Genomic DNA, 476,663 nt, shown 5'->3' on the forward strand with positions numbered 1-476,663 from the left:
GCCCCACGGTCCCGGCGCTCAATCCCCCCGATGCTGCGGGGAGAAGCTCTGGGGTTTCCTCAGAGCTCACTCCTAGGACATGGGGAGGCGGCAGCGGCATCCCAGGGATTTCAGCCGAAATCCCAGCCACGGCCGCTGGGATGTTGGGAATGTTCTCCACAATTCCCCCTTTATCTCACCCGGGCTCAGACCAGCCTTGCCAGTAGGTCAGTGCCACCTCTCCCCTCCGTCCCTTTGTCCCTCTGGAGACAGCAGCACTTTCCCAGCACTGCCAGCTGTTTTCCTAATTAGCTGATCCCACTAATGAGGCTGGAGAAGCTCGATCCAGGCCTGGTGTTGTGTGGTTTATTTGCAGCTTCAGAATGATCTTCCTGTCAAGGGCCCTCGCTCTGGGTTCACATCCCAACATCACGTCCTTATTCCTTTCAGGAGTTTGAGGGGATGGAAAGGAAAAGGACTGGAGTGGCCCTGGCTCAGGGATGGGACTGATGGAGCTTTAATTAATCTGCTCCTTGTTTATCCCTCCTGTGGCAGCACTGAGGATCTGGGGAGCCCTTCTGGCTCTGCCGTGCCCAGCTGAGACTGCTGGGCTCCTTCCTGCCCTGAGGGATGGGATGGGGTGGGATGAGAATGAGGATTGGAATGGGATGGGGATGAGGTGGGATAGGATGGGATGAGATGGGGATGGGGATGAGGAAGGGGGTGGGATTAGGATGAAAATGAGAATGGGAGGAGGATGAGTGTTGGGATGTGCTGGGATGGGGATAGAACAGAGTGAGATGGGATTGAGGATGAGCATAAAATGAGGATTGGGATGGGGATGACATAGGGATAGGGCTAGAGGTGGGATGAGGATGGGGACAGGGTTGGAAATGGGATGGGATGAAATGGGGATGAGGATGGGATAGGGATTCCTCAGAGAGTGGGGAGGGGGAGGGATGGGATGCGAATGGAGATAGGATCGGGATGGAATTGGAGATGGGATGGGGATGTCCCAAAGCCGTGGGAAAGCTGTCAGGGATGAGGAAACCATGTCTGGGGATGGTGCAAACCTGTGCTGGGTGCTCTCAAATCCCCCAGGACAACCCCAGGGACCTCCTGGCAGCCTGAGGGGGCTGGAGGGGGATTGGCACCACGGCGCCCTCCGGACACTGCCACCACTGCCCCGGGCACCGGGGGGGACGTGGGCGCCCCGGGGGTGTCGTTGTGACATTTTAAAGTCACTGGCACCGAGCCCTCGGAGGCGCTGGAAGCATCAATCTCCCGGGGCCGTGCTGTCAGGTGGGTATTTAGTGAAATGTTTCCTAAATGAACGCTTGATGGGAGAAGAGGGATGGCTGCAATGTTCCGAGCCACAAGGTGTTCGCGGCCGCCGGCTGCCAGCTCCCGGTGCCCGCTGGAAACCCGGGCAGGGCAGCGGGGAGAGACCCCGGGGAGGCGTCGGGAGCCTCCTCCCGCACCTGGGAGCAAATCCCCCCCGTAACGGGAAAACGCCGGGCACAGCTGCAGGGGAATGGGAAAAGCTCGGAAAGCTCTGCTGAATTTGGGATCCGGAAGGGGGGGAATCGCCCTGCCAGGGGAGGAGGCAAGAATTCTGCTTAGAGGGAATTTTTCTTTATGGAAAAACGGCAAGAATCGAGATGAGCCCGTTCTTAGCGCCGCTCCGAGGGGGAGCAGCCCAGGATGCTGAGGGCAGCCGTGACTCCGCTTGCTCCTGCCAGGAGATGGAGCAAGAAACAACTCGCAGAGATCTCAGGCAAAGACCCTCAAGCTCATTAACAGCATCAGCCACTCTTTTGGACAGCACGGCCTGCCCAGGGAGGCGTGCCGGAGCACTGGGAGGGATGTGGCGTTTTCAGAAGGAAACGTGGCTGTTCCTGGAGGGATTTTGGCTCTGGGACACCGGGCCTGGCTCTGCTGCCATCCCGCTGCTGGTGCAGAGCAACATCAGCTCCATCCCCCCAGGACGCTGTGACCTGTTGCAGTGGGATGCCCTGTGATGCCAGAATCCGGTGGTGGTACCCAGTGCCAGGATGGCCAGAAAGGGGCACAGGCACATCCCCGCAGGGCTGTGACCGTCCCCAGTGTCACAGAAGGTGATGGCAGTGGGACTCCAGCGTTCCCGCTCCAGATCTGACCCCAGGGCAGGGATGGCAGCTCCTGCTGCCCGCCAGGATCCTGTCACACCTCGCCCCAAACTCCACCCTCAGCTCCAGGGATTCACCCTCTGCTCGCCGGCAGCGGAGCAGCTCTGCACCCCTTGGATTCCACAACCCCCGTGTTTACCCTTCCCGGGCTGAGGGGCAGCTCTGCTCCCAGCCAGGGGTCCCGAATCTCCTGCAAAATAAATCCCTGAAGGGCCTGGCCAAACAGGCGGAGCTCGCCAGGAGCGGCCAGCCCTGTGAGCCTGGAGACACCAAGGTGGATGAGATGGATGGATGATGGATGGATGATGGATGATGGATGGATGATGGATGGATGGATGATAGATGGATGATGGATGATGGATGGATGGATGGTGGATGGATGGATGGATGATGGATGATGGATGATAGATGGATGATGGATGATGGATGGATGGATGGATGGTGGATGGATGGATGGATGATGGATGGATGATGGATGGATGGATGATGGATGGATGGATGGATGGATGATGGATGGATGGATGGTGGATGGATGGATGATGGATGATGGATGATGGATGGATGGATGGTGGATGGATGGATGGATGATGGATGATGGATGGATGGATGGATGGATGGATGGATGGATGGATGGATGATGGATGGATGATGGATGGATGGATGATGGATGGATGGATGGATGGATGATGGATGGATGGATGATGGATGATGGATGGATGGATGGATGATGGATGGATGGTGGATGGATGGATGGATGATGGATGGATTGATGGATGGATGATGGATGGATGATGGATGGATGGATGGATGATGGATGATGGATGGATGATGGATGGATGGATGGATGGATGGATTGATGGATGGATGATGGATGGATGATGGATGGATGGATGGATGGATGGATGGATGATGGATGGATGGATGATGGATGATGGATGGATGATGGATGGATGGATGATGGATGGATGGATGGATGATGGATGGATGGATGATGGATGGTGGATGGATGGATGGATGATGGATGATGGATGGATGATGGATGGATGGATGGATGGATGATGGATGGATGGATGGATTGATGGATGGATGATGGATGGATGATGGATGGATGATGGATGGATGGATGGATGGATGGATGGATGATGGATGGATGATGGATGGATTGATGGATGGATGATGGATGGATGGATGGATGGATTGATGGATGGATGGATGGATGGATGATGGATGGATGATGGATGGATGATGGATGGATGGATGGATGGATGATGGATGGATGGATGGATGGATTGATGGATGGATGGATGGATGGATGATGGATGGATGATGGATGATGGATGGATGGATGGATGATGGATGGATGGATGATGGATGGATGGATGGATGATGGATGGATGGATGGATGGATGGATGGATGGATGGATGGATGGGATGGGTGGGATGGATGGGGATGGATGGATGGATGGTGGGAACAGCACCAGGCTGGCAGCTGGCAGCTGAGGGCAATGAGGTCTCCATGTCCTCAGGAAAAGAGCAGGATCCAGCTGGCTGTGACCCCGGGACCAGCGTTTTACCTCCTCACCTGCCCAGAGCACCCCAGGGTGCCTGTGGGTAGGGCTGGGGTGTCCCATGGGCTGCTCCCCCAGTTCCCACCGGGATGTGGGTGGGCAGAGTGTGACCCTGCAGAGCCACCTGCAGCCCTGGGGTGCCCCAGCCCCCAGGTGGTGGCCCTGGTCATGGCCAGGTGCCCTGGTGCCACACTGTGCCCACCCCCCCCCCCATGCTCACACCCCCCAACACGTGCAGGAGCCCCCCAGCCCTGCCCGGGGCTTTGCCGGTGTCCCCCTGTCCCCACAGGGACCCCTCCCTTGTCCCCCAAGGCGCCCAGGGCCAGGCAGCACCCCGGGATGCAGGGGGACACTGGGGGGGACAGAGCAGCAGCCCCTGGGCTGCACAGCCAGGCCAGAGCCATTCCTGCCTCAGTTTCCCCATCCGTCCCCTCTGCCCATTCTAAGCTCTTTTCCTGAGGGAGTTGCTGGCCCAGCTGTGCATGTTTTGGGTGCCCCTGGTGCCCCTCCAGGGCTGCTGGCCCTGGGACTTGACACCCACAGGTCACCCTGTGTCCCCTCTGTCCCTTTCATCCCCAGCTCTCAACATTTTATTTTATTTTTGAGAAGATTTAATGGTTTGGAAGTGAAATAATGTGAGTTGAGGAGACTTTGGGAACCCAAAATGAAGAACTGCTGCCAAAGCACTCAGGTGCTGCCTGGGATTGGCCAAATCCCCAATTTCCCTCCTCAGGAAGGTATGGCTGGGGAAGGGGCTGGGACAGGTACATGGCAAAGGTTTTTGATGATTTCTTTTCCTCGAGGAAAGGCAGCTCACACCAACCCACAGCTGCAGCTGCTGTTGAGTTCAGTTGGCTAAAAATGGAAAAAAATCAGAGTGAAGCTTCCTTTGACAGGAGAGAAATGGTCTGGGATGTGCCAGAGAGGGCAGGCAGGGAGATGGCACTGGGCTGGGAGTATGAGAGGCAACACTGGGGTGTGCAAAACTCTGAGAGTGCAGGGCTGGGGGTGTGCAGGGCTGGGGGTGTGCAGGGCTGGGAGTGTGCAGGGCTGGGGGTGTGCAGGGCTGGGGGTGTGCAGGGCTGGGGGTGTGCAAGGCTGGGGGTGTGCAAGGCTGGGGGTGTGCAGGGCTTTGTGCAGAGCCCCTGGAGCAACAGGGACCCCCAAGCCAGAGGGGATCCATCCCATCCCATCCCATCCCATCCCATCCCATCCCATCCCATCCCATCCCATCCCATCCCATCCCATCCCATCCCATTCCCTCCGCTGTGTGTTCCCAGTTTATTCCAGGCCCTGCTGCCCTGCCCTGTGCAGGATAAAGCTCCTCTGGATTAATTCCAGGATGCAGGCGGTGCAGGTGACACACCAGTTGAATTCCTGTCACCGGAGGCCATGTGGGAAATCAGGTCACCCTCCACATCCCTCACCGGCTGCCTTCAGCCTCTCCAAAATTCCCGTGGGTATCCCACCGGCATCCCTCTGCCAAGAGAAACCCCATCCCACCCCCTCAGCCCTGCTTCAAACAACAAAACCGGGAAGAATTCCCGCAGCCCACCCGCAGGGATGAGCTCTGGCCAGGAGCTCCGTGCCTGTGCCGGGAATTTCTGCCGAGGTGAGGATGAGAAACATCCAAGGCCGATCCCGGCGGGACCGGGAACAGCCCCGGGGGTCGCGGCTCGCTGGGCTGGGCCGGTTTCATCCGCGATTAATTACAAAATTGAGGTCAATGCAGCACATCCTTTATTTATTCCAGGCAGGAGGGGATCAGGAGGCATCAGGGACAGCGAACACCGGGCTCAGCCCCTCCGGGCAGCCCAAACGCCGCTTTCCTCACGGAGGGATGGAAAGAGCCCCGGGGCAGCGGGGGCAGCGGGCTCCGGAGCCCTCCCGGTCCCGCGGGAGGGATCCCGGCACTGCAGCTGCGCTTCCCGTTAATCCCGGCACCGCCGACTGCGGCAGCCGGGCTCCGAGCAGCCTTTCCCATCGAAAAAAACAAGCAAAGAAGCCTCAGCTCCCCTCCTAGTGCTGTGAATTTTTATTAAAACAGGAGAAAACGGTTATTCCTTCGGAGTACAACAGTCCAGGGAACGGGAAAGCGGCTGTGCCAGGCCACAGCCATCCGAACTGCAGCCACGTGCGGGGAACCGATCCCAGGGTTTAAATAAACAGGGATGGGACGGGCTTTACTCCACTCTCGGCCCCGGGCTGAGCCTCCGGTGGGGCTGAGGGTCGGGTGAGGCTGTGGGAAGGAGGAACAGGGGGGTCCTGAGGGGATGTGAGGGATCCCCGGGGCAGCACCGGCTCTGCTGGAGGGTGAACGCGGCTGGAAGAGGATTCCACCCGAGAGGGGCACAGGCTTTGGGATGGACACGGGAAGGTCAAGGCATCCCTGTTCCCCCCGCGGGGGGGGCAGAGCAAAGGCACCCGCGAAGGGACGGGCAGGAGCAGGCAGCCCCGGGCCCAGCCCGGGACAGCGGCATTCCCGGGGGCTCCGAGCGGCTGGGATGCCCTGGGAGCCAGGGAAAGCCAGCCCGGAGCCCCTGGATCCCTCCAGCCCGAAGCTGCCCAGGTTGGTCACAGTTTGCAGGAACAGTACGGTTTCATTTGGTTGGCACTAGCTGTTCTCCCTCTCCCTGCTCCCGGCAGGGAGGAGGAGGAGGAGGAGGAGCCCTTCCTCTCACCTCCTCTCCCCAGGGAAGCAGCCCAGGATCCCCCCAGCCCCGGGTCCTCGTCCTCCCGCTCCCTGCTCCTCTCCCACCGCCGCGGGCGCTGGGAGAGCCAGCGCGCCGTTCCTGATTTACAGCACTCCACTGGAACATGCTCGGGATCCTAATGGAGCTCCCGGCCCCGCCGCCCGCAGGGGCTCCGGGAGCGGGGCGGGCGCTCCGGGGCCGGCCCGTGGGACTGCAGACCGGCACAGGGGGCTCCGGGCCGGCACAGCGAGCTCCAGAGCCACGGCAGAGGGGCGACAACCCCCCCGGGGACACTCCTCTGCTGGCTGCCAGGCTGGGAAGGCACGGCCACAGCCCCGACCCTGGCTCCAGGGAAAAGCCTGGAGGGCCGAGCCTGGAAGCAATGCTAGAAAAATAAGGAAAAAAAAGCTGGAAACCCCAGGAAAACCAAGTGTCAGGAGGAGGATGAACGGCTGCTAAGCTAGAGAACATCACACAGTCCGTGGGCAGCCGGCCCCGAGTCCGTGGGTGTGCAGAGGCTGGAGCAGCCGGCGGGGCCGGGCTGATCCCGCTGGAGCCCCGGCGCCGGGACCGGCTCCGGCTGGGCGAGCCGCGGGAAGCAGCAGCGGTGCGGAGCAGTTGTTTCCTAGAGCTCCTCGAAGAAGGCCACACGGGACTTGGTGCTCTGTAGGGTGAGCTGGAAGAGAGCAGAGAGGGATGAGGCACAGGGCACCTCCAGGAGGGAGCTCCTGCCTCTAGCCCTCCTAAAATACCGGGGGATGTCGAAGCCCAGCCAGGGGGTGCGGAAGCCGGGGGTCGTGCAGCCCCCACCACAGCAAGCACAGCCCGAGGCAAAGCAGGGGCAGAGACTTCATCAAGGTCACTGGCATGGCTGAGGCTTCCAGGATTGGAATACGTGGGAGACTGGATCCAGGGAGCCAGTCCTGGGGCCCCTGACAAGGAGGACATTAAGGGAAGCTGGAGGAGAAACACCTCAGTGAGCTGAGGGAGAACCCACAACTCTGAGAGCCACCGGACCCGTGTCCCCTGTGTCACCAAACGGGGCCCACCCTCGCCACGCACACATCCAGCCCCATCCCACCACGTGGGATCCATGCAGCTGCCCCAGGATCTCATCTCATCCCACCCCGCTCCATCCCTTCTGCCACAGGACAGAGCTGAGAGCCCTCACTCCCAGGACAGTCCCTGCAGGCTCTGCAGGGCTCAGAAACCCTTGGAAAGCTTTCCACAGCCATCCCCAAAGTAATACCCCACGGAGGAGCCCTGAGCCCACTTGCCAATGCCAAAGAAGATAAAAGAAATCCTCAGCGGCGGAGAAGAAATCCCAGGATTTACAGCCAGCCACCCAATGGAGTGCAGCAGCAGAAGTGGCACCTTCCAGCCAGCTGCTGGATCACCGGGAGTTTGCCAAAGCATGGACTAATTGCCAGGGCTTCCTTTCAGCTGGATTAAGCACGGTGCCTTCCTGGGAATGCTGGTTTTGCTGAAACAGGAACCCTGGGATCACCTTACAGTGAGTTAAGCCCCTGTACGGAGCCATCAGGTGCTTTCCCCCCTCCCTGCTTCTCCCCCATGGCTTTTCCTCAGTAATTCCATCTCAGCTCTAATGCCAGTCGGAAAAAAAAAAATCTGTATTGCAGAGGAAATTTCTACAGGGGCTCAATAATCTTTCTTGGCAGCAGCTTCCAGGCCAGGGCTGGCTCTCCTCTTCAGCATCCCCCTGGCTGCTGCAGTGTCCCCTCCAGAGCTGGCTGGAAGGTGGGTGAGGTGAGACAGGGATTCTGTGTGATACAGCCAGCATTTTTCCTCTCTAAGGCTGGAGAGGGAAAAAAATGGAGCAGAGAGTCCCAGGCTGCTGCCAGACCCACTGCTGGGGCCATCTGACAGGAAGCCCAATTCCTGGAAGTGTTCCAGTGCCTAAAGGAGTGCAAAACAGCTGGAGAAGGACTTGGGAGAAGGCCTGGAGCAACAGGGTAAGGGGGAATCCCATCCATCCCACTGCCAGAGGCAGGGTTAGGTGGGATATTGGGAGGAATTGTTCCCTGTGAGGGTGGGCAGGCCCTGCCACAGGGTGCCCAGAGCAGCTGTGGCTGCCCCTGGATCCCTGGCAGTGCCCAAGGCGAGGTTGGACACTGGGGCTTGGAGCAGCCTGGGATAGTGGAAGATATCCCTGTCCAAGGCAGGGGGTGGAATGAGATGAGCTTCAGGGACCCTCCCAACACAAACCATTCATGATTCCATTATCTTCCTGCCATCCAGCTCCTTCCCAAGGCTGTGCCTCCAAATCCATCCCTTCTGCAGCCTGGCTGGGGTGCCAGAGCCCCCCAGTCCTCCCAGCGAGGGGAGCTCCCTGCAGGATCACCCTGCCAAAGCTGCAGCTGCTGATGGAGCACAGGGAAGATGTTTCCCTCAGGCTGACCAAGGAATGACACTGTGTCAAGCCTGCCTCTCTGCCTGCAGCTACACACAGGTCTCCATAACCCCCCACGTGTTTTGGGGGTCCTGGGGTACCCCGAGGGTGGCCTGAGCTCAAAGCTGTGCCTGCCTCAGCCTGGAGATTTGGGAAGCAGGTGGAGGCAGAGCTCTGGAGAATCCAGCACAGGCACAGGGAGAAGGGAGAGCCCTGCTCCTTTGCTGGATGCTTTTATCCACAACATCCAAATGCTCCAAGAGAGGCTCAGTGGTACCCATTTTACCTATCCAGGGAATCTGAGGCACTGGAAGAGCAGCCATACAAGGAGTCAGAGCAAAGGTGGCACTTGAGGAGATGGCATCCCATGGAGAGGAGCGAGCACAGACTTCCCAAGAGAGCCGTGCCCTGCGGGTCACTGGCTCCCAGCAGTGGCCAGATTTTGCCACCTGGAAGGCAAACACCACAGGGATTCCTCCCTGGGAGGGTGGGCAGGCCCTGGCACAGGGTGCCCAGAGCAGCTGGGGCTGCCCCTGGATCCCTGGCAGTGCCCAAGGCCAGGCTGGGTGGGTCTTGGAGCAGCCTGGGACAGTGGGAGGTGTCCTTGCCCATGGCAGGGGTGGCACTGGACGGGTTTTAAGGTCCCTTCCAGAGACCAGGAGCAGGATTGCAGCTGCCCAGCAGCTCCAGGCAGCTGTCTCCTCATATCCGCCTGCAGCCAGGCTCCAGAACCACCCCAGAGGAAATCAGGGCAGCTCTTCACTGCACCCTGACTCTCCACTGCCAGGGGGGAAACTCTCCCCTGCCCTTTTTTCCTTCTGTTGGTGTTGTTTGCCTCCCTGTGGAGCGCAGGCAGGGCTATCCTGGCTCCCACTGGGAGCACCACAGGGACCAGTCCCGAGGGATGCATGGGGGAAGATGGGAAGAGCTGGGGGGAGCTCCTGACTCATCCCAGCGGGCGCCCTGGGGGCTGTGGAAGCCGGTGGGCACAGGGAGCTCCCTGCAGGGAAATCCCACTCCCTCAACTGGTTTTCCTTTCTTTTCTGCACTGGGATGTGAAAGCAAAGGGAAGAGCACCACCCTGTGCTGGCCTCTCCATCGTCTGTTGGGGGGAAAGCCTCCAACACCTCCAAAATCTCTCCGCAGTCTCCACATCCCCTTCTCCTGGTCAGGCGAGGAGAAATAAATATCCCTCCCCGTAGCGTAACGCTGTGCAGGGTGATTAAGAGGGAGTTACATCCTCGTCAGTGCGGAGAAAAGGAAAAAAAAAATTGATTTACAAGCAGTATTATGATAATCTCCTTCCTGCAGGAGGGAGGGTGGGCTCCCGATGCTCTACCAGAGCCATCAAGGAAAATTTAGAGGGAGAGAGAGGCAGCGCAATTAAGCGGCCTGAGCTCGAAATGAATCAGGATCTCAGGAAGGGAAGAGAGGGAAGAGTCCTGCTCCCTGCATTCCTGCAATGGGGCTCCTCTGAGCCTGCTGCTACCCAGGGCTGCCGGACTGATTTGATTTAGGAAACACAAACAAACCAGAGCAACCCAGCAGGCACAGGAGCAGGTAACCCAGTAACTGCAGGCACAGCAGTGCTGAGGCTGGGCAAACCCAGGCCAGGGAAACCCCCCAAGGACCCAGTGAGCCCCCAGAGTGGGGCCATCCCCATGCAACAGGGAGGGGAAGGGGCTGCAACTCACACCAATCTGCCTCCAGACCTCTCCCAGCAGGGAGAGGTTTAAGATGTCTCATTTTCTTGCTGTTTCCTTGTTTATCCTGCAGTATGGCCGGGCTGGAAAAGAGGGGGACCTGTGCCACCCTCACCCTGTGGGATGCCAAGATGCTTTCCTGCTGCTGGGAAGATCTACAGTCCTTGCTAATCACCAGCCAGTGCTCCACACACTAAATCCTCTTTATTCCCCACTTGCTGCCCTGGTGCTTTTCTCCATCCCTTCTCACTCCCCAGTCCCACTGGCCAGGTGGAACTCTCAATTCCCACTGTGTTACTTTTGAACCCAAAGCCTATTTTCCTGTGATTCTTCCCATTTCCCTCCCTGCTCCTCTCTCCCTCCCACGCTGTCTTTATTCTCTCCCGAGCACAACTGTCCCCCAGCCCCCGACGCTTTGATGAGCCCATTTGAAAGGAGAAGATGACGCTCCATGTGAAGGAAACGCTTTTCAAAGGCTGCCACAGAAATAGCTGATAGGCCTGACGTTTCCTACTTTCCTCTTGCTCCTTGTAAACAAGGAAAAGAGGCTGCCGTGTCCCAGTTTAACTGCCTGGGAGTTTCACTTCCCAGCTCCAAGGGGAACCGGGAAGAAAATGAACCTGGAAGGGATGTGGTCTGTCACACGTGGGGGTGTGTGGGCAAGATCCACGTGGGACGAGCCTCTGTCTCCTTCTGCACTAGGAAAATGTGCTCTCAGAGCTGCTCTGCCCACTGGGTGTCTCCTGGCTCCCACCTGCACCCCAGCCAGGTGCCAGGCTGAGTGAGAAGCTGGCAGCCTCACTCATCTTTTCCAACTTCACAGCTCCCAAGGAAATGGGAAATGCCAGTGCTGGGACTTCCTGGGAAGTCCCTTGCTGGTGGTGTGCCCGTTCTGCCTCCCATTCCAGCTGGGATTGGGTTATACAGCCCTGCAGGAGACTGAGGAGCACCTTGTCCCTGTCCCAAGATCCACAGGGAAGGATGGCAGCTCAGCCTGCTCTGTCCTACCCAGGCTCCCTCCTTTTGTCCTTCCCAGAGCATTCCTTGTGCTGGTCTCTTCTCTCTGGAAGGGGAACATCCTCCTCCTCCAAACAAACTACAGACAAACAGAGCAAACCAGACCCGTTCCAGGGAATCTGCAGCTCAAGAAGGGGAGAGATGAGGAAGGGAGTCCTCAGGAGGTGACTGTGACCCCACAGGAATTGTGAAGTCCTCAAGGGACACATTTCAGTGATTCCTAGCACAATGCTCTCCCAGTGCAGGTAGAAAATAGAGAAAGCATCTGCCCCAGCTTTAGCCTCCCAAAATCCTTCCACCTGTCCAGATGATGAAGGAGCCTCGTGACATTTGGGGGTGGCACATCCTGTCTGCATGATGAGACACTCAGGCAGCAGTGCCATCACCAGCCACCAGTGTCCTCACAAGGACAGACCACAGCCTATCCCAAAGGTGGCAGGAGGGAAGACAAGGCTGCAGATGTCCCTCTGGCTCTGCCCCATCTGTGCTTCCAGCTGGGAACTGTTCATTGGCTAAATCCAAAGGGGACCTTAAAACTCATCCTGTTCCACCCCCTGCTTCAGTCAGGGACACCTTCCACCATCCCAGGCTGCTCCAAGCCCCAGTATCCAACCTCGCCTTGGGCACTGCCAGGGATCCAGGGGCAGCCACAGCTGCTCTGGGCACCCTGTGCCAGGGCCTGCCCACCCTCACAGACAGGAATTCCTTCCCAATCTCCCATCCATCCCTTTGGCAGTGGGAAGCCATTCCCTGTGTCCTGTCCCTCCATCCCTTGTCCCAAGCACCTCTCCAGCTCTCTTTTAGGCACTGGGAGGGGCTCTAAGGTCTCCCTGGAGCCTTCTCTTCTCCAGCCTGAACACCCCCAGCTCAGATCTCAAGGCATCTCCACAATGAAAATTATCCAAGCCAAGGGCAACACTGCACTGTGTCCAGGATCAGAGCCAGGAAAGCAGCCAGCACGATCCCCATGGGCACCAAAAGTGATCCCCTGGGATTGAGCTCAAGGCACAGAGAAGCTGCTCTCAGCCACGTGAGAGCCTGGCAGGAGAGGCTAAGGCTGCCTGCGGAAGGACCAGAGGCTCAACGACAAAGCTGCTTGTCTGGGAACAGGCGTGGAGATTTGCTCCTTGCCTGGGTACTTCAAAGGGCTTAAATCCCAGTAAATAAGCATGACTGTGCAAGAAGAAAGCAACTGGAATCAAAGACCTGATTGTGTTTTAGCAGCCTGTCCTGGGAGCTTTCCTGCAGCGGAGGAGATGAGGAAGAAGTGGGTTTTTCACCCTCTACCACAGACTAAGTGACAAACCCTCCTGAATCAGAGCCAGCTGGAGCCACAGCACCAGCCCACGGCAGGGAGCTACGGAGAAGGGAGAGCAGCTTCCAGATGAGGTGTCTGTGCTGTGCCCACAGAGCTCATAAAAAGGGATTAGCATGTTAACCACGTAATTAAACATGAAAAACTTAGCAGGCGCCTTCAAAGGCAGGCACCAAACCCCAGAGGTCACACTGCAGCTCTCGCTGTGCAGCTGCTTTAATTATGGGGGCTCCTCCTGGGCACTGGAGCTCTCCCAGCTGCTGGAAGAGTCTTCCCACAAACAGCTAGGACTTCATTTCACCTCCTTGTGCTGAGGCCACAAGTGGATTTCACCACAAATTTACTTGCCATGGAGCTCTTCAAGCCAGGTGGGATGGGATAATGCGTTTCATCCACAGGCAGTCTGTCTGGAGATACCCAGCACCTCCCCCAAGGTGGCCCAGACCTGCAGGGTCACCTCTGTTAGCCTCTTCCCCATGGAACTGTTTAATGATGAGAGCAGCCTGTTTTGGGGAGCGCCTGCAGCTCCCCACAGCTGGCACAAACCCCAAACTCCAGGAATTTAGAGCCCCTGGAATGGCTGGTGCAGTGAAGAACAGCACAGCCTTGTGCTGAGCTCTCCTGGGCAAAACCTGCCTCTGTTCCTGAGCTGCAGAGGTTCTGTGGAATTGCTCTGCCTTTTCCAAAAGCATTTCCCATCTGCTCTGCCACCCGTGAGTGTGGCATCCCAGTACTTCCCTGAGTGCCACTGACTCCAAACTCCCAAAACCCTGTGGCTGTGCAAGAACTTCACCCCAGGGCAGAACAGGAAAGCTTCCCCAAACTCATCCTCCCGAAGGAGGGAGTGGATGTTCAGCACATACAGCCTGCGGATTGAGGGCAAATCCTTGGAGGAAAGCAGGCTCCAGGAATAAGAGATGTGGCATTAACAGAGCAGGACCCTTGGGCAGGAGGAGGTGAGGGACAGGCGGAGGCAGTGCAGGGAGAAGGACAACTCCTGTCCCCAGGTGTGCTGGTGACCTTCCCCTGCCACAAGAGCCACCTGCAGACACCAGCTGTCCTCAATCCTCTGCTTTACCTTCCTGGGATGCTTCTCAAACAGGCAGAGCATCCTCGTGCTGCTCAGCTCCGAGACGGAGCTGCGCATTTTTAGCCCGATTTGACAGTGTTGGCAGCAGAGATGAGGGGGTTTGGCTGTTTGTTCGGGGTATTTTTTCCTACATCCTGAATTTCCTTCTGCAACAAACAAGGGGGGAAGGTGCTGGTTTACTTCATTAAAGGAATCTTCAAAGGCTGCCCTGCACCTCCGATAAGATTCTCAACCACAGGTGCAAAAACAGGCGTGCTGAATTATTTAAGTGCCTCCACCTGAACTCACCCTCTGAGGTTGCCAACACAACTTCTGCCAAGAAAGCAGCTTCCCAGCGTGGAGGATCAGGTGTAGGAACAAATGCAGAGAGGCTGGGAGTGCTCCTGAGGGAGGGAGAGCCGGGCCGGACGGGTGACCGTGGGAGCGCAGGCAAGCTCATGCACGGGTTAGTGCCACAGCCAGATCCCAGCACCCCCACGCAGAGTACCTTGGAATAACCTACTTGGAATTCTCAAATGCAGATTGGTCTTCTGCCCTGGGCTTGAGGCTAAACCAGCAAAATAAAATGAACAACAAATGATAATAATAATCCCGGTGTGTGATACAAGGGCAGGTGATCTCTGGGATCTTAGGGCTTGCCTGGAGCAATCAGCAGCTTCCAGGTGAGGCAGAGGGATGGTGCCATTGAAGTATTGCTGGACTGATATCCCATTCCCAGTGCCCTGTGTTTCCTTGCCTTCACCACGGCGAAGACAAAAGCCCTGCTGACCTCCCTGAGCAGAGCAGGCTGTAATTTCCCTCTGATGTCTCCACTAATAGTCTATTATTTAGGAACCTTTGGTCCGTGCTGAGATGCAGCAGCCCCCACTCCCTCTGGAAGGGAGGGGACAGGACAAGATTCCATCTTCAAAGGGAGGCAAAGTGAAGGCACTGTGACAAGCCCTGACAGACATGGTAATGATGGCCCAGCCACCCTCTTTAAGGGAGACAAATGGGACCAACAGCTCTCTATGAACTCCTCTCTGTCAGAAGTGAAAACTTAGCAGTTTCTGTTTAAACCAAGGACTTGGAACACAAAGACAAATCCTTCCAAAACCTACTGGGAGCAGAAACGCCTCCAGATTCTACAGTGACAAAAGGGGTTGTGAAGATTTTTATTTTCTCTGCTCTAGTGTGACAGGAACCTGAATAGCTCCAGGCCAGCACAGGAAAACTAGCAAGTGAACCCCGCTAGATTTGTTTTCCTGCCCCAATTCAGTGATCACAAACTCCCAGCCATGAAAGTCAGCAAGAACTGTTATTTCCAGATCCTTTCAGACACAACTTCTGTCTGGGAGTAGTAAAGAGAGCAGAATTTGTTTTTCAAGCCTGCAGTTGTTACCACGGCCTGCATCCCGTGCCGTAGAGATTTCCAAATCCTTCCCGAGGACAGCTGCTAGCAGAAAGCCAGCCAGGAAAAAGCCTTTGCAGGGAAAAAAGCCTTTGCAGGTGAGTGGGGCTGACCACCACCTCCAAATCAATTGTGGATGTGCCCCCAGCCCCTCGCTACAGAGCCCAGAACTGAGGCAAAGGAAGAAGGTGGGATGCAGAAAAATAAAGAAGGGGTTTTGTTGTGAGCTTTCAGGTGACCCCCAGGTCAGCAGACCCAGGCAGCCTCAATTTTTGGCTGAAGTTCCTCATGTCAGCCCCATTGCAGGAGGTGGGTGGCTCTAGGGAGCAGAGGTCTCATCCCCCCTGCCAGCAAAGGCTTTGCTGTTAGTGACTGAAGCTGCACTACAGGTTTCTCTAGAGAGATTAAAAGAGAAGAAGAGCTTTTGGCTTTTTCCACTGAGAGCTCCTAAGCCAGGAGTATTTCTGCCCTCATTATTCACCAGACAAGCTCAGTGCTCGTAGGGAACAGCTGCAATAGGCAGGGAGGGCTTTTCCTGTTCACTGGGGATGCAGAGCCCTTCCAACAACATCCTTAGACAGATTTTAAGGTTCAGAAAGACCTTCAGCCCTGGAGACATCCCTCACCACAGCACTGGAGAGACCAGGCTGGGTCAGGACACCAGGACCACCAGAAGCTGGAATCCTCCAATCAAAGCTAAGCAGCTGGGGAAGAAAGCCTAGATTCAACAATTTTATTATCAAAAGCAGGGTGATTTTAGGGTTCTTTTTAAAGGGTTTCATCAGGGGAGATACAAACTGGGGCCTTCTGATACCTTTTTAATAGTGTTGTGCTTGCTGTTGCCCCGGCTGGAGTTCTCATTGTGCAAAATATCCAGAGCTGTCTCTCTCTCCTTGAGCTTCAGTGCTTCGATTTCTGTCTTCAGCTCGTTGAGCTGCTCCTGCAGGTGCTTGCTCCTCTCCATGTACTCCACCCTAACACACACAGAGAACAGCCCTGGGTTAGCACTGACCAGCTGCACGTGCTGATGTGACACCTGATAACAGAATTATAACAGAAACAGCTTTTCTTCGTTATTTTTAGTGTGTGGAACTGATAATATCAGTTTATAGCACACAGTGAGCTACTCAGAGCAATTATTTGTTCCTTATTAAAGGGGACCCAGACAGCCAACCCAGCAATAAAAGTGTAAGTTATATTATTATTATTATTATTACACAAAATTAAACCCAAGCTGGGTGGTATTTTAAGTCTCCCAATTTGCAAGTGAAGCTGACAGAGGTTTACACCACACAGTGGTTTAAGCAGCTACTCAGTAGAGCTCTACACCCCTGCACCCCTTCCCAAACCTGCTCCACAACCCAAATCCACAAATCTTTCCATGAGGAAGGACCCTGATGTACTGACTTGTCATGTTTTAGAAAGATTTAGCTTGTAAACTGTGTGGAAGCAAGTGCTGTCCCTAAAATATCAGGTATTTTGTACATACAGAGCATGCCTGGGAGAGAGAAAGTCTCCCAAAACAAAAAAAAAAAAAAAAAAAGGAAAGAAAGGGAAAAAAACAGCCATTCCTAGGACTTGTCCTGAACTGCCTTCCACAATGAAAAATCAACTAGAAAAATCACCCCATGAGCTTTGTACCTGTGATTAACCCCCTGAGACAGGTCAGAGGACCGGCAGGGTAATAGGAACCCTTTCCAGTGCCAACATTTGTAAAGAGGTTTATTCCAGCACCCCAGGAAAGAGAACAGCCCCAGAAAAGACAGGAAAAGCATCCTATTGCTTTCAGCATTTGGCAGAAGCAGCTCTCCCTGCTCAGGAGAGCAGGATGACCTAGATAGCAACCTGGGTACAGAACCAGGAATTATCCTGTTATTTTCAGCTTCTATCTTTTTCCTTCTGGCTCTGAGAAAAGTTTTTAGAAGTTCTTAATCTCCTGTCTCTAGGTCTGTGGTTTCATACACGGGAGAGGGCACAGAGCAGAGGCAAACCAAAGCAGCCTCTGGGATCCAAGGGTGTGTCATTACAGCCTCAGGAAGTCTTGGCCGATGACAGAGCCATTGTGGCTTTGATCGACGACCCAATCGATGAACAAAGCACATCGTTATCACAGAGATTAAAATCTGATCTGCTTTGATTTCTGCTCAATTGGTAATTTCGAAGGCTACACTTACACCCTCAGGAAAACACAAGATCAAAGCTCATAATCACATCCAAACTTGCTGGGGAACAGTTTTCATCCAGGAACGTGAAACAAATTCCAAGGCAAAGGGGTTAAAGCCCTAATGCAGGACCTTAACACACCCAGCTATCACCACATTCCCTGGACACCTGCAAAGCCTCAAGCTCAGGCCTCCAGCACTCAGCCTGCTCTTAACTCTTCCCACCACTGTGGGCAATTCCAGCCTGAGCAGGAGCCAGGATTCCCACATGGAGTGGAACTGCCTGGAGCAGGGCACCTCAGGTGAGCAGCTGGCTGGGACAGGCCTGTGACACCAGGGAAAGGCTCAGTTAGTACAAGCCCAAATTTTTCAGGTTGGAAAAGCCCTCTGAGGTTACCAAGTCCAACCATTCCCCAGCACTGCCAAGGCCCTACGTCTGCAAGTGCCACATCCACATGGCCTTTACATCCTTCCAGGGATGGGACTCCAGCACTGTCCTGGGCAGCTGTCCCAGGGCTGAACAGCTCTTTCCAAGAAGAAATGTTCCCAAAATCCACCCTGAGCCTGCCTTGGCCCAGCCTGAGGCCGTTCCCTCTCCTCCTGTCCCTGTTCCCTGGAGCAGAGCCCGACCCCCCGGCTGTCCCCTCCTGTCAGGAGCTGTGCAGAGCCACAAGGTCCCCCCTGAGCCTCCTTTTCTCCAGGCTGAGCCCCTTCCCAGCTCCCTCAGCCTCTCCCGGGGCTCCAGCCCCTTCCCAGCTCCGTTCCCTGCCCTGGACACGCTCCAGCCCCTCCAGGTCTCTCCTGGCAGGAGGCTCCCAGCGCTGCCCCAGCTCTGGAGGTGCCCCAGCAGTGCCAGCTCAGGGGACGGGCACTGCCCTGCTCCTGCTGCCACCCCAGGGCTGGCACAGCCCAGGTGCCCTTGACCTTCCTGGCCTTCCTGGCTCAAGTTCAGCACAAATCCCAGCCCAGCCCAGACTGGATGCATGCCACATACTTCTCCTTCTCGATTTCCATGGACAGCCTCTTCATGTCTGTATCCTTGAAGTCGAAGGAGAGGCTCTCACTGATGAGGTTGTAGCTTGGCAGGTCAGTGGGCAGTGCTGTGGTACTCGAGTTCATGGACTGCTGAAGAGAGAGCACAAGTTAATCACTCTGGGCCACACAAGTGTCACTACAGCCAATGTTCTGCAACACCAACGTAAAATCAGAGCAACACGTGAGCCCAGATCCTGAGCACAAGATCAGCCTGGACATCCCCTTGCACCATTCCCAATCTGCTCCTCAATTCAAAGCCATTGCTCCTCCAGGATTCTTTGGAGTCCTAAAAGAGGAGATAAAACACCACCTGCCTTCAAAATCTATTGACAAAACTTGGTAAAATCAAGGCTTTATCACTGCTGTGTCACTTTAAGCTGCCTCTTGGGAGTCATCTGTCTGATATTTAACATTCAATCAGGCTTATAAAGTTCAAGCTGCGAGCAGGGACAATACAAGATCCTGTGTGAAAGCAGAGTCCTGCACTCCACAGCTCCCCAAAGCCTGAGCAAAGATCAATGTGACCCCAAGGATGCCATTCCAGCAAGGTCCATGGAGATGCACCAACACATTTTTATCTCCTCAGTAATTTACAGCTCCAAAGGTTTAAAAACCACTTCTAGATTCAGCTGGAAATTGAGATAACACAGCAAATCACTCCTGGAACACCTGAGCAAGGATTTGGGACTTTCTTCTTCCTGCAAAATGCTTTGCTATTCCCCAGTGACACACAATGCCAGGCCCTCAGGTTTTATCTTTTCCTAAAAAATGACCCTTCTTCCTCTCAGTCAAAAATTCTGTCACACCTCTAACAAATGGGCTCATTAGGAGAAGAGAAAAATCCTGTTGGAGTCATGGCTCTGCTCCTGCAGCACGCTGGATGAGGTGGCAAGCAGGGCACATGTCAAGGGTGGCACAGCAGCATCAGCTGGGGCTGAGTCACAACTGCTGCCAGCCTGCTCAGCCCTCCTCTTGGGTATGGGAAGTCCAGCCCAGCATCCCAAAGATCCCCCACCTCCCTCCTGGATGCTCCTTCTTGCTTTAAGGGATTCCTGTAAGGAAAACAACGTGTCCAAACCTGCAATGGCACTGCTGAGTGCCTGCTCTAACAAATGAGAGTTTGAGCTTCCAATGGCTTTCTTTCCCTCATTTCTCTTATTTGGGATACTCCAAGCACTGTTTTCAGTTAGCTCCTCTTCAGCAAGGCCTGCAAGCACTGGGCTGACAGATTTACTCTGCACAATAACCTGCCTCTTCCCTCACCACCAGCCTGGAATTCACAAACAGCCAGGGCTCGTTCCCAGCTCGGACAAATCTGAGAGGAACAACATTTCATCGACCCAAAGCTGGAACACAAACACCTCATACAAGCATAAACAAGGAGGTGCCTCAAACTGCACTTGGCCTGGCTGGAGCCTTCCAGGTGAGTTAAGGCCCACATGACAAGGAAACCCAATTCCTTCCTCCCCCTCTGCTGCCAGCACAGAACAAAGCCACATTAATTCTGGAGCAGGCGCTGGAAGGGACAGCTCAGTACCTAAATTCCAGTCTCGAAGGAAAGGGGACAGGTCTGCCAAAGCACTTAACTGATTTAAATACTTGCATCCCATTGACATTCAAGTCCCTTCCCTGTAAGGCACACAGGCGTTCCCAAAGTCCTCCCCACGTGAGGTTCTCCTGTCCCTGCAGCACAGGGGAGCCAAGAGCATCCGAGCCAGCCTGCTGGCCTTCAAACAACCTTTAGCTTGTTTTTTTTTTTTTTTCAGTACAAGCTTTGTTGGGTTTTGTTTTTAAAAATTCCCAACAGCAGCAGTAACAGTTGAACAGGAATTTCAGTTGCTGCAGCCATTAAGGCCTGAGCCAATTCATCAGGGTTGCTACAGCCACTACTTCCTTCTCTTCCCTCAGCACTGCTCTGCTGGAGCAAGGAAAAAAATTGGAGAACTCAGAGAGCAGCAGGAGTGAGGAGTATGGAAAAAGCAGAGTGAGCAGGTTCAGGGCTCTCAAAGGCATGGGATTGATATCTGGAGCAAAGCATTTAACAGAATCATGGAATGGTTCGGGTGTGAAGGGACTTTAAAGCTCATCCTGTTCCACCCCCTGCCATGGGCAGGGATACTTCCACTGTCCCAGGCTGTTCCAAGTCCCATCCAACCTGACCTTGGGCACTGCCAGGGATCCAGGGGCAGCCACAGCTGCTCTGGGCACCCTGTGCCAGGGCCTGCCCACCCTCCCAGGGAACAATTCCCAATTCCCAATATCCCATCCAGCCCTGCCCTCTGGCACTGGGAAGCCATTCCCTGTGACCTGTCCCTCCATCCCTTGTCCCCAGTCCCTCTCCAGCTCTCCTGGAGCCCCTTTAGGCCCTGGAAGGGCTCTGAGCTCTCCCTGGAGCCTTCTCCTCTCCAGGGGAGCACCCCCAGCTCTCCCAGCCTGGCTCCAGAGCAGAGGGGCTCCAGCCCTTGGAGCAGCTCAGGTGCCTCATCTGGACTGGCTCCAGTAGCTCCAGGTCCCTCCTGTGCTGGACCCTCGGATTTGGAGGCAGCTCTGCAGGTGGGGTCTCACCTGAGCAGGGCAGAGGGACAGAATTCCTGTTGCAGATTCCCTGCCATTAGCAACAATCCTGGGCAGCTCTTTCAGCAGGTGCTGTTATTTCTAATCCAGGGCCATGGAATGATAAAAAGGACAGGGAGCTTTTTCCATATGTGTTCCCTGACCTGGAACAAACTGCAGAGCCCTGTTCCTGCTTACAGCAATTTCCTGCCGTTAAGAGGCAAGCATCACGCCAGCAGCGGCCATCCCTTGGATCCCTCTGGAATACAGAGCGACATAGAGCATCCAGAGTGAGCACAGAGCAGGTCAGGAGGGTTCCCCTGCAGGGAAAGCTCCTCCTGGTGCTGCCACTGCCTTTATTTTGCTGCTCAGGAATTTGGGCAAGCCCAAACCAGCCACTTGCAGCTCCCACAGGATCAGAGAGGAGGTGATTGCCTTTAGCTGGCACCTGAAGGGCACTGAGGGAGGCAAAGATTTGTGACCAAGTCCATAAGGAATGAGTTGTTCTCCAAGCCCTGATGGCCTGAATCTCAAATCCACATCTCACTTCTCATGCATCACCTACCAGTGACATCATAAAAGCAGCCTGGGCTTCAAGGACTAAAAAGACACTGAAACAAGCTTTAAAGAACCAGGATTGGAGACTGGAAAGTTGAAAAATATATATATTTAACTGTTTATTTTGCCTTTTCTGCAGCACAGAGTTAGGTCAGGGATTGGACTCCATCTCTGTAGGGTCCTTTCCAACCTAAATGATTCTACATCCATCCACTCCCCCCTTCCTCTTTTGCTCTTGTGAAGTCCTGCTGAGTTCCCAGTGTCAGGGGACACCACACCCCAAGTCTGGGACCATGGAAATGAACAAGCCCAATGTTAAACCCTCGTTCAGGAAGAGAAAAGTTGGAATCCTGCACCGTTCATCAGAGCTGAGGAACTCAAGTGTCCCAGAAACAGCTTTTAAAACCGGTCCCTCCAAGCGCTGGCAATCCAGGGAAGTGTAACGGAGGATGGAAGAGCCCAGCAAGGTGTTCTCACCTGGATATGGACATGCTGGGCACCAGCCTCCTCCTGACCTTGGAAATAACAGCCACAGAATCTGTGCAGCACATCCCTCATCCCGGGGCAGGGAGAGGGGCAAGAGGAGCAGCAGCTGCATGAGGGGACCCTGCCACTGAAATGGGGAAGAAAAAAGCATTTCCCTCCCCAGCAGGCACTGACAGCCGTGTCTGGAAGGCCAGGGCTCTTTAGGGAAGGCAAAGGACACAGCCCTATGTGTCTGGAAGTGGCAGCTCTGCCTCCAGGCAGATGCAGCTGGAGGGGTGGAGCTGAGCTCCATGCAATCCCACAACATTCCCCTAATGAGGCTCTAATTCCACAGGAACACAGAGCTGAACCACCCAGCTGCTCCCCTGCACAGAGATTTCAGCACAAGGGCTTTGAGCTGGGGCTCTGTTGGTTTCACTAAGGATGGACATGGCAGCACTAGGGAACATGGCGTGGAAGAGCTGCCCAAATTCCACACTGGCTGGTGTAGCCACGCAGCACAATTCCAATGAGGACAAGTATCTCCCTGTGCTCAAGTTAAAGCCAGAATTAAGGAGCTGGTGCATCCCAGAATTCTAGTGACTTGTACAAGAAGGAGCACTCCAAAGCTGGGCTTTATCCAGCACTCACTTGACTAAGTGTCCCAGAGCCGAGAGCACCTGATTATTTTCCATCACTGTTATTTTTAACAGCTTCCAAATACTCTTGCAGTGAACTCCAGGGAATCGGGATGAAAAGTTGCTTCATCTCAACCCCTCTCCAATCTGCTCCTATAAAGTTTCCAGACAAAGGGGGAAGGAGCCTGCAGGTACAAATTCAAACCTCAGTGCTGGCCTGTTTGTAACTCTCACGTCAAGCCCATTCCTGATGCTCTTCCCCTTCCCCCAGGCCAGGAAGGAACAGGTGTGAGCTGCAGGGCTGGAGGCACCTGATGGGCTTTGCAGGCACAATTAGGGAAGCAGAGGAACAGAACTGCCAGACAAGTCAGAGCCATGGTCATCTAGTCTGGCTTTTCAGTGCCCGGCACGAATCAGGACCAGATGCTTCAGAGGAAGGTGTGAAATCCTCTTAATGGACAATTATGGAATAATCTCCCTTCAAGTAAGTTTTTTTCCAGCACATGAAGGTCCACTTTATGCCCAAAGAATGAATTTACAGGTTCTGAACAGTGTTTATCCCACCTAACAAGGACATACTTAACCCTATTTTAAAGGTTATTGCTAAGCTGGTGCACTCCACACGTGCTGGCAAAGTGGCTCTGACATTGCTGCTAAATTGGTTTAAAATTTGCTGCTTTAATTTCACCAGCAGCTCCTTTGCTCTCGTAGCAAGAGGTGGGTGGAAAAAAAAAAAAAAGAGCATAGTGAAGTTCTGCTGGATGAGATGCAGGGATGAAAAGGGCAAGCACTGCTCAGGATTTCTGAGCAGCAAAGACACAGTTCAGCCCCCTCCATGGTTGGGATGGAGAAGGCTCCTCCAGGCTACACAGGAGTTCAGGGAACTGGGAATTACAACACAGATCTCTCTTACTGTGTAGGAAGACTTGCTAGTGATCTCCAAGAGCTTCTGCTTTGCTCTGCGCTCTGACTCGCGAGCCTCCTGCAGGTCCTGCTTGAGCTGATCAGCCTCCTTTGCCCTGCAAAGACCAACAGCAAACAGCAAATATCAGACTGGAGCCAGGGGGAACGAGAGGATGGAGAAGCAGGATCACAGTGTGGAATTGGCAAGAAGAGACAGAGAAGGGCTGAGCTCATCCAAGCAGAAGGGCTGACACCCAGCAGGCTCTCACACAGAGAGGAGTAATCAGCTGGAAAGAAACAAGGCTCATCTTTTACTTGCTCACTGCCAAATTCACTGGGGGACCTGGGCTTGGGTATCAGGAGGATGGAAACACCAGTTTTAACAAGGAGCAAAGTCTCTGGTCAAGGCTAATCTGGAACAGAACTCATGGCTGGAAAGGAGAACTGAACAACTGAGAGATAAGTATAGGAGTAAGGAGAGAATAGGGAAGGTAGAACTACCATCCAGAGGAAGAACAACCCCCAAGTGTTATTAATGTTGTTAAATACTTCGGGGAATGCAGAGGAGGGCTGCAGAAAGCACCCAAAAGCAGAGCTGGCTTTTGGAGAGGGAAACCATCTGGGCCAAAGGGCCATTTGCTGTTGGACACACGTGGGAAGCTGAGGGAGGATAACTCAGAGGGATAACTTGAAGGGGGTGGGAAGCAAAGCAAAAGCAGCTGCAAGGTTGTACCCTCTGACCTCCTCTCCGACTCCTCGGCCATTTTCAGTGCCAACATCTCTGCCTCCAGCACCTTCTGCTCCATCAGCCTCTTCTCCTCCTCAGTCCGGATGGCCGTGGCCTTGATGCGCTGCATCTCCTGCTCGGCCTCGGCCGCCTTCTGAGCCAGGAGCTTGGCCTCCTCCTCCGTGATCTGCGCCTTCTCCGCCAGCAAATCCGCCGTCTCCTCCGACCTCATCTGACAATTCCGGGACACGAAGCCATTAAGGACAGCCAATGTCTCCCCAAATGTGCCCACAGCCCCTGGAGCAGGGCCCCGAGCTGCTCGCTCCGACACGCTCCATAGAATCCCTCCCTCCCGTGAAGACCTGCAGCCGTCTGCCGCCAAGGCTGGGATGTGCCCAGGCTCTGTCCCAAATCATCCTCTCTGTGCTCCTCCCAAGCAGCCCTGCAGGATGAAATAGCTCCATCCAGCCTGCTGCTCACTGGCCACTGGCAGCAGTTTGGGAGCAGTCCTAGGGCAGTCATAGAGTGCTTCCAAAAATGCTTCTGCAGTGGAAAGAGTGAGGAGCAGCTGCAGTGCTCAGGAAATGGCCTCCCAGGGACCTACCAGAGCCTCGTTGGCCATGGTTGCCTCCTCCTTCAGCTGCATCAGCCTCCTCTCCAGCTCATCTCTGGTCCTCTCAGCCTCTTCTCTCATTTGCTTCTCTCGTGCCAAGCACTGTCGTTCCATCTGGGAAAAAGGGATTGGGGAAAGCAAGGAGAAAAACACACGTGAGGAAGGTTCTCCATGGGTGAGAAAGAGGCACAGGTGAGGTCAAAGCACTGCTGCCTCCTCTGTGCTTAGTGACAATGGGAACGTCCATGGACTGGGGTCTGATCAAAGAACAGAATCATGGGATCTCTTAAGGTTGGAAAAGACCTCCAAGATCATCAAGTCCAACTGTTCCCCCAGCACAGCCAAGGCCACCCCTAACCCATGTTCCCAAGTGCCACATCCACACATTCTTTTAACCCTTCCAGGTTGCCCTGGGCAGCCTCTTTGATGCTCCCTTGAAAAGTGCCAGTCCTGAGACAATTCCCATCCTCTGCTCAGGCTGTCACTCACAGCATGGCCACAGGAGCTGCCTGCAGGTGACAATGTCCCCAGACAGTGCCCTCCTAGTCTGAGTCACAAGGCAGACCAGGACAACTGGGTCTCAAGATCTCCAGCTTAACTCTCTGGAGTTTCTTACAGGAGGACTGGGCTTAAGGACAGTCTGAGGGCATCTCCCAAACACTGAAGCACATGGCAGGAGGCTGAAGGACAAGGATAGCTGCTCCTTTTGATCAGATATCCAACCCAGCATCCTGGTACCTTCACTTCCATTTGATCAGAGGGAGGTGACACAGAGTGCAACCATCTCTGACAATTCCTGAATAAAGCAAACCCTCTCCATTCACAGGGTGCAGCAGTACTTCTCCAGAAAGAGAACATCCAAGCCACCAGGACCTGCCAGCTCTCCCCAGAAGATGCTGGGAGCATTGTTGTGCCCAGGGACTGCCTCTTCACTAGCCAAGAGTCCAAGGGAGCCACTGGGCTAATTAACACACTGAGTTTAATCCCTCCAGTCCCACAGGGGATGGGGCATTATAAATATCCACGCTGCAGTCAGGACAGGAGACCTGCTGGGTTTAATAAGGGAAGGAAGTGAGACAAGCCACATTTCTCTACTCCTTGGACACCAGCTGTGCTCTGAAAGCGGGACGCCCACTGTTCCAACCGTTCTGCTTCCTTCCATTAAAGGTTCCCCTCATTAATTATCATTATGATCTGCATCCCGCTCAGGACTCCCATTAACAAGAATTCCTGATCTAAAAGGACAATTTGAAACCAGTTAACGACTGTGGATGCTGAGGGAGCAGGGCAGACAGCACAGTGGCTCACTCAGGACAGGGCAGCCAGCCCACACAGGAGCCTGACCTTTCCCATGGAGCCCAAGTGCTCTGGATTTGAGAGCTCAGGTAAAACCATAAGCTGCTGCTCCCTCCCAGAGCCCTCACCTCTTCCAGCAGCCCAAATAAGCACAAGATCTTGGGTGTGGTGTTATCCAAACACATCAAAACCTCACAGATCATAAAACTCAAAGATTTGTGGAATTGTCCAGGTTGGCAAAGCCCTCTACGCCCAAGCCCAACCATTATCCCAGCACCAATGTGCACTCCACAAAACCATATCCTTGAGTGCCACATCCACTTCTGAACTCTTCTGGGGATGGTGACTTCACCACTTCCCTAGGCAGCCCATTCCAATGCCTGACCACCCACCCCTGAGGCTGTCAGCACTTGGACACCACGCTGCTCCTTCCAAGGATCTTCTGCTCCACTGAGGTGAAGCAGTGGTGAAGGGTTGGTGGTTGGAGGCCTCAGAGTGCTTTTCCAACCTCAATGGTTCTATAGTGCCAACTCCTTACTAACCAGAGGAATCCCTGTGGGAAGTCCCTCTTCCCCAGTGGAGCTTGTAGAGACTCAAGCCCAGACCTCTCCTGCCACTCCACGAGCTACATGAAGGAAAACTGCCTCAGGAGGTGCCTGAAGGACAAGTCACATCCCACCTCCAGCCCAGCTGAGCACCTCTGCACCACACAAACACCAAGAGGTGCCTGAAGAACAAGCCATGTCCCAGTCCAGCTCCACACAAAGATTGAGAGAGGTGCCTGAAGAACAAGCCATGTCCCATTTCCAGGCCAGCTGAGCACCTCCATCCCACACAAGCACCTCTGTGGCCCTGCTCAAACCCAGTAACACCCAGACCCATGAGCACAAACCCCTGCTGGGTGCAGCAACTGCTCTGGCTTCTCCTACTCCTCTCTAGTGGCTTCCCTGCCAAAGGGCCATTTATATTCCGAGCACCAGTGCTCAGATTAGCTGTGTGGGTTTCAGTGAGTAGAAAAGGTCTACGAGCAGAAAACAATGATTCATACAATTCAATTTGCTGATCTCTGCTCGTGGGCTCCACGCTGCTGCCTGCGCCGTGCCGGCCGGGCTGACCCAGGCACGGAGAGAGGCCAGCATGGCATCAGCATTCCAGGCTGCACAGCCCGGAATGTCGGCGTGCATTCCATCACCCTGCAATTAGAAACGAGCCAAAGAGCTACAGCAGAGCACAGCTCCCCCTCACAGCCCCTGATCTATCAACTGTCCCAACACATGGCCTGCCATGCACTTGTAGACACCCAGGACAGCTTTTCCCTCCTATCCTCTCAGTTTTGTTCCCAAACTGGGGGCTGGACTCAGGCTGCCACCAACCTGCAGAGCCAAGCTGAGATGACTGGAGAACTGGGAGCAGGCTACTAAAAAATGTTCAGCTGGACCTTCCCTCAAAGCTGCTTTGAAGTCATTCCAGAGATTTGTCCTTCCCAAGCCCGTCTGCATTTCTGATTTTGGCTCACCTGCTTCCTGGCCTTTTCCTCCCTGGCCTGTGCTTTCATCTGCTGCACCTCCAGCGAGTCTGCCTTCCTCCTCCTCATGAAGAGGTCGTGGTTCCCAATGCACAGCTGAAGAATCTGTTGCAGCCAGGGGTGAAGAGCAGAGAGGAACAGCTGTACGCGTGATGGCAATGAGGTGGTTTGTATTCTTGACACACAAAACCACTAGAATTGCTTTGATTTGGTGCTTGTTAGTGCTTCCACCCACTGAGCTCCATCCCTGCGAGCTCTCACAGCTGTAGGAGGGGCAGGGAGCCAGGTCCCACACCAAACACCAGCTCCTGGGTATAGCAGCTCTTTGCAGACACCAATTTTCTGTGCCTCCAGCACAGCACGGGTGTTGTTTTACACCCACTCTAAAAAGGAAAGAGGCCAAATAATTAAATAAAAATTTCTACAGCTCTGCCTGGTTCCCTGGTTCTCACTCCTCCCTTTCTTTAGGCTCAAGATGAACTTGCACCTTCTCCCAAGTGTACATTTAAGGCACTGAGATTAAAAAATAAATTAAAAAAAAGGAAAAACACTTTCCATTTGGACAAACAGAAGGCTTATCAAAAACTTGCTTGGGCATCTCCAGATTCCTTTGCTGAAGGGATTTGAGCCACAGTGTGGTTCTTTCTCTGGTAAGGACCAGGGAGGTGGCAGTGCTAGAGGAGGGTTAGCACAAGGTGGGCACACAGAGGAGTGAAAAGATTTTTTTAGCAATAAAAGCAGGGTTCTAAATTTGGATTCTTTTCTAAAGAACTGATTTACATGCTCTTCTTCCATTTTATAAAATCACAAGAATCATGGAATGGTTGGAGTTGGAAGAGACCTTTAAAATTATCCACTGCCACCACCTGCCATAGGCAGAAACATCTTCTATTGTCCCATGCTGCTCCAAGCCCTGTCCAACATGGCCTGGAACACTTCCAGGGATGGGGCAGCCACAGCCCAAGTCACAAATGACTTCTCTGAAGATTTCAGCACTATGAACCTGAAGATGCAGAGAATGAGGTAGCCCCATTTCCTGTGGAATATGAAGCACAGCCAATAACCAGGACAGCAAAGGTACCTGTGTGACCTAACAAAGGATCCAAATCCAGACCATCAGCTAAAGCTGGTCTCCAACATGGACAGCTCAATGCAGCCCATCCGTGTCCAAGGAGAGTGTCCTCAGAGGGGCAAAAGCCAGGACTGTGCCTCCCAAAGCAGGGAAAGCTATGACACAGGGCAGAATGGGAAAGATCCACATGGGAAGAAAGAGGAACTGAGCAAAGCTGGGAGTTGTATTTACTAACTGCTTCCACTATTTAGGTCAGCTGAAAGCCAAGAGCTGCAAAAGGGAGCACAAAAACAGGGGAGGGGGAGAGGTTCTGTGGAGCAGCTTACCTTGAGTCTCCCCCTTCCCTCCTTCAGTGAGCAGTAACTGCTACACCCCATCACAGCCACACAGCAGCAGCTCCCTCTCAAAGGAAAACCCCCAAAAGCTCCTTGTCTCACACTCTCTGCAGAACCCACTGCTGCAGGCAGTAGAAAAAGACTGTTTGTGCACTTACCAGCTTATTCACACGCAGCTTTGATGAATTGAATTTAAAAACATCAATCTTTTTGTCCAATGGCTTAATCGTAAACTGAAAAGAAAAAAATAAAGAGGGAGAGAGTTATCAGAGGGTGGTGCATTTAATAAAAAAGGCAGCTATAAAATTCTTCCTGAAAGCTCTGGCTCAGAGCAGGTCAGCAGGGTCAGACACACGGCTCAGAGCCGTCCCCGTGGCTCTGAGCCAAGCAAGAGGACTTGCATCAAAAGCAGCCAAGGAGACAACTGTTCCTCCTGTCAGGAAAACATGGGGGCCACATGAGCTGGTGTCCTCTGCAGAGAACCCTGCAGGGCTGGGGGTTCAGCTTAGCACCTCCCCAGGCAAGGTGCTGCTCTCCTGGGAGCTGCAGGGAGCACAGAATCCACAGCAGGAACTCAGGATGCTTCCAAAGGGAGGAAGAACCAGCTCAGCTGCCTGATGGGAGCCACAGAATCATTAAGGTTGAAGATCCTAAAATTCAAGTGTCAACCCAACAGCATCATATTCACCCTCAAACCATGTCCCCAGGTGCCACATCCACGTGTGTTCTGAACACTTTACTTGGCAGTCTGGGACAGGGTTTGACAGCCCTTTAATGAAAAAATTTTCCCTAATATCCAACTTACACCTTTCCTGGTACAACTCAAAGCTGCTTCATCTCATCCTATCACTTGTTACCTGGGAGAAGAGCCTGACTCCCAGGTGGCTGCACTTTCCTGTCAGGGAGTTAAAAGGGCAGGAGAGCTGCATCAGGAACACAGCAAGGAGCTGCTGCCCTTCCCACCAACACCTCCACTCACAAGAGCTCCCCAGAAGTATTTTCCATGCATTTTCTTCTCCAGAACTCAGCCATGTCCTATGATTTCCCCACAATTCAAATTGTTATTCCCTGGCTGTAAGTTACATTTACAGTCCATGTGCCAACCAGCCAGCTCTACCCATGGCCTGGCTTCACCCTCTCCAAAGCTCTCCCACAGACGCTCTCTTGAGAGGCCAGTGGTGGCACAAATCCCTCAAGGGCTTTGGTAATGCAGCCCTTGGATGGAGAGAAGCCTCTACACTATCAGAAGGGTACTTGAAGAGATGGAGTGCTCTGCAAGATGGCATTTTTTAGGAGACATGCACATATTCCATCACTCCCCCACACGCTACAGAAATAACGGGCTGAGGAGCTGGAGCAGACAGAGTGTGTCCATTAGAGTGGGAGATCTGTCAATACACGGCCCTGCCTCAAAGGGCCCTGCCCTGGCACTGCCTCGCTCCGGCAGTTTAAGAGCCAGTCTTTTAAAACTCTCACAGAAGCAGACGTGCACGAACATCCCTGGATTCAGGCTCCAGCAGGGCCCCCAGCAGTCACTGGGAGCAGCAGCAGGAATGTGCTGGGAGAGGAGTTTCAGCTCCATGTGAACAGTCAATCTTTGTTAGGAGGGATAACCCCCAGTGTGGTGTCAGCAGAGCTGCTGTTCCCAGCTATTGGCCCTGTGTGCATCAGGTCAGGCCTGCTCTGATTTCACAGATGATCCGTCCTTCCCCTGGAGAGAGCTCTGCTACAGTCCTGTGGCAAGGCCTGTTTATGGAGGGGTCAATCCCTGGATTCTGGGGAGCTCCCACTGCGCTGTAACAGGCAGGGAAGTCACTCAGTGCTGGGCTTTTTGCAGAGTCGTGAAGCTCTTTAAGGAGTAAAGCAAGTGGAGACAATTCCAGCAAGGATTTACTGCTTATAAAACTTCACAAGACATGCAATAAACGCAGCTGATGAGAAACCTTTAGCTGCTCCCCTGATCAATATCATGTTTAGATTAGAAAACCATTTTTAATTAAGAAGTTAATTCTCTTCCTTACCATGAAGGCAGCTGGTTTCTTTGAGCTGCTCTCTCAGACTTAAAATGGAGCTGCTCAGTCCGCCCTCCTCAGCCAATTGCACTTCTGTTCTCAATTAGGTTTGAGGGCCAACAATCCAAAAGACCCATATTTAGACTCTGGATTTAATAAATAACTATCCAACAGCGCCCTTAAATTGCTCAACTTCCTAAAAAGATTCCAGCTGCTTATGCCAAGCCCAGCAGCCTGACACCCAAGATGATGTAATGAGATGGCAAGAGCTCTCCTCCCCAGGAATACATCTCCCTGTATTCCATAATACAGAATATATCCACAGTAATAAATACCGTAATATATGCAGTAAAGAAGAGATTTTAACTTCTGAACTCTGGTATTTGGGCTAAGAACATCAACAGCAATTTTGGGTTTTTGAAAAGATTATTACATAGAAGGTTTGAAACCAAAGAGGAGAACCAGCTCCCCAGTGACCCCTTGCACGCCCACTCCTGCAGAGTTTCAGGAAGGCTTGGATTAAGGTTTCAACTGGAGGAGTTGAGCTGCCCTTAGCTAAGCTGGTGAGAGCAAGCACAGCAGATAGAGAAGCCAAGAGAAATAATTTTAAATCCCAGTTGTGTTCTTACTGCTCTCAGGGAGGAGTTGGGACACATCCATACCTCTTTATCACTGTAGGAGATATTCCGGATCTCATTCCATGGGAAGGAGATTTTAGGGGTCAACCTGTTGTCTGGGTCATAAATGTGAAGACCCAAGGCATCAACTCCAAGGAGCAGCTCTGTGCCCTTTTTATTCTGCAGGAGGAAAGGAAAGAGCAGAAATCACTGGGAGGGTCAGATGTGAACCCACTGTTCCCCCTCAGCCAGCCCCAAGCAGTGACCCAGCACTGGGTACCAGGAGCTTCCCCTCAGCACAGATTGTGTCCCCAAATGCCACCTCCCAACTCTCTTGACTCTCCAGGACATGGAGATTACCCTGGCAGGAAAACAGGACCCCCAACCCACCCAACTCACCCTGATGGCAAAGTAGTTCACGCCGTACATTTCCAGGTCCTGGGCTATCTTCAGATACTCCATTTCAGCTTCATCTCTGTCAGGCAGGAACAGTGTTTGGGAGGATCAGAGAGGGACATGGCTGCTCCTGCTGATCCTAAGCACTCACCAGGCTTTAAAGCTTGGACTGTCTCTATCACACAGGTCAATCCTGTCTTTGCTGGCAGGATCAATAAAGTCCAAGAGCAAATCTCACTCTGCAGCTGCCAGCATCTGAGTGGCTGCTGAGATGCAGCACTCCAGGCCTGGCTTTGTTCACCTCCCAATCCCTTCAGCATAAATAGGAAATCCCTGGCTGGGATGCCACTGTTTCAGATCCATGGCTTTAGGTTTATTCCACAAAAGGAGCATTTTGCCACCTGAGGCAGCCATATAGTTTGAATACCTATTTATTCTCCCAGGTCCCTGATGCAGGTGAATCCTTACTTTGCATCACTCCTAAATTCTCTTGGAGGCCCCGACAGTGACTGGGGGACAGCAAGGCACAAGCAGAGCCATCAACAAAAGCTTTGAGCTCTTCCCGAGGCTGCTGCAGAGATGTGGTGAGATTAACCTGCTGGCAGAGCTCATCCAGCGCCCGCCCAAGCTTCCCAAAGCCTGGTGACTCTGCAGGGGAGGAGACTGGCCCTGACCCAGCCCAGCAGCACAAGCTCACCTCGCTCTGCCCCGGTGCTCTGCATACCAGGCTGTTATCCTTTCCTCCCACATCTCTGGAGTCATCTGGTACAGATTTATTACCTGGGATAGGTGGGAGACAGAGACCAGGTTACAGTGCTGCTCCTGGCTCAGCAAGAAAGCCAGAAACACCAAAACAGGTCCAACAGCATGTCCAGCCTCAGGACAGCTTGAACACCAACTCCCCCCACTGCTGAGCTCCTTACCCGCTTGGGAAGCAATTCCTCCTGTGCCAGGAAGCCTCTCTTGTGGACATTGGGATCGTAGTCACCGTACTGGGGAGAAGCACAGACACCATGCCCACCCCACGTTAACAACAAGGGCAAGTCAAACTCTTCACTCCCTCACACCCAGCCCTGAGTGACAGCAAACATGACCTGTTCACCCCTTCACCCCAGCAGCACAGAACCTGCTGTCCTCTAAGGTGAATAACCTGAGTTTCTTTGTCATTTCATTGCTAATAGAAACAAAGAGTTTCCTTCTACTCATGCAGCAGAGCTGGGAGTAGAACAAAACTTTCCACCATCACAGAATCATTAAAGTTGGAAAAGGTCTCCAAGATCAAGTCCAGCCTGTGACTGCACATCCCTAAAGTCCCCAAGAGCCACATCTGCTCAGTTTTTGAACATTTCCAGGGATGGTGACTCTACCACTTCCCACAGCTTCAGTTGATGACCTTCACCAGTTGATGTCCTCCATCGGTCCAGCTGAACTACATGATGGTTGTCCTATTCTATTCTATTCTATTCTATTCTATTCTATTCTATTCTATTCTCATTATCATGCCCTAATTAACATTTCCCCCAGTGCAGAGCAGGACTATACTGAGAGGTCCTTGCAGTTCCACAGGTAAAAGGACAAGGAAATAAGACATGGAGAAAGACCTGTCCCCAAAAACTGATGGATAGCAGTGATCCAGGTTAGGCAGATGGCAGTTCTCTGTCGCTGCTCATCACCCTAATGAATAAATATCAAAAAAATTAGAGGAGTTTGACAGATTCCTCTCAGGCAGGTGGTGGCTCTTCTGTCAGAGGGTCTGTTGCTCAACTGGGTCATGGAATCCAATTCAGCTTTGTTAAGCGCATCCACTAATTACTGGTATTTGTTTAGATTTACATCTCTTTGAGCAGCATATAAAGTGACTGAGAAAGAAAACTGCTTATTAACAGATTGAAGAGCCGCGTGTCCCTGCGGTGCATGTGAAAATGAATTTACCTCCTGCACGGCCTCAGAGGGCAGGAAAACGCTGAAAAACGGCTCCTCCAACAGCCCAGCAAATTCAGGGGGAGAAGAACAAAGCATGTGAGGCACGTACACAGAGTGCTGTGACTTCCACACTTCCTTCACCTGGCAACCAGGACTTCTGCAGTGATAGAGGTGACAGCGCCCGACTGCACGAGACACAGCACTGTTTGCTCAAGCCACTCATTTTGCAAATGGGGCAGCCCTTCCCTCCCTGTTTTTCTGAGCAACCTCCACTCAGAAAGTGCAAAATGGTGACAATTTTTAAACACAAGACCAAGAGGCATCCGCTGGTCATACAAGAAGTCAGGAGGTTTTTCCTCTCAGCCTCCTGTTTGTGCCAGGACCTTCACACCGTGCACCAAAACCAGAGCTCAGCATCAAAAGTCTACACACATCCCACCTCTGCACTTGGGAGACAACACGTGGGGATTAAAGACACAAATATTGATTTGGAGCCAATGCAGATGCAAAGGGAGCATGTAACAACAACCAACACTGACTCAGACTTCAATTAATAGAACAAAACCAGCCCGGATTTCATCCAAGAGCGGCAGCAACTCTCTGCCTTCCAAGGTCTTGGAGCTCCTCAGGATGCAGCATTTTGCAGGTACATGACCCCTGAGACACCCTTGAAAGGAAGCAGAACTAAAAACATGGCACTGGTGAAGGAAGCAACTCCAACAACTTTGGACAGGCAGCAAGTAAATCATTTTTAGGTGATGAAAATAATAGCAAATAGGATTAACACAATTATTTTCTGTTGTGATCTTCTGAGGAAGTCCAAGACTAAGTATGGATTATGCGACTTTTCATGTGCTTAAAAATACTGCCGTGTCCCAGAGGAATATTTGTACTGAGAGGGGAGTCTGGATGAGAACATTAATTATTCACAAGTCAAAAATCAACAAATGGCTTAAGTATTGCAGAATTTGTTGGCTCAAATGATTTTGCAAATGTACTTTCTAAAGGCCTTTTCAATTAAATCATTACTTTCAAACTGTCATGGAATTTCAGCTCTTGTTAATTGAACTGTATGATTAATATTCGTGATTGGACATGGAATTGCCTTTACCACATTCATACGCCTGGCTTAGATTGTTGGATAAACACAGGCAGGCTCAGCTACAAATTAACACCAAGTATTGCTTGTTTGGGGTAAAACAATAATAATTAAAGAGCTGTTTGCTGTGCTGCAAGAGCTGAAGTGCTGAAGAGAGCTGCAGCACAGCAGCAACCTGCATTTAAGGGGCAAAAAATAGAAGAACCTCCTGGATGTTCCCATTTTTTTTCAGTTGATCCCACGTCTTTCCCTGCTATTTAAAACCTGAGCCACCTCCAACCTCTGAAAGCCACGTGGGTGGTTTGAATAGGGCTGGAGGGGAAAGCACATAGTAATTCCCTAAATGAACACAATGAGAGAGAAATAAATAAGCTGTTATTTTTACGACCCCCATTTCCTTTCCTGTCTCAGGTTGGTGTGGAAGGATCAGCAGTACCTGGCTGTCAATAAGTGGCTGCTGGATGCACACACACTGCTGTGTCAGGCTATTATGCCCCTAATCATGCAAATCAGCACCTTGTTAGTGAAATTACTGCACTCTCTGCCTGCTTTCTTGTCCAGGAAGGACATCATTATCCTACTCAACTAGAAGGAGATGACCTGCAACATCCTTCTTCCCAGTTCCCTATCAAAGATGTGCTTTCAGCTTTCACCTGTGCTGGGAGTGAAAGCAGAAGGGGAATCCCAGGCTGGAGGGGCAGCAAGGAAAGGGACATCTGAAGAAAACCCTGTAGTGAAAAGCAGGAAAGTCACCCCTGCTCCTCCTTCTCCTGATCTCAGCATGGTCAGAACTGCTCTGACTCCATGTGAGCCCCTCCCAACGCCAGGACATTCAAGGTGCCAAGGGGACAAAGGGGAGGGCACAACCGACCTGCACCAAGTCACAGCCTGTACCCAAGGAGCTGTCCTGGCCATGAGGTAACAGAGCTCAATATTTACCCAACGTTTATTCATTTTGGCAGCCAGAAAAGTCATTCCCTACGTACCCTCGGATCAGGTCAATGGAAAGAAAGCCAAGGACGTGTTTACTCATGCACTCTAATAAGAGTGATGAATGTTTCACACAAACAGAAACATTTCTAAAAGCAACTTTTCTTTGTCCAGCTGATGAGTCTCTTGAACAAAACATGGTTTCATCAATAGCCTGATTATGAGAAGAAAAAACACCAATTTCTTGTAAATTCAAACCCCATCAAAGAACATGGCACCCAGGGCTCTACTCAGACTGTGGACTGAAGGCTTTTGAGAAAATTACATGGCCAAAGTTAAAAACCAACCTGGATCAGGCCCTCTCTTGTGGCAACAGGGCCAAACCCCCTCTCCTGCACTGCCAGTAATGATGGCCCCAACAGAGCTGCTCCTCCTAAACCTCTGCACAGCCGTGCTCCTCAAGGACAGCTGGACTTGCCAGAACCAGGGCACAGCCACCTGCCTGGGTCCTGTGAGCCAAACCCTCCCAAAATCCCACCCAGAGTCAGAACCAACAGGAGATGCAGAGACAACGTGGCTGGGCTGTGCTCAGACTGCAGCTGCTCCTCTCCCTCCCAAAACAGGATCTTTGCACACACAAACTGGAGCTGAGCTCCAGGAGCTGTTAACTGAGCAACAGCACACGCTGTGCATACACAGGGAGAAATTATGTCCCTGACTGCAAGAATGTCCCTGCCACTGAACCCTGGGTGCTCCCTCCACCCCAGGAGTCTCTGCCCTGGGCAAGCTGTCCGAGGCTGCACACCCCAAACTGGAAAACTGTGTCCTCTGGAATAAATCCTCAGCAAAACACACCCACTCTGGGCTAGAGTAGAATGCAGCAGAGAAACAAGGGGAACTCAATGAGCACTGACTTTTCCCTCTGTCTGGTGAGGCCAAACACCCAAGATCAAACGAGAAGCCAGGAAAAGCCCTTTCACGGTGCAATAAAAGGGATGTGGCAGTTCTAGCACTGAAATAAAGTCATTGTCAAGGTAAGTATTCTGGGGAGCAGTGGAGCTGGGAGTCCCACGGCTGGCTTGCCTCTGGCTACACTGGCAAAAGCAGGGAGGAGATCCAAAAAACCTCAGGCTTGGGGAATTCACCTGCTCCAGCAGTAAGCCACACTCAAGCAGGCTCTGCAGGTGAGCATTTGCTAAAGAGTCCTGGAAAGAGAAAGCAAAAACCCATCCAATGTCTGGAGGAAGCCAGGAACCAGCCACGTGGAGAAGGCAGCAGTGCTGGTGTAGCCCCCTCACTTCCCAAGCTTTCACAGCTTTCCCTGCTTTCCCTTTCCCTAGGAAGTGGCTCCAGCACAAAGCACCTGGATCAACATTAGCCCAGCAGGCCCTTGGAGCATCCCTTTGCTGCCTACCTTGGCTTGCACAGCATAAGAGGCCAGCAGGACAGAGGCTTCAGGAGGACAGAAGATCTTCTCATCCAAAATCTGCTTCTTCACCTGCACACAGAGCAGCACAGGACAGATAACACACGTTTAGTGGAGCACAGCAGAGCATGACTGTCACAGCAGATGGCTGCAGTTTGTTTTAACTTGAGCTGTCAACCACACAGAGTTAACAATTTTCCTAACACTAATCACAGTCCAGACCCAGGAAATCTCTGGCGGCTCGGAAGGGCTCAGGCTTTCACAGACCACCTTTCTCAGACAGGTTGGTGAGAAGAGCTAAATTTATATGTGGAAAATGACAGCACATTTATCCTGTTGCTAAAGGCAAGGGGTGGGGGGGGAAACCTTGCATGTAAACACAGCGATAAAACCTCTTCAGGCACGAGCTACGGATTGATAGGACATTCAGCCACACTGCTAAATAAAAGAGCAGCTTGCAGCCGAGTCTCTGAGCACTGCAAGCTTTGCTCTGGGACATTCAGGCCCCATTGTGAGTCAGTGCTCACCTGTGCTGGAGGCCAATTCCTCGGATCTCAGCACGGAGAGCTGCAGGTCACCTCTATGGCAGAGCTTTCAGCAGCAGGCAGAGCCCCGTGTGTGCTCCCAGGAGAGCCAACGTGCAGCTCCCCCAGGCCACAGCTTTACTTCCCTGCCTTCTGTGCATTCAAAAATTAAACCTGTCATGTTCGATATTTTTTGGGTTAGCACACTTAATTTTCCTGATTAAAGATAGGGGGGAAAAAAAATCTTAAAAGCCTACGATTTCCTAGGAGGCTTAAATGGATTGTTGGAGATGCAGGAACATCAATTTGAATTTACAACGTGCTTTGAGTCCTCAAAGTTGGGTACAACATAATCACAGCAGATATTCTGCTGCATCAAGATAAAAAACAGGAGAGTTTACAAGCTTAGATGTGCTCCTGTTTCCCAAATGCATTCAGGACCCCAGGTTCCTCTCAGTACAGAAATCCCAGCAGCAAAGTCATGGTCTGCATTTAGAAAACGCAGCTTGAATGGCTTTTCCTCTCTGATTTTCCTTCTCAAAGATGCCAACAGCATTTTTCCTCACCATGGATAAAGCTCCTGGCAAATGAGGCATTCAGAAATAACCCTACAGAGACACCAGTGCACGAGACAGAGCTTGGAAATTAACAGGAATACTTTGCATTTAGAACACTTTTGGCTCTGGAGAAAAAAGATGGACTTTGGAAGAATGAAGAGTGTCAAGAGGCTGGTGAGCTCACTTGGAAAGTGCAGGACACCCTGCAGGCTACAGAGGTATTCCCAAATCCAGGTTGTCCTGACTTTGGTGTAAAAAACCTAAGAATGAGTGAGTTTTAAAAAATTTTTGTAATTTATCTTCAAATTAACAACCAGAGAGCAGCTGAAACATCCCAGTGAATACCCTGGAGTCTGCCTAGGAGGGCTCTGTTCCCTGTAACTGTGCTTGACAGAACTCTTCTGAGGAAAAATGTGTCAGAAAATGGATTTTGTGGCAGAAAATTGATCATGTCTCTGAAAGAGAGCTCCTGTGATAGCAGCTCCTTGTAACCAGCCATGCAGCATTGCCACATCATCAGCTGAACTGATTTCTCAGGACACAAAGTTTTGTAGAATAATTTAAATAAAAAAACCCAACCAAGATGTGTTCACCACAGTTTCCAAATGCTTAACTGCAGGGCAGGAGTTCCTGGGGCAGGTGAGGTTTTCCCTTCTCTGTTTTTCCACCAGAGAGCTGAGCTGCTGGGATATTCTTCTGCTCTAGGTACCTGAAGGCTGTTTAGTGAGGAGGGGAATTTTGCTGTGCAGCCTAGGAAGAGGCTGGCTGCACTCTGCTCAAACTCCTCTGCTCCACACAACAATGCCCTCACGTCCAAAGGCAGCTGCCACCCCTCAGCACAGCTCATCCCACACCCTGCAGAGGGACACGAGCCCTTGGCTGACAGATCCACATCCCTGAGCCACCACCCATGGATATAATGGATCACCTCATCATGCTTGTCTGCCATTTCAGAGGTCTGCCAGTCTGGGCAAGCTGCTTCCTCCACAAAAAACATCCTTCACCTATTTTTGGAAGTTTTTGTTGCTAAAGACAAGTCCCTGTAGAAAGCTGTGAACATAAGGATGTGGAGAACACTCTGCTGACCAACTCTCTGACCCTGGGACCTTTTGCTCATCCTGGCTCCCTCTCCCTCAGGTTAATTAGCAGTGTATTAACTCCCACCTGCAGGAAGAACAGGTGCTGGGTGATTTCCTGGACCAATTCCTCCTCTGCATTCTCAGGATAAAATTTGGCCAGGAAGTGAAAAGTTTTGGGTTCCTCTGTGGGAACATCATGATCCAGGACCTGTGGGATACAAAAGCCATTTGGTTTCTTCAAGGCAAGACCCAGCTCCCTTCTGTTCAGATGAGAACATATTCTGTCAGACACTTTTAGACATCTAGAACAGACCTAAATAGTTCAAACACTGTAGTTAAAAAAAGAAAACAAATATTTCTGACACTCCTAATGATGCAAGGGAACAAAAAAAAGGCAGAAACAAACAGCATGAGAAATGAGACAGTGAAGGTTGATCCTGATCTGCCACGTGCTCGTTGCCTCTCCTGATACTTGTGGAGAGATGCTGGATCCTGCTGCGCCACCACCCGACTCTCTCCTTGTTTTCCTGCACCGAGTTTACTTCAGTGCTGTTTCTTACCACCTTGCTCTGGTACTGCCCAGTTAAATGAGTTAAATGTTGGCTTAAAACCTCAGCCTGAGAGGTGAGACACCCAGGCCTCCCTCGGTGTCCATGACTTCCCTCAGTATCCTGTGGATGTGAACAAGCCACATCTGAAACCTCCAAAACTCTCCCCTCAGAGATTTGGGAAGCATTTCGTCCCTTAGCCCCATCTCCTTTTCACTCTGGCTTTCCTCCTCCCAAGCTCCTGGTTTTTCTCAACAACAAAACAAGAGGCAACTCCAATTTTCTGCTGATGTTGAGGGGCACAAAAGAGAAGAGTTTTAGCTTTCATTTGCTTTGCAGTCACCCCAAAGTGCAGCATCCTAGAATGGCTGTGTTCCAAAATGTCTCCAGGGGATTCAGTGTGCACAGATGCTGAGATGGGGCATCTCTGCCAGCTTTTCCCAGTCTGACACCCCCAGATACCACAGAGGTGGGATTTAAGTGCATCTGTCCCAGTTCACCCACCACACAATCCTGGGCATTCAAAGAAAGACAAAAGGACATTCTCCTTTGTCATCCCACACAACCTCTCAAGGGAAATATCCCTGTCCATGGCAAGGGCTTGGAACAAAATAAGCTTCAGGGTCCCTTCCAACCCAAACCATTCTGGGATTTTGTGAACTTTGGTTCTAACCTTCTTGTCCATTTTGAGCCAAGCCACCGTGTCCTTGATCGTGTACTGCAGCCCAAAGAACCAGGTTTCCCGCAGTCCCAGTGTCCTGCACACCAGATCAAACAGGTCCTTCCCTTTCCACTTCACCTGCCAGAGAGCAAACAGGAAGCAGAGTTATAAAGATGGATTTCAGAAATTCACTCTGTTCAACCAAATGCACTGTTTTCACCTCTCAAGGTCAACTTGAAACCCCCTGCAAATGCATCTGGTACAGACATGAAAACACCCTAACAAGGCACACATTATCTCCTTCCATCTGATCTCATCTGCAGAACACCAGCTCCTCCCTCAGTAGGAAACTGAAATGTGATTTCCCCCTTTTCCAAAAAATGACATCGTAAAGCCCCCGTTTCTTACCCTGGGAAACTAAGGGTTCATTTAGGCTCTTGTTGAGCTCAGGTTTAGGCTCCTGACATGTTTAGGTTCCTGCCTGTTGCCAGAAGGGAATAAAAATCCCTTTGAACTGCCCCTTGGTGGCTTTAATGTGTCTCCCTACAGGCCCAGGAAGCCCTGCACAAGCACCAGGGGTTCAGAGAGAGGAGCCACAAAATCAGCAGTGACACAATCCCTGCACAGAGTGAGTGCATCCAGAGCCACCGACCCTGCACGGATAAAATGGAAAAAAGAGCTCCAAAATCCCCATAATTACCACTGAAGTCAGCGGTTCTCTGGGAGCACATTTTGATAGAGTTAAACTGCATTTTCTGCTGAAAATGTTGGTGACAGAAGCAGCCAAAGAGCAGAGAAAATTGGTTGCTCAAGGACCATGTCCTTGGAGCAATCCTGCAGCTGCATCCACTGAAGTTTGCTCGTAAAACCGAGAGGTGTTGGGAGGCAGAGAGGTGAAGAGGGACATAAACCACGTGAATCTAATATGCCAAAGCCACTTTGGTCTTCCATCTGCACGCTGAAAACAATTGCTGGACCGAGACATATGGCCATTACTCCAAAGCCCTTGGGCAAACAGATCCCGAGCACTCTCTTGTCACTACAACTCAATCCCGGTGCCACCTGGACACATCACTATTAACGGCGGGGCCGCTCCCGCTGTCACCCACTGCCGCCTTGTGGGCACAGCCAGGCCCAGCTCAGCCAAGCTCTGCCGTTCCGTGATGTCTCCCTCACTGCTCTCCCCCGGGAGCACAGACACTGCCAGTCCCAGAATAGGACAAAGCCACTGCCACCCTCCCAAAAACACCACCCCCGGCCTGCTCGCCGCGATTCGGATCGGGCGCTGTCAACACCTCGGGGTCAAAACGCCAGGAGCAGCAAGTTTGGCAGTGCTGTAATTATAACCCCCCTAAATTCACACATTTCACTATCCTCCAGCCCCCAGGATGGGCTCCAGCTTGACACAGACTGCAGAAGATCTTTCCCTGACTATGATTTTAAGTGGGAGGTTAATTCGAGGGCTCAGACAAAACAGAGTGAGGCCCATTAAAAGAGCTATTTGGTACCATTTTTGCAGGCACATAAAAGCAGGCTGCCAGCAGAAGACTATTTATTCACTAAACTGCTTTGTATAAAGCATTATGGGCTGTTTTTCCTTCTCTAAGACCGTATTTCAGTCTCAGCACAGCAGTGCCTGCACCAAACCTTCCCAGGACAGGCTCTTGCCTTGCTGCTGACAGCAGCACCAGGACACAGCTCCACATCCCATGGGATCAGTGCGTTAAACCTGGAATTTCCACTGGCTGTGCTTCCTTACCAAACCACCACATACACCCAAACTGTGCCCAAGAGCTGACAGGACCCAAAGGTTTCTTCTCAAAACACAAACCACCAGTCTGTTTTGAAGAGCAGCATTGCGGACTAAAGCAGGAGCTTTGTGCAGTTTAAACTTGGTGATGGGAATTTGGAATGGTTTGGGTGGGAAGGGACCTTAAAGATCACCCAGTGCCACCCCCTGCCATGGGCAGGGGCACCTTCCACTATCCCAGGCTGCCCCAAACCCTGTCCAGCCTTGTCTTGGACACTTCCAGGGATCCAGGGGCAGCCACACCTTCTCTGGGCAACCCTTGCCAGGGTCTCACAGCTGGATTTCTTCCTGACACCTAACCTAAATCTCTCCCCTTTTAGTTTAAAACCATTACCCATTCCCCTATCACTATGTGCCTGCATTAAAAACTCTCTCTCCTTTTTTTACAAGCTGCTCTTTAAGGGACTGTATTTTAAGGGAGGCTTCTGCTGCTGCTGCATTTCACACCAGCGCTTTGTCACCACGCGTTTCTGTGGTGGCAGGAATAGACATTCAACATTCTTGCACAATGCTCAAGACTCCAGCCATAACAGAGCACATATCCCCCCCAGCTGTGCTGAATTACCTTCATTAAATATATCAGTGCTCAGCAGCCACCTTTATTCCAACAGACATGATTTCCCTCCACACCTCGGTACTTAAAATAACGATCTGCATTCAAGTGGCATCTTTTGACAGCTGAACTCCAACTGCTTTACAGACATCCAGGACCTCAGCCCTCCTCACCCATACTTTACAGGCTTTGTATCATTAACTGCCACATTCTGTGGTTGTAAACTACTAAATAAAAAGCCCCTCCAAGGTATGAGGGGATGGACAGAGCTGCTGTCCAGAGAGCCTGGGGGACAGCCAGGAGAGGCTGGCCATTCCCATCCATACCGTGTCCGTCACGCCGTTCTCTGCTAGGCACTCAAGTGACACCTGAAGCACAAAGATGGTTTTACAAGCCATTCCGAGCTCCTGAAAACAAAACTAAGGAGCTCAGAGCAGAAAAAAACCTTCTCAGCCATATGCTGGGGTATTGTAAATGCAGGCGAACCCAATGGGAAGAAATGATGATGTCTGATTAAATTCAGAAGGTTGAATTAGTTTTTTATTATAACTATGCTAAAATACATTAATATACTATATAAAAGGAGGATACTAAAACTACATACTACTTTCTCTAACTCCAACACAGCTCGTGACCCTCTCTGAGAGCCCAGCCCCAGGTGGGTTGGATTGGCCATCAGGCTCAAACAATCCTCACCAGAATCCAACCAAGCACTCACCCCAGGTAAACAATTCTCCAAACACATTCCACGTAGGAAAACAATGAGCAGAAATAGAAATTGTTTTCTCTTTCATTTCTCTCTGTGCACCTCTATGAAAAATCCTGAGAGGGAGAGAAATGTGCTTGCCCCACTGGGGTGGCTGGCACGGTGCTGTAACGAAGCTCCATCTCCCAGCAAAGAGCTACATCACGATAACCTCAGTGTGACCCTCAGGACAGAGCGGGATGTGTCACTCCAGCATCCTCCCCGTGCGGCAGGCAGCACCTCTGGCATTTGCAGCTCCTTCCCCATTAGCAGGATCACAGCACGGGCGGCTGCAGGGATGCAGGAGTCGCCGAAGGGACACGGCAATGAGGCGCGTTATAAACAGGCTGTTACTCCACCGAGCTGTTTGTGCTCTTTACTAAGTACAGAGCGGTTACAATCTATCAGCAAAGCATTCGAAATTAACAGCACTAAACACTGAAAACTCTCCAGCCAGTGGCTACAACTGAGTATTTCCAGCCCAGATTATTGGCATCATCTTTTCCTCTGGCGGAGACGGCACATTTGGCATCTATTAACAGGGTTTGCATTATTTATTAACCTGCACCGGGAGTCATTTCCAACTCGCAGGCAACTGCGATTTATTTCAGAGCATAACCTCTCTGTCAAGTTTCACAACTGCTCCTCAGCTCCCCACTCGATAAAGCAGCTCCAAAAATGAGCAGAAGGGTTGTCTGGTCCTCTCGTCAGGGGTACAAGGAGGGAGGGCAAGCCAGGGAATGGAGCAGTGTCGGGAAATTTAGGTGGAGATCAGGAAAGGTTCTTCCCCCAGAGGTGCTGGCACTGCCCAGGCTGCCCATAGAATGGGCACAGCCCCGAGGCTGCCAGAGCTCCAGGAGCCTTTGGACACCAGGGATGGACAGGGTGGGGTTGGTGGGGGTCTGGGCAGGGACAGGAGTGGAACTGGATGATCCTGTGGGTCCCTCCCAGCTCAGGATATCCCACAATTATAAAAAATGGGCAGCAAGGGCCAAGGGGGTGCAATCGTTCTGCATGGACAGGGTTGAGTGAGGAGTGTCTACACAGAAAACATTACCAGGCTGATGCTTTTCTTCCAACAATGCCAAATGTGGTAAAGGGGAGGCAAGAGGGATGGGTTTAATTTAATATTCAGGTTCCTCATGCAAGAGGCTCTCCTAGGACAACAGGGAGGTGCCCAAACTCCAGGGATGCTCAGGGTACAGATGAAGATCTCACCTTCTCCTCATCACAAACACAAAGCCCTGGAGCTTCAGCTCTTCCTGAGATCAGGATGGGCAATAAGGGCACAAAAAAGTGAGCAGAGGACACCAAGGCTCAGCTGCTTCCCAGGGAAACCCAGAGCAGTGGTCCCTGCACACCCCACCACAGGACAAGGTTAAGGCATGACCTTGCAGAAATGACTCACATTTACGGAGTATTTTACTTCACCAATTTACCCGTAACTAACACAGAAAATGGCTTTTTGCTTTGCAGATAATTTTATTAGGTGTTAGCTCTATGCTGGTGATGCAAAGAGAGGCAAGAGCTGCTGTGACACAACAGCCAAAAGACTGCTGGGAAAAGGGGACCAAGCCCAGGAAAAAGTGCTGAGTGAAGTTATTCCTGTTAAGAATCAGATTTTAAGGAGAGAATGTGACACCACTGAAACAGGGATGGAGAGGGCAGAAAGGAGAGAACTGGGCCTGAGCAGAGCATCCTCCACTAACCACCTGGGAATGAGGAAATGGATGTAGGCTGTAGCTATTCCAAACCCCCATCCCATAGGAGATGTCCAAGCCACCCAGCCACAACAGTTTACAACTGAAATGGAGATGATTTTGAGACTGCAGACCAGACTTATTTCTCCTTCTGGACCTGAATTATAACCACGGTGCCACAGACAACCATTTATTTAGATTTAAAGCCCATTTGGAGCAAACAGGGAATCAAAAACGTAATATTCGTCAATTTTGTTTTAAATAAAGTGATGTCAAATATTTTCAATTGCCACTTACTGAGTCACAGGGCTGGGCTGTAAAAGTTATTTTTATTTACTAATGCTACACGACAACTCGATAATGAGCTTTTAATTAAAACCTATTTCTGTTAACCACCGAGGAGGCCAAAAACGCGTCCAGGCGTGAGGATGCAGATGGTGCAGCCAAGCACGTTCCGAGGTGTCTGCCCGAGACAGAGACGGAGCGGGAACGCCGGGAACAGGCGGCTGTGACCACACGGAGCCAGGGGACAACAGCTGGTGACAATGTGCCCTGTGCCCTGCTCGGGTGAGACCCCACCTGCAGAGCTGCCTCCAGATCCAGGGGTCCAGCACTGGAGCTGCTGAAGCCAGTCTAGAGGAGGCCACAGAGATGCTGCAAGGGCTGGAGCCCCTCTGCTCTGGAGCCAGGCTGGGAGAGCTGGGGGTGCTCACCTGGAGAGGAGAAGCTCCAGGGAGAGCTCAGAGCCCTTCCAGGGCCTAAAGGGGCTCCAGGAGAGCTGGAGAGGGACTGGGGACAAGGGATGGAGGGACAGGACACAGGGAATGGCTTCCCAGTGCCAGAGGGAGGGCTGGATGGGATACTGGGCAGGAGTTGTTCCCTGTAAACACAGATTGAAGCTGTGACTGCCCCTGGATCCCTGGCAGTGCCCAAGGCCGGGCTAGATGGGGCTTGGAGCACTCTGGGATACTGGAAGATGTCCCTGCCCATGGCAGAAGATGTAACAGGATGAGCTTTAAGGTTCCTTCCAACCCAAACCATCCCATGATTTCATGTCCTGTAAGTTGGGCTCACACAGATGAAGAGTTATGGGGTCAAGAAGCAGCTCAGTGCAGAGCAAGAAGCTCCAAGAGGACAAAAGGAGGGCTTGGATCCTGCAGGGAGCTCTGCCGAGGATGCCCAGAGCTGTAACATCAGCCAGAGCTGTCTCAGTGCTGCACTCACACATCTGCAGCAGAACATTCTCCCTGCCCGGGAAGGACAGCCCCGGGCCTCCCCTCCATGCAGGAGCTGATTGCTGAGGGCCCCGGGGGCGTTTCAGTGCTCTGATGAGCTCTGAACACACACTGCTCACCAGGCTGGGAGCGGCAGCCAGTGGCTCACCTCGGGGTGAAGCCAGGTTAAATGCCTCTCTTCCCATTTCCAGGGCTCTGTCATTCCCTCCCGGTGTTGTCTCCCAGCTTCAAGAAGATTATTCCCAGGGCTGCTTCCCTGTTCAAGTACCTTTAATTTCAAAAACCACCTACTTGAAAGACACTGCCTGTACAAAGGAAAAAAAGAAAAAAAAAAAGAGGTATTAAAGTGCATCAAAACTGGAGTCTACACACCAAAAGAGAAAGATTTACTGTCCCAAATGCCCTCCCTCCTTCCCCTCTGCATCAACACATCTCTGGATTAATTAACAGAGTCTGGGGATTGACAGCAATTTTGAACAGTCTTTGGAGAGAAGTAACAGGAGTTTCCAACTGGCTTGGGAGGCTGTGATGGGAGCAGGGGATCCTGAGAACTTTGCAGGTGCAGGGTGTGGCACCAAAGCCAAAGAGAATCCACGCCCACAAGTCACAAACACAACTTAAGGGAATGAACTGCACCAAGCAAGACACCTCCAAAACATCAACTCCCAAATGCCACTGGTGTGAATCAGAAATTCTGAGGTTTTGGGGCATAAACCCCTCCAAGACATGAATGAGGAAACAGCCCTTACGTGCTGTGTCTCAGATTCAAAGAGAGCAGCACAAGATCAGGACACACAGGCACGCGGAGGAACAAAACATTGACCTGAGAGCTGGTATCCCAACTATTTATTTGGGATGATGTTGTAGCTCAGGGGGATTATTTCTCTCAGCTTTTTAAAACAGCTGTTCCTGCACACAGAATGGTCTTTTCCTGTTAAGTTTGTGTCCACTCACAGAAGCTTTGCAGCATCAAGAGGTCACTGTGCCTACCAGCACCCTGCTGCCTGAATTTGGTAATGTATGGATCTTTATAAACCCCTTTGCAAGTATCCTGCAATGCAGAAGGAAGCCAAGAGCATTCCACTCCTTGATTTCCTCCTCCTGCCTTTTTATTTTGGTGCAGTGACTGGACACAGCTCAAAACTCAGCTTGGATTTACTGCACCAGCTCTTCCTCAAAAACTCACCCAGATTTCCACCACCAAATCCTCGGTTGTTCCTGTTCCAGAAGATGAGCTTTGCAGCTCAGCTACACAAGTCCCTGTGTCTGGTGACAAAGGGACAGCACTCGGCCACATATGGCCAAAATCAGGACTCTTCTACTTACAAGGGCTTTACATCCAACCTCATCAGCTGGCCCCGCACCGAGTGGGGCACTGGGCTAAAATAAAGATCCCTTCCAACCAGGATTATCCTCTGGACAGAGAGCAACAGCTTAAGCACTGAAGCAATAACTGGGTGCATGTTTACACCAGCAAATAGATCAGGACAAACCTGCCTGAACATCTTAAGCTGTTCCTCCAGGCTGTCTGTAAAGCTTCTCCAATTCATTTTTAAGACAGCAAAAGATAAAGGTTGGGAAGCAGCTGGGCAGCGAGCTGCACCTCGATGGAGTGACTATCCCTGCAGGATTCAAGCCCAAGAGCACAACACAGCAGAAAGGGACAAACAGACCCTTTGGAAAATGGGCTGTGGCTCTGTAATGGAGAGACACTAACGGGGCTGAGCACTGCAAGAGGAAGAAATTGGCAACGACACCCAGGAGACCACAAGAAAGATGGAGGGGTTCTCCCATCAGCCAGGGAACTTGGTTCTGAGAGGGAAAAAAATTGCACATTGCAAGGAGGGGAGACCAACCTGACATCAGCCACACCTCTGCCACCCACCAGAGACGTGGGATAAACAGTGCTTTGGACTCAAAAATACCGTGGGGTTTTATTAGTGAATAATTCATGGAATGGTTTGGGTTGGAAGGGACTGAAAGCCCATCTTGTTCCACCTCCCTGCCTTGGACAGGGATGTTTTCCATTATCCCAGGCTGCTCCAAGCCCTGTCCCAGCCTGGCCTTGGGCACTGCCAGGGATCCAGGGGCAGCCACAGCTGCTCTGGGCACCCAGGGCCTGCCCACCCTCCCAGGGAAGAGGCTTCCACATGGCTGTCCAAGGTTCTCAGGAAGGTGAGGCTTTAGCACAGGAATTCAAGAGCTGTGCAAATGTCTACCCTTCCTCCAGATGTTATCAATTAATTAGGTACAGCTCAAGCCTCCAAGATGGAAGTAGCCAAAGGAAGACAATTCAAGATTTCCCCAAACAAATCTGAAGTCTTTAAAGTGAAACCCCAACCGTGATTATTAATCCCCATCACTGTGTTAGAAAGATTAAGATTTCATTTCTAGGAATTATTTTAGATTTAGGCTCAATTTAGAGACGTCAACTGCAAAATAAACATGCAAAGCAGGTTTAATCCCTTAAAATGCACAGCTGGGGATTTCTAGGGAGCAGACTGAAAAATTAACACTGAGAAAGAAAGTGAGTCTCCAGCAGCTACAGCTGGGTCATGGAATATCCTGAGCTGGGAGGAATCCCAAAAGATTATGGAAGACCGACTGCAGACATCCAACAGATCAGCAGCTCTCTGTCCCTGTCAGCACGAGGTGCCACTCACAGGTCACAAAAACACATCTCAAGAGCCCCCAAACTGCAGGATTCCCACTGCACCTCCTTCCTCTCATCGTCCCAAGTGGTTGTGAGGCAGATTTCCCTCTCCTTCCTGGCCAAAGGCACCTCAAAGCACACAGACAGCTGTGTGAACAGAGCTGCTCACTCTTTTCTCTTGGCAAACCTTGGGACAGGGGCCAGACTCCTTCAGGGATGAGCAGCCTGACCCAAAAATCAACTCTGCCACCCCACTGACTCCCAGGAGGGCACAAACTCCACTCCTGGCTCCAGGTCCCACTGTGGGTGTAGAGCAAGCTGAGCCCTTCCCTGGGCCACCTTCCCACCCCAGGCACTCCAGGTGTGTCTGATCCCTGTGCCCCAGGGATGCTTCTGCAGAGTCAGCACAGTGAGGAGCTGTCCCCAGAGCAGGACAAGAACTGGGACAGAGATCCAGCCAGGGAGCTGGACAGCTCAGATGGAGCTTGGATAAAAGCCACACCTCAGAAAGCCACAGAGATGCTGCAAGGGCTGGAGCCCCTCTGCTCTGGAGCCAGGCTGGGAGAGCTGGGGGTGCTCACCTGGAGAGGAGAAGCTCCAGGGAGAGCTCAGAGCCCTTCCAGGGCCTAAAGGGGCTCCAGGAGAGTTGGAGAGGGACTGGGGACAAGGGATGGAGGGACAGGACACAGGGAATGGCTCCCACTGCCAGAGGGAGGGCTGGATGGGATATTGGAAATTGTTCCCTGTGAGGGTGGGCAGGCCCTGGCACAGAGTGCCCAGAGCAGCTGTGGCTGCCCCTGGGTCCCTGGAAGTTTCCAAGGTCAGGCTGGATGGGGCTGGGAGCAGCCTGGGACAGTGAGAGATGTCCCTGCCCATGGCAGGAGGTGGAACGGGATGAGCTTTAAGATCCCTTCCCACCCAAACCGTTCCACGATTCCATAAAAACTCACTCCTCACCTGCAAGGTGTGAAACAGCCCCATCACCCACCTGCATCCATCTATCCCCCCTCCTGCTCCAATATTCCCTGCTGAAGGACGAGCTCTGAATTCCCTCTGCATCCCCCCTGCACCAGCTCCACCACAAGGAGCCCCCAGCAGGGCCTGAGCTCCTTCCAGCTGCAGGAGTCCCTCTGCAGCAACAAGTTCTTTTGGCAGGAACCTCCCAGGAAAGTCAGCTGGAGATGCAGCAGTTCCACGGCCAAATCCCACGGGAATGCTGCACAAACCCCCCTGATCTCAGCGGGAAGTGACACCCGAAGTGACACCCGGCCACAGCACTAAAATTCACATTTATTTACTTTCCACCATCAGTTATTGCTGCAGCCTCGGGAAACCAGCGAAAACACAGCCAGGACACTCACACTCTGCTGGAAGTGGGAAGCTCACACGGCTGCCCAGAGCAAATCCTTCATCCCAAGGAAAAGCAGGAAGTCCTTCAGGGCTGAGAGCAGATTTCCAGAGCCAGGAAATCGGTGATGACAAACTCCCCTTGGCTGATGGGCGCTGGGATTCTCTCAGGGTTTGGGGCAGGATAATGAAATATAAACTATTAAATGCAGAGGTTGGAGAGGGGTTTCAGTGTTCGTGTGGCCAATCCCTCTGGATCAGCTGAAAAAGCAAAGTTTGGCAGCAACGCCCTGGGAGAACGCCTTACAAGTTCCAAGGGCCCCAAAAAGGGAAATTATCACAGAAAAGCCAGACCCAACCCCCCGGAGCATCCCTCAGCTTCATGGTGAGCTAAGAGCTCAGGAAAATGCCAAAATCCTGTCCTTGGGTGTTTGTGGAGCACCTGGGAGTTGGATTCCTGTGGATTTAAGCCTTGACACAGAGATTCCTCAAGCCCTGTGACAGCCACAGTGTAGTGGTGACTTGGGCTGGGATGGCAGGACAGCGCTGGATTAGAGCCCAAGGGAAGCTGGATTGTAATGAGAATAAAGCTGAATTATAAAACTGAATTATACCCAGAATTAAGCTGAATTATAGCCAAAGTATAGGATTAATTATAACCAGAGTAATGCCAAATTGCACCCAGGACGAGATCGAATTGTAATCGAAATGAAGCCAAATAATAACCCAAATAAAGCTAAATTGCACCTGGAGTGAAGATGAATAATTGCCAAAATAAAGCTGAATTATAACCAAAGCATAGATGGATAATAACCAGAATAATGCCAAATATACCCAGGCTAAAGCAAAATTATACACAGAAAAAAAGCCAATTTATGACCAAAACAATGCTGAGTTACACACATAATAAGGATTACTGACAACAACAACTAAGCCAAACTATGATCAGAATACAACTGAATTTTACAAGCAATAAACACTGAATCACAACCAAAACAAAGCCAACTTATGACCAAAGCAAAGCCAAATGGTACCGATTCATAACCAAAGTAAAGGTGAGTTATTAACCAAAGAAAAGCCGAATTGTAGGCAGATTGTTGTGCAATTATAACGCAAATGACACCAGGATAAGGCTGATTTATAAGCAGAACAAGGCCGAGGCGCTGCCGGCCCAGGGAACCGGCGGGGGGGGCCGGGAGGGACCGGAGGGGCCTCAGGGCTGGGGGGTGGGGGCCGGGCCCTCAGCGGGACCCCGCGCCCGCGCGGGCCGTCACCTCGCAGCTGAACTCCATCTCGGCGTCCATGGTGGCGATGCGCACGGTGAAGGTCTTGGGCTGCTTGCGCTTGAGGGAGCTGAAGCTCATGCGGGACGCGATGGCCCCGGCCATGGCGGCGCGGCACGGTCAGCGCGGCGGCGGCGCCATGGCGGCCCGGCCCCGCCCCCTCCGCCCCGCCATTGGCCGCGCAGCGCGGCGCGCCCGCCCCTCCGCCCCTCCCAGCCAATAGAAATGGGTGTGCTGAAGAGGCGGGAGGAGAAGCGGCTGTGATTGGGTAGTGGGGACGTCGCTCAAGAGAAAGGGCGGGGTGAGGCGGGGCCATGAAGAGCGGTGTGAGGGAGCGATGTGGCGGGGTGGTGTCGCCCCCTGGTGGTGGGCGGAGCGCTCTGCTGGCGGGGACGAGCGCCAGGACCCGGCACCGGGACACCGGGACGCGGGAGGGAGGGACACGGGGACACCGGGGCACCGGGACACCGGGACACGGGAGGGAGGGACACGGGGACACGGGGACACCGGGACACGGGGACACGGGGACACGGGGACACCGGGACACGGGGACACCGGGACACCGGGACACCGGGACACGGGAGGGAGGGACACGGGGACACGGGGACACCGGGACACGGGGACACGGGGACACGGGGACACCGGGACACGGGGACACCGGGACACCGGGACACCGGGACACGGGAGGGAGGGACACGGGGACACGGGGACACCGGGACACCGGGACACGGGGACACGGGAGGGAGGGACACGGGGACACCGGGACACCGGGACACCGGGACACCGGGACACGGGGACACGGGGACACGGGAGGGAGGGACACGGGGACACCGGGACACCGGGACACCGGGACACCGGGACACCGGGACACGGGGACACGGGGACACGGGAGGGAGGGACACCGGGACACCGGGACACCGGGACACGGGGACACCGGGACACCGGGACACGGGGATACCGGTACACGGGGACACCGGGACACCGGGACACCGGGACACGGGGACACCGGGGCACCGGGACACCGGGACACCGGGAGACGGAGAAACGGGAGGGAGGGACACAGGAGGGAGGGACACGGGGACACGGGGACACGGAGACATGGGAGTCGGGGAAACGGGGACACGGGGAAACGGGGACACCGGAACACTGGGACATGGAGACACGGGAGGGAGGGACACGGGGACACGGGAACATGGGAATCGGGGACACCGGGACACGGGAGGCAGGGACACGGGAGGGAGGGACACCGGACACAAAGACACGGGGATAGGGACACGGCGACCCCGGGACACGGGAGGCAGGGGGGATGTCAGGGGACCCTGGCGTGTCCGGAGCCCGTGGGGTGTCAGGGGTCCGCGGGGTGTCCGGGATCCAGGGATGTCCGGCGTGTCCGTGGGGTGGCCGGGACCCCTGGTCAGTGGGGTGTCCAGGGTCTGTGGGGCCCGGGGTCCCCGGGATGTCAGGGGTCCCCGAGGTGTCCGGGTGTCCGGGATTTGGGGGTGTCCGGGGGGTGTGCAGAGCCCGTGGGGCGTAAGGGTCCTTGGGGTGTCAGGGATCGCTGAGATCTGAGGGTTTTGGGGGTCCGTGAGGTCCTTGGGGTGCCCCCAGTGCCATGGGGTGTCCCCAGTGCCGTGGGTGTCCCCAGTAGCGTGGGTGTCCCCGCAGGACGGGGTTCCCTGGGTGACACGGGGTGCTGCCCCCTCGGTGGTTGCCGGGGCGAGGGGACCCGCGCGGTCCCGGGGGCAGCCGAGCGTGGGGGCAGAGACTGGGACCAGCGCCCGGGGCGGGCGGGGACACGGGGCAGGACCGGGACTGGGATTGGGACAGGGAAAGAGACCGGGATAGGGACCGGGACTGAGACTGGAGCCGGGACCGGGATCGGGACAGGGACAGGGACAGGGACAGGGACTGCGGCCGGGACTGGGACAGGGGCCAGGACTGGGACAGGGGCCGGGACCGGGATCGGGACAGGGACAGGGACTGGGACTGGGACTGGGACTGGGACCGGGACTGGGACTGGGACTGGGACTGGGACTGGGACTGGGACTGGGACTGGGACCGGGATTGGGAAAGGGACCGGGACTCAGACCGGGACCGGGGCTGGGACAGGAACAGGGACAGGGACAGGGACAAGGACAGGGACAGGGACAGGGACGGGGATAGGGACTGAGACAAGGACCGGGAGTGGGACAGGGACCCGGACTGGGACTGCGGCTGGGAACAGGGACCGGGACCGGGACAGGGACCGGGGCCAGCGCGGCGCAACGGGCCGGGACTGGCAGCACTAGCGGGACATCGGACGGGGCTGGGAGCAGGACCAGCTGCGGTAACGGAACCGGGACCGTCCCTGGGATGATGGGACGGTGAATGGGACCCGTCACCAGGGCAAGGGGACGGGACCGCCGCCCCGATCGGTGTGGGATAACGGGCTGGGAACTGGGACGGGCACGGGAGAACGGAACAGGAACCGGGATCCGCTCAGAGTTACCGGCACGGGGATAACGGCAGGGACTGCGATCAGTCCAGGGACACTGGGATGGGAACTGGGACCAGTTTAGGGTTACTTGGACAGAAACCGGCACCAGCACAGGGGGACGGGGCGGACCAAAATCCGGCAGGAGCAGGAGGGGGAAGGGAGCAGCGGGAGCCGAGAAGCCCCCCCGACACCCCTGGGGGGACTCAGGCGTCCGGGAGCAGCCCCCGCCCCCGCAGCGGGAAGAACGGGGCCTCTGTCCTCATGGGGACAATGGGGACATTGATGGGGACCCCCCCGCCCCCCGCTGCCCCCGCAGGACCCCCCATGGCAGAAAGCGACGACCCCGCCCGCCGGGACCCCGCTGGCCCCCGCACCCAGGTGGGCGAAGGGGATGGGGGCAGCGAGGGGGAAACTGGGGAACCACGGGGGGATGGGGGGGGTCGTAGAGGCTGGGGGGTTTTGGGGAACCCTGGGCACCCGAGGGAGCTCGAAGGGGGCATGTGGAGCATTGGGGTGTGCGGGGGAGCCCAAGACTCCATAGGGACTTACGGGGCACAAGGGGGGAGCTCTGGGCAGCTGGGGGGGCATTGTGGGGTGCAAAGATAAATAGGGGTAGGAGGGCTGGGGGGCTGTAGGGGTGCTGGGGGGCCCTTCCTTGGCCCCCCGCAATGGGTGACCCCCCTGCCCAGCCCTGCCGGCCCGTGCCGAGGGTCCACGCCTTTGGAAAGGGGGAGCAGGCGCTGCGGAGGGACCCCCGCACCCCCCCCGCCATGCAGGGCTGGCTGCACAAGCAGGTGAGGCAGGGGGCCAGGGGAGGGCTGGGGAGGGGGCTCAGGGGTCGTACGGGGGTTTCTGGGGGGTTTGTGGATTTTGGGAGGACCTGGGGCGGTGGGGAGGAGCTGGGGGGAGGGTCTGGAGTGTCAGGGGGTTATGGGGGTGGGTGTGGGGCTCGGGGGAAATCGGAGGGACTTGGGGGAGGTCGGTGGGGGGTGAGGGAGGGTTGTGGGGTCTGGGGGCTTTGGGGAGATCAGAGACACGTGGTGGGATGGGGCAGCGTGGGGCGGTCATGGGGTCGGAGGTGGAAGAAGGTGCTGGGGGGTTACGGGAGTGAGGAGCTTGGGGGGATCGGAAGGGATTGAGGGGTCTGGGGCAGCAGAGGGTCCCGGGGGGGGGGATGGGCTGCGGGGGCTCAGCCCCCATCCCCCCACCCCCGCTTCTCAGGACAGCTCGGGGCTGCGGCTCTGGAAGCGCCGCTGGTTTGTACTGGTGGATCTCTGCCTCTACTACTACCGGGGTGAGAGGGGCACGGGGGGCTGGAGACACCCGGGGGGCGTGGGGACCTGGTGTCCCTGGGAGGGGGGTCAGCGATCCCGGGGTGTCCCTGGGTCACTGGGGGGTCCCGGGGGGCTCAGGGGTCCTGGGGTGTTGGGCAGTCCTTGGAGAACCAGGAATCCTGGGGGAATGGGGGGTCCCTGGGGCAGTCAGGGATCCCAGTGGGATCAAGGATCCCTGGGGCATTTGGGGGTCTATGGAGGAATCAGGGAATTCTTGGGGATTTGGGGGGATCTCTGGAGCATTGGGAACTCCTGGAGATTGGGGTCTCTGGAGCATTGGGAATTCCTGGGGATTTGGGGTCTCTGGAGCATTGGGAACTCCTGGGAACGGGGGGGGGGGGGGGTCTCTGGAGCATTGGGAATTCCTGGGGATTGGGGGTCTCTGGATGGATCAGGGATTCCCCAGGATCGGGGCTCCCTGGGGGCTTGACGAGGTCCTTGTTGGGGTTCTGAGCTCTGGGGGGCCCGGGAGGTTTGGGGGCATCAGAGGAGGTCCCCGGCATCCCCCTGCTGGTCCTGGAGATCTCGGGGTGCAGACGGGGGCTCCGGTGCCCCCCATCGTGACCTTCCTCTGCCCCCCAGACAGCAGCGAGCAGCAAGTGCGGGGCGGCCTCCCCCTGCCCGGCTACGAGATCCGCGTCCTGCCCGCCGCCCCCCGCGCCCCCCGCGCCCCCCAGTTCCTCTTCACGGTCAGCCCTGGCCCCCTGGGTCCCCAAAATCCCTGCGGGGAGGGGACGGGGCTAGCGAGGATCCCCCTTGGCAGGCTGAACACGCCGGGATGCGCACGTACTGCCTGGGGGCGGAGACCCCCGAGGAGCTGCACGCCTGGGTCTGTGCCCTGCGCCGGGGGGCATCGCCCCTGCCCGGGTGAGGGGGGCACGGGGGGCACGGGGGGCTGCCCCGGTTTATGGGGGGGCACAGAGGGAGCCTGGGCTTCGAGGGTTTTGGGGGATCCCAGGCGGCAGGAGGAGGTGGGGGATTTTTGGGGGAGGGACAGAGAGGGTTTGGGGAATCTGGGGAGGGGGTCACAGAGGGTTTGGCGGGGTTTTGGGGGGCTGTTAACCCTTTAACTCCTGCTTTCTCCCCCCTTCCCAGCTCGGCCCGCTCCCTCTCCCAGCAGGAACTCCAGGAACCCCGGGGTGCGGATCCTCCCTCGCCCCCATTGCCCACGCAGTGCCCGGCTGAGGGGCTCGGGAGCCCACCCGTGCCCCCTCCTTGCTGCCCCCCAGTCCCTCCACGGCCCCACGGCGAGGTGAGATCTGGGGTGGGGGAGAATTCAAATGGGGGGAAATACGAGGGGAGCAAGTACCGGGGTGATCGTGGCGCAGATCTGCGTGGTGAGGGCGGTTATGGGGCAAAATGGGAGGGCGATGGGGCAGAGAGGGCGCCGGGTGGGGGCTCGGGGGCAGGGAGAAGCGGCAATGGGGCAGAGGGGTGGCACGGGCAGAGGGGGCTGTGGGGCAGGAGCGGCTCGGGGTCCGGCCGGAGCAGCGCTCCCTGTGCCCTCCCCCAGGCGCCCCAGGGCCAGCAGGAGCCCCCGGAGCGGGGCTATCCCCCCAGGGCCGGGGACACGGCGGGGACACCGCGGCGACACCCCGAGACCGCGCCCGCAGGTACGGCCCGGCCACGCCCCTTGGCCACGCCCCTTTGGCCACGCCCTATTGGCCACGCCCATGACAGTGTCCTATTGGTCACGCCCCTGGCCACGCCCCCTGGCCAGGAGGCCCCGCCCATTCTGGCCCCGCCTCCCCAGAGCGGAGCCCGAGGAAGCCCCGCCCCTCTGGAGCCGCGCCTCAGCCGCCGCCGGAGCGAGACATCGGGACCAATCAGCCACCGGCCTCTCCAACCGCCTCTTCTGATTGGCTGCCGAGGGGCCCCGCGGGCACCGCCTCCGCTCCGGCATCCAATGAGGCGTCGCGGCGGCGGGAGGGGGGTGCGGGTGGGCGTGGCCGGGCGCGCGAAGGTGTGGCCGGGCGGCCAATCAGAATCACGCTGCTGCAGGCCAGCTTCTGAGGGGGGCGGGGCCGGGGCGCGGGGGCGGGGCGCGGCGGGCGCGCGCGGCGCGCGGCCCCGCCGCGGTGCGGAAGATGGCGGCGGGAGCGCGCGGCGGGAGCGCGGCGCTGCGGCGGCTGCGGGGCGGGGGCGCGGGCGCGGCCCCGCGGGGCGCGCGGTGAGTGCGGACCCCCGGACCCCCGCCCTGACAGCCCCCGCGGCATCCCCCGACCCCTCGTCCTGCCCCGGACTCCGCGTCCAACCCCGCTCCCCGCAGCTGCCCCGGCGGGGACACCCCGCATCCTCCCCCCTGATCCCTGCGGCTCCCCCGGACCCCGCATTCCTCCCGCTCCCCGCATTCCCCCGGGTGGAGACCTCACCTCTGAGCCCTTGAGGCCCGGATCTTCCCCGCTCGTCGCATCACCCGCACCGCGCTCCCCCGAGCCCTCCCATTCCCTCCCGGACCCCGCATCCCGCCGGACCGGCACACCCGTATCCCCTCTGCTGAGACCCCTGAGCCCCACCTTGCCCCCGCACCCCGCTCCCCTGGCCTTCCTGATCCCCCCCTGCACCCCGCATCCCCCGGGCGCGGACCCCCGGAGCCCCCCGAGCGCTCCCCGCGGCGCTCCCGGAGCCGGCGGGCGGCCCCGGAGCGGCCCCGCGGTCGTTGCCTCGCTGGGGACAAAGGTCTGGCCGCCTCTCGGACCCGGGGCCGAGGGGCACCGTCCCCCCCCGCCACTGCCCTGGGGGCACCCGACCTTCGCCGGGGCACCGGAGCCAGCCCCGGGCTGATGGGGGACCCGCGGGACGGGCTGGGGGGCTGCTCCCACCGCCCCTCGTCCCACTGCCCGTGGAGGGGTCACAGCTCCGGAGTGGCCCCTGGGTAAAGGGGATCCTGTGGGGGATGTCCCCTTGCCCGTGGAGGGGTCACTGTCACTGCAGTGGGGCTGCCCCCCTTGTCCCGCACCCCCACACCGGTGTCCTTGCCAAAACCCCTCTGGATCCAGGGGGACAGACTGGAACTGGGGACAGAGCTGGGACGGGGCTCCCGGAGTGAACTGAGCAGAAGCCCACCAAGGCCGGGGCTCCGATGGAGGCAGCTGCCTGCAGGAGTGGCAGCGAGGCCTCTGGATCCCGTTTGCCGTCCAGCCGGTCACTCCCGGCCATCCCCGGTGATCCCCGGTGATCCCCGGTGTCCCCCTGCCCCGCTGTGCCACAGGGGCTACTCCAGGGACGTGGAGGGCAGCTGGTTCCGCTCGCTCTTTGTGCACAAGGTGGATCCCCGCAAGGACGCGCATTCCAACCTCCTCTCCAAGAAGGAGACCAGCAACCTCTACAAGATCCAGTGTGAGTGCTCCTGCCGGGAGCAAGGCAGGCACGGATGGGCTGCACCTCTCACCCATGGGAGCCCGTTCCCGGATCCTTCCCCCGTTCCCAGCCCCTCTCTCCTGTCCCTGCAGTTCACAATGTGAAGCCGGAATGCCTGGAAGCTTACAACCAGCTGACGTGAGCACACTGAGGGGGCTTCCCAGCATCCCAGCAGGGTGTTGGGGTGCTGTTCTGGGCTGGGAGGGGTGGGAGGGTTCGTGGAGCTCCTGGGTGGATCTGTGTCCCTGTTCTGTGCCTCAGTTTCCCTCCCTGTGAAATGGATGCATCCCCCAGCTTGCACCGGATCCTGTCTGGGAGGGCGAAGAGGGGCACTGGGAGGGTTTTGGGGTGCTGACCCCCACCCCAAGTGTGCCTCTCTGTGCCCCCACAGAGAGGAGGTGCTGCCCAAGCTCCATTCGGACCCCGACTACCCCTGTGACCTGGTGGGCAACTGGAACACGTGGTACGGCGAGCAGGACCAGGCAGGTGAGGCCAGGCAGCGGCTCCTGCTGCCACGGGCAGGGATTTCGGTGGGAGTTTTGGGGCGCTGCTCCCCGTCCCCACCCCAAAACCCCTGTTTGCAGTGCACCTGTGGCGCTTCTCGGGCGGGTACCCGGCGCTCATGGACTGCATGAACAAGCTGAGGCAGAACCAGGTACCGCCGGGGTGGGGGCCACAGCCCCGTGCCCGACAGCCCCGGTTGCCCCCACCCCGAAACCCCCGGCTGGGGCTGTCCCCAGGAGTACCTGGACTTCCGCAAGGAGAGGAGCCGGATGCTGCTGTCCCGCAGGAACCAGCTGCTCCTGGAATTCAGCTTCTGGAATGAGCCCCAGCCCCGCCAGGGACCAAACATCTACGAGCTCAGGACCTACAAGCTGAAGGTGGGGATCAGCCTGTGCCTCGTTGCAGGGGGGGGTCTTCAGGCTGGTGTACCCCACTTTTGGTGGGCTGCCCCCCGAATTCCCCCTTCCTGGATGAGGAGACTCCAAGCTGGGCACGCAGGGGGGCTCTGACTGGTTTTCCTCCCCTGTTCCCAGCCAGGGACCATGATCGAGTGGGGCAACAACTGGTAAGGCGCTGCTTCCCCAGTGTGGAGGGGTCCAGGGTGGGGGGAGAGGCTCCCTCTGGAGAAGGGGGGACCCCTGGGGCAGTCCCCCATGTGTCCCCTGCTCCGTGCAGGGCTCGGGCCATTAAGTACCGCCAGGAGAACCAGGAGGCAGTTGGGGGGTTCTTCTCCCAGATCGGGGAGCTCTACGTGGTGCACCACCTCTGGGGTAAGGGGGGGTCACCCCCGGGGGACCCCCGGCCCGGGGGCTGCGCTGGGGGGGCTCAGGGTGCCCCCCTGTGCTCTCCCCACAGCCTACAGGGATCTGCAGTCCCGGGAGGAGACCAGGAATGCAGCCTGGAGGAAGAGGGGCTGGGATGAGAACGTTTATTACACCGGTGAGTGGGACCCCAGCCGCTCTGGGGACCCCCTGCCCGTGCTGGGGACCCCCTAACCTCACCTGTGTCTCCTTTCCTCCCCCAGTCCCACTGATCCGGACCATGGAATCCCGGATAATGATTCCCCTGAAGATCTCCCCCCTGCAGTGATTTGGGGCCGTGCCGGGGGGGCTCCCTGCACCCCCAGGGCCCCCCTGCCCGTGCCCCGGCCCTGCAGGGGAAGGGCTGGGGGGCTCTGCTCCCTCTGGCTCCCAGCTCTCTCCCCCACCCCGTTTTGGGGTGCCCTGGAGGGCAGGGAGGGGAAGGTGGGAGCCCCCCGTGCTGTGGTGGGTGCCCAGGGTGGTGCTGCTGGGGGGGCTGTGCAGGTGGGGGGGGCTTAATTGCTCCTGATGAGCCCAGCGGGTGCCTTTGCTGCCAATTAAATATTTAATATGCTAAAGCCCAGGCCCCTCTCGGGGTGGGGAGGGTGGGACTGGGGGTGCTTGGTGTGACCCCCCAGGCTGGTGTCAGGGGGGCTGCCCTGCCCCATGACATGGGTGCTTCCTGTGCCAAAAGACCTCCACCCATGGGTGCTGGGATACACTGAGGGACCCCCCCAAAACCCCAGTGCCACCAGGGACCCCATCCCATGCACCCCACAAGGTCATGGATACTGCCAGCACCACCAGGGACCCCATGCAATGCACCCCACAAGCTCCTGGAGCCCCCAGCACCACTGGATCCCCCAAGCCAAGGCCCAGCCCAGCCCATGGACACCCCCAGGGCCATTGGGGACCTCATCCCAAGCCCCTGAAACCCCCCAGTGCTAAAGTGGATGCCATCCCATGACCCTCCAAGCCCATGGATCCCCCCAGTGCCACTGGGGACCTTTTCTCACATTATTCCGAACCCAGGGATCCCCCAGTGCCACTGGGGACCCCGTCCCCAGCCCCCGCAAGCCCATGGATCCTCCCACACCACCAATGACTCCTTCCTGTGCCCCTCCCAAGCCCCTGGGTGCCTCCTACCCCACTGGGGATCCCATCCCAAGCCCATGGGTACCCCCAGTGCCATCAGGGACCCCATCCCATGCCCCCCCAACCAAGGGGTGCCATCAGGGACCCCATCCCATGCCCCCCCAACCACGGGGTGCCATCAGGGACCCCATCCCATGCCCCCCCAACCACGGGGTGCCATCAGGGACCCCATCCCATGGCTCCCCAACCAAGGGGTGCCATCAGGGAACCCATCCCATGCCCCCCAAACCAAGGGGTGCCATCAGGGACCCCATCCCATGGCTCCCCAACCAAGGGGTGCCATCAGGGACCCCATCCCATGCCCCCCCAACCACGGGGTGCCATCAGGGACCCCATCCCATGGCTCCCCAACCACGGGGTGCCATCAGGGACCCCATCCCATGCCCCCCCCAACCAAGGGGTGCCATCAGGGACCCCATCCCATGGCTCCCCAACCAAGGGGTGCCATCAGGGACCCCATCCCATGCCCCCCAAACCAAGGGGTGCCATCAGGGACCCCATCCCATGCCCCCCCAACCAAGGGGTGCCATCAGGGACCCTATCCCAAACCCATGGACACCCATCAGTGCTTCTGGGACCCTATCCAGGCTCCCCTATTCCTGTGGGTGCCCTTCTGCACCAGGAACCCCCCCAGTCCCACCAGTGCCCCCGGTTTGTGCGTGTGTGGGGTCTCACATGGTGACCACGCCCCTTTGGACAGGCCACGCCCCCTGGTGTGCGCGGCGGGTCCTCCAGGCCGCTAGGGGGCGCTGCGGCAGCCGCCCCGCGCCGCGCGCTGTGGTCCCGTGACGTCACTTCCGGGCGGCGCGGAGCCGAGGCCGCGGTGAGAGCCGGGGGTGAGGCGGGAGCCCGGGCGGGGATGGAGGGAACGGCTCCGTTCCCTTGGGCTGGGGAGGCTCCGGAGGGGCGGGTCCGTGCCCCGGTGTGCTAGGGGCTTAGTGCAAGTGGAGGGTCCCGGTCTGGAGGGGCGAAGGCGCCGTGCTGGCGGAGCGCTGAGGCCTCGGGCTCAGAGAGAGAGTCCCGGCGTGAGGGCCCGGGGCGGCTCCGGAGGAGTGAGGGGTCCTGGGCCCGGTGCGCTGGGCTCTGGGGCTCTGCAGAGATGGAGGGTCCCGGCTCTGGGGGGCTCGGAGGAACGGACGCCCCGGGATGGATGTGCGGGGCTCTGCGGTGATCTGGAGGAGCGAAGGGTCCCGGCTCTGTGAGGGGTCTGGAGGCTCTGGGGAGGCAGAAGCCGCAATCCCGTGTGCTGCAGCCCGGGGGCTCGGGGAGGGGCTGAGCGCTCGGGCCGGGGTCCCCAGGGAGCTCAGTGGCACTGCGGGGGTCCGGGGGGGCTGTGGTGGAGCAGACCCCGGGCTCTCTGTGCTGCTCGGGGGCCTGTGGTGGGGCAGACCCCGGGCTCTCTGTGCTGCTCTGGGGGGCTGTGGTGGAGCACACCCCGGGCTGGCTGTGCTGCTCCGGGGGGCTGGGAAGGGCTGGGAGGTGCAGGATGGAGGGAGGCACAGGGGACGCTGCAGAGCCCAGGCAGGGCTGGCGGGGGGAGCCCGGGAGAGCCCCGGGCCAGGCAGGTTTGGCCCCCACAGACTGACCCTGTGCCCCCTCCCCAGCCCTGCCGGCAGCACCATGTCCTCCGAGTCCAGCAAGAAGAGGAAGCCCAAGGTGATCCGCACGGACGGGGTCCCAGCCGAGGGCAAGAGGGGCAAGGGCGACACGGACCAGGTACAGACCTGCCCCGGGACCTGCCCACACCCCTCTGTGCTGGCCTGGCTTTCCCTGCTGGAAAACAATGCCCAGAGAAGCTGTGGCAGCCTCATCCTGGCAGTGTCCAAGGCCAGGTTGGATGGGGCTTGGAGAAAAACTGGGGTAGTGGAAGGTGTCCCTGTCCACGGGACTGGATGGGCTTTAAAGTCCTCCCTTCCCACCCAAAGCATTCTGGAATTCTGTGAATTGTGAGATCCAGTTTCCCCCAGCTTCCAATGCCTCCTAAACTCCCGCTGTGAATTCCTAAACCTGCTTCCATCTCTTTCAGGAGACACAAACACTCCTCTGGAGAGTGAGCACAAAGCTGGAAGATCCCTCAGGGATTTGCATGGTGCCTTCAAACCCTCCCGTGAGCAGCAGGATAGTGTAGGATCAGCCAGAGTGGGGAGTGGGGTGGAGGAGGAGGAGGAGGAGGAATCACCTTTCTGGTTTGTCCTCTGTGTCATGTAGATCATGAAATATCCTGAGTTGGAAAGGATTCACAGGGATCCTCCAGTCCAACTCCTGGCCCTGCACAGACACCCCAACGGTGTCAATTCAAATCTATAATAATAAAAGACAGCCTGAACTTGCCAGGTGTTTTAGTGACTGGTGGGTTGGGGATTGTTGGAACTGAGTCTTTTCCCTGTGTAAAGCCATGGGACTCGTGGGTACAGCAGAAATGGCAGCTGGTCTCCCAGAGCCCTTTCCAGAGGGAGGGATGGGATGAGCCACGGGAGGTGTCCTTGCCTTGGCAGGATGTCAGGTACTACAGCGAGGAGAGCGAGGTGGATCTGCGTGACCCCATCAAGGACTACGAGCTCTACAGGGAGACCTGCCAGGAGCTCCAGAGGCTCATGGCAGAGATCCAGGAGCTGAAGAGCCGGGGCATCAAGGAAAATGTGAGGAGAGGCCTCCACGTGTGGTGTAACGTGTCTGTCATTTGGTGTTTCCCCATTAATCCCACAGGAAAGGCAGCAGGAGCTGTGATGTCTCCTGGGCAGAGTCAGGGAAATGGAGCAGCCTCCCTTTGCCAGGCTGCTGGGGCAAGAACTGAGCTCTGGAAATGGAGCAGCCTCCCTTGTCCAAGGCTGCTGGGGCAGGAAGTGAGCTCTGGAAATGGAAGTTTCCCTTGTCTTAGGCTCCTGGGCAGGAATATAGCTCTGGAATTACAATAACCTCCCTTGTGCCAGGCTCCTGGGGCAGGAATTGAGCTCTGGAAATGGAAGTTTCCCTTGTCTTGGGTTCCTGGGGCAGAGATTGAGCTCTGGAATAGCCTCCCTTGTGCCAGGCTCCTGGGACACGTCAGGTGCTTCAGGCTGGATCAGCTCTGTTCCTGCTGCTGAGGAAAAAGGCTGGAGTGATTCTCTAAGGAGCCTGGACCCCCTTCCTGTGATCTGGCAGCAGGAGGCTCCCTCAGAAGCCCCAGTGACATAAATGTGGCTCCCTAGCAAAGCGTGGAGCCCCTTTTGTGGCAGGAATTCCCTGCAGAGGTGGTGCCAGCCATTTCTCCTGCTTCCCACCCCGCAGGCCTCGGAGATCGACGAGCGGCGCGTGCAGAGCTGTGTGCACTTCATGACCCTGAAGAAGCTGAACCGCCTGGCCCACATCCGGCTGAAGAAGGGCAGGGACCAGACCCACGAGGTAGCCAGGAGGGGCTGGGAGGGAGGAATGCAGCTTGGGATTTAGGGGGGTCAGAGATGGGGCAGGTCCTGCCTGTTCTGCGTGCGTGGTGTGAGGGGTTGCACCTCGGCCAGGTCGTGGGGTTTGAGTTGGGGGTTTGTTTGCAGGCTCTGTCTTGGTTTAAAAGCCAGGTGTCTGCTAAGGAAGGCTTCCTTGAAATGGAAATTGTAAACTCCCTGTCTCTGGATTATTATAATTTTGCAATTAAGAGGTTCTCAGGTCAAGATATAGGAATAGGAATAACAGTTCTTTATTAGGAAAATTAAAAATACAAATATAATAGTACAAACAAACAAAAACAAACCACTGCCAGAGTCAGAGCAGCCCTGTCCCCTGTGGGTCAGGGAGGTGGCTCAGCCCCATCCCAGGGGGGCTCAGCCCTCCTGCAGTGCCAGCTGTGCTTCTGCTGGAGCAGGATCTGCACAAGGGGGGAGTTTTCCTCTGGAGCTCCAGGGCTGGGGGAGATGGGCCTGGGCTCCTCTGGGAATGCAGGGGGAAGGAAGCTGCTCCTCTGGGAATGCAGGGGGAAGGAAGCTGCTCCTCTGGGAATGCAGGGGGAAGGAAGCTGCTCCTCTGGGAATGCAGGGGGAAGAAAGCTGCTCCTCTGGGAATGCAGGGGGAAGGAAGCTGCTCCTCTGGGAATGCAGGGGGAAGAAAGCTGCTCCTCTGGGAATGCAGGGGGAAGGAAGCTGCTCCTCTGGGAATGCAGGGGGCAAAGGCTGCTGTGCTGTTCCCAGGTCAGATTGGATCCAGGTAGGAATGCTTGGCTCCTCCCCTGGGCAGAGCATCTCCCATGGATGATGGAATTTTCTCAGCCATGCAGGGACACTCAGTGGCCATGGACAGCAGAGATCTCCTGGAGGGAGGATTGGCTGTGGGAGAGATAAAGAAAAAACTGCCCCATGAACAGCAGAGAACTGCCCCAGCTCTGACAGATGGGGATAGAATCACACCCCCAGCCACATCTTGCAACCTGAGACAGGCTCAGATCTTGATAAACTCCTGCCGGGTGCAGGGCAGCTGTAATTAGATGAATAATGAAGGAGCAGTATCTGCTTTTGTCTCAAGTGCAGTAGGATGGCAGAAACTGTTTCAAGGGTCTGGTGTTGGCAGGTGTAGCAATGGGTGGATGATTGGCCTGGAAGCTCCATACCCGGAGTTCTCAGAGGAGGAACTCTGTACCCCAGCAAATGAGCCCTGTCCTGTGCCTTGGCTTTGAAACGTGCAGGAAGGAGCAGGATCAGTCTCCTGTCACAATCCTTTGCTCCTCCAGCCTTTAAAACGTCATTCTTCCCCTCCAAAATTGTTGCATACTCTAAAACCTGCTGTCCCAAGCTGCTGTAGTGGGGTTGTGGTGGCTCTCTCTTGGTGACTGATTTCCTGCTCCATCCCTGCCCTGGTTGTGTGTTTCAGGCAAAGCAGAAGGTCGATGCCTATCACCTGCAGCTCCAGAACCTGCTCTACGAGGTGATGCACCTGCAGAAAGAGATCACCAAGTGCCTGGAATTCAAGTAAGCAGCCAGGGAGCAGAGGGATCAGTGGTGTGTCTGGGGTGGGTGGGTGATTCCCACCCGTGGGAGCTCTTCCCACATTCCCCGAGTTCACTGTGGGAGCAGAACAGGTGCTCCATGTGTTTGTGATCATGGATTGGTTTGGATGGGCAGGGACATCAAAGCCCATCCAATGCCACCCCTGCTATGGCAAGGACACCTTCCACTGTCCCAGGCTGCTCCAAACCCCATCCAACTGGCCTGGGACATTCCAGGGATCCAGGGGCAGCCACAGCTGCTCTGGGCACCCTGTGCCAGGGCCTGCCCACCTCCCACGGACCAATTCCTTCCCAATCTCCCATCCATCCCTGCCCTCTGGCAGTGGGAAGCCATTCCCTGTGTCCTGTCCCTCCATCCCTTGTCCCCAGTCCCTCTCCAGCTCTCCTGGAGCCCCTTGAGGCACAGACAGTGGAGGTCAAAACAAGTTCAGCTCACTGATGGTGGTGGCTCGGTAGCAGGGCAGGAAGCACCAGTTGGACACTTCTGTGGGACACATTAAGCACTTCCCACTTTTCCCTGGTCTGATCCATGTGTCCTGGCAGATCCAAACACGAGGAGATCGAGCTGGTGAGCCTGGAGGAGTTCTACAAAGAGGCCCCCCCTGAAATCAGCCGCCCTGCCATCACCCTGACCGAGCCCCACCAGCAGACCCTGGCCCGCCTGGACTGGGAGCTGGAGCAGCGCAAGAGGTGGGTCAGTGGTGTTCCCATTCCATGTCCCTGCTCCAGGATCTGGGCAGACACCCAGAGCTGCTGGGAGAGCAGATGTAGGGATGGAGTTTTTCACACCCTCTTGGATCAGCGTGGAGCAGGCATTTATTGTGCAGCTGGGAGGTTCTCTCTGTGCAGAGCTGGGCTCGCTGGGATCCTTGTTCCATAGGTCAGGGAGCTCTCTGGCACTGCCTGAGGATCCAAGGAGCTAAGGGAGCCCATCCTGGCTGGAGCTGCTGCCATTCCATGCCATGGTGTGGAGCTGCCAACCCTCCCAGGCTGGGAGAGCCCCGTGTCCTGCTGCTGGTGTCACCACTGTCCCAGGGCTCAGCTGCTCCTGACTCCTGCCCCCTGGGAAAAACAAACATGACACAGCATTCCTGTGTGTGGATAACAGTCAGACAGTGTCCACCTTCTGGAAAGATCAGTTGGAATGTGCTGGTGGGTGCAGCCTGAGGGCAGCTCAGCAGAGCAGATGAGAGCAGCCTCCAACCCTTCATGTTTCCCTTTTCCCAGATCCTTTCCCTAAAACCTGGTTGCTTTTGCGTGGTGGAAGGCACAGCCAGGATCCTTGAGCTCGCTCTGCTCGTGGCACAGAGGAGCGTTCAGCCTGCAGATCTCTGATGATTGTGTGTAGAAATGATATAGCAAACCTCATGGAGACCCTCAGCTGCACGTTAAATTGCTGAGAAGCCTTGGAATTCCCAGTCCTCACTCTGTGGTGTCTAGGGAATACCCCTGCCCATCTCCCACCACTGCTGAGGTGGAATATGGCTTGTTCAGCTGCTCACAAGCAGATGCCAGTGGTGCTCTGGGCATTTTCTGGTGGTGTTGAGGTTGTTGACATCCATCCATAATTTATGTTGGTGTTTCCAGCTGTGCAACCCCATTGGATTGGCTTTGGATTCTTCTCCACCTTGTGTGAGGTGCCTCTGGAGTGGTTTGCAGGGATTTCAGTAGCTCTGCTTTGGGAAGGTGTGTGAACACTGCAGCTTGTGTAGGAGCCTGTTGGGATATGCAGTGACCCCCACAAATACAGTTTTGCTTGGAAAGAGAATCCAAGATCTGCAAGGTCAGGTCTGTTCCCCTTTGGAGAACCCTTGTCCTGGGGCAGGTCACTTCCACACCCAATTCCCTGCTCCTGCTGGGAAAGGGCTTGCAGTCAGCAGCAATAAGGAGATCTGGCGTGTTCTCCCTAAACACAAGTGTATCCAGGGCTTGGAGCATCGTGGTGGGCTTGCATTTTCCTGGGGTTTCTCTGTTAAACCTTGACTATGTGACATGAAGTGGCTCTGGGGATATGAAGTGACAAAGCCTCTTAGGGAGCTTGGAGAGGTTGTGGCTGCTGGCAGCAGAACGTGGTGTGGGAGCAGATCTCCTGAGGGAAGATCCAGTTGCTGCCCCTCTGCGGAGCACAGCACGAGGCCGAGCTTCCCCTTTTCCTTGTCTGTTTTCCATCTCCAATCAGTTCCTTCCTGCCTCCACTTGCCCTTGGCATTAGGAGCTCTGTGTTTGCCCCATGTCTGAGGTCTCCTGGTTCCTTACATCAGGGCAGGAATGCTGGGGCTCACCATCCAGGTGGACCCCAGCAGGTTTAGAGCTGTGCTGCGTGGCAGTGACAGAATTCCCACCCCTAGGCTGGCAGAGAAATACAAGGAGTGCCTGACCAGCAAGGAGAAGATCCTGAAGGAGATCGAGGTGAAGAAGGAATATCTGAGCAGCCTCCAGCCTCGACTCAACAGCATCATGCAGGTACCTGAGCCCTGCAGGAGGTCACACTGTGAGGGGCAGCTCCTGGGCTGGTTTGGGTTTGGAGATGTTTCATTCCCACTCAGGATGGGCAAGGAGCAGATCTGAGACCCCTCCAGAGTTTCCTTTCTTATTTATGCAGCAATTCCTGCAGAACTGCAGCTGCAGGAGCTGCTAAATGGGCCTTTCCCTGGAGAGCCCCAGCCTCCTGTGACTGCCTTGGGAGGGAAGAACAGGAGAAGGAACTGGGTTATTTCCAGATCCAAAACTTTCCCAGCAGAGACAGCTGCCAGCCCTTTCCTGGGCCTCTCCATGTTTAACCCTGCACCACCTCTGCTGGCTTCATCTCCTGCTCTCTCAGGGTGAGGAGGATGAGCTGTTCCCTTCCCAGTGATGAAGGCTGTCCCTTCATTCCCCAGGCCTCCCTGCCTGTGCAGGAGTACCTGTTCATGCCCTTCGACCAGGCTCACAAGCAGTACGAGACCGCCCGGCACCTCCCGCCGCCTCTCTACGTCCTCTTCGTCCAAGCCAGTGCCTACGGACAGGCCTGTGGTGAGCACTGAGGGCACGATGCCCCCATGGGCCAGATTTCACTCCTGCCTGCAGGAATCACCACTTTTTGGGGGTCTTTCCCTGCTGTCAGATTCTGCTGAGCGCAGAGCAGCAGGGCGGCCCCAAGGCACGGTGAGGCAGCAGCATTTGAAACCTTGTTTGCTCAGCTGCCTCGCTGGAAGAAGTGCTTGGGAAGCTCCCTTCCCACCCCTTCCCCCCTTCCCAAGGTCAGCAGGGATGTCCTTGCAGCCTGTGTGAGCTGGCTCAGTGCTGTCACAGCATCCCCAGAGCTGTCACTCCCTGCCTTGTGCCACCTGTGGTGGTGGGGACCCCAGACCTTGTAGAGGCCATTCCCACAGCTCACCTGGAAATCTTCATCCCCTCAGGAAGCTTTGAATTTTGAGGGGATTTCTGGAGCCTCCCTGAATTGGGAGGGAATTCCTGGAAGAGGTCAGGAATCCCACTGGCCTGTGCACACTCCTGGGTGGTGAGAGCTGTTCCTCTCAGTGCCAGAGAAGCATGGAAGGACACAGTGGTGCTTGGCCACACCAGGTCCCTGCTGCATCTGCAGCCATGGTGACACCACTCCTCAGTCCCTGTTTGTCCCAGCCAGACCCCATCCTCTCTTGGCTCTTAATAAAGATTTGTCCCTTATGTTTTCCAGGGAAAGTTCCTCAAAACGCAGCGTTTTCCTCATTCTCTTACCTCATCCTTCCCAGGAAATTCAGCCCAGTGGTGGCCTCCCAGAACCTTCCAGACAGCCTCTCTTCCCACTGGCCTTTTGCTGGAGCTTCCTTAACCAGGAGCTTTAGGGGCAGGGCTGCTCTGCCCACTGCCTTTGCAGCAGGAGTGACATTCCTAACTCAGTTTTCCTGTCTCCTCTGCAGATAAGAAGTTGGTGGTGGCCATTGAAGGGAGCGTGGAGGAAGCCAAGGCCCTTTATAAGCCACCTGAGGACTCGCAGGGTGAGCTTTGTTGTTGCACTGGGGATTTTTTCCTGTGTGTCTGCAGCTCCTGGGATCTTGCTTTTGTTGGGAGAGGGGTGTCAGTGGGAGCCAGGGCTTGGAAAAAGCCCTGGTGGTGCTGCTGGTGCTGGGAGAGCTGAGCCCTGGTGGTCCCTGCTGACACCCCTCTCTCTGCACAGATGATGAAAGCGATTCCGACGCAGAGGAGGAGCAAACGACGGTAAGGGACAGCACTGTCCCCCTCTGAGTCCTCCCCCAGCACTGCATCAAGGGAGGTTCTGGGAGAGCTGGGGCTGGGAACTGCCCCTGCACGCTGGGAGTGTGTGTGGAAGTGCACTGATGTCAGATCCTGACCTTTCTTAGGAGGAGGGAGCTGCCATTTCCAGTTGGTGTCCCAAATGCAGGAGCAGCCAGGGTACAGAGCTGCTCCTCTGGTGTCCCATCCCTGCAGCTCTCCGGCTGGAGCTGCTCCACTTTGTATAAATAGCCTGAGGGCAGGGAGCTGTGTCCATCCCTTGCCAAAAGCATTCTCTGCACCAGGGCTTCCTCAGCACTCCTGGCAGGAAGTGTTTCTCCTACAGATAATTCCAGCTGGATGCTGAGGAGAGGCTGGAGGTGCTGGCTGCTCCCAGCAGCAAAGCCTGAAGGGGCTCTGGGCCTCCACTGCCAGCCCCCAGCAGCAGAGCCAGGTGTATGGGGCTGTTCTGTGGGGAAGGGTAAAGGGAAGAGCCTCATGTGTCCAGAGAAGGGAAAGGAGCTGGGAAGGGGCTCAACCTGGAGAAAAGGAGGCTCAGGGGGGACCCTGAGGCTCTGCACAGCTCCTGACAGGATGGGACAGCCAGGGGGATCAGGCTGTGCTCCAGGGAGCAGGGGTAGGAGGAGAGGAAAGAAGAGTTTGTCAGAGGAGAATATTGGGGAAAATTCCTTCACAGAAAGGGCAGTTGAGCCCTGGCACAGCTGCCCAGGGCAGTGGGGGAGGCCCTGTCCCTGGAGGAATTGAATGGCTGTGTGGTTGTGGCACATGGGGACAGGGGTCAGTGGTGGCCTTGGCAGTGCTGCAGGGGTGGTTGGACTTGATGCTCTCAGAGGGTTTTCCAACCTAAAGGAGTCAGCAATTCTGGGTTCTGCCTCTTGTACTGGGAAAACTTTTGGGCCAGCAGGTCCTTGGCTTTGTCTGCCAAGAATGGAGACATTCCCTGGAGTTGAAGGAATGACAGGAACTGTCAGCTGGAGCTGAGTGAGGCTTTCCTGCTCCTCTCCCTTCCCAGGACAGCTGTGGCCATGGTGCTGGGGGATTGTGGAACTGGACTGGAGGGGAAGAGCTGTGTGCTGGGGAGGTCCATGGGTTGGGGGGGAGCAGGAGAAGGCTCTGACAGCTGTTTTGCCCCGCCAGAAGCGGCGCAGGCCCACCCTGGGCGTGCAGCTGGACGACAAACGCAAGGAGATGCTGAAGAGACACCCCTTGTCTGTCACCCTGGACCTGAAATGCAAAGGTGAGGAGCTCTGGGGTGGGACAGCAGCTCAGGGACTGACCCCAGCAGCACCCTGGGGACCTTGGCAGGAGCTGGAAGTGTGGAGGGGTTTCTCTGAGCTGGAGCAGGCACCAATGTCACCCCTTCTGTGTGGGCAGATGAGAACGTGCTTCACCTGACCTTCCACTACCTGATGAACCTCAACGTCATGACAGTGAAAGCCAAGGTGACCACTGCCATGGAGATGACCACAGCCATCAGTGCTGGGTAAGAAGAGCCCTGTGGGCAACAAGCCTGGAGATCATTGAGCATTGACTGCATGGGGTTTGGGAGCCCTGCAGAGCCTGGAGATCATTGGGCAGTGACTCCATGGGATTTTGGAGCCCTGCGGGGCCTGGAGATCACTGGGCAGTGACTCCATGGGATTTTGGAGCCCTGCAGGGCCTGGAGATCACTGGGCAGTGACTCCATGGGATTTTGGAGCCCTGCAGAGCCTGGAGATCACTGGGCAGTGACTCCATGGGATTTTGGAGCCCTGCAGAGCCTGGAGATCACTGGGCAGTGACTCCATGGGATTTTGGAGCCCTGCAGGGCCTGGAGATCACTGGGCAGTGACTCCATGGGATTTTGGAGCCCTGCAGGGCCTGGAGATCACTGGGCAGTGACTCCATGGGATTTTGGAGCCCTGCAGAGCCTGGAGATCACTGGGCAGTGACTCCATGGGATTTTGGAGCCCTGCAGGGCCTGGAGATCACTGGGCAGTGACTCCATGGGATTTTGGAGCCCTGCAGGGCCTGGAGATCACTGGGCAGTGACTCCATGGGGTTTGGGAGCCCTGCAGAGCCTGGAGATCATTGAGCAGTGACTCCACAAGATTTTGGAGCCCTGCACAGCCCAGAGCTCACTAAGCAGTGATTCCATGGGATCCAGGAACCCTACACAGCCCAGAGCTCATCAGGCAGGGATCCCTCTGCCCCTGTGGGTCCAGGAGCCCTGCACAGCCCAAGCACCTTCCTCCCCCTCTCCTCTGCCATGAGAAGCCACAGTCAGGAGTTTGGGAGCCTCTCAGCAGTGCCAGAGCTGTCAGGAACTGAGGGAAAGTCTCTCCTGCTGACATGCTCAGCCTCCCTCCCACCGGCAGAGCCTGGCAGCTCCCTTACCTGACTGTTCCTGAGGTCACCTTGTCCTGAGCTCCAGAGATGCAGCTGCCTTGCCTGTGCTCCCCAGAGCCTGCTGGAGCCTGATTGGTGTGAGGAAAAGCTGAAGTGGCAGCTTTGGGAGCCTGCCCAGGGAGCTCCCAGCAGCTGCCACTTCCCTGGTGGCTCTCCCTGGGACAGGAGGTGGAAAAGGGAGGAAAAAGGGAGGTGGGAGAAGCTGGCCTGGGCTTGCCTGGGAGCAAGTGCTGCCTTCCCAGCCTGTCCCATTTGCAGCCTCCTCATCCTGTTGGGGTTCTCTTCTTGCTGCAGACACCCCAAACCCTCTGTGACAGCAGCTGGAGATCCTGTCTGGGGCATTCCCTCCCTCCTGCTGCCCTTGGCTGTGTTACCCCAGACCAGGGAGGCTCTGCCCTGAACCACACCCCAATCCTACAGCCCACTGTGCCTGGTCGGTCCTGTGAGCAGTCAGACATGAGGAATTTTGTGGCACTAGAGGGAGCAGCTTCCTGGAAGAGCAGGAGCTGGTGCCCTGTGATTTCCATCCTGCTCCAGGCAGGGAGGAGACAGCTCTCCCTTTGGAGTAGAATTAGGGGAAAGTCATTCTGGTCTTGAACTCATGAAGCTCATAATCCCTTTCTCTGGGCTTGGGGCCTGTTCATGGAGGGATGAAGAGCCCAGGCTGCTGCTGACTGACCTCTCCTCTTTCTGCCAGGGACCTGCTCTCGCCAGACTCCCTCCTCAACTGCCTCTATCCAGGGGACCACGGGAGGAAAACGCCCAACCCGGCCAACCAGTTCCAGTTTGATAAAGTGGGGTGAGTGTCACCCAGGCCATTGCTTGCTCCAGCACAGCAAATCCTCCCTGGCTTGATGTGACCCTTCCTCATTGTCCCCACAGCATCGTGACCCTGAGTGACTACGTGACAGAGCTGGGACACCCCTACGTGTGGGTGCAGAAGCTGGGTGGCCTGCATTTCCCCAAGGATCAGCCTCAGGCATGGCACAAACCCCTCTCCTCTCCCCCACAACATTGGGCTGAGCTTTGGGGTCCCATCCTGTCCCCCTGCTGGCACCAGCTGCTCCCAAACCATGTCTGAGAGGCTTTGCTGGGCTGGATCCGTGTGTGGGGCCACGCTGACATATTTCATGTCACACACGTGATAGTCCAAGCCCTTTTGGTGACTAAATGATGGGTGCCTGTCCCTGTGGCTCCTGGCCTGACATCCCTCCTGCCCACAGCACACAGTGGCTGCTGACAATTCCCTGAGTGCCAGCCACATGGAGCTGACTGTCAAGCTGCTCCGGAGCCGCCTGCAGTCCCGCCTGGCCCTGCACAAGCAGTTTGCATCCCTCGGTGAGTGCTGGGCTCCCCGCCCTTCCCTGGGGACAGGGGTGCAGAGGCAGGGTCCTGCCAGGCTCCCCGCCCTTCCCTGGGGACAGGGGTGCAGTGGCAGGGTCCTGCCAGGCTCCCTGCCCTTCCCTGGGCACAGGGGTGCAGTGGCAGGGTCCTGCCAGGCTCCCTGCCCTTCCCTGGGGACAGGGGGGCAGTGGCAGGGTCCTCGTGCAGGGAAGCATCTCTTCCCTGCACAGCCAAGCTCCAAGTGGCTGTGGTCCTGAATCCCAGTTGTTCCAAGCTATTGCCCATCTTCAGCCAGTGCCTGAACTGGGAGGGAGAGTGGAACAGGAGAGGAGACATCAGCTGGTTGATGTCACATTTGATGGGTGGCAGTGCCACCCTCAGCATTCTCGGTTGTTCCCTCAGCCCTTGGGAGTTGTGGGAATGAAGGAGCTACCCCATTTTGGGTGGCAGAGGAAGGCTCTGACCCTTCCAGTGCCCAGCACGTCTTTGGGAATGGCCATCCCAGCACTGGGAAGTGATGTGGGACGTGATGGGAGGTGAGATGCACACCATGCATGTTTGGTGCCTGTCAAGCAGCCCAGGAATCCTGTGGGATTACAGGCCAGGGATCCAGCGGGATCAGAGGCCAAGGATTCTGTGGGATCACAGCCCAGGGATCCCACAGGATCACAGCCTGGGCCTCTGCTGGGCAGCTGATGGAGCTGCTGAAGGACAGCGTCGTGCCCAGGTCCCGCTTTGGGAGTGTCCCCACTGCAGGAGAGCAGCAGAGCAGTGTCCCAGCCCTGCCCTGCTCAGGGCCCTGTCCTTGCTTTCAGAGCACGGTGTTGTGCCGGTGTCCAGCGAGTGCCAGCAGCTCTTCCCCACCAAAATCGTCTCGCGCCTGGTGAAGTGGACTGCCATTCCCTATGAGGATTATGCTGTAAGTGCTGAGCACCAGGCTGAATCCCTCCCTTCCAGCTCCCTTCCAGCTCCCACGTGGCACTGGAGCCATCATTCCTCCTTCTCCTCTCAGGAGCTGCCCTACACTAAGGATGTGATAGAGGCTGGCTTGGCTGAGGACACTCACCTCTACTACATGGCCCTGATAGAGAGGGGAACAGGTAGGCACCTTTCCTTCCTTTGGGAATTCCAATCCTCATCCCAGGGCAGCTTCATGGGCAATCCAGCTGGCGGGAGGCCCTGTCAGTGACACCTTTTCCCTGCTCAGCCAAGCTGCAGGCGGCCGTGGTGCTGAACCCCGGGTATTCCACGCTGCCTCCCGTCTTCAGCCTGTGCCTGAACTGGAAGGGAGAGCGCAACAGCAGCAACGACGACAACATTCGGGTACTGTGGGGTGGGGCTGCATTTTGGAGGTGTCCCCAGCAGTTCTGTGGCTCTAACGAGGGAATGTTGGAGTGAGCTGGTGGCTGGACGCTCCTGGGAATGCAGAGTAAACATCCAAGCCTGTGCCAACCTCATCCCTGTTTTCCAGGCCATGGAGAGCGAGGTCAATGTCTACTACAAGGAGCTGTGGGGGCCCAAACCTGGCTACCAGCTGCTGACCAACCAGCTGCAGCGCCTGTGCATGGTGCTGGACGTGTACCTGGAGACAGAGCCCCATGATCCCAGCGTGGAGGGGCCCAAGGAATTCCCCCAGGAGAAGATGTGTCTGCGCCTGGTCAGGTGGGAGCTGGCTGGGGGCTGAGGTGCTGCCAGGGACTCTGGTGGCATTGCTGTTCCTGGGAGCCTGTCCTAGAGGGATTGGTCTGCACAGCTGGGCAGTAGCCCTGGAACTGGGTCTTTTCTGGGGGTGCCATGGGATGTTCCTGATCCCTGAGGTCACATCCTCTCCCTCTTCTCTTCTTCCAGGGGTCCCCTGCGCCTGAAACCCTTCAAGTTCAACTACCCCCAGGGGTTCTTCAGCCATCGCTGAGCAGCCCTGGGCCTCACTCTGGGATGGGACTCGTTCACTCTGTGGGAGGAGTGCTCCCATCCTGACCTTTCTGCTCCTTTTACAATATTTTGGGCTTTGTTTGAAGGTTTTGTAGTCAAAAGGATTAAACTGAGCTAAAGAAAAAAAATGCGTGGGTGGCCTTGTCTGTGCAGAGGGGCTGGGATGAGGGATCTGTGAGGGCTGCAGCAAGCCTTGTGTCCCAGCCCTGGGCTCTGACAGCCTTTCCAGGGATGTTCCCTGCCTCCTGACTTCCCTCCCCACCACAGGGACTGGGGAGCTGAGATGGCTAAAAACTGAGGTGGCTAAAAATAGCCCTTTTCCAGAGCCCGCACTGCAGCCCCAGCCTGTCCTTGCCGGCTGGCTGCCATCCCACTCAGCACAATCCCTGCATCCTGGGGGGCTTCTCCCCTCCCCGGCCTTGGAGGGAGCAGAGCAGGGTGCTGGGAGAGGCAGGAGGAGGGTTGGGACACCTGGCTTGTCCTGGTTGGCATCAGGGAGTTGGGATGTGCCCCCTCCCCTGCACCGCTCTGCATGGGGGTCCCAGACTGGTGGAGCTGGGGTTCCATCCCTCCTCCAAAGGTCACTGTCCCTCCTTCAGCCCAGCCTGTCTCCCCTGGGAGACACTTCTCCCCCAGGAGGTCTGAGAGCCCCTCTCCTGCTCCCCCCAGCCCCTGCCCTCGGTGCAGTGCTGCAGTGCCGGGCTGTGCCGCAGCCCCTGGGTTAAACCAGGCTCTCCCAGTCCCTTGGGAACCATGCTTAAAAAAAGAAGAAAGGGAAAAAACACACTGAAATCCTTTGGAAAGCATGGCAGGGCTGGCCCTGTTTCCATCCTCAGGACACAGGGCCCTCTCCGCCTGCTGTGGGGTGTGTTTCCCCTCTGGAAAACCCCGTGTCACCTACCCCAGCCCTGGGTGACAGATCCCAGCCCCACATTCCCAGCCTCTTTCCCTGTCTTCTCCCCAGGACAAACCAGCAGAGCCAGGGTGTCTCTGTAAGCACTTTTTATTTGGTTATTGCACAGAAAGCAAAGATCAGTGGGCTGAGGTTCCTGGTGCACCGTGTGTGTCTGTGAGCATTCCAGCAGCTCCAGCCTCTCCCACCTCTGCCCAGAGGGACTGTCACCCCCAGGGCAGGGCAGGACCCCGCCAGCCCCCCCAAGCAGCTACAGCTCTGCATTGCACTCATCCATCCATTGCACATACATTAAATAAATGCACTTAGAGGAGAAGGGTGGTGGGGTTCCCCTGGGGGTCCCCCCTCTTCTCCTGGGTTATAATTCAAGTGTTTAAATGTGGCGCTCGGCGAATATCACGTTCTGCGAGGGAAGCAATCGCCCACCCGAGGGGCTCTCACGGGCCTATTGCTAAGGGAAAGCCTGGCCTGGGTGGCCCTGGGGGTCCCTGGGGTCCCACCCTGGGCCCAGCCATCGGAGGGAGCGGAGCAGCTCCTGTGCCCGCAGGTGCCTTCGGCGCCCGGGACTCTTCCATCACTTCTTCCCCGGCTCCGGGGCTGTGCCCTCCTTGCCGGAGGGAGCCTCGGCTTTGGGGGGTTCCTTACTGGCTTTGGGCTCATCTTTGGGTTTTGCTTTAGCTTTGGCTTCCTCCACTTTCTTGGGTTCCTCTGCTTTCTCCTTCTTGGGTTCTTCCACCTTCTTAGGCTCCTCTGCCTTCTCCTTCTTGGGCTCCTCTGCCTTTTCTTTCTTGGGCTCTTCCGCCTTCTTGGGCTCCTCTGCCTTCTCCTTCTTGGGTTCTTCTACTTTCTTCTTGGGCTCCTCTACCTTCTCCTCAGCCTTTGGCTTTTCAGCCTCCTTGGTGGCCGCTTTGCTGACCTCCTGCTGAGGTTTTGCTGGAGCCTCCTCAGCTTTTCCCTCTTTGGCAGGTTTGGGGCTTGGCTTGGTCTCTTTGGCCTGTGGAGCTGGAGGTTCTGGCACAGCAGTTGCCTTCTCCTTGGGTTTCTCCTCTGCCTTGGCGGGGACGTCCTTTTTGGGAGCTTCCTCCTTCTTACCCTCCTCAGGCTTGGAGGGAGCCTTCACCTCCTTTGTGGGGGCCTTTGGAGCAGGGCTTGGCTCCTTGGCTGGGGCCACTTCCTTCTGTGGAGACTTGGCCTCCTCCTTCATGGGAGATTTGGCTTTCTCTGGGGACTTCACAGCCAGGGGCTTGGCCTCCTCCTTAGAGGGGCTTGGGGGCTTCTCTGGGGATTTGGCAGCTGGGGGTTTGGCTTCCTCCTTAGAGGGAGTTGCAGGTGGCTCTGGGGACTTCACAGCTGGGCTCTTGGCCTCCTCTTTAGAGGGGGCTGGGGGTTTCTCTGGGGACTTGACAGTCGGGGTCTTGGCCTCCTCCTTTGAGGGAGGTGTGGGTTTCTCTGGGGACTTCACTGTTGGGGTCTTGGCTTCATCCTTTGAGGGAGGTGTGGGTTTCTCTGGGGACTTCACTGTTGGGGTTTTGGCTTCATCCTTTGAGGGAGGTGTGGGTTTCTCTGGGGACTTCACTGTTGGGGTCTTGGCCTCATCCTTAGAGGGCGTTGGTGGCTTTTCAGGGGATTTGACAGCTGGAGTCTTGGCTTCTTCCTTTGAGGGGGTCGGGGGTTTCTCTGGGGACTTCACAGCTGGGCTCTTGGCCTCCTCCTTTGAGGGGGTTGCAGGTTTTTCTGGGGATTTCACAACTGGGGTCTTGGCCCCCTCCTTTGAGGGGGATGGGGGCTTTTCAGGGGACTTGACTGCTGGGGTTGTGGCCTCCTCCTTTGAGGGGGACTCAGGTTTCTCTGGGGACTTGGCCTCCTCCTTTGCAGGAGACTTGGCCTTTTCTTCACCCTCTTCTTCAGCTTTCTCCTCTTCTTCTTCCTCTGCCTCTTCGTCCTTCTCTTCAGCTTTTTCCTCTTCAGCCTCTTTCTCAGCCTCCTCCTCCTCTGTGACCTCCTCGGTCACCTGGATTTCCTCTGTCTGCTCCTCCACAATCACCGTCTCCTTCTCTGATTTTTCCACCACCTTGATCTTCTCCTCGCTCTTCACCTTGATGCTGGTGGTGATGCTGGGAGGCTTGGGGACCACCTCGGGGTAGGAGAGCATCCCAATGCCAGTCTCGAGCCGATACTCCTCCCCTTCCAGGAGCTTTCTGCCAGGGAGAGACCAGGGCAGGGCACTCAGTGATGGCTTCTCCTCTCCTCCCGTGACCAGGAGCTGCCAGCAATGTCCTGCAGCTCTGTCTCCCTCCTGCCCCATCCTGGATGATCCTCCTGCTCATGTGGCCTGGGATGAGCAGGTTTTCTTGCCCTTCCCTCCACACACCACTGCATCACCCAACTGGACATTGCCCACCATGGCTTTGGAGGATGGATGATTTGCTCACCAAGAAGAGCCCAGGTGTTAACAAGGGCCCTTGAGCAGACCTGGCTGAGACCCCCCCACACCTTCCCCTGCCCCCCCTGTACCTGTAGGCAGCAATTTCGATGTCCAGGGCCATTTTGACGTTGAGCAGATCCTGGTACTCGCGGAGCTGAGCTGCCATCTCCCACTTGGTGTTCCTCAGCTCGCTGTCAAGCTGCTGGATGGTTTCCTGTGGGCAGACAGAGCAATAATGGGGGGGAGGGGGACACACGGCACAGGAGCAGGGGGACACAAGAGCACCCCTAAACTGTCCCCTGGTCTTCAGCACCACGGTGTCCTCATGGATTTGCCTGCAGCCACCTCCTCCTGCAGACACACGGGGAAGGGGACACAGGCAGGGGTGGTTTCAGGGTGTCCAGTTGCCTTGGGGGACCTGGCAGGAGCCCTGCATGCCCTGAGCAAGGAGCTGCACTCCAGCTGAGCCCCTGGCCTGCTCCCAGCCCTGCCTCCAGCCGGGACAAGCAGTGGGAAGGCTTCTAGGGGTGAAGTTCAGTTCACTGAATGCTTCAGTTCCAGTGGGAGCTGAACTCCAGCTGGAGGCTGATGGGCACCACCCTGGGGACAGCACTTCATTCCAAGGTCACCAGGGCAGCCTTCACTTCCCAGATCTGGGGCACAGGATGTGGCCCAAACCCTGGACACACTTCCATGGCGTTTGTGACCATCCTCACAGGCAGCTCCGTGCCAGGCAGAGCCATGGGGCAGTTCCAGGGCTGTTGAGGGACACAACAGCCCAGACACCACCTCAGGCTCTGGGATCGTGATCCCTGAGGGCTGGGGCAGGCCTGACAACTCCTTCACATCCCTGAAGCCAAAATCCCAGCGCTGCCCCTCCCCAGCAGCTGGATGGTCCCTCCCCAGCCTGGGCCGCTGCCCACTGCGCCACGGCACCTGGTAGGACAGGACATCTGCATGGTGGCGCTCCTCCGAGTCCTGCCTCTGCCTCTCCAGCGACTCCTGGGTCCCTTTGAGGGCTTCCAGCTCGGTGGTCTTGGCCTGGAGCTGCCGGCGGTACTCGGAGATCTCCTCCTGGGCCAGGCGCATGGCGTCCGTGTTCACCTTGGCCACCTCCGAGAGCTTGTCCAGCCTCACTGCAATGGAAAAGGGAAGCTGCAGGGCGGGAGGGAAGGAGGCTGCAGCCTCCCCTCCCTGGGGAAACTCAAACCTGTCCGTGCCACACATCCCTGTCCTCTGCAGAGCCGCCCCAGCTCCCTGAGCGCTCTGCCTTCCCCACCCCTCGCTCCATCTCTGCCGGGAAGTGAAGGAGGACGGGCAAGACGAGCTCGGGCGTGTTTCCGCCATCCTGGACTTCAGCCAGGGCAGATCCTCGCTGCAGCCCCCGCCTCCCCTTCAGCTGTGCCACAGCCCCCTGCCCCACGGCGCTGCCCCCCATCCCAGACACGCCAACCCTGGCCCCGGGGCGGGGGGGTTTTACCGCAGCGCCCTGCGGACACCCGAGGGGACGGGGGTGGCACAGAATGAGGGGACAGGAATGGGGAGCAGCGATCCTGCGGCTCCCGGGGCAGCCCCCGCCCCGCGGGACGGGCGCCCCGGGGCGGCGCCGCCGCTGCCCGCGGTGCTGAACCGCCGCTGTCCGCGGTGCTGGACCGGCCCTGCGCTGCCGGGGGCTCAGCCTGGGGTGCCGACCCCACCCACGCCCCCCCCCAGTACCGGAGTGTCCCCCCGGCCCCCAAAAGAGCCACTCCCTGTCCTCCCCTCCCGCGGCAGGGATGCGGTACCGTCTCCCTCCCCCCAGCGCTGCAAACACCCCTGGCCTCGCCCCGGCTCAGAGGGACCAGCACAGCACCCTGCAGAGTCAGAGGGCCCGGCACCCCAAAAACTTGCGGGGGGCCGGGCCAGTGATCCTGGAACCCTCCTCGAAACTCACTGCGGGGCAGAGGGGAGTCGGGCAGCGCAGGCACTGGGGCTCTGGTGGCAGGGATGGGGTCACCCTGAAGGGTGCTGGGGGTACGGGAGGTCCCCGCACACTGCTGGGTTGGAGGACACTAACGCCCTCCCCGAGCACAGTATATGGGGCTGGGTATCCCAACACCCTCCAGGAGCACGGTAGAGGTGGGAGGGGTCCCTGCACCTCCCGGGGTCGGGCACCCTAACACGACACAGAGAGCGGGGTGGGGGGTCCCCGCATCCCTCGGGCCTCCCTCGCTCCCTGTGCTCCACCCCCATCCCGGAGCGCGGCAGCCCGGGCTGTCCCCGGGGAGGCTGTCCGGCGGCCGCAGCCCGGCACTCACCGCGGAACCACTCCTCGGCCTGCAGGGTGCTGCGGGCCGCCGTGCCCTCCAGCTGTGCGCGCAGGTCGCGGAGCGCGGCGGTGACGCCGGGGCGCAGCGAGGCGGGCGGCTCGGCGGGCAGCTCGGGGCGCGCCCCGCGCAGCAGCGCTCCCACCTCGGCGCGGTGCTGCCGCCGCAGCTGCTCCGCCTCCTCCCGCAGCGCCCGGGCTCGCTCCTCCAGCGGCGCCCGCGCCCGCTCCTCCTGCGCCGAGCGCTGCGCCAGCCCGCGGGCCGCCGCCTCCAGCTCCGAGCGCTGCCGAGCCTCGTCCTCCAGCCTCCCCCGCAGCGCCGCCACGTCCTCGGCCAGGCGCGCCCGCTCCAGCCGCAGCTGGCCCTTCTCGGCGCCCAGGCGCAGCACGGTGCCCCGCATGTCCCGCAGCTCCCGCGCGTACAGCTCGCCCATGGCCGAGCGCCCCGCCTGCTGCTGCCGCAGCGCCGCCGCCTCGGCCGCCAGCGCCCGGTTCTGCTGCTCCAGCGCCCGCACCCGCTCGATGTAGCCGGCGAAGCGGTCGTTCAGCACCTGCAGCAACTCCTTCTCGTTGCGCGCCCGCGGTTCGCCGTTCAGCGAGTCCAGGCTCTCGGTGGAGGACGCGGCCGCGCTGCCGCCGCCGCCCCCCGCGCCCCGCGCCCGTCCCACCGCCGGGGCCGGCCACGAGTAGAAGCCGCTGGAGGCGGCGGAGCGCGGGGCAGCGCGGCCCGGCTCCTTGCGGAGCCCCCCCGGGGGGCCCAGCAGCGTCTCCAGCATCAGGCTCATGGCGACCCCCGCCCTCGCTGCGGCACCGGCGCGGCCGCCCGCTTTTATAGCGCTCGGGGCGGCCGCTCCGCCCCGCCACCGGCAGCGGGGGTGGGCACCGGCACCGGCACCGGCACCGCCCCGCGCCGCCGCCGCAGCCCCGCGGTGCGGGGGGACCCGGCTGCCACGCCCAGGTGGGGAGCGGGAGCCGCAGCAGAAAGGAGCGGATTGTCCCCCGGCGGGAGAACGGGGACACCGGGCACAGCGGGATCCCGGGAGCAGGAAACACCACCGGGAAGGGAGCGGAGAGTGCCCCCGGGCAGACAGCGGGACCCCCGGGAATAGAGAGTGGGAGCCCTGGGAAGGGAGGAGGGAGCTGCTCAAGGGAGAACACATCCCCCGGGCAGGGAGCAGGAGCACTGGGAATAAAGAATGGGAGCCCCGGGAAAGGAGCAGGGACACCCCAGGACAGAGTGAAGACCTCGTGGGAAGAGGAGTGCCCTGAAGAGAGAAGGGACCCTCCGAGCAGAGAGCGGGATAAGAGGGTGGGACCTTCAGAAAGGGAGGTGGGACCCTGGAGGACAGGGCCAGGACCCCCTGGAGAGGGAGTGGGGACCTCCTGGTGTGACCGTGAACCCTCCGGGCAGAGAGAGGAACACCTGGGAATAGAGTGGGGTCCCCACGAATAGAGAACGGGACCCTGGGGAGGGAGCTGGGACCACCCAGTACAGAGCAGGAACCCACCCCGGTGTGAAGGGGAAAGGGGGGACCCCCGGGTGGCGCAGACAGCTCCTCCACGGGTGGGGCAGCGACCCTGGGGTGTGGCCGTCACTTGGTGTCCCCCCGGGGTCAGGCACTGGCTGGGGCTGGGGGAGGTGGGCTCCTGCTGGCTGGGGGGGCTGCCGGGAGGGTCCCCTGAGGGGACAGGGGACACCCTGCGGGATGCAGGGAGGGATGGGAGGCTCATGGCTGCCATCCCGGCCGGGATGGGGATGGGGAAGGGGATGGAGACAGGGATGGGGTGGGGGGGATGTGACCCCCAAAACCTGCCCTTGGGACCGGGCCATGCACGGGCCACCCAACCAATCAGCACTTGGGTATCATTCAACCAATCAGCACTCGGGTACCACCCAGCCAATCAGCACTTGGGTGCCATCCAGCCAATCAGCACTTGGGTACCATCCAGCCAATCAGCACTCGGGTATCATTCAACCAATCAGCACTCGGGTACCATCCAGCCAATCAGCACTCACAGACACCTCGTCCAGTCAGCCCATATGGGCCAGTGGCCAATCAGCAGTCACAGCCCACCCAGCCAATCAGCACACACAGACATCAAGATGTAGGCAGGTACTGACAGCTCAGCCAATCAGCAGCCAGGCCTAGAGAGCCAGCCAATCAACACATAAGTCCCTAGATCCTAGCCAATCAGCAACCAGGTCCATAGACATCACCCCAGCCAATCAGCAGGCAGGAGCACAGATCCCAGTGAATCAGCACACGGGTCCTTAGATCCCAGCCAATCAGCACACAGGAGCACAGATTCCCAGCCAATCAGCATGCAAGTCCATATATCCCAGCCAATCAGCATGCAGGAGCACAGATCCCAGCCAATCAGCACATGGGTCCATAGATCCCAGCCAATCAGCCTGCAGGAGCACAGATCCCAGTGAATCAGCACAGGGGTCCCTAGATCCCAGCCAATCAGCACACGGGTCCATAGATCCCAGCCAATCAGCCTGCAGGAGCACAGATCCCAGCCAATCAGCACACGGCTCCCTGGCTCCCGGAGCAGCCCTGCTGTCCCGGGTGGGAGCAGGTCCCACGCCGTCCCTCATCCCACGGAAGCCATGGAGGCAGGGCCGGGAGCAGCCAGGAGGAGCGGGCTCGGCCGGGCCGCTGGGGACACATCCCCGCGAGGCGCTGGGGACACGGGACAGCCGGCCCTGGGCGCCCCTGAGCCCGCCCTGCTCCCGCGGGCACCGCCGCTGGCCGGCCACGGGGACTGCCCCAGAGGGCCCTTCCTGCCCTGGGGACACCCGGCGGAGCAGGGGGACACAGCCTGTGGAGGGTGTCACCCTGTCCCCCACACCCCGTGTGACCCCGTTCCAAGCCCTGTATCCAAGCCCTTTTCCCCGTGTCCATCCCAACCCCTGTCCCCCGTATGTCTCTGCTCCATCCCATGTTCCCACCCCATGTCTCCATCCCGTCTCTAACCCTGTCCCTATCCTGTGTCCCCATCCATGTCCTCATCCCATGACCCCATCCTCTGTCCCAATTCCTGTCCCCATCCCATGTCCCTGTCCCATATCCTCATGCCATGTCCCTGTCCCTTATCCCCATCCCATGTCTCCATCCCCTATCCCCCGTTCCCATCCCATGTACCCGTCCCATGTCCTCATCCCATATCCCTATCCCTACCGCCTGTCCCTGTTCCCTGTCCCCCTCCCCTATTCCCTTTCCCCGTCCCTACTCCCTGTTCCCCTCCCCTGTCCCCATCCCTGTTCCTGTTCCCCGTCCCCATTCCCTGTTCCCGATTGCTGTCCCCATCCCTGTTCCCCATCCCTGTCCCTGTCCCCATCCCTGTCCCATTCCCTGTCCCCATCCCTGTTCCCCATCCCTGTCCCTGTCCCTGTCCCCATCCCTGTCCCATTCCCTTTTCCCATCCCTGTTCCGTTCCCTGTCCCCATTCCCTGATCCCGATCGCTGTCCCCATCCCGGTTCCCATTCCCTGTCCCCATCCCTGTCCCCATCCCTGTCCCATTCCCTGTCCCCATTCCCTGTCCCCATCCCTGTCCCCGTTCCCTGTTCCCATCCCTGTCCTCATCCCTGTCCCCATTCCCTGTCCCATCCCTGTCCCCATCCCGGTTCCATCCCGGTTCTCATTCCCGCCCCGCCCTCCCGCCGTGGCCCCGCCCCGCCCCGGAAGCGCTCTCCGCTCCTCAGTTCCGGCGGCGGCGGCGGCGGGTACGGAGCGGCCGGAGCAGGTACGGACCGCGCCGGGCCGGGCAGAGCGGGTACGGGCCGGGGCAGAGCAGCCCGGGCCGGGCCGGGGCAGAGCCGGGCCCCGCAGCCGCTCCTGCCCCGGGCTCCTCCCCGGAGCTCTGCCCGTGCGGCCCCGGGACGGGCTCCCCGCGGGGCTCGGGCCCCTCCCGACCCCCGACCTGAGCTGTGCCCCCCGGTGCCCCTCCGGGACCGGCGGTGTCCCGCTGTGACCCCGCTGTGAGCCCCGGCTCGGCCTCCGCCTCGCCCCGGGCTGTGTCCTCCTGCCCCGGGCCGTGTCTGCGTTCTGACCCCGCGTCCTGAACTCTGTCCGCAATGTCCCCTCCCCAGCCCGGGCTGTGTCCCCATGGTCCCCTCCCCAGTCTGGGCTGTGTCCCCATGGTCCCCTCCCCAGCCCGGGCTGTGTCCCCATGGTCCCCTCCCCAGTCTGGGCTGTGTCCCCATGGTCCCCTCCCCAGTCCGGGCTGTGTCCCCATGGTCCCCTCCCCAGTCTGGGCTGTGTCCCCTTGTTCCCCTCCTCACTCCGGGCTGTGTCCCCATGGTCCCCTCCCCAGTCCGGGCTGTGTCCCCTTGTTCCCCTCCCCAGTCTGGGCTGTGTCCCCATGGTCCCCTCCCCAGTCTGGGCTGTGTCCCCATGGTCCCCTCCCCAGTCTGGGCTGTGTCCCCTTGTTCCCCTCCTCACTCCGGGCTGTGTCCCCATGGTCCCCTCCCCAGTCTGGGCTGTGTCCCCATGGTCCCCTCCCCAGTCTGGGCTGTGTCCCCTTGATCCCCTCCCCACTCCAGGCTGTGTCCCCTTGGTCCCTGGTCCCCCCCCCAGTCTGGGCTGTGTCCCCTTGGTCCCTGGCCCGGCTGGGGCACACGGGGGTCCCCCGTGCCCGCTGCCTGCCCCGGGCTGTGTCCTGTGTCCCGCCTGTCCCCGCAGCAGCTCCGTGTCCCAGTGCTGCTCCCCCGGCCCGTCCTGCACGGACCACCCGTGTCCTGGCCACTTGCTGGGGACAGGACCCCTGGACGGGCTGGGGGACACGGGGTGAGCCCTTCACCCCCTCAGGATGTGGCACAACTGTGGGGAAAGGTCTTGGCTCTGCCTGGAATAAGCTGAGAACTGGGCGTGGAGCAGACGGGGAGGCAGCTGGGCTGATATCCTGTGCTTGCTGCCTCCTCCATGGAGATTCTGGGGGGAAAAGCCCCAAAGTGGATTAAAAGGAGCTGTGAGACAGCTCCAGCCTGAAGGAGCCGTGTTGGAGGTGTTGCTGTTGTTGTTGCAGGTGTTTTGTGTGGAGTTTTGGCACCTGTCAGGGGTCCCTTCCCCAGCAGCACTGGGGCTCAAGAGGGGTTTTGTGTCTTCTCTCTCCTGGGGTGACAGAAAATGGGCTAAGCCTTGGATGAGCAGTTGGACTGATGTGGTTTGTGGCTCCCACACCCATTTGTGGGGTCAGACTGCCAGGCTGAACAGGCTTTGGCACCCCAAGGGGCTTTCCAGAGGTGTTGGGCCTTGCTTGGATCAAACCAGGCTGGGAATTCCAAGGCAGGAGGTTCCCACCCTGCAGAACCTTCCTTTCCCAGGAGGAGAACATCCCCTCCGCCACGGGAACCTGATGCTGTGGCCAGGACAAAGTCCTTGGTGTCCCTGAGGATGCTCAGCTGGAGTCTGGGGAGCCCCTGTGGGTGCCATCCCTGTTCAAGGTGATTAAAAACGCCCCCAGCTCTCAGAGCACGGTGCTTTGGGCTCTGTGGCTGTGGGATCCTGGCAGTGTGTGCTGCAGGGGACACCTCAGCATTGTCCTTTTTGCTTTTTCCTTGAGTTTATTCCCCAATTATTAGTTGATGGGATGTATTGCTTGCTGGTGCCACTGCTTTGGATCTGCCAAGGATTTTTTGGGTTTGCTTTGGGCACCATGCTGATGGCATGGTGAGTTTGGCTCCTACCCCTGAGTTATCTGAGTTATCCCTTGCTTGGTGGGGATGGAGCCTTTTGGAATGCCCATGGGTTGGTCAGAAACAAGATTGGTGAGAGGATGGGGATGGTCCTGCTGGGATGCAGCAGAGTCACAGCCCTGAGCTGCTGCAAGGCCGAGCTGGAGCAAAGACTGGCTCCAGTTAGGCCAGAGAGGGGGAAAAGATCTCACTGGGAAGGTGTGTGGGGCTGCTGGGAGGGTTTGTGGTGGTCTGGCAGAGGTGGGATGAGCCCAGGGCTGGGAGCTGTGGGATGTGGGATGAGCACACAGGGATGGGAGCTGTGGGATGTGGGATGAGCCCAGGGCTGGGAGCTGTGGGATTTGCACAGGGGTGGGAGATGTGGGATTTGCAGAGGGATGGGAGCTGTGGGATTTGCAGAGGGATGGGAGCTGTGGGATTTGCACAGGGATGGGAGCTGTGGGATTTGGACATGGATAGGATGTTTCCCATCCTACAGGCACAGGAGGTGTAGCTGTAGGGTGGGAAGCACTGCTGTGAGTAAGGAGGGACAGAACTGGGGTGAGCAGGAGGCTCTGGAGCTGTTGGGTTGTGTATCCTCAGCCTCTGGCTCTCTTCTGGCACCCTGGGGTGTTTCTCTCCCTTGCTGGTGCTTGTGCCAGCTCCTGGGGTCTGTCCATGGGGCAGGGATGTGCTCAGAGTGTGTTGGTGTGCTTATTTTATTTTTATTTTTCATTCATGATCGCGATGGGACTGCTGGGGTACATTTAATGAGTTTTATTTGTAGTATTAGCTTTATTATGTGGTTGAGACAATAGGAAGATGGTAAAGCTTACATACAGCTAGTAGCAGCTGATGATTTCTTTGTTGCTGAATATTTAAAAAACTTCTGGCTAATAACATATTGCTAAAGTTTATAGATAATTATTCTAGCTAATTACTGAAAGTACACGTATACTTGTTTCACACAGTGTTTGCTTGTCTTCTTTCTATTGATAACACACAGTACATTATTATTAAGTCTAAAACCTTTTACTATCTTGCTAAGCATATTTTCTTGTAGTCTGAAGGTTTATCTTAGCCAAACTTAAGACTTAGGTTATTGTTTCATGCCCTTGCTTTCTGTACTATTATAACTTCTCTCCTTTCAGACTTTGTAACTACAACTTAGCTCTAAGTTTTTTGTTCTTTCTGTTTCTGGGGCCTGCTTTTACAGCTTTCTGGAAGCCTTCTTACCTTTACTAATTCCCCATCACCACCTCACCCCTGCCTGGCCTCTGCAGTGCCCTGGAGCTGCCTCACACCAGCAGGGAACACAATTCCCCACGGCTCCAGTTACCCATTCATTTGGTAGTCTTCCTTAATTTCCCTAATTATGCCACCTTGGCCCTCAGGTGCTTCACTGCCAGCTGAGGTGTTTGCTTGTGGGAGTTGCCTTTCCCCACCAACCTCCAGCTGCCCCTCTGCTTTCCAGCTGAGCCCTTTCCTAGGAGCTTGTCCTTGGAGTTCTGCTCCTTTCTGCTCTCCCTGGCTTTGGGTGCCAGCCTGTCCCCCCTGAGCAGCAGGAATGTGTGTGCAGGGATGAAACTTCCTTTTCCCCCCTTTTCCCTCCCTCTCCCCCCTTTTTCCCCCCTTTTCCCTTCCTCTTCCCCCCCCTTTTCCCCTGGACTGGGGACAAGGGATGGAGGGACAGGACACAGGGAATGGCTCCCACTGCCAGAAAGCAGGGATGGATGGGACATTGGGAATTAGGAATTGTTCCCTGGGAGAGAGGTGAGAGGTGGGATAGAATTCTCAGAGCAGCTGTGGCTGCCCCTGGATCCCTGGAAGTGTTCCAGGACAGGGTTTGGAGCAGCCTGGGATAGTGGGAGGTGTCCCTGCCCATGGCAGGGGGTGGGACTGGATGGGCTTTAAGGTCCCTTTCCACCCAAACCATTCCATGGTGAAAGTTTGGTCAGCAGCATCTTCAAGGATGGAGAAATTGTCCTAAAACAGGGTAGTAAAAGTAGCAGAAGAAGTGAGTTTTCCTGCACTCTCCAGAAGAGGAAATGAATGGCACCAGCAGTGGCTCATTTGGTGTTGGTGTCGTTCCCAGGACCCTCTGGCAGCACCCACCTCGGTGGGGAGCCCAGGGATGTGTTTGTTGTTGTATTTTGGGTTTAGGAGCCTCTTGTTTTCCCAAGGTAGTGGAATTTGGGAGTTGCTGGCTTGGCAATGGGAAAAATGGGGTGTCTGAGCTCTGCCATGTCCCTGACCCGGGGGCTTGAGAGGCTCAGTAGAGCAGCAGTGCTCTGGTGTGTGTGGAGCTGTGGATTTGAGTCCCCTGGAGTGAACAAAATCAGGGATAAAAGGCTTTGGGTTTGTGCCACTGCCAAAACCTGTCCACAGACCAGTCCTGAGGAGCCCAAACTGGTTATGGGGGGGGCTCTGGGTGCTCCTCTCCAGCAGCTTCCAAATCCTTATGGACACTTAAACCCTTGAATCCTGTTTGCCAGACCAGCTTAAAACAAGTTTGGTATGAAGATGGGGTAAAACGTGAGCTACCATGAGGTCAGGGGTGGTCAGTACCCTTGGCTTTGCTGCTTGCTTTTTGTGAGTGAGGAGCTGCTCCACTCAGCCTCTCACTGGGACATCAGTGTGGAAAGGAGCTGGGTGGGAATTGCTGGAGCTGAGGGAGCAAACACCTTCTCCCAGCTCTGCATCCTTAAAAGCAGAGCCAGGCAGCAGCGCTGGCCCCTGCCCAAGGGCTGAGCTGTGGGAATTCACCTGCGGCTGGCAGCCAGCCCTGCCTTGTCACCCTGGCACAGCCTGGGGGACACACAGGGGGCAGGGTGCTGAGCACTGGGGTTTGGCAGCTCTTTGGGTCCCCTCATCACCCTGCTCTGGGCCCTGGGGTGCTTCCTGCCCTGGGGAAGGTCGTGTTGGTGTGAGGAGCGAGGGCTGCGCCTTCATTCCCGAGCTGCAGGAGCTCCTTTCCTTCCTGGGGTTGCTGCAGGGCTTGAAGGAGGGAGGGAATGGATGGATGTCTCAGCCTCTGAAATCAGTGGGGTTTTTTCAGTGGGGTCGTGGATGGGAAGACCACAGGCTGTGCTTTCCCTGGCTCTGGGAGGGAGAGCAGGGAGCTGCAGGGAAGCGGCCGGCGTGATTCGTGTCTGCGAGCTGCCTGCACAAATTCCCTGCTCAGCTTCAGGTTTGCTTTCCAGGCACTTCTGCAGAGCAGGGCTGAGTGTGAGCCAGGTCCTGGAATCCGAGGGACTGCAGTGAATCCTCTTTCCTTCCTTCCATCCTTCCTCCCAGCCTGGCAGGACGGGCTCTGCAGTGAGGTGCAGAGAGCTGTGGCGCAGCCCCGAGCTCCCGCTGTTCCCTGGAGAGCCGTCGACTTAGTGGGATAAAAAAGGCTCTGAATCAATCCCAGGTAACTGAGGCATGGAGGAGTGTCCTGTCTCACGAGGGGCAGGGCTGTGGGAGTGTGGTGCCAGGCTTCTCCCTCTGGAATTGCACCAGGCTCGTGCTGCCAGCCCCCAGAGCAGCCCCAAACCCACGCAGACTCCTTCCCTCTCCTTCTCTGCCAAGCTGCGTGCTCTGCCCAGCATGCTCAACCCCAGATTTCATCCAGATTTTCTTTTTATCCCTGCTGGGGATCCCTCTCCAGCTTGGACAGGGAACAGAGGACACAGTTCCTCTCTGCTCCTGCTGCGTTTGGCTTTCAAGATGCTCATTTGCATTTTAAACCCATCCGCAAGCTCTTTTTTTAATCTCTTTTTTTTTTTTTTTTCACTTGGCTTTGCTTCCTGTATTCCTGCCCCTCTGAAACAGCAAGGCCACTACAGGCTTTCAAGGACAAGCCTCTGGTTCCCTCCCTGTTGAAAGAAAGATGGAAAAACCAGCCATAAAAGCCAAATCCCCACTGACCTTTCTGAAGGGCTGCATGTCTCCTTCCTCAGCCTGCCAAGCCCTAAATCTGCCCTAAACTGCCTGAATTACATAATGGAACCTCAAGTGCTGGGCTGAAACCTCACCCCCTTGGAATTTAAAGCAACGCAGCTGGAGCAGGGCTGGTTTGTGGAAGAGGCTCCCTTTGATCTGGCAGATCCGTGCCCCTGGGCCGTGCCGTCCCGTCGAGCTGAGCCTAAGCCCGTTCCCTCCCCAGCCCAGAGCTGCTCCCTGTGTAGGTGAGAGGGAGGCCTGGGTGTGGGTTTTCCCTAAGAAAGCGTTTTTTGGATGAGGAAAGGCCAATCCAGGGGGATCACTGAGCCCCTGCTGCCCGCCTCTGTGCGGGATGGGATGAGCAAAGTCAGGGCTGCAGCTCTGGAATCTTCAGTGATTCCTTTCCTCCTCCACATCCTCTGTGGAGAACCACCTGATTCCCCATCATCACAGAGCTGTGAGGTGTTCAGCCTCCCTGAGGGATTGGGCTTCTCCCTGTGACTCTTCCCATGGGATCCCAAACTCTTTCCCTCTCCTGGTGTTTTTCCTTTCTGGAACTCTCCTAACAATCCCTGCAAGGAGATTATCAGCCCTGAACCTCTGTGCTCTGCCTCTCCTCCAGGGCCGTGCTGCTGGCTGGAAACCACCATGACGGACTCCAAGTACTTCACCACCACCAAGAAAGGTAAGGGAAGGAGCAGGAATATCCCAGTTCATCCCAAAACCACCGGCTGGTTCTTACTCCTCTGTAAACCACGTGGGGAGGGTTGGGAAGCTCCCGTGGGAATGCCCTGAGTCCCTGTGGCTGACATCCCACCCTGCTCCTTGCTCTGGAGCAGCTGCTGTGGGGTCAGGACACCTTGTCCCCAGCCCCCTGAGCCCAGCCAGGGCTGGTGGCAGCTGGTGATCAGCTTTAGCAGCTCAGGAGCTCCCCTGGGCAGCGCTCGGGGCCTTAAGCACCCTCCAGAGCAAGGAATTAATGTGGAGAGAAGCCATGTGGCATCTTCCTCTTCAATCTGCCAGCCCAGAGGGGAGTAAGGAGCTCAGGGTGGCTTCAGGAGGGCACGGGATGGTGCCCTGGGCTGGGGGGTTGCTGCCACAGGCAGGGAGGGATTTGGGAGCCACCTGTCAGAATCTGAGCTATTGATGATCCTGAGGTTGTAGAAAGTCTCTGTCTGTCAGCCCCGCTGCCAAAGCAGAAGCCAGAATTGGTCTGTGCTGGTTTCCAGGTTGTTTATTCTGTTGATCTCTCACATGTTCTGCTGCCCTGCCCAGCTCTGTCCTGCAGGGCAGCGTGTGGGGCTCTGCCCTCAGTGGGATGTGACAAACATTAAATACCAGAAACTCCCTGGGCTGCATTTACAATAACGTGCCAATATCTGTCACCTACGTTGGACAGTGTGTCCCCAGCCTGAGCCAACAGAAAAATGCCAACACCACAGTGAGACATGGAGGGCATGAAGAAGGAGAAAAAGGACAAGGCACACCCAATTTCCTCCAGCTTGTCCCCTTTGCACCCCTCATCTAGAATCCTAAAATTTTACTTTTGCACCTGTGCCACACTTAATTATTACTGATATCAAACACTCAGAGCTGGTAATTGATCCTGTAAGATTGAAAACTCTTTTCCATGGGCAGAGATCACAGCCAGTGTCTCTGGGGGCTCTGTCCAGGGGGTTCCTGACCCCTGCCAGGGTCCCAGACCTGCCAGGGCAGCCAGAGGGAAGCTCTGGATTCCCACAGCCACCCTTCTTCAAACAGCCTTGAGGAGCAGTGCCCAAAATCCACCTGCCATCATCCCTGGGAAGGGTAGGGCCTCATGGGGCTGGGATAACCCCCCCACAGCCAGAAATGGCCTCTGGATGACCCCATCCAGTTCCCATGGGGGGGCTCCTGCAGCACTTCCCATCCCCGTGGCACTGGAGGAGCCACAAGGATTCAGCAGGAGGTGAATATTTTCCATTCCTCTGGATAAGAGCTGAGCCCCCAGAGCAGCCCCAGCCTCAGTGAGGTGTTTGGGAAGGTAAATCCCTCTTTTCAGGGGTGGCAAAGGAGCCATGTCACACAGCAGGTGGGAGCTGTGCTCACCCAGCAGAGGGGTGGGGGACCCTTTCCACTGATCCCTCAGCTGCCTCTTTTCCTGTTTTTCCAGGGGAGATATTTGAGCTGAAGGCTGAACTGAACAGTGACAAGAAGGAGAAGAAGAAGGAGGCTGTGAAGAAAGTGATTGCATCCATGACTGTGGGCAAGGATGTCAGGTGTGTGCTGGGGCTACAGCCTGGAGTGTCCTGAGTGGGAAGGGACCCACACGATCATCCACTCCCACTCCTGTCCCTGCCCAAACCCCCAACAATCCCACCCTGGGCATTCCAAACCCTCCTGGAGCCTGGCAGCCTCAGGGCCGTGCCCATTCCCTGGGCAGTGCCAGCACCCTCTGGAGAAGAACCTTTTCCTGAAATTTACCCTAAGTTTCTCCTTCATGCTGTTCTTCCACGTACCCAAGACAAACCCAGCTGGATTTTGGGTTCCCTTTCCCCCTGTTGCTTCCAAGGGGGTTTCCATGCTGCTTTTCCCCTCAGGATTCACCCAGGTGTGTCCTGGCTGCAGCTCTGCCTCCTGCAGTGCAGTTTGTGTCCACGTGGCCACCTGGCAGGTGGGGGCTCTCCTGGCTTTTGCTGTAATCTGCCTAAAAGAGGATTGGTCTGGCTGCCAGATCAGTTTGTTGGGATTATTCCCACTTCCTTTGTGTGTTACTAAAAACAAGCAGGACCCCCTCGGAGGCTTGGTGGCGGTGCCTGGATGCTGATAAACCCTTTGCAGCCTCTCCAGTCCAAAAGGTCAGGCAGCTGCTGCTGTTCCTGCTTCCTTTTTTCCATCTGGCTGAGCTGCACGTGGCTCCTGCCGTGCCTTTTCCTGCACGGACCTGCCCCAGCACAGGCAGCATCAGCAATTTGATTTTCATGGTGGATTTGAGAGTAAATGGAGGGAAAACACACTCAGGCTTGGGAGAACTGGGGCATCCCTGGCTCCCAGAGCAGCAGGGAGTGTCTGTCTTGGGACCACTGTGGAAATCACATGGAAATGGCAGGAGCTTCCAGTACTTGAAGGGGCTTAAAAAAAGAGGGAGCACAGCTCTTTACATAGACAAGTAGTGACAGGCTAAAGGAGAATGGCTTTAAGCTAAAAGGGGTTTAGATGGGATATTGGGAATTAGGAATTGTTCCCTGGGAGGGTGGGCAGGCCCTGGAATAGGGTGCCCAGAGCAGCTGTGGCTGCCCCTGGATCCCTGGCAGTGCCCAAGGCCAGGTTGGATGGGGCTGGGAGCAGCCTGGAGTAGTAGAGGGTGTCCCTGCCTATGGCAAGGGGTAGAACTTGATAACCTTAAAGATTCCATGACTCCCAACCCATTCCACGATCCTGTGGTTGTGTCAGCCCATTGTTTTGGTGTGTGCCTGTTTCAGGCTGCAGGGAAGCAGTTTGCTGAGTTCTTTGCTCCCCAGGAGGTGCCAGCAGAGCCTGGTTTAGCCAGGGGTGAGACCAGCCCAGGTGGGGAGCAGCTTTGCAAAACCCAGTTCCCTGGATTTAGGGGGGCTCTGGGTTTGATCCTGTCAGGGCTGGCCGGGTTTGAGGAGGTGGAGAAGCTCCCAGGAGCCTTAGGACATCTGTCAGGGTGGAATAACCCCTGTGTTAGCCCTGGGATCTTGATTGCCTCCCCTGAGGTGGTTTAATTGTCTGATTGGTCTGTCTTTGGATGAAGCAGCATCTCTGGTGCCCCACAGCTCCAGGGTGCTTGGGAAGGGGAAGCCCCAGCTCTGTGCAGGCAGATCCCACTGCATTCCCCTCCATCCCAGCAGAGTATCCTGGTGCTCCAGACTCACCCTGGGGAGTGGGGCTCTTCCTTTTGGCACCATCCTGTGATGACGCATAAAATCCTGCAATATCCTGAGTTGGAAGGGATCCACAAGAGTCATCCAGTCCAGCTTCTGGCCCTGCACAGGACACCCCAACAACCCCACCCTGTGCCTGAGAGGATTGTGCAGCACCTTCTCCCGGGGCAGTGGATGTGCCCTGGAGCAGGGATGCGGCAGAGCTATGTGGGAAAGCTCAATTTTGGACCATCAAGGGCTGGTTTTGATACAGATCCATTACAAAAATCCACTGGGGGTGGGCATTTCAGCCATGTCTGGTGCAGGGTGGGCGCAGGTCATGGAATCATGGAATCATGGAATGGTTTGGGTGGGAAAAGGTCCTGGGCAGGGACACCTCCCATTGTCCCAGGCTGCTCCAAACCCCACCCAGCCTGGTCTTGGACACTGCCAGGGATCCAGAGGCAGCACAGTTGCTCTGGGCACCCTGTGCCAGGGCCTGCCCACCCTCACAGGGAACAATTCCTAATTCCCAATATCCCATCCAGCCCTGCCCTCTGGCAGTGGGAGCCATTCCCTGTGTCCTGTCCCTCCATCCCTTGTCCCCAGTCCCTCTCCAGCTCTCCTGGAGCCCCTTTAGGCCCTGGAAGGGCTCTGAGCTCTCCCTGGAGCTTCTCCTCTCCAGGTGAGCACCTCTAGCCTTTCCTCCTAGGAGAGGGCTGGGTTCTCGTGCCTTTGGGAGCAGGTTCTCGTGCCTTTGGGAGCAGGTTCTCGTGCCTTTGGGAGCAGGTTCTTGTGCCTTTGGGAGCAGGTTCTCGTGCCTTTGGGAGCAGGTTCTCCTGCCTTTGGGAGCAGGCTATCCACGGGCAGGGGGTCCCTGGGCATCGTGGCCGTGCCCTGCCTTCACCGAGCTCTCCGTGTTCCAGTGCTCTCTTCCCGGACGTGGTGAACTGCATGCAGACAGACAACCTGGAGCTGAAGAAGCTGGTCTACCTCTACCTGATGAACTATGCCAAGAGCCAGCCAGACATGGCCATCATGGCTGTGAACACCTTCGTGAAGGTGAGGGGACAGGGCTCCGTGTCCCGGGGCCACAGGGGACACCACATGCCAGCTCACTGCGCCAAGCTGCACCTCAGGGAGTGTGGGCAGCTTTCCAAAGCCTCTCCCTTCTGGAGGAGGGGCTCTCCAAGCTCTAGAAAACTGATTGAATTTGTCCAGCAATGCAGAAACTCAGTTTTTGGCAGCTGTCCCGTGGCACTCGCTCTGTCAGGGGCGTGGGCAGCTCCCATGATCGAGAGCTGTCATGTGAACCTATGGGCTGAGAAATCCCTCGTGATCTGAAGAGTGTGTTAGGAACCAGGATATTGCCAAATCACTCAGTGGAAAGGCCTGGTGGGCTTTAGAGGGAGTTCAGGCTTTTCAGGGAGGATAAACCCCACGTAATAATCTCAATATGTGTTTCCAACATCAGGCTGGTTCAGGTACCTGGTGTAAGTGATGAGGACATGGGATTCCTGGATGGATTGAGGAGTTCTGGGCGTGATGATTGGTGGTGTTGGAACTCAGTGGGTGCAGGACAAGAGAGAAACATCTCTTGGGTGACTTGTTCTCAAGGGCAGAACATGAAAACCTCCAGATTTGAACCCAAATCCTCCTGGAGGACCTGAACCTCCTGGAACTACCTGAGGAGCCCAGGCTACCCAACCTCTCCCGTGCTCCCTGCAGGACTGTGAGGACCCGAACCCGCTGATCCGGGCTCTGGCTGTGAGGACCATGGGCTGCATCCGTGTGGACAAGATCACGGAGTACCTGTGCGAGCCCCTGCGCAAGTGCCTCAAGGACGAGGACCCCTACGTGCGCAAGACGGCCGCCGTCTGCGTGGCCAAGCTGCACGACATCAACGCCCAGCTGGTAGAGGACCAGGGCTTCCTGGACACCCTCAAGGATCTCATCTCAGACTCCAACCCCATGGTGATTGCTTTTTGCCTTCTTCACCTCCTCTTCATCCAAACGGCAGCCACCGCTCTCCCGTCGCGTTCGCGTCCAGCTCCTTTCCTCCCAGATTCTCTCCTTGGTGTTAGCAAACTGGTTTTGGGGAGTTTTTGCTTCTCAGGACTGCAGGTTGTGTTCCCTGCCCCATAACACTGTCTCCTGGACAGAGGGTTTCTCCCACCCCGTGGCTGTGTGTGATTCCTCTGTTCCCAGTGGGAAGGAGGCTGCTCCAGCTGGCTCAGGGCAGAGGGAAGCTGCTGCTTGGTTCTGATACCACAGAGCCAGTGGCTTTTGCCTCTGGTTTTCCTGGCAGCTGGGCTTTGGCTTCCTTCCCTTTCTCCAGGCATGGGGAATTTTAAAACCACCTTGCCCTAGGGTTTCTCTTCCCACAGCCTTTCCTGCTTTTCCAGTCTTACCCTGGGTGTAGTGTTGAGCCCAGGAGCTCTGTGGAAAGCTCTGGGGCTCCTTGGAGCTGCCTGGGGAAGGGAGCTGGGCAGGAAGCCAAGGCTGAGTCCGTGGAACACGTGGGAACCGTTGGAGACGCGACGTGGGCGGTGGGAGCGTGCCGGTGGGGATGGCTCATCCATCCCCCTCAGATGTGCTGTGGGGAGGGGGAAGCTGGAGCCCAGATGTAGGTGGGATGTGAGGGGTTAGCAGTGAGGAGGCAGCTCCTCCCCTCACACCACATTTGGTGTCACCAATCCGTGTCCTGTCCCCCCTGGCAGGTGGTGGCCAACGCGGTGGCGGCGCTGTCGGAAATAGCGGAGTCTCATCCCAGCAGCAACCTCCTGGACCTCAACCCCCAGTCCATCAACAAGCTGCTCACAGCCCTCAACGAGTGCACTGAGTGGGGCCAGATCTTCATCCTGGACTGCCTGGCAAACTACATGCCCAAGGATGACCGGGAAGCACAGAGGTGAGGGGACAGGCACGGCCTGGCACTGCCCCTTCTCCTCTGAGGAGTCTTCACCCTCCTGACCCTGCTGCAGGAGGGGGGACAGCGGGCATCTGCTGGACCTGTGCCTTGGGCATGGCCATCTGGAGCCTGCCCTGGTCTCATAGGGAGCCCTGGCACTGGGATTGAGCTCCTCGAGCTGCTTAAAATGTGGCTGCAGGTGGCAATGGGGAGCTCCGAAATGGGGTCACTGCCAGAGGGTTCTGCAGGGCCTGGGGAATAACCTTCACTGGGGCACTCAGGAGCCAGTTCAGCCTCTTTGGGAAGGTCCCAAGTGCTGCTCAGCTTTCCTGCAAGTCCTTCCTCCATGCTGGCAGGAGTTTTTCAGCAGGAGGAAGGGTTGGGATCATTTCCTTTCCCTCCTTGCAGCATCTGCGAGCGGGTGACGCCGCGGCTGTCCCACGCCAACTCTGCCGTGGTGCTGTCGGCTGTCAAGGTGCTGATGAAGTTCATGGAGATGCTGTCCAAGGACCTGGATTATTATGGCACTCTCCTGAAGAAGCTGGCCCCACCACTGGTCACTCTGCTGTCTGCAGAGCCCGAGCTGCAGTACGTGGCCCTCCGCAACATCAACCTCATCGTGCAGAAGAGGTGGGTGTGTCCAGGTGTCCCCTCCTAGCCACAGGTGCTTCAATCCCTCTGACTGCAGCAGTGTCACAGCACATCCTGTAGGGTGTTTTTTCTTCTCTGTTACTTAAAATCCAAGGAGAGTCATGGAATTATGGAATGGTTTGGTTGGGAGGGATCTTAGAGCTCATTTAGCGGATGCCTTCCACTAGATCAGGTTGCTCCAAGGCTTGTCCAGCCTGGCCTTGAGTCAGTCAGGGGAGGGAAAGAGCAGGGAGCTAAGCTGGGATATCCAGTTTAATGTATCCTTTAGTTTAATTTATTCTTTATTTGGGGCAGCAAAGGATGGCAAAGCCAAAAGCTGTGAGATTTTGGAGTAGTCACTCCGTGTCTAGGGAGGGATTTTTGTGCTGCCAGCTGCCTTCTCCACAGTTGTCCTCTTTGAACAAATGCTCAGAGTCCTTTTGTCTCTTTGCTGATCTAAAATCCTGGAGGTGGCTGAGGCCCCACACGTGTGCCTGGAGCAGGAGTGGCAGCTGGAGAGCCCCAGCCCAGTCAGATGATTTGTTCTCCTCCCAGTCAGCGCCGTGGTCGCCTCTTAAAAATAGCAGCAATTTCTGGGAGAAGTGGAAAGCAATTAGTGTCCCTGTGTGTCGGAATCTGTGGTATTGATGATCCTGAGGTTGTAGAAAGTCTCTGTCTGTCAGCCCCGCTGCCAAAGAAGCCATAATTGGTCTGTGCTGGTTTCCAGGTTGTTTATTCTGTTGATCTCTCACATGTTCTGCTGCCCTGCCCAGCTCTGTCCTGCAGGGCAGCGTGTGGGGCTCTGCCCTCAGTGGGATGTGACAAACATTCAATACCAGAAACTCCCTGGGCTGGATTTACAAGAACGTGCCAATATCTGTCACCTACGTTGGACAGTGTGTCCCCAGCCTGAGCCAACAGAAAAATGCCAACACCACAGTGAGACATGGAGGGCATGAAGAAGGAGAAAAAGGACAAGGCACACCCAATTTCCTCCAGCTTGTCCCCTTTGGACCCCTCATCTAGAATCCTAACATTTTACTTTTGCACCCATGCCACACTTAATTATTACTTATCTCAAACACTCAGAGCTGGTAATTCACCCTGTAAGATTGAAAACTCTTTTCCATGGGCAGAGATCACAGCCAGTGTCTCTGGGGGCTCTGTCCAGGGGGGTTCCTGACCCCTGCCAGGGTCCCAGACCTGCCAGGGCAGCCAGAGGGAAGCCCTGGATTCCCACACCTGGGAATGGGAATGTGGAAGGCAGCTTGGAGCTAGACCTGGCCTAGCTCTTTCTCAGCTTTGAGAGAGGGAGAGCTGGTGAGAAAGGTCCAGCCTAGCCCTGGGGTCTGAATTTGTGTCCCTGCTCCCACTAAAACATCCCTTCCAGCCTTGGCAGGACAAACGTCCCCTGCTGCCTCACATCTGGCCTGTGTGTGTAGCAAAGTTGTGCTCTGTCCCCTACGTGCCAGCAAAGGGGAGCCAAGGGACAGAATCCTGGGGGATAACCACGGTGACTTGGGTTCCTTGGCATTGAATAGCCCCCCAAAAGCTCGGGATTGGGGTGGAAGTGAGTGCCTGTCCCCCCTAACGCTGTCTCTCGCTGCCCCAGGCCTGAGATCCTGAAGCACGAGATGAAGGTGTTCTTTGTCAAGTACAACGACCCCATCTACGTCAAACTGGAGAAACTGGACATCATGATCCGCCTGGCCTCCCAGGCCAACATAGCCCAGGTCAGGAGCTGGGCTGGGGCACCCAGGGCTGCCAGCACCCTGGTGCCAGCCCCAGCTCTGCAGGGAGCGGCTGTCCCACCCTGCCTGCTGTGCTGGGTCACTGCCCCCCTCTCCTGGTGCCTGTGCCAGCTCTCACTGTGCTGTGCCCCTCTCCTGGTGCCTGTGCCCTCCTGCCAGGCCCTCACTGTGCTGTGCCACCCCTCAGGTGCTGGCAGAGCTGAAGGAATACGCCACGGAGGTGGATGTGGATTTTGTCAGGAAGGCGGTCAGAGCTATCGGCCGCTGTGCCATCAAGGTGGAGGTGAGGGCTGGGTCATGGCAGGGCCTTGTGGCACCTGTGGGTGGGCAGGGTGGCACTTTCCAGCACGTGGTGACCATCTCATCCCAGGAATTTGCAAGTTGGAGCCTTCCCAGGCATGGGGATGAGCCATGGTTGTTTCACAGGGATCAGTGGGGTGCCAGGAGGGTCTTCCATCCCCTTATCCTTTGCAACTGGAACTGCTCTGGGATCCCTGCCTAGAACAGGGCCAGGGATGCAGTGGTGATACCAGTGGCTTGTTGGGGACCAGAGTGGGACTAGGAAGGGAGCTGATCCCTTCCTGGGGGCTGGGAATGAGCTGATCCCTTCCTGGGGGCTGGGAATGAGCTGATCCCTTCCTGGGGGCTGGGAATGAGCTGATCCCTTCCTGGGGGCTGGGAATGAGCTGATCCCTTCCTGGGGGCTAGGAGAGGGAGCTGATCCCTTCATGGGGACTGGGAGGGAGCTGATCCCTTCCTGGCGGTTGGGAAGGTCCCAGTCATTTTGCAAGAGGCTGGCATGAGCCAATCCCTTCCCGAGGGGCTGGGGGGGAATCCATCCCTTTGTGAGGGGTTGCTCAGAGGCTTTGCTTCCCTGTGGGGCTAATTTTCCAAAGGGGATTATTAAAACCCTCCCTGGAAAGGTGGCTCTGCATGGTTAGAACACTTCCCATGGGGAGAGAGGAGCCCGTGGGAACGTGCAGAGAGGATGAGGAGGAGTCACGCCGGGATGTGAAGGGCAGACCACGCTCAGGGTCCCCCGTTCTGCTGTGGGCTGGGTTTGGGGGGTGTTTGGGATGTGGGGGGGGGTCTGTCCCTGTGTGACCGAGTCCCTCTGGCAGCAATCGGCCGAGCGCTGTGTCAGCACCCTGCTGGACCTCATCCAGACCAAGGTCAACTACGTGGTGCAGGAGGCCATCGTGGTCATCAAGGACATCTTCCGCAAGTACCCCAACAAGTGCGTGGGGATTCCTGGGATGTGGATTCCCTGGGATGCTCCCGGCCCTACACCAGCTCTTCCCTCCAGTCTGTGCTTGAGGAGCCACAAACCCTTGGTGGGATGAAGCCCCCGGAGCCTCCCCCCCCAGCACAGGTGGCTTTGGGAATCTTTTGTCCCCAGCCCCAGGATGGTGGCAGTCCCAGATCCAGGCACTGAAAGGCAGGGGAGCTGCCAGGGATGTGCAGGGCCCTTGTGTCAGCAAAAACTCTCCCTGGCTCTCAGTCCAGGTCCTGATGCTGGAACAAGGGCAGCAGGAGGAGAGGAGAGGGGAGGGAATGTTCCAGCTGAGCCAGGATGAATAGGCAACTCTGTAATCAGGAAGTCAGGGACTAATAGTGGTAATAAATACTAATGAGGTGAATTGGTAATGAGCAGAGCAGCTTGGTTCATTCAGGAGCAGGGAATGTGCTCTGGGATCGGTGTGGGCACTGCCCATGGGGCCAGGGGCCAGCCCCAGGCAGGGCACCCTCAGCCACAGCTCCGCTGTGCGCAGCAGGACGTGGTTGGAGTTTGGGGTCAGGACTCGGGTCTCCTGCTCTGGGTGAGCTTTCTCCTGCTCTCTGTCCTCCCTCGGGAAGGTACGAGAGCGTGATCGCCACGCTCTGCGAGAACCTGGACTCCCTGGACGAGCCCGAGGCCAGGGCTGCCATGATCTGGATCGTGGGGGAATACGCCGAGCGCATCGACAACGCCGACGAGCTGCTGGAGAGCTTCCTGGAGGGCTTCCATGATGAGAGCACCCAGGTGTGCCAGGGGGACTGCTGGCTCAGGGTGGCACTGTCACACAGCTCCTGCTCGGTGGAGCAGGGCGCAGTTTGCTCTGAAGGGATTGTTCGTGCAGTGCTTGGGGCAGGTTTGGCTGTAGGATGGGGCCCAGGCTTGGAGGAACCTGGCAGAGTGGAAAGTGCTCCAGGAGGAACAAGATGGGGTTTGAGGTCCCTTCCAGCCCAAACTGTTGCATGGTTCTGTGAAGTGCCACCATGGCCTTGTCCCAAGTGCCTTCCCTATTTCATGGCTGGCACCAGGCAGTGACCTGGTTATCCCACTGTGCCAGCAAAGATCCCTTTGGAGCTGGAAAACGAGCAGAGGGAGCAGTGCCTGCCCTGTTGCCCAGGGCAACTGAGGCCAGAGGGTGGAATTTTGGAGAGTTTCCAACTCTGGAAAACTCTGCAAAACACCCTGTAACCAAGTGACAGCGAACAGGGCAAAGTCTACAAATGCTAAGTAGCAAAGCCAGAGATCCAGACTCCCTGAGAGGCTGGGAGGGGAATTCCTGCTGCTTTTCCATGTGGAAGGCAGAGGATGCTCTGGCCTGTGCCCTGTGGGGCCACGTTACCTGCTCCCAAGATGCTGCCCCATAATGTTGGGGTCAGCCTGTGTCTGAGGGTGTGGAGAGGGGCTGGGAAGGGGCCAGGTGGGTGTCCTGACAGGTGACACTGCCACTGACGTGGTCACTATGCCTTTGGTCCCTTGAAAGGCAGGTTGGGGTTAGCTCCTGGGGCAAATCCGTGTGTTCCTGCAAAAACCCGGTGTGACCTGTCTGTCTGTCTGTCCCCCACAGGTCCAGCTGCAGCTGCTGACAGCCATCGTGAAGCTGTTCCTGAAGAAGCCCACGGAGACACAGGAGTTGGTGCAGCAGGTGCTGAGCTTGGCCACACAGGTGGGTCCCACCTGGGAGAGCTTCCCAGGGCTTCCCATCCCCTGGGAAGTGGGAATGGCTTGGTGGTGTGACAGCAGGCAGGTAACTGGGGCTTGGCTCAGAATGGTTTGGGCTGGGAGGAACCTTAAGGATCCTCTTGTTCCAGCCTGCAGGGACACCTTCCACTGTCCCAGGCTGCTCCAAGCCCTGTCCAGCCTGGCCTTGGGCACTGCCAGGGATCCAGGGGCAGCCACAGCTGCTCTGGGCACCTGTGCCAGGGCCTGCCACCCTCCCAGGGAACAATTCCCAATTCCCAATCTCCCATCCAGCCTTGCCTCTGGCAGGGGTTAGATGGGCAGGGTCTCCCTTCCCTACCCAGCCCCTCTCAAACACCAACAACCCACCCAAACTCAACACCAATTTTCCCATATCCATAACTTCCCTTAACCATTTCAACAGCACCCATAACTCTGCCTCTCAACCAGTCAATCACCACAAAATTCCACCAAAATTCCTCAAAGACTCATTAACACAGCTCAAAACCACAGGGAAGCCATTCCCTCTGTCCTGTCCCTCCATCCCTGGAGGGTGTGGGCACGCCCATGGCTCAGGAGGCACCCTGTGGCCTCTGGTCCCTGCGATCCCTCCAGGCGTGGCTTGGGTGGGGAAAGCAGCTCTGAGCAGCTCTGTAGTAGCTGCAGTAGCTCGAGTAGGTCTGTAGTAGCTGCAGTAGCTCTGAGCAGCTCCTCAGTAGCTGCAGTTGCTCTGAGCAGCTCCATAGTAGCTGCAGTAGCTCCGAGTAGATCTGTAGTAGCTGCAGTAGCTCTGAGCAGCTCCTCAGTAGCTGCAGTTGCTCCGAGCAACTCCGTAGTAGCTGCAGTCGCTCTGAGCAGCTCCGTTGCAGCTGCAGTTGCTCCGAGTAGCTCTGTAGTAGCTGCAGTTGTTCTGTGTAGCTCTGTAGTAGCTCTGTAGTAGCTGCAGTTGCTCTGTGTAGCTCTGAGCAGCTCTGTTGCAGCTGCAGTTGCTCCAAGCAGCTCCACAGCAGCTACAGTTGCTCTGAACAGCTCCATAGTAGCTACAGTTCCTCTGAGTAGATCTGTAGTAGCTGCAGTTGCTCCAAGCAGCTCTGTAGTAGCTGCAGTTGCTCTGAGCAGCTCTGTAGTAGCTGTGCTTGCTCCGAGCAGCTCTGTAGCAGCTGCAGTTGCTCCGAGCAGCTCTGTAGCAGCTGCAGTTGCTCCGAGCAGCTCTGTAGCAGCTGCAGTTGCTCCGAGCAGCTCTGTAGCAGCTGCAGTTGCTCTGAGCAGCTCTGTAGCAGCTGCAGTTGCTCCAAGCAGCTCTGTAGTAGCTGCGCTTGCTCTGAGCAGCTCTGTAGCAGCTGCAGCTTCCCGCTGGCTTCCCAAAGGACTCGGATAACCCGGACCTGCGGGACCGTGGGTACATCTACTGGCGCCTGCTGTCCACGGACCCCGTGGCCGCCAAGGAGGTGGTGCTGGCCGAGAAGCCGCTGATCTCGGAGGAGACGGATCTGATCGAGCCCACGCTGCTGGACGAGCTCATCTGCTACATCGGGACCCTGGCCTCGGTGTACCACAAACCCCCCAGCGCCTTCGTGGAGGGCAGCAGGGGCGTCGTGCACAAGAGTTTGCCCCCACGGACGGGCTCGTGAGTGTTCCCGTGGCCCCTCCCCGTGCTGGGATTTCCAGGGCTGTGGATGGAGGGGTTGGATGTGGGGCTGCTGTTGGATGTGTTGGGTTCAGAGCTGAGCCTCCCATCCCCAAAGGAGGTTCTGTAAGAGCAGGGCTGTGTGGCTTCAACCCTGGCCTTAAAAAGCTGAAGGAGTGATCTCCACTGGGGTTGTAGAGATTCCCAAGTGATTCCCAGCGATCTCTATGGGAATGTGTTGGGAGCCAGGATGGCACGGAGGGGGTCTTCCTTGCCATTGAAGTGTTGGCAGCCGGGATGGGATGGAGGGTTCATCTGGCCAATTCCTGTCTGCAGTGGGAGCTCCTGTCCCAGCTGGAGCTCCTCACCTTGTCCCATCATTCCCTTCAGGAGCGAGAGTGCCGAGAGCCCGGACACAGCCCCGTCGGGGGGGCCAGCAGCAGATCAGCCTTCTGTCATCCCCACGCAGGGGGACCTGCTGGGGGACCTGCTCAACCTGGACCTGGGCCCCCCAGTGAGCGGGCCACCCATGGCCACCTCCACCGTGCAGATGGGCGCCGTGGACCTCCTCGGGGACAGCCTGGTACGTCCCAGCTCCCGTGCTCCTTCCCTCACTCCAGGCTGTCCCATTGGCATCCTGCTGGGCTGGGTGCTGGCTCTGGTCTGGGCTGCCCTGGGCTAGGACAGACTTGTCAGCGTGGGGACATCTGGGCAGGTCCTTTCCTGCAGTGGGTGAGGACAGAGGGCACTGCGCCCTCATTTATCCTGCCATTAGCCACTCGAGGGGTTCCACCCACCACTTCCCAGTGCCTTTTCTCTCCGTTGGTGTGGGTGTTCCCACTCCATGTGCTGTGCTGCAGGACTGGCTGCTCCTGGGGACATCCCAAACTGGGATGTGGCCACTCGTGGCCTGTGGGATGTCCCCTGTCCGTGCCCTCCTGGGAATGCAGGCCAAGCAGTGCTTTGGCCCCGGGGTGAGGTGGGATGGAAACCTCTCCCTGTGTGGGAACACCTGCCCTGGGGGTGCTGGAGATGGGCCAGGCTCCCTGAAGGAATAGAGTTTGGAGTTCCCTCCATGACTCATGAAATCCAGCAGGTTTATGCCAAGGGGAGGCAGCATCGTTGCCTTTCCTGTTTTGTAACCCTGCAAGTGCTGCCCTGGCACCTTGTGGCTCCCGGGGATTGGTGATGGGCTGGCACTGAGGCTGGGAATGAGGTCTGGCCCTGTCCCCTGGCTCCAGGACAGGCATGGACAGCCAGACAGATGTGTCAGGACTAACCTCTGTCCTCTCCTCCCCTTCTCTTCTCTCTCCTTTTTTGTCTCTTCTCTGCTGGCTTCTCTCTGCATGTGGCTGGCTCTTCTCTCCACCTTGCCTGCTTCTGCTTGGAGATGGGGGACGAGTCGGAAGGGGTATGGATCACTCTCTGCCCAGCCCCGTGCCCACCCCTGGCTGCCCCTGCTGCCCCCAGCCCCAGTGACACCTCACATCCCTCTGGGGACAGCCATGGCCCCTCACAGCTCCTGGTCTGGGACCACTGGAGCATCCTGACTCCAGGCCCTTGCTGCCCCGCACTGCTGCTTCCAGGGAGTGTCAGAGGGGACATTCTGGGGACCCCTGTCCCCTGCCCTCAGCCCTGCCCCTGCTGATGCCCCTTTCTTCTCTTGCAGCTGCGCAGCGATGTGGGAGGCAGCCCTGCTGTGAGTGTGCCCTCACACCCAAACCCTCTCATTCTCTGCATCCTCCTCCTCTTCCTCCTCTTCCTCCTCTTCCTCCTCCTGTCGCCCTCCCCGTGGTGCCCCCTAACCCCTGCCTTGTCCCCACAGATGGGTGGCAGCGGTGGCAGCTTCACGCCAGCTCCCAGCACCACGGCGCCCACAAACGTGGGGGCCCCCCTTGGCAGCGGCCTGGGTGACCTCTTCGACCTCACCGGTGGGGTGGGGACCCTCTCGGGATCCTACGTGGCCCCCAAAACGGTGAGTGGGGCAGCCAGGCTCGGGGTTAAGGGGGGCACAGACCCCCGTGCCCACCCCCCACAGCAGAGCCCCCCTGGAGGGAGGTGGGGGAGCACCAGGGGCTCTGCTTTGGGTGACACCCCAAGGGTTCCTTGTCTCCTGGCCCAGGTGTGGCTCCCTGCCATGAAAGCCAAGGGGCTGGAGATCTCTGGCACCTTCAGCCGCCAGGTGGGCTCCATCTCCATGGACCTCGTGCTGACCAACAAAGCCCTGCAGGTCATGTCTGACTTTGCCATCCAGTTCAACCGCAACAGGTGAGCCCCACCTGGGGCCCGTGGGGACGCTGCCCAGAGCAGGTTTGTGTGGAAAAGGGTGTGAGGAAGGAGCTGCACGGCTGGGAACAGCCTCTGGTGATGACCCTTCTCTCTCTGATGGCTGTGGTGGTGATGAGCACCAAACCAAAGCCTCTAAGAAGTTGGCTGAAGAGGCTGTTCCTCAGGGTCTGACCACTGTCCTCTTGGTTGTCCTGGGGAACAGATGCTTCCTTTGCCCTCAGAGGCACTGAGGGAATGCTGCAGGAATGCTACACGTGGGTGGAGGAGGAAGGGGGGAGATTTGGGGTTACCCCAGGGTGGGCAGGGCAGGAACCAGCCCCGTCCTGAACACTGCAGGGGCAGCAAGGCGATTGCTGGGGTGCCCGTGGAGGAAGGCAGGGAGCTCCAGGCATGGATGGACAGTGCCTTGTGCCATCCCCTGCTGTCCCCACGCTGACCCCCTGCCCTCCCTGGTGTCCCCCAGCTTCGGCCTGGCCCCAGCAGCTCCTCTGCAGGTGCACGCACCTCTGGCTCCCAACCAGTCCGTGGAGATCTCCCTGCCCCTCAACACCGTGGGCTCCGTCATGAAGATGGAGCCCCTCAACAACCTCCAGGTGGGCAACACGGGGCTGTCCCCTCCTGGGGAGCTGGGGACGGGGCAGGGTCCCCTGGAGAAATCCAGAGGGAGGTGTGGCAGCAGGAGCCAGGTGCTTGCTGCAGTGACACCTGGCTCCAGGGGGATGAGGATGGGATGGGACATTTCGGGATGAGATGGGACATTTTGAGATGGGATGGGACATTTTGGGAACCTGCTGTGGATTGGAGGTGTTGAAATCCCCGTGTCCTTCCACCCCAGGTGGCAGTGAAGAACAACATTGACGTCTTCTACTTCAGCACCCTGTACCCCCTGCACATCCTGTTCGTGGAGGACGGCAAGATGGGTGAGTGGGGTGACCGTGGCTCCAGCGAGGTGTGCTCTGTCACCTGTCCCCAGGTGCCATCCCAGCCCCTGGAGCCTTCTTGATCGCATTGGGTGAGCTCCCAAAGCAGGTGGCTGCCCTGAGCCTGCTGGAGCAGGTGGCAGGGTGACATACCTTGGCTGCCGTGTCACCTGTGTTGTGTCACCTTTGGTGGTGGCCACTCTGGCAGCTCCCTCAGTGCTGGTGTCCTCCCTCCCTGCAGAGAGGCAGATGTTCCTGGCCACCTGGAAGGACATGCCCAACGAGAACGAGACCCAGTTCCAGATCAAAGACTGTTCCCTCAACGCAGGTGGGTCCCACCCCCTCGGAAGGACTGCCTGGGTCACGCTTCACTGAGCCTGTCCCCAGGTGCCACACGGCTGTTAAATCCCTGCAGGGTGGGGACTCCAGCACTGCCCTGGGCAGCTGTGCCATCCTTTCCATGAAGAAATCTCCCCTTAGTCCCTAATACCCAGTGAAAGCCTCTTCCATGACAAGGAGGGGAGGAGATGGGGCAGAAGCAGGTCCAAGGGGAGCAGGGGGTCAGCCCGGCCCCTCAGCCTCTCCCTCCCATCCCAGATGCCGTGAGCAGCAAACTCCAAGGCAGCAACATCTTCACCATTGCCAAGAGGAACGTGGAGGGGCAGGACATGCTCTACCAGTCCCTGAAGCTCACCAACGGCATCTGGGTGCTGGCAGAGCTCCGGATCCAGCCCAGCAACCCCAGCTTCACGGTACATCCCATCCCCTCCTGGGGCTGGGGGGCACGTCCCTGGCACCTCCCCAGCTGCTGGTGGTGCTGGTGCCAGCCCCGCTGTCCCTGTCTCGTGGGGAGGGTGGCACTGCTCCTGTGGGCACAGCTGAAGGACACGGCGGGGTCCCAGCCCAGCCAGCTCCGTGAAACGCTGTCCTCGGAGCATTCCCTGAGCAGGGATCAATCCATGAGCCATCCCCATGTCCCGCTGCCCCTGTCCCCCCTCCCCACCTCCCTGGCAGCCCTTGGGGAGGGAGGAGCTGTGTCACCCTGACTCCTCTCTCTGTGTCTCCACCGCCCGCCCTCACCGGCCTGCCCGCCCTTGCAGGATTTGGAGGTTAGAGATTGGTTTTTCCCTGGCTTTGGGCTCTCCCTGGCTGCTGCCTGGATATTCCTCCCCCCAGCCCCGATGTTTTTCCCTGCCCTGCCAGCCTCCTGGTGCCTCCTGCCTCTCCTTCCCAGCAGGGCTGGCACAAAGAGGGGGATATTTCAGAGGGTTGGGATGTCCCCATTGCCCTCCTGGTTTCACTGGGGATGAGGATAGCTGAAAATCCTTATCCCAGAGGATTCTCCATGAGCTTTCCCTGCTTGAGAAGCTCCTTGATTTTCGAATGTTACAAACACCTGAAGGGGCTCGTTCATCTTTGGAGAGGAGGATGTTTTTGGGGAACCCTTCACCCTGGAGTGCCAGGCACTGAATCCAATCCCAAAAGCTGGAGTGTTGCCCCTGCCTGTTCCCTGCCTGTGCTGCATGTGGCTGGCTCTGCCCTGGGAGGGCTTGCAGGAGTTTAATAACCTTTTTCCAGCTGAAACCAGGAGCTGGACTGCCCCGTGGGAGGGTGCTGCAGCATGCAGGGCTCTGCTTTGGGGCTGGTGGCTCTCCAGCGTGGGGTGGGATGCCATGACCCCGCTCTTCCCTCTCTCCCCACAGTTATCCCTGAAATGCCGAGCACCAGAGGTGTCCCAGTACATCTACCAAGCCTACGAGACCATCTTGAAGAACTGAGGTGCTGCTGCAGCCCCTCCTCCTCTTCCTCCTCCTCCTCCTCCCCTCCCTTTCCCGCCCGAGGGAGCAGGGCCGGATCCGTGTGCATGTCCCCTTTCCTTCCTGTCCCGGGGGGCTGGGGGGAGCAGAGGGGGCAGGGGGCTGTCCCCAGTCCCTGCAGCAATCCCTGCAGTCTGTGAGTGATGCTGTGTCCTCCTTCTCGCTGCTGCTGCTCCCTCCAGATCCCAGTTCCACCCTGTGGCTCCCCAAAACCCCAGCTCCTGGTTCTCATGGCGTGCTGTCTGGTGGTGGGTTCAGCATTCCAAACCCTGGGAATAGTGGCTGGGGGGGCCCAGAGTGCCGTGGGATTCGGTGGCTGTGGCTGCAGAGCCCCCTGGAGCCCTGGGATTTGGGGCTGGGGCAGGTGGGAGACAGCTTTGGCTCTCCCTGGTTTGGTGCCCTGCTTCAGCAGAGCTGTGGGGGAGCCCTTCACAGAGCATCTCCTTCCCACGGGAGCCCTTCCCAAAGCTCCCAGAAGGGCTCGAGGATCCCAAATTTGAGGCTGTCCTTAAGGTGCAGCTTAAAAAGGGCTTTTTCCAGCCCCTGCCAGGGGGCCAGGAGGGCTCTGAGCATCCCCTCTCCCCCAGCCCAGCCCCACGGCTCCCTCTGCTCCCCCCCAGCACCCTTGGGTGCTCCCCTGGGGGTCCCACTGCTCCTTTTCCCCCCAAATCAAGCCATGGGTCCCCCCCTCCCTCGAAGCAGGAAATCTCTAATATATGAAAGATAAATATATTGTAATGTTCACTGGTTGTTAGGGATTGTTGACTAAAGGTGACAGCAGACCATGGGGACGCTGCCGTGGTGGCCGTGGCCCGGTGACCCCGAGGGAAGCAGGAGCCTGGGAGCTTCCTGCCAGCACTGCAGGGCCAGATAAGCCCTCGCTGGGGCCAGTGGCCCCCTGGCCTCTGGCACGGCAAGGCCTGACACAGCAGATGGGCAGGGCTGGGCCTGGGACCAGGGACACGGGGCCAGTCACACCCTGGGGACAGGATGGGCCTGGAGAGCTCCTGGCTCTGCTCCTGGAGCCTCCCAGGGATCCACAACCAAGGTGGCCCTGCACCCTACGTGGTGTCCAGTCTGGGTGCCCTGAGCCCCTCCTGGGGTTGGGGACAAGCGTGGGGTCCTCAGGAGCTGCTGCTGGCCCCTGTGGGGTGGGTGATGAGCAGCACCACCCAGTCCTGCTCTGTGACAAGCCACAAATCGCTGGTGCTGCTCCGCGACACCCCAAGGGCCACCAGCACCACACTGCCAGAGCTGGTGTCCGGGGACCACAGTGGCCACCCTGCTTTGGAACCCCCAAAGTCACAGCAGGGTGGTCACCACCAGCAGGTCTGGACCTTCCTGGGGAGCCACCAGCTGCCATGTCCCCCTGGGCCAGCAGCCCTGAGGTGAAGGTCCCTGGCCACGGGGCACTTTGGGCTCCAGGACACCTCTGGAGGGGTCCCAGTGGCTATAAGGGGTACAGGACATTGGCACTCGGCCTCAGCTCAGCTCTTCACTGCTCCCACCCCTCCTGGGACCCCCAGAGCCTCCCTCCCTTGGGCCTGGGAGCCTGAATCCCCCTGCACAGATGACCAGACGTGGTGGGCTCAGCTCCGTTGGTCTTTACTGGCTGGAGAGGACATGCAGGGGTGGGGGCCACGGTGGCCTGGGCTGGGGGCACAGCCCTGTCCCACCCTGGGGACATCAACACGAGCTGTGAGCGGTGCTGGGGCCAGCTGGGGACCTTCTCCTGCCCTGAAATAGGGCTTGTGGTGACAAACTGCATGTCCCCGAGTCGTCTCAGGGGTGGAGAGGTGAATATGGCCAAGGCAGTGATGATGAGGCCATGAAGAAAAGAGGGGAAGATGATGAGGGAAAAGGATGTGAAAGCCAAGAGGAGGAGAGAAGACAAGAGAAGGAAGAGGCAGCCCAAAAGAAGAGAGGAGAGAGATGAGGAGGAGGATGACAAGAATAGCAAGAAAAGGAGGAGAAGACAAGATGAGAAGGTTACGATAAAGAAAACAAGTGGAGAAGACTGAGGATGAAGAGCCCAGGAGGAGAAGAACCGGGTGCTCTCCAGCCCCATTCCCAGCTCTGCTCTGGCCACCACTGCCCGGAGCACGCGCTGGCCCCTCCTGGGGAGCTGCTCCCAGGGCATGGGGACACCCCGGCACCCTTGGGCCTGGCTGGGGCTGGGGGCTCCTTGCGGGGCCCACCCCAATGCCAACAGTCACCAAGTGCAGAGGTCCTGGCCACCCCAGCTCTGTGCCCATCACCAGGCCGGGTGTCCCCACTCAGGTGCCACCTCCACCCTGCCCAGCAGCTCGGGGATGTCCCCAGGGGCTGCCAGGGCCATCGACCCCTCACGGCCACGCGTTCTCCTCCAGCCCCTGGCGCTCCCGCGGGGCCCAGGGGTTCTCCAGGAGGGAGGGGATGCTCTGCACGCCCCCCCAGGCCCTGGGGCTGCCGTTGGGGGCCCGCTGGGCGCCCGCCCCGTACCCCCGGGGCGTGGGGATCCGGGAGGGCGTCTTGTGGGGCTGCGTGTCCAGCCGGGGCTTGGCCCAGGCCCGCGGCGGGGCCGCGGGGACCCCCGGCCCGGGGCTCTCCTCCGTCTCCATCAGCTCGTCGTCCCCGGTGGCCCAGTCGGTGTCGGAGCCGGGGTTCCCCGCGGTCTCCCGGTTGTCCCAGGAGGCCGGGAAGCAGCAGCTCTCGTCGGAGGAGCTGGAGAAGGTGGAGCGGCGCCGCGCATCCGCCACGGTGGGGTCGGACGGCAGCGGGGGGCACCCGCCGTGGTTCCCGGTGTTGTTCCCGTTGTTGTTCCCGTCGCTGCCCCCGCCCCGCCGCCCGTCCTCGGCGGGCAGCCCGTGCTTGGCGAAGACGTTCAGGGAGGAAGAGGAGGATGAGGAGGAGCAATAGGCCGAGTCAGCGGCGGCGGGGGGCGCGCTCTCCGTGTCCCCCAGCTGCTCCAGCAGCCGCGTGTTGGCCAGGAATTCCTCCTCCAGCCGCTGGAACAGCCGCTGCTCCTGCCCGGGCTCCAGCCAGCGCGGCGCCCGCAGCCTCCGCGCCAGCTCCTCGGGGTCCCCGGGGCCGGGCCGGGGGTCGCGCCGCGCCCCGGGGCTCCCCGCGGGGGACTCGGGCCGTGCCCACGAGTGCTGCCCGTCGGGCCGGCGGCGGATGAGCAGCAGCGGCGCGGGGCCGCGCCCGGGGCTGCGGGGGGCGCGGGGCGAGCCCGGGGCCGGCGGCTCCGCGGGGTCCCGGCGGGCCGGGGGGCGGCGGGGGCCGCTCTGCGCCGAGGCGGCCGAGGAGTCGCTGTCACCGGAGCAGCGCCGGGAGCGAGCGGCAGCGCGGGGCCTGCGGGCGGTGCGGGAGAGAGGGAATGAGCACCCTGGATTTCACCCCCAGGGCACCCCCCAACTGCTCAGCCTCCATGAACCCCCCATTGATACCCCCAAATGCACAGACTCCATGAACCCCCCATTGATACCCCCAACTGCTCAGCCTCCATGAACCCCCCATTGATACCCCCAACTGCACAGCCTCCATGAACCCCCCATTGATACCCCCAACTGCTCAGCCTCCATGAACCCCCCATTGATACCCCCAACTGCACAGCATCCATGAACCCCCCCATTGATACCCCCAACTGCACAGCATCCATGAACCCCCCCATTGATACCCCCAACTGCACAGCATCCATGAACCCCCCCATTGATACCCCCAACTGCACAGCATCCATGAACCCCCCCATTGATACCCCCATTGCACCCCCACATTGATATCCCCAATTTCACCCCCACATTGATACCCTCAATTGCACAGACTCCATGAACCCCCCCATTGATATCCCCAATTGCACCCCCGCATTGATACCCCCATTGCACAGCCTCCATGAACCCCCCCATTGATACCCCCATTGCACCCCCACATTGATACCCCCATTGCACCCCCACATTGATATCCCAGATTTCACCCCCACATTGATACCCTCAATTGCACAGACTCCATGAACCCCCCTATTGATACCCCCAACTGCTCAGCCTCCATGAACCCCCCATTGATACACCCATTGCACCCCGCATTGATACCCCCAATTGCACCCCCCATTCATACCCCGAACTGCACAACCTCCATGAACCCCCCCACCATTGCACCCCTCATTGCACCCCCACATTGATACCCCCATTGCACCCCACATTGATACCCCCATTGCACCCCTCCTCGTGGAACCCCCCCGTGCCCCCCTCCTCACTGAACCCTGCCCATTCTCCCCCATGGCACCCCCCGTTCTTTCCATTGCACCCCATTTCCCTCCCCACTGCACCCGTTCATTCTTCCCCCTTTACCCCCATTCCACCTCACTGCACCCCACATTCCCCCCCTTAAACCCCATTTCCATCCTCACTGCACCCCCGCTGAACCCCACATTGCCACTACTGAACCCCATTTCCATCCTCACTGCACCCCCGCTGAACCCCACATTCCCACCACTGAACTCCATTTCTCTTCCCCTTGTGCCCCCATTAACCCCCCCACTGAACCCCCCTGAACCCCATTTCCCTCCCCACTGTCCCCCATTTCCCCCTCCATTAAACCCCCACTGAATCCTCCCATTCCACCCTCGTTCTCCCCCCTCAGCCCCCCCACTGCACCCCACAGTCCCTCCATTGAACCCCATTTCCCCCGTTGCACACCCACTGCCATGAGCTCCCCCATGGCACCCCACATTCTCCCACTGCCAATCCCATCCCACTTCACACCCCACTGGACCCCCGTTTCCCCTACTGCCCCTTCATTCCACCCCCCATTCCCCCTTGTTCCCCCATTGCACCCCAGTGAACCCCTCCTGCCCCCATTGCTCCCCTCTATTGAACCCCACAAAATCCCACACACCCCATTCCCCCTTGCAGCCCGGCCCCCCTTTCCTCCCCCTGCTGCCCCCCACTATTCCCTTCCATTGATCCCCCAATGCTTTCCCCATTTACCCCCTCCCACTGCCCCTCCAGTCCACCACCCATCACCTCCCAGTGCCCCATTTCTGTCCCCATAGCCCCACACCCAACCCTCATTGTCATCCTCCATTTCCCCTTCCCTAACTGCACCCCAATTCCTCCATTCTTTCCTACTGCACCCCCATTTCACCCCAAATTCGCCCCCACTGCCCCCTCAGTACCGCTCACTGTGCCCCATTTTCCCCCACTGCACCCCCAGTTCACCCTCTAGTACCTCCCACTGCCCCAGTGATTCCCCCATTTGCTCCTTTCACCCCCCCACTGCCCCCCGCGATCTCCCCAGTGTTCCCCATTGCACCCCCCAATGTAGCCCAGTCACCCCATTGCACCCCAGCACCTCCCAGTGCCCCCAGTGTCCCTCCCTGCACCCCCACGGCCCCCCAGGTTTCTCCCCATTGACGCCCCCGTTCTCCCCGTCCCCTCCGTGGGGCTGAGCCCTCGCCGTGGGGTCTCGGCGCAGTTTTGGGGTCCCCCCGGCCGCGGGGGGGGCCGTACCTGGGCGTCCCCGCTCCCCGCGGCTCCGCGGGGCTCCTGGCGGGGCTGCCGGAGCGGAGCGGGGCTCCCCCCCGGGGGGGCAAGCCCTCCTGCTTGGGGGGCTTCGGGGGGTCCCCCCGGGGCTGGGGGCCCCGCTCCGCCCCGGCCGGGGGGGGCCGGGGCCGCCGGGGGGTGCTGGGGCTGGAGGCGCGGGACGAGGAGGTGCCGGCAGCGGCTTTTTGGGGGGACACGCCCGGGGCGCGGGGCTGGGGCAGGCGGTGAGCTGCAGGGACAGGGGGACAGCGCTCAGCATCCCCTCCCTGCACCCCGGCTTCCCAGCCGGGCTGTTCCCGGAGGTGCTGAACACCTCGGGAATTTGGGGAAACACCCCCCCACACACACACCTTTTCCCCCCTTCCAGCCTGATCAGTGGCCTGAGGAGCCCAGCCCCAGGGAAGGGAACCCATGGGAAATCAGGGAATGAAAGCCATGGAAAACCAAGGAAGGGAACCCATGGGAAATCAGGGAACAAAACCCCACAGAAAATCAGGGAATGGAGCCCCACAGAACAGAGCCCTGTGGAGAACCACGGGATGGAACGCCACAGAGAACCAGGGGAAGGGGCCCCAGGGAGAACCCAGGAATGGAACCCGTGGAGAATCAGGGAATGGAACCCCACAGAAGATTAGGGAACAAAATCCCATAGACAACCAGGGACTGGAACCCTACAGAGATCCAGGGAATGGAACCTCACAGGAGATCAGGGAACAAAACCCCACAGAGAACCAGGGAAAGAGGCCCCAGGAGAATCTGGGAACAGAACCCTTGGAGAGGCAAGGAACAGAACCTCACAGAAAATCAGGGAACAAAACCCCACAGAGAACAGGGAAAGGGGCCCCAGGGAGAACCAGGGAAAGGGGCCCCAGGAGAATCTGGGAACAGAACCCTTGGAGAGGCAAGGAACAGAACCTCACAGGAGATCAGGGAACAAAACCCCACAGAGAACAGGGAAAGGGGCCCCAGGGAGAACCAGGAGAACCCTTGGACAGCCAGGGAACAGAACCTCACAGAAGATCAGGGTACAAAACCTCACAGAGAACCAGGGAAAGTAACCCCAGGGAAAATCCAGGGAAAGGGGCCTCAGGGAGAATCTGGGAACAGAACCCCACAGGAGATCAGAGAAAAAAACCCCACAGAGAACCAGGGAAAGGGGCCCCAGGGAGAATCCAGGAACCCAAGGAGAGCCAGAGAATGGAACCCCACAGAAGATTAGGGAACAAAACCCCACAGAGAACCAGGGAAAGAGGCCCCAAAGAGAACCAGGAAAAGGAGCCCCAGGAAAAATCTGGGAACAGAAGCCTTGGACAGCCAGGGAATGGAACCCCACAGAAGATCAGGGTACAAAACCCCATAGAGAACCAGGGAAAGTAACCCCAGGGAGAATCCAGGGCAAGGGGCCTCAGGGAAAATCTGGGAACAGAACCCTTGGAGAGGCAGGGAACAGAACCCCACAGAGAACAGGGAAAGGGGCCCCATGGAGAACCAGGGAACGGGGCCCCATGGAGAATCCGGGAACAGAAGCCCTGGAGGGCAGGGACTGGAGGGCCGCAGCTCTCCGGAGCAGCAGCGTGCCGCGGCGGGCGCTGGCTGCGGGTGGCACTCACAGAGGGCAGCGCAGCGACACGGGTCGTGCTTGTCCAGGTAATGCTCCAGCGTGTCCCAGCCGCCGCCCACGCGCACCATGACGTGGCTCCGCAGCACCTGCGGGCAGCGCCGTCACCCTGGTCCCCAAAAGCCACCAAAGCCACCCCAGGAGCCCCGGCGCGGGCAGGAGATGCGGCTCTGGACCGCACCCACCTTCTCTGGGAGCGGGGCGAGGGGGGTTTGGGGGTCCCCGTGTGACGGGGGGACAGGGGGGTGAGGGAGGCTCTTACCCGCACGAAGATGAGCGTGTTGGAGTCGCCCACTTTGTACTTCCCCTCCGACACCTTGACCATGGGGAACTGCGAGGGGCAGGAGCAGCAGCCCAGGATCTCCCGCACCTGCCGGCACAGAGGGCAGCTCTCAGTGGGGCGGGGACGCCCTGCTATGGGGTCGGTGGGGTCCAGAACTCGCCTATAGGGCCGGTGGGGCAAAGACCCCCATTACAGAGCTGCTGGGGCACAGACCCCCCCATTACAGGGCCAGCAGGGCACAGAACCCCCCTATAGAGTCAGTGGGGCACAGACCCCCTGTTATAGGATCAGTAGGTATAGACCCCCTGCTATCGGGCCAATGGGGCCCCCAGTTATAGGGCTGGTGGGCACAGAAACCCTGCTATAGGGTCAGTGGGGCACAAACCCCAGTTATAGGGCTGGTGGGCACAGAACCCCTGCTATAGGGTCAGTGGGACACAAACCCCTGTTATAGGGCTGGTGGGCACAGAACCCCTGCTATAGGGTCAGTGGGGCACAAAACCCCGTTATAGGGCTGGTGGGTCATGGACCCTCCGCTACAGGACCGGTGGGGCACCCCTGTAGGGTCAGTGTGGATCCCCATTACGGGGCCAGCCCCTCAGACTGGCACCCACGAGGGGCCCTGTGTGCCCCCCATGGGGAGCAGCTGGGTGGGCTCGGGTGCAGCGGGGCCGGGGTCTCCTCCCACGGCTGGGCACCCCCGGGAGAACGGGCACAACTCTCTTCATTTGGGGTCCCCCCGCTGCGGGACCCCCGGCTGTGGGCACAAAACATCCCCCACCCCACTACTGCTGAACCACGGGGGATCCCCCCCAAATCCCCACCACGGGGCAGGACCTACATCCATCCACAGAAATGGGGTAAATCCCGGGGGTTTTGGCCTCCCTCTAAACGTGAAGGTGTGGCACGGGGGGGAGCGGAGCGGGAGGATTTGGGGGGCCGGGCAGGGCACCCCAGAGCTGTGGGGTGGCCGGGCGGTGCCGCTGGCTGCCAGCTGCCGGCTCTATCCCGGCCTGACGTCAGGGATTAAACCGGGAGCCGCGGGGGGACGCGGGGACGCGGCCGCATCCTGCCCCGGCCCGGGGCTGCGGGGGGACACGGCGCCGCCTCGCCCCGAAATCTGGGGGTTCTTTAATAATTCCGTGATTTTGGGGGGGGGGTCTTCCTGCAGCCGTGCCCATCACAGCGCTGAGAGGAAGGAAGGATGTGGTCGCTCCGGTTCCCATCCGGGTGACACGGACAGCCCCCGCTGGGGAAACTGAGTCACAGAGTGGGGGGTGGGAGGGGGGTGCAGTGACGGGGGGGGGGGGTCGTGACCCTGCTGCCACCCTGGGGGGGCACCTGGGGATGGGGGGGCTGGGTCCTGCTCCGCCAGGCTCCTCCCCGCCGCTGGCGCTGCCCATAAAAGCCGATGGCGAGGAATTACGCAGCCCGGAAAAATGCGGCCGGGGCTGGCAGCGCCCGGCCAGGGGGGCTTGGGGGGCAACAGCCACGGGGGGGGCCCCTGAAGCGGCCCTGGGCGGAGGGGAGGGGTCAGGATGCTCTTTAATGAGGGACTTAATGAGGAATTGGGGTTTCAATTAAAAAAAGGCTTAGGGAGTCAGGGGAGGGCAGAGCCCCCCTGTCCCCGCCGTGTCCCCCCCGTCCCGGGTTAATCCGCTGCCTCACCCGCGGGACGGATCCCGCACCCGGCTTTAATCCGCCCTGAGCTCCCGGCCCGGGGGGGTCCCCGCACCCCCCTTCTGACACCCCAAATTGGGGTCCCCATGTCCGTCCCTGGGGACAGCAGCCCCGAGGAGGGCAGGGGGAGTCCTGGGGTGGGGACCCCTGTGGGTCACCCCCTCTCGGGGAGCAGCTGGCAGGGCACAGGTGACACCCGTGTCCCCGCTGTGCTTGTGGTCACAGCCACCCAAAGAACCCCCCCAGGGAGTCAGGAGGCTCCGCGGGAGCCTGGGTGGGTGGAGAGGAGCTCCCGTAGCCATGGAGAGCTGGGATGGGTGGGTGGAGCACATCCCACGGACCACGGGGCTGGGCAGAACGACCTCCCAGGGGTCGCAGAGACACGCGGGACCTGCCAGGGACCTCAGAGTGCCCTGCTGGGTGGCCAGGCTGGGGGGACACAGACAGAACCTCCCAGAGGCCACAGAGACAGGGAGGACTCCCGGGGGCCAAAGAGATGGGTGGGACCCTCCACGGCCCTCGGCGGGTGGGCAGAGACAGGTGGGTGCTCTCAGTGACCACAGAGTGACCACAGGGTGGACATCAGGCCCTCCCAGGAGACAGAGGGCACCCCGTGGGGTGGGCAGAGAGGACCTCCCATGAAGCACGGAGCTCCCCGTTGGGCGGACGGGCAGGGCCTCCCGCAGAGCACCGAGCGCCCGCGGGGCGGCCAGCGGGGCCCGGCGGTGGCCGGCGAGGCCCTCACCCAGGCACAGGGCTCCCAGGGGAGCGCGTGTCTCACCAGCTCGTCCAGGTTCTTGAGGTCGCCCAGGGTGATGGGCCGGGCCCGGCCGGGGTAGGCGCCCGCCTGGGGGTCCCGGCTCTCCCGGCGCGTGCCCAGCGCGCCGTCGGCCATTTGGTCCCTCATCTCCTCCTCGATCTCCTCCTCCATTTGGATCAGCATGGGCGCCAGCATCCCAAACTTGGAGCCCCTCCTGGCCACCTCCAGCAGGCAGAGGACAAAGTTCTTCTCGTTCTTTTTCAGCACCAAGTCGTTGGTCTCGAACATCAGCACGTCCTGGATGCCCAGGTCCTGCCGGCACCACTGGATGAAGTTGGAGACGTTATCCCGGGCGATGAAGGAGCCGGGCACCACGTTCTTGGCCTGGAAGACCACCTCGTTCTGGGGCACGCGCATGCGGGCGGCCGCCTCGGGGTGCCGCTCCTGGAAGTCCAGGGCGGTGCGGTTGACGTTGTTGGCGTGGCGGCAGAGGTGACAGCCCGTCTCCAGGCTCTCCAGGAAGGTGTCCACCTGGATGTCCAGGTCGTAGAGGGTGTTGAACCACTCGGCCAGGTCCTCCTTCATGGCCTCCAGGTACTCCTCGCTGGAGCGGAAGGGACGGATGCTCTTGGAGGCGGCCGACTGGATGTGGCTGGGGTCGGCCATGGCAAGCTGCCTGCAGGGGACAAGGGGGGCTGTAACGGGCAGGAAACCCCCCAAAGTCCCCCCCAAAGCCCCCCCAAACCACCCACCAACCTCGCTGACCTCTCTGTGCCTCAGTCTCCCTCGCACATTACCCATGGGCAGGAGTGCTGACCCACTGCCACCACCACCCCTCCGGGACCTGCCTGATCCCTGCCAGGACCTGCAGCACGCCCACTCCCCGTCTCTGCACCCCGCGTGTCCCCCCCACAGCCCATGTCCCCTCACCCCATGGCCTCCACCATGTGTGTCCCCATTCTCCACGTCCCCCACTCCGTGCCCCCTCACCCTGTGACCCCTCCGCCCCCCAGGTTAGGGTCCCTTGTCACCCACGCCCACCCTCGGTGGGGCTGTGGCAGAGAGGGGACATCCCTCCCCAACCCCGCCCTAAAAGCTGCCCAGTCATGGCGTTGTCCTCCCCCCGGTGTCCCCGCCCCGGGAGCAGGTGACACCCCGAGGGATGGCAGTGCCAGGGGCAGCGAGCCCCCCTCTACCCTGGTGGGGTTCAGCCCTGAGGGGCTGCACGGGGTGGGGGGACTGGGGTCCCCAGCACTCAGCCATGGGGTGGGGGCTGCACCTGGGGGAGACCCCCCGGCCATCCCTGACCTGGGGCGGGGGTGCAGGAGCCAGCGATGGCTCAGCAGAGGGGTCACCCACTTGGGGGGGCCCCGTCACTCCACTGCCACCCCCAGCCCAGCCCCCCACCCTGGGAGGGTGTCCCTGCTGCTGAGGGGTGCCCCCCACCCTCGGAGGGGGTCCCCTCACCTGGGGGGTGGCACTGCTACCCTGGGGATGGGGGGACTGTGCTGGGGGGTGGTCCCCATCCCTCGGGAGCGGGGGATGCTGTCGGGGGGTGTCCCTTTCCCCCGGGGAGGGGGTGTCCCTGTCGCGGGGTGCCCTTCCCTCGGGGGGTGCTGTCCCTGCCGGGGGGGTCCCTACCCTCGGAGGGGGTGTCGGTGCTCAGGGGTGTCGGTATCAGGGTCCCCCTGTGCCCTGGGGGCGGCTGTCCGTCCCTGGGGGTGTCTCGGGGTGGGGGGGTCCCTCTGGGCGGTGGGGTCCCTATTGCGGGGGGCTCCAGCGGGGCCGGCGGAGGGGATCCGCACCTGCGGGGACACGGGGGGGACCCGGGCCCGGCGCCTCCCGCCGCCCCGCCGCACTCACCGCCGCCGCTCCGCGCCGCGCTACGGCCGGGCCGGGCCCGCTCCCCGCTCCGCGCCGGGCCGCGGCTCCCAGCGCCGGGGGGGCCCCGCCGCGGCCCCCGCCGCCATCGGCCGCGGGCAGCGGCCCGGGGGGCCCGGGGGGCGCCCAGCGAGGCTCGGCCGCCGCCGCCCCGCGGAGCCGCCGCCGCCGCCGCGCCCCGGCCGGGAAGTTGGAGGCGGCCCAGAAAGGGCCGGGACGGGGGCGGCGGCGGCGGGCGGGGACGGGCGGGGGGGACACGGACACGGACACGGGCACGGGCACGGACACGGACACGGACACGGGGGGGACAGGGCATGGCCCGGAGCGCGGCACAGACGCGGCCGGGGTGACACACAGCCACACTCGGTGACTCCCCCCACCCCCATTGATCTGCCTCCTCCTGCCCCCACCCTCCCTTCCCCGGAACTCATACCCTGTGGGGAAACTGAGGCACGGCGGGATGCACCGGGCAGCTCCGTCCCTCCCCTCCATCCCATCCTACCCCGGCCCGGGCCCGGGGGTCGCGCCCCCCGGGCTCCCGGGGGTGCTCTCAAGAAAGGCCAGCAATGGTGCGGTTACAAACAGCGGGAATTTTATTTAAAAAAACAACCGTCACAACCGTTCACAGCGTTACAGGCGGGGAGGCGGGGCGGGGGCGCGTTAAACAACCGGTTTTATTCTGGGGGAGGGGGGGAAGAAAGAAGTCATCACGCTACCGTTGAACTTGGTTTTAATGTTTCTCCACAAACGGTGAAAAATACTAAAGTACAGACAAGGAGGACTCATAATGTTGTGGCCAACATTATAAATATGGAATTATAAATTTAAAACATTTTTTTTTCTGGTTTAAAAAATAAATCTGGTAGTAAATGCGGCTCTGGGGGGGCGGTGTTAGTAGGGCCGGTCTCGGCGATCCTGGCGGTGTTCGCCCCTGTGGGCCGGGGGAACAGGGATCAGTTGTGGGGTCCAGGAGCCCTTCCTGGGTTAACCCCCTCCCCAGACACCCTGCCACCCATCCACACTCCCCCATCCCACCCCCCACCCTTCACCCCCTCGCCCCTCCACCCATCTGTGCCACCCCAGCCGCCCCCCACCCTTGTCCCCAGCAGGGTCTCCCCCTCCCATCACTCCCAGCCCTGCCCTCCATCCATACTTGTCCATCTTTCCCGGCCCTCCGCGTCGTCCTCTGCCTCCTCCTCCCATCTGCTCCATCAGGGGTCCGGGGGGTCCCCCGGGGCCGCCTCCTCCTCCTCCTCTCCGGCCGCCTCCTCCGTAGCCGCCCCGGTCCATGCCCCGGCCGCCTCGGAATCCCCCTCGGTCTCCGCCGCGGCCGCCTCGGAACATCCCGCCGGGCCCCCCTCGGTCCATCAGGCCCCCGCCGCGCCCGCCTCGCATCCCGCCGGGGCCGCCTCGGCCGCGGTCACCGCCTGCGGGGCAGCGGAGAGCCGGGAGTGAGCCCAGGGCAGCAGCGCCGCTGCCGGGTCCCACCCACCATCCCAGAACACCCAGCAGGAGAAAGGCCGGAGCTGCTGGGGACCCGAAGGGATTCGGGGCTCCTTAAGGCTGAAGCATTGCCCTGGGGAGTTGGGGTGCGGCTGACAGCCCCCCAAACCCAGGAAGCACAGGAGAAATCCCGGTCTCCGTGTCATGGCTCACGGAGGGATGAAGGCCTGGCAGCTCCTGGAGCTGGCCCAGCCATTCCCCAAGGAGCCCGAGGCCAGGCCTGGGGTGTCCCGCTGGGAAGTGGGGCTGTGAACCCCCCAAACGTACCTGGAGGAGGGAAGGGGGGCGGGAGGAACCCCTCTGGTTTGGGCGCCTTGCACTGGTTGCACTCTGTTCTCCAGGCAAAGTTCTGGTTTCCACAGCCCCTGGGTACAAATTCCAGTTAGGCCAGAGTGGGACAGCATTCCAGCTGGGGTGACATTGGGAAGCACGAGCAGGAGAGCGCGTGACAGGGGACACAGGGGCAGGACAGGGGGCACAGCTGCAGTGGGGCGGGGGTCTGGCTGCCCGCAGGAGCTGTGGTTCCCCCCCAGCCCCCAGGGCTGACGCCCCTCCCTCTGTGCCAGGTGGAAGCTGATTCCTGGGAAGGCCCAGCGAGAGATTTTGGGAAAGGCCTGGCTGCCCTGGCCAGCTGCTGGGATGAGTGATGCCCCCTTGGCACAGCCCTTGGGGTGGGTACTCACGGGTTGGGGCACTGCCAGTCTCCGGCGCGGTGCTGGACGCTCCCTCCGGACGGGTTTCCCCGGGATCCCCGCGGTCCTCTCGAGGAGAAGCCACCCCTGTCTCCTCCACCTCGTCCCCCCATCCGGCCCATGGGGCCGCTGGGCCCGCTGGGGCCCCCTGGGCCGCCGGGTCCCCCCGGTCCTGCGGGAAGGAGCCCCGTTAGTGCTGGGAGCCACGGCAGCGTCGGCAAAGCAGCTCTGGGGGGGCTGCACGGTACCTCCACGGAGGGGTGGGGGCATTCCCCGCTGCTCCCGGGGCAGCATCCCGCCCCTCAGGCTGTTCATCGGGCCCTTCTTCCGCGCCAGGGTCACCTTCAGCTTGCTGCCCTGGAAATCCTTCCCTGGGAGGGACACAATGGCAGGGGCATCGGTGAGTCACGGCCCTGCTTCACACACCTGCACCCAAGATGCTTCCCACGCTTGGAATTTTTGGAATTCCACCCCAAAAAACGTCCCCCAGCACTCACCATCAAACCATTCCACGGCTGTCTTGGCAGTGGACGGGTCATCGTAGGACACGGTGGCATCGCCCTTGGGCTTGCCCGTTTCCTTGTCGATGTAGAGGTTTATCATGGGCTGCCCTGTCCTCTTGTTCATCTAAGGGACAGTGGAATGTCACCCCAGTTCTGTGTCCCCACAGCCCAGCAGGGATTTACTCGGTTCTGCTTTCCAGCAGGAGCTCATTCCAGGGACTCCAGGACAGAAGAAAGGGGCCCCAGGCCTACCATGGATGACAGCAACTGCCCAGACACCCCAAAAATGAAGGGACAGGCCCTAAAACAGCACTGCCAGGCCTCTCCCAGAGCCTGGACATGAGGGGCCAGAAAGGAGGAGAAAGAGGAGGAGGTGGGTGATCCTTTTCCCTCTGCCAGTGGGGGGTCACTGGTGTCCCCTCACCTTGACAACACCGCACTGTTTGAAGAAATCTGCCAGATCCTCCAGGGTCACATTATCATTGAGTCCCTGCACATAGACTGCAGTGCTGTCCGAGTCCTCCTCCGAGTCCATAGGGGGGCCTAGGAGACAATTCCCGGGGTCAGTGCAGGCAGAGGAAGGGCAGGGATATCCCAGGGCCGAGTTCTTTCCATCCCCTCATCCCTGCCGGCTGCAGCTTGGCTCTCTGGAGTGACAGGAAACCCCGGGCCCAAGGGAGGGGACTGTCCTCCCCTTCACCCCCGAGTGCCACGGCCACACAGAGCCCACACCCACCCACGTGGGAAGAGCCCCCAGGTTCTTTCAGGCCACATCCCACAGCAGAGATGAGGAAGACCTTCGTGCCCCCTGGGCTCCCACACAAGGACATCCACCCCCCTTTTCCGATGCTGGAAAGCTGACGCAGAACTTCCAGACACGCCTGTGTGACAGGAAGGGACAAGCCACAGATGAAGCTCTGGGGGTGCTGCGGGCTCCCTGGAAGAGCTCCAGAGCATCCCCCAACCCCCTAATTCCTGCAGAGAAGGGGGAGCATCTCCCAACCACGTGTGGTGGTTTTCCAGCTGTTTGGGAATGAAGAGTTGATGGGAACAGCCAGAAAGGCTGGAAGTGGCGGTGGGGTGACGCCGCGGTGGCCGCAGCCCTCGGAACGAGGACAGAAATGTCTGATCCACAACCTCGGGAGGGAGTTTGGTGGGAATTACCTAAATCCAGGTCGGGTCCTTCCTCCATGTGTCCTGCCAGGCGGGAGAGAAGCATAGGGGAGGGTGTTAGTGCGGGCCCTGCGGGCTGGAGAACCGACACACACAACACTAGCTACGACCTGCGCCGCACAAGCAGCAGCACTGCACCTTACTGGGCCATCAGGTGGCTCTTTTAGCACTTCTGCCAACCAAAAACCACTATTACACTGGTTTTAAGCATTTCTTTCCAACCAATAACCACTATTACACTGATTTTTTAGCAGCTTTCAAACCGTTAACCACTATTACACTGATTTTTTTTAGCAGGTTTCAAACTGTTAACCACTATTAACGCTGATTTTTTAAAAGGTTTTGCCGAGCCAATCAGTTTTTAAGTTCATTAATAAAAGTTACTTAGTATATCTATATATATTATAAAAAAAAAAAAAAGAAAAGGATTTATTACATCCAAACCATTTCTTTTCCCCAAAATTACAGGAGTGGTTGCTCAACTCTTCCACTGTGTCCGCATACCCCTGGGCATCGCCGGCAGTACCCATTACAGTCTGGTTGCATATTGTCATTTTTAAACCACTTAAACGAATAAAAAATTACACTTCGTGCTAAAAAAAAAAACTGACTGCAATTTTTTTTTTTTTTTTTTTTTTAACACTATCCATTGTAATGCTCAAAAACTTACCACCAGGCTTATTGAAGCCACCTCGCTCTCCAGCGCTGCTGGGGGGATAAACGAAGAAATGAAGGCCTTTCCCTTTACAAAGCCAGCACCGCTCTGAGCCTCTGCGGCTCACAGGGGAGAAGGGCACTGGCTAAACATCTCCAAACATCTCTCTGTCTCTCTCTCATCTCGGCACTAGGCCTTTCTTCAGGGCAGCTCGCTCAAATTTTCTTTACATATAAAGCAACCTTGGTGTGGCTTGAGGCACCGCTTTGCTGTCGGTGCCCTGGCGTTATTACTGGGTATCATCAGTGCAATACTTGGCTGAGAAATTGTTTGTAATCAAAGTGGGTTTTTTTTGTTGTTGTTGTTGTTGAAGAGCAATTTGGGGGTGTTTCAGTGGTCAACTCCCTCCCCTCGGTGTGTCCAGCAAGGTGCACCCTCAGCCTGCGGCAGCGCGGGCCCGCGGGTCCCTGACATTTAACAGTGTAAAAGGAGACAAACCACACGCGAGACCTACAACACAGTTCAGCTGACATCGCCCCTAAAACCCTCAAAATAAAGCCATACATTCAGGTCACTACTGAATTTAACAACTCTTTACAGAGTACAGCGGGGGCTCCAAGGCCTGGGGTGCAGCTTTGTGGACACACTCACTTCTGGGCAGGTGCCAATGCAAACAGGGCCACAGCTTTCACCAAAAGCTTTGGCTGAAGCATTCACAGCTAAAACTGCTTTGGAGCGTGGTGGGGAGGTAGGAAAATGCCACCTCGAGAAAGGATTTAGGCTGTTTCTTGCTCTTTTTTTGGGTGAGCCAGCAAGCTGTTTGGAAGGAGCCGAGCAGAGGAGGGAGAGCACCATGAATTTTTCTAGCAAGTATTGCACCTCTAATACTGGGAAAAAAAAAGTCAATACAGAATTTTGAGCTGTTGCATGCAGCTTTGCCTCCTCTCGTTAAAGTACACACCATTTACGTAATGTCTCTCTTTTTAAACATAAGATTTTTACACTTTTTTTTTTTCTTTAACGTTACACAATTCTAAAGTAGTAGTATACCCTCCTCTGGTTTTTATTACCAAACAACAAGTATGCAGTTACCAAAGTTACAGAAGGATTCCGTTTATACAATCAATACATTGGGTTAAAAATATTCTATGTATATTTTTCCTCTCCATATGGACACCGTGTCTAGTCCCACTTTTCATTATGCTGCCGGCTGAGTACTGAGTACGGGTACTTTTTAAGTATTGAGGTGTTTACAAGGCTCTCACTTTGTAACCTGTAGCATATAAATGCGACAAAGCATGTTAAAAAGTTTTCCATTTTCATAAAAATATCAAATCATCGAGGCAATGAAAAAGGGCACGTTAATAACATCGAGCTCCTTACCTGCTGGAGACACTGAAATCCATCACCACAGCATGCTAAGGTGGGCCGAGTTCCCCTACCTGCCCTGGGTGTCCCCTGAAGCCACCTGTTCTATGGACATCACAAACTCTACGTCCATAAGGCTGGGGCAGGGGGGGACCCTTTGTAAGGGTCTGGCCAGGTGGGAAATCGCTCGGGAGGCAAATTTGAGCTGGGATTAAGGTGTGAGATCAGAGACAGGTGACAAATCTTTGGCAATGAGAAGCTTGGAAGGGGCTAGAAATTTGAAGATGTGATGATAGACATTTCAGGTGTCTACATCTACTTTCATCGTTAAGAGATCAACACAGCACGGCTGAAATCTTTATGCAGATCCCTGGAACTCTGTTCCACCCGTGCCAATTCCAAGCTGGATGTGTTCCCACACAAACCAGCCCTCTCCATTGTTTCTTGGATTTCTCTGATAAAGATTTCATGCCACGTCAATGGGCTGCAACAGAGCTATGCAGACTGGGGCCGTCCACTGCCAAACTGGGGCTGTCACCGGGCTGTGCCAGGGGGAAAAGTGGCCTCTGGAGGGCAGCTGCCATCACAGCCCCCCTGCCAGCACCGGGGTGGGCACAGCGTGTCCTGTGCCACACCTGGGGACACTCTGCACAGCTCTGAGCAACGGGGTGAGGGGATGGAACACACACAAAGCTGTGAAGCCTCTCTCGGAGGAGCCTTTGGGAGTAGTTCTCCTCCCTCGCCTCTATCAGAATGACCTCCACGGATGGGGACACACCTGAAGGCACAGGTGGCACCAAGCCAGGCTGTGCCATCAGGTGAAATGGCCAAGCTGATTCAGAGCGCCTGAATGCTCCCAGGGGGAGCAGGCCTGGGAGCCAAAGCACTTCTTCCTCTCTGTCCTCGGGCTCCTTCTCCACGTGGCACTGGCAGGCTCCACGGGAGGAGGCTGACACAAGGCTCCTGCCCTGCCAAAATCCCCGCTCCTGAGGCCCAGGGAGCATCCCCTGGAGCTGGTGGGAGGTTTGTGTGTGTTCCACCCAGAGTTACTGTTAAACCCCACAGAGGATTCCACCTCTGAGCAACCGTGAAGGGAGCTGAAAGTGCCAGGGCCAGCATTACCCCCAGTTTCCCCCTCCCTGGGTGCCCAACCAGCTGCAGGACAAACCAACCATCCTGCTCCTATTTCCCTGAGGATAATGTTTCCATGGATGACAAGCAATGCTGCTACACAGACACGTCCTCCATGGAAACACAGCTGGGAACGTCAACCTTTCAGTCCCTTCTTTTGCGTTTCAAATCCTATGGGTAAACCAGAATTAGAGAAAAGGAGAAAAGCTTTGCTCTTACCCCATTCCACCGCGTCCTCCTCCCCGCCCACCTCTGCTCATGCCTCCACGCTCATATCCCCCTCGTCCCCTGCCCCGGCTATCGGGGCCGCTCAGATTCCGGCTCTCTCCGGGGCCGGAGAAGCCTCCGGATTCCTGCCCGTACATGTTCATGCTGCTGGGATGGTCCTGGCGGAACGAGCCTGGGGAAGGGTGCAAACAGGTCAGGAGAGGCAGCCCCTTCACCTGCCCTCAGCTCCAGCCACGTTGCAGCTGTTCAGTTTGGGAAAATCCCTCTGAGGGTGTTGATTCCAGATGTTTCTCCAGACAAGGTCACCCCTGACCCACATCCCCACGTGCCACATCCGCATGACTCTTAAATCCCTCCAGGGATGGGGACTGCACCACTGCCCAGGGCCTGACCAACAGGAAGAAATGTTCCCAAAATCCACCCTGAGCGTCCCCTGGCCCAGCCTGAGGCCGTTCCCTCTCCTCTTGTCCCTGTTCCCTGGAGCAGAGCCCGACCCCCCGGCTGTCCCCTCCTGTCAGGAGCTGTGAGAGCCACAAGGTCCCCCCTGAGCCTCCTTTTCTCCAGGCTGAGCCCCCTCAGCTCCTCCCCACAATCATTTTGTGCCTCTGTGCTCCCACCTTTCCCCTGAGGGGATCATCCCAACCTACCACTGCCTCCAGAAATGCCGTTTTTCATCAAGAGAGGCCAAACCCCAGCTCAAACACCCTCCCCCTTCAACCCAGCTCTGAGTTTAAGACCCAAACCAAGGCCAGGGCTCCTTCCCACTCACTCTGCTGGCCGTAGCTGCTGCTCTGCTGGCTGTACTGGCTGGGGGCCTGGCTGTAGGATCCGGTGGGAGGTGGGTAACTGGTGGGAGGTGGCTGCTGGCCATAGCTGCTTTGCTGGCCGTAACTGGTCTGCTGGCCATAGGAGCTCTGCTGCCCGTAGCTGCTCTGCTGGGAGTAAGTGCTCTGATCGTAACTGCTTGGCTGTGTGGAGGAATAGCTGGAAGATAAAAGTGTTGGGAAAGGTGGGATGATGAGGCAATTCCCTGGCAGCACACATGGAATGGCTCATGCTGGAAGGCAATGCAATTACAGGCTGTATTTAGTGCAGTAAATCACTTTAAAAGCTGAAGTCATCCTATGGAGGCCAGTCTCCAGGGCTGTGAAAGCAAAAACTACGTGGCCAATCCCAGTTTATTCACACCTCTAGGAAAAGGCACAAGTGCCAGGGCAAAACTCAGTGGTAATGGAGGTAACAGGCCCTGAATAAAAGAAGCTCCTCTCATGCAGCTGGGCCTTTGAGAATTTCAAAGTGTACATTTTAGAAGTCACATCAAAGACACCTGAAGGGAGAAGGGAGCTCCTGGGCCAAGCTGTATGTAGAAGGAGGCAGCAAAATGTCACTCTAGGAAAATTCTTAAAATTAAAAAAAAAAAAACGTAGAAAATGTCTTAAAACCCATTTGTCATCATGCAGACACTTCTACACTCAGCCACAGCCTCCCCATCCCCACCACAACAACTACAAGAAGCACAGCTCCTCCTCCCAGGCCACCAAGGGTCCTTTTCCATGAAATCCCCCCAAAAGGCCCCTGAGCTGAGCACTGCCAAGCGTTACCTGGTCGGAGGGTAGGAGGGTGGAGCAGAGACAGGCTGCATGGGGTAGCTGGCAGGCACCTGGGGGTAGCTGTAGTTGCTCTGCCCGTAGCCCAGGCTGGGCTGGCTGTAGCCTGTCGTGCTGGACTGAGGCTGGCTGGTCTCTGCTGGTTTGCTGCCATCCTGGGGTCTGGGGAGAAATATGGAACAACATTGGTGCCCAGCCCCACAGCTGGCAGCAGCAAAGGGCTCAGATCCCACAGGACTGGGGGTTGTGAGCTCTTTTTTGGGGTAGCATTAAAGCTGGCCTTGATTTGTGACAGCCACTCTGGCAGCAGCCAATAAATAGGTAATAAACACAATTTTAGCACTCACTGCCTGGGTATTTGCACACTCCAGGAAAGGGCCAGGCAGTGCTCTGAACAGAGAGCATGGAACACCACAGCTCCTGTTCATCCCAAAGCCACGGGGCTCAGACCTGGGCTGTGGGGCTGAGTGGAGGATGTGGAATGCCAGCAAGGCTGCTCCTGCAGAGCCCTGGGAAAGCAGGAGCTGAAGCAGGCAGCAGGGCAGGCACTGAAATGCCCCATTGTTTGGTTCAGAATCCAGCTCAGGCAGATATTGCCTCACACACGTTATCCCCCAATGATCCCACGGAACAGAAAGGATGCTGGGCTTGGACTGGGTGACCTTTAAAGGTCCCCTCCAACCCAAACCACTCACAATTGTGTGTTTAGAATTAACTCTCAAGGCCTGAAATTTGAGAACCCTTTGCATGTGATTCACACATCCCCTTCTGTTTGTCCCAAAGTTTAAAAGCCCTGTGAATGTGGTACTTGGGGAGCGGGTTAGTGGTGGCCTCCATGATCTCAGAGGGCTTTTCTAACTCCAAGAATTCTGAGTCTTTAACTTCTATTTGTTTTTCAGAGTGGAGCAAAAATAGTGAAGCTGCTTTTGCTGTAGAAGCTGGGAAAAATTATACACAATGTCAGGATTCATCCAGCAAATTTACATCTCTTTAAAGTGTAACCTGTCAGAGCTGTGCCAGGTTCTGCCTTCCCTTCCCACAGTGCTTGCTACAGACACCAGGTAAGGGAAAAAATCAGCGTTTACTCACTTCCAAACAAGTTTCCATTATGTATTCTAAATGTTTCATATCCTCTCAGCAAACAATTCAACTCAATAGATGACAGGCAGTGCCCAGAGGGGTGAGATTTAAAGAGGAAATGTTTTGCAGGCTGTGCATCCACCCAGCATCCTGCCTGACCCCGTGACTCGGGAGCAGACAGGGCTCAGCCCTGTCCTGCAGTGCCAGAGGCCAGAGCCTGATGTGGCTGCGGCGGCTCCCTGATCCCGCAGGAACGGGAACGGGACCGGGAATGGGACCGGGAGCGGTGCTGACACCGTGCCCTCCCACAGCCCTCCCACAGCCCTCCCACTGCTCCCTCCTCCTGCCACAGCCCCAGAGCAGGAGGATGGGGAGCAGTGAGAAGAGAAGGAGGAGGAGGAGGGGAATGAGGAGGAGAAGGAAGGAGTAACTAGAGATGAAGAAGAAGAAGGAGGAACAAGAGGAGGATGAGACGGAGGAAGAAGAGAAGAAGGAGGAGACAGAGGAAGAAGAGAAGGAGACAGAGGAAGAAGAGAAAGAGGAGGAGGAAGAGGAGTAATGAGAGATGGAGAAGTAAGAGAAAGAGGAGCAGAAATAGGAGGAACAAGAGGAGGAGGAAGAAGAAAAGGAGGAGGAAGAGAAGAATGAGGAGGGGGTGGAGAAGAAGGATGAGGAGAAAAAGGGGGGAAGAAGAAGAGAAGGAAAAGGAGGAGGAACAAGAGGAGGAGAAAAAGGACAAAGAAGAGAAGGAGAAGGAAGAAAAAAGGAGGAGGAGAAGAGAAGGCTGAGGAGGGGGTGGAGGAGAAGCATGAGGAAGAAGATAAAGAAAAGGAGGAGGAAGAATAGATGGAGGAGGAAAAAAAAGAGGAGATGGAGAAAGAGGAAGAGGAGGAAGATGAGGAAGGGGTGGAGAAGAAGGATGATGAGAAGGAGGGAGAAGAGAAGGAAAAGGAGGAGGAATAAAAGACGGAGGAGAAGGAAGAAGAGACAGAGGAGAAGATGGAAAAAAAGAAGGAAGAGGAAGATGATGAGGATGGTGACAACGAGGAGGATGAGGATGGTGACAATGAGGAGGAAGATGAAGACGGTGATGATAAAGAGGAGGAGGGAGAAGAATGATGATGAGAAGAAGGACGGAGAAGGAAAAAGGAGGAAGAAAAGACGGAGGAGAAGGAGGAAGAGACAGAGAAGGACAAGAAGGAGGAGGATGAGGATGGTGACAATGAGGAGGAGGAAGATGAGGAAGGGGTGGAGAAGGATGGGGTAGAAGAGAAGGAAAAGGAGGAAGAAAACACAGAGGAGCATGAAGAATAGACAGAGGAGAAGAAGGAGGAGAAGGAAGATGAGGATAGTGATGATGATGAGGATGGTAAGGAGGAGGAGGAGGAAGATGAGGAAGGGGTGAAGAAGGATGGAGAAGAGAAGGAAAAGGAGGATGAATAAAAGACAGAGAAGGAGGAAGAGCCAGAAGAGAAGCAGAAGAAGGACGAAGATGAGGATGGTGAGGAGGACGATGAGGAAGATGAGGAAGGAGTGGAGAAGAAGGAGGAAGAAGAGAAGGAAAAGGAGGATGAATAAAAGACAGAGAAGGAAGAAGAGCCAGAAGAGAAGCAGAAGGACGAAGATGAGGATGGTGAGGAGGAGGAAGATGAGGAAGGGGTGGAGAAGGAGGAAGAAGAGAAGGAAAAGGAGGATGAACAAAAGACAGAGAAGGAAGAAGAGCCAGAAGAGAAGCAGAAGGAGAAGGATGAAGGTGAGGAGGAGGAAGATGAGGAAGGGGCGGAGAAGAAGGAGGAAGGGAAGGCAAAGGAGGATGACCAGAGCACAGAGGAGGAGGAGGAGGGGCGGTACCTGGCGGGGGCGGCCGGCGCCGGCTGCTGCCCGTAGGCCGGGTAGGTGGGCTGGGTGCCGTAGGCGGCCGGGGCGGCGTACGAGCTCTGGCTGCTGGTGACCGTGGCCGTGTTGGTGTCGTAGGCGGCGCTGCCGTAGCCCTGCACGGGCTGGCTGTAGGCAGGGGGGGCAGTCGGGGCGCTGTAACCTGCAACACAGCACAGCTCAGCCCCACGGCTCTGCCGGACCGCGCAATTCCAGCCGGGCTTCAGGCTCATCTCTCCCCGTGCCCGGCCGTGGGACACCTTCCACCATCCCAAGCCCTGTCCAGCCTGGCCTCGGGCGCTTCCAGGGATCCAGGGGCAGCCACAGCTGCTCTGTGTCACCTCCCTCACCTCAGCTTCCCATCTAACCCTGCTTTCTGGCCACACAAAGCCACTTCTGTCCTTCCAGACTCCTGTCCCAGGTCCTTCTCCAGCATTCCCAAGTATCTCAGACTCTGATCCTTGTGGTGCTTCTGGGGCTGAACGCAGACACACTTTTACCACCACAAAACTACCTCAGACAACTCAAAAAATATCAATTACCCACCCTGCCCCGCTGCCTTACTCACAGAATCCCCCACCTTGGGAAGCCTCAGCCTTCAGCCCCTCAGCATCCCAAAATCCCACTCCCAGGAGCTTTCTGGAAGCCACCCCTGGACCAGCACCCAGGATTGTTTACAGCAACCAGAGCTCAGGCAGGGCAAGCTGAGACATGGAGCATCTCCTCAACAAAGGCAGGGTAACAAACCCCCTTGAGCTCCAAAGTAAAGAAATCCAACTGATTTGGCAAGTATAGTCCCATCCTTTTAGCTCTTCTGAAAAATAAAGGCACAAAACCTGGCCTGGGAAGTCTTTCAGAGGCATTTCTGAAGGCCTATTTTAAATCAGTAAAGCTGGAAACAAAAGAAAAGCACTTTCCATTTGCTTTCACATGAGAAAAAGGTCAAAAGAGACACATCAGGCAGCTCCTGATGTTTTTATGTACCTTCCCTTTTCTCAGAATTTCAGTTCAGTTTAGGGAAAAAGCTGTGAGCTCACAGAGTTCCTTTTCAACAGTTTTACAATATCCAAGATCCCCAAACAGCTCCTGTATAATTTAGTGGCATTTGCCTTGTCACAAAGGTGAACTGGCATTAGCACACCGGGTTTGTGCTCTTAACAACCTTTCTAACAAGTTTTCAAATTAAGAATATGAGACTTAGATGGAAAAACAGCAATAAAAATGCTGTTAAACATTAAAAAAGGCAAAAAGAGCAGCCAAATGCTCTCATGGCTGGGATCAGTGATGGCAACAGCTTCTCCATCACTTTTGATTTTTAATAAACACGGGAGGCTTGTGACACATTTCCTTTAGGCAAATTGGGCTGCAGCATTTTATTCCAAGTGCCTGATTTGCAAAGCAAACAGCACTTCCAGCAGCAGAACACGCTGTGCCCTCACAGAGCACCACGGTGTGCCACAGCCCCACTGCTGCCTCCACACCAGGGCAGCAGCAAAGAGGAACAGGAGGAGGGCAGGAAGTCTGCACAGCAAATTCACTACAGACACCCCCAAATTCCAGCTTTTCTGCTGGCCCTCAGGATCCTGGTGAAGACACAAGGCCAGCCTGGACCCTCTGCCAGAGTCCTACCCCTGGCCCCCAGCCCAACCCCATCCCAGGGCTGCCACGCTGGGAATGCAAACTGAACTCCCACTGGGAAATAACTTGTGGGAATCACCAGAAAATCAATTTTAATGGTTATTATTCCTGTCTGCTGCTCTCTGAAAAGTGTTGCTGAGAAGGGTGAAGGGGATGATGCCCAACGGGAGGATTTTTAAAGCCTCGGACAAATTTGAGCAGCCCAAACACTTAAATGTGAGGCTAGACAGCAATTGCACAGGGAGCACCAATCCCAGGAGTTAAATAAACCTTTATTTTAACTGCCAAAGCCTGACCACACACTAGAAAAGGCTAAGTACAGCCTGCAGCCCGTGTGCTGCAGCCACAGCCCTGCCCTGGGCTGCTCCCCTTGGATTTGGAGCCCCAGGGTGCTCCTCCCACAGCTGGGCTCCCTTTCCCAGTGCTCTTACTGGGAGCAAAAAGCTTTGCTGGCTCTGCACAGGCAGCAGGATAAAAGGGAGGAGAAAAAAAAAAAAAAAAGTTGAATTTTAAAGCTTCAGCTCTAGATGGAGCATTTCCCTCGTGGTAGAGTGTGCTCAGCAGGAAGGGTTTGTCCCAGAGGAAAGGCAGTGATTTCCCATCCCACTGGTCCAAATCACAAATCAAGCCCAATTTAGACACTCTGGGAACCCTCAAGGGCTGTTCTTTTGAGGGTGGCATCTCTATGAAATCCCTTTTCTCTCCTCCCCTCCCAGTTAGGAAAATAAAAGTTGACACAGCAGAAAAGCTGGTGAAAGAAAAAGGTAACAGAAGGAATAATAACCTGCTTAAAGTGCCTAAATTCCCCTCAAAGAAACCCCTTCCTGAACGTTAGGAATTCTTCAGGTGGTGGAGAAGCTTGCAGGATTTGACCCACAGAGAATATCAACTGGAAAAGTCTGGATTCACAGAGATTTCTTCCTTCCAGAAAGATTTATTTAGGAAGAGAGCTGCCTCCTGCTTGGCTTGTGTCTGTCCCAGCAGTGAGGGGCTGGAGAAGGGATGCAGAGCTGACTCTCTCTCCTGCCTGTTTTGGGATATTTTGGGGTTGTTATGGCAGCTGTGTGTTCATGAATTCCAAATCCTTTAGAAATTTCAATATCCATACCCCAAATTTCCCAGGTAAAGGGAAGCAGGGGCTGCCTGGCTTTAGAGAGCACTTCCCACTTCCAAGAGATCCACACCTGGACACCAAAATGCTCTTTATTTATTTACTCCTGTAATTGCTGCTAATACCCTGCACTGATTAATGAGCCACAGGTCTGAGGGTGCCCAGTGATCCCCAACCTGAGGATCCCAAATCCCATTTTTCTCTGGAACAAAGTGACTGGGTGGCTCCAAGACACCTTTTCCTACAGCCCCAGGGAGGGAAGGAGGGTGGTAACTCTTTCCTGGGGTATCCCAGAGGCAAGGCAAGGAAAAATCCATCCCTGCCATTCCCACCCATCCTGAGGCTGCATCCACACACATCTTGGATTTCCTTGACCTCAACAACACTTCACCTAAACACCAGGCTGTACAGGCAAAAAAAAACCCAAAAAAACCAACCAAAAAAAAAAAAAAAAAGCCTTGATGAACTGCAGTACAAAAAGGTGATTCACAGAAAAACAGGATTGGGATTCAACTGTAAGAACTGCACGTGTCTCAGGGCATGACAGTGTCTGGCCCAGGGGTTTATTGAGCATGAAAGGCAGGGAGGGGACAGAGAGAGAGGCTGCAGTCTCCTTTCCACAGCTCTGGCTCCTCAAGGAGAGGCAGGTGGAGGAAGGATAAATCCAGCCTGGCTCCATGCCCAGAGCTGCCACAGCCCAGCTCTGTGGGCTGATAGGATCTTTTGCTTGACCACTTTCTAAGTTGGTGGTTTTTTCATGGATGACAAGAAAATGAAGCTTTTTTTCTTTTTTTTGCCTACAAAAAAGTGCAGCTGTGCAGAAAAAAAAAAAAAAAAAGCCTTATATTATTATTATTATTCTCCCAGCAAATCTCCTCTTAAGGGAAAAGGAAAAACATAAACAGAGCAGTTTCCTGTGACTCCCGTGGGACTGGAGTCCACAGGAGTCACAGGGATGTAAATATTTCTAAGAAAGGAATTTTGGAAGTTCACAAATCATTTTTTGCTGCCAACTTTTCTCTAGGTAGTCTTAAGTGAAAAGAAAAAGTCCTGTAGATAACCCCCAGTGACACCAGCTAATAGATATGGATCTCATGAGCAGGAATTTTCCTGATCCATGTAAAGATGATAAATATTTTCATTTTGGTTAATATTTTCTCTCCAGCTCCTCCCTCTGAAGAATTCCTCAATGCCCTCTACAGACAGATATCCCAATGTCTGTCTGTCCTGGAATTCCCTTGTTTTTGGAAGTGTTTAATTCCAACTACAAAATGTTTATAATGTCTCTCCCAGGAATGTGCAGGACACGGCACCCAAGGAATCACTGGGAGGAAAATCTGCTTTCTAAAACTCCTGAATATTCAGTCCAAACATACATTAAATAAACATGAATAGACATGAATTAAACATTGCCTCAATAGTTTCAAACATTTAGACACTCGTCTGGAGGAAATTCCAGCTCCAAGAACACGCTGTGAGAGTTTATGGAGCATTAATGAGCAAGTATCTGCTGTGGAAATCCAAAACCACCACAGGGCATGCAAAGGTGGAGGGCAGGATGGTGTTTATCCTTTAGGAAATGGGGTTGGAGTCACCTAAAAGGTCTTAGTGGTCAGGATTTTGTCCATGAAGATGGCACTTGGGAGAGTTTGGAGACAGCAAAGAGCACTGCAGCCTTGCCAAGCCCTGCCTGTGTGAGCTCTGACACTCCAGGGTTTTGGCACTAAAACCAAGTGACACCTCAAGGGTTCCCACCAAAGAGGACCTCGAGTTCTGACAGGATGAGACAGAACTTTCCCTGCAAGAGTGAGCAGCACAGTCCAACCTGGACTGGCTCCTTCCACTGGGGGAAGCACCAGATGAGAAGGAGAAGGCACAGGATCAGAACAGGCACATGTCACTGCCAGAGACAGGGCTGGCAGGGAAGGGAAGGGCTGAGGAGCAGCCAGGGACACTGTTCCCTTTGCTCTGAGCACAGCACGTCCTGCTGGGTCCCACAGCACCCAAACCCTGCCCTGAAAACTCAACAGTGCATTTATTCCTGTTTATGCACGGCTGCCACAGCCCTGGCAGTGCCCAAGGCCAGGCTGGACAGGGCTTGGAGCAGCCTGGGACAGTGGAAAGTGTCCCTGCCCATGGCAGGGGGTGGCACTGGATGAGCTTTAAGGTCTCTCCCAGCCAAAACCATTCTATGAAGGATCTGGAGCTGCTGGAGCCAGTCCTGAGGAGGCCATGGAAGGCTGGAGCCAGGCTGGGAAAGCTGGGGGTGCTCACCTGGAGAGGAGAAGGCTCCAGGGAGAGCTCAGAGCCCTTGCAGGGCCTAAAGGGGCTCCAGGAGAGCTGGAGAGGGACTGGGGACAAGGGATGGAGGGACAGGAGACAGGAAATGGCTCCCACTGCCAGAGGGTAGGGCTGGATGGGATATTGGGCAGGAATTGTTCCCTGGGAGGGCAGTCACACAGGTTACTCACAGCTGCCGCATCCCTGGAAGCGCCCGAGTTTGCCCAGGGCTTGCAGCAACCTGTGGGAGCTGTCCCTGCCCATGGGACAGCTTAGGTGACATTAAGGCCTTTGCCAGGCCGAGCAGAGCTGGGCCCAGCCCAGCAGGTCTCACCTGTGGGGGGCTGCCCGTAGGAGGTGGCGTAGGCCGTCTGCCCGTACGTGGCCGTGGTCTGCGGCTGTGTGTAGCTGACGTCGCTGGGCTGCCCGTAGGTCCCGTAGCTCTGCTGCCCGTAGGTCTGCTCCAAAAGGACACAGATTCAATCCATGTGCACAAGTGACCCCCCCCAGGAATTGCAGTTGCTGAGCACTCTCAAAGCCAAGGCTGCTGTGAAAGTTTAGGTGCCGCGGGAAATTCCGGGTCAGCTCTGCAAGGAGGTGACGGAGTGGTTTTTCCCTGCCAAGGCTGAAGGAACAGGCTCTTGACATTGGCACCACACACCTCTGCTCTGTGGAAAGCAAACAGGAAAGCTCCCAGCTGCTCACAGCTACCAGCAGCACCCACAGGCACCATGCCAGCTTAACCTGGAATACGGGAATGGGAGCGCTCCCTGCACAAAGGAAAAGTCACTTCAGTGTAAAGCTGCTTTGGTGTTGGCTAAAGGAAACCTGTGGAAGGTTTCCATTAAATTATTTGGAGTATTTTTCATGCTCATCAGCCATGAATTTGAAAACTGGGTGCAGGCATGGAAGGATGGGATCCATGGGAACACCCAAAGTATCCCAGCGCTGCTGCTCCCATTCCGGTGCCGATGTGCTCAGTGAGGGATCAGCCCTCACCTCACCCATTCCCTGACTCTGTTTCCAAATCCAGCTTGAAAATCACTGAGGGAAGGAGAGGAGCAGCTGTGCCCAGCAGTGCCACCAGCTGCCCAAGCCATGCCCTACCTGCCCATGCTCCAGGCACCAGCAAGCTTGCAACAGCTCCTGGCTTAGCACCAAGCTCTGGATCCAGCTTGAGAAGTGACATGGAGACAACTTTACCCTCCAGACTCTGAAAGAATTCAGATTTCTCTCGACTTTTTGGGATATTCAGCCTTCCTGAACTCAGGGCACAGCTCTGAGCCAGGAGCAGGAAAGCCCTGAGCACATGAACACATCTCTGTCCCTGGAAGTTCCCTCCAAAAAGGGGCAGGGAACGCTGCAAACTTCCCATGGGCACGTGCCTACAGCTGAGATTAGCTGGTTAGGGCTTTAATTAGCTGGTTAGGGCTTTAATTAGCTGGTTAGGTGTTTAATTAGCTGGTTTTAGTTGCTGAGGCTTCCTGTTCCTACCCTTATCCTGCTCCCACCTTTCACCTCACCTACAACTGGGAGCAGCTCTTCCAGTTGTGGTCTCCAAAGACTTTTAATTTAAATAAGTCACCATCACCTTCCTTTCAGCCCACACTGAGCCTGTCTTCCTCCTCCTCTTGGGAAGGAAAATTAAGCCTACAGCACTTTTTGAGGACAAGAATTTACCTTTGGAAACATACTTGGAGTTTGCAGACAAATGTGGTTGTAGTAACTTGGATTCTAAAGGTTAAAAATAAGCATTAAGTTAATCTCTTAAAGACCATCATTATCTTGCAGTCCAGCCAACTGAGAGTATGAACACTTATAGCAATAAAACTCCAGGAAAAAGCAGATTCCCTCCTCCTCCTCCTCTGTCCAATTCTGCCATTTCCCAAAAGGCAATTCCCCCCTTTTTTCCCAGTTTTTTTCTCTCCTACACCTCTGATTACAACACCCACCAACGTGGTGGTGTCAAACATACACCAAGAATTTGGCTTTTCTGGCATCGGGATTGAATAAATTAACAAAAAAAGGGGGATTGTTGAGGTTATTTCCACTTTTAAAATGCACTTTGGGCTGGGGGAGAAGCTCCAAGACAACTTTTAACCACGGATTTTGACGCTGCCACTCAGAGTTTCCAGTTTTCCTGGAAAACAGGTGATTGAGCAGGAATTCCACCCCCTCCCCATGTTTTACCTGGGTGGTCTGTGCATATCCTTGGGCTGGCTGAGGTGCATAGGCGCTGTAGCTGTGGAATGAATGTAAAGACATTTATAATCTTGCCCCAAATCTGCATCACCAGACAAATTTTCACACAGCCCCAACGGTTTCTTGCTGAAATTCTACGAGAATACAAAGCTCCAGGAAAACCCTCAGGATCTTCCAAACATACCTGAGTTAAGCCCAAACCATAATTATGATTTACTTTTATGACATCTTTTTAAAACAGGGAGGATAAGCTACTTACCCCTGCTGAGCTGCAGCTTGGCTATAGGTACTGTAATCTAAAAGAAAAGGAGAAGAATAAAAACATTGATAAAAGCTTAATAAAATTAAAGAGACCAAGAGCACAGCAGCTGGAATTTCCTCCTGCAGCTCGCTATAAACCACTGGAATTCCAGTTTCCCAAGGGTGGAAGGTAAATGCACATTTTCAGTCCTCCTTTTGGAGGGGAACAAAACCTTCCTTCCCCTCATTGTTCCTGCTGCTCGCAGCAGCCACTTTGATCTCAAATGACCCCGGTTCAATTTAACTGCCACCTTGGATGGATCCCAGGGGGCTGGCAGGGGGGGATTTGGGTTGGAACAAAGGAAAAACAGGGATCTGAGCCTTCCAAACCCACCACCCTGCTCTGAAAGGGCTGGGCTGGAAGGTTTCACCACCTTCACTCCTTCCCTTTCAAGGACACAAATGGATGGCTGGAAAGCCACTTGTCCCCCTGGAAGGGCTGGAGCTGGGAAGATGGGAGTGATTCCCTCCACAGATCCTCAATCCAAGTCAGCAACTGACTGGGAGGAGAACCAAAATCCTGAAAACCCCAGCAGCAAAGCCTGTGCTGAAGTGATTTGCTGGCAGGGATGGAAAATGAATCCACATGGCAATTAGGAGGCTAAATTTGAAAGGACTGCAGCTCCCAGCTCCCTCAGAGGCAGCAACAGTTCCAGCTCCCAACCCAAGGTCCGGAGCACGGATGAATTCATCATTCTCAGCAGACCTGGCCAGAGACACCAGCTCTGCCAGGAGCACAGAAGGTGCTCAGGAGATCAGGAATGAGCCCAGAACCTCCTGGTGGAGGCCACAGCCAGAAGCTGCATCAGTGGAGCTGCTCCCAGCCATCCCTGTGCGGGAAGAGTTCCCACTGCTCCCATCACCATCACACCTTGGCCAGAAATCCAAGTTTCTCCCAAGAATCATGGAATATCCCCAAGTGGGAGAGACCCACACGGATCAAGCTCAACTCCTGCACTGGAGAACTTGAGGAAGCAAATTTTGCCTGGCTTTAATGCCATTATCCCACAATTCCCAAGGCATGGAGCCCCAGGAATCACTTGGAAAACACAGCTTCCATCCAGCACAACCTCCTGTTCCCCAGCCTGTGCATCCATCCCTACTAAACCCTTCCTGCCCAGCCTCCAGGGGTGCTCCCAGCTTCTCCTCCTGCTCCCTGGGCAGGAGCAGAGCCCCTGGATCCCTGCTGGAGGCAGGAACAGGGATCCCAGCAGGAATCCTTGGCAGTTGTCCATTCCTTTGACCTTGCCCAGAACACCTCACACGGGGAAAGAAGACACTTGGAGTTCTCCAAAGCTTTCCCTGCTCCCAGGACACAAGGCACAAGTTGTTAAACTCCCCTGGCAGCATTCCCACTTCCCTCTCAGGTTGGCACGTGGGATACTGGAACATTTTCCTTGTTCAGTTCAGGGTTCTGGGTTTGTTTGGTTTTTTTTTTCATTCACTTTACATGTGGTTCTGCTAAATCCTGAGTGTTAATTAATGCCTGGCCCCCCTCATCCAGCTTCCCTTTCCCTACCACTCCACTTTTTTCCCTGCTCACCCTCCAGCCACCAAAACCTCATTTAATTTGTTTTTAGCCCATTTTGGCCTCGAGCTCCACGCAGGGGTATCAATTAACCCCTCTCCCAACAGCCCTCCCCAGTCCCACCTAAACCCAACATTTTCCCCTCTGCAGGATTTAATTCCAGGTGTGGAATTTGCAGTTTGCCTGTGGTGATGCCTCTCTTTTAATTTGCTGGGATTTAGAGGAACATGGAACATTAATAAAAAATAATATTATGGTTCATTTAGTTAAACCCATCTCCTGGCTTTTATTTCCAGGGGGAAATTAATCTTCTTCCTTTTATTTCACAAGGCTCAGAAGCACACCAGAGGCTGAAAATAGCAGCTCCCAGGAGGAACAATTCCATGAATTAAGGGAAAACACAGCTGTGGTTTTAACCCCCATCCTGACAATTCCACTGGCAGATGTTCCTTTACTGACTTTTCTTTTTCAAGCTCCCCAAGGTGCTGTTGGTGATATTCCCTCACACTCCATGGCCTGGGAGATTTTCCTTGCTGGAAAAAAGGAAAATCCTCATTTCTTTTAAAGGGAGTCAAATCCTGCTGGGATTTAAAGTACTTTAAGGTGTACTGAGCTGGAGAATTTCAGTCTCCAACTATTTGTATCCAGCTGGAGCCCTCGTGGAAAAACGTTTCATTCAGAAAAATGTGGAGCCATGGAGATGGTGGAACATCTTATCTCCCTGTGGGGAAAAGTTGGCAGAGGAGAAGGCTCCAGGGAGAGCTCAGAGCCCTTCCAGGGCATAAAGGAGCTCCAGGAGAGCTGGAGAGGGACTGGGGACAAGGGATGGAGGGCCAGGACACAGGGAATGGCTCCCACTGCCAGAGGGGAGAGCTGGATGGGACTTTGGGCAGGAATTCCTGGCTGGGAGGTGCTGGAGCGGAGATCCCAGAGGATGCTCCGTGCCCGGCGGTGCCGCGGGCCGGGCTGGGAGCCCGCAGGGGCAGCGGGAGGTGTCGCTGCCCCCGGGATGGCTCCGGCTCCCTTCCCACCCGCGGCGCTCCGCCGTCCCGCAGCGCAGCCAGAGCCGCCCGGCAGGGCCGGAGCGAGCCCCGCTCGGGCTCGGCTGCTGCGAGCGCGGGGCCCCGGCGATCCGGCGGCACCGAGGGGCCGCAAGAGCCGCAGCGGACACTGAGGGGAAACACCCGCGGCCCCGGCGCGGCCCGGGCGGGCGGCCGCTGGGACACGGGCGGGACGGGCCCTGCACGGCCCGACCCCAGCGGCCCCCCGGGCGCGGCGCCGCGGGCCGGCGGCGCCGTCCCAGCGCCCCTCCGGCCGCTCCGCGGCGGGGGCGGCGGCGCTGCCGGGGGTCCCGTCCCGCCCCGCCGCCCGCCCCGGGCCCGGCCCGCCCCGGCCCCGCTCACCCGTCGACGCCATTTTCTCGCCTTCCTCCTCCGCGCTGCCCGCCCGGCCCCGCCCCGCGCCGCGCATGCGCCGCCCGGCCCCGCCGCGCGCACCACCCCGCGCCCGGGGGGCGCCGCCGGCAGATCGCGCCCCGGGGGCTCGGCCCGCCCCGCTCCGCCGCCCGCCCGCCGCTGCTGCCGTCCGCGGAGAACCGGGACGGCCCCGCGGGCAGCGGCCGCCGCTCCGGTTTGCGGCTCCGCCGCCTCGCTGCGCGCTTCCCCCCCCCGCCGGGCGGAGGGATGGTACGGCCCGCGGCCGTTAGGGACCGTCGCGCAAGAGGCGCTCGGGCCGCGAGGCGGAGCGGGGAGCGCGGCGGGGGCGTGACGTCACGGCCGGCGTAGTGATGTCATTGCGGCGTGGCGGGGCCGCCGTGACGTCACGCGCCGTGCCGCGGGGGGGGCCTGGCGGCGCCTCCTGGCCGTGAGGTCGGTCACTCGGTGTCACCGGCCGGCGGCTGGCGCCACGGGCTGTGTGCGACCTCACCAGGTGCCGAGAAGTGGCAGGGCGGGTGCTCGTTGGGGTGCCCGTGCTGTGGTTGGCATTGCACGCTGCCCACGTGGCGAGCGTGGCAGAGTGACGTCACCGCGTGTCATCGCTGCGTGACGTCATCATGTCCCATGAGGACATGAGGGGGTACCGCGTGTCCTGCGTGTACTGGGGGTGACCCGGGCTGTGGTGGCACAGCTGGGTGTCCCATGGGTGGTGGGATGCGGGTGGGTGTCCCGGGGCTGACGTTGCATGGATTGGTGTCACATCGCGGGTGGGTGTCCCATGGCACAGCCATGTGTCCCCTGGGTGTCCCTGAACTCTATTCCATCCCATGGATCCCATCCCATCCCATCCAATCCCATCCCATCCAATCCCATCCCAAGGATCCCATCCCGTCCCATCCCATGGATCCCATCCCACCCCATGGATCCCATTGATCCCATCCCCTAGATCCTATCCCATCCCATCCCAATCCATCCCATCCCATAGGTCTCACCCCATGGATCCCATAGATCATATCCCATCCCATCCCATTCCATCCCATTGATCCCATCCCATAGATCCTATCCCATCCCATGGATCCCATTCCATCCCATGGATCCCATCCCATCCCATCCCATCCCATCCCATCCCATCCCATTCCATCCCATGGGTCACATCTTATCCCAGGAATCCCATCCCATCCCATAGATCCCATCCCACAGATCCCATCCCATGGATCCCATCCCATCCCATCCCAAGGATCCCATCCCGTCCCATCCCATGGATCCCATCCCACCCCATGGATCCCATGGATCCCATCCCATAGATCCTATCCCATCCCATGGATCCCGTCCTATCCCATCCCATCCCATCCCGTCCCATCCCGTCCCATCCCATCCCATCCCATCCCATCCCATCCCATCCCATCCCATCCCATCCCATCCCATCCCATCCCATCCCATCCCATCCCATCCCATCCCATCCCATCCCATAGGTCCCACCTCATGGGTCCCATAGATCCTATCCCATGGATCCCATCCCCTAGATCCCATCCCATCCCACCCCACAGGTGCCCGGGTCACCCCGGCGCACCAAGCGACCCCACAGGACAGGGATTTGGGGACATTTAATGACCTGGCGGGTCCCCAAGCAGCGAAGCGCGCAGCACGGCGGGCTCCCCGCCCGGGGGGTGCCCACCGCCAGCCCCCCAATCCCCTCCCCTGGGCTGGGGTGCCCAGGGGGATGGGACGAGACAGAGCCCACCCCCCCGGAGCTGCGCCTTGCCCGGGGGACAGAAATGGCCTTGGGGACAGCCCTGGCCCTCCCGGGGGCTCAAGCAGCGGCGATGGGGGCAAAGCGTGGTGGGGGGACGGTGCCGTGCCACCAGTAGCACCAAGAGGGGGGACGGGGCTGAGCCCGTCCTGCTCCCCAGGGTGGCACGGCGGGGGTGGCCCAGGTGACGCCCCTGTCACGGCTCCGGGGGGGCGCGGCGGGCGGCGGTGACGATGCGGTAGGGGGGGTGGCCGCTGCCATGCTTGCCGTGGGGCACCCCGGGGATGGCTGTGCTGGGGACACCGCTGCCCGAGCCGGGCTCTGGCTCTGTGGGAGGAGAGGAAAAAAGGGGTGTCAGGGGTGGGGTGTCACCCCCCCAGCTCTGTAATCCCCCAAATCGGTGCCGGGGGCTGTGCTGTGGGTGTTGTGCCCCGCAGAAATGGGGGTCACTGCCCCACTGTGGCTCTGAGTGTCCCCAAGCCCTGGGGACACCCACCCGAGGACCCCCCAGCTGGCACCCCTGCCTGGCACCCCCGGTTGGAGCCCTGGGAAAGCACAGCTGGAATGGGGAGGGGGCAGGGGGGGTGAGGGTGGGGGGCACCCTGGCACGGGGGGGTTGGCACCGGGGGATCCCTTGGGACAACGGGAGCGCTGGGAGCCGCTTCGGTCCGAGGGGTCCCCGTGGGCTCCGGTGAGCCTGGGGGGTCCGTGCGCCTCCCTTGGCTTGAGGGGGTCTCCAGGGTCTCCCTTCTCCCAGGATTTCCTGGAGCCCTGGGGAGCTCCAGGGTTCCTCTTGGCTCAAGAGAGGCTCCGTGGTCTCCCATGGTTCCAGAGGGGCTCTGGAGCTTCCCTTGGCCTTGAGGGACCTCCATGGGTCCCCTTGATCCAAGAGGGGTCTCCATGGTCTCCTTTGGAGTGAGAGTCTCTCCATGGGCTCCCTGGAACCCTAAAGAGCTCCAGGGTTCCTCTTGGTCCAAGAGGGGTCTCCATGAGCTCCCTTGGGGTGAGAGGGTCTCTCCATGGTCTCCCTTAAACTGTGGCAGGCTCCAGTTTCCTTTGGCCCACAAGGATCTCCATGGTCACCTCTCAATCCAAGAGTATTTCCATGTTTGCCTCTCTCAATCCAAGAGGATCTCCATGGCTGCCCTTCTCAATCCAGGAGGATCTCCATGGTCACCTCTCAATCCAAACAGATCTCCAAGGTTGCATGGCTAAATCCAAGAGGATCTCCATGGTTGCCTCACTCAAGCCAAGAGGAATCTCCATGGTCACCTCTCAATCCAAGAGGATGTCCATGGTCACCTCTCAGTCCAGGAGGATCTCCATGATTGCATAGCTAAATCCAAGAGATCTCCATGGTCACCTCTCAATCCAAGAGGATCTCCATGGTTGCATGGCTAAATCCAAGTGATCTCCATGGTTGCCTCTCTCAATCCAAGAGATTTCCATGGTTGCCCTTCTCAATCCTGGAGGATCTCCATGATTGCATAGCTAAATCCAAGAGATCTCCATGGTCACCTCTCAATCCAAGAGATCTCCATGGTTGCCCTTCTCAATCCAAGAGATCTCCATGGTTGCCCCTCTTAATCCAAGAGATCTCCATGGTTGCATGGCTAAATCCAAGAGATCTCCATGGTTGCATGGCTAAATCCAAGAGATCTCCATGGTTGCCCTTCTCAATCCTGGAGGATCTCCATGGCTGCCCCTCTCAATCCTGGAGGATCTCCATGGCTGCCCCTCTCAATCCTGGAGGATCTCCATGGTTGCCCCTCTCAATCCTGGAGGATCTCCATGGTTTCATGGCTAAATCCAAGAGATCTCCATGGCTGCCCCTCTCAGTCCAAGCAGGTCTCCGAGCTCTCCCGTGGCCCTGGAGCTCTCGGTGCCCCGTTGTGGTGGCTCCAGCCCCCCGTGCTCCATGCCCGCTCCTGGGGTGCCGCGGCGCTCCGGGCTGATGCGGGGCGGGGCGGGGGTGGTTACCTGGCCAGATGATGGCTTCCAGCAAGGTGACCCTTCTAGCCAGGACCTCCAGCCGGGCCTGCTGCTGCAGGAGGGTTTGGAAGCTACTGGCCTGGGGGAGAGGGAGAGAGCAGAGCAGAGCAGAGCGCGTTGGCCCCGCGGCGGGCTGGGGACACGGGCTGGGGACACGGGCTGGGGACACGGCACGGCAGGGGTGGCACAGCATGGCGGGGGGCACGGCAGGGGTGCAGCCCCAGCGGGATGGGGGTGCTGGGGCATGAGGAGGGGGTGCCAGGTCTCCTAGGAGGGTCTTCCCACTCTCAGAAGGGTGCTGGGGGCTCCCCCATCCCCGCGGGTCCATGGCGACAAGGGGCGGGGCCCTTGTGCTGGCTTGATGTCCCTGGCAGTGCCCTGATGGGGACACTGATGTCCCTGACTTGGGGGTGCTCCCTCTGCCATCCCCCAGCACGCTGAGCCCCCCGACATTTGGGGGGACATATTCACAACCTGTCCAGGGGGACACTGATGTCCCCAGCTGGGGGTGCTCCCTCTGCCACCCCCAGCACACTGAGCTCTCCAAAACGTGGGGGGACATGTCCCCAACCTTCTCAGAGGGCCACCCACTTGTCCCCAACACTGAGACTGTCACAGGTGTCCTACCCGAGGGGGACAGTGCCTGGGGGGGCTCTGGGGTGCCCAGCTGGGGGTGAGGGTGACCCTGGTGGCCCTTCCTTTGAGTGCTGGCCATGATGCCACCATGCGGGTGATGACATCGTGCACGGCTGATGTCACGATGGCCGAGGGCCACCGTGATGTCACGGGGGTCTGGTGACCTCCCGGCAGGGATGGGATCACCCCCTGGAGGGGCTGGACCTGTCCCCGTCCCCCCATGGCACGAGGAGGGGCTGCCGAGGCTGCCCTCCCTGCAGCTCCGTGACATCGGTGAGCCAAGGGCCACCGTGAGGTCACGGGGACCCGGTGACCTGCTGGCCGGGCTGGGGGTCACCCCGGGGGTCCCCGTGCCCCTACTCACCGTAGAGCCCAATCATTGTTTCCAAGATTAAAACCCTCTCCGCTAAAATCTTCAGCGCCTCGCGGAGCTGGTGCAAACCCTCCCCCTGGGGAAGAGAGGCACGGGCTCAGCGGGGGCTGCACCCCAAATGGCCCCAGGCCACCCCCGGGGGACCCCCCGACTCACCACGACACCAGGGGAAGGAGAGGGGAACCCCCGGGGGGGTCTGAGCCCGCTCTGTGCCCCAGCACCCAGTTCAGGTGACATTGGCACTGGGTGACATTGGCCAGGGACCCCCGGAGCCACCCTTGGGGTGCTGGGGACACCCAGGACGTCACTGGGGACTCAGAGACAAGCTGTGGGGCAGTGGGAACAAGTGGGGACCCTGAGGACATCACTGGGGTCCCAATCGCGTGTCGGGGTCCTCCCGTGCCCACCCCCTGCGTGTCCCCGGTGCCACTCACCCAAGTGCCCCTCTCGCCCGGCTCGCCCCGGGGGCCCGGCTCGCCCTGAAACACAGAGAGGAGAGGGCCTGGCAGGGGGGGCACGGGGGGCTGCGCCCGCGGGGACCCCGACCCCCGCACGTACCTGCGCCCCGTCCTGCCCGCGGCTGCCCGGCTGGCCCTGGGGACCCTGCGGGGCACAGAGCCATCAGCTCCGGGGCACGGCCACACCGCCCCGAGGGGGACGCTGGCAGAGCCCGCGGCTGGGACCCCGCACCGGACCCCCCAACCCCCCCACTGCTGCTCACCAAACCCCCCAACCCCTCCGTGACCCCACACCAGACCCCCCAACCCCCCCACTGCTGCTCACCAAACCCCACAACCCCTCCATGATCCCACACCAAACCCCTCAACCCCTCCATGATCCCACACCAAACCCCCCAACCCCTCCATGATCCCACACCAAAATCCCCAACCCCTCCGTGACCCCACACCAAACCCCACAACCCCTCCGTGACCCCACACCAAACCCCCCAATCCCTCCATGACCCCGCACCAGACCCCCCAACTCTCCCATGACCCCACACCGGACCCTCCAACCCCCCCATTACCCCACAACCCCCCCAACCCACAACCCCCAAACCCACCCATGGTCTTGAACCCCCAAAATCTCCTCATGACCACTCACCAAATCCCCCCATCTCAGCCCCAAACCCAGTCCCAGCCCCCCACATCTCCCCCCAACCCCACCCCCCAGACACCCCCACGGCCCCCAGCCCCGATTGGGGGTGGCTTTGGACGGGGGGTGGCACAATCCTGGGGACACTGCCCACATCCACCCCCCGCGGGTGCCACCCCGCCTGTCCCCGCAGAGGGACCCTGGGGACAGCGGCGTGGGGCCACCCAGCAGGACTGGGGTGTCTGGAGCAGAGGTGGCCCCCAAACCACTCCCCGGACACGGCCACCACAGGGATGGCCCTGGGGACCCTGCGGGGGACACAGAGCAGGGCCAGCCCCCCAGCCGGTGTCACAGCGGGGCTGGGGACACTCACCCTGTCCCCCTTGTCGCCGCGGGGCCCGGCAGCTCCGGGCGCTCCTGCCCTGCCCTGTGCCGGGACAAGGTGGGGACATCAGCCCTGGGGGGACACGGGGGCTCAGTCCTGCCCGTGCCCCCCAGCCCAGCACTTACATCGGCTCCTGGGGGCCCGGGGGGACCGACGGGACCTGGGGGGCCGGGGGGACCTGCAAGGACAGGGGACACAGCTCAGCCCCGCACTGGGGCACCCGAAAGCGTCGGGGGGTGACAGAAGAGCGGGGGACACCCTCACCCATTGGCCCCACAGGTCCGGGGGGTCCCATGGGACCCACGATGCTCCTGGTGGCTTCGGTGAAGGTGTTGGAGAGGACCGGGTCCCCTGGGGGGAATGGAGGGGGTGTTTGGGGCAGGGCCCCCGTGTGCCCGCAGTCCCCTCCCCTGCCCCCCTCGGGTCTCGTCCCTGTCACCCCAATGATGGCAGGAGGTCCCCAGCTCTTCCCAGCACCCCGCACCTCATTGCTGGGACCCCAGTGTTGGCAGGGGGTGCCCTGCAGTGCCCGGTGCCCCCCACCTCATGCCTGGAATCCTGGTGGTGTCAGGGGTTCCCGGCTGTGCCCAGTGCCCCCCACTTCATCTCTGAACCCCAACGATGGCAGAGGGGACCCCAGTACCCCACATCTCATCCTGGGACCCCAATGATGGCAGGGGGGGACCCCAGTGCTGCCCAGTGCCCCCCACTTCATCTCTGAACCCCAATCATGGCCTGAGGGTCCCCAGTACCCCACATCTCATCCTGGGACCCAAATCATGGCCTTGGGGGTCCCCAGTGCTGCCCAGCACCCCACATCTCATCCTGGGACCCCAATGATGGCTGGGGGGGACCCCAGTGTCTCACACTTCATCTCTGAACCCCAACGATGGCCTGGGGGTCCCCAGCACCCCACAGCTCATCCTGGGACCCCAGGGACAAGCAGGAGCTCCCAACACCCCCCAGCCCAGGTGAGGCTCAGACCCCCCAGCCCAGTCCCGTCCTTGGGGTCACACCGGGAGGGGACCCCAGCCCACCCCCCCTTACGGGGCTCGGCCAGTCGGGGAATCGCTGGCCCCACAGGGGCAGGGGGGCCCGGGGGGCCGGGGGGCCCGGGGGACCCCTTCTCCCCGGGGAGCCCCCTGGCTCCATCCCGGCCGGGTGGTCCTGGGGGGCCGGGGGGACCTGCGGGGAGGAAGAGGAGGGTGAAGATTGGGGCCGTGCAGGGCTGGAGCCCTTCCGAGCCCCCAAACTGCTGCAGGGACCCCCCCCCCCAATCTGCCCACCAGGAAAGGGGGGGCTCGGCTGGGCCAGGCACCAGGCTGGGGTCCCCCCACACTGTCCCCCCCTTACCTGGTGGTCCCACTGGACCCTTCACTCCCGGAATTCCCGAGGGTCCCGGTCCTCCCGCGTCGCCCTTGGGGCCGGGGGGTCCCCTCCAGCCGGGTGTCCCTGCGGCACAGCAGCACCCTGAGGGGGGACCCCGGGGACAGCCCCTCGGGGGTGCCCCCCGCCCGCACCCCGTCCCCACCGCCTCCCCAGGGCTGGCCTGTCCCCGCGGGTGGCAGCTGGGTGGCTTTTCCCCCAAAGTGAGGGGTCCTGCCGCCCAAATATTGACACCCAGGTGCGTTCCCTGCCCTGCGGGTGCTGCCAGCTGTCACTGTCACCGTCACTGTCACTGTCACCCTGCCTTACCGTCATCCCCGGGGCTCCCGCGGGCGGCCGGGGACCCCCAGAGCTGCCCGGCCTCGGGCCCCCTGCCCGGGCTGCCGCCTTTGGGTGCTGCTGGCATGGGGAGCTCGGCCACCGCCAGCCGGGCCACCTGCCAAGGGCACAGAGGGGTGGGTGACAGCAGGGGACACAAGGTGACCCCCCCAGGGCTCGTGTGCCCCTCGGGGGGTGCAGGGGGAGGTGGCCGGACCCCAGACTGGGACTTGCCTGTGCCTCGAGGGTGGCGAGCCGGGCTGTCAGCTCCCCGACACGGCTGCAGTTCAGGCACCCTGCGGGGGGAAATTGGGGGGCACAGGCGCTGGGGTGGGGGGCAGCCGGCCCTCTGTGCCCACCGCAGCGGGTCTGGGGAGGGACCCACCTGAGAAGGCCGTGGGGTGCAGGGGGGGCGGCCGGGGGGCGGCGCTGGGGCGGCCGGGGTCCCGCAGGGTGAGGGGGGGGTGAGCCTCTGCCGAGGAAAGGGGGATCAGCGCGGGGGGACCCCCCCGTGGGGCACCGCCTCCGGTGGGAGACCCTCCTGCTGTACTTCCCTCCAGCACACTGCGGGCTGCAGGGCCCCGTCCTGCCTCTGGGTGAGTCTCAGACCCCAAATCCCACCCATAACCCTGAGTCAGGATCCCCCAAACCCACCCATGGTCTTGAGCCACACCCCCAAAACCCTCCATGACCACACGCCAGGTGTCCACAACCCACAACCCCAAACCCACCCAACAGTCCTTAAGCAGACCCCCCAAATCCCCTCATGATCACCCCCCCAATTTCAGCCCAAACCCAGCCCCCTCAGCCCTGAACCCCCCCCCCAAACACCCCCAGGGCCCCCAGCCCCATTCCGGGGGTGGCTTTGGAGGGGGCAGGGGGCACAATCCACATCCACCCTCCGCGGGTGGGGTCCTAGTCCCCTGTCCCCACCGAGAGATGCTGGGGACATCAGCCAGGGGCCACCCAGCGCGGCAGGACAGGGGTGTGTGGAGCAGAGGTGGCCCCCGAGCCCCCCCACGCTGTCACCCCCGCCCCCCCGGCACGGCCACCGCCGTGCTGCAGGGGACAGCCCTAAGTGGGGCCAGATGTGGGGCAGGCGGCCAAGCACGCCGGGAGGAGGAGGAGGAGGAGGAGGAGAAAGGGGAGGAGGAAGAACCCCCCGCCTCCCCCAGCTCTGCTCCCACCCAGCTGCCTCCGGACCCCCCCCACCGTGTCACCCGCTGCCCTGCAGACCCTCGGTGCCACCCCAGGGTGTCCCCACCCCTGGGTGCCACCCGCTGGGAGCCGCACTGGGACCTGCAGTGGGGTCCTGGGGGAGAGGGAGGAGGAGGATGTGGTGACAATGGGGACAAAGACCCCCCTGTCAGAGCTGGCAGCGCCCGTCCCCCCCCATGGCACAGCCTCGCCCCATTCATTCGCTGCCCACCCGCCCCCGGCCACTCGTGCCGGGGGGGCTGCAGCCCCTCGTGGGCACTGCCACGCTGAGGAGTGTCCGTCTGTCCATCCACCCACGCCCCATCCATCCGTTTGCTCAGTTCCCCCCAGGCACATCCCGTTGCCCACCCACTCTTGTCCCCCTGGTCGACCACCCACTGCCCCAGCCAGGGATCTCTCCCCATCCATCCATGCACAGGACACTCCCCCACCCACCCGGGAGCTCTGTCCAACCACCTGTCCACTCATCCCTCCATCCATGGGCACAGCCAGCCTTTCCTACACGGGGACATCCACACACGTGCCCACCCATGGGAGAATCCTGTCCATCCATCATCCATCATCCATCCATCATCCATCATCCATCCATCCATCCATCCATCCATCCATCCATCCATCCATCCATCATCCATCCATCCATCCATCCATCCATCCATCCATCCATCATCCATCCATCCATCCATCCATCCATCCATCCATCCATCCATCCATCCATCATCCATCCATCCATCCATCATCCATCCATCCATCCATCCATCCATCCATCCATCCATCCATCATCCATACATCATCCATCCATCCATCCATCCATCCATCCATCATCCATCCATCCATCATCCATCCATCCATCCATCCATCCATCCATCATCCATCCATCCATCCATCCATCCATCCATCCATCCATCATCCATCCATCCATCCATCAATCATCCATCCATCCATCCATCCATTCATCCCACCCACCCACAGGTCCTTCTCCTCACCCACCCCCACCCATGCCACTGCAGGCCGTGTCCCAGCACCCCTGGGTGCCCCATCCCCGCCCTGCCCAGCCCCATCCGCGCTGTTCCCACCTTCCTGGCAGTGGCTGCCGGCGTGCCCGGGGCAGCAGCGCCATTCCAGCGCCGTCACTGTCCTGTAGGCCACCCTGTAGAGGGGCCGCAGCACGGCGCGGTAGCTGCGGCACAGAGGGGTGGCACTCACACCCGTCCTGGGGACGTCCCCCTGTCCCTGCTCCCAGGGGACCCCCTCACCTGCCCCCGCTGCAGGCCAGGGGCCAGCGGCAGCCCTGGAAGACCCTCCGGAGGAACGTCCCGTTCTGGACGTGGCACGACACCGTCCGTGTCACCGTGTAGGGGCACCAGTTGCTGCAAGGGGAACCAGCGATGTCACCAGCCCTCGCGCAGGGACACCCTGGGCGTGCTGCCACCCTGCGAGACGCCTGTCCCCGCTTTTTGGGGTGCCCGTGGGGAGCCCTGCTGTGGCACGGGGGCCGCACATTCCTGCTGCATTCCCGGCAGCGCTGGCCCGGAGCTCCCCGCGCCCCCAGCCCACCCCACACAAAGGCTCCTTTCTCCTGCCCCACATGCCAGGCTCTGCCCACCCCCTCTCCGGCCACCCCAGCCTCAGTTTGCCCCTGCAGAGCGGGACACACCGGTGCCGTGACGCCGAGCGTCCCCGTCCCCGCGGTGGGAAGGACTCGCCGTACCCTCGGCAGCTCCAAACTCAGAGGCTGCACAATTTGGGTCAAAAAAATGAGCTTTTCGGGACCGCTGCAGTGCCGCAGGGAGGGAGGCGGTGGCAGCAGGGACAAGCGGGCGCCGCGGGGGGACAATTGTCTGGGAGGTGCCGGAGGCGGGGGGGACAGCGGGGTGGCACAGGGCTTTCCGGCCGGGCAGCGTCCCAGCCGGCGCCGTGCCAGGGCTGTGGAAGCGCAGAGCCCGCCGGAGCTGTGGCCACGCTGCCGCCCTGCCATGCCAAGGGGCGCCCGGGTGGCATCGTCCCCCTTGGAGGGGCACCCAGCTGCTGGCGGTGCCAGCTCCAGCTGTGGGAATGCCTGTTGGGATGGGATGGGGATGGGTCCCGGCTCGTTTCCCAAGGGGAATGCCCTCCCAGGAGCGGGGCAGGAGCTGGCAGGCTTTGGCATGTGAGCGCCCGCATGGCCCGGCGTGACCCCCGCCCACCCGGCACCGCACTGGCACCGAGGGGGTCCGGGCTCTGCTGCCAGGGCTTGTGCCCACCCGGGACAAAGCCCACACCAGGTTTGGCTCCGAATCCCGCTCCCATTCCCAAAATCAGCCGCTTGGCTTTGTGCCCCCGGCTTGGGCACGTGGGATGCCAGCGGTGCGTCAGGGAGGGACGGGGTGGGATGGGGTGGGATGGGGTGGGATGGGGTGGGGGCTCGTGGGTGCTGGGTGCTGGCCCGGGGGGACACGGCAGGGTTGTGCCAAGGCGCCGGGGGCTTCCTAGGCTTGGCCGGGAGGGGAAGGGGAAATGAGGCGGCTTCTGCCCGTCGCCTCACCGAGCCGAGCGGAACCGGGAGGTCCCGGCAATCCGGTGCCGCAGACACGGCCAGAGGCAAGGGTTTCCTGTAAACAACCCCCCCACCCCCGCCGCTGATGTGGGACAGGGACCACAGCCCCCCACAGCACCACAGAGCCCCGGGCTGGGCCACCTCCGAGGCACGGGCGGGACCCTGGGGCTGGCGGCATTCACATTTCACCAACTCCAGCACCCCCAGTATGCCCAGGGAACCCCACCGTGCCCAGCATTCCCAGTACTCCCAGCATGCCAAGGCAGCGCCACTATCCCAATATGCCCAGGCAAACCCAGTAGCTTCAGCATGTCCCTGTATGCCCAGGCAGCCCCAGGATCCCAAAATGCCCAGGCAGCCCCAGTAGCCCCAGCACCTCCCAGCACCCTGCTGAGCCTGGCAACTCTGATGCCCCAGTAAGTTCTGCTGGCCCCAGTAACCTCCCAGTAAGTCCAGCTGGCCCCAGTATCCCCCAGTGCCCCCAGTATCTCCCCCACCCCAGCATCACGGCCCACGCAGCCCCTCCCTGCCCCCCCGGTCCGTGGTGCCCCCACGCCTGGTACAGAGCCTCCCAGTGCCCACAGAACCCCGTGCCTGATGCCCCCGACACCCGATGCCCCCATGGCTGATACTTTGGACCCCTGGTAGCCACAGATCCCCGGAGCCTCCCAGGTGCCCTCATCCCGAAGCCCCCGGTGTCCCCCGTGCCCGGAGCTCCCTGACGCCCCTGGTGCCAAGCACTCGGTACCCAGTGCCCGCAGCTACCGGTGCCCGGTGCCCCCCGGTACCTACAGCCCATGGTGCCTCCCGGTACCCGGTACCCACAGCCCCCGGTGCCCCGCAGCAGGCGACGCTGCCCCGGTGCCCGCATCCCCGTGTTGGCGGTGCCGGTACCTGCGGGCGGCGGGCGGCAGCAGGGCCGGGCTCCAGGCGGCGGCGGGCAGCGGCAGCAGCAGGCAGAGGGACAGGCAGAGCCCCGGGGCTGCGGGCAGCGCTGCGGGCAGCGCCGGGCGGCGGCGGCACCCCCGGCCCCCGGCCATGCCGCTCGGCGGGGCTCGGCGCTGCCCGGCCACCGGCACCGGCACCGGCACCGAGCGGGCGGCGGGGGAGGGGAGGAGGAAGGAGGAGGGATGGAGGAGGAGAAGGAGGAGGAGGGATGGAGGAGGGACCCCCCGCCTGCCCCCCCGCCTGCTCCCCCGCCTTCCGCCCCGCCGGCACAGGGGTCCCGCCGGCGCAGGGGCGGGCTCGGGAACGGGGGCAGCTCGGGAGCGCGGGGGGCAAACCGGCCCCGGGGGGGACGGCGGGGGAGTCAGGGGGGCCGGGGGACAGCGGTCCCCGTGGGAGGGATTGGGGACACACGCGTGTGCAGGAGCCTGCGTGTGCATCCCTGTGCTTGCATCCCTGGGCGTGTGCGTGGATTTACACACGCGTGTGCGCACAAAATTCGCGTTTGTCCGTTGCTTAACACACTTTTACGCACACACACACAGAATCCACGCGTGTGCGTGTCCGTGGATTCACACACGCGTGTGTGCACCCAGGCGTGTTTGTACCCGTGTGTGTGTGCACGGCCCGGGCGTGTGCTCATCCACCACCCACCCTCCTGTCTGTCTGTCTGCCTCTTTGTCCGTCTGTCTGTCTCCTGCTGTTCTTCCAGCTGCCTCTGCCATGTGTGTGTGTGTGTGTGTGTGTGTGGTCCCCGTGTCAGGGCGTGCAAGGAGACCACATGTGTGTGCGTGTGTGCATGTGTGTGCATGTGTGTGCATGGGTGTGCGCGGGTGGTCCCTGCAGACTGTCTGTCTGTCTGTCTGTCTGGGGACACATCCCTGCAATGGCAGCACCCCGGGACCCCCCACCTTGTCCTCTGTGGGCTGTGGGTGGGGGGGCTCCCCAGCGCATCCCCCACCCTGCCCCCGTCACCCGCGGTGGGCACACAGGAGGACCCAGCGTGGGACCTCCCCCCAGGGACCCATGGGTGCCCCTGGGGTCCCCCCCAGCCCTGCAGGGTGTCCTTGAGGCGGGGCCCCACTGCTGTTTACCCTCGTGGGTGCCGCGGGAGCCGAAGGTCACCCACGCTCCTGCTCAGACTAAACACGGCTGCGGCAGCGCCCGGGGCCCTGCGTGGGGACAGGGGCTTTGCACGTGTGTGTCCCCACACCGATGTAGGGCCCAGCCTCAGCTGCACAGGGTCTTGTCCCCAAGGCCCTAAATGACACCCACCCGGCCCTGGGTTCACCCATCTGATGGCTTGAGCCTCTTCAGGGCTCCTTGTGGGGACTTCAGGTCCCTCTGCTGTGGCCCTGTCCCACCTCTGTGTTCCCATCACAGCTTCACGTCCCTTTATCAAGTCCCAGCTCTGTGCCCCTGCTCTGGCTCCATGTCCCCATGGCATGGCCCTGCCCTGGATTCGTCCCCGTGTCCCTGCCATGTCCCCACGGCATGAGCCAGCTCTGTCCCACACTATGTCCCCACCACAATCCAGATCACGGTCCTGTCTCCGTGTCCCCATCCCATCTCTGTGTCCCCATCCCATCTCCGTTTCCCCATCCCATCTCTGTGTCCCCATCTCCGTGACCCCATCCCATCTCTGGCCCTATCCCATCTCTGTGTCCCCATTCCATCTTTGTGTCCCCATCCCCATGTCCCCGTGTCCCTGCCCCGTGCCAGCCCAGCAGGACACCCGGGCACAGCTCACTGCCCCGGTGGCAGCGGGTGGCCCCTGCCCATGTGGGCTGGCAGGGAGCGAGGCCCCCACCATGGGGACAGGAAGGGGGACGGGTGGGCGTCCCCATGCCCAACCTCGCTCCACCAGGACCCCCCATGTGCCCAAGGCCACCGCGGCCATCGCTGCCTGGCCCCCAGCCCAACCCAACCCAACCCTGTCCCCAAATCTGTCCCTCCATGGGCACAGCCACAGTATCAACTCTGTCCCAGATCTGTCCCTTCCTAGGCACAGCCATGGTGACAACTCCCCCATTCCCAGATCTGTCCCCAAATCTGCCCCTCCATGGGCACAACCAGAGTGACAGCTCTCTTGTCCCCAGATCTGTCCCCAAATGTCTTTCCATGGGTACAACCTCAGTATCAACTCCCCTGTCCCCAAATCTGTCCTGCCACGGGCACAGCCCTGACAGCTCCCCTGCCTCCAGGTCTGTCCCTTCATGGTCTCAGCCAGAGTGACAGCTTCAGATCTGTCCTCAGATCTGTCCCTTGGCAGGAAGAGCCACAAGCCCTTGGGCTGAAGGTGACAGATACCGGGGTGTCTTTGTGGCTCAGGGCCTCCTGACACCTCACGTGCCTCAGTTTCCCCACAAGGCTGTGGGAAACACCTGTCCTAAGGGGGGGACAAAGTGTCACCTCGAGCAGTGTGACACACCTGGGGGACAACCCCCATGGGAACACCCAGTGGAGGCGCCTGGCCCCAGTGCAGATGCTGGGTGCCCAGTGTGTGTCCCTGGTCCCCCACGCGTGTCCCCGCCATGGCTGTCCCTGCTCCTGGTGTGTCCCCACTGTGGGTGCCCACACCCAGAACAGGTCCCCGGTGCAGATACCCGGTCCCCTACGTGTCCCAGGGGTGTCCCCACAGTGCCCAGCGTGTGTCCCCGGTGTGGGGGCCTGGCCCCGGTGTGGCTGCCCCATCCCCGTGCGGGTTCCCGGTACAGACACCGAAACCCCGGTGCGTGTCCCCAGTGCGGACATCAGTCCCGGTGCCTGTTCCCAGTGCAGACACCCGGTCCCGGTGTGTGTCCCCGCTGCCTGTCCCGGCTTCCCCAACCGTGACCCCAGTCCCAATGCGCGCCTCCGGTCCCGGTGCCCGCTCCCCCGTGCGTGTTCCCGATCCCGGTGCCGATGCCCGCTCCCCCGTGCGTGTTCCCGATCCCGGTGCCGATGCCCGCTCCCCCGTGCGTGCCCCCGCTCCCCGGCGCGCGTTCCCGGCGCGCGTTCCCGGCTCGGGTGCCCGCGGCCGTGCGCGCCGCCGGTGCCGGTGTCGGTGGCTGCCTGGCGCTGGCTGAGCGCTGCCGCCGCCCGGCCCCGCGCCCGCCGCCGCCGCCGCCGCTCCCGGAGCGGCCGCGGGTCCCGGTGCGGCCGCGGCCGCCGGAGGTAACGGGCGGGGGCCGCGGCTGGGGCGGCGGCGGCCATGGCGGGCGGGGGGGCGGCTCGGGGGGCGGCGGGACCGGGCACCGGCGGGCTGGGGGATGCCGTGCATCGCTGGGAACCGGGCACCGGGCTGGGGGGACGAGGCACCCGGGGGGCCGGGGCCGCCGTGCCGCGGGGGGGACCGTCCGCCGGAGGGATGGGGGCTGCCGTGCAGCGGCGGGGACCGTGCGCCGGGGGGGCACACAACAGGCGCCCGGCGGGGAGAGCCTGCCGCGCTCGGGGATACCGTGCGCCGGGGGGCCGTGCACCGGCGGCCTGGGGGCTGCCGTGCAGCGCGGGGGACCGGCGGCCGGCGGGGGACCCTGCAGCGGGGGGCTGCCGTGCGGCGGGGGGGCACCGCGCACGGGGGCCAGGCCTGGCCGTTCAACCCCCCCCCCTCTCCAGGAAGAGCAGGCAGGCCCCGGTTTGGGGGGGCTGTTGGCCCCGGGGGGGCTCAGGGCTGGGGTGGGGGTCCCCCCGCTCCGCGGCGCTCGGGGTCACGGCGGGCGCGGGGCGGGCGCACACGCGTGCGGGGTGCGCGGTGCGTGTGTGCACCGGCGAGCGGAGCGGGTGGCCGCGCGTGTGGCCGCGGGGGGGTTGTTGTGCTGCCCTGGCTCCCCGCGTCCGTCCGTGCGCCTCTGTCGGTGCCGCTGTCCGTCCGTGTCACCGGCCGCGCGTGTGCCAGCGCGTGTGCCCGTGTCCCTCCGTGTCGGTGTGTCTGTGTGCGCCCGGCCGTGGCTGTCCCTCTGTCTGCCGCCTGTTCGTGCAGCGATCCCCCCCTTGCGCGGGCCCCCCACCCGCCGCCGTGGGGCTGGGGGCTGCCGTGGGTGGGAGCGGGGGGAGCGGGGGGCCGGGATCACCCCCAGCCCGATGCCTGCAGTGCAGATCATAAATCAGCGGCGGCTGGAGCGGGATCCAGGGCCCGCGGGCTCCCCGGCACCCAAAGCCCCGGCGCGGGGAGCGATGAGGCTTCCCGGGCTCGTGAGACCCCCGGCAGCCCCCCAGGGCCGTCAGCAGGGTGGCCCGTCCCCCCCCGTCCCCTTTGTCCCCTCTGTCATGCCGGAGGCCGGCAGCCGGCCGGGGTTGGCAGGCAGCCCACGCTGCCAGGGCTGCGGGCACCGCGGCCTCGCTGCCCTCCGGCTCGGCGGGGCGACGGGGACGCTCCCCCAGGTGCCACCCGCCTGGCGGTACCCGCGGTGACCCGCGCTGTGGCCCTGTTTTGCAGGTGACATCCCCCTCACTGGCCACCGGTGACGTGCTGGGCGGCGGGGACAGCCGCGGAGCCAGCGAGGACGTGGGCTGAGCGGCAGGACACGAGGAGGAAGAGGAGGAGTGGGTGTCTGGGGGGACAGCACGGTGGCTTGTGCGTCCCCATCACCGCTCACGACACACCGCCATCCTCCCTCCGACGCAGTCTGCGAGGTCCTGGTGGCTTTTTGGAGCCTGAGCCCTGCCAGCAGCACCGCCGGGAGGAGGAAGAGCCGGGGAAGACGTGCCGGGTGATGGATGGCCCCAGCCCCGCGCGGCGGCCCCGGGGCAGCGGCACCGGGCGGCTCGGGGACCTCGGGCACCTGGCCGGCAGCACCGGCCCCCGCAGAGTCCCGCAGCGCCGGCTCCGCTGAGCTCCGGGGCCCGCAGCCGGAGGAGGATTTGGAGGGGCCCCGGGTGACCCCCGCGCCCCCGCGGCGGGGCTGAGCCGCCGTGCCCCGGGCATGGCACGGCAGGGCTCGGGGGCCATGCTGGCCTCGGGGGGCCTGGGGTTCCCCCCGCAAAACGTCGCCCGCGTGGTGGTGTGGGAGTGGCTGAACGAGCACGGGCGCTGGCGGCCCTACTCGGCCGCCGTGTGCCACCACATCGAGAACGTGCTGAAGGAGGACGCCCGTGGCAGCGTGGTGCTGGGACAGGTCGATGTCCAGCTGGCGCCCTACGTCATTGACCTCCAGTCCATGCATCAGTTCCGGCAGGACACGGGTAAGGGGTTGGCATCGAGCCAGGAGCATCCAGCCACCCGCCTGTCCTTCCATCTGTCCGTCCGTCCACGCAGCCATCCACCCACACAGCCTTCACTCCCCCTCTCTCTCCATCCATCCATCCATCCATGCATCCATCCATCCATGCATCCATGCATCCATCCATCCATCCATCATCCATCCATCCACCCATCTGTCCTTCCAACCACAGGTACATCCTTCCTCCCTCCCTCCCTCTGTCCTTTCATCCTGCCATATTTCCATCCATCCTTCCATCTTCCCCTCCTTCCTTCCATCCCTCCATCCTGCCACCCATCCCTTCATCCCTCCCCTGTCCCTGTGTCTGTCCTTTGATCCATTCATCAATCTGTCACTGCAGGTCTGTTTGTCTGTCATTCCATTCACCATCCATCCATCCATCCATCCATCCATCCATCCATCCATCATCCATCCATCCATCCATCCACCCATCCATCCATCCATCCACCCATCCATCCATCCATCCATCCATCCATCCATCCATCCATCCATCCCTTCATCCCTCCCCTGTCCTTGTGTGTATCTGTCTGTCCATTGTTCCATTCATCCATGTTGTTCCATTCATCAGACTGTCACTGTGGGTCTGTTTGTCTGTTGTTCCATCCATCCATCCATCCATCCATCCATCCATCCATCCATCCGTCCATCTTCCCCTTTCTCCTTATTCAGTCCATCTCAACTTTCCTTCCTTCCTTCCTTCCTTCCTTCCTTCCTTCCTTCCTTCCTTCCTTCCTTCCTTCCTTCCTTCCTTCCTTCCTTCCTTCCTTCCTTCCTTCTCTACTTGTCCATCCCTTCATTCCTGTATCCCTCCATCCCTCTGTCCATCCCTCCCTCCCTCTGTCCATCCATCTCCCCTCCCCTCACTCTCCAGGGCTCCATTCCCCCCATGGGCCCCTCCAGGCTCCTCCATCCCTTTCCTTCCCACCCACCTCGGAGCCCATCCCAGAGGGACGTGTCCCCACTCCCTCCATGCCCTGTCCCCTCCGTGGGTGCTGAGCTGTGTTCCATCATCCCACTGTCCCCTCATCGTCCCCTCCAAGCTGCTCCACGCCCAGGGAAGTGGGGAGGCCCCAGTTTGGGCACTGGGAGCAGTGCTGGGCGCTGGGATGGCTGCAGCTGTGCCGGGTGGTGCTGCAGCAGCGCATCCAGGCCACGCATCCTGTGGGAAATCAGGGCTGATCCCACCCTGGGACCAAGCCCAGCCCCATTAAATGTGTCCCCGTCACAGTGTGACCCATTAAACCAGCACGTGCCAGCTGTGCTGCGGGGGATGCGCCGTTCTGGGTGCGTTCCTGCCCATCCCCGCATCCCTGCCCAGGGCAGGATCCGGTCCAGGCCAGGCAGAGCGGGCAGGGGACGTGCCACACCTCAGGTGACACCCCCTGGACCTGCCTGGGGACACCCCACAGCAGGACCCCCATGGCTGTGGCACCTCCGTCTGGCCACTGATGCCAGCACCCCTAGTCCCCAGTGCTGCCAAATGACCCCGAGTGTGGATGCGGCTCCTGCCGTGGGCTGGGACTCAGATGGGGACCGGAGCAGGGACGTGCCACCTGCCTCTGCCATCCAGCCTGGCTCGGACTCCAGCCGGTCACGGACTTGGCAAAGGGCAGCTTGGCACCTGCAGCCCTGAGTCAGCGAGGACAGCGGCACGACCCGGAGGGTCCGCGCTGACTCAGAGCTGCGGGAGCCACCGGGACACCCTGGCTGTCCCCATGCCACCTCCTGCCAGCTTTGGCCATGACCCATCCTCTGACAGCAGCTGGCACCACGTGCCATGGCCACCGTGCTGGGTATTCCTTGGGGACCTGTGGGGCCACAAATGGATTTGGGGTGACAAAACGATTCTTGCCAGGATGTCCCTGGGTACCACAGTCCCTGTGCCAGCAGGACTTGGGGACAGGGATGCTGAGAGGGATCTCGTGTCCCCAGGGGTGTCACGGCAGGGGACGTAGCCACTGTCCTCAGCACTGTGGTCCCTGTGTGCCCCATCCCTGTGTCCATCTCTGTCCCTCATCTCTTCCCAGGGGTGAGGCCCGGGGTTTGGAGGCTCTCACATGGCTCGTGGTGCTCGGGGACAAGAGTGTCCCCTGAGCTGAGGGTGCTCCTGGTGCCTGCTGTGACATGGGGACCCAGGGAAGGCTGGCAGGAGGTTGGGGGGCTCGGGGGGCTTGGCCACGCAGTGCCTGGGGACACAGAAACGCAGTGACAAGCAAAACGAGGTGACCCCGTTCCGAGAGCGGGGACACACGGCCCCTCCCCGAGGCCCTGGGGACACCGGCTTGGCCCTGTGGCTCTGGCACGGCTGGCACAGGGGGCAGGGGCTGGGGACAGCCGGTGGCCCCTGGGGACTGGAAGCTGTGTGCGCCAAGGGCAATGGGCTGGCCCTTCATCCTCTGGGGGATGTGGGATGTGAGGAGCATTTAGTGGGATTTGGGATTTGGGGTGGGGATGTGAGATTTGGGATGGGGATATGGGATTTGGGGTGGGGATGTGGGATTTGGGGTGGGGATTTGGGATTTGGGATGGGGATGTGGGATTTGGGGTGGGGATGTGGGATTTGGGATGGGGATTTGGGATTTGGACAAGCATGAGCAGCGGGATGGGGGCCATGGGTGCAGGGCTGGGAATGAGGTGGGACACAGGACACGGACGTGAGGGAACAGGGATGGTGGTGGGCAGTGGGGTGGCAGGTTTGGGCAGTGGGGTGGCAGGGGTGGGCAGTGGGGTGGCAGGTTTGGGCAGTGGGGTGGCAGGTTTGGGCAGTGGGGTGGCAGGGGTGGGCAGGGGGGTTGGAGGGTTGGGCAGTGGGGTTGCAGGGGGTGGGCAGTGGGGTTGCAGGGGTGGGCAGTGGGGTTGCAGGGGTGGGCAGTGGGGGTGCAGGTTTGGGCAGTGGGGTTGCAGGGGGTGGGCAGTGGGGTTGCAGGGGTGGGCAGTGGGGGTGCAGGTTTGGGCAGTGGGGTTGCAGGGGGTGGGCAGTGGGGTTGCAGGGGTGGGCAGTGGGGGTGCAGGTTTGGGCAGTGGGGTTGCAGGGGTGGGCAGGGGGGTTGCAGGGGTGGGCAGTGGGGGTGCAGGTTTGGGCAGTGGGGTGGCAGGGTTGGGCAGGGGGGTTGCAGGGTTGGGCAGGGGGGTGGCAGGGGTGGGCAGGGGGGTGGCAGGGGGGTTGCAGGGTTGGGCAGGGGGGTGGCAGGGGTGGGCAGGGGGGTGGCAGGGGTGGGCAGTGGGGGTGGCAGGGGTGGGCAGGGGGGTGGCAGGGTTGGGCAGTGGGGGTGCAGGGTTGGGCAGGGGGGTGGCAGGGGTGGGCAGTGGGGCGTGGGCGGCCCGGAGCCAGCATTTTTTGGGGATTTGGGGTGCGGGCAGGGCGCTGCAGCCCCCCCGCTCCCCTCCCGCGGCCCCGGCGGAGCTGCCTCAGCACCCGGCGCAGCTGGGGCCTGGCTCTGCCGCCGGCTGCGGCCGATGATTAATGGCCGTTAATTAGCGCCGTTAATCGAGCTGGGCAAGCGGTGCCGGCCGGGGGATAGACAGGCCCTGAGCCGGGGGGGACGCCAGGAGAGGTTGCGATGCTTTCCCGGCGCGGAGCTCCGCGGGGGCTGCGGGGTCCGGCTCCAGCCCAAACCAGCGGCGAGGGACCGGGCTTTGGCCGGGGACAATCCCCGGCTGTGTCACCGCCAGAGCCAGCAGCTGTCAGGAAACCTCTCCTGACCGGGAAATGCTTCCCCTGCCCCGGCATGGCCACGGGGAGGGGAGGGTGGGGAAGGGCTTGGACCAGAGGAATGGAAAAAAGCTGGAGAAAGCACAAGGATTTGTTGGATTATGCCCTTTTCTGACCCAGAGATGGGGTAAATGAGAGGTGTTTTTAAAAACTTTTATTCTGTTTTCAGTCTCATGTGAAGGAAGGGTGGGAGAATTGTCTACGAATTTTGAATTCTCACCTTGGAGAATTCTCTACAAATCCATTTCCCACACTGGCCGAGCAGCATCGCCCTTCCCAGGACATGCAGGAGGATGACCCCGAGGGCTGGCAGTCCGAGCCACCGTCGCCACTGGCGGGTTGAGGGTTGGATTCATCCCTAGGGAAGCGCTTTTGGGGTGCAGAGGGGACTTTCATGAAGGGGCAGAGCGGCTGCTGCACCCCAAAGTGCCTCTGTACCCCAGTCCCTGCGGGATGCCGGGCTGGAAGCTGGACACGGGGATGGCTGAGGGTGTGGGTCCCCCCACTGGTGTCACCCCGTGTCTCTGTCTCCCCAGGGACCATGCGCCCCGTGCGGAGGAACTTCTACGACCCCTCCTCAGCTCCGGGGAAGGGAATCGTGTGGGAGTGGGAGAACGACAACAACTCCTGGACTCCCTACGACATGGACATCTGCATCACCATCCAGAACGCCTACGAGAAGCAGCACCCCTGGCTGGACCTCTCCTCCCTGGGCTTCTGCTACCTCATCTACTTCAGCAGCATGTCCCAAATGAACCGGCAGACGCAGCGCAAGCGGCGGCTGCGGCGCCGCATGGACCTGGCCTATCCCCTCACCATGGGCTCCATCCCCAAATCCCAGTCCTGGCCGGTGGGCGCCAGCACGGGCACCCCCTGCTCGTGCCCCCAGTGCCTGCTGGTCAACAGCACCCGCGCCGCCTCCAACGCCATCCTGGCGTCCCAGCGCCGCAAACTCTACCCGGGCGCCGTCCGCCAGAGCAGCACCTTCGCCGGGGGAGCGCTGTGGCCGCCGGGGACCGGGACGCCGGCGGCGGCGGCGGGGAGCGCGGCCAAGGGCGAAGGGCTGCGGGTGGCCGGAGCGGGGTTCGGCCCCGGGCAGGGCGTGCCCGGCGCGCCGCTGCCCGGCCTCAACAACCTCAACCGGCCCGGGACGCAGCGCGGGGCTGGACTGGGCGCCAGGGCCGCTGTCCCCCCCGGGTAAGCGGGGTGGGGACAAGCGGGGTGTCACCGAGGCGGGGGGGATGCAGGGGTGGGCGCACAGAGGGGTAAAAGGGGTGACGGGGGTGGCTCGTCCCCTGCTGTCACCTTGCAAGCAGCCCCGGCTCTTGTGGCACTGTGTCACCTCCAGCCCCGGGGTCCCCACCGCGGGTGGCGGGAGGGACACCTGGGTGGTCCTGGCGGTGCTTGGATCCCTGCAGAGGGGATGTGCTGATCCGTGCTGTGCCGTGCCATGCTGTGCCAGGCCGTGCCACGCTATCTGTGCCAGCTGGAGCACAGGGAGTGCCCGGGCCCACGGGAATGGTGTCCCCCAAGGCCGGCATGGGCTGTGTGACCCAGCTCCGGGCCTGATGCCACCGGCAGATCCCGGGGAGGGCACAGCTGAGGGGAGGAGACACAGCCCCGGTGTCCCTTCCGTGGTGGCGATGATTCACCGGGGGGGGTCCAGGTGGGCAAGCAGACTCCTGGCACTGTGTCCTGGTGGGTGTCCCTGTCCTGGCACCCACATCTCCACGGCCGTACCCCGTGGTGGGTTGGCCTGGTGTCCCCTCGGGGCTGTCAGCACCGGGCTGGGGAGACAGGTGGCTTCTCTGAGCCCCCAGCAGCTCCTGGCACATTTCCTTCCCCTGCTGACATCCTGCTTTCGCTTCTGTGTGCTGGGCCGAGCAGTTCTTGTCCCCGTCCCCATCGCTGTCCCTGTCCTGGCACATGCCTAAGGACAGGTAGGAGGTGGCTGGGCCCCCATCGCTGCCCCGGCCTTGGTGTGGGTAGAGGGGCTTTGGGAATGCAGGAAAACGTCCTCGCGTGGGGCTGAGCGCTGCCGAACTCATCACTGCGACGGCTGGGGCGGGACGGGATTTTGGGATCAGGGAGACCCCAGTGATGCCGCTGGTGGGAGCTGTTCCCAGGCTGCTGGCAGGGTGGCGGTCCCTGGGGAGCACACGAGTGGTGGCATGTCCCCGCGGGGATGTGGGACACGCGTGCCACTGTCGGGATGCCCTGACAAGGCCACCACCCTGGGTTGAGGAGGACGTGATGCCACCAGTGCCATTGAGTGCCCAGAGATGGACGGGTGGCTCTGGGTGACAGTCCCCTGGGATGGGACAGCAGCCCTCCAAGCTGGTGAGGGGACACCTTGCCCTGTGTCCCGTGGGGAGGACAGTGCCTGGGGACAGTGCCAGCAGCCCGCAGGGGACACTGCGGACACTGCCCTGTGTCCCGTGGGCAGGACAGTGCCTGGGGACAGTGCCAGCAGCCCGCAGGGGACACTGCCCTGTGTCCCGTGGGCAGGACAGTGCCTGGGGACAGTGCCAGCAGCCCGCAGGGGACACTGCCCTGTGTCCCGTGGGGATGCTGCTGCTCTGGGGCCATGCCATGCGGGGAGGGGACAGTGCCAGCCCTGCCAGCCCGGCTGAGCCCCTTCCTCTCCCATCTCCGTGCAGGGTCCCAGCGCTCCCGGTCAAGAACCTGAACGGCACCGGCCCCGTCCATCCCGCCCTCGCAGGTAAGCGGGCTCCGGCCAGCGCTGGGTGTCACCGCGGGGTGACACCGCGGGACGCTGCCAGGGGGTGGGAAGGACGGACGGACGGACGGACAGGCGCTCTCCCTGCGCAGGGATGACCGGGATCCTCATGTGCGCCGCCGGGCTGCCCGTGTGCCTGACCCGCGCCCCCAAACCCATCCTGCACCCCCCGCCCGTCAGCAAGAGCGACATCAAACCTGTCCCCGGCGTCAACGGCATCTGCAGGAAAACCAAAAAGAAGCAGCTCAAGAAGAGTAAGGAGCCACCAATGTCCCAGCGGGGTCAGCGACGGGGGGACACACGGAGGGGAAGTGAGAGACCCCCGGGGTTTGCGTGGGGTGATGCCCGTCGCTGCTCTGTGCCACGCGTGTCCCTTCCGTGCTGGCAGGGGGTGGCAGGGTGTCCCCGCCCGGTGACAGGGGGGTTGTGGCACCGCGGGCGGGCTCTGACCACATTCCCCGCAGGTAAGACCCCCGAGGACGTGGTGCGCCGCTACATCCAGAAGGTGAAGAACCCCCCGGATGAGGTGAGGGGCGGCTCGGGGGGCTCCGGGAGGCTCGGGAATACCCCCGGGGTGACTCCTCGTTCCCCCTGGGTGCTGATCCCGTTGCCGGCAGGATTGCACCATCTGCATGGAGCGGCTGGTCACCTCCTCCGGCTACGAGGGCGTGCTGAGCCCCAGGGGCATCAAGCCGGAGCTGGTGGGCAAGCTGGGCAAGTGCGGGCACATGTACCACCTGCTGTGCCTGCTCGCCATGTACAACAACGGCAACAAGGTCAGGGCACCCCGGGCTGCCCGCGGGGGGGTGCTGGGTGGGTGCGGGGGCTTCTGGCTGGGTGCTGGGGAGTTCTGGAATGTTCCAGGTAGGTGCTGGGTGGGTTGAGCGGGTGTTGGAGTGGGTATGGGCATTGGATGGGTGATGAGTGGGTGTTGGGTGGGTGCTGGGTGGGGTCCAGGGGTGGGTGTTGGAGAGGGCTGGGGGTTGTTGGGTGTTTGCTGGGGAGTGTTGGGTGGGTGCTGGGTGGGTACTGGGTGTTCGGTGGGTGTTGGGGGGTCCAGGTGGGCGCCACTCCTGAGGCCCCCGCGGTGCCCCCAGGACGGGAGCCTGCAGTGCCCCACCTGTAAGGCCATTTACGGGGAGAAGACGGGCACGCAGCCCCCCGGGAAGATGGAATTCCACCTCATCCCCCACTCCCTCCCGGGATACACCGACTCCAAAACCATCCGGATCGTCTACGACATCCCCACCGGCATCCAGGTGAGGGAGGACCCCTCTGCAGGCTGGTGAGCCCGCCCCGTGTCCCCCACTCACCCCCTGTCCCCACACCCACCCAGGGCCCGGAGCATCCCAATCCCGGGAAGAAATTCACGGCACGAGGCTTCCCACGGCACTGCTACCTGCCCGACAACGAGAAGGGCAGGAAGGTGAGACCCCGACGGGATGGGACGGGATGGGATGGGATGGGACGGGACGGGATGGGATGGGATGGGATGGGATGGGACGGGACGGGACGGGACGGGACGGGATGGGATGGGATGGGATGGGATGGGATGGGATGGGATGGGATGGGATGGGATGGGATGGGATGGGATGGGATGGGATGCGGAGGCTGCAGCTGCACTGGGATGGGGTGGGGGTACCACAAGGAAGGGTGGCATCCTGTGGGCACCGTACTGGGGCTGAATTCCAGCCGGGGGGGCTGAGGCTGTGCCGTGCCAGGGGTGCTGGGTGGCTGTGCCGATCCATGCCAGGCTGGGCGGGGCTGCCGGGTGGGCGAGCCATGGCCGTGCCTGCCGCAGGTGCTGAAGCTGCTGATCGTGGCCTGGGACCGGCGGCTCATCTTCACCATCGGCACCTCCAACACCACGGGCGAGTCGGACACGGTGGTGTGGAACGAGATCCACCACAAGACCGAGTTCGGCTCCAACCTGACGGGGCACGGCTACCCCGATCCCAACTACCTGGACAACGTCCTGGCCGAGCTGCTGGCCCAGGGCGTGTCCGAGGCCACCCTGAAGGACTGAGGGCTCTGAGGGCTCAGGGCTCCCCTCGCCCCCGTGGCCCGGCCCGTGCCACCGCCGCCTGCGCCGCTTCACCGCAGCCCCGCCCGGCGGGCTCGTCCCCCGTCCCGGGCCACCCGGTGCCACCCACCGCGTGTCCCCGTGTGCGTCTGTCTGTCGCCCCGTCCCGTCCCGGCTCGCCCCGCTCTCGTGGCGATAGCGTCGTGGTCTTTTTCTACCCGTGGCCTCTTTGCGCGTCTGTGCCACCCGTGCCACCCGTGCCGCCCGTGTCACCCGTGTCACCCGTGTCGCCCGCCGCTGCCCCAGGGAGCCGCGCACAGCCGGTGCCATGTACATCTCTGTGTTACAGAATACACCCCGCGCCGGGCTGCTGGCCCCGCGTCCCCTCTGTGGCCCCGCTGGCCGCCCTGCCCCTCCCGGGGTGGGCTGAGGGGGGCAGGCTGGGGGGTGCCGGGGGTCTCGGGGCGGGGAGGGGGCTCTGGGCTGGCTCTGGGGTCTCGTCGCGGTGGGTGAAGGCGTCGTGGGCGATGTCCAGGTCTCGCAGCACCTCCTGCAGCCTGTCCCCAGCGAGCCCCCCTGCGCCCCAGGGTGGGGTCAGTGCTCGGCACCCACCTGTGGCACCCACCCGCGCTCCCCACCCCGTGCCAGTCCCCCTCACCCACCCGCGGGCATTTTCCCCCCACAGCCCCGCATCCATCCCCATCACCCACCCGTGGTGTCCCTCCACTCCCCACACCCGTCCCCTACCGCTCCCGGTCCCCCGTCCCATCACATCCCACCCCGTGCCCCACGCCCGCCAGCCCCCCCATGTCCCCGTGTCCCCTGTCCGCGCGTGTCTGCTGTCCCCTCGTGGAGGGAGCCAGAGCAGTGCCCTGTGGTGCCCTCAGGGGTCTGCGGGCGCCCCCCGCGTGTGCCAGCCCCACCGCCGGGTCCCCATGCCCCCCGTGCCCCGCGGGGCTCCCCATACCTGCCTGGCCCGGGCAGGGGGGCCCGGCCACCGCGCTGCTCACGGGACCCCCGGCCAGCGCTGCCCTGCGGGACACGGACCCTCAGGACACCCCCCTGCCCCCCAGCACCCGAAGGACCCTGTGACCCCCAACTCCCACCGTCCTGGGGGACAGAGACCCTCAGGACACCCCCCTGCCCCCCAGCACCCAAAGGACCCCGGGACCCCCAGCTCCCACCGTCCTGGGGGACAGGGACCCTCAGGACACTCCTATTCTGCCCTCCAGCACCTAAATGCCCCCTGTGCCATCCTCTGGAGCCCTGGTCGCCCCCACCCTGCAGGAAGGGACCCACAGCAGGGTCCCACCATGCCTGTCAGCACCCAAAGGACCCCGGGACCCCCAACTCCCACTGCCCCTGGGGGCGAGCACCCTCCACATGCTGCCACCCTGCCCACCACCCCCTAAAGGACCCTCAGGCCCCCATATTCACCCTCAAGACCCCCAATCCCCGCCAGCCTGTGGGACAGGGACCCTGAGCAGCTTCCCACCCTGCCCACCAGCACCCACGAGTCCCCCGGGACCCCCGTGTGCCCCGGGCTCACCGCAGGTGCCCGTAGAGGCTCTGCGCTGCCACCGCGGGGTCCCCGGGCTCGCTCCACTCCCCCAGCGCCACCGCGCCGTGGGTACGGCTGCAGCCGGGCACTGCCAACGACAGCAGTGGGGACACGGCGACACCGACACCCCCCTGGCGGGCACCCCGGGCCCACGGGACCCCCAGTCCTACCGGCACGCGTGGGCTGCAGGCAGCAGGTCCAGCGGCCGGCGCGGAAGGCGCCGGGGTGGCAGGTGGGCAGCATGTCGCGGTTGGCGCTGGTGGCCCGGCGCAGCGCCCACAGCCACTGCCACAGCTCCGGGGCGCTCTGCGGGGACACCAGGGACAGGGACACCCCCCAGGGCACTGCCGGTGCCGGGGAGGAGGAGGAGGAGGAGGGAGGAGGAAGGGGTGGGCACCAGGGCTGGGGGGCAGGAGTGACAGTTTGGTGGCAAAGCTGCGCAGTAGGAAGTGAGGGGAGATAGGGCTGCAGGATACCCCAGTGACCCCAAAACTGCCAGGGTAGGACACCCCAACTTCCCCGGTACACCCAGTTAGCCCCTTGACCTCAGTACTCCCAGTGCTCCCAGTACAGAGGGTGCCTGGGTACAGCTGGATTTGGGACCGTTCCCATTGTCCCGTGGCTGGTGCTGGGGAGGGGGGGGGGGTCCCAGGGTGCTATAGTGGGGGGTTCCTGGGGTTTTTGGGGTGCTGGGGCAGGGTGGGGTCACCCACCTTGCACTGGAGGTAGGTGGTGTGGAGCTGCCCGGTGCTGTCCTGTGCCAGCACCTGCAGGACGTGGGGGTGCTGGAAGGTGCCCTTGTCCACCTGCTCCACTGCCCGGATCTGCTCCACCGGGATGGAGCCGAGCACCTGCAGACCCCCAAACACCTCCAGATCTGCACCCGTGTCCTTATCCATTACCCATACCCATGGAATACGTGGGGAACCCCAAACACCCCAAAACATCTGCACCCACATCCACATCCTCCACCTGTTCCCCTGGGATGGAGCAGGGTACCTGGATACCCGAAAACACCCCCAAATCTGTACCCGTGTCCATATCCATTACCCATATCCATGGAATACGTGGGGAACCCCAAACACCCCAAAACATCTGCACCCACATCCACATCCTCCACCTGTTCCCCTGGGATGGAGCAGGGTACCTGGATACCCCAAAGCACCCCCAAAATCTGTGCCCTATGTCCATATCCATTACCCATATCCATGGAATACCTGGGGAACCCCAAACACCCCAAAAGGCGTGCACCCACATCCCTATCCTCCACTCACTCCACTGGGATGGAGCAGGGTACCTGGGAACCCCAAAACTCCCCAAAATCTGTGCCCACACCTGTATCCCCCACCTGCTACACCACCCACGTGCAGGCACAGGGATGCAGCAGCACTCCTGGGGACCCCCAAACAGCCCAAAAAATGTGCCCACGTCCTTCCCCCCACCCCTGGGCACCCAGCACAGGGTGGGGGTCCATGGCAGCACCCACCTGCCCTTGGGGCACCTTGGCATGGGCCAGGGCCTGGGTGCTGAGCCTGAAGTGCCTCTTCTTGAAGGCGAAGCGGGGCAGCAGTGCCACCCTCCCCTCTGGGCAGGTGTGCAGGGGACCCTCCTTGATGGTGGCCGAGGGCTGGGAGTGTCCCAGTGGCACTGGCACCTCGTCCACTGCGGCCGTGGCAGGGAGGGAGCAGTGTCACCCCAAATGCCACCACCTCCCACAGCCCGAGGGTGCCCCTGGCCACACCAGGGTGATGCCACTGACCCGGCACCAGCGATGTCCCCTCCCTGCCCTGTGTCCCCGCTCACCCACGGTCACCAGGGCGTCCAGGAAGGCCCGGACACGGGTGACACTGGGCAGGAGGATGGCGTTCAGCGGGGCCATCCACGGCTCCTTGCCCTGCCCCAGCTGCAGCCCCAGGTTCCCGATGGTCTGCAGAGCCTGTCCCATGCAGGGGAGGGGACACGCTGCTGTCCCTTCTGGTGTGACCCCCCCCAGACCCCGAGGGCTCAGGGGTTGGGGTGGGAAACGTGGAGCAGCTGGAGGGGTGATGGGACCCAAATTCTGCCCCTGTGCTGTGCCCAGCTTGTGGTGGCACGGCCTGGGGACGGGCAGGACTGGCTTCAAGTGGCACAGGAAGGAGCCAGCTCATGGTGTGTGGCACAGGGGCAGGAATGGCTCTGTCCTGCTTGGGGTCCCTGTCATTCCCTGGGGTTTCTGTCCCTCCCCAGGGCGTCCTGCCTTTCTGGCCTCCCCATTCCTTGTGGGTTCCCATCACTCTGCAGGGTCCACATCCCTCACAGAATTCTCTGTCCTTTCTGGGGTTTCTCTGTGGAGTCCCAAACCCTCCCTGGGCTCCCCATCCCTCCCCACAATCCTTGTCTCTCCCAGTGGTCCCCATCCCTCTGCAGGCCCTTCACCCACCCCAAGGGTGCCCATTAATCCCCAAGGTCCCCATCCCTCTCCAAGCTGCCCACATCCCTCCCTGGTGTCTCCATCCCTTCCCAAGGGTCCCCATGTCTCCCTGGTGTCCCCATCCCTCTCCAAGGTCCCCACCCCTCCCCGGTGTCCCCATGCTGTCCCCCACCTTGGCGAGCAGCAGGAGCGTGCGGCCGGTGCAGGGCTCTGCGTGCTGCTCCCAGAGCCCGAAGAGCTTCGGGGTGAGGACAGCGGGAGCGAAGAAGCGAAGGAAGAGGAACCCACTGATGGAGAAGTACCGGACCTCCTGGATGGGGACAGGGGCAGGGATAGGGACAGGGGCAGCTCAGAGCTTGGGCTGGTGGTCCTGGAGCTGCGCAGACCCCCAGCCTCGCCGTGGGCCCCACCTCGTGCTGTGCCAAGGGGAATCGCTCCTCCACCCGCCTGCGGAGCTGCTTGAAGGCCACCCTCATGGGGAGGGGACACTGGTCCGCCGAGCCCACGATGGCATCGACGATGTCCCCCAGGTAGCCCTTCAGCAGCTCCAGGCTGCTCTCCCGCACCTGTGCCTGCGACAGGGATCCCTTGAAGGAGATCCTCCTGTGGGGACACCTCTGGGTCAGGGACACCGGGAACGGGGGCACTGAGCTGGCCAAAAGAGACCCATAGGCTCAGCAGCAATAGGGGACACAGGGACATGCCAGGTGTCCTGTGCCCCTCCCAGACATCCACCTGTGCCCACCTGCCCCAGCTCAGCTCCATCTTGCTGGGGTCCAGCTCCACATATTTCTTCTCCTCAAAGATGCGGTTCACCACCGGCTTCAGGACCTCGTGCAGGTAGGGCAGCCCCACCACCTGCAAGGGGTGGGAAGGCACTGTCCTTGTCCCCACACGCCCTGCTGGGACATGATGGTGTCCCTGCCCATGCTCACCTTCATGAACTGCTCCATGCATTTGGAGGCCAGCGAGTTGGAGCGGAAGAGGGTGTTGGGATCAGCTGGAAGAGCACAGAGGCTGTGGCAAGGTGGGCACAGGGTGACGTCCCAGCCGTCCCTGGTGTGCCCAACTCCAGGGACATGTGGCATCTTTCCTGCCTCTTCCTTGGTGTCCTCACTCTGGCTTGGGGTTTCTTGGGGTGGCCCTGGGCACTTACTGGTCCTGGCCAGCTCACGGGTGGTGAGGTAGTCCAGGAGGGGCACAGCCAGCCCTTGGCCCAAGAAGATCTTCACCAACTTGGTGGCCACGTCCTGCCGGCTCTCCCCTGAGGTCACCTCCTCCAGGACAGCCAGGGCTGTACCCTCAGGGGACTGTGGGGAGGGCAGGGTGGGCACAGTGGGGCCTCCGCACTGGGGTGGTCACCCCAAAGTTCCCCACAGCCCCAGCACCCACCTGGGCCGGGCAGAGGATGGGCTCGGTGAGGAGCTGGATGAGGGGCTGGTAGTGGTGCAGGGGCAGAACCGTGTCCTCCAGCAGCCTCACTGTCAGCCTCAGGGCACCCAGCTGTCCCCTGCAATGACACAGGGACTCATATGGCTCCTGTGTCCTCTACAGGGGTCACCTCGTGCTGCCCTGGTCACAACCACCTGTCCCCTCTGCCTGCACTCACCTGTGGTCCTCGGTGGTGCTGGGGAAGGGCAGGAGCTGGAACCAGCCCCTGGTGGGGCCTGGGCAGAGGGTGTCCAAGAAGAACTCGACCTGGGGGACAGGGGCAGGGTCTGGATGGGAGGGACACGTGCCAGTCCCCTGTGCTGCACCTCCCTTGGGGGACAGCCCGGGACCTGCAGGGTCTGCATGTGGCACTGCCCCCATCCTGGTGGGTCCTAACCTGAGGTCACCCAGACCCCACACAGGGCGGTGCAGAGGTGCCCCCAGGACCCTGCCCCATTCGGGTGTGCCCCGAGGTCCTCACCCGCCCCAGGAAGTCGTTCTTGCCCACGATGTCCCAGTCCCAAACCTCCACACTGAGCACAGCCTCTCCCAGCTCCCCTTCCGGCAGCTCGAACTCCAGCACCTCATCCCAGCGAGGGAACCGGGTTTTCTTCATCACCTGCAGGGCACCGGGACCGGTGGCCGAGGGGACGAGGTGCCCGAGGGTGCCCAAGTGTGCCCGAGGGTGTCTGAGCCTCCTGGGTCAGTCGGGGAGCGGGTGCCACACCCAGCACCCAGCAGTGACTCACGGCTGTCTCCAACGTGTGCCCGCAGCACGACACCCGGCCAAAGGGGTCCGAGGTGCCCGAGGGGTCCCGGGGGGCCAGGTCCCTGTGGGGACATGGATTGGGGTCAGCAGGGTTTGTCCCCACCATCGCGGTCCCTGCAGCCCCATGTCCCTGCTTTGTGCCAGCTCGCCTGGGCATATGGGGCAGCCGGCAGGGGCCGGGGGTTCTGGGGAGATCGTGTCCCCATTTCCAGGGGAGCCCTTCCTCCCCCAGTCCCTCGTGGGGATGCTGCCGTCCCTCCTGGCTGTCCCCATGGCCACCCTATCCCCATGGCCATCCCGTTGCCTTGGTAGCCGCTTTGGTTGCCATGGCAGCGGGATGCTGCCTCTGCTGCCTGCTCCATCTGTCAGCTCCCTGTGTGTGTCACCGCGTGTGTGTCACCGCGTGTGTGTCCCTGTGCACGCTCACACGCGTGCACACACGTACACACCCAAAATCCAGATGGGCAGCCTGGGCAGTGCCTCAGTTTCCCCAAATTTTGAAGCTAAAGGGCAAAACCACAGTGTGAAAGCAAACCATTCTGCTGGGGACAAGCCCTGGTGCTCCTGTGCCCCTGTCCCCAAGCAGGGATGGCAGCACATTTCCCACTGAGCCCCCACGGCGCCGTCACACGTGGGTTGGCACCACTGATGTCCCCAGCCTGGTGCACTGAGGATCCTTCCGAGTATGGAAAGGGCAGGACGAACCCCGTGCCACCACTGTCCCCATCCCCTCCTCTCCTCCCTCCCACCAAAAATAAGACCCCGTGCTGGTGGCAGCCCCCCGGATCTGCCAGCCCCCAACCTGGCCTCGATGAGGTGGCAGCGCAGCACCCGCGGGTGGCCCCGCTCGGGGACTCGCAGCTCCAGGTGGATCTCACCCTGCACCTCCTGGTCGGGGTTCACAGGTGCCAGGCTGAGCCAGCTGTCAATGCCTGCCGAGGGGGACAGCGTGGGCACCCCATGGTGCCAGGATGGGTCCCGCTGTCCCCCACCCTACTGTGCCCCCCCTCACCCCGCGGCTCGGCCGAGATCTGCTGGTGCCTGAGCGAGACCTTGCCAATGACATCGTCCTGCCTGTGAGGGAACAGACACAGCAGGACACTGCTGGGGACCTGCCACCCCTCGGGGGGGTCCCCAGTGCCCACCCTGCCCATGTTGTCCCCCTACCCAATGGTGTCTTCATCCAGCACGTAGATGGTGAGGTTGTTGAATCCACGGGGCAGAAGCAGTGTGATTTCCTCACCCCAAAAAGGGTTCAGGCTCTTCCACACCGTGGCTGTCCTGCCGGGATGGCAGAGGTGGCTGTCCCCCCGGGGAGGATCCCCCACTCCTGCGTGTCCCCTCCCCGTGTGGGACAGTGTCCCTGTACCTGGCCACCACCTCGTTGTCCACCTTGACCACGCAGTAGGGATCGCTGGAGCCGGACCTGGGCAGGGGATGGAGGTGCCCAGGGTCAGCCCCCACTTGGGAATCCCCCCATCCTGGGGGGCCTCAAACCCCAACAGAGGCACCAGCCCCGGGGGTGAGGCGATCTGCCCAGTGCCCAGCTGCAGCCTGGCCCTGCAGCTGATACCGGGACGGGGACATCCCCTTTTCCCCTTGAGCTGAGGGACCTGCTGTGGGTCACCCCGAGGCATCGCCACGTGTCCCTGTGCCAGCCACCCGCGGGTACCACTGTGTGCCCAGCAGCACAGCCCAGCCCGAGTCTCTGTGACAGCCCAGGGTGCCAGGGTGACACCGGTCTGGCCCTTTCCACTGGAAGAACAGGATGGAGGGATGAGGGACAGATCTAGGGACCATCCACCTGCTCCCTGCAAACCCCTTTCTGCTGGATTATGGCAGCTGGAGCAGCACTGAGCGGTGCCGGCCCTGGGGCGCTGCTGGAGGCCCAAATCTCCAGGAGGTGTTTTCACAAGGATTGGGACTCCGAGATGGATGAGGGAGATGACCCCAGTCTCTGTCCCTGCCACGGGACAGGAAGTGCGAGCAGCTCACCCCGACCCCCTCTGCAGCCCCATGACAGCCCCAAGCTGGGTTTGGGGGCGCTGGGAGCGGCACTGGGCACCCCATCATTGTCCAGATCGACGCTCTGCCCAGACCCCCGCAGTGGGACACCCCCCCGGGGGCGGAACCTGAGGCAGGGACACGGCACCGATCCCGGCTGCCCGGCCCTGGGAGCGGCCGGCGGTGCCAAGTTGGCACATCCGGAGGTGCCCGGGACTGCCAGCTCGGCTGAGACGTGTCCTTGGGGCAGGAGCGGGTGAGGGTCACCCTGCACCCCCCGCTTACCGCCCCACCCCACCAAAGGGGTGGGGGTGCAGGGGCTGTGCCCCCACAGTGTCACCCCCAAGCTTGGTGGGATCCTCTGTGCCCACCCTGATGGGGGGCACGAAAGGGATGCTAAAGGGGTTGGGGGGCTCATCCGCCCCTGGAGGATGCTAAAGGGAGCCTGGCAGTCCCTGCACCCCCCAGACCCCCACTTTGGGGGTAATGGGTGCAAGCAGAGATCCCCAAAACTGCATGGAGAGAACACCCATGGAGGGCAGAGCACCCAGCACCCCCTCCCTGCCACATCTCCCGGCGTGGGTCGGGGGAGATAGGGGGACCCTGAGTCCCCCGAGCCACTCACACGTCCTTGGCGGGCAGGTCCTTCCCCTCCAGCACCCTGCAGCGCAGCGAGGTAGTTTTGGCCATGCCGGCGAACTTCGAACTTCGGGGTGGGCAGCTGGGGGGCTGCGATGGGTGCCCGGGGGCGCCCTGAGCCGCCGCAAAGCGCCGGTGGGGCTGCCAGCACCGTCCTCCTCCTCCTCCTCCTCCTCCGCCGCCGCCGCCGCCGCTTCTCAGCGCGGCTTCTTCCTCTTTCCTCTTCTCGGTTGTTTTTGCTGCCGCTTCGCTCCCACCTGCGCCAGGCTGGCACAGGGAGGAGGGCGAGCGCGGCTTGAGGTGGCACCGTGCCCACCGCGGGGGTCCCATCGCGGGCCAGCGACCAGAGAGCAAAGCCATCCTCCGTCCTCCAGGAGGGAAACTGAGGCACGGCGGAATGGCAGAGCGGTGGCACCTGTGGTGAGGGGCTTCTGTCATGTCAGAGATGAGGGGCACAAGGAGTGCGTGGGTGGGGGGCTCGGTCTGGACCCCAAAGTGACGAAGTAGAGGGGGGAATGGGTGAACACGACTTGGGGATAAGGGGAGGAAGGAGGTGCATGGGACCCCCAAAGGGCCGCCGGGTGACCCCAGCCCTCAGAGGGACACGCTGAGCCCAGCCGGGGGACTCCAGCAGGTCTTGGGGTGTCTGTGGGTGCAGCACCCCAATCCTGCCGCTCCCTGCACCCTGAGCCGAGAGGCTGGAGGGCACTGGGGGGCGAGGGGGACATCCCTGCCCTGGTGAGGCAGAGCGGGGGTTTGGGGGGCTGCGGAATTCGGGGTGCTGGCCAGCTGCCTCCTGCCGTGACTCACGGCTGGCATTGCCAGGGTGGGCGTCACCCAGGGGGTGCTGGAGGGGCGCAAAGGAGGGGTGCTGCTTCTTGGGGGGCTGATGATGGGGTGCTGCTTCTTGGGGGTATGATGGGCACGGGGTGATCGGGGTGCTGCTGAAGGGGGGGCTCAGTGAGATCCCTGGGGGCTGTGAGGGGGATGAATATGGGGGTGCTGATATTTCAGGGGCTGCTGAATGGGGGGAGTCATCCAGAGAGTGCTGGGTCCTGGGGGTGTCACTACCGACACTGGAGGTTCCCTGTGTGGGTGCGAAAGGGGGAGGTGACACACCCCACACTTGTAGGGGTGTCACTATGAGGGTGCTGGGTCCCCGAGAGGGGGATTACTGCAGGGAGTGTCACCCTGTGGGTCCCGGGGGGCTGTCACTGCCAAGAGGTGTCCTGGGGGGGGATGGCACTGGTGGGGGTGTCACTCTGAAGGTGCTGGGTCCCCCAGAGGGGGATCACTGCGGAGAGTGTCACCCTGTGGGTCCGGGGGGCTGTCACTGCCAGGGGACAGTGTCACCCACTCTGTGTGGGTGCTGTGGGGGGGAATGGCACTGTCCCTGCCGGGAGCTGTCCCGGTGTGGGTGCCGGGTCTCTGAGGGTCTCGCTGCCGGAGCTGTCCCGGTGTGGGTCTCTGAGGCGTCCCTGCCGGGACATGTCCCGGTGTGTGTCTCTGAGGCTGTCCCTGCCGGAGCTGTCCCGGTGTGGGTGCCGGGTCTCTGAGGGTGTCCCTGCCGCAGCTGTCCCGGTGTGGGTGCCGGGTCTCTGAGGGTGTCCCTGCCGCAGCTGTCCCGGTGTGGGTCTCTGAGGGTGTCCCTGCCGGGACATGTCCCGGTGTGGGTCTCTGAGGGTCTCGCTGCCGGAGCTGTCCCGGTGTGGGTCTCTGAGGCGTCCCTGCCGGGACATGTCCCGGTGTGTGTCTCTGAGGCTGTCCCTGCCGGAGCTGTCCCGGTGTGGGTCTCTGAGGCTGTCCCTGCCGGGAGCTGTCCCGGTGTGGGTGCCGGGTCTCTGAGGCTGTCCCTGCCGGAGCTGTCCCGGTGTGTGTCTCTGAGGCTGTCCCTGCCGGGAGCTGTCCCGGTGTGGGTGCCGGGTCTCTGAGGCTGTCCCTGCCGGGACATGTCCCGGTGTGTGTCTCTGAGGCTGTCCCTGCCGGAGCTGTCCCGGTGTGTGTCTCTGAGGGTGTCCCTGCCGGAGCTGTCCCAGTGTGGGTGCCGGGTCTCTGAGGGTGTCCCTGGCGGAGCTGTCCCGGTGTGGGTCTCTGAGGGTGTCCCTGCCGGAGCTGTCCCGGTGTGGGTGCCGGGTCTCTGAGGGTGTCCCTGCCGGAGCTGTCCCGGTGTGTGTCTCTGAGGGGTCGCACCCCGTGCCCGGCGGGCGGGGCAGGCCCGGCTCCCGCCGCTCTCCTCAGCGGGGCCGTTCCGGGCCCCCTCCCGGCCCGTCCCGGTGGCGGGGCGGTGCCGGTGGCGGCGGGGCCGGAGGAGGCGGCTCCAGGTCCCCTCCCCGCGCCGCCGCTTCCGCCGCCGCCGCCGCCCTGGGCCGGGCGGGCCCGGCGGGGCCGAGCGGGCGGCGGGGCCGCCATGAAGCCGAGCGGAGGTGAGCGGGAGCCGGGCGGGGGCACGGGGGCTGCGCTGTGAGGGTGCCGGGGTTTGGGGGCTCTGGGGGTAACGGGGCCGTCCCGCCGCAGAGGAGCCGGTGCTGCTGGCGGAGCTGAAGCCGGGCCGGCCCCAGCGCTACGATTGGAAATCCAGCTGCGAGACCTGGAGCGTCGCCTTCTCCCCCGATGGAGCCTGGTTCGCCTGGTCCCAGGGACACTGCGTGGTCAAGCTGATCCCGTGGCCCCTGGGGGAGGCCGAGCTGTGAGTCATGGAGTGGGTTGGCTTAAAAGGGGCCCTAAAGCTCATCTAGTCCCACTCCCTGCCATGGGCAGGGACACCTCTCACTGTCCCAGGCTGCTCCCAGCCCTGTCCAGCCTGGCCTTGGGCACTGCCAGGGATCCAGGAGTAGCCACAGCTGCTCTGGGCACCCTGTGCCAGGGCCTGCCCACCCTCCCAGGGAACAATTCCTTCCCAATGTCCCATCCAGCCCTGCCCTCTGGCAGTGGGAGCCATTCCCTGTGTCCTGTCCCTCCATCCCTTGTCCCCAGTCCCTCTCCAGCTCTCCTGGAGCCCCTTTAGGCCCTGGAAGGGCTCTGAGCTCTCCCTGGAGCCTTCTCCTCTCCAGGTGAGCACCCCCAGCTCTCCCAGCCTGGATCCAGAGCAGAGGGGCTCCAGCCCTTGCAGCATCTCCTCCTCTGGTCCCATTCTATCAGCTCCACATCTTTCTGTCTGATGTTGGGGATGCCCCAGCGCTGGGGCTGCTCTGCAGGTGGGGTCTCACCTGAGCTGGGCAAAGGGGCAGAATTCCCTCTCCTTTCCTGCTCCCCATGTTGGGGGATCAGCCCAGAGTGTTTCAGCCCTCACCCACCAGCATCAAAGTCCTTCGAGTGATGCTGTCCATCCATTCATTCGCCAGTTTGGATTGATCCCAGGGGCTGCCCAGTGTGGGGTGAAGATGGGTGCATGGAGCTGGGGGTCTCAGGGTGAACACTCCACCCATCCCTGTCTCCCTCCAGTGGCTGCAAAACCTCGGAGCGCAAGAGCCGGGGCAGCAAAGCAGAGACTTGGAGCCATGGGGCAGCCAAGGAGAAGACTCTGGAGTGTGGGCAGATCGTGTGGGGCCTGGCCTTCAGTGCCTGGCCAGCAGCTGAGGATGGGGACACAGATCCTGCCTGTGCCGTGGGGCTTCCCTGCCTGGTCCTGGCCACTGGGCTCAATGATGGGCAGATCAAGGTGTGGGAAGTGCAGACAGGTAAGCAGCCCTCGCTGTTGTGGCTTCAGGCTGGCTGTCCCCTTGTTCCTGTTCCCCTGTGGAAGGAGATCCCATCTCCCTCCCTCCCCAATACCTGCGCAGTCCCAAGCAGGGCTGCATGAGGGCTCTGTCTCATTCTCCATGGATGGATGGCACTGAGCCTGACTCCTCTCTGCAGGGCACCTCCTCTTCAGCCTCCTGGGACACCAGGATGTCGTCAGGGACCTGAGCTTTGCTCCCAATGGAAGCCCCATCCTCGTGTCGGCCTCGCGGGACAAGACCTTGCGCGTGTGGGACCTGAGCAGGGATGGTAGGAATGTGCTGTGTCAGGAAAGGGGGAGGAATCCACCTCGGGAGGGAAGGTGGTGGGAGAGGACCTTTGGAGACAGTATTTGAGGCAGAAGGGGACAGTCCCTGTGACCGGGAGCAGAGTGTAATCTGGGAGACGCAGGAGGGCATTGCCTTGGGATTTACCCAGGGAGTTCCCAGCCCAATGTGAATTCCCTCTGTGGAAAGGAAGGGAGAGCAGAGACAAGGAGTCCTGTTTCCCTCTGGTGACGCATTTCTGCTGTCCCCAGGGCGGCAGGTCCAGGTGCTGTCGGGCCACGTGCAGTGGGTCTACTGCTGCTCCATCTCCCCAGACTGCAGCATGCTCTGCTCCGCCGCTGGCGAGAAGTCGGTGAGTCCTGCAGGATGGGAGCCATCCCTGTGCCTGCTGAATCCAGCCCTCTGTGTCCCCAGAAACCCCCCTGGCAGAAGAGCCAGGCCATCCTGCCCTGGCTCCTCAGGAACTGGAAGTTGGAAGCAGAGCCCATGTGGTTTAAACCTTGGGATGCTCCCAGCCTGATCTCCTGCCCAAATCCCGCAGGCACTGCTGTGGAGCATGAGATCCTACACCCTCATCCGCAGGCTGGAGGGCCACCAGAGCAGTGTGGTGTCCTGTGACTTCTCCCCGGACTCTGCGCTCCTTGTCACCGCTTCCTACGATGCCTGTGTCATCATGTGGGACCCCTACACCGGGGAGCAGCTCAGGACACTGCGGTACAGACCTGGGAGGGGACAGAGCAATGCCAGGGAGGTTTTTAGGGCTGGATGTGGCTCTCCCTGCTGAATGGGCACAGCCACCATCTCTACACGGGGTATGGACCATGGGGACACTGTGGACAGGACAGAGCAGTACCAGGAAGGTTTTTAGGGCTGGGTGTGGCTTTCCCTTCTCACTGGGCACAGCCATCACCGCTCCTCTGCTTCCAGAGGCAGGATGGGGGACTGGCTGGCCAAGTTTGGTGGCTCTGCCAGCCTCAGCTGGGGAAGGGGCCGGTGGCAGCTCAGAGCTGACACATCTTGTCCCCACCCACAGCCACGTCCCATTGCACTCCACGCTGGATTCCAGCGGTGAAATCCACACCAGCTCCCTGCGCTCCGTCTGCTTCTCCCCCGAGGGGCTCTACCTGGCCACGGTGGCAGATGACAGGTGAGTGAATCCCTGTGGAGACCCAGAGAGGGGCCCAGGAGGAGACTAGAATGAGCCAGGAGCTCAGGAGATGGGGAATAAATGTGCCAGGTCCCCACCAATTCCTGGAATAAGGGGAAAGGTCAGGCCCATGGGAACACCATGGCTTGGCTGTGATAAGGTCAGGGCCCTGTCACTCTGAGCTGAGGTCCATGTCCTCTTGGGTCTGTGACACCCTCGGCATGTCATTTGCTCAGCAGAGAACAGTCCTCCCTGGAACACTTCTATGGGAAGCAAATCCTTCTGGTTTCTGTGTCTTCAGGGGGTCCCAGAGGCTTCATTTTGGCATCAGGCACTGCACTGTATCCTCTCCCTTTCTCCACAGGCTCCTGAGGATCTGGGCCTTGGAGCTGCGGTCTCCAGTGGCCTTTGCCCCCATGACCAACGGTCTGTGCTGCATGTACTTCCCACACGGAGGATTCATTGCCACAGGGTGAGTAAACAGGAGAAGAGGGTGGGGAAACAGGGTTGCTCCTCCCTCCTGCAGCTCAGCAAATTCTGGGCTTCCCTGGGGATAATTTCCCTGAGCTGGGGAACGCATACTCCTGGCAAGACTGGGAATATTCTGGGACAGTTGGAATCCCTTGTGTCCCTCTGCCCTGTGCTCAGGGTTGTTTGGATCCCATTGCAGGACCAGGGATGGCCACGTCCAGTTCTGGACAGCCCCGAGGGTCCTCTCGTCACTCAAGCACTTGTGCCGCAAAGCCCTGCGCACCTTCCTCACAACCTACCAGGTGCTGGCGCTGCCCATTCCCAGGAAGCTGAAGGAATTCCTCACTTACCGGACTTTTTAAGGCAGCAGGGAGAGCAGAGGCAAGAGGTGAGCCCTGGGGCTTGGCCCGGGCCGGTGGCGCCGCAGGAACGCCGAGCTGTGAGCCAGGAGCATTGCTGCTCCCGTGGTTTTGGGGCTGTGGAGGGCTTTTTTGGTGTCATAATACAAAAACCCAGCAAAATCCCATGCAGAGACTGCGGTGGCCCTGCAGGGGACATGGGTGGGACACAGGTCCCCCTGTCCCCTGCTGCCTGCTGGGTTGGGTCAGGTACTTCTGCTTCTGAGTGCAATGGTGTGGGATGACGGTGGAACAGCTGCTGTGGGAGCAGAGCTGTTGTCACCTGCACAAATATGGGGCTAAACCCCCCAAAACACCCAGCTGGGAATGTCCCTCCATCCCGGTGGAGCGCGGACTCTGCCGCTCTCCCGGCGCGGGCAGGAATGGGGACAAGCCCGAGCAGGTCTCAATCAATAAAAATTGATTCCACATGATTTCCCTCCTGGCTTGCTCGGGTGACCTGGGAGTGCCTGGCACCGCCCTGGCTGCCAGGGAAGTGGTGTGGCAGAAATGGCTGGCCAGAAGTGTCCATCTGTGGGAAGAGGTGGCTTCACTCCACCCCCTGCTCCCATTCCTCTGTTGTTTTCTCTCCGTGCTGGAGTGTGGCACTCAATCAACCAAATTCCCAGACATGCTGAGCATGCAGCAGTGTTTTGTTTGTCCCCATCCTCCAGCTTAGCTGGTGGCTGGAGCAACAGCACATTCCCTGTGTGCTGGCAGGCTTTGTGGAGGTAATTCTCCTTCAAACAACTCCAGGATGTTGTTTATCCCTTGGGAACAGCTGAACACAGAAAGCTGGTGCACCCCTCACCCCCCACCTCCCTTCAGGAGGGAGAAGCAAAGACCAGTGCAACCTGCTGGGCTTTGGAGGCACCTGTATTTTCCCATTGGGAATAATGCTACCTTTTAACAACCTTTTTACCCTGACTGTGCACTCAAGGCTTCCAAAAAGGATCTGGGAAGCTGCAGGAAGCAGCTCCAGGCATGGTGCTGATGGTCCTTCCCAAATCCAGCAGCAGATCCAGGATCAGGCAGGATCAGGCTTCGGCCACCACCAGGTCCCTGGTGACCTGGAAGGCGGCGATGAGGGAGCTCAGCTGGATCTTCTCGCTGGTGCCAGCAGCCAGGCGGTACCTGGAGGGGGCCAAGGGCAGCTTTGGGGGTTTCCACCACTGTGGGTGCCCCCCAAAACCACAGGCTGTGTGCCAGCAGTGCCCAGACACCACCAGGAGCCACCCCAGGGTGCCCACACTGTGGGAGTGACACTTACTCGATGTCTGCCAGCTTGATCAGCAGCTGGATGCGGATGGAGGGGGGGAAGTCAACTGTGGAGAGAAAAAAAACACTCAGTGAGGGGCAGGAGGAAGTGTGGCCTCTCCAGGATCATCCGGAGCCAGACCCTTTCCCCACCTCTGTGCACGAAGAGATGGATCTCAGTGAGGATGTCCTGCAGGGCCAGGCCCTTCAGCGTCTTCAGCTCCATGATTTCTGGGATGAGAGCGAGTCAAGGCCCTGCTTCCAGGCGTTTCCCTGCCAGATCTGCTATGAAGAACATCCCTGAGGGGCCTCCCCAGTGAGCAGCACCCACCCCAGAGGCCACAGAGATCCCTGGGAAAGAGCAGGGTTTATCCCAGCTGGAAATAACCCCCAGGGTAGAGGATACTGCGGTAGGCAGTGGAAAAATCCTGGTTCAGCATCCAGTCGAGGATGTTGGTGATGTCAGACTTGAGGGGATGTCCCGTGCAGGTGTAAACGTTCTCCTCTGTCACCTTCCCAAAGGCCATGGAGGTGCTCTGAGGAAGAGGAGGGAACAGGAAGGATGAAGAGGCCGCTCCAGCTCAGCTGGCCAGGGGCTGATGGCCACACTCCCACCTGCAAGATGTTGAGGGCTCTGCGCATGTCCCCGCTCGAGAGGGTCACCAGAGCCTTCATCCCGTCCTCGGTCACATCCACCCTGGAAAACAACCCCCGGGGAAGTGGAACCGTGGGAATCCAGCCTGCTGCTCCTCCCTGGCAGGGAAGGGGGCAGAGGGGGCGTGGGGGGACCCCCCGCTCACCCCTCCTCCTGGATGACGTGCTGGAGCCGCGGCACCATCAGCTCCGGGGTCAGGGGGCCGAAGCGGAAGCGGGTGCAGCGGGATTGCAGGGCAGGAATGATCTTGGACAGGTAGTTGCAGATGAGGCAGAACCGGGTGTTTTCTGTGAACTTCTCGATCACTGCAAAAAGGACGGAGGGGAGGAGGGTCCTTGGCTGCTGCCTCGTCCTGATTCCCACCCTGTGCCGGGCTGGATGAGGCCGATGGCTGCCCACAGTGTGGGATCCATGCGGTGTGGGATTCCCAGTGCCTCTCACCTCTCCTCAGGGCGTTCTGAGCATCCTGGGTCATGGCATCGGCTTCATCCAGGATGACAAGCTTGAAGCCTTTCCTAGGAAAAGAGGGGTTTGGAGAAGGGGGAGCTGGGATGTTTGTTCCCAGCCTGACTCCTGGGAAGCCCTTCTTGCATCCTCACCCTGCCTGCTTGCTGGGCACCCACCCACCACGGGACCTCCCAAATCCCCTTCCCAATCCAAGTGCCAGGGCAGGAGGGCACCAAAGAGATGGGGAGCTTTGGGAAGCACAGACCCACCACGTACTTAAAGATGGTCCTGGTGCTGGCGAAGCTCAGGATGGGCCCTCGGACGATGTCGATGCCCCGGTCATCGGAGGCGTTGAGCTGGAAGGGAATGGTGTGGATCTGTATCCCTGCATCCCATCCCTCCATGCCATGCCATGCCATGCCATGCCATGCCATGCCATCCCATCCTATGCCATGCCATGCCATGCCATGCCATGCCATGCCATGCCATGCCATGCCATGCCATGCCATGCCATGCCATGCCATGCCATGCCATGCCATGCCATGCCATGCCATGCCATGCCATGCCATCCCATCCCACCCCACCCCACCCCATCCCATCCCATCCCATTCCCGCTCACCTCCAGCACCATGGAGCCGAACTCCCGCTCCCGGTAGAGCTGCCGGGCACAGGCCAGGATGGTCGATGTCTTCCCGGTACCGGGCGGCCCATAGAGGAGCAGATGGGGGAGCCGGTCCTCGCTGATGAAGCGTTGCACTGCGGGATAACAACGGGATAACAACGGGATAACGGGGCTGGGGGACAGCCGGGACCGGCGGGGAGGGTCACCGCGGGGAGAGAGCTTCATTACCGGTGCTGAGGATGTCCCGGTGAGACACCAGCTCGGACAGCGCCTGCGGACGGTACTTCTCCACCCTGCAGCGGGGATAGAAAGGAGCGGGAGTGAGCCGCGGGGCAGTCCCGCCGCGCTATCCCGGTGTCCCGGTGTCCCGGTGTCCCGGTGCCCCCGGTCCCGGCCGTACCACGGCAGGTTGGCGCTGCCCGCCGGCGCCATGTCGGGAAGTCTCGCGAGAGCGCCGCCGAGCGCGCGGGAGCGGCGGGAGCGGCGGGGCGGGGCCGGCCTGAGGGGACGGGCGGGTCCCGCCGGAGCGGGGAGGTCCCGGCTGCGAGTCCCGAGATTCCGGGCATCCAGCGCCATCCCTGCCCTGCTCCCCTCCCAGGCAGCGATCCCTCCCCAGTATCCATCCATTCCCCGTGTCTTAGTAGAGGATGGTTTAATTTTCTTCATTAAGAGGCCATTTCCTAGCGCCTGGCAGGGCCAGATGTCCCCGGGCACCGCTGGGAGAGCTCAGCTCCAGGGCTCCCACCCTCCCAGGGAACAATTCCCAATTCCAAATATCCTATCCAGCCTGCCATTCCCTGTGTCCTGTCCCTCCATCCCTTGTCCCCAGTCCCTCTCCAGCTCTCCTGGAGCCCCTTTAGGCCCTGGAAGGGCTCTGAGCTCTCCCTGGAGCTTCTCCTCTCCAGGTGAGCACCCCCAGCTCTCCCAGCCTGGCTCCAACCCTTGGATCAGCTCTGGTTCCTCCTCTGGTCTCACTCCAGCAGCTCCAGGTCGTCCCTGTGCCTGCCCAGGGCTGGGCACAGCATTCCCACTGGGATCTCACCTGAGTGGAGAGGGAGAATCCCCTCATCCTGCTGTCCCTGGGGCTGGAACGAGCTGACCTTTAAGGTCCCTTCCGACCCAACCTGCTCCATGATTCTGTGGTTGTGGGAAGAGCACAGTGAATGTTCAGAGCAGAGTGGTGCCTGTGATCCCGGGGAAATCACGGCAGCAGGAATTGCTGGATCGAGGTTTTGGGAAAGCACATTGCACCTGCCCTGGGAAAGCCGATGGGATGAGAGGGACACCTTTGGGTGAAGGGACACCCGAGGAGAGCAGATTTGGGATCCTCCCAGTGTGACGGGAGCAGCAAACTCTAGAGGTGGCTGCCAGCACAAAACAACTGTAATCTTCATCCCTGTCCCTGCTGTCTCCCAGTGCCTCTGGAAAACCCCTGGAGCCTCCTTTAGAGAAGCAGCTTAGAGAGCAGAATCAGCCCAGGCTGCTGGAGCGATGCTCCGGTGCTGATCCCAGAAAGGAAAGCAGGCAGGAGTGAGAGGCACTGCCTTGGAAAACGCAGGTGGAGTGAGGATGGGAAGCAATCCCTTGGGAAGTGGAGGTACAGGGCAGGCAAAAAAAATCCCTAGAAAAATGCTGTTGCTGACAAAGGAAGTGAAAACATCAAGAGCTCCAAGCTGAATCCTATAAAAACACAAAAATCTGCTGGAGGGCACCTTCTCTCCTGGTTGTTTTCCCTTTTTTCCCCCCTGCAGCCCCACAAAGGAAAGCAGGAGCTGGAAGCTGAGGTCAGCAGCCTCAGCTGTCCCTCTGGGCGCGTGATAGCCGTGACAGATGGCCCTTCCCTTCGGAGCCTCCAGGTCCTTCCCGGGCACCTGGGAACAGCCGGGAGCTGGGATTTTCCTGCACGTCCTGGATCCAGAGCTGCTGCTCTCCCCTGGAGCTGCCTTCGCCTGGGGCAGGCTCTTGTCCTCCTACATGGATTTTTCCAGGTGTTTCCCCACCAGTAATAAATCCGGGGCTCCAGAGCAGGGGAAATCTTTGGGGTGTTGTTTAGTGGGGTTGGGTGCATGTCCTCTGGTTTCCCTCTTGGGTGGGATGAAGGGACAGAGGTGGTGGGACAGGGATGATGGGACAGAGGTGGTGGTGACAGAGGTGATGGAGATGATGGGATAGGGAAGAGGAGACAGGCATGGTGGTGACAGTGTTGATGGGACAGGGATCATGGGACAGAGATGATGGAGACAGGGATATGGGACAGGGGGACAGTGACAGGAATGATGGTGATGGAGATGAGGAGACAGATGATGGGGCAGGTGTGATGGTGACAGGGGTGGTGACAGGGTTGATGGGAGAGGGATGATAGGACAGAGATGATGGTGACAGAGATGATGACAGAAGTGATGGGACAGAGACGATGGTGAGATGGATGATGGTGACAGGGATGATGATAGGACAGAGGTGCTGGTGACAGGGCTGAAGGGACAAGGATGATGGTGACAGGGATGATGGTGACAGGGCTGAAGAAGCAGAGGTGATGGGAACAAGGTTGAAGGGACAGGGATGATGGGACAGAGGTGATGGGAACAGGGATGATGGTGACAAGGCTGAAGGGACAGAGGGGATGGGAACAGGGATGATGGTGACAGGGATGAAGGGACAGAGGTGATGGGAACAGGAATGATGGTGACAGGGATGAAGGGACAGAGGGAATGGGAACAGGGTTGAAGGGACAGGGATGATGGTGACAGGGCTGAAGGGACAGGGGATGGGAACAGGGATGATGGTGACAGGGATGAAGGGACAGGGGATGGGAACAGGGATGATGGTGACAGGGCTGAAGGGACAGGGGATGGGAACAGGGATGATGGTGACAGGGATGAAGGGACAGAGGTGATGGGAACAGGGATGATGGTGACAGGGATGAAGGGACAGGGGATGGGAACAGGGATGATGGTGACAAGGCTGAAGGGACAGGGGATGGGACAGAGGTGATGGGCTGGGGCTGATGATAACAGAGATGCTCTTCCACAGAGGATTAAACAGGTGCTCCTTAAGAGCTGAAATCCAAGGGATCCCCCCACCCCATGTGCAGCTGAAGAAGTTCTTTGCCATATTAATAACAAAATCCAAAGGCTCCTGTGGAGGAGCTCACCCTGAGCTGGAGCAGTGAACCCTCATGGGGTGGTTTTGGGGGAATTAGATGGGAAAGCCCTGGTGTGGTGCAGTGGTGTTGGTTTCCCAGGCTGGAGTGGCCATGCCAGGGCATTCCCTCTCCCTTCCCAGCAGGATGTCATGCCTGGAAGAGCACCTTGGCACTGAGGACACATTAACCCAGTTTAGAGACTCTGAGTCACTCCAGACTCTTCCCTCATGGAGAAAACCAACAGAAGTCAATTAAAATATTACCAGATATTTTTATATGGACTGATTGTGCCATTCCCACTGCCTGGAATGTTCATCCACCTCTCAGACCATGGCCAGCTCCAAGCATGGGAGCTATCCCATGCGCTGCTGTAGGGTTTTTTGGGAAGCATGAAGTTTGGTGAACACCCAAAATTCCTTCAGCTCTGCTGCTGCAGGCTTTTGGGATGGGTGCTTTTATCCCAATGGAATCTCCCTGCTTGCAAATTATTTTATATTCCCTTCCCTTCCCTTCCCTTCCCTTCCCTTCCCTGGCAGTTCTTGATGTCATTTCCCACACCAGAGGTCCCTCTGAGCTCTCCTCACAGCCAGCCTTGGGGACAGGACAGAAAAGGGACATCCCAGCTCGGGGATGAGCCTGAAAATTAAAACTCCTGATTAAAAAAAAAAAAAAATCAGCAGATATCCAGCTTTTTTAGCCATATCCCAACTCGGAAGGAGTAGACCACTATGAGCATGGATCAAGCCATTGGGAATTTGGCTTGTTCTCCCCCAGAGCTGGGATGTCCCTTTTCTGTCCTGAATAATTCCTGAGTGTTGGCCAGGCTTGGCCCCCAATGCCAATGGGGCTTGACCCTCCAATGCCCTAGACCCCCTCAGTGCCCCCCAGTGTCCCAGACTTCCCATTTCCCCAGAGCCTCCATTTCCATTCTCCATCTCTGCCCCAGCCCCCACAATGCCCCATTTCCCCCATTACCTCAGATCCCCTGCATTCCCCAGCCCCCCATTATCCTCCCAATATCCCTGCCCTGCATTTCCAGCCCCACTCATTTCCCCAGGTCCCCCTGTAGCACCAGCCCCCCAATGTCCAAGCCCCCACTTCCTCATTGACTCCCCATTACCCTAAATCCCCATTTCCATCCCTGTTACCCCAGATCCCCATTCCCACCCCTCCATTACCCCAGATCCCCATTTCCACCCCCCCCATTACCCCAGATTCCCATTTCAAGGCCCCATTACCCCAGATCCCCATTTCCACCCCTCCATTACCCCAGATCCCCATTTCAAAGCCCCATTACCCCAGATCCCTATTTCCACTCCCCACTACCCCAGATCCCTATTTCCACCCCCCGTTACCCCAGACCCCCATTTAACCCCCCCTCATTCTCCCTGCCCCCTTCCCCCCCAGTTCAGCATCCCCCCTTCCCCCCTGGTGCTGCCCTCCTGTCCCATTCCCGGGGTTCAGAGGGAATGGGATGAGCATGGAAAGGGCTGGGGATGGGGGGAAGGGCAGGGGAGTGGGGACGGGGGGATGGATGGCGGGAGGGGGTCGGGAATTGGGGAATTCTTATGAGGGTGGGGAGGTGTGGGGATAGGGGGATGGGGACGGGGTGATGAGGATAGAGAGATGGGGGGTTTGGGGCATGGGGTGGGCACGGGGAGGGGCGGTGATGGGAATGGGGGGGTGGGGATGAGGAGATATGGGAATTGGGGTGGATAGGGATGGTGGGAAAGTGCTGGGGCTGGGGGTGACGAGGATGGGGGTGTTGGTAAGGTTGGGGGTGTTGAGGATGGGGGGTTGGTAAGGTTGGGGGTGTTGATGAGGATGGGGGTGTTGGTAAGGTTGGGGGTGTTGATGAGGATGGGGGGTTGGTAAGGTTGGGGGTGTTGATGAGGATGGGGGTGTTGGTAAGGTTGGGGGTGTTGATGAGGAGGTGGGTGTGGGTGAGGAGAGGATGTGGTGATGGGGCTGGGGGTGATGAGGATGGGGTGTTGATAAGGTTGGGGGGATGTTGATGGGGAGGGAGGGTGATGATGAGGATGGAGAGGTGTGGGGGTGATGGGGCTGGGGGTGATGAGGGTTAGGGATGTTGATGAGGTTGGGAGGGGTGTTGATGACGACAGGGTGTTGATGACGGGGTGTTGATAAGGTTGGGGGGTGTTGATGATGATAGGAGTGTTGATAAGGTTGGGGGGTGCTGGTGACGATGGGGTGTTGATAAGGTTGGGGGGTGTTGATAAGGTTGGAGGGTGTTGATGATGATGGGGTGTTGATAAGGTTGTGGGGTGCTGGTGACGATGGGATGTTGATAAGGTTGGGGGGTGCTGATGCCGATGGGATGTTGATAAGATTGGGGGGGTGCTGATGCCGATGGGATGTTGATAAGATTGGGGGGGTGCTGATGCCGATGGGATGTTGATAAGGTTGGGGGGTGCTGATGCCGATGGGATGTTGATGAGGTTGGGGGTGCTGAAGATGATGCGGGGGTGCTGATGAGGATGGCGCTGTGCGGTGCGGGGGCGCTGCGGGTGCCGCGGGGCTGCCGGGGCCGGGGCTGCCGGGCCGGGGGTGTGCGGGGGTTCCCGCGCGGAGCGGCGCGCAGCGAGCGCGGCCCCGCGGAGCCGGAGCGCGCCGCCCCCGCCCCCGCCCCGCCGCGCCCGGGGGGGGTAGCGGCGGCGGCGCCGCGCTGACGGCTCGGTGGGCACCGCGATGCTGCGGGCCGCGGCCGAGCGGGGCTGAGCGGCGGCGGGGGCCGGCGAGCGGAGCCCAGGGAAGGGGGGGCCGCGGCGGCGGCGGGCGGAGGGGAGGGCGGGCGGGCGGGCGGGGGGGGGGGGGGCGGCGAGCGATGGATGAGGACAACATGACGAGGAGCGAGGAGCAGGAGCTGAGTCTGCAGAAGGCGCTGCAGCAGTGCGAGCTGGTCCAGAACATGATCGACATCAGCATCTCCAACCTGGAGGGGCTCCGCACCAAGTGCGCCGCCTCCAACGACCTCACGCAGAAGGAGATCCGCACCCTGGAGGTACGGGCCCGCCGACCCCCCCCAACATCAACACCCCCCCATCGGTCTCCCCCCCACCCCCCCCGGGCCGCGGCGGGTTCCCCCGCGGCGCTGCGGTGCGCCCGAGTGAGGCTGCGCGCTCTGCAGGTGGCCCCGAGGTGGGTCCGGGACCACCGAACCCTCCTGCCGGGACCCACCGGGGGCGCCCGGCCCCGGCCGCAGCCTCCCGGTATCCTCCCGGTACCCCCCGGCATTCCCCGGCCCGGCGGCGTCCCTCCGCCGGGTTCCACCGGCCGGCAGGCGGCATCCCCCGGCCCACCTGGATCTCCCGGCCCACCTGGATCTCCCGGCCCACCTGGATCTCCCGGCCCACCTGCATCCCTTCCCCCTTCCTGCATCCCCCGGCCCGGCCGCATCCCTTCCTCCAGGCTCCTGCTCAGCCGGGCTGCGTCCCTTCCAGCGGGCTGCATCCCATCGGCCCACCTGCACCCCTGCTGCCTGCCTCCATCCGCCCAGCCTGCCTGCATCCCTTTCCCCGGGCTGCATCCCTTCGGCCCACCTGCATTCCTTGTGGCAGGCTGCATCCCACGGGCCTGGCTGCATCCCTTCCACCAGGCAGCATCCCCTCAGCCCGCCGGCATCCCTTCCACGGGGCTGCATCCCCTGGGCCTGGCTGAATCCCCTTCCCTGAGCTGCATCCCCTCAGCCCACCTGCATCCCTTGGGATCCAGCAGGCTCCAGCATCCCCCTGGCCCACCTGCATCCCTCCCTGCAGGCAGCAGCCCCCGGCCCGGCTGCCTTCCCCCCTCCCCACTCCTGCCTCCCAGAGGATGAGGCTCCCCTTGGAGCGTGCTGAGCCCCCGCTGGGGTGAATTTGTGGTTCAGCAGGAGGTCGGTGGGCTGGGACGGGCAGGGAACAGCCAGGGATTCCCAGGGCTGAGCGGGATCCCTGCAGCTGGCACGGAGCGAGGAGAAGCGAGGCCGTGACCCTGGGGAGACGCCAGCAGGGCTGTGCTGGTGCTGTGGGGGCGGCTGGCGCGGAGCTGGGGCTGTGGGTGGGGGGATTGCCGAGCCTGATCCCACTCAGGCCTTTCAGCTGCTCCTGCAGCCCCTCTGTTGGCTCTGGACCGTGACTGGAACACCCTGTCCTGCTGCTTTCGCTCCCCGAGTTCCTGAGTGCTGTGGGAAGAATTGGGGCATCACCATGTCACTGCTGTGCCACTCGTGGGGAGACCCAATTTTGGGGTGCAGCTCCCTGCTCTGCATCCCAACTTGTGCTCATTCCTGCTCCCATCCTGCTGTTACCTCCCCTTGATCCAAGCCCTGTCTCATCCCAACTCTGTGTGAGGGGCTGGGAGCGTTGGCCCTGGAGTAACCTTGGGAGAGGGATAACAGTGGTTTTGGGGTGTGCTGGAGACTTTTTGGGATGCAGGCAGGCTTCAAATCACCAGGAGAACCTTCCAGGAGGTGCAGAACTTCAGGAGCTCATCCCACATGGAGTGATTGGCCTCGTTGAGGTCAGCACTGAGCCTGTGTCCCATGGACATGGAGGGAGCAGGGGAGCGTGGTGGAGCCATCCTGGTGGGATGCTCCTTCCCAGCACCCCAGTGGCACTGGGGCAGCCCAGCTGGGGCTGGATGCAGGGTCAGGGCCATGTTATCCTACAAACACTCACAGGAATTGCCTCTCCAGCCCCGATGGATCACCCAGTGCCAGCCACAGGGAGCCCTGGCATTACTGTCCCTAAAAGACCTCCAAACCTGGAGCTTGGGATCTTCCAGCCAAGGACATCCCTGCTGACACTCTGGTTGTTTTTCACCTCAAACCCAGGGTGATTCCCACAGATTCCCGATGCCAGCCCTGGGCTGGCTCCTGGTGTTGTCCTGGGTTGCCACCAGCGTCAGCAGGAGCAGAGCTTGGCCCTGAGTCCCCAGGTCCCCGAGTCTCTGTGTCCCTGAGTCCCTGCTGCCACCACCACGTCCCAAGGACGTGACACAGACTCCGAGGCCTCGCTCTGTGCCTCTTCCCTTCCCATCTGGTGGCAGCAGAGCCGGGCCAGGCAGTGCCATGGCAAAGGGAGGGGTGGCCTGGGATGTGGCACTGGAGACAGTGCCCAGCCCTTGTGTCAGCACGGGCCTGGAATAAAATGGGATGATCTGTGTTTTTTTGGTTAATCTTCATAGGCTAAACATTGATTTTGCTGGATTAATAGAAGTTTTTCCCCTTCTTTTTTTTTTTTTTTTCTGTTTTGAGCCACCTTGAGGTAGGTGTGAGCTCCCATCCTCCTGCATCCTGCCATGCAGTGTTTTTGGGATGGGTACCACGGCTGCAGCCTGGTTCCAGGGGCAATCCTTGGAGCTGGGAGGCTTTTTGGGTCTTGCTTATGCCTTGGGATAGGTTCCAGCGGGAACCAAGGCAGCAGCTGGGATAAAACACCTGGAGTGGGAATCCAGACTGGTTTGCTTCCTATGGGGCGGCATCCAGAAGGAGCTGAGCGTTCATCCCTCAGCCCTGCCTGGGCTCTGGGGTTTTATCCCCGTCCAAGTGTGGCAATTGGGCTAAATTTGAGGTTGGGGTGTAAATATGGATAGGGGCTGCTGCATTTGGTGGAATTTGGGAACGGCAGAAGGAAAGTTTCCTCAGAGCTGGACAATATTCCCGACTGTCCCATAGCACTGTTCTGTCTGTGGGGTTAAAGCCCATCCCAATGTCAAAACATGGGTCACGGCTCCCAGGAACTGGTGGATGGCTCCAGGGATAACCCCAGGATGGACATTTCCTTCTCCCTGGGCTGCCAGGAACAGGGAAATCTCCCAGGATACTTTTGGCTGCTGTGTGGTGAGGCTGGGAAGAGGCTCTGAGGAAAGAGCTCCGGCCATTCCCAAACCTCCACAGGCTGTGGAGATGCTGTTCCAGCACTGGGATTTGCCCAGGGAAGCTGTGGCTGCCCCTGGATCCCTGGAAGTGCCCAAGGCCGGGTTGGATGGCGCTTGGAGCAGCCTGGGACAGTGAAAGCTGTCCCTGCCCATGAGGTGGAACTGGATGGGCTTTAAGCTCCTTCCAAAACCGTTCCATGATTTTGTGATTTTTGCTGCCTGAATGTGTGGGTTCTCTGGTGTCTCATACCACGGGTGAGCACTTCTCCCAGGGCTGGATCCTCCCAGGATGCTGGATGGAGACATTTTGGCTCCTGTATTCCCAGCAAAATCCCCCGGGACCCTTTAGCATCTCCTGAAATAAAGGATGAGCAGAGCCAGGGGCATCTCACAAGCCCAGCAGGACCTTGGGAGAGCCCTGAGAGAGAAAATAGAACCGTGGCAAGGAATTCCCCAGCCCCAGGCTGCTCCAGGTGCCTCTGGAATAACGAGCCCCTTGGAGGGAGCCGCTCTGGCTGTGGTTCTTGTCATGGAAAAGGATTTTTAGGGGTGCAGGAGAGATGGATGGGATGGGATGGGATGGGATGGGATGGGATGGGATGGGATGGGATGGGATGGGATGGGATGGGATGGGATGGGATGGGATGGGATGGGATGGGATGGGCATTCCCCACGGCTCACCGGGTGCCAGATGAATGAATGAACTTTCTCCTCCTGGATTTTCCACCGCCTGTCCCGGTCTCCAGGCAGGGCCGGTGCCGTGGCCAGCCCGGCTGACGTCAAGGATCCCATTCCAGGGGGGAGCAGCCGCCCTCTGGCTCCTTGGAGACCGGCTGGGAACCTGCCGGGGCGGGGGGAGCAGCCGCTCGCGGCCGTGCGGGGTTTGGGATGAGCCCAGGGAAATTCCCGCTCGGGGATTGGGAAATCCAGCTCCAGCCGGGGGTGATCCCGGCCCCTCGCCCTGCTGGGGTCACCCAGGGTCCTGTGGGGTGACTGGAGCGGGGACATCGCTCCTGTGCCCGCACCGCCCCCGGCGCAGCAGGGACGCTGCTTCCCGAGGAGCTGGGGGGTTCCAGGAGCCGCTGGATGCTCCAAAGGGAAGGAAATCCTGGCGCTTTCCCTCCTTCATCCCAGAGCATCGCTCCTGCCTTCCCCCGGGCAGAGCTGCGGCAGGGACAGGCGCGGGGAATTTGGGAAAACAACCCCAGCGCCACAGGGAAAGCTTTGGATCCCCTGCAGCAGCATCCCCAGCTGGAGCCGCCGCAAATTCCGCCTGCAGGAAGGACGGGGATCCGCGGGATTCCCACCGCTCTCCTTGTGCCCCCTGCCCGCTGCCACGTGGGAAACTGAGGCACGGGAGCAGGGGGAGGTTGGGCCGCAGCAGGAACGAAGCATTTCCCAAATTCGCTCCGTGCCGGGATGAGAGGGAGGCAGAGCAGGGAATTCCCTCCCCTTTCCATCCCCGGCGAACAGCGAGAGCCTCTGGATTTTACAGAGGGGTTTTGGTGCTTCTTTTTGCCTTGCTGGGGCAAATCCATGGACAAAAGCACCTGGGGGGATGCTCTTTTGGGTCAAAAATGACCCCTCTGTCACTCGAGGGCTCTGTAGGGGGGAGTGTCCCCCAGCTGGAAATTAAATTTCCTCCGTCTCTCCCACTCTTTCCCCATTCCCAGCTCACCTCTGCGGGATGGGGCTGGGGCTGCCCTGTCCCCAGCTCCGTTCCCTCCCCAGGACTCTGATTGTGGCGCTGGTGATGCTGTTGGTGGCTCAGAAATCACCTTTATTCCCTTCGGGATCCCACCCGGGGAGGCAGAATGGAGAACAGGCTGGGGGCAGCATGTGGATCTTTTAGGAATTTCTTTTCCTGGTGTTTTGCTGCAGTCGTGTCCATGCAAAGGCTTTTTTTTTTTTTTTTTTTTTTTTTGGAAGACAGTGATATAAATGGTTATAATTTCATTTATAACAACAGGATCTTGTTCAAAGTGCCTGGGGCTGCTTCAGCTCCAAGAGCCTGGAGCATATTTGGGATGTGACTTTCAGCTGATCCTTAGAACTTTGATTGTCTGTTTTGGGAATGTTTTTCCTTAAAAATCAGCCCTGGAAATGGGGCAAGGCTCTGCAGAGCTGAGGGCTCCCTGCAACCCCTCAGGTCCAGTTTTGCTGTTCCTGCCTCATTTTTTGGGGTTAATTTTCAGGAATTAATCTCTGGTAGCCAGGCTGAGGATGGAGAGAAGCTGCCAGGAGGATGACCACCCTGTCCCCAGCTCCTGGCACCCAAAATCAGGGGTGATTTCGGGGGTGATGCCAACCCCTGTGGGCATCACCAGTGGGTGCCACGAGGGACAGGACCGGGAGAGACGGGAAAACTCCCAAATCCCACAGCGGGGTTCTCCCCTCAGCTCTGTATCCCAAACCACCCCGTATTTACCTATTTTTGGGGTGTGCAGGAGCAGAGGCACAGCACCATCTAGTGCTGCGGGCGCCGGGGAATCACCCAGCTGGAAAAGCAGGAGCAGGAAATCCCAGCCCTGCTCCATATTCCCGGGAAAGGAGGGCAGCTTTATTTTGGGAGCTGCCGGGAACGGCTCTGGCCTCGGGGTGGGAGAGTTTGGGGGATCTGGGGCATGATCCGAGCAGGGGTGGGGCTACAAAGGAGGAGAGAGGGGGGGATGGCTCTGGAGAGAGGGAGATTTGGGTCGGTGAGGGGGGACTGAGGAGAAAATGCCACATTCCAGCCTTGGGATGTGATGCTGTGGCTGATCCCCTTGTAGGGTTTTTGCAGGGGGTAAAAGAGGGGAGTGTGGATTTCGAGGGATGCCCGCTCCCTGAATGAGACCCCAGCGCTGGGCTGGGGATGAAGGAGCTGATAAAGGAATTTTTTGGGAGGGAAATTCCCTCTTGGACACCAAACCTCGATGTTCTTGGCTGCAGGAGTGTTTTGGGGCAGAATTTTGAGCCTTGGGATGGGGCAGAGTGAGAGCTGAGCCCCAGCTGCCACTGGGTGATCCCATGAGGGTTTTCCCTTCTTTTCCAGAGCAAACTGGTGAAGTATTTCAGCCGGCAGCTGTCCTGCAAGAGGAAGGTGGCCCTGCAGGAGCGCAATGCCAAACTGGAGGGCTTCCCCCAGCTCCTGCACTGGTTCCGCATCGTCGACATCCGGAAGGAGGTGATGGAGGTAAGGGCTGGGCATTCCCACCTGGAAATCCTTTCCTTTCCTTTCCTTTCCTTTCCTTTCCTTTCCTTTCCTTTCCTTTCCTTTCCTTTCCTTTCCTTTCCTTTCCTTTCCTTTCCTTTCCTTTCCTTTCCTTTCCTTTCCTTTCCTTTCCTTTCCTTTCCTTTCCTTTCCTTTCCTTTCCTTTCCTTTCCTTCTTCTCCCCCTTTTTTCCCCCTTTTTTCCCCTTTCTTCCCCCTTCCCTTCCCTGTTCCCAGTCAAAGATGGGTTTTTCTGGTGCTCCCAGAGGTTGAGCTGGGTCTGGAAATACCAAAAACTGGAGATAAACCTTCAGTTCCTCTAGGTTTCCTTGGAGATTCAGTTGGAGAAGGATGGGTTTGGGTGGATGGGTTCTCCCGCTGTTCCCGAGGTGCAGAGGATGCTCCAGGGCGGTTTGTCCCTCATTCCTGAGCCCTTCCTCCCGCAGGAAATCGCCCCGGGGCAGCTCAGCCTGGAGGATCTGCTGGACATGACGGACGAGCAGGTGTGTGCCACCGTGGAGAAGTTCGGGGCCAACAGCGAGGAGTGTGCCCGGCTCAACGCGTCCCTGTCCTGCCTCCGCAGCGTCCACAAGGCCGGTGAGCGACCCCGGCCCCGCGGGCTGCTGGCCTGTGGCCTCAGTGTGGGCAGAGCTCCTGCAGCCCTGGGGCTGCCTGGCATTCATTCCTGCAGGGAACATGTGGGAGCTGTGCTGGGAAAAGGATTTGGGGGTGCTGGTGGGTGACAGCAAGCCCCCCTGCCCTGGGCTGAGCCCCCAGTGTGGGCAGCAGGAAAGGAGGGGGGGATTCTGCCCCTCTGCCCTGCTCAGGTGAGACCCCACCTGCAGAGCTGCCCCTGGCTGGGGGGTCCCCAACATCAGGAGAACCTGGAGCTGCTGGAGTGAGACCAGAGGAGGAGATGCTGCAAGGGCTGGAGCCCCTCTGCTCTGGAGCCAGGCTGGGAGAGCTGGGGGTGCTCACCTGGAGAGGAGAAGCTCCAGGGAGAGCTCAGAGCCCTTCCAGGGCCTAAAGGGGATCCAGGAGAGCTGGAGAGGGACTGGGGACAAGGGATGGAGGGACAGGACACAGGGAATGGCTCCCACTGCCAGAGGGCAGGGATGGATGGGATATTGGGCAGGAATTGTTCCCTGGGAGGATGGGCAGGCCCTGGCACAAGTGCCCAGAGCAGCTGTGGCTGCCCCTGGATCCCTGGCAGTGCCCAGGGCCAGGCTGGGTGAGGCTGGGAGCAGCCTGGGACAGTGAAAGGTGTCCCTGCCATGGCAGGGCTGGCACTGGATGAGGGTCCCTCCAAAACCAGCCCGTGCCATGACTCTTACAGGGTCCCCTGACCCCCGTGCCTGCAGCAGCTCGGTCAGGAGCCTCAGGGGAAAGCTCAGAGCAGCTCCAGCATCGCTCCCGGCCGGCTCAGAGCGGAGCCCCCATTCCCAAACCCCTTCCCAGGGAACGCCCCAGCCCCGGCCGCCCTTCCCGGCGCTGGATGCGCGGCTCCCGGGGCTGGCGGCTGCCCGGGCGGTGGCAGCAGAGCTCCGCTCTTCAGTCGCTGCCCGGAGCCGCTCCGGCGGCAGCGGCACCGGCGGCAGAGCGGGGCCGGGGCCGCCCCTGCCCGGGGAGGGACGGGGGGTGCGGCGCGGGCCGGGCAGAGCCCGGCTGTGCTGGCACCGAGCCTTGATGGGTCACAACTGAACCGTTTGGGTTGGAAAAGATCCTTTAGTAGCGAGTCCAGCCAAGGCCAGCACTGCCCCATGTCCCCAAGTGCCACATCCACACAGCTGTTAAATCCCTGCAGGGATGGGGATCCAGCACTGCCCTGGGCAGCTGTGCCACCCTGACCACCCTTTCTTTCCATGAAAGAAATGTTCCCAAAATCCACCCTGAGCGTCCCCTGGCCCAGCCTGAGGCCGTTCCCTCTCCTCCTGTCCCTGTTCCCTGGAGCAGAGCCCGACCCCCCGGCTGTCCCCTCCTGTCAGGAGCTGTGCAGAGCCACAAGGTCCCCCCTGAGCCTCCTTTTCTCCAGGCTGAGCCCCTTCCCAGCTCCCTCAGCCTCTCCTGGGGCTCCAGCCCCTTCCCAGCTCCATTCTCTTCCCCTGGACACGCTCCAGCCCCTCTGGCACAGCCCATCCCTATCCCCATGGTCCTGTGGTGCCAGCTCGGGACAGGCACTGCCAGCACAGGGGGTGACTGTGGGGCAGCAGCAAACCCTGGTGATTAGCGGACCCCAGACCCCCATGATTTGGGGACCCCTGACCCCTCTGCTTGGCTCCTGTCCCTTCTAGAGGGGCTCCTCCAAGACAGCTGCACCCCAGGGTTTGGGAGGCTGGGAATGAGCCCTGCTGGGTTTCCATCTGGGCTTTACAGGTGTGGAGCAGCCCTTGGGGACAGCAGGGGACAGTGCTGGCCATGTGACACGGAGGGGCAGCTCTGTGGGACCAGCAGGGCACGGAATGTCCCAGAGGGATCCCAGCTCCAGCCTGGGGAGATCCTGGCCACATCCAGCACTTCTGGATGCTCCCCAGGCCTCCTACATGGCACAGAGTGGCAGTGCCACCCCGTGCTGGGGACAGTGGCACTGGGGGGAGGTGGGGCTGTCTCAGCCCAGCCTGCCATTCCCTCGGGAGCTCCAGCTCCCTAAATCCAGCTCCTGCCTCCCTTCCCCTCGGCATTTCCATGAAGTCTCCCTGCTATTTGAGGAAGGGCAGTGGTGCCTCCCTGGGAAGGTTCTCAGCTGCTCTTTGTTTAAACACCTCTGACCTTTAAAGCCTCCTCCAAACAAATCCCACTCCAATCAAATCCCACTCCCTCCCTCTGTCCGCTCGGCCCAGGGAATTCCCTGCTTTGGACAATCCACCTTGGCCTTTGGCTCAGGAGATGCAGGAAGCTTCTCTGGTTCTTCCAGAGTTTTCCGGCTGGAGGAGATGGAAGGAGGAGGAGATGGAAGGAGGAGGAGATGGAGGAGATGTAAGGAGGAGGAAATGGGAATACCAGAGGTCTGTGGGATGCTGCTGCTCCATTTGCTCCCTAATGGGGCAGCTGATGGGGCTGCCAGCATTGCTGGTGCTCCATTGGATCCCAGCAGGAGAGAGCCAGCGGGCATGGAGTGTTTGTTTCCCTTTTAACTCCCTCCATCACCCCGCTGCTCCCGGCAGCAGCGGCGGCTCTGGTCCTCCAGCGCTGCCGGGATGCTGCTGTGGCCACTCCTGCTCTGCCAGAGCTGGATCAGGACCTTGGGAATGCCAGCTGCTGTGGGTCCGTGCCGTGCTGGAGATGCATTGTCCCATGGATGACACAGCCTTGGGGACAGGGAGGTGACAAGCAGAGCCCCAAGGGGTGCAGGGACTCCCAGGCAGTGGAGGAGACCAAATCTCCCTGAATTTCTCGAGGATTTGGGTGTGGGAAGCTCCACGTGCCATGTCAGATGGGTTCCCTGTTCCCTGCCTCTGGCTCCATCCCAGGAATTCTGCCCCTTTTCATCCCCTGGGAGAGCAGGAGCAGAGTCCCTGCCCCTCTCCTGCTGGCAGGGACTTGGGAGCAGTGGGATTTCTGGCCAGGGAAGGGCAGGGTGCTCCCTGGATGCCTTGGGCTGCAGGTGGGGAGTGGGAGCCAACCATCCCACCCAGGCAGCGTGTTCTGATGGGATGTGGGATTGGGATGGGCAGAGCAGCACTCCTGGGACCTTGGGAATGTCCCCATGGCTGTTGGGGACTGAGCAGTGATGGGGTTGTGGCTTTGGGGTGCACTAAGGGGGTGCTGTGCTGCTTTAATCCATCCATCCATGGATCCATCCATGGATCCATCCATCCCAATCCATCCATCCATCCATCATCCATCCATCCATCATCTATCCATCCATCCATCCCACCCATCCCCATCCATCCATCATCCATCCATGGATCCATCCATCCCAATCCATCCATCCATCCATCCATCCATCAATCCATCCCACCCATCCCCATCCATCCATCATCCATCCATGGATCCATCCATCCATCCCCATCCATCCATCCATCTTCCATCCATCTTCCATCCATCCATCCATCCATCCATCTTCCATCCATCTTCCATCCATCCATCTGCAGGATTCCAGGGATTTTGAGCTGCTGCCTGGCTCCATGGCCCTGTGACAGTGAGGCTGGCACAGTCCTGAGGAGCTGCCTGGGAATTTTTGGGATGGGGATAGCAAAGCATCCCGGGATGGCAGCGATGCTCTCTTTGGATGCCCTGTTGGGATTTTAGACCCACTGGGATATGACAGCCCCCCACAGGAGTCCCAGATGCACCAACTGCCTCAGAAATGCCTTTTAATCTCTATTTTAGCTGCATTTTATCTCCTTGCGAATCAATACATTGTCCTCATCCTAAAAATGTAATTAATGAACAAGTTACATCCTCCTTAAAAGCTGGAATTCCTTGGCAGGAGCCGCAGCGGCCGATTCCGAGACGCCAAGATTTGTATTCATAAAGCAGGAATGAGGTTCAGGATTAACCTTTCTCATCCATCTTTATTTATTGAGTCGTTAATTAGAAGCCTTTAATTTCCCAGGCCACCCCTGCCTGGCCAGGGAGCTGGAGGCTGTTTCATGGAGATGGATTTTACCAGGATGGGCTTGGACAAGGAGGCGCTTCCCACGCCGAGCATCCTGGGGGCAGCAGGGAAAACCCCGGAGCAGCCCAAAAATCAGAGTGTGGCAAATCCAGATTAACCCTCTGCTTGGTGGTGCTACCAAGGCGGGATTGGGCTTTCCTTGGATCTCTGGCAGTGGGGTTTTGTTTTCGGGTTTGATGTCGGAGCGGGATTAATTTGATATTGAATCCGAGCGGAGCTGCGGCTCGAGGGGTTGATGGGCTGTGACTGCCGAGGGACGCGTGCAGGTTTTCAAGTGTCCTAGCGGGAAAAACGAGCTGGGATGGAATATCGATGAGCCTGGGAAGGCTGAGGGTGGCCTGGGGACAGCGCAGGGTCAGGCAGGGTCGGGAGCAGTGAGGGAAAAGCAGGAAAAATCCCACTTTGGGGGGAATTTGGGAGCTGTGCTGGTGTGGTGGATAGGAGGGAAGAGCTGACCTTGATACCCCCGTGCTGCCAAGCTGGAGGATTTCAGAGTCCACTCCAGAAGCATGTGGCTGCTGGGACTGTGGGGGCTCCCAAAAAACCCTGGGCATTCCACAAACTCCAGTTTGGTCACCTGGGAGCAGCTCTTGGGAAGGGAAGGAGCGCTCGGAGCATCCCGAGGAGCAGCAGGGCTGCCTCGCCAGCTCCCATGGGAATTATTCCCAGCCTTCTCTTTTTGGGTAAGCAAAGCAAACCTTGCTCTTTGGTGTGAGGGACAGGTGGAATTTTTCCATCTCTGGACCCACGGCTGCATCCCAGCACTGCCTCCTCTTCCCAGGAGTTGCTTTTCCTGTCGGTTTTTCGTGGAGCGGGTTGGGAGAAGTTTCCCTGCTGAAATGGGGTGGAGGGCGGGATGTGAGGGAACCCGTGGCGCCAAATTCATCCAAAGGAGCGTCCAGAGGGACACAGGAGGTGACTGTGGGACTGGGGGGTGGCTGTGGCTGATAGCCAAAAAATAATTGTCAGTAAACAAATATGCTTCTAACATATAATATAGAACATAGAATATAGAATTTATAATGCATAACACAAATATATATAATATATAATGTATAATATAGAATATAGAATATAGAATATAGAATATAGAATATAGAATATAGAATATAGAATATAGGATATAGGATATAGGATATAGGATATAGGATATAGAATGTATACTGTATCATATATAATGTTATATATATTTATTATATATTATATATGTGTGTGTTCATACACATATATATAGAGTAATATATAATATATATTAATGAATATATATTATATTTTATATATATTATATTTTATATATATTATATATTATTGAATATATATTCTTAAAAATATATATTTATATACTATATATATATTAACATTTTATATATTAATATATATTGATATATATTAATACTATATTAAATAAATACTGTCTATTATACTATATAATAATAAAAATATAATAAATATAATATAATAAATATAATATAATAAATATAATATAATAAATATAATATAATATAATATAATATAATATAATATAATATAATATAATATAATATAATATAATATAATATAATATAATATATTAATATAATATATATAATATAATATATATTTTATATATAATTAAATATATATTATTAAATAAGATGCTTAATTAATTATATATTAGTAATATATTAAATAAATACTGTATATTATACTACATAATAATAACAACTATAAAACATATATCAACGCTATGATGAACCAATACATGATAGCGGATCATATTTCGGATGGAACCCCGGCGGGCAGTTTGGAGGAGCGATCGGGACACGGGGACAGGGCTCTTTCCCTGCCGCGGGCTCCCGGAGCACGGAGCAGCGGCGGGAGCGGCGGCCGCCGCCCCGAGCCCCGAGCCCCGCGAGCCCCGAGCCTGAGCCTGAGCCTGAGCCTGAGCCTGAGCCCCGAGCCTGAGCCTGAGCCCCGAGCCTGAGCCTGAGCCCCGAGCCTGAGCCTGAGCCCCGAGCCTGAGCCTGAGCCCCGAGCCTGAGCCTGAGCCCCGAGCCTGAGCCTGAGCCTGAGCCTGAGCCCCGAGCCTGAGCCTGAGCCTGAGCCTGAGCCTGAGCCCCGAGCCTGAGCCCCGAGCCTGAGCCTGAGCCTGAGCCTGAGCCTGAGCCCCGAGCCTGAGCCCCGAGCCTGAGCCTGAGCCTGAGCCTGAGCCCCGAGCCTGAGCCTGAGCCCTGAGCCTGAGCCCCGAGCCTGAGCCTGAGCCTGAGCCTGAGCCTGAGCCTGAGCCTGAGCCCCGAGCCTGAGCCCCGAGCCTGAGCCTGAGCCCCGAGCCTGAGCCCCGAGCCTGAGCCCCGAGCCTGAGCCTGAGCCTGAGCCTGAGCCTGAGCCCCGAGCCTGAGCCTGAGCCTGAGCCTGAGTCTGAGCCTGAGCCTGAGCCCCGAGCCTGAGCCTGAGCCCCGAGCCTGAGCCTGAGCCTGAGCCTGAGCCTGAGCCCTGATCCTGAGCCTGAGCCTGAGCCCCGAGCCCCGAGCCTGAGCCTGAGCCTGAGCCTGAGCCTGAGCCCCGAGCCTGAGCCTGAGCCCTGATCCTGAGCCTGAGCCTGAGCCTGAGCCCCGAGCCTGAGCCTGAGCCTGAGCCCTGAGCCCCGAGCCTGAGCCCCGAGCCTGAGCCCCGAGCCTGAGCCTGAGCCTGAGCCTGAGCCTGAGCCCCGAGCCTGAGCCTGAGCCTGAGCCTGAGCCTGAGCCTGAGCCTGAGCCTGAGCCCTGAGCCCCGAGCCCCGAGCCTGAGCCTGAGCCCCGAGCCTGAGCCTGAGCCTGAGCCTGAGCCTGAGCCTGAGCCCCGAGCCTGAGCCTGAGCCTGAGCCTGAGCCTGAGCCTGAGCCTGAGCCTGAGCCTGAGCCTGAGCCCCGAGCCTGAGCCTGAGCCCCGAGCCTGAGCCCCGATCCCGATCCCTATCCCGAGCCCCGATCCCGATCCCCGATCCCGATCCCGATCCCGAGCCCCGATCCCCGATCCCGATCCCGAGCCCCGATCCCGATCCCCGATCCCGAGCCCCGATCCCGATCCCCGATCCCGATCCCCGATCCCGAGCCCCGATCCCGATCCCGAGCCCCGATCCCGAGCCCCGATCCCGAGCCCCGATCCCGATCCCGAGCCCCGATCCCGAGCCCCGATCCCGATCCCGAGCCCGTTCCCGATCCCCGATCCCGATCCCCGATCCCGATCCCAATCCCGATCCCCGATCCCCGATCCCGATCCCGATCCCCGATCCCGATCCCCGATCCCGATCCCGATCCCCGATCCCCGATCCCGATCCCGAGCCCCGATCCCGAGCCCCGATCCCGATCCCGAGCCCGTTCCCGATCCCCGATCCCGATCCCCGATCCCGATCCCAATCCCGATCCCCGATCCCCGATCCCGATCCCGATCCCCGATCCCTATCCCGATCCCGATCCCAATCCCGATCCCCGATCCCGATCCCGAGCCCCGATCCCGAGCCCCGATCCCGATCCCGAGCCCGTTCCCGATCCCGATCCCGATCCCGATCCCGAGCCCCGATCCCCGATCCCGATCCCGAGCCCCGATCCCGATCCCGAGCCCCGATCCCGAGCCCCGATCCCGATCCCCGATCCCTATCCCGATCCCGTTCCCGATCCCGATCCCCGATCCCGATCCCGTTCCCGATCCCGATCCCGATCCCGATCCCGGGCCCCGGGGCCGCGGGAGTTTCGCTGGTCGCTCCTCGGCGCGTTCCCGGCCGGAGCCGCTCCCGCCTCGCTCCTGCCGCTCTCCCCTCCGCAATTTGCTGCTCCCGGTGCTCGTGCCCGGCCCGGGATTTGTTTTCATTCCCGGGAGCATCGGCGGGACGCGGGGGCGCCACCGCATCTTCATTAACGCCGCTAATTAGCGCCGGGCCGGCTCGGCCTTATGCAAATCAAGGAGAGAGAAGCGGCCAATGGGAAAAGCGTGATTTGCATAGCGCAGATTTTTTAAACTTTTTTTTTTACAAATATTCTTATTATTCTCAATTTTAGTTTCGTTTATTTTTATTTATTCATCGTGCTAACAAATTATTTTCTTTTTAAACATTAGTAGTTTTTATTTTATTTTTCTTATTCTAATTAATTTTAATTTATAACATTTTTACTTCTTAGGCTTCATTTATTTGTACTTCTTATTCATTCTAATTAATTTATTTTATTTTTAGAGTTTTTAATTATTTTTTTACTTTATTTTGATGTATTTTTAATTTCAGTTAAATAACTTTAATTTTAAACATTTAAATTTTAATCTAAATGATGTTTTATTCTAATGTATTACTTTTAATTTATAAAAATCTAAATTTTTTTACTTTAATTTTATATTCCTTCTCATTCTTTAATATTATTTTTTCTTTTTATTCCTTTTTGGTACATTTTAAAACATTTTACATCATCTAGGACTTGTTTACTGTTATTTTAAAAATATTCTATAATTATTTGGGAAATTTTTCCTGTTTATTTTTTAATATTTCACAATTATTTTGGCATTTTTAATCATTTATTTTGATGTTCTGCTCCGAGAAAATCATTCCAGCAAACTCCTCGTGCCCCATCTCCCACCCCTTCCCTCAAAGCTTTTTTTCAACCCAAACCTTTCATTTCCCAAGCTTCTCCTTTTGGAGCTTGAACTGGAACATTCCCATGAAAAGGCCGGAGCGAGGGGAGAGAATCCAGTTACCAACCCAGGCAGGGAGGGGGAAGTGAGGAGATTGGGAAAAGGAGATTGGGAAAAGGAGATTGGGGAAAGGAGGAGATTTGGGAAAGGAGGAGATTTAGGAAAGGAGGAGATTTGGGAAAGGAGGAGATTGGGAAGAGGAGATTTGGGAAAGGAGGAGATTTGGGAAAGGAGATTGGGAAGAGGAGATTTGGGAAAGGAGGAGATTGGGAAGAGGAGATTTGGAAAAGGAGGAGATTGGGAAAGGAGGAGATTTGGAAAAGGAGATTTGGGAAAGGAGATTTGGGAAAGGAGGAGATTTGGAAGAGGAGATTTGGGAAAGGAGATTTGGAAAAGGAGGAGATTTGGGAAAGGAGATTGGGAAGAGGAGATTTGGAAAAGGAGGAGATTTGGGTTTTCCTTGCTGGGGGCAATCACGGGCCTTGAGCTGGGCTCAAGAACCAAATTCCACCTGGCTCATCCCTGGGGTGCTCCGGAGGTGCTGCCCTGCTCCTGGTGCCGATGGATAATTAGCAGTGGAGAGGAGCCTCTGTTAATTACAGCCCCTCGTTATACAAATGGCACGGATGGTGGTGAGGTGGCATCAGCCTGGGTCAGGTGTCACCGTCCCAGGGGGGGTGTCCCATCCCAGTGCCACCATTTGGGGTGGCAGCGGGAGCTGGTGATGGTGTGGGACATGCGGGGACACCTCCAGGCCTGGCAAATTCCTCTCAGAGCGGTGAGGCTCCACAATTCCTTCCTGGCAGTGCCCAAGGCCAGGCTGGACAGGGCTGGGAGCAGCCTGGGACAGGGGAAGGTGTCCCTGCCATGGCAGGGGTGGCACTGGATGTTCCTGTAGGAATCTCTGTGGTCTTCAGGCCATCCATCCCTCTGCTCTGGAGCCAGGCTGGGAGAGCTGGGGGTGCTCACCTGGAGAGGAGAAGCTCCAGGGAGAGCTCAGAGCCCTTCCAGGGCCTAAAGGGGCTCCAGGAGAGCTGGAGAGGGACTGGGGACAAGGGATGGAGGGACAGGACACAGGGAATGGCTCCCACTGCCAGAGGGCAGGGATGGATGAGATATTGGGAATTGGGAATTGTTCCCTGGGAGGGTGGGCAGGCCCTGGCACAGGTGCCCAGAGCAGCTGTGGCTGCCCCTGGATCCCTGGCAGTGCCCAAGACCAGGCTGGATGGGGCTGGGAGCAGCCTGGGATGGTTTGAGGTGTCCCTGCCCATGGCAGGGATTGGGATGAGATGATCCTTAAGGTGCCTTCCCACACAAACCATTCCAAGATTCTGTAACACAGTGAAGCTTCTTGCTGGGATGCAGCGCCAGCATGGAATCAATCACGGAACAGTTGGGTTGGAAGGAACCTTTAGGATCATCTCATTCCACGGGCAAGGACACCTTCCACTCAACCAGGCCGCTCCCAGCCCCATCCAAGCCATCAGCACTCCCAGGGATGGGCCGAGCAGGGAATTCCCGTCCTCTGCCCCACCGCATGGCCGTGTCTCTGTGCCCTCTCCAGGCGGGAGCCTCTCCAAGCAGGACTGGACCATCCAGTGGCCGAGCGCGGAGCCGGGCAAGGAGAACAGCCCCGGCTGCCCCCCGGAGCCGGGACCCTGGGGCAGGACGCACCCGAGCCCCAAAGCCCAGCCCAAGTGTGGGCAGCACCACTGCCACGCCAGCACGTCCCACGGCCCCACGTACACCCACGTGGACCGCCTGACCGTGGAGGGCCACCCGGGGCTGTGCCCACCCCTGGAGTCCGGCCACCGCTCCCTGCCGCCGTCCCCGCGGCAGCGCCACGCCGCGCACACCCCCCCGCGCACCCCCAACATCGTCACCACCGTGACGCCGCCGGGGACCCCGCCCGTGCGCCGCAGGAACAAGCTGAAGCCCCCCGGGACCCCCCCGCCCTCCTCGCGGAAGCTGATCCACCTCATCCCGGGGTTCACGGCGCTGCACCGCAGCAAATCCCACGAGTTCCAGCTGGGGCACCGCGTGGATGAGGCGCACACCCCCAAGTAAGTGGTGGCACGGGTGCTGGAGAGTGCTGGGGGGGATAAACCTCATCGCAGCGCCTCGGAAAAAGCACATTCAGCCCTAAATGTCGGTGGTTTGGCTGGAAGTTTTGTGTGGAAATTCCTTTTTGCAGCTCCTTGCAGCGGGGATGTCGTGGGATGGTGTTCTGCTCCCCTGGGATCTCATTTTGGGGTGGATGAGGAGCTGGGATGGTGTCGGTTCTGCTCCCCTGGGATCTCATTTTGGGGTGGATGAGGAGCTGGGATGGTGTCGGTTCTGCTCCCCTGGGATCTCATTTTGGGGTGGATGAGGAGCTGGGATGGTGTCGGTTCTGCTCCCCTGGGATCTCATTTTGGGGTGAAGGAGGAGCTGGGATGGTGTCGGTTCTGCTCCCGCGGGATCTCATTTTGGGGTGAAGGAGGAGCTGGGATGGTGTCGGTTCTGCTCCCCTGGGATCTCATTTTGGGGTGGATGAGGAGCTGGGATGGTGTCGGTTCTGCTCCCCTGGGATCTCATTTTGGGGTGGATTTTGGGGAGCACCCAGGGGCTCCAGGATCGCTGCCTGGCAATGCCGGAATGTGGGATGGCAGGGCTGGATTTTCCAGGACTGCGTGGGGGAGTGAATGCACGGCGGAGAGAGGTGGGAAATGATCACATGGATATATGGATCTAGAAATCCTCGTGGAGAGGACAGGTTCTGTTCCGGAGAGCCCCGGGACCTTTCCCATCGCTGGCGCGCTCGGAGCGCGCTCTCCCGGCGCTGCCGCATCCCCGCGCTCCTGCTCTGCGGCTCCGCAGCCGGCAGAGGCTGCTGCTGGGCAGGGAAAGGATTCCCTGGCATCAGCACATCCCTCCCCATCCCTTTCCATCCCTTTCGGTGGCCCCGCTCGGAAAAACCTTTCTCCTGCCATAGCATGGGGTGGCAGAGGGGACTCGTGGCCACTTTGGGACATCGCCTCCTCTCCCTGAGGGTGTTTCGGGAAAGAGCTGGTCCAAAGCAGGATCCCAGGACAAACTGCTCTCTTCATCACAAAATTTGGGGATCTTGAGGATAAAAAGGCCGTGCCAGAATCCTGGGAAGAGTCTCCTGAGGGCTGTGGAGGGAACATGGATGCCTTGGCACAGCACAGACCCTCGGGCCTATCAGTGGTGTTTGGGCAGCTCCAGCTGGGACACGGGAAGGGTTAAATCCACTGAGGTGCTCCCAGCGCCTGACCTGGAGCTCCCCTTGTTGGGGCAGAGGGAGCCAGGGCGGGTTTGGGGGTGGCAGATGGTCTGGTGGCCTCAGCATCGCGGTGTCACTTGTCCCCCGGGCTGTGGCAGCCGTCACTGCGCGAGGTGAGGGTGATCACCCACCCTCCTTTTCCCCTGAGCTGGGAATTTTTGGCCTCCAAAGGCTTTTAGCTTTTGGGAACAAAGCCATTTCAGCTGGAAAATGCCTCCTGGAATGCCACCTCGTGCTCAGGCACTGGGGAAGTGTTTGCTTTGTTCGGTCCCCAGGGGCACGGCCGCGTCCCCAGGGAGCACCCCCGCGCTCCCGGGGAGCAGCCTCTCCCTTCTCCTGCTTTCTTCAGCATTCCAGCCCCCAATCCACGCTCTGCCCTCAGCTGGAGAAGGTTTGATCCGCGGGTTGGTCACTGGATATTCCCTGATGCTCCTGAGCTGGAATTGCCGGGCACCAGCGGGAAGGGAGCGCTGGAGATGCTGGGAAATCGGGACGCAGCCAGGCAGGGATCAAAGGAATCGAGGTTTGGGCAGGAAGGGACCTTAAAGCTCACGTCATTCCAAGGGCAGGGACACCTTCCAGCACTCGTGGTCACTCTGACATGGGGCTGGACACCATGAAATCTCCTGGTCACTGATCCCCCAGTGCGGGGATGGGGTGCCCGGAATTCCCTGCAAAGGGAAGGAGCAGGGAAGGACGTGGAGATGGAAATGTCACACGGGGTGACACAAACACACGGTGATGTCCCCTCTGCCTTCATCACTCTCCACCTTCCTGGCACATCCAGAGCAGCTGTGGCTGCCCCTGGATCCCTGGAATGTCCCAGGCCAGGTTGGATGGGGTTTGGAGCAGGGAAGGTGTCCCTGCCATGGCAGGGGTGGCACTGGATGAGTTTGAGGTCCCTTCCCACCCAAACCATTCCGTGATTCCTTTGCCTGACTGCAGCCAGTTCTCCCAGTGTCTCCAGTGCTCTCTTCCCAGTGGTGCTGGGCAATTCCACCTCCTGGTGAGGGAATTAAGCAAGGAAAGAGCCAATATTGACAGGGCCCCGTTGTGCTCCAGGGGCCGCTGCGCCGGGCTGGATCCGGATTCCTGCAAACCTCTTGGAGAAGCAGGGGGAACTTCATTTTCTCTAATGGCACTTAATGATTTTGCAGGAGACAACCACTAAATCCTGCCTGCTAATCCCATTAGTGGTTCGGGATTGTAATTAGTGCATTAAAGAGGCAGCTTCTTCTTTTTTCCCTCTTTTTTTTCAACGCAGCCCTGCTGGAGTGGGAGCTGTTTATTAGCCTGGATGAGGTGGAAAATGCCTGGCACAGATAAAAAGTGGATTAAAATTGAAATATTTTCAGCCTCTTCTCAGCTAATTGTTATTTTATGGCCATGGCCATGGAATTTGAGGATGGGGTTTTTTTCATGCCAAACTTTTACAGTGTCCCTGAAGTCTGAGTCCTCTGTGCTTCCTGCAGGAGGGAGCTCATCCCTGGTGGAGGATTTGGAACCTTCCCTGATCAATCCCTTCTGGGGTTTAATTGTGCTCCTGTGCCCTTGGGCTGCTTTGGATTGGGGCTTTCTGTTCCCTGTGTCCTGTTCCAGCATGGAAGGAGGGGCTGGACATGGAGAGATGAGAGTTTGAGGATACTCCTGGGGATCCCAAGTGCTGGGTGGGATCTCCTGGAGTGATTTGGGGAGGAGATTTACCTCCATCCTGCCTGGTGTCTGCGAGGACCCTTCTGAGACCCTCCCAGGAGAGAGGTTGGTGTCCCTCAGGCTGATTTATGGAATGCTTTGGGTGGGAAGAGACCTTAAGGACCATCTTGTCCCACCCCTGCCATGTCAGGGACACCTTCCACTGTCCCAGGCTGCTCCAAGCCCCAGTGTCCAGCCTGGCCCTGGGCACTGCCAGGGATCCAGGGGCACCCTGTGCCAGGGCCTGCCCACCCTCCCAGGGAACAATTCCTAATTCCCAATATCCCATCCATCCCTGCCACCGGACACATTCCCTGTGTCCTGTCACATTCCAAAGTCCCTTTATCCCTCCCCAGCTCGGGATGGGGTGAAAGGGGCTCTGGGGAGCCAGGGGTGACTTTGGCAGGAGGAGAAATCTCTCTCCCCATGAGCTGTGGGTTGGGATTGATGGAGTGGAGCCCTCGGGGTTCTCTGGGGCTGCTCCCCTCCCTGGATTTTTCCACCTTGTCACAGACAGAAAATAAACCACCACCATTTATTTGTGACAGCAGCAGCAGTGCCCGGGTCCCCTCCCGAGCAAGGCCACCGTGTACTGCTTGATTCCCGATGACAGCTCATAAACTCCTTTGAATGTTGTGTTTTGGATCTTATTCCCAGCATTTAATCCATCATTTCTGTGTGCCAGGACCTTCTGAGGCAGGGGTTAAGTCTGATTTTTTTTTTTTTTGGAGCTCCCAGCCTCCAATTTTCCTGCACGGAGTCTCCAGCTGTCGACTGTGACTCCGAGGTATGGAACATTACTCCTGAAAAGATCCCCTGACTTCCATAAATCCACAAGCCATAAACATCTCAGCAATGGTCCTGAAACGGAAACAAAACATTGAGAGTGGCTGATAAAATAATGCCCATTTAATACCTCATGAGTTCCACGGGCCATTGGAATCTCTCATGGACAGTTAATGATTATCCAGCAGCCAGGAGCCAGGAAAGAAACAAACTCGGAATGGGAGCTCTCAACATCCATTGCTGAGGAGCAGAAATCCATCTAGCTCGTTAGGGGCGTGTGTTAATCCTTGGAAGGGGTGTCTGAGGGATCTGCCCTGGGGTGGGTGGACTTCACCCTTAGACCCATCCTTTAGCCCATCTTTTGTCCTTTGATGTCTACCTAGACCCACCCATCATCCTTGGACCCATCCTTAGACCCGTCCTTCATCTTCAGACCTGCCCTTGAACCCATCCTCCATCCTTGGACCCCTCTTTAGACCTGACCTTTGGCCCATTCTTTATCCTTTGGCCCATCTTTTGTCCTTGGACCTCTATCTAAGCCCACCCATCATCCTTGGAACCATCCTTAGACCCGTCCTTCATTTTCAGACCTGCCCTTGAACCCATCCTTCCTCTCTGGACTCCATTAGACCTGGCCTTTGTCCTTTGGCCCATCCTGTATCCTTTGACCTGTACTTAGACCTTTTCTTTGCACTCAGACACATCCATCATCCTTGGAGCCATCCTTAGACCCCTCCTTCATCTTTAGACCTGGCCTTGGACTCCTCCTGGGATTAGACCCTTGAATCCTTTGGCCCGTACTTGGACTTTCCTTTTGTCCTTAGAACCATTCTTCATTTTTAGAGCCATCCTTAGACCCGTCCTTCAAGACCTGTCCTTGAGCCCACCTTTCATCCTGGGAGCCCTCGTTAGACCCACCCTTTTAACCATCTTTTCATCCTTTGGCCCACCCTCCTTTCTTTGATCCATCCTTCATCCTTAGGCCTGTACTTGGACTTTCCCTTTGTACTTAGAACCATTCTTCATTTTTAGACCCATCCTTAGACCTATCCTTCATCTTTAGATCCATTCTTGGACCCACCTTTCATCCTTCGACCCATCCTTTGTTCTTTGGCCCATCCTTAGATCCTTCTTCCATTCACCCATTTTTGGATCCCTCCTTCACCTTTAGGCCTTGGACCTGTCCTTCATCCCTGGAGCCCTCCTTAGACCCACCCGTTGATCCATCCTTCCTTCCTTGACCCACGCTTTGTCCTTTGACTCATCCTTAGACCCATCCTTCATCCTTGGATCCCTCATTAGACCCATCCTTCATCCTTGGATCCCTCATTAGACCCACCCTTCATCCTTGGATCCCTCATTAGACCCACCCTTCATCTTTTAGCCCGTCCTTCATCCTTGGACCCCTCCTTAGATCCACCCTTCATATTTTAGCCCGTCCTTCTTCTTCTGCCCCCTCCTTAGACCCCTTCTTCTTCATCTGAGCCCTCCTTAGACCCATCCTTCTTCCTCTATCTTTCCTTAGACCCATCCTTCATCCCTGGAGCCCTCATTAGACCCACTCTTCATCTTTTAGCCCGTCCTTCTTCCTCTGATCCTTCCTTAGACCCATCCTTCATCCCTGGACCCCTCATTAGACCCACTCTTCATCTTTTAACCCATCCTTCTTCCTCTGATCCTTCCTTAGACCCATCCTTCATCCTTGGACCCCTCATTAAACCTATTCTTCATCTTTTAACCCATCCTTCTTCCTCTGACCCCTCCTTAGACCCATCCTTCATCCTTGTATCCCTCATTAGATCCACTCTTCATCTTTTAACCTGTCCTTCTTCCTCTGAGTCCTCCTTAGACCCGTCCTTCTTCCTCTGACCCCTCCTTAGACCTGTCCTTTGTCTTTCAGGCCTGTCCTTAGACCCATCCTTCACCCTTGGACCCCCCTTGGGCCCATGCCCTGACCCACCCTTCACCCCTGACCCTTGCTGAGGGGAGCTGAGCCCAAACCCTCCTCTGCTTCCCACCTGTGGCTGCCTGGCCACATCCATGGACCCCTCGAGGAGCATCCTCTGGGAAGCAGCTGGAGGTGTGCACCTTGTCACCTAGCTCAGGTTTGGGCTAGGTAGGACGAGGCTCCTCCAGCTCAAGGCAGCTGGATTTTGGATAAATTTTCCATGAATTCTCCTTATCCTGTGTTGCTGCAGTGACATTCCGGCTGTGAGTGTTTTCCTGCTGGAAAAACCTGTTGGTTCAAAGCTTTCTGAATGTTCATTTCCTTCCCTTTTGCTCCGTTGGCACCGAGGTGGTTTTTTGGTGGGACTTTGCCAGACTGGGATGAGGATTTCCTGGCTGGGTGAAGTCAGACGTGGAGTTCAGATGTGAACTGCTGATAGGGCACATCCCCAGTTTATCCTTTTCCTTTTTCCTTGAATTATCTCCAGCTTTAACTTTTGTAGGGGGTGTTTTTCTCCGTCCCACATTACAAATTCCTGACAACGGGATATTTCCTGGGGCACTTGGCCAAGTCTATTGCCCAACTGGGGCCATCAAGGCAGAGAGGTGAAAAGCTGAATCCCAGACCTCCAAAAGCCTGGGAGCAGAGGGTACAGAGGTGAAAAGCTGAATCCCAGACCTCCAAAAACCTGGGAGCAGAGGGTACAGAGGTGAAAAACTGAATCCCAGACCTCCAAAAACATGAGAGAAGAGGGTACAGAAGTGAAAATTGAATCCCAGACCTCCAAAAACCTGGGAGCAGAGGTCTTCACCATCCCCACCCCACCGAGCAGCCTGAGCTTAGACTGTGCCTGAGATTTAATCATTTAAGCTGCTCCTAAATAGGCCCTGATGGGTCATTAATTCTGCTGCTCTGCAACCTTGATAATAATGATGTTTCCCCTTGTAGCAATTCTCATCCACCTGGTGGATCGATGATTTGATGTTCTGCATGGGCAGGATTCAGGAGAGCATCCAGGCAGCTCCTCTGCCATCCCAGCTTTGGAGAGGCAGGTGGGCTCCTGGCGTTGGGGATGAGCAGGAGATGGATGTTTGCAGAGCAGGTGGAGGCAGCAGGACGTTGCCAAGGTGTGGAAATAATTCCATATGGAGCATCTTCCCAAGGTGGGCACTGGCACCTGGCTTGTCCCAGCCCTGGGGTGGCAGCAGGAGCAGGGCAGTGCCCGTCCCCTGAGCTGGCACTGCTGGGGCACCTCCAGAGCTGGGGCAGCGCTGGGAGCCTCCTGCCAGGAGAGACCTGGAGGGGCTGGAGCGTGTCCAGGGCAGGGAACGGAGCTGGGAAGGGGCTGGAGCCCCAGGAGAGGCTGAGGGAGCTGGGAAGGGGCTGGAGCCCCAGGAGAGGCTGAGGGAGCTGGGAAGGGGCTGGAGCCCCAGGAGAGGCTGAGGGAGCTGGGAAGGGGCTCAGCCTGGAGAAAAGGAGGCTCAGGGGGGACCTTGTGGCTCTGCACAGCTCCTGACAGGAGGGGACAGCCGGGGGGTCGGGCTCTGCTCCAGGGAACAGGGACAGGAGGAGAGGGAACGGCCTCAGGCTGGGCCAGGGGAGGCTCAGGGTGGATTTTGGGAACATTTCTTCATGGAAAGGGTGGTCAGGTACTGCAACAGCTGCCCAGGGCAGTGGTGGATCCCCATCCCTGCAGGGATTTAACAGCTGTGTGGATGTGGCACCTGAGGACAGGGGTGGGCTCCATGATTTCAGAGGTCTTTTCAAACATAAAGGATTCCATGATCTCCACGCTGTTATTTATCCTGAAAACAGAGCCCAGCCTGGAACTTCAGCGAGGGGGAGAGCGTGGCAGCGCAGGAATTTGGAGATTTGGAGAGCGAAACGAGCAGCATCTCTCCCTGTGCCTCCAAACCATCCCCCTGATTAATGTGGCTGCCGCTGCCGGCGAGCCGGGGCTGTGGAGCTGTGCACAGCCCCTGGAACGTGTCCAGCTCCCTCAAAGGATGGTTTGCACACCACGAGGTGACAGTGATGAGTGGCCCCCGTACCAACCTGGCTCCGTGCTGGAATTATCCCACTGCTCCGGGCTGTGGCGCTCCTTAGGAGTGTCATTAATGTTAATTACGGCCCTGCTATTCCATCCAGAGCGCTGCAGCTTTGCCGTGCTCAGAGGAGAAACTTCTCACCGTGTCCTTTAATGAGGAGTTGAGGCTCCTTCCGAAGCCAGACGGGCGTGAGGATGAATTTAGATCAGGATTAACGTCCTGGGAAGGTGGCACCGCGTTCCTGGTGCTCGGTGTGAGGGCACGGAGAGGGCAGGGGCTGTGGGCAGGGCCCGGGGTGGTGGCAGGACAGGGACTGACCACTGATGGTCTTGGCAGAGCCCAAGCTCTTCCCAGCTCTGTCTTCCAGCTGGGAAGTCAGGGAGCAGCTCCCCTCTTCACTTCTTCGGGGTTCAAGAGGTTGGTGGGAGCTTCTCTTGCCACCCCAGCCCTGACCTGCTGTGGTGGCTCAAGCAGGGGCTGGGTTGGCCAAGTGCTCCAGGGGATCCCTTGGCAATAATGGGATGAAAACCAAAAGCAGGGAGTTCTCCCCAGTGTCCAGAGGAGCTCACAGAGCTGCTCCAGGGACTGGAGCCCCTCTTCTCTGGAGAGAGGGGAGGATCCAGGCTGGGAGAGCTGGGGGGGCTCACCTGGAGAGGAGAAGCTCCAGGGAGAGCTCAGAGCCCTTCCAGGGCCTAAAGGGGCTCCAGGAGAGCTGGAGAGGGACTGGGGACAAGGGATGGAGGGACAGGACACAGGGAATGGCTCCCAAGTGCCAGAGGGAGGGATGGATGGGAGATTGGGAATTGGGAATTGTTCCCTGGCACAGGGTGCCCAGAGCAGCTGTGGCTGCCCCTGGATCCCTGGCAGTGCCCAAGGCCAGGCTGGATGGAGTTTGGAGCAGCCTGGGACAGTGGGAGGTGATCCTGCCCATGGCAGGGTGGAATGGGATGAGCTTTAAGGTTCCTTCCATCCAAAACCATTCCAGGATTGTCCAGTCTGGGGCGGATCTGCCCCACCTGGCTGAGGTTGTGTGACCTGAGGATGGGGAAACCCCCTCAGGCTGCCCCAGGGGCTGGATCCCTGTGGAAGCTCCTCCATCCAAAGGAGACTCAGCCCCAGCAGCCCTGGCTGCCCCCAGCTCACCCTCACTGCCCTTGGGTGGCCCTCGAAGAAACGTAACGGTGGCAACCAAGAAAACAGAAGGGGCTTAATGAGAAACAGCTCCAGCTCCAGGATCCTGGCAATTACCTCTTCCAGCTCCTTCCTGCCCCTGTCTGCTCCCAGTGCTGTTCCTGCAGCCCCGAGCAGGAGGAGGGCAGGGGGGAAAACCTGTTTGGCTCAAATTCCCTTCAAAGAATTTCCCAGCTTTATAATTTGCAGCTGTAATAAAAAAAGTTCCACTTTGTGCTTGGAAAAGAGAATAATAGATCAGTCAGACTCGAGCCTGGAAATTCAGGCATCCAGGGAAGTGGGGACAGGCACTTGGATAAATATTTAACTGCCGAGGCTTTGATATGAAGGAGCTGCTTTTCCTCTGGCTGGGGGAGGGAGGGATTGTTGCCTCTTTATGGGAATGAGGAGGATAAGTGGAACATCTGGAGGATATTCTGTGTTTATTTCATTATCTCAGCCCCTGCTTGCTCAGGAGTGTGAACATTGTGTGGAGCTTGTTCAGGTTTGGGTGGAGAATGAAGGAATTTCAGCTTTTCAGGCGGGTTCCAAAAATCCACCGCCTTGAAAGCTGAAAATCCTTAAGAAGCTGGTGCCATCCTGAGTGCACCAGGGGGATTTGGGATGTGGGATGGCACTGGGCACGGAGCTGTGCGTTTATCCCGGCGCCAAAGGTGACCTGGTGCCTCCTTTCCTGGCTGAGATGCCTCCAGCTGGGCTGGTTTTGATCCCAACTCCCCAAGGTTGTTTGGGAATGCTCAGATTTCTTAGGCAGGGTGGGATTTTTAATGGTTTATTTGGGAATCCTTGGAGAAAAAGGTCAGATTTTGCCATTTGTGTGCCAATATGGGAGAAGTGGCAGAAGTTCTGGAGAGGGGCTTTGGTAAGGAGGGACAGGACACAGGGAATGGCTTCCCACTGCCAGGGGGCAGGGCTGGATGGGATATTGGGAATTGGGAATTGGTCCCTGAAAGCACAGATTGAAGCTGTGGCTGCCCCTGGATCCCTGGGACAGTAGGAAGTGTCCCTGCCCATGGCAATGTTTGGATAAAATGATCTTCAAGCTCCCTTACCACCAAATAATTATTGCATGAAGGAATGCCAGAGTGAACCTGAGTAATTTTTTTTTTGGTTTTTCTTTGGTCATTCCAAAAAATTCCAGAGTGAATCTGAGTATTTTCTTCCTTTTTTTTTTTTTTTGCCATTCCAGTGGATGCTGCTGGTGTAGGAGGCACGGGGGCAGCACTTCACCTGCTCCTTGCTCTGATTTAATCGGGAATATTGTGCAATTAAACCACTCCAAAAGCCATAAATCTTCGGGGCTGAATCCCTGGCCGGGGCCACGCGCTCCTGGCCAGGCAGCAGCGATCTTTAATCCTTTGCAGCTGAAATACCGAAGAGAGGATTTTTTTTTTTTTTTCCCCACTCTATTTCCCTTCCTTTAAGAGCAACGCTTGTGTGGAAATTGGTGTGTGCTGGTGAGGAGCAAAGTGGTGAATAAAACATCACCTGGCTCCAGCGGCTGCAGGGGCAGCTCCTGCCTTGTGGTTAAATTTTAAATTAAACCCGTTTTAATTCTTTTAAACGGCAGTAAGAATGGAAGCGACAACACATGCTTGCAGGGCAAGTTGCTACTTGATTTCCGGGTTTTTTAAGTGTTTGGGATGGAGGATAAGCTCTGCCAGAGCTGAGGAATGATTGGGGTGTCCCCTTTGGGATGTTTTTTGGGATGAGCCATATTCCAGGAACATCACAGCCCTATAATCATTGACTCGATTTCCAGGTTTTTGAAGAGTTGGGAATGGAGGATGAGCTCTGCCAGAGCTGAGAATGGTTGGGGTGTCCCCTTTGGGATGAGTTGTATTCCAGGAACATCACAGCCCTGTGAATATTGACTCGATTTCCAGGTTTTTGAAGAGTTGGGAATGGAGGATGAGCTCTGCCAGAGCTGAGGAATGATTGGGATGTTGCCTTTGGGATGTTTTTTGGGATGAGCCATATTCCAGGAACATCACAGCCCTATAATCATTGACTCGATTTCCAGGTTTTTTAAGTGGTTGGAATGGAGGATGAGCTCTGCCAGAGCTGAGGAATGGTTGGGATGTCCCCTTTGGGATGTTTTTTTGGGATCAGCCGTATTCCAGGAGCATGACCGCCCTGTGAACGTTGGATTTTTGCTCCCTGTAACACATGGATCCCACCGTGCCCATTCCAGCACATCCTGCTCTTCCAGCCACCAAACCAGCCCGGGACATCCCAGCGGGACAAAACCTCCCCGGGCTCCTTTCTGCGGAACCCTACAACGCTTTTCTGTGGAAATCCTGTAACATCCCGGCCCCCCGCGCTCCGCAGCCGCTGTCAATCCCTGCCCTCCCGCTGACGGGCCCTTTGTCCCGGTGTCTGCTCCTGTTTTTCAGTGCCTGTTGAAACCCGCGATTTTTTTCCCCCCAAAGCCGGTGATAAGCGTTTGACGGATCGCAGCGAGCAGGCGGGGATGAGCCATTCAGGCGGGATTGACACCTAAAGGGATTTGCATTAAACGCTTCAAACTCGCTCGGCTTTTTTTTCTTTTTTTCTTTTTTTTTTCTTTTCATTTCATTCCCCTTTTTTTTTTTTTTTTTTTTTTTAATCTGTCATTATATATTTAGCAAATTCCCGCATGAAATTACGGCCCCAACCGTTGGCATTCACCCATCTGAGAAGGAATTGCTCCCGGCACTGGTTTTCCCGAGCATCCCGAGGCAGGAATCAGCCCCGATGCTCCACGAGCTCTGCCTTGGGGGGTTGGTTTGGGCTCTCCTGGCCGAGGGATGCACGGGATAAAGGAGGAAAATGAGGAATTCTGGGTTGCAGAGGGTTAGCGCGTGTGAGAGGTGAAGGAGAGGGGGATGCTGGAGGTGCTCACGATGTGCCAAGGGCTGAGACGTGGGATTTTGGGAAAGATTTGGGAAGCCAATGTTGGAATCTGAGCTATTGATGAGCCCGAGATTGTAGAAAGTCTCTGTCTTTCTGCCCCGCTGCCAAAGCAGAAGCCATAATTGGTCTGTGCTGGTTCCAGGTTGTTTATTCTGTTGATCTCTCACATGTTCTGCTGCCCTGCCCAGCTCTGTCCTGCAGGGCAGCGTGTGGGGCTCTGCCCTCAGTGGGATGTGACAAACATTAAATACCAGAAACTCCCTGGGCTGCATTTACAAGAACGTGCCAATATCTGTCACCCACGTTGGACAGTGTGTCCCCAGCCTGAACCAACAGAAAAATGCCAACACCACAGTGAGACATGGAGGGCATGAAGAAGGAGAAAAAGGACAAGGCACACCCAATTTCCTCCAGCTTGTCCCCTTTGGACCCCTCATCTAGAATCCTAAAATTTTACTTTTGCACCCGTGCCACACTTAATTATTAATTATATCAAACACTCAGAGCTGGTAATTGATCCTGTAAGATTGAAAACTCTTTTGCATGGCCAGAGATCACAGCCAGTGTCTCTGGGGCTCTGTCCAGGGGGTTCCTGACCCCTGCCAGGGTCCCAGGGCAGCCAGAGGGAAGCTCTGGGTTCCCACAAGCCAAGGGATGCAGGGAACAGGGGCTGATCCCGATGTGCTGCTGGGTTCCTGCAGCAAGGGGTAGAATCCTGGGAATACCCAGCTTTGGAGCCTTCTGGAGCAGGGAAGAGGGTGGGACAACCCTGGAGAGAGGCAAAAGAAATAGTGGGGGATGTCCAGATTTCGGGATCTGCTCCGAATCTGGCAGGGAAGGCACCCTTGGCCCATGGGGGCATTTTCCTGCCGTCCCTGCAGGGTGCTCAGGGCATCTCCCAGGTTTTGAGAAGCTCCAAGCTTCAAGATGGAGCAGGTGTGGTTCTCTCTGCTCTCTCAAAATGCTTTGGGGCCAAAATAAAAACTATCAGCTCCACAATCCTGCCTCCCTTTCCTGAAGTAGGGTTGACTTGGGCCTTATCCCCATGGAAAATTGAAATTAGGCTGACGTTTTCCCTTGGATTTTTTGGTGTGTTTTTGATTTTTTTGGGGGGGAGGGTTAGTTTGTCATTTTTTGTGGGTTTTTGGTTTTTTGTGGGGTTTTGGTTTGTTTTTTGGTTTTAGTTTTTTTAATTTGTAAGTTCCCCTTTTTTACCTTGGCTGTCCTTGTGGAATTGGAAGCCTGGCACAGGGAAGAGTGCTCCCCCTGCCCAGCTGGGATGGGGAATTTAGGCTGGGAGCACCAGGATCCATTTCCAACATGTTTTTCCCCACTTTGGCTAAATGAGAGAAGGATGGAAATGCTTGACTTGGGCACTGCCAGGGATCCAGGGGCAGCCACAGCTGCTCTGGGCACCCTGTGCCAGGGCCTGCTCACTCTCACAGGGAGGAATTCCTTCCCAAAATCCCATCTAAATCACCCCTCTTTCAGTTTGAAATCATTTCCCTTTGTCCTGTCACTATCTCTGGAATCATGGTGTGGTTTGGGTTGGGAAGGACCTTGGACATCATCATAATCCAACCAGTGCAGGAGAATGGATGGATGGGGATGGATGGATGATGGATGGATGGATGATGGATGGATGGGGATGGGTGGGATGGATGGATGGACTGATGATGGTGGATGATGGATGGATGATGGATGGATGGGGATGGATGATGGATGGATGGATGGATGGATGGATGGATGGATGGATGGATGGATGGATGGATGATGGATGGATGATGGATGGATGATGGATGGATGATGGATGGATGATGGATGGATGGGGATGGGTGGGATGGATGGATGGACTGATGATGGTGGATGATGGATGGATGATGGATGGATGGATGATGGATGGATGGATGGATGATGGATGGATGATGGATGGATGATGGATGGATGGATGATGGATAGATGGATGATGGATGGATGGATGATGGATGGATGGATAGATGATGGATGGATGATGGATGGATGGATGATGGATGATGGATGGATGATGGATGGATGATGGATGGATGGATGATGGATAGATGGATGATGGATGGATGGATGATGGATGGATGGATAGATGATGGATGGATGGATGGATGGATGGATGATGGATGGATGATGGATGGATGATGGATGGATGGATGGATGATGGATGATGGATGGATGATGGATGGATGATGGATGGATGGATGGATGATGGATGATGGACAGATGACCGCTCATGGCAACAAGTCCTTTATGAGGTGCCCATGACCAGCCTCATCCTCCAGCCCTGCCCCAAGGATGGTTTTTGACCCATTTTTGCCAGAGATGCCCCAAACAGGGCTTGGTTTGCTCCATGTCCCTCAGGCTCTCCTTGTCCCCAAGCCAGGGGACAGGAAGTTTTCCATGGATGCTCCTGCTCCGTTCCAGGCTTTGTTTCCTGCCCCTCTTCCCTCAGGACAAGGATCAAGGCCATGGGAGGACAGGCAGCCAGCCCAGTCACCCAGTTGGCTCCTGCTGTTTATTATTCTTTAATATTTTTTCTTCTCCTGAAGAAACAGAGAGAGGAAAAAAAATATCTCTCTGTCCAAAATCACTCATCCTTCCTAATAATGAGAGCTGTCAGCAGCCCTGCTTGGCGAGGAAATGATGCTCGCAGTAAATATTTGGTCTGGAGCTGATTTATGGGTGGAAAAAAAACAAGATTAGTGCTTAATCACTGCCTTTCAGGAAGGGCTTTGGGCCAGGGCTGAGCTCAGGGGGAGCTGGGGCCATGCCAGGGGAGCAGCACTGGGATTTTTGGCAGAGACCCCATGGTTGGGTTGGGATTGAACAGCAGCAGGTGAGGGGATGGACTGGATTTGGGACCACCAGGCAGGATTAGATGGGATATTGGGAGGGAATTGTTCCCTGGGAGGGTGGGCAGGCCCTGGCACAGGTGCCCAGAGCAGCTGGGGCTGCCCCTGGTGCCCTGGAAAGGTTCCAGGCCAGGCTGGAGCAGCCTGGGACAGTGAAGGTGTCCCTGCTCTTGTCCTTTAATGTCCCTTCCCACCACCCATCCCATGGCTCCATGACCGTCAGTTGTGGGGCTGATCCCAAGAAGGTCCAAGCCCGGAGAGGCGCTCAGCTGGACCAGCCTGGAACCATCCACCCCATCCTGAGTCCAGCGCACCCAAAGAGGTCCTTGCAGCCACCCGAAACACAGCAGCAGCTTTCCTGTGTGAGGAAATAATTAACTTATTAGAGGATGGTTTAATTTTCTTCATTAAGAGGCCATTTCCTAGCGCCTGGCAGGGCCAGATGTCCCCGGGCACCGCTGGGAGAGGTGGGACATGCTCAGCTCCAGGGCCACCCTCCCAGGGAACAATTCCCAATTCCCAATATCCCATCCAGCCCGCCATTCCCTGTGTCCTGTCCCTCCATCCCTTGTCCCCAGTCCCTCTCCAGCTCTCCTGGAGCCCCTTTAGGCCCTGGAAGGGCTCTGAGCTCTCCCTGGAGCCTTCTCCTCTCCAGGGGAGCACCCCCAGCTCTCCCAGCCTGGCTCCAGAGCAGAGGGGCTCCAGCCCTGGGAGCATCCCTGGTTCTTCCTCTGGATTTGCTCCAACCGCTCCAGGTCCCTCGTGTGCTGGGCACAGAGTTGGATGCAGTGTTCCAGTTGGGATGCAGGATTATGGATGAACATTCCAGGGATCCTTGAGCTGTTGCACTGCCGGGATGTTCTCAAGGGATCTCTGTCCCCGGAGATCTTTTGATGCTGCAGATCTCCAGCGGGCTGAGCTGCCGTTCCCAGGGCTGTCTCTGCTCCTGACTCCGTGGCAGCCGCAGTGGGAGCAGCTCTGCAGAGCCAGGATCCTGCAGCCCAGCCCATCTGAGCTGCCAGGGCCACTCTGCATCCCAAATCCTTCCGGGCTGGTGCAGCTTTGGGATCATCTGAGCCAGCAGAACCACACTGGGCCTTGTCCCAGTGTGGAAAAATGGGACAGGAGGGAGAGGCGGGCGACTCCTCGCCCCTGCTCTGCAGAATTTAATTTCTGAGGAATTTCTCCCAGTGTTTTGGGTTGTCCACACCACGGCCCCGTGGCTTGCCAAGCTGATTCCTGGGAATCTCTTGGGGTCCCTCACATTCTCCACTGCAGCCCACCCTTGCTTGGGCCCTGTATTTGATGTAGTGACATTAAATGTGACCATTTAGGGGACGTGACAAGGTCAAATCCTGTGCCTGACGAGCTTTTGGGCTAAATTATTTTTTTCACCCGGGCTCTCAGGAGGAAAAGCTCTGGAATGTTCCTTAATGAAAATTGCCTTTGTTTGATGGCGGGGAGGGATTGGGAATTCTCATGGGGAAGTGGGACCAATTATCACATGAAAATGATGCAACAACATCCCCATCCCACGGGTGCCACCAGCTCGTCCCCAGCTCCTTTCCCTTCACTTTCCCTTCCTTTTTCCTCTTTTCCCTGCCAGAGTCAAGAAGAAGAACAAGCCCCTGAACCTCAAGATCCACAACAGCGTGGGGAGCTGTGAGAACATCCCGGCCCAGCGCTCCCCTCTCCTCTCCGAGCGCTCCCTGCGCTCCTTCTTCGTGGGGTACCCGCCCTTCCTGCCCTCCACCCCGCCCGTCCACACCGAAGCCACCTTCTCAGCAAGTAAGTGCCCGTGGCCCCCTGGGATCCCTGCTCCAAGGGCTGGGAATGCCAAGCAGAGGATGGGACTGGGCAGTTCTGGAGTCGGTGGTTCGGAGGATGTCGGTCGAGCACTGTGGAATGAGCCCAGCCCTTGTGGAGGTGCCTCATGTTGGTGTTTAGAGATCTGTGGGTGCTTCTGGGCAAAGATAGCCCCCAAAACTGGATTATTTCTGTTTTTTGGGAAAGCCGCGAGGTTTCTGTGCTGTCTGGGTTGGTGGCACTGCCTAGATGTCACCTAAAAGTGACTTTTGTGAGGGCTGCTTTGTAAACCTTTGGGTTTTCACTTCTCCTGCTTGCTGGATGTGGAGTTTTGGGAAGCCAGTCCTGGTGCAAACCCCATGGAGCTGATCCCAGCAGCCAGCCCTGATCCCACCTGACAGGGCTTTGTCCTCTCCCACGAGATGCTGCTGGTGGCACCCACTGGGTGGGTTTGGCTCCATGAGCTCACCCAGGTCTGGGAGGAACAGCCTGACCCTCATTTCCTGGTCCCAAACCAGCGCTGGGATTAATTCCACAGGGATTGAAGCTTTTCCAAGCCAGGCGTGGCTCTTGGCCCAAGAAGAGCTTCCCTGGAAACACATGGCAGCTGCTGGGAGTGATTCCCAGCCAAGTTCCCTTTGCCTTTTGTTCCTCAGCTAAAACTTCCTCCAACTCCACATCCAGGCTGGCTTTCTATCACTCTCCCTTTCCTGGATTTTTTTTCCCTTGTCTCCTTTCTGTTCCTGGCTTGTTTTGGGGTCTTCCACTCATTCCTCCTGCTCAAGAAGCAGGCTGGAGAAGGTTTTGCAGCCAAAGAAGAGTTTGCAGTTAATTGCCTTTCCCTTCCCTTCCCTTCCCTTCCCTTCCCTTCCCTTCCCTTCCCTTCCCTTCCCTTCCCTTCCCTTCCCGCTGCAGTTTGGGATCATGGAGGGCTCATCCAGCCCCTCCTGCTGTCCTGTTCCTCCTGTCCCTTTGCTTTGGGGACAGTGGCAGCTGGCAGGAGCTCTGCAGGCAGTCGAGGCTGTTCCCAGGGATATCCAACACCCAATTCCAGGTTTGCCCGGAATGAGGGCGATTTTTGCCTTGCTGTGTCCCACATGGAATTGTCTGTGCTCAACTCGCAGCCCGGACCAACAGAGCAGGAACCACGGACCAAACCCTGATCCCAGCCCCCCTGAGTATCTCCTGGGGTTCGTTTTGCCAGATTCCAATTCCAGCCGCCCCCTGAGTGTCTCCTGGGATTCCTTTTGCCAAACCCCGATCCCAGCCACCCCCCGAGTGTCTCCTGGGATTCGTTTTGCTCAGCCTCAGCGCTGGGTTACACGCTGTGCTGTGACATCCTGCTGGAACGTGGCACGGCGCAGCGATGCGATGGGCAGTGATGGGCTGGCAAGTGACGAACGCTGCTGGAGAGATGTCTCCTCTCATTTGCCTCCGACTTCCCTGGCTGCTGGGAATGTTTTCCAGGCCTGATGGGAGCTGGGTTTCCCCAGCTGGTTGATCCCTGCTGGGAGGTTTCGGCATCAGCGGAGCCGTTGGCTCCTTGCAGGATCAATACCCGTGTGGGAGTTACCCAAGCAGGGCAGATGTTTGTTTGTAGGAGCAGACTCATGGAATGATTTGGGCTGGAAGGGAGCTTGAAGCTCATCTGTTTCCATGGGCAGGGACACCCCCCACTAGAGCAGGTTGCTCCAGACCCTCCCTGCATCCCAAGGATTCCCTTATCCCATCCTTGTGGTGGCTCAACAGCCGAGCTCTCCACCTTATCCCATCCCGATGGGTTTTTCTAAAAATCCCTTTTCCTCCAGTGGGAGCAGCACGGCAGCACCCAGATGCTCTGTGGGATTGCTGTGGAATTACTGCCCTAAGCACAGAAAACCAAAATTTGTTGTTGTTGTCAGCTGGAGATGGGTGAGGCCCCGTCCCACCCTGGCTGTCTCTCCATGATTTCTCTTTCACAACCTTGCTGCTCCTGGCAGGAGCACGTTCCCATCTGAGTCATCCCTGGCCTGGGTCAGGAGCGGGTTTGGATGCTTCCCTCTGATTTTTAACATCCTTTTGTCCTGATGGGAATGGATTTTCACAGAGGGAGCTGCAGAAGGAGCCTCTTCCTCTGGCAGCACAAATCTGGCCGGGGGAAATCACAGGATCAGGGAATATCCCGAGCTGATCCCCAGGGATCACTGATCCATCCTCTGGCCCTGCCCAGACCCCCAACAACCCCACCCTGTCCATCCCTGGTGTCCAAAGGCTCCTGGAGCTCTGGCAGCCTCGGGGCTGTGCCCATTCCCTGGGCAGTGCCAGCACCTCTGGGGGAAGAACCTTTCCTGATCTCCACCCAACCTCCCAACAGCTCCAGCCGTTCCCTCCCGCTGTCACAGGGAGCAGAGACCCAGCTGCCCCTCAGAAGGAAGGTGTAGAACTGTTTTAATGTGGTCTCCAGGGATGTCCCCTCCCTGCCCAGCCCTGCGTGGCACCTCCAGCACATCCCCTGTGCTGCTGCCCTGGGGGACTCTCCTGAATCCCGATCCTGGGGATCCCAACCAGGGATGGCCAAGTGGCAATGGAGATGCCACCAGAGCTCCTTGAGCCCCCCCAGCTCCTGGAAGAGCCCCTGAAGGGCTGACCTCAGGTAGGTTTGGTGGACAAGGATCCAGGAAAATGTCCAGTGGGTTGGGATGGGAATCCTAGAGCCCTGAATCCAGCCTTTCCTCTGGAAAGCACCAGGCTGGACCCAAGGACGTGGCAGTGGTGCTGAAGGTGACGTGGGGAGGCACCCAGTGCCATCCAGACCATGCCCCCTCCCCCTGGTCACCCACTGCCAGCGCTGGGGTGGCTCTGGGGGGGACAACTCTCCCTAACGCTGTCCCAGCCCCAACCACCTCCAGCATGGGACTTCCCAAAGGGAACCTCCTGTCTTGGGGACCACCAGGGGTTCTCTCCTCCCTGACCCTGCTCTGCCATGGCAGGAGCAGTGCCCAGCTGTGCTGGCAGCACAGCTGGCAGCTCCCTGCAGCCACATCTGGCCACAGCTGGCAGCGAGGCTGCGGAGGGTTTCCCACCCCTCAGCAGTTGGAGGGCACAGTTTTGTCTGGATAAGCCTAGCTGAGGCTGCGGGGATGGGAACTGGGGGGGAAATCCCGATGTCAGCCTTTAAGCCAGCTGAATGTGACCTCTGAGCTGGGTAAATGGGATTGGCACGCTGGGAAGGGAACGGCTGGGTTCGAAGGGGACTCTTCCCTTCCTGGAAGGGAACAGCTCCTGCCTCGGATGATCCCCTCTGCTGCATCCATCCTGGATCATCCTTCCACCCACTGGGCCTGGCTGTGATCCACAGGGTTGGAAGGGACCTTAAAGGCCACCCCATTCCAACCCCCAGCATGGACAGGGACACTTCCCAAATTCCATGTGGAATATCTGCCACGTGCACTAATGGAGGGAGCAGGTGACTGCCCTTGTACCTGCATGGATTTCTCTCCTGGGGAGGGAAAGCTGCTGGAGCAGCTGCTCTGGGATCTCTCCCATCTTATTTCAGCCCTAAAAGCAGCACGAGCAAGGCCTGAGGTGTCTCCTGAAGGGATTTTGCTGCAGAGCATCTCCCTGGGGTGCTTGGCTCCCAGCTGGGACCACGTGGGAAGTAAACCCAGGGTGGTGGGGAGACACTGGGAACGTGTCCCTGGAACTGCCACAGGCTGAGACACCGGAACTCTGCCAGTGCAGCTGGCACAGAGCAGCTGTGGCTGCCCTGGATCCCTGGCAGTGCCCAGGGCCAGGCTGGATGGGGCTGGGAGCAGCCTGGAATGGTGGAAAATGTTCCATGGGGGGTCTGGATCATCTTTAAGATCCCTTCCAACACAAACCATTCCGTGGATATTATGATTTGTCTCTGGACTGGGATTTTTGCCTGCTGGTTGAGATATTCCTAATCCTGGATATCTTCTGCTGTTGAACTCTTTTGGGAAGAGGCTCCACCCTGGTGTCTCCTCTTAATCTCTCCGTGGGACTCACCCGCCTTGGAAGCATTTTGGTGACATCTGGGATGTTTGGGATAAGTGCAAAGCCTCCCGGCCGTTTCTTGGCTTTGCAGTGCCTCATCTGGGATTCTCCCCGAGCCCACTGCCGTCGATTCTCCCTGTCCCACTCATAATGGGAACGTGTTTGCTCTCGTAGTGCTGGATTATGGCTTTTTCTGACCGCTCTCTACAAATCCATTTCCTGCCCAGCAGGAGGAGGGTTTGTTTGTCAGGCTGTCTCCGTGGTGGATAACGTGCTCCCACCAGCTCCCCCCTCCAGACAGGGGCCGGGAGATGAGGAGGGGACAACTGTGACAAACACTCCCCGTGCCTGCGCTTCAGCACCGCTGCCACCCCTGGCAGGTGCCCCAGGTGTCCTCGCAGAGGCTTTGGTGCTCTCTGAGGGCATCACCAGATGGTGAGGAGGGTGCAGCCCCGAAATAATGGAACAGGGAAGCTCCGGGTGCTGTTCCCCACGCAGGACACGGCCCGGCGCCCCGGCTGGGAACCGGCCGGGATTCACGGGATGGCAGCGGGGGCAGCGGGGCCGTCACGGCACCTCCGGGTGCCACTCAGGCTGTCACGGCTGCCTGTCACCGCCGGGGAGCGGGCTGGCAGGGCTCCGCCGCCGTGTCGCCTGTCAGGGACGCGCCGGAGGTGGCTGTCACCGTTCTCCCGGTCGGTTTTCCCCTTCCCGGCTCTCCTGCTGGCACAGCTGATCCCATCAAGCGCGGCTGTTGATTTTGGGATGAGCTGTGCCGCGCGGAGCACGAGCCCTGACCTTTGCTGGAGCGGCGGGGGAAAACACGGAGGTGTCGGGAGGAGGGTGGCACTCCCTGGCACCGGGCAGTGCCACCACACCGGGAAGCGGCCTCGGGCTTTCGGGAGCCCCTCGGGATGGGGTGGCTGGCCGGGGGAAGTCTCCATGGGGCTGCTCGGTGGGTGCCACCCTGCGAAATTCCACTTGTGCCCAAGGAAATGCCAGCTCGGAGCGGGAGAGGGCGGAGGGGGAATTAGGAGAGGGGAATTACGGCCGGGAGAGTTCGGATCTCCGGGGCTGGCAGGAGGCTGCTGGTGATAAAGGTTTTGAATAATGACTGGCACTGGCACGGGGGCAGCTCCGGGGCGCTGGAGCGGGCACAGGCAGGGAACAGGGAGAGAGAGAGGATGGGAGAGAGAGGCAGGATGAGGGAGAGAGGCAGGATGGGGGGAGAGAAGGAGGATGGGGGAGAGAAGGAGGATGGGGGGAGAGAAGGAGGATGGGGGGAGAGAAGGAGGATGGGGGAGAGAAGGAGGATGGGGGAGAGAAGGAGGATGGGGGAGAGAAGGAGGATGGGGGGAGAGAAGGAGGATGGGGGGAGAGAAGGAGGATGGGGGAGAGAAGGAGGATGGGGGAAGAGAAGGAGGATGGGGGGAGAGAAGGAGGATTGGGGGAGAGAAGGAGGATGGGGGAGAAGCAGCCGCTGCCACGCTTCAAAGCGTGCGAGGACCAGCGGATCCCGCGGCCACTTCTCCATCACGGGCTCCCCACGACAAAGCCCGACCCTCGCACCCTGAAACAAGACGTGCTCGTGGGGTTTTCCCCCCTCGTAATTAGCGCTAATTATGGCAGTGTGGGGGGTTTCAATGAGAATATTCCTCCCGTGCTGGGGGGAGGCTGCTGCATCTCCCCCTGGGCATCCCCCCGAGTTAACACCGCGAGGAATCCGGGTGAAGGGGAGAATTCCCAATTAAGTGCAGAGCCCCCCAAGCCCTCGGGGCTGATCCCCGGTGTCTTTCCCTGCCCTCCTGCCCCGCTCCGCCGCTTTTCCCTCCTGCCAACAGCGGCTCTATTGTTAAACGCCGCGATCCTACGTGGCTGGCTGCCGCTAATGAAGGTAATTAGCTGTGAGTCACGTCGGGCTCATTTACGTTACGAGGTCAAAATCCCCGCTACACTTCAATACATTTTTGCAGCGAGCACATTTAGAAAGTAATTAAAAGGCTCAGCAGCCACCGTTGCCTCCATCCCCTCTCCCCCTCGCCGGGCTGGCAGGATTTAATTGAGGCCAGCCGAAAGTTGGTGGGAATAAATTGTGGCTGATAACGTGGAGGTTGTAATTTAATTCCGGGAGAAGAGCTGCTCTGGCCCGGGTGTTTGGCTCTTCAGGGAGCGGCGTTGGAGGGGGGATGATGACAACTCAGTTTTGTAACAGGATTTAGTGAGGGGGGAATGACGCTCGGCGAGGCGCGAGGCTGGGCATGGAGGGGTCACTGGGGTTTGTGGAACAAATTCCCACCCCTGGGAGGTTGTGGATGTGGAGGGACACTGGTCCAGCAGCCCAGGGTGTCACAAAGACTGGTGAGAAAATATCAAAAGTATTGGCAGTGTCGTGCTGGGGACATGAGATCCCCTTCTTGGCTTTGAAGAGAGCTTAAAAGAATTAGGGAGAGTGACTTTTTACACGGGTGGATAAAGCCAGGACACAGGGAATGGCTTCCCAGTGCCAGAGGGCAGGGATGGATGGGAGATTGGGCAGGAATTGTTCCCTGGGAGGGTGGGCAGGCCCTGGCACAGGGTGTCCCTGGATCCCTGGCAGTGTCCAAGGCCAGGCTGGACAGGGCTGGGAGCAGCCTGGGACAGTGGGAGGTGTCCCTGCCCGTGGGAATGAGGCGATTTTAATGTCCCTTCCCAAACCACTCCATGACTGTGTGATCCTGACATCTCAATTGCTGCCTCTGCCTGAGGAGCGACCAGAAGAAGAGAAGGATCCAGAGCTGCTGCTGGCCGGAGGTGCTGGAGCAGGATCAGCTGGGGCTGCTCCCAGGATTTCTAAGCCGGGGAGAGGGATGTAAATGTAACCTTCAGCCGGCGAGTGCAATTAGAGCCCCGTGCCTGCCGCTATATTAAAAGGGGATATTAAAGCAAACAGCGGCTCTCCCCGCTCCCTGGGCTAATATCCAGCGCCTGTTTAGCCAGGGATTTGCTGGCGCTCTGAGCAAACAGCCGGGAGCCACCGCTGGTGCCCGGGAAACCTCTCAAATCCCGGAGTGCAAACCCAGCCTTTGGATGCCGGCATGGATCCGCTCCCGGAGCTGAGCATCCTGCGGGGCAGGACCTTTCCCGTGGCCGGGAGGAGGAGGAGCAGCTTTTCCACCCTTGCCGAGGCTGAAGGAGGATGTGGAATCCAAGCATGGCCATGCTCCTGATCACCTTCCTGCTCCAGCGGTGCCTGCGGACTTCCCTCTTTCTCCTTATCCCCCTCCCCGCTTTTCCCTTGGAAGGAGAGCGCCGGGACTGCTTTAAACCCGTGATGTCTTATTAAAAACTGGCGATGAGGCTGTTCCAGCTTTATTTTCCCGTTCTTGTTTGGCCATCGTGATGTGATTCCAAAAGTTTTGCAATCCCACCCTGCGTGCACATGGATGCACCCTCTCCTCTCCCCTGCCTGGTCCAAACTGGGTGATGGGATCTGGGACTGGAGACCCCGATTCCCACAGATCCACAAATCCCAGAGCTCTCCTGCTTTCCAGTCAGGGAGCTCAAAGAGGCATTCCAGGGGCAAATAGCAGGAAAATCCCATTTTTTTGTGTGCATCCTTTGCTCCCCTTCCCAAAACCCGTGACCCCAGCGCTGGGTGTTGTCACCAGAGCTGCTTTTCCCGGTGTCTCCCTGCAGATACGCTGTCAGTGCCTCGCTGGTCCCCGCAGATCCCTCGGCGGGATTTAGGAAACTCCATAAAACACAGGTAGGGACCCTGCTGCCGTGCCGGGATGAGGGATGGGCATCTCCCTTCCCATCTCTGCTCCAGGACACGGAGACTGGAGACATTCCCTCTCTTTCCGTGCTGGGCTGGGCCGTCCTCCAAGCGCATTTCAATTCCATTTCAGTTCAGATCTGGTTTAGATAAGGCTCGAGTCGCTATCGATAAATCTGTGTATTATCTGTGACCTTGCCAGCCTTCAGCAAATTCCCCATCTCTGGATTATCTTCCATATCTCCCTGAAGAGGGAAAAGCACTGGGAAGAGTGCTGCTGTTTGATGGGGCTGCAAACATTGGTCCCCAGGGCAGGAGGGGTTTTGGGGGGGTTCCTGGGGTGGGAATCACGGGGAGCTGGGATTGGATTCCCTTTGGAGCAAGCTTCCAGAACGAAAGAAAGGCTCGGGGTTGTGTTTTGGCATCCCTAGAAAAATTCCTCAACACCTGCAGCGGAGTTCGAGGGCAGCAGAGAGAGGATAAAGCAGGATTTGGGAGATAAGCGAGGCTTCAGCTCTCCCTCTCTGTGTCTCTCTCCGCAGGTTTTCCACCAAGTACTGGATGTCTCAGACCTGCACCGTCTGCGGGAAGGGAATGTTGTTCGGCTTAAAATGCAAAAACTGCAAGTATGGCACCATGCCGGAGCTGCTTGTGTCACTCCTTGAAACCGGGAGGGGAAAATCGGGGTTTGGCTGGGGAGCCGAGCAGGGATTCGGGCACGGAGACACCAACCAGGCTCTGGCCAGCTCATCCCAACAGGAAGCCCTGATGAGCTGTGGAGTTGGGTGAATAACAGCCCGAAGCAGGGCTGGGATGGGCTCGGGCTCCTCGGGGAGGATGTGCCCGCCAGAGCTCGGCTCTGCTCGCTGCAGAGCTCTGAGTCAGATCCTGGCAGTCCCCCTTCCCCACGCCTGCCTTTCCATCCCCGCCTTATGGAGATTCCCCCTGGAATTATCTGCAGGACCTGACAGAATTATCTGGGAGGGGGATGGATGTGCTGGACCAGGCAGGGACAGCATCAGGTGGGTTTTGCCCACGGTTTTGGGCTGCAGCCTCTATTTCTGCCGAGTTTTGGGCACCTCTGCGTCCTGGCAGGGTCCCCGAGGAGCCAAATCAGCTCATCCACGGTGCAAAGGAGAGGGGATAAAACGGGATAGGAACGGGAAAACGGCGAGGGAGAGGCTGGAGCTGCCTCAGCTGCTCCAAATCCGCCGCAGCCCAGCCTCGGAGAGCCCCGGGCGGCCGCTGGACCGGGATCGCCTCGCCTGGGGCCGGGAGCGGGGAATGAGCGATTGTCTGCGGGTAACGGAGCGGTGCCGACCGCTGCTGCCGCTGATTAAGCGCTGATGAGTTGGTAAATTGGGATTTAAACCTGCCGAGAAGCGCTCGGTCGCTCCACAGCTGGTGGGGCTTTTCTGGAAGGGATGTGATCAAATACAGGGAATTTTGAAGGGGTGATTCCCGTTGTACCCATGCCCAAGGAACCGGAGGTTTTTCCTGCGAGCTCTCCGTGCTGGAGGAGGGGTCCGTGGCCCTGTGCCTCTGGCTGTGCAAATCCCGCTCCCTGTAATCCTACAGAAAAGAACAAATCCTTTTCCTGGCAGTCAAAAGTAGCGAATGAACGCAAGGCATTTAGGTTTTTTCCAGCCTTGCCCCGGCGCTGCTTTCCCCAGAAAGCAGAGGGGAGCCAACAGGTAAAACAAACAACCGGACCCCAAACCCCCCAAGCCTCAAATACCGAATTAATTCCTGCCTTTCCCTCTAGGAACAGCTTTGTAATAAAAGCTAACACGGGCAGCTCCTGAATTTTCATTACCCAGCTCATTGACTTGGAGCTGCCGTTCTTTTTTTTTTTTTTTCCCCCATCATTTACCCTTGTTTTGATAAATCCTTTTCTCCTTTTTCCCTTTTCCCCCATGGCTTTCTGCCGGCGTGGCAGAGCGTGAGCTGGGGATGAGTTTCCATCCTTAATTAAGGAGGAAGAGAAGGATCTGGGAGTCTGCCTATGCCTATATGCATGAGCCGGGGGTGAAGCCCTCCAGACTCCTGCCCTGGCTCCGGGAAAAAAAAAAACGGGAAAAGCTCTGCAGAATGTCCAGAGGTTGTAAATCCTCTCTGTATTTTGGCTAAATGTCCTTCAAAAAGACAGGAGAGGAGGGCACAATGACAGGGGCACATCGGGGACCGGGGCAGCCACTTCTTCCCCCTCTGCTGCTCCTGAATTTAATTAAGCATCCAGCAGCTGGATGGTGGGAACGGGGATTTCATGGAATCATGGGATGGTTTGGGTTGGAAGCGCCTTTAAAGCTCATCCTGTCCCACCTTGCAGTAAACCCTTCCCCTCAGTGCAGGACTCTGCTCCTTTTATTGCAGCCAGCTCGGGCAGAAGTGACAATTTGGGGCGTCCTCAAGCCTGGCTGGTCCAGAAAGGGGCAGCGGGGCAGAGCCGCCAGGTTTGGGAATTTCTGTGCTGCTCCATTGGGATGGAGGCGTTCCCAAGGGTGTGCAGCGTTTGCAGGGTGTGCATCCCTCGCTGTTCCTTACCCCCGAGCCCGGAGGGTTCCCTGCCGACCAGTCACCGTCCCACGGGGAAAAGGAGGAAAAAGCCCTGAGCTCCATCACTGGACGGGAAGGGACCTCAAAGCCCATCCCATTCCACCGCAGCCGTGGGCAGGGACGCCTTGCACCGTCCCAGAGTGCTCCAAGCCCCGTCCAACCTGGCTTTGGGCACTTCCAGGGATCCAGGAGCGGCTTCAACCTCCCTGCCAGGGACCAATTCCTTCCCAACATCCCACCCATCCCCGCCCTCTGGCAGCTCCCCCTTATCCTGCCCCGCCATCCATCGATGTTCCCTCCTCACTCCCTTCTCTGTGTCCCCTGCCAGGCTCAAGTGCCACAACAAATGCACCAAAGAGGCCCCTCCGTGTCACCTGCTGATCATCCACCGCGGAGGTGAGCCCCCCTGCTCCCCGCTCCGTGCCTCCGGGGGTGTTGCCAGCGGGTAAAACCTTTCGAAAGCCCCCCGGGCGATTCGGGAGCCGGACCCAGGCGGGGTCCCCGGCGGGACGGAGGCTCCCGAACCGCTTGGGCGCTCCGGGGAAATGTTACCCACCGTTTTTTCCGCTTGTAGGGAGACGAGCCGGTCGGGGCGAGGCAGATTTGCATTGCAAACCACTTCCACCCACCCTCCCCCTGCCTCCTTTTCTTTTCAGATTCCCCACCGCACGGGGTAAGTCCAACCAGGTTTTCGCCTTTTGCTTCTGTCGAGAGCTCAGGGCGGATGTGGGACCCCGAACCTCCCGGTGCATGCGGGGTCCCCGCGCCGGGGACGCGGCCGTGGCCCTGCGGATGCTCGTGGTGCTTTCGGAGCTGCCTTATCCCGCTCTCCTGCGGGAGAGCCCGGCCTAAAATCCACCCAGAGACAGGCAGAACCTCGCAGCAGGACGGCGGGGCCGCGCTTCCCACCTCTTTTCTTCCAGATTTTGGCTCCCTTGCTGGCTAGAGGACCGCGACTGCCTGAGGGAGACGCTTCCAATCGCTCTTGCCTTGAATTTTGAGCTCTTAAAGCTGTTCCTTTGTGTTAAATATCCACACACACACACACACCAAACCCGCTTTTTGGTTTAATCTCGGGGAAAAGGATTGTGCTGGTGGCACCTCAGAGGGGGCGATTTTACAGCCTCCACCCCACCCCGCGCCCTCGCTTGCAGCAAATTTGGGTGGAAGCGGTCGAAGCCCCCCGCGCCAGGCTCGGAGCTGCCGCAAGCCCTGCCCGGCAGGCAGGGAAGGCAGTCGGGCTCCCGGGATGGGCAGGAGCTGGGATTTAGGGCTGCGATGTTGCAAGAGCCGCAGCTGCCCGCTGTGCGTTGCAGGAGCAGCATGGCTTTGGGGTGGCCTCAGCATCACTGAAATACCTCCCCACCCCCTAAAAAAAAAATCCAAACCCAGCTCTTCATTCCCTTATCTTGGAGTCGAACTTTTCCTGAGCCCCCAGCCTTCAGGCTGGCTTTTCCCCCCAAAAAGTCTGCCTGCTGAGAGGGTTCCTAGCCGGCTCCTTCCCTTCACCCCAAAAAGCTCCGGCAAGGAACAGGATGGTGCTGGCTGAGCCGCGGTTCACGGAGGGGCTGTGGCAGCTGCCGAGCCCCCCAGATCGCTGCTCACACCCCGGGGGGGTTGGCTGTGGCCGGGGCGCAGGAGGATCCCGAAGCTCAGCTGCCATCCCAGGCTGGAAGAGCCGCGGGAATCGCTCTGGAGAGCGGTTCCAAGCACGGGGTGACCCCCAGCGCTCCTGCTGAGCTTTGATGTCCTTCCCTCTCTCTTCCCCTCCTCTCCATCCCCTTTTCCCTCTCTCCCTTCTCAATCCAGCAAGGTTAGTCCGGACAGAGTCGGTGCCCTGCGACATCAACAACCCCCTGAGGAAGCCCCCCCGCTATTCGGACCTGCACGTCAGCCAAACGCTCCCCAAAACCAACAAACTCAACAAGGTGAGCCCCGAGCCCCCCGTGTCCACACCCTGCCACAGGGACAGGACCCCCTGCGCCCGAATATCCCCAGCTTTGCAGAGAATTGTGGAATTCTTCAGGCCGGAAAGGATGGTTTAGGAAAATTTGGGCTGATTGTTCCCCCTGCACTGCCAGGGTCACCACTGTCCCCTCTCCCCAAATACCACATCCACATCGCTGCTGAATGACTCCACACCTGCCCTGGGCAGCTGTGCCAGTGCCTGACCACCCTTTCCATGCAGAAATGTTCCCAAAATCCACCCTGAGCCTGCCCTGGCCCAGCCTGAGGCTGTTCCCTCTCCTCCTGTCCCTGTTCCCTGGAGCAGAGCCCGACCCCCCGGCTGTCCCCTCCTGTCAGGAGCTGTGAGAGCCACAAGGTCCCCCCTGAGCCTCCTTTTCTCCAGGCTGAGCCCCTTCCCAGCTCCCTCAGCCTCTCCTGGGGCTCCAGCCCCTTCCCAGCTCCCTCAGCCTCTCCTGGGGCTCCAGCCCCTTCCCAGCTCCGTTCTCTTCCCTGGACATGTATCCAGTGAAGTTATTTCTTTTAAAAATAAAATGGGATCAGCACTTCCAGAACATCCCTGGTCCTGCTATCCCAGTCCTGCTCCATCGTGGCCTCTGAGTCTCCAGGTCCAAGCTGAATTTGGGGTGGTTTGAGGACTCTGCTCACAGTGGAGACTTCAATAAACAACAAATTTATTGTTGCAAATAAAACCAGCCTGGAATTGGATTGTCCCTGGCGAAGCTGCTCAAGCCAGACCTGACAGAGCACCTGGCTCACTCCTGCTCTGCCGTGATACAATAAACCCATCACAGGGCTGCTTCTGATGAATTTAAAGCCTGTTGGCCTCCAGTGGAAAATTCCTTGGAGGGGTTGGCAGGCTGGAAGGGCTCACAAAGAGGGATATCACTGACCTGATGGGGAATGGATCAACAAAACCCCGAATTCCCAAAGCCTGGCTGAGCTCCTCCAGCCCTCAGTGTCTTCTAGCTCTGGGAAAAGTCTGTGTATCAAGACACTCCTGGAGATGCTGATTTTAAACATAAATTTTTAAAGGAATTTCTTGGTGAAGGGATCTGCTCTGGTTTTATTGTTTTGGGGTGGTGCTTTTGTCCTGAGTACTCCCATTGAGGTTGAAATTTCCCCTATAAATATTCTTATTTCAGCAGGGCCCCATTCTTACTTTGGTATCTCAAAAAGCATTTCTTTAAAGATATCCTGAATAAAATCATGGAATGGCCTGGGTTGGAAGAGACCTTAAATTTCTCTAATTCCAGCTGCCCATGAAATATTATTGTTTTGACTTTCACTGGTTGCTTAAAAAAGAATTTACCTGACCAAGATGATTGAGCACGGAATGATGACCAATATGGGTTTCCTGGAAAGCTTGACTCATTTAAGAATGAATTAATTAGGACAAAGTTACCTGCTGGGGAAGGCTCGTGCAGATTTTTTAACCTTGTAGGAAAATTCTGTGCGGATGGGAATGCTCAGCACTGCTCAGACTCCATTCAGTGGCTCCAAGCTGGGCAAATTCTGGCCTCGATTTTCCTTTTGGGATCCAAGATATCCAAGCAGATTTTCCTGCCTGTTGGCTCTCGGTGGTCCCTTCCCACCCATCCCACTGTGCACCCAAAATCGACGGCCTTGACTGGGAAGAGTCAAGGAATGCTGAGGAATGTCTTGGGTTGCATTGGCTGCTCCTTCCAGATCCCTCTGCTCCCTGCAAGGCCCTGGGGTTTGGCTCCACGGAGCTCAGCAGGAGCTTCCAGGACCTTGTTGTCCCCAAGGACCAAGCCCCAAGGTGGTGGCCCCAGCTCTGGCTTTGGTGGTCGTGGCTGTGCAGAGCCAGGAGATTTGTGGGACCCTCAGCTGGGGGTGAGGGTGGGAAAGGAGCCAATTTATGGTGGGAAATGGCCTCGGGGAGTACAAACACTTTTGGAAAAAGCTCTGTGTGCTTTCCAGGACCTCTGGAAGAAACGGGTGGGATGATGTAGCTGTCACTTGTCACCCAGCGAGGGTCCTTGGCACCTCAGGGTGGCACCGACCAGCGCTGCTCTCACCGGCTCCTCTCTTTTCCCAGGACCACATTCCGGTGCCCTACCAGCCAGATTCCAGCAGCAACCCCTCGTCCACCACGTCGTCCACGCCATCCTCGCCGGCCCCGCCGCTGCCCCCCAGCGCCACGCCCCCGTCCCCCCTGCACCCGTCCCCGCAGTGCCCGCGCCAGCAGAAGCAGTTCAACCTGCCAGGTACCGCCGCCCCCTCCCCGTGTCCCCACCTGTGCTGAGGGCCACTCGTGTCCTTGGGGTGTCCTGGGGATCTGGGACAGTTCCACCTAAATCCCTTCCTGTGTTTGCACCGGGGCGGGGAGAAGGTGGAAGTAGAAATGAGGAGAAAAGATGAGTTTAGGATATTTAGGTTGGGAGTCTCTGGTCAAACCTCCTGCTTGAAGAAGGGTCAGAGCCCAAGGGTTGATCCAGTCTTGGAATCCTCCAAGGTTGGAGCCAGCCCAACTTCTGCTGCTCTTGAGGCTACAAAACCTTTCCAGGCATGGATTTTCCATTTTTCCATGGATTTTCCATTTTTCCATGGATTTCCAGGCATTTCTCCTCAGTAGCTAGGGGCTGACCCCTCAATGAGGGCAAACTGGGGTAACCCTGACATGTTTTTGGGGTGGTGGGTCCCCAGCAGGTCGGCAGTATGTGTGGGGTGACAGATGATTCTGGGAATGTCTGATGTGGCTTGTCCATGGAATCTGGACCTCGGATCCATCTGCTCCAGGAGCTCCATCTCTTCAGGGATGGTGGGAGAGGCAGGGAGGTCACGGTGGCTGCAGGACGCAGAAGTTATGGAAGACGGCCCAAAAAGCTCCTCCTGGGCTGAGGATGTATCAAAGGTGTCCCAGCATGTCCGGGATGTTTGGGGTGTCCTGCTGCCCCAGGAAAGCTCCTTCCAGGAGGGAATGGTTCAGCATCACTGGAACTGTGTCCATCTGCTCCCAAAAAAGAGGTGGGAGGGGAGAGGAGATCTCTGGGATGCTCTCCTGGCTGTCCTGGTGGCCCTGCTTGGTCCATGACCTCCTTGCTGGACCAGCTGGAAGGTTGAGGTCCTGCACCCCCAAAATCCCAGGATTAATGAACTGGTGTGGTCAGAAGGAGGGTCAGGATGGCTTCTCCAGAGGAACCAGGAAGAATCTTCATGCTCCATGGTGGTGCCTCCATCTTGAGCAGTCTTCAATGAAAGAGGAAGAGGAGGAGAGAGATGAGGAAGAAACTGCCTGGCAGAATCCATCATGCAACAACAAACACTTCCAGAAGCTGGGAAACCCCTGCCAATCAACCACCCATCATGTCCTTGGGGTGCCTGGGATTCCGGCAGGACCCTGGAATGGCACGAGGAGGCTCTGAGCACTCCCAGGAATGGTGTGCCCCATCCAGAGGGTCAGGATTTCACCAGGAACAACCTCCAAGGTCTGGCAGGACATGGTGTGAGTTCCGTGCTGGCGCGACCCAGCCCAAGGAGTTCTTCCAGAGCCGAAGTGTCCCGGTGTCTCAGCATCCCAGTCCGCCTGCTGGGCTGGCCTGGGGGGATCCAGCCTTTGGTAACCCCATCGTGGGTCACTTCTGGAGCAGGCACCTCCCTGTGGGGTTTTATGGGACATTATTTCATGGATTTCACCCCCTCTGGGGACTTGGAACACATTCCCAGCTGGCAGAGATAGAGCAGGGCAGGATCAGACCCTGGCTTCTCTGGGGGTGTTTGCTCCCTGTTTTATTCCTGTCAGGGGCAAAAGGAGATCTAAAGCTGAGCTTACCCTGCTTTCATCTTCCCAGCTGGGAAATTTTCCGTGGTTTATTCCATCAAGATGATCATCTCGGGGATTAGGATTTGAACTTGGAAATGGTGACACGGTGACCTTCTCCTGCTGGAATTACCTTCCAGGCTCCTTTGATGTTGGTTCAGGCCCTGCTGCAGGGCTGAGGTTGGACTTTGGGGTCTCTGAGCGGGAGGGGAGAAGCTGAGCCATGGCCCTTGGGGTCTTGGAGATAAGAAGGTGACTTCTGAGCTGGTGCCAAGCTCTGGTGGCCTCAGCAGCTCCGAATTCTTCACACCCATGAGCGCCTGCCCATGGAATTGGAATCTCCCTGGGCTGGAGATGGGAGCTGGTGGATGTTCCCAACACCCAGAGCCTCTCCCAGCTCTGGCTTTGGACAGTGGCTCCCAGGACTCTTTCCAGGAAGGACACAGCTCCAAAGCAAGGGAAGAAAGGGTGGAATGTGGCCCAAATGGGCAGCAGTTCCAAACCCATCACTTGGCTTCTCCATTATGCCAAGATGTTCCCAAATTCCACTGGAGAGCCACTGCTGGCAAACTGGTGTCCAAACCCCACCAGTGACTTCATGCATGACATTGATGCTCTCCAAATGGTGCAGAAGAGAAGATGTGGGGGGGGAGAAAATCAATTATAATCCAGCAAAGGTCTTAATTTTTTGACCTGGGTGTCCCATGTGCCATTTTGGAATATGGAATATTCCTGATGGGGATATGGAAGTGGGAGAGGTTGGGTCACACAGGAGGGGCTCACACAACTGGGGTTGAGGTTTCTTGGAGAAGAACTGGGCACAGGATGGAGCTTTTCCAGCTCCACAGGTCAGTGTTGAGCCCTTGTTCCTCTTTTCCAGCCTCCCATTACTACAAGTACAAGCAGCAGTTCATTTTCCCAGGTAAGGATCTCTGGAAGTTTTTCCTTGGAATCTGGGGTTTCTCCTGGTGGGGATGGGTTTGTGGCCAGCTCTCCAAACCCTGGATTTGTGCTGGGGTGGGATTTCTCCTTAAAGCCTATTGAAGCTGCCGGGTTGGGTGGCCCTAAGCGACCCCCAGCCCTACTCAGGGTGTCACTAGCTTGGACCTTTTTTGGGGGGTGAAGGGTTGGGGTTTAATTCCCCTGGGTGCCCCCAGAGGTCTCTGACTCCTCTCTCTTGTTCCCAGACGTGCTGCCTGAGACGCCGACCCGAGCCCCACAGGTCGTCCTGCACCCCGTCACCTCCAACCCCATGTGAGTGACCCTCCCTTCCTCTGCACCCCAAATCCTCCAGGCCCCCACGGGTGCTCCCCTGGCCTTGGGGGCTCAGGTGGTCCTGGTGAGACCCCGGGGCTCTGGAAGGTTGAGAAGGAGGGCAGGGGGTTCATGTATAACACACAGCTCTTCAATGCTAGGGAAAAAAAAAGAGGATTTCAATCCAAAAAAGCCAAAGCCCAAGGGATTAATTAAATTATAATTAAATTAAATGCAGAGAACCATCATACCTTTACCACTTCCGATATTTTCAAGCCCAATAAACTTTAGGCTGAAAGCTGGGAAAAGCAGCCACTAATCACTATTAGAACCATCCCTCACCGGCAGGTTGAGCCCAAATCCATCATTCCTTGATGTCCTGGAGCCTGTGCTGCTCCAGCAGCAACATTCCCCTGAGTGTCCCTCCTGGTCCTTTCCCCAAAGGCCGTTTTTGAAGGATTTCACAAACCATGAGTTTAAGGGATCAGGTCTGGCCCCAGTTTGGGGCTGGCTCATCCACACTCTCCAAATTCCACTGAGGATCCAGTGGAGCAAGGGATGGAACCACTGTCCCTTGGGAATTCATGGAAAAATAGTGAAGCCAAAGCCTTTTTTCCACCCCTCTGCCTAAATGAGGGTGTCAAGACACCTTCTGGGGGGAACAGCTTCCAATATCCAAAATCTGTGATTCTCTCTGGCTCCCCTCACACTGAAAACATCCCATGGGAGCCATCCTGGGCTTGGCTGGGTTAAACACCTCTGGATCCTCGGGAGACAGGAATTTGTGCCTGGGATGACAATGAGGACACGGCTGCTCCTGCAAACCACCCATCCATGGAGATGTTGTGCAGCCACTTGGGCTTCCCAAGCTGCCCAGAATACCAGGATTGACTCCTTTTGGGTAGAATTCTGGGATTTATAGTCTTTAGTGGCCGTGAAATGGGGATAGGACTTGCAGGATCACCGTGTCTGAGTGGCCTGGGGAGCAAAACTCCCCTGGAAAGGGATTTTGTTATTTATGTGATTAATAATAGTAATTCATAATACTACATTTATATGATGTTTGAAACCAGCTGTTCCAGCTGATCCCTTATTCAGAATTTCCCTAATTCCCCCTTAATTGTCAGGAGCAGCGAGACCCGATCATGGACCTTGGGGTGGGAGGTGCTGAGTGAAGAGGGAAGGAAAAAAAACGGGAAAACCAGTCAGATTTGGGTACTTTACTGCAGGGAGAGGGTCTCCGAACCCTCCACTTCTCCAAAATGATTGAAAAACTCCTTTTCTTTCCTTCTGCACTTCTGCTTTGGCTGGTGTTGGTTGCGAAGGAATCCTAGCAATCCCTAAAAAGGCCTCGAGTGTGGTCAGAGTCACTGGGGGGGTAAATCTGTCCCTTCTCCTGGCTTAGTGCCACCTCCTCCTCTCCAGTCCCTTTATCCCCGAGGCAGGAAGAGGGAATGCTCCCCAGATCCCAGTGTTTTTCCACGGTGTTAATTCCATAATTCTTTTAACAGCCTGGAAGGAAACCCATTGCTTCAAATTGAAGTGGAGCCCACCTCGGAGGTGAGATGGCTCCTGTGCTTAATGGGCCTTGGTTTTAAGGATATCTTGGGGCACATTTCCTAGGAAATGGAGACGTTTCCCATCTGTGTGGTGGAATTGCTGATAATTGAATTAAAGTCCAGGCATCCGTGTCCCCACCCCATGGAGAGGGACCCTCCTGGGCTTCGAGTTTGGAATTCAATGAGGTTTTTTAGGAGGCATTAACGATGTGGTGGGAGGGAAGAGGATGGAGCTTTTATAGGGTGCTGTAAATCCTGTCGGAAGCCTAAATGTACCATCAAGAGGTCTGGGAATAACGGGAAGCAACAGAGCACAGCTCAGCCAGGGGAGGATGAAACTGTTTTAAGACAAATTAGTTAAATCTCTGATGGGTTACAATCCTAAATTTATCCCCAGGGTGGGGTTAAATGGCTCCACGGGGAAGTGGTGGAGTCCCCAGCTCTGGAGGGGTTTAAAGCCCTGTGCATGTGGCACTCGGGGACATGGGCTTGTGGTGGCCTTAGCAGTGCTGGGGAAGGGTTGGAGTCTGTCTGTCTATCAGATGGCTTTTCCAACCTAAAGGATGCCATATTTCTATGAAAATCTGGGATTCTGCCAACTTTGTGTAGAATGGGGATGCCCTGTTGGAACCTACGTGGTTCCTCTGGGTCTGAGCGAGCAGGAGTTGGATCAGTGGGGCTTTCCCCACCGTTTTCTCCCTGTTTTATTGTTCCCCTTTGCCCACTGCAGAACGAGGAAGGCGCCGAGGAGGTGCAGGAGTCCGAGGACGACTTCGAGGAGATGAACCTCTCGCTGCTCTCGGCGCGCAACTTCCCGCGCAAGGCCAGCCAGACCAGCATCTTCCTGCAGGAGTGGGACATCCCCTTCGAGCAGCTGGAGATCGGCGAGCTCATCGGGAAGGGCCGCTTTGGGCAGGTGTTCCACGGGCGCTGGCACGGCGAGGTGGCCATCCGCCTCATCGACATCGAGCGCGACAACGAGGACCAGCTCAAGGCCTTCAAGAGGGAGGTCATGGCCTACCGGCAGACCCGGCACGAGAACGTGGTGCTCTTCATGGGGGCCTGCATGAGCCCTCCCCACCTCGCCATCATCACCAGGTTGGAATTGGGTTTTTTCTGTCCAAAAATTTGTTTTCTCTGTCCGAAAAGCGCGTTTTTTCCCTGTATTTTTTGCCTTCAGTCCAACGGTGCCGTTGGGTTGAGTTTCCTCCCCTAAGGAAGGGAGCTCTCCGTGTGCTGCGTCCATGTTCTCCACGTGCTGGGGTTTGTGGTGTGGAGGACACAGCAAATCCACAAGTCTGTCCAGGCAGGTCGTTCTTCTGTAGGAGGGGAGCTCTGAACAGGAATGGTTTGTTTTATCCAGGGGCAGGAAGCATCATGGAATCATGGAATTGCTTGGCTTGGGTTGGGAGAGACCTTAAAGCCAATCCAGGGCTTTAACATCTTCCACTATCCCAGGTTATTCCATCCTGGCCTTGGGCACTGCCAGGGATCCAGGGGCAGCCACAGCTGCTCTGGGCACCTGTGCCAGGGCCTGCCCACCCTCCCAGGGAACAATTCCCAATTCCCAATATCCCATCCATCCCTGCCCTCTGGCAGTGGAAGCCATTCCCTGTGTCCTGTCCCTCCATCCCTTGTCCCCAGTCCCTCTCCAGCTCTCCTGGAGCCCCTTTAGGCCCTGGAAGACTGTGAGGCTCCTTGCAACTTCCAGGGGAGCAAGCTGGGATTTGGTGGCTTCCAGATCACCTCCACAGCTTTCTTGGTTTCAAGGCATTCCCAAATACCTGCCCTCACTCACATCCCCACTGGGAATGCAGCACAGAGTTTGTTGGTGTGATCCATGATTTGTTGGGCAAAAAATCCCACCTGGCCTGGAGGCAAAGAGGCTGCAACTGCTCCCAGAGCAGCTGTTGTCATAGGAAATACATTTATTCCAGGGAATTCCATTATTTCCTTCACCTTCAGACCATGTTTTCAGTCATGGGACTGAACATGGTCCTGCTTTTCATCCCACCCAGGTTATTTTCTCCCAGAGAAATTTCTCCAAGGTGAAGTTGAATTTTCCTCCTGGCAGCATTTCAAAAAGCAATGGAACAGCACCAACAGCTTCCAACAGCCATTCAGTGATGAAATATTGCATCATCTTTTCCTAATGTCCCTAATTTTCCCTTGAAAGTGGCACCTCCCAGTCCCTGATCCCAGATGGGGTGGCTCTGCAGGTTCTCTGCTCCCTCTTTGTCCAAAACAAAAGGATTTCACCCCAAATTTGTGTCACCTCCTCCCTGCTCTGGTGGGTTCATGGATGGTTTCTGCCTTGGGAGTTTCATCCTCTGGGGTCAGGGTGACTCCAAAGTGGGGCTGGCTCTCCCCAGCTGGCGACTGGAACAAAAAGATGCCTTTTATTCAGGACCAAAAATGAGCCATCTGGGGAAAATTCCGCAGCATTTCCATCTATTGGGTAGCTCCAGGCCAAAAGCTTTTGGGAAAGTGTGCAAACACATGTCTTGATGGATGAGTCAGAGCCCCCATCCATGTGTCACACCGTGTTCCCAAAGGAAAAGGCGGCGTCTCCATCCTGCTCCGCCGTCCCTTTGCAGCCCCCATTTGCTCAGCTTTTCAGGGCAATTCAATAGCAAAACCTGGGAAATGTATTCCTTGATTTAAATATATTTTTTTTTATTTTTATAATTTGAGCCATGGCATGTTTTCTCTTCCATTTTCCATTCCAATGGGTCTTTCTGTAAAAGCAGAAAGGTGCCGTTTTTGACAGTTGGACAAAATCAGTCTGTGTGCTGCTGCAGCCTCATGAATTAATGTGAGGAACGTGGAGCTCTGCTCATCCTGTTCCTCTTCCAGCTGCACTTGGTCTTGTGTTTTAAGGTCAAAATGTAAATGTATTAAATTGCCCAAGATATAACCCAAGCTCACAGCGTATCCAGGCATCATTTGTTCGTTCCTACAACCCACTTTTATCTGCATCCTTTGAAAGGTGAATCAATATCGGCTTTAAACCAAAGGACAGTAGGGTTAGATGGGATTTGGGGAAGGAATTGCACCCTGGGAGGGTGCCCAGAGCAGCTGTGGCTGCCCCTGGATCCCTGGCAGTGCCCAAGGGCCAGGCTGGACAGGGCTGGGGGCAGCCTGGGACGGTGGAAGGTGTCCCTTCCACCTGGAATGGGATGAGCTTTAAGGGCCCTCCCAACCCAAACCACTCCATGATTCCATGAGAATTTTACAGTTGCAACTGGGAACCTGTTGGATTTCTCCTGCTGGGATTTCTGGGGTGCAGGAAAATCAATGGGCTCAGCTCAGTCTCAGAGGATTTTTGGGAGTACATATCCCATAGCCTGGAGGTAACTTCCAAACACAATTTTCCTGCTTTGAAGCTTCCTGTTGGGCTCTGTTCTGCTGTTCTGTGACAGCACAGGATCAGGATTTTGGGATAGTTTGGGTTGGAAGGGAACTCAAAGCTCATCCCATCCCACCCCCTGCCATGGGCAGAGACATTTTTCACTATCCCAGGGTGCTCCAAGCCCTGTCCAACATTCCTTGGACACTTCCAGGGATCCAGGGGCAGCCACAGCCTCTCCGGGCCCCCTGTGCCAGGGCCTGCCCGCCCTCAGTGTGGAAACTTTTCCTTGTATCTCTAATCCCTGCATCCAAAGACGCTTCCTTGGTTTTGTGCTGGCACTCCTTGTCTGCTCTGTCCTTGGCTGAACATTTTTGGGAAGTCTGGTGTGGGGAAAAGCCTTCTCACCCTGTGGAGGTTTCCCTCCCATCCACATTTCAGGATTTTCCTAAGGGATATGACAGCCCTGAGGGCTGCTGCTTGGGTGTTGTAGGGAATGAGGCAGGGACGAGGACATGTGGGAATGTCCGGGATGCTGGGAATGGTACAGGATATTGGGAAAGTCCAGGAGGTGCCATTGGGGGAGCATCACTCTTCCAGCAGGACTTTCCCAAAGGGACCTGACTCTTCCTTGTGTGTTTATAGGAATAAATTTAAACCAGGCTTTTTGCTTGGAGTGGGGGAAAATCATTCCCAGCTGCCTGAGGAGGGGATTATGGCTATAAACCCAGGATATCAGGATTCCCTCACCCTCCCTGTGCCCATTCCCAGGGCAGGACTTCTTGTGTGTGTGGAAAAGGCCACTTTTCTCCCGGCAGCCCACAAGTGGCCACTCGAGGCCGTTTTTCCCACAAAATCCTTGTGGTTGTTGCAGAAATCTCCATTTCCCTGCACGTCTGGGAGCAGCTGCGTGTCCCTGGGAAGGGGCTTCACCACACCGTGCCACCGGCGCTGCCGGAAGGGGGTTATTTATAGCCGGGTTTATTTTTGCTTTTCCCCATCCCGACGTTTTCCTTCCTGATTGCCTGTGATATTCAGGGATCGTCTCATTAGCAGAAAGAAATTTCCCCATCCAAACAGCACGGCCCACAGGGGGAAAAAACAGAAGGGGAAACTGAGGCAGCAGCTGGCTGAGGGTGGGATAGTTGGGGTTAAAAATCTGAGATTTTCCCTTCATTAATAATTTTTATGGATAAATGGGACCAGCACTGTTTAATACGTTCATCAATGATAAAAACAGTGGAATTGAGACTGGAAAAGAGAAAGCTCCAGGGAGAGCTCAGAGCCCTTCAAGGGCCTGAAGGGGCTCCAGGAGAGCTGGAGAGGGACTGGGGACAAGGGATGGAGGGACAGGACACAGGGAATGGCTCCCAGTGCCAGAGGGCAGGGATGGATGGGACATTGGGAGGGTGAGGGTGGGGAGGGGCTGGGATGGAACTCCCAGAGCAGCTGTGGACACCGCCAGGGATGGAGTGTCCAAAGGCCAGGCTGGATGGGGCTTGGAGCAGCCTGGGACAGTGGGAGGTGTCCCTGCCCATGGCAGAGGTGGCACTGGATGAGCTTTAAGGTCCCTCCAACCCAAACCGTTCCAGAATTCCGGAGCTGTCTCTCAACGTGACAGAAAAGCAGAAATCCAGCATTTTTCAACAGTGGGAGGTGGCGAGTGCAAGGAACGCTTCCATCAGAGCTGCTAATGGGTTTTCTCTTGGGTAATGAGCACTGGGGACAATTAACATCCATCTTAATTAGTCTGGAGCAGGAGCGGGTGCGAGCCTTGGTGCTTTGAGCGCTGCTTAATGGATGGCGGGAAAGGGCGGCGAAGTCCTCGGCTGGCCGGGAATGAAAGGGCTGGAAAAACTCCCTGTTTGTTGGAATAACGAGTTGGTTTTGCTGCTGGGGAGCACAACAAAGCCAGGCCTGGGTAAACCCAGCTCGTTGGGGCTCCTGGTCCAGGCAGAGGTAAAGCCAAGGGGCTTTCCAAGGATAATGTCCTTTCCCAATCCTGATAAAATGGCTCCAGCCACCCATGAAAGCAGAAACTCCCACATTTTAGGATTCTGGGTGCTCCTGCTGAGTTAAAAAAGGGCATTTGGATGCTTATTGGTGCTTCCCAAGGCTCCAGGTGCTCTTTGAGTCTGTAATGGAAGCAGGGGAGCAGCACACTGCATGCAGCTCCTGGTGGTTGGGAATGTTGTTTAGGACAGTCTGGGAGAAGATTTGAGCTGGAGTTTGCCTGGGTTTTGAGCTCACGCTGGTTTGTGAGGGGGATTTGGTGCAGCCTTTCCAAGATTCCCTGTGGTTTTTGTTAAAAGCTCCAACGTGGCTCTCGGAGCTTGTGCAGGAGTCTGGGATTTGCTCCCTGGGATGCTCCGGGCTGGGTTTTGGCCAGGGTGACTTCAACTTTCCAGGGTGCCACTGGTGATGCCACCAGGGCTGTGTGGCTGTGATTTATGTCCCTGCTGCGAAGACCAAGGAGAACACTGAGGAACATTAGGAATTAACCTGACCTTGTCAGAACTGTGCAAAGAGAATTAATTTGTCCAAAGTGCCTTTGGAGCAGAGGAACTCGGAAAGTTTCTGCTGGAGAGGGAACCTCTCCTAAACCCTTCCCTGGAGCTGCTGGTGGCGGGGGAGGATGGAGATAAACCCAGTCCCTGTCCTTACATGAGATGTTGAAGATGAAATGAAAGTTTGCTCTTTTTTCTCTGTGGAAAACAGGTTTTAATGACAGGAACACATTCCTTGGCACTAATTAATAGGGAAGGCATGAGGGCAAGGGATGGGGAGAATATCCACGGCACTTCAGCTGTTTATTCATGGATAACTTCAGTGCCTGGACCAAATACTGGGGTTTACTTTGATTTTATAATAGATTTCCGTGCTGGATTTTGCCAATATTGAATGTTTGGCTCTGCTGCTGGGAGGAACAAGCCCTTCACAAGGGATGCTCTCCCACCCCTGGATCTTGTTCCCGCTGGGCACAGAAGAGCTCTGGACAGAGCTCGGCTTTCGCCTCTCCCCGTGCCAGATCTCCTGACATTTACAGGCACAGCCCAGCTGGGAAGGATTTGGGGCTTGTAAATCTTAATGCTCAGGAAGCTGGGGATATTTAACCTGATTTGAAGGATGGGAGGAAAGGGGAAGGGTGGAAGCCATGGCACTTAAATGGAGCAGATTGGGGGGTCTGGTTTTTCCCTGGGGATGCTCTGTGGTTCTTGCAACTAGTGCCCTGTTCCCTCCAGGGCATCCAAATTGTCCTTTGAGCTTTAACGAGGCACAAATTGAAGGAACAACAAGGTCAGGCGGGATGGAGCCCTGGGCAGCCTGAGTGGCATCACTGCCCACGGCAAGGGTTGGAATTGAGAGGATCTTTAAAGTCTCTTCCTACCCAAACCATTGCAGGATTCTATGAAATTGGATTTTCCTCCTCCATGGACTTAAAATGAATCCTCCCAGCCTTCCTTCCTGTGCTGGCAATTGAAGGAGAAGCTCTAATTCCTGTTCAGTTGGGGAAACTGAGGCACAGAGATGCCACCTTGTTTTCCTCCATGCCAGGCTGGAGCCATGCACTGACAGGACACAGGGAATGACTTCCCACGGACAGAGGGGCAGGGTTAGATGGGATTTTGGGAAGAGATTCTTTCCTGTGAGGCTTTGGTAGAGGCTGCCCCATCCCTGGGAAGGTTCCAGGCCAGGTTGGATGGGGCTGGGAGCAGCCTGGGATAGTGGAAGGTGTTCCTGCCTGTGGCAGGGGGTGGGATGAGATCATCTTTAAGGTCCCTTCCCACTCAAACCATTCCGTGCTTCTCTGGTCCTGGAGCATTTCCAAAGTGCCTTTCAGGTCCTGCCCTTCTCTCCCGCTCCTGGGTGTATTTTGGGAGGGGAAGCCGTGGATTCCTGCCTCCCCTAACCCCATCCACGTTCACACACCCGCTTTGGGAGCCAGACCCTTCTCCTCTGCCTCTGTTGTTTTCCCATTTCCGACTTTTCTGCCGCATTCCCTTCCCTGGCAGTTAATGGAGCTCGTAGATCATATAATAAATAGGGATCGACTTCATGCCAGGCGCTGGATCAGAATGGATTGACCCGTGGGAATACACTCCTCCCAATCGATGCCAGGCCATCAGGCCGGATAAATCTTGATAACAGCTGACAACAGCAAAGTCAATATGTGAATTAATATATACATTAAACCTGGATATATCTTCCACCGGCAGGCAGCAGCCTGGGGACGGGCCTGGAATATCCCGAGCCAAGAGGATGGCTGGGAATGGGGAGAAGCAGCAGCTTGATCCTCCGTGTTTGATGTGGAAACATCAGTGCTGGCTGAGCTTTTCTTACCCACTGGAGCATCAAATCCCCGCCGGTGGCTGCTCCAACGTGGAGGATGCTCCGGGGGGAAAGTTTTCCTTTGTGTTTTAAGGGTGTTTCCAAATGCCAGGGAAGTATTTCTGGTTTGGTCCTGATTTCTCCAGGAAAGTGCTTAACACAGCGGGATTCACTGTGCTGGAGAGGAAGGGATTTAAGGAAATGCCTTTGATTAAGCGCCCCGCTGAGAGATGCTCCCAAAAAGTCCTTCCGCTCGTGTCAGCTCTTCCCATCCCTGTTGAGTGACATCCCAGCATCGTTCCTCATTTTTTCTGAGCGTCCTCAGTGCCTGGGATCCTCTTTGGGACAGAGCAAGGCCGCCTCTGGGGTATCCATGTGCTGGCTCCTTGCCTAGCCAAAGAAACAGATCATTCCTGTGACAGCAGCATTAACTTTTTATTAATAATAATAATTTTTACTTTTCCAAAGTGGAGCCAGGTTCCAGGGAAGCAGCCGTCTCAATCAAAACTTTCTTTCCTTTCTCCAAAAGGGTTTTTCAAATAATTTCTTTTCTTTCCTGAAGTTCAAAAGAGCCAGAGGAGCAGGGTGCAGAGAATACATCGGAGACAAGGAGGTCGAGGCGCTTCCACTCATCCCTCCCAACCCTCCCTCTCGGAGCCGATTCCGAGCGTGTCCTTTCCAAAGGCAGCAAGTGGCACCTGGAGCGTGGTGTTTTTTCGGATGACTTGTTTGCAAGCCTGGCTTTAGCTAAGCCCCAGGGGCTGCTTTGCATTCACCTGGCTCCGAGCTCTTCTCCCCGCAGCTGGAGAAGAGCTCGTCTCCTCTATTTCCTCCAAATAAAAATGCATGGAGTTGGCTTTTTCCAAAGAACTTGTTTTTTTCCGAGGCGACGATGGAGTTGGAGCTACTTTTCGGGGAGGCAGATCCCCCTCCTCCCCCTCCTGTTCCTCCTCCTCCTGCAGCCCTTGTGGTTTGGCTGTAGTTATCTCGCGTGCCAGCTGCCGGCAGGAAGATTTTGCTGCCTAAGTAATATCCATCCAAAGCCGGTGCTTCCATCGGCTGGAGGTAGCGGGATGAGGGGAGCGTTGGCTCTCCAGGGCTTTTCTCTTTCCTCCTGCTGGTTTGGCTCTGCAGAGGCTCCTCCATGAGGAGCAGGAGGGTCTCTCCCACCTCTGGGCTGGGGACGTGGGCTCTGCTTGAAATGGCAGGAATTGAATTCCCTGGTTTCCCGTTGGGGCTGCTTTGGGTTCGGTTGGAATGGGGTTGGATGGGATGAGGATTCCCAGCCTGGGACCTGCTGGATGCTGGTGCTCAGGTCACGCCTTTTCTGGCACCGAGTTTTGGCTGCTGCTTCCAGAGAAGCACTGAATTGTTTAGATTGGAAAAGATCCCTAAGATCATCAATTCCAACCATTCCCTCAGCGCTGCCAAGGCCACCACTGATCCGCATCCCCAAGTGCCACAAGAGCTGTTAAATCCTCCAGGGATGGGGACTGCAGGGATGTCCCAGGGCTTGGCAACCCTTTTAGTGAAGAAATTTTCCCTCATATCCTAATTTTTCCTCTCTGATCATGGTTGTGGAGTCTGGTTGTAAAGGACTGAGGAATTTCAGGCTGGATGCTGCCACAGCTCACTCTGGCATTGGCAGGGAATCAAGGGGGCGAAATTCCTTATCCATTTAGAGGAAAACAAAACCTCGGGATAAAAATGATCCCAAAGCTCTCCCTTTGCTGCTCTTACAGTGCTGTTCAATTTGCCTTTGTGTGAAGCACCTCAGGAGCTGTTGAGTTCCAAAAGCACTGTTGCCAGATGCTGGGAAAAGAGGAAAAACAAGCCAATATATGGGAGCAGCTGGAAAACTTCCTAAATACATCAGGAATGTGCTGGAATGTGCAGGGCTCCTTCTTTCCTTCTTTCCCTCTCTGGTCCTGCTCAAATGAAATCAAATAAGTCCTGGCTCAGTGGTTCCTGTTGCTGTTTCTTTCTTAACATTCCCCAAAGGGTCCTTTTTCCATGAAAACCTCGAAGTGGGTAAACTGCTGGGGAATGTGGGAGCATCCAAGCATTCTTTGCCGTGTCTTTCTTGCAGCACAGATGTAACCTGGGAGCAGAGGTATTTTTACACGAAAGCATTTTTTATTAATTCCCCACCTCGCTCTCTCCTCCAGTGTCTCCCCTGGGTCTGTAGTGCTGGCTGTCTCCATGGTATCCAAGCTGCTTCCCTATAAATCCATATCCCAGCAAGGAATGGACTTCCCGGGCTCTGGTGTTTATCACCTCTTTAATTGAATGGCGTTTGTGCGGATGGGAAGAGGGAAGGGAAGCACAAAGTTCCTGGAGTGATGGAATGTGCCCCACAACTGCCAGGCCGTCGGCTCGGCACGATCCCTGCTCCGAGCACGAGCCAGGATGGAGTCTCCATCAGGGCAGAGGTGTTGGCCATCAGTGTAGTGTTATGGCCACCAACACAGAGGTGGTGGCCCTCAATGTAGAGGTGATGACCATCAGTGTAGAGGTGGTGGCCATCAATGTGGAGGTGATGACCACTGATGTCGAGCTGATGGCCATGAATGTAGAGGTGATGGTCACCAGGATAGAGGTGTTGGCCACCAATGTAGAGGTGATGGCCACCAGTGTAGAGACAATGACTGTAAGTCATTGATGGTGGCTATCAATGTAAAGGTGATGCCCATCAGTGTAGAGGTGATTGCCAACTGTATAGAGGTGGTGGCCATCAATGTAAAAGTGATGGCCATCAGCGTAGAGTTGATGCCCATCAGTGTAGAGGTGATGGTCACCAGGATAGAGTGGTGGCCACCAATGTAGAGGTATTGGCCACCAGTGTAGAGACAATGACCATCAGTACTGAGGTGGTGGCCATCAATGTAAAGGTGATGCCCATCAGTGTAGAGAGGACTGCCACCTGTATAGAGGTGGTGGCCATCAAGGTAGAGGTGATGACCACTGATGTAGAGCTGATAGCCATGAATGTAGAGGTGATGGCCACCAATGTAGAGGTGTTGACCACCAGTGTAGAGACAACGACCATCAGTACAGAGGTGGTAGCTATCAATGTAAAGGTGATGACCATCAGTGTAGAGGTGTTGGCCATCAGTGTGGAGGTGATGGCCACCAGTGTAGAGACAATGACTGTAAGTATAGAGGTGGTGGCCATCAATGCAGAGGTGATGACCACTGATGTAGAGGTGATGGCCACCAATGTAGAGGTGGTGGCCACCATTGTAGAGGTGATGGCCACCAGTGTAGAGACAATGACTGTAAGTATAGAGGTGGTGGCCACCAATGTAGAGGTGATGGCCATGAATGTAGAGGTGATGGTCACCAGGATAGAAGTGGTGGCCACCAGTGTAGAGATGTTTGCCACCAGTGTAGAGACAACGACCATCAGTACAGAGGTGGTGGCCATCAATGTAAAGGTGATGACCATCAGTGTAGAGGTGTTGGCCATCAGTGTGGAGGTGATGGCCACCAGTGTAGAGACAATGACTGTAAGTATAGAGGTGGTGGCCATCAATGCAGAGGTGATGACCACTGATGTAGAGGTGATGGCCACCAATGTAGAGGTGGTGGCCACCATTGTAGAGGTGATGGCCACCAGTGTAGAGACAATGACTGTAAGTATAGAGGTGGTGGCCACCAATGTAGAGGTGATGGCCATGAATGTAGAGGTGATGGTCACCAGGATAGAAGTGGTGGCCACCAGTGTAGAGATGTTTGCCACCAGTGTAGAGACAACGACCATCAGTACAGAGGTGGTGGCCATCAATGTAAAGGTGATGCCCATCAGTGTAGAGGTGATTGCCACCTGTATAGAGGTGGTGGCCATCAAGGTAGAGGTGTTGGCTACCAGTGTAGGAGTAATGGCCGTCAATGTAGAGACAATGACCACCAAGGTGGATGTGTTGGCCACCAGTGCAGAGCTGATGACCATCAATATTGCAGAGAGGGGTAAAAAACCCCAAGGGATGGAAGACGGATGAGATGTTTTCCCATGGAACAGCAAAAACACCCAGAGGCAGTGCTCCAGCTCTTCCTCCCTCATCCCAAATTGTTCCTCTGCGAGCTGCCTTGGCTTTGCTCCCGCTGCTGATGTCTCCAGCCTACGTTGGGAATGCAGAGTGTTTATAAAGCAATTTGGGATTTGGCTTGCTTGGCTGAACACTTCAAAAACTCATTTTGAATTGAGAGCGGCATCTGCAGCAGGATGGGGCTGAGCCTGTCCTGATGCTGGGAAAGGCACTGGGATGTGGATGTGCCATGGGATGAGGTGCACTCCTGAGGACTCCCAGAAGGATCTCTGCATCTCTGTCCCAGCCACCCCCCAGCTCTGGATGGCGTTTGGTCACCTTGTGGCACTGGGGCACGTGTCATCAACTCGCTCTGCCGCCAGCTGGGATGGAGAAGTTTGGGAGAAGACAAGAATTCCGTATGAATTTTCACTTCAGCGCTGAATAACCCAGGATCCATCTGAAGATGCAAATTATCTGCCTTGTTTTTGGTGTCGAGCGGAGGCATTTTGTGGCCTTGTCATCCACAGCCGTGTCCCTCAAAGCCAGGCTCAGCGGGGACCTCTCCAAGTGGAAAGGCAGAAGACTCTGAGCGTGCCCCGGGCGCTGCTCTTTGTCCTGCCCGAATGGGGAGCGATTGAGGAACGAGGAGAAGCGGAATTGTGGAGCTGTGCCATGAAAAGGTTCTGCAGGTGGTGGCTGAATGGGCTCAGGTGCTGCATAAAAGGTATCAACCGGGCTTTATCTCCGTGTTGGCAGCTCCTTACCCAGCAAGAAAAGTCGGATGTGCCGGTGCGGCGGGCGCTCGGTGAATTCATTCGGAGCCGTTATTCATCGAGGGGAGGGGAGAAGCACCTGGGCTGCTTCGGTGGCTCTGCCAGGGTCTGAGGAGCAGAGGTGACAGGGACATGTCCTGGTGCCACCAGCCCAGGTCTGACTGTTCTCCTGCAGTGGCTCCATCCGCTGGGAAGGATTTGGGAATGCTGTAAATGAAGTGGAAAGATGGGGATCTCACCAGCGAAGGGATGCAAGCGCCGCTCTCGGGGTTATCTCAGCAGTTCAGAGAGGCAGAAATGTGAGGGTTTTCCTCTAAACAACCTTTTCCCAGGAAAACATCTGATCTTAACTCACTGTAGGGCTGGAATCCAGCCCCACTCCAGCGCCAATCCACCCGTTGCATTTCCAGTGTCAATGTGTGACCAATTCAGATCACAGGCAACTGGCTGTAGGAAGGTTTTCTCTGGGAGAGAATGTGTTTTCCAGGGGTTGGGAAGGGCTGGGGGAACTCCTGTGTGTGCAGGCAGGTCATGGAGGTGGCAAAAGGCTGTTGTGGGGCAGAGCTTACAGCTCGGTGGGTTTATGTAGCAAATTAGTGTGGAAAAACACAGGTGGTGGAAGGACAATTCATGTCCCTCGTTGTTCTGCACACTTTGATTCATTCCGGTTACAGAAACCCAGGGATTTTATCACTGATTTCCAAGTGCTCGGATCCTCATCTCCAGCAAATTCTTATTTGACTGCAGTCCAAGTGTTGCAGGAGATGGGAAGATGGTTCAGAGGGAGCGCAGCTGCCTCGGGGCTAAATCCAGCTGGGATGCTCAGGGAGGTGCTGGGACACCTGAGCGAGTAGAACCATCCCTGAGGAGGCACTCGGGGATGTGTGCCCAGGCCCCCACTGCAGCTCACTCGGTGCAGCAGGACAATTCCTAACGCTCCCAGTGAGGAAATATTTGGAAGGGTACTTTGTTGTCTTTCCAAAGCCCGTGTGATGTGGGGATTGATCCCATTCCTGTGTCACTGCTTGTCCTGAAAATTCGGCTCTCTGCCCGTGGAGTGCTGTGGAGCTTCTGCCTTAGGAGCAGGAGGATCCTTTGTGTCCGTGAGCTTCTGGAGTTTGGGGTTTTTCTGGGTTTCATGGACTCATGGAATGGTTTGGATGGGAAGGGACCTTAGAGCCCATCCCATTCCATTCCATCCCACTGCCATGGGCAGGGACACTTTTGTTATCCCAGGTTGCTCCAAGCCCCATCCAAGTGTCCCTGCCCATGGCAGAGGCCTGGAATTATCTGGTCCTTGAAGTCCATTCCCACCCAAACCACTCTGTGATTCTCTTCTATGATTCTGTGATCATTTTCACCCAAAAAGGACAAAACCTCTCCCAGGGGATGAATCCAAACCAGAACATGCTGGAATTCCCAGGGCAGGAGGAACTGGGCGTGGGGAAAGCAGTGGAGCTGAGCTGGGGGAGAGCAGCAGAAGGAAACCCCAGAACTTTTAATTTGTTAACCAGAACAGAATCAAATCAACACATGCAGTCACCAAACCTCTTTACCAAGCTGTGTGTTGGGGTGTTTTATTTTCCAGGCACAGGTATCCAGTCTCATCTTTCCAAAGTTGCCTGGAATGAGCGTGGGCGGATAGTGAAAAGCAAAAAAAAAAAAGCTCTTTTTTGTGGGCGGGAGTCGAGGCAGCAGCCACCCACGTCCTCCATTATGATATTCAAATGTCAATATATTTTTAATTGGTTTATATCCATCCCCCCCTGCTCCATCCAGCTGCCTTTGGTAATTAAGGCTCTGTAAATAGATTTTACTGTAATTGGTACGAGAAGGAAAATTGGAGGACATTGTACAGTGCTTGGGGTTGGGTTGGGGGATTTTTTCCCCTCCCTGTTTTATCTCTGTTGGCTCATTTTACATCTGTGAGCTTTGTATCCCGAGGGAGGAGGGAGCCACAGCCAGTTCTGCACAAAAACTCGGAGGCAGGAGGACCAGGTGGTTTGCTCCGGGCTGGGACAGAGGGAAAAGCCAGGGGCCAGGCCAGGCTGTCCCTTGTGGTGCCACCAGGACACTCCAGGAGCACTGAGAGCTCCTTCCCAGTGCCAAACTGGGAAGAGTCCCCAGTTCCCTGCGGAATCTTCACCCCGCCTCGAGCCAGGAGGCCAAAATCTGGCCAAAATCCTGTGATTGTTTACAGTTCCCTGCTTTATAAACTGGGGCCGTTTCTCCAGGAGGGTTTGTAACTTCTCTTTCCCTTTTCCTGTCCTTCCAGCCTGTGTAAAGGACGGACTCTCTACTCCGTGGTGAGGGACGCCAAAATCGTCCTGGATGTCAACAAGACGAGGCAGATAGCACAAGAAATTGTGAAGGTATGGTCTGGTGGGGTCTGGATCCAGCAAAAAACCCAGCCAAGAGTCCAGTCCAGTCGTTCTGGGGAGCAGGAGAGGAGCAGCCAAGGATTCTGAGCAGGATAGCTCTGCTTGGCTTTAAAATCCGAGGATTCTGGGCAGGACAGACCTCCTTGGTTTTAAAATCCAGGTGTCTGAATTGGGGTGGCACCAAAGCTTCCATGGGGTCCCCGTGCTTGGGGCTCATCCCGGCCGCTGCTCCTCTTCCCTGCTGGAATTTCAGGTGTTTAAATCCAGCATTGCTGCTGTGGGGGAGTTCCTGGTGGGATATTCCTCTCCTCTTGGAAAAAAAAAAAAAGTAATAATCATGGAATACAAGAATGGTTTGTGTTGGAAGGGAGCTTAAAACTGATTCCATTCCTCCCCTTACCATGGGTAGGGACATCATCCACTATCCCAGGCTGCTCCAAGCCCTGTCCAGCCTGGCCTTGGGCACTTCCAGCATTCCCAGTATTCCCATAAAACATTCCCAGGGCCGAGGCTCCTGGAGAAATCCGTGCCATGGTGCCACAAGGCCAAGCTCACATACATTTTCCGGAGCTAAAAGCATTTCTCCTGTCCCAGGGATGACTCTGAGTGCATCTTCCACACTTCAGACGTGTCCCTATAAACAATCCCCAGCAGGATTGTTGGGTGGAGTGGCTGGGAATTCGGGTCCTGAGCCCTCACAGCTTCCCATGGGATGTCAGCAGCAGCACTGAGGTGTTGAGCTGTCTGCCAGACTGGGATTGTGCTGTGATTCCAAACATATTTATCACCAGAAATGTTTGGCACATGCCCTGCCGTGGGAGCTGTGGTGGTGCCCCCGTGCCCTGCTCAAGGTCAGCCAACACTTCCACCCTGGAGCCCAAACTGGAGCTGATCCCACATTTAACTGAGGGAAAACAACAGAAAATCAGGTTTTCTGGCAGACCTTAGCCCCTCCTTAAATACTGAAACCCAGGTTAAAAGCAGAATATGTTCAGCAATACTTCCTGGGCGGTGCCTTTTCCCTGGATGGTCCTTATTAAATTGCCTATTTTGTGTTTATTTAGACCCAGTTTTAACTTTAAAATTTAAATTCCTTCAGTCCCCCTGGACTCTCCACAGCCTGAACCTTTGGCTACCTTGGAGCCCTGGCCTGAGCTGGGGGTGCCTGAGGCAGCCCAGAGCCTCTTCCATCCTAATTCCCACTTCTGATCCACGTTTTCCACCTTTTAGACACGGATTTTTCCCGCTGAGCAAACACTTGAAGCATCACTGTCTAGCCTTGTATTTTTCCCCCTTTTTGTGCTCAGGGCTTTTTCCTTCCAGATGTTCCCAGCGGGAATAACAGCTCCGTTCAGCCCCTTTCCCTGCGTGGGTTCCTTGCTCCGTGTGGGTTTCGAGGATGAGGCTGAGATCCTCGTTTTCTGCAGCTGGAGCCTGTTAGGAACAGGTTGGAAACTTCCAAGTCTGTGGTGTTGAGAGGCAGAGGGACTTTGTAGCCGCTGCAAATCCCTGGAGGAATTAGCAGAGCTCCAAAGGCTCTCCCTGAGCACCAAAGGGAATTCCTGGATTGTGGAATTGTGGAATTCCTGCCACAATTGGCACAGTTCCCAACCGCGTGGCCCGTTCCTGCTGAGGAGCAGCTTCCCAGCCTCCCCATCTTTGCCCACCAATCTCCAGCAGATGTTCTGGGGCATTGGGAAGTGGTGGGTGTCGGGAAGGGAGATCCCAACACCTTGGCTGGGGTGGGCTTGGAGCTGCATTGTCCGGAGGCTTTGGATTTGCTGCGCAGTCACAGCAGCTGTTGGGTTTTATCCTTTGAGTGCTGGAATGTGACGGGAGAGCTGCTCAGCTCCTTGGATTAGTGGGTGCAAGATCCTGGGGAGGGGGAGGAGGATTGATCCCGGCAGCGGTGCCGGCAGAGGGAGCCGGCCTTTCACACAGCCGAGCAAATGAAGGCATTCCTGGGCCCCGAGTGTTTCCTCAGGGATCGTCCCAGGGGCTGAGGTGGCAGGGCTGGAATTTGCAGTGGGATCCGCACGGAGCCAGGTGAGGGGTTGGGGTTTGCCCGGAGAAATTCCTTCAGCAAAGGCCGGGCTGTGTTTGATGATTCCAGGGAGATGAGCTCTCCGCTGGATGTGGGAGCAGGTGGGAGCCAGGTCCTGATGTTGCTCTGGGGTCCCGTCACCCTCGAACAATGGGAAGGGGCTGCAGAGCATTCCTGTGGCACTGGGGCTCATCCATGGATGCTCGGGGCCCTGCAGTGCACCTGGGCAGGGAAACATTGGGATGCTGCTCCTTGCTCCACCCCGGCACTTTCTGGAGGTGACAGTGACATTTGAAAGCCGATTTCTAAACCTCATCATTATTTCATGTGCTGGGAACTGGAGACCCCTAGTTAATCCCAGTGCCTGGAATGGTCCTGGCATCCAGCCCCAAGTCCTTTTCTTCCTTCAGCATCCCTGGGCAGAAGCTCTGTAGGATTTTTCTCCCCACGGGGAGCAGTGAAACTCCCGTATCTTGCTGGGTTGGGGTGTTTTTCTGTTTGTTTTCCCACTTTTTCCAGATGGTGGAATTTGGATTGAGCTTCTGGCTCCACATCAGCCGCCAGCTTAAAAATAAATTCTTCTCGCACAGCCTGCGTGGTTAATGATGATAGATGAAAAGATGAGACTCGGGATGGATGGATGGATCCCCATGGAATTCCAGTTAATAAATCCCCCTTTTCCAGTGCCAGACAACCAATATTCCCTCTTAAGCAACAGTTTGCTGGCCTGTTGGGCATTGATCCTTCAGCAGCATCCTGCAGATCAAGTTTTCCCCGAGTCTGCTTAGGAAAGTGAAAAGTGGGACAGCATGAAAATCCCTGCTGAAGTTGGGATAAATGTGTTTTATCCCCCTCCCCATTCCCAGAATTATCCCGCGGAGCTGAACATCCGCCACGCGGAGCTGCCGGCAGTCTGCTTGATTTGCCGAGGCTAAACAGGAGAGTTTGGATTTCCCACCCATGGCCTTTTTGTGCCTCATTAGCAGTAATTTTAATTAACCGCCGAGCAGTTTTTCCTGGGGGGAAGGAATGAAGGCAGGACTCCTGCGAGGAGCCCGTTTCCAGGCGGATGGGGCCGTCGGAAGCGCCGATGGCTCCGCCAGGGCTGTGGGGAGCAGTGACTTATTACCCTCCTCTGCCAGCCCCCAAAAAAACGGAGGCGAAAACATCATCACCATCCATTTCCCAGCGGAGGATTCCGGAGGAGCGGCCGCCGGGTGGGCTTGCCGCTCATTTTTCCTGTGGAATCGATTAATCAGGAAGATGAGTGGGCGCCGTGGCAGCTGGGACACCCACTCCACAATCCCATCTCCCTCCAGGAGCCCATCCCCTCCAGACACTTCCCCGTCCCACAGGGCCCTTTGGGGAGGTGGTCCAGCTTGGATGTGCCCTGCTGGCTCGTGGATCCCATGGGAACGGCGCCGCTCCGGCGTTATCCCGCCCGTTTGTGCCACCTGTGTGACCTCGGGGTGTTTTCCTCTCTCTGTTCCATCCCAGGGAATGGGATATCTGCATGCCAAGGGCATCCTCCACAAGGACCTCAAGTCCAAGAATGTCTTCTACGACAACGGGAAGGTGGTGATCACCGACTTCGGGCTCTTCAGCATCTCCGGGGTTCTCCAAGCGGGCAGGTAGGAGGACATGGACGCACTGGAGCTCCTCCCCGTGCCCTAAAGCTGGGAATGTGGGGAAAGATCCCAAAAAAACCCTCTCCAAGTGATTCTTTGTGTCCCCAGCCTCAGCAGGCAGGAGTTTAAGGGGCCTTTGAGTGCCGTGGGGCTGCTCTGTTCAAAGGGAGTTGGGTTTGATCCGCAGGAAGGAACACGATGCCGCGTGTGAGCCTCCGGAGTTTTGGTTCAGAGAGGCAGATTGTGCCCCTTGCACCAACCTCTTCCCATGGGATGCATCATTTCCATGGCCAAACCACCCTGCAGCCAGCCAGGAGATGCTCCTGTGGCAGCAGGGCTGGCTCGTTCCTTGGCTTTTCCCTTTCCATCGTTATAATTCCCTGGCATCTGCTTCATCTCCTGCCTGGATTGAGCGATGCCATCCCTGTGCTGTCCCCGCTCCTGTGACATTTTGGGAGTCACACACATCTGGCCGTGGTGTCTGTGCTGGGCATGGAGCAAGACATGGAAAACGAGAGCCAAGCTTGGGACTTTCACAGCATTGTGACATTTTGGGGTTTCGGAGGGTTTAAATCGGAAGGTTTTGGTAAATGTTCCTTATTAAATTTCTTTTCCCGGTAGTTTGGGAGGTTTTCCAGTTGTAGGAATGGCAGGGAAAAGAGTTCCAGCAGCTGTGGAAAGGAGGAAAAGCAAATCTGGGGTGGAAAAAAGAAGTGGGGAAGGAAGAGCAGATATTATATTTTCCATGTTTTTTCAAGTGGGGAATAAGAAGATTGCTGACTTTTCCCACCTTCCCCCCTAAATCCTTCATGTTGGATTTCCCTCTAAGCCCTTTGTGCAGGGAGCAGCACAGCCCAAGCCTGGGCAGTTTTCTCCTGGTCCTTCCATCTCCATGGCAGAGATGCTCAGGAGATAACAAGCACTTTGGAAATGATGGATTTTTCCCCCAATTTCCCAGTGATGATTTCAAAGGATTAGAGGAAACGGCAGCGGCCGCCTCTCTCCATCCCACACCATGCACTCCCAGATTTTCCACTCTGCCTGGATGAATATCAATGGATTTCAGCACAAACTTGGCCAAAAACTTTGCAAAGCCAGGAAATCAGGATCTCCCGCTGTGGCAAATCGGGATTTGCCTCTGGTTTGGCTGCTGGGTGGGGGGTTTGGGATTCAGGGCCTGCCAGGAGGAAGGCACAGCTCCTTCCAGCTGGGAATGAGGATTTGGGCAAAACAACCCACGTTTGGTCAGGAATCTTCGCTGTGAAGGTCAGGGATGCTCCAGAGATGGAATCAGAAATGGGGGGATGGGGTTTCTGATGAGGTGGTCGATATGTGGCCACCTCTGCCCAAGATTGGGATGTCCCTTGTGGGGTCAGAACCCAGGAGATGTCTCAGGAGAGGAAGGACGGCCAGGAAAGCAAGGCTGGATGGAAATGAGCAGGGTTTTGCTGGAAAAAATGGAGAAAATGAGAAAATGTGTGCCCTGGGCTGCTGGTAGCAGATGTTTTCTGCTGGAGGGGAGCTGAGAGGAGAGAAGGGATCCTCAGCCACCATGAATTTTGGAACAGGAAGTGTCTGTAGGTCTGGTCTCCCCTTTTCAGGGTGGGTTTTTGCTGGTTTTGGTGTCTCTCAGATGAAGACTGGAGATAAATCTCAGTTTTGGGTCTTTAGAGGCTTGGAAAAACATCTGTTGAGAAGGAAGCAAATTTTTAGAGGTCAGGTGATGGTGACATTTCTTCAGCTGGTTTTGCTGGGCTTAAAACACTTCCTGAAGAGATTTGGTGACCTGGGGGCCTCATCCTGCTGAAATCAGATTTATTCCTCCTTTATTTAAATGTTCTTGGGCTCCGCGGGGCTGCTCTGGAATTAGGAGGAGCACGAGGTGGGTCTTGAGGAGTCTGAGGAGCTCTTTTGCCCTGGGGGTAGCTTGGAAGATGCTCGGCTGGGTGTGGTTGTGAAGTCCGGTGAACTCTGGTCATAAACCCTCAAACTGCTGTAATTGAGCCACTTCTGGGACCCCATTAAAGCCCAGCCCTCACTGCAGGGAGCTCATAACCCACAGAAGCTTGGCCAGGGATGAGCTGTGCCAATCCAGTCCCTGGAGCACCCCGAGGCTGCCTGTGGAATGTCCCAGAGCAGAAAAAAAAGCAGAAATAAAAGCCCCAGGAGCAAACCCAGCCTTGCTGAGGATGCTGGAGCAGATCCAAGTGAAGGAGAGGCAGGCACAGGGAAGGATGAGCCAGCCCGAGCCTTTTTAATTGCCCAGGTGCTTAATGCTGGTTTGTAATTAAGAGCTGGAGGGTGGAGGGGGTGCTGGGCAGCTGAAAGCCTCCCCTCTGTGCCCGAGAGCTTTTCCTGCCATCCGGAGGGTCCGAGCGGCGCCGGAGCCGCTGATTGCCGTGCTGTGGGTGGAGAGGAGCCACGGCCACCCCAGAGGGGACAAGGAGCCTTCATCAGCGATGCCCCGCAGTGGCAGTGTCCCTCCCGAGGGAGGGGCTCCCTCTGGTCACGGCTGTCACTGGGGATGGGGAGGGCTTTGCAGGCGGGAGGATCCGGGTTGTGCCAATTTGGGATTGTGAGCCAGCTCCGAGGTGAAACCCCATCCCTGGAGAGTGTCCCGTGGGATTGTAGCCCCGGGCTGGCATTCAGGAGGACAGATGACCCCACAGCCATCCCTTAGCCCTGTTCATCCCCATATCCGGGAGGGTTCTGAGCCCAAACAAGGAGAAATTCCTGGCAGGAGCCAGCGGGCTCTTCCCTCTCCAGCCCAGCGCGAGGTGGGACAGTTTTGTTCCCTCCTGCTGCTGGACCTGGGCTCAGACACGATGGAGGTGGCACCACTGCTGATGATCCAGGGATTTTGGAGCCAGCAGTGTATCCCAGGGGCCTGCTGGAGGACGTAAGGGATGGAGAAGTCACCAGTGTCATCCTCAGCTGTTGGCCAAAGGATTCCAATGTGTTTATCCCGAGCAGGGGGAGCCCGGGGAGGTGGAGGAAGGACAGAGGAGGTGAAATGAGGGGTTGTTACAAAGCCAGGCTGCTCCCATGGGAAGTGCCACTGGAGGCTTGGAGGAGGGGCTGTTTTGGGGCCAAACACCTGAAAACATCAATTCCCAGGCTGTGTCTTCAGGATGGGTTTGCTTGGAACAGGCACTTTGTGGTTCCCTGTCCAGTTTCCTGCTCCAATTCATCCCCACTTTACCCCTGGATTCTTTAAGGGGTTTTGGTGCAAAGGGCACAGCAGGAGCCCCAGCAGATCCTAAATCCCCATCACCAGCCTGGAAGAGCCAAAGTTCTCCTAAAGCACCATCCTGTACCTCAATTTTGTCCTGCTGCCTGGCAGGGATGTTTCTCAGAGCAGGGTTAAAACCTGACTTTGCAAGGATGATGTGGGGAAAACCAGGCTTAAAAACCTCGGGAAGAGGGTGGGAAGCTGGGAATGTGGTGGTGCTGTGCCCTGGTGTGCCCACAGCTCCAGCTCTGTGTCCTGGCAGGAACCACCATCCAATTTTGTCCTGCTGCTTGGCAGGGATAGCTGTGCCATCATTACCAGGACAGGGTTAAAACCTGTCTTTGCAAGAATGACTTAGTGAAAACCAGGCTTAGAAACCTTGGGAGGAGGGTGGGAAGCTGGGGGCTGCTCACTGGGGCTGTGGTGGTGCTGTGCCCCAGTGTACCCACAGCTCCAGCTCCGTGTCCCAGCAGGAACCACCATCCCATGCCCCAATTTTGTCCTGCTGCCTGGGCACAGGGACAGCTGTGCCAGCATTTCCAGAGGAGGGTTAAAACCTGACTTTGCAAGGATGCTGTGGGGAAAAACAGGTTTCAATCCCTGGGAGGAGGGTGGGCAGCTGGGGCTGTGGTGGTGCTGTGGCCCGGGGTACCCATGTCCCAGCAGGAACCTGGCTCCATGTCCCAGCAGGAACCACCATCCCATGTCCCACTTTTGTCCTGCTGCCTGGGCAAGGACAACGACGCCAACATTTCCATGGCAGGGTTAAAACCTGACTTTGCAAGGGGGCAAAAGCAGGTTTCAGTCCCTGGGAGGAGGGTGGGCAGCTGGGGCTGCGCTGCTGCCCTGGCCCGGGGCAGCCACGGCTCCGTGTCCTGGCAGGAGGGAGAACAAGCTGCGCATCCAGAACGGATGGCTGTGCCACCTGGCCCCCGAGATCATCCGGCAGCTCTCTCCCGACACCGAGGAGGACAAGCTGCCCTTCTCCAAGCACTCGGATGTCTTTGCACTGGGGTGAGTCCCGGGGCAGGGGTCTGGGGTGGCTGGGTCAGGTGGGAGCTGCTCTGGGCACAGGAGGGGATGAGGAGGCTCTTGGCTTGTCCCAAATCCAAGGGGACGCTGCTGGAATTCCCATGCTGGGCTGGGAGAACATTCCCGCTTCGAGAAATTTGGAGTGAAAGCATCCTTAAATCACCAAATCCCCCTGGCTCTGGGTAATGGGATCCAGAGTATCCTGAGGATGCCAGCTGGGGTGGAAACAGAGCTCTGGAAGCCCCTGGAGACCCCAGTTCTCCCAAAATTACCAACTGCTCCTCTTTTGGACCAGAGTGGTGCTGGGCGTTGGGATCCAGAGTGTCCCACTGGGAATGCCAGCCTGGCATCGTCTCTGCCTGCACCCTCCTGGGGCAGGTACCAATGAGGAGGTGCTTGGATGATGGAGATGTCAAAGGTTGGAGCCATGAGCCCCTGGACACCCCAGTTCTCTCTAAATTACCAAATCTTCCTGTTTTGGCCACAGATCCGGGTGGCTCCAGGGAATGGGATCCAGAATATCCTGGGGATGTCAGCCTGGCTTCATCTCTCCCCTGCATCCTCCTGGGGTGGGGACTGTGAAGAAAGTGCTTGGATGGTGGATGGGGATGCCAAAGGTTGGGGGCACAGCTTTGAAGCCCCTGGACATCCCAATTCACCCTCCAGCCTCTGCAGGGGGCTGATGGTGGTGCCAGCCCTACGAGCAGTTGCCAAAAGCCAAGAAAATGAGAATTCCTAAGTTTTCCTCAGCAAACCAGTTCATTTCTCCTGCCCTTTTTCTGCCCACAAACCTCCCTGAGGGCACGAGCCCAATTCCACCCTGCTAAACCTTTCCCAAAACCTTTCCTCTTTACCCAGAGGATTAATTTTCTCATGGATACCTCGAAGGCTGCGGGATTAGGGAGCGTGGGCCCGTTATCCGAGGCAATATTCCCATCAAACCCACAGTAATTACAGCTGGAAGGGTCTGGCTCTTTTTTATTTTTGCCCTCCCTGAGGTACAACTTCAGCACAGAAATAAAGAGGTAATTAAAGGATCGTATCCAACTAAGTGAGAGTGGGTGGGGAGACGTAATTTTCCCTTTTTTTCCTCAATTGTGAGCTCTGCCCTTATGGAAAGCGTGAGTTTCCTGAAAAGATGAAAAGGTTTCTCCACGTTTTCCCTCTTTCTTGTTTCTGCTGCTCTCCATCAAGGCCTGGAGGCTCAGGGATGATCCAGAGAGGTCACTTCCCTCCAGGGATTTGGGGATCAGGGACAGCAAGAGGAAAAGATCTTTTAAAGATGACAAAAACTCCCAGTGAGAAACTGGAATTAACACCCTGGATGTGTTAAATCCAATCTGAGGATGCTTGGATGCTCCTCCTGAGGATTTTGTCCTGTGCCCAAGCCCCCCATTCCTCTGCACCCAAATAACTCTCCCATTATTCAATTTTTTTTTTTTTTTTTGAGATTTCCAGTCGAACTGTGCAAAATCAGAAGAATTCCAATTCCTGAAATCAGGGAGCTTCCCTAACCCTTCTCTAACCCAGGGAGGAATCTTTTCTTTTTTCAGACAGATTTTGTCCACCCTGGTGTGATTTAACCCTGGGTTTTGATACTTTTAGTGATCACGAGGGCATCCCTGGGAGGATAAATCAGATCCAGGGAATCTGCCTTGGACAGTGGGGCTGCACTGTGGGAATCCAGGCCCATCCAGGCTCCGGGTGCCAGAAAATGATGATGCAAAACTTCCAGGCAGTAGCGGGGGCGGAAAACCACAGGGGTGCCCACCGGTGATGCCCTTGTTTTGGGATATTCCCTTGGATTTGGGATTCCTCACGGAAAAGAGGGCTTGGCTTAGCGATGAGAGCGGGAGCAGATGGCCGGGGCTTCACGTGGCCATCCTGGTGAGGCCACCTGGGACGGGTCATGGCATGGCTTGGATGGAATTTTGGAGCTTGGAGAGCTTTTTGGAGGAGAAAAAGGGAAAAGCTGGAGTGAAAGGGAATTCTTGGGCTCATCCCTTCCTGGGATTCTGCTGGAGTGGCAGCTGCAGCCCCGCCATCGTCTCTTCAGCTGCTCCATGGGCAGTGCTGTTGCACCCCGGTGGGACAATCCCACTTGATGTCACAGCATGGCTCTGCCTGGGCCTCCATCAGCCTCTGTCCTCCTTCCCACGGGCTGGGATCTCTGGAATCAGAGCTCGCTCCAGGGAAATGGGAGAGGTGACACCTCTGTATCGAGGGCTGAGCACCTCTGGTGTCACCTGGGATGAAGCATCTCCCAGACAAGGTGGTTCTGGAGCAGGGAAGGACTTTGGATGTGGGTGCAGTGGCCGGACACCTCCCCATCCTGAATCCCTAATTCCCAGTGTCTCCCACCAGCACCATCTGGTACGAGCTGCACGCCCGGGAATGGCCCTTCAAGACACAGCCAGCGGAGGCGATAATCTGGCAGGTGGGAAGGGGCATGAAGCCCAACCTCAGCCAGATCGGGATGGGCAAGGAGATCTCGGTAGGTGCTGCGGGGCCCTGTGTGGGTGTGCATGGATTGGGACATGGCTGGTGGGGCCCTTGGGAAAACCCTCTGGATCTGCCCGTCTCATCCAGCCAGGCCTGGGCCTGCTGCTGAGCTCAGCCTGAGCGTTCCCTTTGCTCCAGCCCTTCCCAAGGATGTGGGATGGAGATGGGTGCTCGTGGGATGGACACCCTCCCTTCATCCCAGCCTTTCGTGAGGATGTGGGGATGCAAGTGGGATTCTCGTGGGTTGGGCACGTTCCCTCCATACCAGCCTTTCCCAAGAATCCAGTGATGGAGATGGCTCCTCATGGGATGGACACATCCCTTCCATCCCAGCCTTTCCCAAGAATCCAGTGATGGAGATGGCTCCTCATGGGATGGACACATCCCTTCCATCCCAGCCTTTCCCAAGAATCCAGTGATGGAGATGGCTCCTCATAGGATGGACACATTCCCTCATCTCATCCCTTCATAAGGATCCAGTGATGGAGATGGCTCCTCGTGGATGGACACATCCCTTCCATCCCAGCCTTTACTGAGAATTCAGTGATGGAAAAGGCTCCTCATGGGATGGATACATGCCCTCCATCCAAATCCTTCCCAAGGATGTGGTGATGGAGATGGCTCCTTGTGGGATGGATACATGCCCTCCATCCCAGCCTCTCCCAAAAATCCAGTGATGGAGATGTCTCCTCATGGGCTGGGCACATCCCTTCCATCCCAATCCTTAACAGGAATCAAATCATGGAGTCAGAGCCTCATGGGATGGACATAACTCCTCCATCTCAGTTCTTCACGAGAATTCAGTGATGGAAATGGCTCCTCATGGGATGGACACATCCCTTCCATCCCCATCCTTAACAGGAATCCAATGATGGAGATGGCTCCTCATAGGATGGACACATTCCCTCCATCCCAGCCCTTCCCGAGGATGTTGTACTTGTGATCCTCGTGGTCCTTGTGGTCCTCATGGTCCTTGTGGTCCTCGTGGCGTGGCCGTCGGGGGCGAGGGCTGTGGTGGGAGCGGGACTGGCTCAATTCCCGCTGGGAAAGGGCCTGGCTGGGTTCCCTCACGCGCTCTCCCCGTGGCTCCAGGACATCCTCCTGTTCTGCTGGGCCTACGAGCAGGAGGAGAGACCCACCTTCACCAAGCTCATGGACATGCTGGAGAAACTGCCAAAGCGCAACCGCCGCCTTTCCCACCCCGGCCACTTCTGGAAGTCGGCAGAGTAAGTGCCCACCCCTGCCCGTCCTCCCGCGTTCCCGGATTTCACGGATGGGGGAATGCCCTGCCCAGGGATCCTTCCCAGCCCCTCAGCCGTCACAGCTTCCAGCCTGATCCCTTCTCCTCCCATGGCCAAATCCTGCTCTGCCCCGTTGCTTTGGCTTAGTCACGTCCCTGTGCTCCGGGGAACGGCGTCGGTGGGTCCCCAGTTGGGATTTTGGAATCTGCCCTATTGGGAGCAGCAGGCAAAGCGTGGAGCAATCACTTAGAAACTCATTTTCCTCCCTGGAATTTGTCATGTTGTGACAAATAGAACCAAAATCTCGCCCGTGCGGGGGTGGCATTCACGGGGGGGATTTTTCCTGCTCCCAGCGTGCATCCCCGGAGGCTGGAGATGGGAATGGATGGAGGGAAGGAGATGTCAGCTCGGGGAGAGGAGTGAGGACATTTTGGGCGCTTCAGGAATCGCTCTTGGTCCTTACAGCGGGTGGGAGATGCCGATTTCTCCTGCTGCTGCTAACAAACTGCCTCTCTTCCTTATCCGGGCGGCCCCAAGAGCGCCTGGAATGTCCCCGGTGCCACTCCCTGTCCCCGGGGGGCTGCCGGGAACCCGCAAATGCCGCGGCCAGGGGTCCCCCAAAGCTCCGGGAGCGGGAGATGTTAATCAGGAGCGGAGTTAATTCCCGAGCCGCGCTCCAAGCAGGCACCAGGGCGGCTCCGGCAGCCGGGCAGGAGCTGCTGGAGGATGCCGGGCCCCAGGGCAGAATTGCTCCGCTGGGTTTGGGAATGGTTTTTCCAGTCGCTGAGCCACGCTCTGCCTGCCCTGGGCTGGGGTTGCCCCGCAGCTCCCTGTTAATTACCCGATCTTTGGCTAATCAGGATGTTCCAGCTCAGCTTTCCACGGGAGCTGATTCCCTCACGGGGACTCGGCTCTGGCTGTTGTTCCTGTTAGGTCCTGGAAGGTTCCCGTTAGGTCCTGCTGGGTCTAGGAATCCCGGCTGTGTACAGGGATGAGCTGGCTGTGGTACCCCGGCTCTGGATCCAAGGCATCGGGGCACAAAAGCCCGCGGGATCCTGGATGCAGGGATGGGAGCGGTACCCAAGGAGCCCTTTCCCCTCTGGATGATGCTCCAGGAGCCGGGCAGGGATGGCAGAGAGGTGCAGGAGCTCAGGGCTTCCCCCGGTGCCGCAGCTTTTGGGAGCATCTCAGTGGCAAAGCCGTTCCAGGAGGCTTTTTTCCCCCAAAAAAATCTTCCCTGCAACCCCCCCGTTCCCACGGGAGGAGGCGCCGGGTGCTGACTCTGCTCCTTGTGTCCCCTCCAGGCTGTGACGGGAGGAGTTACGGGACGGTGCCTTCCTCCCCCAGCGGGTCTCCTCTTCCTCCCCGCTCTGCGCTACGGAGGAGCAGCGGGGCGGACAGCGGGACCGAGACTCTCCCCCCGCGGCGTTTCATCATCCCGGGCGCCCTCCCGGCGCGGGGGCAGGAGCCGGAGCAGCCCCGGCAGCGGGACGGGGCCAGCGGGCGGCTCTCCGCGCACGGGCGGTGGCTCCGGGGACAGAAGCCCCGAGCAGCGGTGACCCACAGGACAATGACTTCAGTTCATCCCCGGGGCTCCTCTGATCCCCATCCGGCCGCTCACGACGACGCTCGGCCGGGGAGGGCTTGTTCTCGGTTCTCCGTGGGTTTATTTAATTCCCTTTATTTCTTTCTTTGCGGTTTCGTCGTGGAAAAAAAAAAAGGGGGGAGAATGTCGCTGATTCGTGAGTTTATCCCCGGATCCTGCGGGGCCAGGGAGTGCCACTGCCATTAGCTGTCCCCCGCGGGGAAATGCGTCTGTCCCGCTGCCCCCGCAGCCCCTTGGTGGGCAGCGCTGACCTTTCACAAGTGGCTTCTCTCCCTCCCGGCCGCGGCCACTTTGGTGTCCCCCCGCGGGTCTCCGTGCCAGCGGGGCGCATCTCCGCATTCCCGTTAATTCATCCGCGGCTCCCGGGGTGTGTCTCACCAGCCAGCCCTGCTCCCTCGCTCCCCATCACTGCCCTGCTCCTGCCTCTGCTCCTCGCTCCCAAAAGCCGGGCTTTGGGGCTGCTCTGGGGCTGGGCACAGCAGGGCAGCAGGGATTGGGGTCCATCCTCTCTCCTGTGGCCTTCCCGGGCTCATTCCTGCGGCTGGGAATGCAGGCAGGCTCTGGTTGTACAGAGCAGCTCCCAGCCCCACTCTGGCACATCTCAGCCATGCCCAGCACCATTTCCCCCCACCTGCTCACCTCCCATCAGCCAAATCCCAGAGTTTCCCCAAAAATTCTCTCTGGGAGCTGCAGTTGCCATCTGAATTCCACGTGCTGGTATTTCCCTCTCCCCCCCAGCTCGGATAGGCCCTCCAGCCCCTCGGATGAGCTGTCAGATGAGAGCAAATTGCATTCCCAGGCTCTCATGGAGCATAATTGCTTGACAGGAACCATCCCAGATAATTCAATTGTAGTCTCAGTTCGCTTTAATTTGGAGCCGTGACGAGGCTTTGCAAACCCAAGCAGCCCTGCTTTGTCTGGCTGCTGCTCCAGCTCCTCCTCGCTGGTGTTGGGAGTGCTTTAGCATAAGTAAATGAAGATTAGAAACTTAATTGCAGCTGGGCTGAGATGGGATTTTAATTGTGGGGGTATTAAAACCCCCACGTGTGCATGTGTGAAAATTCCAAGGTGGGCAGGAGCAGGGAGGGGCGGATCCAGCCGACAGAAGGATCTGGGGGAGTCTCCTGCTGGTGTTTTTGGGATGGGAGGCAGTGCATGGAGCTGGGATGGGGCAGGATGGCTTTTGGGGCTGAGCCCTGGTTTGGGTTAACTGCTCCCTGCCCCGGCAGCACAATGGGGGTCCCTGGGGCTGCTCCCCCCCGCCCTCCCTCCGCACTAAACACAAACCTTGCACTAAAACCTCTCTGAGCTCTCACCAATGCCTTCAAAATGCTCACCAGATCCTTGCCCAGAGGTTTTGGGTGCTGGGGGGGGCACGGGGAGGTGTCACCAATCCCCAGCCCCCCTCCAGAGGCAGCGGTGTCCTGCTGGCTGTGGGGTGTGGGCTCTGAGCAGGTGGCAATTCCCAGGGCAGCAGCAGGCAGGGAAAGGTGTTGGAAGGAGGAGGAAGGTGACACCAGGGCTGGAGGTCATCTCCAGGGTGGCACAGGGCTGTGGATGTTGTGTGGATCTGTGGCGGAAGGGACGAGATCTGTCTTGGGGCCATCGTGGGTTTGCTCCCTGTGTCCCAGGTGGTGTCACCTTGATGTGTCCCCCGTGGGGTCTCCGAGCTGCTGCAGGCTCCTGGTGGGTTTCATGGGCCAGGAGTGGAGGGAACACTGAGCTGAGGGGTGCTGGGTGTCGGGCGGGCTCCCCCGTGGTGTCAGGGCCTCACTGGGCTGCAGCCTCTGCACAGAACCATGGAATGGGTTGGGTGGGAAGTGGGAAAGGACCTCAAAGCTCATCCCACCCCACCCCTGCCATGGCAGGGACACCTCCCACTGTCCCAGGCTGCTCCAAGCCCCACCCAGCCTGGCCTGGGACATTCCAGGGATCCAGGGGCAGCCACAGCTTCCCTGGGAATTCCATCCTCCACCCTCCCGAGGAACAATTCCTTCCTAATTTCCCATTTAACTCCGCCCTCTTTCACTTCAGAGCCATTCTCCTTGTCCTGTCTCGTTCCACACCTTTCTCCACTGGATTTTGGGCGTCTGGAAGAAACTAAATATTCCTACAGCCAACCTCTCCCTGCCCTCCACCCTCTTCCTCCCCTCTCCCCTCGCTGTGGTACAGCCACAGGCACAGCACAATGGCATCGATGGCAAACGAGCTGTCCTGAATTTATCCCAAATGAGCTCCGAGGAGCAGCTCCTTCCCTTCCATTCCAGTTGTCCAGGCTGCCACCCTATTTCCATCATTCCTTCTTATTTTTAAACTCTTAGTTATTTAAACAAAACCCCACCCACCAAACCAACAAATCTTATTTTTGTTGTCGTTGCTGTCTGGGGTTTTTTTGACTCTGCCTTTGTGAAGGATTTTTTTTTTTCCTCCTTTGGCCCGGTTTATAAATATCCAGCGCTTCAGCAGGGAGGGACTGCAGGAGCAGCTCCACACCAGCCTCTAGGAGAGCTCCGAAGGAGGGAGAGGGTCCATCCGGAGCTCGGTTTAGCTGCAGCCAGCAGAGATCCGAGCCTATTTCCAGCCAAGCCGGGCTTAGCCCGGCGCTGCCTTTGGGATGCAGGAGCCGCCCCGGCCCCAGGGCAGCTCTCACCCCGCAGTGATGCTCTCCTGGCCCAGCCCTGCTGCTCATTCCCCATCACCCTCCCCTCTCTTCCCGAGGTTTTCCAGCATTTCGGTGCTGATCGGGGTCACCAGGGCCGGGGCTGGGTCGTGTGGACTCTCCCAGTGTGGCCCCAAAGCTCCGTGTCCTCTTTTGGCTGCTGAAGTTTATTCCCTGCTCTGGTTTCTTCTTCTCTTTCCCTTTCCCCAGAGATTCCCAAACCCTCGCTGAGCCCTGGCCGGGCAGTTTCTGGGAATGCCGAGCTCAGGGTTCGGCCCCATGGCTTTTACCCAGTCCTTGAGCGCGGCGGGAGCTGCGGTGGCGCAGATCTGGGATGGACAGGAGGCAGAAATGAATGTCTTGGAGGTGGAGGAGCTGCTCAGCCTTTCCTAGAGCCTGGAATTACGGAAGGGTTTGGCTTGGAAGGGACCTCAAACCCACGGGCGGGACAATCCACAATCCCAGGCTGCTCCAGCCCCGGTGCCCAGCCTGCCCTGGGCACTGCCAGGGACCCAGGGGCAGCCACGGCTGCTCTGGGCACCCTGTGCCTGCCCTCAGCAGGAAAAATTCCCTCCCAACGCCCGTGCCAATTTAGGATTCCATGGAAGAGCTGGTGCCTGGAACTCGGCCTCTTTGGCTGTGTGAGGAGAAGGGCTCTGTGCTGAGCCCCTCTCTGCCCCCCAAGTGCCCTGGGTCACGCCTTCCTCCTTTCTTTGCCCTTTATTTATTTTAAATTATTTGAATTTCATGGAATTTCTATGAATTTGTTTTAATTTATTTGACTTTCTGTGAATTTATTTGAATTTATCTATTTTTGTTGCCAACATTGCGGGGGAAGCTTGGTCAGCTGCGAGCGCTGCCTTTAATTTCAGGTCCCTGTAAATTCCCGTGTTCCGTTGCCTTGTACATAAGGTATATATGGATATATATACATATCTCTATATGTATGTATATAGATATATACAGACCTCAATCCTGTACAGTTTCCAACTGAACTCGCTGGCCTGCTTCGTTTTCTCCATGGTAGTTCTGCAGAATGAGCTGATTTTCAGTTCCTTTTTCCTCCCTCCACCCCCTTTTTTCTTTTTATAAATATATATATAAATATATATATATATATTTTGTTGTCGTCGTTGCAAAAAAAAAAACAAAAACAAAAACAAAAAAAAAACCAACAACACCTCCAGAAAAAAAGAAGCTGGTGAGAAATAAAAATATGAATCACCCCCACAAACCACAGACAAAAAAAAAAAAAAAAAAAAAAAATTTCTGAGAAAGGCACGATGGATTCTCCCCGCTGTAAATTTGTACAGGAACATTTCTAACGTTTTCTACACTTGAAGAAAGTAATTTCTAATTTCCGCTGTCTGGCTGGGTGCGAATCTCTGGGACCTGCAGACCTGGATAGCCATTTGTTCCCGTGGTTTCTTGTGCAGTGTTTGGTGAGGTGACAGTGTATGAATTATTTATGCCAATAAAAAGAAAGAAAAAAAAAAACAAAAAACAAAAAAAAAATCACATTTGAAAAAACCTTGCCCTGCCCCGTGCTGCTCCGCGTCCTGTCCTCGCCGTATCCCGGGATTTTTACCCGTGCTGGGGTCGGGATGAGCCCACCAGAGATTTGGGAGCGGCTGTGCTGGTCCAGCGCTGCCAAATCGCTTTTTCCCCTCCCTGCTCAGCGCTTTGGGGATGATGATTCCCAACCAACGCTTGGATGATAATTCCCAAGCAACACTTGGATGGGAGCAGCGAACTGGGCTGGGCAGATCGCGGAGATAAATCCCGGGCGGCTGCGCCCGCCGAGGGGCCGGAGGGAGGCCGGGGGAGCCCCGCAGGCTCCGGCAGCTGCTGCCGCCTTTGCTGCCCCTCCCGGGCCCTTCTCCCGGGATGCCAGCATCCATCTGGGCGCAGCCCCTCGGGAAAAGCGGCCTTGGCTGCTCCGGGAGACGCAGGAGAAAAATCCCGGGAAGTTCACACGGTTTCCCCCCTTCTCCTTCCCTCCTCGCCGCTGCCCGAGCACTTGAAAGGTAAAATAATGATGGCTCGCCATTAATAAACCATGAAGGCTCCACACTTCTCCTGCCGAGGGCTTTTCATCTTTCAGAGCCTGCAGGAGCTGGAACCAATTAAAGCGGGCTCGGGCCGGGCGGGGGGCGGGCACGGAGCGTCCCGGGGATTTGCCTGGGAAGGGGCTGCTCCGGTGGATCCTCCCAGCAGGAGAAATGGGATGTGGGGCCGAAGAGGCTCCGCTGGGTGCCCGCTCTGCAGCGTGTGGCACGTCCTGGATGGGCAGTGAGCAGGGCTTGGTAAGGGCCCAGGGCTGCCAGCGGTCTGAGAGGAACTGGTGAGCGCTGGTGTGCAACTGGGCAGCACTGGTGTGTAACTGGTTAACACTGGTGTGTAACTGGTTAGCACTGGTGTGTAACTGGTTGACACTGGTGTGCGACTGGGCAGTGCTGGTGTGCAACTGGGCAGTGCTGCTGTGTAACTGGTTAACACTGGTGTGTAACTGGTTAGCACTGGTGTGTGACTGGGCAGTGCTGGTGTGTAACTGGTTAGCCCTGCTGTGTAACTGGTTAACACTGGTGTGTAACTGGTTATCACTGATGTGTAACTGGTTGACACTAGTGTGCGACTGGGCAGTGCTGGTGTGTAACTGGTTGGCACTGGTGTGTAACTGGGCAGCGCTGGTGTGTAACTGGTTGGCACTGGTGTGTAACTGGGCAGCGCTGGTGTGTAACTGGTTGGCACTGGTGTGTGACTGGTCAGCACTGGTGTGTGAATGGTTGGCCCAGGTGTGTAATTGGTTAGCCCTGGTGTGTAACTGGTTAGCCCTGCTGTGTGACCAGTTAGCACTGGTGTGTGACTGGTTAGCACTGGTCTGTAACTGGTTAGCCCTGCTGTGTGACCGGTTAGCCCCGGTGACTCCAGCTCGGGGACAGAGCTGTGGCGGCACCGCAGAGCGCAGTGCAGGAGGCTGAGCTCGCTCCTGGCTCGTGGGTAATGAGATGCCAGCCCCAGGAGGGTGAGAAATGTCCAAAATATCCCCGAAGCAGCTTGAGCAGCGGCCTTGGAGGGCGGCTGGGGTGCCTTTGGACACTCCCCGTGGGATATGTGTGTGTGTGTGTGTGTGCAGGGAGGGTATCCGTGTGTGTGTGTGTGTGTGTGTGTGTGTGTGTGTGTGTGTGTGTGCAGGGAGGGTATCCGTGTGTGTGTGTGTGTGTGTGTGTGTGTGTGTGTGTGTGTGTGTGCAGGGAGGGTATCCATGTGTGTGTGTGTGTGTGTGTGTGCAGGGAGAGGATCTGTGTGTGTGTGTGTGTGTGTGTGTGTGTGTGTGTGTGTGTGCAGGGAGAGGATCTGTGTGTGTGTGTGTATGTGTGTGTGTGTGTGCAGGGAGAGGATCTCTGTGTGTGTGTGTGTGTGTGTGTGTGCAGGGAGAGGATCTCTGTGTGTGTGTGTGTGTGTGCAGGGAGAGGATCTGTGTGTGTGTGTGTGTGTGTGTGTGTGTGCAGGGAGAGGATCTGTGTGTGTGTGTGTGTGTGTGTGTGTGTGTGTGCAGGGAGAGGATCTCTGTGTGTGTGTGTGTGTGTGTGCAGGGAGAGGATCTGTGTGTGTGTGTGTGTGTGTGTGTGCAGGGAGAGGATCTGTGTGTGTGTGTGTATGTGTGTGTGTGTGTGCAGGGAGAGGATCTCTGTGTGTGTGTGTGTGTGTGTGTGCAGGGAGAGGATCTCTGTGTGTGTGTGTGTGTGTGTGTGTGCAGGGAGGGTATCCGTGTGTGTGTGTGTGTGTGTGTGTGTGTGTGTGTGTGTGCAGGGAGAGGATCTGTGTGTGTGTGTGTGTGTGTGTGTGTGTGTGTGTGTGCGCAGGGCGCTCACCCGTGGCTCTCAGCTCCCCGGCGCTGCGGATGGATCACGGGCCGTTCCCGTTTCCCGGCTCGGTGCCGGGGGTGCCGGGGAGCTCCGCCCCAGGCCGGCCGCTCCAGCTCTGCTCCCGCTGCCGCTGGCTGAGCCCGCGGCCTCGCTCCTGCTGGATGCTCATGGTGCTGCGGGCACAGTCACGGTGCTCCAGCATCAAACAGGACTTGCTTTGGGGTACTGCAATTCTGGGGTCGGTTGTGATGCTGCAGATACCAAACCACCTCTGTTTCCACCAGGAAGGATCTAAACCTGTCCCCGTGATGTCCCAGTGCTGCTTGGGTCACCCACCCTCCCTCCGGACACACCGGGCTTGGTACAGACGTGAATCTGCCTTGATTCGTGTCATTCTGCCCCCAAATTAAGGCGTTTATTGAGCCGCACTTAACACCTCCGATACCCCGAGGTGTTGGGAAGGATGGATAAATATAATTATTCATAAATAATACAGCCAGGATGAGAACAGTCCTCCCTGCTAGCCGGACAATGCCCTTGCCTACGGATGGGTCCTGGGGTCAAGTGGACTGTTCCATCTCAACCCCCAAAATGTACTGTTCATCCCACACCTGTAACCCTCCCCTGAAACATCAGGTGTCTGTGACCCCATTGGCCCAAGTCTTGTTCCAGCCCACCTTGAAGCCCCCTGAGAAGGGGCTCTGAGGGGCCAGACGTCCTCTTGGAACTTCCCCTCTCTTGGAACTTCCACCCTCTCCTGGAGCATCCTCTTGTCTCTCCCCTCCCCGATCCCCTCAAGCCTCACCACGTGCTGCGTCTGGCGGCTCCAAGCAAGACCTTTCTCCATCCCTAATACACCTGATATCCCAAGAGCAGCCTGCAGAGATCTCTCATCTCCATTCACCCAAACCATCCTGGAGCCCAGCGCTCCCACCCCGAGGCGTGCCCGGCAGTCCTGGCCGGGGGCACAAGGCTCTGCCCCCGCGGCACCCGGCGCTGTCCCCCCCGGGGCAGCTCTGGGCTCCCCTTTGCGCCCCCAGCAGCAGCAGAAAAAGCTCCGGGGAGCCGAGAACCGGCGGGGCCAGCAGCCGGGGCCGGGCGGGCTCGGGGGGACGATCCGCAGTGAAGGCACAGCTCGTGTTGTGAACAAAACAGCCTGGCTGGGACACTCCGGCTTGAGCGAAGTACTGACGCTGAAAGGTTAATTAGCTAATTGCTCCTGGGAGTCACCTACACCCCCACCCACACTAGGACCGGGATGCAAAATGGACCGGTGGAATCGTGGGAGGGGGTTTTGGGGATGAAAACACCCCTAAATGAAAAATATGGGCACAGTGGAGTGGGCTGGATTGATGCTGGTTGGGGAAAAGGGAACCACATCCCTGGTCTGTGTCTGACCTGTCACCATAACCTGCAGGGGACCAGACTGGACTGGGCTGTGGGAAGCAGGAACAAAGGAACAGACACTCTTCCTGGTGTTCCCAGGAGGGAAGGAGAGAGATAGCTGCTGCTGGACTTCAGATTCAGACTGCACACCTCTGCACCTCCGGCTACCAGTGTGCCACGGAGACTCCAGGGACAGACTCTGCACGGAGACCCCAGGGACAGGCCCTGCACAGACCCCGGGGACAGGCCCTGCACAGACCCCAGGGACAGGCCCTGCACAGACCCCAGGGACAGGCCCCGCACAGACCCCAGGGACAGACCCCGCACAGACCCCAGGGACAGACTCTGTACAGACCCCAGGGACAGACCCCAGGGACAGACCCCAGGGACAGGCCCTGCACAGACCCCAGGGACAGACCCCGCACAGACCCCAGGGACAGACCCCGCACAGACCCCAGGGACAGACCCCCAGGGACAGACCCTGCACAGACCCTAGGGACAGACCCCGCACAGACCCCAGGGACAGACCCCAGGGACAGATTCTGCACAGACTCCAGGGACAGACCCTGCACAGACCCCAGGGACAGACCCCAGGGACAGACCCCAGGGACAGACCCCAGGGACAGACTCTGTACAGACCCCAGGGACAGACCCCAGGGACAGACCCCAGGGACAGACTCTGCACAGACCCCAGGGACAGACCCTGCACAGACCCCAGGGACAGACCCCAGGGACAGACCCCAGGGACAGACTCTGCACAGACCCCAGGGACAGACCCCAGGGACAGACCCCAGGGACAGACCCTGCACAGACCCCAGGGACAGACCCCAGGGACAGGCCCTGCACAGACCCCAGGGACAGACCCCGCACGGACACTCCAGGGACACTCTGCCACCTTCTTCCCCTTCGCCTACCGGGAAAAAGCCACAGCAGCAGGGGTGAGCTCCGCGTCGAGCCCCTGCCCAGCTGATCTTTTTAACAAAGAGCTGAACATTAATAAAGGCATAAGCCCTGTTCATTACAGCTCGGAGCGGGCTGGGGCTGACCCCGCATCCCCGGCCCATCCCGCCCGTGCCGGTGCTCCCCGGGCCGGGCTCCAGCGCGGGGCTGTGGCGGAGCCCCACAATGGGGCATTGTCCCGGCTCTGATTTATGTCTCCTCCCCAGGCTCGCCTGGCCTTTCTCAGGAGCCGCAAGGAGCACAGGGCCGGTGCTTTCGGGAGGAGCTGGGCTGGGCTGAGCCCCCCGCAGCCACCCCAGCGCGGCCCGGGGGGGTCCTGCCTGGCTAAACTCCACTTCTTCATTAGGGCTTGATGAGCTCATTAAGGGCTGCCCCGAGAGAGAGAGAGCTCCGGGCAGGGCTGATCGGCCACTTGTGCGGTGGCCACCCGGCCTTTAACAGGATCGTGGCTCTGATCCCGCTTTGCGGAGAGCCCCGGGATTGATTCCAGCCGGGGAGCGCCCCGGGGGAAGGGGCTGCCCTGCTCCGAGCCCCGCTACCCCATTGCTCAGCAGATTCTCTTTCCTCACCTCTATTTTTACGCTGCCCTGGGGACAGAAACCCGACCCCAGTGAGTGCCGGCGCTGCGTGAGCTCCTGCCGGGCTCCCAGCGCAGGAGCCGTTCCTCTGGGAAGGAGAAGAAATTCCCAATCCTCAGTTTTTTGCCCTAAACTCGACACCTGCAGCCTCCTCCAGAGAGACGAGCCGTGCCTGGGCAGCAGCAGGTAGAAAAACTCGCTGAAGGTTTTCCTGTGCCCCCGTTTTTTATTTATTCCTGGTTTTTTTTGGGATAGGGTGGCTTTCTGAGCCTGGATGAGGGGTGGGAGGGGGTCAGGGACCCTGGGTGTGCTGTGAGGTCCATGTGGGGTGAGGAAGGGTCGGTGATGCTGAAGGAAAACAATCCCACACTGGAGGTTTGTGCCGGGGCACCTGGAGGGGAGGATGTGTCCCAGAGGGGAATTGTCCCACCAGGGTGTGGGTGACCTGTCCCAGCACCTCGGGGTGCCAGACATCCCCAGGAGGTTCTGGAGAGCGTGAGGAAATCCCTGTGTCCCCATCCTAGGGCCAGCCACGGGGTAGGGGTGCTCTGTGGTACCTTGGCTCCATGGCCCCGCTTCCAGCTGGTGGAGAGACACATTCCAGCCTCCTGGAAGGTGCCAGGCACGGGGGATGAGCCTTCAGCAGAACTTCCATCCTCCTAAGCCACCAGCTCCTGCAGGGACAGCTCAGCTCCAGCCTCCTCCAGCCCCACGGCCGTGGGCCACAGCCGGGGAATTCCCACTGCCAGAACCAGGGAATTCTGACAGCCAGAACCAGGGAATTCCCACTGCCAGAACAAAAAAGTTCCCACAGCCAGCACCAGGGAATTCACCCATCCGAAATCAAGAAATTCCCACTGCCAGAACCATGGAATTCCCACTGCAAACCCCAGGAATTCCCACTGCCAAATCCAGGGAATTCACACTGCCAGAACCAAAGAGTTCCCACATCCAGAACCAAGGAATTCCCACTGCCTGAACCAAGGAACTCCCACTGCCAGAACAAAGGAATTCCCACTGCAAAACCCAGTAATTCCCACTCCCAGAGCCAGGGAATTTACACAGCTAGAACCAGGGAATTCTCACTCCCAGAAGAAAGGAGTTCCCAAAGCCAGAACTGGAGAATTCACACAATCAGAACCAGGGAATTCCCACCCCCAGAACCAGGGAATTCCCACCCCCAGAACCAGGGAATTCACACAATCAGAACCAGGGAATTCCCGGTGCCAGAACCTTTCCCTTCCCCGTGCAGAGCCTCCCTGCAGCCCTGGGGAGAGCCAGGCTGTGCAGGCTGCCCGTGCAGAGCCGTTCCCACCCGGCAGAGCCGTGCTTCAGCTGCTCCCAAAGCCTGGATGTGCTGCTGGAAATGCAGAGTGAGCTGGGAAGCAGCCCAGGGTTTGGGGTTTGGGGGCTCAGGGGCTGATCCCCTCGTGGGAGGGATCATTCCAGCAGCAAATCCCCCATGGAAGGGGTGAGCAAGGAGCCATCCCCATGCAGGGAGCTGGAGCAGGGTGATTCCATGCGGGATTGAAGCCTGGGATCACTGGGATTCTGCAGGGAGGGACTGGAACACATTTTGTCCATTTTATTCTTCTACGCCGATGCTGCCAAATTCCCCCCAGCCGTGCTGCAGGGCTGGGAGCTCCCAGCAGGATTCCTGAAGGAAAATCTCACTCCAGGAATACCTGTTTTTTTTTTTCCAGAGGATTTTCCAGAGGTTGGTTTGCTGGCTGCAGTGGCACTTGTGGCCCTGCTGTCCCTCTGTGCCTGGTGACACCAACAGCCTCTGGTGGCTCTGGCTGCTGTCCAGGGGCTGCAGACGGGGACAGCCACCCCCGAGCTCCTGGACATTGGGATTGATGTCCCTGGATTGGGTTTCGGATATTTTTGGTCCTGCAAATCCCATGGGTGATGATGCTCAGCACGATGGGCCCTTTCTCCGCATGGCCAAGCTCTTTTTTTGGGATTTAACTTCCCTTAACTCTTATTCCCAGCTGCTTGCTCCATTCATGCCCAATTCCAGCATCATGCATGGGGATGGCTCCTTGCTCACCCCTTCCATGGGGGATTTGCTGCTGGAATGATCCCTCCCACGAGGGGATCAGCCCCTGAGCCCCCAAACCCCAAACCCTGGGCTGCTTCCCAGCTCACTCTGCATTTCCAGCAGCACATCCAGGCTTTGGGAGCAGCTGAAGCACGGCTCTGCTGGGTGGGAACGGCTCTGCACGGGCAGCCTGCACAGCCTGGCTCTCCCCAGGGCTGCAGGGAGGCTCTGCACGGGGAAGGGGGAGGTTCTGGCACCGGGAATTCCCTGGTTCTGATTGTGTGAATTCCCTGGTTCTGGGGGTGGGAATTCCCTGGTTCTGGGGGTGGGAATTCCCTGGTTCTGGCTGTGGGAATTCCCTGGTTCTGATTGTGGGAATTCCCTGGTTCTGATTGTGGGCATTCCCTGGTTCTGATTGTGTGAATTCTCCAGTTCTGGCTTTGGGAACTCCTTGGTTCTGGCTGTGTGAATTCCCTGGTTCTGGGAGTGAGAATTCCCTGGTTCTAGCTGTGTGAATTCCCTGGTTCTGATTGTGTGAATTCCTTGGTTCTGGCTGCCAGAATTCTTTGATTCTGGGAGTGAGAATTCCCTGGTTCTGGCTGTGGGAATTCTCTTGTTCTGGTTGTGTAAATTCCCTGGTTCTGGCAGTGGGAATTGCTGGGTTCTGGGTGTGGGAATTCCCTGGTTCTGGCTGTCAGAATTCCTTGACTCTTGAAGTGAGAATTCCCTGGTTCTGGCAGCGGGAACTCCTTGGTTCTGGGAGTGAGAATTCCCTGTTTCTAGCTGTGTGAATTCCCTGGTTCTGGGAGTGAGAATTCCCTGGTTCTAGCTGTGTGAATTCCCTGGTTCTGGCTGTGGGAATATCCTGGTTCTGGCAGTGGGAATTCCCTGGTTCTGGCTGTGGGAACTCCCTGGTTCTGGCTGTGGGAACTCCCTGGTTCTGGCAGTGAGAACCCCCTGGTTCTGGCTGTGTGATTTTCCTGCCTCTGGCAGTGAGAATTCCTCGCTCCACGGCTGGGCAGACCCCACCAGTGCCTTTCCCCAGGTCCTGCCCCCGGGCTTGGCTCCGCGCAGAGCTGCCCGAGGCGCCGGGAGGAAAATGGATTGATTGTCTCATTATGCCTGCTCAGCCCCACTCCTTAAATACACCTGGCCCTGAGAGCTGCTCCCACACCTCCCACGGAGCGCCCTGGCACTGGTTTTCCTGGGAAACAACACCGTGGCCATCTCTGGGCACAGCGGTGAGCGGGAGCTGGGCTCGGCTGGGGGATACTCCGGGCTGGATCCGTGTGCAGGGTTTGGGATGCTGCTGGATGGGATGATGTGCCCTGGGGTGCCTGTTGTGGGGGGAATTTGGGGGATGAGTGGCTGGGAAGGATGTGCTGTTCTCCTAAAGGGAGATGGGAATTGTTGTGCATCTACCACCCTTGTCATGGGGATAAGGTGGGAAAGGCAAAGGGGCTGCCTTCAAATATTTGGGAAGCTGCAAAAACAGCAATTTCCCTGGTGGGAGCTGCCTGTTCCTGCCTGGCTGCAGTTCCAGGGCATCCACCCATCCATCCATCCATCCATCCATCCATCCATCCATCCATCCATCCATCCATCATCCACCCATCCATCCATCCATCCATCCATCCATGGCTTCCTCCAGTGCTGCTGGAGATGTCCAAGCCCCCTATAAATTCAATTCTAACAAGAGAACACTGGCCTGTCCGTCAGTCACAGCCTCTTTTCCTGCTGCTCCCTCCTTATTTCCATCCATCTGGTTGGTGTTTGGGGGTGGCTCCTGGGATTTGGAAGCCACAGCTGGGGGCTCAGAACCACTGCCCCGATGCCTCTGCTGGGATGTGGCTGCTCCAAAATCCTTCCCATGGAGATCTGTTGGTTAAATGGCTCTGGGACAGAGCTGCAGGGGTAGATTATGGTTTGGGGAATAGGAAATGCTGCATTAAATGGCTCCCAGATGGATAAAAGTGGATTTTAGAGTGACGGTGTGCAGGGTTCCTCCTCTCAGGAGCTATGTCCGAGTCACCTCGGGATGGGAAGGATCATGTGAAGCGTGACTTTCTCTGGAGGTGTTGACAACAGCGATGTGACATCAAAAACTATTTTTATTTTATTTTTATTTGGCTCCTCCGAGTTAAACTGAGGCTTTGAGGCAAGAGAGCTGCGTCCGTGTTGGTGCGATAGGCGGGTCAAGCCCATTTCTCCCTGCTCAGGGCTCTCAGTGGGGTTAAAATCTCTTCAATTTAAAGAAGTAAATTGTTTCAGGGGATGTTCAGGGGCTTTGAAGCAGAACCTGATGTTGGATCGAGGTGCAGCTTGTCCTGCTGGATGGGACCATTGGAGGGGACAGGGACAACGGGTCCCTGGAGATGATTTAATCTCCAAGGACTCCTTTAATTAATGCAGCAGCCTTTGGCTGCCTCCTAATTGTCCGGGCACGCCTGACTTTGCAGCACGCAGGGGCTGAGGTCGTGGTGAGGAGCCTGGATGTGCCTTTCTGCTCTCCCTCCCTTTGGAGCTGGGAAAAATCAATGGAAAACCCTTCCAAAGGCCCGGAGAGCTCCGTTATCTCCGATCAACCTCAAACAAACCCCACTGCACGTCAAGGGCAGCAGCTCCTTGCCTGCTCCTCTGCCAGCGGGTTAAAAATTCAACCTTTCCTTAGAGATGGATAAAATTCCTTTGGTTTCGGGCAGAAAGAGCCGTGCTGTGGGGTGGAAACGCCCTTTCCCTGCTCTGCACCTTTGGCAGGAGCGTTTTGGGGAAGGGAAGGTCCTGATCCCCGGTGCCCGTGGCAGTGAGAGTTGTTGGGCTTTTCCCGCTTTTCCCGGAGCTTCTCCCATCCTCGCCCTCCTTCCCGGCCCCACCAGGCGAGGCACAGCCCCCCTAAACACCCGAAAATCAGCTCACAGCCGTGCTTAGGCAGGCGTGGAGCAGCTTCCAGGCGGGAGAGATTAAAAGTTACTGAATAACCCAGCTCCTCCGGCGGCTGCGGGGCTGTGCCCGGTGCCAGGTGCCCAGTGCCCGGCGGGCATTCCCATCACCCCAAAACCTCCGGCTGCGATTTCCCCCATCCCAACCCCGGCGAGCCACAGGGGATGTCCTGGCCGGAGCGATGAGCACGGTGGGTCCCGGGCGTGACCGGCGAGGGGACGAGGGCCCTGCCGGCCCCGCCGAGGGGCAGTGGCACGGGGGAAAGGCGGCGGGCACCGCGCAGCCGGCTGGGCACGGCTCACGCAGCCCTCCCGCGGCTCCAGCGCCGGCTGAGCCCTTTTCCTGCCGCTGCCCAGCGCCTCCTCCCCCGGCTCCGGCCAGCCCCTGCCTCCGGACGAGCCATGGCCTCGGTGTGTGCCTTTTGTTTGCTCTTCCTTTCGGGGCCCGGCCGCGGCGGGGCCGGGCGGGGCGCGCTGCCCGCGGCCCCTCCGCGCTCCCTCCGCACTCAAGTAAGGCCGGGGGCGCTCCGGGGAGCTCGGGCGGCTCTGGCGGCCCGGAGGGTGGGAACGCTGAAGGGGGAGTTGTGGTTTTTCCGGGATGTTGTGCTTTGTTCGGGGTGGGAGCGGGATGGGGCTGCTCCGATTCCTGCCGGGAATCTCCGGCCGTCCGCCGGCTCCGCTCGCTCCCCGCCTCGGACACACCTTTGGCCTCGGTGGGGTGGGCTGGGGGTGCCGCCAGCGGGTCGGCAGCTCCCTCCGTGCTGGGGACTCTGCGGGACGCTTTTAGGGTGGTGACAACCTTCAAAACCAATCCCAGGTGCACCTTCCTGCACCTGGGCACCTTCAGCTTCTCCTCCGTGCTGGGGCCGGCAGGGCCGTGCTCTGCCTTGGGTACAGCACGGCAGATTTGGGGCACCTGCGGGGATGTGGGGAGCGGGGAGGGAGAAGGAAAAGCACCCGAAGGGAAGGGAAAGGAACGTCTCCTGCGGGGAGGCGTGCGCTCCTTCCTCCAGCGCCGAGCTCATCCTGCGAACTGCGTCGGCACCGCAGCTGCTCCGGCTTCCTGGGAAGTCCTATTGATGCCAAAGCAACCCTGGAGAGGGAGGGAATGACTAAAGTTATCCGCGGCCGTGTGCTGCTGCAGATGCGGGGTCCTTCCCCCCCTTCTCCCTGTTTTTTTGGGGAGGGGTTCCGAGCCTGTGATCAAAAGCTGGAGCTGGCGTCCATCTGCTTCTGACAACCTGAGCGCTCGCTGGCAGCTTCTGCATTCAGAGCCTTGAATTCCTCAATAATTAGAGGAATTTTTTCGGAAAAAAGTCTCCATCTGGGCTTTTTCATGACGGGAATGAAAAGCCAAGGTGGGTGTGGGAGGGGGGCAGGTGGATTTACAGCCTTAGCAACCCAAATCTTGAAATATTACATCAGCACCGAAGAGGTGTAATTAAGTAGGAAACAAATGAGCCCAGCTAATCTGTTTTGCTTGTTTGAGCTTAGCGGAGTGCAGAAAACAAACAGAGGCTGAATGATGAATGAGATTTCTTTCTTTATTTATTTATTTTGAAGGGTTTTTCTTTCCCCAGCCCCCAGGGGGGTTGGGATGTGGGTCAGGAAACGCGGCCGCTGTCCCCCGCGGCTCCGAGGTCACCCGGCCGCGGCAGCCGGGGCCGTGCCCGCCGCCCGCCCGTGCCCCGCTTTTATTGCCCGTCTGCCAAGCCGGCTCCCGGGGCGCCTCCCCGGAGGATGGGGATGATCTCCGAGCTGCTCTTCCCCGCGCCTCCGGTGGCATCGCGGGTCGCCGCGAATGCCCTTTGAGGTGGCACTGCCACCCCAGCCCTCCCGCAGCTCCTGGGGACACGCGGGCACCGCCCGGCGCTGGCCTTCCTGCAGGAATTGCTGCTCTTGGGGCACCCTTGGGTGCCAGAAGCGAGGGAAAGCTTCAGGGGTACCCCACCGCCTCCCTGTGCCCCGCAAAGGACAGGGGGCCACGGCCCTGGCGGTGAAGCTCCCGCAGCTCTTCCAGCAGCCCAGAGGGCTCCAGCAGCTTGGAGGTGGCACTGCCGTGGCACTGTGTCCCCTCCCGGCGTGTGGCGGCTGCTGTGGCACCCCCGAGCTCCCTGTCCCGAGGCATCGCGGGGCTGGGGCAGCTCTGGGGCTGCCTGGGATTTGGGATTGTTTGGGATGGTTTGGGATTGTTCTCCGGGCACTGCCGGGCTCCGGCAGCGACACGAGGTGCCAGGAGCAGATGGCAGCCATCGGCCGGGCTGGCTCCCGGAGCCCTGCGGCTCCTGGCACCGTGCTGGGCAGCGGCTCCTCGTAACCCCCTCGCTGCCACGCTGCTCTCTGGGGAAAAACCGCGCTGGCTTTGGGGTCTCTCGGTTGAGTATTTTGCGTTTGAGCCCCGTGCCCAACCCGCCGAGGAGTTCCTGGTGGCTGTTCCTGGGGTGATGGAGGGGAAGTTTGTGGGTCTGAAGCGCTGCCCGTCAGTCAGTGGTGACGGCGACCCTGTTCCCCACCCCCTCCTGCCAAACCTCGCAGAAATGGATTTAAAACCAGAAGAAAGGGGGAGCCTGGGGAGCCTGAGGTCCTTCCTGACGCCAGACTGCCCCAAAATCACGCGGCAGGGGAGATGCTCCCAAAATGGGAGAACCCCAAAACTTTGCATGGCAGAGGAGATGCTCCCAAAATGGGAGAACCCCAACATTTTGCACAGCAGAGATGCTCCCAAAATGTGGCAGCCCCAAAACCCTACATGGCAGAGGAGATGCTCCCAAAATGGGAGAACCCCAAAACTTTGCATGGCAGAGGAGATGCTCCCAAAATAGGGCAGCCCCAAAACCCTGCAAGGCAGAGGAGATGGTCCCCCCCAAAACCCTGCACGGCAGAGGAGATGCTCCCAAAATGGGAGAACCCCAAAATCTTGCACGGCAGAGGAGATGCTTCCAAAATGGGAGAATCCCAAAATCTTGCACGGCAGAGGAGATGCTTCCAAAATGGGAGAACCCCAAAACTTTGCATGGCAGAGGAGATGCTCCCAAAATAGGGCAGCCCCAAAACCCTGCAAGGCAGAGGAGATGGTCCCCCCCAAAACCCTGCACGGCAGAGGAGATGCTCCCAAAATGGGAGAACCCCAAAATCTTGCACGGCAGAGGAGATGCTTCCAAAATGGGAGAACCCCAAAATCTTGCACGGCAGAGGAGATGCTCCCAGCGTGCCCGTCGTGCTCTGCATTCCCCCCAAAACCCTCCTGGCCCTTCCTGGGCTCCCGCTCGCTTGTTCCTGCCCCTCGAAGCCCCCTCGGCGGGGCCGTGCCCCCCAGGAGCCCCCCACACCTCCGCCTCTCCCCTTGCCCCCTGCCCTCCCTCCCTCCCTCCCGGCTCCTCCCGCCCCCGGAGCGGCCGGGAAATTGGGAAGCGGCCAAAACGAGACAAGTTTTCCCCTTCCCTCCTGGGTGACAATTCCAAGCCCGCGGGAGCTCGGTGGCCACCAGCCAGCTCCCAAATCCACATCCCCGAGGGGAGCAGCAGCCCCAGCCTCCCGCCAGAACCGGCACAGGCACTCGTCTTGTTGTTATTATTATTATAATTATGATTATCTTTCTTTTAAATTCTGTTTCTCCTCGGCGAGGGGAAGGTCGGAGCGATTTGTTCGCAGGCGTTGCAGTGCCCGCCTGGTTTCAGCAGCGCTGCCTCTCCTCTCTCCGAGCAATCAGAGCCGCTCTGGAAGAGAAAATTGAGCAGTTCGGTAGCGGGCGGGGTCCTCCTCACCGAGCGAGGCTGTTCATCCTCCTCGTTTGGGTTTCAGACGAATAAATTTGCCAGACAACAATGATATTACCCTCGTCTCAAAGACTTTATCAATTTGCAGTTGTCTCTCCGCTGATAGTTTTTTATTGAGCTGTCTGAGATGATTTCCAAAGAGAGGACTGCAATTTCAACTATTAAGTAATTTGGGAGAGCAATTAGTGTGAATCTGGAAACTCCCTGTGTTGCTCGTGAATAAATCAACCTCTCTGCGAGAGCCGTGCTGGAAGAGCCTGGGCTGATGTATGGGAAGGGGGGTTTGGCCGGGGAAACAACAAGGACAGTGTTCCTGGCATGGAAAACTTCCATACTTCGGTGCTGCTGTGGTTCAGAGGGTGTTGGGGCTCCTGGGAGCTGGGATTTCCTTTGGGGGCCCCTGGGAGCTGGGATTTCCTCCTGGGAGCTGGGATTTCCTTTGGGGGCCCCTGGGAGATGGGATTTCCTCCTGGGAGCTGGGATTTCCTTTGGGGGCCCCTGGGAGATGGGATTTCTTTTGGGGGTATCCAGGGAGCTGGGATTTCCTTTGGGGGTATCCAGGGAGCTGGGATTTCCTTTGGGGGTGTCCCCTCCTTGCACCCCCATCCCCTAAAGGATTCTCTGCTAAAAGAGGTCCTGGTTTTGTTTCTGCTTTGGCTCTCCTGGGGGACATGGAGGAGGGGTGGAAGGGATGGGGACAAGGAAATGAGGAAGGGCAGAGGAGATCCCAAATCCTCCCTTGCCTCAGGATTCCACGGGACTGGATCCAGCTCATAACTCCCAGTTTTAAACTGGGACGGGGTTGGTCTGGCTGAGATACAAGGAAGGTGTTTTTTAGGATGAGGGTGGTGAGGCGTGGCTGCTCCATCCCTGGGATGCCCAAGGCCAGGCTGGACAGGGCTTGGAGCAGCCTGGGATGGTGGAAAGTGTCCCTGCCCATGGCTGGGCAGGAATGGGATGAGCTCTAAAGTCCTTCCCAACCCAAACCATTCCATGATTCCATTCTCTGATAGCACAGGACTGTCAAAGGCCTTGCCAAAGTGAGGTCTCACAGCCTGAACTGCTGTTCCTGATCCGCAGAGCCCATCCCCTCTGCTGGGATGAGATCAGGGCCACCGGCCACGATTTACACCTGCTAAATCCCCGCTGGCAGCTCCCAGCGACTGGCACACCCAGCACAGCTGGGATCCTTCCAGCAGGATCTGCTCCATCCCTCCTCAGAGCAGCCTGGGCTCCCCTGCATCATCCCTGCTGGATTCTGGCTGCTGACATTTCCCTTCTCCCTGGGCTCGGGAGCTCCCCAGCATCACCCAGGCACAGGAGCAGCTCCTCAGAGCCAGAGGGTGAAGGCCAGGAGCCATCCCAGCCCTGCTCTGCACTCCGGGCTCATCCCAGGGAAGTTATTTCTGGCTGCAGGAGCACGAGCCCGGGGAGCCTCCCCCCTGCTCCTGTTTGGAGCTTTTCCCCGGTGCCTGCCGCTTCTCCCTCCGAACCTCTCCGTAATCCACTAAGGGACCTCACATCTCCTTTCTTTCTCCTTTTTTTTCTATTCCTAAAACAATTAGCTTGGCTCAAACCCTCTGCAATCCATCAATTAATACAAGCTGCAGCAGTAAATGAAAGGGAAACAGGAACAACTATGCTGGGATTAGGTCACTGAAACTATAAACTTTGGAACAAATCAGATTTCCTTGGGAAGGCAAATGGACAGCAGTGATATGTCAAGCCCTGAGATGAGACAGGCTCGGAGCAACTTTCCAGAGTCTCCTGACTCGGCTGCTGGATGCCAGAACTTCTTCCCCAGGGGAAGTTTTGGGTTGCCAGACCCCGTTGCTGCTGCTGGAAGCTTGGATGGCCAAACAAACAAACAGGGAGAGAGGGAAAGGGGAAAAGGCTGGCGGGGAAGCTGCAGGGACACTTTGGGTGTCAGGACCCGCTCTCCCCTGTGCGTTGCTGTGCCCTGCTAAAAGGATTTGTTCATTCCCAGTTCTCCCAGTGACATTCCTGCCCGGAGCAGGGCTGGGAGCGGTGCTCGGGGCAGGCAGGGCACTCACAGCTCTGTGCCAGCTCAGGGAAAAGGGGATAAACCCCTCCCAAAGGCAGGGTGAGGGGTACAGCAGGGATTCCTGTCCTGAGGGATGAGATCCTCGTCCTGGAGCTGCGCAGGCCTCGGGCTGCCCCTTCCCTGCCCATCCTCGCTGCTGGACAGGGCTCAGCTCCCCTCCCCACAGAGGATCAGCTGTGCTGGAGGGGCTGGAGCAGCTTTGCCCTCCTGGCAGGACAATGCCACCCCGTGCCCCCAGTGGCTCCAGAAACGCCTTTTGCCCTCTGCTCCTGCCTTCGGGAGATGCAAACTGAATTCCGGGATGTCTGCGAGCGAAACTTTCCCGGCTCTCTGCAGCCTCCCTCCCTCCTCTCTTGCCACAATTTCCCCCCCAGGGATGGAGATGCCAAAGCCCGAGATCCGTCCCGGGGAGGTCCCTGGCACCCCGCGCTGGGCACCGACCCTCCCGCAGCCGCATTTAACATTTAACCCCTGCCAAAAGCCTCCTTAGGGCTGCAGGGCTCTGCTGGGGCTGCCGGGCTCGTCGCTGACAAAACCCACCCAGCCCGGCCTTTTCTGTGCTGCGGTGATGCCGCGGCCGCCCCCGGCTCCTCCCGCATCAAGGGCGGCACAAGCGCCGAGCTCGGGGCTCCGCAGCTCCGGGGCCGGGCAAAGCGGGGAAAAACGGGCAAGAAATTCACATTTCAGCAGAAGTTCGGACGGCGCAGCAGCTCCAGGGGGAAAGGGAGCTGCTGCTCGCTGGGTGGGATGGGGTCGGCGCGCCCGAATTTCCACAAGCACAGCCTGAAGGATTCCTGAGCGGGGACAGCGTGGGGACACCGGGCCGGGCTCTGAATCCCTGCAGGGAGGGGAATGCCGCGGCAGCTTGGAGCTGATAAAGCTCAGGGCAGCTCTCACCCGAGGGGTGAATTCCGTTCTGATTGTAATTAACACCTCCCTCCACCCCGGAGTTACCCACCCCAAAAGTATGACCGCCCTTGATTTATAGTATATAGTTATTTATTATATACATATTATTAGATTTATTATTACATATTATTATACATATTTATTACGTATTATTAGATTATTATACATATTATTAGATTTATATTATTAGATTTATATTATATATTTTTAAATTTTTCATATTTTTTATTTTTTATCTTTTTATAATTTTCTGGTTTTATATCTGTATATATTTATTCTTATATTTATATTCTTATATTTATATTCTTATATTATTATACTAAAACATCATGCGTAATTATTTAATTATTTATTCTTTATTGAATTAATTATTAATTATGAATATTTATTTAATAATAATGATAATGATAATGATAATGATGTTAATATTTGTTGCTGCGAGATCATACTCTGTGTGTGTCAAAGCAGGTTTGGGGGACCAGATCTTGCTCAGATCATTTTTTTGCAGTCAGCCGCAATCCTTGAACGCAGTGGGAGTTTTTAATTAACGTGTGCATTAATTATTTCCTAAGCTGACAGCGTGGGCTCCTCCAGGGCCCGGTGGGGAGTGCTTTTGGCTAAAAGGGTGGGGATGTGGGGAGGGTCCCTGTGAGCCACTCCCAGGGACAGAGACCCCGCAGCTCCTGGCTCTCCTGGGGCACTGACAGACAAAGGCCTTGGGGAAAAAATTCCCCTTTTCCCACCAGAGTTGGTGCAGTGAGCAGAGGAGCGAGGATGAGGAGAGTTGTGATGGAGTAAGGCAGTGACAGGAGCCCAGTCCTGGCAAACTTGGTGCAAAAATTTCCTGTTTTGATAGGAATACTCCAATTCCTTTTGATGAAACCTCTCCCTGCTCTGAGGGGAGGCGACGCAGGCAAATCCTGCTCCTGTTTGGGGTGGGAATGCAGAGCTGCCCTGGGACCCTGGCAGGGGTCAGGAACCCCCTGGACAGAGCCCCCAGAGACACTGGCTGTGATCTCTGGCCATGGAAAAGAGTTTTCAATCTCACAGGATGAATTACAAACTCTGAGTGTTTGATATAATTAATAATTAAGTGTGGCACGGGTGCAAAAGTAAAATTTTAGGATTCTAGATGAGGGGTCCAAAGGGGACAAGATGGAGGAAATTGGGTGTGCCTTGTCCTTTTTCTCCTTCTTCATGCCCTCCATGTGTCACTGTGGTGTTGGCATTTTTCTGTTGGTTCAGGCTGGGGACACACTGTCCAACGTAGGTGACAGATATTGGCACGTTCTTGTAAATGCAGCCCAGGGAGTTTCTGGTATTTAATGTTTGTCACATCCCACTGAGGGCAGAGCCCCACACGCTGCCCTGCAGGACAGAGCTGGGCAGGGCAGCAGAACATGTGAGAGATCAACAGAATAAACAACCTGGAAACCAGCACAGACCAATTGTGGCTTCTGCTTTGGCAGCGGGGCTGACAGACAGAGACTTTCTACAATCTTGGAATCATCAATTCCTCAGATTCTGACACTTTGGAGCCTTCTCAGAGAACACTGGGGGGATGCTGCTGCTGGAGAAACAATTGCCGTGTTCCTGCTGCTGCCTCCTGCCAGGGCTGAGCTGGCTGTGCCCGTCCCTGTCCCCTCAGCCCGCTGGGGACAGCGCCCGTGTCCCCTGCAGGGGTGACCCAGAGTGGGGAGAGCCACGGGGATCTCCTGGGCTTGGCCCAGCCCCGTCCAGCCTGGCCTTGGGCACTGCCAGGGATCCAGGGGCAGCCACAGCTGCTCTGGGCACCTGTGCCAGGGCCTGCCCACCCTCCCAGGGAACAATTCCCAATTCCCAATATCCCATCCAGCCAGGCTGAGAACTGTGGGGAGAGAGGAGAGAAGGTGCAGAGAGCAGGGGAACCCAGAGCAAGGAAACCCAGAGCAAGGAAACCCAGAGCAGGAAACCCAGAGCAGAGCTGGTTTTGGGAGCTCTACACCCAATTTATTGCTCTTTAACCCCCTTTTCCAGGTCCCAAATGAGGACAGGGGTGGGAAGAGCAGAGACATTGCAGCCTGGGCTGGGATGTTCTGCTGGCCTCACAAAATCTGCCTTTTTCCTTCGACTTCTCCTCTGGTTTATATTTTCCCACCTTCATAATAAGAGCAGATCACGGGAATTGTGTTGGTGTTTGCAAACAAAAACCCTGCAGACTCCCAGGCTGATGCCAGGAGAAGCTCCAGCAGCTTCCAGGAGCACCTGGACACTGCTCTGGGAGCAGCAGCAGGGGAAGCCCAGCAGGACTTGGGTGATCCAGGGCATCCCTGGTGCTTCCAACATTAATGTCATTAATATTCCCAAATTAATATCCCCAAATGCATCCAAAGAGATTTCTGAACAAGAGCTGGTCCCCCAAATCTGCCTCGGCACACACAGAGTATGATCCAGCAATGACAAATATCATCATCATCATCATCATTAAATAAATATACATAATGTAAATATAAATCTCCAGTTCCAGCCACTGGGGAGAAGGGACAGCTTGGGAGAGGCCAAGACAGCAAAGAAAAGTGGGACTTGCAAGTGGAGAAGCTGGGATAAGTCTGGGATAAATCTGGGATAACTGTGGGATCAGTTTGGGATAACTGTGGGATAAATCTGGGGTAAATCTGGGATAACTGTGGGATAAATCTGGAATTACTGTGGGATGAATGTGAGATAACTCTGGTGTAACTCTGGGAAAAGTCTGGAATAACTCTGGGGTGACTGTGGGATAACTGTGGGATAATCTGGGATAATTTTGGGATAAATCTGGGATAACTGTGGGATAACTCTGGGATAATTCTGAGATAAATCTGGAATTACTTTGGGATAAATCTGGGATAATCTGGGATAATTTTGGGATAAATCTGGGATAACTTTGGGATAAATCTGGGATAACTCTGGGGTGACTCTGGGATAATCTGGGGTAACTCTGGGATAACTTTGGGATAATTGTGGGATAACTCTGGAATAACTCTGGGATAAATTTGGAATAATCTGTGATAACTTTGGGATAAACCTGGGATAAATCTGGAATTAATCTGGGATAATCTGGGATAATTTTGGGATAACTGTTGGATAACTCTGGGATAAATGTGGGATAATTTTGGGCTAAATCTGGGATAAATAACTCTGGGATAACCTGTTCAAACCTCTGCTGGCAGCACCCACCTTCACACCAACAAACTCTCCTTCAGCTGCCCTCAATCCTCCCCTCCCTGCATCCACCTGAGTCATGGTTTTCCATGGCTCTTTGGGGTTTTCTGGGGTTTTTTGGGGCGTTTTGGGGTTTTTTGGGCAGGGAGATGCCTGCAGGGAGAGCGGGAGGTTCAGACACTGGCTAATCCTGTTAGGAAGGCAGTGCTTATTGCAGGGCTTCCAGTGGGACCTGCTAAATGAACCATAATTCTGTAATGAGATTTCCTTTTCCCGGCCAGACTAAATGTTCTTGGCCACTGGGAATAAGAGGTCGGGGAGAGGAGGAAAAATAAAGAGAGAGAAAGAAAAAGAGGAGGGGGGAGGCTGCTTCAGGCTCCTCTCTCGGGGCTGCACGGAAGGTTTGGAGAGCTCTGGTTCTTGTGGCTCATCCCTCCACCCTGGGAGCAAGAAAAGCACCTCTGGGGGGATGTTATTGCTCCAAAATCTGGAGAAGGCAGGAGAGATTTCTTCAGGGAGAGGGAGGATGCTGGAGAGGGAAGGGGGATGAGCAGTGAGGGGAGAACAGGCTCTGGAGAGGGGGGATTTCCTGGTGGGAGAGGGGGATTACTCCAGGAGGTGTCCCAGGGGATTTATTCTCACTCGTAGCTGCAGCAGGGAGCAGCCAGCACCTCCTGATGTGTGACCATCATCCTGGGCTGGGCCACCTCTGACCCTGTCCTGGGACACTTTTTGGGACACTTTGTGGCACTGGGGTGAAGCCAGGGCAGAGGAGAATGGGCAAAGGGTGGGGTTTGGGTGAAAACCCCTGGCAGGGACTGGGATCAGCTCAGAGATCACCCAGCCCTAAAATCCCATCCCATGGGCAGGGACACCTCAAACCATCCCAGGCTGCTCCAAACCCCACCCAGCCTGGGATCCAGGGGCAGCCACAGCTGCTCTGGGCACCTGTGCCAGGGCCTCAGACCCTCACAGGAACAATTCCCAATTCCCAATATCCCATCCAGCCCTGCTTTCTGGCAGTGGGAGCCATTCCCTGTCTCCTGTCCCTCCATCCCTTGTCCCCAGTCCCTCTCCAGCTCTCCTGGAGCCCCTTTAGGCCCTGGAAGGGCTCTGAGCTCTCCCTGGAGCTTCTCCTCTCCAGGGGAGCACCCCCAGTGTTGGGAAGGATGGATAAATATAATTATTCACAATAGTACAGCCAGGATGAAAACAATCCTCCCTACTGGCTGGACAATACCCTTACCTACAGATAAGTCCAAAAGTCAAATGGACTGTTCCATCTCAACCCCCAAAATGTACTGTTCATCCCACACCTGTAACCCTCCCCTGAAACATCAGGTGTCTGTGACCCCATTGGCCCAAGTCTTGTTCCAGCCCACCTTGAAGCCCCCTGAGAAGGGGCTCTGAGGGGCTGGATGCTCTCTTGGATCTTCCACCCTCTCCTGGAGCGTCCTCTCCCCTCCCCGACCCCCTCAGGCCTTGCCACACTCCAAGCAGGACCTTTCTCCATCCCTAATACACCTGATATCCCAAGAGCATCCTGCAGAGATCTCTGTCTCCATCCATCCAAACCATCCTGGAGCCCCGAATTCCCTGCCCCAGCTCTCCCAGCCCGGCTCCAGCCCTCTGGGCTCCTCCTCTGGGCTCTGCCCAGCAGCTCCGGGTGCCTCTGCTCCGGCCCCGGGGCTGGGAAACGTCTCCGGGCAATCCCAGTGCCAGTGCCAGCCGTGCCCGCTCAGCCCCGGCCTCTCCCAGTGCCAGTGCCAGCCGTGCCCGCTCAGCCCCGGCCTCTCCCTCCCTCCCTCCCGTTCCTCTCTCCCCACGTCCCCAAATTTCTCTCTTGTCACCCCATCGTGAGCAGCCTCGGGGAGCAGGGTGGGTTTGGGGATGCTCCGGGCGGGAGGAAATCCAGATTTTGTCTCGGCGCTTTCCTTGCTCGGTCCCGGTCGTGTTCAGGGTTTGTTGTTTTCCTCCTGGCATTTTTCACTCTGATTTTCTCTGATTCTCTCTGATTTACCCTGATTTTCTCTGATTTTCTCTGTTTTTCTCTGATTTACCCTGATTTTCTCTGATTTTCTCTGATTCTCTCTGATTTTCTCTGATTTTCTCTGATGTTCTGTCTGTGGCTAACGAAGCTCTTGGTTTGCCAGGCCCAGCCTGGGCTCCTCTGCCTGGCTGCTCCAGGGGGGTCAGAGTTTGCCAGAAATTCCCCGGGATGAGGAGGGGAAAAGAGCATTGCTAAAAATAGCAGAAAATAAAGTAAAATTTAAAAAAAATGAAAATAACATCACATTTTAAAAATGAAATGAAGGTTTTAAAATGGAAGAAAATGAAATGGAATAAAATAAAATGTAAAAAATAAAATAAGTTTTTAAAAAATTAAAATAAAATAAAATATAATAATATTTTTTTAAAAATATATAAAATAAAATAAAATAAAATAAAATAAAATAAAATAAAATAAAATAAAATAAAATAAAATAAAATAAAATAAAATAAAATAAAATAAAATAAAATATTTTTAAAAGAAAAAAGAAAATAAAGATTTAAAAAATAATAAAAAACAAATGAAAATTAAAAAAAATTAATAGAAATTATTTAAAAATAAAATTAAATTAATTAATATTTTAAATATAATATACCATAATATAATTAATAGAATATGCTATTATATATAATATAATATAATATAATATAATATAATTAATATAATACTATTTTCCTGGCGCGGGTTTCCCAGGATTGCGCCTCCTCCCAGCACTGGACAGGACCCAGGGCGAGTGGTGGGACCAGGGAGATCCGGGGGTGCCCGTGTGGGATCAGACCCAAAATGAGAACATAAAATTTGGTAATTTCAAAGCAGAAAAAGCCCCAGTTTCATTCAAAAATCCAGTATCTATAGAATTCCAAAGGTGACGTGGATTGGAGGATGGAATTATCACCTCTCCAACCACACTGCTCCAAAAACCCATCAATAATTTCTCTCTACTCCCAGAGAAATGTGCAAACTATTCTATTTATACACGAAACTGTGTGGGAGCTTTGCCTCTCAAATACGAAAACATTCTCAGAGGGCGCAAGAAGTTTTGTGAGAAGTTGAAAACTTTCAGAAGAACTCTAAAAGAAAATGTAACACTTTTAAAAATCAGGGCAACGGGCTCACGGAGTGGTTTGGGATGGGAGGGACCGCAATTCACCTCCTCCCTCCCTGGGTGAGAAACGCCGCTCGATTAAACAACTGAAAATGTTTAGGAAATCCTTATCAAAAACACAACACAAGGCTGAGTGGAGAAAACATCACAGCACCGGGAGCAGAGGATTTCCCCACCATGTGCTCACCCACACAACGGAGGCTTTTCACCCTTTAGCCCCCCAGGTTCTGCCCATGGATCCTTCTCTGCCCAGGGGTGGGGATCTTCCCAAACCCTGACTGGGGCTCAGATGTGGCCGTGACAATCCCGTCCTCCCAAATGTCCCCAGCCCAGGCCACCCCTGAAAGCAACATAAAACATCAATACAAATCTATATTCACAGAAACATCATATAAATCGATAAAACTTCTCCTAACATCTATTCAGGATATTTGCCTTTTAATTGTGAGGGCCAGCCATGGCATTGCTCCTCTGTCACTCCTGATTTCTCCAATCCCTGCCCGGTCTGGCCTTGGACACCTCCAGGGATTGGGAATCTCTGATTAAAATGATCCTTAAAATGATCATGAGAGCAATTTGGATTTGGATGGGATTTGGATTTGGATGGGATTTGGATTTGGATGGGAGGCTGGTTCGGCTTGGCGGCTGGAGGAAGTGTGACTTTTGAAGGGAGGGGGTTCACATTGTTCTGTAGAATTTAAAAAGAACTGCAAGGGAAGGCAGACAGGTCCCTCCCCGCCCTGTAACACGATGAAACACCAATTCATTTATCCGTGCCTGCAGGAAAACACCTTTTAATCCCCCCAAAAGCAGCTGGGATTTCTGGGCAGCAATTCCAGCCCTTGGTGGAGTTGCCATCACCCTCTGGATGTATCCAGAGGGGGAAATGCTCCACATTTTAAACACAGTATATATTATATAGATATTATATATTCTGTATTTATTATATATTCGATTATTATATGTATTATATAATTATAATTATAATATAATATAATGTAACATAACGTAACATAACGTAACATAACATAACATAACATAACATAACATAACATAACATAACATAACATAACATAACATAATATAACAAAATATAATATAATATAATATAATATAATATAATATAATATAATATAACATAACATAACATAACATAACATAACATAACATAATATAATATAACATAACATAACATAACATAACATAATATAACATAACATAACATAACATAACATAACATAACATAACATAACATAATATAATATAACATAACATAACATAACATAACATAACATAACATAACATAATATAACAACATAACATAACATAACATAACATAACATAACATAAACACTATATAGTCTATATAATACAGTGTTTATTACATTATAATTCTATTTATGATATTTATTTTTACTGAGTTTTTCTTTAGATTGCTATTGTTTAGGGCCCGGCCTGTCCGGGGCTGCTCCTGGCCTTTGGGGCTCAGCTCTGCTGGCCGGGCTGGTGTTTGCTGGCCCAGAGCAAAGTGCTTTGGGGGCTGAGAAGTTTCAAAGCCTTCAAATCCCAGCAGTGCCAATCTCCAGGAATAAATCCAGATTCTGGGCACAGCGTCTGCCATCTTCTCCTTGGCTGGTGGCAAGGCGGAGCAGAAGCTTTTTGCGGGATTTGGGGGGAAAAGGGGGGAAAATCTGACATCTCCATCTCTTGAGTTCTTGTTTGTCCCTCTGTTTTTGGGAGTCGGGCTGGGAGAGATCCGTGGCGGCTGGTTGGAATCAGCCAAAGGGGGCTGATTTAGAGGTGAGCATCACTCAAGGGTTGTTTATTATTATTATTATTATTATTATTATTATTATTATTATTACTGATGTTGTTGTTATTGCTATTATTACTATTATTATTACTGTTATTATTTTTTCGCTGGGCTGTGATTACTTTGGGAGCTGGGATTTGCCTTGCCCATGGTCACCTCCTCCTTGCTCTTTGCTGGGGGAGGCTGGGACACGGAATCATGGAATGCTCTGGGTGGGAAAGGACCTCAAAGCTCATCCCACGGCCACACCTCCCACCGCCCCGGGCTGCTCCAAGCCCGTCCCGCCTGCTTTTGGACGTTCCAGGGATCCAGGGGCAGCCGGAGCTGCTCTGGGAATTCCAGCCCAACCCCTCCCCGCGCTCCCAGGGAACAATTCTTCCCAAACCCCCATCTAACCCTACTCGCTGCTCTCTCCTGCTTGGGGATGCCCAAATTCCGTTTTTTGGGGGGCAGCAGGGCATTGCAGCCTCCCCCCTGCGGGCCAGCACCGAGGGACTTTGCTGCTTCGTGCTGGATTATTTTTATCATATTATTTTCTCCTCTTTGCTGCTCTTTAGAAATGAAGGGCTCGGCAGCAGCTGTTCCTGCGCTGTCGGGCTGGCTTTGTGCTGCTTTTTGCAGTGAATGCTGGGCAGATTTGGCTTATCAGGCTCGTCAGGCTGCTGCTCCTCCCCGGCCCTATTTACCCAGAGCCCCGGCTGGCGCTGGGCCCTTTCCTGTGTTTGTCACCACCCACCCCAAGGTGCTCCAGCGATAACTTTTCACTCCGGATTAGGGATTTGGGGCTTTTCAAAAGAGTCTTTAACCCACAGCCCTCAGAAATGTGTCACTTCATTGAAAAAAAAAAAAAATAAATAAACCAACCAATTTAAACCTGGGAATTTACTGCTTAAGGTCGACACGAGAGCGATTGTTTCTGCTTTGTAATTACACCAGGAATTGTTCTAAAGGTTCAAAGGTGCCGTCCGGGGGCCTGATCCCACTGGGAAGGAACGGGCTGGGAATAAGGGCTCAGATGGCACAAAACCCTGGGAGCTGGCTGGTTTTAGCTGCCTTTAATGATCTCCATTCCGCTGATTCCAGCGGAGTCGTGGCGCTCTGCTGCTGCTGCGGAGCATCTGCCCCCGGAGCTCCAGCTGCTGGGGATGGCTCAGCTCAGCCACTTGTGCTTCAAACCAGGGTTTGCATCTGAATAACCCAGGAGTGACTCGAGCCCCTTTCAGGCTGCCGAGAGAGGTTTCAAAGCAGGCTTTTTAAAATCTAAATTACACCCCGGGTTTACAAGGAGTCCTTGAACTTTGGGGTGTTTGTCAGCCCTTCAACGCGTCCTTAGAATGATAATGAGAGCAATTCGGATTTTGATGGGAGGGTGGTAGGGCTTGGGGGCTGGAGGAAGTGTGACTTTTGAAGGGAGGGGGTTCATATTTTGATGTAGAATTTAAAAAGAAATGCAAGGGAAGACAGACAGGTCCTTCCCCGCCCTGTAACAGCGATGAAACATGAATTCATCCCCCTGGAATTTCTTGTTTGTGTGCTCCCATAATCTCATTTCTTTGGTGTCTGTATGAAGCTCGAGATAGTTGAATGCCAGGAGCCAAATTCTCTCGGACTAATATCTTTTTATTAGATTTGCTGCGTGCGTGTGTGCCCACGTGTGAGAGAGAGCGATCACCCTTCATCACCCACCCCGTGCCTCGCAGCAGGTGAGGAGCTCCCAGGGAATCTTTCCAGCAGCGTTTTCCAGCTCTGACCCCCAGGGCGGGGACGTTTGGGACATAAACGTGGCTTTTGGTGTGTTTTACAGGTGTCTTGTTGGACACTGAAGTTTGTCCTGGGATATTTCACATTGCCACAGCTCTGCCCGGTCGCTGAGGGGTGGGGGGAGGTGGGGGACACAGAGTTTTCCCCTAAAATGCCACGGGGAGGGAGGAGCTGGGAGCTGACCCAGGGATGTTTTAAAAGCGACCTGGCCTGGCCGCGAACTCCCAGGTTTTAAGGATTTGATCAAGCCCCAGTTTTGCTCTGGCCTCGATGGGCCCCGACCTTTTCCCCGTGCAGAGGGGACGACGGCAGAGATTCCCCCGGGGGTGGGTTCGGAAGGGGCCAGCGGGACACAGCAACGCTGCCCCAGCCAGAGCTCCGGGACTCCCCAGGCAGTGCCGGGGGTCGGGAGAAGGGAAGAGCGAAGAGCGAAAGCTCACTGCCACCTCTAGGCAAAGCCCAGCATCGGCGCTGGCTCCAAACTGGAGCACGGGCGGACAATCCTGGGATTTGTCCCAAATGGCCGCAGTGGCGGTGCCAGACCCCGCTATCGGCTGGCGCGCGTGTGTGCGCTGTGTGCGCCCTTCCTAAAGCTTTAGCAGGAATTTGTTCAGCCCTTCCTGCAGCCCCACGGGCTGGAATCCCCCGCCCGCCTCGGCAGCCGCGTGGAAGGAGCAGCCCGGTAACTCCCGAGCCGCGGAGCTTGTGCGTGAGATCCGCGCGTTCCTGAGGATCTCGGCGAGAGCCGAGCGCCCTGAGCGGCGCATTCCCGGCGGATCCCGGGCAGCTGCGGGCTCCGGCTCCGGGATGCGGCTCCAGCGCCTCGGCACGCTGCCCAGAGAGAGGTGGGTGAGGAGAAGGGCAGCAGCAGAGGGGAAGCAGCGGGATCGGCGGGGTGGGAAGGAAATTCGGGCATTAAGTGCCGGGCTTGTGCTCGGTTTCTATCCCTAACCTCTGGCAGCGTATGGCCGGGAGCGAGCGGCGCTGAGCCGCTGCCGGAGGAGAGGGGGAACCGGGCAGCAGCGCTGCGAGGGGCGGGGAGGCGGCTCTTCCTCTCCCGAGCAGTTTTGGGGGATAACTTCCCAGGCAGCGCCGCCTGAATTGGCTCCCAGCTCTGGGAAAGGGGAAAGCAACTTCCATGGACGAGGCTGGCCGGGCAGGGCTGGGGATGGGGGGCTCCTCCAGGGCTGGGGGCTGCTCTCTGGGGCTGCCCAGGGCGGGCGAGGCGGGGTGACAGGGACACGTTCCCTGGGGAGGAATGCTGTCCCCAGACGCTTCTTGCTGGAGGGAGGAAGGCGCAGCCTTTGCTGTCACAGCGGGAGCTGTGCGGGGAAGGGGTCAGTGGTGCGGCTGGGCTGGGGAGGGTCTCGCTCCACCTTCTCCATTCGCCGCCCAACCTCTGCCTCCTCAGTTGTTTATGAGCCTCCAAGCCTTCCCTGCCCTTCCCGGCTGACTCACGGCTTCCAGCTGGAGGGAAAGGCTACCTGGGGCTCCTCCCTGGCGCAGGGGGAGCACAGGACATGTGCAGGCCGCCGGCTCCCTGCCCACAGGGACACTTTGCTCCCGGCCCACGCGGATCTCGGGGCAGCAGCAAAGCTCCGGGTGATCCCAAAACGAGCGTGGTGCCACCCAGATTCCCGTGGGGAGGGAAGTGCTGCCGGGCCCCGGGAGAATGCGGCCCAGGGATGAGCGGAACTCTGTTCCCGGGATCCTGGGCCGGTTCTCGGGCCGGGATCCCGGCGCGGGTGGAGGGTGGCAGGGCTGGACTTCCAAAGGCGCGTCCCGGAGCGGCACAGGGAGCTCTGCTCCCCTGGATCAGGGCTGTGCTTCCTCTGGTGGATCTGCCTCGCTGGCAGGAGGAGCAGGAGGGGCTGGTGGCCGTGTGTTGGGGTGGCTTTGGCAGTGCAGAGTCCCCTCAAACAGGTGACATCACAGCCACCAGCCCTGCGTGAGCCTGCGTCTGCCTGCACCCCTGGCCAAGGAAAGCTGCTCCAGCCCACAGAGCCCTGCAGCTCTAAGGCTCCAAGCTGTGAGTCCTGCAAGGAGAAGGGTTTGGACTTTTCCCGGCCCGGGCTGAGCTGCCCATCGCCAGCCCGTGCCCGGGTCACGCAGTCCTTTGTCACCGGTGTGTGCCCGCGGCTCCCCGCGCGGGGCAGCGCGCCCTGGCCGGTGGATGGGAGCAGATGTCCTTGCTCTGAGATGAGTCCTCCTGGCTCTAAACAGGCAGAATCACGTTTCCCTTAGCCCCAGACAGTGTTACAGCCTGATCTCTGCCAGGAGGGGCGGAACGGGGGAGGCAGCCCCGATTCCGCTGCTGCATTTGCCCGTCCTCTCCGCCTCTCCACCTCTGCACGGCTCCCGGTGTGGCGGGCAGGAGCGGGGCTGCTCCGCTCCCCTTCGCTGCGGGAAGTTCTGTAATTGAGCCGCCTGCTGCGCCGCGCGTTGTTTGCCTGCCTCCGGTGAGGCACCGGCGCTGCCGGGCACCCGCGGGCTGGGCGCCTTCCCCGGGCTCGGGACACCTCTCCCTGCTCCGCTGGGAGCTGCCTCCTGGCCTTGCAGCAGGCTGGGAGCAGGTGAAGCTCCCAGCCCTGCCCGAGAGCCCGCTGGGTTTATATAATATTATATATCTCTAATTGTGTGTTTGTTGTTGCCATGGGAATGAGCACAATCGCAAAGGCTGGAGACGGATGTCAAGCCTGGGTCCGCTCCGGGCCGCGCTGGGGGCAGATGAAGAGTCAGGAGGGGAAATGGGGTGAGGAGAGCCTTTGTTCCCTGGCCCGGGGGCAGCCCGGGGGCGGCTCCGGCAGATGAGGCGCGGGGCTGTCCCGCCTGGATCCCGGCTGGGAGCACCGGGAGCTCTCGGAGGAGCGGCGGTGTTTGCCCCGGGCACCGAGCGGGCACGGGCGGCTTCCGCTGGCAGCGGGAGAGAGGGATTTTCTGCAGCACAACCCGCCTGGGAACAGGAATGCGGGGGCTGCAGCAGGGCTGGGCAGGCACCCGGGGAGCACTCAGCCCCTCCGATGCCCCCCGGGGCAGGCAGAGCCCCCCACTCGCCCGGGGCAGGCTGAGTCAGGCCCGCGGGGGATGAAGCGGAGCTTCCAGGCAACAAGTGGGGGCCGGGGGGTGTCTCTGAGCTCTTTAATTGGTGGGGGAGTTGGGGGGGGTGGGCGATGCTCCCCGGCAAGGGGAGGGAGGGGGGAGAAAAGCCACGCTGGAAATGAGGTTATATAAAAGATGTATGATTTGGAGAGCGGAGTGTCTCCTAATGAGGGCTGCACCGGCTCGCTCCACACCCATAAAAACCCTGGTTGGACGTCAAAGCGGATTCGTTTCGGTGATGCTGGGATAAAGGGGCGCAGCCAGGACTGGCTCCCCCCTGCCAGCCCAGCCGAGCCCAGCGCCGCGCCGGGCTCCGTCCCCGCCGAGCCGCCGGGAGGGATGCGGGGCCGGCCGCGGGGCCGGGGCCGGGCACGGCTCCTCTCCGCCGCACGGTAGGTGCCCCCCAGCCCCGCACCGGGCGCCGCTTCTCCGGGAAACTTTGCCGGGGCTGCGGGACCGTGCGCCCCGTCAGAAGCGCCGCCGGCTCCGGGCACCGGGGCCGCGCCGTGCCCGTGGCCGGGGGAAGGGGAGGCGGCGGCGGGACCCCAGCGCTGCCCGTGCGGGCAGCCGGGCTCTGCGGAGCGGGACACGCGTGGGACGTGCCCGGGGAAAGCCGCTTTGCTGCTGCGGGTGGTCCCGCCGAGACGCGGCTCCCGCTGGCCCCCCAGCCCCGGGACACGCTGCGGGGTGTCCCCCCCGTCCCTCCGCACCCCGCAAAGTTCCTGCAGCGCCTCCGAGCCCGGCGGCTGCGGGAAGGAGCCTCCTCCCCCGCAGCCCAGGCTGGGATGGGGCAGCGGGGGAGGCCCGGGCCGGGGCAGGGCAGGCGGGCCGGGCGGAGGGCAGCGAGCCCGGCACAGGCGGCGAACGGAGCCGGGCGGGCGGGGGCCGGGCGCCATCGGTGCGGGGAGCGGACCGGCCGAAGCGGGGTTAGCGGGGGCGTTTTTGGGGAGAGCAGGGGGGCAGTTTCCGCAGAATGTCAGCCTGCCGAGGAAGGGCAGTTTTCCCTGGGCATGCCGTCTCCCGGGAGAAGGCGGTTTCGGGAGGCGGGGGCATTGTCCCGGGTGCAGCGCCGCTGTCCCGGGGGGATGAGCTGAGGCGATCCCGCCTCGCCGGAGCTGTCCCGGGTGCTGAACTCGGCGGAGCGCCGGGGCTCCCGAGCCTCCGCACCCCGACGGGGAGGGCTCGGGATTGCGGGAGATGCCAGCGAGCCCCGTGCTGGGGTGGGGAGTGGCCCACGCCAGGTCCTGCCCTCGCTGTTTGCCCTGTCCCTGGGATGTCCCGGCTGTCCCCAGGGTGTCCTCGCTGTCCCCGGAGCTCTGGGGTGGATCTCCCATCCAGCCCGGGGTGGAGAGGACACTCCCCAGTGCGGCTCCAGCCCTCGGGATGTCCTGTTGGGGGCTGGCTCCTGTCCTTTAGGGAGAACGGGGGTTCAGCCCGGATCGTTCCCCTTTCCTCTGCCCACCGAGGACCTCGCAGGTCCCTGTGGATGAGCCGGGAATGCAGGCGGGGACTGTTGCCGCAGGGATCGGAGGGGATGAGCCCTGCTTGCCCTGCTGCTGCCTCGGCTGGGCTGGCAGCCGAAAGCTTTTGGTTCTTAGTGGCAAAGCAGAGGGGAAAAGAGCTCTTGGTGCGGGCACATCTGGAACATCTGGTGCCGGGCTGCCCCGTCCAGCCGCGGCTCCCTGCCCCGCTCGCTGAGCGCCCGCAGCCCAGGTGCGGACATTTTCTCCCGACGCTCCCAAGTTCTGACTGTCGGGAGGAAATTCTGGCAGGAGACTTGCCAGCGATCTGCCGAGTCCTCGAGGAGCGCATCCGCCTCTCGCTGAGATGGAGGGGAAGTGTCTCCTTCCTTCTTTCTTTCCTTCCGTCCTTCCCGGGGGAGCGGGGGCTGTCTGGCACGGGGGACAGGGCAGATCGCAGGGGCAGCTGCAGCAGCAGGGGGTTTGGCTGCTTCAAACACCAGCTCCTCTTCCTCACCCACATTCCCAAGTGCCAGCGGCTCTGGCAGACGGGAATCTACAGGGAGGATCACAGAGAAGCTGCAGGGAGGCTTTGGGAGCAGGGAGGGAATCACTCTCCCTGGAATTTCTACCTGCACCTTTTGCTGCCTCTCGTTTTCTGCTCAAGGTCTCAGTGGGGAAGCCTTATTTAAAGAATTTAGGTTTGCATCAGCAATTTCCTCCTCCCTCTCTTTTCTCCCAGCTTGTATTTCCCAGAATATTTCCTTAAGGACGCCACAAACTCAGGCACAGACGCTGCAGTTTGAAATGTTTGCAAACAAACTCCGGGTGCGGAGTCTCTTCCCCCGCAGCCGTGGGGTTGGAGGGGGCATTTCCCTGCTCAGGTACCCGCCCTGGGAGAAGCATCACACCCCCTCTGGAGCCCGGGAAAGGGACAATTCCTCGTGCCCTTTTGGGTTCTGCTTATTCCCCCTGCCAGCGCCACAACTGTGAGCGAGAGGCCATCTTAGGCGGAGGGGTTTGGGCTGAATCCTCCTTGGAATCCTCGCTTGGAATGAACGCTGCGTGCCTGCTCCCGGGGAGGGCTTGGTCCTCCCTCGCCCTCGGGGGCCGTTTTGGCCCTGTCAGATTTTTTTTCCCCCCTTCCCTGCTTTGCTTGTGTATTTTGTCTTTTCCATTTCAGTGGTGTGTCTGTACAAAGGCTTAGGAAAACTGCCAGATTCCCTAAATCAGTGCCTGAAAACAACTATTTTTAGTAACTGATAAGTCACATGAGCTCAGCTCGCATAGATTAGCATTTACCTTTCCCGAGGAACGAGGATATTGTTTGATACTTGTTGATACCATCAATTTTCCCCTAAAGAAACCCAACCCCGATAACGAGGGGCCGGGCTGGAGAGGCGGCTCCGAGCGGAGCTCTGATGCCTTTGTTCTACTCCCACTGCTCCGATCCTATCTGTGCGTTAAATCGAATCTATAGATGCAATCTGATCCTTCCAAAAATAAATGTATTGTGTCCCGAAGAGGCCTGTGAGCCGCGGTCTGGCTGAGGCTGGATAAATCATGCTCGTTGCAAATGAGCCCTGATGGGCTGGGTGTGATAAGGGACCCGGCGTTGTCACCGTCCCTGCGGGATCTGGCTCGGGATGTGGCTGTGGGAAGCCCAGATGTCACCAGGAGGGTGGCACCAGGATGGCTCTGCGTGTGCAGCGTGGAAAGCCGGAGGTTCTGCGTGTGTCCCTACAAAAACGAGGGCAATGATGCCAAGGAAACGCTTTCCATGGCTTCTCCTCTCTGTGACAATCCCGAAATGCTTAACGAGATTTGGCAATGCCCTTCTAGGGCAGGCTCGTCTTAATCCCATTTTCCAGAGTTTCAGGCTTACGTTTCCAGACGTGCCGGAACGTGCGGCTCTTCCTCGCTCCCAGGGGAGGGGAGCTCGGTGCTCTCCCAGCAGGGATTATCCTTCATCCCCACCAGGCAGCAAAATGGAGCATCCCTGCCACATCTGGGATATGAGGGCTCCGAGCTGGCCCTGGGGTCTGTGAGGAGCAGGGGCTTGGGGATCCAAAATCCTCTCCTCTGGCAGAGGAAAAGCTGGTTTAGGACGGGGGCTGGGGCTGCTTCAGCTTCCAGAGGGAAGGGCAAAACCCCTGGGATCTTTGGGGTCCATTTCCATTCCTCTCCCACACGCACTCCTGAGATTTTGCCACATCCATGTTCAGGGATGCTGGAGGGGTGAGGATGATGAGGCTGGTGCTGCTTCCAAGGAACAGCCTCTGTCCCACTGGCAGCACCTCCAGCAAATCCGGGAGGCAGAAAAATCCCACATCATCTCCCACCTGAGTCCTGCTGGAATTAGAGTCAGAGCCCTTGTAGGACAAGGAACACGTCCCCGGAGGGCCCTGGAGAACTTTGCCACCGTTGTTGGTACTATGGCAACAAGTGCTAATGCAAAGCATGGACAGAAACTCGGGGGAACAAATTATCCTCAATTTTCCTCTGGCACGTCCCTGAGGATGCCAGGGCGAGCAGGGCCTGAGCTCTGCCTCGGCTCCACATGTCGGATTCATCCGTGGGGAAGGGAGGAATCCTAATCCTGTTGGAGAGGGGTGCTGGCAGCGCTCAGGAGATCCCAGAGCTGTGTCAGGGGCACAATTTCACTGGGGGCTCATGTCACGAGGAGCCAGATCTCTTGACCATTTGAAACAGGGACACGAGTCCCTCCTTAGAAAACCAGAGCAAAGAGGATTTATTGGAAAATTTAATGCCAGGAAGGAGGATTTTGGGGTGTCAGCAGCAAAGGAGGGGACGTGAGGGGCTGAAAAGGACCAGGAGTTTGTTCCTGGATGGACTCGGAGCTGGGAGCTCCAAGCCTGACGTTATTGATGCTGGCTGGCAGCTCCCGAGCTATTACAGCTCCAGCCAACCTGCTGCGATTTTTAAATTTTCTTTTTCTTTTGTTTTTCCTAAATGGAGCCCCAATTCCCCTCTCATGCTGCGATTGGACCGCCAGACCATCCATCAAGTGGCATTTTCTCATTTATTTCCTCCCTACCTATTTTGTCTTCCAGGACAAAGTGGCGGAGTGTTAACACCGCTCCAATTTGTCACACTGGAGTCACTGGTGTAATTCCAAGCCTCTCAGAAAATTGATGGTGGCAGAATTGAGGTTTTACAGATGGGCCAAGCCCTAATAAGAGCATCAGTTTGAGATGGGGCGAGCGGCAGAATTGACGCTTTTATCTAAATTCTGTTGGAGCCACACACCGCAGGCGCCGGGGAAATATTGGAGGAAACAGCAAAAGAGGAATGGCAGGCGTGGTGCAGAAATCTGCTCAGTTCTGAACTCCAAATTACAACAAAACCCTGCTTCTGGCAGCTACGGAAAAAGGGGGATTTTGTCAACACAGTTGTCTTGGCAACATTAAAATGCATTTCGTGCGTTCTGCTCGGGTTGTGTCGGGTGGGGTGAACGGGAGGGGGGTGAGGGGCTCCAGTAAATTGCAGGAAAGTTTTGGGGTGGCTCTGCCTCCTCCAGCATTGTTGTTCCACAATCAGGAGTGTGCAGGACACCGGTCTGAGCGGGATGGGATAGGATCAGATCAGGAAAAAAAATGGAATATTTGTGTTGGAAGGGAACTGCAATGATATTTTAACTGCCTGGACATTCCAGGGGCTGTTGTGCCAGCAGGACCCGGCTTTCCTTGGCTGCTTCATTCCCTGGGGAGGGGATGGACACCAAACCAAGTGCCAGGAGCTGGATAAATGTGCAGATCAGGGCTCTGGGGCAGATTTAGCCCAACACGAGCAAACAGTTGTGGTTTGTTTTCCAGGAAACAACCCCTGATTAGAGGCAGACGAGCCCTCTTGGGGCCTGGCCATGGATTTATTTCTATCAGAAGCAAGGATTTATCTGATTAACTGCCCTTCCTGCAGGAACAGGAATGTTCTGGGTGCCACGGGGAGGTGAGGGGGTCTCCAGGGGGGAGCCTGTGGCTTTCCATCCCTTTGGCAGTGCCCTTGCAGAGCTTGCTGGTGCCAGCTCAGGCCAGCGGGCACTGACTGGCACCAGGGCACTGTACAGATGGCAAAGTGCCTCATTCCAGTCACTCCTGGTGGAAATCAGGTTTATTGGGGGCAAAGGCAAGGTGGAATAATGATTGCCAACCGGAATGGCTGGGAATTGAGCCGGGAATGGGGAGGAAGAAGCGGAGCCGTCGTTTGGGTTTGGAGGGAAAAGGTCTCGCCCTTCCTGGGGGGATTTTGGGAAGGCTGAGGGGAGGTGGGTGCTTAGAGCTGGAGGTGATGCCTGGAACAGAGGCTAGACAGATCAAAAAGAATAAAGTAGGTATTTATTAAAGGCCTTCAGAGGATGCACCTTGGGCAGTGCAAAAGTCTCACAGAGGCTACACCCAAGATGGATGATGGCTACAAGTTTCTCAGACTGATTTCAGTTTGGTCTATTTGCATATCAGAGGTTAATTGTGCAATTATAGCTTCAGGTTATGAAGTCACGTTCCCCTAGTTTCCTCCACCCCAATTCATTTTATTTATACTTTTTGGACCTGAGGCTGTGTTGATGACCTTGGTTCTCAGGCCTGGAGGAATTGTTCTGTCTGCCCAAAATGTGAAGAGAGCTAACTAACACTCTTTACCCAGTTCAGAGTTATACACTAACTCTGTGCATTGCAGGATCTGAAAGATGTAAATGCTAAAACTTAAGGCATCAGAGGAACATTTTAAAGGCCGTGCACAAGGACACCCTGGGCAGGGATGGAGCGTGGAACTGCTGGCAGCAGCGAGCTGCCTGCCAGGGAATCACTTGAACATTCCCTTTTCAGAGGCACGGCCACTCCAGTTTCCAGGAACTGTGCATATGTTGCATCCCAGCGCTCCTCACCCCATCCGCTGATGCTCCGTGGGTTGTAAAAATTAAATGGGCATAAATCCATCAGCACCAGGGCTCCTCCTTGAGTGCTATAAATCCCAGGAAAGCTAATTAAAGAGGACAATGGTGCCCATTTCAAGCTGGCACAGGGATGCAGAGCATCCCTGTGCCAGCTTGAAATGGGCACCATTGTCCTTGGGAAAACAGGGCTCCAAATGGATTTGTGAGGCCGAGGGGCTGGTGTTGAGCACGGCTCCTGCCTGGCACCTGAGGAGATTGTGTTAAAGCTCCCAAGATTGATTTCTCCTCTGCTTTGCCTTGGAAATCAAATCATCCCATGAAGGTTTGTGCCGGAGTTTGTTCTTGGAATGTTATCTGGCAGCTCAGGGAGCTTCTGGTGGCGTTGGTTTGTTGAGGCTTCGCTGCTCTTCCCTGAAAGCCTCCGAATTTGGGGGGTTCCCAGGGGTTGCTGTTGGGATCAGGGTTAAGGCTTGCCCCTCTGCAGGGTTTGTTGCTCTCCTGTAGTTTGGGTTGGGTTTATGCTTTGGGGAAGGGCAGGGAAACTGAGGCAGGAGTGAGGTGGAACCATCTGTGGAGGTTTATTCCAGCAGGGTTTATTCCTGACAGGGAGCTGAGCCTGGATTTGCTGCTGGATTTTTCATCTCCTGGTTGTCTTTTGGGGTGAAATAAGTATCCCTACCCTGGTGAAACCCCTTCCTCCTCTCACTGGTTTAAGGAGTTAGACCTGACACCTCCAGTAGCTTTTAAATGTCTGACCTGGCTCTGGGGTCCATAAATCAGAGTCCTCGTGGTGCTGGGAGGGGGACATGGAAATCTGTGGGCTCCCAGAGCTCAGCACAGCTCAGCCACCCACAGGGTTGAGCTGCTTGGGCTCCATCTGGAGCGTGTCCCCCCTGGAATCAGACCTGGGACACCCCCAAGGTGGGACAGGACAGCCCTGACCCTCCTGGGGGAGTTTTCCAAGCCCTCCCGGTGTCTCCTGCCTCCCTGAACTTCTCCCTCTCCCTCCTGTCTCCACTCTGAGTTTGTGCAAGGCTTTCTAGCTGGAAAATAATCGGACTCAATGATCTTTAGGATTATTTTCCAACTTAAATGATGCCATGATTCTGTGAAAATCCTTATCCAACTATTCCCTAGAGGAGCAGGAAGCTGAGGGGCTTAGGGCCTATCTGTCTTCCCTCTCCGTGCCTGTCATTCTCCTTTCTGGCTCTTTTCTGACCTTCCTGACTCTGAGGAGCAGCAGAAAAAAAGGAGAAATCTCTGGATGGGTGTTGAGGTATCACTTAAAATCTATTTGTTTTTTCTCTCATCCTTTTTGTAAGGAACGCTGAGGTGTCGGTGGGTTTGGGGGCAGGGAACAAGGAGCACCTAGAAATGCCAGCGTTCCATGGGGTTGCAGGATGAGGCTGAACGCACGCACAAATTACAAGCTTTGCCATGGAAATTGCTGGAAATTATCCCGGTGGGAGAAGAGTGAGGGATTAAACATCGGGGTTCCTCAGCTCTTTCCAGTGAGCTCAGCAAGTCCCACTTCAGGTCGAGCGGGGCTGAAGGACATCCACGGTCCCCTCCAGCTGTGCAACATCTGCCTGTGCCAGCGGCTGGGAGCGGCTGGCAGGGACCGGGAGCTGTGCCAGGAGGTGCCCGCGGTGGCTTTGCCCGCCGAGACGGGCACGATGCACACAGAGCCTGCCCGGAGGAGCCCCGAGAGAGCAGCAGGGCTGGCTCCTCGCAGGGCGCTGCCGTCCCCGGCTCCCGGGGTGTTGGAATCTGAGCTATTGATGATCCTGAGGTTGTAGAAAGTCTCTGTCTGTCAGCCCCGCTGCCAAAGCAGAAGCCATCATTGGTCTGTGCTGGTTTCCAGGTTGTTTATTCTGTTTATCTCTAACATGTTCTGCTGCCCTGCCCAGCTCTGTCCTGCAGGGCAGCGTGTGGGGCTCTGCCCTCAGTGGGATGTGACAAACATTCAATACCAGAAACTCCCTGGGCTGCATTTACAAGAACGTGCCAATATCTGTCACCTACGTTGGACAGTGTGTCCCCAGCCTGAACCAACAGAAAAATGCCAACACCACAGTGAGACATGGAGGGCATGAAGAAGGAGAAAAAGGACAAACACCCAATTTCCTCCAGCTTGTCCCCTTTGGACCCCTCATCTAGAATCCTAAAATTTTACTTTTGCACCCGTGCCACACTTAATTATTACTGATATCAAACACTCAGAGCTGGTAATTGATCCTGTAAGATTGAAAACTCTTTTCCATGGCCAGAGATCACAGACAGTGTCTCTGGGGGCTCTGTCCAGGGGGTTCCTGACCCCTGCCAGGGTCCCAGACCTGCCAGGGCAGCCAGAGGGAAGCTCTGGATTCCCACACCAGGGCACTCCAGCTGCTTCTGAAGCCACCTGTGTCCCCACGAGGCTCGCTGGGATGGGTTTGGTGTCACTCAGCGCTGGACTCGGGGTGACGGTCACCTTGAGTGGAGTCAGGAAAATCAGAGCCCGGCAGGGAGAAGGAAGCGGCTCCTGCGGTTCCCAAAGAGTCCGGGAAAGCGGGGTCGGGATGGAGGGGTGGGAGGGATGGAAAGGGGCAGGACCTGTCGGGTAGAAGCGAATTCCTGCCTCCCTCCCCGAAACTGGAACCTTCCCTGTCTGCTCTGCTGCCCGAGCCCCGGGAGGTGGCACAGCCCATGCCGGGGTCCTGATCCAGTGTCATTTGCAGGAAGTAACCTGGCAATTAGGGCATTAATTAGCCCTTGAGGATGTGACCCAGTGGTATTTAACCCTTTGCAAGCTGCTGCTGCTGCTCTGCAGGGCCGAGTCACGGCAGAGGAAGGGCCACAGGGGTTAAACCCATCGGTTTGGGTTATGGATCTCTAATTATTTTATCCCTAATTCGCTGCTAGAAAGCCCAGCCTGGGGTCAGCAGCGTTCCTCACATGGGGATTAACGTGCCCAAGCGGTGCTGGTGTCCCTGCCCTGCTCCTCGGATCCCTCTTTGTCCCATCCGGGGGCTGGAGGGAGCTCCCGGCAGAGGGGGGCTGGAGGTGCCAATGCTGCCCTAAATATGGGGAGAGAGAAGATTGTTTGCCTTGCCATGGCAGTGCCTCCAGCAGAACAAGTGCCCTCTGTTCTCTGCCTAAAACTCCGATTTTAAACAAGAAAAGAAGATGCTGGCTCGATGCGAAGTGTCAGGGCACGGTCCTGGAGAGAAACGTTCTCCAGAACATCTGAGAAACGCGAGGGGAGCGCGGGGAGGCTTTGGGAGCAGAAGTGACAGAAGCCAAGCGTGCCTTGTAAGGACAAGGGTCCCATCAGGAGCCGATGGGCTGTGACTCCCCGAACCCTGCGAGGGCTTTTCCAGGCACGGGGCTGCCCCGAGGGCGGGATGAGCTCCGCGGTGCCCTCCTGGCGATGCTTTCCCCCTGCTGAAGCAGCTGCTGCGGGAGCAGGGTGGCAGGGCTGGGCTCGGGGGAGGGCGAGCATCGCCTCCTTCTCCCCGTGCCAGGCTGGAAATACGGGCAGAGGAGGAGCTGAGCGGTGATCCCTGCAGCCAGCCTCAAAAGCAGTTGCTTCTAAGGCTTCCAAAACATTTTGGAAGTGTTTTCCTAACTCGGGGGAAGGGGAGCTCAGCGGCCTCTTCTGTTCCCTCGTCGTGCTGGTGGCTGCAGCTCCTGAGCCACCTCGCAGTGACAGCACCTCCGGAACGGGTTTCCTCTCGGGCAGGGCTGCCCGTCCCCTGCCTGGTTCTCCCCCAGCAGGTTGTGGGATGCTCTGGAGAGGGGATCCTGAGGCGGCAGGAGCCACGGCCGAGCCCCGCGGGGTGTGCGAGGCTTGCAGGGTGGGCAGAGCGGGCAGCGCCCCAGCCGGGCTGCCCTGCCCAACTCTGCCCTGCTCAAATCTGCCCTGCCCAACTCTGCTCTGCCCAAATCTGCCCTGCCCAACTCTGCCTTTCCCAGATCTGCCCTGCCCAGCTCTGCCCTGCCCAGTTCTGCTCTGCCCAAATCTGCCCTGCCCAATTCTGCCCTGCCCAGCGCTGCCCTGCCCAATTCTGCCCTTCCCAGCGCTTCCCTGCCCAATTCTGCCCTGCCCAATTCTGCCCTGCCCAATTCTGCCCTGCCCAGCTCTGCCCTGCCCAATTCTGCCCTGCCCAGCTCTGCCCTGCCCAATTCTGCCCTTCCCAGCGCTTCCCTGCCCAATTCTGCCCTGCCCAATTCTGCTCTGCCCAGCTCTGCCCTTCCCAGCTCTGCCCTGCCCAGCGCTGCCCTGCCAGGGCTCCCCGCTCCCCCCGCAGCCCCCGCCGAGCAGATGGTGCCGATTTTCGCAGGGGGAGCTGGAGGGAACAAAGCCCGGAGCGCTGCGAGGCTGCAGCCTGGCTCCCAAACGCAGCCCGGGGCGGGGGGTGACATCTGTGGGGACGGGGTGCCTGCGGCGTGCCCAGCACCGTGCTCAGCAGGCACTTGCGCCTGCCCTGCCTCACTCATCTCCCTCCTTTGTTGGTTTTCCCTCTTTTCCAGATAAAGCAGCCCCCGCACGGTCGGCGGGGATGCCGGTGAAGCCAGCGGGCTGCCTGCCCCTCTGTGCCCGGCGCGGCACCAGCGGCTGACCGCGAGCTGCAATGTTTCCCACCGCCGGCGATGCCCAGCCCTGCTCCTAGCCTGGCTTCCCGGGGCTGACATTCCCGGTTTTCTGCTGTTCGGAGGGCAGTGCCACCGAGCATGCAGCAGGGAGCCCCTCGGCAGCCCAAGGCCAGGGGAGCTCTCCAGTGAGTCCAGCTCCTCAAAGGCAGAGTTGCCTCTTCCCAGCCCGGCTTCGGGAGGCGCCTCGGACAGCGAATTCCCCTGCGCCCAGCGGGTGTTGAGGTCCTGGAGAGCGGGCTGGAGGAGGGGGCTGCCATGGAAGAGAATGTGTTCAGCGTGCAGCAGATCCAGCCCAACGTCATCTCGGTGAGGCTCTTCAAGCGCAAGGTGGGCGGCCTCGGCTTCCTGGTGAAGGAGCGCGTCAGCAAACCGCCCGTCATCATCTCGGACCTGATCCGGGGCGGGGCTGCCGAGCAGAGTGGCCTCATCCAGGCCGGGGACATCATTTTAGCCGTCAATGGCAGGCCCCTGGTGGACATGAGCTATGAGACGGCGCTGGAGATCCTGAGGAGCATCGCCTCCGAGACCTACGTGGTGCTCATCCTGCGCGGCCCCGAGGGCTTCACCACTCACCTGGAGACCACTTTCACGGGCGACGGGACGCCCAAAACCGTCCGTGTCACCAGACCCCTGTGCCCGGCCCCGAAGGCGGTTGACTTGTCCAACCCAAGCGTTCCCAGCAAAGAGCAGCCACCGCCAGCAGCCATGGGATCGCTGTGGAGCAGGGAACCGGGGAAGGAGGTGGAGCCCATGGTCCACGTTAACGGCGTTGTTCCCGGCAACAAAGGGCCGGATGCCGGCAAGGACAAGGACAAGGACAAGGACAAGGACAAGGACAAGGACAAGGACGGGACTGGTGGTCACTCCTGCCTCAATGGTGGCATGGAAGACAATGAGCTGCTCAAAGAAATCGAGCCCGTCCTGGACCTGCTGAAGAGCAGCAGTAAGGACAGCGGTGGAGATGCGCCCTCCAAGGTAGAGACACGCGATATAGAAGTCCAGGTGGACTGGTAGGTCGCTAAATACATTTTTTACCTTTGGTGGAACGTGCTGGTTTTGGCTCCCCGAGGTGTCGGTGAGCGCCTCTCCACAGCAGGGTGGAGATGGAGAGGAAGGGATGAAAAAAAAGGGGGAAGTGATGGGAAGATGAGAAATTGGGAGAAGATTGTGGAAGAAGGATGTAAGCATGGGAAATCAGGGAGATCGGGAATAACGTCTCATGGAAAGCTGAGCTGTGTGATGTGGTGGATCACGGGCTGGGCTGGGCTAAATCTCTGCTGGTGTTCTCAGTTCCATTTGTTTAAAGTTGAAGCAAAATCCCGTGCCTCATTTTCCCCACCTGCCAAAAAACGCCCGTGGTATTCTTGTCCTTGTGGTCCTGTTTTAGACTCTCTGGTTGAAATCCACTTTAGTAGGAGAGGAGGCAGGAAGGTTGGACCAACAGGACACGGTGCTTCCCAGGAGAAATGAGCTTCCAAACCTTTTGGGAGAGGGGAGGAGAGCCCCAGCCCAGCTCCATCTGAAGTGGAGCGGGAGCAGCCTGGTGGGAAAGGGGGAGATGTTTTCTATCGACAGCTCGGGATGGCCAATCCTTGTGGAAGTGCCAGGATGGATCTGCCCCTGCTCCTAGCGAGCCAGATCACGATTTCAGGACTTGTGTGCATGGCTGGGGATGTGAACAATGATTGTCCCACGTCCTGTTGAGGAGGGGGAGGTGGGACAGCTCCCGGTTTTCCTCAGCGTTTCCCCGAGCTGCAGCGCACCGCTCTGGAGCCGGGGCAGCTCCCCGGGGCCCTCCCTGATTCCAGAGCTGCCGTTTGTAGCTGGGTTTTTTCATCCCATCTCCCTCTCCTCCTGGCCGTTCATTAACACTGTTAGGTTGCCTTTCCCTGTTGCTTTTCCCCAGGTCCCCGAACACTTTTTAGCAGTGTCAAGTGCTGCAGCGGGTCGTGGCTGCCCTCGCTTATCGACTGGCTGGAACAGCCCCGAGGGTTTGCTGGAGCTGCACCTCTGTGGCTCGGCCACGGAAAGAGCTGTAATTCCAAGTTCTCTGTAATTTCAGGTTCTCTTGCTGTAGACACTTCTCAGGAAGAGGAAAACATTGTGTTAATGTTTCTTTATCAGAAACAAGAGAGGAAAGCCACAGCGGGGTCCCCTCCATGGGCTTCCAGCCAAGGCTGAGCTCCCGCTCACTCGCTCCCCAATCCCACCCACACCCTCTGTGTTTTCCACCTTCCTTGTTTTATTTTCAGTTGTTTTCATGTCGTTCTTGCTCTCCCAATTTATTCCTGTTTCCTGTGGAGGACACGGTACTCAAAGCTTGTTAGGCTGCTCACACTGAGTCAGAGGGAAAAAATATCTGCTGGGCTCGGTGCTGGTGTCTGGGTGTCCTTCCTGCCACCCCCTCCCCGGCACAGCCCCTCTCCAGGTCTTCTTCACCTGGGAATTGCTGGGATTTGGAAAATTCAGACATTTGCTGTGAAATGGGAAGTGATTTAACCCCCCGAGCTCAGGACGCTCTCCAAAAGCCTCTCTGGGCTGTGCATGATTTAATCCCATCCTGGGAGAGCCTGGTTTAAGAACTGAGACATTGAAAGGGTCAGGACTGGTTACAAAATGTGCAGGGGGGCTTCAAAATCCCCTCTGGTTTAGCTCAGGGACCTGGGGGTCACTGTACAGCAAAGCCCCCAGAGGACACAATCCCAAACACTGGGATTGAACCTGGGCAGCCTCACCCTTCCAACCATGTCCCCCATCCCACCGGCTGCAGGATCTCCAAGGAAATTTTGCTCCAGCCATGGGGAAGGAGGAAAAACGTGATTCTACTCTGAGGAGCTCTTTTATTCAGAGATTAAACAGAAATGCTTTGATTTCACTTTGATTTCACTTAAACTAAAGGATCTTGAAGTAGCAAAGCAGAGACTTCACCAAAATCTCAGTTTTTTGTTTTCAATAGCCAAACTAAAAAAAAAAAAAAAAATATATATATATATATATATATATATATATATATAGTAATCTCTATACCTTGGGGATGAAAATCCACTTTTTGGTCAAATTCTCTTGCTTGATGAAAAGCTGCAGCCTGGCCCTTGTGGAAGGATTCATTGTGAGGGAGAAGACCCATGCTGGAGCAGAGTTGAAAGATTCAGTGCAGGGAGAAGCTGCCAGGAGCTGCTGTGCAGGGCAAAGGGCATTTCCATGGGATTGGGCTGGGGATGATTCATCTCCTCGGCTCAGCTCACAGAGCCGGGGCATCCTGAAGGTCTCCTGCACTCCAAGTTTTCTTGGGTGGCAGCAGAAGTGCAGGAAGGTCAGGGAATAATGGGGAGTGGATAGCTGGGCAGAGTGTTGGTTGATGCCAAGGAAATGCCAAAAAAGCCCCAGTATGTCGGAATCTGAGCTATTGATGATCCCGAGGTTGGAGAAAGTCTCTGTCTGTCAGCCCCGCTGCCAAAGCAGAAGCCATCATTGGTCTGTGCTGGTTTCCAGGTTGTTTATTCTGTTGATCTCTCACATGTTCTGCTGCCCTGCCCAGCTCTGTCCTGCAGGGCAGCGTGTGGGGCTCTGCCCTCAGTGGGATGTGACAAACATTAAATACCAGAAACTCCCTGGGCTGGATTTACAAGAACGTGCCAATATCTGTCACCTACATTGGACAGTGTGTCCCCAGCCTGAACCAACAGAAAAATGCCAACACCACAGTGAGACATGGAGGGCATGAAGAAGGAGAAAAAGGACAAGGCACACCCAATTTCCTCCATCTTGTCCCCTTTGGACCCCTCATCTAGAATCCTAAAATTTTACTTTTGCACCCGTGCCACACTTAATTATTGCTTATATCAAACACTCAGAGTTTGTAATTCATCCTGTAAGATTGAAAACTCTTTTCCATGGGCAGAGATCACAGCCAGTGTCTCTGGGGGCTCTGTCCAGGGGGGTTCCTGACCCCTGCCAGGGTCCCAGATCTGCCAGGGCAGCCAGAGGGAAGCTCTGGGTTCCCACACCAATGAGCCTTATCAGATGGATGCAGCTCATCCCTGACTTCTCCAGGCAGGAACAGCGCAGGAATTGAGCTCTACTCACACCCAGGAGGGTGCAAAACCTGGCTCAAGGTTGAGCTGGACACCTCCAGCCTGGCCTGTTTGGCTGTGATCCAGCTGGAGATGATGGATTTGGGATTTGGGATGGATGCTGTCCTGTCCCCTCTTTCCTGGTGCTGACCTTCCCAGCCCGGGGCGCTTTGTCGGAGCCGATCCCACTCATGGAGCTGTTCCCAGGGCAAAGGGATTGGCACAAGGCTGAGCTTGCCCACAGGGAGCCAAAAACCTCTTGCTCAAGATGGGCTTTGGCAAAAACAATTCAAACTACACCTGGTGCTTTGGGCTTCCAGCTCCTCTCTCCAGAGTTACTTCCAAGGAAAGCTGGAAGGGAGCCACAAGAAAAATGGAGAGGGACTTCTAACAGGAGCATGGAGGGACAGGATAAGGAAATGGATTCAAAATGGGCAGGGTTAGGTGGGATATTGGGAATTGGGAATTGTTCCCTGGGAGGGTGGGCAGGCCCTGGCACAGGGTGCCCAGAGCAGCTGTGGCTGCCCCTGGATCCCTGGAAATATCCAAGGCCAGGCTGGGTGGGTTTTGGAGCAGCCTGGGACAGTGGAAGATGTCCCTGCCCGTGGCAGGGGGTGGCACTGGATGTCCTTTAAGATCTTTTCCAATCCATCCTCTGGTTGATTGATTGGTTGATTGATTGACCCTAAATTTGCTTTGGGGACACAATCAGTTCCTCCCCATCCCCTGGGTCTGCATTCCCCAGGGGAATTCTCCTTGCTGGCTTCTCCTCCCACCGTGTGCCCTCGGGGTGGTCCATGACCAGGCTCAGGCCATCTGCAGTCAGAAAAGGGAGCAAGATGTGGGGCTCAAGGTATGATGAGAGCTGGCATTTCTGCCACGAGGCTCACCGTGGGCTAGGAAGCAAAAATAGAGTTTGATTCACTCCCTGCCGGCGAGCCCAGGTCTGTTTTTCCCTCAGAGCTCTGGGGAGATTGTCAGGTCCCATCTTCTCTCCTTCTTCCCCCCCTCCCCACTGAGTTGCCAGGGTTTATTTTCCTTCCCAGGTCTCTTCCCTGACATGAGCAGCATGATGGAAACATGGCATTTTCAGTCCAAGCAGCAGCCCCGAGAGAGAGAGAGAGGTGTGCTGAGAGCAGAATTCAGTTCAGGAAACATTTCAAGGTTTCAGGCTCCAGCTTGCCTTGGAACAAACCCCATCATTTTACAGTTCCTGAAGAGAAAATTCTCTTCCTCCCACTGTCCTCAGGATTGCCAAAATCTCTTTGTGTTGCTCAAAACATTTCATTTGCCTTTCTGATCTGTCTTCATTCTTCTGCACTTGGATGCAAAACTTTAAAACCTCAGAAAGGAGACGGTTCCCTGGAATTTCCACGTTTGGGCCATTCTAGAAATGGATGCAGGGAGCTCTGGCAGGGAATATCCTTCCCCTGCTCCCCTGGCCGAGCCTTCTTCCTCATCACTCTACTCCATCACTGCTCCAGAGAGGCATTTTGTGCCTGGAAACCACATATTCCACCCAAATATATCCCATATTCCCCCCAGATATAGCCCATATTGCCCCCAAATATATCACATATTCCCTCCAAATATATCCCATATTCCCACCCAAATATATTCCATATTGTCCCCAAATATATCCCATATTGCCCCAAATATACCCCACATTGTCCCTAAATATATCCCATATTGTCCCCAAATATATACCATATTCCCATCAAATATATCCCACATTCCCCAAAATATATTCCATATTCCTCCCAAATATATCCCATATTGTCCCCAAATATATCCCACATTCCCCCAAATATATCCTATATTTCCCCCAAATATAACCCATATTCTTCCCAAACATACCCCATACTCCTCCCAAATATACCCTTTATTCCACCCTATTACAGACTGTATTCCCCCAAACATATCCCATATTCTGCCCAAACATATCCCATATTCTGCCCAAATATATCCCATATTCTACCCAAATATATCCCATACTCCTCCCAAATATACCCCATATTCCAGCCATTTAAATCCTGTATTCCCCCAAATATATCCCATATTCCACCCAAATTTATCCAGTATTGCTCCCAAATATATCTTGTATTCCACCCAAATATATCCCATATTGCCCTAAATACACCTCATATTCCACCCAATTAAGTCTTGCATTCCCCCAAATGTATCCCATATTTCCCCCAAATGTATCCTGTATGTCCCCAAATATATCCCATATTGCCCCAAATATATCCCTTATTTCCCCCAAATGTATTCCATATTGCCCCAAATGTATCCCATATTTCCCCCAAATGTATCCCGTATTTCCCCCAAATGTATCCCTTATTTCCCCCAAATGTATCCCATATTTCTCCCAAATATATCCCATATTCTTCGTAAATATATCCCATACTCCTCCTGAAATACCCCATATTCTGCCCAATTAAATCCTACATTCCCCCAAATGTATCCCATATTCCCCTAAATATATCCCATATTGTCCCCAAATATATGCTGTATTTCCCCCAAATATATCCCCTATTCCACCCAATATATTCTACATTCCAGCCAAATATACCCCATATTTCCCCCAAATGTATCTCATATTTCCCTCACATATATCCCATATTTCCTCCAATAATCCCGTATTTCCCCCAAATATATCCCACATTCCCCCAAATGTATCTCATATTTCCCCCAAATATATCCCATATTTCCCCCAATATATCCCATATTTCCCCCAAATGTATCTCATATTTCCCTCACATATATCCCATATTTCCCCCAAATGTATCCTGTATTTCCCCCAAATGTATCCCATATTTCCCCCAATATATCCCGTATTTCCCTCACATATATCCCATATTTCCCCCAATATATCCCGTATTTCCCTCACATATATCCCATATTTCCCCCAATGTATCCCGTATTTCCCCCAAATGTATCCCATATTTCCCCCAATGTATCCCGTATTTCCCCCAATGTATCCCACATGGCCCCAAGTCCATCCCCTATGGCAGCCCGCCCGAGCTCCATTATCCCTGTGCAGGGATCCCTGCTTGGCTCACGCTGCAGCTCCCACCGTCCCTGCTGCCTCTCCAGGGAGCGCATCCCAGATCCTTCCTCCAAATTCCCACCTCCTTCCTGAGCTCTGCTCCATCCCCTGTGCCCTGCAAATCCCTTCTCCTGCCCCATCCCTCTCCCTCTGCTCTCGTCCAGACCTTGCCGAACCACCCAGCCTGCGACCAACTGCCCCAGGGAAAAAAATTAAATTAATTAAATTAGGGAATTTTGATTCCTGAGGATGCCCTGCCGCTCTGCAATGTGGCTTTCCATGGGGCAAAAGAAAGGTGAGGCAAGAGCTGCTTATCCCAGCCCCAAGCACTGGAAGGAGGAGCACTGCAAGTGCAGCCATTCCCGAGGAAAAATCAGGGAATGAGGTAAAAAGAAGGAATTTCTCTCCTGAGGCGTGAGCTTCCCACGCAGCCCCAGGCTCAGGTTTTTCAGGAGAAGGAAGGAGCTGGTCCCTGGTCACAGCACAGGGTGATGTTATGAGTGTCACCAGAGCTGTCACCCGAGGTGTGGGCACTGCCATCCTCGTCATCCATCCAGACTGGGGTGGCAGCAGCCAGGGCTGCCTCTGCTCCCTGCCTGGGAAGTCGGAGAGATCCTTCTGCCAAGGAAATTCAAAGGAGACGAGTGACAAACTGATAAACTTCCCCTTCACTCTTTTCCCCCCCCCCTTTAATTTCTTTTTGGAAAAGCTTTGGAGAAATTTCTGAAAGGGCTGTCTCAGCAACTTCCCTTCTGCTTCATCACTCAGAGCACTGCAACATCATCAAATTAGTCAAAAGAAAACAGTGGTGCCTCTCATTTCTCCAAACAGCCAGATGCTCTTTCCAAGGGGAGGCAGCATCCCAGGCTCTGCCCAGCACCAGTGGGGGAGGGCAGGATTCCTCTTTCCTTTTTAAGGTATCAAATTTGGCTTTCAGAACAGAAAAAACCCCCAGACAGGGTTTTGGATCTCTCCGGATCCAAGAGATCTGGCCAAAGGTGTGTGACGGATCTGGGAGTGGTCAGAGAGGGATGCCTGGATCCTGGATCTGGCTTTTGGGAGAGTTCATCCAACCAATGGCCTCCACCTTCAGCATTGCTTCCAGTTCCTCAAAAACATCGAAGTGGGGATTAAAAACATCTCATGGAATGGTTTGGGTTTGAAGGGACCTTAAAGCTCATCCTGTTCCACCCCTGCCATGTGCAGGGACACCTTCCACTGTCCCAGGCTGCTCCAAGCCCCAGTGTCCAACGTGGCCTGGAGTTCTCCCAAAAGAGAAGCCAGCTCCTCTCATCCCTGGGGATGTCCAGCCTGGCTCCCTCGAGGGATCTGTGTCCCCCCAGTGCCCACCAGAATGACTTTTGATTTGATTTTGATTTTGATAAAATCCTTTTGGGAGCATTACCCAGGGGCTGGGCTCGGGCACAGAGCTGTCCCCTCATCCTCCTCGAGCTGTGACATCCTCACAGGTCACCCTGTGCCTCTGGGGGCTGCAGCAGCCTCAGCTAGGGAGCAAAATAACTCATCCCAAAAATCCTCTTCCTGTCCCAGCTCGCAAACAAGGCGAGGGCAGGAAATATTTGTGAAATGAAGCAATTGATGCTTTTTATTTTTATTCCCCCATCTGTGCTCGGACTGGGGTGAGGCTCTGGCTGCTCTGAATGGGCTTTTCTCTCCCTGCCTCTCTCCAAAAAGACAGAGCCGGATCCAGGCTCAGGGCAGCCAGGCACAGCACCAGGAACACCCCCAGGTCACTCTGGTGGCTTTGTCACGGCCACGCTTGGCTGTGCTTTCAGCAGGGTCAGCCCCTCAGTGCCGTGCTCAGGCAGCCGTAAATCCATCGGGAAGAGAAGCACGAATCCCGCTCCTGCAGGCATGCAAGGGAGGTGGAGCATCCAGGTAATTCCCACCTGTCTGTGGGAGTCCAGAGCTTCCCTCTGGCTGCCCTGGGAGCCTGGCAGGGGTCAGAACCCCCCTGGACAGAGCCCCCAGAGACACTGGCTGTGATCTCTGGCCATGGAAAAGAGTTTTCAATCTCACAGGATGAATTACCAGCTCTGAGTGTTTGATATCAGTAATAATTAAGTGTGGCACGGGTGCAAAAGTAAAATTTTAGGATTCTAGATGAGGGGTCCAAAGGGGACAAGCTGGAGGAAATTGGGTGTGCCTTGTCCTTTTTCTCCTTCTCCATGCCCTCCATGTCTCACTGTGGTGTTGGCATTTTTCTGTTGGTTCAGGCTGGGGACACACTGTCCAACGTAGGTGACAGATCTTGGCACGTTCTTGTAAATCCAGCCCAGGGAGTTTCTGGTATTTAATGTTTGTCACATCCCACTGAGGGCAGAGCCCCACACGCTGCCCTGCAGGACAGAGCTGGGCAGGGCAGCAGAACATGTGAGAGATCAACAGAATAAACAACCTGGAAACCAGCACAGACCAATTATGGCTCCTGCTTTGGCAGGGGGCTGACAGACAGAGACTTTCTACAATCTCAGGATCATCAATAGCTCAGATTCCGACACCTCTCCCTCAGCATGGGGCACCTCGCTGTCAGGTGCTGCTCAAGGCCAAGGAATGGGAGCAATCCCTGCACCAGGAGGACCTGGAAATCCCAAACCACCCAAATTAATCTCCAGTTTCATTGGACATCTGGGTTTTCTCCAGCTGCCAACATTTATGGCTTTGCTGATGAGATCCCACAGTGAGATCCCACAGTGAGATCCCACAATGAGATCCCACACGGATCCCACAGTGAGACCACAGAATTAGATCCCACAGTGAGATCCCACAATGAGATCCCACACGGATCCTACAGTGAGATCACAGAATTAGATCCCACAGTGAGATCCCACAGTGAAATCCCACACGGATCCCACAGTGAGATCCCACAATGAGATCCCACACTGAGGTCCCACATTCCGCGGGCTCCAGCTGCTGCTGCCGATGGGTGGATCCCTCTCCAGGCTCCTCTCCTGCTGGCACGGGCCCTGCAGACCCTTCTCAGGTACCTTTTGGTGGTGCCTGTGGCATCTCTGGCTGATCCCAAACTTCTCCTGGAGAGGCCCCATGGTTTTCCAGTGGGTTCCTTCTGTGAAGTCCCAAGTTCGGAGATCCAAGGGATCCCTTCCTTATGGATTCAGTGCTTCTGCCTGGATTTTGGGCCCGATGTGAGGAGCAGCTGGGGCTTGTCTGCTGGTGGAGGTGACTTCAGGAGCTCGGTGCCCCTGTGCGGACCTGGCTTGGTGTCCCTGTTGGATTAGCCCTTTCCTGACCAGAAATGGGGCAACCGAGAGGTGTTTTAAAGTCTTTCATTCCGTTTTCAGTCTCATGAGAAGGGTGAGGCAATACAGATGTTATAATTCACACCATCACAATCAGAAGCTGATTATTTCCTAATTACAAAACACTGTAAGTGTTTCTGGGCCTATCAGCTTTAGCCACACCATCTGTAGATGCCTTAATGCCAATCATCATAAGTCTTAATACAATGTATTTTCACAGTTCCATTTCTCCAAAGTATCCAGTCTTGTTTGCAAGGCCAGCTTTGAAGCTTGTTTCTAGCTCCATTTCTCTCTCAACAATATCTGTCCTATTCCATGGCATTTCTAAGTCAGCATTTCTTATCTCAAGATTTGCACACAGTGTGGGCCTCCTGTCAGGCTTGGAGAATTGTCCACAAATCCATTTCTAACACATCTCCTGGCAGGATGGATCAGGGCAGGAGGGCAGGGATGTGCAGGCCTGGGAATGAGCTCTGCAGAGATTGAGCAGCTGGGCCTGGCTCTGAGGGGACAGCCAGGCTGGCTGTGTGTCCATCCTGCTGGTTCCCTGCCTGCTGGAGTCACTGGGAGGGAGGCAGAGCCCTCTGGGATGGCACAGAGGGGTTGTGTGGCTCGTGGCTGTCCCTGTCCCCAGGATCCCTGTGGATCCCTGTGGATTTTGGGATCCGTGTGGATCCCCACCCCCTGCAGCAGAGTTTGGGATCTGTTGCCTTTGGCTGAGGGTGGGGTTTCTTACAAGCTGTGTTTTATCTGATTGAAACCCTTTCACTTTTATCTGATTGAAGCCCTTTCACATCCTCCCAGGAGCCAGGTCACCAGGGAACAGCTTTCGTGGCCTGGAGGGGCACAAAAATCCCAGGAAAAAAGGGCCCCTAGGCACCTGTGCCTCCTCACTTGCACCAAGGTGGCTCCTTTCCAATGTTTGGAAGGTGGCCAAAGCCCAGGGAAATATTTTGGCAGCTGAGCATGGTTCTGTAAAAGCAGAAAAATGACAGGAAAAGCACAGGGAGATGCTCTTTAAATGAAGTCTTTTCCTCAAGCTAAAGGAGTTCAAGGACTGTGAAACGGAATTTATTTGTATTTATTTGTCTTGCTGAAATTGAGTCAGGAGCATCCTGTTGCTTTGATTGATGCCTTGGGTGCAAGTGCCCTACTTTGGTCAGTGCCCAAACCCTGCCCCCGTTAACGAGAATTCTCATTATTGATTCAGTGGCACCTGGAAGGCTTTTAAGGACCGACAGCAGGAGCAAAACCATTCCAGAGGGCATTTCCTGGTGCCTGTGCCCATCCTGAGCCGTGCCCCTGCTCAGCCCAACCCTGGAGCCCCTTCCCTGGTGGCCGTGGTGGTGCTGGTGACACAGGTGCCACCCCGGCCTGCCTGAATGTCCCCTCTCTAAACCCCTTCTGTTCTCTCCTTGGTCAGGGCTCACCTGGCAGAGGTTTTGCATCAGCTCTGGTGGCATTTCAGAGCCTCTCCCACATCCCAAAATGTGCGTGGTGCAGTGAGCTACCCGAGCTACACCTGAGTTACACCTGAGCTACACCTGAGCTACCCCTGAGTTACACCTGAGTTACACCTGAGCTACACCTGAGCTACACCTGAGCTACACCTGAGTTACACCTGAGTTACCCATGAGTTACACCTGAGCTACACTTGAGCTACACCTGAGTTACACCTGAGTTACACCTGAGCTACCCCTGAGTTACACCTGAGTTACACCTGAGTTACACCTGAGCTACACCTGAGTTACACCTGAGTTACCCCTGAGTTACACCTGAGGTACCCCTGAGTTACACTTGAGCTACACCTGAGTTACAGCTGAGTTACCCCTGAGTTGCACCTGAGTTACACCTGAGCTACCCCTGAGTTACACTTGAGCTACACCTGAGTTACCCCTGAGTTACACCTGAGTTACACGTGTTACCCCTGAGCTACACTTGAGCTACCCCTGAGCTACCCCTGAGTTACACCTGAGCCACCCCTGAGTTACACCTGAGTTACCCCTGAGCTACCCCTGAGTTACCTCTGAGCTACCCCTGATCTACACCTGAGCTACCCCTGAGTTACACCTGAGTTACCCCTGAGTACACCTGAGTTACACTTGAGCTACACCTGAGTTACACCTGAGTTACACTTGAGCTACACCTGAGTTACACCTGAGCTGCACCTGAGCTACCCCTGAGCTACCCCTGAGCTACTCCTGAGTTACACCTGAGCCACCCCTGAGCCACCCCCGCGCCACCCCGCGTTGCTCCGGTGCCACCCTGGTGGCCGCCAGCGCGGGGCTGTCCCCGTGCCTGGCCGTCCCCCGTGCCCAGCAGCTCCAGGGCCGGTCCCTCGGTCTGCGGGGCTGGAATCTCTTCCACTGCCCGTGGCTGGGAAGGTCAGGGAGAGCAGGGAGACTCCTGGGAGCCTCCTGCTTGCTCTGCCTTATTTTTCCTCTTCCCTGCCCACCACCACCGAGCTGCTCTGCCAACTCCTCCTGCCAGGAGCTTCTGCAGCCTCCTTTCCCCTCTCCATGCTTGTTTTCCCGGGGTTCCCGCTGGGCTGTTGGGGTGCAGAGGCTCTGCTGTGGGACGGGGCATTCCTGCGGCGCTGAGGTGGAGCTCCCACGGTGCTCGAGCTGTTCTCACCTCGGTGATTCACCGCCCTGGCCCAGGCTCTGCCTTTCCTCCCTTCCCACGGGCCCCCGGCCAGGTTTTGGCTCCTGTGGGAAGCAGCTGGAGCAGGAGCTGTGCCCGTGGTGCCAGCGGCCCAAGAGGTTTTTAACGCTTCAGTTTCAGGGAAGGGGACAACGATCCCCAGAAAGCTTTGCCGGCTCGGATGGAGAACAATCGTGTCCTGGGGGACCTGTGGGGGAAGAGCAACGTCCCCGGGGTCCTGAACAACCCCTACTCCGAAGCAGAGCAGGTAAGAGGCCATGGCTGGGGCTGCTTTGGGTGGGAAAACCGAAATTCCCAAGGTTTGTGGGAATGTGACCCATCCCGGAGGGCTCTCACGGCACAGAGAACCTGCAGGGACAACGTGTGGCCCCAAAAGCTGGAGGTGATGGATCCCAGAGGCTGTTTGGGCCAGGAGCTGCAGCGGCTGTGGTTCAGGCAGGGAATGGAGGTCACTGGAGAATGATGCTCCTCATCCTAGGGCTGACGTGGGATGGGAGCCCAGCCAGGGAGCAGGACGCCGAGGCCTCCCTGGGGAACGTGATCCCTTTGGGTGGCACAAGGCCAAGCTGCATCATTAAAGTCATTTGGATTCATCTGATGGTAATTCAATAGAGCACTTCAGATAATGCCTTCCACGGTGCCTTTTCATCTCCTCACACTCCACGGCCGTAAATTCTCAGGCTTCCTTGCCAAGAGGAGATTAACTCCACGTTTGTAGCAGAGCCAGAGACGTCAGGCAGACCCTGCCACGCCACCAGGATCACCTCGGGGAAAACACGACGTGCGTGAGCTCTGCTCTGCTTGGGCAAAAGGATCTCCCTGATGGGATTGTCCAGGGCAGGACCTGGGGACCAGACTCCATGGAAGGGGAGATCACCTCCCTGCCATGGCAGGGACACCTCTCACTGTCCCAGGCTGCTCCCAGCCCCGTCCAGCCTGGCCTTGGGCACTGCCAGGGATCCAGGGGCAGCCACAGCTGCTCTGGGTACCCTGTGCCAGGGCCTGCCCACCCTCACAGGGAACAATTTGCAATTCCCAATATCCCATCCAGCCCTGCCCTCTGGCAGTGGGAGCCATTGCCTGTGTCCTGTCCCTCCATCCCTTGTCCCCAGTCCCTCTCCAGCTCTCCTGGAGCCCCTTCAGGCCCTGGAAGGTCTCTGAGCTCTCCCTGGAGCCTTCTCCTCTCCAGGTGAGCACCCCCAGCTCTCCCAGCCTGGCTCCAGAGCAGAGGGATGGGTGGTCTGAAGACCACAGAGATTCCTACAGGAACATCCAGTGCCACCCCTGCCATGGCAGGGACACCTTCCCCTGTCCCAGGCTGCTCCCAGCCCTGTCCAGCCTGGCCTTGGGCACTGCCAGGGATCCAGGGGCAGCCACAGCTCCAGAGCAGAGGGGCTCCAGCCCTTGCAGCATCTCTGGTTCCTCCTCTGGACTCTCTCCAGCAGCTCTGGGTGCCTCCTGAGCTGGGACCCAGAACTGGATGCATTTCTCCTGGCAATCCTGCATGCAAAGATGCTCCCATGCACTTTTGCAGCCTGGCATCATCAGACACCCACAAGAGACACACGAGACCCTCTGAGCTGGTGCTGGTGGCCACACAGGGCACTGGGGTAGCCCTGGCCACGCTGCAGAGCTGTAGCCAGCCTGGCTGGGTGCATTTCCACCCTCCCTCACCTCAGAACCGTGGCCCGGCAGCACAGCCACCCTTGGGTTGAGTGTCACCCCACGCCAGTGGCAGCAGCCCTGAGCTGCAGCAGCCACTGGGGGCTGGCCCTGGGCAGCCCCACGTCCCAGCCCGTGGAATCCTGAGCCCGGGGACAGCTCAGTGCTGCTCCTCTTGCCCCAGCTCTGCAGAGACTCCGTCTCCCTGCCTCCTTTGCTAAGCCCGTGCGTGTCCGTGTCTGTTACTATAAGCACTTTATAACCTTCTGTGTGCAGAGCTTAATTTCTCTCTGTGCTGGGGCTGCCAAAACCGCCTGTTTTAAGCTGCTATTAAACTCTTTATTATTTTTTTTTTCCACTGGATGCACAGCTTTCTTTTTATCCTTCTTATCCCCGAATCCTTACGCCTGCTTTTCTGGAAGCAGTCTGGCTTTTCCCCCAGCCATTCCCCGGGGCTGTGTGCAGTCAAGGCAGCTGAACTTCTTTCAAGCAGCAATAAATACTATTAACACAGGGGAAAGTCAAGCCAAGTGGGAACTTTCCTTGGTTTTTTTTGAAGCAGGATTGGGTGGATTCACTTGGCCAGGTGGCGAATGCTCACTGAGGCTCGTAATAAGGTGCTGAAAGCCCCGCTGGGCATCGATCCCCATCCCTCTGTTATTTTTTACAAAACCACACGGCGTTTTTTGCTGGTTTCCCAGGAGCCCGATCCCCTTGGCCCCAACCCTGAGGATGCCAGGTCCGGCTTCTCTCCGCAGGGACCGATCTGCGAGCAGCCCGAGGGCAAGCGGAAGCTCTGTGCCCGCCTGGCTCTCAGGGGAAGCGACTCCGAGCAGCTTTGCGAGGGCGATTGGCAGCTGTGCCAAGGCAGGGGACACGCTCTGAGCCGAGCGTGGACGGAAATGTCAGCACGGAGATAAATCCACCGCCCGTCTGATGCTGCTGCTGCTGCGCTCGCCCCGGTGCGACCCAGCCGGGCGCTGCCACCGCGGGGTGAGCACCTGCAGAGGCCAGGCCGGGAGGTGTCCGCTGTCACCGTGTCCCCAAGGAGTCCCCAGGGCTGGCAGGGCTCTTCCTGAGGGAGCAGACAGCTCGGGAGCCGCGAGTTGCCGGCACGCTCTGGTACGAGCTGTTTGCATGCCGCGGCTGCCGCAGTTGTCTTGTCCCTCTCCTGAGTCACCGATGTCCCAGCTGCTTAATTAAAACACGAAAAGATCTCACGCAGCCTCCCCGGCTGAGCGGCGGGGGAATATTTGGCTCTGGTTTCAGCACACACACACTCACACACAGACAGGAACTCACACATGGCTCTCTCCTAAGCTGTCCTGGCTTCTCTCTCTCTCCACAGCTGCTCCGGGATGTGGCTGTCAGAGTTGACACCTCTGCTCCAGCCTGGCTGCTGTCCCGGGGTTCAGCATCCCTCTGCTCCCTGGGCCTCTCCCAGCAAGGCACTGGGACTTCTTTTAATGGGGTTTTTAATGGGATTCATGGGGTCCCGTTGATCCCTGGAAGTGTCCAAGAAATGACACTCGGTGCTCTCCTCTAGGTGACAGCTTGGTGCTCACTCTAAGGTTGGGATCCACCACCTCGGAGACCTTCCCTGATCTTAATGACTCTGTGACTCCAGGGTTCCAGTTTGCCCAGTCAATGGGAAGGGAGCAGCTTTGAGGGGGTTTGAGGCAGAACTTCTGCAGGCAGAAAAGCACCAACCCTCAGTGAAGTTCTGCCCCTCTGTCATCCCATGGTGGCAGGAGCTGCACGTCTGAAGGCTCAGATTTGGCCACATTTTTGAGTCTTGCATCCCCCCACTCGCTCTGAGGATGAGGACGTTGCTTCATCTGCATTCCCAGCACGTTTTAGGGCCATACCTGCTCCAGCAAGGAGTATTTTAGCAGCACACCTTGTCAGGAGATCAAAACTCCCATTAAAAAGTGCTGGGTACAATCAACACTCCCTGCCTGGTGCTCCCGGCTTCTGTCTGGCAGGTGGAGCTGCAGGTGAGGATTGGTTTTGGTTGCATTTCTGAGCTGGTTTCAGCACATTTTGCCCATCTCAGGGAGCTGCTCTGAGCAATCAGGCGCAGAGGGAAGGTGGCAGATTGTCCCCTTTGGACCTCAGGGTGGGTCAGGGAGCACAGGAAGCTGCTGGTGGCTAAAGAATAATTCCATTCTCTTTGAAGAGTAAAACAAGCAGGGGGAAAAAAATTACCAGGAGCTGCCACTGCCATGATTCAGGCTGGACTCTTCAAAATTGAAAAAAATTAGCTTTAAAAATAGTGTTTTTCTGGGACTACATCGAGGAGCTTCTCATTTACTGCTGGGTTTGAGCTGTGCATGAGGTTTTTCATTTGGTTTCTGCAACATGCAAAGGGGAGGCTGAGATGTGGCGTGTGGACATTTGGCTTCAAGGGGCAGACTTTGACACACTCCTTGGGAAAATCATGGGATTTGTGGCATGAGGAATGTCAGAGATCCACAGCAGCACAGCCTGAGGGGGTGCAGGCTGCAGCTTTTGGAAGCTGCAAGGGCTAAAGGAGGTCCTGCTGAGGATTCAGGCTGTAAATCTCTGCTTTCCCCTCCAGCCTCTGTCCCTTGCTCCCAGAATATGTTTTCAGAGTGTGGCATTACACCACGAGCCTCAGGCTGCTTGAAATCCCTGGTTTCCAGGAAAAAAAAAAAGAAAAAAAAAGAAAAAAAAAAGAAAAAAAAGTCCGGACATTATGGTAGAAACGAGAACTGAGCAAAAAGTGCAAAGGTGTCTGCTCAGCCCAGGCCTCGGCCTTGGAGTCAGCCAGGATGAATCTCTCCAAGATTTGGGAAAGCAGAGCAATCCTCTGGTGAAGTGGGAACCAGTCAGAGCTGGAGCCTGGCTGCTCTGCCATCCCTGTGCCTCCTGCTGCTTTCCCTCCTGAGCCAGGAGCTTCTCCCAGCCTGTGCTGCTTCTTTGCTTCTTTAGATTTGTGCTGCTGCTGTAAGGGTGACAGGAGCCCAGGATCCCCAGAAAGCAGGTGACACTCTGCTGAAGGCAGTGTCAGCTTCAGGAAAACCAGATTAATTCAAAAGGAACACCAGCCCCAGGATTCCTGTGGGAAGGGACAGAGCCAGTCCAGCCCAGAGCTGCTGTGCAGAGCCTTGAAGTGGTGCCAAACACCAGCATCTTTGGCCAGGACGCTCTCAGATGTCCCCTGGATTGCTGCAGCAGCAGCGCCGTGGTTCCAGTGCTGGAATTACATCCCTGATTCCTAGGAGACAGCTCTGCTGCCCAGAGCCACTGCAGACAGACTGCCCTGTCCCCATGGGCAGACTCCGATGGCTCTTGAAGCTCTAAGTGCTTGGGGTAAGGGCCACAGCAGAAAATTGCAGTTTTGTCTGTGAAAACATGCAAAAAGGAGCACCTGTAGCCAGTTCTGCTCCTCTGTGCTGACACAGATCTCAGGCAGAGCTGGATGAGCCCATCCCAAGGCAGTGCCAGGGAGCTGAGCTGGAGAAATCCAACTACACTCATGATTCAGCATCCCCCCAACTTGAGTAATTGATCCATCCCCATTCCTACAAGCTTTCCAGCATTGGTATCAGAGGAGCTGTGCCTTGGGCTTGCTCAGATTGGTGCTCAGCTCTTTGTTCTTCCAGGCAGAGCTTGGCACCTGCAGAACCTGAGCAGGTGATGCTCCTTGGCAAGAAACATCCCACAGATTTTGGAGGAGAGTCTTCCTCTAAGAATCCTGAACACAACATTCTCCAAGTCACTTCCACCTCTGGTTTTAGCTCATTTTCCACAAGTTTTGCTGTCCCATAACCAGACACGACTTCTTTATTCACCTGCGAGTCAGCTGCTCCACTGTAGGATCCCAAATAAAGCCAAATATTGGGATAACCCACCTTGTCTGGCTGTGTCCCCGCTGGAATTTATACACAGCCATCCAGCCACAGACGATGCTGTGTTGTTGGGACCTTTTCCTGCATTTTGCTGATGAGTTCTGACTTTGTGCTGGGTGTTCCCTCTTTTCCAGCCGCCTCCATCCGGGCGCCAGTCCCCAACCAAGAACGGGAGCCCTTCCAAATGTCCCCGCTTTGTGAAAATCAAGAACTGGGAGACGGGCTCCGTGCTCCACGACACCCTGCACCTCAAGACCGCCATGGTGAGTAGAGCTGGCCAAAATTCCCTGAGCACCGTTGAGTGGATGGCACAGCTTCCAAGGTGGATTTACCCAGGAATGCAGAAGTGGGGGAATTCAGTCTTGTCTCCATGTCTTGGTTTGAAAAGACAGATGTCTGCTGAGGAAGGCAGGAGCCTCTCTTGAAATAGAAAATGTAAATCCCCTCCCTCTGAATTATTATAATTTTGAAATTAGGGGCTGTCAGAAGAAGATATGGGAGCAGAAATAACCATTCTTTATTAGGGGAAAAAAATTGAAAATTAAAAAAAAGAAAATGCAGTAATACAAAACAACCCTGCCAGAGTCAGACCATGCCCTGTCCCCCTGTGTGTCAGGGAGGTGGCTCAGCCCCATCCCAGGGGGGCTCAGCCCTCCTGCAGTGCCAGCTGTGCTTCTGCTGGAGCAGGATCCTGCACAAGGGGGGAGTTTTCCTCTGGAGCTCCAGGGCTGGGGGAGATGGGCCTGGGCTCCTCTGGGAATGCAGTGGGGAGAAAGCTGCTCCTCTGGGAATGCAGTGGGGTAGAAAGCTGCTCCCCTGGGAATGCAGTGGGGTAGAAAGCTGCTCCTCTGGGAATGCAGAGGGAAGAAAGCTGCTCCTCTGGGAATGCAGAGGGGATGGAAGCTGCTCCTCTGGGAATGCAGGGGGAAGGAAGCTGCTCCTCTGGGAATGCAGAGGGAAGAAAGCTGCTCCTCTGGGAATGCAGGGGGAAGGAAGCTGCTCCTCTGGGAATGCAGGGGGCAAAGGCTGCTGTGCTGTTCCCAGGTCAGATTGGATCCAGGTAGGAATGCTTGGCTCCTCCCCTGGGCACAGCGTCTCCCATGGATGATGGAATTTTCTCAGCCGTGCAGGGACACTCAGTGGCCATGGACAGCAGAGATCTCCTGGAGGGAGGATTGGCTGTGGGAGAGATAAAGAAAAAACTGCCCAAAAAAAGCAGAGAACTGCCCCAGCTCTGACAGATGGGGATAGAACACAGACCCCCAGCCACATCTTGCAACCTGAGGCACTCCAGTAGGGTTTGAATTTCGAATCTGGTGCAATAATCAGAGAGATGCAAATGCATCTGGGATAAATAAGGAAAAGCATTTGACTTCATGCCAAGCTGGGGTGTGAATCCCATCTCTGCATTGCCTGGATCAGGAGGGAGAAGTGGTGGCTGCACAAGGCCTGGCTGCCACCACCCGGTGTCCCCAGCCAGCTGGGATGTCCCTGTTTGTCAGACACCACCTTGCTCTGTGTGGGTGGTCACAGACTGCCCCAGCCCAGCTCTGGTGAGCAGCAGTACCATGGTGGCTCCAGAGCATTCCTGTCCCTCCTGTCCCCTCAGAGCGTTCCTGCTCCCTTCTGTCCCCTCAGAACATTCCTGTCCCTCCTGTCCCCTCAGACCATTCCTGTCCCCTCAGAGCGTTCCTGTCCCTCCTGTCCCCTCAGAGCGTTCCTGTCCCTCCTGTCCCCTCAGACCATCCTACTCCCTCCTGTCCCCTCAGACCATCCTACTCCCTCCTGTCCCCTCAGAGCATTCCTATCCCTCCTGTCCCCTCAGAACATTCCTGTTCCCTCCTGTCCCCTCAGACCATTCCTGTCCCCTCAGAACATTCCTGTCCCCTCAGAGAATTCCTGTCCCTCCTGTCCCCTCAGAGCATTCCTGCTCCCTCCTGTCCCCTCAGACCATTCCTGTCCCCTCAGAGAATTCCTGTCCCTCCTGTCCCCTCAGACCATTCCTGTCCTTCCTGTCCCTTCAGACCATTCCTGTCCCCTCAGAGCGTTCCTGTCCCTCCTGTCCTCTCAGAACATTCCTGTCCCCTCAGACCATTCCTGTCCCTCCTGTCCTCTCAGAACATTCCTGTCCCCTCAGAGCGTTCCTGTCCCCTCAGACCATTCCTGTCCCTCCTGTCCTCTCAGAACATTCCTGTCCCCTCAGACCATTCCTGTACCTCCTGTCCTCTCAGAACATTCCTGTCCCCTCAGACCATTCCTGTCCCTCCTGTCCCCTCAGAACATTCCTGTCCCCTCAGAGCGTTCCTGTCCCCTCAGACCATTCCTGTCCCTCCTGTCCCCTCAGACCATTCCTGTCCCCTCAGACCATTCCTGTCCCTCCTGTCCCCTCAGGCCACGGCGTGCACCGAGCAGATCTGCATGGGCTCCGTGATGACCCCCAGCCCCCACATCCGCAAGTCAGAGGACACCAGGAGCAAGGAGGAGGTGCTGCTCCTGGCCAAGGACTTCATTGACCAGTACTACTCCTCCATAAAGAGGTGAGCACTCCTCAGCCACAGCCCGGGGCTGCTGCTGGCGCCGAGATGTCCCCGGTGTCCCCCAGAGCTGCCCCAGTGCCGGGCCCAGCGCAGGAGGGACCCCGAGCTGCTGGAGCCAGGCCAGAGGAGGCACCAGGATGATCAGAGGGATGGAGCAGCTCTGCTGGGAGGAAAGGCTGAGGGAGTTGGGATTGTTCAGCCCGGGAAAGAGAAGCTTTGGGGTGACCTCATTGCGGCTTTCCAGTGCCTGAAGGAGGCAAAAAGAAACATGGAGAGAGACTTGAGGCAAGGGATGGAGGGACAGGGCACAGGGAATGGCTTCCACTGCCAGAGGCAGGGATGGATGGGATATTGGGAATTGGGAATTGTTCCCTGGGAGGGTGGGCAGGCCCTGGCACAGAGTGCCCAGAGCAGCTGTGGCTGCCCCTGGATCCCTGGCAGTGCCCAAGGCCAGGCTGGGACTGGGAGCAGCCTGGGATGGTGGAAAGTGTCCCTGGCTGTGGCTGGGGTTGGAATGGGATGGGATTTAAGGTCCCTTCCAACCCAACCATTCCATGATTTCATTATCTGCTCTCCCATGCATGTGAGTCACAGCACGGGGAAGCCTTGGTGCTCCTTCAGCAGATGCTTTTGGGTGGAGTTTCATTTGTGGTGTTTGTCATGTCTCTGCACAAGCCACTGTCCGTCCCCCTGTCCTTGCCCACCTCTTATCCCAAAGCTGGGACAAGCACCCACAAAATCCCTGTGGGTGTGTGCAGGAACGAGGTATTCCCAGTGGAGAGCAGCAGCATCCCCTGCCCCCCGCCTGACCCTGCACCTCCTGTGCTCCCAACCTCCCCAGATCCGGCTCCAAGGCCCACATGGAGAGGCTGGAGGAGGTGACCAAGGAGATTGAGGCCACCGACACCTACCAGCTGCGGGACACGGAGCTGATCTACGGAGCCAAGCACGCCTGGCGCAACGCGGCACGCTGCGTGGGCAGGATCCAGTGGTCCAAGCTGCAGGTCAGCACCAACCCCACCAGAAACACCCAGGAGATTCCTGCCAGAGGCTGTGCTGGAGTTTTGGAGAGGCAAATCCTGCTCTCCACCACCTGGGAGGCACAGCACAGGTCCAGGGGCAGCCGTTCAGCAGCACACACAGCTCCCCTCAGCAGCTTTGGGATGTTGGCAGGAGCTGGAAAAGTGTCTGTGGGATGGGAGATGAGGTGGCTGTGTCTGAAATGGAAGCTGGTGCTCCAGGGGACATTTTCCAATATCAGATCCTGCTCCAACATCTTTCCTGCTGTTTCCAACCTGTTGCTCCACCTGGAGCGAGGCAGCAGGACACATTTGTCCTCAGTACTGAGATCCAGCAGGGGAGGATTTGGCTCAGCGCCCCTTTGGCAAGGGAAACACAGAGCAGGATTGGAAATCAGTGATCCCTAGGGAATCCCTTGGTACAGAGCTGTCCTCTCCTTCTGTAACCTGGAACAAATCCAGCGCTGCTGAGAGCTCCTGTGGCTGCTTCACACAGGGAGTGGGCACAGTCGCTTCTGTTGCTCCCCCTTCCTGATTTCCTGATGCTTTTGTGGCTGCCCGGATCCCTGCAAGTGTCCAAGGCTACTTCCAGGGTGGATGGGGCTTGGAGCAGCCTGGGGCAGTAGAAGGTGTCCCTGCCATGGGCACGGGGTGGATGAGATGCTCTTTAAAAGTCCCAACCCAAACCATTCCATGATTCCATGATTCCCTGTCCCTCAGCCCTGACTGACACCTGTCCTGCTCCAGCTTGGAGTGCTGATCTACAAGAGAAGCAGAGCAGACTCCATAATTGCTGGGGGATGAGGCAGGAACAGCAGCAGGTTGGCAGTATGGGAACGAGGAGGTTTTTGCCTGAGCAGCAGATGAGTCACCTCTCCAAAGCAAAAGGGGCAGCTGGATTAGACTTCCACATGTTCCAAAGACAGGGAACACATAATTATGGAGCTTTAGATCCCTGAGAAGCCACAATGGTGCCTGGAGTTCTCCATGTGCTGTGTTTCCTCTGCCTGGCTCTGCCCTAGGAGCTGGAACATCCCCACAACTGCCGGAGCAATCTCTAATTTGGGGTGGCTCTGTGTGGTGGAAAAGTCTCTCCTCCACCCATGCTTCCAAAGAAAAGCTCAGCAGCCTCTTGTTGTTTGGTCTCAAGGCAGTTTATTGCAATTTATCTAAAAGATTTTCTTCTGGGGCTGCTGTGGTTTGCTCACAGCTCAGGCAGAGGCACACACACACCCTGACATCCTCTCTGACCCCGACTGCTTCTTCTCTCCCCGCCCAGGGCTGCTGCTGTCTTTTATATGGTACATTACATGTGACATGGTTACAGTTTTTCCCCAATGCCTATTACCTATATTAAATGGTGCTTTTCTATCTTTTATATGGTACATGTTACATGGTTACAGTTTTCCCCAATGCCTATTACCTATATTAAATGGTGCTTTTCTATCTTTGATATGGTACATTACGTGTTACATGTTTACAGTTTTCCCCAATGCCTATTACCTATATTAAATGGTGCTTTTCTACTCTAAACCAATCTGTGAGTGCCAACATCACCAAGAACATGGAGGTGAGGAAGGAGAAAGAGGGAGGACAGGGCAGGCCCAAATCCCCCCATCTTGAAACTTCTGACCCCCATGTACAAAACCAAAACCCCCCTGTACAGCACTCAAAAATTCTTACCTTTACTTTGTGACTACTTCTACTCTAATATCTAAACTTTTGTGACTTCTTGTTCTTCCTGCAAGGTTGGTAAATTGTTCCATGGCTCAAACCCAAAATCACAGCTGTTTGCAGCTGCCTGCCAGGGTCTCAAATGCTTCTGACCTGGGCCCAGAACCTCCAGAAATGTCTGAGGGACATTTTGAGTTCCGACACACAACTGCTTCCCCGTTCCAGGTGTTCGATGCCCGGGACTGCACCACAGCCCATGGGATGTTCAATTACATCTGCAACCACATCAAGTATGCCACCAACAAGGGGAACCTCAGGTGAGCCACCAGGGAGTCACCAGGCTTTGAACCCGAGGGCCTCTGGACGAGTGGAGATCCAGCTCTGGGACCTGCTGGGGTTGGGTCTGGGCACTGCACAGCCAGCAGCCATCCTGGGAAGGGTTAGAGGGACACGACCTGGGCTGGAGGAGCCCTGCTGGTCCAAGTCTCTCTCCTCTTGCGCCTGTTGGACCTCAGAGGGAATATTTCCCCATTATTTCCCCTTTCCTACATTCTGCATCCAGCACAGAGCTCAGCCTGCCCTCCAGGTCTGTCTGACCCCCCCCTGCTAGCAGCCAGCATCAGGGAACACCCCAAATTCCAGAGCCGCCAGCGTCACAACTCACACTCCTCACTCAGGGCACACCCAGAGCTGGTGGCAGCACCTTTTCCTCCAGGATCTCACCCCTCCCACAACTCCTGGCGCTGATCACCAGCGCTGCCTTTCCCTTCCAGGTCTGCCATCACCATCTTCCCGCAGCGCACGGACAGCAAGCACGACTTCCGCATCTGGAACGCGCAGCTGATCCGCTACGCCGGCTACAAACAGCCCGACGGCTCCGTGCTGGGGGACCCCGCCAACGTGGAGCTGACCGAGGTACAGCTGTGCCACTCTGCCCTTTCCTCACCCTTCTCCACCCTCGCCATGGCCTGCGCCCAAAACCTCTCCCAGGTCTTCCCTCCAGTGAAGTTGGTAGAGCTGGCAGGGCAGTTGTGTCCATGTCTCAGGGCTTTCCCTTGTACCCAGATGGATTTTCTCAGGAAGTTTCCTTTTCCTTGAAGCCTCCTCCAGGGCTTACACCCCTCCGTAATCTCCGTGTCCCCAAAAATGAGAGATGGGGCAACCGAGAGGTGTTTTAAAAACTTTAATTCCATTTTCAGTCTCATGAGAAGGGTGAGGCAATACAGATGTTGTAATTCACACCATCACAATCAGAAGCTGATTATTTCCTAATTACAAAACCCTGTAAGTGTTTCTTGGTCTATCAGCTTTAGCCACACCATGTTGTAGATGCCCTAAAGCCAATCATCTAAAATTACTTCTCGTGAGTCCCACTGCAATACATTTTCATAGTTCAGTTTCTCCAAAGTATCCAGTCTTGTTTGCAAGGCCAGCTTTGAAGCTTGTTTCTAGCTCCATTTCTCTCCCAGCAATGCCTGCCCTATTCCGTGGCATTTCTAAGTCAGCATTTCTTGTCTCAAGGTTTGAACACAGATGAACACTGTGTGGGTCTTCTGTCAGGCTTGGAGAATTCCCTACAAATCCATTTCCCACATTAAACCTGCCCTTCCCACACCTGCTGGGATCACACAGGAATTCTAGGCACCCTCAGAGGGAGAAGAGGCTGGGTCAAGCAGGTTGGGATTGTCCCGTGCAGCTCCAGCTGGGGAGGCTGGGTTTGTGTCACCCTCAGGTTTTTTCCCCAGGAGTAAAGGCTGGGTTTTGTCACTTCCCTGCTTTTCTCACCTGTTTTCTCCTTCACCATTGCAGGCACAAGCCATGATCCTACTGGGGATCAATTCCAGGCTCATCTGCATCCCAAATTCCCCTGACTTGTCCATGGGTGGGACAGGCCACCCCCTGTTGTAGCTCCCTTTGCTCAACCACAAGGACAGAACTCCTGCCAGGAGCAGTGCCCAGGAGCACACAATCCCCTGCCCACACTGTCTGGAGAGCAGGTGACCTACTGGGACACCAACCCTGCCTTTCTTTTCTCTGCAGATCTGCATCCAGCAAGGCTGGAAGGCTCCGTACGGGCGCTTCGATATCCTGCCCCTGCTCCTCCAAGCCAACGGCAACGACCCCGAGCTCTTCGAAATCCCACCAGAGCTCGTGCTGGAAGTGCCCATCCGACACCCCAAGTGAGTCAGGGGCAGCCCCAAAACTGCTCGAGGGGATCAGCAGGACTCAGCTCCTCCGGTTCCACCCTTGCCATGGCCTGGGGGAGCTGCACCCAAAACCTCTCCCAGGTTTTCCCTCCAGTGAAGTTGGCAAAGCTGGCAGGGCAGTGTCCATGTCTCAGGGCTTTCCCTTGTATCCAGATGGATTTTCTTAGGAAGTTTCCTTTTCCTTGAAGCCTCCCAGGGCTTACACCCCTCCATAATCACCTTGTCCCCATGAACAGCCCCAAAGGGAGCTACTGATGGAAATGTTCTGCTCAAGTCCTTCGCCCTGCTGGCAAAGTGACCTCCCCCATCCCCCTGCCTGCACTGGGAAGGGAACTCCTGGCTGGTTGCCTAATCCTGACCTTTTTCCTCGGCAGGTTTGAGTGGTTTAAGGACCTGGGCCTGAAGTGGTACGGGCTGCCAGCCGTTTCCAACATGCTCCTGGAGATCGGGGGCTTGGAGTTCTCCGCCTGCCCCTTCAGCGGCTGGTACATGGGCACGGAGATCGGCGTCCGCGACTACTGCGACAGCTCCCGCTACAACATCCTGGAGGTGACTCCTGCTGCTCCCGGCGGGTCTGGGGCTCCTGGGGACAGGCAGGACACCGGGGGAGCACAGGATGTCCCTTCTGGGGCCAGTTCTGGGCCCTCACTTTGGGAAGGATGTCGAGATGGTTGAGTGCATCCAGAGGAGGCAATGAGGCTGGAGAGGGGCTGGGAACACAAACCCTGTGAGGAACCACTGAGGGAGCTGGGGGTGCTCAGCCTGGAGAAAAGGAGACTCAGAGGGGACCTCATCACTCTGCACAGCTCCTGAAAGGTGGCTGTGCTCAGGTGGGGCTGGGCTCTGTCTCCAGGCAGCACTGACAAAACCAGAGGACAGTCTCAAGCTGCACCAAGGGAAATTTAAGTTAGATATCAGGAAAAAGCTTTTCACTGAAAGAGTGATAAAGTACTGGAATTCTCTGCCCAGGGAGGTGGTGCAGTCACCATCCTTGGATGTGTTTAACAAAGCCTGAATGTGGCACTGGGTACCAGGGTTGAGTTGAGGTGTTGGGGCTGGGTTGGACTCGATGATCTTGAAGGTCTCTTCCAACCTGGTCATTCTGTGAATTCTGTGAGTTCTCATGGAGCCACATGGCTGAGGTTGGCGAGGTCTCTGTGTCCTGTGGGCCCAGCAGGGGTCTGACACAGCCAGTGTGGAGTTCCCCACAGGCTTCCCAAAGAATCTTAGGGATCAGCAGGCACCTGTGCTCAGCTGAGGCCAAGTGCTGAAACATGAAAAGGTGCAGAGACACTTGGTGGCTCCTCAGGGATGTGTGTGCCCTTGGGGACCCTCCAGCTGGTCCCATGGCTCATGGAATACCCACAGTAGGAGAGACAAAGCCAAGCCATGGGAAGGTGCCTGTGCAGAGGGTCTGGATCCATCAAAACCTCCCAGGGAAGGTTGTGTTATTTACAGGGGCTCTGTCCCTCCCCAGTCTCCTGAAAACTGGAGGGGTGGGAGCAGTGTGAGTGTCCAGCTGCTCCTGGTGGCCTCCTCAGCAGCATTTGGCCACCTGCCTCTGCTCAGGGAGGAGGAAAGGCCGTGCTCCTGCCAAGGAGAGGAAAAGGCAGGATTTCTTCCCAGAGGAAGGCACCACATCAGCCCTTCCCTGCCCTGTGGGTGCCTTGTGCCAGCCTGGGCCTCTCCTCTGGGTTCCTCTCCCCAAGCAGAGCTCTCCAATCCTTGTTTTTTGGCCGTTAAATCCTTCCCCTCCTGCCACGTGTTGTTACAGCAAGTGGCCAAGAAAATGAACCTGGATATGAGGAAAACGTCCTCGCTGTGGAAGGACCAAGCCCTGGTGGAGATCAACATCGCTGTGCTCTACAGCTTCCAGGTACCTCAGGGCCCTGCTTTGTCTGGGCCAGCCTGGAGGGACGCAGGGACTGGGTGGGACAAGTGTGGAGACATCCACCCAAGCACGACAGCTGAAATTGGGCGGTGCCTCCTGAATTTGGGCTGCTGCAGTGAGATTTAATAATCTCCCCACTCTGGATGTTGTAAAACAACACTGCCAGCACTTGAGTCCTGCTGGTCCAGAAGGAATATCCCAACAGGGGGAAAATCCAGCCCTTCTGACCTATCCATGAGGCAGGAACTGGCGCAGGTTCTCCCCCAGGCTGCACCTAAAGGTTGAGTAACAAAACCAATCCTTGGCCACCCCGCTTCAAAGGGTGAGAGTCCTTCCCAGAGCTGGGTTGGAAGAGCTTCCCAAGGGTCTGATGCTCCATCCCATCCATCCCATCTTTGCTTGGCCAGGACAGGGGAGCAGGGCTCCCATAGCACATCTGTTCTCAAAGCACTGAGGCAGCTTTAGAGCCTCCTTGGGAAGACCAGGCTCAGCAGCCACCTGGGATCATCCCCAAAGACCATGGGAGTAAGGAATATCTGGGACAAGCAGCTCCAAATGTAAAATGTTATCTTTTTCCCTCTGGGATGTGTTGACAGCTGCTGGCTCTGCCCTCTTGTCCCCTGACAGAGTGACAAGGTGACCATCGTGGACCACCACTCGGCCACCGAGTCCTTCATCAAGCACATGGAGAACGAGTACCGGTGCCGGGGGGGCTGTCCCGCCGACTGGGTCTGGATTGTCCCGCCCATGTCGGGCAGCATCACCCCCGTCTTCCACCAGGAGATGCTCAACTACCGCCTGACGCCCTCCTTTGAGTACCAGGTGCTGTCCCCACCCTGCCCTCAGCACTGCCTGTGGCCCAGGGCGGGCTGGGAGTGGGAGCTCAGGAGGTGCAGGAAGGAGAGGGACACCATCCAGCTCCTTCACAGTGGATATTTCACCCTAACATCGTGTAATGATGGGGTTTTGCCCCTCTGTGGGAATGTGGGACACCTGAGCTCCCAATTCTTAAGCACACTTTGGAAGTGCCTAATGGGTGTGTGGGGAAATGGCCTGGAAGACTCCTGCATCCCATATCCCATATCCCATTCCAGCCTGCAGGTTTCAGAGGATGGCTCCTGTATCCCATATCCCATATCCCATATCCCAAATCCCATATCCCATACCCCATATCCCATGTCCCATACCCCATATCCCATACCCCATATCCCATATCCCTCTCCCATATCCCATATCCCATCTCCCATATCCTATATCCCATTCCAGCCTGCAGGTTTAAGAGGATGGCTTCTGTATCCCATATCCCATACCCCATATCCCATATCCCATATCCCATATCCCATATCCCATATCCCATACCCCATATCCCTTATCCCAAATCCCATATCCCATACCCCATATCCTATGTCCCATACCCCATATCCCATACCCCATATCCCATATCCCATACCCCATATCCCTTATCCCAAATCCCATATCCCATACCCCATATCCTATGTCCCATACCCCATATCCCATACCCCATATCCCATATCCCATATCCCATATCCCATATCCCATATCCCATATCCCATATCCCATACCCCATATCCCATATCCCATACCCCATATCCCATAGCCCATATCCCATTCCAGGCTGCAGGTTTGAGAGGATGCCTCCTGCATCCAGGGGATCCACCAGTGGGACAGGGTCTCCTTCCCAGCAGGCCCAGCAGGGGCTCAGGCGCTGCAGCTGGGGTGTTTAACGCTCCAGACCATGAAGAAAAGCCCCTAAGCAAGCACTGCCTCGTTATCCAGGCAGCCCTGCTCCGGTGCTCTCCACACAATGTGACCTTTAGTCAAGAGCCCTTAAGGAATAATCACCGAGCAGGAGCAGTCTGTTCACTCCTGTAAGCAGCCCACCAGGCACCCCGATGCTTGCTGGCTCTGATTGCAGCCTGCAAGGGCACGGAATGAGCTTCTGTGTGCTTGCTCCTGCCTTCAGCTGCCTCCCCTTCCCAAAGGGCCTCTTAGGGGAAAAAAACCTGTGGCCAGAGCAGGGGAAAGGATCTGTTTCTATCACCTCTCCCCTTCTGGCGTTGTCTTCTTTTTTGGCTGTGGCCTATTAACGCTCCTCTCGAGAGGCGACAGAGCAATTGGCCAGATGCTGTTACAAGCCAGGAGGGTTTATTAGATTGCAATTTTCCTGGGCATGTTCCATTGCCCAAAAAAAAACCCACAAGGCTCCAAGGATCAGGGACATAGAGAGGAGAGGGAGAGCTGTGCAGTAGCAGCTATTCCTCCCCTTCCTGATGGGAAGAATTTCACTCTCAGTCTCAGTGGATGCTGCATTTCTCCAAGCTCTGAGCACTCCCCACCCTCTGATCCTGCTTTTCCCTCTCCTAGCCGGACCCCTGGAACACCCACGTCTGGAAAGGGGTCAATGGGACACCCACCAAGAAGAGGGCCATTGGCTTTAAGAAGCTGGCAAAGTGAGTACCGGCGTGCTCTGGAAAGGCCTGGAATGTTTGGGGCTGCTCCTGGATTTGAGCCCCCTGTGGGTGTGTGCATCATCCTACAGTTGATGCACTGAGCCTGGCTTTGGGCTGCTGAAGGCTTTACCTGCCATGAGGGACATCTGGGGGCACAGGCAGTCCTTTGAGCACCCCCTCAGACCCCCAAAAGGGGTGCGAGCAAGTTGAACACCAGATCTTGGATATTGTTTGTTCTCCTGGGCTCTTCATTCTCTGGTTAAAAGGTCTTGATGCTCAGGGGTGGCTTTCCCACTTTTGGAGGGTGTTTTGACAGCTTTTCCTTTCCTTGGGGCAGGAAGATCTCCCTCTCTCTTCAGGGCTGTGCTGGCACTAACAAAATCAAACTCCTGTCCATATTCCTCCTTTTCCCACTGACTTTTTCCCTACTTGAGGAGAACCCGCCCTCGGTGTGTGCCTAACCCTCCAAACACCTGCTTTGGAAGGAAGGGGGGAGATGGGAAGGAGGAACCTCCCTGCAAGGCAGCAGATGGATCAGGGCTGAGCTGAGATTTGCACTTCATGCTCAGTTGACCCCTGGCAAGGGGCCACCCCAGTGCCTCTTCCCTGCCAAGGCTCCTCAGCAGCAGGGATGCAGGAATGAAGCTCAGTTTGGACCCTTTGGCTGATTCTGGCCCGAATTCCTCCCCTGGGGGCCATTGGCAGACAGGAGCTGCTGGTTCTGTGGCAGCAGAGCCCTGGGCTGAGGCAGGAGAGGGCTGGGTGTGCCCTGGTGACGGTGGCCAGGCTGCCAGGTGGCCCTGGCTCGTCACAGCATCTCCCCACGCTTCAGTTTCCCTGAATCCCTGCTCTCAATTTGTTCCCACTCTTCAGCTGTCACCTCCTGCGAGCTGCTCTCCCTGGTGCATCCATAAACAGGAGTAGCAGCTGAGGAATGTGCTCCTGCAGCTGACACTGGGGCTGGGGGAAGAGCAGGAGGATTCATGGAGTTTGGAGGAAAAATGCTTTTATTGCTCCCCTCTGCCCCATTGAGGGATGGTTTTATAAAAATGTGAGCGTGGCAGGTCATTTAAAACAAAATCTCCATTGTTCTTGGTGTAGGGAAAGGAATTGTTCTTGTAATTCACCATTAATCCTGTCTGGATCTGAGCTTATCAGCTGTAGAAAAGGCAGCGTGAGCCCAGAGCCTTCAGCATGATTTGGTGCCTGCTCAGACTCAAAAATCTGGCCAAATCTGAGCCTTCAGACCTGCAGTCCCTGCCCTGAGGCCAGTGCAGGTCCTGGGGACAGGGGACACTGCCAGCAGGGGATGACAAAGGGGCAGAGCTTCGCTGAGGGTGGGGATGCAGCAGCAAACAGAAATGTTCCTGAGGCTGACCTTGCCACGGAGAGGAGCTGCCAGGGGCAGGCAGGATAAACCAGCCTGGAGGAGTTTCTACCTCCTCTTCCCTCTTTTTGTCCTCCCTAAATGATTCCCCAAAACCAGAGTATTTCTGGGCAGGAGGGGCAGGGGGAACTGGACTTCTCCTGCCCAGCCTCTGTTCCCACAGCTCATCTGAAGGGGATGCAGGGGCCCTGCTGGACTCAAAAACCTGGGGCGAGGGCTGTCAAAGTGAATCAGCCAGCCCCTCCTCTTGCAGAGGCCACAGAGATGCTTTGTGCTCCCTCAGCCTCCCAAAAATTGCCTTTCCCTGTTGCAACAGCAGCCCAAATCCAGACCTGATGGCGTTCTGCCTTTCTGGTGGCCCCATTTAAAGGCTTGGTGGTCCCCTTAGAAAATAAGGTGTTTGGCATGTGGGAAAGCCAGCGTTGATGTGATTATGAATGTCCCTAAAATGACAAACCCCAACCCCTGCCCCCATCACGGTGCTCCCACTGATGCCTCAGACAAGGAATCAGCATTCCTGTGCTGCATCACCCACACCAGGACTGGAGAGAGCCTGGTGGCCCCTGGCCCCTCTGTGTGCCCTGAGCCAGCAGGGAGAACTGCAGGAAAAGCACCCAGGCACTGCTGCAGGCACAGAAAGAGCCAGCTGGGCACAAGGCTGGGTTAAATGTGCCACCCCCCAGCCTGCTCCTGCCAGGGGAGGTCTCGGTGCCACCAGAGTGCAAATCACAGGCACTGGGACAGCTCGGTGTGACCTCGGTGTCGCCAGGCTCTGTGTGGAGCAGGCTGGCCAGGGCAGCTCCTGCAGAGCCTCCTGCATGGAGGAGCTGCTGTTCCTCCTGTAGCTCCAGCTCTGATTGGTTCCAGGTCTCCCTCTCCTCTCCTCTCCTCTCCTCTCCTCTCCTCTCCTCTCCTCTCCTCTCCTCTCCTCTCCTCTCCTCTCCTCTCCTCTCCTCTCCTCTCCTCTCCTCTCCTCTCCTCTCCTCTCCTCTCCTCTCCTCTCCTCTCCTCTCCTCTCCTCTCCTCTCCTCTCCTCTCCTCTCCTCTCCTCTCCTCTCCTCTCCTCTCCTCTCCTCTCCTCTCCTCTCCTCTCCTCTCCTCTCCTCTCCTCTCCTCTCCTCTCCTCTCCTCTCCTCCCTTCCCTTCCCTTCCCTTCCCTTCCCTTCCCTTCCCTTCCCTTCCCTTCCCTTCCCTTCCCTTCCCTTCCCTTCCCTTCCCTTCCCTTCCCTTCCCTTCCCTTCCCTTCCCTTCCCTTCCCTTCCCTTCCCTTCCCTTCCCTTCCCTTCCCTTCCCTTCCCTTCCCTTCCCTTCCCTTCCCTTCCCTTCCCTTCCCTTCCCTTCCCTTCCCTTCCCTTCCCTTCCCTTCCCTTCCCTTCCCTTCCCTTCCCTTCCCTTCCCTTCCCTTCCCTTCCCTTCCCTTCCCTTCCCTTCCCTTCCCTTCCCTTCCCTTCCCTTCCCTTCCCTTCCCTTCCCTTCCCTTCCCTTCCCTTCCCTTCCCTTCCCTTCCCTTCCCTTCCCTTCCCTTCCCTTCCCTTCCCTTCCCTTCCCTTCCCTTCCCTTCCCTTCCCTTCCCTTCCCTTCCCTTCCCTTCCCTTCCCTTCCCTTCCCTTCCCTTCCCTTCCCTTCCCTTCCCTTCCCTTCCCTTCCCTTCCCTTCCCTTCCCTTCCCTTCCCTTCCCTTCCCTTCCCTTCCCTTCCCTTCCCTTCCCTTCCCTTCCCTTCCCTTCCCTTCCCTTCCCTTCCCTTCCCTTCCCTTCCCTTTCCCCTTTCCCCTTTCCCCTTTCCCCTTTCCCCTTTCCCCTTTCCCCTTTCCCCTTTCCCCTTTCCCCTTTCCCCTTTCTCCTTTCTCCTTTCTCCTTTCTCCTTTCTCCTTTCTCCTTTCTCCTTTCTCCTTTCTCCTTTCTCCATTTCTCCTTTCTCCTTTCTCCTTTCTCCTTTTTCCATTTCCCCTTTTCCTTTTTCCCTGCCCGTGATTCTTCTCCTGCTTCTGTGCCCCTGCAGAAATACCACCCCCATGCCTGGTTTAGCATTGTCCTCCTTCACCCCATTCAGGTTATTTTGGCTCTGTTCAAGCTCCCCCATCTCCTCTTCCTCTCTGACAAGTCGAGCTCTTCCAAGGCTTCCTTGATTGCCATGTGACAACCAAAATATTGATGCTACAGCTTTGCAAGGCTGCTCATTTAATAAGGAATAAAAAGGTCTGGGCTAGAGGCACAGGTAAGGAGCAGGCTCTGACTGGGATTTATTCCTGCTTCCCAGGGCTGTGAAGTTCTCGGCCAAGCTGATGGGCCAAGCCATGGCCAAGAGGGTCAAGGCCACCATCCTGTACGCCACAGAAACGGGCAAGTCCCAGGTCTATGCAAAAACCCTGTGTGAGATCTTCAAACACGCCTTTGATGCCAAGGTATTGCACCAGCTCCCAGCTCCTGACACGTGAGGGGTGTGAAGTCATGGGTGCTCCAAGGAGACACGTGGGAAACAGCTGCCCAGGGTGTGTCCCTGTGGGTCTGGGCTGGAGAAAAATCCCTGATTTCCTGCAGTGACTGCAGCTGTGGCCCCTCGGGTGGCAGCTCCAGGGCTGCCCGTGTCCCTCCAGGCTCCTGGTCTGGTCAGAATCTGAGCTATTGATGATCCTGAGGTTGTAGAAAGTCTCTGTCTGTCAGCCCCGCTGCCAAAGCAGAAGCCATAATTGGTCTGTGCTGTTTCCAGGCTGTTTATTCTGTTGATCTCTCACATGTTCTGCTGCCCTGCCCAGCTCTGTCCTGCAGGGCAGCGTGTGGGGCTCTGCCCTCAGTGGGATGTGACAAACATTAAATACCAGAAACTCCCTGGGCTGCATTTACAAGAACGTGCCAATATCTGTCACCTACGTTGGACAGTGTGTCCCCAGCCTGAACCAACAGAAAAATGCCAACACCACAGTGAGACATGGAGGGCATGAAGAAGGAGAAAAAGGACAAGACACACCCAATTTCCTCCATCTTGTCCCCTTTGGACCCCTCATCTAGAATCCTAACATTTTACTTTTGCACCCATGCCACACTTAATTATTACTTCTATCAAACACTCAGAGCTTGTAATTCATGCTGTAAGATTGAAAACTCTTTTCCATGGACAGAGATCACAGCCAGTGTCTCTGGGGGCTCTGTCCAGGGGGGTTCCTGACCCCTGCCAGGGTCCCAGACCTGCCAGGGCAGCCAGAGGGAAGCCCTGGATTCCCACAGGTCCCACCTTCCCCGTGCAGAGATGCCAGCAGGGATGTGCTGTCCCCATCCCCAGGCAGCCCAGGAGGCTCCCAGCTCTCTGTGACCTCTCTGTGCCCCCAGGTGATGTCCATGGACGAGTACGACGTGGTGCACCTGGAGCACGAGACCATGGTCCTGGTGGTCACCAGCACCTTCGGCAACGGGGACCCACCTGAGAATGGAGAGGTAGGACAGCAGGGGACAGCAGGGGACAGCAGGGGACAGCAGGGGACAGCAGGGCACAGGGCCAGGAACATCCTTGTTTGGCTCAGACCAAGCTGGAAGGGCCCAAACCAGGTCCAGGTGCTGTAGGAGGCTCCAGCCTGCTCTGGAGCAGGGCTGTCTCCTGATTCCCTGCCATGACACAGCCACTGACCCTGTTCTGTTTGTCCTGTGTGACCACCAGCAGTGTCACACACAGGGTGACAGTCCCCTGGACAGCTGGAACAGCGAGCAGGGAGCAGAGCCACGGCCCAGGCTGTGCTCAGGGCTTGGTTTCCTACAAAACCTAACAAAGCTGATGGCCGTTTTTGCTCTTTTCCTGTAGAAATTTGGCTGTGCATTAATGGAGATGAAGAATCCCAACTCCAACCTGGAGGAGAGGAAGTAAGAGCACTCCATCCCCTTTCCTCCCACACCAACCCTTTCCCCTCCCAGTGCAAACGCCAGCATGCAGGACAGGTTCCCTGCCTTCATCCTCTCACAGGGGAGTGGGAAATCCTCGGGCAGATCTCACCTTTGCAAATATCCAGAAATGGGACCTGCCTGGAGACCCAGGGAATGGAGACACTGGAGGTCCCAGGAAGGACAAGAGCACAGATTCAGGGGTGCCTGTGGATCCCAGCTTGTAATTCCCTGGGGTGACATTTAAAGCTTCTCTCTTCATCTTGAAGAGGCAGGAATCTGTGGAAAAAAAAAAAAAAAATAGTAGGCATTTCCCCAAAATCATCGATTCTGAGAGCCAGGGCCTGTCCAGGAGGCACCAAAATAGAAAGAGTTGGAGGTAGAAGGGAGTTCCCAGCCTTGCAGATGTAGGTGGGGGAGGGCTGCAGAACCAGATTTAGCTCCATGCATGGTGTGAAAAGATTTCTAGGGAAAATAAGAGCTGTGATAAGCCTGTGATGTTTGTAACCGGTACCTTGGAGACAGAATGTGGATTGTAGAAAATCCCCCTTCAGGGGAGGATGAGCTTTGTGCAGATCCCCGGGAGGGAAAGGAAGGGAAGGCGATGACAATGATAATTTGGGGTCTCCTCTTATTTTAGCTGCAAAGAATAAAATATTTCCCTGAACTGGGTCACTGCTGTGCCGTGGAATGTCTCCTGAGCTAACAATTGGCACAGGGCTGCTCCTCAATTCAGGAGGGACCAGCCCTGCAGGCGATCCAGGACAATTCCAGTGCCCTGACTCGGGCGGTGTCACCAGGGCGGTGACAAACACGGCAGGGACCAGCCTGTGGCTCTCCAGAGTGGCCCTGCTGCAGCCCCCCGTGCTGGCCCAGCTGATGGATCCCTGCAGGGCTGCCCAGCTGAAAACCCACCGGGTTCCTCGTGGCCTCGTGCCTCAGTGGGGACAGTGCCAGAGCAGGACGTGCAGGCTGCCCCGGAGGGGTGGGCATGGAGAAAAGGGGAGTTCCACACGTGGTTCTCACCCCAAAGATCTCCTTGGGCACAGATGTGAGGAGGTTAAGAGCCCCTGAGCTCAGTGTTTGCTGTCCCAGACACCTCCAAGTGTGATTTAAGGGCTGGTAGGAGTTTCTAAGAGCCAGGCAGGGACAAGCTGCACCGTCCCAGCTGCTCCAAGCCCCATCCAGCCTGGCCTTGGACACTTCCAGGGATGCAGGCATCCACAGCTTCTCTTTCTGGGATTGCCCCAACCAATATCCAGGACTTGCTAACATCAAGAGCACAAAAACCTTTTGCAATGAGAAAAGGAGACCTGGAGGAGGCTGTGAGGGGAGAGGGACAGTGTCAGCCTGGTGAAAGAGAGCTGGAGAGAGCAGCTCCTGCCCATGCACCCCATGGAGTCCCAGCTCCCCCAGGGAATGCTGAGACCCCTCAGGGCAGGGTGGCCTCTCAGTGTGACAATGTCACAGGATCCCGTCAGGGAGACTGTGCTGGGCTTGATATTTGACTCCTCATTCCTATTCCCAGTTCCCAGTTCCCATCCCCATTCGTAGGTTTCCATTCTCAGTTTCCCATTCCCTGTTCTCATTCCCAGTTTCCAGATGCCATCCCCACCCCATTCCCAGTTTTCCAATCCAAATTTTCCATTCCCAGTTTTCCAATCCCAGTTTCCCATTCCCAGTTTCCCATTCCCAGATTCCCATTCCCATTCTCATTCCCAGATCCCATCCCCATTCCCCAGATCCCATCCCCATTCCCCAGTTCCCATCCCCATTCCCAATATTCCATTCCCATTTTCCCATTCCCAGTTCCCATTCCCATTCTCATTCCCAGATCCCATCCCCATTCCCCAGTTCCCATCCCCATTCCCAGTATTCCATTCCCAGTTTCCTATTCCCAGTTCCCATTCCCATTCTCATCCCCATTCCCAGTATTCCATTCCCAGTTTCCCATTCCCAGTTCCCATTCCCATTCTCATCCCCATTTCCAGTATTCCATTCCCAGTTTCCCATTCCCAGTTTCCCATTCCCAGATCCTGTTCCCATTCCCAGTTCCCAACGCCATTCCCAGTTTTCCATTCCAACTTTCCCTTACAGCAAGGGTTTCCCAAGGGTTTTCCAAAGCATTCCTAAGCCATTCCTATTCCAAGCCTGCTGTTCCAATGCAGCCCATCCACTCCACACCACAAGGACCTTCTCACTCCAGCTGCTGGCCCAGCCTTGGCCCAGCTCCCACCTGGGCAGTTTGGTCTTTGTGTCCATCCAGTCCAGAGGGTTTTGCTGCCCCGAACAGAGTTGGGATTGCAGAAAATCCCCCACACTGCAGGATGAGCTTGGAGCATCTCGGAGCCTGGGGAGGGAGGCCAGCTAACCCGGGATAACCCGGAGGGGGACACGGCCAGGGCCAGCAGCGTGGCCTGGAGCAGGCAGGAAGACGTGGAGGTGTGGGGAGAGGGGAGGCTGAGGAGCAGAGGTGGCCCTGGGGCTCCGTGACCCGGCTGTCACCGGGCTCGGGGCCGCGCTGTGCAGGAGCTGTGCCGTGACTCACGCACGCAGCACTGCTCGCTGCTCTGCCTGCAAATTTAGAAACTCTTGTGCAGAGCAATTTTGGGAGATGGCTCAATTCAGAAATACTTCTGCTGTTGTCAGATTATTTTTTTTTTTCTCTGCTCCCCTTCCCCCTCTTCATCCCTTCTTCTCTCACTCAGTTTTGGTTGGTTGGTTTTTTTTCATTTCCCACTTCCTATGAATGAAACATCCCTCAGAATGTCTCTTCAGACACACCCCGACCTTGTGTGCTGCTGGGCAAGGACAGGTAAAGCCAAAGGTCCTGGCAGCTCTGCATCACTGGGGACAACGTGGCAGCCAGCAGCTGGGCCAGCACAGGGGGAGGTGACAAGGACCGGGATGCAGAGGGGTTGCTCTGGCTTTACCCCCGGAGGGAGCACATTCCTCTGCTCTTCCCACAGAGCCTGCTCGTGGAACTGTGAGCCCTGAGCTCTGCTTTGGCGTCCCCCACGACTGGGACCCCTGTGAGCCCGAAGCCAGGCGAGAGGCACGCAGGTGACCCCAGTGTGACCCTGGATGCTGTCGCTGTTCACAGGAGCTACAAGGTCCGGTTCAACAGCGTCTCCTCCTACTCGGATGCCAGGAAATCCTCCAGTGATGGCCCTGACTCCAGGGACAACTTCGAGAGCACGGGGCCCCTGGCAAACGTCAGGTAAAGGGGACAGGGCAGGAGCTGGTGCTGCACAGAGCCCGCAGCTCCCACCTCACCCCGAGGAGTTTTGGGGATGTGCAGACCCCTCCAGGCTGCTGTGGGTGGTGGTGGGACAGGAGGGGCCAGCTGTGCTCTGGCAAACTCCAGAGCTCCTTGCTCCTGTAATGTTTCCATGAGACCTGGCCCTGAACTGAGAAAATTCAGATCAATAGTTGCGATTTTTAAAACTTAATAGCTGTATCTGGATGAAGCTTTTCAACTTGGCCTATCATTTGCTGACTTGCTACCCAGACATGTGGTCTCTAGTGCAGCACAAACTGCAAATTTTCACCAAAGCCACACATCAAGTGAATTCTCAGAATAAATTGTTCATATAGTAAGTGAAAACAGCTGCATTGTGGTGAGTCACTGGGGTTGGAAACTGCTCATCACCTCGTGTGTGTGAGAGAGGCGTGAGCCCCACGATTTAGGGAGCACATTAGTAAACTCTGGTATCTTCTGGTGGGATGACCTTCCCACTCAGGGTCCCTCCCAGCTGAGCAGCCACAGCTGAGCCATCCTTGCACAGGTTCTCCGTGTTCGGGCTGGGCTCCCGGGCTTACCCCCACTTCTGCGCCTTCGCCCGCGCCGTGGACACGCTCCTGGAGGAGCTGGGCGGAGAGAGGATCCTCCGCATGGGAGAAGGGGATGAGCTCTGTGGCCAGGAGGAATCCTTCAGGACCTGGGCCAAGAAGGTCTTCAAGGTAACCTGGGCCTGCAGGGAGGAGAAGGACAGAGGCTGGAGCTGGATCCCAACCCAGCTCCCAGCACATTCCAGCACCACTCTAGCCCTCAATAATGAGGGTGGAGCTGATGCTCTGGTTTGTGCTGACCACCCAAAGGTTGAATTCCTGCATCATCCCAAATATCTGGGAAGGAGAGCACCACTTGATGTGGTGGCCACTGGGACAGTCCCACCCTGCTGGGGGCTCCGTGTCCATGTGGGTTGGGATGAGGGGGTGGCTGGGCTCGGGGGGTGCCTGAGGGCCTGGTGCGTGCTGCAGGCAGCGTGTGACGTGTTCTGCGTGGGGGATGATGTCAACATCGAGAAAGCCAACAACTCCCTGATCAGCAACGACCGCAGCTGGAAGAGGAGCAAGTTCCGCCTGACCTACGTGGCTGAGGCCCCGGAGCTCACACAAGGTACAGCCCTGGAGGCTCTGGCTGCGGGGCACATGGACAAGACACGGGGGCAAAGGGGCCAGACCCTGTTTTTTTGTCTCTGTTCAATTCCCAGCATTTCAGCCCTGCCTTTCCCCCCCATTCCCTGCCCAAGGAACAGCCCCAGGCCCCTCTGGCAGGTCCCTGTCTGTGTCTGTAACAGAGATGTTTGGACATGAGCTGCTCTCCCTCCTCCTGACCCCGTTTTCTGAAGCGAGGAGCTGGAGCCTTGGGATCTTTCCAGGCTTATTTTGTGCAATGCTGCTCCGTGGAGCGTTGTGGAGCAAAGGCAGGTCCGGCCCACGGACACCTGGCCCCTCAGCACGGCTCCTGCAGCTCCTGCAGCACCGGCTCAGCCCTTCCCAAATCCTCTCCTGCCAGCCAGGTGGCACCTGCAGCGAGAGGAGCTGTGGGCAACGTGAGGGCACCGCCCTGAGTGTCGTAGGGGTGGCTTTGGAGTCCTCTCTGTCACTAAAAAAACGTGCTTGGGTTACCCCTGGGGTTTCTGATCCCTTGGGCTCGCAGGAGAGAGGTCAAACCCCTGTGGTCAGCTCTGGTCTGAAGGGCTGAACCCACAGTGGTCCTACAGAAGCCTTGGCCATGCTCTGCTGAATCCCTTCCCTGACTCTTTTCCTCCTCAGGACTGTACAGCATCCACAAAAAGCGCGTCTATGCAGCCCGGCTCCTCACACGCCAGAACCTGCAGAGCCCCAAGTCCAGGTAGGAGATGCAGCCATCCTGGGAGCTGAAAGCACACCTGGGGCACCCAAAACAGTGCTACAAACAGCCCCTGAGCCCTGGATGTCCATGGAAGCCACCTTTGTGCAGGCCATGAGTCAGTCTGGAAGGCAGTGGAGGGTGCTCCTGGCCTCCACGCATGGTGAAATTCCTGCTGGTCCCTCCCTCAGCCCATGGGATGGGGAGCTGGCTAGAGGGGCATCAAAGGAAGGATAAAATTGCTGAGCAAGAGGTTAAATTGGTTTTTTCCCTTTTAAAAAAAGTCCCTGAGGGTGAGTCAGGGCGTGCTGCAGTGTCCCTTCTCCCTGCTGTGACCTTGGTGACACGGCCACCACAGCTTGGACGTGCCACCACCCCTGCCCAGCTCACCAGCAGCTCTGAGGCCAGGGCACAGCCACTCCCTGAAGGATCTCTGGGGGTTTCCCAAGGATCACCCCAAAGTCAGCGATTCTGGGCAAGGATCCCCCAAACCACTTTTCCCTGCTTTTCCTCCTTCCCCCTTGGCAGCCGCCTGACGATTTTCCTGCGCCTGCACACCAACGGGCACCAGGAGCTGCAGTACCAGCCCGGGGACCACCTGGGCGTCTTCCCAGGCAACCACGAGGACTTGGTCAATGCCCTCATAGACAGGCTTGAGGATGCCCCTCCGACCAACCAGGTGGTGAAGGTGGAGCTGCTGGAGGAGAGGAGCACAGCTCTAGGTAACCAGGGAGTACAGGTGGCCTCTCTCCTCCTTTCCCTGCAGCTCCTCAGGGTGGTGGGTGGCCCCAGGAAAATTATTTTCATCTCCCTGCTGGGTGTGCCTGGGTTGGGAGCACCTCCTTCATCCCTGCTCTGCCCAGAGCCATTGCTTGTCTGCACTTGGGATGTGGAGCAAGGGTAGGGCCCTGGGGAAGGTTTTCCATGGAAAAACTAAAGGTGTTTATATTCCCTTAGAAAGGGCAATATCCAGGACTGGGAAGAAGAATTAAGGGATGTGGAGGGGCCATCCCAACACCGTATTTCAGGGATAAGTCTGATTCCCTGCTGCCATGCATGGTGTAACTGGAGATGGAAAACCCTAATCCAGTGTCTCAGAGGGGGATGAAAACCAGGATTTGCCCACCTTGGCCCTGCTGCTCAGCTGATCCCAGGCTTGTGCTGGATTCCCCTGGCAGGTGTCATCAGCAACTGGACAGACGAGAACCGTGTCCCACCCTGCACCATCTTCCAGGCCTTCAAGTACTACCTGGACATCACCACGCCTCCCACCCCGCTGCTGCTGCAGCAGTTCGCTCTGCTGGCCACCAGTGACAAGGAGAAGAAACGTCTGCAGGTCCTCAGCAAGGTAGAGAACCAAAGCCCCACGTTCTGCAAGGGCCTGGGGGCAATCACAGCCCAGCCAGGGCATTTCCATCCCACACAGTTTTTAGGCTGAGTCTCCACCCCTGAGCAGGGCTCAGAGTGCCTTCACTGTGTGAAAAACGCCAATCACTTCGTTTTTAAAATTTTTAAAGTTTGATAATAATAAAATGGTTATAAAAATTATCATACAATTAGAGTAATAAAGCTTAGAGTTAGGACAATTACAAGACAATAAAAGGCAAAGAATTACGGACATCCGGATGCTCTTGGACACTAAGTCACAAAAAGCATGACTTGTGAACAAAGGAATCACCCTTAAACCAATACACTTGTTGCATATTCATACACCTTCATGGTTATGCATACATTATATTCTAAATAAGAAACTCTGTCTGTTGTATGTCAACTGTTTCCTTTAATCCCCTGGCGTCTTCGAGTCTGAGCAAGGCCTGAAGAAATTAGCTTCTTCTGATAAGAAGCCATAAATTCCTCTCCTTTGGAAGATTTAGGTGTTCCTCGAAGCGAGTATCTCATCCTAAAAAAAAAAGAAAAAAAACCTTCCTCCCCACATACAGAGTGTCTTTATATATAATATTTTTTTTAACTACCAAAGTCTTCATTTTAACTACAAAAGCACAACTAATCAATATAGTAACTATCCGCGTAGAGCCATATAATACGCATTTTTCACAACTGCCAGCCACTCCAGCTTTGCCATGGACCTCCTGGGATATCACCTGAGGCACCTGGAAAAGGCAGATCCTGCAGCTCTCTCCTCCCTCCCTCTTTGCCAGGGCTTGCAGGAGTATGAAGAGTGGAAGTGGTCCAAGAACCCCACAATCGTGGAGGTGCTGGAGGAGTTCCCCTCGGTGCAGATGCCCTCCACGCTGCTGCTGACGCAGCTGCCCCTCCTGCAGCCCCGCTACTACTCCATCAGCTCGTCGCCGGAGATGTACCCAGGGGAGGTGCACCTCACCGTGGCCGTGGTGTCCTACCGCACCCGAGGTACCGCCGGGGCTCCGGGGAAGGCACGGGGCCAGCCCCCCAAACCTCTGCCGGGGGATGTGCCCTTAAAGCCTGCTGCAGGAGCAGGTGTCGCAGCACGCGTCCCCGGCCGGGGAATAATTAGCATTGGCTCCATCGTTCCAGAAGGCTCATCAATCTCTTTGTTTCACTGTACTTATTGAGAAACCCATCGCCCTTACAGACAGCACAGTTCCATTTTTCATAATTGGTCCTTGAATCCAAACACCAACACCATTGGTCAATCAAGAAATCACCCTTTGGTCAACAAATCGCCAAAAACACATTCCACATGTTCACAGCAGCAGATCCACCAACCGAGGATAAGAATTGTTTCTCATTCTTTTCTCAGTTCTTCTCACAGCCTTCCCCAGGACAATGCCTGGGAAGGTTCTGCCTGTTGCTCTCTGTGGCCAGAGAGCTGCTGCCACAAGTAGATTCCCCCAGACCGCTGCTGTCCCAAGGCATGGAGAGTGGCAGTGACACAGAGATGACACTTCTGGGGCAGTGTCTGGGTTTAAAAGCCAGGTGTCTGCTAAGGAAGGCAGGAACATCCCCTGAAATGGAAAATGTAAATCCCCTCCCTCTGAATTATTATAAATTTGAAATTAAGAGGCTCTCAGGCAAAGATATGGGAATAGGAGTAACAATTTTATTGGGGAAAAAAATAAAAGTAAAACAAAATTGCAGTAATACAAAGCAACCACTGCCAGAGTCAGAGCAGCCCTGTCCCCCTGTGGGTCAGGGAGGTGGCTCAGCCCCATCCCAGGGGGGCTCAGCCCTCCTGCAGTGCCAGCTGTGCTTCTGCTGGAGCAGGATCTGCACAAGGGGGGAGTTTTCCTCTGGAGCTCCAGGGCTGGGGGAGATGGGCCTGGGCTCCTCTGGGAATGCAGGGGGAAGGAAGCTGCTCCTCTGGGAATGCAGGGGGAAGGAAGCTGCTCCTCTGGGAATGCAGGGGGGAGAAAGCTGCTCCTCTGGGAATGCAGGGGGGAGAAAGCTGCTCCTCTGGGAATGCAGGGGGAAGGAAGCTGCTCCTCTGGGAATGCAGGGGGCAAAGGCTGCTGTGCTGTTCCCAGGTCAGATTGGATCCAGGTAGGAATGCTTGGCTCCTCCCCTGGGCACAGCATCTCCCATGGATGATGGAATTTTCTCAGCCATGCAGGGACACTCAGTGGCCATGGACAGCAGAGATCTCCTGGAGGGAGGATTGGCTGTGGGAGAGATAAAGAAAACTGCCCAATGAACAGAATGCCCCAGCACTAACAGATAGGGATAAAATACACTCCCCCAGCTAAATCTTTCATCCTGAGACAGGCAGGTACATAACCCAAGCCTCATGTAGGATTCTGTTAGCCCACCCCAAAATCCCCAGCAGCCAAACTCGTGTAGCAGTGCAAGCCTGGGTGTGTCCAGGCATGGTCATGGCGTGGATGGACACAGCCCTGGAGCTCTGCAGGACACAGGAGGACAGTGGAGCTGCCATGGAGGGTTTGTGTTTGGGAGCATCACGATGCTGCTCCTGCCAAAATGGTCCAAAGGAGAGTTGGGTGCTCTCTAAGGATTGTGGAGATCCAGCTATGCCAGGTCAGGGTCCTGGGTAACTCCACAGAGGGATCCAAGTGCCAAACTCTGCCAGCTTCGTGGAGGATGGATGCTGAGGTATGAAATGTTGGAATGTTTCAGGGAGGTGTTCATGCAGGATGTAGCAGGGAGGGTTTTAGGACAGAAAACAGAGTCGTTGGGTGATGTGCCACATACAGACCTCCATCCATCCCTCCCTTGAAATATCTACCCCCTGCAGCCCCCTGAAGTTACCAGGCTAGCCCAGATCTGCGAGGCCTTGGGGGGAAGTATTTCAGGGGCAAGGCAAAAGATTCCAAAAGAGGTTCCAACCCCCTGTGCAGTCCAAGATGTTCATTCCAGGGGAGGAAGAGGGAAAGAGAGTGAACGAGGAAGGGACAGAGCCTTATCTAGGCTCAGTACTGGATGGGCTACTTGGCTCCCAGCCAGGTGGGTCAAGAAAGGAAGGAAGGGCTCAACTAACATGGTCACAGCTGCAGGGGTCTCTGGGGAGGGAAAACCCATTCCCCAGAGCAATACAACACTCCCTCCCTTCCCAGATGGAGAGGGACCGATCCACCACGGCGTGTGCTCCTCGTGGCTCAGTCGGATCCAGACGGATGAAGTGGTGCCCTGCTTTGTACGAGGGTGAGTGACCCACCCGAGGCCAGGCCTGAGCAAGAGGGGTGAGACCCCTCACAGGGTGAGCTCTCTGCCCTCGACTGTTGTCACGGTGGGAGAAAACAGGGCTGGGTTTGCAATTAAATGGTTCCCTTTTGAGAGAAATTCTGCACAAAAATGTCACATTGTGGGACTTCACCTCATCTCCCAGCCCTCCCTCCCCGGGAGGTGTCTCAGCTGGGCAGAGGGAGCACCCTGCTGGTGTCTAACTGGATCTTGGATGTGTGCAGTGCCCCCGGGTTCCACCTGCCCCAGGACCCCCAGGTGCCCTGCATCCTCATCGGCCCCGGCACCGGCATCGCCCCTTTCCGCAGCTTCTGGCAGCAGCGGCTCTTCGACATCCAGCACAAAGGTGGGGCCGTCCTTCCTCCTCACAGATTTTGGGTGGGGCCATCCTCTTCCTCACCTCACACAGATTTTGTGTGGGGCTGTCCTTCCTCCTCACAGATTTTGGGTGGGGCCGTCCTCTTCTTCACCTCAGGCAGATTTTGGGCAGGGCCATCCTTCTTCCCCTCACAGATTTTGGGTGGGACCGTCCTCTTCCACACCTCACACAGATTTTGGGAGGGGCCATCCTTCTTCCCCTCACAGATTTTGGGTGGGACCGTCCTCTTCCACACCTCACACAGATTTTGGGAGGGGCCATCCTCTTCCACACCTCACACAAATTTTGGGCAAGGCTGTCCAGCTCTTCACCTCAAACAGAATTTGGGTGGGGCTGTCCTTCCTCATCTCACAGATTTTGAGTGGGGCAATCACTTCCTCACCTCACACAGCTTTTGTGTGGGGCTGTCCTTCCTCAGCTCCCAGATTTTGGGTGGGGCCATCCTCTTCCTCACCTCGCACAGATTTTTGGGCAAGGCTGTTCTGTTCTTCACCTCAAACAGATTTTGTGTGGTGCCATCCTCTTCCTCACCTCACACAGTTTTTGGGTGGGGCCGTCCTTCCTCCCCTCACAGATTTTGGGTGGGGTCATCCTCTTCCTCACCTCACACAGATTTTGGGTGGAGATGTCCTGTTCCTCACCTCAAACAGATTTTGAGTGGGGTCATCCTCTTCCTCACCTCACACAGATTTTGGGTGGAGATGTTCTGTTCCTCACCTCAAACAGATTTTGGGTGGGGTCATCCTTCCTCACCTCACACAAATTTTGGGCAAGACCGTCCTGTTCTTCACCTCAAACAGATTTTGTGTGGTGCCATCCTCTTCCTCACCTCAAACAGTTTTTGGGTGGCGCCATCCTCTTCACTTCAAACAGATTTTGGGTGGGGCTGTCCTTCCTCACCTCACACAGATTTTTGGGTGGGGCCATCCTCTTCCTCACCTCACAGTTTTTGGGAACCCTGAGCTGGGGTGTCGGGAGGAAAGTCCCACCCTGCCGGGCATGTCCCAGCAGATCTGCTGGCAGTCTGGAGGGAGGTGGCTGGTGGGAATTGGAGGCGGCTTATGGGAATTGGTGGCAGCTCGTGGGAATTGGTGGCCCCGGGCTGAGTGCTGTCCCCGTGCTGTCCCCAGGGCTGAAGCCGTGTCCCATGGTGCTGGTGTTTGGCTGCCGGCAGTCCCGGATCGACCACATCTACAAGGAGGAGACGCTCTTTGCCAAAGCCCAGGGTGTCTTCAGAGAGCTGTACACGGCCTATTCCCGGGAACCCGACAAACCAAAGGTGGGCACGGCCCCGGGAACGCCGCGTGCCCGCGGGGAGCTGGCAGGGTGGGGACACGCTGCTTCCCTGGCCAGTGGTGGGTGACTGTCCCTGGGGCACAGCGTGTGCAGGACTGTCCCTTCCCTGTGGGCACCATTCCCAGGACTGTCCCTTCCCTGTGGGTGTGTCCCCATCCCAGTGCCAGCCAGAACGTGTGCCCAGGCTGCTCCTGCAGCCATCCGGGTGGGAGAGAAAAAAAAGTGGGAAAAAAGGGAAAAGTGGAAAAAAAGGGGCGGGGGGAAGGGAAGGGAAGGGAAGGGAAGGGAAGGGAAGGGAAGGGAAGGGAAGGGAAGGGAAGGGAAGGGAAGGGAAGGGAAGGGAAGGGAAGGGAAGGGAAGGGAAGGGAAGGGAAGGGAAGGGAAGGGAAGGGAAGGGAAGGGAAGGGAAGGGAAGGGAAGGGAAGGGAAGGGAAGGGAAGGGAAGGGAAGGGAAGGGAAGGGAAGGGAAGGGAAGGGAAGGGAAGGGAAGGGAAGGGAAGGGAAGGGAAGGGAAGGGAAGGGAAGGGAAGGGAAGGGAAGGGAAGGGAAGGGGGAAAGAAAAAGGAGTCACCCAGTGGGGTGTTCCAGAGCCAGTGCAAATAAATACCTGCTCCAAATTCCCACTCTGACTGAACAGGCCTGGCAATGGAAGCGGTGGTGCAGGTGTGCCCATGCAAGAGCAGAAGGATGCTTTGCTGCTGTGCCCACCTCTTCTTTGTCACTGTGGGCGCTGCAAGGCACAGCTGTGTCCCCCAAAGAGGGACCACCCCTCAGTGCTGCCCCCAGGGCAGGACAAACCCGAGCTAACCCCAGCTCCCCCCTCGTCCCTCAGAAATACGTGCAGGACGTGTTGCAGGAGCAGCTGGCCCAGACCGTGTTCAGAGCGCTGAAGGAGCAGGGAGGCCACATCTACGTCTGCGGAGATGTCACCATGGCCGGGGATGTCCTCAAGGCCGTGCAGCTCATCGTGAGGCAGCAGGGCCAGCTGTCGGCCGAGGAGGCAGGAGCCTTCCTCAGCAAGCTGCGGGTGAGTCGTGTCTGCAGCGTGCCACCGCCACCGGTGCGTGCCACCACGGCCACCCCTGCCACGGGCACTGCACCTGCTGCCTGCCCCTGCCCACCCAGGGAGGGTCGGGAGGGGGACATTCCAGAGGTTTCTGTGTGCAGGGAGGTCACCTGGCTCTTCTGGGGAGCACCACTGCCAGAGCTTTTGGGCAGGGCTTGTTCGCCATCCATCAAAAAATGGATTTATCAGGGCGTTCTGTGGGTCCCCGCTGCAAATCTCCCTGTTTGTGCACCCCGTGCCAGACACAGATGATGCAGCTGAGCTCATCATGAGCTCAGTTTGGGACACAGATCCACGGGTGGATGCTGGAACAGCTCTGCTTCTCCCCAGGGGGATAACTCAGCCTGATTCCCCTGGGATTTCCCTTTCTGAACCATGTCCCCACCTCCATCCAAGCCCCATCCAAGGGAGCCCAGAGCCCCTGGCTGTTCACAGAGTGCCCTTGGGCTGCTGTGCCCCTGCCAGCCAGGAATTTCCAGCAGCTGTGGGGGTCTAATGCCCAGAACAGCCCTGCTGTGCCCAGGGTGTGACCTTGGGAAGGTCACTGCACCCCTCTGTCCCCTCGTGACAATCCCCAAACCCTCTCCTGCCCATTTGCTGCCTCCCCACCACGCAGGATTTTGCTGGGGCCGGCCCCGAGCGTTCACAATTCCCATTTTTCCCCCTGCCACCCTCCCTCCCAGGATGACAGCCGGTACCACGAGGATATTTTTGGAGTCACCCTGCGCACGTACGAGGTGACAAACCGCCTTAGATCCGAGTCCATCGCGTTCATCGAGGAGAGCAAAAAAGACACGGATGAGTGAGTTGACACGTTTGTTTTAACCCCTGCAGTCACCTCGTGGGCTGGGGGATGGGGAAGGGTGGGAAAGGATGGGAAAGGAAGCTTTGGCTTTTGTGCACACCTTAGAGCAGAGGCTGAGGAAGGCGCTGATTTTCGCTCTGGAAGCCTGGCAGTGCCTCTGGAATAGCTGTCACCTCTCTAGGATAAATCCCCCCAGCTTCCCAATTTATTGCGCTGATGTGACATTGTCAGACCTGACAGTCCCATCCAAAGGAAAATGGTCCTGCCTGCTTCCAGGCTGGCAAAACCCACAGGCAGGGGGACTCTCCCTAGCTGCAGGGGAGCCTGGCTGGCTCCAGGTTCTCAGCTCTCCATGTCCCTTCAGGAAAAATCCAGAGATTTTTCTCCCTGCTGTTGCAAAAACAACCAGAAGTTAAAAAAAAAAAAAAAAAAATCTTGACATTTGCCGTGTTTGTTTCTGCTCTACCAAGTCCTGCCATTTGCTCATCTTGGTCATGGTGGGATTTTCCCTGGCTGAGCAGAAGGATTATTTAGGATAAAGGCTGGGCAGCTGCATGGATCGTGCTCCTTGTGCTGGCCCTTGGTTGCTTGGGGTTTCACCCCTTCCCTGTGTGGTGCCTGCCGTGGGTTTTCCCCTCATCCCTGAGGTTCGGCAGGAATTTTTCTCCAAGGAATCACATACTCTGGGGTCTCCACTCTACCAGAGTGCCTCAATTTCCCACCTGTGGATAAAGGTGACCTCCGTGCCCACCCCACCCAGCTCTGTAAACTCCTGCCCACAGCACGGAAGGCGCAGGTCGGGATGCTCCCGGTGCTCCTCGCTGCTCCCTCTAAGGCCAGCCTTTCTCCCCTTTCCCTTGCAGGGTTTTCTGCTCCTAACTGGACCCTTCGCCCCCAGGGGATGCCAAACCAGTCCCAGCACCTGCTGCCCCCTCCAGCTGGAGGGCACTGGGTTTTGTATTTCACGGACACGGTGGCTCCTTTCCCAGGGGAATACCCCTGGAAAGCGCTCTGTCTCTCGTCCTGTTGTTGTGTCCTGATGATGATGATGATGATGATGATGATGACTTTTATTTCCTTTCCTTCCTCCTTCTCTTGCTCTTGTCCTGTGGCCATTTCTTTTCACCTCCTTCCCCTTCCCTGGATCTCCCCACTGGAGTTCGATGGCTTTATAACCTGCAGTGGCTCTTTTCAGAATTCCACACTTCCCCTCCTTCCCATGAGGGCATTTTGCAGCTGCATGAAATCACCACCTTTGTGATCATTTTTGGGAGTTTCTGGGGGTGAGCAGAGGTGGCAGGGGCTGGGCAATGGCGAGGTCTTGTTGCTTGTCCAGAGCTGGGGGCTGTTCCTGCCAGGCTCCCTCTTTCCCCAGCTGAATCCTTGTGTTTTCATGGCTTCTCTCTGGATTTGGACAAACCTGGGCATATGCCTGAGGCTGGGGGCAGATGATGTGCAATTCCCTTGAATTTTATTCATCCCCAAGCAGCCTGGGTACAGCTGTGTGGTTTTTGATCTGATTTATGTGTCACGAATCCTCCTAAGCGGGCCCTGCTTTGTCTCTCTTCTCCTGCTCTCTTTTCCTGCTCCCTGTGAGCCTTTCCTTTCACTCAGTCCCAACTTCTGCTGGCATGGAAGTTCTCCCACAAGCTCTGAACACACAGGCTGATGTGCAGACCAAGGAAAAGCTCCTGGCAGTGACTTCTCCAGGAGATTTTCCTGGGAATATTTCATTTGCAGCTATGCTGAGGGCCTGGCTGCACCCAGAGCTTTGCACACCCTGATCCCTCTCCCAGGTGAGCCTGGAAAGCCACGAGGATGGGACAGAAGCAGCTGCCAGAGGGAACAAAGGCAGCACTTGGAGGGGGATGGGGGCTCCAGGTCTTTGGCAAGGATGTGCCAACAGAGGAATCATGAAATCCCAGAGCCAGCAGCCCTCAGCACATCTCGTGGGCACTTCTGGGACAGCAGACCCCAGCCCTTTCCACATCTGAGAGAGCAGAAAGTGCCACCGTGGGGCCATCTGCTGCCAAGAGAGACGTGTGTGGCATTTTGGGGGTGAGCCAGGTCCCTCGGTGCCACCTGCCAGTGGCATGAGCTGTCTCAGCCAGGACACCTCCTGTGAGAAGGGAGGTGAGATCAGCTGCAAAGGTGCTGGGCTCTGACACGCTCACACCTCAGCCCTGCTGCAAGAACCTGGCCCCAAAAGCAATTTGTTAACACAGCCACAGAAAGGTCGGAGGAAACAGAAAGCTCTAACAGAGACAAGCTGTCTGCAAGGGAAAGCAAGCCTGACCTTGTGTGTCCTTCCTCCTGCTGCACCCTGAAGAGTCACAGAACGTTCTGAATTGGAAGGGACCCACAAGGATCAAGCCCAGCTCCTCAGTGGATGGCCCACCCAGGGATTGAACCTCGGGGTTCTTAGCACCAGGCTCTGCCCAGCTGAGCCCATCCCAGCTTGTCCTCCCTCGCTGCCACCGCAAGGACAGCAGGACACGGCTGCAGCTCCTGCTGGAGGCAGGGATGCAGGGTTGGCATCTTGAGGTGGCAGCTGCTGCTCCTCCCCTCCTGCCCCGCTGTGCCCAGCTGTGCCCAGCTGTGCACGGGTATCCTGGGTGGAGCCGAGCACCAGAGCTGCTGATGGCACAGGGATTGCCCAGGAGCTTTCACAGGGCTGACATCACCTGCCCTGAGCTAAAGGCAGCACAGAAAGAGCTGCAGGAGCTCTGCTGCTCTCCCAGCCCGTGGAACAAGCCCCACTGTCTCAGGCTGTCATTCCCACCCTCAGCCAGGATCTCCTGCCGCGTCTCCGTGGGCTGTGACACCTTCTGCAGCTTCGACTCCCTGAATCCCTGAAGCATCTCCAGCCCAAAATCCAGGAGCAAAAGGGCTCCAAGCACCGGGAGACTTTGAGATCCAGGTCAGCAGGTGCCGGCTGAGCATCCAATATGGGATAAAACGAATAAATGCTGCCACGGTGTGGCCGGAGCTGAGCCGGCAGGGCCGGGACACGCGGCCAGCGGTGCGGCACTGCCTCGGCACCTGGGCACCTGCGGGGGAAAGCTGGAGAGCACGGGGGAAAGGACAGCCCACCCCAGTGCCAGGGATGGGAGAGCTGGGTCCCTTGGCTTGGGATGGGTGAGTCTGGGAGAGGTCCTGGCTGGGAGAAAACTCCCCGGCTCCAGAGCTGGGAACACGCAGCAAGCTTGGCCTTGACCCCCTTCCTGGGGCTGCAGAAACTAAATGAAAATCAGGAAGAAAATCAGAAAGAAAATCAAACTCATCCTCTTGAGAAATTCTAGCTCTGGCTTTGTGCTCTGGTCCTCCTTTAGAAGAAGGGAAGATGCAACCTGACAGGAGGAGGAGGAGGTAATGCCCCAAAAAAACATCTCTTTGTCCTCTTCCCAGCTCCTGCCGTGGTGCTGGCAATGTTTCCCTCCTGCCTGCCCTGCTGTGCCATCTCCCACCTGCAGCCCGTGCCTGAGCTGGATTATCTTGCTTCCCCTGCATCCCAAAGCTCATCATCACCTCCGTCTCCCCTCCCAGGGGAGCCAGCAGGGCAGCACAGCCCTGCTCCCCTGGGTGTGCAGAGGGGCTGGGCCAGGCAGGCAGGGCTCACCAAACACCGCCTGGCCGAGCCCTGCCAGCCCTCGGAGGGGCAATGCTGGTTTAAGGCTCCTTGCCTGCACCTGGAGCAGAAATCCCCTCCCTGCCATGAAGTCCGTGAGGTTAGAGACCCCCAGGGCTCCGAGCTGCCTCTGCTCACAAGCTGCACCACTGGGAATTTTGATTCACTGTTTGCTGTTGAGTCAGTCTCAGACGTCTGAACTGCTCCCCTTCATCCCCTCCACCCGCAGGGGCTTCGCACTCCCCTCGAGCTCCATTTTCTCCCATAGCAACAGGGGAAAGAAACTTGTGGATGTGCTTTATTATTCCTGAGATGTGGCTCTCCCAGCCTGGCCTCTGCTCGTCTCGCCGTGGCCTTTCTGACCTGCAGGTGTAGCCACAAAATCTCTGCTGTGAACACAGAGGGAGGTGGCTCTGCCCCAGCCCGCTGCCCTGAACTGCTCCAGGGGTCACACACGGGGGTTGTGCCTCTGGGGCACTCGGGTGACAAATCTGTCCCCTCTGGGTGCCTGCTGCCCCCCACTCCTGTGCTGGACCTGATGGACCCAGCCTGGCCAGCATCATCTCAGTTGCTCTCCTGAGGATCTCCACCACCACCACCACCCCAGTTTGGAGCAGCTCTGCTCCTTTTCACTCTGCAGGTGTTAAAGAGACCCTTCTCTGAACAGGTTTGATTTTCAAGATGCTACAAAGTGGGGCTTCTTACAAAGATTTCACTTCCTAGGTCTTTCAAGTGTCTGCAGAGAGTAATTATATGGATTTGAAAAGCCAGGGAAAAGGTTCTGTGTTTTCCCACCCTGCTGTGTCCACCAGCAGGGAAAAACCATTCAGTGCACGGGTATCCAGTGCTGTGCTGTTGGTGATTTCTGAGGCTTCATCTCCTGGGAAGGGCTGCCTGGGAGTTTGTTGTTCTTCTGTTTATGAGAGACAACAGCAAAACAATGAGACAATGGCAAAACAGTGAGACATCTGCCACCAGGAGTGGCCTCACAGAGCTGTCACCTCCACATCGTGGCCTGAGCTCGTTGCTCAAGAGGAGCTGAGCCAAACTGGCCAGAGAACGGGGTCTGGCTCTGGGCTGTGCACGCTCCCTGTCCCCCCTGTGCCTGTGTGTCCCCAGGGGGAGCAGGGACTGTGTCCTCACCCTGAGCACGGGGACCCGGGGGCTCTGAGGTGTCTGCACAGCCAGCAGTCCTGCCGCTGGGCCAGGAGCCTCACCCTGCAGGGGGGACATGGCATCGGGCAGGACAATGCCCCCGTGGCTGCTCCATCCCTGTCAGAGTGTGGTTCCTGTCCCCCCAGGCTGGCTGTGCCCTGGGGACCCTCCTGGCAGCCCTCCTGCCCAGCTGGACGTGCAGGGGCAGCCTGGGCACGGCTCAGTGCCTTGTGCTGGGGAGGGAGCTCCTGCCTTGGGCTCCTTTTCCCCCCGGGATAACTGGGAGCAACCCCAGCCCCATCTCCCCTAGCTGGGTCCCCCGGGGGGGTGGAGATGGGGAGAGGTCCCAGCGTGGGTGCAGACTGGGGCTCTGAACTCTGCCACGTGCTGGAGACCCCGTTCTGCTCAAACCTGGTGGGGAGAGGTTGTGTTTGTGCTCAAAGCCTCATGGATCTGCACCAAGCCCAAGCCAAAGGTGCTGCCTCCTGGCTTCTGACCACTGAAGCCATTCCATTGCCCCCTGAGGGTTTCCCACCATTTTTGGAAGGATGATTTTATGCTCAAAACTCGATTCTGTTCCTGCTTTCACCAGGGACTCGTTCTCAGCTTCAGAACTGCTCTGATAACTCTGCAATTGCATTGAGAGTCCCTTCGCAGAACAGATGGAGACACATTTTCAGGACCATTCAACTTTGCTGTAACTCCCTGTTTTTTATGACAATTCCTTCTGCTGTAACAGGGAGAGCAAAATTTGGCCAGTGCTCTTGAAAAACCTGTAATCCTGAGCTTGGATACAATTAGCCTGGAATCCGAGTCCTCCCAGATCCAAAATGCCTTCCACACCTGCTGGCTTCAGTGGCACTGGGGATTTTGGCAGCTTGCACAGCAGCAGCAGCAGTTTCAGAGTATTTTTGCGTGTGTCAATCTGCGCTTGCACATGCCTGCGATGCATGGCTCCAGCAATCCCTGGGAAATCTCCCCTTTCCCAGGAAAATCCCAGCTCCAGCTTCTTCCATGTGGCCGTGTGTGCTCAGCAGGGAGTCAGGGGAGAGGGAGAAAGCTGCTGCTTTAAAGCACTTGGTTCCAGAGGTGAAACAGAATTTAGGAGAGGTCAAAATCAGCTTGGTGTAGCCCAGGGAAAACGTGTGGCATATCCAAGCACTGCCATGCAGATCCACCTTTTTTTTCCTGCTAGGAAAATGCAGCAGACTGGCAATTCCTGGCCTCCACCCCTACAGATGTTTGGCTGTGGTGGAACTTTGAGCCCTGGAATCACAGGAATAAAACCCTGAGAGGTTGTGAGCTCAGAGCTGAGCAGTGGCAGCACCTCACTGCCAGGGATGCTGCTCTCCCTCACTCATCCACGTCCTGCCTGGCCAGATTTTGGGGAAGGAGGAGGGAGGAAGAGCCTCAAAGTGAGCAAAGCAAACCTGTGAGGCTGGCCCTGAGAATTCCTGGTTTACCAGGAGCCTATAGGCTGAAGCTTTGCAGCTATTCCTCATTCCTGAGGAGAGCAATTGGGCAAGACTCCTGTATCCAAAGCTTTCAGAGCTGTTCTGGAGCTGTGGAAAAGCAGGAGCTGGGATGCAGGGCAGCTCTCTGCAGGGCTGGTGCAGAAATCTGGGAGGGAAAAACACCAGGCAAAGTATTTTCCTTCCAGGGGCATCCTTAATACCTGGAAAATTGAAGGCTAAATACTGGAAAAGTTGGTTTAAGAGAGGAACTAATTCAAGGCTTCTTTTTGCTGCTTTGTTTTCATGTGTTGGTTTTGGGGTGGGGAAAGCAAACAGAGAGCAAACAGCCAGTGTATCAAATTTGGATCAAATCAAACTTTTTGTTCCTACAATAACTGCTGGCGGAGATTTTTTTAAATTTGTCAAGGGCAACAAAACAGCCTTAATTCGCTGAGACACTAATGCTCCTTGCTTCTGAGCCTGCTTTTTTGTTCTCCTCTCCTTGTGATCGTGGCATGGAATCCTATCTTAAGAAAAGCCACTTCCCAATAGCCTAGAGCAAGTTCAGGAATAGGAGATGGGGTTGGAGAATCTCCCTAGGAGTGAGATTCAGTGTAAAATCCCTGCTTTGCTAAAACCCTACAATACAGGCAAATCTCCACAATTCCCAAGGTTGAATTCCCATGCTCTGCTGCCTCGAAATGCCTTTGAAAACCCCAGGCTGTGTGTGCTTTGTGAGCACTCTGCAGCTTTTCCAGAGTGCACACACAGTTCCCCAGGCAGGGCACGAGCAGAGCAGGATGACTTTCAGCAGGGACTCATCGCTCTGTAGATTGCACAGAGTTAAAAGCACCACTTCTACCAGCTGCCCGGGGAATTTGCTATTCAGTGCCAATTAATTTTTGTAATAGGAGCAGGGATTTATCCCCTCGGCTCCCCCAGGCACCTTTAGTCTTAGACTCAAAGGTTGGGTTGGAGTTTTTCATTTTCCAGTGGCCTTTTCCTGAAGAGCAGCAGTGCCATGATGAGGACGGGGATTGGGCTGGGGAAGGTGGCAGCTTTGGGGCAGGGAACTCCCAAATTTTCCATTGTGAACCCTTCAGATGTGGGTAAATCCTGCTGGGCCGCGTGGGGCTCCATGCCCTGGCTGCTCCCTGCTCCCCTCACACCCTCACATCACTGTGCCTTCATCCGCCCGAGGAAACGATGCCAAGATTGGAGCCTGGCACTCCCACTTTGCATCCCATGCCATCCCACAGGTGTGTGTGGAGCAGGGGGAGCTCCTTTTGTAGCTGTTTTCTGTGTGATCCCAGGGTAGCTTTGTGCTGAGGCCACAGGGGTGGGGTGAGCCCGAGCTGTGTGTGATCCTACCAGTGCTTTAAGCAGCCAGAAACGTGGTTCTTCCCCTACCTCCGAGCTCTCAATGCTGCTAAAAATCTCTGCCATTCGTCCCCCGTGCTCCAGCCCCTCTCTCAGACTGGCTCTGGCTCTGTTTGCAAGATACCCACGTTGTTCTGAAGCATGCACCTCTCTCTGTATAGTCCCAAACTTCTGATTTTATGGAATACTTATGCCTGTTTGCATTACGGTCCAAATAAAAAAGCGAACGAAAAGCTGGCAGTTCTTCTCTCCACTCTGGGTTTTTAACACCACGAGGCTGCTCGAGGTCTCTGCTGCTGCCTTGGCCTGGCTCTGCTCTGCCACCTGGAATGCCAGGGGGCCATAAATAGCAGTGACAATCAGCAGCACCCGTTCACCTGCCAGACACGACGCTGCCTCGCCAGGCGCCTGAGTCACAGCACTCCCCGGTGAAAAACACCTTCCCTCTCCTGTGAACATGCAAAAAGTTTAATGCAGGACAATAGGAGACGAGGACCATAAACATTTAAAAAGTTTAATGCAGGACAATAGGAGACAAGGACCATAGAGCAAAGACCTTTTTTAGGGCTGGGTGCATCCTGAAACTCAGCCAAGAGCACCCCTGCAAGTTTGGAAACACCCTTTATTTACCATTTCTAGTGCATCAATGCCTGTTGCATATTCACAGACCCTTATGCACAGTAAACTTTTCCCCAAACCAGTTTACATGTTCCAAGAAGTGTTTAGCCTGGCTCCTCCTCAGTTCCACTTTTTTAGAGCATGTGGATTCCTTGGTTGTGCTTTTGGTCCTTTTTTCCCCTCCAATTTTCGGGTCTTGGTGCACACTGCCTTCAGTCAGTGAGTGCTGATAATTGGAATATCAATAGCAGTGTCCTCACCCTGTGTTCAGTGGATTTTATCCCATCCCAGCAGCAATTTAACACAAGCACACTGATATCAGCTATTTCACTAAGCTTAATTAAACAACAGAAATCAAAACTGCATCTTTATAACAAAGTTACTTTAACACCACACATATAAAATCCATTTAAATATTTGCAAAAAGCCAATATTGTAATACGTATCTATGGATCCCATCATTTATCCCGTGTCCTCAGGGGAAATGTCACAGGGCTGGCTGTGTGCAAACCAGGGTGAGTTTTGGAGCCTTGGGAACACAGCAAAAGCAGTGCAGGCAGCAGCTGAGAGGCCTGGGAATGAGAAAGAAATGAGGAAGAAATGAGGAAGAAATGAGGAAGGAAGAAATGAGGAAGGAAGAAATGAGAAAGAAAGAAATGAGAAAGAAAGAAATGAGGAAGCCGCCAGGGCAATGAGGCAGAAATATGGACATGGTTTTTCCCATGGAAAAATGATTTTCCCATGGAAGGGAAAAGGGGGGCTCATCAAAAAAGAGATTTTTTACATGTCCCACTGCCAGAGAGCAGGGTTAGGTGGGACAGGGGGAAGGAAATGTTCCCTGGGAGGGCGGGCAGGCCCTGGCACAGGATATTGATACACATTGATCCACTTTAGGTATTTCTGCCTATTGATGAGGTCCCCTCTGTGCACCCCATTTTCGGTACAGATACATTAGAACCTAATTTTGGAGAATTTTGGACTTTCCGTGCTGACGGGCACTGGCCCTAAAGAGAAAACCATACCTGACCTGAGGCCGTGGAGAAGGCTTCCAAAATGGAATGATAAAATGAAGATGATGGGTGTGTAGTCTGACTAGAAGTGTGTAATACCACATAGTAGAAAACTTAGTTTGGGGTTTTGGAATATAGCCATATACATACATTATATAAATATATTAAAAATTATATATATATATATCTAAAACAAGATAGAGGTTTTAAGGTGGAAGCTAATCCTTCTTTACTTTCTTCTCCACAAATTTCAGTAGTATTGTGTAATTAGGCAAAAAAGTCCACATTACAGAACACAGGTAATTAGTTATTCAGTTAAAAATAAAAATAATTTAAGTGTCATATCTTAATTAGGCAGTTTATCCTTAAAAGACCTTACACACCTTGCTAAGTGTCCTTCTGGTACCTCCTTTGAGATATTTTTACACACTGACATGTCCCCTTTGGACACCCCCTTTTCCATATTGATACCCATTGATGAGGCCCCTTTTGAAATCTTCTTTCTGATATTGATACCCATTGACAGAGCCCCCCTGTGCACCCCATTTTTGATACTGATGCACATCGATGGGGTCCCTTTTTGGCCCCCGTTTCTGATATTGATCACATTGATCCAGTCCCTTTTTGGCCCCCCCTTTCCAATACTGATCACATTGGTCACTTTTTGGCACCCCTTTCCAATATTGATCCACATCGATATATCAGCCCTTTCTGGCCACTGTTCCTGATATTGATCACACCCATGTGGTCCCTTTTTGGCACTCCATTTCCAATATTGATCACACTGATCCCTTTTCTGGCCCCCATTTCCAATACTGATCACATTGATCCCTTTTTGACACTCTGTTTCCAGTATTGATCACACCAATGTGGTCCTTTTTTGACACTCCATTTCCAGTATTGATCACACTGAGGCAGTCCCCTTTTAGCCCCAATTTCCAATACTGATCACACTGATCCCTTTTTGGTCCCCATTTCCAATACCAATCACACTGATGTGATCCCTTTTTGGAACTCAGTTTCCAATATTGATCACATTGATCCTTTTTTGGTCCCCGCTTCCAATATTGATCACATTTATCCCTTTTTGGCACCCATTTCCAATATTGATCACATTGATCCTTTTTTGACACTCTGTTTCCAAGATTGATCACATTGATCCCTTTTTGGCTCCCATTTCCAATACTGATCACACCAACATGGTTCCTTTTTGACACTCCACTTCCAGTATTGATCACATTGATTCCTTTTTGACACTCCGTTTCCAATACTGATCACGCTGATCCCTCTCAGGCCGCCGTTCCCAGGACCGGCAGCCCCCGCGCCCTTTCGGTTCCGTTCCTGTCCCTTTCCCTCTCCTGCCGCTCCCTGTCCCTTTCCCTTTCCCTGTCCCTTTCCCTTTCCCTGTCCCCTTCCCTTTCCCTTTCCCTGTCCCCATTTCCCTTTCCCTCTCCCTTTCCCTTTCCATTTCCCTTTCCCTCTCCCGCTCCCTCTGCCTTTCCCTGTCCCTTTCCCTTTCCCCATTCCCATTTCCCCATTCCTCTTTCCCTCTCCCAGCTCTCCCTTTCCTCATTCCCATTTCCCTGTCCCGGCTCTCCCTTTCCCCATTCCCATTTCCCATTCCCATTTCCCCATTCCCATTGCCCTTTCCCTCTCCCGGGTCTCCCTGTCCCTTTCCCCATTCCCATTTCCCCATTCCCCTTTCCCTCTCCCGGCTCTCCCTTTCCCCATTCCCATTTCCCCATTCCCATTTCCCTGTCCCGGCTCTCCCTTTCCCCATTCCCATTTCCCCATTCCCATTTCCCATTCCCCATTCCCATTCCCATTCCCATTCCCATTTCCCATTCCCCGTTCCCATTTCCCATTTCCCGTTCCCATTCCCATTCCCATTCCCATTCCCATTCCCATTTCCCATTCCCATTCCCATTCCCCATTCCCATTCCCCATTCCCATTCCCATTCCCATTCCCATTCCCATTCCCCATTCCCATTCCCATTCCCATTCCCATTCCCATTCCCATTCCCATTTCCCTCTCCCGCCGCTGCCGGGCCCCTCCCCGGAAGCGCCGGCGGCCCCGCAGCGCAGGTAAACAGCCAAGATGGCGGCGGAGGCCGCGGGCGCGCCGGGGCCCGGCAGCGGCGGCGGGACGGGCCTGACGGACCTGCCGGGCGAGCTGCTGGAGCTCATCCTGTGCTGCGACGTGCTGGGCGCCGCCGACATCGGCCGCGTGTCCTGCACCTGCCGCCGGCTGCGCGAGGCGTGCCAGCCCCGCGGCAAGGTGTGGCGGGAGCGCTTCCGCCTCAGGTGGGCAGCGCGGCCGGCGGGGATCGGGCACCGCGGGGCCGGGCGCGGTCGGGAGCGGGGCGGCGGCCCGGGCCGGGCGAGCGCCGCCGGCACCACCCGGCCCCGGCCCGAGCGGGGCACCGAGCGCTGTGCCGGGGAGCGCGGCTTCAGAGGCGTCACCCGTGCCACGGGCAGAGACACCGCCGCTGTGCCGGGCTGCCCGGGGTTATCCAGCCCGGCCTGGCACACCGGCACGGAACGCGGCTTCAGAGGTTTCACCCCGTGCCGGGGCACCGCCGCTGTGCCGGGTCTGTCCAGCCTGGCCTGCAACGCTGGCGGCTTCTCCGGGCGGGTGTCCCGCACCCCCCGAGTTCTCCCGCAGGTCTTGTAGGAGATTTCTGCTTGCCGCCCTTCCAAAGCCCCGGGGAGGGACCAGGCTGAGCCTGCTGCTCGCAGGGGCTCCCCCTTGGCCGCAGATCAGTTCTGTGGCCCTTTCCATGCCGGGGCCCGTGGATTCCCTGCGTTCCCAGGGCCAGCCCGGGCTCTGGCAGTGGAACCATACACGGGGGTTGTGCATTGGGCCTCCTTGACCCCTCCAGAACTTCCAAAACAACAGGCAAGACCCATCTCAGGAGTGATGCTGGGCAGCACAGAGGTGTTCATGCGTGAGGGTTTGGGGAGAGCTGTTCTCACAGATTCCCAGACCCCTGGGGTGGGGTTTTGCTGCTGTTCTGTTTCCCCCAGGCTGCTGTGCACGTTTTGCCTGGGGGTGATGCTGGTCTCAGCAGTCCTGGGGGCAGCTCCCCTCATCCCCGGGGCTGTCCAGCCTCATCTCTTACCTGCCTTTGTCTGTGTTGGCACAGGAAAAGCAGCAGAATTGCTTTCTCTAGCTGCCAGTTGGCTCCTGAAATTCAGCTCAGCCCATGTGTGGGGATTGTTCCCTTTTCACAGGGGTAAAAAAACTGCTGAGGAGTTACAGCTTCCCCACTCCAGCAAGCCATGGCTCTGGGACTGACTTTCAGCAGTTCAGTGGCTGCAATTCCTGCAAGTTCCAGCCTGGTTGGGATCCAGCAGCTGGAATGGGTGATTGACACACATTGCTCTCCTCCTCGGTAATGGAATTTTTGGCAGGAGGCTTCACCCTGGCCTTGCCATCCTGGCTGGATTCCATTGTGAGCAATGGCACTTTCATCTTTCCAAAATTCCCACCGTCCTTCCAGCCCATGAAATTCTCCTTTCTCATCCCAAAATAAAGGACTGTGATAGTTATTGTGAGGTGGCTGCAGTTCAGCAGTAGCTGAAAGGCCAGGAATTCATCAGGAGAGAGGTTGTTATGTAATGTGAGGTTATTTGATTTTATTTTGTGGAGACAAGTGCAGGGGAGTTTTATTATTAACCAGCAGTGAAATATCTTCCAGGTGTGGTTTGCACAGCAGTAATAATCATTATACAGGAGGAGTGATTTCAGTATTTGGTAAATTAAATATATATATATATATATCCTGGAAAGAACCTAAGGAAGGTGGTTTGTATAAATCAGTAAAAATGAACAGCATGTCAAAACGTGGAATAAATCCCCCCATAAATGAAAAGAAACCCCTTTCTCTCAGCTTCATTTCCAAAATATTTCCATCTGTACTGATTCTTGTTCAGGTTTCTCACACAAGTGATCCTGGTATCTTCACAGCAGCAGGAATTGCAGTGCTGGCACATATTTTATGGCACAAAGTGTGTTGTGGCACCACACACCCACTTGATTCAAAAAGGTGCTGCTAACAGCCCCCAAAGCATGCCCTAAAGTTGGATTTTCAGATGAATTTGAAATTCTGGGTAAGCTGTGAAGTGTGTGGAGTGTGAGTCTCAGTGAAGGAGGGTTTTTTACAAGAAAACTGTGAGGCGGTTTATTTTTTTCCTTCAGACAATTATTTCTTGTCTCTTGTCAAACTGCAGAAGCATTTAGCTGTCACAATTTGACTTCAGATTGTATTTTCTTCCCATAGATGTTGCCACCAGCAAGGGCAGTGGAGGGAGCTGTGTTTTTAATGAGCTCCCTGAGGTGGTAGGAAAACACAGGACAGAGAATTCCCCTTCTGTTCAGTGCCAGCTTGGCTTCCTTCTTTGTGGCAAACTCTTTTAATTATAAAACTGAAGCATTTAGGATGTTTAGGTATTGAAATCCTGGAGTGGGAGCCTCTGAAGGTTTCAGGAGAGCTTGCTTTTAAATAATCATTAATGCACAGCTGCAGTCGGGGAGCTGTGCTTTGATGTCTGAGGTAATTCAATACAGTTGAAAGCTGGGCAGTGTTTGGGCACTGTCTCAGCCCCTCAGGTCGTTCTGGAGGTTCTCAGGGAGGTGAAATATTAATGATGCTGTTGGTTTGTGTGTGTGTGCAGGTGGCCATCCCTGCTGAAGTACTACAGCCACAGTGACGGTGTCAGCTGGCTGGAGGAGTACAAGGCACGGCACAACGCGGGGCTGGAGGCACAGAGGATCGTGGCTTCCTTCTCCAAAAGGTTCTTCTCAGAACATGTAAGTCCTCCCCTCTTTGTGTGTGTGTGTGCAGCAGCCCAGCCACTTGTCTAATAGAATCCTTAATAAAGTCATTAATTGAATCATTAAGGTTGGAAAAGACCTCCATGATCAGAACTGAACCGTGTCCCTAAGCACCACATCTTCACATTTTCTGAGCCCTTCGAAGGACCTCTGAAAAGCCAGAGCTGACATTCCTGAATTCCCTCAGGAAAACAAATCTTGCCACTGTGCAAGGAGGCTCTGAGAGCAGCTCAGTCCAAGTGGCTGTAGGGCTGCTTGTCTGAGCTTTATCTGCTGGACAGTAACCAGAGCTCAGTCAGGCTGAGATTTCTCACAGCATCCTGGGATGAAATCTCGAGTACACAAAGAACATCATTATTATTCTTTCAGAAATGTTGTGGCTTGCAAATGATGCAGCCACGAGAGCCCATGTTCTACCCTTGGTCTGCTGCCAGAAGGGTTTAGGCTGAGCCCAGCACTGCTCCTTGCAGCAACCCCACAGCAGCTGCTGCCAGGAGATTTTTCTTCAAAGGGTCCAGAAAATTGAACTTCTTTGAAGGACAGCAATTGCACCACTTCCCTAAGCAGCTTGTTCCAATGCTTGGCAACCCTTTCAGTTGATCAATTTTTCCTGATATCCAACCTAAACCTCCCCTGGAGCAGCTTGAGGCTGTTTCCTCTACACTGCCTGAGCATTCACATCACCAGGGTGTTTTCTTCTTTAAAAATCCTTAAATCCTTCAAAAGTTGTTTATTTCTTGGAGGAGTTTTGCCTTTTAAAAATGAGTTTATTTAGTCTTTATTCTTATTCTTATTAGGAAAAGGTTCTTTTTCCCCCAGAGGGTGCTGGGCACTGCCCAGGCTCCCCAGGGAATGGGCACAGCCAGAGGCTGCCAGAGCTCCAGGAGCATTTGGACAGTGCTGCCAGGGATGTGGTGGGATTTTGGGATGTCTGTGCAGGGACACAAGTTGGACTGGATGATCCTTCTGGTAGCTTGGGATATTCCATTAATCCATAATAATTCAAAGATTCACCTTCCTTGATTGTGATTTATTATTTTTATTAGTTTCTCTTGCCCCTCTCTCCACATCTCAACTGTGAACTCAGAGATTTTGTATTTCCTGGCTTTGTGTGAAAATGCTGAAACACAGCCAGAAAAGGAGAGAGTTCCAAATCCAGAGGTGTGTGGAGTGCAGCACACCCTGTGATTGCATTCAGCCCTAAAATCTCTTTGCTTTTTGCTGGGAGTTCAGCCCTGGCTCTGGGAATTCTGAAGGCCACAGGGTTTGTTGACACAAAGCACAGCTGCTGCTTCTCGCTGCAGACTTTGTGCAAGGACAAGTTCTGAGAGCTGTCACAAGCCCTTTGAGTTCAGGAGCAAAGCACAACAGGGCCACTCAGTTGCAAAGTGTGTTTTTGAAGTTCTCCAGCCAGCCATGACCCTGAAAAGCTTCTGTGTTCAGTGGGGAAAAGGTGAAAATGTGGTGTCTCACACTAATGTGCACATGAGACAGGAGTTACTTGGCTGTTTGCTTGGTAGCTGTGGATTTTGGCAAGCTGTACAGCTGGGTCAGCCTGGAATTCTGTGAAATGAGTATAAATACTGCCTGTGACTTTGGCTGAATTCAAAATCCCACACAGGAGCCACTAAACAGCCTCCCTTTTATGGCTCCTGTGCAGAAGGAAGGCAGCAGGGCCAGGTGGGGCTTTGGTGTCTCCTGGCTGCTCTGTTCTGCAGCAGCCAGACATTTACCCATGGAGAATTGTCAGAGCATTAACTGGGGGAAGCAGCTCCTGGATTCCTCCTGTTTTGATCACATATGCAAGTTCCATGGAGAGACCATTAAGCAATACCCAAAGGCCTCATGATGAGAACCATCTCCTGAGGGGCCAGAAACTGCAGCTTGATTCCCTGCTCAGACCTGAGAGGAGAAGGCTTTCAACCCATATATGAGCCCATATCCTATAGTGCAAAGCTTGAAAGCCAATTTTTTTTACAGTTCAGCCGAAGTTTAGAAAGTGATTTTGAATTCTGGAAGAAAATAGCTGTTCTGAATATAGATGCAGAAGTGGTTGTTGCAAAAGATAAAGGCTCCTGCTTCTTCATTCCTTCACCCAGGATGAATCTCCTGCACAGGGGGGGTGTATGGAGGGGTTCACTCAACCACAAGCAGAAGTTGATTCCACCTTAAAACCATGTGCAGCTTGCGCCCACCCTGCATAAATGTGATTCTGCTGGTCCTGAGCTCAGCATCTCAGCCCTAAATGCTGTAGAATTGAGCTGATACTGCTATAGGATATTCCTAGGGTTCTCAATAGTATAATAAATCCATGAGTACAGACTGTCAGTATTTGGGGAGCAGGGCATTTTTAAGATCTTTAATAAATCGGGAAAAAAAAAAAAAAAAAAGGACCGATTTGTTTTTGAGACTTTTTCTGAAGTTATGGGAGAATCTGTTGTGCTGTGCATAATTCCTTTCTGCTTTGGCAGGTCCCCTGTGATGGATTCAGTGACATCGAGACTCTGGGGTGCCCCAGCCATTTCTTTGAGGATGAGCTGATGTGTATCCTCAACATGGAAGGAAGGTAAGAGAGGGCTGAGAAATGGCAGGGATTTCCCTCTTCCACCAGTTCAAGGAGAAAAATACCCTGGTTAGTGCCTGACCTCAGCTTCTGCCCTTGGTCACTCATCAAACAGCACCCCCAGGCTTGCTAAGGCCTAATTTCACAACATATTGAGTATTTCCAGAGGAAACCATGGAAACCTTGTCCCACAAGAAGAAGATCCTTGGGTTTTGTGTTGCTTTTTGTTGTTTATTTCCTTGCCAGCTCATGGCATCTCTTGGGACGTATCCCATGCACCCTCAGCTCTGCCTAAGCAGTTCCCATCCTCTTGTTCCTTTTTGAATTAAGCCTGGGTCACCTTGCTAAGCTGATTTGCAGGATTAGACCAGAGGGAAGCAGGAATCCTTCAGGAATACCACCATGAATCCCTGAACCCTGAAATTCCTTTTTTTTTTTTTTTTTTTTTTCTTTTCTGAGCTGGAGTAGGTTGGTCCAATTTTTGTCCCCAGAGAAGCAGCTGAGTTGAATTCAGCCATTGCAAAATTTGCAGTTGTGTAAATTATTCAGACAGGTGGTAAATAAAACTCCTGGGTTTTATCTGCCTGGGTTATCTCATCACCTTGATTAACACTGGGCAAGAAGAGTAAGTTTATTTGAAGGTTTTATTTGGTTTATTTGAAGGGTTTTTTGCTGGTACCACCTACCCAGGCTGGGTTTGGTGTGATATAAAGCTGTGATAAATGTCCTTAATGGGGCCTAATAGCCTTGATTACAGGGACTGTTAATAGAGCTTGAAAAAACCCAACTGGAATGGCAATCATCTCATTTTTGCCTTTTCCCATCCATTTTATTGCCTTTTCTCTTTGAGCTGGGCCTGAGCATCTCTCATTTGACAACTGGTTAAAAAGCTTTTGAGGCTTTGCACTGGCCAAATGCCTCCCCATAAAGCAGAATTGATGCTAATTACACCCTGATTAAGCTATAGTCGGTGCCATTCAGGAGCATTAGACTAAATCATCTCCCTGGAAGATATCCCAATAAAGCAGTTGTCCCTATTGAGGGTCCTAGTTTATTGGAAGAAGATAAAATATTGTGAGATTTGATTGCCCTGCTGTCCAGGGGGATGGAGAGTCTTTAAAAAGTGATGGGGCTTTGCTGTAAAAAGTTTTGGAATTGTGTTGTCTGCAGAGCAACTGTTGATCTCCTCCTGCCTTTTCAGAGCTACAGAGTTGGTTTTCCTCTGGGGAATTTTGTTTTTCTTCTGAATGCTATTGGACTTACATTCGTGTCCCTCATCAATCTATTTTTAATGCTGAGAGGATGCTTTAGGAGTGGCTCTGGAGAGATGCAGTCAGACAGAGGGTAATGTTTTATGAATAAAGTATAGGATTTTAATCAGATATTCCTGAGCTCCTTTAATTAGGATCTGTGTTGTTTCCCATGATAATGTATCTTCCCAAAATTATGTATCGGTGATGGGATGAAAATTGGAGATGACAGGAGCAATGTTTTGCAAGTTATGTGTCTTTTTATGATAAATTCCTCTCAACATTCCCCTTTTGGGTTGACTTTCAGTGACAGTTCTTGTTGAGAAAAACAATAACCCAAACTGTAAACCTGTATTAAAACTTAAACCAACTGTTCACCCTTCAAATACCTATTTAGGGAAATATTTCCTCTTGCGTTTAACTGTGCAGGAAAGGACTCACCTGGAAGTACTATGCAAAGAAAATTCTCTATTTCCTACGGCAGCAGAACATCCTGAAGAACCTGAAGGAGTATCTGCAGCGCCCCACGGAGCGGCAGTCCTTTCTGGAGGGTGAGTCCTTGGCACAGACCCAGCCACAGCACCTAATGCCAGCTCTCCATCATGCTTTGGCTTGCAAGGAGCCTGCCTTGCTTAGATTCCAGCAAGCCTTGGCTAATGACTCAGAGTCCAGGTTGGATTTTGGATGTGTCTGGAATCCTTCCCGTCCCGCAGCAGCGTTGCATCAAAATGTCAGGACAGCATCGGGTGCTGTCAGTGCTGTGTGCTTGAAGAATCACCCCTGGGCAGCTGGGCTGAAGGCAGAAAATGCTAAAACATCAGAATCTTGAACAAGGTGCTGAGAAAATGAGCTGTAGCTCGACATCCTCATTACTGACATTGCTGCAGTGGCCCCTGAGCTGATTTCTAGTCAGCTCCCTGCTTTCCCCTTTCCCAGGAGCTCCTCTGATAGAGGCAGGGAGCAAACACAGGGAATTGTAGCCTGAGCCCTGGGAGTGTCTCCAGAACTGAGTGTTAAACTTTGGTGGGAAACAAATCCAAGTCCAGTCACACAGTGAGAGGGCACTTACACCTGCTGAGAAAGAGAAAGCTCTTTCTTCTGCTTCTTCTGCTCTTTGTGTCCTCAGTCTGGTGGATTATTCTCCTTCTGTCTTCTGAATGGCTCAGAAGCTGCCAGGGGCTGTAGAAGAGTCCCTTCCCCTTGGTACACACTCAAAAATGTCCCTGAAAGAGGACAAAAGAGGCTGTAACACCAAAGCTGGTTCTTGTTAATGCAGTAGGTTTTGAAGAAGGGACTCTTAGGGCAAGAAGGAGAAGCAAAAAGTGTAATTTTCTAGAAAAAAAAATTAATTATGAGACTTAGTCATGTGGGTCACAAATATGTGTGATTTGTCTGCCATGAGTGTGCCAGCAGGAAGTGTTTTGGGAATTTCCACCTGGTCAGAGCAGGGAGCAGTTTGGGAGGACAAAAAGGAGACACGGGGCCCTGCTGAACTCCTTGATTTACAGACCAGTCATTGACATGCTGACAGAGCCATGTAGGAGGCTGGAAGAGGTAAAATCCTTACAGTTGATTCCAAAGATTGAACAAGAGGAGGCTTTGGAAAGAGCAGATGTGCCAAGGAGAAGGTTCTGTGAAAAGGAAATATTTTCCTGCAGAGGCTTGGGCAGGAGGAACATGAAAGCTTGTTCTGTTCTGTGTTGTGTTAGGAAGATGGAGAGCAGCTGTGGAAGAGAAAGATGAATGTAGCAGATAAGGAAATGATGAACAAGGATGATATGGAGGATGTGACAGGAAGAAATCAGAACTGAGGCAGTGTGAGTGAAGCTGGGATCGTTTCAGGCTCTGAATAAAAATCTCTGTACACTGGGGAGGCGCCAGGGGCTGCGGTGTGAACACAGAGCTGGTCAAGCCTGACCCAGCAGCGTTGCTGCTCAAGGTACAGATACCTTTCAGCGTGGTGGAGAGGGCAAACCTGAGTTCAGCTGGTCATTTCTCATGTCAGCTCATTCCCTGCATTTTGTGTGACAAATCCAGCAGGTGACTGCAGGTTTCAGACACAGAGCTCTGCTGTTCTGCTGCAACCGCTCGCTGCATGCCTGGAATGTAGAGCAGGCAAAACCAAGCAAAGAAAAAACTGAAGTCCTGTTTCTTATGTAGTTTGTTTTTTCCAGGTGCTGTTTTGATTGATCAGTACTGTAACCCCCTGTCAGACATCTGCCTGAAGAGTGTCCAGGCTCAGGTGGACGATATCACGGACAAAGTGCGCAAAGTGCTGCGGACCAAGAACCCCAGGCACCCCAGCTTGGCTTCCAAGGCAGGTACTGTACAGAAATGTGCCTTCCTGCAGAGCTTTCCTGCACCTCTGCACAGATGAAACGGCTGTGGAGTTGTGGCAGCTTAAAGAGCTGTTGTTTGTATCCCCTGGCAAACAAAATTGTGACATTTACTGAGGCCATCATTCACGAAACAGCTGTTCAATAGCCCAGGGTTCAGTCCATCTGATGCTAAAAGAACTGGGAGGGGAATTATATTTTTTCCTATTTGTTTCTGGAATCTTATTAGTCCTGTTATCTATAGCTGAGCTGTGGGACTGGGGAGCAGCCTCTTTCCTGCCAATCTCAGAAAATCATCAGTAAAGAGCTGCATGTTTATAATTTCCAAAGGTCAGGCAGCATCTTGTTTATTTGTTTTATAAACACTGAGTAATTTCTGGCTTTCAAGGAGAGACTGAGCCTGCCCATGCAAAGATTTCATTGCATAAAGGTTGAGTGCTCTTGTTTTTTCAGTCTTTATTTCACTGCATGTGTTTCCAGGAGAGGTTCTCGTTCCAGAAGTGGAACTTCAGAGGCAGGTGCTTGATGCCATGAACTGTGTCTTGTATGAGCAGCTGAAATACAAAGGAAATGAGCTGGATTACTACAATTCACTGAATTCCTACATTCACCAGGTATGTGTGTGTGTCAGGCAAAAGCTGGGAGGCTGCAAGCCTCGAGACACTTTGTCTGAATGTAGCCAGACAAATAATTCTCTGTGAAGAGCAGCTCTTAAATAAATATGTTATCCTTCAGTGCATTTTCTGTCAAGTTGTATTTTCAGTTGTGAAGTCAACCCTTGAAATTCATGTTTTTCTTAAATCCCACCTGTGTTTTTGTCACATTTTTGTCCCCCAGGTTTTGATCCGCAGGACAGGGATTCCCATCAGTTTGTCTGTGCTTTATTTAACAATTGCCAGGCAGCTGGGAGTCAAACTGGAGCCTGTCAACTTTCCCAGCCATTTCCTACTGCGATGGTGTCAAGGAAAAGAAGGGTGAGTGACCTGCTGAACTCTGAAATTGTGCCCACAGTGACAAAAGCCAGAAGATATTTACAGCTCCAGACCTATGTGAGAGTGTTTAATTGGGTTCCATATGCCTGTACAGGGGGAAAGATCAGATCTTTAGGAAAGATTTCCTAGAACTCAGCTGCTGCTGCTGAATGGTAACAGATTTCCTGCTCTAGACCGAGAGGAGAATGTTTAATTATTTTCCCTCTGGAATTATAACTTATACAGAGGGGAAAAATCAGATTTTTAGGAAAGTTTTCCTAGAACTCAGTTCTGCTGCTGTTGAATAATAACAGATTTCCTGAAATAATAATACCCATGAGGTGATGTGAGAATTATGGGAAAGAGAGGAGGTACCAGGTAGTGTCTGTTTAGGAGGGAGCTGAGAAATGAAGGACACGGGTTGGAAGTGCTGAGGGAAGAACAGAAACAACAAACCACGAGACCCTGATCACAGTTTGGGCTCTTTGTTGCCTCTTCAGAAGCACAGATATTTTTGACTACACCTACATTGATGCCTTTGGGAAGGGGAAGCAGCTGACAGTGAAGGAGTGCGAGTACCTGATCGGGCACCACGTCACAGAGGAGTTCTATGGGGTGGTGACCTCCAAGGAGGTCCTGCAGCGCATGGTGGGCAACCTCCTGAACCTTGGCAAGAGGTGAGTTGAGGAGCCATACCCTGGGAAAAAGGACCAGGGGTACATGATCTGCATGTCCAATATTGCTGCTTCCAAAAGGTGTCGCTCAGCTCATGAGATCCTGAACATTCTGTGTGTCACAAGGCATTGTAATCGCCTGCATCTGAGTGGAAACAAAAATATTTAGTGAAACTAGTTCCTCTCAAGAAAATAGAAAAGATATTTTATTTTCTATTTGAAAAGCTGTCACTTGTCCACCTTGAGATCAGAGCCTTTTCCTGTCATGTGGTAGGCACAACCTCTGTGTTCAAATTAGCATTTTCAGAGATCCTGTTGGTTGTAGAATATTGAGTTTTGTTTCCAAGTCCTCCTGATAATCCCTTTCCCAAGCAGCCATAGACAGACTCACAGGAGTGGAAGGACTGTTGTAGGTGTCAGGGGAGCAAAAGGAAGTGGCTTGGAGAGTGAATTCCCTGTGTGGGATGGTCTGACCAAGGAGAAGAGCTGTGGGTGGGGGGGCAGAGTTCAGTGATGAGGTGTGGAGTGCTTCTCCTTGTAGCAGCCTGATGTGCTGAGTGACAATCCGTGCTGGAGTCACTGTTGTGAGCGTGCTGTACCTGCAGCATCATTTTGGGGACTCCCTCTGTCCCTGGGAGCTCTGGGGACAGGGTTGCAGAGCCTCACAGGTGAGAGTTTCCTTTCTGCTGGCAGAGAGAGCACTGACCAGTCCTACCAGCTGCTGAGAGACTCCTTGGACCTGTACCTGGCCATGTATCCAGACAATGTGCAGCACCTCATGCTCCAGGCCAGGTTATACTTCCACCTGGGAATCTGGCCAGAAAAGGTACCTGGGCACTCAGGGGAATGCTGTGGGGAAGGCTGAGCACTATTAACACTGGCTTATTGATTTTCGGGCTATGTCAGCCTGCATTACAGTCTGACACGAGTTGTTTCTGTAATAAATGCAGTTGGAGGAGTTCTTACATTGCAGGGAATCAATTTGAAGCGAGGAGAGTGGATGATTCTTGGCTGCCTGTCCTAGGGGAGAATTGGGAGCAGCTTTGAGTCATAATTTATGATTTACAGCTTGTCTTGTAACCAACACCATGGATTGTTGAGTTATAAGAGCATCCTGTTTGTGCCTAAATTGTGGTAGAACTCCTGCTGGGCTCTTGCAAAAGGAGCAATTACTTTATCAGAAAACTTTAGGAAGTTATCTTTTATAAATAAAACCAAAGCTGTGCTTCCAACCTTGGCCACACAGTCTGTGGCTCCTGTGAAAAGGCAGCTTGATATTGCTGTCCTTGGAATTCCTTTTCCTTCAGGGTAGCAACACCAGTCCTGTTATGTTGGGAGTGTGGGAAAGAAGGTGCTGAGATTTACAGGTTGTCTGGATCATCCAAGGCTTTCACTTTTTCTCAGGAGAAGGCACAGGGAAAAGCCTGTAAGTCAGAAAAGTCTGATTTTTTTCGTAGTGTGCCACTGCAGCACAGAGGTTTTCCTGCTCAAAATGCCCTGTGCTGGTTCAGTGGAGCTTGTGCCAGTTCACAGTTGTGAGTTTGGGAAGGGGACAGGAATATTGGCTGGATAGAAGCTGAGCAGAAGCAAAGCTCTTCCCACCAAATCAACTGGAACAGGACTGCTGGAGAAGCTGCCTTATTCCCTTTGAAGAACAAACTGTGCTAAGCTTGCCCTTCCTTTCTTACGGCAGCAAATTTTAGGTCAGCTTAGAAAAACCAGCGCCAAAAAATTGTGTATGGGAGGGACTCACTGAGCTGAAATAGCAATTGGACATAAATATGGAACACTGAAAGATCTTTCTGCCCCCTCCTGGCACTCAGGGATATATTTGGAGAACACCAGACTTGGATTTGCAGCCCCCCAGAACACAGAACCCAACCCCAGGGCTGAGTTTTACTGGGCTCTCTGCACCAGATGCAATGGAAATGAGCAAATTTGGATTTTCCAGGGTTGCATCCAGTCGTTCCAGGCTGTCAGGCAGGATTGCAGCTAACCAGAGAGAATGCTGTGTCTGTCAGGACACAATGTACCAGCTTTGACAGGAGCTGCCAGATTTATGGATGGGTAGGAAATCTAAAAAGTCCTGCAGAGCTACACTTAATGTTGTCCTAAATATTTGTAAATAACAGTAAATAAAACTCCTGAGATTCTCTGGCAGCTATGGTTCATTCCTTAAGGATTTTTCAGGATTTTCACATCCTTCTTTATTCTTAACAGAATTAAAGTGGCCAAGAAACCTGAGCTGTGTTTCTTCTCATGAATTACTCACCTGCCCTTTAGTTAAATTGATGATTTTCCTCGATTTTTGGCTGCTGTTCATACTGAACAGCCTGAGATTTCCATTCCTCTTCTGCTGCTGCTCTGAACTTAATGACCTATGATCAAGGAGACAATCCTTTGCCAGGTGCCAAAGTGTGGCAGATTTTGGGACTTGAGATATTTGATGTTGAGACAGATACCTGTCTTTTCCCAGCATGTTTACATAATAGGTTGGGGGTTTTTTCCTTGCTTTTACAAAAAATTGAAATTTGCTTTTCCTGCCTGTAACAAACCCAGCAGCAGGTGCTCTGATGTTGTGCCAGAGGGTGGAATTGTGGATCTGCAGAGCTTGCTGCTCTGTGTTCTTTAGTCATCCTGAGACAAGCAGCTTTTCTGTCTTGTTCCTTGGGAAAGCATCATGGAGGTTATTTCCACTTCCTCCTCTGCTGCCCTATTTTTGCTCCTCACAGACATGCTGAGAAGCTCTTTTAAGTTAAAATATTAGTTCTCAAGAGCAGCAGAAGTCACCTGGAATCACTTCCCAGCAGCATTTTGGAACACTGGGAACTGCATTCTCCTGACCAGGAACCTGGAGAGATGGTCTGTGGGCACTAAACAGGACACGATGAACTCGTGGGGCTGAGTTTTAAGGAGCTGCTGAGCTCTCCAGTGCCTTCCTTGGAAGCTGGGAGCATTACAAAGAGAAGAGGAATAAGAACAGGCTGTGTGCAGGCTGAACATGGAGCTGTGGCAGAGAACAGTGTGGAAGATGTTGTGGCAGATCTCAGGGCACTTACCTGCAGCTGACTCCAGCAATATATCTGTGTGTGTTTATGTCTTGGACAGGTGTCTGCTAAGGAAGGCAGGAATGGAAAATGCAAACCCCCTCCCTCTGAATTATTATAATTTTGAAATTAAAAGGCTCTCAGGCAAAGGTATGGGAGCAGGAATAACAGTTCTTTACTAGGAAAATTAAAAATACAAATGCAATAGTACAAACGAAAAGAAAAAATCCTTGCCAGAGTCAGAACAGACAGCAGCCCCATCCCAGGGGGGCTCAGCCCTCCTGCAGTGCCAGCTGTGCTTCTGCTGGAGCAGGATCCTGCACAAGGGGGGAGTTTTCCTCTGGAGCTCCAGGGCTGGGGGAGATGGGCCTGGGCTCCTCTGGGAATGCAGGGGGAAGAAAGCTGCTCCTCTGGGAATGCAGGGGGAAGAAAGCTGCTCCTCTGGGAATGCAGGGGGAAGAAAGCTGCTCCTCTGGGAATGCAGGGGGAAGAAAGCTGCTCCTCTGGGAATGCAGGGGGAAGGAAGCTGCTCCTCTGGGAATGCAGGGGGAAGGAAGCTGCTCCTCTGGGAATGCAGGGGGAAGAAAGCTGCTCCTCTGGGAATGCAGGGGGGAGAAAGCTGCTCCTCTGGGAATGCAGGGGGAAGGAAGCTGCTCCTCTGGGAATGCAGGGGGAAGGAAGCTGCTCCTCTGGGAATGCAGGGGGAAGAAAGCTGCTCCTCTGGGAATGCAGGGGGAAGGAAGCTGCTCCTCTGGGAATGCAGGGGGCAAAGGCTGCTGTGCTGTTCCCAGGTCAGATTGGATCCAGGTAGGAATGCTTGGCTCCTCCCCTGGGCACAGCATCTCCCATGGATGATGGAATTTTCTCAGCCATGCAGGGAAACTCAGTGGCCATGGACAGCAGAGATCTCCTGGAGGGAGGATTGGCTGTGGGAGAGATAAAGAAAAAACTGCCCCATGAACAGCAGAGAACTGCCCCAGCTCTGACAGATGAGGATAGAATACACACCCCTAGCTACACCTTTCAACCTAAGACAGTTTGTAAGTTGTGCTGCTTGGGGACGTGTCTTGAACCTGTTTTTGCTGTGGTTTGGAAGGTCCTGGACATCCTGCAGCACATCCAGGCCCTGGACCCCTCCCAGCACGGGGCTGTGGGGTACCTGGTGCAGCACACCCTGGAGCACATTGAGCGGCGCAAGGAGGAGCTGGGCCCCGAGGTCAAGCACCGCTCGGATGAGAAGCACAAGGAGGTTTGCTTCTCCATTGGGCTCATCATGAAACACAAGAGGTGAGCTTGGAGCCTTCCCCACGGTCAGCTCTGTGGCAGCAGAGCAGAAGGGTTTGAGCTGACAGCAGTGAGACGTGGTTTTGTGCCAAGGAGGAGCAGGAAATGCCAGGCACGTGCGTCTGTCCCGTGCAGGAAAGTGGGGGCAGCTCACAGTGCCTGGAGAGAGCAAATGTTTGCACTGCAGAGAGCCTGACTTGTCTGAGTCATCCTCTGTCACACAGGTACAGAGCTCTCCAGGAAACAGCAGCAACCACTTAATGAGGGAATGTGCAACAGAGTCAACTTTAAAATCGATTCTGATATTCCCAGGACAGTTTGTGGATGGTTCCCTGTGCTCTCATTCCTGTTCCTGCCTGCACTGCTCTGCCAGAGAGCCAGGCCAGCGCTGTGTTGCTTTGGCCACTCCTCTGACTCCCCAAGACATCCAGAGCATATCTGAGGGGTATCAGCAGTGACAGTTACAACACCTCACAATTAAAGCCCATAAATACTCTGTAAATACTGATGGCTTTGTTCTCTGTGCTGGGCTTGCCACGTCTGTGTGATGAGCACAGGAGTAGGTGCACAGCCCAGCAGGGTGGTTGATCCTTCTTCATTTCTTCCTTCCCCTTCTGGCTGCTGACTTTCAGGCTCTTTGTTATTCCCTTTTCTTACTCAAATTTGGTGTTACTTTGCCTTCAGCTGTTTATTCCTGTCTATCCAGTCATTCATAGTCACTTCCCTCCACTTCAAAATACAAACACAAAGTCTTTCTGATTGTTTTTTTCCCCTCTCGCTCCTCTCCTCCTTGTGCCAGCTCTCAGGAGGTTCCTATCCTGTTTGTGCTCCGTTAATCTTGAGGAAAAAGAGCAGGCTCTGGAGTTTCCTCAGCCTTTGTGTGCAATTTCTTGAAGCAGGTATGGCTACAACTGTGTGATTTATGGCTGGGATCCTGCCTGCATGATGGGCCACGAGTGGATCCGGAACATGAACGTGCACAGCCTCCCCCACGGCCCCCACCAGCCCTTCTACAACGTCCTGGTGGAGGATGGCTCCTGCAGATATGCTGCCCAAGGTGAGCAGGGGCTCCTTGTGCACTCTGCCCACGTCAGGACAAAGGGGTGCTTCAGTGATTAATTAAGTGTGATTAACAAGGGTTAAGGTGGAGGTAGAAAGGAAATGATCTGAAGTCGTGGCCTGCTCTGTTTGCTCTCCATGAAATCAGCACTGCAGGGATGGACAGGAAGGCCCACTCTGGTGTGATCTCCTCTTTGACAGGAGCTGCCAGATTTATGGATGGGTAGGAAATCTAAAAGGTTCACACCATGAGAGTGTCCAGAAGTGTTTTGGACACTCTCATGGGTGTGAACCTCGACTGCTGCTTTGAAAGAAATAATTCAGCTTCTGCTGAAGGTTAGTCAGCAGCTCCTGACAGCTGTGCCTTGGACAGGACCTGGAAATGGGATTTAGTGAGGGGTTGCTAATCAGGACATGGTTCTGGCCACTGTCATTTGCCAGGATCCCAGGGGACACAGGTAACCTGGCTGTTAGTGCCACCTTTAACCAGAACAGAAATGATTGGCTCTTCACAAGTGTAGGGAGGTGTAGAAATCTCTATGTCACGTGCTTTATGCAACAAACCATAAGAGGAAACTCTTGTCTGATGGTCAGAGTGTGTGGTAAGAACTGTTGAACTGAGGTTCCGAAGAAAACTACAGAAGAGAAGCACAACTGTGACTCTGTACATTGTAAAAATATTCATTTGCCTCATGTTTGTGTTCCCCCTGTGACAGGGAGGAACATCCAGGCAGGGCAGCTGCACAGCCAGAGTGTGTTTGGCTAAGGGAAGACGTGGAAGCTGCTGGAGGGAAAATGCTGACCAAAATGCCCTTTCCCTGGGTGCTCCCTCATGTTCTGGTCCCCTGAGTGTGACAAGAAGTGTGACAAGAGGTGGTTTTACAGGCAGGGACACTCCTTCTGTAGATTTAAAGTGCAGGTGGTTCCCATTGTCCTGAGATTGGCTTTTTTGTATTCAGAAGCCCAAAAAGATGAAGTGGCAAATCCTGATGGCTCAGAACAGGCAGGGCTTGGCCTCAGAGAGTCTTAAAACCAGAAATTCTCATGTGTCATGGGTTGATATTAAAATATGCCTCTTGGTAATTACCTAATCAGGTAATTGTCCCCAGTGCTGCTGGGGCTGAGTCATCACTTATCTCGTGTTTAATGATGTTTAAACAAACAGAACCCTGTCTGATCCCACAGTTGTTGCAGGGTAGGCTGACACTGTTATCACTGCATCTCTGTGGCCTCCAAGAGTTCTGATGCTGCTGGGGAAAAGTGAAGGGTTTGTTCTTGCAGCTATTGATATCCCTTCTAAAACATCCTCAGATCATTTGGGAAGGATTATTTCATATCCTCCTGACCTGACTCTGGGGAGGGAGGGAGAGATTTTACTGAAAGAATCCTAAACAAATCCTCATGTGGAGTTTAATTTAACCTGCTCAGAAATAACCCCAAGCTTATTATAGATAAATGTACCTCAGTTTGAGGCCTTCCTGTGAATCTGTGGGTTGAGTGCAGCTAATTCCAGAACTCCTGTGTCATTCAGGGAGTTTAGTACCTGTCCACTCTTGTCTGTGTTTGGTTTGCTTTGTGACAGCACAAGAGAGAGATCTGTGGCTCAAAACTGCTCGTCAGCACCTTTGGGAGGCTCCCACCTTGTGCTGAACTCGCCTGTGTCAGCCTGTTCCCCTGCCAGCTGCTGTTCCACCCCTGCAGCTCTCCAAACCTGCAGCTCCCCATCCCTGCAGCTCCATCCCTGCAGCTCCAAACCTGCAGCTCCCCATCCCTGCAGCTCCCCATCCCTGCAGCTCCATCCCTGCAGCTCCCCATCCCTGCAGCTCCATCCCTGCAGCTCCCCATCCCTGCAGCTCCATCCCTGCAGCTCCATCCCTGCAGCTCCATCCCTGCAGCTCCCCAGCACAGCTCCCAGCTCAGCCATGCTGCTGCAGAGCACTCAGCAGTGCACATTGTTTTCCGCAGTGGTGCAGTATCTGAAAAGGTCCTTTGCAAGCCTCTAGGACTGCAGCAGGCTGCTGAGGCATGGAAAGCTCTGGTGCTGCTGGCTGCACACCCTGGCATGCAGCAGCTTCAAAGAGCCTGCATGGATTAATAGGAATTCTCTGTTCCCACTAATGAACTGGATTTCAGAGACAGATTATTCCTGAATGACATTCTCTGCACCCCAGCGTGTTCCTGCCCTGCCCAAAGTCAGCCTTTGATCCTGATGCAGCTTTTTTTCCTAGCTAATACTACCTGTTTTATCTGGCACAGTGCTGGAAAAAAATGACATCATTTGGGGAGTGCTGCAGGGCTCCAGCCTGTGGGATTTGCTCCCAGTCCCTGCTCTGCACCAGCACTGCAGAGCAGCCCTTGACTGGGGTCACCTTTGGGGTTCAGTGTTCAGGGGTCACCTTTGGGGTTCAGAGCTGTTTAACTTGCGCCTAATCAGGTTATGTAGAGGCAAGGAGCTGCTGTGGGAAAGAATCAGCATGTCCTACCTAGGGACTTTCACTGCACTTGGGGAAGTTTGGATTTAGGGAAGTTTGTTTTGCTGGAGGCACATGGTGAGCTTTGGCGTGGAGGAAGCATAGGCTGAGGGAGGAAGCTCTTGGCTCTTCTGCCAGGACAGCCTTGTGCAGATGGGCTCACCTTGAGGGGCATCTCTCCTAAAACAGATCCTCCAAGGGCTGTGAGGGATTAGAGGAGCAGAGCTCACTGCAGCAGCTTCTCCCACGCTTACAACCCAGTCCTGTGAGCAGCAGAGTGGGAGCAGCATCCTGCTGCAGTGATCCTCCAGGCAACCCCAGGCATAAAGCAGTTGCCGTGTCCGTGGTCGGTGGGCTCATCAGGAGGTGAGGCTCTGTGAGCTGTCACACTGCCCATTTTCCTGCATTAGGGCATTTTTTTCCTTTCAGGCACCAGATTTGGTGTTTCTAGAAACACAGACAAGGCCTGAGAGAGGCCCAGGGTTGGCTGCCTTGCAGCAGGCTGCTCTGTGGTGGTAACTGCTGCCTCCCTTCCCTGACAGAGAACCTGGAGTACAACTCTGAGCCCCGGGAGATCCCTCACCCCGACATCGGCCGCTATTTCTCCGAGTTCACCGGCGTTCACTACCTGGCAAACACCGAGCTGGAAATTCGCTACCCGGAGGATCTGGAGCTCACCCGAGCCACGGTGCAGAAAATTTACAGCTCAGGCAAGGAGTGAGTGCCAAAGGCAGCCTGGGGACAGAAGCAGCTGGAGTGTAGCTTTACCCTCTTTGCAGAACTTGCGTGGGAAGCAAGTTTGGTGACAATCCTTTGGCTTAATGCATTGAAAACTGCACTGAACTTGGAAACTGGTGCTACAGCATCTTCCCGTTGTCTGCCTGCCCATCCTGGCCCAAAGGCACAGGGACACTTTGGTACTTGAGGCCCAGCAGGAGGATCTTGCAGGGACAGCTGTGCCAGGAGCGTTGTCCTTGGGAAGGATCTGCACGTTCTGTCCTGCTGTGGTGGCATTAGAAGGTCAACACAGCGAGATCATGCTGTGGAATATGGAGGAATCCTCTCTTCCAGGGAAGGAAGCTGTTTGTCCTGGCAGTATTTCTGTTTGGCTGTGTCTGTCTGGTTTGGTTTGAGTGTGTATCCTGTGCAGGCAATAGTTTTTAAAGTTTCTCACGTTTCACTGTTGTCTTCTCCGGTCTGAATTTTTGGGTCAGGTATTGCTTCACCCCTGTAGTCTGATTGTTTCTAGAGCTACTGTTCCAATCATGAATATCCTTCTGAGCCTGGCAATATCCTTATGGGCCTGGGAAAAAGCTCCAGCCACAAAACCAGCAGCAGTGAGGCTCGTGGGGAGGCGAGCGGTGCTGACCCGGGGGCCAGGTGGCCACCTCACCGACACAGAGACTCCGAAAGCAGAGGAGGAGCTCCTGGCCCTTTTCCATGCCTGCTGAACACACCAGCCCATGTCCTGACCTTGTTCTTCAGTGTGTCCATCGTGTGTGTCCAAGGTGGGATCGATGGCACAGCCATGAGTGTCCCCAGGAGGAGCTGGAGCCTCCCGGGGATGTTTGGTGGGACCTTGAGTGACTTGGATGGACGCGGAGCTGCCGCTCGCTGCCATCTCCAATTATTTTTATCCAATAGGTATTTATGCAATACAGCGGAATGATGACTGGAACCTGGCCATCCCTGGAGTCAGCCAAACCGTTGTGGAAGCAAGATGTTAATTCCTGCAGCTTGAGGCCTTCTTCCTTCTTGCCAAAAGAAAACGGATTCTAGGGGGGTGCAGGGAGGAGCTTTAGCAGCTCGAGGCACACGACTTTTAACCTTGGCTTAAAGGCCCAGACAGAACCACTGCAGAAGAGGTTTTCCTCTGGGCTCGGGGGCTGTGGGGTGCAGAGTGACACGGTGTTTGTGCATATCTTTGTGGTTTCTGAAGCAATGTGTGTAGAGTAGCTGCAGCTCGTGTCTCCTGTCACTGTCCACTTGCAACACAGTAATTCTTCCTCCGAGCTGACAACTAGGGCCCTGTAGAGGTAGGTGGATGCTCTCTAGTCTCTTATGCACTACAGGTATCTCCACGTGGAATCACAGCCCTCCTCTCCAGCAATGCCTCTCCTGCATGTCACCTCCTGCAACCCTGAGCACTGGTTTGCTGTGGAAATAAATGCTGAGAGCCCAGCACTTTGGTGGTGGTGGTCTGCAGGGATCTGGGGCTCCAGGAGGAGCAGCCTGTGGGGAGAGAGTGAGGAATGCTGAGGGGGCTCTGCTCCAAGCACTCTGTCTTTAAAGAATCCCAGACTGGTTTGGGCTGGACAGGGCCTTAAAGCTCCTCTTGTTCCATGGGCAGGGACACCTTCACTGTCCCAGGTTGTCCTGACAGGAACTTGGAGGAAGGAGAAGTTTCCATTATGAAGCAGGGTAGGGAATCCTATGGCAGAAAATCTGAAATTCCATCTCTTGTTCTTGAGGGTTGGAGCAGACCCCCGCCCTCCAACCCATTGTGAAAGCAGATCCCAAAAGATTCCTGGCAGGGATGCAAGGCTGGGAATGGGGCTGGTGAGTCCCGGGGTGGCTGAGAAGGGGCAGAGCAGGGCCTGAGCTCCCCATTCCCAGCTGTCAGCAGGATTCCTGGGATTTTGTGCTCCCTTCTGCTGCCACCTGGGCCTCTCCAGTGCACCCAGGGCATTGCAGAGCTCGCAGGAGCCCTCAGCATGAGGAGCTGCCCGAGCTGCAGCCGTGCCAAAAAAGAGCCACAGAAAGCAGCCAGGGTTTCCCTGAGGATGGCCAGTGCTTGCCAGCCCACCTGGAAAGCTGCTGGGTGTCCAGGGGTCCCGGAGCAGCCAGCAGGGCCCTTTTGGGGTCACTCTGTGCTCACACCCTGAGAGGAGCCTGGCCCAGGAGCTGTTGCTCACCACAGGCTGGTGTGGCCTGGGGTGCAGCAGGGTTGGGTACTCAGGGCAGCCCTGAAAGCAAATTCCCATCCCTCTGGCAGGAGTTTTTGGAGGAGCTGTGACCTGCTCTGGGTGCTGCCCACACCCACACCTGGGCTGTGGGTGTTGGGGTCACCCAGAGCACCGACACAGCCTTGAAGGTGCCAGATTTTGAAAGATTGGGCTGTTTCAGTGTGTTTTCCACTCAACCTCAGCCCAGGGGCCAAGTCAGATTTTGGGATTTGACACAAACCCAAAGGGAATGGTGAGCTCCCTTGGTCTCCCATTTGGGACAGGTGTCCACACTGCCTCCAGTGCTGCTTGCCCTGGGTGGAGGCTTTTGGTCCTGGGGAGGAGAAACTCCCCTGTGAGCACCTGCAGCTGTGAGCCCAGCATCCAGGGTGGCCAGGGAGAGCTGGAAACCCCCCAGGACACATCCAGGGTGGCCAGGGAGAGCTGAAAACCCCCAGGACACATCCAGGGTGGCCAGGGAGAGCTGGAAAACCCCCAGGACACATCCAGGGTTGCCAGGGAGAGCTGGAAACCCCTCAGGACACATCCAGGGTGGCCAGGGAGAGCTGGAAAACCCCCAGGATAGCTCTGTGTCCATGCTGGAGCAGCCTCTTGGAATGCACCTGGGTTCCCACAGGCTGCACATCCACGGCCCAGCACTGTGGGAACACCTCTGTGGGATGGTGGGGTGACATTTGGGGTTTGCCTGTGCCCCTCCCCTCCTGGCAGCACAGGCACAGTCACCTTCTCCCCAGCAGTGGATTCCAAAAGCTCCGTGTGTGTGTGTGTGTGTGGCTGATGTCTGGATCCGTGGTGTCCGTGTTGAAGGTGCTGCTGGTGCTGTCCATGGGGGTTTGTCCTGTCCTGTGTGTGGAGCTCTCCCAGGAAGGCTTGTGTGGCTTTCTGGAGGAGCTGGAGTTGCCTCCCCTCTCTCCCCCCAGGTGCAAAGCCAGGCCAGGTCTGTGCTGTGCCACAGTCCTGGGGAGCAGGGGGTGAATTCCCTGCAGTCATTTCCTGCTCTCCCTTCCCTTTGCCTGCCACCAGCCTCCTGTCCTGGGGACAGAAGAGCCCCGGTGCTGGCACCTTCAAATCCAGAGGGGGAAGGAGAAAATCCAGAATGGGGGAAGAGGAGGCTGGGAAGGGGCAGGAAGGCAGGAGTACTCACTGGCTGGATGGTGAGGAAAAGCCAGGGCTGGTTCCAGCCTTTGCCACTGGGTGCTGGCACTCAGGGGTATTCCAGGCAGTGCCATTCCCGGGCAGTGCCATTCCCGGGCAGTGCCATTCCCGGGCAGCAGTGCCATACCCGGGCAGTGCCATTCCCTGGCAGTGCCATACCCGGGCAGTGCCATTCCCGGGCAGTGCCATTCCCGGGCAGTGCCATTCCCTGGCAGTGCCATTCCCGGGCAGCAGTGCTGTGCCAGCAGCATCCCTGGGAGGTCTCTCCAGCCTTGGAGGCCGAGGTCTGGGTGTGCTGCTGCTCCAGGCCAGGCTGAGGAGCTGCTGGTGCCCTCCTGGCTCCTCTTGGGAAGCGCTTCCAAGGCCTGTGGATCCCTCCTGACACAGCCGAGGGCAGGCAGGGAGGCTCTGACAAGCCGTGGGAGTTTGTCTCCAATCTTTGCAGGAAAACCAAACCCCGGGAGCATCCAGAGCGGCCGGGCAGAGCTGTGGGAGCAGGGGGATGAGGAGAAAAGGGCTGCTCTGGCCTGGAGAAGGATCCCTGGGATCTCTGGTCCTTTCCAGGCCACCTCCACCTGCACACGAGCTGGCTCCAGGTGCTGTCCTGACCCTCGTGGGCATCTCCTGGGGTATCCCAGCTCTGAGGGCCCTGCCTGTCCCTGCTGCCTCTTCCCCATGGGGGACACGGGGACTGGCAGCAGGGACACAGTGCTGCATTTATGTCCCACCTCCTTCCCTCCTCCTCTCTGGAAGTGCCTGGGCTGGGCAAAATTCCACACTGGATGGAAAACTGCTGGCCCAGGAATGGAGGGTGAGGAGCCCTGAGCCCCAGGGCCCCTGACACTGACAGCTGAGGTTGCAAGATGGGGACATCTCTCCTTTCTCCCATTTTATTTACAAACAGGTATTTTCCTGGACAGCTGGAGGCTGGGAATGATTTCATTCCTTTCCTGTTTATATTTGGCTTTAAACAAATAAACAACACTGACGTGCTACCTACCGCCGCGGTGTGCTGTGCTGCTTGAGCTGCTCCCAGACCTCTGCCTGCACTCCTGGAAGGGCTCTGCTCTTCCCCGTGCCCCTGGGACGTGGCTGACCTGTCCCTGCCAGTGCCACTGTGGCACAGGGGCGACGCTGACAGAGCCCCCCGCCTGCCAAAGCTGCCTCCTGGGGAATCCCCCCTCATGGGGTCCCTCTGGGCTTTGTCCCTGCCCACCCAGGGGCACAGCCCGGGCAGTGCCAAGGCCGGGGCAGCCGGGGGGTGCGGGCGGGTATCCATGGGGAGAGCCGGGCCCCATCCCCGCGCCGGGAACCGGGGGCAGCGCCGGAGCCGGGAGCGGGGGCACAGCCGGGGGCTCCCGGTGCCCGCAGCGCTGCCGGGGCTGTTCCCTCCCGGGGGCTCCCGGTGCCCGCAGCGCTGCCGGGGCTGTTCCCTCCCGGGGGCTCCCGGTGCCCGCAGCGCTGCCGGGGCTGTTCCCTCCCGGGGGCTCCCGGTGCCCGCAGCGCTGCCGGGGCCGCCCCGCTCCCCGGGGGTGCCAGCCCCGCGGGCCCCGCGCTGCCTCGGGGCGGGGGCGCGCAGGGCCCCGGGGCCGCCGCGCCGCCGCCGCCTCCCCGCCGCGCCCGCCCTTAAAAGCGGCGGCGGCTCCGGCGCAGCGCCCGCGGCGGCGCTCCCGGCACGGCCCGGGATGGGCTCCGCGCACTCCGTGCCCGCCGAGATGCGGGAGCTGGCGGACAGGACGGGCTGTGAGTACCGGGGACCCGCCCCAGCTCATCCCCCCCGCGCCCGGAGCCCCCGGCCCCGCCGGACGGACGGCGGGACCCGCAGCGGACGCATCGCCCGGGGGTGCGGGACGTGTCACCCGGGGAGCGGCGCAGGAGGTGCCGCCCGGGGAGGGAGGGGGCGGACAGGAGATGTCACCGGGGTGGCCGGGGGCTGCAGGAGGTGCAGGGGGTGCGGGACGTGCCGTGAGAGCCGCGGGGAGGCTGCGGGGAATGTCCCTCGGGAGGGTGCGGAGGTGTCGCCTGGGCGCGGAGAGCGGGATGTGACACCTGGGGGATGCAGCGGGGGGAGGGTGCAGGACTGTCACCAGAGGGTGCCACCATGTCACCCTGGGCGTGCAGCCGTGTCCCCGCTGCCACCGTGCCACCAGCCCGGGCGTCGAGCGGCCACACGTGCGAGCCCCAGCCCGGCTCTGCCACCCGCGCCACCGCGCACGGAGGGCATTGTCCCCGCACGGCCGCTCTGCCCCGGAGCCACCGCGCCGTGACAGCGCCGGGGCGCGGGCTGGGATGGAGCCACCGGCAGGGGAAGGGACAGGGACAGGGACCCGGGGCTCCCCGCAGGGCCCGCGCCGTGGGACGGGGTGGCCGTGGCCGTCCTGGCAAGTGTCACCGCTCCAGGACCGGCAGCTGCGGGCACGGGATCGGGGAGCTCCTGGAGCCGGAATCCTCCCGCTGCGGCCGCGCTGAGCCGCTGCCCTGGAGGGAGGGCAGAGGGGCGGCTCTGCCCATGGCCACAGGGTCTGGTGACTGTCCTCAGTGCTGCTGCTGCTCCTGGGGTCACATCTCACTTCATCTCTCCTCTCCTCTCCTCTCCTCTCCTCTCCTCTCCTCTCCTCTCCTCTCCTCTCCTCTCCTCTCCTCTCCTCTCCTCTCCTCTCCTCTCCTCTCCTCTCCTCCCCTCCCCTCAGGCTCTTGGGGAGCCCGCGGGGTGCCAGCCTGGCAGCCCAGGGTGGGAGGAGGATTTTGGGGAACCCCCTGGCCCGGGGACCCTGCAGCGGCACCTCCGGCACGGGGACACCTGCCCGTGGGAGGTTCCTCCCCGGTGCCCCGCGGATCAGCCCCAGGGCAGGGCTCGCGAGGGCAGCACCCAAAAATCTCCCCGGAGCCAGAGCAGGGAGGGCAGGGGGAGCCGCGGCCGGGGTGCTCCCCCCGTGCTGTGGCTGCTGCCGGGGTCCCGGGGAATTCGGGGATGTGCAGCCTTGCTGCAGCACCCTGGGAGGAGCCGGGACAGGGCAGAGCCGCCTGCAGGTGCCCGTGGCTCCTTCCTTTGCCTTCTGCCCCATGGAGGGACCCGAGGGGCTGCTCGGGCCGCTTCCCCTCCCTCTCCTCTCCGGAGAGGGCTGCTGTGACCATTCCCCGCAGCCAGGCCGGTCCCGCAGCGGGGGCTGAGCCCCCCCAGTGCCCCTTTCCCTTTGCTCAAGCAGCACAAACCACACAAGGCTGGGAACAGCAAGCAGCTGCCTTTGGTTTAAATCCCATTTTTCCCCCGTTAGAGGAGGCTGCTGTGCTTGGACACGGGCCTGCAGCATCAAGATGCTTCTCAGGGACACGAGCAGCCTCTGCTGCCCTTGAGCCAGCCCTTCTTCCAGCAAAGCTTTTGCCTTTTCTGCAGATTTTCCCCTTTTTTTTCCCCAGAAAGCAGCCAAGCACTGCCACCTTTACAGGACAGAGCAATGCTGGGAGAGCTGCAACCCCCAGGATGGGGAAAGAGGGAGGAAAAGCCTCCTCCAGCCTTTCAGGGCAGCCCAACCGCGAGCATCTGACCCAGCTCTTTGTCCCCTTGGTGCCTGGGACATTTTTCTGAGAGATCAAAGCTTTTTGGTGTGCACCCAGGCCCCAGCCGCTTGGGCTTGGTGGCCCAGCTGTTCCCATGGTGACAGAGATGTCGTCAGGGCAGAGAGCAAAAGGTCACTCCTGCATGGCCAAAATTGGAAAGCAAAGCCCAGGGAAAGTTGCCATGGGGCAGCAGCAGAGCAGCAGCCAGGAGGGATGGGGGGAGACAGCATCCAGGGGATGGATCAGGGGCTCTGGGCATCCTCACCTGGGAGCCAGCGGGGCCGGGGGGGGAGGTAAAGGGGGTTTGAGGGGATCCTCAGAGGGGCTGGGGACACCCATCCTCGGGGGGCTGGGGACACCCATCCTCGGGGGGCTGGGGACACCCATCCTCGGGGGGCTGATCCACCCTGCCCAGCTGGGTTTTCCAGGCTGGTAACAGAGAGCTGAGCAGGCCCAGCCCCGCTGATCAATAGAGCTGCTATTTCCAGGCTGTGAAGCAGTGGGAAAGCAAAGGATGTTATTTTACCATCATAAAAAGGAGAGAGGGAGGCAGCTCAGCCCAGCCCTGACCCTGCTGTCTTGCTGTAATTAACCCTTTGCAACCCCTCAGCCGTGCTTTAACGTGGTTTTAGGTCTCTCTATGGTGCCAGGGGTGGCTGATTTCCAGCTGCTGGGGCAGCCCTGCCCCGTGCCCAGCCCCAGCCGGGGCTGCAGGAGCCTGTGGGCCCAGCCAGAGCCCCCAGCTCACAGACACAGCTCCAAAGCCCTTCCCTGCCTCCTGGCAATGGCCCCTGTCAATATTTGCTCGGGGGGTTAGAGCTGGGTTACAGCCCCTGCACAGCAGCCGGGGAAGATAAACTCCTGTGCTGGAGCTCAGGGCACTGGGGAGGTGCTGGGGAGCTCAGGCTGGAGCCCAGCACCCGTGGGGCTCAGAGGGAGCTGCTGGTGCCCCCTGGCAGCCCCGTGCCCTGGGATGGGGTTGGTGCATCCCTGGGGCAGTGCCCACCCCGATGGTTCGTGGCTCACCCTGAGCAGTGGCAGCAATTTCAAAGCCAGGCGTTGGTTTCGGGGGGCTGCTGTGCCCCCTCGGTGTCCTTTCCTCCTCCCTGGCAAGGGGAAGGTGGCTGCTGGCAGGATTTCTGATCCCAGAGTTATTTCCTGCAGCTGCCATGGCTGTGGATGTGGAGGAACCTCCTGGCTCCAGGCAGAGCCGGGGCAGGGCGAGAGGAGCTGCCTGGGCACAGCTCTGCCCACGGTGCCAACCACCCCAAAAATGCCAAGCCTGTTCCAGTGGGCTGGCAGCAGGGATCCTGAGCTGGGGGTGGGATCCCACTGTGCCATTCTGTGCCAGGCAGAGCGGGACAGGGAATAAACCAGCCCTTGGCACGTCCCTGCAGCCAGCACAGGGCACAGGGAGTGGGGGTGGCACAGGAGTGCCCAGGACCCTGCCCCAGGGCTCGGGGTGTGGGGACAGGCACAGAGGGGTGTCCCAAGGGTCCCTGGGGCTCAGCCCCTGTCACCTCTGTCCTCTCCCTGGCAGTCACCTCTGAGCAGATCGAGCACCTGCACCGGCGCTTCAAGCAGCTGAGCCAGGACCAGCTGACGATCCGGTACGGGAATCCCAGCCCCGGGCAAAATCCAGCCCCAAATCAATCCCAGCCCCGGGCAAAATCCAGCCCCACATCAATCCCAGCCCGGGAAAAATCCAGCCCCACATCAATCCCAGCCCCGGGAAAAATCCAGCCCCAAATCAATCCCAGCCCCGGGAAAAAACCAGCCCCAAATCAATCCCAGCCCCGGGCAAAATCCAGCCCCACATCAATCCCAGCCCCACATTAATCCCAGCCTCAAATCAATCCCAGCCCCGGGCAAAATCCAGCCCCACTTCAATCCCAGCCCTGGGAAAAAACCAGCCCCAAATCAATCCCAGCCCCGGGAAAAAAACAGCCCCAAATCAATCCCAGCCCCGGGAAAAAAACAGCCCCAAATCAATCCCAGCCCCGGGCAAAATCCAGCCCCACATCAATCCCAGCCCCGGGAAAAATCCAGCCCCAAATCAATCCCAGCCCCGGGCAAAATCCAGCCCCACATCAATCCCAGCCCCGGGCAAAATCCAGCCCCAAATCAATCCCAGCCCCGGGCAAAATCCAGCCCCACATCAATCCCAGCCCCGGGAAAAACCAGCCCCACTTCAATCCCAGCCCCGGGAAAAATCCAGCCCCACTTCAATCCCAGCCCCGAGCAAAATCCAGCCCCACATCAATCCCAGCCCCGGGAAAAAACCAGCCCCAAATCAATCCCAGCCCCGGGCAAAATCCAGCCCCACTTCAATCCCAGCCCCACATTAATCCCAGCCTCAAATCAATCCCAGCCCCGGGCAAAATCCAGCCCCAAATCAATCCCAGCCCCGGGAAAAATCCAGCCCCACTTCAATCCCAGCCCTGGGAAAAAACCAGCCCCACTTCAATCCCAGCCCCGGGAAAAAAACAGCCCCAAATCAATCCCAGCCCCGGGAAAAAAACAGCCCCAAATCAATCCCAGCCCGGGAAAAAAACAGCCCCACATCAATCCCAGCCCCACATCAATCCCAGCCCCACTTCATTCCCAGCCCCATTATAATTCCAGCCCCATTCTAATTCCAGCCCCACATCAATCCCAGCCCCATGGCAATCCCAGCCCCACTGCCAGGGCCACCTCCACGTGTCCCCTTCCCCGGGCTGCCAGTCCAGGCTGGGATTCTGAGTGTCCTTCCAGCCACCCCTGAGCCACCCCTGAGCCAGCTCCTGCAGCGTGGCCTTGCAAATATTCCCAGGAAAAACACACAGTGACACAGTGGCCTGGGAGCAGGGGCACTCCTGACAAACATTTCATCACTCCCCAGCTTTAAAATCAGTTTTGGGGAGGGAAAGGGGGTTGCAGTTGCTCCTGTCCCTCTCCTCGGTGGCTGCCCAGGGAACTGGGAGAGCTCCGAGCTCCCGCTGCTCTCTGCTCCCCGGGGTTATTTCTTGCCTCATTTGCTTTATAAATCCCAGAGAGCAAATGCCCAGCAGGGGCTCAGCACAGAGCTGAGGGGAGGGTGGACAGCAGGATCTCCTTGCTGTGCCTTAGTGAGCCCTGCTTGAGGCCTTTTTCCTGGGAAAACTCCAAAATCTGGAGCCATGCAAATGGCCCTGGGGTCATCCCAAGAGCTTCCCCAAGACCCATTCTAGTGGGATAAAATCCCTGAGCACAGACTTGCTCTCAGTCTGAACAGAAGATAAAAGGGTTTTTATCCAAAACTCCTTTATTTTTCTGTGATTTCTTTGGAAGGAAGGGTTGGGTCTCTCGGGGGCTGTCAGAGCTTCTCCCTCCTCCCACCCCCTCCCGCTCTGGGCTCTCTGTGTCCTCTTTGCAGCAAGGAGAACTTTGACAGCATTCCCGACCTGGAGTTCAACCCCATCAGGGGGAAAATCGTCCACGCCTTTTTTGACAAGCGGTGAGAACCCCCCAGCAGCCCGGGAGGGAGGATTTATCCTCCGGAAATGGGATGGGGCTGGGCAGGGACCTTCCCCCTAAGGGCCGGGGTGGAAAATGAGACATTTAAGCGGAATTTTGGGGACAAAGCAGAGCTTTGCTGGGGTGTGGTGATGCCGTGGGGGCTCCCCATCACTGAGGGCTCCGGCACCCCCAGGAACCTGCGGCAGGAGTCGGACGGGCTGGCGGACGAGATCAACTTCGAGGATTTCCTGACCATCATGTCCTACTTCAGACCCATCGAGATGAACATGGACGAGGAGCAGCTCGAGCGCTTCCGCAAGGAGAAGCTGAAATGTGAGGCTCTCCCCGGCCTTTGGGGCTGGTGGGAAGGGGCTGCCCTGACCCTGTCCCCCCGTCCCTCGCAGTCCTGTTCCACATGTACGACTCGGACCATGATGGGAAGATCACGCTGCAGGAGTACAGAAATGTGAGGTGGGCTCCCTCCTGCCCCGCGCCGCGCCCAGGCCTGGCCTGACCCTGTGCCTTGCAGGTGGTGGAGGAGCTGCTCTCAGGGAACCCCCACCTGGAGAAGGAGTCGGCTCGATCCATCGCCGACGGGGCCATGATGGAGGCAGCCAGCATCTGTGTGGGACAAATGGTGGGAGCCCAGCTGGGAGCGCTGCCCTGCTCTGCAGGGGCTGTGGTGCCACCAAAAATGGGGCTGGGAGGTGTCTCTGCTTCCCAGGGCGTCTCCCTGTGCCACAGCTGCTTTGGCTGGAGGGGTTTGTGCAGGCAGCAGCTTCCAGGGTGATGTTTTCTCATGAGCAGGGCATCACAAACAGCATCCCCTAAATCCCCATCCTTCCTGCTTATGGAAAGGGCTGCTCCTCTCAGCCGCGGGGGTTTGGGAACCAATCTGGGGCTGGCCATGGGGCTCAGGGCAGGAACCCGTGGGAGATGTGTCCCTCAGCCCTGGCCGCCCCTCGCCATCACCCTGGGGCAGCCGCGATGTTTCCTCTCCCCGCGGCAGGGCCCGGACCAGGTGTACGAGGGCATCACCTTCGAGGATTTCCTTAAGGTCGGTGGCAGCTCCGCGGTGGCCGCGGCGGGCTCGGCGGGGCCCGGGGGTGGCCCCGGCCCCGCTCAGCCCCGGCCCCTGGCAGATGTGGCAGGGCATCGACATCGAGACCAAGATGCACGTCCGCTTCCTCAACGTGGACACCATCGCCCACTGCTACTGAGGAGGGGCGGCAGCAGGAGGAGGAGGAGGAGGAGGAGGAGGAAGATGACCCAGCAGCAGCTCCATGACCGCTGACCCAGCTCCATGTCCTGTGACCCAGCTCCACGGTTCGTGTGCCTGTTCCACGCTGGGGCTGCCCTCTAGAAACATCAGAGGCTTTTATCTGTAATAAAAAGATATTTCTCTTTTTAGTCCTGGCTGAGAAACGCTCCGTCCATCCGTCACTCCGTGGTGGAGTGTTCCCCTGAGCCGAATCCCTGCACAAATCCCGGCTGCCCCATCAATCTGGATGTTTAGCCTCTGTGGGGAAGGAGCTGGCCAGCTTGGGCTGATCCCGGGCCGTGGGGAGGGGCGGGGATGGGGATGCCGAGCTGAAGGCAGCACCCTCGGCACCTGCAGGGGCTCCGCGTCCCACTCTGCGTCCTGCAGGGAAGGTGGTGGCAGCCGCACAAGGAATATTCCCAGTTTAATCCCAAACCATCCCCCCCGGCCGGAGGCAGGCAGGAGGAGCCCCGAGCAGCAGCAGGGACGCGGGGACGTGGGTTCCTGGCAGCCAGGCGCCTTCTGCCCCCACATGTTCCCGCTAGAACGAGCGCCGCGCACGGCGGGTGCTCCGGCTCAGTGACTGCCGGGCTCCAGGCGGGTTTCTGTCTCTAAGGCAGCCTGAGCTGGGGGGGAGGCAGGCAGGGAAAAAAGGGCAATGGCTATTTTTAGGAAAGCAAGGGGAAGATTTATTTGTTTTATCAAAAAGCAGCTTCCCCCGGTGACAGGGGCAGGCGCTGGGAGCGGCAGAGCCCGCGGGTGAGGCAGCGATGGGTGCGGAGCCAGCCGGCAGCAACACCTCCTCCTTCTTGCCCGCATTACCGGGGGTCTCTGCTCTGCACCCCAACACCCAGGGCGCATTTAGGGCTTCTGGCCCCTCCCAAGTGCCCCTGTCCCTTCGGAGCATCTCCCGGAGCCGCGGGGATGGGCAAGGGCAGCGCCGCCCCCCAGGCGCTCCTGGCCCGCGGGGACCCGCCCGGGGATGGAGCCGGTCCCGTTCCCCCCGGGAATGTCCCACGGAGCCGCGGGACAGCGCTGCCAGCGCCGCTGGGACTGGATTTGGGCTGGGCTGAGTGCGAGGGAACGATGGGGATGGAGCTCCGGCGCTCCCGGAGGAGCCATTCGGGCCCTGCCGGGCTCCTGGCGCTGCCCCCCAGCCTGGGCTGGGACTGGGGGCTCCGGGATTCCCCCGGCTCTCCTCGGGCCCCTCTGGGCACCCCCATGGCCCCGGCAACCCCTCCTCCTCCTCCTCCTCCTCCTGAACTTCTCCTCCTCCTCCTCCTCCTCCTGAACTTCTCCTCCTCCTCCTCCTCTTCCTCCTGAACTTCTCCTCCTCCTCCTCCTCCTGAACTTCTCCTCCTCCTCCTCCTCCTCCTGAACTTCTCCTCCTCCTCCTCCTCCTCCTCCTGAACTTCTCCTCCTCCTCCTCCTCCTGAACTTCTTCTCCTTCTCCTCCTCCTCCTCCTGAACTTCTTCTCCTTCTCCTCCTCCTCCTCCTCCTGAACTTCTCCTCCTCCTCCTCCTCCTCCTGAACTTCTCCTCCTCCTCCTCCTCCTCCTGAACTTCTCCTCCTCCTCCTCCTCCTCCTCCTCCTCCTCCTCCTCCTCCCCCGCCCTGTGCCGGACCCCCAGCGCTCCCTCCCCACCCCATGCACACGAGGAACGACATCCAGCTCCCCCCCAAATCCCCAGGTTCCCGCAGCCAAGCCAAGCTCCTTTCCCCGTTTTCCCACTAAAATTTCCATCCGGACGCTGCGGGGCCGCCCCGCTCCCTAATGCAGCTGCCGGCTCCGCGCTCCCATCACGGTCCTGGCTGCCTGCGAGGTCCTCTGCTGCTCCCAGCCGGGGCTGCAGGGGTTAACACGGATCAGGGTCCCGCTCCCCCTCCACACCCCGATTTCCTCGGAGGAATCACCCGGGAGGATCCGCACCGGCAAGGGCCGGGAAGGGAAAGCCAGGAGGAGTGAAGAGGATGGATGAGAGGATAATTATTATCCCTGGAGTTAATTAGCTGCCCCCGATATTCTAAGCGGCAAGGAAAGTGAGGAAGGTTGGGAAACAGAGGCAGGGACCAACACAAGTGGCTGCAGCGTTTTCCCTTTGCTTGTGTTGGGAATTCCCTATGGGAAATGTGAGTGCAGAGCAGGAGGAGGCTGGACAGGGCAGGAGAGAGGGAGGGAGCCGGGAGTGGAGCCTGATGCCAGCCCAGCAGAGGGACGGAGCTGGAGAGCCCCGGGGATGGGCAGGAGCATCACGCTGCACACAGCAAAGCCCAGAGAAACGAGGATAATCGTCCTGAAAATCACAGGGAAATCTGGCAGAGCCCCGGCAAAGCTGGCAAGGGCAGAGCTCCTGCCACAGCAAAATCCTGCAAAGCCCAGAGCTCTCCTAAAGGAAAATGGTTCTGCTGTGGGGCCAGGATGCGGCTCAGAGCCCGTGGCAGATCCCAGCCGTGGTCGGCAGAGGGTAATTGGAAATGGAAGCTGCCTTACAACACGCTGGAAATCTGCAGGGAGGCTGACAAAGGCTGGGCAGCACCAGAGGGAGCAGCAGCCCTGGGACTGGGGAGAGAGGGGGGCTGAGTGAGCCCAGGGCTGCAGGGCAGGGACCCTGGGCAGGGGTTGGCACAGGGGTTGGCACAGACTGCCCCATCTGCCCCATCCATCAGCCACACTGCACTTGGGGGTGGCAGCAGACACCGAACAAGGGGACACCTGGCCAGGAAGGGAAGGGAAGGGAGAGCAGGAGGCAGCACAGACCCCACAGCCATGCAGCCAGGGCAGCCACCTGCAGCTGATATTTTTAAGCTAAATTTCGGGGAGTTCCTCGTTCCTTTGAGTGGCTGAGGCAGGGGTGACAGAGGGAACCCCCTCCTGCAGCTCTCCCAGTAAGAGGAATTTGGTCCAGAGGCTGGAGGTCCACGCTTCTGGATGAAAATCTGCCAGATAAATCCTGTCCTGGAACAGGCCCTTTCCCCAGGTTTCTGCTGCTCAATCCAGCAGAACCTCCAGCCCTGCTGCCCACCTTCCCCTCTGGCAGCAGGGGGACACCAGCTCCAGGCACCTGGAGCTCCAGGAGCATCCACAGAAGGTGGGAATGAGCAGGCAAATGTCACTGGAGGAGAAGAGGGGACAGAGAGGACATGAACAGGTTCCTGCAGCACTTCAGAGCAGCTGTGGTCACCCCCCAGTGACAGAGCTGGGCAGGGCAGGAGAGCAGAGCTGGGTGGGAAAGGCCATGGGGGGAAGAAAGGGGGTTCAGAGACCCCCAGAGCACCTCACAAAAAGCACCTCCTGCTCCTCCTCCCACCACTCCTCAGATCAGGAGAGGGATGGCAGCCCCTGAAACCCCGGGGTGGCTCTTCCCCCACTGACTGAGACACCAGCAGAGGCACAGAGCACTCCTGGGCCCGTGCTGGGGGCTGGAGCCAGGAGCAGAGCGGGGCAGGGCGGATTTTCCAGCTGCCCTGCCCGGCAGGATGGAGTGCCAGGCTCCCCTGGAGCTGCTCCCTGTGGCACAGCCACAGCTCCCCTGCGATGCCACATTCCCTGTGCAGCAGGGATCCCCCTCACCAGGACACACACTTCGCTTCTTTTTAGCTAAGAATTGTGCCAGGCACATCCTTCTCTCTCTCAGGATTTTTTCATAGAGGAGCACAGAGGAAAGAAAGAGAAAACAATTTCTATTTCTGCTCCTTGTTTTTCCCATGTGGAATGAGTTTGGAGAATTGTTTACCTGGGGTGAGTGCTTGGTTGGATTCTGGTGAGGATTGTTTGAGCCTGGTGGCCAATCCAACCCACCTGGGGCTGGGCTCTCAGAGAGGGGCACAAGTTGTGAGTTAGATATGGTAGGTAGAAAAAGTAGGTTTGTGGTTTTAGTATCTTCCTTTAAATAGACTATTAATGTATTATAGCATAGTTACAATGATTTATTAAAAAATATGGATATTGGTCTGGTACCAATATCCAACTGTGAGGGACAAAAACTCTCTAACAGTTTAAAGTTAAAAGTGTGTGTTTATTGTGTGTGGGATAGCTCCCAAATCCACACCGCAGCTTCCAGGTGATTACAGAGTCTTTTATCCATACAAGTATTGAATACCCAAAATACAAATCCATATTCATCATTTTGGTACATCCCATTCCTCACTTTGTATGTTAATCACTTCAAAAGCCACTCAGCATGAAGTTTGTTCCTTGAAATGGGTCGGTGGTCCCTTTCATGGGGAGGGGCCCCAAAATGAGGAAGTCAATGAAGTGTTCCTCGTTCTGACCTTTCTACTTTTCAATGCAAATATGACAAATGAACTCTTGGTAGAAATCCCATTCCTTGTCTTCAGTTGGTTTCAGAACAGAGGAGCCCCACAATTGTCTTATGTTCCTAAAAGCTATTTGTCAGTTTGTGTATTCTTCATTATAAACCCAGCTAACTGAACATTGTGCTGACAAGCAATCAATTATTACTTAACTACTAACTTCATCAAGGCCTATTCATTTATTATTATTATTTCAATTAACTCTAGTAAGGCTTATTTCTAACTAAAATCTTAGCTCCTCTAAAATCTCGAAATTCCTTAAAGTTTACATTTCAATAATAAAGAAATCATTCAGCCTCCTGCACTGGAGTCGGACATCATCATTTCTTCCCACTGGGCTCAGCTGCATTTCCCCTCCCTGCCCCGAGCTTCCACCAGCGGGCTGGGCTGGCAGCTCCAAGGTGGTTTCTGCCCCCAGCCCAGCTGGGGTGGTGACTGTTTGCCCTGGGAATGAAGGCAGAGGCTCCACTTCAGTGACCCCTTGGTGCCTCAGGGTTGAGCTTTTATATTTTCACATTCTATTCTGCTTTAGTGGTGGGTCTGGGCTTCACATTAGGGGATGGTGAGCTCTCTTCACAGAGCAGGGAGACAAAACAATTCCTTCTCCAGCTGGGCACCAAGGACAGGTTATCCAGATCTCAGCCCAAGAGCACAAACAGCGTGGGCTGGAGAGAGAAAAACAGGGATGGGACTGCCTGGGCTGAAGCTGAATTGGACAATGAACTCCAAGGTGCAAATGGAGCAGAACTTCCACAAGTGAGAGACCCCACGGCCAGTCATGCATTTTGTCACCATTTGGGTGCAGCCCTGGCTGGGCTCTTGTGCTGCCCAAGGTGGATTGGGCAGCCCATTGAGATCCTTTTAATAAATCCCAGATTTACTCTTGAGCTGTCTAATCTCTGTTCTAGGCCAGCCCTCCCAAGGCACCACGCTGACCCCAAAGCTCAGCAGCTCGCTGGTGTTTGCTCTCCCCAGCACCAAGGAGCACCAGGGGGGCACGACCATCCCTCCCCAAAAAGCCCCCACGGGACTCCTCCAACAGCCCCAGTGCCCTCACCTCCACTGCGAGCCAAACACAGCCCCCCCCTCTGCTGGGGTGCAACCTCCCCCAATTAACTGCATTAATTAACAGGGAAAAGCCCCAGAGGAGCACCCCCGGGGCAGCTGTGACTGTGAGCCCCACACAGGGGACAGAGGGGACCCAGGGACACTGGAGCTGCTCAGGAGCAGCCTGGCACAGGCAGGGCAGGAGCAGAGGGAGCACTCCGGGAAAAGGGCACGGCACAAACTTATCTGCTCCTTGCAGCAGGGAGATGGAGGAGGAACAAAGCTGCTCCCAGATAATGAGGCGAGATAAGGGGAAGGGACAACAATGAGATGGGAGCTCTCCCTGCTCAGCACATCGCAGAAGGCACAGGGCTGGAGCAACCCCCAAAGTCATTCATGCTATAGAAACCATTATTTATTTGTCAAGTTTCAGCTGAACTCTTATCCAAACTGTGCATCCATGACACTTCTTGCTCTTCCAGGAATGGAGGGAGGGAGCTGGCTTCACGGAAGGGAGAGGAATAAAAAAAAATTAAAAAAAAAAAAAAAAAAAAAAAGAAGACCAAAGCTTCATGACAGATTAAATTTATTGGTCAGACAGAATGGCTTTGCCCCTTGCAATTTTTGTATATTTATCACATGGAAAAAGGTAACTTAAAAACCTAAACTGTGACATTTTGGCCCAGGGTCCTGGGAAACCACCCCAAGCCAAAGGAGGAACAGCAGTGAAACCCTGCTCTCTGCAGGGCTGTCCCAGTGCCAGCCCAGCCCCTCTCCTGCAGGTCTGGGCACATTCCTCCACCTCTCCCTTCCCACTGATTCCATTAACCCAGGAAAAAAGGTGTACGTTAAAACTTAACCTCAATTTAAACAGAACTGACACAGCTTTGGTTTGCACCAGTAAGTTTACAAGGGCAAATCACAATAAAATCATTTCAAATCAGTAAAAAGCTCCATGCAGGACTGGAGCTCTTGTTCCCCAAACTGGTTTTACCTGTCTGCCAGTGCTACCTGGGCTTAGGGTAAAGCCTCACTCCTTGTTTCCTCCTGAGCACCTCCTGCCCCTCACCTGCTGCTCCCCCAAGAGCTTTGGGGCTCAACACCCAGGGAGGGCACTCTGGCCACTTCATCCCTCCTATTCCATGATCAGTTCCCAGCTTGGAAGCAAGGACAGCACTGAAAACCCTCCAGGTGCTGTGGAAGGACATGATCCAGCCAAGAACGCACCTGACAACCTGAGCCAGCCCTTTGTCTCAGTGAACAGGGGTCAGCTCACCCTAAAAGGCTCAGGAACAAAATTCCACAGACAGATGTACACGTACAATTAGAAAACATTTGATTCAGGGTTTTAAAGAATTAAAAAAATAATTTATTCTAAAATAATTTTGATGTGTGTGCACCCTGCTGAGTTCCCAAGCATCCAGCCTGGCCTGGGGAACCTTTCCCTCCTTCTCTCCATCCCAATCCCTCTCCCAGCCATCTTCTGTGCATGGTCCTGCTGTCCTGTTCCCAGGCACATTCCAATGCACTCCAAGGAAAACAAGAACCAGCAGCTCAATACCAGGACAGACATTTCAAACATGTGGCTCAGCACATGCTTTTTCCAAGTCCTTGGTGATTTTTTTTCCTTCTTGGGGTAGGCAAGAACTCCTCAGAGAGCTCCCACCCCTTCAGTATCCCACTCTGGCTTCCTGACTAGGATGGGACGTGCAGCATCTTTCCCACAAGCAGCAGGAATATTTTTGTTCACCCTGCAGTGCTCCCTTTCCCTCCTCAGCCTCTCCACTCCCCCAGGCCGGACCTCTGGACGTGTGCAGCGTGACAATTGCAGCAGGGTGCTGCAGGGCGGTCCTGCCCTCCTTGGGTTCACATCCCCAGGGCTTTGTGCAGCCCACACCGGCTCTTGGGTGCTCGTCCCACAAGGATTTCCCCTTGCCCTGGTGGCCCAGAGGCCGAGGAGTGCCCTAGATGCTGTCGTAGGGCACTGCCAGGCCGATGTTGTAGTTGTAACCCGAAACCTCATCGTAGGAGGAGCGGCAGATGGGCAGGACGCTGTCCACGGCCAGCTGGTCCACGGAGAAGTCGTAGGAATAAATCACCCCTCGGTACCTGTGTGCAAAACAACCATTTCACCTCAGTGGGAAAGCAGGCAGAGGCAGGGATCACAATAAAAATGATCTGAATTGAAAGAGGCGATGCTGCAGGAGCTGGATGAAAAGCCCCATCCCCTCTGCGGGAGGCTGAGCACTTTGCACAGGGAAAGCTCCCTCCTGCCTCCTCCCAGGGCTGGTGAATCATTCCCTCCAGCCCGCAGAGACGTGACTGTCATCTGCTGAGACATCTCCAGGCTCTCCAGCACGGGGGAAGATAAATACATTGGTATTTGATAGTTCAATTAGCACTAACAGCCATTTGAGATGCAAATACCAAAACCTGCAGCTTAAATGCCAGTAGTTTTCCTTTAGGAGGAGACAGCATTACTAATATTTCGAGCATGGAGAAGGCTGCATTCCCTGCCTGGCTTCAGTGGACTTTATGTTCCCCTGCTGAGAAAAAAAAAAAGCTTTTCTTTTTGTGCTCAAGCAAATCAAGAGCCAATTCATGGCTTGTTTTATAAACCTTACCCTTAAACTCTTTTTAATTTTATTTTTTTGCTGCTATACCCTCTCTGTAAGTGCTGTGGGTGATGACTCAGGTGCTCGGGGTGCTATCTGAGAACAAAGCAGGTTGCTGAGGGCTGGCTTCTCACTTTCGGTGCAAGCTGGGGTCATCCTCGGTGATGCTGGAGCCCCGGGGGTTCTTCTCCTCGGGGATGTTGGCAGTGATCAGGCTGTGGGAATTGAACCACACGTGGCGCACCGGATGTCTGGAAAACAACCCAGAGCACGGGGTGAGCGGCCACCTGCGCTGGACTCCCAAAATCCGAGTGCTGGGAAAGGAATGGCTTTGGAATAAACGCGGAGCGATTGCAGTCAGCGCCCTCCCCGCGGCCAGAGGCTGGGAACCGGCACTCCCGGCTCCTCCAGCCCGGAGCACATCCCACATCTTCTATCCCCATCTAGCGGGCTCTTCCCAGAACACACGAGAGGCCGAGACTGCGGCTGGCAAGCTGCAGAGAGCGGCCGGGAGGGATGGATGCGGGCTGGGCTGGTGCCCTAAGGACTGCGGCAGACCCGGGGAGGGCAGGATGCTTCCCAAGGAAAGGGGAAGGACACCCCACACACCCCGCACCGAGCTGGTTTCAATGCACGATAAGGCACAAGCTGAGCCGTGGAGTGGGGAGGGACCCACAGGGATCACTGATCCATCCCCTGGCCCTGCCCAGACCCCCACCAACCCCACCCTGTCCATCCCTGGTGTCCAAAAGCTCCTGGAGCTCTGGCAGCCTCGGGGCCGTGCCCATTCCCTGGGCAGTGCCAGCACCTCTGGGGGAAGAACGTTTCCTGATCTCCATCCTCCTGGCCCAGCTCCAGCCGTTCCCTGGGTGCTGTCCCTGTCCCAGGGCAGAGCTGGGAGCTGCCCTCGGGAGGAGCTGCAGCCCCTGAGGAATCTCCCCTCAGCCTCCTCTGCTCCAGCTGAACACTCCCAGTGTTCTCAGCTGCTCCTCCAGACCCTTCCCCATCCTCGTGCCCCTCCTTTGGAAACTCAAGTCGGGTCTTCACTCCTTTCCCTCCCACTGAGCCCAAAGCCAGCACCAGCACTCTGTGTTCAAGCAGGAGCCACTTCTCAGCTGAGGATGGCTCATCTCCACACCCCAAATGTGTCTCCTGTCACCTCCCTCAGCTCCTGCTCCTGCGTTCCATCCCTGGCAGGGGGCCAAAGGCAGGGATAACAGCACACACCTTATCTGGGAAAGCCTTTTGATTGAAGTGATCCCTCCTGATTACTCTATAGATTAAACACTGTTTTCTCCCTGTTTAATCTAATGGTTTCACTTGGAGTACATCCCCGAGCTCAGCCCTGCCCTGCCTGCCCTCCTCCTGGAGCAGCACTAATGAACATGCCAAGGAGACAATCAATGGAATATTGTCCTTAATGCATCAGCCACATCACAACAGGCTTTATCATTCCCAGGGTCAACACACAAAGTGATACCTGCTATTAATCAATGACAACTCCAGCCTGAACTTCCCTGGCTGTAAATACCTCATCTAGCTCCTCTTCGGGGAAGATGCATTAAAAATAATAAAAAAAATGAAATCAGGATTTATCTGTTCATTTTATGGGTATCACTCAGACTTACAAGGGGCTAAACCCTCGAGTCTTTATCCAGACAAAGCCTGGGAATTGTGTTTTTATCAGGAAATCTTCACTTAGCTGTACAAAGTGCCAGCTCCAGGATGCTGATCTCTGCTTGTACTTTCAGTACCATGCTCCTTGTGCTCAGTACAAACTGATATTTCAGTATTTAAATGAGTTTAAATGCTTTGATCCTCACCATTACGGGAACATGTGGATGAGGTGAACAGAAGCACAGGGATTGTGATGGATACACTGGATGGAGACAGCCAGAACCAGTTCCTCTCAAAACAGCCAGTCCAGAATGTCAAACCCAAGGTTCCACAACTAAATAGAGGTTGGGGATGGGGCAGGGAGAAGTCACTGACTGAAATTCATGGAAAATCCAGGGGGAACAACTTCCCTGCTCCCCAACACCAATTGGAACACTCAGCTAATGAGTAAAAAGGCCATGACAGTGATGCCTCAGGGTTGAGCTTTCATATTTTTACATTTTGTGCTGCTTTAGTGCGTGGGTCTGGGCTTCACATTAGGGGATGGTGAGCTCTCTGCACAGAGCAGGGAGACAAAACAATTCCTGCTCCAGCTGGGGACCAAGGACAAATGATCCAAATCTCAGGCCCAAGAGCACAAACAACATGGGCAGAAGAGAGAAAAACAAGAAGGATGGGACTTCATGGGCTGGAGCTGGAATTGGACATTTAACTCCAATATGCAAATGGAGCAGGATGGCTCAAAGTGAGAGACCCTGTGACCAGGGGTTTTGTTTTGTGACCATTTTAGTTCATCTTGGTTGCAGCCCTGGCTGGGCTCTTGTGCTGCCCAAGGTGGATTCATTGAGGAGATCCTTTTAATAAATCCCTGCCTTATTATTGAGCTCTGTCTAATCTCTGTTCTAGATCAGCCTTCGCATTGGGCACCAACACCTGAAGGACCCCATCAGAAACACACAGAGCTCCAGGTGAGGTGACAAATTGTCCCCAAACCACACAGAACTCCCCCAAAACTCTCTCATTACCCCTCCTCCTCCCAGCCCCGAGAGCCCCGGGTTCCCCCAGCCCGGTTACCTGGCGTGCATCTCCCAGAGCTTGGTGGCCATGCGCCGGTCCCAGACGCACAGCAGGCCCTCCTCGCCCCCGCTGACCATCTTCCACTCGTCCATCTGCACGGCACACACGCCCAGCTGGTGCCCCTGCACGGAGCACACGGCCTGGCCCTGCCGCAGGTCGAACACCCTCACCCTGGGGACACAGGAGCAGGGAAGCACAGACACAGAATTCACCCACACCGGCTGCACGGCCGGCACCGAGAGGCACCCAGCTGGGGACAGGCACCATGGTGGCCCTCAGGGCTTGTGCTGGGCCAGCTCTGTTCAGTGTTTTTACTGATGATATGGATGAGGGGATTGAGTCTTTCCTTAGCAAACTTAATAAATGAAATAAATAAACGTCATTAGTAAATTCGCAGATAACACTAAACTGGGAGGGTGTGTCTTGTCTGTTGGAAGGTAGGAGAGCTCTGCAGGGAGATGGCTCTGCTCTGGAATGGTTGGATGGATGGGCAGAGTCCAATAAGATGAAGTTTAACAAATCCAAGTGCCCAGTCCTGCATTTTGGCCACAATAACCCCCTGCAATGCTACAGGCTGGGGACAGTATGGCTGGACAGTGCCCAGGCAGAAAGGGCCCTGGGGGCACTGGTCAACAGCCGGCTGAACATGAGCCAGCAGTGTGCCCTGGTGGCCAAAAGGCCAATGGCTCCTGGCCTGGATCAGGAATGGTGGGGCCAGCAGGAGCAGGGAGGTCATTCTCCCCCTGTACTCAGCACTGGTGAGGGCACACCTCGAGTGCTGTGTCCAGTTCTGGCCCCTCAGTTTGGGATGGACCTTGAGGGTCCAGAGGAGGCACCGAGGCTGGAGAGGGGCTGGGAACACAAACCCTGTGAGGAACCACTGAGGGAGCTGGGGGTGCTCAGCCTGGAGAAAAGGAGACTCAGAGGGGACCTCATCACTCTGCACAGCTCCTGGAAGGTGGCTGTGCTCAGGTGGGGCTGGGCTCTGTCTCCAGGCAGCACTGACAGAACCAGAGGACACAGTCTGAAGCTGCACCAAGGGAAATATAGGTTGGATTTAGGAAAAAGTTTTTCACTGAAAGAGTGATAAAGTGCTGGAATGGCTGCCCAGGGAGGTGGTGGAGTCACCATCCCTGGATGTGTTTAAAACAAGCCTGAATGTGGCACTGGGTGCCAGGGTTGAGTTGAGGTGGTGGGGTGGGTTGGACTTGATGATCTTGAAGGTCTCTTCCAACCTGGTGATTCTGTGAATTCTGTGGATATTTATTACAGCGCTGGACACATGGGGGGTAACCTCCCAAAGCCATGTGCAAAAAGTCACAAACTCCTGCTCTCTATTTACCCAAAAAGGTTTTACATATTCAGATGGTTTCTATGATGCTTTTTACATAAACATTAGCTCTTGCCTGTCACCACTGATTCAGAGATGAGGGCAGTCAGATGACAGCAGATGGCAAAGTGGCAAAAAGTCTCATTTATTTCACCCTCTCTTCTTTTATAACTTAGTTTGCTACAAGTGGACCTGACTGGTCATTTAAACAATTTCACATGACTGGCTAATTAACAAGACACCATTTGTAAACAATCTTATGAGGAAAACAGAAAAACAGATTATTAGAAAAACACCACCTGCAGGTTGTTTTTAATATTTGGCTATCATTTTTTATCTCCAGCTTCCTAAAGCTTCTCAAGCCAATTCTGGGAAAACTTACCTAGCTTCTCTCTCTCTGACCAGGCTGTCACATCCACACTTGCCCTGTATTGTAATTATCTGAATGTCCATTATGACTGTGCAATTGTCTCCTTTAATTGGGTCAGTGGGCTTCTGAAGAGGAAGTAAGAACCTCTTCCTCATGCTCAACTCTTCACCTGTGTCAAGCTGGCAGGGCTCCTTGGCCTGCTGGTCACAGTCCAAACCTCCTCTCATTCTTAGAACCCAGTGGTATTTATGGTTTCTACACTCTTACAATACTCCATACATCATCTGTCATTCCCAACCTTGTTTCAGTTATTCAATTAATTTCCTTGTTAAGTGCTATATGATCTTTGCTAACTACATTTCTAACTACATTTCTAACTTAACCTCTTAATCCATTTAAGCTCTTAATTTGAATATATCTATTTTTCACTATCTTAGTTGCATTCCCAGCTCAAAACCCCCTGACTCACAAAGACAGCTCTGGACATGCTGCCTGTGGGTTCTTGTGGAAGGGGCTGACAGCTGGTGTGTGAGCCAGAGTCAGCTGCAGAAGAGGGTGCTAAGAGTCCCTTAAAGGAATTCTATCCAAGGTCGTGGACATGGAAACTGAACAGAAGAAAAGAAAAACCAGGGGGCTGCAGTTGGCTGAAGCAGCAATGGAGATCACTCTGTGCCAGTGAGCACTGTGTGGATCTGCTGGGGCCAATGAATAAATGTAAACTTCCTGAGAAGGTGTAACAGACAGCAAGCTGTTAACCTAACCAGAGAGAAGCCTTCTGAAATGCATGGTGCTCTTCTGGGGGCTGTGATGTCTCAACAGTGACAGGTTCTGACAGCACAAGGATTTGGGGTTATGGAAACACATCTGGGACAGCAGCAGTGCCACTGCTGTTCCACAGCTGGAAAACCAGCGAGGCACATCCTCCTCACCACTGAATTTTCACCCTGACTTCTGCCATCAAAGATCTTCTTCAGGCAGATTTCTCCCACCACACAGGACCTTTCTGAGTCTTTGCAGGTTCTAGGACCTAAAGAGGGCTCTGGGGCCCAGCACAGGAGGGACCTGGAGCTGCTGGAGAGAGCCCAGAGGAAGAACCAGAGATGCTGCAAGGGCTGGAGCCCCTCTGCTCTGGAGTCAGGCTGGGAGAGCTGGGGGTGCTCACCTGGAGAGGAGAAGGCTCCAGGGAGAGCTCAGAGCCCTTCCAGGGCCTAAAGGGGCTCCAGGAGAGCTGGAGAGGGACTGGGGACAAGGGATGGAGGGACAGGACACAGGGAATGGCTCCCACTGCCAGAGGGCAGGGATGGATGGGAGATTGAGATGGAATTGGGAATTGTTCCCTGGCACAGGGTGCCCAGAGCAGCTGTGGCTGCCCCTGGATCCCTGGCAGTGCCCAAGGTCAGGCTGGACAGGGCTTGGAGCAGCCTGGGACAGTGGGAGGTGTCCCTGCCATGGCAGGGGTGGGACTGGATGGGCTTTAAGGTCCCTTCCAACCCAAACCCATGTGTGATTCTATGAGTTATGACAGAAAATAAAAGTGAAATTTGGAGAAAGCTCCTCCCTCTGTGCCTGAGGCATGACACACCTATTTTGGACACACTGCTCACCCATCCACTATGGACCAGGTGTAATATCATTATCAGCATCAAGGAAAGGATTATTATTGCAAATATTTCAGAGGGGATTTTATGTGTGACAATTCAAAAGACAAGACAGGGAATTACAGGTTCATACTCTTGACTTAATCACCAATATTCAAAGCAAGCACGCAGCAACCAGGATCTGCTTTGCTTCAAAACTGCAACTGACTGTGGCCAGTTTTTAGGTGCATCTGATTTTTGGATATTATTGACCACCCAGACAAAGCATTTTGAAGAGGAATAAATTGAAGACAGCCAGAAGCAGAACTACAGACAAAGACCTTAGGATTCCAAGCACTGCCACAAAGCCACAATATCAGCTAGAGCTAATAGTGTTGGGTTTTAAACCCAGCTCATATCACAAAGGAGTGTGGGGTTTGATCCTTATTTATCAAGATTAAGAGATAAAGCAAAGTACATAAATGAACAAAAAATGCAGCAAGTGAGAACAGAAGGAAAGGAGAAATACTGATCTCAAGCTTGAGAAGAAGCCAGACCAAGTTCCTCCAGCTGATGGCTATCAGGAACAAACCCATCAGGTACACATTAATTCCAGAAAAGGCCAAAACACACTTGTTCCAACACATTAACTGTACTTCATTCCATACCCCTGCTACGATCCTAATGGTGCTGCAAGTCCTTCCTCTCCTTTTCTCCAGCGGAGATTGCATCATATGATTTTACAAATAACACATTTCAGGGACTCGGAGACAAGGCAGCAGCGCAGGCCAGAGCTCCAGCAGAGCAGCAAGGAGGAGAACACACTGGAGAACGCTCCGTGTGCAACAGCCTGCCCCACAGCGTGAGGGGGCAAGGGTTTCTCACTCCCCAGCTCCAGCAGAGAGGAGCTCTGGCTCCAGCCTGGGAGAGGATGGGGTGTTGGAAGGGCTCACTCCCATTCTCCTGTGTGTGCACTCCCAGCAACCAGAGCTGCTCCTGTTTGGAAAGCACAGCTGGAAGCCGAGATGCGAGCCCTGCTCATCCCACGAGGAAGCACCCAGCTTTCAGGCAGGTGTCCGTGCTGGCACACCCCTGGGAGAACCAGAGGCACACTTGGCTGCTCAGATGTGCCTTAAGGAAGAAAAGGAACAATGTTTTGTGTGATGCTGTAAGACAGAGCTGGCCCAGCACGTCCTGCCTGGACAGCTGGGCTCAGTGGGAGCACTTCGGACTCGTCCCAGCTCCAGGGAGGTGTTCTGGAGGCCAGGCTTGGCCCCTCCTGCCAGACTGCCTTGGGAGCTGCCTGGCCTTCAGGAGAGCATGGAACACGTTTGGATCCACACCTTTCTGGGTTTGCCATATGTTTCCTTTCCCAACGCTCCTCTCCACCCCAGCTCCCACCAAGGAAAAGCAGGATCAGCACACGCTCCCTGCTAGGAGAGGAGGCCTCTTGCCAGAGCAAAGCACAGCTCAGGAATCAAATCAATCAGCAGTGCTTCAGCAGGAATTTCAGATGGAAAGACAGATTTTACAGGTCCTACCAAAACCATTTTGTGAGTATTACTTTTCAAAATCGTGTTTTTTGAGTAAAAGAAGGGCAGATCCGGGTGAAATTGGGAAATGGCTGTATTTAATTCAAGCAGTAACTGCTCCCTCTGGCCAGCAGCAGCCTGAGCTCCCATGGCAAGGTCTCTGTTTCATAAACTCACTCCAAAATGTGCCATGGAGATTCCAGTCTTGCTCCAGCTGTGGATGCCCAGCACCTTCCTGCAGTATCACAGGAGATGTGACCTCTGAGGTGCTCTGCTCCTGCCTCCTGGATGCCAAACTTATCTTGCCAGCTATTCATCCTTAACTCCTTGCTGTTCTAGTGACATCCAACCCCCTGAACTCAGCCAGTGCTAAAGCTGAAAACCCCTACAGCTTTCTGGAGGGGAAGGGCACAGACACCCACTCTGCTATAAAGGGGAGGGATATCAACTCCAGCTCCTCTCCTGTCATCGTGCAGGAGATCAAAACTGGAGGTAACTTTACTGAGGTGCTTTGGAAAATCAATTATCTGCTTTTAGAGGGAAAAAACCTCCCAGGGATTCAATTCCACTTGTCAAACTTCAGCTATTTCCTTTATCCTCCTTGCTGAGAAAGTGTGAGGCTTGCTCACACTCCCTATTCTCTGGGAAGGAAAAAAAAAAAAACTGTTTGACAAAATAATCATTTTTGCAAGCTGCTGCACTGGCGGGACAGAGGTCTGGGATTTGGCAGAGGGAAGTGCCCGCCTTCCAATCTGATCCCAGCACCAGAGCAGAGCACCACCTGCAGCCTGGTGCCCAGTGTGGAAAGGAGGAGGGAAGGAAGCAGGAGCCATTAGAGACTGGCTCCTGGCCATCCCACATCTCCTTTGGTGCACTGGATCAGACCCCACAGCCGACTCGCCAAAAAAAGGAAATCTAAAAATTGGACTCAAAGGGTCTTTTTAAGCACTTTAATCCTTTTGCACTGCCTGTTCCCAGTGCGGCCATTCCTGGCAGCAGACACTGAGCTGGGAAAATCCTACTCCCCAAGCCAAGGAGTTAAAGAGAAAGCTGCTAATCAGCTAAATAGAAGCTGGAATCTGTTCATATGAAAGTCTCTTTTTTTCTCTGTCACCTGAGGGACATCACAGTGTTCCGAAATACACTTTTGACATCGTTTGGCAGCCGGGCCCATCTCATCCTCCATGATTCATCCCTTAGGTTATTTTTTTAATATCAGAAAGTGAGCTTTTAAATGCCAAACTCATTTTGCGGGTGGCGGTGGGGAAGTGGAAGAGGTTCCAAGTGGTCTCGCTGGGCTGTGCACCAACTGCCTCCACCAAATGGCTCAGAAAGCTCCTCTTCCCATGGAGCTTCCCAGACAAAGCACACTGACAGCCACATCCAACTATTACCTAATAGTTTGTTCCTCAACTTGGTGGAAACACAAGAGGAGAAAGCAATTCCAGCAGGGCCAGATGTAAGACAGTGAACTGGAGATGGGAGATTGGAGATGAGGATCACCTACCTTCTGTCCTTGTTGCCTGCCACCAGCATGTTGGGGGGGCTGCTGTGGAGGTTGACACAGGAGAAGTCTCCTATGGAGTTGCCCACCTTGGCCACACACTGGTTTGTTTCCAGGTTGTAAAGGAGGATCTGGCAGAGAGAGAATAAAACACCACATAAATTCAGCAGGAGCATCACAACAACGTTTTGCTGCCCCACAAAGCAGAGCTGTGACCACCGGAGGTGTTCTGCAGGACTTGTTTCTTGATGTGTAAAACAGAACCAAGAGACACATGTACCCCTGTGAAGAAAGGCAATGACACCTGCAGAAATGAGGAATTCAGGTTTCCCAGTGGGATCCTGCAACAAGCAGGGATGCACCCCCAGAATGGCCAGGCACAGCTCTCAGGCAAACCACACAGGTGAAATCTTTGGGGTTTCAAGAAAAGCAAAGGGTTTCCTCATAAATTTTAGTGTTTGAGAGAGCAGTAAAAGCAAACAGCAGCAGCCCTGAGGAGGCTTGGACAGATGGACAGTGAGAGGCAGATCCAGTCAAGTGCAGCAGGAACTGCAGGGCAGAGCTGAGCCCAGCCCTGCTGAGAGCCTGGGTGCCCTCACACACACACACACACAGAAATGTCACATCTGAAGTGGCAGCTCAGATGGGAAAGGCAGAAAAACAACCCTGATTTCAGGCAGCATCTGAAATGATTCAACCAGAGCCTGGATGAGAAGCATGAGTTGTTCCTTGCCTGTTCCCACTCTTCCCCTCAATCAGTTTAATCACGTTTGCTGTCCTTCCTGTGGGGCAGATCAGATCTGCCTGGGCCTTTCAATTTAGGAGAACAAGTATTTTTAGAAACAGAAAAATGCACTGGTCAAAGCCCAGTGGAGCTCAGTGCTGCACCTGGCCTTATATAACTTCATAAACATGATTAAATTTCATGGTGATGCTTGTTTAAATGAAAAGAAACCTTGTGACATGAGAAGAGTTAATGGTATTTAACACATCAGAAAAACCCCACAGCTTCCATGGCAACATCAGCATGGCCATGTCAATGTCACATCAATATTCTTTACTTCTAATTTGCTGATTATAGCCACATGCAGCTCAATAAATATTGCACTATCTGGATGTATTATTTCAACATTTGCCAGAACAGCAGCACTGATGCTGCCTGGCCTTTTATTTCCTATCTGTCCCATTTCAGAGATCTGAAAGGTGAATTAAGAGAGCAGAAGAGGATCATTTTGTGATGGAGGCCTTTGGGCAACCAAAGTGAAGCTTTAAAGACCTCGAGGAACAGGGCAAAGAGAGACAGAATTCTCCCAGGCCAATTCAGACATAGTTCAGTTCCCTATTAGGATTGACACATCCAATTTCCCTAGGTGTTCCTAAGATCTATAATCTCTCAATTAATTCTTTGTGAAGCTGCCTTAAAAAACATGACATTCTTCATCCTTAAGACCCAAAAAAACAAAGCAAGGATGACCTTTGTTGGAAAACCTAGGACATGAAAGTTAAACTTAAATAAAAATTAATTTAAACTTCCATTCCAAGGAAAAAGCTGCTACAAACTTCATGGAAATGCTAGTGTTTGAGGTAAAAACCAGTTTACAGCCTGTTCTCACTTCAGCCCAGCTCCCAACAGCTCAGTAACCAAACCCACAGATAATGATGTTCTGGCAAAGGCACCTCGAAGGGCTCTCAGTGCAAAGGAAATTAATATCTGTGCCTGGCAAGCCAAACTTCTCCTTGGAAAGTTTGGAACAAAAGACAAAGACAATAAACTGCTGAATTCAGCTTAAGAAAGAACGGACAGGGTCAGGAACAATGCATTCCAGCTCCCAGTTGGGCCCTTCCCAGCTGGATGTTAAAACTCCAGAGGGGAGAGGGCCAAAAGCTGCTTTCTTAAAAGTCCCCTGGGGCTGATACTTGCAGTGAACATCCATAAACTATTAATTTATCTAAATGACCAGAGCTCCCATCTCTGCTATAAACGTAGGATACATACTTGAACATCCAGCCATGGCCATGAAAGGCTGGAATGAAATGGAGCACTGGAAGAATCCCATGTAATGTTTTCCATGTTACATTTGCTCTGCCTGCAGCCCTGTGGCAAAGCTCACAGGTAACAGCAGCTGGAAAAAAAAATTATTTCTCCTCACATAACTTGTAGGTGGCCAGCAATTTAAGTGTTTGCAGCTAAGAATCTGTAAAACAAATAAGGGCTCTCACCCACAAAAATGGAAGAAAAGCTTATATCACATTCTCCTACCCCCTTCAATTCCTTCTCATACCCATCTCTATTCTTTTAAAGATTGTTTATTTTAACCAGCAGTAACAAAATTTATGGTTAAAATAAAATTTCTTTTTAATTTTATCATGTGTAAATGTCTTTCTAACCAATTAGTCCCATCATTGGAAGAGTCTCTGTGATTTTCAGTATCCAGGTTTTGCCTATCTTGAAATTCAACCTGTCTGGAGCAGTTCCATGACCTGCAAATGAATTTCAAACCCTTATCCTGACCAATTGATAAGTAAAGAAGCTAAAAGCACTCAGAATGCTTAAGTCTGAATAATAATTTCCTGGAGACAGGGATTTAAAAGCACACTGATGACAATTCTGAAGTTGCTGGAACACCTCTGATGAGCTCTCCTGTAATATCCCAAGGCAAGAAGGATTTTCCTTACAAAGGCCAAGGAGAGGGAATGGAAATACCTGGTCAACAGGGACTTGAAATAAGGGTCTGTGTGTGAAAGGGCAGATAAAGCATAAGATCTCTGGGAGGTTTATAATCCTATAATGCACACTGCAAAGGGATTACCCTTTTAAAGGTATTTATAATCCTATAATGGACACCCAAGCCCAGTGACCTAATAGGTACCGAACTGAGGGAAGTGAACCAGGAGCATTTGGGTGTGAAATGAAGAACCCTGGGATAACACACTAATGAGCAGCCCTGGCCCCTCCGGGACCTCAGGGAAGAAAAGCATTAAAAACCCCGTGCAGGCAGCACCGGGATCCAACGCCCCAAATAAAAAGTGTCACCTATTAACATTGGCCAAATGAAAAGTCCAAGTTGTTGGCCAAGAGCCAGGCAATCTCCCTGAATGCTTAATAATTCAACAAGCCAGGAATAGCCAGAGCACCTCCAGCATTCTGTTTAGTTAAAGACCACAGAGATTAGCAAACACATTATCCATCTCCGAGGCGATCCTTTCCCTGTTACAAGTCCCTTAACGACCTTTACCATCCCTCCCTCTCTCTCTCTCTCTTTTAATAAGGCTGAGCAAATGGGACTTCATTTCAACTGCCACAGACTGGGGGTATTAATTATTCATGCCCATAGTCTCCCCTTTGTTAAGGCAGTGCATTAGACTAATTCCCCTCTTTACTGGGTGACTTGGGCACGGCTCAGCCTGGGGCCGCTCCTCCGGGAGGGACGCGCACACCAGCCCAGGCACAGGAAAAAAGGCAAAGTTACTGTTCTGCACAGAACTGCAGAGTGGTGGGGACAGGGAACTCTCTTTAAATGCTGTCCAAGAACTGGTGAAAGATGCCTGAAATGAATTCCCAAAGAATTAAAAGGCTCTGGAGCCAGAAGAACTGAGCTGTGAGCTTTGTTACATCTCACTGCTAAGTGAGGTCAAGCGTGGTCGATGCGCTCTGCTTGAGACACTTCCAAGAAAAACCAAGGAACTGAAGGAAATGCTGCTGATGGAACTCTTCCATGCGTGGCCAAAACCCCAGCAGGTGTTTTGGGATGCTGTGTTGTTGGAGATGTCTTTTTTGGACAGAACATTAGAACAACAAATCCCTGAGCACTTGTTATCAAAGAGCCTGTGGTACTTTCAACAAGAGCTGGGGTGTCCATCCCACTGTCCTGGATGGCAGCCAGCACACGCCTGCTCTGGGAAGAGCTGCCTTCCCTCTCCCTTTCCCTTTCCTTCTCCCTTTCCCTTTCCCTTCCCAGCCCATTCCTGCCTCCTGTCCACAGGAACAGAGTGGGGCAGCTGGAGACCGAGCTGTGTCTCAGAACTGGCTGAATCCCTCTGTGTGTTGGTTCTTATTATTCTTATTCTCTGAATTTGGGTCTTATTTAGATGTAGTATTGGAGGGAGGATCATAAATATCAGCAAAAAGCACGTTGTAAAACCACATTCAAACCCTACATCCTTCTCACTGAACAGCACACAGGATCCATTACAGAAGCACTTTTTCAGAAAGAACCATCCAGGATTGAGGTTTCTGTCATTTCAAGTAAAACAGAACCACCCTGAGTTGCTCAGAGTGGCAGAGGATCAAGCAGCAAGCCCGAGAACAGAATTTACATTTATTTTCAGATTATGTTTCTCCCCTTTGCTTCTGTTCAGCCCTCTGCCAATTGGAAAAAACATTGCCTGAATACACACAAATATTGCCAATGAAAAAGGGGCTGTGAAATTCCAAGTCCACCATAAATAAAAAAGGATCTGGTTTCTGCTCAGGTCAAACCCATCCAATCCAGAGGGTACCTACAAAAGCAGGAATATGCATTTGTGGGGAACTCATCAAATTAAACACAACATATGGTACACACTGCTGCAAGTTTGGATTTTATTTCTAAAGTGATGTGGAAAACAAGAATATTTTTAAAGTTTACAAGCCCCAGGGGCACAGTTTCCCAGTGAAAATGTATTGGATTGCCTACTGTAAATATGGCACATAACACTGCAACAACAACAAAAACAATCTGACTGTTAACAAATGCAAGGTCAGCACGCTGATACTTGTGCACACAGATAAGTGTTCTGGCTCCATAAATTTCAAGATGAGCTAAGATTTAAAAGGAGTAGCTGAAGGAGATAGACAGACAATCAGAGAGAAAGAAAAAAGAGTAAATCAAACACAAAGCAGCCAGTTAAAAAATAAATAAATAAAAAAGCAGTTAATATCCATGAATAATGGATGTTTGATTTAAAAGCAGTTTACTCCAATATGATGTAATTTTTGACAATCAGCCAGAGAGACTATTTTTCAAGTTCTTGCCAGATATAAGTCATTGTGGGGAGCTGGAAACTCGAGTGCTTCTCTGAGCATGTGGAAAATTGACTTTCATGCCATCCTAAAGGTGACTTTTCCTGGCAGACGCATGCGCTGGGCAATGCCTGAAAACCCAAAAGCAGCACAGCTCCCAGCAAATCCAGCTTGAAAAGCAGCTCCCTGCTCCTCCCCATCCAACACCTGCTGCACAAGCCACACACAGAGCTAAAGACAAGCGGAGTTTGCTTTTCTCTTTGAAGTTTCTCTGTGCCTGGAGTTGCAGAGTGAGGCTTCAGGCTGGTGGCAAGGAGGGGAGCCAAGCGCTGCGCTGGCGCTGCCAACGCACCTGCAGCCCTGGGCACTGCCAGCCCCCGGGGCTCTGCCAGCCTGGGATGGGCTGGGATGTGGGCAGACGCCTGCTAGGACTGCAGTGGGGTCACCAGGCTCTTTTGACTCGTGGCTGGAGCTTGGGCTAAGAGCTCCAGGGCCCGTGGGGAGGATGCTGTGTTTACCCACCGAACCACCCACACACTCAAAAAACCCCTCTGGCCCAGGGACAGGTGCTCCCTAACCTGAGGGAAACCTTCTCCCATGGAGAAGGAGGCAAGGTGAACCTTAAAAGCTGAATTAAATCTCTTGGTTTCATCACCAGGCACATCCTAGCAGCTGTATTTTCCAAACCTGAGGCACCCACCTCAGCCATCGTGCCAATTTTGAGGCACTCGCACTACAGCACAAACAGGGGGAGGAAAGCAGAATGTCCTTAAAGTCAGCCAAATAGAAGGGATGGATTTATTTATTACTTATTTAGTCTTTTATTTATTTCAACTTGCAAAATTATTCCTGGTCACTTAAGAGTGTTTGATCAAGAAATCATGCAAAATTTAGACAAGGAAAAGTTCTGGACTCTCTGCTGATCTCTTTTTCTTGTAATAATTCAGTTCCTCAGAGAGCTCTGCCTCTCTGATGTGGTACCAAAGAACTTATAAAGAAAAAGGTATTTAAAACACCTTTCAACACCTCCAAAGATCTGCTAACACCCTGCAGTCCTGCAGCTCCTCAAAGAGAGACATTTGGGCAAGTTCCATCTCTTCAGACACACCAGCAAGCCCTGCCCTTCTACTGGTATGAAAACAAGGGTTCATAAAGATGAATTTGTTGAAATTTGGGCTCTTTACGAGGGTCATGGAGGCCAACAGAAGTGAAAAACCCCACATTTTTTAAACAAAAAAAACTAAGATTAAAAAAATGGAAGTCTTTGGAACTCCATGAGAACTGGAGACATTTAATACCAGAAAAGACAATGCAGCTTCTCAGACAGAAGGATTTTAGTTAAAGTGAGGTGTAAATAAGGTGTAAAAGCTCACATAAAGGAGCCATGAATTAAATATATAATCAAAAAATGACTGTAAAGTATGAAACTCAATTTCAAGGAGTATTTACTGTTGTCCAGAGCAGCTGTGGCTTCCCCTGGATCCCTGGCAGTGTCCAAAGCCAGGCTGGATGGGGCTTGGAGCAGCCTGGGACAATGGAAGGTGTCCCTGCCCATGGCAGGGGGTGGCACTAGATGGGCTTTAAGATCCCCTTCCAGTCCAAACCCATCAGGGATTCTATGACTTAAAATTTGTTTTCACTCACTATCACTGGTTAATTCCACTGGATACACTCGCATTTTCGAGCAGCTGAAGAATTCCATGGAAAAATTAAATCCAGGAGCAAACCCAGGCAGTGTTTCAATGGCTGCTGAGAGGAGCCAGGTGAGGTTGAACACCTTTCCTCAAGCACAAGCCAATCAGCAGCTCCAAAGAGCTGCAAAAGCAACAGCTTGAAAAAGCAGCACCCGAGAGAGCTGATCTCAGCACATGCAGCCTGTGCCTCGGAGCTGGAAGCTGTAAAATCATCCCTTCCCTCCCCTCTTCCCCATCCACCACCCCTGGAATCAGGCTCACATTTGTGCACAAAGCAACCAAAGCCACACCTGAACTGTGCCTGACAATATCTGTAATCAAAAATCCTCATGCATGCTGTATGAAGCTTCTTTGGTAGAAAAACCCACAAATCCTGCTTTGTTCATTTGTCTTATATCCCCAAGAACTGCTGAACGTGTTAAAAATTTTGAACAGAATTTGAAATACAGGAGAAAGTTGTGTTTTAGGATTTTTCCCCTCATCTCAGGAGAACAAACACCTCTAAATTTCACAGAAATAATCCACAAAGCTCACCTGAGCTACAGTAGGAGACCAGACTTACCTGACAGCAGATTCAAGGATGGTTATAAAGGCACCAGCTATGAGAAAAGCTCCAGATTGCATCAGAAACCAGATGAACTCAAGCCTAACATTTATCCTGCTGCCTCCTTATGAGGTTTAGATCCCAACATGAAGAGGACCAAAGCCAGTCTGTGGATTTAATCTCCCCCATGGTGTATAAACCCAAAATTCCCACAGGTGAATGCCCAGCCTTGGTGGTGCTGCAGCAGCTCTGTGACCAAGGAGCTCCCAGCTGCCTGACACAGGGAATGTGTCACTGGCCTGACATCATCCCTCAAGGAATGTCCCCTAGATGCCCTGGGAATACGGATTTCCCCCATGGGTCATTATCTAGGCTAGGTAATTAGCCCTAGACAAGCCTAGATGAAAACACAGATCTCAGAATTTGGACTTGAAGAGATTTCACATTGAGTTAACAGAGCTGAAACAACAAAATCTTTCATAGCTTAACTTCAAAAAAGAGTTCCAGGAGCACTAAAGCAGAAGAACTTTCAAGAAACAGCATCATATTTAGGTTGTCTGGTGCTACTAAAGTGCAAGCTGAACTTCTCAGGGATGAAGCATTTCTGTTCTCCCCTCCCTCCTGCATGGGTATCTCTCATCTGACAGGAGCCAAGTCTAGGCCATGGATTTGATGTTTTCCTCCTCTCCAACATAAAAGTTCCCACAAAATGTATGCCTCAGATCTCAGCTCTGCTGTCAAATGTGGCTAAAATTAGAAAATTATTAAAAAAAAAAAAAAAAGAGAGAGAGAGAGGGAGGAAAAAGATGGTTTCCTTAAGCGTTTTCATCAGGAAGCAGGTTACTAGGCAGGGATTGCCAGAAGGAAAATAACAACCTGGAGGAAAACAAAGAAAACCCCAAACTGGGGAGGAACACAGGCAGCAGCCAAGGGGGCTGGGATCCTCCAGGATCCCATCTCCAGGCTGGGGAGCTCTCCCAAAGCCACACTGTCACCGTGTGCCCAGCGTAATCAGCCGCTGCAAAGTCCCTTCACGTCTGCGTGGGGCCGCTCATTACCATAATAGACATCAGTAATTAATTTCCGGCGTGATGTCAGCTGCAGCAGCAGTGCCAAGGCAGTGTCCTTGTCACGCCCCCCGGCCGTCTGGGCCCATTCCCTGATTAGGATGCACCAGGCTTAATACAATGTGCCAGCAGGAGCCAGGGAGCTCAGGACTAAATTAGGAGAGATGTCCGGCTTTGCTGAGCGGCATTCAGGGCCTAGGGAGGTTTCTCTGACGGAACTCAAAATGTCCCTCAGACATTTTTGTAGGTTCTGGGCCCAGGTCAGAAGCATTTGAGACCCTGGCAGGCAGCTGCAAACAGCTGTGATTTTGGGTTTGCACCATGGAATGATTTACCAACCTTGCAGGAAGAACAAGAAGTCACAGAAGTTTAGATATTATAGTAGAAGTAGTCACAAAGTAGAGGGAAGAATTTTTGAGTGCTGTACAGGGGGGTTTTGGTTTTGTACATGGGGGTCAGAGGTTTTTAGGAGGGATTTTGGCCAGTCCTGTCCTCCCTCTTTCTTCTTCCTTACCTCCATGTTCTTGGTGATGCTGGCACTCACAGGTTGGTTTAGAGTAGAAAGGCACCATTTAATATAGGTAATAGGCATTGGGGACAAACTGTAACCATGTAACACATAATGTACCATATAAAAGATAGAAAATCACCATTTAATGTAGGTAATAGGCATTGGGGAAGAACTGCAAACATGTAATACATAATGTCCCATATGAAAGACAGCAGCAGCCCTGGGCAGGGAGAGAAGAAGCAGTCGGGGTCAGAGAGGATGTCAGGGTGTGTGTGTGCCTCTGCCTGAGCTGTGAGCAAACCACAGCAGCCCCAGAAGAAAATCTTTTAGATAAATTGCAATAAACTGCCTTGAGAGCAACAACAGAGACTGCTGAGCCTTTCTTTGGAAGCATGGGTGGAGGAGAGACTTTTCCACCACACGGAGCCACCCCTGACCTAGGGGTGAGCTCTGGCACTTCTCTGTTCTTTATGAGGCACAAAAGTGATCACTAGGGTAATGCCCCCAAATGAGGCAATTTTACACCCTGACCTCCCACCTCTGGAGGGAAAAGAGCTGGATTAGGACAGCAAAGGAATGAATAAAGACAGTGCAGCTCGCAGCATCTCAGCCCTCGAGGTATTTGTGGTGAACGGGGGTTTTAAGGGGAATGAGATGCAGCTGGACATGTTTATCCCTTACAGAGGAAATCCCAAATAAAGCTTTCCCATTCCAGTCACTTGCCAAGGGAAATCCTGCATTTTTACACTCCAGATCACAGTGGTCTGCAGTGTGTGCTCCACTCCTGCTCCCTTCTCCAGCTGCCTGAAGCCCCCTCCTTCCCTCACTGCTGACAGCTCAGTGTAACACAAAAATGGAATGAAATCAGGGTGTGGAAAAGGGAGGCACGGTGCAGGAAAGAGACAGGAACTCTTCCCAAGACATCTGGAAACACCAAAATCTCTTCACAGTTTGGCCAAATACTCAAGATCACAGCACAAAAAGCACCCTCCTCCTAAAGGTGCTCGTTTCCCTGACACAGCATCCCTCACCAGGGAGGCTCAGGGATGGTTTGGGAGTTTGGGCTCTTTACTGGGGTTTTTAGGTGGGCTTTTTGAGAAGAGTTCCCCCTGATGCCATTGATGCAGCATAGACAGAGCTGGGCCTTGCTGAGAAGCAGAGGTTGCAAAGTGAACCCAGCTGGCTGAATGTCAGATTATGCTTTTTTCTGACCTAGAGATGGGGCTACTGAAAGGTGTTTTAAAAATTTCTATTCCATTTTTCATCTCATGTGGAGGGTGAGACAATACAGGTATTATAATTTACACTATCACAATTAGAAACTAATTATTTCTTAATTACAATATAGAATAAGTGGTTTTTTACTTATTTTTACCACACTATGCTGTAAATGTCTTAAAACTAATAATCTAAAATTACTCTTCATAAGTCTTACTACAATATATTTTTCATAATTATATTTCTCTAAAGTATTTAGTCTTATTTATCAAACCATCCTTTGAAACTTGTTTCTAGTTCTATTTCTCTCTCAACAATATCTATCTTATTCCATAGCTTTTCTAAGTCAATATATTTCCTATCTCAAAGTTTACATACAGATACATCCTATGTAAAGCTTGTGTCAAGCTTTAAAAATTCTCTACAAATTCATTTCCCGCAGCTGAACAATAATCCCTCACTTCAGCCCACAGAAGAACACAAACCAGCATCAGATTATTGCATTGAATTGTCTTTTCTCTGCTCTCAAAAAGCTGGAAAGCAGAGAAAGAAGTCCTCAGCATGATCTCTTTTTCCCTTAATTACAAAGGTATAAAAATCTTCTCAGAAAATAATTACAATACCTGGTTGGGCTCATTCAATAACCAGCCAAAGGTTTTGATGCCAAAGGCTGCCTCGTGAGCAGCCACATCGAGGCAGGTGACAGGCTGACCATAGACAGAGTGGAGAATTCTGCCAGGATCTTCTGCTTTCAGGAGATAGACAATGTCCTCTGCAGCTGCCACTGCCACTGGGCTCCCCGTGACATCTGGAACCAGATTAAGGAAGTTGACCTAAAAAGAGCAGACTTTTTATTTTATTTTTTTATTTTACTTTATTCTAATACAGTCAAAAATTCTTTTGCATCACTAATGCCACATGCTGAACTGAACAAACTACTCATGTGTGTCCTGAATCATCTCCATTATGGATTAATTCCACACAAAGACCAAGCATCAAGCTTATTTCTGAACTGTAAGACTGACTTAGCTTTTGGGGATTCACCAGGAGTGGTTTAAATCACTTCACACCCTTTAACTGCACAGCTTCCTCCTACAGGAGAGAGACTTCAGGACTCAATTATTCCTACACACTTCCTTCCCCTTTCAAATAAATGCTGATACTCTGAGACAAAACAAAACTTCAGAAAATGAGTTTTAATTACAACTCTCAAAACTTCAGTGACAGAAGGTGCAACCTAAAGAAGCTGCATGAGTAGTTACAGCTTCACAAGTGACACTATTAGGCTGCCTGCAATATCCTGCCTCAGAATTAATCAGACAGTGTGGATCTGGAATGAGACCTGGAGTTTCAGCTCCAATTCTATGCGAGAAAACTGATTTACAAAATGAGCCAGCTTAGTTTACTGTTGACAAAAAAAAAAAAAAAATTAAACCCAGCCAACCTCCTGCACCATATGGACTTGTGTTCATTTTCACTCCTAGCTTAAGCCAGCAGTTCACCCTTGCTCTTCAGGGATGGAAGACTCACCCCTTAGCCTGCTCCAAAGTCAGAGCCTCGAGCTGGTAACGCCTTGATCTAGTTCAAGCTTTTATAAGAATCATCCTAATCCTACCAACAATAATTAGTGGATCAGGAGTGTGGATATTCTCCATTCAGAGAGAAAAAAAGAAAGATTTTTGCTGTGCTAAGCCTGGGAAAAAGTTCAAGAGGAACGTAAACAATCTATTCTCTTGCTTTCTGTTCATACTGTTTATAGATATGATCTACCACACTGACCTAAGTCCAGTGTACCAATCAGGTGAACTGGTTTTATTAAGACCACTGGAATTAATGTTCATGATGTTCTCTATAAAAGAGAGAAGTGCTTTTGAATAAATGTCAGTTTGCCTTCTGAAATCGTGCGAGCCATTTTGCCCGTCCCTGGCTCAACAGCATCATAGGAGCTCCTTGAAGGAAGCAGAGCAGCCTGGAGACTCACCAGTTTCTGGATTTCAAAGGTTCCTGGGGTTTGCCAGAATCCTCTGTCGTCGGGGCTCTCCAGCCTGACCTGGAAGCCGGAGGCCGTGGCCACCGCGGCGCCGCCCGGGGCCAGCGCCAGCGCCTGGATGTGCTGGTTGTGCTGGAAGTGATGGATGGGCTCCTGCCCCAGCAGCAGGCTCCAAACACTGACAGTGCCTGCACAGGGGAAAGAAATGGGCACTGGGGTTAGCTCAGCCTCTGACACAGCCTTCAGCCAGTGGTTAAACAACTGCAAAGCCAGCTGGTGGAACAAAGGAATATGCAGAGAAGAGATGGGGGCAGGACACCTGAACATCAGGGTGCTGTGGTTCCTCTGGCCATGGGTTCACAGAATTTATGTGCTCTGGCCTGAAGCTGAAGGAGGGGATGTATAGATGGGATAGTGGGAAGGGATTCCTCCCTCAGAGGATGAGGACAGGGTGCCCAGAGCCGCTGTGGCTGCCCCTGGATTCCTGGAAGTGTCCAAGCACAGACTGGACAGGGCTTGGAGCAACCTGGGATAGTAGAAGGTGTCCCTGGCCATGGCACAGGGGGATGGGATGAGCTTTAAGGTCCCTTCCAACCCAAATCCATCTGTGATTGTGTGATACCAGGCTCTATGGCTCTGTACCTAATTCCTAATTTCTCACTGTCCAATAACATTAGCAGCTACCTTGAGGAAGACTCTTTAACTTCTCTCACATTTCCATGTTTGAAGATCAGATGTAAATAGACACCTGAAATTTTGTTCTTTTATAGAGAGGCCCTCAATGACCCCAGACCAGTGAGGAAGAACCCACACTCCAATTCTAAGTCACTTTGCTGCACAATTCACAGAATCACAGAATATCCTGAGCAGGAAAGGACCCAGAGGATCATCCAGCCCAGCCCCTGTCCCTGCCAAGACCCCCACCAACCCCACCCTGTCCATCCCTGGTGTCCAAAGTCTCTTGGGGCTCTGGCAGCCTCGGGGCTGTGCCCATTCCCTGGGAACGTGGGCAGTGCCAGCACCTCTGGGGGAAGAACCTTTCCATGATCTCCACCTAAACCTCCTGACACAGCTCCATTCCCTGGTCCTGTCCCTGGTCACCACAGAGAAAAGCTAAACAATGCAAATCTTAAAGAATAAAGAAGTGTAAGTCAAAAGAAAACATATTTGTAATTCCATTTTTGCCAGCCTGGCTCCCCAGTTCTCTATTTAAAAGCATCATAATCTGAGTAAGAGCAACCTGAGGCAATCAGGAGGGAACAGAAGGGAATTGGAGCCTTCTGGGCCACCTTTGCACTGAACTGAGAAGCAATCTTCAGCGTGACAGGCAGGGCTGGAGAAGCCTCCCTTGCAGAGGGGCACGTTAATGATGAAATGATTAATGGCAGCTCTTCCTTCAGAAGGAGACATAAAAGCCCTGACAGACAGCTGTGGATGGGCACCACTGCCAGTTTGCAAACACTCCTCCCCAGTCCCAGAGGAGGTGAAGCAAGAGTGTGGTAATGAAACTGCACATAGTGAAATGGTAGCTAAATGAGTTTAAATTGATTTATGGTAGCTTTTGTAAAGATTATTTGGTATCTGGTAAGTGCTACCGATGTGAAATAATGCAGATAATCCTTAAGATCCCTGTCTAATGGCACTCCCACTGAATATTTATATTCCTCACCATGGGAATGAGTACCATAATGGGGACCATTTTTGTTTTATTAGGGATGAATATTTAAATTAATCTGCTATTTGCCTAAACAATTAGCCGCCTCTGTTTGTTTACACAAAGCCAAAACTGCAATTAGGCTTCCATCAGAAAGATAAGTCCCGACTAAAACTGTCCCGACGGAGTCGTAAGGGCTCAGAGCAGAACTTCCCAAAATTACTTCTTAGCATAATGGTAATTATGTTAATTGCTTGAAAGGTAAATAACTGCTGAACTGGGTTTGCAAAACAGACTGGTTGCACAGAGCTTCAAACCAGTTAACAAATCCAAGAGGGCAGCACAGGCTGCAGCCCCTGCAGGGCTGAGCTGAGGCTCCTCTTCCCCAAAGCAAAGCAATGGGGAGGTCTCACCTCCAGGAGAGATGATTCAGCCAGGCAAAAAACAAAAAAAAACCATCAGTGATAAAGTGGCATCAGATACAGAGAGTCAGAACTGGACTTCTGTGTCAGACCGTGGATTTGGCTGCCAGGCTCCTCCAAGCAGGAGGATTTTCAGTTTTTGTTCAGCAGAAAATGTATCCCAATTAAAGACCATGTTCATGAAGGGGAAAAGGGAGGCTGATTTGTTTTCAGGAAAGACTTTTGTTACATATCCCTGTGATGAACAATCCACTGGGTTTAACAGTGTCTAAATGGATGAAAGTTCTCAAAAATTTAAAAAAAAAATATTCTGACCACAGGAGCAAACTGAGAAACCCAGAGCTCAGGGTTCTGCTCTCTAATTTTGGGCAACAAGCCACTTATTATTATTATTATTGTTATTATTATTACATCTCAAACATGACAAAATCTGTCCAAAATTAAAGATTTTAACCGGGCAAACACAGACTGTACAAACACAGATATGGGCAATACATTCCTGGTAATCTAAAAAAGGAGTAACTTGTAAGGTCACAAATTCACATGTGATGAAGGAGCACAAAGTAAAGAGTAACAAGGAGAGTTCAGAGAATATCCTGAGTGTAAAGGAACCCACAAGAATCAGGACAGAAGGAAAATAGAAAAAGCAAACACTCCACTGGATTTATAAATGGGTAAAGCTGCTATGAGGGCTAAAAGTGCTGCTCAGAACATTTCACTGCAGAAACAACAAAAGGTATTTATGGGTGTGCAAGTCCTTGCAGCAGTCAATCACATTTGGGTAAGAGCAAAAAATCCCACACCATTCCAGTTCAGGTTATTAGTGTGGCACTAAAAAAAAAAAAAATCAGGCTAAGATTTAGCAGTGCAGATGAGATCACTGCTCTCCACAGTCTGTCTTCCTGCCTCCAGCACTGCCCAGCACCTCATTTCCACAGCAATTCCTCTGCTGAGGTGAAGTTAAGGTTGCAGCTATATGTTATCTTTTTTATTTTTTCAATACAGAATTCTTACTAAGTGTTAGAAGGTCATGAAATGAAAATTATAAGCAGTGGTTTCACAGCACGCTAAAATCTGCACCATAATTGTGATTGTTCCAACTGAACTCTAACAATAATTCCTCACTATTATTTAGAAATATGAGCAAGTGATCATGGCTCATGAAAAGAAGTGCAAAAGCTGCTGCTGGTGCTGTAACGCTGACATTCAATGTGACAATCACTGCACCAGCCTCATATCTCCCTTTGCCCCAGATCTGACAAAAAATTCAACTCCCAACCCAATATCTTTCTGAACTGTGGCCTGATGAAAGGTCCATTTATTGCCATTTATTCCAGACTGGAAAGTACTTGGATAGACCTTGAGCACGAGGCTGTTGTGCCTCAGAGAGTGCAGTGCTGATCCTGACTGAACTCCAGATTTTGGGAGCATCACCAGCCCTGCACAGCTCCTGCTGTGTCAAAGGTGGGAGGCTGGAGGCTCCTCTCTCTCCATCAGCAGTGCTGGCAGCACAAAAAACATCCTGCTAAAGCAGCTGTTACATCTGTTTTCACACAGGTTTTTCTCTGCTATTACAAGCAACGTGTTTGCTACAAAATTAAACAAACCCAAGTATCTTTTTTTCCTTTAAAATCCCCTAATCCTCCAACAGGGCAAGGCAGCAGAACCAGAGAGCAAACAGTGCTAAATCTCATTTGTAAATACTGCCCTGGCTGTGTCTGGCAGTGTCACACAGCCTGTCTGAGCCCCTCCTGAGCTGGGCACAGCACAGGGCACTGCCCACCTGAGCTGCCTGCTGGGGGAGATCGGGATGGGAGGGATGGATGTGGGTGTGAAAGATGCCAGCTCGGATCCTAAAGACCCTTTGCATCAGCTCTTCTACATTAAAACCAGCATCTACTGTCAGCTGGTGGTTGCTGCCAGCTTTGGAAGAAATGTAAAGCAATCTACATGTGCATTATCTGCAAAAAAAAAAAAAAAAAAAAAAAAAAAAAAAAATTAACACCCCAGAATTTTGTCTGTGCTGGAGCAGGGAATCCAAATGTGCTCATGGTTTACGTGCTCATTCCCTTCAGCTTCCAAACACCACAGCCTGGGAAGGCCAGAAGGTGCTGAATTCACATTATCTCCAAGATGCTTGTCCTGTTTCAGAGTTGTGGTCTTGCCATCTTGATTTAAACAAAATAAAGCTCTATTTCACCTTTTGAAAACATAACTCAGGTTTCTTACAGGTGCTTTTGTTTTCACTCCAAAGTGAGAACATTCATTTATTTCCTTACAATTTTTAGCTATGTCGTATCTCTGTGAAGCACAAGCAGTGGGTGGAAATGAGCACCAGCCTGAAGTATCAAAACTTGTTGCTGTGAATTTTGAGTTTTTCCCAAAAACATTTCTAGTTGAAGGAGCTAATTTAACCTTAGTAGATACTTGAAGTTCATTAACCAATATTTTACATTTAATCTTCACTTCCAGCAGGTCTTGACGGTACAAAAAGTGAGATCAGACCTCAGTGACAAGAGCCTTTCCCTCACACTACCATTAGCACACCAGTTCCCACCAAATGTTCCCACATTTTACCTCCACCACCCTTCTTCCAGGGATTTCCACACAACACCGTCCCTGGACAGTTCCTCAGAGAAGGCACAGACCCTGTTTCACTCCCAGTGTGGGGAATGGGATGACTGGGATGGGAAATCACTCTCCACTCACCCAAACCTGGAGATCTGCACCCACAGCCACCAATGGGAATAAACATCCCAACCCCTGCTCCTGCAGTTTTCTTCTGACAATTCTTCCTTCACTCCAGCCAGCCTGGAATGTTGCTGCTGCTCTCTTAGAGCATGTCCTGGCACTCAGGGAAAGGCACCAAACCCATCCACTCTGCAAAGAGGCTACAGAAGGGACAACACCCCCAGGCAGCTTTAGGGGCATCAGAAAGGACAGGAGCACAGAATTCCAAAAAGCAGCACTGCCAAAATTCCCCTCCTGGAATCTGCAGCACCTCTGATCCCTGCAGCAAGCACACTCCTCTGCATCCTCTGCAGCTTGGGAAGGGCCACCAGCTCCTCACAGTGGGCCTGAGGGGGTACAAGCAGGGCAGCAGGGCTGTGTTCCTCACCATGCCTGCAGCAGGGCGGCCGTGGCATTTTAAGGACAGCAGGACAAAGTTGTGTTCTCCTGTTGCTGCACATTGTTTTCCAGTCAAACCATGCAACTCCAGAGCGCAGGGGGGAGAGGGATGGCTGAAGTAGACTGCTGTTTCCCAAAAGCTGTGGCTCCCAGCCAAAGGCAGGCAAGCATGGAGCAGATGGAGTCCTGGCAAGGCCTCTCCTGTCCCTGCATTAGCAGCATCTGCTCATTACCCAGAACCCTCGCCTGCTTTATCTAATGCTCCAGGAAAAGCATTTTGATTTGATTCATTTCAGTTCGGTAACGTGCAACACAATTAGTGGTAAAATCAAACTGGAGCACTGCCAGTGCTGACAATAGGAAACAAGGCAGAAGAAATATGAGGCCAGTGGGTTGGAATTCAAAAATCACAACTGTGGCTCGAGTTGCCAAGTCCCGCTGCCCCAGGTGTACATCCAGTGCCCCCACTGAGCGCTGGCACGGGCACAGGGAACTTCATTTGCTCCCCATCCATTCCTCCCTCCTCTCCCTGTCGCTGCAGCCCGAGGCTGGCACCATCAGGAACCTCCACCAGGAGCCACAATCCCATTTTCCTGCAGGGCCACCGTGGAGTAACAACCCACTTGGGCCAGGGCATCCCGGGAGGACAAACCTGTGTGCTGGCCGTGCCTGGGGAAGGAGCTGAGGAGCAGAGCAGGGCAGGCTGAGCCTGCCAGCCCTTCCCTGGCACGGGGAGCCAAGGCCAGCGCCGCGGGAGCCCTGCGGGACCGGGAGCAGCCGATGGTATCGGGGCGAGCCAGGGATTCGCCAGGGAAGTCTAGACTGCCTGACAGCACCACCTCCAACACGAGCAGATGGTTTCTCTGGGTTAGTCAAACTTACAAACAAAGAGGAAAGAGAGCTGGAAAAGTACAACAAAGAACAATCAAACACATTATCTTCAAAGCCGTCCGCTCCCTCCCCAAAATTTAAAATAACTCTCTCCACCAAACTGTAAATATGTGCTTTCAGCTTGCAGTTAGTAAACACTGCTAAAATGGGTCTTTTTATTTCCCTATTCCCATAGAAACTAATCTATTCTGACCAAGGCTTCTCAAATCAGAGTAACTGCCATATCACAGAGCCTATTAAAATCTCTATCCAAAAGAATAAAAGACGCCGAGCTTTATGCAAACTAGTTCAGTCACAGCACTGACAGCAAGGGATATGACAAGCAAAAAACCCAGACAAATTATTAGATTAGTCAGTGGGAAACTAGAAAACAAACAAAAGACTCTCTGCATTGTTTGGAGCACTGGAAAAAAAACAGCACTTAAACCTGTGTTATAATTTCCTATGACTCCAGCAAATAATATTAAAAACACTAGATTTGCTGTTGTCAGAAAATGTTGCCTATTAACAATTTTTACCCACAGAAAACCATCCTGGCATGATCCAAGCTAGAAAAAACAGCTAAGGATGCTGAGAATCTTAAAACACATAGAGCATTTAATTTACTTCTAAATTAAAAGTATGGATTAGGGATTTTGTTTGGATTATCCACCTTCTGTTTTGTTTTCACCTGTAGACACGCCAGGATCAAAGACAGTATGTGTACAAAGCTCTCTGAACTTACAAACATTCTTTATTTATACCCAAGGAGACAATTTAAGTATCAAATTTTACATTTTAAAGAAAGATGGGAATTGAGTTCTGCCCGAGCCCCTCAGTTTAGGATCCCAGTTGGCCGGTACTGTCCAAACCTGACTTTTTTAATTGCTGTTCCCACATCCAGAAGATGTTGGTCTCTGGCTCTTGTTGTCCATTATAGAAACCCTCCAAGGATATTTAAAACAATGCACACAACCAGGATTTTATGAGGGTTTCACTAAATATTAAGTGAAAGCTTTCATTTCTTTAAATCCAAGTATATAATAACAACCCAGCACTGCAAACCAACACTTGAGTGCATCCACACACCACGCCAAGAGCAAGAGGGATGGGGATTAATCAGACATCCAAGTTTACCACCATCCCCATAACAAAGCTCCACAGCACCCCAAGGGAGTTTTGGCCAGAGGAGAAGGCTGGTGGAAGAATATTTAATATTTTTATAGCAAAACAAGTTATTTGCTTAAGATAGCTTGGCTGGACTACAGCCTGGCACTCAAGCTTTGTGCAGCAGCTCCAGTAGGAATTAAAGCTCAGTTTTAATGGGTGCTATGTTCCAATGCCTCCTAATGCATTTAGGGTTATTGGCCAACTTTCTCACATAAAAGCAAGTGTGTGCGTGTGTGTGGATACACAGGATTACAGACACACAAAAAGCTGAGCACAGCTGCTTCATTTTTGTAAAGCCTTTTTTTTTTTTTTTTTTTTTTTTTGCTGTTGTTTTAATAGGGAGGAGAGTTGTGCTTGCTCACCGTCCTCGTGGGCAGCCACGGCCAGGGAGCTGTTTATCCTCACAAAGGAGACGTGTGGCGGGGCTCCAGCCCCTCCAGGGCCTGGCACTGCTGCCAGCACGGGGGCTGCGTAGTCCCAGGTGCGGGTGTCCCACAGCCTCACCTCCCCTGAGCTGTACCTGCAAAACAAGGGCAGCGGTCACCCCCGGGGGAGATGAATCGTAGAGAATTTCTACAGCTTGACAGAAAGCTTAGATAGCATAGATATGTGTGCAAGCTATGCATATAGTCACAGTTGTAAAGAATTTGAAGGATTGTGTTGTAGAAATTTATCTGACCGTTCAGAGTGCATCCACAAACAACTTCAAAAACTACATCATTTGACAAATCAAAGCTGATGATAGATCATAGTTAGATGGCTTGTTTAAAACATAAAGTTTTGCACCTTAACTAAAAAACTTTACAAAATAAGTTTATATGAATTGATTGTTATAGTGACAATACCTTGTGTAAGTGACAGTACCTTGTACACTTCACTGTGTACAGCAAAAAATAAACAAAGCTACAAAAGAAGTTTTTTCCATTCAAGAGGGGGAAATGATGGAAATTAATTTGTAGAGAATTCTCAAAGCCTGACAGAAGGCCCACACTGTGTGCATCTCTATGCAAACCTTGAGATAAGAAATGCTGACTTAGAAATCCCACGGAATAGGACAGATATTGTTGGGAAAGAAATGGAGCTAGAAACAAGCTTCAAAGATGGTCTTGCAAGTAAGACTGGATACTTTGGAGAAACAGAACTATGAAAGATGCATTGTTGTAGGACCCACAAAAAGTAACTTTAGATTATTACCTTTAAGTCATTTACAGATGGTGTGGCTAAAGCTGATAGGCCAGGAAACACTTACAGTGCTTTGTAATTAGGAAATAGTCAGCTTCTGATTGTGATGGTGTGAATTATAACATCTGTATTGTCTCACCCTTCTCATGGGACTGAAAATGGAAATAAAGTTTCTAAAATACTTCTCAGTTGCCCTGTCTCTGGTCAGAAAAGGGCTTAATTCAACAACCCCACTGCACCTGCAAGGAGGTGGCTGCAGCAGAAGGGAGGCAGGAACAAGGATGGGTTCAAACAGCTCCCAGACTGATCCTCCCCCAGTCCTCTGTGCACAAAGCCATCAGCTTTGCCTGTTTTAGTCCCATTTATTGAATGTGGCACCGAAGTCTAACAAGGCAGGCAGGTAAATTGAAACTGGACCTGCAAGGAATGGTTTGGCCAGCAGGACCAGGGCAGTGATTCTTGCCCTGTGCTCAGCACTGGTGAGGCTGCACCACCTTGAGTGCCGGGCCCCTCAGTTTGGGAAGGACATTTAGGGGCTGGGGTGTGTCCAGAGAAGGGCCAACGAGGCTGGTGAGGGGTTTGGAACACAAGTCCTGTGAGCTCCTGAGGGAGCTGGGGTTGTTTAGCCTGGAAAAAAGAAGGGTCAGGAGTGACCTTCTCACTCTTTAGAATTCCCTGTCAGGAAGATGCAGCCAGGGAGGGGAGGCCTCTTCTCCCAGGCAAGAACTGACAGAATGAGAGACACAAGTTGAGCCAGGGGAAATTTAGGTTGAATATCAGAAAAGAATTCTTCACTGAAAAAGAGACTGGGCAATGGAATTGTCTGCCCAGGGAGGTGGTGTATCATTGTCATAGCTTTTAAAGAAGGAATGGGACCACAGATGGGAAGAACCATTTATTGCTCAAATAAACATCAGTTTCATAGATTTTAGAGGAGCAAGCAGTTGGCCATAGCTCAAAGTAGTCACATGTTCCTTGATATAAAAGAATATAAAGCTTTCTAACCCAATGAACAGATGCCACAAGGTTTAATTTGCTTTTCTAACCTATCACCTTTACTTCACTCTGCTGCACTGTGGGTACTTTTGTCCAATGGCTTCTTCTCACTTGCACACAAATGCTTCTATTTTAACTTCTAAACTCTCAGCTTACTCTATACAACCACAGCCCTACACTAGAAACCCTTCACCATCTTCCCAGTGCAGTTTCTCACTAACTTAAGGCATATTCTTACAACTATAGAAACATAAGGGCTTTTTTTTCTGCTAAATGTGTCTTGTATTTTTACATCAATCCAAGCTTCTTTTAAGGCTGCAGATCAAACCTTTCAGTGTCTGTGGAAGTTTCTGGTTTTCCAGTTCCCACAGTAGTGGAGTCACTGTCCCTGGAGGTGGCACTCAGTGCCATGGTTCAGTTGATGAGGAACTGCTGGGTCACAGGCTGGACTCGATGCTCTCAAAGGTCTTTTCCAAGCCAGCTCATTCTGTGATTCTGTGACACACAACTCAGCCACCACTATCAGTATTCACTTTGCAACTAACACACAAGGAGAGCCAGGCTCAAGAGGAAAAAGGAAATCAGGAACAAGCCTAAATTACATCGTGGCAAAACTTCAAACTGGTTCTTTTCAATCTTTCAAGATTTCTGGTTGTGTTAAACCAGAGCATTTTTCTATGACCATACAAGCACCAACCCAACCTACTGCTCTTTATAGGAAGAGATTTCTTTTTATAGAAGAAATTTCTTAATGTCTCATCAACAGATCAATTTACTTACATCTCTGAAGACTAATTAATTAATAGATTCAACTAATTGCTGTCTTTAGAATTAAGGCAATGGTTCCTTTTTTTGCAGCAGGCTCACTAAAATATCACAACAACTGTAATTTAACATCAGCTTGTCAATGAGGAAATAAAGAAACAGAACTAAACTTTTCAGATAATATTGAATATATCTGAATGAAAGAAAGTTGTTACACAGCAAACAATGGATAAACTGCTCTGGGCCATCTATAACCACACAAAAGACCATTAAAGTAAAAAAAATCAGAGAAAAAGCAGAGAAGCTTCTACAACTGGTCAAAGATCACAGTTCTGTAATTATTTAAGGCCAGTTTTGACAAAACTGTGATAATTAACATTGTCAGATGTCTTCCTTTGACATAGCTGACACTTAGATTCTTTTGGAAAATCAAAGGTGCTTCCTGCTCTGTCACCTTTGTTGTTACATCCTGATTTTTAGGGGAAAAGTATAATGGAAGAGTGATTCTTACCAGCCTCAGAGATCTGGTGGTTAGGAATCTGGCTGTGCTTATGAGGAAAAAAATTAATTACAAGAAAAAGAAGGAAAGGAAGGTTTAGGAGACGTGGGAGTTGCACTCAGGTTTCCCAGTTCTCTGGGCAGTGCCATGCCATAGGAACAGATCCCTCCCAACATCTCCTGGTGAAAAGGCTCCAATTTACAGAAGGAATTAAAGTGCCCAGGGGGGTGGTGAAATCTGTCAGGCAGAGAGAGATGCACATTAATTCCCTGCACTGATCAGGAAGAGAGGGAAGCCTGTCCTTGTCACCTGCCTCCTCTGCTGTGCCTTACAGGGGAGCACCCAGGGAAAGGAGAGAACAGGGTGGGACACTTCTCCCTTTCCTCCCTCTGCAAATGTGGCCCAAACTCCTCTGAATCCTGCTCTCATTTCCAATTTACAGCAGCACAATCTAAAAAGAACAGACCAAGAAAGATGCTTCCCCAAAGCAAAATGTTTCACTTCAGATTGGACGTGGAGCGCGGATCAGATCACAACAAATCTCTTCAGTTTGCAAAACTGGAAAGGGCTCATTTTGCTTCAAAATCTGGATAGAAATCGCAACAGGACAGGTGATTGCACAGATCTGCTGCACTCCCCTTCAAACAAGAGGCACACCATGTTTTGGAAGCATTTAAATTTTGAACTGATTTTTGTTTCCTTATGTTAGGGTTGGTTGGGGTCGTGTTTTCGAGCTTCTCCTGACTGCCAAGAGCAGCAGATTCTTCCCAAGGGAAACCAAAATTCTCTTGTCACTGAAAAGTGAGTTTCATAAAACACTGGTAGACTGGACAGAACTCAGTGACAGAATATTTGTTTTCATCTCTGAATAAACAAGGAAGAACAGCATCTCCTCCTAGTGTAGGTCTCACACAGTCCAGGCTAGAGATGTAAAAACAAAGACTGAGAGAAGGAGAAAATGGCAGGAGAAGAGGACAGGCCCATGGCTGAATAATTCTCAGAGCACACTGCACCTGGTTTCCCTACACAGCCTGGAACACAAGGGATCCAGCAAAAATAACAATGCACTAACTGCAATCCTGGAATTAAAAATCCAACATCATAGGACCACATGAAATCCTTAAATTAATTTTATCTCAGAATTCAATCAAGTCAAAATGTAGTTTGACCCATTCTTTGTTCACCTGAACCTGAAGCTCAAACTGGAGCAGCACCACCAAACACTTCTGGCCATTGGTTTGAAACCAATTTGATGATGAACTCAATTCTGATGTGTTTTTGCTGGAACGTGTTTGGCAGGGTCTGCACCAGCCCACCCTGCAGTCTCCTTCTCCTCACTCCTCCCTGGTGGATCAGTCCATGCTGGAGACTCCCACTCCTGTGCCATGAAGCCACGCTGCTTTCCCAGCCCTTGCCAGGACCTGCAGGACTCCAGAGTTGTGCCCAGTTGGCTCTGGCACTGCCCAACAAGCCCTGAGAGCATCCTGTGCTCCTCCAGTGACAGAGACCAGGGAGACTCCACGTGCCAGGAGAACCCTGCAAGAGCCCACCAAAGCTCCCCTGTGGCTGCTCAAAAATTCCAGCAGTGCCAGCACAGGAGGAGTTCCTCAGGAAGGTTCCTAAGGCTTCCTGTGTCCCTCCTCCCCCATTTCTCACCATTCCCATCCTTCCCAGGGCAGTCCCACACAGCAGAGCAGAAGGATGGGGAGAGATGTTCCACAGGACTGTGGTGGGATCATGAGTGGAGCTCCAGGTCTGGGCAGGGAACCAGCCTGGGGAAATGGGAGATATAAACCAGCTCCTCCACTGCCATTTCCAGTGTGCACTGGGCCTGCACCAGGACTGAGCTGGAAGGATTTCAAACACAGATGAATCCAATTCAGAAGGAAAAAAAAACATAATGCTGTCATAAAGAGCACCACACTTTCAATTTGTAACCACAACAAAAGGCTTTTAAACTATTAAAGCACTGCCTTGCTGTAAAAAAAATAAAAAGGCTGCTTTATTGCAGATAATTGGCAAATCTGCCCTATCAACAGAGCTGGCTGGAGAGAGGAACACGCTGCACTATTTCTAGATAATTTCAAGATTTTTATTCATTTCCAACCACAACTTTTACATTTTGCCCTGAAAATTTAATTTGAATCACTCAATGAAATAGCCCCAGATGCAAGTCCTGTCCAAGAACAAGCCCAGCACTCCAAACCCACTCAGTTACTGATTTTTCTACCAAGATGGCACTGAAATGCCCACTTAGCTTTCTGCTGGAGTGAAAAAACACCCAAGCCAACTCAAAACTCCCTTCCTGTTGAATACAGCAATGATCACATCCAGTTTGCTCTGACACCAAGAGCATTCAGCTGCTGCTGCCTTCCCCTGATGGGTGCCATGAGCTGATTGCTGCAGTGGCAGGTAAATCCTCCAACACCTGACACCACTTGCACTGAGCAGACCCAACAACCCAACCCCAAACCCTGAAATAACCCACATTAGAGACCACACCTGCTTCATTTCATTTAGAAAGGCTGTCCAAAGTCTCGCTCTCCTGAGCACAACAGAGAGAAACAAGAAGCCTGTTGCTCACAAGGTCAATTTTCCCCTCTCCTGATACCCATTCCCTGATTCCTTCCATCCACACCACACCTGGCTCCCAGCTCTCTCTACTCACAGACACATTTTTCCTTCTCTGATGTTCAACAGAGCCTCTCCATCCGAGTAACTCAGCTTCTTTGATGGACTCACATTCCACTTTGCCCTTGTTCTTTGGAGTATTTCAGTATAGTCACATGAGAAGCAGCAGCAGAGAAGAGACACGCTGTATTTTTCTAAATATACTTCTGGCCAGATATGGATCTAGCTGTAAAAATTAGCCTGAACATTCAGTTTAGGTTTTACAGAGATGCAGCAAAACCTTGCTGAAATGGAGCAACAATAGGTGCAATGCATATGGCATAGAAAACCTGGGAAAAATTAAATTCAGATCCAATAAAAATACCTAATCACTAATCAAAAGCATTGTGACTACTTTTTAGTGGCAGTAATCAGACGGACATTTTGCCTGTGCCCTCCCACGTGAGTGCAAGCAGGAGCTGGGGTTAAAAGCTGCTGCTGCCCCACGATGAATGTCTGGGAAGCAGGTGGTGGAGTGCAGAGCACATGTGGGAGGAAGCAGAGCTGGAGGCTGGGCACAGCTCTAATGAAGTGGTGCTGAAGAGGCAGACGATTTCATAAGGAGAAAAACATCAGGAAACTGGTCAAAACACAGAATCTCATCTGAAAAAGCTCCACTGTGCTGGATAGCAATAGCCAGAACAAATCTGGGGAAGAGGAGGGGGAGGCTGATCCCTCTCCAGAGCCCCAGATGTCTTTATGGTTGCCTAATGACAATTATACTCAACCAATTAAGACACTGCTATCACAGTTGCATTGTTAGTAAGGCTTTGGCCCTGAGTGTTGATGGCTGTCTAATTAGTGTTTGTGCAAAGTACAACTGCAACTAATATATAAACTGACAAATACACAAAAGAAAAACTGTTAACAGGAACATTTTCCAAACAGTCGAGACTCCGCTCACTCAGTCCATGGCAGCAGCAAAGACAAACTGCTTTCCTTCATGGCTGGGGTGCTGCTGGCACTGCAGAATTTCACTTCAAATCACAGGGGCAACAAGCCCCTTGCTGGGTTTCTGTTCAGACAGGATGCTGGTGCCACTCACTTTTGGTGCTGCCTCGAGCACACCCCTCCAGGGCAAGGCTCACTGCACCAAACTGGGCTAGTCACCAAAGACTCCTGATAAAACCCACCAGAAACCAGCTTACATTTTCCATATTTTCTCTAAAGAGTCTGTAGCAAGGAAAAGGAAGGAGAAAGAACCCCTTTTGTTTCACAGTCAGGTCTGATTTCCAGAAGGCAAAGTCTGTTCAGTTTCCAGATACCTGCGGTGATCAACAAACCAAAAAAAAAAAAACCAACAACTTTGTTTCAGGCAGTCAGTGACCATCTGTTAATACTCAAAAGATCTTATTATGAAGTCCTTACAATGTCAGTGCATTTTATTGAAGTCAGTAGGAATTTTGCTGCAGTAACAGTCTCTGTTTAAACGGATGCCTGTTGATAAGCAAGTAAAATAATGAGTATTTTGCATTGTCTTGCTCCAACAAGCATCTCAGAGCTTTCATCCTTGTTCCACCAAAAGCAACTCTCTAGTCCTTCATGTGTTTAATTAAGGTATCAGCTAGTGCTCCCCCTCAGCAGGCTCAAGATTAGGCCCAATTAAAGATGCAAACCCAAATCCAAACACCTTCAAATTGGTTTAAATGGTTCCTGAGCTCCATCTTCTCTCCAAGGCTCAAGTCAGACAGTGGCAACTCAATGTCCAATTTCAAAACACCTCTTCATCAGAACCATGGTACATTGGGAGGTACCTCAATCACAGTGGAAAACACTGGAATTCAAGGGATTCTAGCACTCCCCTGAAGTGAGGGATGAGTGAGGGACAGCTCAGAAACATCTACCACAGGGTGAGGTGCCTCAAAGACTGGAAGAGGTAAAAGTTCTCAGTTCTCCCTGCATTCTCATTCCCAGGTATTTGGATACATTGATTTTGCCAACTTTAACCAACAGGTAGCTTGGCTGAGGGATTCCTTATGGAAAGGACTCATGAAAAACTAATAGTAGCTAAAAGAGCTACTTCATATGGCAGAAAGGAATATAAATAGAACACAACAGCCAAAAATAAAACAAAAAATGGAACTGGGAAGAGAAAATTTTAAATTGCATAGCAGAAAGCTAGACCATAAAACACAAGGAAAAACAGATGGGGGTAAACAAAAATCAGAGTCTGAAACAATCCTAATGCTGGTAGAAGAATGTGGAGTAGAAAATTAATCTCCCTGAATTCATCCAAATGTACTTTTGGGTTGCTTAATATATAAATGCAGCCATGAAAAATGTGACTAATGTGTCCCAAAATGGATCTGGAAGCACTTTTAGATTTAGCATATAGGAAATCCATTCTGAGCATCCTCATGATCAGTTCCCAGACTCTTCTGCTGGGAACCCAACTTTCCAATTTACCAACCCACGCCCATCTGTGGGCCCCTCACAAATATGGAGCTACAGCGAGCTTCTTCCTTCATTTTTAGGGCTTTATTTAGGAAATTATCCCTCAAGAAACTGGGTTAAGCTGCTGGAGTGTGTAGTTCTGCAGCTTAGCACTGTTGTCTGTAACCAAATTAACATTTCACCATCCTCACTGTTTCTGCCTCACCTTCTATATTAAGTGCATGCAAATGTCATACCAAGGGAACAGAAACAAGCCAAAGGGTTGTACTGTAAGGAAAACATTTTAATGAACATTTATAAAAGAAGCAATTAGAAAAAGCCAAACTGTTTCTAGCAATTTGATTTTTAAGGCAAAAAATCTCCCATCCCATAGCTCAAGGTTCCAGTGGCTTGCATCAGCCCAGGCCCATTAATTAAAGCAGCTGCTCTACCAAGGAAACAAATTACTGTGGGTTCAGGAGAAAAAAAAAAGAAAAATATCTTTTCCATAAGAATTCAGGAGGCATTATGATGCAATTTGGGAAGGCTCTGCTCCATCAACCCTATTAGGTCACAAAGGACAAAGAACAGATAAACAGTGGCTCCAGTTGCAGACAGAGGTGAGAAAACCCCATTGGAGGATGCTGGAAATTGATCTGTTTGCTCTGGAAAGAACACAAACTGCAACACGCTGCAAGCAGCAGAGAGGAGGAGCATCACCTGAGCTCCAGGCACTGATGACAGCCCAGAGAGTAAAAGTGAAATCTTCAAGAATTTTAGTAGAAAGTAGGATGTGTTTGTCTGGCCTTAGCAAAAAAACAGGATTTACAAGCTCAAAATTACTGCCTGTGCCTGAGTACACCAAAGGCATCACTGAGCACATCCCTGCAGCAGCAAAACCCAGATGTAAACCAAGAGCTCCAGGCAGGCTGGAAAAGCAGCTTCCACAGAGTCAGATCAGGCTCCATAAGCAGCTGAAGTGAAAAAATACCAACTACTCAGAACTCCCTTCCTGTTGAATATAACAATGATCACATCCAGTTTGCTCTGACACCAAGAGCATTCAGCTGCTGCTGCCTTCCCCTGATGGGTGCCATGAGCTGATTGCTGCAGTGGCAGGTAAATCCTCCAACACCTGACACCACTTGCACTGAGCAGACCCAACAACCCAAGCCCACTCCTGGTTTCACCTGAAAGGCTTTTTTCAGGAGCTGACAGAAAAGCCAGCCTGGCTGTCACTAACACAACCTTACCTAAGCCCCGTGCTCATCTGTCACCCGAGCCCTCTGAACTCATGATGTCATTCCCCTGTTCAGCCTCCTCAGGGTGAAAAGAGGAGCCCTGACACTGCTCCTTAACAATGATGAGAGTGAGTGAAGAGAGCACAAAAGGTCTGGGAAAGGTTGAAGAAAAAAGCAATTATTTTCACCTTCTGCTTTGTTTGACACCTTGGCTTGCAGTCTCTGGGAGGGGAGGGAGAAACTATGAAAGTTGTGGCATCATAGAAGTGAAATTTAGGCAATTAAACAAGGCAGGGGTTTGTTCAGGCTGTTAGAAGTCTTCAGTTTGTTAACTTTGATTCATTTTCATTACTAATTAATATTTTGGTTTCCTCAGGTCTGAACACTGAATTAAGATGCTAGAGCTAATAATAAATACCTTGAGAATAACCCACAAGCCCTATAGCAAAAATCCAAATTAGATGAGAGTTGACATGAAGTTTTAAAAAGTGCAGGAACGCATTTTCAAGCCTTTCGGGCTAGTTATCATTATGAAACTAAAGAGAGTGGCAAGCCCAGCTTCTAAAAAGTCATTTGCAGGTCACCTTTGAGCAGGAGCAAAGTGGAGTGAGAGGTGATGGATTAGAACAAAGGAACTCACCATAAAGGAGCAGCTACTTGTGTGTAGATGCTGCTCAAAGTGAGTTAAACTGAAAGGCCCAAACTGTTTGTGATTGCTCCCAGAATGAAGACAACTGCATAAAATCATTTCAGCATTTAGGATGTCAGCATGAGAAATAAATGTCCAGATTCCCCTAACAAACCACACAGGACATTTAGGAAGTTCTTCCTTAGCTTCTCATTGCCTTTCTCAAGCATCACTTGGGGAAACAGCACCTGTGCCAGGTGTGCTCCACCCTGAAAAGGGAGGAAATGTGAATCTGTTGGTTTATCAAGGCAATCAGCAGATGAATCTCACCAGTCCTAACTCTTCAAATCCTAAGGAAAGCTGGCAGTACTTACAGGGGAAGGAGGAAAACATCTGAAATTAAAATTTCAAGAGAAGCCAGGGCTGATTTCCCAGTCTGTAAGAGGTGCAGGGACTCCTCAGAGCATCTGCTAGATCAGTTTGTGGCCAAGCTCTTCACTACCAGGCCACCATTCAGTCATGGAAAACTGAAGAAAAAAAGAAAGGAAAAGATGATATTTATAGTTCTGGGTCTTGGGAAGGGTAGTCTGACTCTGGACCTCTTTTATTTACTTCTTTTCAGAGCCACCACCAGCTGCAGTGAAGCCACAGTGCTTTTTCTACAAGCACTAAAAAATTAACACCTCCCCCTCAAAGCCCACCTGGTGTGGTTTTAAGGGTGAGCTGTGAGGTGAGATGGGCACCAGCAGCACAAGGCAAGCTCACCCCAGGGCTCAAGAACAGCCACGGGTGACTAATTCAGAGCCAGTCAGGAGCAACAGTCTCAGGACATGCCATGGGCACATCACACCACGGGATCCTTTGGAATGACAAGGTCAAATAAGGACCAGATGCATGTTCTGAGATCACTCTGTCCAGGAGGACCCAACCTCCGACTATACTGCCAAAAAAAATGGAAAAAAAGCAGCAATTTTACTGTCTGAACATGCATTTGCTTAAAAAAAACCCATATAAATCTAGATTTTAGTAAGAGAAAGTGAAGCAATCCAGGCATTCTGCACAGTAAATGACAGCATTATGCACAGGGAGCCTCATCACCAGCAGGAATTTCTAAAAGCCAAGCAAGCAGCTATATAATTACTTTAAGTAAGCTCTGACTTAGGGCTGAAACTCCATTTGAATCGAGGATGAGGGGGAGAACATCATCCCTTTAGAGAAGATCCTCCGAGACGTGTAACTGTAGAAAGGCTGGCGAATACAGCATTGATTGGGAGTGAGGTAACCACAAACACCACGGGCTCAAATGAAAAGGGATTCAGGGGCTGACCCAGAAAACAAGCCTCGTAACCACCGGGATGAAATTTTAATGACAAACACAAGAAGCTCTGCGTGCAGGCCAGATTGAATTATCTGATGTCAGGCAGCACAAAGGGGAGCTGCTCGCAGCCACCTCCGCTCCCAGCTCAGGTTGCACTCAATCAGTCCTTGATATTCTGCCATCTCCTGGCTTCAGCCTGGCCAGCAGCTTGGGGACAAGTGGAGAGTGCATGGAATAGGAGCATTTCTCTGTGTAGTGTGCCTTTGCTTCCTTCACAGAACTAATAAAGAGCTGCTCCTGAACCAGCTCAAACTGTGCCTCTATAAATCACAGCTGCAGGTTTAAGTCACTCTGCCCACAACCTGTATAAATTCCCTTTCAGAAAGATTAAAAAGCTCTACAGCAACTAAAATAAAAATGATTCCACTTTGCAGCAGTTTGAAGCAGGACAGTGAAGATGACAAGATTCTGTCTAACACAGCACAGGTTCAAATCAATCTGTGATTCCAGGCTTGCTCCAAGATTCCCAAACACACCAACCCCAGCATTCCTGCTCTCTTCCAATCAGAACTCCTCTCAGCCCAACTAGAACTTAATCTGGCTGCTGCCAGAAAAAAGAATTAAATATGTTTCTATAAATACATCAGCAACAAAAGGATTACTAAGGAGAATCTCCATCTCCATTGGATCAGGGAGAAACAGTGACAAAAGATGGAGAAAAGGCTGAGGGAATTAAGGCCTCATCCTCAGGGTACCCAGGCTGGAAAATAGGGACAGGGAGCAGAACGAAGCCCCCATTTCCCATGACCCAAGGGGAAATGGCTGGCATCCTGCTGCAGCACTTGGGGTGCACCCCAAGGTGCTGAGGGAGCGGGGCAGAGCTCACCCCAACACTTCCCACCCTTTCCCAGCAGGGAGGTCATGGACCCTCCTTTGCCAGGGGACTGAGCTCAGCAATCGTGATGCCAATCCAGGAGCTGGGCTGGAAGGAGGACCAGGGAAATGCTGTCCTGTCAGCCTGACCTCAGTGCCAGGCAAAGTTCTGGAACAGAACATCAGCAGGGCCAAGTGCTGGCTCCTACCCTGGGCCACCACCACCCCAGGGAATGCTGAAGGCCTGGGCAGGAGCAGCTGGATAAGGTGGACAAGGCCCTGGGGGTGCTGGTGACAGCAGCTGGTCACCAGCCCAGGTGTGCCCAGGTGTGCAAGAAGGCCAAGGGCAAAGCACTGGGCATTCCTGGGGCACCTCCAATCCTCTGTCCAGTTCTGGCCCCTCAGGACAAAAGGGACCTGGAGGGGCTGGAGCGTGTCCAGGGAAGGGGCTGGAGCACCAGGAGTAGCTGAGAGAATTATGATCAAAAAACCTGCTAAAAACTGAGCAGCCCTGAGCAGCAGCCTCAGGGACAAAAGAAAGGTGATGGCCCAAACCACTGGATAGAAAATCCTTGGGAAATGCTCCACAATTCTGGATTAGCTGCACCAGGCCTTGCAAACTCACACACTCGGACACACAGGTCCCTCTGTAATCACTGATTATTCCCATGCAAAGCTGAGCACACAAGTGTTTGTGAAACAGGAGAGAGAATCATTAAATGTAACAGATAATTGATATTTATACTGAGAGGAGAATTGACTTTGTAAACCTCAGCTATTAAATTACTTCTTCAGTACTGAAAGAACACAAGAGTTTGGTATTGATCACCAGATTCATTACACTTTCACGACAAATTTGAAAGCACAATGCCATTAAGTTCAATTTTATAAGCTGGGAGAGACAGGGGAGGGTTATGGTTGGATTTAAAAAATATAAACACAGCAAACAATAAACTCCAACAAATTCCTCAATATCCTAAATTCTTACCAAATGCACATAAAGTATTTCTCTGCACAATTTGCTGATGCCCTCTGAAGTTTTAGTTATAGCTTGAAGTCTCCCTTGTTTGTTCCATTTACCAATTTAAGAGACGAAGCAGAGTGAAGGACAAGCCGTAAACAGCAAAGGACAACATAATTTTTCTGTTCTAATATTCTAAACTCTTCATCTACTAACCAGGTAAATTCAAACAGCTGAATTCTAACTTCCTCATGTTGTTTTATCAAACACATACTCACAGCTTCATAAAGAGATAATTCATTTTTCAGAGAAATTACTGGAAAGTCATGCAAGTGAACATTATTTCTTCTAAAGGGTACACACATACAGATTTTCCTCGGTGGCCTCTTACCTGCTCATCTATTTTCAGGAACCTGAATTATTTAATTGTATCACACCCCTGATGTAAATTCACCAAGAGAATCAGGAGATATTGGAGGAACTGGAGAACCAACATGAAAAGAGCGTGTGCAACTGTCAGAACTCAACTTCTCCAATACACCAAGTCAAAATATGGAATATTTAAGCATAATATGCAGGATTTACAACCTTTGTTTATTAATACTTCAGAAATGTAATTTAATCTGCATAACTCCTATCTACTGCACGTTTGGATATAAATGAAGTGGAGAAAATGAAGGAAAAGAAGAGCTGGAGGTTTTGGCAGCTGCATGGAGACAACTGGGTTTGCTATCTGATAGTTCAGAGTCCTGCTCTCAGCTGCCCAAGAGCACTCAAAAGCATTTCCACAAATTAGAATTTTCCAGGCATCTTTCTTATAACCAGTCTATGAATTTTGAAGTATTTTAGAAGCATTTTCTCAGTCCCACACCATTAACATGAAGTGTTACCATAAAACATTGAACTCTGGTATGTCAAGGACAACGTCCCAGCTCCCCAGGATAACATAATTTTTATTTATTTATGTCATTTCTGGAGGGTTACTAATTACTGAACCTGTGAAATTCAAACAGAACACAGTAAAGCCTCACACTTACTGGCAGAATCACTGTAACCTCTTCTAAAAATTTGTGGGACTCTTAAACTTTTATTTAAGAGTATAAACCACATGAACAGGTAACATTGAACCAAGGTACAGAAAAGTTCTATAATAGGAAAAGAGAAGTTTGAGTTTATCTATTCTAAGTGGGTTATTTTCATTTCAGGTTGTCTCTTAAGTAAGAATGCAGAAAAGTAACAGTACTTCTAAAGTTATTTTTGTACTGTGACAAAGAGATTTTTATGAAAAAACACAAAAAAGGGGGATTTTTTTCAGTAGATGTGTAAAATGTTTAATACATTCTGGGTGCTTCCAGAGCAAAACAATAGATAGAGTTCATCAGAAAGCACCTGAGGTTTTATAGGAGCTACTTATACATGAGATAACCTTCGAATAGTTCCATAAAAATTTGACCTGCTGAGGTAAAGTGTAGATAAACATCCTTATCAGTCACTTAAGGACAACCTGTCTCAGGAACTGCAGGTGAATCCATTCTTACGCTTCAAACAGGTGCTGCTTTTGAATTTATTAAAAGAAGCACCTGAGATTTCAGATGGTGAAGGTGGACTGGTAAAGATGGAGTGGGCACTGCACAGCCTGGAAGAGGTGGAGGGAGTATTACACAGCCTGGTAAGGATGGAGCAAGCTTTACACACTCTGTTAAAGGTGAAGTGGGGATTACACACTCTGGTGAAGATAAAATGAGCATTACACACTCTATAGAAGCGTGGCATTACTCTACAGGAGTGGGCATTACACAGCCTGGTAGAGTGGGCACTACACACACTATAAACGATGGACTGGGCATTACACACTCTGGTAAACATTACACACTCTATAAACAGTGAAGTGGGAATTATTACACACTCTGGTAAGGACAGAGTAGCACTATGCACTGTTGCAGGTGCAATGGATGTTACATGTTCTGTAATACATGGAGTGGGCATTACACACTCCACAGAGGGTGGAGTGGGCATTACACAGCCTGGTAAAGGTAGAGTGGGCGTTACACACTCTATGGAAGGTGCAGAGGGTATTACACACTGTATGAGAGGTGCAAAGGGCCTTGCAGACCCGCTGCAGCTGCAGAGGGCATTGCACACTCAGTGGGAGGTGCAGAGGGCATTACACACTCTATGAAGATGCAGAGGGCATTACACACTCAGTGGGAGGTGCAGGGGGCATTACACACTCTATGAAGATGCAGAGGGTATTACACACTCGGTGGAAGGTGCAGAGGGCATTACACACTCAGTGGGAGGTGCAGAGGGCATTACACACTCAGTGGGAGATGCACACACTCTATGAAGATGCAGAGGGCATTACACACTCAGTGGGAGGGGCAGGGGGCATTACACACTCTATGAAGATGCAGAGGGTATTACACACTCGGTGGAAGGTGCAGAGGGCATTACACACTCAGTGGGAGGGGCAGGGGGCCCTGCAGACCCGCTGCAGCTGCAGAGGGCAGTGCCAGCCGTGCTCACCCGGCCATGACCACGCCGTCGCAGCAGTGCACGTCGCACAGGACCCGGCCGGGCTCGTAGTGCAGCTGGCTCACGGCACCCACGCGGTTCTGCAGAGAGACACAGCCTTGGTCTTCCCATCCCTCCAGCCACCCAGATCTGCTGCTGCCAGACTCCCAGCTTTGCTACTGCTGCTGAGAGAAGACACATCTATCCCAACTCCCACCACAGCAGCTTTCAGCTGGGAAAGAGGAGCTGCAGAAGACACCACCAACTCTCCTCTCCCACTTGCTCAAACCATGTTCCCGTTTTTCCCCATTTCTCTAAGGAAATTCCCTGTCACCTTCCAGTTGGTTTTCAGCATGTGCTCTCTGGCTCTGCAGTTTTTGAGGGCAAGCTTCCAGCAGGAATGGTCAGAGATGCTCATGTCCAACAGGTATCCCTCCTCCTGGCACAGCCGGTACCACAGCACTTCGTCTTCTGCAAGGATTTTCCACGTCCTGCTGACCTAGGAATCAATGTTTATATATGGATCTCTCATAAATGGATAAGGAAAAAATAGATTTAATATAAAATACTAAAGAGTAGCTGAAATACAAAGATATAAATTAATACAGGTCTGTACTAAGATGAAAGTCTTACTTAAATATATTTGTTCAATATTTATATACCTGAGTGTATAAAAACCCCAGATTTTTAAGAAAAGGCTTGTTTTCTGTGGTTTCTTCAGGAAAAAACTGAGTTTATACTCTACTAAAATTCCACATAACATGAACAGCAGTTTAGTGGCCACACTGTCAACCTGAAATATCAGTAACTGGAAAATTTTGACAGGAAAAGCAGCAAGAAAACAATTAAGAGAGAATTGTGAGCTTAGAGCAAAAATATGAATATATTTTCATATTTGTAGCTAAGAAACCCTCTCAGATCACAGCACCATATCTATGAAGTCCCACTGACAATGCCTGATTAGGGGTATGACATTAGTGATTTATAACCTATTGTATTACAGTATGCATAAATAGGAATGAATTATTAAGTTTTTCAAGCAGCCTCAAGTTGCTGCCCATTCCAGGGAGAACAGCTTCATCACAATCAATTGTGGGCTCAGAATTAAAGATTGAAGAGGTAAGAGCCAACTTAAGTAGCTTTTTTTCCCCTCAGTAATTCTTAATTTAAAAAAACAGACATAACCAATGAAAGCCACGACTGGTGAAAGCAGCAATCAATTGTGCTCTGGTTCTAAAAAGATTAAACGAACCTTCTGAGACTGACATCATTTTTAGTAAGTTACAATTAAGCATCTAATGTTCATTTCAGTCCCCAGATTATGCCAAGAATCCAAGCCTACCATGGACACAAACTCTCCCAGGACTATCTCTTTATATTTATTTGCCATTTTTTTCCATAGTCACACACACAAAAAATGTTTAATATGATGAAAGAAGGGGTGATCTGAGTAACCTGCAAGTGTTTGTAAGGTTTGAGACCTACAAAGAAAAGCAGTGCTCAAATAGGAATATCCTAATGCAGCAAACTGAACATTCTGAATCACACAGAGACCTCAGTGTAAACTGGCAGAGGGAGACAAACCCCTTCCATCCTCTGACATAGGAAACAACCTGCACAGGGCAGGAATAATGCCCTGAAATGACAGAACCAGCACTGAGGCTTCTCCAGCAACACACAGCACCCTGGAATCAAAGTGCTCAGTGCTCCTGTCCCTAGAGGGACACACTCAGCAACTTCAAAAGCACCAAAGAGGGGCAATCCCAAATCCAAACCATTGGAAATTTGCTCTCAATTTGATTTGAGAGTAGGATAAATATCTGTGTTATTGCTCCAAGAATACAAAAAAAAAACCCCAAGCAGCTTTCTGCTGACACACCAAAAGAGCAGCTGTGGTGCAGGAGTGGAGCTCCCCAGGCAGAACCTCTGCCCCCTCCCCAAACAGCAGCACATTTTCCTGACAGGGACAGGCTAAGCACACACACAGGGAAGCACAGCCAAACCAGGCCAGCTTTTGCCTTGCTTTCCAAAAGAAAAATCAAAAATAAACACACACCTTTCACTCTGCCAAAACAGACAATATTGCACAGACCTTTCAAGTTTCGAGGTCTTAAAGGCATTTTACAAAGACAGTAAAACAAAAGAAAGGGGGAGGGGGGGGAGCTACATAAAATTTCAACTGCCTTTTTAACTTTCAGGGGGAATAAAGATCCTATCCTATCCCGATTTTTTTTCAATCAAATTACAGCGAACCCTGCTGCTTTACAAGCCTGAATTTCCAAAGGGTCCCTAACCCAGCCTTTTCTTACAGCCCCAAACTCGCATGCCAATCCCTTGTAAAACCCCACTGAGCGAGGCTCAGCTGCACGAAATCACTAATAAAGAGTCTCAAGCATTTCACTTTACAGCACCACTGTGAGCTGCAGCATTAAAACCAGCCATTGGCTTCAAGTCAGCTTTATTAGATCTGCTTGACTTGGAGTTTCAGGTGAGGCCCCAAAAGCCAGGGCATTGTGGCTTTATTTACCTGCACCCAAATACTGAGTGCTGGAGAGGAGCTGAGATGTGCAAAGCTCTTGTTAAAACGGTTTCCAAATCTAAACAGAAACTCCAGCAAGGATCAATGACAACATCTAACAGACTTGTTTATAGATTTGGAGTGCTGAATTTAATTTTGTCTTCAGTGTTCCTATTATCTTTTTACAATTTTTCTCAGCAAAGAAAGTTTGGGTTCCCCTGAGCTCCACAGAGGGACAGTTTTATACTTTATAGTTCAGCAAGTAATAATGTTCTGGAGGACTTCAAAGGCTTTTGCTGACATAGGCTTTGCTATTTGGTTTTGCCTCTGGGGGATATTTTTCCCCCTAAAAAACCCCACCTCTTCCATCAATCCAAAATTTCTTCTAATCCCATCTAAATCAACTGGCTCAAATCCTAATGAAGGTTTATTCATCCCTCTGCATCTGATAATGGGTTTTATTTCACTAGGTTTATTTTCTTCCCCAGACACACAAAGGCAGAGTCAAGGCTCATTTGCTGGGACCAGGGGCCTCAATTAGAACTAGCTGGACTTTGAGCTTGGTACAAAAAAGAGTGCCAAGTGTTTAATCCAAAGCCATTCTGATGGAAGCTGCTCATCTTTTCTGTTCACAGCCCTGAGCACAAAATGGTTTGGCCTGGAAAGGACCTTAAAGACCACCCAGTGCCACCCCTGCCACGGGCAGGAACACCTTCCATTGTCCCAGGCTGCTCCAAGCCCCCACCAACCTGGCCTAGAACACTTCCAGGGATCCAGGGGCAGTCACAACTTCAATCTGTGCTTACAGGGAGCAATTCCTCCCCAATAACCCATCCAGCCCGCCATTCCCTGTGTCCTGTCCCTCCATCCCTTGTCCCCAGTCCCTCTCCAGCTCTCCTGGAGCCCCTTTAGGCCCTGGAAGGGCTCTGAGCTCTCCCTGGAGCTTCTCCTCTCCAGGTGAGCACCCCCAGCTCTCCCAGCCTGACTCCAGAGCAGAGGGGTTCCAGCCCTTGCAGCATCTCCTCCTCTGGTCTCACTCCAGCAGCTCCAGGTTCTCCTGATGTTGGGGATCCCCCAGCCAGGGGCAGCTCTGCAGGTGGGGTCTCACCTGAGCAGGGCAGAGGGACAGAATCTCCCCCTCCTTTCCTGCTGCCCCTGCTGGGGGCTCAGCCCAGGGCAGAGATATCCTTATCCATCCATTTCTCTGCAGTCTTGGGGAATCACAAAGAGGATGGATGATGGCTTTTACCCATAAACAACCTTGATGCAAAACCATGCTCAAAAAACCACATTCCATTTTCTTTTTATAAATGTATAAACATTAAAGCCTCGACAGTTTAACAATCCCAGAAGCCCTGGAGGCAAGCAGCTGAAATTCTTGATTTATGCATGACAATTCATTTCTAAATTCCTAGAAACACTCTCCCTTGCCCTAGATACATATACAATTCCTGTGTTGGTAAACACTTCTAAACCTTTTCCAAGACAAAAACCTAACAGGTCAAGGGAATTTCCCACTGATCTGCTCAGAAACAAAACTGCCAAAATTCATTGCTGCTGAATTCAATCATCCCCTCATCACCAAGCTGAGCCATAAAGGCCAGGTGCCCAAGCCATGGGTAAAATTATTGTATCTACAGTATTAGCCCCAAATCACACAAGGACATTTCACTTTGTCACATCTGTGGTGTCCCAAGGCGCTGATTTTCCTTTCCCTCTACATCCTGACCAGGAGGAAGGAGTGATTGCTCCCAAACCTGCTCACAGTCACAGGAGAGTCATTCATGGTACAGATATTTCTGCCAGTGGTCAGAACACAATCAGAAAGTACTCACAGGGCAAAATTCTGCATTACCCAGGCCTGTTCTGTGCTACGTAAAGCCCTGGATATTTTTCTCTTTGAATTCCAAGTGTGGGATATCAACAGGGACTGGTCTGGTGGATGCTACTGAATGTCACCCCCCTACTGCAGACCCAGCAGAGCTCAGGCACTGAGGACACTTATTTACAGACTTTTCTATTTTCAGTGCCACACAGACAGGTTGTGGTTTACAGTACTAGCTCCAAAAATCAAAGAAAAGCTGTGGGGGAGCGAGGGAGAGGGAAATATCAAGGTGAAATTAAAGTTCTCCAGACAGTCTGTGGTGTGATTAAATCTCAGAGAGGCTCTGCAGTCAGGCTCCTTTCCTGTTAGCTGGTTACCAATTTGGCATGAAGAACTAAGCAGACAGGTTTTCTCCAAAGGCACTCACATGGATCATGATGCCAATTCCACCAACTGGCCCAATCTCACTGAAATCCCAAGGCACCTTAGTAAAATAAAACCTTTCTAGGATAACACCATAAAGCAGCAGGGTTTTCCATGGAACAGAAGAGGGCTCCCCCCCTTCAAAAACAAAACCACCAAGAGAAAAATGAAAATGCTATTTATTTTTATGGCTCTGCTTTTTATTTGAACACTTAAAAAGAAGCCAGCTCTGCACTGCAAATTCATCTGATTGGGAAAGCCCTGTGAAACACTGGGCACTTGCTCAGCTACCTGTCAGCTGCCACAAAGGAACAGTGACTTGGGAAGAGGAGAATGAGAAATGTGGAAAATTGTCTGTGTTAAAACACATCTCAAGAGAACGGGTTCAAGCTAAAAAGCGAAGTGAAGGGGAGAGAAATCCAGTGCAACCCTAAGCACAGGGAAAAGGAGCAGCCTAACAGCAGCCAATCTTTTTACTATGCCATGAGGTAAAGTGATCATGCCTAAGGAGGGAGTGATCATGAAAAGAGAGTGAAAGAATAACCTTAAACTAATCCACTTCAAAAATGCAACCCTGCCCTGTTCTATATCACGGGCTGTGGCCTTTACTGATGGCATATCTCTACCCAAGGGACAGAAACTTGAGCATATCTGAAAGCTTCCCTGTCCAGGACAGCACCAAAAAACAATCCTAGAGAATTTTCCCTTCTGCAAGAGCAGCCCTGCACGAGGAATTAATTTTCTTTAAATAGTCCCTGTTCCTAAAAGGCATTAGCAAGTCAAAAATTTAAGCAACAACCACTTGTAGCCATTTAACACTACAACACACATTGAACATTAAAAGCCCAATTTCCTTTCAAAGCTGGGCCATTTGCAGATTGTTTTAGTTTAGTTTACCATCCTCAACAGACCCTGTCTGTCACTTCTCAGTTTTCACACATTAACGTTTTTCTCTTCCACTCAAACCATGCCCTAAACTGTCTGTAACACAAAGAATGGTTTTGGTTGGATTTTTGTGAGGTTGCAAGATGTGCTCTGAATGTAAGACTTAATGACCACCAGCCTGGAACCCTAAACAGTGGCCACAGGAGAAACTGGAATTGTATCTACAATTGTATCTACTTGATTTCACAGGGTAATCAGCACTTGTCAATTAAGTTTGCTTTGAAGACTCATTCAGAGAAGAGGTTCACCATTCAGTGGGTGAAGAAAGGAAATAAAGAAGCCCAACAGTGTTGGCTGAGTAAGTGAGTAGAATGAGGTGAGAGTGTTTCAGTAAAGTTCTGGAAGAGACAGGCAGTTTATAACTACATGTAAATTAAGGACCATGCCCGAGTACAGACTGCTGAGAGCATTATCTGAAAATACCAGAAAAGAAAAATATAAATCCCTTGCAGAGCGAGGGGGAAGAAATTAGGGTCATTTAAGAATTTAGCCTCACATGGAAATACTACAGACAAAAAGTTACTACTGCAATGTCTGTGATTCAATCCCATGCTGGAAATGAAGAGAAGCAGCTCTTGCCATGCCCTTACCACTGCCAAGTGCTGAGTCCTAAATACTGCAAGACACTGACCTGAATCAAAAATGTTTCAGAACACTCACTCAAATCAAAATATCTTTGCACTATTTATTTTCAGTTTTAAAGCTTCGCTGGTGCCCAAGCCACAGATGTTTTATTTAACTCTGCTCAAGTGCAGCTGTAAATCCAGCTCATGTACCATTTCATTTTCAGTATCCAGCTTTGGAACTGTCTCCTGTGAGAGAAAGCACAACCAGCTGAGTTCCTTGGGCTACCACCCCACTTGCCTACATGGAGATGCCTGATTTTTCACCATTTCTGCCAGTTTTAAGAGCAGCAAACTGCCAGCAGCACTCACCTGAGCACACCTTCCCAGCTCAGCCTTGCCCAGGTACTGGAATATCTTCAGCGCCAGCTCGTAAGGCAGCTGCACGTCGAAAAAAGGAACCTCATTGATTTCATTCTGGAAAGGAAAAAGGAGAAAAGAATTGGTGAGGCTGGTTTAACACACAGTTTGACAGCAGGAGAAGTTACCATGTATGGAGAAGGAATGGTGTGTCCTCAGGGCCATCACAGCTCCATGAAAACATCTGTTTTTCTGCCCCTCCCTTTTTTCATGGCCCTTTAAGGGGCAGAGAAAGGCAAGACACAAGTTCTAGTAAAAGTTTGGCTGAAGTGCCAAAAACGCCCAATAAATGATCACTTTGAAGACATATGCCCATTATTAATTTCACCTGCAAGATTTCAATCCCATATGATGGGAAAATGAACAAATATTTTAAATAAAACTGAATGGAGATGATGTTGGTTTCTTTCATTACTAATATAAAAATGTTTTTTTTAATATGAACTGTTCCTCCTTTAACTAATTGAACAACTCAAACAAAAATATGAAGCTAAATCCATCCATTTAAGCTAACAGCTAAATGCAATACACAGATTTTTTTCCCAGATGTATTTTGTTTGGATTAATTACATAACTATTACATCTTCTTTCTGCAGTTATCACAAGATTCATCTTCGCTCTTACCCTGTCTGGATATTCAAAATGTTTATGTTCTCTAATAGAGAAAAAGCTAAATCAGCTGATTCTGACCATTTCTATGTTACCAGTTTTGCTCTCCAGTATTTCCTCTGGTTTCTGTTCCCCCTCCAGGTGTTCCTGATCATTGTCCATCAATCCTCACATACAAAATCAGCTGCTCAGTTAAAACCCATCTCCACTGTTTGCCTTCAGAAGCTCGGTATCATCTCTTGTCTCTTCCCTAACCCTGGTACCTTTGTTTCTTTGTTGGTCTTTCCTATAGCTTCTCATTCAAATCTGGACCATTTGCAGAACCAAAGTAGAATAGAAGGGATATTCTGGGTTTATTTAAAGCAGTTACTCAGGGAAATCCCAATATAATGTGGTGGTGTGGTTTTTAAACCAAAATACATTCTACACCAGGCAAGTGTTTAGACAACACAAACATGGGCAATGTTCCCCATCAGGTCTTTTAGCAACAAAATATCACTGCACACACACTGGAACCTTCCACTTGTTCTAAAGTTAGTTAAAGCAGGAGCTGCAGCCAGCCCTGCTGCTGCCTCCCTCCTCATCCCCAATTTCCCTGCACAAGCAGCTCCTTTTCCCTGCCCCGTGCCGGGGCCGCCGGCTCTGCTCCCCGCCGCGGATCCGCAGGATCTGTTTTGCTTTCGCGTGCTGTAAATCCCACCCGTCTCCAGCGGGGACACCCAAGGAAAACACAACGGGAACCTCTCGGCGGCCACATGCCGGCAGGCTCCGAGCTGGCCAGATGTGATCCCGCCCGGCTCCAGCAGCCGCGGAAGCGCTCCGGAGCCACGGGCTGCCCAAACAAATCACAGGAGCCACTGGGCAAGGATTGTTAGCTCCAGGCTTACGAGCTCAGGCACGGCAGCACCGCGGATGTGCTGCTTCCAAACTGGGCTTGACTCGTGTCCAAGCAGCAGATCCCGGGCTGGCTGGATGCCCACAGAGGGCTCACTGCAAGGACTGAGGGCTGCAGGCACAGCGGTGCCGACACAAGGCTCGACACCGACGGTGCTCTCGAGGAAAGGAGGGAAAAAGAGCAAAAAACAACTACCTAGGCTTTCTATAAACCGAGCTGCAAGAAGATTTATACCCTGCTTCAAATAAACCCAGAAGTGCCTTTTTTTTCTGCTTTGGCGCTGCAAAGGGTGCAAGTTTAAATGAAGAGTAGCTGTAGAAGAAACCTACAAAGAAGCAAAGAAATGGGGGTTAGTAAAGTGCCAGCAGGGAGGGGATGATCCCGATTTGAGCACAAAGTCATACTGATTCCATTCCAATGCAATCCTAACATTAGGGGCAGAGCCGGGTCTTCCCACACCCCCAAAAGTTCCTGCAGCTTGTCCTCAGCACAAGGAAGCAAGGATGTTAAGTCAGCACCAGTCTGTCTAAAAGTCTACTGGAATGAGTCCAAAACTCATATACAACCAGCCCCTCTGAGACAGATTCGGGCTCCTGTGTGCTAATGGAGCACTAATTCTGTAAAATGGATTAATTTGTGCCTTGCAGACAGAAATTTAATCTGTTCCTTTTAATTTTTTTAAGCAAAGAGTAATTAGTCATAGTGAGGTTAGTGAGAAACAAGAAAATGGGTTTCCCCCCTAGTTTTCCTATACTGTAAATAACATCTCTATGGCATTTAGAGGATTTACCAAAATAACTTTTATGTGGTTCAGAACTGTATTTAAGACTATTTCCAAATTAACTCCTTTATTTAGAATTAAAGCTTGTTTTCTTACTACGCTGCTGTGTCATAAGGCAGGATATCCTTAATTACTGCACCCGCATCAAACTGCCTGGGTAAACAACAAAAATCTTAAGAGGAAAAAAAATATTATTTCATAGAGTCACAGCATATGTCGAGTTAGAAGGGACCCTCGAAGATCACCGAGCCCAACTCCCGACCCTGCACAGGACACCCCAACAATCCCACCCTGTGCCATTACACAGGACAAGCAGATTCGGAAGGGTTAAAAAAGTTAAAGGTTAAAAAGGACCTATATTGAGAAGCTGAGGTTATAATCAAGCACGCAGGAACACAAATCCAACTCCCCTTCGCTCGCCGCCCCTCAGCCGAGCCCCTCTCCGTGCCCCGGCACCGGCCCCGCGCCCGCCCTGCCCGCCGGGGCCCGGCCTGTCCCCGGCACGGCCCCAGGGCCGCCCCGGCCCGCGCAGCCCTACCAGGTCTCGGATCAGCTGTCCCAGCAGATCGTCCCCATCTCCGGCTCCGTCCCCCGCGGGCTCCGCGGCGGGCCGGGCGGGCGGCGGGCTGCGGCGGGCCGGGGCGCCGCCGGCCAGCAGCCTGCGGGCCAGCGCCAGGTACTCGGGCTCGGCCGGGGCCTCCCGCGGGGCGTCCCCCGGCCTCTCCGCTGGCTCCTGAGGGGGCTCCTCCCGCCGCCGCCGCTTCGCGGCCCCGGCCCGCTCCTCCTGCCGCCGGGGCCGCTCCCGCTCCGCCGGCACCGCGGCCATGGCGGCGGGGCCGGCCCGGCGCGGCACGGAAACCGCGCCCCGCGCCCGCGCGTTCCGCCGCCACAAGGTTCCGCCGCCGCCGGGAGCGCGGCCGGTGCCCGGGAACGAGCCGGTGCTGGGGCCGGGGCCGTCGTTTTGTGGTCTCCACACGAGGACGGCCATGGCGGCCTCAGGGCCCGGCCTGGCTCTGGAGAGCGGCGGGGGCCGAGCGAGGCTGCGGCGATGGCGGGGTCGGTCTGGGCTCCGGGCCCCGCTGGGAGCCCTCAGCCCCCTCACAGCCATGGCCGGGGATAGGGCAGGGTCTCACTGGGAGCCCTCAGCCCCCTCACAGCCATGGCCGGGGATGGGGCAGGGTCCCGCTGGGAGCCCTCAGCCCCCTCACAGCCATGGCCGGGGATGGGGCAGGGTCCCGCTGGGAGCCCTCAGCCCCCTCACAGCCATGGCCGGGGATGGGGCAGGGTCCCTCTGGGAGCCCTCATCTCCCTCACAGCCATGGCTGGGACAGGGCAGGGTCTCACTGGGAGCCCTCAGCCCCCTCACAGCCATGGCCGGGGATGGGGCAGGGTCCCGCTGGGAGCCCTCAGCCCCCTCACAGCCATGGCCGGGGATGGGGCAGGGTCCCGCTGGGAGCCCTCAGCCCCCTCACAGCCATGGCCGGGGATGGGGCAGGGTCCCTCTGGGAGCCCTCATCTCCCTCACAGCCATGGCTGGGACAGGGCAGGGTCTCACTGGGAGCCCTCAGCCCCCTCACAGCCATGGCCGGGGATGGGGCAGGGTCCCGCTGGGAGCCCTCAGCCCCCTCACAGCCATGGCCGGGGATGGGGCAGGGTCCCTCTGGGAGCCCTCAGCCCCCTCACAGCCATGGCCAGGACAGGGCAGGGTCGCGTTGGGCATCCAGAGCCCCGCTGGGATCCCTCATCTCCCTCACAGCCATGGCCAGGACAGGGCAGGGTCTCACTGGGAGCCCTCAGCCCCCTCAGCCATGGCTGGGACAGGGCAGGGTCTCACTGGGAGCCCTCAGCCCCCTCACAGCCATGGCCGGGACAGGGCAGGGTCTCACTGGGAGTCCTCACAGCCATGGCCAGGACAGGGCTGGGTTCCACTGGGCACCCAGAGCCCCACTGGGAACCCTCAGCCATGGCCGGCCCCACTGGGAGCCCTCATCCCTCTCACAGCCATGGCCGGTCTCACGGGAGGGTTGTTGCCCATGGAAGTGGCTGCTCTGAGTGATCAATGTACCTCTCAGAGGCCATTTTCCCCTTTCTCTTGGGCATGTCTGAAGCTGAGCAGGTGGGCAGGGCTGGCACCCCCGGGCAGATTTCCCCCACCACTGCTGTGCCCACCACACCTGCTGGGATGGTGTTCTGCTGCTTGAATCACACTCACCTCCTGCAGCCACCACAGCCCAAGAGCTGCCACTTTGATGGCGTTTTGGGGAGGACACGAAGTTGGCTCAGCTCCTCTCCACAATCAATGCACCTTGGTGCTCTAAGGCTGTGTTCAAATGATGCTGAACCGCAGCTGCAAACTTCTGCCACTTCAGCCAGTCCAGCTGCTCAGGAAGCAAAGAGGCCATGAGTACTCAAGTCACCAGAATGATTCCTGAGGAGCCCGCAATGAAGTAGAGCAGCTAAGTGATGTGTTGGTGTAAGTCAAACAGCTGATCCTTCTAGAACTGACCGTAAAACACAGCCCATGCTGTCAGCAACAGCTTGTGCAATTACCCCCACCCTGGTGTCCACCTCTGCCTTCCTCACTGGCCACTTGATGCTTCCTCTTCTCTACAGCTGGTTGCTGTTTATAAAACCCAACTTAATGAACATGAACAGTGGTCCAAGAAGAACCCAAACTACCTCATTTAGGGGAGGAGCTCCTGTACGTATAAATCCTGCAAAAAAGACAGGTGGGTGAAGGCTGGCCTTGCCTTGGCCTCTGTGCTGGACCCCAAACCCCTCCTGCCCTGGGCTGAGCCCCCAGTGTGGGCAGCAGGAAAGGAGGGGGAGATTCTGCCCCTCTGCCCTGCTCAGGTGAGACCCCACCTGCAGAGCTGTCCCTGGCTGGGGGGTCCCCAACATCAGGAGAACCTGGAGCTGCTGGAGTGAGACCAGAGGAGGAGATGCTGCAAGGGCTGGAGCCCCTCTGCTCTGGAGTCAGGCTGGGAGAGCTGGGGGTGCTCACCTGGAGAGGAGAAGCTCCAGGGAGAGCTCAGAGCCCTTCCAGGGCCTGAAGGGGCTCCAGGAGAGCT

General features: G+C 55.7%; 18 protein-coding genes and 1 non-coding gene across 79 annotated transcripts; 11 read left to right on the forward strand and 8 right to left on the reverse strand.

Moving 5' to 3' along the window:
* Nucleotides 1–5,437: 5,437 nt before the first annotated feature.
* On the reverse strand, nt 5,438–52,468 carry NF2 (NF2, moesin-ezrin-radixin like (MERLIN) tumor suppressor). 15 transcript variants are annotated; one of them, XM_085592891.1, is made up of 17 exons: nt 52,305–52,468; nt 47,179–47,335; nt 41,000–41,125; nt 39,864–39,986; nt 37,607–37,690; nt 33,164–33,232; nt 32,938–33,020; nt 32,244–32,319; nt 31,890–32,024; nt 29,374–29,448; nt 27,800–27,913; nt 24,979–25,101; nt 24,389–24,606; nt 23,658–23,763; nt 18,490–18,617; nt 16,148–16,307; nt 5,438–7,084 (listed from the first exon to the last, which is right to left on the reverse strand). In XM_085592891.1, exons 2-17 carry the CDS (start codon nt 47,230–47,232, stop codon nt 7,034–7,036), a joined length of 1,725 nt encoding a protein of 574 aa, XP_085449017.1. In that variant the 5' UTR covers nt 47,233–47,335; nt 52,305–52,468; the 3' UTR covers nt 5,438–7,033. The 15 variants fall into 15 exon arrangements, with proteins under 15 accessions (XP_085449017.1, XP_021392994.1, XP_021392993.1 ...); XM_085592886.1 differs by lacking the exon at nt 47,179–47,335 and adding an exon at nt 14,446–14,490 and having other exon boundaries at nt 5,733–7,084; XM_021537321.4 differs by lacking the exon at nt 47,179–47,335 and adding an exon at nt 14,446–14,490 and having other exon boundaries at nt 5,733–7,084; nt 18,490–18,620.
* Nucleotides 52,469–55,176: 2,708 nt separating this feature from the next.
* Nucleotides 55,177–58,197, forward strand: LOC146765989 (uncharacterized; the record flags this gene model as incomplete). The annotated part of the gene is made up of 6 exons (XM_085593421.1): nt 55,177–55,583; nt 56,011–56,083; nt 56,706–56,990; nt 57,219–57,375; nt 57,637–57,736; nt 57,877–58,197. Coding segments are annotated over exons 1-6 (1,062 nt in total), but the record flags the coding sequence as incomplete, so codon positions are not given.
* Nucleotides 58,194–61,365, forward strand: NIPSNAP1 (nipsnap homolog 1). Its single transcript, XM_021537365.3, has 10 exons — nt 58,194–58,293; nt 59,335–59,462; nt 59,576–59,621; nt 59,875–59,969; nt 60,068–60,138; nt 60,224–60,364; nt 60,521–60,552; nt 60,663–60,757; nt 60,843–60,926; nt 61,012–61,365. Exons 1-10 carry the CDS (start codon nt 58,211–58,213, stop codon nt 61,074–61,076), a joined length of 840 nt encoding a protein of 279 aa, XP_021393040.1. The 5' UTR covers nt 58,194–58,210; the 3' UTR covers nt 61,077–61,365.
* Nucleotides 61,366–62,735: 1,370 nt separating this feature from the next.
* On the forward strand, nt 62,736–76,936 carry THOC5 (THO complex subunit 5). 10 transcript variants are annotated; one of them, XM_085592901.1, is made up of 21 exons: nt 62,736–63,160; nt 63,546–63,658; nt 63,969–64,049; nt 64,438–64,581; nt 65,210–65,323; nt 66,776–66,873; nt 67,455–67,601; nt 69,260–69,374; nt 69,791–69,923; nt 70,811–70,888; nt 71,068–71,108; nt 72,282–72,381; nt 72,519–72,627; nt 74,230–74,331; nt 74,415–74,511; nt 74,756–74,870; nt 75,692–75,795; nt 75,889–75,976; nt 76,084–76,199; nt 76,348–76,538; nt 76,725–76,936. In XM_085592901.1, the coding sequence occupies exons 2-21, from the start codon at nt 63,563–63,565 to the stop codon at nt 76,786–76,788; spliced, it is 2,133 nt and encodes a 710-aa protein (XP_085449027.1). In that variant the 5' UTR covers nt 62,736–63,160; nt 63,546–63,562; the 3' UTR covers nt 76,789–76,936. The 10 variants fall into 10 exon arrangements, with proteins under 10 accessions (XP_085449027.1, XP_021393004.1, XP_085449030.1 ...); XM_021537329.4 differs by having other exon boundaries at nt 62,736–62,778; nt 63,547–63,658; XM_085592904.1 differs by having other exon boundaries at nt 62,736–62,778; nt 63,547–63,598.
* Nucleotides 76,937–77,793: 857 nt separating this feature from the next.
* Nucleotides 77,794–83,252, reverse strand: NEFH (neurofilament heavy chain). Its single transcript, XM_021537344.3, has 4 exons — nt 82,444–83,252; nt 81,083–81,282; nt 80,236–80,360; nt 77,794–79,919 (listed from the first exon to the last, which is right to left on the reverse strand). Exons 1-4 carry the CDS (start codon nt 83,234–83,236, stop codon nt 78,296–78,298), a joined length of 2,742 nt encoding a protein of 913 aa, XP_021393019.3. The 5' UTR covers nt 83,237–83,252; the 3' UTR covers nt 77,794–78,295.
* A 2,872-nt stretch (nt 83,253–86,124) lies between these two features.
* Nucleotides 86,125–111,567, forward strand: AP1B1 (adaptor related protein complex 1 subunit beta 1). 5 transcript variants are annotated; one of them, XM_085592916.1, is made up of 25 exons: nt 86,125–86,202; nt 91,336–91,547; nt 92,682–92,744; nt 94,212–94,317; nt 96,852–96,987; nt 97,654–97,899; nt 98,646–98,836; nt 99,245–99,466; nt 101,079–101,199; nt 101,405–101,500; nt 102,339–102,454; nt 103,075–103,240; nt 104,058–104,156; nt 105,538–105,797; nt 106,188–106,380; nt 107,188–107,208; nt 107,467–107,496; nt 107,623–107,772; nt 107,920–108,065; nt 108,550–108,624; nt 108,661–108,679; nt 108,922–109,006; nt 109,248–109,334; nt 109,604–109,758; nt 110,710–111,567. In XM_085592916.1, exons 3-25 carry the CDS (start codon nt 92,708–92,710, stop codon nt 110,782–110,784), a joined length of 2,832 nt encoding a protein of 943 aa, XP_085449042.1. In that variant the 5' UTR covers nt 86,125–86,202; nt 91,336–91,547; nt 92,682–92,707; the 3' UTR covers nt 110,785–111,567. The 5 variants fall into 5 exon arrangements, with proteins under 5 accessions (XP_085449042.1, XP_085449040.1, XP_085449043.1 ...); XM_085592914.1 differs by having other exon boundaries at nt 108,550–108,679; XM_085592915.1 differs by lacking the exon at nt 86,125–86,202 and adding an exon at nt 87,794–87,901 and having other exon boundaries at nt 108,550–108,679.
* On the forward strand, nt 108,145–108,249 carry LOC116184206 (small nucleolar RNA SNORD125). The gene has a single exon (XR_004148962.2). It is a non-coding gene; the product is annotated as a small nucleolar RNA SNORD125 (small nucleolar RNA).
* Nucleotides 111,568–112,407: 840 nt separating the features above from the next.
* On the reverse strand, nt 112,408–123,132 carry GAS2L1 (growth arrest specific 2 like 1). 5 transcript variants are annotated; one of them, XM_085592921.1, is made up of 6 exons: nt 122,998–123,132; nt 120,705–121,359; nt 118,223–118,330; nt 117,953–118,049; nt 116,310–116,571; nt 112,408–114,156 (listed from the first exon to the last, which is right to left on the reverse strand). In XM_085592921.1, the coding sequence occupies exons 1-6, from the start codon at nt 123,054–123,056 to the stop codon at nt 113,169–113,171; spliced, it is 2,169 nt and encodes a 722-aa protein (XP_085449047.1). In that variant the 5' UTR covers nt 123,057–123,132; the 3' UTR covers nt 112,408–113,168. The 5 variants fall into 5 exon arrangements, with proteins under 5 accessions (XP_085449047.1, XP_085449046.1, XP_085449048.1 ...); XM_085592920.1 differs by having other exon boundaries at nt 120,669–121,359; XM_085592922.1 differs by lacking the exon at nt 122,998–123,132 and adding an exon at nt 122,547–122,684 and having other exon boundaries at nt 120,669–121,359.
* Nucleotides 123,133–123,277: 145 nt separating this feature from the next.
* EWSR1 (EWS RNA binding protein 1) lies at nt 123,278–144,964 on the reverse strand. 4 transcript variants are annotated; one of them, XM_077787114.2, is made up of 18 exons: nt 144,842–144,964; nt 141,870–141,906; nt 141,599–141,650; nt 141,089–141,142; nt 139,743–139,866; nt 134,356–134,542; nt 131,419–131,586; nt 130,587–130,801; nt 129,809–129,989; nt 127,106–127,140; nt 126,427–126,459; nt 125,687–125,805; nt 125,257–125,386; nt 125,008–125,130; nt 124,751–124,931; nt 124,335–124,432; nt 123,718–123,991; nt 123,278–123,495 (listed from the first exon to the last, which is right to left on the reverse strand). In XM_077787114.2, exons 1-18 carry the CDS (start codon nt 144,906–144,908, stop codon nt 123,456–123,458), a joined length of 2,118 nt encoding a protein of 705 aa, XP_077643240.2. In that variant the 5' UTR covers nt 144,909–144,964; the 3' UTR covers nt 123,278–123,455. The 4 variants fall into 4 exon arrangements, with proteins under 4 accessions (XP_077643240.2, XP_085449051.1, XP_077643241.2 ...); XM_085592925.1 differs by having other exon boundaries at nt 127,106–127,143; XM_077787115.2 differs by lacking the exon at nt 141,089–141,142.
* A 1,499-nt stretch (nt 144,965–146,463) lies between these two features.
* Nucleotides 146,464–160,512, reverse strand: EMID1 (EMI domain containing 1). Of its 4 annotated transcripts, XR_014958632.1 has the most exons (16): nt 157,452–160,502; nt 155,278–155,391; nt 155,098–155,201; nt 153,192–153,278; nt 153,041–153,102; nt 152,798–152,924; nt 152,456–152,554; nt 152,150–152,287; nt 151,367–151,453; nt 151,228–151,280; nt 151,091–151,144; nt 150,184–150,228; nt 150,060–150,104; nt 149,617–149,701; nt 148,605–148,695; nt 146,464–146,951 (listed from the first exon to the last, which is right to left on the reverse strand). XR_014958632.1 is itself a non-coding variant. In XM_085592929.1 (15 exons), the coding sequence occupies exons 1-15, from the start codon at nt 157,940–157,942 to the stop codon at nt 146,821–146,823; spliced, it is 1,722 nt and encodes a 573-aa protein (XP_085449055.1). In that variant the 5' UTR covers nt 157,943–160,506; the 3' UTR covers nt 146,687–146,820. The 4 variants fall into 4 exon arrangements, 3 of the variants coding, with proteins under 3 accessions (XP_085449056.1, XP_085449055.1, XP_085449057.1); XM_085592929.1 differs by lacking the exon at nt 148,605–148,695 and having other exon boundaries at nt 146,687–146,951; nt 157,452–160,506; XM_085592930.1 differs by lacking the exons at nt 149,617–149,701; nt 150,060–150,104 and having other exon boundaries at nt 157,452–160,476.
* Nucleotides 160,513–160,546: 34 nt separating this feature from the next.
* On the forward strand, nt 160,547–171,564 carry DTX1 (deltex E3 ubiquitin ligase 1). Its single transcript, XM_085592928.1, has 10 exons — nt 160,547–160,658; nt 161,920–162,665; nt 166,952–167,612; nt 169,076–169,137; nt 169,248–169,409; nt 169,620–169,681; nt 169,773–169,931; nt 170,253–170,414; nt 170,492–170,581; nt 170,957–171,564. The coding sequence occupies exons 2-10, from the start codon at nt 162,407–162,409 to the stop codon at nt 171,179–171,181; spliced, it is 1,842 nt and encodes a 613-aa protein (XP_085449054.1). The 5' UTR covers nt 160,547–160,658; nt 161,920–162,406; the 3' UTR covers nt 171,182–171,564.
* RASAL1 (RAS protein activator like 1) lies at nt 171,388–180,814 on the reverse strand. 7 transcript variants are annotated; one of them, XM_085592910.1, is made up of 21 exons: nt 179,979–180,805; nt 178,719–178,775; nt 178,517–178,630; nt 178,362–178,423; nt 178,152–178,281; nt 177,330–177,411; nt 177,062–177,199; nt 176,759–176,847; nt 176,542–176,659; nt 176,306–176,459; nt 176,085–176,149; nt 175,885–176,007; nt 175,560–175,752; nt 175,322–175,459; nt 174,543–174,675; nt 174,226–174,401; nt 173,453–173,590; nt 172,910–173,045; nt 172,728–172,827; nt 172,146–172,210; nt 171,388–171,754 (listed from the first exon to the last, which is right to left on the reverse strand). In XM_085592910.1, exons 1-21 carry the CDS (start codon nt 180,428–180,430, stop codon nt 171,457–171,459), a joined length of 2,961 nt encoding a protein of 986 aa, XP_085449036.1. In that variant the 5' UTR covers nt 180,431–180,805; the 3' UTR covers nt 171,388–171,456. The 7 variants fall into 7 exon arrangements, with proteins under 7 accessions (XP_085449036.1, XP_085449034.1, XP_085449033.1 ...); XM_077787295.2 differs by having other exon boundaries at nt 171,503–171,754; nt 175,895–176,007; nt 179,979–180,798; XM_085592908.1 differs by having other exon boundaries at nt 172,728–173,045; nt 175,895–176,007; nt 177,107–177,199; nt 179,979–180,814.
* Nucleotides 180,815–182,364: 1,550 nt separating this feature from the next.
* Nucleotides 182,365–186,446, forward strand: WSB2 (WD repeat and SOCS box containing 2). 2 transcript variants are annotated; one of them, XM_021537348.3, is made up of 9 exons: nt 182,365–182,415; nt 182,507–182,678; nt 183,434–183,669; nt 183,848–183,979; nt 184,248–184,348; nt 184,538–184,710; nt 185,030–185,143; nt 185,508–185,615; nt 185,814–186,446. In XM_021537348.3, the coding sequence occupies exons 1-9, from the start codon at nt 182,400–182,402 to the stop codon at nt 185,974–185,976; spliced, it is 1,215 nt and encodes a 404-aa protein (XP_021393023.1). In that variant the 5' UTR covers nt 182,365–182,399; the 3' UTR covers nt 185,977–186,446. The 2 variants fall into 2 exon arrangements, with proteins under 2 accessions (XP_021393023.1, XP_021393025.1); XM_021537350.3 differs by having other exon boundaries at nt 183,437–183,669.
* Nucleotides 186,447–186,870: 424 nt separating this feature from the next.
* On the reverse strand, nt 186,871–189,438 carry RFC5 (replication factor C subunit 5). The gene is made up of 11 exons (XM_021537351.3): nt 189,394–189,438; nt 189,222–189,286; nt 188,991–189,127; nt 188,648–188,727; nt 188,366–188,439; nt 188,070–188,229; nt 187,885–187,966; nt 187,676–187,805; nt 187,423–187,500; nt 187,283–187,337; nt 186,871–187,146 (listed from the first exon to the last, which is right to left on the reverse strand). Exons 1-11 carry the CDS (start codon nt 189,423–189,425, stop codon nt 187,050–187,052), a joined length of 990 nt encoding a protein of 329 aa, XP_021393026.1. The 5' UTR covers nt 189,426–189,438; the 3' UTR covers nt 186,871–187,049.
* A 5,517-nt stretch (nt 189,439–194,955) lies between these two features.
* On the forward strand, nt 194,956–280,736 carry KSR2 (kinase suppressor of ras 2). Of its 4 annotated transcripts, XM_077787116.2 has the most exons (21): nt 194,956–195,157; nt 201,047–201,187; nt 201,651–201,801; nt 212,021–212,519; nt 228,788–228,969; nt 236,659–236,728; nt 237,280–237,363; nt 239,622–239,689; nt 239,868–239,966; nt 241,103–241,221; nt 243,321–243,489; nt 245,923–245,964; nt 246,230–246,296; nt 247,808–247,856; nt 248,586–248,953; nt 262,613–262,709; nt 266,260–266,393; nt 270,505–270,636; nt 273,019–273,148; nt 274,249–274,382; nt 275,702–280,736. In XM_077787116.2, the coding sequence occupies exons 1-21, from the start codon at nt 194,981–194,983 to the stop codon at nt 275,706–275,708; spliced, it is 2,919 nt and encodes a 972-aa protein (XP_077643242.2). In that variant the 5' UTR covers nt 194,956–194,980; the 3' UTR covers nt 275,709–280,736. The 4 variants fall into 4 exon arrangements, with proteins under 4 accessions (XP_077643242.2, XP_077643245.2, XP_077643244.2 ...); XM_077787119.2 differs by lacking the exon at nt 239,868–239,966; XM_077787118.2 differs by lacking the exon at nt 275,702–280,736 and having other exon boundaries at nt 274,249–274,386.
* A 4,753-nt stretch (nt 280,737–285,489) lies between these two features.
* NOS1 (nitric oxide synthase 1) lies at nt 285,490–378,035 on the forward strand. 5 transcript variants are annotated; one of them, XM_085592959.1, is made up of 29 exons: nt 285,490–285,641; nt 321,087–322,219; nt 334,391–334,523; nt 339,948–340,076; nt 342,205–342,350; nt 343,192–343,354; nt 345,269–345,360; nt 345,817–345,958; nt 347,084–347,223; nt 347,625–347,799; nt 349,025–349,126; nt 349,769–349,963; nt 351,527–351,612; nt 355,258–355,402; nt 356,325–356,429; nt 356,791–356,849; nt 359,971–360,087; nt 360,656–360,830; nt 361,131–361,269; nt 361,929–362,007; nt 362,533–362,726; nt 363,183–363,352; nt 364,164–364,374; nt 366,513–366,600; nt 366,864–366,985; nt 368,149–368,297; nt 369,147–369,341; nt 370,064–370,182; nt 371,049–378,035. In XM_085592959.1, the coding sequence occupies exons 2-29, from the start codon at nt 321,465–321,467 to the stop codon at nt 371,062–371,064; spliced, it is 4,341 nt and encodes a 1,446-aa protein (XP_085449085.1). In that variant the 5' UTR covers nt 285,490–285,641; nt 321,087–321,464; the 3' UTR covers nt 371,065–378,035. The 5 variants fall into 5 exon arrangements, with proteins under 5 accessions (XP_085449085.1, XP_085449086.1, XP_085449087.1 ...); XM_085592960.1 differs by lacking the exon at nt 285,490–285,641 and adding an exon at nt 290,857–290,948; XM_085592961.1 differs by lacking the exon at nt 285,490–285,641 and adding an exon at nt 307,318–307,945.
* Nucleotides 378,036–381,508: 3,473 nt separating this feature from the next.
* Nucleotides 381,509–402,106, forward strand: FBXO21 (F-box protein 21). Its single transcript, XM_077787120.2, has 12 exons — nt 381,509–381,734; nt 384,108–384,243; nt 386,739–386,833; nt 388,510–388,631; nt 390,255–390,401; nt 390,897–391,030; nt 391,254–391,390; nt 391,888–392,064; nt 392,755–392,887; nt 396,205–396,395; nt 397,292–397,449; nt 400,465–402,106. The coding sequence occupies exons 1-12, from the start codon at nt 381,529–381,531 to the stop codon at nt 400,641–400,643; spliced, it is 1,815 nt and encodes a 604-aa protein (XP_077643246.1). The 5' UTR covers nt 381,509–381,528; the 3' UTR covers nt 400,644–402,106.
* Nucleotides 402,107–405,697: 3,591 nt separating this feature from the next.
* Nucleotides 405,698–412,488, forward strand: TESC (tescalcin). Of its 3 annotated transcripts, none has more exons than XM_085592963.1 (8): nt 405,698–405,921; nt 409,142–409,211; nt 410,996–411,076; nt 411,272–411,411; nt 411,483–411,544; nt 411,608–411,715; nt 412,088–412,135; nt 412,221–412,488. In XM_085592963.1, exons 1-8 carry the CDS (start codon nt 405,729–405,731, stop codon nt 412,296–412,298), a joined length of 780 nt encoding a protein of 259 aa, XP_085449089.1. In that variant the 5' UTR covers nt 405,698–405,728; the 3' UTR covers nt 412,299–412,488. The 3 variants fall into 3 exon arrangements, with proteins under 3 accessions (XP_085449089.1, XP_021405433.1, XP_021405434.1); XM_021549758.4 differs by having other exon boundaries at nt 405,698–405,786; XM_021549759.4 differs by having other exon boundaries at nt 405,698–405,786; nt 411,350–411,411.
* A 5,781-nt stretch (nt 412,489–418,269) lies between these two features.
* Nucleotides 418,270–474,433, reverse strand: FBXW8 (F-box and WD repeat domain containing 8). Of its 8 annotated transcripts, none has more exons than XR_014958634.1 (12): nt 474,131–474,433; nt 471,260–471,364; nt 464,948–465,112; nt 464,626–464,714; nt 448,956–449,113; nt 441,340–441,536; nt 439,982–440,191; nt 429,326–429,453; nt 423,007–423,180; nt 422,139–422,266; nt 420,450–420,566; nt 419,669–419,809 (listed from the first exon to the last, which is right to left on the reverse strand). XR_014958634.1 is itself a non-coding variant. In XM_021549766.3 (11 exons), exons 1-11 carry the CDS (start codon nt 474,416–474,418, stop codon nt 419,665–419,667), a joined length of 1,776 nt encoding a protein of 591 aa, XP_021405441.3. In that variant the 5' UTR covers nt 474,419–474,433; the 3' UTR covers nt 418,270–419,664. The 8 variants fall into 8 exon arrangements, 5 of the variants coding, with proteins under 5 accessions (XP_021405441.3, XP_085449094.1, XP_085449092.1 ...); XR_014958635.1 differs by lacking the exon at nt 419,669–419,809 and adding an exon at nt 420,150–420,246; XR_014958636.1 differs by lacking the exon at nt 422,139–422,266 and having other exon boundaries at nt 418,270–419,809; nt 420,364–420,566.
* Nucleotides 474,434–476,663: the final 2,230 nt, after the last annotated feature.

Source organism: Lonchura striata, chromosome 15 (assembly GCF_050655825.1).
Source record: "Lonchura striata isolate lonStrDom1 chromosome 15, ASM5065582v1, whole genome shotgun sequence".
In the NCBI taxonomy this organism is placed as follows: Eukaryota; Metazoa; Chordata; class Aves; order Passeriformes; family Estrildidae; genus Lonchura; species Lonchura striata.

Bases quoted from the DNA above. Each gene is read 5' to 3' on its own strand.
- DTX1 (XM_085592928.1), top strand. From the start codon at position 162,407: ATGGCACGGCAGGGCTCGGGGGCCATGCTGGCCTCGGGGGGCCTGGGG. The intron at 167,613-169,075 runs GTAAGCGGGGTG...ATCTCCGTGCAG, and splicing joins AGGGCCGCTGTCCCCCCCGG to GGTCCCAGCGCTCCCGGTCA. The intron at 169,138-169,247 runs GTAAGCGGGCTC...CTCCCTGCGCAG, and splicing joins CGTCCATCCCGCCCTCGCAG to GGATGACCGGGATCCTCATG.
- NF2 (XM_085592880.1), bottom strand. From the start codon at position 52,418: ATGGCCGGGGCCATCGCGTCCCGCATGAGCTTCAGCTCCCTCAAGCGC. The intron at 39,987-40,999 runs GTTAGAACCAAA...TGTATCCCACAG, and splicing joins GGCTCAAAATGGACAAGAAG to GTCCTGGATCATGATGTTCC. The intron at 27,914-29,373 runs GTAAGTGCACAA...TGGCTGCAACAG, and splicing joins AGCTGCGTGTGAATAAGCTG to ATTCTTCAGCTGTGCATTGG.
- KSR2 (XM_077787116.2), top strand. From the start codon at position 194,981: ATGGATGAGGACAACATGACGAGGAGCGAGGAGCAGGAGCTGAGTCTG. The intron at 236,729-237,279 runs GTAGGGACCCTG...CTCTCTCCGCAG, and splicing joins GGAAACTCCATAAAACACAG to GTTTTCCACCAAGTACTGGA. The intron at 239,690-239,867 runs GTGAGCCCCCCT...TTCCGCTTGTAG, and splicing joins GCTGATCATCCACCGCGGAG to GGAGACGAGCCGGTCGGGGC.
- AP1B1 (XM_085592914.1), top strand. From the start codon at position 92,708: ATGACGGACTCCAAGTACTTCACCACCACCAAGAAAG. The intron at 98,837-99,244 runs GTGAGGGGACAG...CCCTCCTTGCAG, and splicing joins GATGACCGGGAAGCACAGAG to CATCTGCGAGCGGGTGACGC. The intron at 108,066-108,549 runs GTGAGCCCCACC...GGTGTCCCCCAG, and splicing joins ATCCAGTTCAACCGCAACAG to CTTCGGCCTGGCCCCAGCAG.
- THOC5 (XM_085592901.1), top strand. From the start codon at position 63,563: ATGTCCTCCGAGTCCAGCAAGAAGAGGAAGCCCAAGGTGATCCGCACG. The intron at 74,332-74,414 runs GTGAGTGTCACC...TTGTCCCCACAG, and splicing joins TTCCAGTTTGATAAAGTGGG to CATCGTGACCCTGAGTGACT. The intron at 75,977-76,083 runs GTAGGCACCTTT...TTCCCTGCTCAG, and splicing joins CCTGATAGAGAGGGGAACAG to CCAAGCTGCAGGCGGCCGTG.
- WSB2 (XM_021537348.3), top strand. The intron at 183,980-184,247 runs GTAGGAATGTGC...TGCTGTCCCCAG, and splicing joins GTGGGACCTGAGCAGGGATG to GGCGGCAGGTCCAGGTGCTG. The intron at 185,144-185,507 runs GTGAGTGAATCC...CTTTCTCCACAG, and splicing joins GCCACGGTGGCAGATGACAG to GCTCCTGAGGATCTGGGCCT.
- GAS2L1 (XM_085592920.1), bottom strand. From the start codon at position 123,056: ATGGAGGGGAGGGACGGAGCTGCCCGGTGCATCCCGCCGTGCCTCAGT. The intron at 118,331-120,668 runs GTGAGGGCCTCG...CTGTGCCGGCAG, and splicing joins CCTGGGAGCCCTGTGCCTGG to GTGCGGGAGATCCTGGGCTG. The intron at 116,572-117,952 runs GTGAGTGCCACC...CTGTCCCTGCAG, and splicing joins GTGTCGCTGCGCTGCCCTCT to CTCACCGCCTGCCCCAGCCC.
- FBXO21 (XM_077787120.2), top strand. From the start codon at position 381,529: ATGGCGGCGGAGGCCGCGGGCGCGCCGGGGCCCGGCAGCGGCGGCGGG. The intron at 391,391-391,887 runs GTGAGTGACCTG...TTGCCTCTTCAG, and splicing joins TGGTGTCAAGGAAAAGAAGG to AAGCACAGATATTTTTGACT. The intron at 396,396-397,291 runs GTGAGCTTGGAG...TTCTTGAAGCAG, and splicing joins CTCATCATGAAACACAAGAG to GTATGGCTACAACTGTGTGA.
- TESC (XM_085592963.1), top strand. From the start codon at position 405,729: ATGGGCTCCGCGCACTCCGTGCCCGCCGAGATGCGGGAGCTGGCGGAC. The intron at 409,212-410,995 runs GTACGGGAATCC...TCCTCTTTGCAG, and splicing joins CAGGACCAGCTGACGATCCG to CAAGGAGAACTTTGACAGCA. The intron at 411,077-411,271 runs GTGAGAACCCCC...CGGCACCCCCAG, and splicing joins CACGCCTTTTTTGACAAGCG to GAACCTGCGGCAGGAGTCGG.
- NOS1 (XM_085592959.1), top strand. From the start codon at position 321,465: ATGGAAGAGAATGTGTTCAGCGTGCAGCAGATCCAGCCCAACGTCATC. The intron at 345,361-345,816 runs GTGAGCCACCAG...TTTCCCTTCCAG, and splicing joins ACCAACAAGGGGAACCTCAG to GTCTGCCATCACCATCTTCC. The intron at 360,831-361,130 runs GTAACCTGGGCC...TGCGTGCTGCAG, and splicing joins GGGCCAAGAAGGTCTTCAAG to GCAGCGTGTGACGTGTTCTG.
- RFC5 (XM_021537351.3), bottom strand. From the start codon at position 189,425: ATGGCGCCGGCGGGCAGCGCCAACCTGCCGTG. The intron at 189,287-189,393 runs GTACGGCCGGGA...TCCCCGCTGCAG, and splicing joins GGCAGCGCCAACCTGCCGTG to GGTGGAGAAGTACCGTCCGC. The intron at 187,806-187,884 runs GTGGGAGTGTGG...CCTCTTCCTCAG, and splicing joins GAGCCCTCAACATCTTGCAG to AGCACCTCCATGGCCTTTGG.
- EWSR1 (XM_085592925.1), bottom strand. From the start codon at position 144,908: ATGCGCGGCGCGGGGCGGGGCCGGGCGGGCAGCGCGGAGGAGGAAGGC. The intron at 127,144-129,808 runs GTAAGAGCAAAG...TTATCCCCCCAG, and splicing joins GGAGGACGCGGTGGAATGGG to CAGCGCTGGAGAGCGAGGTG. The intron at 126,460-127,105 runs GTAAGTTTTTGA...CCCGCCTGGCAG, and splicing joins TGGCTTCAATAAGCCTGGTG to GACACATGGAGGAAGGACCC.
- NIPSNAP1 (XM_021537365.3), top strand. From the start codon at position 58,211: ATGGCGGCGGGAGCGCGCGGCGGGAGCGCGGCGCTGCGGCGGCTGCGG. The intron at 60,139-60,223 runs GTACCGCCGGGG...GGCTGTCCCCAG, and splicing joins ACAAGCTGAGGCAGAACCAG to GAGTACCTGGACTTCCGCAA. The intron at 60,927-61,011 runs GTGAGTGGGACC...TTCCTCCCCCAG, and splicing joins TGAGAACGTTTATTACACCG to TCCCACTGATCCGGACCATG.
- NEFH (XM_021537344.3), bottom strand. From the start codon at position 83,236: ATGAGCCTGATGCTGGAGACGCTGCTGGGCCCCCCGGGGGGGCTCCGC. The intron at 81,283-82,443 runs GTGAGTGCCGGG...TTTCCATTGCAG, and splicing joins GGCCGAGGAGTGGTTCCGCG to TGAGGCTGGACAAGCTCTCG. The intron at 79,920-80,235 runs GTACAGGGGGGG...TCTCCCTGGCAG, and splicing joins ATCGAAATTGCTGCCTACAG to AAAGCTCCTGGAAGGGGAGG.
- RASAL1 (XM_085592907.1), bottom strand. From the start codon at position 180,430: ATGACAGAAGCCCCTCACCACAGGTGCCACCGCTCTGCCATTCCGCCG. The intron at 174,402-174,542 runs GTGAGCGGGGAC...CCACGGCCGCAG, and splicing joins GGACGCCCTGGTGACCGTGG to TGGACGAGGTGCCAGTGCCA. The intron at 173,046-173,452 runs GTGGGTGACCCC...GTGTCCCCGCAG, and splicing joins CCACCTACCTCCAGTGCAAG to AGCGCCCCGGAGCTGTGGCA.
- EMID1 (XM_085592929.1), bottom strand. From the start codon at position 157,942: ATGCACACGCAGGCTCCTGCACACGCGTGTGTCCCCAATCCCTCCCAC. The intron at 155,202-155,277 runs GTGAGGGGGTCC...TCTGTGCCGCAG, and splicing joins CTGGCCTGCAGCGGGGGCAG to CTACCGCGCCGTGCTGCGGC. The intron at 153,103-153,191 runs GTGGGTCCCTCC...TTCCCCCCGCAG, and splicing joins GCACCCCACGGCCTTCTCAG to GGTGCCTGAACTGCAGCCGT.
- FBXW8 (XM_021549766.3), bottom strand. From the start codon at position 474,418: ATGGCCGCGGTGCCGGCGGAGCGGGAGCGGCCCCGGCGGCAGGAGGAG. The intron at 449,114-464,625 runs GTGAGCACGGCT...CTTGTTTTGCAG, and splicing joins GACGGCGTGGTCATGGCCGG to GTACAGCTCAGGGGAGGTGA. The intron at 441,537-448,955 runs GTGAGCAAGCAC...TCCCCTGTGCAG, and splicing joins CGTGGCTGCCCACGAGGACG to GCACTGTCAGTGTTTGGAGC.